Source organism: Callithrix jacchus, chromosome 1, assembly GCF_049354715.1.
Source record: "Callithrix jacchus isolate 240 chromosome 1, calJac240_pri, whole genome shotgun sequence".
NCBI lineage: Eukaryota > Metazoa > Chordata > Mammalia > Primates > Cebidae > Callithrix > Callithrix jacchus.
Genome location: NC_133502.1, coordinates 11,362,501 through 11,772,281, shown reverse-complemented (window position 1 = coordinate 11,772,281; position 409,781 = coordinate 11,362,501). Strand labels below are relative to the sequence as shown.

The following is a 409,781-nucleotide window of genomic DNA, read 5'->3' as shown; positions in this document are numbered from 1 at the left end:
TTGTTTGGTGTGGAAGAGAAAAGAGGGTGGTTAAAGATTGGTGTAATTTCGATCTGTAGCTGACTGTGAACAATCAATTGAGATAACTCACTACCTTCGCGGGTGATGAAAAATGAGAACACATGGACACAGAGAGGGGTGTACTAAACACTGGGGTCTATAGGGGGAAAAGGGGAGGGCCAGTGGGAGCGGGAGGTGGGGAGGGATTGCCAGGGGAGAAATACCAAATGTGGGTGAAGGGGAGAAAGCAAACAAAACACACTGCCCTGTGTGTACCTATGCAACTGTATTGCATGCTCTGCACATGTACCCCAAAACCTAAAATGCAATAAAAAAAAAAAAAGATTGGTGTAATTTTTAACTTGCCGAAAGAAGACCAGAGAACCCTTTATCTTCTTTTATCCTCATTCAGGAAGCAAACCTAGGTTTAATGTTCAATTTTATTTAACCATTCAGAGACAGAATGAAGCAACACTGAAGATTTCTACTTTTGTTTTGAAGTTTCCATCGAAAAACTAGGACTGGAATCAAGGATATACATGTAAGAAAAGTTAGATTCTCCTCAGACTGCATATTTGAGGTAAATACTGTAGAGCTGAATTGTGTGTGTTCTTGTGAGCAAAGTCTTAAAAAGCAAATGGGTACTTGATCACTTCCCCTTATTTTTTTTAGAGACAGGGTCTCCCCCTGTCACTCAGGTTGGAGTGTAATGGCACCATCATAGTTCATTGCAGCTTCGAACTCCTAAGCTCAAGTAGTTCTCCAGTCTCAGCCTCCCAAGTAGCCAGGACTGCAGGCATATGCCACCATGTCTAGCTAAAATTTTTTTTCTTTTTTTTTGGTAGAGACAGGTTTTGAAATGTTGCTCAGGCTGGTGTCAAACTCTTGGGCTCAAGAGATCTTCCTGCCTTGGCCTCCCAAAGCTTTGAAATATTGTCATGAGCCACTGCGCCCAGCCCCATTACATCTTTTAAAACTGTATTTCCCCTCCATATGCCATGAATATTTCCAAAGTTTTCGATTCAGTAAGGCACTCTCCACATTTGCACCATCCTGTAAGGATCATAAAGATTAGATTATCCTAAACTTTTTGTCCCATTCCCTAGTGGGAATTTCAGCAAAATGCTCACATTAAGGTAGCAAAACCTCTGTAAGGCAAGTCCTTCACTGGTTCAACAGATACTATTCAGTGAAGAATATGAGGTCAAGTGTGGTGGCAGCTCATGCCTGTAATCCCAGCACTTTGAGAGGCCGAGGCAGGTGGATCACTTGAGCTCACAAATTTGAGACTAGCATGGGCAACATGGCGAAATTCCATATCTACAGAAAATGCAAAAATTAGCTGGGTGTGGTGGTGCACTCCTATAGTCCCAGCTACTCGGGAGGCTGAGGCAGGAGGATAGTTTGAGTATGGGAGATCAAGGGTGCAGTAAACTGAGATTGCACCACTGCACTGCAGTCTGGGTGACAGAGTGAGACCCTATCTCCCTGTTTAAAAAAAAAAAAGGAATATCACGCCTTTGGCACCAATCTTATTCCAATTTGAACCTTCGACAGTCACATGTATAATCTTAAATACATATTTTCATAGTTGAAATAATTAACTTTTTTTTGCCTGACTCACAGTAAGCTGAACGATTTTATTAAAGTTTTCAGTAGTTTTAATTGTGGCAAAATATCATAAAATTGGTATGACCTTGAACAAGTCACTTAACCTCTCCTGCTTCTCAGATTTTCTTATTATTAGAATTCCAAACTCTGACAATTATGCCCTAAATTTTACATGGAGATATGGACTAATCAGGAATTTAGCTGACCCTACAGTCCTACAGCCCTTTCAGAACTAATCTTCAGAGTTACAAGAGCCCCGAAACTCTTGCTTTGGGGGGTATATTGCCTCAGCATCTATAGACAACAGGCTATGGCTGAATTAATTCTTTCATTACCACAAAGTGCAGGCTACCAGCACTTTGTTGCAGGCATGAAGGGAATTCCCCCTGCCCATTTATTTCTCTGCCTCATCACCAAAACCAGTTCCACATGTCCTTCATTTCCTGTGAGCTTCTGGTGTGTATAGCCCCACTGGTTCCAACTTATAGTGATATTTTGGTTGCAAGGAACATTGGGTCAGTTCATTTCTTGGCGCAAGGAAATGAGAAGAATGTGAAGCTCAGGCCCATGGGTATCCAGAAGTCAGGCAACCAGTCCTCTTGAGAGAACAGGAAACTTGGCAGAGCTGATTCTTCGAAAGTGCATTTGTTCCTGAGGGCCACCATAACAAACTACCAGACACTGAGTGTCCTAAAATAACAGAAATTTGTCTCCTGGTTCTGGAGGCTGGATGTCAGGGATCGAGGAGTCAGTAGGGCCATGCTCTCCCTGAAACCTGTTGGGAGGAACCCTTCCTCGCCTCTTCCTAGCATTTGGCAATTCTTGGTATTCCTTTGCTTGCAGCTGGAGTACTTCAATTACTGCCTCTGTTGTTGCGCGGCATCCTCCCCTGGTGGGTCTGTTTTCACATAGTGTTTGATATAGTTTGGCTGTGTCCCCACCCAAATCTCATCTTGAATTCCCGTGTGTTGTGGGAGGGACCTGGTGGAAGGTAACTGAATCACGGGGGCAGGTCTTTCCCATGTTGTTTTCATGATAGTCTCACCAGAGCTAATGATTTTTATAAGGGGGAGTTTTCTTGCACGAGCTCTCTTTTTGCCTGCTGCCAACCTTGTAAGATGTGACCCTCTCCTTCTTGCCTTCTTCCATGATTGTGAGGCCTCCTCAGCCACGTGGAACTGTAACTCTAATTAAACTTCTTTCTTTTGTAAATTGCCCAGTCTCAGGTATGTCTTTATCAGCAGTGTGAAAACAGACTAATACAATGTTCTCCTCCCTTCTTGTAAGGACACCAGTCATTTTAGGTAAGAGCCTAACCTAATGACCTCCTCTTAACTTGATTACATGCAAAGGCTCTGTTTCCAAATAAGGTTACAATACCAGGCACCAGGGCTTAGAACTTCAGCATATCTTTTTGGGGAATACAGTTTTACCCATAATAGAGATTGACCCGTAATAGAGGATGAATGTTTAGAACCAGTTCTGACAACTTGCTTACCTAGCTACCACCTCAGAGAACAAGATTTTATGAATCTCTGTGGCAATGTTTGCCCAGTAACATACTATAGCTCCTTTATTTTCATATTTTAAAAAGTAATTCTAACTATGGACTGCTCAGCTTTTTCTAAGTCTCACATTCAAAATCACCAAGAGAATGTAATTATTCTAATGAGTCACAAAGTCTTCTCTTGTACAGAGCTCTCAACCCTAATCACCATTCAGGCCATTGACAAGTCTATACATCAGGGAAACTTGGGTAGGGTGTCCGCCCACCCCTTATCTCTGCTGTGGCCAAGGGAGCAGGATCATGCCTTGTGCAGAGAATAATCAGCTTGCCCATGACAACTTTTCTTTTTTGAGACAGAGGAGTCTCACTCTGTTGCCCAGGCTGGAGTGCAGCGGCACAATCTCAGCTCACTGCAACCTCCACCTCCCAGGTTCAAGTGATTCTCTTGCCTCAGCCTCCCAAGTAGCTGGGACTACAGGTGCATGCAACCATGCCCAGCTAGTTTGTTAATTGTTATGTTTTTAGTAGAGACGGGGTTTCATCATGTTGGCCAGGATGGTCTCAATCACTTGACTTCACGATCTGCCTGCCTTGGCCTCCCAAAGCACTGGAATTACAGGCGTGAGCCACCATGTCCAGCCAATGAATTTTAAAAACTCACACATACACCATAAATCCACGTTACCAGAGAGATACATTGTGATATAAATTTAACACGTAATGCCATGATTCATAACTATCTGTATGTTAATGTTGTTTAGGGAATCATAATTTTTAATCACCTGAATTTTATACATTTAAATTTGCATATATATTATTATATTAGTTCAGCTTTAAAGACTATATGTGTAGTATATATATGTGATACATTATAATGTGTATGTGTGTAATTATAATTGAACTCAAGGGATCCCTATAATGATTTAATAACAGGGAGAAAAAATCCAAGCCAAAAGCAATAAATCCATTTTAATTATATGTGTGCTAGCTTGTGGCTTCAGATCTTTTTACATATTCATTCATGTCTGCCTTTTATACTTTGCACTGATTCTAAAGCTGTTTCTTCCATGTTTTATAGTTATGACCCCATGTAAATCACTTCAGTTGAAAATTTTACATATTCAAATTAATGGAAAAAATAAAAGATGTTCATTTGCATTGTTGAAAAGTATTTTTTACATGTTCACCATAGTTCTGTTCAATATAAGTGATCGCATGAACTCAGTGATTGAATGACTGTCACTTAAATTTTCTGTCTAAAATCATGAAAATGATAAGTTGTATTCAGACTCAATGTTTTTTAGAAGAGCATATTTAATTCATTAGGGACTCTTTAGTCTACCAATTTGAAATGCTATAATCAGAGTGTGATATATTGTGTTTCCAAAAGCCTGAATCAAATATGCTGATTGCCTGATAATGTTTGGTTTTTGCTATTAGTGAGTTTTTGTGTTTTTTCTTACTGCATTGGAAATACATAAGGATTCGACTTTAATAGGGGTTTGGGCTTCACTCCCAATTTGGCTAAAGCTGAGTATAATGCTAGAACTTAGGCAACATCTTTCCTAAACTCCCTGAAAATTCTATACCCAGAAATTGCAGTGGTGCATCGAATAGCAGCAAACGGAGAACGATGTTACTGTTTGTTTTCACTTGAATCTGATGTAGGTTCCATTTATACATGGCATGAGAGAGCCATCTACAGAAAGTTAAGGAAAGAACTGACTGCTACAGTAAGAACAGAAAGTCTCAGGGTGTCTGTTAAGAGAGATTACTCTCTGGTGATATGTTAAGCATATTACAGTAGCACAACGGACACAGATTTGGAGTCTGGCATGGGCTCTAACAATATAAGGCAACTCAGAAGGCCTTAGGACCTTGTAATAATCACACATGCCAACACTGACACTGGTCTAAGGTCCAAGAAGGCCTGATGTCAAGACAGAGAGAGCAGGGAGGCATCAAGCGTCTGGACTGGTGAAACAGGAAGCACGAGCATGAAGAGGACTGTTTAGGACTCTATCTTATTCCTGAGATAATATCCCTTTAAGATCACTGTGATAGTTCATTTTATGCATCAACTTGACAGGTTTAAGGGATGCCACAATAGCTGGTAAGACATTTTTTCTGGATATGTTTGTGGAGTTTTTTCTGGAAGAAATTGGCATTTGAATGAATAGACTGAGTAAGGAAGATCACTCACTCCAATGTGGGCAGGCATCATCCAATCCCACAAGGGCCTGCCAAGCTGTTACAAAAAGGCAGAAGAAGGATGAAAACACTCTCCTTGGGTTGAGACACTGGCCTTCTTCTGCCTTGGACACTGGAGCTCCCCTTTCTGAGCCCTTCGGACTCCAGAACTTACACCAGTAGACTCCCAAATTATCAAACCTTTGGCTTCAGATTAAGAGTTATACCACCAGCCAGGCACGGAGGCTCAAGCCTGTAATCCCAGCACTTTGAGAGGCCAAGGTGGGTGGATCATGAGGTCAAAAGATCGAGACCATCCTGGTCAACATGGTGAAACGCCGTCTCTACTAAAAATACAAAAAATTAGCTGGGCATGGTGGCACATCCCTGTAATCCCAGCTACTCAGGAGGCTGAGGCAGGAGAATTGCCTGAACCCAGGAGGCGGAGGTTGTGGTGAGCTGAGATCGCGCCATTGCACTCCAGCCTGGGTAACGAGAGTGAAACTCCGTCTCAAAAAAAAAAAAAAAAAAAAAAAAGAGTTATACCACCATCTTTCCTAGTTCTCTAGCTTACAAATTACAGGACTTCTCAGTCTCCATAATCACATGAGTTAATTTCCATAATAATTCCTTTATCTAAATCATATATCCTACTGGTTTTGTTTCTCCAGAGAACTCTAATAAAATCACAAAGACCAAAATTCCAAAAAGGTGCTGCTTGTTTTGGTGGAAATGAGATTACAACTTCTTCAGAATCCTGGTAGCTTCCTTGTGATTTCTCTTAACTCTCTCCTGGCTTCCTGACACTTGTTGTGGTGGAGTCTTGGAGAAATGACTCTGAGAGCACATTTGTTTCATCAGTTATCATGTCATTTTTTATCACTGGCCATTTATCTTTTACCCTGAATGAACTGTGCTCCTTAAAGGCAGGGATTTTGTATTTGTTTTTCATTTGGTTTGATTGCCTGGTTGGTTGATGTATCATTGAATTCCCAATGGCTTGCGCAGGACTTGTAGCCGGGGACTTAGTTAATGTTAAATGAATGAATCCTTGTAGCACACAGTGGAGGTGGCTCCATATTACACCCGAATCTAGAGTGATCCAGGACCTGGACAATGTGACAAGGCAGGCATGACAGCAGTGCCAAATAAATGAAAAGCTAACTACAACCACACTCATTATGTAAATGCATCTTTTTTTTTGGTGGAGGGGGGACAAAGTCTTGCCCTGTTGCCCAGGCTGGAGTGCAGTGGCTCACTACAACCTCAAATTCCTGGGCTCAAGTGATCATTTTATTTTAGATTCTTGAGTAGCTTGGGCTACATGTATATGTAACCGTATCTGCCTATATTTTTAAATTTTTTATAGAGACAGGGTCTTACATGTTGCCCAGTCCAGTCTCAAATTTCTAAGCTGAGATCCTCTTGCTTCAGTCTCTCAAAGTGCTGAGATTATAGGCAGGAACCACTGCACACTACCCCCTCTTTCTTTATTTCTTTCTTAAATATGATTATGGATCTGTGCATATTTTTAGTTCAATGTGCTATAATTAAGTACCATCATCTTTTATTTCAAATTACATAAATTTGACTAGTGGAAGTCTCATCAATTTTCCTGCCTGTTAATTTTCAACTCATCCCTCAATTCCTATTTCATACCATTTTATCTGTGAAGCATTCCTCACAGCAAGTATTAAGTACTCCTTTCTGCTATTCCCCTACTGGGTGTTTCTTATATCTTCATTACCATAATTAACATTTTTTTCATGATAATTATTATATATTTTTCTGCATATTCATCTATAAGGACTCCAAAAAAGAGATATATTTATATTTGGCATAACGAATACTTAGCATAGTGCCTGATGAATAGGCATTTGATGGTTGAATGAATCATCGATTTCTCTTGCCCAGTTTATCATTCATCTTCAAGTTTGTGCCTCTCCTACCTTGCCTTGGTTAGGTAGATTAAAACATCTACCTAAAGCATTTTTTAGTGCCAAAATTGATAGTAACTAGTTTTAAAGAAAAAATTAAGATTCCTTCCTTACAGAAATGAATTGCTTCAGTTAAAATTTAGGTAAATAGCTTCTGATGAACACTACCTGAAATGACTTCTGAGACTGGCATGATGCCATTGTCATCAGTGACAAGATGTCAATGTCTTCTTTTATCGCCACAAAACCACAAATGGTGTTTCTCTTCCAGCATGAACTAGTTGGATATCACTATCAGGGATTTTTCAAACTGAGTCAACAGAAAGAATAGCAAATAATAGTTGGAGCAGACAATACTTCCCAGAGTTCCTTTAAATATCTCATTTTATTTTATATTCTCCAAAACAATAAATCTGTGTTTTGAGCCCAGGCTCATATATCCAGTTATCCATAACCTATTCCTATCTGCATGGCTCCCAACACCTGCCTCAAACTTAGTATGTCCAAAACTCATCGTTTCCCCTAGCTCAGTGAATGTCTGCATCCTTCACCAACTTGCCCACGCCAGAGTCCTGAGGACCATCACTCACACCTTTGTTTCTTTACTGAGCTCTTCCCCCAGATATTCAGTCAACAAATATTTTACATTCTGACTTCCTAATATCTTAACCCATCTCCATGCCACCTTACACCTCAAAGTCAGCATGTTCAATGCCGAACTCATCTTTTTGAACCTAAAACCTGTGCCATTCTTTCAGAGAATAGAGCTACACCCATGTAGTTGTCACAGCTATAAACCTATAGGTCAACCTGGATCCCTCATGCTCTATACAAATCAAACATGTATGTTTGTTTCTTCTTTTTATTTATTTTATTTTATTTAATTTATGTGAGCTTATGGGGTACATGAGAAAATATGTTACATATATATAATCTGTAGTGATCAAGTTTAGGAAATTCAGGGTATCCATCACCCAAGAATAATACGTTTTATAGTTTTGTTAACTATAGGCACCCTACTCTGCTATCAGGCATTGAATTTATTCTTTTTGTCTTACTATATATTTGTACTCTTTAATCTGTTTCCCTTCATCCTTTCTCCTTTCCCTGTTCATTCTTCCCAATCTCTGTTATCTATTTTTCACTCTCTGTCTCTTTGTGTTGAAGTTTTTTAGCTCCCACATATAGGTGAGAACATGCGATATTTGCCTTTTTTGCCTGCCTTATTTTCTTTTAATATTTTTATAGTTTGGGGTCTTACATTTAAGTCTTTAATCTATTTTGAGTTGATTTTTGTATATGGTAAGATATAGGGGTCCAGTTTTATTCTTCTGCATGTGGCTATCCAGTTTTCCCAGCACCATTTATTGAAGAGGGTGTAAGTTTGTGTTGGCTTTGTCAAAGATTAATTGGCTTTATGTATGCGGCTTTATATCTTGGTTCTCTGTTCTGTTCCATTGGTCTAAGTGTCCATTTTTATATCGGTGCCATGTTGTTTTGATTATTACAGGAACCTTTTACAAAAGCGTTTGGTAATTACGGTCAGATAATTTTAAAGTCAGGTAATACGATGCCTCTAGCTTTGTTCTTTTCACTTAGGATTGCTTTGGCTACTCAGGCTCTTTTTTTGTTTCTTCTTTACAAATCCTATTACCACTTCTTTGTTGACTCCTCACCCTGTCTTACCCACACTATTTTGATCATCTCTTACCTGGTCTTTGGGGTTCAAGCTGCTTCTTCCTATTGCTGTAGAATAATCTATCACATGTATCCAGTAGTGTACTCCCCACTTAAAACAACTCTCAAAAGTAGCAAAGAACTGTGATTCAAAATACTAATAAAATTAATTGATTATGTGAGAACTCTGGTTAGTGTTTAGCTTTGGGAAGAAAGATGTGAGTAATGACTTCTAGGAGTCAAGAGAAGTGCTACCAATATGTTCTACTCAATTAGCTGGGTAGAGGTTGCACAAATGTTATACCTGTGTAAAAAATTCATTGAACTGTACAAATATGATGTGGGAACTTTTCTGTATATATGTTTTTCTTTCACTGAAAAGTTAATTAAATTAAAAAATAGATTAGCTAGTTATTCTTCATATCAGGATTGAGCAGCAGCTGCAGTTTTTCTAAGCATCTTTATCATGGGAAGTTTTGCTTTTAATTACATTCAGAACCCAAAGTGTTACGGTCTCAACAGTTAATCATCAACTATCAGCAGAATGTCACATACTTACTCTTATTTATTATTGATAGTTGGGATATATTGATTTGTTTCATGTCACTGTGATAATGCACCAACTCACTATGAGACATTTTCTCTTCCAATGGGCAACAGTTCATCCATTCTGGGGATGATTACTGTCAGCTCTCTTTTGTCACCACACTTGTTTAATGCCTATGTGAGGCAGTTTAGTGAGACAGAGAAACATTTTGGTGTCACTAGCATCAATATGCTGATACAGGAACATCAATATGCTGATACAGGCTCAACTCTATGCCAGCTGGTATTACTGTTCAACTCTTCCAGCCTGGATGAATTAGAGATAAAAATGAAAGCCAAATGCTTAAATATAAATCCAGACAAAACAGCTGAGAAACTGGTAGGAAAGAGACACCTTCAGAATCAGTGGTGGAAATTATTCTGACAAAATTTTGAATTATAGAAACTTGGAACATAAATTTTAGATGAAGATATGATTTATAATTATCAGTAGGATTTAATAAAAATCCACACCAATGTGTTCCCACCAGTTTGGAAAATTTATGAATAGGAAACTCTACTACATGGACACTAAAATTGTAACAATATGAAACTTAAAGATAATTTTATAAGACACCTATTAATTGTCTTATCAAATGTTTATTATATAATGCATATACATAATTATAATTATATGATAATGTATAAGTAATTATATATTTGCACTTTTTTTGAGACAGCATCTTGCTCTGTCTCCCAGCCTGGAGATCAGTGGTACAATCATGCCTTACCCAAGCCTTGACCTTGTAAGCTCAATGAGGTCATAAACCCCATTCTCCCACTTCAGCCTTACTAGTTGCTGGAACTATAGGTGCTTGCAACCACACCAAGCTAATTATTATAATTATATTATGTGTAAAGATGGGGTCTCACTATGTTGCCCAGGCTGGTCTTGAACACCTGGGCTCAAGCAATCCTCTCACCTTGGCCTCCCAAAGTACTCCCAGATAGCCACCATGCCCGGCCTATATTTGCAGTTTTGAGTGCCTTCCATACACTAGGCATGTATGAGGCATTTTATACATATTATTTTATTTAACATAGTTTTACATAGACTTGTGATGCATTATAAGGAATTAAAAAAATAGTGAGTTCATCTCAATCACTGCAATTGTTTTTACTTTTTATCCTCTTTGTTGATTTTTAGTATCTATAAAGTACTCACATTTGCAGTTTAATCTTTATTAGATTCATATATGTTAAGATACTAATATGATGCACTAAGATGCGTAAGCCCTGAACCCAACTCCCCAGTAGTCAAATTTTAGAACATTTTGTTCTCTACTCAGTCATATGTAGCCTCTGATTCCTATTTGCCTATTTCGCTCCTTCCTCTGGGAGGTTTCTTAGAAGCGTGTCCATATACAGCCCACCTCTCCTTAGAAGGTTCAGTTCCAGATGTTCTGGATGCCAAATGATAGAAAATAAAAAAATATCTGGGGTGTGAGACCAAAAGTCTAGTGTAGTAGATGTTGCTGCAGCTTGGTGGGAGGAAGCCAGGCCACTGAGCTAAAGGTGTTGATGTAAGGATAGAAGTTTGAACTACAGGTAAAAGAGTATAGAAGACAAGCACAGATAAAACAGGATCTTGTTGTTAAGCAGAATAACCTGTGCTCTCTTAGGTCATGCTCCAGGTCCCTCTTTCTTCCAGTGTAGCTGCAAGTGGGAGAACTGAATGACCTTTGAACAGAACACACAACTCTGTCAAATAGTACTGTGGTAACTCCAGTTTATGTTCTGAAATGCATTCACACTAAATTAAAAATAAATGATAACAGATGACTCATAGAAAGGAAATAAGAAGAAAAAAGGAAAGAATAAAGAACTCTACTGAGTCTCAAGTAGAATGGAGACAAAAATGGAAATAAATAAAAAGGTTTACCAAGCCTGCTAACATTGTGAAACTTGGTTGCACTTTCTGTCCATTTCTCTGCCTGTATCTCAGTATCTCTGTCTGACATAACATATACAAAAAATAAATTCCCCATTTGATGTGGTGCCTCCATGCTTCTTTCTCTTTTCTTCAGAACGCTCCCTTCTTGGTGCTAGAGCTGAAAAATGTACTCAGAAGCAGATGAATAAGTAAATGGGAAGAATTTATTTCTCTGGTCTTTCTTCGGCTAGGCAAGAATAATCAAATTTTGACTTTTGAAATGAGACAAATTATTATTTGTTTATATTAAGATCAGTTGCTAGGTCAGAAGCATTTTAAACCAAAATTACACAAATGATGTAAATTTTTCTGGCTCATGATAATTGATACAACTAATTTTAGACAAAGTGATTTTTAGCACTTCCAGCTGCAAATATAATAGATCCAAGATGATCATTCAACCCTAAATTTTTATATTTTCTTACATTTGAATTATAGTATTTTTGAAATAAAGGCACTTTTACTGCAATTTGACTTTCAAATGATTAGCATTTGCTTTCTTCAACCAATGAAATCCACATTATTGTACTTACATTAGGCTAGAAGATACATCCTAACAGGAGACAAACCATTTCCTAATATTGTTCTAGAAATTGTCCTCTGACTTTCAGAATTTCACTATTCCTGGTTTCCAGGCCAACTCATTGCTTCAAAATGAGATGCAGAAAGTAGAAATGATACATGGGTTTAGCAAACACAGCCAGGGGTCTATATAATACACTTCACTCCTTAATTCCATAGTAACAGAACTCCAATTTTTTTGAGGAAGAACGTATGCCCAGCCATGAAATTACATTTCTCAGCCTCTTACTGTGCAAAGAATGACTCCAGGGCAGAGAACTGGTTGAGAACTGATTAATGAGCAATCAGGGGCAGTTGTTTGATAGGGCTGCTGGGAAAGTTTACTAAATATAACCAATTCAATTGGCACCCAAGTATTGTCTTTTGCCCTTGCTCTTTCACCTTCCACTTTCCAGGAATATGTAAAGGACACATGGAGACACGGGAGCCATGTGTGATGATGAGTTAAAATCTGCACATCAAAGATGGCAGACAGACACAAAAGATTGTTTATCGTTAGCTGTCATAAAATCTCTAGACTGCTAATTTCCAGGTTTATGAGAAAGAAAATGGAATCTCTTACTAGTTTAAGCCTCTCTTTTGGAGGTACTGATACTGTTGGCTCAAGCCAATCTTTTAAGCAATATATTCAGTGAAACATGGGCAGAGAACAAAGGAAATTGTCTTCCATTTAAACAATTATGGAAATTATTCTCTTGAGCAGCTCATAAATTGGCTCTGAAATGAGTTCCAAAACTTGTGTTTCAAAAAATACTTTGACCAATTAGGAAAATGCAAATCAAAACCACAATGAGATGTCACCTCACCCCCATTAGGATAGCTGTTATTATAGACACACACACACACACTCACACAGAGAGGGAGAGAGAGAGAGAGAGAGAGAGAGAGAGAGAGAGAGAGAGAGAGAGAGAGAGAGAGAGAGAGAGAGAAGAAATTTGTATTGGGGAGGATATGAAAAATTGGAACGCTTGTGCCCTGTTGGTAGGAATGGAAATTGCAGAAAACAGTATGATGGCTCCTAATAGAATTACCATATGATCAAGTAATTCTACTTCTGGGTAGGTTATTCAAAAGACTTAAAAGTGGGGTTTATAGGGGGTATTGTACACCTCTGTTCGTAGTAACATTATTTACACTTGGGAAACAAGCCAAGTGTCCATGGACAGATGAATAGATAAGCAATATGTGATATATACAGCCAGTGGAATATTATTCAGCCTTAAAAGGGAAGGAAATTCTCACACACAGTACAAACATGGATAAACCTTAAGGACATAATGCCAACTGAAATGAGATGGTCACAAAAGGACAAATACTGTGTGCTTCCCCCTATATGAGTATCTAGAGTAGTCAAATTCATAAAAAATAGAAAGTAGAATGGTGGTTGCCAGGGGCTGGAGAGAGAATGGAGGATTGTTGTTTAGTGGGTACAGAGTTTCACAAATTAAAAAGTTCTGGGCACTGTTTGCATAACAATATGAATATACTTAACACTACACTTAAAATGGTTAAAATGGTAAATTTTATGTGTATTTTCTGCCATTAAAAAATACTTCAATCTAACTGTATTTATAAGTATAGATGGTTGTTAAATAGCAAATTTCAAGTTCTTATATTATCCAAAATGATTAATTGAAAAATTATATATTTCACATCTTTTATTTGATATTTGAAAGCCACTATAGTAAAAAACTCTACTAAAAAAGCCACTATAGTAAAAAACTCTACTAATCAAATTACTGTGATTAGACATTTATCAGGCATTTATTATCTATCTTAAATAAAATAAGCAAACCTGTAAATATCAAATTTGCAGACCCTTAAATTTAAAAGAAGCTATAAAAAGTAAAGCTGAAAAAATCTAAACCATTACTCATTTGATTATGATTTTGGTATAATCTTGTCTAGGGAATAGAAATATAATGAATTACTTAAGTATCTAAATTTTTCCCAACTGGAATGAGAAGAAAACATCTGTGTATTTAAGATACTAAATAATATCCAGGGAAGGTGGCTCATGCCTGTAATCCCAGCACTCTGAAAGGCAGGGGTGCAGAGATCGCTTGAACCCAAGAGTTCAAGAGCAGCCTGGACAACATGGTGAAACTCCACTCCTACAAAAAATACAAAAATAAGCCAGGTGTGGTAGCATGTGCCAGTGGTCCCAGATTCTCAAGAGAACTACCTCACTCTACGCTGGGTGACAGAGAGAGACTCCATCTCAAAAAAAAAAAAAAAAAAAAGAAAGAAAGAAAAGAAAAGAAAAAAGAAAGAAAGAAAGAAAAAGAAGAAAAAAAAGAAAAGAGATGGAGTCCTACACTGTCACCCAGCCTGGAGTGCAGTGGCGTGATCTCGGCTCACTGCAACCTCTGCATCCTGGGCTCAAGCAACCCTCCTGTCTCAGCTTCCAGAGTAGCTAGGACTACAGGTGCCTGTCACCACACCCAGTTAATTTTCATATTTTCAGTAGAGATGAGGTTTTACCATATTGGCCAGGCTGGTTTCGAACTCCTGACCTCAAGCAATCCGCCTGCCTTGGCCTCCCAAAGTGCTGGGATTACATTGTGCATGAGCCACCATGCAGGGAAAAAAAGTGATTTCAGCCACTGGATTCTATTTAGACTTAGAAAATTAAAATTTTATTATATAACACAATAATTTTGCAGTAACTTTACGCTCACGTCATGCCATTATTATCATTAAATACATATAGTCCACACTGTACTTAAAAGATTCAAGATGATTTACTCTGTTAAACACAAGATTCTTATTATAAAGCACTTATTAATCACTTCTCCCACATATGATGGAAACTGTTACCTTCATCAGTTTTCATTCATTTTATTCTGAAGTGAATAACTCTGAATTGTATTTTGCTAAAAATACTTAGATACAGTTAGTTTCTTACTTCAAAACCGATCTGTGCCAAAGGGTTATTGATAATGAATTTTAAAATACTTTGTTATTCCACTGACTTGAGTGGACTTTGCTAATTTACTCAATATTTGCATTTCAGTTTTTCTATCTGCACACAGAAATCACATATAGAAGGAACCTTAAATATCACATTGTCTTATCCTTTTGCTCTGCAGATAGAAAAACAAGCTTGGAGATCTTGTTGTTGTCTGAGGAATGTTTCAAATTAAAATTCCTAGGAGAACACTATGTAAGATAAAATATATAACAAATATATTCATAAATGGCCTGGATTAGATTAACTTCATTTTTAAAAGAGAAATGAGTATTCACACTATTCGGAACTCACATATACTGAAATGTTTACTAACATACATTTCATTAGTGTACTTTGTCTATTTAATGTGCCTTTTATATGGAAAATTATTTCTGGTTTTTTTTTTGTAATTTAAGTTCTAAGGTACATGTGCAGAACATGCAGGTTACATAGGTATACATGTGCCATGGTGGTTAGCTGTATCCAGGACCTTGTCATCTACATTAGGTATTTCTCTTAATGTTATCCCTCCCCTAGCCTCCCACTCCCTGACAGTCCCTGGTGTGTGATGTTTCCCTCCCTGTGTCCATGTGTTCTCATTGCTAAACTCCCACGTATGACTGAGAACATGCAGTGTTTGGTTTTCTGTTCTTGTGTTAGTTTAATGAGAATGATGGCTTCCAGCTTCATTCATATCCCTGCAAAGGACATGAACTCATTCTTTATTATGGCTGCATAGTATTCCATGGTGTATATGTGCCACATTTTCTTTATCCAGTCTATCATTGATGAACATTTTGGGTTGGTTCCAAGTCTTTGCTATTGTGAACAGTGCTGTAATAAACATGTGTACATCTGTCTTTGTAATAGAGTGATTTATAATTCTTTGAGTATATACCCAGTAATGGAATTGTCAGGTCAAATGGTATTATTAGTTCTAGTTCCTGAAGGAATTGCCACACTGTCTTCCACAATGGCTGAACCAATTTGCACTCCCACCAACAGTGCAAAAGTGTTCCTATTTCTCCACATCCTCTCCAGTGATCGTCATCCTAACTGGTGTGAGATGGTATCTTAATGTGGATTTAATTTGTATTTTTCTAATTACCAGTGATGATGAGCTTTTTTTCATATGTTTCTTGGCTGCATGAATGTCTCCTTTTGAGAAGTGTCTGTTCATATCCTTCACCTACTTTTTGATGGAGTTGTTTTTTTTTCCTGTAAATTTGTGTAAGTTCTTTATGGATCCTGAATATTAGCCCTTTGTCAGATGAGCAGACTGCAAAAATTTTCTCCCATTCTGTAGGTTGCCTGTTCATTTTAATATAGTTTCTTTTGTTATGCAGAAGATTTTTAGTTTGATTGGATCCCATTTGTCTATTTTGGCCTTAGTTGCCATTGCTTTTGGTGTTTTAGTCATAAAGTCTTTGCCCATGCTTATGTCCTGAATGGTATTGCCTAGGTTTTCTTCTAGAGTGTTTATGGATTTAGGTCTTATGTTTAAAACTTTAATCTATCTTGAGTTAATTTTTGTATAAGGTGTAAGGAAGGGATCCAGTTTTAGCTTTCTGCATATGGCTACCCAGTTTTCCTAACACCATTTATTAAATAGGGAATCCTTTCTCCATTGCTTGTTTTTGTCAAGTTTGTCAAAGATCAGATGGCTGTAGGTATATGGCATTATTTCTGAGGTCTCTCTTCTGTTCCATTGCTCTATATATCTGTTTTGGTACCAGTACCATGCTGTTTTGGTTACTGCAGCCTGATAGTATAGTTTGAAGTCAGGTAGTGTGATGCCCCCAGCTGTTTTTTTGCTTAGAATTGTCTTGGCTATATGGGCTCTTTTTTGGTTCCATATAAAATTTAAGCTGGCTTTTTCCAATTCTGTGAAGAAAGTCAATGGTAGCTTGATGGTGATAGCATTGAATTTATAGATTACTTTTGGCAGTATGGCCATTTCACCATATTGATTCTTCCTAACCATGAGCATGGAATGTTTTTTCATTTGTTTGTGTCCTCTCTTATTTCCTTGAGCAATGGTTTGTACTTCTCCTTGAAGAGGTCCTTCACATCCCTTATTAGTTATATTTCTAGGTATTTTATTCTCTTTGTAGCAATTGTAAATGGGAGTTCACTCATTATTTAGCTCTCTGTTTGTCTATTACTGGTGTATAAGAATGCATGTGATTTTTGCACATTGATTTTGTATCCTGAGACTTTGCTGAAGTTGTTTATGAGCGTAAGGACATTTGGGCTGAGACAGTGGGGTCTTCTAAATATACAATCATGTCATCTGCAAACAAAGGCAATCTGACTTCCTCTTTATCTATTTGAATACCTTTTATTTCTTTTTCTTCCCTGATTGCCCTGGCCAAAACTTCCAATATTATATTAAATAGGAGTGGTGAGAGAGGGCATCCTTGTCTTGTGCCAGTTTTCAAAGGGAATGCTTCCAGTTTTTGCCCATTCAATATGATATTGACTGTGGGTTTGTCATAAATAGTTCTTATTATTTTGAGATACGTTCCATCGATACCTAGTTTATTGAGAGATTTTAGTATAAAGCATTGTTGAATTTTGTCAAAGGCTTCCTCTGCATCTATTGAGATAATCATGTAGTTTTTGTCTTTGGTTCTGTTTATGTGATGGATTACATTTATAAATTTGCGTATGTTGAACCAGCCTTGCATCCCAGGGATGAAGCCAACTGGATCATGATGGATAAGCTTCTTGATGTGCTGTTGCATTAGGTTTGCCAGTATTTTATTGAGGATTTTTGCATCAACGTTCATCAGGGATATTGGCCTGAAGTTTTCTTTTTTAGTTGTGTCTCTGCCAGGTTTTGGTATCAGGATGATGTTGGCCTTGTAAAATGAGTTAAAGAGGATTTCCTGTTTTTCTATTATTTGAAATCATTTCAGAAGGAATGGTACCAGCTCGTCTTTGTACCTCTGTTAGAATTCGGCTATGAAAATATCTGATCCTGGACTTTTTTTGGTTGGTAGGCTATTATTTGCTGCCTCAATTTTAGACTTTTTTATTGGTCTATTCAGGGATTCAACTTCTTCCTGGTTTAGGCCTGGGAGGGTGTAAGTGTCCAGGAATTTATACATTTATTTTAGATTTTCTGTTTTATTTGTGTAGGAGTGTAAGTAGTATTCTCTAACAGTAGTTTGTATTTCTATGGCATCAGTGATGATAATTACCTTTATCATTTTTTATTACATCTATTTGACTCTTCTCTCTTTTCTTCTTTATTAGTCTGGCTAGCAGTCTATCTATTTTGTTAATCTTTTCAAAAAACCAGTTCCTGGATTCATTGATTTTTTGAAGGGTTTTTTGTGTCTCTGTCTCCTTCAGTTCTGTTCTGATCTTAGTTATTTCTTGTCTTCTCCTAGGTTTTGAGTTTGTTCTTGCTTCTCCAGTTCTTTTAATTTTGACATTAGGAAATCAATTTTAGATCTTTCCTGCTTTCTCTTATGGGCATTTAGTGCTATAAATTTCCCTCTAGACACTGCTTTAAATATGTCCCAGAGATTTTGGTATGTTGTGTCTTCATTCTTATTGGTTTCAAAGAACAACTTTATTTCTGCCTTCATTTCATTGTTTATCCAATAGTCATTCAGGAGCCAGTTGTTCAGTTTCCATGGGGTTATGCAGTTTTGAGTGAGTTTCTTAATTCTGAGTTCTAATTTGATTGCACTGTGGTCTGAGAGACTGTCTGTTATGATTTCCGTTCTTCTGCATTTGCTGAGGAGTGATTTACTTCCAATCATGTGGTCAATTTTAGAGTCGGTGTGACATGGTGCTGAGAAGAATGTATATCCTGCTGATGGGGTGAAGGGGTTCTATAGATGTCTGTTAGGTCTGCTTGGTCAAGAGCTGAGTTTAAATCCTGTATATCCTTATTAATTTTCCATTTCATTGATCTGTCTAATATTGACAGTGGGGTGTTAAAGTTTCCCACTATTATTGTGTGGGAGTCTAAATCTCTTTGTAAGTCTCTAAGAATTTGCTTTATAAATCTGGGTGCTCCTGCATTGGGTGCATAGGATAGTTAGTTCTTCTTGTTGCATTGATCCCTTTACCATTATGTAATGCCCTTGTCTCCTTTTATCTTTAATGGTTTAAAGTCTGTTTTGTCAGAGACCAGGATTGCAATTCCTGCTTTGTTTTGCTCTCCATTTGCTTAGTAAATAGTCCTTCATCCCTTTATTTTTAGCCTATGTGTATCTTTCCAAGTGAGATGGGTCTCCTGAATACAGCACACTGATGGGTCTTGACTCTTTATCCAATTTTTCAGTCTATGTCTTTTAATTGGGGCATTTGGCCTACTTACATTAAAGGTTAATATTGTTATGTGTGAATTTGATCCTGCCATTATGATGCTAGCTAGTTATTTTCCCTGTTAGTTGATACAGTTTCTTCCTAGCATTGATTTTCTTCACAATTTGGTACATTTTTCAAGTAGCTGGTACCGGTTGTACCTTTTCATGTTTAGTGCTTCCTTCAGGAGCTCTTGTAGGGCAGGCCTGGTGGTGACACAATCTCTCGGCTTGTCTAAAAAGGATTTTATTTCTCCTTCATTTAGGAAGCTTAATTTGGCTGGATATGAAATTCTGGGTTGGAAAATTCTTTTCTTTAAGAATGTTAAATATTGGCCCTCACTCTTTTGTGGGTTGTAGGGTTTCTGCAGAGAGATCTGCTGTGAGTCTGATGGGATTCCATTTGTGGGTGTCCTGACCATTCTCTCTAGCTGCCCTTAGCATTTTTCCTTCATTTCAGCCCTGGTGAATCTGATGATTATGTGTCTTTGGGTTGCTCTTCTTGAGGAGTATCTTTGTGGTACTCTCTGTATTTCCTGAATTTGAATGTTGGCCTGCTTTGCTAGATTGGGGAAATTCTCCTGGGTAATATCCTGAAAAGTGTTTTCCAACTTGGTTTCATTCTCCCCTTCACTTTCAGGTACATTGATCAAATGTAGATTTGATCTTTTCACTTAATCCCATGTTTCTTGGAGAGTTTGTTCATTCCAATTCATTCTTTTTTCTCTAATCTTGTCTTCTCACTTTATTTCATTGAGTTGATCTTCAATCTCTGATTATTTTTTCTTCCACTTGAAGAATTCAGCTATTGAAACTTATATATGCTTTATGAAGTTCTAGTGCTGTTTTTCAGCTTCATCATGTCATTTATGTTCTTCTCTAAGCTGGTTATTCTAGTTAGCATTTTGTCTAACATTTTTTTCAAGGTTCTTAGCTTCCTTGCATTGGGTTAGAACATGCTCCTTTAGCTCAGAGAAGTTTGTTGTTACCTACCTTCTGAAGCCTGCTTCTGTCAATTCATCAAACTCATTTTCCATCCAGTTTTGTTCCCTTGCTGGTGAGGAGCTGGGATCCCTTGAAGGAGAAGAGGCATTATGGTTTTTGGAGTTTTCAGCCTTTTTGTGATGGTTTCTTCCCATCTTCATGGATTTATATTTTTTTGGTCTTTGAGGTTGGTGATCTTTGGATGGGGTTACTGAGTGGACATTCTTTTTGTTGATGTTGAAACTATTTCTTTCTGTTTATTAGTTTTCCTTCTAACAGTCAGGCCCCTCTGCTTCAGGTCTGCTGGAGTCTGCTGGAGGTCCACTCTTGACTGTGCTTGCATGGGAATCACCAGTGGAGGCTGCAGAACAGCAAAGATTGCTGCCTGTTCCTTCCTCTGGTAGATTTGTCCCAGAGGGGTACCCACCAGATGCAAGCCAGAGCTTTCCTTTATAAGGAGTATACAGGCCCCTGCTGTGAGGTGTCTCCTAGTCAGGATATATGGAGGTCAGGGAGCCACTTGAAGAGGCAGTCTTTCCTTTATTATAACTCAAACACTGTGTTGGGAAATCCCCTTCTCTCTTCAGAGCAGCTAGGCAGGCCTGTTTCAGTCTGCTGAAGCTGTACCACTACTGCCCCTTTTCCTATGTCTTCTGTCCCAGGAAGGTTGGGGCTTTATTTATAAGTCCCTCATGGGCTGCTGCCTTTTTTCAGAGATGTCCTGCCAAGTGAGAACATCTAGTGAGACAGTGCCTGCAGCTGCTGAGATATGTTGCACTGTGTCCAGCTCAGATTTCCCGGCAGCTTTGCTTACACCATGGGGTTGAAACCACCTAATAGTGCATCAGCCATGGCAGACACCCCTCCTGACACTGATCTCAAAAGTCCCAGGTCAAGCTCAGATGTCCCAGGTCAAGCTCAGACATTCCAGGTTGTATTCAGACTGCTGTGCTGGCTGCAAGAATTTCAAGCCAATGAATCATAGCTTGCTGTTGCCAGTGGGGGTGGGACACACGAAGCCAGACCACTTGACTCCCTGGCTTCAGCCCCCTTTCCAGGGGACTGAGCAGTTCTGTCTCGCATGCATTCCAGGCACACTGGGGTATGAAAAAAATAACTGCTTGTAGCTAGTTCGGTTTCTGCCCAAATGGCTGCCCAGTTTTGTGCTGGAAACCCACGAGCCCTGGTGGTTGTGTAGGTACCAGAGGGAATCTCCTCTCACAATCTATGGGTTGTGAAGACTATAGGAAAAGCACAGTCTCTGGGCGAGACTGCAGGAAATAGTCCCTAATATCTTCTCTTGTCTAGGAGAGGGTGTTCTCCGGCCCCTTGAACTTCCTGGGTGAGGTGATGCCCCACCCTACTTTGGCTCACCCTCCTTGGGCTGCACCCACTGTCCAACCAGTCCCAATGAGATGAATCAGGTACCTCAGTTGGAAATGTGGAAATCACCTGCCTTCTGCATCCATCTTGCTGGGAGCTATGCACCAGAGCTGTTACTATTTGGCCATCTTGCCTGGGGACCTGGGCAATTATTCTTAAAGATTTGCAGTCGGTTGGATATGCTGACATTTAAGACATTCACTGTCAATATCTTATTTCCTTAATCCCACAATCTCAATAAAAACTTTGGTCTAAATATGAATGGAAATGGAGAGTTAATTAAAGCAAATACTTGTGACAGATTAATAATGTGTTTTTCTCTTACACACTATGGATAGAAATGAAGCTAATTTGCCTTAGCTTTCTACCTTCTTATCCACAATACAAGGCTTCTTCAATCTTCATGGAGCCCCAGTAATGTGAAATATTGTGCTAGGTACTGCAAGGGATGCCAAAAATAAACAAGGCATGAGTTGTATGGGAATATGCTATCTCTCACAGGAGAAATAAATAAGTACTGTATTCAAGTATTAAAGTGAGAATTTAAATGCTGTATGGCAGTTACAATAGAGGAAATTTAAAGGAAGGATAGATCATACTGAGTAGGGTAAATCAGGAAATGAAGGCTAAACTTTGGAAGTGACAAATTATTCCGGAAATTCATAGAAGAATTTATTAGTGGAATAGGGTCTTCTATGGAAGGGTGCAGCCTAAGCAAATAAAATGAGAAAAGGGATTGACTATGTTTCTGCAACTTCAAGAGGTCGAGTTTCCCTACAGAGCAAAGGAGTAACAGGAGAGAAAAAAGCAATGGATTCGTGCATCCCCTAAACTATTTTACCACGTATTTTACTCGGACAAAACAACTATCACTTATTTGCTTTTTTTTTTTTTTGGACAGGGTTTCCCTCTGTCTTCCATTCTAGAGGGCAGCGGTTCAATCACCACTCTCTGCAGCCTCAGAACCTCCTTAGCTCAAGCAATCTTCCTGCCTCAACTTTCCAAAGTGTTGAGACTATAAGCATGAGCCACCACGCCCAGGCTTATGGGCACTTTTCTGTGCACTTTTACATGTAACACTCTAAATCACTCTTCACCACCTTTCATGTGCATAGGAACCACCTGTGGTTCCCTTTAAATGGAGATCTTGATTCAGTAGGTCTGGGTTGGGGTCTGAGCTTCTGCAGTTCCATCGAGCTCACAGCTGATGCCTACCTTTGAGTGGCGAAGGCTCCAAGTGTGATTTCTAGCCATTAGTATTACCTGGGAACTTGGCAAAAATAAAATGCAAATTCTCGGCCCCCACAAGGGATCTATTGAATTCAAAACATTGTGGGGAGACCCAGCACTCTGTAGTGTTTTCACAGGCAAGTGGTTAAAGTTTGAGAGCCACACGTAAGTCACGGGTTTCCTAACATGATTGCACACTGGAATCACCTGTGGTTTTTAAATAATATATTGATACTACATCTCATTCCCCGCCCCGAGAATCTCAGGGACGGGGCGTGGCCTTGGAGGCGGCCGTCTAAAAGCTCTCCTTAGTGATTCCAATCTGTAGTAACATTTGAGAACTGCGTGAGGTGTGGACTTCGACTTTTACAGGCCTTATTTTCCTCTTATGCAAAAGGTGGACACTATCCAAGTGGTCCTGACTTTGCTTCCAGATTTGGTAACTCCAGCCAGCCCTAGTTGGATCTGGAGAGCCCGCTTCCCGCCCCGTGTGCCAAGGCCTGTCCGAGAACCCAGGGTCCCGGGAGTGGACCCGCGGGAGCATCCCTGACGCATTTCAGCAACCTGGCGCCGCCCCGGCTGCTCAGACGTGGCCCAGTGACCAGCTGGCGTCCGCTCCCCAGACCGCACCCACTAGACCGTCCCTGAGTGGGACACGCATGCGCCGGCCCAGACCCGACACCCAGTAACGGACTCGAGCTCCCCCCCCCCACCGGAAGTGGGCAGCCGCGCGCTGGGAAGAGCCAGCTGGAGCGTCGCGGCCACGGAGTGGGTGCCGGGGCTAAGGGACTCGCGCTTTTCTCTCCGTGCCATGGCGCCAGCGAAGGCCACGAACGCGGTGCGGCTGCTCCTGGGCTCCACGACTCTGTGGCTCTCGCAGCTCGGCGCCGAGACGGTTTCCGCGTCCAAGGCGGTGACTGCCCACTTGGCTGCGAAGTGGCCCGAGACCCCGCTGCTGCTGGAGGCGAGGTGGGTGCGGGCCGGGCCCTTGGTCGGACGGGTGTGGACACGCTGCCACCCTCAGCCCCTTCTTTTCGTGCTCACAGCGGGTGTCTTCCAGCTCCCACCCGGCTTCTCCAGACTCCCCCGCTCTGGCCCTGAGCATCAATCACTACCTCCTCTCCTCCTGACCCAGGGCAGCTTCTCGGTTCCCGTGCAGCACTCACTTGCAATTCCTTTCCCCCTCAGGTTTCACTTTGCTCACAGTTTTAAAAACTTCCCTGCTCTGCTTTACTTCGTTGGGATTTGTTAACATTTACGCGTGGCACTTAACGCAAGCGCTTCAAGTGAGGTAGGCAGTTCCGTGCAGCAGGCAGTGTTTAAAGTACCTAGTTTCGTAATGAGGACATCATGCCGTCAGCCTCTAAGCTTGCTGTGGGGAGGGCAGCTTCCTGCAAAGAAATATTTTTCCTTTATCTCTTCCAATGGAATTAGTTCATGACCTATCATTTACTCTGCAGGAACAAAACTTGTAGCTATTGCATTTTGCCCCTTAGTATTCCAATAGTTGAGTAAAATTAGAAAGTTCTTTCTCTTAGCAGAAATTTCCATCAAAATACCACCATCATTCTTCATAAAACTGGGAAACTTAGTAACTTGGTAAAAAAAAGTTTTACACCAACGACTTAATGGTTATTCACAGCAACAGCGTGTGCTCCCAAGGAGACTCCATCACTCCTCGTAAGTTGCATGTATTTGATGCTAAACCAGTTTAAAATTTTTTTTTTCATTTTTATAGATTATTGGGGAACAGGTGGTATTTGGTTACATGAGTAAGTTCTTTAGTGGTGATTTGTGAGATTTTGGTGAACCCAATACTCCTGCAGTATACACTGCACCCAATTTATAGTATTTTATCCCTCACTCCCTTCCCATCGTTTCCCCGAGTCCTCAAAGTCCATTGTGTCATTCTTATGCATTTGCATCCTCCTAGTTTACCTCCCACGTATCAGTGAGAATATATATTTGGTTTCCCATTCCTGACTTACTTCACTTAGGTTAATAGTCTCTAATCTCATCCAGGTCGCTGTGAATGCCACTGATTCACTCCTTTATGGCTGAGTAGTATTCCGTTATATATATGTTTATCCACTTGTTGATTGATGAGCATTTGAGTTAGTTCTGTATTTATGCACTTGTGAATTGTGCTGCTATAAACATGCATGTGCAAGTATCTTTTTCATATGACTTCTTTTCCTCTGGGTGGACACCTAGTAGTGGGATTGCTGGATCAAATGGCAGATCTACTTTTAGTTCTTTGAGGATTCCCCACACTGTTTTCCATAGTGGTCATACTAGTTTAGATTCCTACCAGCAGTGTAGAAGTTCCCTGTTCACTTCATCCATGCCAACATCTATTATTTTTGGTATTTTTATTATGGCCATTCTTGCAGGAGTAAGGTGGTATTGCATTGTGGTTTTGATTTGCGTTTCCCTGATCATTAGTATGTTGAGCATTTTTTCATGTTTCTTGGCCATTTGTACATCTTTTGAGAATTGTCTATTCATGTCCGTAGCCCACTTTTTGATGGGATTGTTTTAGTCCTGCTGATTTGAGTTCCTTGTAGATTCTATATATTAGTCCTTTGTTAGATGTATAGATTGTGAAGATTTTCTCCCACTCTGTGGGTTGTCTGTTTACTCTGCTGACTGTTCCTTTTGCCATGCAAAACCTCTTTAAGTCCCTGGTATTTATCTTGTTTCTTTTCATTGCATTTACTTTAGGGTTCTTGGTTATGAAATTCTTGCCTAAGTCAATGTCTAGAAGGATTTTTCTGATATTATCTTATAGAATTTTTATAGTTTCTGTTTCTAGATTTAAGTCCTTGATCCATCTTGAGTTGATTTTTGTATAAAGCGAGAGTTGAGAATCCAGTTTCATTCTCCTACATGTGGCTGGCCAATTATCCCAGCACCATTTTTTGAATAGGGTGTCCTTTCCCCACTTTGTTTTTGTTTGCTTTGTCAAAGATCAGTTGGGTGTAAGTATTTGGGTTTATTTCTGGGTTCTCCATTATGTTCCATTGGTCTGTGTGCCTGTTTTTACACAGGTACCATGCTGTTTTGGAGACTATGGCCTTATAGTGAAGCAGGAGCGACTGCAAACAAACTTCTCGAGCACTGAACGGGGAAGGAAGTGGTAATTTTATTTGGCCAGGCGCTGAGGCAGGCCTAGATGCCTCAACAACCAAGCTCCCTGACAAAGAAAATCCTGGCCCTTTTAAAGGCTCACAATGTAAGTAAGAGATCTAAGAGGTGCACGTGTGAGAGGGTCGTAATTAATTTAGCAAGCATGGGGATGTGACTAGATAGGGGTCTTGAGCGGTTGAGTAAGAACAAATGCCTTCTGGGATAAGGTTCCTCCATACCACACCTGTAATCTATAGTTAGAATTGTGGTTAGGAGTAGGGGGTTTAATTTTTAATCTCCAGACCTGGTCAGTGGCGCCAGCTGGTTCTTCCACTGACCTCATCTTGCTGACTTTTAACTTTCATTTCCTTGTTTTCTCCAAGCACAGGCTGAGAAAAGGGAGTCTCCTTCCTCAATAGCATAGTGTGAAATCAGATAATATGATGCCTCCAGATTTGTTCTTTTTGCTTAGTTCGTAGCTTTAGCTATGTGGGCCCTTTTTTGGCTCTATATGAATTTTAGGATTTTTTTTCCTAGTTTTGTGATGAATGATGGTGGTATTTTGATGGGGATTGCATTGAATTTTAGATTGCTTTTGGCAGTATGGTTATTTTCACAATATTGATTCTACCCATCCATGAGCATGGAATATGTTTCCATTTGTTTGTGTCATCTGCGATTTCTTTAGGCAGTGTTTTGTAGTTTTCCTTGTAGAAGTCTTTCACCTCCTTTGTTGGGTATATTCCTAGGTGTTTTAATTTTGTTGGAGCTATTGTAAAAGAGGTTGAGTTCTTGATTAGATTCTCAGCTAGGTTGCTATTGGTGTATAGGAGAGCTACTGATTTGTGTACATTAATTTTATATCTGGAAGCTTTGCTGAATTCTTTGATCAGTTCTAGGAGCTTTTTGGAGGAGTCTTAAGAGTTTTCTAGGTATAGAGTCTCAATCTGACTTCCTCTTTACCGATTTGGATGCCCTTTATTTCTTTGTCTTGTCTGATTGCTCTGACTAGGACTTCCATTACTGTGTTGAATAGAAGTGGTGAGAGTGGGCATCCTTGTCTTGTTCCAGGTTTCAGAGGGAATGCTTTCAACTTTTCCCCATTCAGTATTATGTTGGCTGTGGGTTTGTCATAGATGGCTTTTATTACATTGAAGTATGTCTCTTGTATATCGATTTTGCTGAGAGTTTTAATCATAAAGGGATGCTGTATTTTGTTGAATGCTTTTTCTGCATCTATTGAAATGATCATGTAATTTTTGTTTTTATTTCTGTTTATGTGGCATATCACCATTGACTTGCATATGCTAAACCATCCCTGCATCCCTGGTATGAAACCCTCTTGATAATGGTGGATTGTCTTTTTGATATATTGTTGGATTCAGTTAGCTAATATATTGTTAAGAATTTTTGCATGTATGTTCATTCATCAGGGATATTGGTCTGTAGTTTCCTTTTTTGGTTATGTTTTTTCCTGGTTTTGGTATTAAGGCGATACTGGCTTCATGAGAGGATCCCCTCTTTCTCTGTCTTGTGGAATAGTGTCAGTAGAATTTGTACCAATTCTTTGAATGTCTGGTAGAATTTGGCTGTGAATCTCTCTGGTCCTGGACTTTTTTTGTTGATAATTTTTTATTACAATTTCAGTGTTGCTGCTTGTTATTGGTCTGTTCAGCGTATCTAATTCTTCCTGATTTAAGCTAGGAGGGTTGTATCTTTCAAGGAATTTATCCATCTCCTCTAGGTGTTCCAGTTTATGCATGTAAAGATGTTCGTGGTAGCCTTGAATGATCTTTTGTATTTCAGTGTTGTCAGTTGTAATATATCCCATTTTATTTCTAATTGAGCTTATTTGGATTTTCTCTCTTTTTTGTTGGTTAATCTTGCTATGGTCTATTAATGTTTTTCAAAGAACTAGCTTGTTTCATTTATCTTTTGTATTTTTTTGGTTTCAATTTCATTTAGTTCTGGTCTGATCTTGGTTACTGCCCTATTTCTGCTGGGATTGGGTTTGCTTTGTTTTTGTTTCTTTAGTTCCTTGAGGTGTGACCTTAGATTGTCTGTGCTCTTTCAGGCTTTCTGATATAGACATTTAGGGCTATGAACTTTCTTCTTAGCACTGCCTTTGCTGTATCCTAGAGGTTTTCATAGGTTGTGTCACTGTTGTCATTCACTGTGAATACTTTTTTAATTTCCATTTTTATTTCATTGTTGATCATTCAGGTTATTTAATTTCCATGTATTTGCATGGTGTTAAAGGTTCCTTTTGGGGTTGATTTTCGGTTTTATTCCACTGTTGTCTGAGTGAGTGCTTGATATAATGTCAGTTTTCTTAAATTTATTGAGGCTTGATTTGTGGCCTATCATATGGTCTATCTTGGAGAAAGTTCCGTGTACTGATGAATAGAATGTATATTCTGAGATTGTTGGGTAGAATGTTCTATAAACATCTGTTAAGTCCATTTTCTCCAGGGTATAGTTTCAATACATTATTTCCTTGTTGACTTTCTGTCCTGATGACCTGCCTAGTGCTCTCCATGGAGTACTGAAGTCCCCCACTATTACAGTGTTACTGTGTTTCTCATTTCTTAGGTCTAGTAGTAATTGTTTTAAATCTGAGAGCTCCAGTCTTCATTGCATACATGTTTGGGATAGTGATATTTTCCTGTTGGACAAGGCCTTTTATCATTATATGATGTCCCTCTTTGTCTTTTTAAACTGTTACTGCTTTAAAGTTTGTTTTGTTTCACATAAGAATATCTGTTCCTGGTTCTCACTCATAGGCAGGTATTGAACCATTAGAACACATGGATACAGGGAGGGGAGCATCATACACTGAGGTCTGTTGGGTGGGGCAGAGGAGGGATAGTGAGGGGGGGTGGGGAGGTTGGGGAGGGATAACATGGGAAGAAATGCCAGATATAGGTGACAGGTGGATGGAGGCAGCAAACCACATTGCCATGTATGTACCTGTGCAACAATCCTGCATGATCTGCACATGTACCCCAGAACCTAAAGTACAATAAAAAAAGAATAGCTGTTCTTCTTCGCTTTTGGTGTCCATTTGCATGGAATGTCTTTTTTCACGCCTTTAAGTTTATGTGAGTTCTTACATGTTAGGTGAGTCTCCTGAAGGCAGCAGATAGTTGGTGGGTGAATTCTTATCCATTCTACAATTTTGTATCTTTTAAATGGTGCATTTAGGTCATTTACATTCAATGTTAGTATTGAGATGTGAGGTACCATTTTATTCATTGTGCTATTTGTTGACTGTATACCTTGTTGTTGTTGTTTTTATTATTGTATTTTTGTTTTATAGGTCCTGTGAGATTTGTGTTTTAAAGAGGTTCTGTTTTGATTTATTTCCATGATTTGTTTCAAGATTTAGAGCACCTTTTAGCAGTTCTTATAGTGCTGGCTTGGTAGTGGCAAATTCTCTCAGCATTTTTTTGTCTTGAAAAGATGATCTTTTTCCTTCATTTATGAAGACAAGTTTTGCTGGATACAAAATTCTTAGCTGATAATTGTTGTGTTTGAGGAGGCAGAAGATAGGGCCCCAATCCCTTATAGTTTGTAGGGTTTCTGCTGAGAAATCTTCTGTTAATCTGATAGGTTTTTCTTTATAGTTTACCTGGTGCTTTTGCCTCATAGCTCTTAAGATTCTTTCCTTCATCACAACTTTGGATAACCTGATGACAGTATGCCTAGGTGATGATCTTTTTGCAATGAATTTCCCAGGTGTTCTTTGAGTTTCTTGTATTTGGATGCTGAAAGGGAAGTTTTCCCCAGTTATTCCCCCAAATATGTTTTCCCAACTTTTAGATTTCTCTTCTTTCTCAGGAACACTGATTATTCTTAAGTTTGGTCATTTAACATAATCCCAGACTTCTTGGAGGCTTTGTTAATATTTTCTGATTCTTTTTTCTTTGTCTTTGTTGCATTGGGTTAATTTGAAAACCTTGTCTCTGAGCTCTGAAGTTCTTTCTTCTACTTATTCAATTATATTGCTGGTGAGACTCTCCAGAGCATTTTGCTTTCTATAAATGTGTTCATTGTTTCCTGAAGTTTTTATTGTTTTTTATTTATGCTATCTATTTCACTAAAGATTTCTCCCCTCATTGCTTGTATCATTTTTTGATTTCTTTAAATTGGACTTTGTTTTTCTTGGTGCCTCCTTGAATGCTTAATAACTGACCATTTAAATTCTTTTTTAGGTAAATAAGGCATTTTGTCTTGGTATGGATCTATTGCTGGTGAGCTAGTGTGATTCTTTTTTTGGGGGTGTTAAAGAACCTTGTTTTGTCATATTACAAAACCAGAGTTGGTTTTCTGGTTCCTTCTCATTTGGATAGGCTCCATCAGAGGGAAGATCTAGGCCTCAAGGCTGTTCAGATTATTTTGTCCCACTGGGTATTCCCTTGACATGGTACTCTCCTCCTTTTCCTAAAGATGTGGTTTCCTAAGAGCTGAGCTGTAGTGATTGTTTTCTCTCTTCTGGATCTAGGCATCCAGCAGGTCTAACAGACTCTGGGCTGGTTCTGGGAATTTTATGCACAGTCCTGTGATGTGAACCATCTATTGGTCTCTTAGCCTTGGATACCAGCACCTGCTCTGGTGGAGGTGGCAGGGGGGTGAAATGGACTCTCTGAGAGTCCTTACTTTTGGTTGTTTAATGCACTAATTTTGTGCTGGCCTTCTGCAGGCAGATAGTGCTTTCAAGAGAGCATCAGCTGTAGTAGTATGGGAAGGATCAGGTGTGGGTTGGGGCCCTAGAACTTCCAAGAGTATATGCCCTTTGTCTTTAGCTACCAGGGTGGGTAGGAAAGGACCATTAGGTGAGGGCAGGGCTAGGACATGTCTGGGCTCAGTTGTTGCGGCTGCTATGGGGGAAGGGGGGTGGGATTCCCAGGTCAATGGAGTTATGTTCCCAGGGGGAGTATGGCTACCTCCGCCATGTCATGCAGGTTGTCAGGGAAGAGGGGGAAAGCTTACAGTCACAGGCCTCACCCAGCTCTCATGCAATCCAGAAGGTCAGTCTCACTCCCACTGTGCCCTATCCAACAGCACTGAGTCTGTTTCCAGGTGATGGGTGAGCAGGGCTCAGAACTTGCCCCTTCTACCAGCCTCGTAGCTGGAAATGCAAATAGGGCTCTCACTCACGCTTCCCCACCTGTGGAATTTGCACACCAGATTCATGCTCTTCCCCGAGTTCTGCCTAGGAGATTTCTTGTTTGGTTGGAATTGTTAAGAAGTTCAGCTGGAGGTTTCCTTCTCCCTGTGGCCTTTTCCTAGTACCTCTGGCAGCCCTTCTCAAGGACTCCTGTGAGGCAAGACTGAAATGCCTTCCTAGGGGACCCAGAGAGCCCACAGGGCTTTTCCTGCTGCTTCCTTTACCTCTGTATTTTGCTTAGCTCTCTAAATTGACTCAGCTCCAGGTAAACTCAGAATCTTCTCCCGTGATCTATACCTTTGGGTTCCCCAGTTAGCATGTGTGTTTGGGGGTAGAGGATCCCCCTTTCCCATTCTCACAGTTTGGGTACTCACAGTATTTGGGGAGTCTCCCAGGTCCTACAGGAGCAATCCACTTCCTCCAGAGGGTCTGTGGGTTCTCTTGGCTTTCCTGATTTATTCCTGTAGTAGTTCTGGAGCAAAAGTTCAGAATGGAAGACTCTACATGCTGCTCTACATTTAAGTGGGAGGCCAAAACAGTTTTTATTGAATACATGATTCTAGCTTAATTTTGATCTCCTTCCTTTATCCTTTCCCCAGTGTTTGACAATTTGCCTAGATCTAATATCACACTTAGCTCCAAATTAGTCTAACTTCTTCTGTTTGTTGCCGTCTCTGGCTTTACATTTGCCTCTAGAGTCCTAGAATTGGAACTCCTGTGGGATGCTCCTAAGGGCCTTGACAGTCTGATTTACAAACCTCATCACTTGTACAAATGGTCCCCAACTTAACATGGTTCAATTTAGAATTTTTTGACTTTACTATCAGTTTACCAGGTTATTAAATACATTTTTTACTTATAGTATTTGCAACTTACTATGGGTTTATTGGGAGGTAACCCCATCTAAGTCAAGGGGCCTCTGTAATAGGTCAAATGCTGAACCCCAAAAAGGTATGTCCACATCCTAACTCCCAGAACCTGTGACTGTTACCTTATTTGGAGAAACGTCTTTGTTAATTTAAGGAAGGATCTTGAGATGAGATCATCTTAAATTATCTAGATGGGCCCCAAATCCAATGTCTTCTTAAAAGACAGAAGAGAAGACACAGGCAAAAATGAGAAGGCCATGTAAAGTTAGAGATTGAAGTTAGGCAGCCTCAAGCCAAGTAGCAGCAGAAGCCACCAGGATGGAAGTCTCCCCAGAACCTTCAGGGGGAGCACAGCCCTGCCAAAACCTTGATTTTGGATCTCTTGTCTCCAGAATTGTGAGAGAATAAGTTTATGTTTTAGGTCACCAAGTTTTTTGTAATTTGTTAAACAGATCTATGAAACTAATACAGATACCAAAAAGTTTCGATACCAAGAAGTTGAGTGCTGCTGTAACAAATACTTCAAAATGTAGAAGTAGCTATGGAGTTGGGCAGAGGCTAGAATAATTTTGAGAAATTTGGTATAGAAAGTCTAGACTGCCTTGAGGAGATTGCAGAAATCTGGACATTAGGGGTGATTCTGCTGAGGGATTAGAAGAGATGAAAGAAGTTGAAAAAACTTCTATCATCATAGAGAATACTTACATCATCTTGAAGAGAATGCTGGTAGAAATATTAACATTCAAAGCCATTCTGGCAATGGCTCAGAAGGAAATGAGTGACACTGCATTAGAATCTAGAAGAAAGGTAACCCTTGTTATGTTAGTGATAGAATACTGGCTGACTTGGTTTCTACAGTTTGTGGAAAACAACTTGAAAGTGATGAACTTGGATATTAGCTGAGAAGTCCAAGCGAAGTGTTGAAAGTGCTGCCTGGTTTCTCCTTGCTGCTTATATTAAAATGAGAGAAGAAAGAGATAAATTTAAAAAGGAACAGGTAAGGAAAAAGGAACCAATGTATGGTGATTTGGGAAGTTCGCAGCCTGTCAGAATCATAAAGGGTGCTACAACTAGAAAACTCAGTGTTGAGAATGTGCGCTCTGGAGAGAAGGACAGGAAACTGGCAGGATAACCTTTTGCTGAGTAGGTTAAGCTTGTGATTGATGGGTCCTCTCAACCATCTTGCCAGAAGCTTGGTATAAAGAAGACCGGGATATCTAGGAAGGATCTGGGGAGGATCTTTATGTAATGGTGTGGTTCTTGGTGAGATATACAACAGTCTTACAAAGTTTTTGGGAATATATTAGAAACATTGCCAGCTTGGACCAAAAGGGGCAGGTAAGACAAAATTAGAGAAGGCTGTTAGACTTCCAAAATTTTACAGGCAGGAAATGGACTAATAGAGCTTCTTGGCTATAAACATTGTGCTGCCCTTTCAAGAAAGAAAGAATAACTCTGCAGGTAGAACCATGGTAGACAGCACAGAGGGTGAAGCATCAGGCCACAGAGAGTTATTCTCAGGCTCTGGAATGTAATGGAAATTTGTCCTGCTGAATTTTCAACTTGCTTGTAACCCCTTTATGTCTTCTATTATTTTCCTTTGGGAATTGGAGTATCCATCCTATGCCTGTCTTGCCATTGCATTTTGTAAACATAACTTGTTTTCTGATTTCACAGGTGGACAGAGGAGAATTTTATGCCTGGATGGATCATACCTAGAGTCTCACTCACACATGATTTAGATGATAACACTTGTAAATAGAGTTGATATTTATGTGAGATTTTAGACTTAGAGTTGATGCTGTAATTGGTTGAGTTTCGGAGGTCACCACAAGGACAAATATATTTTATGTAGGGGACGTGGATTTTGGGGGCTTTGGGAGGCTAGAGGGTAGCTTAAATGATGCCCCAACAAAAAGAGGTATGTCCACCTATCAGCTTTTAGAATCTTCTGCATTAAGGCTGCTCAAACCTTGATTTCAGACTGTTGGCCTCCTTAACTGTGAGAGAGTAAATTTCTCTTGCTGAATAGGTTAGATCTGTGATTCATGAATCCACTCAAACATCTTAGCAGAAGCCGAGTATAAACATGGGGTTATCCAGGAAAAATGTGTAGAGGATCCTTGGGTAATGGTGTGGTAGCCCTAGGAGAGTAATATATCATTTTGTTAGTCTTCTTCATTGATACCTTACTTGTGGACATACCATATTATTCTATCTTCAATAACTTTCTGTTCTCTCATAATGTTTGGCCAGTATTTCTATAATAATCCTTATTGTAAGGTATCATATATGTTAATCTCTTTTGTTAAAATGTGAGCTTCAGAGACAAAACTGTTTTTTATGTTTATTTTGCCAAGGCACAGTGTACAAAAGTTAGGTACTCAATAATGCTAATTCAGTGAAAGGGACTTTTTTAGGGAAAAGTATGCTTTAAGCCACCATCAGAATTACCTCTACAATATGCCTAACCTGTGGAAACTAGTTTGTCCTTGGATAATCCAGAGAGGATGCTCAGTGTTACCTCATGTGCCTTATTGTTTTGTTGTGGACAAATCAAAATTATAGGAGGTCCTTTATTATATAAACTAAAATCTTTCTCACTAAACCTTTTATCTACTGATCCTCTCTTTTAGAACCAAATCTGTCTCTGTGTGTGACACATTGTGGGACAGTAGAAGGCTAAAAACCTGTAGTTTCTTCAACCACTGCACTTCAAGAAATTTATTTTGTAGTTTATTACTCTACTCTGCTTCAATTTGTTTATGTTTCTCTTAAATCAAAATTGTAGGAAAATCAAAGAGGTTGAGAAGAGTAAGTGTGGAAGTAGAAGAATTGAAGAGCATTGACTAGGTTGAAGGAGCTGGGCAGCTAGAAACTTAAGGAAAATAATGTGGGAACAAGTAAGGGAAATTTCAAAGAATAATGCTTTAAATTAAAAAATTGAGCTTCCTTATCACAATCTATAAATGCATATATATGTGTATGTATATTTATATATGTAAATTTGTATATATGTACAGTTTGTGTATATACACTATGTGTATATATGCTGTGTGTATGTCACATATGTACACATTTCACTGTGTGTGTGTATATATGTCACATATATACACACATATATGCATTTATTTTGATTAGTATATATGTGTATGTATATACATATACACACATGTGTATATATATGCACACACATATGTATATAGACACATACACATGTCTATATACATATATGTGTATATACACATATACATGTGTGTCTACATATATGTGTATATACACATGTATATGTATACACAAATATATGTACATATATACACATATGTGTGTATACATATATACATATATTTGTGTATATATATACACATATATATACACACAGTGTATATACACACACATGCATACACACAGATATTTTCAGTTCATCTTGGAAATTTGAGTGCATAACTTGCATATAGTCCTATGTAGGAAACAAAGATGAATAAGGTATATTCCCTGCATAAAGAAATTCATAACAAAATTTACAGCCAGGCATGGTGGCTCATGCCTGTAATCCAGCACTTTGGGAGGCTGAGGCGGGTGGATAATGAGGTCAGAAATTCAAGATCAGCTTGGCCAACATGGTGAAACCCCATCCCTACTAAAAATACAAAAATTAACCAGGCGTGGTGACGCACGCTTATAATCCTAGCTACTCAGGAGGCTGAGGCAATAATTGCTTGAACCCGGGAGGCAGAGGTTGCAGTGAGCCGAGATTGTGCCAGTGCCCTCCAGCCTGGGCGACAGAGCGAGATTCTGTCTCAAAAAAAAAAAATTGGCTAGAGGTGATTATGGGCTGAAGAGGGTAGAATTTTGTAATATGCATACCTTAATTTGTACATCTGAGCTGCATTTATTCCACGTGTGTTGATCTTACTGAAAATATTTTTGAAATTCCACTTATAATTACTGTCAAACTCTTTAGTACATATAAAAACACGCTTTATAGAAATAACTATTTTCTCTGGGCAGAATTTTTTAAAGAAATACAGTTATTTTGAGCCATATATTTTATAAGGCAAGTGAAGAATTGGAAATGCCAGTTTGTTATCTTTTAAAAAACTTGGTCCAAAATAATGAACTGGGCATGGTGACATGTGCCTGTAGTCCCAGCTACCTGAGTGGCTGTGGTGGGAGGCTCGTTTAGCCTGGGAGGTTTCGGAGGCTCAAGTGATCCTCCCCCCGCAGCCCCTCAAGTAAGCCATGTTTGTGCCACAGCACTGCAGCCTGTGTGACAAACTATCACCTAGTATGAAGCCCAGCATCCATTAGCTATTCTTCCTGATGTTCTGTGTCCCCTTGCACCCTCCCAACAGGCCCCAGTGTGTGTCATATGTGTCCATGTGTTCTTATTATTCGGCTCCCACTTGTGAGAACATGTGGTGTTTGGTTTTCTGTCTCTGAGTTAGTTTGATGAGGATAATGGCTTCCAACTCCATCCATGTCCCTGCAAAGGACATGATCTCATTCCTTTTAATGGCTGCATGGTATTCCATGGTGTATATATACCACATTTTCTTTATTCAGTCTATTATTGATGGACATATAAGTTGATTCCATGTCTTTGCTATTGTAAATAGTGCTGCAGTGAACATATGTGTGCATGTGTCTTTATAACAGAATGATTTAAAATCCTTTGGGTGTATACCCGGTAATGGGATTGCTTGGTCAGATGGTATTTTTGCTTCTGGATCTTTGAGGAATTGCCACACTGTCTTCCACAATGCTTGAACTAATTTATATTCCCACCAAGAGTGTAAAAGCATTCTTTTTTCTCTGCAACCTTGCCAGCATCTGTTTTTTCTTGACTTCTTAATAATCACCATTCTGACTGGCATGAGATGGTATTTCATTGTGGTTTTGATTTGCATTTCTCTAATGATCAGTGATGTGGAACTTTTTATCATATGTTTTGGTTGCATGAATGTCTTCTTTTGATAAGTGTCTATTCATGTCCTTTGCTCCTTTTTAATGGGGTCATTTGTTTTTTTCTTGTAAATTTGTTGAAGCTCCTTGTAGACTCTGCATATTAGACAATGTACCCATTTGTCAGATGGATACATTGCAGAATCTTCTCCCATTCTGTAGGTTGTCTGTTCACTCTGATGATAGTGCAGAAGCTCTTTAGTTTAAGTAGATCCCATTAGTCAATTTTTGCTTTCCTTACAATTGCTTTTGACATTTTTGTCATGAAATCTGTGTCTGTGCCTATGTCCTGAATTGTATTGCTTAGATTTTCTTATAGGGTTTTTATAATTTTGGGTTTTACATTTAAGTCTTTAATTCATCTTGAGTTAATTTTCGTATAAGTTATAAGGAAGGGGTCTAGTTTCAGTTTTCTGCATATGGTTAGCCAGTTCTTCCAGCACCATTTATTAAATAGGGAATCCTTTTCCCATTGCTTGTGTTTGTAAGGTTTGTCAAACATTAGATGCTTGTATGTGTGCAGTCTTATTTCTGAGTTCTCTATTTTGTTCCATTGATCTATGTGTCTGTTCTTGTACCAGTACCATACTGTGTTGGTTACTTTAACCTTGTAGTTAGTTTACTTTAACCTTGTAGTATAGTTTGAAGTTGGGTAGTGTGATACCTTCAGCTTTGTTCTTTTTGCTTAGGATTGTGTTGGATATTTGGGCTCTTTTTTGGGTTCATGTGAATTTTAAAATCATTTTTTTCTAATTGTGTGAAGAATGTCAATGGTGGTTTTGTCATAGGATCCTTGGGTTTTTGCTTTGCCAGCCAGAACTCTCTCTGGCTGGTAGCACCTTTGCCTGAGTTTTGCTCTGGCCTGCTGTCCTCATTCTGTCTACTCAACCAAGCAGGCTATGCTTGGCTTGTGCTATTGGCCCAGATCCCATGCCTGCCAAGGTTGAGCCAGGCAGGGAGTGGTGATGAGTGCATGAGCAAGCACGGAATCTGGCCACTGCACACAGCTAGGCATGCCGCTGCAGTGGGGTGGGCAGTTCCAGGTACTGACACAGGCACCAGCTTTGTACAAGACTGTGGTTCGACCAGACGTACTGCAGGCAGCTTCCACTGCAGGCACTGTGGAACGCAGTGGCACCTGGAGCCTTGGAGATACCAGGAACCGCACAGCCCCAGAGAGGGTGACACAGCTCTGGCTCAGGGAGCCTGTATGTCTGGGCTCCCCAAAGGGCTGTAGCTTTTCTCTCCTTTTCATTGCCTGCAACTTGGCAACTTAGGTATGTGTTTCAGCACCAAATAAGAGTTTGTGTTACAGCTCTTTCAGTCCTGCTATTTGGCAGGCCCCGAGTTCTTGTTCCATGTTCAGGAAGAATGAAGTACGTAGACAACTGGAGGGTGAACAAGGCAAAGAGTTGCTTTATTAAGCGACAGTACAGCTCTTAGGAGACCCAAATTTGGTAGCTCCTTTATGCAGGCAGGTCGCCCTGATGAGAGCAGCTCTCATTAAAGAGGAGACTCAGAGTGGGGAGCTCCTTTTCACAGGTAGGTCATCATGTTGAGTCTGTAGCCCTCAGCAGAGAGGAGAAATGGAGTGGGTAGATTCTGCCTGCAATCAGGTCATCCTGATGTCTGGGCAGCCCTCAGTGGAGAGGACATATTGAATGCATAGCTCCTATCCACAGGCAGGTTATCCCATCATCTGCCTGAGCTTAGCTGTGTCTGAGGTTTTTATGGGTTTCAGAGGAAGTATGTGCTTATTGGTCTATGGGTGGCCCTGTGTGGGCCTGGAATAAGCACCGTAAGTTCTCACTTCAGTCTGTGAACAGGTAGCCCAGCCCCAGGCTTGTGTTCCTAGCTTGAAGGTGGGGCTTCACCAGACACCTGCCCCTTTTTCCCCATCTACTCCCTTCCACCATTAACCTGCCATCCACCATGTCCATGGCACCCAGGCTGTTCATATCACAGGGTGCCTGTGGGCCTATGCCAAGCTGCCCCCAGACCCCTCTCGGCCTCCCTCCCATTACCATTCATGCCCAAAGTCCAAAGGGGGCTGAGGTAGTAGGGGACCGGTGTGTCAGTGCTGCCCCAAATGCATGCACACCCAGCCAGGTTGTGACAACTTCTGGGCTCAGGCACAACTTTGCTCTGGAATTGGAGCAGGCATCGGGAGCAGGGAGAGGCCAGGCAGTACTAACAGGCACTCTTGAGCCTGTGGTGGGAGAGGGGGCTTTGCAGACCCTGAGAGTACAGGGATGCCTGGGTCCACAGCTGGAGCTGGGTGGCAACAGCTGTGCCTAGGAAGCACAGGGCTCCCACCCTCCCAACTCTGAAGGAGGCATGGGCTCCTACCTGCTTCCAGCTCCCAAGAGCACAGGGATGCCCCAGTCCGGACAACCACGCATGGGGAGTGTGGGCCCTCCACCCTGCCAACTCAGAAAAAGACAGGGCTTCCACCTGTTCCCTGCTCCCATCAGCTCCATGGAGTGCACCAACCCCAGCTGTGTCTCCCCTGTTGCAGCTGGTGTTTCTGCAGAGGCCACTGTAGACAGTCACTGCTGGCATCAGTTTAACGGGAATAGCATTAAATCTGTAAATTGCTTTGGGTAGCATGGCCATTTTTACAATATTGATTCATCCTATCCATGAGCATGGAATGTTTTTTCATTTGTTTGTGTCCTCTCTGATTTCTTTGAGCAGTGGTTTGTGGTTCTCCTTGATGAGGTCCTTCACTTTCCTTGTTAGCTGGAACACTTTCTTAAGGTGATCACTTTGAAGGATCAGACTTAGCTAGACTTACGGATTCTGGTAGTTGGAAGAAGTCTTTTACCTATGGTTACATAGTATATGAGCATGTCTGTAGCTGTTTGGTCAAATCAGTTAAGCATTGCTCCCTACTTAAGATGTTGTACTGTTCCTATCTTTTTCAGTTCATGTTCTGTTTAGCGTTTTCCATTATTTCCTCTGCTTTCAGCTTTCCTTTTTTTTTTCCAAGTCATTGATTTAATACCATTAATAGCAAGAGTTGATTTGAAGTTATTTATTACTCTAAATTCCTAGGTTTGTCATGTTTCTGTTGGTAAATTAATCAGTCATTCTCACTTCCTTTTTCCTCTTTAGTGGCCATCTCAGACTCACTAGTTACTCTGTATGTAGGCTGTGGATGTTCTCAATACTTTCCATTTATTTTAAGCATTAGTTTAAGTTTACCAAGGCTAGAGAGAAAGATAAGATGGGCAATAACAAATAATCGGTGCCTTCTGTTTGGTGGCTATTTTGTTTCTAATTTAAATAGTTAACCCTATTTTTCTTAGTTGTCTTCTGTTTTCTTCATGCAGAACTAAGTAATCTTTCATTTATTTCATTATTTTTTGAAAGGCTTTAAATGGCTTTGGCTGTTTTTTCTTAAATACAATGAAAATTTCATTGGATTTTTATGACCAAAGACATAGCACAATACACTGATTTCCTATTAATGTTTAAAATTAAGATCTTTCTGTTTTATTTTATTTTTATTTTTATTTTTTAAGAGGAAAAGAAGGGGAAAAAAAGAAAAAGAGGGAAAAAGGAATATTACTTCATTCCTAAAATGGGTTTCAATAATGGCCGATCAATATTTTGAGTGTTTAAAGTGGTTAATGCATATTTTATGTATTTAAAATGGAGACCTCTATTGTGTTTATTTGTTCTGGCTCTGAGTTCAAGTCCTGGATATCATTATGAATTTTTTGTCTCGTTGAATCTAAATCTCATTATGTGTCTTATGTATCTGGGTGTTAAGATCTCTTATTGTTACATTAATCCTTTTACCCTTGCATCCTTGTAGCTTTGAGATCTATTTTATTAAGTGTGAGAATTGCAACTCCTGCTTTTTATTTATTTATTTTTGCTCTCCATTTAGTTGGTGAGTTTTTTTTCCATCCCCTTGTTTTGAGTCTTTGTATATCTTTAGATATATCGTTAGATTTTGTGGATAATGTATATTTTGTGTGTTTAAAATGGCAAGCTCTACTGAGTTTATTTGTTCTGGATCTTAGTTCCAGTCCCGGATATCGTTATCAATTTTCTGTCTCATTGAATCTAAATCTCATTCTGGGTCTTAAGTATCTGGGTGTTAAGATCTCTTATTATTACATTAATCCTTTTACCCTTGTATCCTTGTAGCTTTGAAATCTATTTTGTCAAATATGAAAATTGCAACTCCTGCTTTTTATTTATTTATTTTTGCTCTCCATTTGGTTGGTATGTTTTTTTTTTTTTCCAACCCTTTATTTTGAGTCTATGTATATCTTTGGATATACCGTTAGATTTTTTCCATATCTTTGGATTGGGAGATTTGGTCGATTTAAATTTAGGGTTGCTGCCATTTGATATTAACTGGCTATTTTGTCCTTTCGTTGATGAAAATTCTTCTTTATGTTAATGCTCTTTACTTTTTGGTGTATTTTTAGAAAGGGTCATACTGGTTGTTCCTTTCTGTGTATAATGCTTCTTTTAGAAGTTCTTGTAAAGCAGGCCTGGTGGTAATAAAATCTCTGAGTACTTGCTTGTTCTAAAAGATTTTATTTTTCCTTCAAATGTAAAACTTAAATTGGCAGGATATGAAATTCTGGGCTGAAAGTTCTGTTGATTAAGTATATTGAATATTGGCCCCCACTCTCTTCTAGCTTGTAGGGTTTCCGTTGAGAGATCTGCTGTAAGCCTAATAGGCTTACCTTTATGGGTAACTTGATCTTTCTCTCTGGCTGCCCTTAATATTTTCTCCTTCATTTCGATCTTGGTGAATCTAACAATTATGTGCCTTGGGGTTGGTCTTCTTGAGGAATATCTTTGTGGTGGTCTCTGTATTGCCTGGGGTTGAATAGTGTCCTGCTTTGCTAAATTAGGAAAATTTTTCTGGATAATGTCCTGGAAAGTATTTTCCAGCTTGAATTCATTCTCTCCGTCACATTCAGGTACACCAATCAAGCATATATTAGGTCTTTTCACATAGTCCCATATTGCTTGGAGACTTTGCTCATTCCTTTTTATCCTTTTTTCTCTATTCTTGTCTTGTCATTTTGTTTCATTAAGTTGGTCTTTGTCCTCTGATATCCTTTCTTCTGCTTGATCCATTCGGCTGTTTAAGCTTGTACATATTTCACTAAGTTCTTGTGTTGTATTTTTCAACTCCATAAGTTCATTTATATTCCTCTCTATATTGTCTATTCTTTTCAACATTTCATCGAACCTTTTTTCAAAGTTCTTAGTTTCTTTACATTGGGTTAGAACAAGTTCCTTTAACTCCCAGAAGTTTCTTATCATCCACCTTTTAAAGCCAACTTCAGATAATGGAACACAGTCCTTTTCCATCAGGGCTTGTTCCGTTACTGATGAGTCCTTTTCCATCAGGGCTTGTTCAGTTGCTGATGAGTCCTTTTCCATCAGGGCTTGTTCCGTTGCTGATGGGTTCTGATTTTGAGTATATTCGGCCTTCTTAGGCTGTTTTTTTCCCTTCATTGTAGATAAACTGCCTTTCTAATTAGGTTTCTGAGTCGACGTCTGACTTATTGATTCCCAGTGCTGGGATCCGAGCAACCCACTGTGGCAGCCTAAATAGCAGCCATAAGACTGATGGTGCTCTTCTGCCCGGGAATCTCTGGTCTGGCTTCCCTCTTGAGTCCGCAACAAGCGGTTCGGTTCTGATTTCCCGGAGCTCCAAACTCTGGTCAGTAGGGGAAGCAGTCCTGTTGGCTCTGCATGAAGAGCTGCTGCGCCGAGATGCTGGCAAAACCACTGCGGCGGCCACAAGAGTCGCGCTGGCGACTCTTTCCTCCACTGGGAATCGGCTGATCAGTGAGTGACGAAAATTCGTCTAAAGATGTGGCATCCTCTTGTTCTCTGAGCTTTCACTGGGAGCTACAATCCCGAGGTGTTAGTGGTCGGCCATCTTGGATCAATCTCCGATCTTTCTGTTTTAAATAAAAAAGATTTTCTACACAAATAAGTAAAGGCAATAGATAATATAACTTCTATGAAATATTTATAGAACCAATTTTTGTTTATGAAAAACAGATGGTCTTTTTTTCTACTTTTTACCTTTATATAATCTGTTTTTTATCATTGTTGTATTTATCAGTGCCATTTCATATGGAAAGATAAACTATCAGTTTTTTAATCGTTGCTAATAATAAGAAAAAGCCAAAAGTAATTTCTCATGAAGCGTTTTCCTGACATGATTATATGTTTATAGTTGAGAATGACACCTCAGGTAAGAATAATAGATGTTTTTTTTTCCCGGTGTTATAGTAAATGGAAATTAGTAATTTGACATTAATTTTTAAGAGTTTTTTGTGCTATAGATATAGTTTGAGTATAGTTTATAGTATCTGAACCATTTTAAATTCCATCTACTAACTGATTACTTTTATTTTTTTAATAGTGAATTTATGGCAGAAGAAAGTAATGAAAAATTTTGGCAGTTTTTGGAAACTGTGCAAGAATTAGCAATTTATAAGCAAACAGGTAGGTGATGTACAAATTTTAACTTGTAAGATTTGTATTTATGTGTACATATTATATGTTTATTACTTTTTAATGGTAATGGTTAAATGTGAATACTTCACTGTGTTAGTAAATCTGAACATTAAATTTGAAAACATGTTTTAATGGAAACTAATCTAAGCATCTCTTTCCAAAAATAGAAGGCTTTAATACTTTATTATAAGATAACTCATAGTCATGTTCGGATATTGCATTCTCATCAAGAAGAAATCAAAATTGTTAGCTTGGCATGGTGGTGTACCTCTCTGGTAGCAGCTACTTGGAAGGCACAATGCCAGAGAATTGCTTGAGCCCAGAAGTCAGAGACTTGCCAAGGCAGTATAGCAAGACCCTGTCTCTAAAAAACAACAACAAAAAATTGACCAGGTGTGGTGGCTTACACCTTTAATTCCAGCACTTTGCAAGGCTGAGGCAGAGGATCGCTTGAACCCAGGTGTTTGAGCTGTGAAAAAAAAAAATTGGCCAGGTGTGGTGGCTCACAACTTTAATGCCAGCACTTTCTTAGGCTGAGGCAGAGGATCACTTGAGCCCAGGAGTTTGAGCTGTGTTTGTGCCACTGCACTCCAGCCCTAATGACAGAGCAAGATCTTGTTTCCAAAAAAAAAGAAAAAATTGTTGAGATACGGTTTTCTTTTTACCTAGATTTCTTTGAAATAATAATTTTTGCATCTAGTAATAGTACATTTTTTTTCTCTTTTAAAAGTAGACAGTTTTTTTGGAGCAATTTTAAGTTCACAGAAAAATTGGACAGAAAGTATAGAGATTTCCCATATGTCGCCTTCCCTATACATAAATAGCCTTCCTTGTTATCAACATCCTCCACTAGTGTGGTACATTTATATCAATTGATGAAACTACCTTGACAGATCCTTATTACCCAAGGTCTATAGTTTACATTAGTGTTCCCTCTTGTTATACATTCTGTGGGTTTGGACAAATGTATACTGACATGTATATTGCATTTTTATTGGCAGAATACTTTGACTCTTAAACCACTAAAGAAACTTTTAATACCCTCAAAAAGGTAACTAATACGCTGTCATTTCACTATCTGTAAAACAGTAATTTCTGTTTTTGTATATATATGAGAGTATGTACCCATATATACATATATCTTCCTCAGAATTAAAAAGTGTTTATTAATGTGTTTCTTAGGGTAGGTAAGTAGCTTAAAGATAAATTTGAAATTAGATTTTAACAACAGAGGCTTTATTGTAAAGAAAGGTTTATTATGTTTCTATCTCTACAGAGACTAGAATAGATGAACACGGGATTGCTTAAGAGTGAAATCTTTAGCCGTTTAGATATAGAAAGATCTTCTTACTGTTGGTAATTAAAATAGTTTATTATTTTGTTCCTGAGTGTAAATGTAAGATAAACTATAATTTCAGATGTTTTAAGTGTCCGTTTACTGAAGCCTATTTGGCTCAGGCAGCATTGAAGTTCAGCAATTTTGTGATTTTACAAAGTAGATTTTAAAAACAAAGAGATCAGATATGTTTTAATAACATTTTAAACTGAAATATTTCCAAGAGCAAATAATTTTTCTTTTCAAAATTTTTTTCTGAGAAAATTTTCAGTCATGAGAAATGCTTGCACTACTTTTAAGATATTGGGAATATGAAGATGAGTAAATGTACATTCTCAGGACTTCAAAATATAATGAAGGAGACAGCAAAACAGCGAAGTACACTGTTAGGTGATAAGAGCTTTAATTGGGGTCTGTACCTGGTTCTAATTTTGTCTCCTAAAAGTATTCAGGATACACTAATTATACTTGGCTATTGGCACTAAATCTCATTAGAATTTATTCATACAGGTACTTTAAAATTTATTAACAATCATGTTCTTTAACTTTTCTGCTGTTCTGAATTTATGCCTTATAGGTAGGACTTCTATATTATCCTTGTAATATAACTCCACAACTTTGGAGTAAGTTGTTCTGAAATGCTGGTGTTTCCAAATAGAGTTTAATGGCAAGATTATTTTCACCTGGTCTCATGTTGATTACTTGGACATTACTGGAAGATCCAAAATGAAGTTGATAATAGAACTGAGCTCTTGAGTTTTTCATTTTTCTCTAGCATTATCCACAACCAAACTTCAGATATGATTATATGGCATTGATTACGTCAGCTGTATGGTGGAAGATGTGCCAATCTGTCTTGTATAAAATACTAACTTTTTTTTCTTTTGACTTTTTTTTATAGAATCAGATTATTCTTATTACAACTTAATCCTGAAGAAAGCTGGACAGTTTTTAGACAATTTACACATCAACCTCTTAAAGTTTGCTTTCTCTATAAGGGCATACTCTCCAGCTATTCAGATGTTTCAGCAGGTGTGTAAAAATACCCAAACTGTATTTGACAAAGAGGCACATAGCCATGTACATAGAGCTCTTTAATGTGAACATCTTTAGTTCAAAATGATCTACAAGTTTATAGTTGGTTCCATAGCCTATCATTGATTATATTATTGTTGTCGTTGATTATAATTGAATATATTCTGTAATTTTTATAGTTATTTGGGATAAGGAAATTATGAGGACAAATTGAAATGAACTATCATAAAATTTTAATGGAATTTTTTCAATAACTTTGAAGCATGTCTTTCCTAGGATAAAGCTGATTTTATTAAAATATTTCTTAGATTCTACCTACATATAGGTGTTTTTTACTTTAATTAGAGCAATAACTTAATAGTAGTTGATGAGTTATTTTAATCAAAGTAATGTGTGAGGGTTTCAAAATCATATTGTAATTATCAACTACTGTAGCTAAATATAATCTTTGAAATCTTAGATTGCAGCTGATGAGCCACCACCAGATGGTTGTAATGCATTTGTGGTTATCCATAAGAAGCACACCTGTAAAATTAATGAGATTAAAAAGCTGCTGAAGAAGGCTGCTTCAAGGTAAATTAATAATAGCCTATAATGAAAGAAGTGGCTATATAGAGAGAGGAGAGTTAAGTAGCAGAAACTTCTTATAAAAAATTAATATTCTAAGACATTGTATATTTAATAATATGTTTTGTATTGAACACGGTATATCTGAGAACATTTTATCTTGATTAACTTTTGATTTTAAAGTATAAATTTTGCCAGAATAATATAAAATATATCAAATATGTTTCATATAAGCATAAATTGTTTTGTGAACTAAACAGGCAAAGCTATGAATTTATTTGGTCAATATCTCTTTAAATATAAACTGAATATATACCATGGGAATAAAAAAGTTAATAATCAGAACAATAATGTAGATGAGGTTGCTTTCTGGATTCAAAACTATTTTTTTGCAAGTATTTAATTAAAAAATGGCAAGTCAGAAGTAAATTATTAATTTGTGATTTTTTACATAGTAATATATCACTGTATTTTTGTTGTCTGATTATACTTTGAAAAGTAAGTTTCTTTAATTTTGAAAGAGCTCTATTAAATGGTAATATATATTTATGTATATTAATACTTCTTTCACTTGTTAAACCTTTTCTAATATGTTCTTATGCTTGTATTGATTTTAATATACAAAAGGCTTTTATTTTTATGTAGCCAAACTTTTCTGTGTATGTGACTTTTATACTGTTTTTATAATAGCAGTTTTTCCCAAACCTGATTGGGAGATATTACTAGTTCTTTGCAGTAGCTTTCTTGAAGTTTTTCCTTTTATTTTACATTAAATTTTAATCTGTCTATAGTTTATTTTCATCAAAAGGTAAGAATCCATCTAGATTTTTTTCCTCGGGTAGGTAGTTAATTGTATTCATTCTATTTATATTATGTTCCCTTATCTACTTCTTGTAGTAGTGCCATACTGTTTTAACATTTATCACTTAATATTCAGTTTCTGACAGAATGATTTCTTATTCTTTGTGGCTGTTTTTCCTCCACAATGCCTTAGCTCCTTGTATTTGCTGATGCTTCTAAATTAACATGGGAATCCTTTTCCTCTCCAAGTTACCCTCCCCCAAAAGCTCTGTTAGGGTTTAATTCGAATTATGGTAAAATTATTGGTTAATTTAGGAAAAATGTACATCTGTGTTGTATTGAATCTCTTATCAGATAACATTGTAGGTTTCTCTGTTCAAATCTGTTTAAACTTAAGGGAGAAATAATTATTTTATCAACATTTTTTCTTCTACTGAGATGTATACAAGGTTTTTTCCATTGGACATACTAATGTGTTGCGTCCTGGTCAACATGGTGAAACCCTGTCTCTACTAAAAATACAAAAAATTAGTTGGGCATGATGGTGAATGCCTGTAATCCCAGCTACTCAGGAGGCTGAGGCAGGAGAATTGCCTGAACCCAGGAGGTGGAGGTTGCGGTGAGCCGAGATTACGCCATTGCACTCCAGCCTGGGTAACGAGCGAAACTCCGTCTCAAAAAAAAAAAAAAAATTTTTTTTTGAAATATTATGCCTTCTTTTAATTTCTGAGGAAAACTGATTAATGGTGTGGTATATTAATAATTAAGATTATTAATTATGTGGGATATTATCTTAATGATGTGGGGTATTTCTGAGGAAAACTGCTGATTAATGGTGTGGGATGTTACCTTAATTTGCTTTTGAATTAAGATTGCTTTTGTTTTGTTTTCATGCTTCTGTTTTAATAAATGAATAGCTGTAAATGTATTGAAATTATTTCACATCTTTGATCTTATCATTCTACTTTCATATAGTGAATTAGGCAACCATATTATTCTTACCCTGGAAAAGTTAATATGGCATAGGAATTATCTATTCCTTTATGACATTATTAGGCTCATTATAAAATTGTTAGCACTAGTGTATATTTTTTCCTTTCCTAGAGCATCTTTTAAAGGACATTTTGTAATGTTTAAAATTTATTGTATTGTCATTGGTTTCTGATGTCAGATGCTGTAATTATTTATAGAAACTAACATTTTGAAGATTACAAATTAACATCAAACTATTAGGAAAGGCAATCTCCCATGGACCCTGTGAATCCTTGCATGTTCTTTCTTGGTCTCACCAGTAAAAACTGTAAGGTCCTGACCACTCTTTACCTGGGCCATTTCTGAGGGTTGTGTTTGCACTGAGTAACCTTGAGGAATGAGGTAATGGTTGCCTTTGGGATTGGGGGCACGGAGCAAGCATGTTTTATTGCTTGCTATAAAACAATGCTTCCCCAAGCCTGGTGTTCCTTAATTGAAACGTATGCCAATTGTGTGGGATCCATCTAAGTTTATATTTGTCACCCCTGTGGTACTTTGGGGGCAAGCATAATAATGCTCATACTGCTGGCTCTATGTCATCAGCAATAGAGTCATTTGTCTTTGACCCTGGAGTCTTATGTCTTCTATCAGACTCCATAAAAGAATAAAAGGCTAACTTATTAGTTTGTAAGTCAGGTAAAATCATACCTTAGACTTTCACAGTTCTTGATAGTTTTGGAGACTGTCATGGGTGGGATGTTGATTGACACATGCCTTCTTGAAGAGGAAGGACAAGGGCCCATGGGTAAAGGAGAAAAAAAGTCAACACTTACATTTCTTTCCACTGCTCACCTCTTTCTCCCTTTGCTCTCGGTGGGTGATAGCAGTCTCCTGATAACTGTGTTGTAGTCCCAATACATGTTCCTTGATCTGTGTTTCTAAAGGAAAAGGCACTCAAACTTGACTGATTAATTATTGTTTTGGCTCTGATTACGTAACTGGCATTGGTATTTTGCATGCTTACACTGTGAATGCTGTCAATGTTTGTGAAGCCCAAGGGGAAACACTCTCATTCAGGGACTACCATATGAACACTCTTGGGTGGTACAGCAGAAACAAAGAATCAATCCCAGGAGGAGAAAGGACAATCACAACTTTATAGACTTCAAATCTGCTGGACTACCCAGAGAGACTGTTTCCAAGTACAACAGTGCCACCTGCCTGACTCAGCCACTTAGTACACTCCTTTTTTTTTTGAGATGGATTTTCGCTCTTGTTACCCAGGCTGGAGTGCAATGGAGGGATCTCGGCTCACTGCAACCTCCGCCTCCTGGGTCAGGCAATTCTCCTGCCTCAGCCTCCTGAGTAGCTGGGATTACAGGCACGCGCCACCATGCCCTGCTAATTTTTTGTATTTTTAGTAGGGACGGGGTTTCATCTTGTTGACCAGGATGGTCTCGATCTCTTGACCTCGTGATCCACCCGCCTCGGCCTCCCAAAGTGCTGGGATTACAGGCGTGAGCCACCGCGCCCGGCCTAGTACACTCCTTTTTAAATGTGCAGTTCTGAAGCTGCTATTAAGCTTTTATAAACTGAACACCTGACCTGTGGAAGCCATATGACGTTTACATTTTGACATAGGTCAACTAGGAATCAGTGTCTAGCAAGGTAAAAGGGTCCCAGCAAGCCTCTCTGCTCAAATGGAAATGCTGTATTCAGAAGCACAGCTACTTGGCCCTAGCATGATATCAGGTATACGTGAAAAAGTGGCAGCTACTCTTTGTGGAGTGAGCTAAATAACCCATTTCACTGCCTGAAGTAAGGTCACTGGCTCAAAAGGGCCCTCGGTGGTTTCCCTAAATGCCTGGGCTAGGGTGCTGGCATGTTTAGGTAAGCTAACAGCTGGTGGGATCTGTGGGCTGCCTCTGCTGCCATTCCACCAAGCATGAGCCTTGTAAAACCAAAAGCTGAAGTGGTTAGTATACTCAGTGCAGTGGGCAGAACTCAAGGCCTTGAGTCATCCTCTCCCTGAGCAAAATCAGAGCCCTTGGTGAAATGTAATCATTTATACTGATGTTTGTGCCGTTGCCAGTGGCCTACCTGTCTGGTCTGCCACTTGGAAGACTACAGATGGGCAGATTAAAAATACCACTCTTTGGGGCTTGCACACTGTCAAAGTAATTTGCAGTTGCTTATCTGAAGGTCTGGCTTACTCCTATAGATGCACGTATTCTAGGCCTGTTCCCTGATAAGTCTGAATAGAGTCAGGCTGACTATGCCAAGACAGTGTGAGGCCCTGACTGCTCTTTGCCATGGCTTTTTCTCAGGGTGTTTTCAGTGAGTGACTTTCAGGAACAAGTTAATGTTTCCCTCTGGGACAAAGGGCACCCTATTTACTGCTCATTATTAAATGATGGGTTTCCCACACTCAGTGTTCTTTAGGTGCGATCCATACCCACTGCCTGTGTAGAATTCTTGTGGGTCCATCTTCTCCCTATGGAATGTGGGACCATGGGGAACCCATGTAAACATGCTAATGCTCATGTTGCTTGCTGTGCACAATTAATCAAGTTCTTTGTTTCTGACTCAGAAGTCTTCTGTCTTCTGCCAGAATCCATGACACAGTAAGAAAGCCAACTTATTAGCTTATAAGTAGGGTAAAACAATTCTGCAACCTGACAGAAACTTTCTCCCCCTTTCTTTCTGTACATAGGATAAAGTTAATATCGTTTTGTTTTGGCTGGGTGCGATGGCTCACGCCTGTAATCCCAGAACTTTGGGAGGCTAAGGCGGGCAGATCATGAAGTCAGGAGATCAAGATCATGGTGAAAACCCATCTCTACTTTAAAAAAAAAAAAAATTGTTGAACATGGTGGCGCACACCTGTAGTCCCAGCTACTCTGGAGGGTTATGTAGGAGAATCACCTGAACCTAGGAGGCAGAGGTTGCAGTGAGCCAAGATCATGCCACTGTACTCCAGCCTGGCGACAGAGACAGATTCTGTCTCAAAAAGGAAAAAAAAACCTTTTTTTTAAAAAAAAATGAAACTTAGGCATACACTCTTGGGTTTATGACATATTATCAATATTGCTCAAATGTTTTTTCTTGTTGAAGCATATTATTTATATTTCTATATTTATATTTTTACATAGGTATTTATAATAATGTAATTTTTTTCCTCTCCGTAGATGTTTCTCCTTCCTAGATTTTTTTTAGTTTTCATTTTCTTTTAGTTTTTCCAGATTAGACTTTTATCTTTTTTTAAAGAAATGACTGATAAATTTCCTTTGCTTTTTTATTCTAACTAGTACCTTTGCATTTATGTATTTTCTTCTGTCTGTGGTTGAGCTAAACACTGGGTTTTTCTTTTTTCAATTATAACATATTTACGTCATCAAAGTTGACTTCCTTTACTGTGTGGTATTCTCATTGTCCCAATTTCTTAAAATTCTTCTTAATAGTAGTTTTTTGTTGTTGTTGTTGTTGTTGGAAAGGGAGTGCTGGGAGAAAGTTGTGCTCATTTAGGATGGTAACGACTGCTGTCACTTTCCCCCAGATATATAACTCAAATTTTATTTTGTTGTACTTTTTTTGAGACAGGGTCTCTCTCTAGTGCCCAGGCTGGAGTGCAGTGATGCAGTCTTGGCTCACTGCAACTTCCACTTCCTGGACTCAAGTGATACTTCTGCCTCAGCCTTCCAAGTAGACAGGACTACGGGTGCAAACCACCATGCTCAGCTAAGTTTTCTATTTTTTGTAGAGATGGAGTCTTGCTGTTTTGCTCAGGCTGTTCTCAAACTCCTGAGCTCAAGCATTCTGCCTGTCTCAGCCTCCCAGAGTACTGAGATTATAGACAGGAGCTACCATGCTTGGCCTTCACTCACATTTTAATATTGTGTCCATAAAGTTTTGGGGCAGATCCAGACCATGGATTTTTGAACTATGGAATAGAAAGTAGGAAGATATGAATAATCAATTTACTCTTCTTTTTTTTACTAGTATGTTCTTGTCTTAAGTGGTAAAGTTGACTGTCAGTTATGATTCTAAGTAGAACAGCATAGGTTTTATAGTTAGTAGACTTCAATCCCAATTTATGATATAAAGTTATTATTAGTTTGCAACTTCATTAAGAATTTTTGTCTTTTTCTGTGTCTTTGTAAATATTTTTGGAGATACTGTAAAATTTAGGGTCAGGGGCTGCTCTCCAAATGCACTTCAAATCAATATGACCCTCTTTTTTGTGGCTTTAAACTTTTGTCCCAAATGGAAAGCTATATGTTTAAAGTTTTTTTAAAAATCCTATATGATCATTATAAAAGAATTCATATACTTTAGAAAAATGCAAAGTAGAAAGGGAAAATGGTCCATAATTCTGCTAACAGTTTAGTGTGTATTCTTTTTTAATCCACATGTTCATATACAGATATATTCTTTTTTAAAAAATCTACAAGGGTTGTATTTCAGATGTATTCTAAGGATATCTTAGATCCATCTCACATTAAATTATGTATTCTTACATGTAAATAAAATTACTGGTATGTGCCAATTTTATGTGTTAGCCTGTTTTTGCATTACTGTAAAGAAATACCTGAGGCTGAATAATTTATAAATAAAGGAGGTTTAGTTGGTCATGGTTCTGCAAGCTGTACAAGCATGGCACCATCTCCTTGGCTTCTGGTGAGAGCCTCAGGAACCTTACAGCCACGATGGAACGTGAAGCTGGAACAGACACATTACATACTGAGAGCAGGGTCAAGAGAATGAGGGGGTCTCCCTGGGGATTTAATTTCAACATGAGATTTGGAGGGGACAAATACCTAAACCATATCATTCTACTCCTGGCCCCCAAATCTCATGTCCTTCTCACATGGAAAATGACAATAATTTCTTCTCCATATCTTAACTCATTCTAACATCAAGTCCAATGTCCTAAGTGTCATCTGAGACTCATTTGCTATGAGTCTGTAAAATCAAAACAAGTTATTAACTTCCAAGATACAGTGATGGTACAGGCATTGGGTAAACATTCCTGTTACCAAAGGGAGAAATTGGCCAAAAGAAAAGGGTAACAGGCCCCATGTGAGTCTGAAACATAGTAGGGAAGGCACTAATTCTTAAAGCTGTAATGTAATCCTTGACTCCATGTCCCATATCCTGGTGGGCCCCTAGGCCTTGGGCAGCAATAGCCCTCTAACTTTGCAGGATACACGTGGTTGCCGTCATGGGTTGGGGTTGAGTACTTGCGGTTTTTCCATGCAGAAGGTGCAAGCTGCTGGTGAATCAACCATCCTTGAATCATGAGGGTTGCAGCCTCCCTATACTAGTTCTACTAGGCAATATCCAGGTGGGGACTCTATGTGGGGGGTCCAAGCCTGCATTTCCTCTGTGCCCTGCCCTAGTAGAATATCCTATGGGGGCCCTTCCTGTGTGGCAGGCTTCTGCCTGGGCACCAGGCTTTTCCATACATCCTCTGAAATCTAGGTGGAGGCCTCCAGACCTCCTTCATGCTTGCCTTCTGAGCATCTGCAGACATCAGACCATGTATAAAGTGTCAGGGTTTATGGCTTGTGCCCTCTGGAGCTGTGGCCTGAGCTGTACCTGCACCCCTTTGAGTTGAGGCTGGAATTGGAGTGGCTGGGATGCAAGTAGCAGCCTCCTGGCATGGCACAGGGCACTAAGCATTCTTTCCTTTTAGTCCTCAGAGTGCATGATGAGGGGATCTCTGAGATCTCTGAAATACCTTCAAGGCCTTTTCTTAATTGTCTTGGCTGTCAGCTCCTGGGTCCCTTTTAGTCATGCAGATCTCTCTAGCAAGTGGTTGCCCAACAGCCTCCTTAGGTTCTTCCCCTGAAAATGGGATGCTTCTTTTCTGGCTGGGGCTGCAAATTTTTCAAACTTTTACATTCTTATCTCTTAAATATAAATTCCAACTTAAAGCCATTTCTTTGCTCCCACATCTGAGCATACATTGTTAGAAGCAGCCAGGCCACATCCTGAACACTTGGCTGCTTAGAAATTTCTTTCACTAAATATTTTAAATCATCACTCTTCTTAAGTTCAAATTTTCACAGATCCCTAGGGCATAAACACAGTGCAGCCAAGTTATTTGCTAAGGCATAACAAGGGTGACCTTTACTCCAGTGTCCAACAAGTTCACCTGCCACATAGTAATGCTGAAAAATATTGAGTGAATGATACCATAATGAAATGAATAAGTATGTTTGATTATCCCACTCCTTGTGGTGGATATTTAGGTAGTTTATAACTTTCTTCTGTTATAATCAATATCTAATTGAACTTCCTTATACATATACCTTTGTACAGTTATTTTCTTAAATTTCTAGAATTAAAATCTCTAGGTAAGTATATGTATACATTTAAAATGTATACTCTAAAATTGTCTTCACAAAGCTGAAGTTTTACACTCTACTTCTAAAATTTTTACCAATGTTAATTTGTATTAATTATCTTTAGCCCCTTAATTCAGTAAATGAAAAGTGCTACTTTTAAATATAATTATTTAATTTTTAAAGATTGTTTCTCTCTTATTCAGCCATCCTCTATAGGTATAAGTTTTCTACCTATAATATATCCAAGCAGTTCCTGAATTAATCATAAAAGCAAAGTTATTTGTCTACAAGTAAAGGAAGGAAGGTGCTGTCTATCACAGTCTCAGAATAAATGGTAGAGAGTCCTTACCTTTGTGTCTGTAAAGTCTATTCCATTTCCTCTAATTTTTCCTTTTATATTCAACCTCAAGATTTATCTATTAGCATAGTTTTATTGGAAGTCTTTCCAGTTTTAAACAGAAGTTAATTTTTTGAAGGAAGAATTTCTCAGACTTACATTAAAATGTAAGATACCCTATATAAATTACTAAATGTATTTCTGTGATATGGATTTGATAAAATCAGTTTTATAAAGTGATAACCCAGCTCCTATATAAGTGACATTTGAGTTCCAAGTTTTCAGTTAAAATTTATGAGAATAATTTTAATAGTTTCATTCAATTTAAGAATCTTTTTCACTTTTCAAACGTGAAGTATGATTTTGTATTCTTTTAGCATTTATTAATAGCATCTTATGAAGAAATAAAATTCAGTGTATCTTGTTTTGCAGATTCATATCTCTTCATCTGTCACAGGAAATTAATGAAGTGAAATTCTATTTGGGACTAAGATTCTATTTTATGCTTCAGCTGTCCAAACATTGACAGTAGTATTTTAAAAATCACATTTTGATTACTACTAATCAAATTAAAGTGAATAAATGTTTGAGGATTTTTATACTTGAATGAAAGTATATTTAAAAGTGGAAGGTTATATATACTGTACAAGTCAAACTGTAAACTAATGTAAAGATGCTTGAATGATATAATTTTATGGACTTTTAATAAACACATTTCTTTATCAATGTTGAGTAATGTCACAAACTAAGCCAAATAACGAGTGGAAATCTCTCAAATTATTCTGTTAGTCAATAAGATTGAGTGCTTGAATCATTTTGATTTAGCTTATGTTGAGTCAGTAAGTAGTTAAGCACAATTGAATTCAGTTCTGCCTGATTTCAAAACCCACAGTATTTTTACTATCATGCTGTAGCAATGTTACACCCTTTTTTCTTCTGTCCTTAATATTTGTTATACAAAGGTAGTAATTGACTAAATGATCATAGAGATCAGAATTCTTAAAATAAAAGGTTGTTTCTCAATATCTTTGTTTCTCTGAACTTCGCTATCTCTTGGTTTGCTTTCTACCTGTATAAATCGTGAAAACATATGGGCTTTGGAATTCCATAAACATGAGTTGAAATTCTAGCTTTCCATTTGATCTTTTCCTAAGTAGTTAACTTATCTGAGTCTCAGAAACTTAAAAGTTTCAGTGATCGTAGTTATCCAATTTTTCTTGTGACATAGAATTTAATAAATGTAAAGAACCTAGCACAGTGCTTGGCAAATAAGAAGTCAGTTAAAGTCTGTTTCTGATAAGAGTCCTGGTTGCTTTGCTTATACTTGAGGATTTAATGAGTACTTGTTCATACTAAGTGCTGATAATCTTTGAATAAGGTAGTGCCTTTGTTTTGTTCCTTAAATATTTGTACCTTGTTTTTAGGAAATATGAGCTGTAATGAAAAATTATATCCTTCTAATTGAATAAAATATAAATGTCATTTCACTGAAAATTATGTTGCCATTATATGTTATTGTTTAAAGATAAACTTTGTTGGGAAATAAAGTATTTTTAATATTAGATTTGGATTAACCAAATTCTTTTCTTTTCTTTTCTGTCATATAGTTCAAGTGTTATGTACAAAGTCATCAGAGGAAATTTAAATTCACTTTTTAATGATTATGTATACTGTGAATTGTTTGATAAGCAGCAATTATGTAGAATTGAGATGCCATTGACTTTCAATTCATTCAAAACTTTGTGTTTTTTTCATCTTAGTACTAGACCTTATCTGTTTAAAGGAGATCATAAATTTCCTACAAACAAAGAGAACTTACCGGTGGTGATTCTCTATGCCGAAATGGGTACTAGAGCATTTAGTGCATTTCACAAAGTATTGTCTGAAAAAGCTCAAAATGGGGAAATTCTCTATGTTCTTCGCCATTATATTCAGGTATGTGCTTGTTTTTTCCAAGGTTACTTTTGGCTGCAGAAAAAACAATTACTGTAATAATTTTCTTACTAGATTTAAATAGTAATTTTCACCAGAATAGTTGTCTGACTTTTTTTTTAACTTAACAAATGTGAATTTAATGTGGAAAAATATATTGGGATTCTGTCTGTTCTGGGAGTATTATGTCTATAATTATTTGCCTTTTTCTGGCACAGATTTAAAACTTGGCTAAAAACGTAAAAACATACTTCAATAATGTGTATAATATTTGGTAAGAATTCTCAGTGAAGAAATCTGATTTACTCAACATGTTGATAATATATACATGTTGAGGTCAAAGTGCTAAGTATGGTGTTGGAATAGTCTTAACTTTGTCTTTTGAGAGCTGACTACTTTTTCATTCAGATTTCTGTTCAAATGCGCTGTATTGTTCCTTCCCCATTCCTCTAGCCTCCCGTTGCTATCACACTATCACATTTTTCTGTTTAAATGATTTCATAGCACTTATTACTATATCTCAAGTTTATCTGTTCAACACTTTGAGCACACACACACACACACACATGCACGCACACATGCACATATGAATACAATGGCCATTAAAGGAAGGACTTTGCTTTGTTACTGCTGTCTTCCCAACATGGAGTGTTCTAATTTGCATTTCCCAAATTATTAAGATTTATGTATTAATATTTAATATAATTAAAATATTACATTGTGTTCGTAAATTTCCTGTCCATAGCCTTTGCCTATTTTTATATTGGATTCTTTTTTCTCATTGGTTTATAGGTGTTTTTAATATATTTTGAATACTAATCTTTTCTTCTATATTTTGCAACATCTTCTAGTGCATTTCTGAACTTCTGATATTTTTAAAAAATTGTTTATGACATCTTTTTACAAATATTGTGATATAGTCAGATTTATTCAACTTTACCTTAATGATTTTCTTTATGATGTCATAAACACATTTTCTTGTAAGACCAAAGTTGTATTTTTAATGTTTTGGTTTTTAATCCATCTGGAATTTATCTGAATATACTATGGGGTAGAGATCTAATTCTGTTTTTTCCATATGGTAAATCATTGATCTCACATACTTCATTGAACAGTCAAGTCTTCTGTATTCTACTCCATCATATGCCAATTTCTCATACAGACATGTATATGTTTTTAGACTTTCCATTCTGTTGCAGTGATATATATATATATATATATATGTCTATTCTACACAAATATAACATCATTTAAATTGCTGTAGCTTTAAAATATATTTTGATATCTACTAGTGTAGCTCTGCCTCTTAGTTTCTGTTTTTCTAAATACCTTGGCTGTTCTTGCATGTATGTAGCCATATTAATTTTAGAAGCAGTTGGCCAGGTTCCATGAAACATGTTGTTGGGATTTTGTATGGGAATGAACTGGACTTTTCTGATTAATTTTGAAGAGACTTTTTATTCATATATATTGAACTTTGCCTTCTGTGAACATATTTTTATTTCACAATCTAGTCAGATGTCTTTTTGAAAAGTATCATCTGTGATGTACAATGTTGGTTTTCAACAATCACGCAGAGTCATCCGTCAGTCACCTTAGTACCATCACATTCACATACAGATTCTTGTAGGAGCATATGTTTTCAATTCACTTGGATAAATGCCTAGAAGTTCTATTGCTGAGTTGTATGGTAAGTCAGTGTTTAACTTCATAGTAAACTATACTAAACTGTCTCCCAAAGTGGCTGTATAATTTTTCATTCCTCTTAGCCATGAAAGATAATTTTGCTGCTCTAAATTCTAACCACCATTTGTTAATGTCAGTTTTTTTAATTATAGCTGTTCTAGGTACACAGTGGTATCTCGTCATTTTAATTTGCCTTTCTCTAATGACTAGTGAAGTTGAGTAACTTCTCATAAGTTTGTTTTTGGTGAACCTTTTTGTTGAATTTTCAGAGTTCTTTATATGTTCTAGATATAAGTCATTTATGAGATACATGATTCACAAACAGTTTCTGCAAGTTTGTTAATCATCTTGTCATTCACTATCTTAATGTGTTTTGCAGAGGAAGAGTTTTTAAGTCCAGTTCATCATTTTTTGTTTTGTTTATGGATTATATTTTTGGTATTGTATCTAAAAACTCATCACCAATCTCAAGGTCATACAGATTTTATTCTAGGAATTTTATAGCTTTATTGTTTACACTTAGGTTTATGATCCATTGGAGTTAAGGTTTGTGCAACTTGTGAGCTGTATGTTGAGATTTTTCTTTCTGCATATGGATGTCCAGTTGTTTTAACATTTGTTTAAAAAACTATCCTTCTCCATTGAATTTCCTTTATCCACTTGTAAAATATAAATGACTCTATTTGTGGGAGTCTGTTTCTGGCTTTGCTTTTCTGTGCCGTTGATCTGCCTGTCTTTCCTCACGTCAATACCACACTGCTTGATTACTCTAGCGTTATAGCCTTGAGATCAGATTGTGTTAGTCTTCCAACTTTGTTATTCTTTTTCAGAATTGTTTTAGCTAATCTAATTCCTTTGTCTCTTCTTGTGAACTTTAAAATCAGCTTGTCTATATCTACAAAAAATCTTGCTGTCATTTTTCCGATTGAGATTACTTTAAATATATAAATCAAATTTGTGAGAGAACATCTTAAAAATATTCAATCTTTCAATTGATTACAATTATATCTCTTGGTTTATTTAAACATTCTTTGATTTCCTTCTTCAGCGTTTTTCTTCTTTTTCAATCTATATGCCATTTATTTTTTTTAACCTTATCTTAATGATTAGGACTCCTAGTTAATGTTGAATGGGGAGTGGTGAAGGAAGATATCCTTGACGTTTTCCTCATTTTGGGGGAAAGCATTTGGTCTTCCACTATTAACTATTATATTAGAGGCAGGATTTTTTTTTATGTTCTGGTGTACATGTGCAAGATGTGCAGGTTTGCTACATAGGTAAATGTGTGCCATGGTGGTTTGCTCCACCTATCAACCCTTCACTTAGGAATTAAGCCTGGCATTCACTGTGTAGCATTTCATGGTGTATGTATACCACATTTTCTTTATCCAGTTTACTGTTGATGGGCATTCAGGTTGATTTCCATGTCTTTGCCATGTGAAAAGTGCATGCATGTGTCTTTATGGTAGAGCAATTTATATTCTTTTGGGTATATACCCAGTAATGGGATTAATGGGTCAAATGGTAGTTCTGTTTCAGGTTCTTTGAGGAATTGTCACACTGCTTTAAATAAACTAGTTTACAGTACCATTGGCAGTATATATGGATTCACTATTTTCTGTAAACTCACCAGAATCTGTTACTTTTTTATTTTTAATAGTAGCCATTTTGACTGATGTGAGATGGTATCTCATTGTGGTTTTGATTTGCATTGCTCTAATGATTAGTACTGTTGGGTGTATTTTTATATGCTTTTTGACCATATCATATGTCTTCTTTTGAAAAGTGTTCATGTCCTTTGCACACTTTTTAATGGGGCTGTTTACTTTTTACTTATAAATTTAAGTTCCTTGTAGATTCTGGATATTAGACTTTGTCAGATGCATAGTTTGCAAATATTTTCTCCCATTCTGTAGGTTGCCTGTTTACTCTGTTGAAAATTTCTTTTGCTGTGCAGAAGTTCTTTAGTTTAATTAGGTCCCATTTTCAATTTTTGTTTTTGTTGAAAAAAAAAAAACTTTTGGTATCTTCATCATGAAATCTCCGCCAGCACCCATGTCCAGAATGGTATTTCCTAGGTTATCTTCTGAGGGTTTTTATGGTTTTAAGTTTTACATTTGAGTCTTTAATCCATTTTGAGTTGATTTTTTATGTGGCATAATGAAGTCATCCATTTTCAATCTTCTGCATATGACTAGCCATTTATCCTAGCACCATTTGTTGAATAGGGAGTCCTTTCCCCATTGCTTGCTTTTGTCAGCTTTGTCAAAGATCAGATGGTTGCAGGTATGCGGCATTATTTCTGGGCTCTCTATTCTGTTCCATTGCTCTGTATGTCTGTTTTTATGACAGTACCATGCTGTTTTGGTTACTGTAAGCTTCAGCTTTGTTCTTTTTGCTTAGGGTTGCCTTGACTATTTGGACTCTTATTGTGTTCCATATGAAATTTAATTTAGCTTTCTCTAATTTTGTGAAGAATGTCATTGGTAGTTTGATAGCCTTGAATCTGTAAATTGTTTTGACAGTATGCTATTTTAATGATACTGATTCTTCTAACCCATGAGCCTGGAATGTTTTTCCATTTATTTGTGTCATCTGATTTCCTTGAACAGTATTTTGTATTACTAATTCTTATTACAGAGACTAACCTCCCTGGTTGGTTTTAGTCATAAATGTCTGATAGACTGTACAGGGAAAATGTGGCACATATACACCATGGAATACTATGCAGCCATAAGAAATGATGAGTTCATGTCCTTTGTAGAGACATAGATGAACCTGGAAACCATTGTTCTCAGCAAACTGACGCAAGGACAGAAAATCAAACACTGCAGGTTCTCACTCATAGGTGGGAGTTGAACAGTGAGAACACATGGACACAGGGAGGGGAGCATCACACACTCTGGGGTCTGTGGAGGGGGGAAACGGGAGGGACAGTGGGGGGTGGGGAGTTGGGGAGGGATAACACGGGGAGAAATGGCAGATATAGGTGATGGGGAGGAAGGCAGCAAACCACACTGCCATGTGTGTACCTATGCAGCATTCTTACATGTTCTTCACATGTACTCCAAACCTAAAATGCAATTTTAAAAAGTGTCTTATTCTTTTTTTGGCAATTGTTAATGGAATTACATTCTTGACTTGGCTTGCCAGTTAGGATGTTGTTGCTGTATAAAAATGCTAATGATTTTTGTACATTGATATTGTATGCTGAAACATTGCTTAAGTTGTTTATCAGATCAAGGAGCTTTTGGGTAGACGCTATGGGATTTTCAATCATGTCTACAAACAGGCATAGTTTATTTCCTCTTTTCCTATTTGGATGCCTTTTATTTCTTTCTCTTGCCTGATTGCTCTGGCCAGGACTTTCAGTACTATGTTGAATAGAAGGGGTAATAAAGAACATGTTTAAGTTCCTTATGTATTCTGGTTATTAATCCCTTGTCAGATGGGTGTTTGTCAGGTATTCTCTCCCATTCTGTGGATTGACTCTTCATTGTGTTGTTTTCTTTGCTGTGTAGAAGCTATTTAGCTTGACGTTATCTTCATTTATCTATTTTTACTTTTGTTGCCTGTGCTTTTGAAGTCTCACACAAAAAGTTTTTGCACAGACCAATGGCCTGGAGCATTTCTTCAACATTTTTCTCTAGTCATTTCATTGTTTTGGGTCTTAAATATAAGTCTTTAATCCATTTTGATTTGATTTGTGTATGTGGTGAGAGATAGTGGTCTAGTTAGTTTCATTCTTCTGCATTATGGTTGTTCAGTTTTAATATTGAAAAGACTGTCCTTTCCCCAGTGTTTGATCTTGGCATGTTTGTCAAAAAAGAGTTGGTTCTAAATGTGTAGCTTTATGTCTGGGTTCTCTGTTCTATTGGTACCTTGTCTGAATATGAATTCTTCCAATCCATGAACATGGAATATCTTTCCATTTTTTGGTGTTCTCTTCAATTCCTTTCATCAGTGCTGTAGTGTTTTTTTTTTTTGTATTAATATAGATCTTTCACTTCTTTGATTAAATTAATTTCCTATTTTATATTATTTGTAACTATTATTAACTATTGTTTCTTTGTATTAATATAGATCTTTCACTTCTTTGGTTAAATTAATTCCTAGGTATTTTATATTATTTGTAACTATTATAACATTTTCAGAATGTTGTTTGCTCTTGGTGTATATAAATACTACTGAATTTTGTATATCTTGCAATTCTACTGAATTCATTTATTAGTTCAAACAGTTTTTTGGGGGAATCTTTAAGTTTTTCTAATATAAGATCATATTGTTTGCAAACAAGGCTAATTTGACTTCTTCTTTTTCCAATTTGGATGCCCTTTATTTATTTATCTTGCCTTATTACTCTGGCTAAGGCTTCTAGTATTATGTTGAATAAAAACAGTGAAAGGAACATTCTTGTCTTGTTCCAGATTTTAGAGAAATGGATTTCAATTGTTTCCTGTTTCCATATAATGTTAGCTGTGGATTTGTCATATATAGCCTTAATTATTTTGAGGTACATTCCTTCTATACCTAGTTTGTTGAGGGGTTTTGTCAGAAAGAGATGTTGAATTTTATCAAAGGCCCTTTCAGCACATATTCAAATTATCATGTGGTTTTTGTGTTCTTGGTTCTGTTAATATGGTGTATTACATTTATTGATTTGTGTATGTTGAACTATCCTGTATCCCTGGGATGAATCTCACTTGATCATGGTGCACAGTCTTTTCAAGGTGTTGCTGGATTCAGTTTGTTAATATGTTGAGGACTTTTACATCTGTGTTTATTGGTGATATTGGCATATAGTTTTCTTTTTGTGCTGTGTCCTTGTCTTGTTTTGATATCAGGGTAATGCTGGCCTCCTAGAATGAATTTGGAGGTGTTCTGTTCTAAGTTACAGAGCAGAGAGTTAGAGTTTCCAAGACTGGGTACAGCAATCCTGCCTTTCCGCTTTGTCTGTCCTCAGGCATATTTCTCCCTTTAGGCACAAATGATGCTTCCTGTGGGTTGAGGCAGGGTCAGGTCTCCTTGCAGAGAGATCCCCATGATAGTGGGGAAGCTGATGTTCACCCGAATCTCATTTTTTCTAGTGTAGAAACCTAAGAGGGAAATTTTTCATGTAGTTGTGCCGGGCAGGTTGCAGGGAGAAGCATCATAGATACGGAAGTCCAGTTTTCTTACTGTCTGCTCAGAGTTTCCTCACCTTCTCTGGAAAAGCTCCAGAAACTGTCTCATACTCATATTTGAGTTCTGGTATATTGCTGTTGACTGTCTTGCCACTGTATATTTGTTTTTTGTTTTCTACGAGGGGGAGTGAAGCCAACTCGTTTTACTGTCATTTTGGAATCTATGGACTGAGATCCTTGGGTTATTTAGAAGTGTTACTTACAAATATTGTGTGACATTCCACTTTTTGTTGTTATTGTTATTGATTTCTAGTTTACTTTTGCTATAGTTTGAGATTATAATTTTTATAATTTTTAAAAATTTGTGAAGGTTTTATGACTTAGAACATGATTTATTTTTGTGAATGTTCCGTATTCACTTGAAAGGAATGAGTATTCTTTCGTTGGGTAGAATGTTTTCTAGACATTAATTAGGTAATGTTGGCTTATAGATTATGTGTATTCTTATTGACTTTCTGCCTATTTGTTCTGTCAGTTTCCTTAAGAGGAATACTAATATCTCCAGCTATGAATGTAGATTTGCCTGTGTTCCTTTAGATCTGTCAGTTTTGTCTATGTTTTGAAGTACTGTGATTAATGCTTACATATTAGTATCATATGTCAATTATAGAATTGAGCCCTTTATCATTATGTAATTTATCTCTTTTTTTTGCGAGGGATCTCTCTCTGTTGCCCTGAATGGAGTACGGTGGTGCAATCATAGTTCACTGCTCCCTTGAACTCTTGGGCTCAAGTGCTCCTCCCACCTTAGCCTCACAAGCAGCTAGGACTACAGGTACACATCACCACACCCACCTTTTAAATTTTTGTAGAAACAAGATCTTGCTGTGTTGTCCTGGCTGGTCTCAAACTCCTGGCCTCAACTGATCCTTTCACCTCAGCCTCCCAAAGTGTGGGGATTACTGGCATGAGCCACCATACCCAGCATAGAGACATTTTGTCTCTCATATTTTCTGTTCTGAAGTCTATTTTGTCTGCCATTAATAAATCTATTCCTACTTTGTTTTGGTTAATGTTTGCATGATACCTTTTTATCTGTTTTGTTTTCTTTAACTTTTAACCTATTTATATATTTATTTGTAGGTGGGATTTTATAGGCAGCATATAATTAGATCTTGCTTTTTAAATTTAATCTGACAATCTCTACTATTAACCCATGAATTAGGAAATTCATATTTGAAGTGATTTGATATTGTTGGTTTAACAGTCTGTTACCTTGCTGTTTCTGTTGACTTTTATTTGTGCTTTATTTCTCTGTAATGTGTCTTTCTCTAGCTATCTATATGTTCTCTTTATCTTTGGTTTCAGGAATTTGAATATAAGATTTGTAGGTATTCTGTTTGATATTCTCTCAGATTTTTGAATGTGTAGGTGGGTGTCTTTCACTAATTTTGGAAAATTCTTGACTGTTTTTCCCTGATCACTGCCACCCCCATTTCCACTCTCTTCTTTTCCTCCTTTTGGGATTCTGATTATGTCTGTACTAGAACATGTGGTACTATCCCATGGCTCCTGAGTTCTTGTGTTGTTTGCTTTTTGGATTTTTTCCTTCCTTTCTCCACTACTTTTCTTCTTAAATTAAATTTGAATAATTTCTGTTGACGTGCCTTGTAGTTAACAATTCTTTCTTTGACTATGTCAGGTTTACCAGTGACTCTGTTGAAGGCCTTCTTGATTTCTGTTACTGTGCTTTTAATTTCTTTCATTGCCATTTGGCTGCTTCTTACAGTTTTTAATATGTGTATTGAATTAGCCTCTCTGATCATGCATATATTCTACTTTTTTCACTAGAGTATTTAACATGTTAATCATTGTTTTACATTCTCTCCTGCAAGTTCCAACTTCTTTTTTACTTCTGATTTTGAAATTGTTGATTAATTTGTCTCTTCAGACTTTTCTTCCCTTGACTTTTTGGACATCTTGTGATTTTTTTTGTTGTTGTTGAAAGCTGAACATTTTAAGTAGGAGCCTTGACATCCTACCTTTAGTGTAGGCCATGTCTTTCATGTATGCAGGATTGAGCTGTTCTGGTCAGGAGTTGGGTTGGGTTTCACGTTTGTGATCCACTTGGCTTTAGGTCTCCCCCTTTGCACAGCTCCCCAGAGAGAATGTGGGGAGCTTTCCCACCTGTATTTGAGTATTATCTTTATTCAACTCTTGTGAGATTGGCCTTGAGGTAGAGGCGAGGGGGCAAGTAAGGAAGAAGATATTCTCTCTGTTCTAATTAAGTTTCCTTTCTAGGCAGACTGAATTTGGGCCTCAACATTCCTGATCCTCTCTCAGAATGTTGGGCCTGGCAGGTAGGTATTCCTGCCCCTCCTTCAGACTAGGGCTTTCATCTATTCCATTTCTCCCATCTTCAGTGGACTTCCGCCCATGTGCTGTATAGCTACAATTTTGTTGCCCTGGCTTCTTAAGATTAAGGCCTTGGCTCTGTAGGGGAGATAGATCTGAAGTGGATTTCAGCAGTGATTTTCTTTCCTTCCTCCCTGTTAGCAGTAGAGTGGAAGCTTTCTCAGGACTTTCCCCAGTCTTCCCTGTGCAAGAGGGTTTCAGCCTTGCTATTCCTGGAGCTACCAAGAGCTTCCCACTCTCACATTAGCCCATATTTAGCCTTTAGCAAACTATAGACTTGTAGCTAAATATCTTTACCAGCTTCACTAGCCTTTGGTGATATCTGTCCCAGGTATTCTAATGTTCACCCTCCTACAGGTGCCTTTTTCTTCTGTTATCATTCTCAGTCCATCTGCTTTATTTTTGCTTCAGAAAATTTTCTAGTACAAAAAGCCTAAAAATAGTAAACATTTTGTACATACTACCCAGAGTTGACAGTTAACATTTTATTTTTTCTTCCAGTTTATTTTTTAATTAATAAAACTTTAAAAATAAAGTTGAAGTTTCTTTTGTTTTCCGTTATCAGTCTCATTCTCTACCCCAGCACCAGTCAGATTGTTCTTTTAAATAATAAAGTGCTCTCACTCCTAGAGATCTTCCTTCCGTAGATCTGGCATATTGGTTGGGAATATATAGCATATGATTCTGAGACTCTCTGATATCTGTCCACTGAAGAAGGAGAAAGATGAGACATTCTAGTTCCAAGAGAGAGGAGGTCTAACTAGGTGGCTCTTTAATAAGGATGTAATGCTTATAAAATTATTTTTCCTTGTTTTGAGATATAGAATAAATTATTAACTATAGTTACTCTATTGTGCTGCTCAACACTAGAGCCTATTCTACCTAACTGCATTTTTATACCCATTAACCCTCTATGAGTTCAAAAATTGGTATGTTCCTAACACAAAGAAAGAGCTAAAATGTTTGAGGTGATAGATATCCCAAGTACCCTGATTTGATCATTACATTTTGTATGTTCTATAAAATTATAACATATACCCCATAAATATGTGCAACCTTTCTGTATGCATAATAATTAAAAATTTAAAAATAAATTTGTTTTTTCCTTAGAGTTGCAGTGGTTCCATAGCTTTGCTGCTTACATTGGGAATACAAAATTTAAGTTTCTTAGTGCTGATTGAAGCTACCTTGTAACTTCTCAAAGCAGTAATGTATGATTGTAGAAGGATGAAGTATTTATGTAAGTTGCCAGTATTTATGAGGAAACTAGGTATTCTTTGAATTGGAAGTTTGTGAGGGGAATCTGTCATCTCTTCCTTCCTTCTTTCCTCCATGCATATTTATTAGTTGCTGTATCTGTGCCTGAATTGCTTTGTACCAAATCTGTTCAAAATGTAGTGGGTTAAGGCAATATTGACTTACTGTTTCTATTTATTCTGTAGTTTGACGGTTGGGACAGATTTTCTGCTGGTCTTGTTCATGCAGTGGGGGTCATTAGGTACTAGACTAGAGCTTGGGGATTTGAGTTATTCTGACAGACCTGTGTACAGTTCAGGTGTGATAACTGGAGTTTCTTGGTCTTTTCCATGTGGTCTTTCATCTTCCAATAGATTATGACTCTTCACATCATGATGGCTTAGGGTCCCAAAAAGAAAAGAACAGAACTTGCAATACATCTTAAGGCCTATGCCCAAGAACTCATACAGTGATACTTCTGCCACCTTATATTAATCAAAGCAAGTCACAAGCCAGCCAGATTCAAAAGAATGGAGGAATAGACTCAATTTCTTGGGAAGAAGTGGCAAGATCACCTTGCAAAGGAGACTTCACATGGAAAGGAGTTATTAATTTATGGTCTTTATAATGATCTCCAATAAATGCCTGTAAGTTGGGCACTGTGCTTAGTACTGATGATAGAAGATAAGTAGCTTATTTCAGTATCTTAATTTTGTTTCATGTATTTGGTAATTTATGATGCACAGTTCCTGTGCACTGGTATCAATCCCAGGGGAGGACTGTGAACTCCTTGCCAATACTGTGTACTGGTATCGATTCACTGGCATGAGTCTGGTGAGACAGAACACTCACGCAAGTTTAGTGAAGCAACTTTATTACTCACAGATAGGCAGCAAGGGACAACAGACACCTAAGGATTCATGCCAAACTGAACCCCCATTACTTAGGATAGCTGCCCAGGATGGATGGAGTCTCACGTGCACGTCCTTCATGTTGCACCACAGCTGAGGAACCCTGAAAGCCTGCTCTGCCCTGGATTTTATACCTTGGAGCAACTTGATGAGCTTTGCTAAAGCATTGTAAGACTTCCTGTTCTAGGAGGGATGGGAACAGAGCTTAGCTTTACTGGCCAATTTCTTCATATTTCTGGCATTTCCAGCGCATCATTCTACAGTTACTCTGAGAATTACAAGTGAGAAAACGAGGAAGAGTTGGGTTGCCAAGATCTTTCAGGGACTTGCCCTACAACAACATCATATAAAATGTATTTTTTCCTGAGCGTTCCTCACATTCTCAGTTTTAATTGTTCATTGTATAATTTTGAGGGGGTTATTGCTGTTTAGCAGAAGTGGAAAACTTTAAATATTCTTGAGTGTGTTGGCATATAGATATTTGCATAATCTATATAAAGATTATCTGTAAAGTGAAATATAAAGAGAAATTGTGGGTGTGTGTACAATTTGTAAATGATTACATACTTAAGTCATTAATTCCATAAATATTTGAATGCCTCTGTGCCAAGCATTGTTCATGTAGCAGTGAATAAGAGAGAAACATTCCTTATTCCCAGAGAACTTCAATTTTAGTGGCAAGAGATGTAACATAACAGATTTATGTTAAATGTGATGAAAGTGTTTTCAAAAAAACTAAATATAAAAGAGGATAGAGAGTCATGGGTCTAGAGTGTGCACTCAAAACATTTTATATTGTCTAATTCTCTTATACCAGTAATTCTCAATTTTTCCCAACTACTTTGCTAAAAGGATGGATATATTCCCATCAATAGCAGTAGTACCTTAAGACTACTTCTATGATTCTCTATCAGGTAAGGCAGAGATGAGAGGCAAATGAGAATAGGAATGGGAGTGGGAGATACAAGTACAGTTCACCCTTAAACCTATGGGTTAGACAAACTGACCCCTCACATTGTTAAAACAAATCCATGTATAACTTTTGACTCCACCAAAATTTAAGTACGAATAGCCTTTTGACTGAATGCCTTACTGATAACACGTCAATTAACACATATTTTTTATGCCACATGTATTATATTCTGTAATTACAATAAAGTGAGCTAGATAAGTAATGTTATTAAGAAAGTCATAAGGAAGAGAAAATATATTTTCATTAAATAGAAGTGGGTCATCATAAAGGTCTTTATCCTTGTAGTCATATTGAGTAGGCCGAGGAGGAAATGGAAGAGGAGAGGTTGAACTTGCTGTCTCAGGTGACAAGGTGGGAGAAAAATCTACTTATAAGTAAACCTGTGCAGTTTAAACTCTTGTTGTTGTTAATTGCACATGTTTGTCTTTTTAAAATGTTCTCCCAAGTGATTCTAACATCCCCCTGGGGAGCTATGCCTATCTATTGAGAGTCTGTCTCAAGTTGTTCTTTAGAGAAAGTGACCATTAAGTATGCTTGTGTGAAATCATATTAACTATCTCATTTAGTAATATCAAACTATAGCCTTATATTTAATGAATGGCATCTTGTATGTTCAAAATATAATGTAAATCTAGTCAACATGTAATTCTAATAAAAATAGAAGTATTTATGTTACATTTTTAACATATGCCTTTTTGTGGGGGAAAGAAGTAGTAGAAAAACAAAAGTTGTTTTTTTTTAACCTATTGATTTGGTAGTTTGGTTTGCAAATCCAAACTTACTAAACTACAATTCAAAATTTATATCAATACATTTTCAAAAGAGGAAAGTAAATATGAATTTAAGAAACATTTTTATTACTGAAGAGCTAATAACTTTCCAGAACTGATAATGTAAATTGGTTATGCAAAATTACATTTATTTTATGAACTGTAACAAGATATGAAGCCTTATAGTTTAAATTCACTTAGCCACCAACTGATTGGTCTTTTGAGTAGATATTCAAAATGTAGTTTTAAATTGAGCTTTTATGAAATAGAAAACTCTAAAAAATGTTCAACATTGTTAGATTACTAGAGTTATAAATAACCCAGTTTCTACATGCTGTCTTTCATATATAACATGGGCCTGAGAAATAAGCAAATTAAACTTTAGTGTAGGTAGCAATGTTAACTACTTGTCTGCAAATCTGAAGCTAATTTTTACATATTTTTATTTAGAAATAGAACAGCCAAAAGAACAGTCACTCTGGCCATATGCATATCATTACAGCTTGGTAGAAAGTTCAGGGAGGAAAGACGAGAATACAAAGAATAATGCACAACTAAAGTTCTCCTTCCCTCCAATCTGTATCTTTTCCTCCATCATGCAGAACTGCCCCTGTGTAAACCTCAATTAAGCAAAGACACATAGCATTTTCCAGGGAGTTTGCTGAGCCCTAGGTTAAAGTGATTTTCTAACCCCTTGAGATATACCGAATGATAATGGCTGCAGTACAACCGACAAGAATTTTAGTCAGGAAGCTGGAACAATTGTAAAATTACTATATTGGTCAGGTGTGGTGACTCACGCCTGTAATCCGAGCACTTCCGGAGGCCAAGGCAGGTGGATCACAAGGTCAGGAGTTCGAGACCAGCCTGACCAACATGTTGAAAGCCGTCTCTACTAAAATAGCTGGGCGTGGTGGCACACGCCTGTAATCCCAGCTACTCAGGAGGTTGAGGCAGGAGAATTGCTTGAACCTCTGGGAGTCAGAGGTTCCAGTGAGCCAAGATCACGCCACTGCACTGCAGCCGGGGCAACAAAGTGAGACTCCGTCTCAACCCAAAACAAAACATAAAACTATTATGTGTGTTCATCCAGGTCACTTCCTTTTGAATAAAATATGGTGACTTCTCTTGCTTGATCAGGTAATCTCTAGGAGTACATTTAATATTTGCCTTTTATAGAAAGAACAAAATTAAAGGTACTAAAATTCTGTTCATAAACGTTTTGGACAACTCTGTTTTAGTCAACTGTACCCCCTTACTGCAAGAACAGATATTAATTTGTGGCATTTGGTATATTTTAATCATTGAGAAATAAAACTCTAATCAGGTATTTCACGGCACTAAATTTTTTTTTTGTCGTCTTTGCCACTACTTTCCAGTATTTGCTTTTGGCAATACTGTAGTTGTCCTGTGTCTAGACAACCAGCAAGTGAATAGCGTTTTTGGTTTGGCAAATCTTTTGGGGGTCCCCAAAAAGGAGAACAGTTTTGTTGAAACTTGTCTGTATTGGATCCTCTGTTCATGGTATAACAGAAAAAGATCAGATATTTTTCATTTTAGTTGTAAAATTAAAGAAAAATAAAGCAGTAGTCATGACAAAGTTTTTACAAAATAGTCATTAACCAAATTCTAGTTCCTTGATAGACTAGAGAGAGTGTAAACAACCCCCAAATATTTCACAGTGATTAAAAGCCTTCAATATTAGTCATTTACCCTTATGTCGAAATACATCGTGACTGACTTTAAAACAAGATGTTTGACTAAGTATTTTCTCTTTTTATAAAATAAATGTGTTTGAACAGAAACCAAGCTCACGGAAAATGTACTTATCTGGGTATGGTGTGGAGCTAGCAATTAAGAGTACAGAATACAAAGCACTGGATGATACCCAAGTTAAAAGTAAGTTTTCTGTTTCAGTACTTGAGTAGAATGAAAAGTTGGAGTCTTTAACATACTTTGGTTTTTAAAAAATTTGATGAGTATAATCCTACATATGTTCATTTGAGGCTAGAGGTGGGATGGACATGTTCTTATTTAATTTGGAATTAAATTTCAAGGTGAAAGAAATGTATTTAATGTTACTTGTTATCAAAATTTATTTCAAAATATGAAATAGTATGTTATTTTGCTTACACCCGATGGGTTCCCAACCATTGCAGTACCATATAACAATTGATGGTATATGTAAGGTACACTGCAGCAATAGATGAGGCTGATTCTTGCTAGAGGTGACTGGCATAGGCATTTGGGTCTGGCCCATGTAAGGATGTTTTGTCTGAAATATTTATAATTAAATTAGGATGGTAGGTTTTTTTTTTTCTTTCCTGAAGCAGGATGAGAGAGGCCTGTGAATTGTTTAGATGAGGTAGATTCATTAGGTTTGTGATCTACCAATCAATATCTATCTGTATTCCATGAACTAAATGTATGCTGCAGATGAAGAGACTCTGGAGACTTAACTGAAGAAGTTCTCAGAATACTTACGGAAGCTGTTTATTACCTGGTTCATGTGAAATTTATTTATGCTTGATTCTTGGCTAAGAATTTTAAGTTTATTCTTTTGTATGCACTCGGATGAGGCTCCTGCTTCAATTTTGTTTTTCATATAGAGGCCCTGCCTTGATCTGAGACCTCTCTCTAACTCTTCCAACTGAATGTGCTTCAAATAAAAATCTGTATTACTGTAATTTAAATATTTTTGGTTAAAGAGTTACTGAAAAAGTATAGTAAAAATAATACTCCTATTTTATATATTTCTGTATAGCTTATGTTTAGCTCTACAATGCTTTATAATTTAGTATCTTATAATCACAATAGTAATTTAAGGCATTTTTAGCTATTCTTTTGCTTGTAATGTCGTCTGTATTATGCACTGCATTCTGTCACCAACCTTTTACGCACACATGGAATATCTCTTCGCCTGTCAATTCTAGTTGCCACTCCTTAGAGCAGTTCTCCTTTTTTCTCTCTGTATACATGTATCAGACTGTCAACTAGCCATTTCTCTTATCTTTGGTCTTCAGTGCCCTCAATCTCACCACCCCTCAAAACAGATTTATCCAGTACTTTCCAAATGAACTTCCGGTGATGAAAATTTGACTGTGATTCTGCTGGTTAAATCCTTTAGTGGCTCCCTGAACCTCTCTCATAAATTCAGGTGTAAGAATATAGCAAACAAAGCTTTTCACAGTCGGATTTTTTTTTCTGTATTTTTGCTCTCCTTCAGCCCTCTCTTCTTTGCCTCCTCTTGTCTGCAACACTGAACTATTTACTGTTTAGAATAGTTTTCTGTTCCCTGGATGCCTTTATGCATGAGCTCCATGGGAAGTCTTTATGACCTCTCCTACTTTCATCTCTTAGCATCTACTATTCCTTCTGCCTACCACTGTCTTGGCTTCTTTCATTTTGTTTATAGACTTCACATCTTTTAAGACTCAAATATATCGGTCTGTGCCTCTGAGATGGCTGCCTATCTTGCTGCTCTATTAGAGAATGCTCTTCTCCTTTCTATATCCCATATCTTTCTGTGCCTTCTTTTAGAAAAGTTTACACACTCTACTGAAGTTGTCTGTGTATTTGTCTCTCTCCTTGTCTGCCAAGCATGGTTTATTATCTGTTGTGTCTCTGTTGTTCCTGGTGTCTATCCTGTCAGAGACACCTCATAGTGAGCAGTCAGTAAATGTTCGCCCAGTGAATGAATGAACAAACAAAAGGAAAAGGCAAACTAGATCAAATGATCAGGGTTGTTTTTACTTATGGTCCTAGAGATCCAGAGCTTTGGAAAAGTAAGAAGGGTGAGCATAATTGCTGAGCTCTAATTTATTCTGATACAGAGCCACTCCACACACTGTAAAAGATCACAGTCCTTATAATCCTAAAGCACCTTCACATATTCTAGCAACCACACTGTATGATAATTGTTTGGTAAGTAAGGGAGAGGGAAAATGACTATAAAATATTATATCTTTATTCTTTGGGGCCATGAGTTTTGGTGTCTTTGTAAAGATTCCTTGATTATCTTTAAAGGTGGTGGAAATACACAGGAACTTACATTTAAACTTAAACTTAGGATTTGGATCTCCTGTCTCACTTAAAAGCTAAACCCAGCATTTGTTGCAGGACCTTTGGCTTACCATTTCTGATTATAAAATAGAACCTGACTTTTAACTAATCTATAAAGCACTTTATTATGGTTGCTAAGTATTTAATCAATCCAAGCGTGTTTAAAAAGAAAGCTCACACTCAGGAATGTAAGCCTGTACACATGCATATATACATATTAATCTGGTCCATGAAGGAAAAACAAGGTAAAACAAGTGGAATTTCATTTCATTGTAAGTTCTATTTTTTTTTGTTTTTCTTTGAGAGAGAATCTCACTCTGTCCCCCAGGCTGGAGTGCAGTGGCACGATCTTGGCCCACTGCAACCTCCACCTCCCAGGCTCAAGCCATTCTGACTCAGCCTCCCAAGTAGCTGGGACTACATCCACCACATCTGGCTAATTTTAGTGGAGACAAGCTTTCTCCATGTTGGTCAAGCTGGTTTCGCATATCTCAAGTGATTTGCCCACCTTGGTCTCCCAAAGTGCGGGATTACAGGCATGAGCCGCCATACCCAGCCAAGTTCTTCTGATTTTTGATTACGTGTTCTTTTCCTAGTCTGAAAATATTTTTGTTTTATTTTGGTTTTGTTTCCAAAATGTAGCTGTGACTAATACTACTGTAGAGGATGAGACTGAAGCAAATGAAGTTCAAGGATTTCTCTTTGGGAAACTAAAGTAAGTCTGAATGGAAATTAAATTAATGTTATTATTATACCCGTTTGTTTTAAGGAATTAATTTGATATACTGTTTTGCCATATGTTTCACCTTTGTTTTATGTAGAAAGTACACACACACCCGATCTCGCCTGATCTTGGAAGCTAAGCAGTGTCGGGCCTGGTTAGTACTTGGATGGGAGACCTTTGGGAATACTGGGTGCTGCAGGCTTATTTAAAAAAAAGAAAGAAAAAGAAAGTACATATAGACACAATTGTTTTTATTACGGAAGTAACACAAGGCTGATATCAAATAGCTATGGAAAGCAAAGAGCACAACATTGGAAAAACAATCACTAATTTCACAACTAAAGAGATAACGCTTATACTGTTTTGATGTACAGTATGTTTTTCCAGTTTTTCTGTGAATATTTTTATAGCAACAAATAAATGTCTACACAGCATATTGTTTTGCACAGTAGAACCAGAGTGGATCACTGTGTTTTCACATCTTGTGGACAGTCCATCATTTGTCGAAACAGTCTCATAGAACTGAACTTTAAATTCTTTCCCTACTTTTTCATTTAATTTTGTGTGTGTGTGTGTATACTAGTTTGTGTGCATTGCAGATTTTCCTTAGCACAAATTTCAGGAAAAAAATTGATAAAGTATGTATACTTCTTGAAATTTTTGATTCATGCTTATAAATTGCCCTCATAAAATTGTACTAACATGTACATCACTCCAGGATGTGAAATGTGTTCATTTCCCAGAACTTTAATAATCACTCATACTGTTTTAAAAATTTTTTAGTTTAATAGGTGAATTGGTGTTCCTTTTTTTAAAAAATTCTGTATTCATTTCACTGGACTAAACCCATTTCATAATTTGTCTCCAAGAACAGTCAACTCTTGGCAATTTATTATTGCAAGGATTAACTTTTTTTCATGTTTATTAGTCTTAGAATTTCTTCTTGGGTAAATTGCTTATTCCTAACTTGTGCTCATTTGTTCTTGCTGTGTATACCTTTTTTGTTAATTATAACAGCTTTTTATAAAAATTCTGAAACCTTTGCCATATATTGAATTATTTACGGTTGAAGTTTATTTTCATATTAATCTTAAAGATGGAAATTTTTTCTTTAGATAAAACTGTTATGAGAGTGGGAGTTTATTTCTAGAACTTAGATAGTATCCCTGGGATAACTAGAAAATTCAAAATATAAGACTTTTGATACCTGTGGTTGGTTGCTGTTAAATATGCATCTTTTTCTCCTTTTACTCAGAATAAATTATTTATCCCATAAATTAAGTTCAGCATTTATAGAATGGCCTAAACCCCAAAGACATGAAACAACAAATATAAGGCAACAAATAAATTGTTAAATATTTGTTAGCCTTGTAGCATTTTTTGATACTGTTCTTCATTTGCACTATATGGTGCTTTTGCCATATAAATTATGATTTTCCATACTCGAAAGTAGTAATTTTTTAATCCATTCTAACACAGTTATCATAAAAGTCAAGTAAATAATTGGCATAGTACCTACTTGTTTAGGAACTTTCTAAATTTGGAGAGAATAATATAATTTAGTAATAAAGTACTTACAACAATTCATGGCCTATAATAAACATTATTGTGTTTGTTAAACATGAATAAAACAAATGAAAATTATAATTATTAAGTTATTATTTGTTAAAATAGTTCACAAAATACTGCCTAAATTGAATTTCTTTTGAGGAAATAAATTGAGTAAATCATTATTTTTAAAAATAAATATTGTAGTAATAATGTTAGCCAATAGTTACTATTTTTAAACTCAGTGTTATTTTTAGTTTTTTCTTAAATAAATTGGCAAGCTGCGATAAATATTTTTATTCATTTCATTTTTAAGACAGTTCTTATACTTCTGACATTCAAAAAGTATGAGATATTTAATATCACTTTTCATATGGTAAATTTGACTTAGTGTGCTTGGAGAAACAGGAGTTGGTAAAGTTCTGACAGAAAACTAAAACTTTATAGAATTAGAACTTTACAGATATAGTGGGTTAACAAAAATCATTGGTAATATTGAATCTTGAACAAATGTATAGCCCAAAAGAAAAGAAAACATTTATTTCTCTAAATTTCTGTGCTACAGATTACCATTTCATATACACATAAAAGTAACCTATCAAAAATTAAAATTTTACCACCCTTTTTTTTCCTGCCATGCTGGTTGAAGACAAGGAATAGGATGGTGAGTGCTCTCTGAATACTTGTGAATGGGGATGGCTGTCATTTTATTTTTCCTTTACATTTTATTATTCCTTTATATTATATTTTCCTTTTACATTTTCCCTTATTTATAAGGGAAAGTTTGTTATTTCTTTATTTAGGCAAAGTTATTTAAAGAAATATTTTTATTAACACCTTTAGTTCTTGTTTAGTCTTACAGTTATTTATGAAGGACTCAGGTTAGTTCTGCTGATGATAAGTAGATAACTGTATACAGTAAGGGTGACATTTTTGGAGACAACACTAATTTATATGGATAACTGTGTTACCTTTTTTAAAGTATATTGGCCAAGCAGTATACTAGTGGCCTTAAAATGTTAATACATCTTACAAAGTGGATTTATTCTAAGTAAGGTATTAATTTAGCAGCTAACAGTACATTTTTATTACATTTTCTACTATCTGAATGTCCTGTAATTCATAATTCTTTTCTCTTTTAAATATAACTTTTTTTTTTTTTGAGACGGATTTTCGCTCTTGTTACCCAGGCTGGAGTGCAATGGCGCGACCTCGGCTCACCGCAACCTCCGCCTCCTGGGTTCAGGCAATTCTCCTGCCTCAGCCTCCTGAGTAGCTGGGATTACAGGCACGCGCCACCATGCCCAGCTAATTTTCTGTATTTTTAGTAGAGACGGGGTCTCACCATGCTGACCAGGATGGTCTTGATCTCTTGACCTCGTGATCCACCTGCCTCAGCCTCCCAAAGTGCTGGGATTACATAAATATAACTTTTTATGAGATTAAATTGCATTTTCTCCAGAGATCACTTGGAACACTTAGCTATTCATTTTTATTTTTATTTTTATTTTATTTTCTTTCAACTTCTATTTTAGATTCAGGGCATACATGCACAGGTTGTTACATGGATTTATTGTGTGATGCTGAGTTTAGGAGTATGAATGATCCTGTAACCCAGGTAGTGAGCATAGTACCCAACTGATGATTTTGCAGCCCTTGCCATCTCCCCACTCTAAAAGTCCCTCGTGTCTATTATTCCCATCTTTATGTCCATGTATACCCAATGCTTAGTTCTCGCTTATAAATGAGAACATAGAGTATTTGGTTTTCTGTTCCTGTGTTAATTCACTTAGGATAATGGCTTACAGCTGCATCCATGTTGTTGCAAAGAGCAGGATTTGGTTCTTTTTTTATTGCTGCATAGTATTCCATGGTGTATATGTACCACATTGTCTTTATCCAATTTGCCACTAATGGTACCTGGGTTGATTCCTTGTCTTTGATACTGTGAATAGAGCTTATATGTGAAGAACATATAAGTGCATGTGTCTTTTTGATGGAATGGTTTGTTTTCCTTTGGGTGTATACCCAGAATGAGATTACTGGGTAGAGTGGTAATTTGAAGTTCTTTGAGAAATCTCCAAACTGCTTTCTGCAGTGGCTGATCTAATTTACATTCCCACCCACAGTGTATAAGTATTCCCTTTTTTCTTCAGCCTTGCCTGTGTCTGTAACTTTTTGACTTTTTAATAATAGCCACTTTGACTGGTATGAGAGGGCATCTCATTGTGGTTTTAACTTGCATTTCTCTGATGATTAGTGATGTTAAGCATTTTTTCATGTTTGTCGGCTGCTTATATGTTTTCTTTTGAGAAGTGTCTGTTCATGTCTTTTGCCTAGGAAACCCTAAAGACTCCACTATAAAGCTCCTAGAACTGATAAACAACTTCTGTAAAGTTTCAGGATACAAAATCAATGTACAAAAATCAGTAGCATTACTAAAAGCCAATAATGTTCAAGCTGAGAGCCAAATCAAGCAGGCAATCCCATTTATGATAGCCACACACACAAAAAAGGGTATAGGAATACATCTGACCAAGGAGGTGAACCATCTCCGCAGGAGAACTACAAAGTACTGCTGAAAGAAATCATACATGACACGATGACACAAACAAATGGGAAAACATTCAATCCTCAAGGATTGGAAGATTCAATATCATTAAAATGGCCATATTGCCAATCTACAGATTTAATGCTATTTCTGTCAAACTACCAATGTCATTTTTCACAGAATTGGAAGAATATATTCTAAAATTCATATGGTTATTCATTTTGAAAAGTGAATACTCAAAGTTGGTTCTTCCACAGTGACTCAACTGATTGCTCATTTCAAAGCAAAATCTTTTGCTTTGAGATACTGTATGAATAATACATATGTTGCCTAAATTATATAAAGAAATTTAGCAGTGAAAATTACCAGGATTACAATCAAATATGAACTATAACTTAAAATATTGAAAAAGGAAATGTTTGTTTAATTCATAGTGAGCTTCTCTTTGGAAGAAATGCCATTGTCCTTTTACTATCACAGCAGTCTTTATCTTGATTAGTTTTCAAAATGTGTTCCCACATTGTAATAAACCTGTAAGATACTGACATTGTAGTATATATATTTATAACTATAAGAATAACATATTTCTGTATCTATATTCTGTATTTATTTTTTATTTCCCTTTTCAAAGTCTTCTTGTCTATTGACTATTGAAAATATGCATTTTTGGCCAGGCGTGGTAGCTTGTGCTGTAATCCCAGCACTTTGGGAGGCCAAGGCAGGTGGATCACAAGGTCAAGAGATGGAGACCATCCTGGCAAACATGGTGAAAACTCGTCTCTGCTAAAATACAAAAGACTAAGTGGGTATGGTGGTGTGCACCTGTAGTCCTGACTACTCAGGAGGCTGAAAGGCAGGGGATCGTTTCAACCCAGGAGGCAAAGGTTGCAGTGAGCTGAGATCACACCACTGCACTCCAGCCTCGAAACAGAGCAAGATTCCATCTCAAAAAGAAAAAAGAAAATATTTATTTTCAATGAGATACCATCTCACACCAGTTAGAATGTTGATTAAAAAGTTAGGAAACAACAGATTCTGGACAGGATGTGGAGAAATAGGAATGCCTTTACACTGTTGGTGAGAGTGTAAATTAGTTCAAACATTGTGGAAGATAGTGTAGCAATTCCTGAAGGATCTAGAACCAGAAATGCCATTTGACCGAGCACTCCCAATACTGAGTATATACACAAAGGATTTTAAATCATTCTACTGTAAAGACACATACACACATATGTTTATTGTGGCACTGTTTACAATAGCAAAGACTTGGAACCAACCCAAATGCCCATCAGTGATAGACTGGGTAAAGAAAATGTGGCACATATACACCATGGAATGCTATGCAGCCATAAAAAAGATGAGTTCATGTCTTTTGCAGGAACATGTATGAAGCTGGAAACCACCATTCTCGGCAAACTAACACAAGAACAGAAAACCAAACACTGCATGTTTTCACTCATAAGAGGGTGTTGAACAATGAGAACACATGGACACAGGGAGGGAAACATCACACATCAGGGCCTGTTGGGGCTTGGCGGGGCTAGGGGAGGGATAGCATTAGGAGAAATACCTAATGTAGACGACGGGTTGATGGGTGCAGTAAACCACCATGCCATGTATATACCTATGTAACAAACCTGCCTGTTTTGCACCTGCATTCCTGAACTTAAAGTATGATAGTAATAGAAAATGTGTGTTTTATAAGTTGTGTTGATAGTAAAGGTTTTTTTTGAATAATTATATCCATTTAAATCTGAAATGGCACCATGTCTTGATTTCACGAGTGATAGAGGAAAGAAGATTATAGTTTAGATTGTATGTATAGTAAAATACCATTCTACTACATTATTATTTGGCTCCCTCTAAATGATGCCTAGAGATATTTAACAATGAGTAAAATTATCTTATTTTAGTTTTTTATAAGAATCAAAGATGGAGCTTTTTAGAAATAAACTCTTAAGAGTATATGTGGCATTTTTGTCTTTCCTTATAAAGTAGTTTTTATTTTCAATTATAAAAGTGATGCTTGCAATTGATAAAATGTTAAAGAAGCATATTATAGGAAAACATAATTCTGCCCTCATCCTTGCATCGCTTATGAGTAACACTAGCAATTGAGAGTATGTTCCTCCAGATTTTGTTTTGTTTCATATATTTAATAAGAGACCTATATATCTTCATCATTAAGTTCTGTGAATATAGCTGTATCACTGTTTATGATTATCTTAATGATGAATGATTCATTTGTGTCTAATTACTTGGAATGTATAATTTCAAAAAAATGCTATGTGTATAATGGCTTGTGATAGGTGATGCTATTTAACATCACTTAATATTTTAATGCAGAGAAATATATTCGGATCTTAGAGATAATCTGACAGCCTTCCAAAAATACCTGATTGAAAGTAATAAACAAATGACGCCTCTGAAAGTCTGGGAACTACAAGGTACAGTATTTTGAGCTACTTTAACACAGCATTTTGGTAACTGATCTGTGACTTATATAAGCTTTTATATATTACATGATACAGATTATTTTATGGATAGTATTAATTACTAGTGATGTGAATAATATAAATTATGATTTTATTTTTGTGGTATCTATTTAATCATCTATCAAGCTATATTTTTATGTTTGCAAGACTTAAAATTATATGAAGTGAGGTTATTTGATGTTATTTTAAAAGTATACAGTGATTTATAGGTTAGTCTCAAGTATTAAATTACATTTTTGGAGACACTATAACTGATTAAAAATCCTAACTCCTCAGTAAGGAGAAAATGAAATTCAATCTTAGTTCTCTTCTCTTTGAAATTTAGATCCTGTTATGACTATTGCATGTTTCACAAATAAATTTTTAATGAAAACATCAAATGGAGGACATGCAGTTTTACAAAGTTAGGAACAGCTTCTGTGCTGAAAACCTACAAGCAGATATTTTGTGAACAAAATTTGATTTGGTTGGAGCTTTTAAGTCCTTTTCAACTTGTAATTTTTCTTCTTTATTTGTAATGATTTAGTAGCTCATGGGGACATATCATCTTTCTGCATAATCTGTAGCGTGTATCTTTTATCAGCTTTTAATATAACAACTTTTAAAAATATAACAGCTTAATAAGCTGTTATATTTTAAAAACCAGATGATCTCTGTTTTGTTTAATAAGCTTTTATATCTCACATGATAGATTCTTTTATAAATATTATTAGTGATGTAAATAATAAATTGACATTACTGTGATTATACTATTCATACTAATACATTCACATACTATTCAATTAGCCTTTTTAAATTCTGCCATTCAATAGTTTTTAGCATATTTTCAGAATGCTGCAACTCTTACCACAGTTGATTTTAGAAAATTCTCATCATCCCAAAAAGAAACTAACATCCTCATTAGCAGTCACTCCCCATTTCCCAGCCCTGCAGTTATGTAGGCAAACACCAATCTACTTTCTGTTTTTAAAATAATAACTAAAAGGATATTTACAGGCTGCTCTTGCCAGCAAAACTTACTTACAACATACAAATAATATTTTATATTTCATCTGAATTATAATTTACAGGATCCTTTCATATAAACCACCTTTATATATATTTAAAGTCTTTTCATATAAACTATATTTAATTGCCAGTTACCACACAGCTAATAAGTGAAGATTTTGGTTCAAGTGAAATTATTTATACTGTACCATATGATATCTAGGTAAGCTTTATACACACTTAACAGATGATTGACTATTACATTTTAAAATTATAGCAGAATGTGCAAGACTCAATCTGTTAAGTTCTATAACTTCTGGTATTCTTTACCTACCTAATATAAATGTTCTATCAACTAAGCCTTATATCATGAGAAAGTCATTATATCAATTGAAAAATCATTCAACAGAATGAGATATTAAGGCCATTGCTATGATAGATTCACTGTAAAGAATCTACCTCTTTGAACTGATAGAATCTATTCTTTCTGGACCCTTCTGGTCTACAGTTTCCTATTTATTGTGTCTTTTGTCTCATCTAGACCTCATGGTTGGACCTCCTTTCATTACACCACAGACATTGTGACTGTTCTTCCACTTGACATCATGATAACACTAAACTGAGGCAGTAGGTTTAAAGTCATTCTCAAAAAGGTTACTAAGATAATCTTTCTAAAATGAAAATCTGATTTTGGCCTTGTGTAAAATCACCCAGACTTTATCACTTGTACATCCCTAATAAAATAATGGTCTTACATTAGTCCCCACAGGAAAATGTTGGCACTCATAAACTAAAAAAGTTAAATGAAGGGACTTTTTACAAAGATGGTATGATTGAGGGAAACCAGCAAGGAATGGATTTTTCCATTCCAGTATTAGCAACTAGAGGGAAACATTTTCTACCCCTAATCTTGAGGGAGCAAGAGGAGGGAGGGGTTACCAAAACCTGGAGAGTATGTGGAGACAGCTGCTTGACACAACAATATTCCCTTAGGGACTGCCCTCTGTGACTCAACAAGGAGGGATCTGGGTAGTAACTATCCAGTCCTTACTCTTTTCTTGCTTACTGATCCCATATTAGTGACTTGGATTGGTGGAATCTAACTAGAAATCTGAGGGCAAGGGGGCTTATTGATGAAGTTCAGATAGCCAGCCTTTTGGGGGTCTGGAGCAGGATGTGGAGGGCAAAGAAAGTATGGAATCCTCTTATGTGAGAAAGTTTTATCTGTTTTTCCAAAGCAAATACCTCCGGAGAGACTTAAATGTAAGAAGGGGTTGATAGGACTAGCTAGCCAAGGCATTTGCATCATAAAGGACTGATTTCATGCACATCAATTAAAAGCATTAAGTTCAAACTTCTTATCATGGTTTGTGAAGCTCTTCTCTAAGTTCCAATACAGCTTGGATTCCCAAATCCATAATTTCAGATACTCTCTAGTATCTTCAATTATTTTTAAATCCTTTTTTATGTCTCTATTTTAGCACTTTTAAAAAATTATAATTGTTATGTTTTAAGCCTCCTCCAAAATGTTCTCTTAGGGTCCCTTGCATATTTTAGAAAATTGTAAGTGATGGTGTGCTTTTGAAGGCCTTTAAGCAGAGAGTATGCATAGTTAGCTTAGTTTTAATTGACTCCCAATGTCTGTAAGATGTATTTGAATTTGCTAAAAGCAGGAAATCTATTTAGACCTTATTGAAATCATGTAATAGAGTATAATGAGAGGTTGAACTCTGACTGTGGTAGAAGGCATATAGATATTTAGATGGTGAAAAGGACTCAAAGATGATTCTAGGATTCCTAGCTTGAGCCTGAGTAGAGAGAATCTATAAAACACGTAAGCAGGCTTTGGGGCTAAATATGGAACTCAGAAATAATGAGACTAGTGCTGAAAGGTTGACTTAAAGTCATTGTAAGATATCCAAATGGTTAGGTTCAGTGATGGGGTAAATATCCTGTCCTTAAGCTGAACAGAGAGGATTTTAAAAGTTGAAAATCCTAGCATAAAGATGTTGAAAAGGAGTGTGCTGACTGAGAGTAAAAAATGAGGATGGTGTCTGAGAGTGCAGAATGACAAAATCAGTGCACCAGGGAGAGTGCCCTGGTGTTCATCCACATGTAGAAAGTAAAACTCATGAAGAAGACATGGTGGAATGATGAGAAATGGAAAGGACGTTATACAAGCTGAAGGAAATAGATTCTTAAGAAATAAAAGATGATCAGTACTACTTATTTGCAGGAAATGATCCTATTGCAAAAAGAACCTAGTAAGTAAAATAAGTACTAAAAAATGTTGCGTTTGGCAACCAGGAGATATTAGCACTGGTAGTAGTTTCACTGCATTACTGGGGACTGGAAACATGTTGAGGTAGGTTGAACACATTCTGTTTAAAGTTACTCAGCTAGTTAGTGATGCAGATAGAATTTGAAGCCTGGGGTGTTGGTCCATTTTCACTTTGCTGAGAAAGACAAACTCAAGACTGGTAATTTATATAGAAAAAGAAGTTTAATGTACTCATAGTTTCACATGGTTGGGAAGGCGTAACAATCATGATAAAATGTAAAAGGCATGTCTTACCTGGGAGCAGGCAAGAGAGAATGAGACCCAAATGAAAAGGGAAACCCTTTGTAAAACCATCAGATCTTGTGAAACTTATTCACTACCATGAGAACAGAATTGGGTAAACTGCCCCCCACCATGATTCATTTATCTCCCACTGGGTCCCTCCCACAATATGTGGGAATTATGGGAGCTGCAATTCAAGATGATATTTGGATGAGGACACAGTCAAACTGTATCATTCTGGGCCTGGCCCCTCCCAAATCTCATGTCCTCACATTTCAAAACCAATCATGTCATCTCTACAGTCCCCCAAAGTCTTAACTCATTTCAGCATTAACTCAGAAGTCCACAGTCTGAAGTCTCATCTGAGGCAAGACAAGTCCCTTCCACCTATGAGCCTGTAAAATGAAAAGCAAGTTAGTTACTTCCTAGACACAATGGGGGTACAGGCATTGGATAAATATATCCATTCCAAATGGGAGAAATTGGCCAGAATGAAGGGGCTAAAGGGCCCATGCAAGTCTAAAATCCAGTGGGGCAGTGAAATCTTTTTTTTTTTTTTAATTTTTTATTGCATTTTAGGTTTTGGGGTACATGAGCTGAACATGCAAGACAGTTGCGTAGGTACACACATGGCATTGTGTTTTGCTTCCTTTCTCCCCTTCACCCACATTTGGCATTTCTCCCCAGGCTATCCCTCCCCACTTCCCCTCCCACCGGCCTTCCCCTTTTCCCCCTAATAGACCCCAGTGTTTAGTACCCCCCTCCCTGTGTCCATGTGTTCTCATTTTTCATCACCCGCCTATGAGTGAAAATATGCGGTGTTTCATTTTCTGTTCTTGTGTCAGTTTGCTGAGGATGATGTTCTCCAGATTCATCCATATCCCTACAAACGACACAAACTCATCATTTCTGATTGCTGCATAATATTCCATGGTGTATATGTGCCACATTTTTCCAATCCAGTCTATTGTCAATGGACATTTGGGTTGATTCCAGGTCTTTGCTATTGTAAACAGTGCTGCAATGAACATTCGTGTACATGTGTCCTTATAGTAGAACGATTTATAGTCCTTTGGATATATACCCAGTAATGGGATTGCTGGGTCAAATGGAATTTCTATTTCTAAGGCCTTGAGGAATCTTAAAGCTCCAAAACTATCTCCTTTGATTCCATATCTCATATCCAGTGCCAATGCAAGAAGTAGGTTCTCATGGTCTTGGGCAGCTCTGTCCCATGGCTTTGCAGGGTACAGCCTCCCTCCTGGCTGCTTTCATGATGGCATTGAGTGTCTATAGTTTTTCCAGGCATACAGCGCAAGCTCTCAGTGGATCTACCATTCTGGGGTCTGGAGGACAGTGGCCCTCTTCTCACAGCTCCACTAGGCAGTGCCCTAGTGGGGACTCTGTGTGGGCAATCTAATCCCACATTTCCCTTCTGCACTGCCTTGCAGAGGTTCTCCATTAGCGCCTCACCCTTGCACTTTTGTCTGAACATCTAGACATTTCCATACAGCCTCTAAAATTCTAGGCAGAGGTTCCCAAACCTCATTTTTGACTTTCATGCTTCCACAGGCTTAACACCATATGGAAGCTGCCAAGGCCTGGGGCTTGCACCCTCTGAAGCCACAGCCCAAGCTGTACCTTGGCCTCTTTTAACCATGACTAGAGCCACTGGGACTCAGGACACTAACTCCCTAGCCTGTACACAGCAGAGGGCCCCTGGGACTGGCCCACAAAACATTTTTTTCCTCCTAGGCCTCCAGGTCTGTGATGGGAGGGACTGATGAGAAGGTCTCTGAGATGCCCTGGAGACATTTTCCCCAATGTCTTGGTGATTAACATTTGCTCCTCATTTATACAAATTTTTGCAGCTGGCTTGAGTTTCTCCTCAAAAAATGGGTTTGTCTTTTCTGTTGCATCATCAGGCTGCAATTTTCTGAACTTTTATGCTGTTTCCCTTTTAAAGCTGAATATATTCAACAGCAACCATGTCACCTCTTGTATGCTTTGCTGCTTAGAAATTTCTTCTGCCAGATACCCTAAATCATCTCCCTCAAGTTCAAAATTCCACAAATCTCTAGGGCAGGGGCAAAATGCTGCCGGTCTCTTTGCTAAAACATGGCATGAGTCACCTTTACTCCAGTTCCCAACAAGTTTCTCATCTCCATCTGAGACCACCTCATTATGGATTTCATTGTCCATATCATTATGAGAATTTTGGTCAAAGCCATTCAGCAGGTTTCTATGAAGTTCCAAACTTTCCCACATCTTCCTGTCTTCTTCTGAGCCCTCCAAACTGTTCCAACCTCTGCCTATTACCCAGTCCCCAAGTTTCTTAATCATTTTCGGGTATCTTTACAGTAGTGCTCCCACTTTACTGGTACCAATTTACTGTATTAGTCTGCTTTCACACTGCTGATAAAGACGTATCCTAAACTGGGTAATTTATAAAGAAAAAGAAGCTTAATGGACTCACAGTTCCACGTGGCTGGAGAGACTTCACAATCGTGGCAGAAGGCAGAAAGCACATTTGACCTGATGGCAGGCAAGAGAGAATGAGAGCCAAGTGAAAAGGGAAACCCCTTATAAAACCATCAGATCTCATGAGACTTACTCACTACCATGAGAACAGTATTGGGGAAACTGCCTCCAAGATTCATTTATCTCCCAGTGGATCCCTCCTACAACACGTGGTAATTATGGGAGCTACAATTCAACATGAGATTTAATGGCCAAACCATATCACCTGGTCGGCCGGACTCTGCCATTCCATGCCAGGCTACCTTAAGGTCATTCTTTTATAGGCTTTGACCCATCATTTCACACTGAGAATGCAAGAATAAAACTAGCCTTTCTGTGTTAAACTAGTTATTTTAGTAGTATTAGGTAAATTAGGATTCCACCTTTAAGGAAATATTAAGGAGAAACAATCTGCCTCACTATTAGGTAAGGAAATAATTTAGTTTTAAATCTTTTCTGACTCTCGACAAAGTAATAACACTATGATTAATTCTTCTGACATGTTTGAAACTAACTACAGTTAGCAACACACATTTTTCTTTTTATAGGACTGTCATATTAGATAAAATAATACTAAGTTTAGGATTTTATTTCAGTGTAAAGGTAAGACAATGTCAAATTGAAAGAGAAAGCAAATGTTTCTATTTACTGAGTTAAACACAGTGGGATTCTCTTAAAGTTCTTTTCAGAACTGGCTCTTTAAAATTCTTTTTACACCATTTTGTTATTTTTATTAATACTTTTTGTCATGTTTCATTTAACTATAGAAAAAATAGCTTTGTGAGAGTGTTTCTCTTCATATATCTCGAAATACTATAATTTGTGGAAAATAATAATCACTCATTGATAACAGTATAAAGCTTACATTATTTGGAATTAAGTGATAACTTTCCATTTAAAGCTTTTTTAAAATGCAGATGTAACACTATTAACATGTTTGTATATTAATATTTGGCAAGAAGGATTGAGTCAATTATTTCAATTTCATGGAAATGTCTATGAAGGTCTAACATTATGCTAGATTCCTTAATATTTTTCCTTTCAGATCTTAGTTTTCAAGCAGCTTCTCAAATAATGTCCACTCCAGTTTATGATGCCATTAAATTAATGAAAGACATTTCACAGAACTTCCCCATAAAAGCCAGGTATGTTAAAGTTTATTGGTTACATTGTAGCCAGAACTCTTTCTATTAAATGAGTTTTGTGAAAATAGCTGATTTCATTTAACATGAAGGTGTCAATTCTCGTATATATAGCTTTTATGAAATTAGGGCCTCTCTTCATTATATATGGATTTTTTTATTAGAGCAAAATATTGGCTTGTGCATGCATGTGTGTCTGCACTATAAAGTGGAACTCTTATTAGAAGCAAATAGGAAAAAAAATGTTTAAAAACTTTTCTAAAATCATACATAGTAATCTAAGGAAAAACTTGTTTAAGCAATAAATAATGAAGGAGGATTTCTTCTTTTCCTTATAGAGGATAATAAAAAGTATTATTCTAAGTCGGAGATCTATGCCCAAAGTACTGCCAAATAATATTCTTACCCTTTCAGATTCCAATGATTTGTCATGTCTTAATTGCACGGAATATTGTGTGGGATATTTTTTTTGCCAAGAGAATGGCTGGTTGAACTGCTTCCATAAATATGCTGATGTTACATTAAACATACATTCCATTTAAATAAGAAATACATTTGCATATCTTAAAAGAGGGCAGTGCATGCGATGCAAGTTGACCATGTTTTATGAGAATTTACAAAATAACACAACTTTGATGCAATTGTATTCTGGTAGGAATGATAGAGTATAAAATTAGCAACAAGGAAAATATGAGTTAGCATATACTGGAGAGATAAAATACGTGACAAGTCACAGTGCATGTGCAACAATGGTGTTTTATTGAGAGGAATGGGAGAGCAGTCTTCTATCTCAGCATACCTTCTTAAGCATAGAATGATTGCTGTGGCTTTTATTGTCTCAGACACTATTTTGTACGTTTGTTCATAGTACAAATTACAGAATCTTCAATATATGTATTCTTTAATTTTGAAAGTAAATAAATAGTACATGATTGGCCACAAGATACCAAGAATCTTTTGGTGGTGTCTTGAAATAGAGGAGTTTGTCCCCTTATTTACAGATTAAGAATGAATATATTGATATGCCTCTTCCAGTCAACTTTAATTTCAACAGCTAAGAATTTGAGAAGTCAGCATTTATATAATAAAACATGAAATATATATGAGTGTATATAAATGTCATATAGGTTTAGCCATAATGCTTTTAATTAATGGTAGTTATAAAAATTATTAGATCAAATACAAATAAAGTAAAATAACTTTAATCTTGATCAGACAGTTGTTTAGCTCTATTGAGGTTAAGTCAGCCTAATTGTTGAGAGGTTCTGATAGAAAACTGCTGTTAATCTGATTAAGAAAAATTTATAAAATATGCTAACACTGCTTAATGGATAAATAGACTTGAGCATATCTCCAAAATCATTTGGTAGATAATTTGTAAATGTTTGTTGAAATGAAATATTTGCTAAATAAATGAAAAATTTGTATTATTAAATTTTTAATTGTAATTTCTGTTAATGCCAAATTTTACAAATACATACTTACTGTATGCTGTTTAAGGTACCATTTTCTGCTTGAGTTTTCCTTAAAGCAGAACTTTTCCTTAACAATCTTTTAATTTTTAAATTCTATTTATAAAATTGACAGATATATAACTAGCCATGTTTAGGAATTATCAAGTTGAATACAGTTCATAGCAACTGTATTTTAAACATTTCTGCTGTCTTTAAATTATAAGTGAATTATAAACTCTTCAAGAGTGAATAGGCTGGGTGCAGTGGCTCACACCTACAATTTCATCACTTTGGGAGGTTGGGGTGGGAGGATCACTTGAGGCCAGAAGTTTTAGACCAACCTGGGCAACATAGCAAGACTCCGTCTCTAGAAAAAAAATTTAAAATTAGCTGGGTATGGTAGTGTGTACCTTTAGTCCTAGATCCTTGGGAGGCTGAGGTGGGATAATCACTTGAGCCCAGGAATCTGAGGCTACGGTGAGCTGTGATTATGCTACTACAGTCCTGCCTAGGTAATAGAGTGAGACTCTGTCTCCAAAAACTTTTTTTAAGTAAAAAGTTGAAAAAAAAATGGAAAGAATAAGTAATGTGAAGCCATCATTTCAGTTTTTAGACGTTTCTACTCTGGTAAGATCCCAGGTTAACTAATACTCTTCATGTACATACATTCATGTACATATACATTGGTAATTTCATACAAAATTTTTCTGTTGGACAATACAACACAAAATAGCTTTCTCAATCAAGGGTTTTCAAAAAATAAGTAGTAAATGATGACAGTCCATACTGTATACACTTAGTACACATGAAATTTTGGGAGCCTCCATTCCACCAGCTCTGTCAAATGAAAGCTAAATTAGGCCATATGGAAATATACACTTTTCAGTCATGAAGGATTTGGAGTTTTGAACTTCTTATCAAAATGTTAGATTACATTGAATTGTATAGCTCAGTTGTAAACATTTAATGAAGGATCAATTATATTAGTATTCATTTTTCCAGATCTCTAACCAGAATTGCTGTAAATCAACATATGAGAGAAGAAATACTGGAAAATCAAAAGGTTTGTTTGAATTTTTTATTTTTTTACCCAACTAATATTACTGTTTCTGACTTTGGATCTTCAATTTTCATGTAAAAAAGGAAATGGTAACTTGTGCTTTTTTGATTATTAAAGCAGTCTGGGTTCTTCCATTTTTATATTGTCAGCTATATGAGCATTTACTCTGTGATTCTAGCCAATCTTTACTGACCTATCTTCTACTTATTTCATAATATATTTCAGAATTTCTGCACAGTTGGTATGGTTTTCTTCATAGGGTAAAGAATAAAGGCTGTGAGTTAATTATTCTGTTTCTTTTAATTAGTTTTGCTTAAAAGCTGTGAAGACTGAGTCAGTGTTAGACCATTGGAACATTACCAGAATCCTGTAGCCAATAGAACACAATTGATCACTGTTCGACAAGTGCACTCTTAAATTATCTATAGACCTCAAATGATTCTAGTTGTGGTAGTACTTGTAAAGTGCTTACACTACTGCATGACTTTATTACATAGGACTGGTTTGGCTTTAAGTAACATCATAGCAGACTTGCAGGGCCCTAAACAGGAGTTCAATTTTCTCACTTCTTAACTGTTTTAAAAGCCAAAAGAGGCAGAAAGAATAGAACCAACCACATTCATCCTCACCTAAGCCTTCTTGGAACATTTTAGCAGACTGGTTTCTATCTCATTGGTGAGGATTTTGCCATATGGCCACTGTAGGCTGCAAGGGAAGCTAGAAAAACTAGTGTTTAATTTTATTTTTTTATTTTTTATTGCATTTTAGGTTTTGGGGTACATGTGCAGAACATGCAAGACAGTTGCATAGGTACACACATGGCATTGTGTTTTGCTTCCTTTCTCCCCTTCACCCACATTTGTCATTTCTCCCCAGGCTCTCCCTCCCCAGTTCCCCCTCCCGCTGGCCCTCCTCTTTTCCCCCCAATAGACCACAGTGTTTAGTACTCCCCTCCCTGTGTCCATGTGTTCTCATTTTTCATCACCCGCCTATGAGTGAGAATATGTGGTATTTCATTTTCTGTTCTTGTGTCAGTTTGCTGAGAATGATGTTCTCCAGATTCATCCATGTCCCTGCAAATGACATGAACTCATCATTTCTGATTGCTGCATAATATTACATGGTGTATATGTGCCACATTTTCCCAATCCAGTCTATCATCAATGGGCATTTGGGTTGGTTCCAGGTCTTTGCTATTGTAAACAGTGCTGCAATGAACATTCGTGTGCATGTGTCCTTATAGTAGAACGATTTATAGTCCTTTGGATATATACCCAGTAATGGGATTGCTGGGTCAAATGGAATTTCTATTTCTAAGGCCTTGAGGAACCGCCACACTGTCTTCCACAACGGTTGAACTAATTTACACTCCCACCAACAGTGTAAAAGTGTTCCTTTTTCTCCACATCCTCTCCAGCATCTGTTGTCTCCAGATTTTTTAATGATCACCATTCTAACTGGCGTGAGATGGTATCTCAATGTGGTTTTGATTTCCACCTCTCTAATGACCAGTGATGATGAGCATTTTTTCATATGATTGTTGGCTTCATATATGTCTTCTTTCGTAAAGTGTCTGTTCATATCCTTTGCCCATTTTTGAATGGGCTTGTTTGTTTTTTTCCTGTAAATCCGTTTGAGTTCTTTGTAAATTCTGGATATCAGCCCTTTGTCAGATGGGTAAACTGCAAAATTTTTTTCCCATTCTGTTGGTTGCCGATTCACTCTAGTGACTGTTTCTTTTGCCATGCAGAAGCTGTGGAGTTTGATTAGGTCCCATTTGTCTATTTTGGCTTTTGTTGCCAATGCTTTTGGTGTTTTGTTCATGAAGTCCTTGCCTACTCCTATGTCCTGAATGGTTTTGCCTAGATTTCCTTCTAGGGTTTTTATGGTGCCAGGTCTTATGTTTAAGTCTTTAATCCATCTGGAGTTAATTTTAGTGTAAGGTGTCAGGAAGGGGTCCAGTTTCTGCTTTCTGCACATGGCTAGCCAGTTTTCCCAACACCATTTATTAAACAGGAAATCCTTTCCCCATTGCTTGTTTTTGTCAGGTTTATCAAAGATTGTATGGTTGTAGATATGTTGTGTTGCCTCCGATGCCTCTGTTCTGTTCCATTGGTCTATATCTCTGTTTTGGTACCAGTACCATGCTGTTTTGATTACTGTAGCCTTGTAGTATACTTTGAAATCTGATAGTGTGATGCCCCGCACTGTGTTCTTTTTGCTTAGAATTGACTTGGCTATGCGCGCTCTCTTTTGGTTCCATATGAAGTTCATGGTGGTTTTTTCCAGTTCTGTGAAGAAAGTCAATGGTAGCTAATGGGTATAGCATTGATTCTGTAAATTACTTTGGGCAGTATACCCATTTTCACGATATTAATTCTTCCTAAGCATGAACATGGAGTGTTTCTCCATCTGTTTGTGTCCTCTCTTATTTCGTTGAGCAGTGGTTTGTAGTTTTCCTTGAGGAGGTCCCTTACATTCCTTGTGAGTTGTATTCCTAGGTATTTTATTCTTTTTGTAGCAATTGTGAATGGCAGTTTGTTCTTGATTTGGCTTTCTGTAAGTCTGTTATTGGTGTAGAGGAATGCTTGTGATTTTTGCACATTGATTTTATATCCTGAGACTTTGTTGAAGTTGCTTATCAGTTTCAGGAGTTTTTGGGTTGAGACGATGGGGTCTTCTAGGTATACTATCATGTCGTCTGCAAATAGAGACAATTTGGCTTCCAGCTTTCCTATTTGAATGCGCTTTATTTCTTTTTCTTGCATGTTTGCTCTGGCTAGAACTTCCAGTACTATATTGAATAGGAGTGGTGAAATACGGCATCCTTGTCTAGTGCCAGATTTCAAAGGGAATGCTTCTAGTTTTTGCCCATTCAGTATGATATTGGCTGTTGGTTTGTTGTTAAATAGCTTTTATTACTTTGAGATACGTTCCATCAATACCGAGTTTATTGAGAGTTTTTAGCATAAAGGGCTGTTGAATTTTGTCAAATGCCTTCTCTGCGTCAATTGAGATAATCATGTGGTTTTTGTTTTTGGTTCTGCTTATGTGGTGAATTACGTTGATAGACTTGCATATGTTGAACCAGCGTTGCATCCCCGGGATGAATCCTACTTGATCATGATGGATAATTTTTTTGATGTGCTGTTGCAATCGGCTTGCCAATATTTTATTGAAGATTTTTGCATCTATGTTCATCATGGATATTGGCCTGAAGTTTTCTTTTCTCGTTGGGTCTCTGCCGGGTTTTGGTATCAGAATGATGTTGGTCTCATAAAATGATTTGGGAAGGATTCCTTCTTTTTGGATTATTTGGAATAGTTTTAGAAGGAATGGTACCAGCTCCTCTTTGTGTGTCTGGTAGAATTTGGCTGTGAACCCATCTGGACCTGGGCTTTTTTTGTGTGGTAGGCTCTTAATTGCTGCCTCAACTTCTGACCTTCTTACTGGTCTATTCATAGTTTCAGCTTCCTCCTGGTTTAGGCTTGGGAGGACACAGGAGTCCAGGAATTTATCCATTTCTTCCAGATTTACTAGTTTATGTGCATAGAGTTGTTTCTAATCTTCTCTGATGATGGTTTGAATTTCTGTGGAAACTGTGGTGATTTCCCCTTTATCATTTTTTATTGCATCTATTTGGTTGTTCTCTCTTTTCTTTTTAATCAGTCTGGCTAGTGGTTTGTCTATTTTGTTGATCTTTTCAAAAAACCAGCTCTTGGATGTATTGATTTTTTTGAAGGGTTTTTCTTATCTCAATTTCCTTCAGTTCAGCTCTGATCTTAGTTCTTTCTTGTCTTCTGCTAGGTTTTGAGTTTTTTTGATCTTGCTCCTCTAGCTCTTTCAATTTTGACGATACGGTGTCAGTTTTGGATCTCTCCATTCTCCTCATATGGGCACTTATTGCTATATATTTTCCTCTAGAGACTGTTAAATGTGTCCCAGAGATTCTGGCATGTTGTGTCTTCCTTCTCGTTGGTTTCGAAGAACTTCTTTATTTCTGCCTTCATTTTATTGTTTATCCAGTCAGCATTCAAGAGCCAGTTGTTCAGTTTCCATGAAGCTGTGTGGTTCTGGGTCTGTTTCTGAATTCTGAGTTCTAACTTGATTGCACTATGGTCTGAGAGACTGTTTGTTATGATTTCAGTTGTTTTGCATTTGTTGAGCAGTGCTTTACTTCCAATTATGTGGTAAATTTTAGAGTAGGTGTGATGTGGTGCTGAGAAGAATGTATATTCTGTGGATTTGGGATGGAGAGTTCTGTAGACGTCTATCAGGTTTGCTTGTTCCAGGTCTGAGTTTAAGCCCTGGATATCCTTGTTGATTTTCTGTCTGGTTGATCTGTCTAATATTGACAGTGGAGTGTTAAAGTCTCCCACTATTATTGTGTGGGAGTCTAAGTCTCTTTGTAAGTCATTAAGAACTTGCCTTATGTATCTGGGTGCTCCTGCTTTGGGTCCATATATGTTTAGGATCGTTAGCTCTTCTTGTTTTATCGATCCTTTTACCATTATGTAATGGCCTTCTTTGTCTCTTTTGATCTTTGTTGCTTTAAAGTCTATTTTATCAGAGATGAGAATTGCAACTCCTGCTTTTTTTTTGCTCTTCATTTGCTTGGTAAATCTTCCTCCATCCCTTTATTTTGAGCTTTTGTGTATCCTTGCATGTGAGATGAGTTTCCTGGATACAGCACTCTGATGGGTTTTGGATTTTTATCCAATTTGCCAGTCTGTGTCTTTTGATTGGTGCATTTAGTCCATTTACATTTAGGGTTAATATTGTTATGTGTGAATTTGATACTGCCATTTTGATGCTAGCTGGCTGTTTTGCCCATTAGTTGATGTAGATTCTTCATTATGTTGATGCTCTTTAGGATTTAGTGTGATTTTGGAATGGCTGGTACTGCTTGTTCCTTTCTATGTGTAGTGCCTCTTTCAGGAGCTCTTATAAAGCAGACCTGGTGGTGACAAAATCTCTAAGTACTTGCTTGTTCGCAAATGATTTTATTTTTCCTTCAATTATGAAGCTCAGTTTGGCTGGATATGAAATTCTGGGTTGAAAGTTCTTTTCTTTAAGGATGTTAAATATTGGCCCCCACTCTCTTCTGGCTTGTAGAGTTTCTAACAAGAGATCTGCTGTGAGTCTGATGGGCTTCCCTTTGTGGGTGACCTGACCTTTCTCTCTGGCTGCCCTTAGTATTTTCTTCTTTATTTCAACCCTGGTGAATCTGACGATTATGTGCCTTGGGGTTGCTCTTCTTGCAGAATATCTTTGTGGTGTTCTCTGTATTTCCTGCATTTGAGTGTTGGCCTGCCTTTTTAGGTGGGGGAAATTTTCCTGGATAATATCCTGAAGAGTATTTTCCAGCTTGGATTCATTTCTTCGTCACATTCTGGTACACCTATGAAACGTAGGTTAGGTCTCTTCACATAGTCCCACTTTTCTTGGAGACTTTGTTCATTCCTTTTTGCACTTTTTTCTCTGATCTTGGTTTCTTGTTTTATTTCATTGAGTTGATCTTCGACTTCTGACATTCTTTCTTCTGCTTGGTCAATTCGGCTGTTGAAACTTGTGCATGCTTCGTGAAGTTCTCGTATTGTGTTTTTCAGCTCCTTCAATTCATTCATATTCCTCTCTAAGTTATCCATTCTTGTTATCATTTTCTCAAATCTTTTTTCAAATCTTTTTTCAAGGTTCTTAGTTTCTTTGCATTGATTTAGAACATGTTCTTTTAGCTCACAAAATTTTCTCATTATCCACCTTCTGAAGTTTGATTCCATCATTTCATCACAGTCATTCTCCATTCAGCTTTGCTCCCTTGCTGGTGAGGAGTTTTGGTCCTTTGTAGGAGTCGCAGTGTTTTCGTTTCGGGTGTTTTCCTCCTTTTTGCACTGGTTTCTTCCCATCTTTGTTGATTTATCCACCTGTCATCTGAGTAGTTGCTGACTTTTCGATTGGGTCTCTGAGTGGACACCCAGATTGTTGATGATGAAGTATTTCTGTTACTTGGTTTTCCTTCTACCAGTCTAGCCCCTCCACTGTATGACTGCTGAGGTCCACTCCAGTCCTTGCTTGTCTGGGGTGCACCTATAGCGGCTGCGGAACAGTGAGGGATGCTACCAGTTTCTTTTTCTGCTATCTTTGTCCCAGAATGATGCCTGCCAAATGTCAGTCTTCTGGATATAGAGGGGTCAGGGAGCTGCTTGAGGAGACAGTCTGTACTTTATAGGAGCTTACATGCTGATCTATGAGCTCTGTTGTTCATTCAGGGCTGTTAGGCTGCTACATTTAATTCTGCTGCAGCAGAACTCATAAAAAAACTCTTTTTTTCTCAGATGCTCTGTCTCAGGGGGTTGGGGTTTTCTTTATGTGTCCGTTGCACTGTGCTGCCCACCTACGAGGCAGTCTAGTCACTATTTGCCTGCTTAGGCTCCGCCGTGCTGGTGTGACGTCTGCCCTGTTGCTGCAGGCTGTGCCCTGCTGCTGCAGTCTCCGCCCTGCAGTGGAGTCACTCTGTTGTGGTGGGTTGCCTCGGCAATGGCAGGCTGCGTCAGCAATGGGAGTATACCTCGGTAGGGGCGGGTTGCCTCGGTAATGGCAAACGCCCCTCCCCCACCAAGCTGCACCATCCTGGGTTCACCTGTGCCCGCAGTGAAACTCTCCACCCAGAGCGTTTGGAATCGCCGTTTTGTTTGTCCCCCACCCTGGCCCAAACGCCGTTTCCCTAGAATCTCCTGGCCTGGCTCACTGTCCAAGTCCTGTTCAATCAGATGGATATGCCAATCTGCCCTCTCAAGTCTCAGATTGCCAGTTAAACAGGGCACCCAGACCAGTGTGCTTTGTGCAGAGCGCTGTGGAGCGCTGCTGCGCTGCAGTGCCGGCCGGCTGCACCAGCCAAAACCGCTTTGCTGGCGTCCTGCGTCTCTTTTATACCTGGGAATTTCCCCGTTCTGTGGACAACAAAGATCCGTCCGGAAATGTGGCCCTGACTCACCCTCTGCGTGTTCACTGAGAGCTTCAATCCTGGGTTGTTCTCACTGCGCCATCTTGAGTCCTCCCCCCGTGTTTAATTTTCTAGTAATGAAAACAAACAAAAGAGAAGTGGGCTAGGTATGGTGCTAACTTAGCCATCCAGCAGTGACCGTCATACTGAGACAGAGTGAGCTATCAACAAATGTTGGCTGTTGTGATGATGACGACAGACAACTACAATGATGATAATGAAGAAAAGATGCATAGTTTAATTGGAGAACAGGTGTTAGGAACCACAGCACATCATTCCTACCTGAGACATTCTTTGCCTCATTGACCACCTTACAAATTCCTCTGTATCCTTCAAAATGGATTAGTGGTATTAGGTCCTTTCTAAGATGTTCCTAATTGCTCTCACCATTTTTCATGCAGAATGGATTGTTTTCTTATGACAAAAAAGTAGGTTTAGGAGTGGAGGCTTGATAAGCAAAAGAAAGAAAAAGGAGAACATCTCTGAGAGAGAGAAGAGAGAGAGGCACCTGAATGAGAATTTGGACTGGCTACAGAAGTGTACTGGATTTTACAAACAGACTTGAGGAAACGGTGTCTGATTTACATAGGGCCCACAAATTGGTTGGACCAGGTGTGATGTTTTACATAATGCATGGAGAATGCTGGCCACCCCCTCTATTATGCAAATGGACTTTCCACTTGGTTGCTGCCATATTGTCTGCTTCTTACTGTACATGTGGGCTGGAAAGAAGGGAAGATGGAGCTGCCATTTTCAACATGCCTAGCCCCAGGTAGCCTTTTCCTACTGGCACAATGCTGGCATTTACCTGTGCAAGCTTCTACCTTGCTTGCCTATGTCTGCAGCTCTATTTTACAGGCTGCTCTGTTAGAACAGAAAATGATTTGAGGACTGCTTTTCATTAAAGGAAAACCTTACCAAGGACTCACTGTCTGCCTAAATAATTTCTTCTTAACTGCTGTATTAGAACGATGCTGGCAACCTGGCTATGGCAGCTTACTCAGGGCCACTATGGCCATTGCTGCTATCACCTTTTCTACCTGTTAGCCATTTGGAATTAGCAGTGAAAGAGTTTTAAAATGAGCTTTGACTGCAGAGCAAGAAATCTTGAACTTAGTAAAGGAAATAATCATGACACTGCAGATAGTTTTTTTGATCACCTACTTCTTCCAGAGCACATTGATAAAGACAAAGATGATAATGCCTTTGATGTAACTAATCTGGGGTAAATGTATTTAGACTAGCAGTCCATGTTACCCACTAGCCCATGGGATGTGGGAGGAGAAATTTAAACTGGAGTTCCAACCCTGAGGAAAAGGGAAGTTAATGATGAGAAAGTAAAAAAACATCTTGGACCATTCATTGCAATTGCATTCCATGTGGATTGGACACAAGAAAGCCCCGGACGTATGTTACTGTTACAGCCTCTCATCCATACAAACCAAAAAGTACATTTCCTGCAGACATGTAAAGGAAATGTTCACCGAAAAAAGCAATAATAGTGGTCTTTTTTTTTTTTCTTCTCAAGCTGCAGTTTATTTAAATGCCAGGTCAAGTGCTGTGGTGTAAATTACACTTTTAAGGATTTACTTAAGAAATTTGAAATGTTTTCCTCTGGGTTTGGGACTAAACTGAAACAAAAGTGTCTTAAGCATAATTGTTCTCACTCCTGGGGTACTGCAGAGCTTCTAGCTTTACTTAAGGAGATAAAGAGGATAGGACCTTCAAGCAGAGGAGATAAGAAACAGTTAACAGCAACAACAACAACAAAAAGCCTGTAATCTCAGTAATCCTGGCACTGTGGGAAGCCCAGGCAGGCAGATCACCTGACCAACATGGAGAAACCCCATCTCTACTAAAAATAGAAAATTAGCTGGGTGTTTGGCACATGCCTGTAATCCCAGCTACTCTGGAGGCTGAGGCAGGAGAATCGCTTGAACCCAGGAGGTGGAGGTTGCCATGAGCTGAGAGCCAAGATCCTGCCATTTCACTCCAGCCTAGGCAACAGGAGTAAAACTCCGTCTCAAAAGAAAAAGAAAAGAAAGAAAAAAGAAACATCCTGCCCCCAAATATAAAAGGAAGCAGGAAGAATCTTGATTCCAAGGAGTCAGGTGGCTCGCAAGAGCACACAGTTGTGGATGCTGGACTGCTCCGTCTTCCCATTAGAGGGCGCCAAGGCTTTAATTGAAAACCAAGCCAAACCCAAACCATCTCCTTTGATGAATTGTTTGTTTGTTTGTTTTAATTTCAATAGGTTTTTTGGGGGAGCAGGTTACATCAATAAGTTATTTAGTGGTGTTCTGAGATTTTGGTGCACCCATCACCTAGACAGTGTACCCTGTACCCAATATGTAGTCTTTGATCCCTTGCCACCCCCAGCCTTTCCTTCTGAGTCCCCAAAGTCCAGAGTATCATTCTTATGCCTTTGCATACTCATAGCTTAGCTCCTACATATAAGTGAGAACATACGATTTTTGGTTTCCCATTCTTGAGTTACTTCACTTTTAATAATAGTCTTCAATTCCATCCATGTAGTGCAAATGCCATTATTTCATTCCTTTTTATGGCTGACTAGTATTCCATGGTATATACATACCACATTTTCTTTATCCACTCATTGACTGTTGGGCATTTAGGCTGATTCCATATTTTTGAAATTGCATATTCTGCTGTAAACGTGTGTGCAAGTATCTTTTTCATATAATGACTTCTTTTTTTTCTGGGCAGATACCTAGTAGTGGGATTGCTGGATCAAATGATATATCTACTTTGAGGAATCTCCACACTGTTTTTCATAGAGGTTGTACTACTTTTCATTGTCACCAACAGTGTAAATGTGTTCCCTTTTCACCATATCCACGCCAACATCTGTTTTTTTATTTTTATTTTTTATTATAGCCATTCTTGCAGGAGTGAGGTGGTATTGCATCGTGGTTTTGATTTGCACTTCCCCACTAATTAGTGATGTTGAGCCTTTTTCCATATGCTTATTGGCCATTTGTATATCTTCTTTTGAGAATTGTCTATTCACGGCCTTAGTCCACTTTTTGATGGGATTGTCTGTGTTTTATTCTTGCTAATTTGAGTTCTTTATAGATTCTGGGTATTAGTCCTTTTCCGGATGTATAGATTATGAAGATTTTCTCCCACTCTGTGGGTTGCCTGTTAACTCTGTTGATTATTCCTTTTGCTGTGCTTTTTAATTAAATTAGGGTCTTTCAATATATAATAATGTAATCTTTTCTCACTCATAATAAGGGAAATATAGATCAGAATTAAACTGAGAAAGATTTCAGAAAGTTAGCAGAGCATTCTGTGAGCAAGTCTATCTGTTTTTTTTTTTTTCAGGAGAGACCAGGGGAAACAAGAATATGTGTGTGTGTGTGTGTGTGTGTGTGTGTACACACACACACACATACACACCTATACCTACTGTAGTTTTTGCATGAAGAAATACTAGAGGATAAAAAAGAAACTGTGAGGGAAATTTTTACCTATAAGGGCCAGGGATGAAACAGGGTGAAGGGTGCCAGGACTGGCATAATTCTTCTGGTGTAGTTCTTTATATAGTTTTTTACTCGGGACTCAGGCAAAGTATAACTATGCTTAAGTTGTGTAAGTGAATTTGAGTTTGGTTTTATTTAGGAGACAACTGCTTTAACTCCAAAGTACAGCAAATTTCCCTTGGAAGTTCATTATTGTTGTTCATTTGCTGTGAGTGGCCAGAATCTGCTTTTGATGATTCTAAATTGTCAACCTGACATATGTATTTTGTTGTTTACTGCAAGAACTGTTAAATTATAATCCATGACATTTTTTTATTTGCTTGAAAATAAAATAAGTATATGGCCAGGTAAGTTTTTCTGATTCAGCAGTGTGGAACAAATCATTTCAATTACATAATTGCTTAATAAACCAAATGCAGATACTTGAAATAACCAAAATGCAGATATTCAAATAAAGGATTGCATCTTACTCAAATAAAAGTTCATGTTGCTTCTTTCCTCCACCCCCCAACTGTGGTTTCTTTTATTACATTGCTTCTAATTATTTCCAACTAATTACTTTGTGTGAAATGTTACAGAGTTCTGGAGAAATAGATTAGAACATAGTCTCCAAAACTGCATCTGTAAATCGTATTTTTTAGAGTCTTATTTTGTCTTATTCCTTATTCTGAAAATTACAACCTTTGTATTAAGATTTATATCTGATTTGACTTCAAATTTTCATTGTAAAGAATGAAACTAAACTCCCATCTCTCACCATACACAAAAACCAAATCAATATGGGTTAATAAAGACATAAATGTAAGACCTGAAACTACTAGAAGAAAACATGGGGGAAATGCTTCAAGACAGTAGTCTATGCAAAGATTTCTTGAGTAAGACCTGAAAAGCTCAGGCAACCAAAGCAGTTTGGACAAATGGGATCATATCAAAATAAAAATGTTCTCCACAGAGAAGGAAGCAGTCAACAAAGTGAAGAGAAAATCTACAGAAAGGGCTAAAGTATTTTCAGACTATTCAACTGTCAAGAAATTAATAACCTGAATATATAAGGAGCTCAACAACAGCAAAACAATGAATAACTAATTTTTAAATGGGCAAGAGATCTGAATAGACATTTCTCAAAAGAAGGCATGCAGATGGCCAAAAGTGACCCTCAGCATCACTAATCATAAGAGAAATACAAATCAAAACAACAGTGAGATAGCGTCTCACCTGTTAAAATGCCTTTTTTCCTTTTTTGTAAGTTTGCTTTTTTTTAATTTTATTTTTAATTTAAGTTCTGGGATACATATGCAGAATGTGCAAGTTTGTTACATAGGTATGCATGTGCCATGGTGGTTTGTTGCTCCTCTCAACCCATTATCTAGGTTTTGAGCCCCACATTGCATTAGGTATTTGCCCTAATGGTCTCCCTACCCTTGCCCCCTGTACCCCAACAGACCCCAGTGTGTGAGGCTCCCCTCCCTGTGTCCATGTGTTCCAATTGTTCAACACCTCTCTATGAGTGAGAACATGCGATGTTTGATTTTCTGTTCTTGTGTCAGTTTGCTGAGAATGATGGTTTCCAGGTTCATCCATGTCCCCACAAAGGACATAAACTCGTTTATGGCTGTGTAGTATTCCATGGTGTATATGTGCCACATTTTCCCTGTCCATTCTATCGTGGGTGGGCATTTGAGTTGGTTCCAGGTCTTTGCTGTTGTAAACAGTGCCTCAGTGAACATTCCTGTGCATGTGTCTTTATAATAGAACGAATTATAGTCCTTTGGATATATACCCAGTAATGGGATTGCTGGGTCAAATGGAATTTCTATTTCTAGGTCCTTGAGGAAGCTCTACATTGTCTTCCACAATGGTTGAACTAATTTACACTCCCACCAACAGTGTAAAAGTGTTCCTGTTTCTCCCCATCCTCTCCAGCGTCTATTGTCTCCAGAATTTTTAATGATCGCCTTCTAACTGGCGTGGGATGGTATCTCAATGTGCTTTTTTTTTTTTTTTTTTTTTTTTTTTTTTGAGACGGAGTTTCGCTCTTGTTACCCAGGCTGGAGTGCAATGGCGCAATCTCGGCTCACCGCAACCTCCGCCCCCTGGGTTCAGGCAATTCTCCTGCCTCAGCCTCCTGAGTAGCTGGGATTACAGGCACGCACCACCGTGCCCAGCTAATTTTTTGTAATTTTTAGTAGAGACGGGGTTTCACCATGTTGACCAGGATGGTCTCGATCTGTTGACCTTGTGATCCACCCGCCTCGGCCTCCCAAAGTGCTGGGATTACAGGCTTGAGCCACCGCGCCCGGCCCTCAATGTGCTTTTAATTTGCATTTCTCTAATGACCAGTGATGATGAGCATTTTTTCATATGTTTCTTGGCCTCATAAATGTCTTTTTTTGAAGTGTCTGTTCATATCCTTTGCCCACTTTTGAACGGGTTTGTTTTTTTCCTGTAAATCTGTTTTAGTTCTTTGTAGATTCTGGATATTAGCCCTTTGTCAGATGGGTAGATTGCAAAAATGTTGCACATTCTGTTGGTTGCCTGCTCACTCTAATGATTGTTTCTTTTGCTGTACAGAAGCTCTGGAGTTTAATGAGATCCCATTTATCTATTTTTGCTTTTGTTGCCAATGCTTTTGGTGTTTTAGTCATGAAGTCCTTGCCTATGCCTATGTCCTGAATGGTTTTGCCTAGGTTTTTTTCTGGGGTTTTTATGGTGTTAGGTCTAATGTTTAAGTCTTTAATCCATCTGGAGTTAATTTTAGTGTAAGCTGTCAGGAAGGGATCCAGTTTCTGCTTTCTGCACATAGCTAGCCAGTTTTCCAACCACTATTTATTAAACAGGGAATCCTTTCCCCATTGCTTGTTTTTGTCAGGTTTGTCAAAGATCAGATGGTTGTAGATGTGTGGCATTGCCTCTGAGGTCTCTGTTCTGTTTCATTGGTCTATATCTCTGTTTTGGTACCAGTACCATGCTGTTTTGATTACTGTAGCCTTGTAGTGTAGTTTGAAGTCAGGTAGCAAAATGTCTCCAGCTTTGTTCTTTTTGCTTAGAATTGACTTGGCTATGTGGGCTCTCTTTTGGTTCCATATGAAATTTAAGGTGATTTTTTCCAGTTCTGTGAAGAGGGTCATAGGTAGCTTGATGGGGATAGTGTTGAATCTGTTTGGGCAGTATGGCCATTTTCACCATGAGCATGGAATGTTTTTCCATCTGTTTGTGTCCTTCCTAACCATGAACATGGAATATTTTTCCATCTGTTTGTATCCTCTCTTATCTCCTTGAGCAGTGGTTTGTAGTTCTCCTTGAAGAGGTCCTTTACATCCTTTGTTTGTTGTATTCCTAGGTATTTTATTCTCTTTGTAGCATTTGTGAATGACAGTTTGTGCTTGACTTGGCTCTCTTTAAGTCTGTTATTGGTGTGTAGGAATGCTTGTGATTTCTGCACATTCACTTGGTATCCTAAGACTTTGCTGAAGTTGCTTATCAGTTTCAGGAGATTTTGGGCTGAGACAATGGGGTCTTCTAAATACACAATCATGTCATCTGCAAATAGAGACAGTTTGACTTCCTTCTTTCCTAATTGAATACCCTTTATTTCTTTTTCTTGCCTGATTGCTCTGGCTGGAACTTCCAATACTATATTGAATAGGAGTGGTGAGAGAGGGGAACCTTGTCTAGTGCCAGATTTCAGAGGGAATGCTTCTGGTTTTTGCTCATTCAGTATGATATTGGTTGTTGGTTTGTTGTAAATAGCTTTTATTATTTTGAGGTACATTCTATCAATACCTAGTTTATTGAGAGTTTTTAGCATAAAGGGCTCCTGAATTTTGTCAAAGGCCTTCTCTGCATCAATTGAGATAATCATGTGGTTTTTGTCTTTGGTTCTGTTTATGTGGTAGATAACATTTACAGACTTGCATATGTTGAATGGCCTTGCGTCCCCAGGATGAAGCCTACTTGATCATGATGGATAAGCTTTTTGTCGTTCTGTTGCAATTGGTTTGCCAGTATTTTATTGAAGATTTTTGCATCTATGTTCGTCATGGATATTGGCTTGAAGTTTTCTTTTCTTGTTGAGTCTTTGCTGGGTTTTGGTATCAGGATGATGTTGGTCTCATAAAATGATTTGGGAAGGATTCCCTCTTTTTGGATTTTTTGGAATAGTTTTAGAAGGAGTGGTACCAGCTCCTCTTTGTATGTCTGGTAGAATTCGACTGTGAACCCATCTGAACCTGCGCTTTTTTTGGTTGGTAGACTATTAATTTCTGCTTCAACTTCAGTCCTGGTTATTGGTCTATTCAGGGTTTCAACTTCTTGGGAGGGTGCCAAGTGTCCAGGAATTTATCCATTTTTTCCAGGTTTACTGGTTTATGTGCATAGAGTTGCTTGTTGCAATCTCTGATGGTAGTTTGTATTTCTGTGGAATTGGTGGTGATATCCCCTTTATCATTTTTTATCGTATCTATTTGATTCTTTTCTCTTTTCTTTTTTATTAATCTGGCTAACACTCTGTCCATTTTGTTGATCTTTTCAAAAAACCACCTCCTGGATTTATTGATTTTTTTGAAAGTTTATTTGTGTCTCTATCTCTTTCAGTTCTGCTCTGATCTTAGTTATTTCTTGTCTTCTGCTAGCTTTTGAGTTTTTTTGCTCTGGCTCCTCTAGCTCTTTCAATTTTGATGATAGGATGTCAGTTTTAGATCTTTCCTTGCTTCTCATGTGGCCATTTATTGCTGTAAATTTTCCTCTAGATACTCCTTTAAATGTGTCCCAGAGATTCTGGTACGTTGTGTCTTCATTCTTGTTAGTTTTGAAGAACATCTTTATTTCTGCCTCTATTTCATTCTTTATCCAGTCAATATTCAAGAGCCAGATCTTCAGTTTCCATGAAGTTGTGTGGTTCTGAGTTAGTTTCTGAATTCTGAGTTCTAATTTGATTGTAGTGTGGTCTGAGAGACTGTTTGTTATGATTTCCATTCTTTTGCATTTGCTGAGGAGTGATTTGCTTCCACTTATGAGGTCAATTTTAGGCTAGGTGTGATGTGGTGCTGAGAATAATGTATATTCTGTGGATTTGGGGTGGGGAGTTCTGTAGCTATTATGTTTGCTTGGTTCAGATCTGAGTTCAAGTCCTGGATATCCTTGTTAATTTTCTGTCTCATTGATCTGTCTAATATTGACAATGGAGTGTTAAAGTCTCCCACTATTACTGTTTGGGAGTCTAAGTCTCTTTGTAAGTCATTAAGAACTTGCTTTATGTATTTGGATGCTCCTGTATTGGATGCATATATATTTAGGATTGTTAGCTCTTCTTGTTGCATGGATCCTTTTACCATTATGTAATGTTCTTCTTTGTCTCTTTTGATCTTTGTTGGTTTAAAGTCTATTTTATCAGAGATGAAAATTGCAACTCCTGCTTTTTTTTGCTCTCCATGTGCTTGATAAATCTCCCTCCATCCCTTTATTTTGAGCCTTTGTGTATCCTTGCATGTTAGATGGGTTTCCTGGATACAACACAGATGGGTTTTAGCTTTTTATCCAATTTGCCAGTCTATGTCTTTTGATTGGGACATTGAGCCCATTTATATTTAAGGTTAATATTGTTATGTGTGAATTTGATCCAGCCATTTTCATGCTAGCTGGTTGTTTTGCCCATTGGTTGATGCTTTTTCTTTATTGTGTTGATGGTCTTTACCATTTGGTACATTTTTGGAGTGGCTAGTACTGGTTATTCCTCTGTGTTTAGTACTTCTTTCAGGAGCTCTTGTAAGGCAGGCCTAGTGGTGAAAAAATCTCTCAGCAATTGCTTGTTCATAAAGGGTTTTATTTCTGTTTCTCTTATGAAGCTTAATTTGTTGGCTATGAACTTCTAGGTTGAAGGTTCTTTTCTTTAAGGATATTGAATATTGGCCCCCTCACTCTCTTCTGGGTTGTAGGGTTTCTGCTGAGAGATCCACTGTGAGTTGAATGGGCTTCCTTTTGTGGGTAACCCGACCTTTCTCTACGGCTGACTTAGCATTTTTTCCTTCATTTCACCCCTGGTGAATCTGACGATTATGTGCCTTGGGGTTGCTCTTCTTGAGAATTATCTTTGTGGTGTTCTCTGTTTCCTGGACTAGAATGTTGGCCTGCCTTGCTAGGTTGGGGAAGTTCTCTTGGATAACATCCTGAAGAGTGTTTTCCAGCTTGGATTCATTCTCTCCATCACATTCAGGTACAACAATCAGATGTAGATCAGCTCTTTTCACATAATCCTGTGTTTCTTGGAGGCTTTGTTCATTTCTTTTCACTCTTTTTTCTCTAGTCTTGCTGTCTTGTTTTATTTCATTGAGTTGATCTTCAGTCTCTGATTCCTTTCTTCTGCTTGGTCGATTCAGCTATTGAAACTTGTGTATGCTTCACAAGGTTCTTGTGTTGTGTTTTTTAGCTCCATCGGGTCATTTATAGTCTTCTCTAAGCTGTTTATTCTCATTAGCATTTTGTCAAACCTTTTTTCAATGTTCGTAGTTTCTTTGCATTGGGTTAGAACGTGTTCTCTTAGCTCAGAGAAGTTTGTTATTACTCTTTGGAACCTGTTTCTGTCAATTCATCAGACTCATTCTTTATCCAGATTTGTTCCCTTGCTAGTGAGGAGTTGTGATCCCTTGCAGGAGGAGAGGCATTCTCATTTAGGGTGTTTTCATCCTTTTTGTGCTGATTTCTGTCCAATTTTCTGTATTTACCCATGGTCTTTGTAGTTAGTCACTTTCAGATGGGGTCTCTGAGTGGGTGTCCTTTTTGTTAATGATGAAATTATTTCTGTTTCTTAGTTTTCCTTCTAACAGTCTGGCCCCTCTGCTGTAGAATGTTGGAGGTCCACTCCTGACTCTGCTTGCCTGGGAATCACCTGCAGTGGCTGCAGAACAGTAAGGATTTCTGCCAGTTTCTTCTTTTGTTATCCTAGTCCCAGAAGGATACCTGCCAGATGTCAGTCTGAGCTCTCCTTTATGAGGTGACTCTTTGAATGTATGGGTGTCAGGGAACTGCTTGAGGAGACAGTGTGTCCTTTATAGGAGCTCAGATGCTGAGCTTTGAGCTCCGTTGTTCCATTCAGAGCTGCTGGGCAGGTACGTTTAAGTCTGCTGCAGTGGAACTCATAACTGCCTTTTTTCCCAGGTGCTCTGTCCTGGGAAGGTGGGGCTTTATTTATAAGTTCCTGACGTGCTGCTGCCTTTTTTCAGAGATGCCCTGTCCAGCGAGGAGGTATCCTAGTCAAAGTCTGTCAGCAGAGGCATTGCTGAGCTACCATGGGCTCTGCCCAGCTGCTTTGTGAACTTCCTTGTGGTTTTGTTTATAGAGGTATAGTTAGAACTGCCTCAGTAATGGCAGTCTGCCTTAGTAATGGTGGACTGCCTCCGGTAATGGCAGATTGCCTCCATTAATGGCAGACTGCCTTGGTAGTGGTGGACTGCCTTGATAGTGGTAGACTGCCTTGGTAATGGTGGATGCCCTTCTCCCCACAGAGCTGGACTGTCCCAGGTCCAGCTGTGCTTGCTGTGAAACTCTCAATCCAGAGCATTTCAGATTGCTGGTCTTTGTAAGGGTGGGACCTGCCGAGCCAGAACACCTGGCTCCTTTTTTTTCAGTTGAATGGGTGGCTCTGTCTCCCAGGTGTTCTAGGCACCCATGGAAACGGCTGCCCAGATTTGTATGAGTTTTTGTGTGGAGACTCACTTCACCAGCTGAAACAGGTGTGCTGGAAACTCGTGGTGCTTTTCAGCCTTGGAATCTCTTTGTTTGTGGGCAGTAATAACTCGTTTGGAAATGTGGTGATCACTCACCCTCTGTGTTGTTTTTCCCAGGTGCTCTGTGCTGGGAAGGTGGGGCTTTATTTATAAGTTCTTGATGTTCTGCTGCCTTTTTTCAGAGATGCCCTGTCCAGCAAGGAGCATCCGTTCCCCGATCCCACCCTCACTGCAACCTCCGCCTGCTGGGTTCAAGTGCTAGGAACTGCACTTCAGAGCTGTTTCTATTTGGCCATGTTGGATCTACCAAAACTAAAATTTTAAAGAAATATTTAAATTTCAGAGTGTATATCATTTCACCTTAGGAACACCTAGACATGTTTATAAACCATTTTACCATTGATTTCTTTAGCTTCAGGTAATATCTCAGCTCCATTGGTTATTAAAGAGGCATATTAAAATAAGTGGTCCCCTCTTCTTTAGAAAAATGAGTTTATATTTCTTCATTAGGTTTTGCATTTGTTTTTGTTCCTAAGAGTTCTAGTTTAATTTCACTTTAAATACAAAAATCTAAGTTTTTTTTATCATAAATATAGTATGAAATCCAGCCCCAAACCCATATGAAAATAAGCTAGAGGCCATGAATTCATTTGGGAGATTTATTCTTCCTCCAGCAAGAAGCAAGGTGAGATAGACAAATTTCTGTGCTGTTACTGCAGGGCATTTTGTTTCCTAATTCACCTTTCACCATGAGTGTAGCACTGTATGTGTGCATAAGGGTATATTTGATCCTACACCTCGTTCCATGTGGGTCCTGGATTCAAATTTCCTGTTCTTCTAAGATTGGCCCTTCAACACTCAAGTCTTAGGCCATCTAGGAAGCTCTAAATTTCCTCAGGGCAAGGTCATTAGTGTTTATTTACATCTCTATATTCATATTCCTACTTCCTCTTTGTCCTTAGGTAAATACTTTCTTGAATTCTGAGCCACATTTAGGGGATTTATTCATATTTATTTATTTATTTATTTTTGAGATGGAGTATCACTCTGTTGCCCAGTCTAGAGTACAGTATTGTGATCTCAGCTCACTGCAACCTCCGCCTCCTGGGTTCAAGTGATTCTCTTGCCTTAGCCTCCTAAGTAGCTGGGACTACAGGCATGCACCAGCATGCCTGGCTAATTTTTCTATTTGTCATAGAAACAGGGTTTCATCATGTTAGTCAGGCTGGTCTCAAACACCTGATCTCAAGTGATCCACCCACCTCAGCCTCCGAAAGTGCTGGATTACAGGTGTGAACCACCATGCCTGGCCTCATTATTAACATTTTAATGTAGCATTTTTGTGCTTTGTTTTAGTAAGTGAATTTTAGGATCTTTGGTTTGTCATACTGCTTGAAATTGAATTCTTACACCTCATTTAAGAAAGGCCACTTTAAATTACACACTGAAATATACACTGGTTTGTCAGGACTTAAGGCTAACCCTCTGGGGAAGAGCAAAGAGAAGAGTTTATAAGTACCAATATCTAATAGACCTCTCCCCTCTCACACTGTTTCAGCAAGCAGATTCACTGAGTTCAGTCTGTTACCTGTTTTCTGAGCATTGTTGTTCGAGGCACTGTGCCTGACATAAACAATCTTGAGGGATTTAGCAATTTAGTATGGATCTGTGTGCTTGGTGTACTTTCTACTTATAATTGAGATGCACTAAAATAAATGAATGAGGTGCTGTAGAAAGCTTCCTTCGGGGTGTGTGAAGTTTTGATGCCAGATTGGGGAAAACAACAGGTAATATAAATTCACTAGGCATCTGTAGATTTGGAAGTGGAATGTAGATTTCTTCGTATAAGTAACTTTGATAGAAAGGCACATTTAAAGTGGCTAAACACAAATAAAAATTTTACCTCTGAATCTTTTCATATTAGGATTCAGTCTTTTGCCAGTATTTTGTATAAAACCAGTGGAATTACTCTTTGTTAAGTTCCTCCTCTCCCTTCTCTTTGTGTAGCTCATTTGTTGAGTGATAATCATACAGAAAATTTCACCTTTCAAATCATTTCTCTGAGTCTCTTCAAGTTAGTTGCTTCCTCTGCCTTTACAGAGTAGTTCTAACAAGTCCCTGTTATGTGACTTATCATATGATGTCTTTTAAGTACACTGGTTGTTTTTCCTCCTAAACCTGTTTCCCTATCCTGATAATAACAACTTTAATTTGTGACCATTTAATAGGTGACAAGATATAGACTTATATTATATTTAAACTATAGCAAATCTATGAGATAGATATAATTATTCCCATTTCATAGATGAGGAAACTGAGGATTCTGAAAGTGATTTGAACTTGCCCAAATCTTAACAGCTAGTAGGTGGAAAGACTAGGATTAAACCAGGCATGATACTCACACTGTGATCTTGCCAACTTTGCTTTAGTAACAAGAACATCCCTTTTTAACTTTTATTACTGGTCTAGTGCCTGGAGTTGTTCCTAGAACATAGCAAGCACTCAGGAAATGTTTACTGAATGAAAGACAGTGAAAATTCAAATATAGCTTTAATGGAAACTTACGAATTTAGAGTGAGCTCCAAATATTTACACATATACCAGAGTTTTACTTTTGGTGTATCATTGCCTCAAGGAATAGGAATGTGCCAACTATCAAATTGTATATGTGCACATACACACACTATATGAAATGTACATAAGTAATTATTGTAACATTAGAACTGTCATATGTGTTATAAAAATCAGAATATTCAGGTGTTAAATTTTATCTCTAATCTATCTTAAGATTTCCTTCATCACTGAGATCAAGGCTGGGCAAACTACTGCCTATGGACCTAATCTGGTCTGCCATTTATTTTTATAAATAAAAGCTTAATTTTTAAAATAAACATTGCCATGCCCATTTGTTACAAAGCATCTAAGGATACAAAGGCAGAGATCAATAGTTGGAACAGAGACTGGCCTGCTAAACCTAAAATATTTACTCTCTATTTATAGAAATAATCTGGTGACCTGTAAAGCAGATCACTATTGTTCTATCACTTGGTTAATATTGCTTTGCTGTATTTCAAGGATCTTCAAGATAGATTTGAAATTCAGCCAGGTGATGCTCGTCTATTTATAAATGGCCTTCGTGTTGATATGGATGTTTATGACCCTTTTAGGTATGTATTAAATTATTAATATAAATTATGGTTTATATAAAAGTAAACATTGTCTTGAATTTAATATTAGTTAAAATATGAAGGTCACTTTAAAGATAAAGCAAATACATGTTTTTCATTATACAAAACAGCTCTCTTCTACCAAAATGAGCAAGCCCAAAGTGTCTTTTAGAGTATCAGAACTGGGAGAAACAGTCAAGATATTTGTTTGGATGAGTGTTAGACCTACAATAGTTTGTTATTCTAAACTGTCTTTCATTGAAAAGTAGATTGGTGATTTATCAGGGAAGTTACTTGGAACTGAACTGAACAGCCAGACACCTCTACCCTTCGTATAGGAACAGAAACCAACATGGAGTATTTCTTCAGAGGAGAGCAATTGACAAGAGGAATTTAAAGTGCTTCTGTATAATTGTTGCATACTATCTAGTTTCTTGTCCAAAAAAAAAAAAATTCTTCAAAATTGCTCAGAATTTTGAACAGGACTGAATTAGGAAGTCCTTGCTTTGTCAGTGGTCATTCACCCAAAGGTAAAGCTGTGGGCCAAACAGAAGAGTTACTTTTGTAAAGAAACATAAAAGTACTTTAAAATTAATATTTGGAACATTAGATGAATTTAGGAAACGTGTTACCTTAGTTCAGTATTCAGTTTTAATTCAATTGAATATATTTGTTGAACTGAAATTATTCGAATTGTTTATTTAAATCCCATTTCCTTACCAGTTTTGAAATATGTTGGAAAATATATTGGAAAGACTAAAGAAGTAGTTTTATCAAACATTTTTTACAATGTTATCTCAAATGGGGCTTTTCTCTTTAGTTACTTGAATCCTTGGACCTAGTATTGGAAAAATAATAACCTAAGATTTATGTAAGTACTACACATAGAAAGAGTGGAGAAGTTTTTAAATGCTACCCTGTAAATTTCAGGGGAACAAAAACTACATCTGTGCTCAGGAGCAGTAAAAACAGGTTTAAAGGAAGTAGTGAAATGGTATGTAGATTTTAGAAAGTTTTCTAAGGCAGTATATGAGGAAGTTTTTATGGCAAGAATATTTTCACGTATGATTTAGGAAGGCTGTAGGTTGTTAAAAAATACAACAACAACGCCCCTCCAACCCCCCACTCCCCTCTCCACCCTCCACCCTCACCTCCCCCGTGGCTCCTACACCTGGATTGTGTGCTACATATTTGTTCCTCATTGATTTGATCACTAGTTAGGGCTACTGTGATTCTCCTAAAAGTGAAGGAGAAAATATGTGATAATATTTATATCTTCTGACATTTTTGAAGATAGCATAATCAGAAAGATTCTCAGAAAAAGATCAGAGGAAGTGGAATAAAATTAATTCAAAGAGGAAGATGAATGGAAGAAAATAAGGAAATGGAAGGAAAATGTCATGTTACAGAGACATTGTATAGAGAGAGGTTTTATGCAACCAGCACTTTAGAATTGTCCATGTGCGGAAAGAAAAGGAGTAAGGAATTATTTTTGCTCCCTTCCTATCTTTTGTCAGTCATTGCATTGGTTCTCCATGGGTTGTGGAGAACCAATAACATGCCCTATACATGACCCAGCCCTTCTAGCTCTGATCCTGAGAGTAGTGGGAGGAGCCAGAGCCTCCCTGGGTTAGGATTAGATTAGCATTGGTTCTATAAAGGCCTACATTTCACCCCCAGGGAGGCTGAGACAGTGGGAACATGTGGCACTGACTGGGGAGAAAGGCAGGTAGGACTGATGAAGTACATAAGCAGGGTCTTACATATCTACATTAAAACATTCTGTTCTAGCCTACCAAAGAGTCTTTTATATATATTTGCTTCTGAATAGTCACCTCAGCCACACAATTGATAAAGAGTAGTTTAAAGATTTAGATTTCCCAATTTATTGTCACTGGGGTTATTGTTGATGTTGTTGTTTACAGTAATACTTTATATCATGTTTAAGAACTCTCAAATTATATGTAATAAGAAATTTAAATTTGTATTCAAACACATGTGAACTTCATGCTTTAATGGGGCTTCCTCTGTATTCAAATTTTATACTTTGTCTTGTTTGATCTTATGTTATTTTTGTAGTAGGTTTGTCAAAAGAATGACCTGATTTTTTTTTCTTATTGTCTTTCTCAAAGCTGATCACACCCTCATGACTTTGATAAAGAATACAATAGTCTTTGTTTTATCTTTTAAATAATAATAAGATTTTACTACCACTTAAATTATGTAAGTTTACTCTGGATCACTAATTAGAACTATTTGTCTCATTTCTTAGTTTAATTTAATAATACATCTTCCTGCTGTTAATGAAAATATCAAAAAAAAAACTTGTTTCTAATGCCTTAAGAAATTGCTCAAACTTTAAAAGATTTGTTTGAAATTTGGAAAATCAAAATAAAACTTTTTTTCTTTGAATGTATAGTATTTTGGATATGCTGAAATTAGAAGGAAAAATGATGAATGGCCTTCGCAATCTTGGGATCAATGGGGAAGATATGAGCAAATTTTTAAAATTAAAGTCACACGTTTGGGAACATACTTATGTGTTAGATACTCGACATTCTTCTATAATGGTAAGTGCTTATATTATTCCTTGTTGTAAAACGTGTAGTATACTTAAGGCTTAACATAAAATGAAATATTGGCAGGCCTGACAATAAATTTCAGCATTTTGGAACAGTTGTCAGTGAAAAGAGAAAGTAAAACTATAGACCCATCTCCTCTCCCACTTGCAAATTCCTTCTCCTACTACATAGTCTGTTTTGTCACAAGAATACCTACTCTCATTCAGTGTCCTTTCCAACTTCAGAGATAAAACAAGAAAAAAAAGAATAATCACATGAACAATAACAACAATAAGATACCAAATACATAGTTAGCATCTGAGGTTTATAACCTCAGGGCTATCACCTTGGGCTTTTATCACCTTGGGCTAGGCATGGTGTCTCATGCCTGTAATCCCAGCAGTTTGGGAGGCCAAGGTGGGCAAATGACAAGGTCAGGAGTTTGAGACAAGCTTGGCCAACATGGTGAAACCCCATCACTACAAAAAATACAAAAAATTAGCTGTGTGTAGTGTTGGGTGCCTGTAATACTAGCTACTCAGGAGGCTGAGGCAGGAGAATCACTTGAACCCAGGAGGTGGAGGTTGCAGTGAGCCAAGATCACGCCACTGCACTCCAGCCTGGGCAACAGAGACCGTCTAAAAAAAAAAAAAAAGTGTTACCTTAACATGATGAAAGCCCTGCCTAAACAATTTGCAGTGGCTTCCAAAGGTTCTGGTTTGTGTATTACGGCCCAAGGGATTTTTTTTTTAAGAAATTTGATCCTATCACCCTTTCTTGCTTATGCACAGAAATGGCTTTCAGTATGGCCTATGAGGCTGCAAATGGCTGCTCTTTATCTCATGCTTAGAAAGCACTTTTTCCTTTATCCAGTTAACTCCTATTCCTTGTTCGGACTTAATTGAAACAGCCCTTTCTGAGAGAAATTTTAACAATCCAGATGATTTTTTAAATGTACACATTGTGTTAGAGAATCCCCTGAGACCACTCTCTAATCCAGTGATTTGCTAGAAGGACTTGCAAGACCCAGAAGTTGTTATATTCATGGTTATGGCTTAGTAGAGCAAAATGATATGAAAAAATCAGCAGGGGTGAAGTCCAGAGGAAACCAGGCATAAGTTGTCAGGAGTTCCCTACTAGTGGAATTGCATGCTTAATGTGGTATGTGACAATATGTGCAAAGTGCTACCTACCAGGAAGCTCACTTACTGGAGCCTGAGTTCAGGACTGTGAGAGAGGATCCATCATGTAGACATACAGTGGCTCTTCGTACTTGCCGTCAGTGGCTGGAGCTCCAGACTGAGGAAAAGCAGGTGTTTATTATAACTCATATTGTTTTTATAAACTCTGGACAAACTGCTGGAACTGCTGCAGCTTGGCTCTGCGTCCTAGCTGTGCAAAGCACTCTTTTATCAGTCAGAACGTTCCAAGAGCTTAATTACCAAGAGCCAGTCAAGAGCCAGTCATGAAAATGGGCTCTTCCTGGGAATATCCAAGGTGTGAGCAACCCAAGCCTGTTGAGTTAAACCTTTTATGAACACATGTATTGTCTATAATATGCGATTCTTCATACACATATACATGTATGGGTGTATGCACGTGTATTAGACCATTCTTACATTGCTATAAAGAAATACCTGAGACTGGGTAATTTATAAGGAAAAGAAGTTTAATTGGCTTAGAATTCTGCAGGGTTTATAGGAAGCATGGTGCCAACATCTGTTTGGCTTCTGGGGAGGCCTTAGGAAGCTTTTACTTACAGCAGAGGGCAGAGGGAGCAGATATCTCATATGGCAAGAACAGGAGTGAGAGAGAGTGTTGGAGGGTAGGTACCATACACTTAACCAGATCTTGCTAGAACTCACATCACAAAGACAACACCAAGGCGTGAGGGATCTGCCCCCATGACCCGACACGTCCCCCCGGGCCCTACCGCTGGCATTGGGGATTACAATTCAACATGAGATTTGGGTGGGGACAAATATTCAAATTATGTCAGCACATATTCATATATTAAATGTCAGAACTATTACTCCCTTTGTATATTTATCAGAGTTTTAGTTTTACATTTATACTGTGATGCTTTTATAGTTGTTTCTTATTAGACTATATATAAAGTCCGTGAAGGTAGAAATTTGTTTCATTTTTTTCTCTTACCATTGTGAATCTGGTTTTAGTAGGTACTCAATAAATATAAATATTCGCTAAATGAATAATTATTTATCTGAAAACAACATAAAACATCATTTTTAATGATGAAACTCTGGAACCCTTACAGTTACAACATGATCAATATAATTATTCTTATGATTTAGCATTATTAAAAAGGGCATAACTGTTAGAAATGAGAAAATAAAAGTGTTGCATGACAAGACTGTATAACTGAAACTCCTCAAAGAAAGATACTATAATTAATATGGGTTTAATAAAATGGGTTTGAAGTGACATGATAAAGATCAAAAGTGTTTCTTTAAAAATCTACTTGGAAGACAATGATTTAATAACATAAAAATGTAAATACCCTAATAATAACCACTATAGAATAATATATAATCTCAATACCTAATAATAAAAACTAGAATTTAACTGAGGAAGTGTGAATTGGCATATCCTTTTGAAGAGTTGTGCCTGTGGTGCCCTTACAAACAATACATAGTTTGATCTAGTAATTTCACTCCTGGAAACCATCATAGAGAAATAGTAGGAAATGGAAAAAAAAATCTTTAGGCCCAAAGATATCTTTATCATTACATATTTTTAAAGCAAATTAGAAACTAGTTAGGTATGTAACAGAGAAATGTTATATATTGTACATTCACACAACCGAGTATAATTAAGACATGAAAATTATGTTCATAAATATGACAAGAGAATACTGTTAAGTAAAAAATTTAGAATTATGTAAAAATGACATAAGATCAGAAAGAAATATATCAAAATTTAAGGCATTAATGGGTGATATGGTTTAGTGAGTAGTTTTAATTTTTTCTTCATGTTCTTCTGTGAATTCCAAACTTTAAAGTGTGGGCATGTATTATTTACATGATCGTAACAAAAAAGTTTTTTTTAATTGATACACGATATTTTACATATCTATGAGAATCATGTTATATTTTCTTATGTGCATAAAATGTGTAATGATCAAATCAGTATATCTATCACTCTCAGTATTTATCATTTCTATGTGTTGGGAACATTTCAAGTCCTTTTTTTTAGCTACTTTGTATTATGTAATATATTGTTGCTAACTATAAACCCTACTTTGCCATTGAATAGTAGAATTTATACTTTCTAACTGTATAGATAACTGTTTGTACCTATTGACTAACCTCTCTTTATCAACCGCTCACACCAGCAGGTACTTCCCAGCCTCTGGGGTCTATCATTCTACTCATAATTCCATGAGGTCAATATTTTTAGCTCCCACTTACAAGTGAGAACATGGGATATTGGTCTTTCTGTGTCTGGCTTATTTCACTTAATACAGTTACGTCTAGTTTCATCCGTGTTGCTGCAAATGACATTTCATTCTTTTCTGTGACCAAATAATATTCCATTGTGAATATATACCACATATTCTTTTTTTGTTCATCTGTTGATAGACACTTATGTTGATTATATATGTTTACTATTGTGACTAATGCTATAATAAACACGCAAGTGAAGGTATCTCTTTGAGATGTTGATTTATTTTCCTTTCAATAAATACCCTTTAATAGGATTGCTGGATTGGATGGTAGTTCAGTTTTCAGATTTTGGAGACATCTCCAAAGTGTTTTCCATTGTGGTTATACTAGTTTACATTCCCAGCAACTATTCAAGAGTTGCTTTTTTCTGCATCCTCACCAACAGAATCTTTATTCAAGAGGGTGTCCTTTCCCAAATACATGTTTTGGCACATTTATCAAAAATCAAATACCAGTTGGCTGTAAATACGTGAATTATTTTTCTGGATTCTCTATTCTCTTTCATTAGTCTGTGTGTCTGACTTTATATCAGTACCATGATGTTTTGGTTACTTTAGCTATATTTTCAAATCAGGTGGTGTGACGCATCCAGTTTTGCCTTTAGATCTTCAGGCTCTTATTTGGTTCTATACAAATTTTAGGATTTTTTTCTATCTCTGTGAAAAATAACCGTGGCTTAATAGAGATTGTATTGAATCTGTAGATTGCTTTGGGCAGTATCATCATTTTAATATTTATCTGAACTATAAGCATGGGATGTTTTTCCATTTGTGTCTTTTTCAATTTCTTTCAATCAGTGTTTTGTGGTTTTTCTTGTACAGATCTTTTATCTTCTTGGTTAAATTAATTCATAATTACTTTTTGCAGCTACTGTAAATGGGATTACTTTCTTGGCTATTTCATTATTGGTGTATAGAAACACTGTTGATTTTTGTATGCTGATTTTATAATCTGCAAATTAATGAATTTATCAGTTCTGAGAATTTTCTGGTCGAGTTCTTGATTTTTCTAGATACACAATCATGTTGTGTGCAAAGAGGGACAGTTTGACTTCATTTTTTCCAATAAAAATAAAATAAAATGGATGCATTTTATTTGTTTCGTTTGCCTGATTGCTTTGGTTAGGACTTCCAGCACCACAATTAATAGGAGTAGTGAAAGTGGGCATCCTTGTCTTGTTCCAGTTTCTAGAACATTTCAGCTTTTCCACAGTGCGTATGATGTTAGCTGTGTGTTTGTCATTTCTGGCCTTTGTTTTGTGCTGAGGTATATTCCTTTGTTGCCTGGTCTGTTTAGGGTTTTTAATCATGATTGAATGATGAATTTAATCAAATACTTTTTCTGCATCTATTGAGAGGATTTTTTTTTATTCTATTGATGTGATGTACAACATTTGTTCATTCATGTATGTAGAACCATCCTTGTATCTCTGGGGTTAATACCACTTGATCATGGTGTATTATCTTTTTGATGTGCTGTTGGATTTGGCTTGCTAGTATTTTGTTGAGAATTTGTGCGTCAGTGATACAGATTGGCTGTGTCCTCACCCCAGTTTCATCTTGAATTTCCACATGTTATGGGAGGGATGCAGTGGGAGGTAATTGAATCATGGGGGCAGATCTTTCCATGCTGGTCTCATGATAGTGAATTATTCTCATGAGATCTGATGGTTCTGTAACAGAGAGTTTCCCTGAACACATTCTTTTTTTGTCTGCTACCACCTATGTTAGATGTAACTTGCCCCTCCATGCCTTCCATCATGATGGTTAGGCCTCCCCAGCCACCTGGAACTGTTAAGTTCATTAAACCCTTTTTCCTGGGGGTCCAAAGTGGCTCCCGCTGTAGGTCATGGCACTCGCGAAGGTGAGGTCATCAGTTCAAGGCTAACCTGAGCAACCTCATAAGCTCAAACTGATTGGCAAAAAAAAAAACCAAAAAAACCCTTTTTCCTGTTTAAATTTCCCAGTCTCGGGTATGCCTTTATCAGCAGCGTGAAAATGGACTAATACAATCAGGAATATTGGCCTGTGTTTTTTCTTTATTGTTGTGTCCTTGTCTGGTTTTGGTATCAGGGTAATGCTGGTTTCATAGAATGAGTTAGGGATAATTCTCCCCCATTCATTTTGTTGGGAATAATTAGAGGAGAATTGGTGTTAGTTTTACTTGGAAGTTTGGTAGAATTAGGCAGTAAAGCCGTCTAGTCCTGGAATCTTCTTTGTTGGGAGACTTTTCATTACTAATTGAATCTTATTATTCATTATTGGTTTGTTCAGGTTTTCTGTTTCTTCTTAATTCAATCTTGGTGTGTTGTATGTGTCCAGAAATGTATCCATTTCTGCCCAGGTTTCCAGTTTGTTAGTGTATAGTTTTCTATAATAGTCCCTGATGATCCTTTTTGTTACTATGATATCAGTGTGCTTCTTCACTTCTGACATTTTTGGGGGGGCCTTCTCTGTTTTCCATGGTTAGTCTAACAAGTGGTTTATCTTTTCAAAAAGGAAACTTTTCATTTTGTTGATCCTTTGTATTTTTTTTTAGTATTGATTTCATTTAGTTCTGCTCTGATATTATTTGTTTTTTCTACCAATTTGGGATTCTTTTCTTATTCCTTGAGATGCATCATTAAATAGTTTATTTGAATCTTTCTCCTGTTTGATAAGAGTTTATTGTTCAAAACTTCTTTATTAGCACTGCTTTTGCTGTATCCCACAAGTTTTAGTATGCTGTGTTTACATTCTTCATTTGTTTCAAGAAATCTTTTTATTTTTCCTTCATATCTTTCTTAACCTAATAGTTATTCAGGAGCATGTTGTTGAATTTCCATGTATTTGTATGACTTCCAAAGTTCCTCTTGTTCTTGATTTGTAGTTTTATTTCCTTGTAGTCTTAGAAGATACTTGATATAATTTTAATTTCTAAAAATTTATTGGGACTTGTTTTTGTTTCCCAACATATGCCATATCCTGGAGAATATTCCATCTGCTGGTAAGAAGAATGTGTATTCTGTAGCTTTCAGTAAATTCCTTTTAAGTCCATTTTGTCTAATGTACAGTTCAAATCCAGTATTTCTTTTTAATTTTCCATCTAGGTAATGCTGAGAGTGGGGTATTGAAGGTTTCAGCTATTATTGTATGGGAGAGTCTCTCTCTCTAGCTGTAATAATGTTTGCTTTATATCTGTAGGTACTCCAGTGTTGGGTGCATATATGTTTAGGAGTGTTTTACCTTCTTGCTGAATTTATCCCTTTATCATTATGTAATGATCATCTTTGTTTTTGACCTAAAAGTTTATCTGATAAAAGTATAGATATTCCTGCTTGTTTTTAGTTCCTGTTTGCATGGAATATCTTACTCCATTCCTTTACTTTCAGTTTATATATCTCTTTACAAGTGAGATGAGTTTATTTTAGGCAGTGTGTGGGTAGGTCATGTTTTTTAACCCATTCAGCCAATCTGTATCTTTTAAGTGTAAAGTTAAATTCATTTACATTCAAGGTTATTATTGACATGTGAGGGCTTATTTGTGTCATTTTATTAGTTGAATTCTGATTATTTTGTGAGTTCCCCCCATCCCCCCCCAGTATGCTGTGTTTACATTCTTCATTTGTTTCAAGAAATCTTTTTATTTTTCCTTCATATCTTTCTTAACCTAATAGTTATTCAGGAGCATGTTGTTGAATTTCCATGTATTTGTATGACTTCCAAAGTTCCTCTTGTTCTTGATTTGTAGTTTTATTTCCTTGTAGTCTTAGAAGATACTTGATACAAGTACAAACTAACAATTGTATCTTGTTGGTTTTCTGTATTGATAACATCTGAATCTTTTTTTTTTTTTTTGAGACAGTTTCACTCTCGTTACCCAGGCTGGAGTGCAATGGTGCGATCTCAGCTCACCACAACCTCCGCCTTCTGGGTTCAGGCAGTACTCCTGCCTCAGCCTCCTGAGTAGCTGGGATTACAGGCATGCACCAACATGCCCAGCTAATTTTTTGTATTTTTAGTAGAGACGGGGTTTCACCATGTTGACCAAGATGGTCTCCATATCTTGACCTCGTGATCCACCCGCCTCGGCCTCCCAAAGTAACATCTGAATCTTTTATCTGACTTCAGTGGTTTGCTCTACCAGTGGTATTTATGTTTCTGCATGGTAGATACCATTCTTTCACTTCTAGGTATAGTACTCCCTTAAGCATTTCTTGCAGGGGTGTTCTAGTGATGAGGAATTCCCTCAGCTTTTGCTTGTCTGGGAAAGACTGTTCTCCCACATTTATGAAAGATAACTTTGTTGGGTTTACTATCCTCAGCTGGTAGGCATTTTCTTTCATCACTTTGAATGTATAATGCCATTTTCTCCTGGCCTGTAAGGTTTCTGTGGAGAAATCTGCTGTTAATCTGATGGGTGTTCCCACTAGATGCTTTTTACTGCTATTTATAGAAATCTCTCTTTCTCTTTAACTTTGGACAGTTTGACTACAATTTTCCATGGACAGAACCTTTTGGAATTGTATCTATTTGGGAATCTCTGTGCCTCCAGTTTCTGGATGTCTGAATTTCATTAGACTTGGGAAGTTTTTATCTGTTATTTCATTAAATAGGTTTCCTAACACTTTCATTTTTCTTTACCTTCTGGGACACCAAATATTTAGTTGGTTTATGGTGTCCCATATGTCAGATAGCCTTTGCTTATTTTTATTTTATTTTTTGACTAGGATATTTTTAAAGTCTTGTCTTAAAATTCCGAGATTCTCTCTTCTACTTGATCTAGTCTACTGTTGAAGCTTTTCAATGTATTTTACATTTCTTTCAATGAATTCCTTAGTTCCAGAATTTCTATTTCATTCCTTTTTATGATAACTTTCTCTTTGGTAAATTTCTCACTTATATCCTGAATTGTTTTTCTTATTTTTTTGTGTTGTTTTAAAGAATTCTCTTATGTCTCACTAAGCTTGTTTAATATCAGTATTTTGAATTGTTTTTCTGGGATTTCATAAATTTCTTTTAGATTGGGATCTGTTGCTAGAGAATTACTGTGTTCCTTTGGAGGTTGCTTGTTTATGTTCTTGTGTCCTTACATTGACATTTGTGCATTTGGTGTAAGTTACTTATTCCATTTTTAGTTTTTGAATTTGCATTCTTAGAGGAAGACTTTTTCCTGACCATGTATCTATGGTGTTAGTTGCATAGGACACTTTGGCATTTTTTTCTGAATATATATAGTAGGGTAATCTCTGTATGATTTCTTCATCTGTAAATAGCATCAATGGTGTCTCTCTTTCTAGATGGCTTATAGCACAGTTGCTAGTGGAGGCTGTGATGAAGTTTTGCTGAAATGTGGGACACCATTTGGGCCAGACTTGGGGCCCTATAGGTGGCAGTGGTGGGTTGAGCCTGCCTGTCCTTGGCCCCCAGGGTGCTGTACACTGGCACTAGTGTTAGCAGGTGGAGAGAGGTTGATTCTTGGGCCTCTAGATGACTTGCTTGGGTGCTGGAAACAGCAGTGGTAGGTGGGTTCTTGAGCACCTGAGCAGTGGTTGTGGCATGGGCAATGGCAGTAGCAGTGGTGGGACAATTCTCTGAATTGTCCCAAAGGTCCATGCCAGTGTTGGCAGTAGCTGTGATGGACTGAGTCAGCCATTGCTCAGGCCCTGAGGTGATGGTAGTGGCAGGTTGGGTGGGCATGACACTGGGAGATGTGCTCAGATGCCAATGGTAATGGATTGGGGTGGGTGATCTCCAGGTTTCTTGACAGCATGCTCAGGTACTGGGAGTGATAGAACCAGGCAAGATGGTTCTTAGGCCCCATGTTGGTACATTCAGGCTCTGGCTATGGTTGGTGAGCAGAGGGGCAGCTGGATGATCCACCAGCCACAGGTGGAATGCTCAGATAGAGGCAGCAGCAGCTGTGCTGCCGTTCTGTTAGCTGGGAGGGTGGGGTCACTTTCAGTGGGAACAATTGGAGGCAGGTGGCTGGGGGCACACTTTGCTCGCCCTGTGTCCCCACCCTTACACACAGCTTGCAGCAGGCAATGGAATCTGTCTTTGGGTGCATGAAAATGTGTGATTGCTCCTCTGCCAGTGGCTTCCTCCGTGGCCCTAGCAGGGAATGTCAGTGGGACCCCAGGGATATGGATATGCAGGGGCTGTTGGGCCCCATGGCAAGACACAGTCTGTGGGGTCTGGGCTCTCAAAATGGTGCCATATGGCAGCAGCTTAGGACTCAGGGTTTGTGGGACTGGGCATGAGCTCCCTCTCTGGTTCAGTAGTGGCATTGTACACTCTCCAGATAGCTCTCTGTCTCAGGGCCCATGAGGGTCAAGGGGCTTTCCCATGGTTAGGATGGTAGGAAACCGTAGTGGAAATGTGGACCGCTGGGGATCTGTCACTTATACTTTCCTTGCATTAGGGAACCTCTCTGGGCTTCCAGCCAATACCAGCCTACCAGTCTGCCTTATGTCTCTCTCCTTTCTTGCTTTCAGTTTTTCCTGTTACTTCTTTGGAGAATTCCAGTGTTCTCTCTTAGATGATCTATTCGAAGTGTGATTATCTACTTACTATTTTGGTTTCTCTCTATGGAAGAGGCAAGTAACAGATATATCTATTTAGCCATCTTGAAGTCCCTTCTAAAAAATAGTTTTTAAGGGGAAAAAAACCTCTGTAATTTTTACTAATTGTTTTATATAGAAATGTAAGGGATTCCCTCTGAAGCATCTCAGTTATTATTAGATGATTTTGTCTTACCTGAACAACCTTCCAGCTCATAAATGTATATGCTTTCTCAGAGCCAAAGGACTGTAGCAGCCCCAAGAAAATGCCATATTCCCTGAATATCAGAAACTTCAGACTCAGGAAAAATAACAAATTACTAATTAGTTATCATTTGTGTTTTCTAGAACACTAAGTGGCTTGTTATAGCTACTTGTTACTGTTTCTGCCACTCTTTAGACCATATTCTTTCACTGGCTAGATTTTACTTTTACTTCCTCTTTAATCTCAATAGCAGATGTCTTTTCTAAAAAAGTTATGTCAGGAAAACAAATGACCATGTCAGTAATCTTAATACTTGTGTCTGGTATTTAAGAATTTGTGCTTTTTAACTTTTGTAGAAGAATGCTGAGAGAGAGTCACACAAAATGAGTGAAGTAATTTTCAAGGCTATTCTAGACATAGTAAACAGACCTATAAAGAAATCTTCCAATTCTGTTTGCAAAATGATATCCTACCTTGCTTCTGAGGTTGGCAGCAGAGGATAATCATTCTGTGTGTGGAGGAGCAGTTGGATTTTTAAGCCCTTATGCTGCTCCCGTTGCCCCCACACATTGCAGGGCCCCTTTTCCCTGGGTTGTCTCTCAGATTCTGGCAAGCTTTCAGAGATCAGTCTCAGATGGTACACTTCCCTTCTCTGCCACCCTGCTGTAGACTGTCTCTTCAGAAGCACTAACAGGACTGTTAATTTGACAAAATTACCACAGGCCCAAAACCCCAGGAATTCCAGTCCGTAAGCAGTATAGCTGGAACCCACCCTCCATAAAGGTTGTAACAAAGTATTTTTTATTCAGATAAATATGCATAGCATAATATTTGCTCTTTTAACCATTCATTGGCATTAAGTACATTCACAGTATTGTACAACCATCACCACTGTTTATTTTCAGAACTTTTTCATTTCCCCGAACAGAAACTCAGTACATGTTAAATAATAAATCCCCATACCCTTCTTCCTGAAGCCTCTGGTAAGTTCTACTTTCTATCTCTATTAATTTGACTATTCATACTTCATGTAAGTGGAATTTTAAGAACAATATTTGTTCTTTTTGTGTCTGGCTAATTTCATTTAGCATGACATTTTCAGGGTTCAGCCATGATGTAGCATGTATCAGAGTTATGTTTCTTTTTAAGACTGAATAATATTTCATGAATGTACATGCCACATTTTGTTTATCCATTCATCTGTTGATTGACATTTATGCTGCTGCTAACTTTTGGCCATTATGAATAATGCTGTGCTATGAACTTTGGTGTACAAGTGTCTGTATGAATCTCTCCTTTCAATTCTTGTGGTATATATCTAGAAGTAAAATTGCTGAATCATGCGGTAATTCTCTGTCTAACTTTGAGAAACTGCCAAACTGTTTTTCCCAGCTGTTGCATCATTCTTTATTCCCACTGTTAGTTCACAAGTGTTCCCGTTTCTCCACATCCTCACTAGTTCTTGTTATTTTCTGGTTTGGGGATGTTTTGCTTTTTGGTCATTGCCATTCTAATGAGTGTGAAGTGGTAACTCATTGTGGTTTTGATTGCATTTCCCTAATGACTAGTGATGTTGAACATCGATTCAGAATACCTGTTGGCTATTTGTATATCTTCTCTGGAGGAATGTCTGTTCAAGTCCTTTGCCCATTTTTAATTGGGTTTTTTTTGTTGAGTTGTAGGCATCCTTTATATATTCTGGATATTAATTCATTATCAGATATATGATTTGCAAATGTTTCTTCCCATTCTGTAGGTTGCCTTTTGACTCTGTTGGTCGTGTCCTCTGAGATACAACAAAATTTTAATTTTGATGTATTCCAGCTTCTTTGTTGTTACCTTTGCTTTTAGTGTTATATCCAAGAAGTCATTGCCAAATCCAATGTCATGTTTTTTGCTTATATCTGTTTCTAAGAGTATTATAGTTTTAGCTCTTACCTTTAGGACTTTGATCCATTTGAGGTAATTTTTGTATATTATGTGGAGTAAGGGCCCAACTTCATTCTGATACAAGGGAGATACATCTCCTTTGATACATGAGGATTACAATTCAACATGAGATTTGGGCGGGAACACAGAACCAAACTATATTATTCTTCCCCTAGCCCCTCCCAAATCTCATGTTTTCTCACATTTCATAACACAAGCCTTCCCAACAGTCCTTCCAAGTCTTAGCATAAGCCCAAAATTCCAGTATCATCTGAGACAAGGCAAGTCCCTTCCACCTATGAGATTGTAAAATTAAAAAAAAAAAGTTAGTTACTCTAAGATACAATGGGTATACAGGCATTGGGTAAATGTTGCCACTTGAAATTGGAGAAATTGGCCAAAATAAAGGGGCCATGGGCCCTATAGAAGTCTGAAACCCAGCAGGACAATTGTTCAATCTTAAAGCCCCCAAATAATCTCCTTTGACTTCACATCTCACATCCAGGGCACACTGATGCAAGGGGTAAGCTCCCAAGGCCTTGGGCAGCTCTGCCTCTCTGGTTCTGCACAGTACAGCCTCCATGGCTGCTTTCATGGGCTGATGTTGGCTTCCAAATGCACAGTGCAAGCTGTCAGTGGATCTACCATTCTGGGGTCTGGAAGATACTGGCCTCTTCTCACAGCTCTACTAGGCGATGCCCTTGTGGGAACTCTGTGTCGGGGCTCCAACCCCACATTTTCCTTCCACATTGCCCTAGTAGAGGTCCTCCATGAGGGCTCCATCTTTGCAGCAGACTTCTACCTGGATATCCAAGTGTTTCTGGACACCCAAGTGTTTCCATACATTCCCTGAAATCTAGGCACAGTTTTCAAACCTCAGTTCATTACTTCTGCACGTCTTCAGGCCCAACATCATGTGGAAACTGCCAATGCTTGGGGCTTACACCCTGTGAGGCCACAGCCTAAGCTATATCTTAGCCCTTTTTAGCCACAAGTGGAGCTGGAGTGGCTGGGATTCAGTCCTTCATGTCTTGAGGCTGTACAGAGCAGGCAGCATGGCCCTGGCTCATGAAATCATTTTTATTCCTAGGCCTCTGGGCCTGTGATGACAGGGACTTCCATGAAGATCTCTGAAATGCCCTAGAGATATTTTCCCCTTGTGTTGGCAGTTAACATTTGACTCCTCCTTACTTATAAAAATTTCTGCAGCAGGCTTGAATTTCTCCCTAGTAAATGGGTTTTCCTCTCTACAGCATGATTGGACTGCAAATTTTCTCAACTTTTTTGCTCTGCTTTTCTTTTAAATATAAGTTCCAGTTTTACATAATCTTTCTTCACATAGGTCACCTCTTGAATGCTTTGCAGCCTAGAAATTTCTTCTACCAGATACCCTAAATCATCACTCTCAAGTTCAAAGTTCCACAGATACCTAGGGCTGGGACAAAATGCTACCAGTCTTTTGCTAAAGCATAGCATGAGTGACCTTTGTTCCAGTTCTTAATAAGTTTCTCATATCCATCTGAGACAACCTCAGCCTGGAGTTCACTGTCTATGTCACTATCAATATTTTGGTCAAAACCATTCAACAAGATTCTAGGAAGTTCCAAAGTTTCCCACATCTTCCTGTCTTCTGAGCCCTCCAGACCATTCCAACCTCTACCCATTTCCTACTTCTAAAGTTGCTTCCACATGTATAGCAGTGACCCCTACCAGTACCACTTTTCTGTATTAGTTTGTTTTCACATTGCTATAAAGAACTACCTGAGACTGGGTAATTTATTGACTTACAGTTTCACAGGCTGTAGAGAAGCATGACCTGGGAGGCCTCAGGAAACTTAAAATCATGGCAGACTGTGCAGGGGAAGCAAGCGCATCTTACCGTCATGAAGCAGACAAGAGCAAGCAAGCAAAGGATCAAGCGCTAAACACTTTTAAACAACCAGATCTCGTGAGAACTCACTAACAAGACAGCACTAGGGGGATGGTGCTAAACCATTATAAACTGCCCCCATCATCTAGCACCTCCCACCAGGCCCCTCCTTCAACATCTGGGGATTACAGTTTGACATGAGATTTGGGTGGGGACACAGCCAAACCATACTAATTTCCGTATACTAAAATATGTTACAGATTTCAAAAAACATGTGCATCAATGTGTTCTCTAATAGACTTTTTTTTTTTTTTTGAGATGAAGTCTCACTCTGTCACCCAGGCTGGAGTGCAGTAGTGCAATCTTGGCTCACTGCAACCCCTGCCTCCCATGTTCAAGTGACTCTCCTGCCTCAGCCTCCCAAGTAGCTGGGATTACAGGTCTGTTCCACCATGCCTGGCTAATTTTTGTGTTTTAGTAGAGATGGGGTTTCAGCATCTCGGCCAGGCTTGCCTTGAACTCCTGACCTTGTGATCCACCCACCTTGGCCTCCCAAAATGCTGAGATTACAGGTATGAACCACCATGCCCTGCCTCTAATAGATTTTATATATAGTAAATGTTTAAAACCATATTTTGTGACTGTTCCAGATGTAATGGAGATAACCCAAGTGTGTACTAAGTGCACATGTTAATATCTCCCCAAATGTGTCTACAGATAAATGTTACTGCCCCACTTTAAGGATTTTTCTGCCTCATTTAATTATAAAAGTCATAAATATAATCCTCTAGTGGAAGATTTAAACATAAGTTTGCACTTGTAGTGAGACATATATTCAGTTAAAGTCAATTTTCTGGAAATATTAATGGATTATACTGGACCTCTAATCCATTAACTCTAAGTTAATGGTAGTTTGTATGATAACTAGCTAGCCAAAATTATGAATGTGTGTTCTAATCATGGAAAAGATTTTTTCTTAGCCATCTCTGTAGGTATGTACCTAATCTTGACACTAATAGTGATATGTGGTAGAGATAAGTCCAGTCACATTATAAGTGAATAGTTGAAGAGAATCTTTTCCATTGTTAGTACCACACAATAGAATATAGTTCAGATGGTATCTGAAAACCATCCCATTATTTTCAAATTAATAAGAACTCTTGGTTTTCACTGTGACTTAAAGATACTCAGTGTTTTCAATTTTAAGAAAATTGAGAAATTTATATATTATTTTAACTATATTCACAGCTTCTGGTTGTTATTGATGTGCTATATTAAAACAATCTTGTATTTTTTTAATTCTGATGTTAAACAGACCACTTTTTCTAGGCATGTACATTTTATAAATCCCAAATAAATACATTCAAAGCAATTTTAAAGGAGTAAATAGGAGAGCTTACTTCTTTTGACCAGCCATTAAAGTGAATTGTTTGGCTGTTTGATTAGAAATTCTATTGTAGATGAAATTTTATCACAATGTAATGAAAAATTGTTTCAACTGTTTATGCTCCTCTACTGTGAGTAGACAATCATATATTTTGGGAAAAAATGAATTTTGTGAAAACCAAAATAAAAATTATTGTAGGTGCCTAGGGGAACATAACTGTGATTAGTTCAGTGTTTCTAGGCTTTTTGTAGAAGAGTATTTTTTAAAGTCTAGTTTATGAATGTTTGACTTGCTATGAAGATGTATGTAATTATGTGTACAGTGAAATCAATAAAACATGACTTTGTGTACACAGATTCAGCTACAGACAATTTAGAGAAAAACGTGATTTAAGTTCAATTTCTTAAGCCTAAGAGTAAGCATGGAAGGAGAGAGCTAAATATGTTTTTCCTTAATTACTTTCAGTTTTCTTGTGTGTGTTATGAGACTTTTTTTTTTTTTTTTTGAGATGAAGTCTTGCTTTGTCACCCAGGCTGGAGTGCAGTGACATGATCTTGGCTCACTGCAACCTCTGCCTCCTGGGTTCAAGCAGTTCTCCTGCTCTAGCCTCCCAAGTAACTGGGACTACAGGCACATACCACCATGCCCGGCTAATTTTTTGTATTTTTAGTAGAGATGGGGTTTCACTGTGTTAGCCAGGATGGTCTCGATCTCCTGACCTTGTGATCCACCCTCCTCTGCCTCCCAAAATCCTAGGATTATAGGCATGAGCCACCATGCCTGACCAAGGCTTTTTTTTATACTATGGACGATGTATGATTGTGATTCTCTACTTTTAGTAATTTATAGAATTGTCAAAGGTAATTGTGACTTTTAATTTTTTCCTCAAACAGTGACTTTAGACCATATACTCTATAAATTGCACTAATACACCATTAAATAACAGAAGGTTGTTATGATTTTTCTAAACAAGAAAGACACAGATTGTCTATGTGGCTGAGAAGTACATTGAAACGTCAAAAATATGGATTGATTAATGCATTCTTGATTATATATATTAAGAACCATGAAGAGTTAAATGCTACCCATGTTGCAGGCTGACAGGTTAGCCTGTGACAGTTTTATGGATGCTGGCAATAAAGACAGAATTCCTGGGTCAGAAATGAAGGAGTCAGACACATAATAGCAGCAGGCAGAGTATTAGCACTTGTGCCAGTTCTCTGAACCCAGTTCCCACAGAGCATTGGGAAGGGAGCCAGTTGATATTGTTCAAATTAGGTTGCATTAAAGGAGAGGAATACTGAGCTTAGGACCTCAAATTTTCTAATGGGCAGTAAACATGCCTGACCTTTGCTTTAGAGGAACTCCTCACTATATAAGCATCCTTGAAAAGAAAGTCTGGAATCACAACAGTCATTATTTTTGTTCACAAAATGTGCAGAAACATGACAGCCCATGGATAATTACTTTCCAGTGACTCAATGTGTGGGGGTTGTTAGAGTGAGGATTGGCAGAAAGCACCAGCAGACGTTGGCAGGAGATCTAAGTTCCTTTTATGTAGGTAAAGGATATGGCTAATGGTACATAGAAGTGTGTACAGTAGTACAGTTTAAGGAACCCAGTAGAGGGAGGGGTTGGTTAGAGGGCCAGGCCTCCTTAGCTTTCAGTTTTCAAAGTGCTCAACCAGGGCTGCTGCATATCTTTTCTTGTACACTGTCCTTATGTACCTGGTGGAGGAAAGGAGTGTGGGGCTAAACTCTGAGAATATTTCTCCTGGCCGTATCCTGTGTGTGCCCTGCCTGATAAGAGGAATGGTTACATCCTTTTATAATTTGTCCTGCAGAGAGGGAACACGTTTATTAATTTTGTACACCTTGAAGTATTACTGTTTTGCAACTAACAGAAAAGAACCTTGAGTAGCAACAGCCTACACCCAGATACCACCTGATTTGTGTAAGAATCCTATCTAGGTTTTTTTTTTTCCTATCCAGATTCTTAAGCTTGCATTTCCCACTCCCACTAGGTTTCTGTTTTGTTTCATTTTTTTACCCTTTTGGCCTATTGCAACTTTTCTGGAAACTAATCTACCTATTTACCAGGTGCAAGTAACTTGTAAAAAATGATATCCGGCTGTACCACAGCCTGGTGGACACAGACTTTAGGCCTGCCTGAGTTCTTTTCCTGTAATTCATCCTCTTTCAAGATGATGAGAATTAATAATGGGAACATAGTATTTTGACTTTTTAAAACATTTTCTTGAATCTAGGGCAGAAAAAAAAATACCAGTCATCGTTATTATGAAAGCAACTTGTCCTACCCAGTGAGGATAAGTGCTATACTGAGTAAACAAAACAAAATAGTTCACATTTCTTAAGTAATTCAGTGATTCGTTCTTTATACCCTCTGCTTTCTTCTAAGATATCAGGCACAGAGCAGTGTTATACATTACAAGTTGAGTGTCCCTTATCCAAAATGCTTGGGACTGGAAGTATTTCAGATTTCAGAATTTTTTGGATTTTGGAATATTTGCATATATGTTTTGATGAAGAGTCAAATTCTGTAAAATATTTGAAGAGATTTATTCTCTGTCAAATATGAGTGACCAGTGGCCTGTGACATAGCCCTCAGGAGATCCTGAGAACATGTGCCCAAGGTGGTCAGGCTACAACTTGGGTTCATACAATTTAGGGAGGCATAAGACATCAATTGATACATGTAAGATGTACATGGGTTTGGTACATCTGGAAAGGCCGGAAAACTGGAAGCAGGGGCCTTCCAGGTTATGGGCGGATTCAAAGATTTTCTAGTTGGTAGTTGACTGAGTTGTTTTATAAAATCAGTAGAAAGGAATGTCTGGGTTAGGATAAGGGTTAGTAGAGACCAAAGTTTTATCCTGCAGATGAAGCCCTTGGGTGGCAGGCTTCAGAGAGAATAGATTATAAATGTTTCAAATCAGAGTCTGTTCTGTCAGTTGTAAGGTCTGTTTTAATGTTAATGCTAGTCAGCTGTGTCTGAATTCCAAAAGGGAGGAGGGAATAATGAGGCATGTCTGATTGTTGCGGGGCTTAGAATTTTATTTTTGGTTTACATACATAATGAGATATCTTGGAAAAGTGACCCAAGTCTAAACATGAAAGTTATTTATGTTTCATATATTCCTTATACCCATGACCTGAAGGTACTTTTAGATAATATTTTTTAAAAATTGTGTGTATGAAGCTAAGTTTGTGTACTTGAAACATCAGAAAACAAAGATATCAGGTGTGGAATTTTCTACCTGCAGCATCATGTGGGCACTCAAAAAGTTTCATATTTTGAAATGTTTTGGATTTTCAGATTAGGGATCCTCTACCTATAGTGTATTTGACTTATCTCTGAAGCATTTCCTTTTGAGCATCATGCTTAAGGACTCTCACAAACACTAAAAATTTTTTTTAACTATAGTAACTATTTTATTTTAGATAATAAAATAATCAGCACATGGCCCCTGGCCGTCTTCTCTTCAAACTGACCTCTTTATTCTTTAAACACTACCCGCTTCTGACAAGGTTTCGTATAGAGCATCTTGACTCTTTTTTTCTCCAAATGTGGAACTGCCTATTCACCGAGTTTTGTTTGGAGGAAAATAGTGCTGACAACCAAAATCTGGGCGTTAGATGTGCACTTCATATTTTTTCAATAAAATATTCAGAGTAGAATTCAGAGTGATGAAGGCAGAGCAAGAAAAAAATTTCTTCTTTTAAAAGGGCATGTATTTATGTTGGTAGTTCTAATTAACCTCTACCTTTATTTTCACCTCTTTAAACCAGTTTCCCCCTTTTCCTTTAGTTTCAACGTGCCTTGTTATATATTATATTAATAATGTGTTCAAATTACAGTTTTGGTCCTCCGTGCTGCACTGTCACCAAAGTTAAAGGCTCTTCTTTTGTAACTCTTAGTGCTAGTGCCCTGGTATTGCATTCAAAGTATGCAGGTTCTGACTGTCCCCCTCGTCAGCATCATTTGCCCTTCAACTCTTTGAAAAGAAAGGACATTGCAAAATTTTTCTAAAGAAATACTAAAGTATGCAGTGCACACATACAGTTCCATAAACTTAGACAGTAGCATAAAGGGAACAAAGACAGATTCAAGCTTTTCTGGATTTAACCAAAACTGTCCTTTGGCTCGGCACTTTGATGGCAACAGTGTCATCATTTATCTTCCATCACAGCCAGCTTTAGTGTTGACATTTCATATACCATGCGTTCATTCACTATTGTAGCAGTCAACGTTTTAAAAGCCAATTTAAAATGTCAGAAAATATGCCCAAAGTAATGTTAAGAATCATAATCATAGATCTTTAAAATTTTAAAAACTTAAAGTATAATAATTTTTTAGGTACATATTTTCATAACATTGTCTCGTTCAGTAAGAGTCACTCTGTAAAAGACATCAAGACATTTGGATCATAGCATGTTTTCATTATAGTTTTTATATAGTTGTCTTACATGTAGATACCCTCCTATACATATTTACTGTTAAATTATAGACGATCAGTCTCTAGGGGTTTGCATTTCCACGTGAGCATTGAGAATTTACTAGGTTTTAGCCACAAAGAGTAGGCTTGGTGACAATAATATAGTTTTAAGGTGAATTAAAACATGTCAGCCTCCTAATCTCATATGCTATGATATTCATATTATCTCCATAGAAGAGAAAACCCCCACAAACTCACTTTTTTCTTGTGACTTGGTAAATAAGTTTCAATAAGATCATAGAAGTAGAATATAATTGGCCTTCCATATCCAAGGGTTCCACATTCCTGGATTCAACTAACCATGGAATGAAATTATTCAAAAGTAATAAAATAAACAAAAATAATACAAATTTTTAAACAATATAGTATATTTATGTAACATTTGCTGTATGGTATTAAGCATTCTATGTAATCTAGAGATGATTTAAGATATATGGGAGGATGTGAGGAGGTTCTATGCAAATACTCTGCCATTTTATATAAGAGGCTTGTATAGTCTTAGATTTTGGTATCCTCTCTGAGTCCTGGAACCAATGCCCCACAGATACTAGGGGATGGGTATGTTTTGCCAAAATCTTAACAGACTGATGAGGGATAATGTTTTTGTCTTTGACCCCAGGCTTTGCTGGGGTCATCATATCTTTTTTTGTTTGTTTTTCATTTGCTTTTTTCTTGTGGCTTTTTAGAGATGGCCTTCACTAAGTGCTAGAGTATTACTTCTCAAACTATTCATAGTAACAGAATAGCATTTCCCCCCAACCTTTTGCCAGTCAATATCTTGGCCTACTCCTATGACTAATGTTTATCTTTTTTTTTTTTTTTTTTTTGAGACAGAGTCTCACTCTGCTGCCCAGGCGGTAGCACAGTGGTGTTATCTTGGCTCACCACAACCTCTGCCTCCTAGGTTCAAGCAATTCTCCTGCCTCAGCCTTCTGAGTAGCTGGAACTATAGGCAAGCACTACCATGCCTAGCTAATTTTTGTATTTTTAGTAGAGACGGTTTCACTATGTTAGCCAGGCTGGTCTCAAACTCCTGATCTCATGATCCACCCACCTCAGTCTCCCAAAGTGTTGTAATATGTATCTTGTACTGCATGTGGCACATGATAGGAGTTTGGTAAACCCCAAGGTGTCCTATACCATGTTCAGTGAGTTGAGATCACTGATTATGTGCTCAGATGTCATGGCCATGTCCAATTACTACAAGTTGTTGAACACTTAATCTCATTTTCTATACTTATAAGTACTTAACGCTCTGCAGACCACAAGTTAAGTTGCACTGTAGTTGAAAGTCTCATTTTGTCTGTTTAGGCACACCTGCTTTTAATCAGGAAAAGTAGCACTGCTTGAAGGCTCTGTATAATTCCCAGCTCCATTGGGAATGCGAGTTCCGATTGCCCTTTCCAAAAAAGCTGCTGAATTCTCACCCTTAGCCTTTGAGTCTAGACAAGGTGTGTTTCCTCCTTGGGCCTAGACTTCTCTGCACCTGTATCTTCCTTTCTCTTTTTTTCTCCGATTGACTAAACTCATTTACTTAACTTCAAATTCATTGATTCTTCTATGTGCTCATATATGTGTTAAGCTCCTCTCATTAATTTTTTGTTTCAATTATTATATTTTTAAATTCCAGTATTTTGATTTGGTTCTTCTTATAATTTTTATGTTTGTTGATTTGTCTTCATGCCTTCCTTTAGTTATTTAAACATTGTTCCTTTTAGCTATTTAAACATTGTTCCTTTTAGCTATTTGAACATGCACCCTAAATTCCTTTGTATTATTCATTCATCTGTGTGTGTCTCTTAATTCTGTCACCTTTTCTCTAAAGCCACTGCCTCTTAGTTTAGACCACAGTAAACTAATATCTGGATTATCTAGATTACTGCAGAAACCTCCTAATTTCTTCAAGTATTATTTTCTCCAGTCTTTCTCTCCTTTCCTCCTGGATTTTTAGTTACCTATATGCTAGACCTTTTTCATATATTTCTAATCTCTCTCACACTTTGTTTGGTTTGTCTTTTTTTTCTTCATATTTTAGTTACTGTATATTCTAGTGATCTGTTATGCAGTTTACTAATCCCTGTCTCTTCTGTGTCCAGTCTGCAATTAAACCCACCCAGTAAGTTCTTAGAGTTGTTAATTACAAATATTGTATTTTAAAATTATTAAATATCTTTCTTTTTAAAATAGATTTTAGTTCAGTCAGAATTTTTCTTTTTATAAATTGTTGTGCTTTTTAAAAAAATATATTTATGATAGTTATTTAAAGTCCTTGCCTAAGTACTCTTTGGGGTTTTTTATTGTTGTTTTTTTCTCTTGGATTTCAATATTTGGCCCTTTTTTTTTTTGCATGACTTTTTTGTTTTATAAGAGCCAGAAATTGATGAAAAGCTGTAGAAGTAGAAAGTTAAGATTTGTCCTGGCAGCCTGAGTGCCAGGTGCTCACTTGCTTCCATTGAGGCTTGTTTTTAGTCTTTATGAATGCGCTTATATTTTTATATCTTCATTCTAGGATCTGACCTTAATGGTTCTCAAATGAAAGTCTGCAGTGCATAGTACTTGAACTTTAGTCTCTGTCCTCCCAATACAATGTTATGGCTGTGGTTTCAACCTGTCCATTTCTCTTGATGTCTGGCTTTTGTAGAAGTGTTATCATATATATGTGCAGGTTAGGAGACAGCAAATGACTTGAAAGGAATTTGTATGGAGATTTTTCTGGTTTCCTGCAGATTCCTTCTCTCCTACACTCTCATCCCGCATCCTGCTCTCTAATCTCAGTGCTTTGGCAGCCCATGCTTTGACTTTTGCTTTCCAACTCAGTATTCCTTCAGGATGCAATTTGGGGATCCTAGGGATGAAGTTTAGGTCAATGTGGAGCTTGCTGTTTATGTTTACTGCTTTCAAAGACCATAATGCCTCACTTCTTGATTGGTGGTTGCTTCCCCCACCACATGCCTCTAAACAGCAGTTTATATGTTTTCTCCAGCTTGTATAGTGGGTTAGAACTTGATTTTTAAGATGTTGGTTTTGTAATTTAACTTACAAGCTGTTTTATTTTCCTTATGGCCAAGTCTTTAAATTGAAAGGCGAGGTGGAGAGGGCCTCATTTCTTGCTGATTATATATCTTAATTATAAGATAAATATTCATCTCTCTTAAGTGGTTTATGTAGAGTAATATTCATACAATTTTATGTTGCAATATGAAAAACATGAGTGAAAGGAATTAATTGTTTTTGAGACAAGGCTTAATGTAAAAGACAACATAAGTGTAAAATTGTTGCACATAATATAATTTCTTAGAGAATAATTAGCTTCTGTATTTAATCAGAAATATAAAAAATTATATGTATATTTTTATTTGTCACTTGATATAGTAAAAATCTGGCTTTGAAAATGATTTCAGTGTTATCTTAACATAGCTTTCACAAATGTCTGGATTCTCTTCTAGTGGATTAATGACTTGGAAAATGACGATTTATATATTACTTGGCCTACAAGTTTCCATGAACTTCTGAAGCCAGTATTTCCTGGAAGTATACCTTCCATAAGGCGCAATATTCATAATTTGGTGAGTTTTATATTTTGATTATGTATCTTATAAAGATATCAACATGTTTGGATTATCCTGTCAATGAATAGGCATCTGAGTTATAAAGAAATAAGTATTTCTCTGATGCAGCATTGCCTGATGCAGCAGGCTTAGGTGGCATGGCTGACTGGGCGTCAACAACTAGCAATGTCACTGTATTACTTTGTTTTCATGCTGCTAAGAAAGACATAGCCAAGACTGGGTAATTCATAAAGGAAAGTGGTTTAATTGACTCCCCAGCATGGCTGGGAGGCCTCAGGAAACTTAAGTCATGGCAGAAGGTGAAGCAAACATGCTTCTTCACATGATGGCAGGAAGGCAATAAAGAGAACTCACTCATATCACAAGAGCAGCATGAGGGTAACTGCCTCCATAATTTAACTACCTCCTACCTGGTCCATCCTGTGACACATGCAGATTATGGGAACTACAATTCAAGATGAGATTTGGGTGGGCACACAGCCAAACCATATCAGTCACATGTTCTGCCTCTTACTTTTCAGCCCTTATGTCATTTTATAATAACAATATGAATGTTATTTTTACATTTTTCTCAAAAGAATTTATGAGAGAACTTTTTCTTCTTAATTATAAAGAACTGGTGATTAAAGTAGTAATTTCAGGGAAAGATACATAAATACCATCTATGCATATAATTTTATCATATATATTATCATCTATGCACATAATTTTGTTATCCCAATAATATCTACGCATTTATATTGGAACTTTGAAAGGTGGAGAAAATACCTAGGGCTTTTTTTTCACATAGGAAATGAATATGGTATTTTTTGCAGCAGTCTTGATAAAGCAGTTGTGTTAATGCTATTTTTTTTTTCAGTCAAAATTCAACTTCTGTTTCCTTTTGAAAAAATTTATCACAGAAAATCCAATGAACATTTAGAATAAGGTATTTCAGTTCAGGTAAAAGAATGTATATTGGGCTTCCAAAAAGAAGATGAGTAGCCTGATGTTAAATTCCGTGTATAATTATATTTGGATGTGCAGCTTTTAGAAATCCTTCATAAATTGTGAAATCTTTTAGGGGGTGTGTGTGTGTGTTCCTTATAATTACTAGAATTTTTTTAAAAATTATACATTGAATTGCATACTTTCAGTCACAACAATTAGTCTGAACTTGAATTTCATGAAGATTCTAAGGTGTTGAAATAGTGATTATATACTATCTTTCTTTTAGGTTCTGTTTATTGATCCGGCCCAAGAATATTCCTTGGATTTTATAAAACTTGCTGATCTTTTATATTATCATAAACTTCCTCTTAGGTAATAGTCATTTTATAGCATTAAATTGTCAACTAAAGGAAATCCAATATTGGTCATATTGTGTTACACAGAGTATTAATAGGGCATTCAAACATTCAAAGCAATGGTTAGCTCTAGTGCCTGACATAACATAGCTGTATGTTGTGAAGTATTAAATACCTTTATGTTGGACTCATTTATCAAATCTGTCTGGTAATTTTGTTTATTACCTTCTTGAGAGAATAATCTGTCACTCTGGAAACTTATAGAAAGGTCCATCTTCCTATGCTTGCAGTCCCAGCACTTTGGGAGGCCTAGGTGGGCAGATCATGAGGTCACAGGTTCAAGAACAGCCTGGCCAATATGGTGAAACCTGGTCTCTACTAAAAATACAAAAATTAGCTGAGCGTAGTGGCACACAATTATAGTCCCAGCTACCTGGGAGGCTGAGATGGGAGAATCACTTGAACCTGGGAAGCAGAGGTTGCAGCAAGCTCAGATTGCGCCACTGCACAATTCGGCAACAGAGCAAGACTCTGTCTCCAAAAAAAAAAAAAAAAAGTACATTGACCTTTTTTGCACAGAACAAAAGAACATGCTCATTTGATAATGTTACCACCAGAGGGAGAGAGTTTGATATTATCTTAGAATTGAATCAGATTTCTACTGCAGGAATCCAGTAGCAAGGTGGATTTTGGTGAATAAGCATTACAATCAAAATTTTGAAGTAATAAAATTATTCTTTTCCCATCTATGAATACATTCTGTCCATATAGATATTGTAGTCTAATAATGTTTCTACATAATGGTTTATTGTAATTTAAGAGATAATTGTAACAGTCTTTACTCATTTTCTTTTTCCAGAATTGGTTTTGTGTTCATTCTTAATACAGATGATGAAGTTGATGGAGCAAATGATGCCGGAGTTGCTCTTTGGCGAGCTTTCAACTATATTGCAGAAGAATATGATAGATCAGAAGCATTTGCTTCTATAGTACATGTGAGTTTATCCACTAAATATGATTTCTTTAGAATGTATAATTTTTGCATTGCTATATTTATTATGACTTCTTTAGAATGTATAATTTTTGCATCATATTTATTGTAACATTTCAAAGTTTATAACCTATCATAGAGATTAATACAGATGATGAATTTGTTTTCTGTAACTCCCTGCTGAAGTACATAATATTATTCTCACATTATAAATTAGGCAACTGAGGTTCTGCCAAGATATTTAAATTTACTAAGGTTTACTCAGCCAATAAAGGGATTTAAATAGTATATGTAAGTTTAGATGAAAACATATTAATAGAAAATGATTATTTAGGGAAGAATTCTTGAACTAGGCTTTGAATAAAGAGATCATTGCAGGCTGGGCACAGTGGCTAATGCCTATAATCTCAGCATTTCAGGAGGCTAAGGCAGGAGGATTGCTTTACCAGGAGTGCAAGACTAGCCTGGGCAACACAGTGAGACCCTAGCTCTACCAAAAACAAAAGCCAGGTGCAGTGGTACATTCCTATAGTCCTAGTTACTCAGGAGGTTGAGGTGGGAGGATCATTTGGGCCCAGAAGGTCAAAGCTGCAATGAGCCAAGATCGAGCCACTGCACTCCTGCCCAGGCCCTGTCTCCTGGGCGTGGGGGAGGGGGACGTCATTGCAGAGCTAAATATTCTGAATGACAAAGTGTATAGATACTTCCTAGAGAGTTTCAAAGAAGGGGGAAGTCACTTATTGACAGCATAATGTGAAAGAGGTAATATTGATAGAGTCTGACAAAGAGATTGTATAAGAGATGTTAGAAATTGGTAAGAACCTGATTAAGGAAGAACAAGACATAGTAAGATTATTTCATAATTGAGGTTTTGAAGTTCTGTTGTAGCTCATTGTAGAAATATTTACATATTAAAGAGCTATATTATTACAAAATATCAAGTCTTAACTTACAAATAACTTCTATCTTTTTTTTATTCATTGGGCTTTAGCTTATCAATCAATAGTTTAACAAGAAATGACTCTTCTTCTGAGAAAGGAATTTCCACAGTAGTACAAATTTCCTATCATACTTCTGTAGCTCCCAGGAAAATCATTAAATACCTTATTAATTCATTAAACTAGAGTACAGAAACTACACTATTGTGATTTGGGGGCTATAGTTTGCTCTGTAAAATACTACCATGGAATATATTTCAATATTAAGTTTCAGCTTATTATTTTACTAATTTACTGGTGTCAGAGTTTATAAAGAACTTAGTCAATTTGAGATTCACCCATTTTATTGTAAAGGATCATTATGATATTCAAAACTTATAAACCTAAAGATATTCAGAAATGATCTTTACCTAAGTTATCTTAATTATCAGTATTGAATCTGTTTTATAAGTGTTTTGTATCAGACATTAATTTACATGTGATAGCATAATCTACAGTGTTCAGCACAATCTATTAACGTATAATCTCTTAGAAAAACAAATTATATTTGAAACCATAGGGTTTAATACAAAGCAGCATAAAAGTAAGTATTAAATATGTAGCACAGCCTGTAAGTTGTGCTAAACAATTAGAATGAGAGGGAGAAGGAGAAATAATTTGAACAAGATAGTTTTTAGGAAAATAGATGAATTATAAATTCTTTTTAAAGTGTTTCTCTGTTTTCAGTGAGCTAATTGCTTTATCTCAATTAAGTAATTTGAAGATATTTAGTACTATAGAGAAGAGGGATATAAGACCAAAATAATAAAATATATGAAAGTTATTGAAATGTGATAATAAACAGCAAATAGTAAAAGTTAATCCAGCCATATCTGTGGCCATATTAAATGTGAGTAAATTAAACTTTAGCATACTAAAAGAAAAGAAAGCAAAAGACAAAATATTATACATAAGGTGACTATTTCACAAATGAAATCTGAATTGGCCATAAAATATTAGGGGAAATGAGCTTTAAGAAAAATACTAAAGTGTATATAGCTTCAAATTATACAATACAAAATTTGATAACCAGGGAGATAAATGGACAGCTCTACTGTAATAGTAGGTTATTTTAACATTTCTCTATTAATAGGTGAAACAGATTAAAAAATTAGTAAAGATACGTATAAGATTTTAACAATACAGTTTACAAGATTAATTTTAAAGGCAAATATAAAATCCATCAGAGAATGAGATAATTTTGCAATCAAAACAGAAGAGGAAAATATGTCTTTTAGTTAGAAAAGAAGGACTTAAAAATACTGATTAACCATTCAGAAGTAACTCATTTTTAAAAAGTAGATGGAAAGCAACAAAATAATACACATTAATGAACTAGGAAATGAAAATATAATTATAGGGTCAAGAATATCAAAGTTGATATTCCGAAAAGACAAATAACATTTACAAACCATAGAGATTAGGTTCCAGATGAGCACACCAGTAATAGGATATAGAAACTTTCAGCTTCTTTTTTTTTGAGACTGAGTTTCGCTCTCGTTACCCATGCTGGAGTGCAATGGCACGATCTCGGCTCACTGCAACCTCCGCCTCCTGGGTTCAGGCAATTCTCCTGCCTCAGCCTCCTGAGTAGCTGGGATGACAGGCACGCGCCACCATGCCCAACTAATTTTTTGTATCTTTAGTAGAGGTGGGGTTTCACCATGTTGACCAGGATGGTCTCGATATCTTGACCTCGTGATCCACTTTCCTCGGCCTCCCAAAGTGCTGGGATTACAGGCATGAGCCACCGTGCCTGGCCAACTTCCAGTCTCTTAAGGCCTGGGCTCAGAGATTGGTACGTCATTACTTTCAGATTATTCCATTATATTCAGTTTACCAAATAGGCACAGATTCAGATTCATATACCCACCTCTCAATGAAAGGAGTGTTGAAGAATTTGGAGACCATATTTTAAAACTAGTACAGCAAATTCTACCAAGTATTCAAATATTTAAAGAAACAATAATTTCAATCTTCAAAATCTTTTAGAGAATAGAAAAAGAGGAAACGTTTTCTAAATCAGTCTTTGAATCTAGTATAATCAGATGTCAAAGCCTGACAAAAAGAGAAAAGGAAAAATTATAGGCTGTTCTTTGTTGGGAATATGTATGCCAAAGTCCTAAATAAAATGTTAACAAAAGAAATCTAGCAGGTATGTAAAAAATAAACTGTCATTGACAAGGTGAGATTATCTAATGAATGAAAAGAAAGTATTTGAAAATTTGAGGAATTTCTAAATATAATTCACCATGTTAATATATTATCATTCTAGAAGATGCATAAGAAACATTTGAAAAAAATTCAAAGCTTTTTTATGATTAAAAACTCATAAAGAAACAAATAGTTTAGCAAACTATTATATAGGGAAATTTTATTAATTGATGACAGGACATCTTAGCATTAAAATGACAGAAAGCATTGTTTTTAAAATTGGAAAAAGATAAAGTACACACTGTCAACACCTCAAGTGTTATCCTCAAGTTCCAGTCAGTGCAATAAGTAAAGGAAATACTCATTTAAAATATTAAACAAATTATTATTTAAGATTCTAGGGTTGCCTACAGAGGAAACTCAAAAGAATCCATTGATTGTTAGATTTGATAAAGGAGGTTAGTAAAGTAACTGGATATGAGATCATCAGTTATATTAAGTGCCTACTACATACCACACCCTGTTTTAGGTGCTTGGATAAATTAATAACATATATAGGCAATAATCCTTATCCTCATGAGAGTCCTTTCTATAATGATTCCCACATTTACAATGGCAAGAACAAATAAAAGATACTTAGGAATAATGAGGAGGGGGGTGGAAGGCCTGTTTTGTGGAGAAAATTTTGAATTATAGCCATTAAAGTTTACCTAAATGAATGAAAAGCTCTACCATATTTATCAGTAGAAATATTTCACTTCATAATTATATTGTTTTCTGCAAGTGATTATAAAGTCAATGCAGTTCCAACCAAAGTTGAATGTTGGGGATTTTTTTGTGAAATGTGATGTTTATTTTAAAATGTATATGGAAGAATGAAGACTCAAAATGGGTGAGACTTGAAGAATAAAGTGATGGGACTTGCCATACCAGGTAATAAGATGTATAAAGTTTGTAGTGTTCGTTCAAGGGAAAGACATATCTATCAAAAGAATATGGGAGTCCCAAAACTTAAGAATACTGAAGTGGCATTACAGGAAATGGGAGAGACTTTCAACAACTACGGTTCGACAGGGGCTATACCAATGCAAATAAATACGACCTCCCACCTTGTGTAAAAATCATTTCAGTTAGCTTAAAACTGTAAGTCTGGAAATCAAAACTTTAAAACATTTAGAAGTTAGGACCCCAGGGTAAGGGTTTCCTAGATAAAAAGCTCTAAGTCTGAAGGAAAATACTGATAGTTTCAGCTAAATTACAAATGAAAACTAGTGCTTATTAAAATATGTCATTAAAAAGTAGGGAAAAATGTTACAAGCACGAGAAGTATTTACAATACATATGGCCGATAAAATATTTATATTCCATGAGATGTAAAGATTTCCTACAATTCAAAAAGAAAAACACAAATGACCCAAGAGGAAAAATGCATAAAAGAGTTTTTAAATAGAGGATGCATTCATGGTAAGTAAAAATTTACTGAAATTATTGGTAGTAAATATTTGTTACCATTAATGGTAACTAAACAAGATAATTATCCTACAAATTTGAAAATGCAAATAAAAGCTACTACAACGAGATTATTTTATACACTGTAATTTGACAATAATTAAGAAAGCTGAAGGTATCACATGTTAATGAGAATATAGAGCAATGGAATGCCTTTACATTGTTACCCTGCCTGTAGGAATCTAAATTGGCAGAGCCACATTGAAAAACAATCTGATAATAATTTATATTTTGAAGTTAAATTTCCATATTCCCTGTATACAACACACACACACACCCTAAGAGAAGCTCTTGTACCTGCACCTTAAAAGGCTATTGTTAGCAGAATCATTCAGAATAGCAACAAACTATAATAAAAATGACCCAAATATGTATCAGTAGCAAAACAGATTAGTAGAATTTGGCATGTCAATAGAATGAAATATCATATGCAAGAGCATGGATGTATTAGAAACATAATGAAGTCATAGAAGACTAACACCATACCATATACTTTTAAAGCTCAGAAGCAAACCAATCTAAGTATTGGAATACTTATTCACATAAAACTCTAAAATTTAAAAAGGAAAGGGAATGATAAATGCAAATTCAAAACAATGCTTGCATCTTGAGGCACAGGGAAATGGGATTGGGAGAGAAGTTGTACTTCATGGTATTGGTGCTGTTCCATTTCTTTTGTTACATGGTTTATTCATAAAAATTTCTTGTTTTATTATTTATGCCTCATAATGTGTATGTTATGTGTATTCCTTTTTGCTTACCAAGTTACAAAAGAATTTTTAAAATTTAAAAATGTGTAAGAGGATTGAGTTGATATTTCTGAGTACCTTATTCAAGGCATTATAACTCCCTTATTTCATAGGAATATTTAATATTTTCAAGTTACTAGTAAAATGACTAATCTGAATGACTTTTCATATTCTTTTGCTTTATTCAAAATCTCATTTTTGCAATTTCCATCTGTTTTACAGAAGACTGAACTTTTCACTTTTTTTGAGTTATGATCATACTATGTTCTACTTTGATAGGAGGGGAAAACTTGCCCCTAAATTGAAAAACTCATAAAATGAAACTCTTCAGTCTAATTACATACCTGGGCTGCTTCTTAAAGGAATAGGTTACAAAGTTTACAGTGATAAAGGGAGAGCAAAGAATACTAATTTCTTACTACGAGGACTTTAAAGTGAGGATCGTTTTAGCTACAATATGAAAATTATGTTTGGCAATAATGATTTAAGTGAATTGGGACTAAAAATAATAATCTTTTTTTTTGAGACAGAGTTTCGCTCTTGTTACCCAGGCTAGAGTGCAATGGCGTGATCTCGGCTCACCGCAACCTCCTCCGCCTCCTGGGTTCAGGCAATTCTCCTGCGTCAGCCTCCCGAGTAGCTGGGATTACAGGCACGCGCCACCATGCCCAGCTAATTTTTTGTATTTTCAGTAGAGACGGGGTTTCACCATGTTGACCAGGACGGTCTCCATCTCTCGACCTCGTGATCCACCCGCCTTGGCCTCCCAAAGTGCTGGAATTACAGGCGTGAGCCACCACGCCTGGCCCTAAAAATAATATTCTTAAGTGATGTATCAAATGCTGCCTAATAGTGTTTCTACTTACTACTTGTTCCTTCTGCTTATGAGTTTCTTTCCCCAGAATGTCTTAATGGTAGCTCAGCATTCATATTTATGTCTCAGCTTCCTTGACTACTCAGAGATGCCATCGCTCTTGGTGCAAAACCTAAAACAGCACCTGGGTCATAGTAGAGGATCTCTAAGTACTTATTAAAGAGAGAAGTGAAAAAGATATAAAGAGTAACAGCTTACATTCTACAAGTGTGTTTAGAACATCTGCGATTGGGGAAGAGTAGAGGTGCAGAGAAAGTCCAGTCAAACTACTTACTAGTAAAACCTGGCATGGTGGCTCATGCCTGTAATCCCAGGACCTTGGGAGGCTGAGGCAGGTGGATTGTTTGACCCAGGAGTTTGAGACTGACCTGAGCAACATGACAAGACCCCATCTTTACCAATAAAGCAAAAAACTTTAACCAGGTGTGGTGGCTACTTCCTGTAGTCCCAGCTACCCAGAGGGCTAGATAAGAGGATTGCTTGAGCTGGGAGGTTGAGGCTGCAGTGAGCCATGATCACACCCACTGCACTCCAGCCTGGATGATGGTGAGACCCTGTCTCAAAAAAAAAAAAAAAAAAAATTACAGAAGAGCAATAAAAATGAAAGTATTTCTGAAAGGTCATATTAGAATATATTATACATATGTTTAAAAAGGTAATCATTATTTTTAAAAAATTTTTTTATTTTACTTTAAGTTCTGGGGTTCATGTGCAGATCTTGCAGAATTGTTACATAGGTACACACATGCCATGGTGGTTTGCTGCTTCCATGTCCCCATCACCTACATTAGGTATTTCTCCTAATGTTATCCCTCCCCAGTCTCCCCACTCTCTGCTATCTCTCCCCTAGACCCCCACCCCGCAACAGACTCCAGTAAGTGTTGTTCCCCTCCCTATGTCCATGTGTTCTCATTGTTCAACACCCTCTTATGAGTGAGAACATGTGGTGTTTGGTTTTCTGTTCTTGTGTCATTTTGCTAAGAATGATGGTTTCCAGATTCATCCATGTCCCTGCAAAGGACATGAACTCATCCTTTTTTATGGCTGCATAGTATTCCATGGTGTATATGTACCACATTTTCTTTATCCAATCTATCACTGATGGGCATTTGGCTTGGTTCCAAGTCTTTGCTCTTTCTAGATCCTTGAGGAATTGCCACACTGTCTTCCACAATGGTTGAACTAATTTACAATCCCACCAACAGTGTAAAAGTGTTCCTATTTCTCCACATCCTCTTTAACATCTGTTGTCTCCAGATTTTTTAAGATCACCATTCTAACTGGCATGAGATGGTATCTCACTGTGGTTTTGATTTGCATTTCTCTAATGACCAATGATGAGCATTTTTTCATGTTTTTTGGCCAATAAATGTCTTCTTTTGAAAAGTGTTCATATCCTTCGCCCACTTTTTGATGGTTTTTTTTTCTTCTATATTTGTTTTAGTTCTTTGTAAATTCTGGATATTAGCCCTTTGTCAGATGGGTATCTTGTAAAAATTTTTTCCCATTTTTTGGTTGCCAGTTCACTCTAAAGATTATTTCTTTTGCTGTGCAGAAGGTCTTAAGTTTGGTGTCTGGTTTCATCAAAATAGAATAAAACATAAATTCCTTATGATATTTTTGAAAACTATAGAATATTTTAAAACTCTTTATTAGATGATTTATAGTTAAAATTATTTGTATGTGGTATATGTGTATATGTAGTTAGCATGTTTTAAACTTATAAGAATCTGCATGCTAAGGGAAAGAAAACTAATTGCTGTAAGAGTAAAATTAATTATAATTAAATTTTCACAGATGTACAAAAAAGTGAAGAAGGATAAAAATATACTCACTGTGGACAATGTGAGGAGTGTTATCCAAAATAAATTTCCTCAGGCCAATATTTGGGATATTTTGGGAATTCATTCTAAATATGATGAAGAAAGAAAGGTAAGTAGGGACATTATGTTAAATACGCCAGGCACAGAAAGACAAATACCACATAGTCTCTGCTCATGTGGAATCTTAAAAAGTCAGACTGACAGAAACAGAGTAAAATGGTGGTTACCAGAGGCTGGGGAGGGCGGAATTGGGAAGATGTTGGTCAAAGGATACAAAATTTCAGTTAGATTAGAGAAATAAGTTCAAGAGATCTATTGTACATCATAGTGACTATAGTTAATGACCATATATTGTATACTTGAAAATTACTAAGAAAGTACATTTTAGGTATTCTTACCACAAAATATGAGACGTATATGAGGTAATGCATGTGATAATTAGCTTCATTAGCTATCCCACAATGTACATTATGAAAATACCTTATGTCATAAATATATATAATTTTTATTTGTCAATTTTTTAAAAAGGTAAACAGAGACTCAACCCAGAAGATTCAGAAAGAGCCAAAAATAAAGGGGGCAACAACTCAAAGAAATTGTCAGAGAAAGAGAAATAGTATATAGAAATTACAAAAATTAATAGATGTGAGCCTTCGTTGGAAGGGACTCATCAAATACGCAACACTGAATGAAAGAAGAATGGTTTAGAGCATGGGGATAAGGAATACTTTTCTGAAGAAGTGATATTTAAGCTAAGTCCTGAAGCAGGAGGAAGAGTTAGACAAAAGGAAACAAGAGGGTTTTAAAAGACTAACATTCCAGTCAGAGAAAAATGTTGAAGTCTGAGATATAAAGGAATTGAGAGAAGCCGATGTTGTTACTGTGTAGATTGAAAGCATATGTTGTGTCTGTATTAATGGGGTACAGTTAAGGAGACAAGACTGGAGAGGCAAGCAAAGGGTCTGATTACACAGGGTCTTGTGAACAATATTTAATGTACTCATATCAGTGGAAGCTCTTGGCAACAGTGAAAAACATAAAAGGCATTAAGTAATGAAGCGACAATGACATGCATTTTTTTTGAAGAGCATTCTTCATTGTTGAGAATGGATTGTTGTTGGGGAAGAGTAGATGTGACATGTATTAGGAAATACAAAGTGAGAGATGTGAGATGGGCTAGCAGGCTTTTGGAAGAAGTGGAAGCAGAGAAAATAGAAGTATTTGAATTATTTAGGAGGTACCATCCAGGTGCTGCTGGATTGGATAGGGTAGAGGGGAGAAGTGAGATTGTCAAGGGTAATTCCCAGGGTTCAGATGAACAACTAACTGGTAGAGTCAATGCCAAGAAGGAAAGTAGTGGAAGAGAAAAGCATTGGGAGATAAGATCAGAAGTGTAATTTTCCACATAGAGGATTTAAGTTGCCTGTGCAACTTCCAAGGGAGATGTGCAATCAGCAATTGGATATATGACCCATAGCTCGGAAGATGTGTGAGCTAAAAATATATAATGCAGTGTTATTGACTTATTTGTGGTAATTAGCTTTTGGATTGGAAAGGTTGTCTAATTAGAAGTTATAGAGTAAGAGCAGAAGAGTGCTTGTATTTATAGGAGGGACATCTTTCTTGAGTTCCAAACCCATGTATTCAGCTGCTTAATGGATTTCCCATAAGCATCTTAAATTGGAAGAATCTAAAACCATGCCCATGATCTCCCTTGTTGCTCCAAACATTTTTTTCTTCTTTAGTTCCTATTCTAGAGGGTGGATAGCAACCATTCACCCAAGCCACCCATGCTGAAAGCCTAATAGTCACCCTTAAGTAACTATTTTTCTCACACACTCTCAAAAAATTGGTCATCAAGTTCTGTCACTTTTACTTGTGACTGCCTCGTCAACTGGGTTGCTGGCCCCTGACTGGGAGACATTTCCCAGCAGGGGGTGACAGATACTTTGTACAGGAGAGCTCCTGTTGGCATCCGGCTGGTGTTCTTCTGGCAGGAAGCTTCCAGATGAGGAAACAGGCACCAATCTTTGCTATTCTGCAGCCTCCACTAATGATACCCAGGCAAACAGGGTCTGGAGTGGACCTCCAGCAAACTCCAGCATAACTGCAGCTGAGGGGCCTGACTGTTAGAAGGAAAACTAACGAACAGAAAGCAGTAGCATTAACATCAACAAAAAGGATGTCCATACAGAAACCCCAACCAAAGGTCACCAACATCAAAGACCAAAGATAGGATATATCCATGAAGATAAGGAAAACCCAGCACAAAAAGACTGAAAATTCCAAAAACCAGAACACCTCTCCTCCTCCAAAGGATCACAGCTCCTCACCAGCAAGGAACAAAACTGGATGGAGAATGAGTTTGATGAATTGACAGAAGTAGGCTTCAGAAGGTGGGTAATAACAAACTCTTCCAAGCAAAAGGAGTACATTCTAACTCAATGCAAGGAAGCTAAGAATCTTGAAAAAAAGAGGAATTGCTAACTAGAATAACCAGCTTAGTGAAGAATATAATGACATGATGGAGCTGAAAAACACAACACGAGAACTTTGTGAAGCATACACAAGTATCAATAGCAGAATCAGTCAACAGAAGAAAGAATATCAGAGATGGAAGATCAGCTTAATGAAATAAAGCATAAAGAGAAGATTAGAGAAAAAAGAATGAAAAGGAATGAACAAAGCCTCCAAGAAATATGGGACTGTATGAAAAGACCAAACTTTCGATTGCTGTACCTGAAAGTGATAGGAAGAGTGGAACCAAGTTGAAAAACACTCCTTAGGATATCCTGGAGAACTTCCCCAACCTAGCAAGGCAGGCCAACATTCAAATTTTGGAAATACAGAGAACACCACAAAAATAGTCCTTGAGAAGACCAACCCCAAGACATATAATCATTGAATCACCAAGGCTAAAATGTAGAAAAAAAATATTAAGGGCAGCCAGAGAGAAAGATCAGGTTACCCACAAAGGGAAGCTCATAATAACAGTGGATCTCTCTGCAGAAACCCTACAAGCCAGAAGAGAGTGGGGGCCAATATTCAACATCCTTAAAGAAAAGAATTTTCAACCCACTATTTCATATCCAGCCAACTAAGCTTCAGAAGTGAAGGAGAAATAAAATCCTTTACAGACAAGCAAATGCTGAGAGATAGAGCTCCTGAATGAAGCACCAAATATGGAAAGGAAAAACCAGTACCAGTCACTGCAAAAACATACCAAATTGTAAAGACCATCAACAATATGAAGAAATCGCATCAACAGGCAAAATAACCAGCTAGCATCATAATGACAGGATCAAATTCACACATAATAATAGTAACTTTAAATGTAAATGGGCTAAACGCCTCAATTAAAAGATGCAGGCTGGCAAATTGGATAAAAAGTCAAGACCCATTGATGCGCTGTATTCAGTAGACCTGTCTTATGTGCAAAGACATAGGCTCAAAATAAAGGGATGGAGGAATATTTACCAAGCAAATAGAAACCCCCCCCCAAAAAAAGAGGTTGTAGTTTTAGTCTCTGATAAAACAGACATTAAACCAACAAACATAAAAAAGACAAAGAAGGGCATTACATAATATTAAAGGAATCACTGCAACAAGAAGAGCTAGCTATCCTAAATATATATGTACCCAGTACAGGAGCACCCAGATTCATAAAGCAAGTCCATAGAGACCTACAAAGAGACTCAGTCTCCCACACAATAATAGTGGGAGACTTAACACCCCACTGTCACTATTAGATACATCAACAAGATGGAAAATTAACAAGAGTATTCAGGACTTGAACTCAGCTCTGGACCAAGCAGACCTAATAGACATCTACAGAACTCTTCACCCCAAATCAACAGAATATACATTCTTCTTAGCACCACATAGCACTTATTCTAAAATTGACCACATAATTGAAGGTAAAACACTCCTCAGCAAATGCAAAAGAATGGAAATCAAAACAAGCAGTCTCTCAGACCACAGTGCAATCAAATTAGAACTCGAGATTAAGAAACTCACTCAAAACTGCAACTACATGGAAACTGAACAATCTGCACCTGAATGACTACTGGGTAAATAACAAAATTAAGACAGAAATAAAGAAGTTCTTTGAAACCAGTGAGAACAAAGACATAATGTACCAGAACCTCTGGGACACAGCTAAAGCAGTGTTTAGAGGAAAACTTATAGCACTAAATGCCCACAGGGGAAAGCAGGAAAGATCTAAAATCAGCACCCTAACATTACAGTTAAAAGAACTATAGCAGCAAGAGCACAATTTCAAAGCCAGCAGAAGACAAGAAATAACTAAGATTAGAGCAAAACTGAAGGAGATAGAGACACAAAAAAACCCTTCAAAAAAAATCAGCGACTCCAGGAGCTGTTTTTTTGAGAAGATTAACAAACTAGATGGACCATGAGCCAGACTAATAAAAGAGAGAAGAATAAATAGCCACAGTAAAAAAAAAATGATAAAGGGAGTATCATCACTGATCCCACAGAAATAGAAACTACCATCAGAGAATACTATAAACACCTCTACACAAATAAATTAGAAAATCTAGAAGAAATGGATAAATTCCTGGACAGATACACCCTTTCAAGACTAAACCAGTAGGTCAAATCTATGAATAGACAGACAACAAGTTCTGAAATTGAGTCAGTAATTAATAACCTACTAACCAAAAAGAGCCCAGGATCAGACGGATTCACACCCAAGTTCTACCAGAGAAACAAAGAGGAACTGATACCATTCATTTGAAAACTATTTCAAACAATAGAAAAAGAGGGACTCCTACCTAATTCATCTTATGAGGCCAGCAATATCCTGATACCAAAATGTGGTGGACACACACACACACACACACACACACACACACACACACACAAAGAAAATTTCAGGCCAATATCCCTGATGAACATTGATGCAAAAATCTTTAATAAAATACTGGCAAACCAAATCCAGCAGCACATCAAAAGCCTTGTCCACCATGATCAAGTCAGCTTCATCCCTGGGATGCAAGGCTGGTTCAACATATGCAAATCAACCAATGTAATCCATCACTTAAACAGAACCAATGATGAAAAACACATGATTATCTCAATAGATGCAGAAAGGGCCTTCAATAAAATTAAACACCCCTTCATGCTAAAAACTCTCAATAAACTAGGTATTAAAGGAATGTATCTCAAAATAATAAGAGCTATTTATGACAGACTCACAGCCAGTATCGTACTGAATAGGCAAAAATTGGAAGCACTCCCTTTGAAAACTGGCAGAAGAAAAGGATGCCATCTCACCACTCCTATTCAACATAGTATTGGAAGTTCTGGCCAGGATGATCAGGAAAGAGAAAGAAATAAAGGGTATTCAAATAGGAAGTTAAATAGTCTCTGTTTGCAGATGACCTGATTGTATATTTAGGAAACGCCATCTCAGCCCAAAATCTCCTTAAGCTAATAAGTAACTTCAGCAAAGTCTCAGGATACAAAATCAATGGCAAAAATCACAAGCATTTCTATACACCAATAATAGACAAACAGTGAGCCAAATTATGAGTGAACTCCCATTCACAATTGCTACAAAGAGAATAAAATACCTAGGAATACAACTCACAGGGGGTGTGAAGGACCTTTTCAAAGAGAACTACAAACCACTGCTCAAAAAAGAGAGGGCACAAAAACATGGAAAAACATTCCATGCTCATGGATAGGAAGAATCAATATCGTGAAAATGGCCATACTGCCCAAAGTAATGTATAGATTCAATGCTATCCCCATCAAGCTACCATTGATTTTCTTCACAGAATTAGAAAAAACTACTTTAAATTTCATATGGAAAAAGAAGCCATATAACCAAGCAATCCTACCCAAAAAGAACAAAGCTGGAGGCATCACACTACCTAACTTCAAACTATACTACAAGGCTACAGTAACCAAAACAGCATGATACTGTTACCAAAACAGATATGTGAACCAATGGAACAGAACAGAGGCCTCAGAGACAATGCCACACATCTACAACTATATGATCTTTGACAAACCTGACAAAAACAAAGCAATGGGGAAAGGATTTTCTATTTAATAAATGGTGTTGGGAAAACTGGCTAGCCATATGCAGAAAACTGAAACTGGACCCCTTCCTTATACCTTATATAAAAATTAACTCAAGGTAAATTAAAGACTTAAATATCAGACCTAAAACTATAAAAACCCTAGAAGAAAACCTAGGCAGTATGAGTCCAGGACATAGGCATGGGCAAAGACTAAAACACCAAAAGCAATGGCAAAACATGACTAAAACTACAAAAGCAATGTCAACAAAAGGCAAAATTGACAAATGGGAATCTAATTAAACTAAAGAGCTTCTGCACAGCAAAAGAAACTATCATCAGAGTGAACAGGCAACCTACAGAATGGGGGGAAATTTTTGCAATCTATTCATCTGACAAAGGGTTAATGTCCAGAATCTATGGAGAACTTAAACCAATTTACAAGAAAAAAAACAACCCCATTGAAAAGTGGGCAAATGATATGAACAGACACTTCTCAAAAGAAGACATTTATGTGGTCAAGAAACATATGTAAAAAAGCTCATCTGCCAGGCGGGGTGGCTCATGCCTGTAATCCCAGCACTTTGGGAGGCGGAGGCGGGTGGATCACCAGGTCAGTAGATCAAGACTGTGCTGGCCCACATGGTGAAACCCCATCTCTACTAAAAATACAAAAAATAAAAATTAGCTGGGCGTGGTGGTGCACACCTATAGTCTCAGTTACTCGGGAGGCTGAGGCAGGAGAATTGCTTGAACCCAGGAGGTGGAGATTTCAGTGAGCCAACATTGTGTCACTGCACTCCAGCCTGGGCAACATCGCGAGACTCTGTCTCAAGAAAAGAAAAAAAGCTCATCATTACTGGTCATTAGAGCAATGCAAATCAATACCACAATGAGATTCCATCTCCTGTTTGTTCGAATGGTGATCATTAAAAAGTTAGGAAACAACAGATGCTGGAGAGAATGTAGAGAAATAGGAACACTTTTACACTGTTGGTGGGAGTGTAAATTGGTTCAACCATTTTGGAAGACAGTGTGGCAATTCCTCAAGGATCTAGAGCCAGAAATATATTTTGACCCAGCAATCCCATTACTGAGTATATACCCAAAGGATTGTAAACCATTTAAAGACACATTCACATGTATGTTTATTGTGGCACTGTTCAAAATAGCAAAGACTTGGAACCAACCCAAAATGCTTATCAGTGATAGACTGGATAAAGAAAATGTGGCACATATACACTATGGAATATTATCCAGCCAGAAAAAAAAAGATGAGTTCGTGTCATTTGCAGGGACATGGAAGAAGCTAGAAGCCATCATTTCCAGCAAACTTAACACAGGAACAGAAAACCAAACACTGTGTGTTCTCATAAGTGGGAGTTGAACAATGAGAACACATGAACACAGGGAGAGGAACATCACACACCAGGGCCTGCTGGCAGGTGGGGGACTAAAGAAGGGATAGCATTGGGAGAAATACCTAATGTAGATGATGGGTTGCTAGGTGTGGCAAATCACCTGTGTAACATAGGTGATTTGCTGTTTACCTATGTAACCTGTATGTTCTGCACATGTATCCCAGAACTTAAAGTATAATAATAAAATTAAAAAGGTTTTGGAAACTGTTAAATATTTCAGAAACTGCCTCATTCTCAATTTGCCTGTTAGCACTGACTTTTTTTTGCTCTTGATTTTTCTTTCCCTTACAACTGTAGTAGCCCCTGAAGCAGTGTCCTAAAATATGCTCTTTCTTCCCATTGTTGCCATTGTATCCTTTTAAAAATAAGCAAATCAGATATTTTGCATGAAATCCCTTATCAGATAGAATTTACCATGACCTGCTTGGTACCCCCAAAATACTATTTCACACTCACTTTTAATATATATCCATCTCTCCCTCTATTAAACTATGTTTCTTTATTATAGAGTTTGCATATCATTTACATGCATTTATAAACCTAATACATAGTAGGTGCCCTCTAAATGCAGAGATAGTGTAGTACAGTGGTTAAGAGTTCAGACTTGGTCAGACAGATCTGGGTACAAATTCCACTTCTAAAACATTGTAGCTATATGACATAAGAAGTGATTTAATCTCTGTGTGTCTGTTTTATCATCTCTAAAATGGATGTAATAGTAATACTTGGCTTTCTAGAGTATTTGTGCAAATGTTGGCTATAATGATGACAATACTTGGTATTGGATAGCAAATGAGGTATTTGGTCACTTTTTAATTCATAGGCTAAAATTTGAATATTGAGGACCTTCATGATCTGGCCTCTACTTAAAACCCCTCTCTAACAGCTCTCCCCCATATTTCGCACCCTATAAACATTGCTGTATTAGTCCATTTTCATGCTGCTGATAAAGACATATGTGAAACTGGGCAATTTACAACAGAAAGTGGTTTAATGGACTCACAGTTCCACATGGCTAAGGAAACCTCACAATCATGGCAAAAGGTGAAAGGCATGTCTCACATGGTGGCAGACAAGAGAAGAAAACTTGTGCAGGGAAACTCCCTCATACAAAATTAGCAGATCTCATGAGACTTATTCACTGTCACAAGAATAGCACAGGAAAGACCTGCCCCTATCTTTCTATTACCTTCTACTGGGTCCCTCCCATAACACATGGGCATTGTGGGAGCTACAGTTTAAGATATGGGTGGGGACACAGCCAAACCATGTCAACTGTGAATTTACATTGCCTAAGTATATTGTACATTCACTTCCCTTTCAGTCCTTGTTGTGCTCTCTTCACTTGGAATGTCTTTCTCTGCTTTATCTCCCTGGCAAATTTTTTTAAGCCTTTAAGACTTCTAATATCACTCCCTAAAAGCAGCACTGTATGATTCCTCTTCTCCATACACAAGCTTGATTAGATGCTTCTCCTAGGCCCCATAGAATCTTCTACATTCCTGTGTTTTATCTGAATATATGTGAACCCCTTGAGAAAAGACTTTCAGCTCTGTAATCACAGTATTTAGCCTAATGCAGGTGGCAGGATTAAGTAAATGTTTATTGAACATATCAATACAGGGATAAATAAGTCTCTGATGCAGATAAATGTTTGGATTTTTATTGTTAAGTAAATGTCATACTCTATACCAAGAATCAGCAAGTCCACCCACTGCTTGTTTTTGTAAAGTATTTTGGGGACACAGCCATATTTGTTTATTCATATGTTGTCTGTGACTGCTTTTGTGCTGTAACATGAAAATGGAGTCATTGTGTCAGAAACAAGGTGGCTCACAAAGCCTAAAGTATTTACTTGGTGGCCTGTTACAGAAAGTTTCTTGACTCCTACTCTTTGTAGGTAAATTACTTTCCTTTAAGTAATGTTTGGAAAGGACAGATAAGGTTAGCAAAATTGTTGTTTTCTCCCATGGCATTTAAAAATGTGGCAGTGTTCCTCTTTCTTACATTTATTTTTTAAACAATCATATTTTGTTTAACACTCTGATATTTTTTAACTGAATAGGCTGGAGCAAGCTTTTATAAGATGACTGGCCTGGGTCCTTTGCCTCAAGCTCTTTATAATGGTGAACCCTTTAAGCATGAAGAGATGAGTATTAAAGAACTAAAAGCGACTATTCTTCAAAGAATGATGGATGCATCTGTACATTTACAAAGAGAAGTTTTTATGGTGGGTAAGCATTTATGAGAAAATACATGATGAATAATATTTATAAATGATACTTTTATTAAAAATTTATTTTAATGGTAGTTAATTTGGTAAAAATTTTCATTCTGATCATTTAATAGTGATTTTTAAAATGATATTTTTAGCAGCTTATGCCATGCCTCCCTCCCTGTGCAGAGATTGTGGTGCAGAGGGGCCCTTTATACTCCATGCCCAGGCAGATCTTCAGGAATCTGGAACACCCACCCTCCTGGATTAGGAGTTTAGGCTGCCCCCTCCCTGTGCAGAGAACTTGGATCAAGGAATTTTCCCAGTTCCATGCCTAGGCACACCTCTGGAAACCTGATGGTTGCCCACTGGATTATCCCTCAATGTTGGTGCTTGTGCCTGCCATTGGGTGACCTACAGGCAGGCCTGCTCAGTCTGGCCCTGCCCATCTTGCCCACCATGGCTGAGCAGGGAGCCCAGACCACTGTGCACACTACAGATCAGCCCATTGCCTTAAATAGTTAGCAAAATGGTTGGATATAAACAGAGAGATTATCCCAGTAACAAAGACCAAGCGTATACCCTACCATTTTGGCCTCAGCATGCTTTTACTCATAGGGGCTATCTACTGGCTGGTAGGTCAAACCACACAACCTAAAGTAATTAGCTGATAGAAATGCATAGGTCTATAGAAGCATCACCTAAGGAATTTCAAAATACCATTGAAGGCTTTATCAATAGACTGGACCAAGCAGGAGAAAGAATTTCAGAGCTTGAAAACTAGGCTTTTGAACTGACCCAGTCGGGCAAAAATAAACAAAAAACAATTTAGGCCAGGCATAGTGGTTCATACCTGTAATTCAACGACTTTGGGAGGTCATTTCAAGAGAATCACTTGAGCTGAGGAGTTTCAAACCAGCCTGGGTAACATAGTGAAACCTCCTCTCTATAAAAAAAAAGACTTAAGACATAGCCAGGTGTGGCTGTAGTCCCAGCCTCTCAAACGGCTGAGCAGGAGGATCACTTGAGCCTAGGAGATGAAGGCCGCAGTGAGTCATGATCATGCCACTGCACTCTAGCCTGGATGACAAGGTGAGACCCTGTCTGGAAAGAAAAAAAAATTTTTAATGAACAAAGTTTTCATGAAATACGGGATTATCTAAAGGAACCAAACCTACACATTATTGGCATTCCTGAAAAGGAGAAAAAGTAAACAACCAGGAAAACATATTTGAGGGGATAATTCAAGAAAACTTCCCTAATCTTGCTAGTGAAATAGACATTCAGTTACAAGAAATTCAGAGAACACTGAGATACTATACAAAGTGAGCATCACCAAGGCTTATAGTCACCGGACTATCCAAGGTCAGTGCCGAAGTTAAAAATCTTAAAGGCAGCTAGAAAAAAAATGTCAGATCACGTCCAAAGGGAACCCCATGAGACTAACAACAGACTTCTCCATGATCTATTTTCAGCATTCTTAAAGAAAAGATATTTCAGCCAATAATTTTGTATTGTGTCAAACTAAGCTTCATAAGTGAAGGAGAAATAAAATCTTTTCCAGACAAGCACTAAGGGAATTCATTAGCACTAGACCAGCCTTGCAAGAGCTCTTTAAGGGAGTTCTAAACATGTAAATGGAAGAATGATACAAAAACATACTTAAGTACATAGCCCACAGACCCTATAAAGCATTCACATGATAAAAACTACAAAGCCAGCTAAGAACTTCACATAGGATCAAAACCTCATGTACTAATATTAAACTTTGGATATAAATAGCTTAAGTGCCTCACTTAAAAGGCACAGAGTGGCAGCTGGATAAAAAACAAGATCCCTCGGCCGGGCGCGGTGGCTCAAGCCTGTAATCCCAGCACTTTGGGAGGCCGAGGCGGGTGGATCACGAGAGATCGAGACCATCCTGGTCAACATGGTGAAACCCCGTCTCTACTAAAAATACAAAAAATTAGCTGGGCACGGTGGCGCGTGCCTGTAATCCCAGCTACTCAGGAGGCTGAGGCAGGAGAATTGCCTGAACCCAGGAGGCGGAGGTTGCAGTGAGCCGAGATCGCGCCATTGCACTCCAGCCTGGGTAACAAGAGTGAAACTCTGTCTCAAAAAAAAAAAAAAAACAAGATCCCTCTATCTGCTGTCTTCAGGAGACCCATCCCATGCATATGACACCCCTAGTCTCAAAGCAAAGAGTTGGAGAAAGCTATATCATGCACACAAAACAAACAAACAAAAAAAGCAGGGGTCTCTATTCTTAGATAAAACGGACTTGAAACCAACAGTAGTAAAGAAGGGCACTTCATAATTATAAAGTGTACAACAGTAAGACTTTAACTATTCCATATATATGTGCACCCAACTTTGGAGCACCCAGATTCATAAAACAAATGCTTCCACAGCTATGAAAAATCTTAAGACAGCTACAAAGTAGTAGTCAGAGACTTCAATTCCCCCACTATTATTGAACTAACCCAGTCATACAAAAATAAAAAAGAATTTAGGCCAGGCATGGTGGTTCATGCCTGTAATCCCACCATTTTGAGAGGGCAATCCAGGAGGATTGCTTGAGCTGAGGAATTTGAGACCAGCCTGGCAGCATAGTGAAACTGCTCTACAAAAAACTTAAAACTTAGCGAGGCATGGTGGTGTGTACCTATAGTCCCAGCTACTCAAAAGTCTGAGGAAGGAGGCAGACACCAGACAGATGGGTCTTGCTTTTTATCCAACTTGCCACACTGTGCTTTTTAAGTGAGGCATGTTGGCCATTTATATTCAAGGCTAATATTGGTACATGAGGTTTTACACCTATCAGAAGTTCTTAGCTGGCTACTCTGCAGTTTCTATCATATGTTAGACACTGACAGTGTTAGATTATCAAGGCAGAAAACTAACAAAGAAATTCTGGACTTAAATGGACAATGACCAATTGGACCTAATAGACATTTAAAGAACCTTCCACCCATCAGCCACAGAATACATACTTTAAGATCAACCATATGCCTGGCCATAAAGCAAGTCTCATAAATTTTTAAAAATCAAAATCATACTAGTCATGGACAATGGTAGAGTAAAAATAGAAATCAGAACTTGGAAGATCTCTGAAACCTACATAGTTACATAGAAATTAAACAACTTGCTCCTGAAATGACTTTTGGGTAAACAGTGCAATTAAGGCAGCAATAATAAAAATTCAAATAAATGAAAATGAGCCACATACCAAAATCTCTGGCATGCAGCAAAAGCAGTGTTAAGAGGAAAGTTTATAGTGCTAACCACCTATTTCAAAAACTTAGGACAGTCTCAGAATAATGACCTAATATCACACCTATAGGAATTAGGAAAAACAAGAACAAACTAAACTCAAAGCTAGCAGGAGAAAATAAGTAAAATCAGAGTAGAACTGAACAAAATTGAGACCCAAAAATCTATACAATGAACAAATGAAACCAAAAGTTGGTTTTTGGAAAGGAAAAAACAAGATCAATAGACAACTAGCTAGATTAACAAAGAAAGGAGAAAATATCTAAATAAGCATAATCTGAAGCAACAAAGGTGATATTACAACTGATCCCTTAGAAATACAGAAGATCCACAGAAGACCTCTATACACACAAACTGAAAAATCTAGAGGAAATGGATAAATTCCTGGTCTCCCAAGATTGAATCAGGAAGAAACTGACACCCTGAACAGACTGATCTTGAGTTCAAAAATTGAATCAGTAATAAACCTTCCAACCAATAAAAGCCCTGGACCAGATTGATTTATATCTGAATTCCACCAGATGTACAAAGAGTTGTTACCAATTATACTTAAACTGTTCCAAAAAACCAAGGAGGAGTGATTGATGCCTCCTAACTCATTCTGCAAAGCCCATATTATTCTGATACCAAAAGCTGGCAAAGGCACAATTAAAAAAAAAACTACAGGCTAATACCACTGATTAACATAGAAGGAAAGATCCTCAACAAAATACCAGCAAACTGAATCCAGCAGCATACCAAAAAGTTTCACCATGATCACGTAGGCTTCACTCCTCGGGAAGGTTGGTTCAACATACACAAATCAGTAAATGTGATTCACCACATAAACAGAATTTGAAACAAAAAATGTGATCATCTTGATAGATGTTGAAAAAGTATTCAGGAAAATCCAACATCCCTTCCTGACAAAAACCCTCAACAAACTATGTGCTGAAGGAACATACCTCAAATGAATAAGAATAATCTATGACAAACCCATAGCCAACATCATACTGAATAGGCAAAAGCTAGAAACATTCCTCTTGAGAACTGGAACAAGAGAAAGATGCCCAGTCTCACTACTATTCATCATAGTACTGGAAGTTCTAGTCAGAGCAGTCAGGCAAGAGCAACAAATAAAAGGCATCCAAATAGTAAAAAGTCCAGTATCTTTCTTCACTGATGATGATTCTATACCTAGAAAACCCTAAGGACTTCACCAGACAACTGGAACTGATAAATGACTACAGTAAAGTTTCAGGATACAAAATTAATGCACAAAAATCAGTATCATTTCCATACACCAATAACATTCAACCTGAGAGCCACATCAAGAGTGCAGTACCATTTATGGTAGCCACACGTGCATACAGGCACACACATGCACACACAATATGAAATACTTAGGAATACAGCTAACCAAGGATGTGAAAGATCTCTGCAAGGAGAATTACAAACACTGCTGAAAGTAATCATATATTCTACAAACAAATGGGGAAACATTCCATGCTCATGGATTGGAAGAATAACTATTGTTAACATAGGCATACTGCCCAAAACAATCTACAGATTTAATGCTATTCCTATCAAACTACCAGTCATTATTCACAGAATTGGAAAAAAACTATTCTAAAATACATATGGAAGCCGAGAAGAGCCCAAATACCAATGCAATCCAAAGCAAAAAGAACAAATCTTTAGGCATCACATTACCCGACTTCACCCTATACTACAAGGTGTATACTACAAGGCTACAGTAACCAGAACAGGATGGTACTGACACAAAAATAGACATTAAGGGAATTCATTAGCACTAGACCAGTCTTACAGAAGCTCTTGGAACAGACTTATGGAACAGAATAAGCCTCACACCTACAACTACCTAAGGTTTGACAAAGTGGACAAAAATTAGTGGGGAAAGGACCCTCTATTCAATAAGCGGTCCTAGGATAGCTGGTTAGCCACATGCAAACAAAACTGGACCTCTACTCTTCACCACATTCAAAAATTAACCCAAGATAGATTAAACATTTGAGTATAAGACTTAAAACTATAAGAACTGTAGAAGAAAACCTAGGAAACACCATTCTGACATCAGCCTTGGGAAGAATGTATGGCTAAGATCTCAAAAGCAATTACATCAAAAACAAAAATTGACAAGTGGGACCTAATTAAAAAGCACAGCAAAAGAAACTCGCAACAGAGTAAACAGACAACCTGCAGAATATACAGAAAGTATTCACAAACCATACCTCTGACAGTTCTAATATCCATAGTATTCACAAATCATACCTGTGACAGTTCTAATATCCATAAGTATTCACAAACTATACCTCTAGTATATTCACAAACTATACTTCTAATATCCCTAAGTAGCAAAAGTATTCACAAACTATACCTCTGACAGTTCTAATATCCCTAAGTAGCAAACAAATCAACAAGCAAAGAACAAATAACCCCATTAAAAAATAGACAAATGACATTAACAGACACTTCTTAAAAGACACACAGCTAGCCAACAAACATATGAAGAAATGTTCAACTTTATTACTTCTTAGAGAAACAGAAATCAAAACCACAATGAGATATCATCTCATACCAATTAGAATGGCTATTACTAAAATGTTAAAAAAAAACAATAGATACTGGAGAGGCTGAGGAGAAAAGGGAATGTGCATATACTATTAGTGGGGGTGTAAATTAGGTCAGCCTCTTTGGAAAGCAGTCTAGAGATGTTTCAAAGAATTTAGAATAACCATTTAACCCAGCAATCTCATTACTGGGTATATCTCCAAAGGAAAAGAAATTGTTCTACCAAAAAGACACATATATGTTCATTGCAGCATTATTCACAAAAGAAAAGATGTGTAATCCACCTAGGTGCCCATCATCAGTGGATTGGATAAAGAAAATGCAGTACCTATCTACACCATGGGATACTACACAGCCATTTAAAAATGAAATGATGCCCTTTGCAGCAACATAGACTCAGCTGGAGGCCAAGTAAACTAACACAGAAACAGGAAACCAAACACCACATGTTCTCACTTGTAAGTGGAAGCCATACATTGGGTACTCATGGACATAAAGGTAGCAGCAATAGAAGCTGGGACTTCTAGAGGGGAGAAGGAAGGAAAAAGTGGGGGAAGAGCTGAAAAACTATCTGGTTCTATGGTCACTAACCTGGTTAATGGGATCAGTCATAACCCCAACATCAGCATTATGTGATATACCCATGTTGTAACCAACCTGCACAGGTACCCTTGAATCTAAAAGAAAAGCTGAAAATTTTCAAAAACCAATATTTAATTAAATTTATTTTAGGCACAATTGCATCTAAAAATTGCTTAATTGGAAAAAAAATCTAATTTTTACAAGAAAATATATTGTCATAATTCTAATTTGCATATTTATTTTTGATTAATCTTTAATTTTTGTGCATAATTTTTAAAACGATATAAATTGCCTATATTATCTAAATAACATTTTTGTTGTTTAGGGCACATTAAATGATCACATGAATGCAATCGATTTTCTAATGGAAAAGAATAGTGTACCCCGTATAAATTCTTTGATTTTGCATACTAACCAGCAGTACCTTAATTTAATATCTACATCAGGTAAAATAATTCTATACTGTTCTACAAATGCTTATTGAGCTGTGAATGCTTTATTTATATTTAACATTTAATTTGAAATTTTTCAGTAACTGCTGATATAGAAGATTTCTCTACTTTCTTTTTCTTGGATTCACAAGATAAGAGTGCTGTAATTGCAAAGAACATGTATTATTTAACCCCAGACGGTAATAAGCATATTTTATTTACCTGAATTTATTCCTAAAGTGATAAAAACTTGTAATCTTTATAGAGCAGTTGCATAATACATTTTCATAAATTGCTATTCTTTTATATATCTAAACTAGATTTCAAGTTTAGAGTTTGTAAAATTTTTAGTATTTAAGGTGTGCTGAGGAAACGATGCCTTCTATTCTAACTTTGTTTATCTTGGGGTTTTTGTGGGTTTTTTTTGCCTTTTTTAAAGTAAACTATTGTCACCTTTTTTAGAAAAGAATAAAAACTTCTCAGTACTATGTAAACTCTCTTATAATGTATAAATAAAAGTATAATTCCTGGATCAGAGAAGATAATAATTCTACATTCCGTTTAAGGAACCTGCAGATGTTTTGCTTAAGATAGGGGTTACAACCAGAAGAGAGGAGACCGAGACAGTAACACGCTTGGAAAAAGGATTTAGCCACAACTGAGAAGTTGGCAGTACGACCACAGATTTGTTAGGGTACAGTTGACTATTCAGATAGATGAATATGAGTAGAATTTGGTTGGTTTTTGTTTTGCTTTGTTTGGCCTGCTTTGCTCTAGAAATAAAAACAAGAGCCAATGAGTAAAAGGTTAAAGAAGGTTGGTTTTGGTCTCAGTAGAGAAGTGGTAATTTTCCAACAGTGAGAGTGCCCTAAACAGATGGAATGAACTATGTTGTAAGGGACAAACTTTTATACAGGAGAGAGATTTAAAGCAAAGGCCATACAACCAGTTTTTGTAAATGCTGTAGATTAAATCCAAGTTTCTACCAGATGGCTCCTGGATTACTTTCTAACAGATTCATGATTCTATGTTCATAAAGGAGTCTGGCTACGTTAAATGCAACAAATGATAAAATATATAATCAACAATATTAACAAACATAATATAAAGAATAATAAAATATACAATAAAATAGTTCCCTCTTATGGCAGGCTACAACCCTGAATGTGAAGGCAAAAAGACATAGAGAAGTAAGAAAAAATAGAAACATATTTATCCCAGATCTGCGTTATATTTCAAAAATGTCTCTTGGGGGGAAAAACAAACTAAACACACACACACATTTAAAAAAATTAAGGAATAAGTTAACCTGTAATTTATGCTCTTTAGTTAACTCTTGCAATTTAAAGGAATGTTGGCACTGAGAATTGAATTTTCTCTTTGTATTTCTGTAAATGTGTAAAGAAATAATAGTTTTGAGAAATTTACTTAGTGCTTTTGAAATATTTCTCAATAAACAAGCTGTGATGGTGAAAAGGCTGTCATTAAAAAGGCACAGAAATTCTTTACCTTTCTTCTTTAAAAAGAATGTTACTCTCTTACCCATAAGTTGTTTCTTAAGGTTGCAAGTGAAATCAAGGCTGTCCTTTCTGTTAATTTTTTATCTTTCATTAACCAAAGCCAGTTTTTATATGATTAGATCACACTGGCTATGATAATAACTGTAGTTTCAAATCTATTCAGAAGTAAGTTTTAGGTATAGCAAATTTTTTAAATAATTATTTTAAATTGGTAGACTGGTCGTAAGGACCAGTTTTTCAGTAGGTTTTATTGATGGCCAGACAAGTATCATTTCAGGTGTTATCTGCTTAATGCTGGATGAAATTAAACCCATTTAATTGAGACTTCAGAATATTGATGGAACAAGATGGTATAAATTTGGCCACATTCATGATAGCTAAACAGTTTAAAATAAATGAACTGTAAGCTAGTAAAATATTGCTGTTTTCTGTATCTACTAATAAGCTTGATTGTTCCGGTTTTACATACATGTGGGATATAAAAAACAATTTTCTTTTTTTTAACAAATGTAGCTAGAAGGCAGATTTGCTTACCAATGCTGGGAGCTTTATATAAGCTTATATAATGAATTACCCTTGTAGCATTTTTATATGTAATTTTATATGTCTTTATATTTATATGTATATATGTGTACATGCATATATACATTCATACATACAATTTTAGCAGTCTTTGCTTATTTTCAGAAATATTATTTTGATATATTTGTTATTATTTTTATGTGTAAACTATAAATGTTCCCCTGGTTTTTGTTTTATTTTTAAAAAGAGTTAATTTGACTAAACTGTTTGAAACTTTCAGATGACACTATAATTTCTGCAGTCACTCTGTGGATTATTGCTGATTTTGATAAGCCTTCTGGGAGAAAACTTCTTTTTAATGCATTAAAGCACATGGTGAGTACCTAGATATTCTTACTAATAATTTTAATTTATTGCAATTTAAAGAAAGCAATATGAAGAATATGCATTAAATATTTTTTTCTTTCCATGGTAATGTTTTAATTAAGTAGACTAAGGTAGGAATTCAAATTTAGTCTTCATGTAAGACAGGTAACTTTGCTCAGGAAAAGAAAAATCTACCTGTTTTCTGTGACTCATGAGATATATTCTCTGGTAGCCCTGGTGATCAGACATACACATATCTCATGTCGATTACAAGTAGGATATTAAAACAAAGTAAATAACTCTAGAGCCTATCACTACTTCAGTGACCAAAAATCCGCTATTTACCAACAATAGCTAGTAACAGCAATTTTTGGTCACATAGTTAAGCAGCACTTTTTTTCCCTGATTATTTAAGAAAAACTAAGTGAATTTATCTCACTGAAGAATATTTTAAGCCTTAAGTCAACATTAAATTTCTTGTTATTAATTACAAACCAATATACTTCAAAAGGATACATTTCTGTATATAAAAGTACTCTTTCACAACCTTCTGTATTTCTAAGGTAATAGATAAGTTTATCTGGATAAAAACATACTTAAGAAACATAAACCAAAATATTTTATGAAATTGTTTTTATATTAGCTAAGTATAAATGTATTCCCATTTAACAAATTACCAGTTGGTGGCTTAAAACAATGAACATTTATCTTAGCAGTTTCTGAGGTTCTAGAATTTAGGAGCAACTTAGCTGAGAGGTTCTAGCTTAGATTCTTTTATGAGGATATAGCTAAGATGTTGGTTATAATTGTAGTGATCTGAAGGCTTCACTGGAGCCAGGTGGACAAGCTTCTAAGATGATTTACTTACATGCCACTGCAGGAGTCCTCAGTGTTGCACTGGCTTTTTGCAGAGTGCTTCATTCCATTGCCACATGGAAATGGAAAAATAGTTTTTGGTATTACTTAAGTGCCCTCACAACATGGCACCTTCCTTTTTCCAGAACAAGTGATAAAGAGATAAAGACAGCCACAATGTCACAATTTAGCCTCAAAAGTTACACACAGTATTTTCTGGTTTTTTTTTTTAATTTTTTATTGCATTTTAGGTTTTGGGGTACATGTGCAGAACATGCAAGACAGTTGCATAGGTACACACATGGCAGTGTGTTTTGCTTCCTTTCTCCCCTTCACCCACATTTGGCATTTCTCCCCAGGCTATCCCTCCCCACCTCCCCCTCCCATTGACCCTCCCCTTTTCCCCCCAATAGACCCCAGTGTTTAGTACTCCCCTCCCTGACAATAATAGTGGGAGACTTTAACACTCCACTGTCAATATTAGACAGATCAACCAGACAGAAAATCAACAAGGATATCCAGGGCTTGAACTCAGACCTGGAGCAAGCAAACCTGATAGACATTTACAGTATTTTCTGTTTGTTAAGCAAATAATTTCTGTTCAGTATGAAAGGTGATTATCAGGGCATGAATACCAGGAGATGGGGATTGTTGGGGCCATCTTAGGGATTATAGCCACCACATTAAGAATAAATAATACATCTTAAATAAAACATTTTTATTTCATATTAGACCATGTCAGAATGCATTTGGGCTTTTTTCCATAGCCTGCATATCAGAAAATTTCAAAAAATGGCTGTTTGGGATTTATTGCATCTATTGGGAGAAATTAACTTTTTCCTGCTGTTTCTTCTCAAAAAGTTCTGGATGTGTTTATTCTTTCAGAGGCTCACAAACTGCCTTTCTTCAGTGGTTACAATATATCTAGCAGATAACTTTCTCTTGATTTAGTTGCTGCTTCTGTAACTTTCAGAAGTGCTTTTTGGTAATTACTTATTTCTTATAGGATGGATGGTTATTTTTATTGTCCCAAAGTTTTTCAAAACCCAGGTATCTTTAAAACAACAAATTAAAAACTCTATAATATATGAAGTAGAATTAGGACAAGAAACAATTTTGGAACCCAAAATGCTATCTGTTGGAATTATGAAAATAAAAAAAACTGTAACCTTTGTGTAATGAAATTATTTCACTGTAGTTTTTCTTTCACCCAAGTATTTTACCTTTTTTTCTTGTTATTTAATATCACATGTTCCTTGTAGAAAATCAGAAGTACATAAAATCAAAGATTAACAAGGAAGAAAAAGTAATCACCCATAAAACCTCTTTTAATGTTTAGGTGTATTTCCTTCCTGGGTTTTTTTATATTCATTTTTACATGGTTTAAATTACCACTTACAATATTAAAATTGTTTTCTTATGTCAAACAATATGTCAAAAAGAATTCAAATGGATACATGATAAACTGTCTACATGGACATATCTAGTAACATTGAAAATTCAGGTGGTTTTGGTTTTTGCTACTGTTGATATTCATACAGTCATAAATAATTTTGAATGTGTAGCTTATCTGTTATTTTTATTATCTCTTAGAATAGTTTATTAAAAGTGACCCCATCTCTACTAAAAGTACCAAATTAGCAAGACATGGTAGCACATGCCGGTAATCCCAGCTACTGGGGAGGCTGAGGCAGGAGAATCCCTGAACCCAGGAGGCAGAGGTTGCAGTGAGCCGAGATCACACCATTGCACTCCAGCCTGGGTGAGAGTGAGTCACCATCTCAAAAAAAAAAAAAAAAATGTGTTTACTGAGCCCAGGCATAGTGGCTCATGCCTGTAATCCCACGTAATCCCGAGGCTAAGAAGGGAAGGTTGCATGAGGCCAGGAGTTCAAGCTTACTCTGGCAACACAGCAAGACTCTGTCTCTAAAATAATTTTTTTTCAAACAATTAGCCAGATGTGGTGGTGTATGCCTGTAGTCCCTGCTATTAGGGAGGCTGAGGTGGGGAGGATCACTTGATCCCAGGAGTTTGAGACTGCAGTGAGCTATGATCACACCACTGCATTCTAGTCTGGGCAGTAGAGTGAGACCCCATCAATCAGTCAATCAATCAGTCAATAAAATAATGTACTGAATATAAGGGTTGTTAACATTTTTAGACTCCTGATAATTTTTAAGAAATGTCTTTCCAAATGGTTGTGAATTTTCATAGTTTTTGAGAGGATCTTTCACATCACAGTGTTGAAAGCATTGATTTTTGTTATACCTAAATCTTTCTGCCAATTTAAAAAAAGAAGATGGTTTCTTTTAAATTATTATCATTATTATTATTTTTTGAGACAGGGTCTCACTCTGTCATCCAGGCAGCAGTACAGTGGTGTGATCTCAGCTTACCACAACACCCACCTCCCGGGTGGCTTGGGACTACAGGTGCATACCATCATGCCCAGCTAATTTTTGTGTTGTTTTGTAGAGACGGGGTTTTGCCTTGTCACCCAGGCTGGTGTCAGACTCCTGAGCTCAAGTGATCCACTCGCCTCTGCTTCCCAAAGTGCTCAGATTACAGGTGTGAGCCACTGTGCCTGGCCAAAAATGGCTTCTTATTTGTATTTATTTGACAAGTAGTGATAGGGAACATTTTTCTTTCAGTGGGACTTTATATTTATTTATTTTTAGCTTAGATGCAGGGGCACATGTGGAGATTTGTTATGTGGGCATATTGTGTGATGCTGAGATCTGAGCTTCTAATGATCCTGTTGTCCAAGTAGTAAACATAGTATCTGATAGGTAGTTTTTCAACTCTTATGGCCCCCTTTCTCCCTCACTAACCCCTTGTGGAGTCCCCAGTGTCTATTCACATATTTGTGTCCCTAACACAAATTGTTTAGCTCCCACATAAGTGAGAACTGCAGCATTTGATTTTCTGGTTTTGTGTTAATTCACTTAGAATAATGGCTTCCAGCTGAGCCCATGCTGCTGCAGAGTACATGATCTCATTCTGTCAATCAATGTGTACATTGATTTCAATCTGCATATATTGTGTAGTATTCCATGGTGTATATGAGTCACATTTTCTTTATCCACTCCACCACTGATGGGTACCTAGGTTGATTCCATGTCTTTGCCATTGTGATAAACATGAGTGCAGGTGTCTTTTTTGGTAGAATGATTTATTTTTCTTTGGACGTATACCCAGCAAGGGAATTGTTGGGTTAAATAGTAATTCTGTTTTTAGTTCTCTGAGAAATCTCCAAACTGCTTTTCACAGTGGCTGAACTAATTTTCATTCCCACTGTGTTTAGGCATTCCCTTTTCCTCTGCAACCTCATGAGCATCTGCTATTTTTTGACTTTTTAACAATAGCAGTTCCGACTAGTGTGAGATGGTATCTCATTGTGGTTTTGATTTGCATCTCTCTGATGACTAGTGATATTGAGCGTTTTTTCATGTTTTTTGGCTGCTTGTATATTGTCTTCTTAGAAGTGTCAGTGTCCTTTGCTTACTCTATAATGGGGTTGTTTTTGTCCTCTTGATTTATTTATGAACATATTTCTATGTTTGTTAGCCAGTTATGTTTCTTTTTTGAATAAGTATTTTCCTGTAACTTTGTCTGGTGCTCCTGGGGAAAAAAAATTTTACAGTGTGACTCTCTACCCACTAGTCTGTCCTTCCAAGTCGGAGAGGCATGCTAACACTGCTTCCTATCTGACATCTAGAAAACAGCAACAACAAGAACACTGTCACCACTGGTTTTTTCAACTTTTATTTTAAGAGTCCATGTGCAGGATGTTCAGGTTTGTTATATAGGTAAATGTATGCCATGGTGGTTTGCTGCACAGATCATCCCATTGCTAAATATTAAGCCCTGTATCCCTTAGCTCTTCTTCCTGGTGCCCTCCCTCCCCACACCCCACACCCCACACCCCACACCCCCAATGGGCCCCAGTGTATGTTGTTTCTTCCATTTTGTCCATGTGTTCTCATCATTCAGCTCCCTCTTAAAAATGAGAATATGTGATCGGTTTTCTGTTTTTGAGTTAGTTTGCTGAGGATAATGGCTTCCAACTCCATGTCCCTGCAAAGGACATGATTTCATTCTATTTTATGGATGCATAGTATTCCATGGTATATATGTACATTTTCTTTATCCAGTCTATCATTGATGGGCATTTAGGTTGATTCCATATCTTTGCTATTGTGAATAGTGCTGCAGTCTTCAATCTATCTTGAATTGATAGATTTAAGTCTTTAATCTGTCTTGAATTAATATTTACATAAGGTGTAAGGGAGGGGTCCAGTTTCAGTTTTCTGCATATGGCTAGCCAGCACTTCCGGCGTCATTTATTAAATAGGGAACCCTTTCCCCATTGCTTGTTTTTGTCCAATTTGTCAAATTATCAGATGGTTGTAGGTGTGTGATCTTATTTCTGACTTCTCTTTTCTGTTCCATTGGTCTATGTGTCTGTTCTTCTACCAGTACCTTGCCATTGTGGTTACTGTAGCCTTGTATATTTTGAAGTTGAAAGAACTCCAGCTTTGTTCTTTTTGCTTAGGAATGGCTTGACTATTTGGGCTCTTTTTTCGTTCCATATAAATTTTAAAATCACATTTTCTAAATATATGAAGAATCTCACTGGTAGTTTAATAGGAATAACATTGAATCTATAAATTACTTTGGGCAGTATGGCCATCTTCACAATGTTGATTCTTCCTATCCATGAGCATGGGATTTTTTTTTTAATTGGTTTTTGTTCTCTCTGATTTCCTTTGAGCAGTGGTTTGTAATTCTCTTTGAAGAGGTTCTTTACTTCCCTTGTTAGCTGTATTCCTAGGTATTTTATTCATTTTGTATCAATTATGAATGGGATGGCTCTCTGCTTACTTCTTGGTGTATAAAAATGCTAGATATTTTTGCACATTGATTTTGTATCCTGAGACTTTGCTGAAGTTGTTTATCAGCTTAAGACGCTTTTGGGCTGAAATGATGGAGTTTTTTAGATATAAGATTGTGTTATCTGCAAACAAAAAAAATTGGACTTCCTCTCTTCCTATTTGAATATCCTTTATTTCTTTCTCTTGCCTGATTGCCCTGGCCGGAACTTCCAATACTATGTTGAATAGGACTGGTGAGAGAGGGCATCCTTGTCTTGTGCCAATTTTCAAGGGGAATGTTTCCAGCTTTTGCCCATTCAGTGTGATACTGGCTGTGAGTTTGTCATATATGGCTTTTGCTATTTTGAGGAATGTTCCTTTAATACCTGGTTTGTTGAGTGTTTTTAACATGATGGGATGTCAGATTTTATCAAATACCTTTTCTGGATTGATATAATCATGTGGTTTTTGTCTTTAGTTCTGTTTATGTGATGAATCAATAAATTATTCAATAAATTATGTGACTTTATTGATTTGTGTATGTTGAACCAACCTTGCATTGGTGATGAATCAATAAATTATCAATAAAGTATTCAATAAATTATGTGAATTTATTGATTTGTGTGTGTTGAACCAACCTTGCATTCTGGGGATGAAGCCAACTTGGTCCTGATGGATGAGCTTTTTTATGTGCTGCTGGATTTTGTTTGCCAGTAGTTTATTGAGGATTTTTGCATTGATGTTCATCAAGGATACTGGCCTGAAGTTCTTTTTTTGTTGTATTTCTGCCAGGTTTTGGTATCAAGATGATGCTGGTGTCACAGAATGAGTAAGGGAGGAGTCTTTCTTCAATTTTTTGAAATAGTTTCAGTAGAAATGGTACCAGCTCTTTGTTGTACCTCTGGTAGGATTCAGCTGTGAATCTGTCTGGTCCTGGGCTGTTTTTGCTTGGTAGGCGATTTATTACTACCTCAATATTAGAACTTGATGTTGGTCTATTCGGGGATTCAGTTTTTTCCTGGTTCATTCTTAAGAGGGTGTATCTGTCAATGAATTTATTTTTTCCTTCCGGATTTTCTCTTTTATATGCATAGACGCATTTATAGTATTCTCTTATGGTTGGTTGTATTTTTGTGAAGCCAGTGGCGATATGCCCCATATCACTTCTGATTGTGTTTATTGGATTCTTCTCTCTTTTCTTATTTATCAGTCTAGCTAGTGGTATATTTCATTAATTTTTTTCAAAAGAGAAAAACAGCTCCTGGATTGGTTGATTTTTTTTCTTTTTTTTGGAAGGGTTTTGCATGTGTGTAACCCCTTCAGTTCAGCTCTGATCTTGGCTGTTTCTTGTCTCCTGCTAGCTTTGGGGTTTGTTTGCTCTTGTTTCTCAAATTCTTTTAATTGAGATGTTAGGTTGTTAATATAAGATCTTTCTAGCTTTTTGATTTGGGCATTTAGTGCATTTTTCTATTAACACTGCTTTAGCTGTGTCCCAGAGATTCTGGTACATTGTCTTTTTGTTCTCATTAGTTTCAAAGTTCTTGATTTCTGCCTTAATTTCATTATTTACCCAAGAGTCAGTCAGGAACAGGTTTTTCAATTTTCATGTAGTTGTATGATTTTGAGTGAATTTCTTAGTCTTCAGTTCTACTTTGATTCCATTGTGATCTGAAAGATTGTTATGATTTCACTTCTTTTGCATTTGCTGAGGAGTGTTTTCTTACAATTATGTAATAGATTTTGGAGTAAGTGCCATGTGGCAATGAGAAGAATGTATATTCTGTTGGTTTTTGGTGGAGATTTCTGCAGATATCTATCTATCAGGTCCACTTTATCCAGAGCTGAGTTCAGGTCCTGAATATCTGTTAATTTTCTGTCTTGATGATCTGTTTGTCTAATATTGTCAGTGGGGTGTTAAGGTCTCTTGCTATTATTGTGTGGGAATCTACATCTCTTTGTAGATCTCTTAAGAATTTGCTTTATGAAGCTGGGTGCTTCTGTATTGGGTGCATGTATATTTAGGATGGTTAGCTTTTCTTGTTGAATTGAACACTTCACAATTATGTAATGTTTTTTTATGATGTATGTTGGTTTAAAGTCTGTTTTGTCAGAAACTAAGATTGCAACCCCTGCTTTGTTTTCCATTTGCTTGTAAATTTTCCTTTATTTCTTTTTTTTGAGCTTATGTGTGTCTTTCCATGTTAGATGGATCTCTTGAACACAGCATGTTGATGGGTCTTCACTCTTTATCCAGCTTGCCATTCTTTGTCTTTTAATAGGGCATTTAACCCATTTAAGTTTAAAGGTAGTATTGTTATGTGTGAATTTAATGCTGTCATCATGATGCTAGCTGGTTATTTTGCAGACTTGTTTATGTGGTCAATTCATAGTGTCACTGGTCTGTGTACTTCAGTGTGTATTTGTCGTGGCTGCTAATAGTTTTTCCTTTCCATACTTAATGCTTCCTTCAGAAGCTCTTGCAAGGCAGGCCTGGAGGTGATGAATTCCCTCAGCATTTGCTTCTCCTTCACTTATGAAGCTTAGTTTGGCCAGATATGAAATTCTGGGTTGGAAATTCTTTTCTTGGCCCCCGATCTCTTCTGGCTTCAACTGAGAGGTCTGGTGTTTGTCTGATGGGCATCCCATTGTAGACAACCTTGCCTTTCTCTCTGGCTGCCCCCTAACATTTTTTTCTTTCATTTTGACCTTGGAGAATGTGATGATTACATGTCTTGTGGTTGATCTTCTCATGGAGTGTCTTACTGGGGTTCTCTGCATTTCCTGAATTTGAATGTTGACTTTTCTTGCTAGATTGTGAAGTTCTGTTGCATGATATCCTGAAGTATGTTTTTCAGCTTGGTTCTGTTCTTCCAGGTACCCCATCAGTCATAGGTTTGGTCTTTCTACATAGTCCCATAGTTCTGGGAGGTTTTGTTTGTTCCTTTTCTTCTTCGTTTTTTAATGTTGTCTGCCTGTCTTATTTCAGCAAGATAGTTTTCAAGTTATGAATTTTTTTCCTTTGGTTGGTCTGTTTGGTTATTGATACTTGTTGCATTGTGAAGGTCTCATATTGTTTTTCAGCTCCATCAGGTCATTTATATTCCTCTCTAAACTGGTTGTTCTGGTTTAAAGCTCCTGTAATGTTTTATCATAGTGCTTAGTTTCTTTGCATTGAGTTAGATCATGCTCCTTAGCTTAGTGAAGTTCCTTATTACCCACCTTCTGAAGCCTGCTTCCATCATTCAGCCTTCTCAGCCTCAGCCCACGTCTGTGCTGTTGTAGGACAGGTGCTGTCATTTAGAGGAGAAGAGACATTCTGACTTTTTGAGTTTTCAGCATTTTTGCTTTGATTATTTCTCATCTTTGTGGGCTTATCTACCTTCGATTTTTAAGGTTGCTGATCTTTGAGTGTGGATTTTGTGGCTGGTAGGTGTTACAATTTTATCATTGACTCAGAGAAGCATTTTGTAGATTAACATTTTGCATTTCACTTGGCATTCTGACATTTAGTGTGTGATTTTCTTGACAGTTAAAAAAATTTCCTTATTAAAACTATCAGTCTTTAAAAATTTATTCATCATTTTTATACTTAGAATTTTGTGGGGTTTGTTTGTTTGCTTGTGTGTTCGTTTGCTTGTTTTGAGACAGTCTCATTTGCCAAGGCTGGAGTGCAGTGGTGCAATCTCAGCTCACTGCAACCTCCACCTGCCAGTTTCAAGTGATTTGCCTGCCTCAGCCTCCTAAGTGGCTGGGATTACAGGTGTGCACACCATGCCCAGCTAAATTTTTTTTTTAGTAGAGATAGAGTTCACCATGTTGGCCAGGGTGGTCTTGAACTCCTCACCTCAGGTAATCCGCCTGCCTCAGCCTCCCAAAGTGCTGGGATTACAGGTGTTAGCCACCGCACCCAGCCACTTATAGTTTTAATTCTTTAATTATCCTTTTTATATATCAAACATATTGAAGTCAAAACAAAATAATAACTTTTCACTTGTCCAAGGAAATTGACAAATTTTTAATTCTCTCCTTTCCTAGCTTGCTTTCTTCCACCTTTGTAAATTTAAGCAGATGCCAGTAGTTTTAAGAAACTTTACAGTAGTTGTAAGGAATATTTTAACAGTTTGATTATATCATCTCATTGCCTTCTGGCTTCTATTGTTTCTGATAAGAAGTTAGCCTTCAATATTATTGAGATTCTTCTGTATACGATGGGAAGAGCATTTCTCTTGCTCTTTTCAAGATATCAGCTTTGACTTTGAACATTTTGACTGTGATGTGTCTGGCTGTGGATATCTTTACATTTATCCCTCTTGGAGTACATTGAGCATCTTAAATTTGTAAATGATACTATTAATCAAAATTGGGAAACTTTCAGTCATTTTAAAAGTATTTTCTGTTTCATTTTTCTTCTCTTTCTGGCTCTCCTATTATGCATGTGTTGGCATGCTTAATGGTGTCCCAGATTTCTCTGAGAACCTGTTCATTTTTAAAATTCTTTTTACATTTTGTTCTTCAGATTATATAATCTTTATTGATTTATCTTCCAGTTGCCATTCCAAATTGTTTACATGAAAATATATACATATCCACTTATAAATTATTAGAATTGATTTTATAGTTTAAGGTTGTTCAATACCAGGTCAGTGTACATAATTAATTCTATTTCTAAGAGTTTCAACAAATAAGAAATACAATTTAAATATAGATACCATTTACAATAGTATATAAAAATCAAACCCTGGAAATTTTTGTGAAAACTGTCAAGCAGATTCAAAAACTCATCCAGAAATTCAAAGCACCAGGAGTAGCTAAAATAATCTTAAAACACAAAAAGGGATAATTGCTTTACTGGATATCAAGATCTTTGATAAAACTACATAATTAAAAACAATTTGGTATTAGCACCAGGATAGAAAAACAGAGCAATAGAAGAAGGATAGAGAGCCCAGAAATAGAGCCATGCATATATTGACACTTGATTTATTGGAAAGTCGGGTTTATGGAACAGTAGGGTAATCTTTGACCCTTCCTCCTTTCACATCATACAGAAAAACTGATTCCAGATGGATTATAGATCTAAACGTTAAAGGCAAAACAATAAATCTTCTTAAAGACAGTATAAATTATCTTTTTGACTTTAGAATAGGGAAAGATTTCTAAAATGAGCTGAAAACCCGGTAACCATCAAGTATAATACCAATAAATTGCACTACATTAAAATTAAGGACTGCTTCCCATCAGAACACATTATCAGTACAGTACAAAACAAGCCATGTAGTGGGAAAAGCGTATCTCTACACATATAACAACAACAACAAAAAAAACCCTTAAGTCTTGAATATCAAACTCCTCCAAGTCGGGCAACAAAAAATCCAAAAAACACTGGAAGCAGATTGAACAGGCAAGTCAGAAAAGAAGCCAAAGATACTAATCAAAGGATATTTTGTATCATTATTGATAAGAGCAAACAAATTAAAACCCTGATGGTATATCTTTACATATGTATGAGAATGATTTAACTTAAAATCTGATAATACAAAGTGTTTGTTAGGCTGTGAAGTAATGGAACTCTTATATGTTGCTGGTGGAAGTGAAAACTAGTTCAACTATTTTGAAAAAACTGTTTGAAAAACTGTTTAGCATCTTCTGAAATGGAAGATATATATATATCCTGTTTGTAGAGCTCTAAACTGGAAAAAACTCAAATGTCCAGCAACAGTAGAATGAATAAAAAAGTGTGCATGTTCATATGATTTAGTACTGTACAGTACCAAAAATAAACTCACTACAGCTACAGAAAACAGTATTGATAAATCTCACATTATTGAGTGGGGAAAGAACACAAAATAATACTCTGTGATTCCATTTACATGAAGTTAAAATTGATTAAATGTTTAGCAATGCAAGATTAGGGGATAAGCTATAAAGAAGAGCAAAGTTGTTATTACCATAAATGACAAGAGAGTGGCTGTCTTTAGAAAAGTGGGAGGGTGTGTCAATTGACAGAGATCTGAGGAATATTTGGGGGGTTGCTGGCAGTGCCATTGACCATAGTTTCATGGGTTCATTCATTGAGCTCTACATTTTGTTCTGTGTATTTTTTATTTGTATTATTTCACATACTTACAAAAAGTTTAAATATAATGTTACATTACAAATCAACCTTTATGCAAAGATTTGAAGGAATTAGAGTTAGTAAAGTGATTGTTTTTTAGGCTTTTTCAGTGGTATATCACATTTAGTACAGTCAACATGGGAGGATTTTGATAGTGTAAAATGGTGCACGATACAGTGAACAAACTTGATGGGAAAGACAATATATTCAACTGTAAAAAGATATGTAAGATGTTGGTCTTTTTAATCTATAAATGTGTTTGCAGAAAATAAGTGTTCATAGTCGTTTGGGGATTATTTATAATCCTACATCAAAAATAAATGAAGAGAACACAGCTATTTCTAGAGGAATTCTGGCAGCTTTTCTTACACAGAAGAACAGCTTTTTGAGCAGCTTTCTTGGGCAACTGACAAAGGAAGAAACTGCTACAGCTATTTACTCTGGAGATAAAATTAAAACATTCCTTATTGAGGTCAGTAACTTGGTTTGAAATATTAAATATGTACATATTGCATATTTTAAAAGGGTCAGTGAGTGTACTTGGAGACGTTGTTACTGAAAAACATTGATAGGTTTAAATAAATGGGGATAACAAACATTTCAAATAGGAAAAAATAAACATTAAATTTGATGGCTTTGCAGAGGCATTTAATAAATCAGATTGCATATGTTTCATTAACTACTTCATGATTCTTAAAGTTGATGGCATTCTAGTTAGGATATGTACTTAAGTAAAGAATTGGAAATTAAAGCATTGTATAAATAATCCTCAGGTATTTCACTGAAAGGGTCCATTATGGGGGGAATTTCAAAGATGATCCTCTGGAAGAATCATTATTCATTCAAAATATATATATTGATTGTTTATCAGGCAATCGAGGTAAACTTATAAACAAGCAGATAGAATCCCTGTTTCTGTTCTTTGTGGAGCTTACTCTGTAGCAGGAAAGACATACAGAATATTAATAAGTGGTTTTGATTGATTTGCTTTCAAAAATCAGGTCATTAGCTAAGGATTAGAGTGACAGTATGTAGTTTTAAAGGGTCGAGGACAAAAAGAGGAAATGTCAAATATTTTTCAATTATTCTGAGATTGAGAACATAAATTAAATATATTAGTGGAGGAAGATTTCTGGTTGTTGCTGAGGGCCCACTTGAGGCTAATGATATAATTTAAAGTGAGATCAGCATTGTTTACATGTTTTTCTCCAGCTGTATTTTACTGTTGTTTTCATCCAGTTGCAGACTCAGCAGAGTTTTGTTTAACCAAAGTTGGGGTTTTGCCCAATGAATATGACTAAGGGGAAGCATTCAAGGAAGCTAAACATGGAAAAGGTTTTGGTTATAGTAAAGTACTCAGAGATAGAATTTGATTAAGAGGAAATTATACCATGGGAAGGACGATGGACAGTGAATAAGTGGTAGAGTCTGTGGACCGAAAGGTTGAGTAATGGTTGATCTAGGGATAGGGAATGGTCACAAGGTTGTGGTCAGAGAGGGGATGATTGAAATGGGGATTTTGGAGGTAAGAAGGATAAGGGGCTTCACGGTCCAACACCACACCCACTGGCTACATATTGCTATGTTATACTTAAATTAAAATTGAATAAGATTTTGAATTCAGTTCCTCAGTCATAGTAGCCACATTTTGAATGCTGCATCACCATGTGAGGCCGTGGCTGCCATTTTAGACAGTGGAGGAGAACATTTTCATCATCATGAGAGCATCTGGGAACTTGTTAGAAATTCGCAATTTAAGGCCCTGATTCTATTGAAGTAGAATCTTCATTTTAACAAGATACCAGGTGGTTAGTATGCACATTAATGTTTGAGAAGTATTGAGAAAGAGCAATGCACCTTAGTATGAAGGGGTAATGAGCATATGTGTGGTTTATGTACTGTGAATGTCCACACATTTTTTTTTACTATGACCAAGGGTTACTTTTACTATGTCCATATTTAAATATGTTATTATGAAACTGGTCTTCTGGGATTAGTATAACGGGGAAAAAGACAGTATTTCCATTTTAAACACTTTTTAAATTGAGAATACCAAAGGAGAGGTACTGCATTCAGAATTTAATAAATATTTTACTTCATTTTCTTCATATCAAATTTTATTTAAATTGATGTTCCCTAGTAATTTACTAATCTGGTAATTTCCCTGAAATTCCCAAAGAATGAATAGCAAACTGTATCAACTTGTAATAAGATTTAAGCATATTATAAATGACTTGGCAAAACAATTCTTTTTTTAAAAATATTCTTTCAGAAGAAAATTATACTAAATAGTGATTTTTTAAATTATTATTTTAAATTTTTTACTATTAAAGGAATTTTTAAAGAAAATAATTAATATATTTGCTGTTTTCTTATTAGTTTCATCAATCTTTACTTTTGCTTTAGGGAATGGATAAGAAAGCTTTTGAGAAAAAATACAACACTGTTGGAGTGAATATTTTCCGAACTCACCAGTTGTTCTGTCAAGATGTACTTAAATTGCGACCTGGAGAAATGGGTATTGTCAGCAATGGGAGAGTAAGTAGAAAAAGCTATTTCTTTCTTTTTCCAGTGACACTGTAATACACTGGTCAGACTTTTTTCTGTCAGAATTCACTGATGCAACACACACAGAGGGTGGTGTTCATGAGCTGAAGACACCAGACACAACTCAGCATAAATAAAATGGGACCATGACACACTTCCCCTTCGTTCATTTTTTCCCCCATTCAGTGATGACGGTGATGTGGATAAGAAAGAATGTTCTTTATGTGTCATGCTTTTATTTTCTTCTAATATAAGTATTAGAACAAGTAACACACATCAAAACATTGTCATTGAGAATCACTGTTGTAGCAAATGGGTTATTATGTCTTTTTTCTTGTTCCTACATTTGTTTATCTTAAATAGCATTAGATACTATTAGAAGTTTCGCAGTATCAAACAGTATAAATTGCCGTGTAATATTTATTAATATAATATTTATGAAGCTATAGGAAGAAAATCTCTTTCTTTGACCACCCTAATAAAACTTAGTGTTAATAGCCTCTTGTTTTTCCTTCCAACCCTTTTTTCTACCATACATGGATAGCCATTTCTGTTTTTTTCAAAATGCATGATTATAATCCTATAATGTATAATTTTATATCATGGTTTTTCTGTTAATATAAATATTTTTCTGATTAGTCTTTGTAGACACATACAGAATAAATGGATGATATCTATATGTTAATATTTTTAATATGATAGTATGATTTTATTTTATACAAATTAAGCAAAATGAATCTGGTGCTTAGATTTATTAAGAAATCAACTAATGCAGTGTGTTTGACATATCTGTGGCTTGAATTTTTAGATTATATATCCCTAAATCATCTTCAAAGTTCTAATGCACTCAATGTTTTATTTTTCACTTCTTTATGAACTCTGTTCACATGCATGTTAGATTCAGGTTCATCTGTGTACAGTGCTATTTTATACATAAATGATAACAGCCGCCATTTGTTGTAAAAAGCATTGGTGAATTTTTGTAGTGAGATATATAGAGCTCTATAAATGGAAGTACTTTTTCTCTTTAAAAGTTGCTTTGGGAGGAAATACAGTTTTTAAAAACATTTCTGAAGCTTTTGGCTGTCTTTGGCCATGTCAAGGTTTTTAAGGAATAAAGAGGGAAACAATGATACCTGTTTTATCTAGTACTTTGCCTTTTAGTTATACACTAGGGAAAAGCTACCCTATGTCACCTTTGTCACTTTGATATAATTCATATAGTGTTACTGACTTTAATGATAACAAATACTAGATACAGCTATGTTCAACTTAGTTCTCATAAACATAAAACTATGTTTTGTCCTCAGTTTCCTTAAAATTGACAAAAAATATTAAGATATTAATCTTCTACCTACTGTGAACCAAACATTCTTCTAGATTCGGAAGGCACAGAAGTAAACAACTGTGTTTTCATGGGGCTAACGTTTTGATGGGTAGAAACAGACAACAAACAGTACCCTTACTGATAAGGCATCTATCTTAAGTATGTTTATGCTGTTACAAAAATATGTCACAGACTGGCTAATTTATAAAGAACAGAAATTCATTTCTTACACTTCTGGATGCTTGGAAATTTAAGGCCAAGGTGCTGCCACTGATGTCTGGTGAGGGCTGCTCTCTGCTTCAAGGATGGCTCCTTGTTGCTGTTTTTACATATTGGAAAGTAGAAGGGCAGCAGAGTGCTGCCTTCAATCCTGAACTATTTTATTACAAGGATACAGATTCCATTCATAATGGCAGAGCCCTCATGGGTGAATCATCTCCCAAAGGCCACATCTCTTAATGCTATCACATTGGCCACTAAGTTGCAACACATGGATTTTGAGGGACACCTTTGTCTTAGTCTGTTTTGTGCTGCTGTAACAAAATACCTGAGACTGTATAATCTCAGAAATTTATTAAAGAGCAGAAATTTATTCTCTCATACTTCTGGCATCTGGGAAGTCCAAGATCAAGGCATTGACATCTGATGGGAGATTTCTTGCTGCATCCTCTCATGGCAGAAGGCCGTGGGGCAAAAAGGGGATGAATGCTATGTTCTTATATGGCAGGAGAGAGCAAAACCACCCCTGAAAGCCTTTTTATAGTGACATTAATCCATTTTGAGGTCACAGCCCTCATGACCTAAACACCTCCCATTAGGCCCTAGCTCCCAACACTGTTGCATTGGGGATTCAGTTTTAACATGAATTTTGGAGAGGACAAAAACATTCACACCATAGCACATTCTTAGCAGGGTCATTTGGGCAAAGAACTAAAGAAGGTGAGGGAGGAAGCCATGCCAAATATCTGGAAGAGGATTGCTCTAGACAGAGGGTACGGCGAATGCAAAGGATGTAAGGTGAGATCATGTCTGTGAATCCTGTGAATCATGTCTGCTATTCTAAGAATAGCGGGTAGGAAGAAAGCAGTCAGGAGAGAGGCTCAAAGAAGTAGCTGGGGGCGATCATACTGGTTTTATAGGCAGTTTAAGGACTCCCACTTTACTCTGAATGAGTTGAGTACATAGTTCTGGGCAGGAGAGTGTCATTGTCTAGCTAATGTTTTATTTGGATCACTAGAGGCTGTTACATTGCGAATATACTGTAGGGGTCAGGGAGCCAGTTGGGAGATACGGCAGTAGTCCAGATGAGAGATGGTGGTCCAAGTGGTGGTAGTGAGAAGTGGATATGGGATGTATTTTGTATGAAGAATGGACAGGAATTGTCCAGGGACTTTGGTGTGAGATGTGAGAGAACTAAGTTACTGGCAGAATGGAGTTACTGTGGATCAAGATGGGGAAGGCTGTAGGTAGAATTAGTGGGGTTGTCAGGAGAAGTGTAAGAGGAAAGAGAATTCAGTTTGGACGTTCAAACAGACTTGAGAGGGTGATTGAATATGAGTGTAGTTCAGAGAAAAGATTGGGGCTGGAGATAGATATTAAGTCCAATTATGTTGACTTTTTATGTTGACTAATAGAAAAATATAATTTCGATTATCCTTTTAATTGTAGAACTGTGGTTTTAATAGAAAAGTTTATTGGAAAATAAGTACTGTGGTTTATGAGCAATAATGTAATGCTTAGCTTATCATTCTGTCTGAATGCTATAAAGCATAATAATCACAGCAATGTGGCAGATGTTATAAAATTTGTAATCAGTTTAATGCTTGAAATAAGTATGATATTTTAGTATAAATCTTCATTCTGAAACTGTTCAGATGTTTTAATTAGAATGGAAACATGCAAAGTTAAAATTGTTTATAAAGGATCAACTAGGGTACAATGATGATCTCATGATTTCTTAAAAACACTGAATAATTTAAAATTTACGTATTTAATATTAATGCCACAAACAATGCCATTGTGATAATAATATTTATTTGTGTCACACTACATAGTCACAGTTTGCTGAAAGACCTGGGGTAGCAGGGAGTAGGAAAATAGACAAGGCCTTTTGTTGTTTTATAGTCAGACAGAGCTGGATTTAAAATCCAGTTGCACCATTAATTATATAACCGCTATGAGACCTGATTTCTTCATTTGGACAATGAGAATGGTAATAATCTGTCTTACAGGATTGTTGGAGAGATTAAATATGCTCCTATATTTAAAGCACATAGAAGGAACCCAAATAATGTTTAATTAACATAAAAAGCACATAGAAGGAACCCAAATAGCATTTAATAAAAATAACATGAAATTTACAGAGTAAATTTTCAGTAAATATTAACTGCTATTTCTCTCAAAATATTTGAAGGTCATCATGAAAAATAGTGGGTAAATTTGTAGACTCAATTTATGTTACTCTAGTTAAAAGTTAGGATAAAATCAAAACTAGTTGATCAAAATTCTGTGAGTAGAGAGAGATTTTTAGCTCAGTATGTGGATGAAAATCAGACAGCATTTTCTGCAATTTTAATGACCTGCCAAATGAAGTAATGCATTTCTGTTATGGCAGTTATTCTATATAACTGAAAAATCACATTTTAAAAATGTTTTAAAGAAGATTTAAGCAACGTAATTTCAAGTTTATTGTTCTTTTTCCCAACTTGGACATTATGTGATTTTATGCTCTTTAAGTTACGTTATTCCACAAATTTTTCACTTTAAATAGAGCCAAGACACAGAAACACCAGGTTTCTCCTTGCTATTTGATGCTGTACTTAACATAAGAAAATAGAGCCAGTTTTCTGGTAAATTTTATCGATAAAGATAGCCAATCTAGTTAACTCCTTAAGACACTACTTTAAGATTTCATTTCTTTATTCTGCATTACTAACAAAACTGCCCCTGTCACTAGAGGTAGTGTAGATAAAATTCAACTATTTTCCAAGACTGCTGATTCATAGTTCAGAAATGTAACATTGAATGTGCTTTCAAAGTCGCTTTAAATATTTTATCACATCTTAAGACAATGAAATGTTTGTATGAGTACTTTTAGTATTATAGGGCCAATTTTTGTGTTTTTAAGAGCTCGTGTTTTATATATATATATATATATTTTTAAATTTTTTATTGGATTTTAGGTTTTGGGGTACATGAGCAGAGCATGCAAGACAGTTGCGTGGGTACGCACATGGCAGTGTGCTTTGCTTTGCTTCTGCCCTTCCCCACATTTGGCATTTCTCCCCAGGCTATCCCTCCCCACTGCCCCCTCCCACTGGCCCTCCCCTTTTCCCCCCAATAGACCCCAGTGTTTAGTACTCCCCTTTCTGTGTCCATGTGTTCTCATTTTTCATCACCCACCTATGAGTGAGAATATGCGGTGTTTCATTTTCTGTTCTTGTGTCAGTTTGCTGAGGATGACGTTCTCCAGATTCATCCATGTCCCTACAAACGACACAAACTCATCATTTCTGATTGCTGCATAATATTCCATGGTGTATATGTGCCACATTTTCCCAATCCAGTCTATCACCGATGGGCATTTGGGTTGATTCCAGGTCTTTGCTATTGTAAACAGTGCTGCAATGAACATTCGTGTACATGTGTCCTTATAGTAGAACGATTTATAGTCTTTTGGATATATACCCAGTAATGGGATTGCTGGGTCAAATGGAATTTCTATTTCTAAGGCCTTGAGGAATCGCCACACTGTCTTCCACAATGGTTGAACTAATTTACACTCCCACCAACAGTGTAAAAGTGTTCCTTTTTCTCCACATCCTCTCCAGCATCTGTTGTCTCCAGATTTTTTAATGATCACCATTCTAACTGGCGTGAGATGGTATCTCAATGTGGTTTTGATTTGCATCTCTCTGATGACCAGTGACGATGAGCATTTTTTCATATGATTGTTGGCCTCATATATGTCTTCTTTCGTAAAGTGTCTCGTGTTTTATATTTAAGGTGAAACATGATATTTGTTTAGTTGGGATGCCAGTATCCCTGTTTGTCACCTTTGGTATGAGAAACTGGGATAGAAAGATTCAAGAACTACACTTCAGTTATTTTTAGAAAAGATTAACTGCAGAAGCAGATGAAGGGGAAGTGAGAAAATCTGGTTATAGCCATTACATTCTGGTCTTTTTAGCAAGAAAAAAAATATTCTGGTTGACATATTTTCTGATTATCATTAAATATAATTGTTTTGTACATAAGATTATATCAGTCTACAGTAGGGCTTTGTGTATATAGTATTAGAATAATTGTATGTATTAACTTCCTCAGAAAGTGCTCATGGTAGTAGAGTCAGTAATGGCTGTGATAGGAGAGCCATCCTGAGAAATTAGGTATATGGCAATTTGACAGCTTCTAATTTTTTAGTTACTGCTTTAAAGTTAATATAGATGACCTTAGTAGGCTCCTAAACATGTATACAATATCAGTTAGAAGAAGACTACTTGGTATTGTTATAGTAAGTATGTGATTTTTATGTGATTTATTTCTTGGGTTTTGCTGTTTTATGGCTTTCTTAAAAAGTAATTCATATCCACATAGCGTAGACTATAATTTATAGATGAATGTGAAAGAAAATTGATATTAAAAGATTTTTAAAATACCAACAGTTGCCTTAAGTTGAATTTAGATTGAAAAGGTATTCGGAAACATCATGAGTTATGTTTCAAATCATGATTTATGATTTATGTTTTAAAGTAAAACCTTCTAGTGGAAATAATTTGCTAGTTTTTTATGTTGTCACTTTGATTTTGGTGTTTATACAGATGTTATTTGTAATATAAAAGTGAGAAAGTATTTTTATCTTGTTTGCTAGTGTATTTAGTAAATGGCCGGATTAATAGCTACTATATCTTTAATCTCTAATTCATTTTTGCTTAACAAAGAAATATCTATTTGATGAGGAAATGTTTTTCCTAAACTGATGTCTTCTAAAAGACATACAATAATATAACTATTTTTATTTTAAGTTCTTAGGACCTTTAAATGATGATTTATATGCAGAAGATTTTTACTTGTTGGAGAAGATAACATTTAGTAATTCAGTAGAGAAAATTAAAGGCATTGTTGAAAATATGGGAATCAACTCAAATAGGTAAGTATGTAAGTCCTAAGAGCAGTTGATTTTGGGCTTGATATTCTGAGTCTCATGTTTTTGTTTTAAGATTAGAAAATGTTTCAAATGTATAGACAAGTAAAGGAATAATAAAAGGCATATATAAAAACTATAAGGAAATAATAAAAGACATCCATTTACTCCATCACTAAACTGTAGATGTGAATGTCTTCTTTGCGTTGGGTCTTTCTCCTTGTTTCTCATCCATCCACCCCAGTCTCCTCCCTCGCCAAGAGGTAACCATTTTCCTAAAGGTTGTATGCATGGTTCCCATATTTGTGTTTATACTTTTGATTCCTATGTAATTATCCATTATTGGTGTTTGTGTTGAAGGCTGTGACTTTCTTAGAGAAATGCTGATATCCTGTGGGTCTCCCTTTGCAGTTTACTTCTGTAGATTTAACCATGTTCAAATATATAAAGCCTTTCTTGAAGCATTAATTATAACATGAAATATGGAACTTTCTCTTTCCAAAAAACTCATACACTGTTTGTCTTATCTAGCATGAGTGACCTCATTATGAAAGTTGATGCTCTTACGTCCTTTTTGCCTAAGGATGCATCTCGATATGATGTCACATTTCTTAAGGAGAATCACAGGTAAGAATGTAATCATATCTGTGTTTTTTTCTGTTAATGCATGCAATTATCATTTCCATTTGTTTTCATAACATGGTAAAATTTAAGGTAGAATTAAAAGTTATTTATTAGGGAATAAATGTATTTGACAGTATGAGGAAGATAAATTCCAATTTGTTATATATTCTGGTAAATAAAGGGTAATGTATATATAGAGTGAGGATATGAAATTTCAAGTTATACATAGTATAATTTGTCATATTTTTAATATCTTTCATGCTGAAGATCATTTGTAATTTTTACAGTATCTCAAGATAATCATGAATAAAATTTATATTTTCTATATGTAAAGTGACTAAAGAGTTCTGATTAATCAAATCTAGGGTGGCCTCTGTCACACAGCTAAACACACATGCATGAGCAAGAGTCAGAAGGATGAAGGGAGGATCCAGGGAAAGCTGAACAGTTGTAGGCCCAGCTGCTGCCTCGGGCCAGGAAGGTGAATGAGCAGATCAGCAGTAAGTGTGTGAGCTGCAAAATTGCTGCTGCCACCTCTCAGTCCTCTACATCTCCTGAGAATCTCTGTTGTGGCCTACCCAAGCCAGAAACATTCTGGGAAATATGGTTTAGCCTGGTCAAGTTAACACATTCTAAAGCTGCTGCGTGGACCACAGGTCCAAGGATTTACTCTATCAGGCTAGTGGTAGGATGGAAATAAAGGCTGTTTAGTCATTATCACATGTTTGATTCCTCAATGATTTCTACACCCATATTCTCTATGAGAGGACCTCGTTAATTATAAAAGTAGCTAAACTGCTTTTTAAAAATACTACTACTGAAGGTTCCCTGAGCTCAGTCAAGTGCCTTACAATTATCACCTTTAGTAATTTTCTCTAGAAATATCATTTTTTATCTGTCAAAGAACATTCTTTCCTATCAAGGGAAATAATAAGATATAAATACAGTTAAATTTACATGTAAATTTCTACATTAAAGTCACACACTGTTATTGAATTTTAGAAAATGTCAGTGAACCTTTGGAAATTGATATATCTTATATAGTATGCCACAGTAATGGCCAAATACTTCAGATCACTTTACATTTTAATTTATGAATTATCAATATTATTTCTATAGTTATATCTGTGTATTATTTTCTGAGCATATGCATATACTTTTATAATCACATAAAAATATTCACAGCTTTTTAGAGAGATAGATGTGTGTGTGTGTGTGTGTGTGTGTATTTAAACACAGTATTATATCTTTGCCATTCTGCTTCTATATCTATAGGGAGTCATTTTATAATTAAAGAAATGTGTTAAAACACTTGTTATAAATCTATTACTGCTGTATGCATATATTGATCTTAATTCCAACTTAAAACATTTGAATTGGTGTATAAGAAAATTTAAATTTGACAGGTAACTTAAATTAGAAGTTTGCAAAAGAGGAAAGAAAAGAGTAGGAGTAAATTGGAATCTGGAATAAAGTAAAAAATGAGAAAAAAGCAATTTTTTCCCAGCCCTGAAAGATCTCTGTATTAGGCTATTCCCTTCCATCTAGACTCTGTGGAGTTGACATTCTTCTAACATCTTAGATAAAGGCAAAAAATAGCAATTCTAACTGCTCACCCCACGATCCCAGGAACTTGCAACGTTAAATGTAAGTTGTGCCAGAGACTATGAGGTCTTGAAGGAAGCCTTGCAGGCTGTGGCAGTAATGACCCTCCTGCCTGCCGTGAGCATACCATGAATTTAGCTCTACGTTTTCCAGTTTATACAGTTCCCAAGTTCATGAAAGGAAAACAGACTGGGTGTTCAGGTGAAATGTAAGTATTCTTAGAAGAGGAAAGACAGAGGAATTTCTCCCAGGAGCCTTCATAAAGAGGATACTGTGCAACGAACAGTGTTTTCGTGTTCTTAATATAGATGACTTGACCTATTTTATAGGTAGGTTAATATTATCATAACAAAATTCAACTCAGAGTTTTCTATTGCAGCAGCCTGTTTGAAATTTGTTTAGTATATCTGTAATAGTTGCTTAACTGTGTATACCTAAGCAGTTCTTCACCCTTTTATTGTCTGACGTGGGCTTTAACAATTGATTGTCAGTGTGCTTGACAGTATTCCTCCTGGCTAATAACATGAAGTTTATCAATAGTTTTTTGGCAATTGAGTACAAATCTGTTACCTTAAATAGGTGGTACTTAGCATCTTCTTGTTAATACTGCATGAGGAAAAGGATGTTCTGTTCCATTCTTGGGTTAGTCAGTGTAATACCTACTAGTGGGCTCAGGTAACTGTCTTGTACATGTATAATCAGGTGTGGGGATTATGGAATTCTGCTTCATACAACTTCATAGAATTAGAATAGTCTGGGAGAAGAAAGCAACAGTAAACAGGTGCATACTGAAGCCATAATAACATCTCATGAAGCATACATAAAATGACCAGTTTCGAGTGGTGTCACAAAGTAGAATAGTAATTTGTAAAATTTTCACCAAGGTAACTAAAGGAAGCAACAGTTGTCAAGAGTCACTTTAATGGTAGACTGTCTGATTTGTGGCTCTTACATCTAGCAATAATTATTCATTAAGGTCTGCTGTCTGACTCTGCCCCTCTTAACATAATTAGATCATGTCAATTGCATGGAAAATAAAATGTCTTGCAGTTTTCTATTCCCATGACCCATATTTAAAGTAAACGTTTATATTAGCTTTTTTAAATTGCTGAGCAATTAATCCCCTCACTGCAGAAAGCCTTTCCCTACGAAGGAAACTAATATTCCTGTAACTACATGTGTACCTCTTGATTTGGTAATCTTTTTTCTTTGTAATATGTAAAATGTATAATTAATTCATCCTGCATCTGAGAAAAATATTTCCTATATGATTATAGTGTTAAAACAGTAATTCAGTAGAATATTCTTTGCTTTTAATCAAATATATACTCTTATCTTTTAGTTAAATGTAGAACTGACTCTCTCCCTCTGGCCTATTCTGTACTTTTAATCATTTTCTCATTTCCCTTTAAAAAATTAGTTCATCTTCTAATTTAGAACTTTTGTCAGTGAAAGACAAAAACAGATAGGACAGAGGGAAGGAGGAGAGGAAGACTGGGATTGAAATAAAGTATGATTAATTTAGGTATTTTTGTTCCCTAACTTCCCTGTTATAGCATATTGATTCCTTTGAAATACTAAATTTAATGAACTATGAAAAATTAATTTTATTATTCTCAAATCTGAAGAAATATGTTCCACTAGTACAAAAGCATCTTAGCTTTACTTTTCAAATTGTACAATCCATGAGAATTTTGAGGGCCTAAAATTATCAGAGCTTTTACACTAATGGGATCATTCCTTGAAAAGGTTTTTTAAAAAAAATCACTTCATTCATAAAACCTTACTTCATTTTCTCAAATTCCTTTTAGTTTTGTAATTTGTCAAAAACAGCTTTTCAGATTCGCAAAGATTGTGTGAAATAACCAGTATTTTAAAAATTTAGTGAGAAAGAAAACAATTTATAAGAATTATATAGCTAAGATCATGATTAATTAGTTATTCGTATAAACTTAACTCATTATCTTTAATCTTATTTTCTATTTTCTTAGTGTTATAAAGATGAATCCTCAAGAGAATGATACATTCTTCGATGTCATTGCTATTGTTGATCCATTGACAAGAGAAGCACAGAAAATGGCACAGTTATTGATTGTAAGATAATATAAATTAGACTAAATATTTTTTGTTTTTAAATTTATAATTTTTTCAAGTCTGTTTTCAAGTATAATCAGCTATTTATGCTCTTGATTCTTTACTTCACCATTTTAATAGATTGTCATATTTCAATGTAGAAAATGAAATGATGGAGCTGTGCACAGGGTGTTATGACTATGTTGAGGTTAGGTGTTACTGTGAGCTGAATTGTTTTCCCCACAAAGTTCATATTTCAACATACGAAATAGGTTTCAGTGAACTTTAAGCCCTAACCCTCAATGTAACTCTATCTGGAGATAGGGCTTTAAGGAGGTTATTAAGGTTAAATGAGATCATAAGGGTTGGTGGCCTTAGAAGAAGATGAAGAGAGGGAGACTGTACAAAGAAGAGGTTATTTGAGCACACCGTGACATGTTAGCCACCTACAAACCGGAAAGAGTGCTCTCCCCAGAAACCAAATCAGCTGGCATCTTCATTTTGGAATTCCCATCCTCCAGAACTGTGAGAAAATAAATTTCTATTGTTCAAACCACTCTGTCTGTGGTATTTTCTTATGTCAACCTGAGAAGACTAATACAGGTGTCTTTCATGTGTCGTGATGTGGCTTTTGGAGAAGCTTAAGCTTAATTGATTAAAACTTAAAGTGTAGTAAGTAATGTTAGCCAAACAAGTGAAGCTAAGGAAAGCAGAAACATGGAGTTTGTATTCCGTAGGTTTGGTCACTGTAACAAAGCCCAAAATAACTTTCAAGACTGAAGTTTCTTTCTTTCATCTCCCCGTCTAAGTGTAAGCTGCCTGTGGTTGCTAAGGCAGCTACACAGAGTGAGGGACTCAGGCACTGCCTATGTAGTTGTTGAGCCACCACAAAGCACCTAAGATCACTAGTCAGGCCCTAATATCATCTCTATACTTCTGCCAGCAGGAAAGGGAGAATAAGAGCCCAACCCCAAAGTCAGATGTATGCTGGCCTATCTCTTCTCACAGAAGGGAATGTCTGCAGGCTGGCTATTCTGAATGACAAGGGAGGCTGGAAACTATGGCCACAAGTCCTGCATAAACCTGGAAATTCTTTCCCTATGAGAGAAGAAAATGAATTTGAAGAGACAGTTATCAGTCTCCAGAAGGACTTACGTGGCTTACTGTTTTGCTGAGAATTTCAAAGTTTCAAATTGTAATGCAGCCTACAGTAGTTAAATTTGAATAAGCTGGTTCCATTAGAAGGCTGTATGTTTTTCTAGTGATAATGAAAATTTTACAAAATATTTGTCCTTTGGTAGTTGACTTCACTTTTGAAAACAGGCAAAAGTAATTAGATATTGAGTCTGGTGAAAATGTAAGTGATCAAGCCAAGTGATTCTGCTGTATATCGAAATTTCAAAAGGCAAATTTTTTTAGAATTTAGTGCGTGCTACCAAATCACATTAGAAAATGAGATTTTATTAATGGAGACAAATAATTTTGGAAAGACTTTATCATTCTAACTGTTCAGTTTATGATATGAGTAGGACAAACTTAATCCCATAGCTGATTTACCCAGTTGTTCTTTTAGCATTTGTTATACCTTCAAATTTATATGTCTTGAGATATGATATTCAGATTATTCTTTAGAAATCGATCCCATCTGGAAGGGGTGAAGCTAGTATGCTTTTTAGTGTGCAAATTCCCTATTCCTGTAAAGAGTCATTGTTCACAAAAAACATATTACTTAAATTTGAAAGTTTTGTATATAAAAGTAGAATTTAGAAATAAGAAATATGTAATCAGTCACCCCCAAACAGGTCCTAGTGTGTGATGTTACCCTCCCTGTGTCCATGTGTTCTTAGTGTTCAACTCCCACTTATGAGTGAGAACATGTGGTGTTTGGAGGGATAGCATTAGAAGAAATACCTAATGTAGATGATGAGTTGATGGGTGCAGCAAACCACCATGGCATGTGTATACCTATGTAACAAACCTGTCTGTTCTGCACATGTACCCTAGAACTTAAAGTATGATTTTAAAAATTAAAAAAAACACTGTCTCACTCTGTTGCCCAGGCTAGCATGCAGTGGCACAATCATAATCATAGCTCACTGCAGCCTGAAACTCCTGAGCCCAGTGAGCCACCTGCTTCAGCCTCCTGAGTAGTTGAGATTCCAGGAGCAAGCCACTGTACCTGGCGAGGAAGAACTTTTTTAGGATGGGAAGTATTTGAGCAGGTTTTGATACAGGAAAAGGAATGCAGATACACTAAGGGAAAGGGAGATAAGAGTTGGAGGCCAACTCGGGAGGAGGTGGGGAGCAGGGAGTGGGACCAGTGGAGGGCTCTCTTGGAGGAGGGATGGGGGGACTTGGACAGGAGAACAGAGGCCCATCCTCTATCCTCTGCTTCCTTCTGAAAAGGCTGCAGAACAGCCTAAAGCCAGGGAGTGGGTCAGAAAGGGTAGTGTCTCTCTGCAAGGACCAGGGCAAGGGTCCAAAACTGAGACACACAGCCCAGCCCAGTCCTGAGTGGTGGCTGGGGGACATGGGGGCCATAAAGAGAGACCCCCATAGTTAGAAGAAAAAAAAAAGAAATATGGAATTGGCCAAAGCAGGAAGATCACTTGAGAAATTCAGCCTGGGCAACATAGCAAGACCTTGTCTCTACAAAAAAAAAAAAAAAAAGGCCAAACGTGGTGTTGCATACCTGTAGTCATGGTTACTACTGAGAAGGCTGAGGCAGGAAAATTGCTTGAGCCCAGGAATTTTAAGTTAACAGTGACCCATGATCACACCACTACACTCTGACCTGGGCAACAGAGCAAGACCATCTGTCTTAAAAAAAAAAAAAAAAAAACAGAATTATACAGCAGTATAAAATATGGAATTGCATTCTGGTTTCCATCATTGGTAATAATCGCACACTTTATTTCTTACTTTATAAAAGGATAATCTATTGGAAGAAATGGGTAGTTTTTTGTTAATACTTGAGAAAAACAGCGGTTCAGTGACCTCCAGAGTAACAAATCTGATGAGTGATACAATAGGAATTGAAACTCAAATCTCCTTAATTCTTACTCTTTATGTTCTAATTGCTCATCAAGCATGTATCCTTTCTGTTACATATATCTGTTTTTTCACTTGTCCTCTTACCTATATCCTTTGTTGTCTAATAGCTTTTGAATCTTCCCTTTCATGTCGCCTGTGTAGAGATGAGCACTATCAAAATTTGTAATTCTTCCTCTATGTCTTATGATCCAGGAAAGTGAAAAGAAAGTATTTGTAGGTAGCCAAGAACTTCTAAGTTCCAAAAGAATCAGGATACTGCCCATGTTGTTATAAGGTCACCACTTTGTATTTGCAGATCAAGATTCTAGTAGTTACTTTCCTTGTTCTTCAATACTAAGGACATTTAGATACTATGAAAAAAGTCATTTTAGGCAAAAGGCAAGCAGCATAACCCTGGGACATTGAAATCAACTGTTTGGATTAAAATCTTGCCTCTGCTGTGAGTTACTGTGTGACTTTGAGCAAATTATTATCTGGGTACCTAAAATGCAAAAGTACTATTTCAGCAGGGCATTGTAAGGATCAAGTGAGATAATGAACATAATGTTTTAATATAGTACCTGATACATAGTAAGTGCATAATAAATATTAGCTATTAATATTATTTAATATCAAATATGGGAATTTCTTTCCAATAGGTACTTCGCAAGATTATCAACATGAAGATAAAGTTGTTCATGAACTGTAGGGGTAAGCTTTCAGAAGCCCCTTTAGAGAGGTGAGTCTGAGTGAACAAAATTTCATTTTGAAAAAATTGTAAATGCTGAGAAGAAAAAAAGAATAATTATTGCTGGACCTATTTTTTTTTCTTCACAAGATGCTTCACAGAAATAAGTCAGAAGGTCAGGCTGTTTCTTAACTTAACTGACATAAAATTGATATTAAAAATTAAAATAACCGTTAACTCAGTAAAGTGACCTAATTACAGAATTTACATGGACTTTTATTTATTCATAGTTATTTTTAGAAATATGATTTAGATGCATACCTTTGATAGCAGAGGTACTGTAGCTACTGGTAGAGCAGAGGACTGTAGCTACTTCCTCAGCAGGAGACATCCTTAGAAATATGATTTAGGAATACCTATTTAGAAATATTTCAATGGGAAATAAGGTAGAATTAAACCATTTTAGTTTAGCAGAATTATCAAAATTATCTTTCATATATCATCACATTTACTATTTGGGGGCATTAGAATACAATTAGTTTAGAATAATTTGCCAGGGATACAAAAAATGTTGTTTATCATTATATACAAATATTCCTCATAATACTGTCCTGTTGAAATAACATTCCCTCTCAAGAGGGAACAAACATATACCCTTTCTTTTCTTTGTGGATCAGAATCACTGTCATTGTGAGCCATTCTTATTGATAGGAATGTTCAATTCTCCTTCATGTGTCACTGGGTAGAAAACAGGGTATGTACCATTGTACTAGTATTGCTTTTTAAAACTTGTTAATGTGCTCGTCGCTAAACAAAAGATATATGCTTACACAAAATAGAAAGGTGGCATTCTGTTAATTCCTTGTTTACTTTTCAAATTGTATTTGTTGACATACTGTAGATTGTTGCCTTGAGCAGAACTTTTTTGTTTTGTTTTGAGACAGGTCTCACTCCCATTGCCCAGGCCAGAGTGCAATGGTGCCATCACGGCTCACTGCAGGCTCGACCTCGGGCTCAGGGATTCTCCCACCTCAGTCTCCTGAGTAGCTGGGACTATAGGTGCATGCGACTACGCACAGTTAATTTTTTGTATTTTTGTAGAGACAGGGTCTTGGCATGTTCTCCAGTCTGGGCTTGAACTCCTGGACTCAAGAAATCCACCTGCCTTCCCCTCCCAAAGTGCTAGGATTGTAGTCATTAGCCACTGTGCCCAGACAGAGCAGACATTTTAAACATAAATATTTTTAATAGCAGGAAAGCAATACAATGGAAAATGTGGAAAATTTAAATGAAAGTTTAGGACTTACTCATTGTCCCTCAAGACTCTTATCCATATATCTCATTCAGTTTTTATGTTTCTCATTTATCTTTTGTGTTTTAAATTTTATCACATGCCTTTTTACATCTGAACAAAACCTTTAAAATTTTTGGCTACTAATTGAAAGGTTTGTTAGTTCCATGAGTACGGAATTTTTATTCACAGGAGTAGGGATCCTCTCCATAGTGTCTCTGTAAAACATTACAATATATAATAAAGAGTGGGATTATTGAACATATACGCAAGCATAATCTACTGGGAGGGAAAGAATTGACTTTTCTAGATGAAATAATGTACTAGATAGAGTATATACAGTTATTATTTTTTAAACTAGTAGTTCAACATAATCTTATTTACTCAGTAGCATGTATCAAAGCAATCGAGCTTACATATTATTCCCAGCCCTTTCCTTTTCGTAAATTATTCTCCTCAGAGATGAGACAGGTTAACAGCAGGAATTCCCTCAACTCCTTACTCTAACTGCTATACTTCCTCAGCCTTGCAAAGAATGGGGGATCCTTCTTCTTTTTATGTGAACATTCCCTGTCTGTTTTGATCCCTTGCTTTCCTGTTCTGGATGCTTGCTATATCACGTATTCTCTCTTTTGGATCTTTAATCTCTGTACTAGCTTTTCTCCTTCAGTCCTTAAAGTTATTCAGTTTTTTAAAAAGTTGCTCCCTTAACTTCCTCTCCTCTAGAGTCCTTTTTCCCCTGTCTTCTTTACTCCTTCTCATCTAAATATCTTCAAAGAGTGGTCAGACTCCATATTATCTCACATTCACTTACCTTCCACTGCAGTTTGTCTTTAATTTCCTCTTTGCTATTGAAAAATTGTATTTACTAAATCATAAAGAAATTGCTACTTTCAACATTCACAGAGTACTTTTTCTTTGATATTTCCATTTCAGCAAGAACTTGTTTTGTACATTTACTTCATGACTGTGTTCTCTCCAGTTTCTCCTCTTTTTATTTTCTTTGCCTACCTGTGTAACATGACTCCCAGTGATCACGACCCCCTAGTACTTATACTCTAAGTTCTCCTGGAGCGAGGGCTGGACCTAGTGATTTGCCTCTCATAAAACAAAGTGATGGAATTTTCCTTCTGCAATTAGGTTATGAAAGACTGTGAACTATGACTTTTGTCTTGCTGACATTCTCTCTCTATCTGGCTCTTCTCTGTGCTTCTCTTTTGAAGCATGTTGGAGATGCCCTTTTGGGAAGTAACTGAGAGCAGTTTGCAGGCAACTACTAGCAAGGACCTATGGCCCTCATTCAGACAGCCCTTAAGGAACTAGATGAAACTGGAAGTAGATCCTACCCCTTGTTGAACCTTGAGAGAACTACAGCACAGCTGACACCTTGACTGCAGTCTCAACTAGCCTTGATAGCATAACGTAATAATTCTGATGCACAATATTGAAGGATGAAGTTAAAATACAGCAAAACTGAAGTCTAAAAGTGCTTTTAAGCAGTTGCTTTCAGCTTAATCCTGTTTGGTTTTAGTTGAGCTTTTAAAAGTGGTACTAGAATTTCAGCTTGAATTTTACTTGTTTCTTAAAAGTTAATAAAATAGCTGAAAAATAGACCATGGTCAGATTTGAAGGAGGATGCGTACAAATCATAATACAATAACAGACCATAAACTACTAGAACCTGCATTAGTCAGGTATATCTTAAAGGGATGCTAATTATGCTTATTAAGGAATAACAATGGAATTATAAGTTAACAATGGTAGATAATATACATAGCCTTATAACAGATAGTAGTGTCAACAAAATAATGATCATCTATTTCTTATAAGCACTAACTCTTCTGCAGTATAGTGTGTTTTAGTCTTTTTGATTGAAGACTTCTGGTCAGATCATTAAGCCATTTTCAATTTTAAAACATTTTAGAAGAAAAATCTCAGTTTGGGTCACAGTATATCTTTTTATGTTTTATTAACAGCTTTTACCGATTTGTTCTGGAACCAGAACTGATGTCAGAGGCTAATGACATTTCTTCTCTTGGGCCAGTGGCAAAATTCCTGGATATTCCTGAATCACCCCTCCTAACCCTCAACATGATTACTCCAGAAGGCTGGTTGGTTGAAACAGTACACAGCAACTGTGACCTTGATAATATTCACTTAAAGGATGTAAGTTATGTATAGTCACATAAAAATAGAGAAACAGAATAAATTCTTATCAGCTATTACAGTTGTAGCAAGTGAGCAGTCATACTATAGATGCTTACTAGAATCTTCTTTTTTATAATTCTAGGTCCTGATGCAATCTTTCCTCTGATTTTTAAGTTTTTCTAATTTCCAAATTCCTAGATGTCTTTACCTTTTTTTCCCCCCTTTGCCTCAGATTTCTAGCTTACAAAGGCAATTCTCTAAGATGAGCAATGTAAACAAATATGGCAAGGGACACTTGGCAACTTAGTACAACACCATTAAGTACCTACTTTGCTCTTCAAGTTTAGTTTTTAAGTCGGAGAGCAAGTTTTATCCAAAACTGTTTCGTTGTTGTTGGGTTGTTGGGTTTTTTTTTTTTTTTTTTTTTTTTTTGGCCTCACAGCACATAGCCAGAGAAAAATAGCCCTAACTAGATTAGGATAGAAAGTAGGAAACAAAATTTGCTGGTATACTGCAAGCCAGGTTACCTGCTTCTCAACCACCCCCCATATAACCCTTGTCTAGTGAGTAGTCAGGCTTCTCTTCCTCAACTATAGCAATTCGCAGCACAAAAAGAGAGTGTTTTAAAATAAACTGAGTCTTTCAAACATTGAATTTAGAATGAGAAAAGGAATTCAGAAACCACAATAAAAAGGGAATCATTTTAGAAGAGTTTACCTAAGATGTGTGTTAGTCCGGTTTCACACTGCTATAAAGTACTAGCTGAGACTGGATAATTTATAAAGAAAAGAGGTTTAGAGAACGATCCAAGATGGCCGATCGATAACAGCTCGGGATTGCAGCTCTCAGTCAAAGTGCAGAGAACTAGAGGACGCCACACTTTCAGACAAATTCTGGTCGCTCATGGAGCAGAAGATCCCCAGTGGAGGAACCACACGGGTCACCAGCGTGACAAGAGTCACCGGCACCTCCGTGCGGCAGCTCTCGGAGCAGAGTAAACAGGGCCGGCTCCCCTTCTGACTGAGGCTTGGAGGACCCACACGGGCGGCCAGCACGACTCTTGTGGCCGGCACAGCGGCTTGCTCGGAGCGGCAGCTCTCGGAGCAGAGTAAACAGGGCCAGCTCCCCTTTTGACCGAGGTTTGGAGGACCCACATGGGTTCCCAGCACGACTCCTGAGACCGGTGCAGTGGCTGTGACGGCACCTTAGCGCGGCAGCTCTCGGCTCAGAGTAAAGGAGACTGGTTCCCCTTCTGACTGAGGTTTGGAGCCCGGGCAACGCAGAGTCGCCCATTACGGACAAAAGAAGGAAGCCAGACAGGAGAATCCTGGGCAGAAAAGCACCATCAGTCTTAACGCCGCAGTTCTGGCCCTGGGAACTAACCACTTGGACGTCCAATCAAGAGACCTAATCTGAAAGTTGGTAATTTCGAAGACGACAGGAGGATAAATTTACAATGATGGGAAGAAACCAGCGTAAAAAGGCTGAGAATACTCAAAATCAGAATGCCTCTCTCTCTAAAGATGATCACAGCTCCACATCAACAATGGAACAAGGCTTGATGGAGAACGAGCGCATCCCAATGACAGAATCACTCTTCAAGGAATGGATAATAAGAAACTTCTGTGAGTTAAAAGAACATGTTGTAGCCCAATGTAAAGAAACTAGGAACTTTGAAAAAAGGTTTGATGCAATCCTACTGAGAATAGACAACTTAGAGAGGAATATAAGCGAATTAATGGAACTGAAGAATACAATACAGGAACTCCAAGAAGTATGCACAAGTTTAAACACTCGAATTGTTCAAGCAGAAGAAAGGATATCAGAGGTCAAAGTCCAACTTAATGAAAGAAAACAAGAAGACAAGATTAGAGAAAAAAGGATAAAAAGGAATGAGCAAAGTCTCCAAGAAATGTGGGACTATGTGAAAAGACTTAATCTACGTTTGATAGGTGTACCTGAATGCGACGGAGAGGATGAATCCAAGCTGGAAAATACCCTTCAGGATATTATTCAGGAAAATTTTCCTGAACTAGCAAAGCAGGTCAATATTCAACCCCATGTAATACAGAGAACACCACAAAGATATTCCTCAAGAAGAGCAATCCCAAGGCACATAATCATTAGATTCACCAGGGTTGAAACGAAGGAGAAAATACTAAGGGCAGCCAGAGAGAAAGGTCAGGTTACCCACAAAGGCAAGCCTATCAGACTTACAGCAGATCTCTCAGCAGAAACTCTACAAGCCAGAAGATAGTGGGGGCCAATATTCAACATCCTCAAAGAACAGAACCTTCAGCCCAGAATTTCATATCCAGATAAACTAAGCTTCACAACTGAAGGAAAAATAAAATCTTTTATGAACAAGCAAGTACTCAGAGATTTTATTACCACCAGGCCAGCTTTACAAGAGCTTCTGAAAGAGGCATTACACACAGAAAGAAACAACCAGTATTAGCCTTACTAAAAATATACCAAAAAGAAAAGAGCACCAACATAAAGAATTTTCATCAATGAATGGATCAAACGGCCAGTTAACATCAAATGGCAGCAACCCTAAATTTAAATCCACTAAATCCCCCAATCAAAAGATACAGCCAAAACCCAACGGCATGTTACATCCAGACCTGTTTCACATGCAAGGATACACAAAGACTCAAAGGAATGGAGAACGATTTATCAACCAAATGGAGAGCATAAATAAATAAAATAAATAAAGAAATAAAAAGGAGTTGCAATTCTCGTAGCATATAAAATAGATTTTAAAGCAACAAAGATATAGTGGTAAAAGGATCAATACAACAACAAGAGCTAACGATCCTAACACCCAGGTATGTAGAGACTTAGATTCAATGAGACAGAAAATTAATAAGGATATCAAGGACTCAAACTCAGATCCGGAACAAGTAAACTTAATAAATATTTATAGAGTTCTCCACTTCAAATACATAAAATATACATTCTTGTCAATACCACATCACACCTACTCAGAGATTTAAATAAAACATTGATTAGCCATTATTAATACCCATTTTTTTTTTCAGAATAAAGCAATATTTCCGTTCACCCTCCCTCTCTCTCTTCTTCTTTCTTTCTCTCCTTTACTCATTTTTTTTTCTTTCCTTCTCTCCAAAAAAGAAATCAACTTGTAAACCTCTAGATCCAGGTCGGCAATGTCTCTCTCATTGCTTGAATTCCTTCCTTCCCTTCCCTCTCTCCCTCCCCCCCTTCCTCCCTTCCTCCTTCTCTCCCTTCCTGCCTTCTTCCCTTTCTCCCCCGCCCCAAAAAAAAGAGGTTTAATTAACTCACAGTTTCACATGGCTAGGCAGGCCTCCAGAAACAATCATGGCATCATGGCAGAAGGGGAAGCAAGGCACATCTTACATGGCAGCAGAAGTGTGAGGGAGTGTCACACACTTTTACACCATCAGACCTCATAAGCACTCACTATCATGAGAACAGCAGGGGGTATCTGCCCCCATGATCCAATCACCTACCACTAGGCCCTCCCCTAACACATGAGGATTACAATTAGACATGAGATTTAGGTAAGTACACAGAGCCGAAACATATCACTTGGTATCCAAAAAATGAGGAAAAAATACTTCCTTCTCCTCATTGTTTGCCCTCTGACCTTTTTCCAGCTCTGGGTATCTGATACCTCCTGTAGAATATAATCATTGCTTTGACTAAAGTATTAACATTTACTTGTAATAATTTGGTTAAGATTGTTTATTATGTTTGTTTCTCATGCGTCTTATGCATTACCTTTTGCCTAAAGATTTTCCTTCTAGGAAAGTTTATTTTGATCCACTCATGTGGATTCTGTGGGATCCTGAATAACTCTTCTGTAACATACTCCCCATCACTCACAACTGGACCCACCTAAAAAAGAATCTAAAACTCAGTCATAGCCATCATCTTATGTCATCCTTTAAATCTAGAGAAAAGGCAGCAAACTAATAGCATTAATCAGAAAAATTAACAAATGAATGTTACAAGAAGTGGGAATAAAATTACTATTTTTTTCCATGATCAGTGAGATCTCTTAACAGAGTCTAGAATTCTTCATGAAAAGAATGTACCAATATACTCAATAATTTAACTTTTAAACACCTTATCCAAAAGTGTGAAGTGTTTGTAGTAGGAGAAATTAGTACAACTTAGAAAAGATTTGAAATCAGTCTGCTTGTGCAAATTTCAGCAGCTATTCAAAAGCTGATGGAGATTAAAACTTTTTTGTGGTGAGTGTCAAATCTAATAGCGTCTTTTTAGAAGCTGTTCGGATGAGCACTAGCTCTAACTCTGAAGTTAGAAGACTAAGATGAAGGAAAATTTTGTGTGTCTTCATAATTTAGGTGAATAAACAGAAGGAGATTATAAATTCTAGCATCTGCAAAAGTTAACCACTCCTCAGGCTCATCTTTTTCATTGTGTGCTCTACATTCTTATAATATTCTGCAACCACCCTGGAAAAATAACAAAGGCATTTGCTACAGTAGAAAAGATTCTTAGGTAAAGGGGAAAAGTATGTACATCCTGGCAAAAATGAGACTAATAATGAGAGATTTACCATCATACACTAACCTGTGCAAACATTCATGGGTAAACCTAATTCCCAAACACTATCCAAATACCTGGAAGAAACGTGATCTGGAAAAATTCCCCCTTAGCAGGACCTTGTTCACATGATTGTCCATACAATGACTTTACTGCACAACCAGCATTAATTTCATAATTAAAAGTGACAAAAGGGATTAAGAAATAAAAGTGAGATAGTTACTTTTACCTGAAGTTCAGATAATGCTCTTCTCAGCACTTACTGTTAGAGCTGCATCCAAAGACTCTCTAATTATATTTTATCACAGCATATATCTGAAAGATATCAAAATACCTAGAACAACAATAGTGGTTGACCAAGGAACGAAAAAGTGCAATAGATAAAAGATTGCTAACGGGAAATAGGATGTGGCTATGTTAAAAAGAATGCACAGAAAAATGCATCAACCCTTCTGAAATAAATAATTTTGATATTACTTTTATTGATATTTATTGATATATTCATTACCAATCTAATTGTGAAAGAATTTATTTTCAGAGATATGGTATAGATCCTAAATAATACTATATTATGAATTTGATGAACACACAGTTCATCTTAGGCTCAGTTTAGTCTCTCAGTACATAACATATGAATTTTCTATCTCAAACCATCAAATACTTATAAAATTTGGGGAAAGTTCACATTTGTAGTGAAGAGTTCTGTTCCCTCTATAAAACTTAGCAATTTAAAACAAACCTTAACAAACTAGGAAATTTGTATATCAGAAGACTTGTACTATAGAAGTCTCTTTATTCACAAGGAAATGTTCTGAGATAGCCCCTATCCAATCAGTGGATACCTGAAACCATACATAGTACCTAACCTTATATACACTGTTTTGTTTTTTCATATACATACCTGCCTATGATAAGATTTAATTCATAAATTGGCCACAGTAGAAATTAACCTTAGTAACTAATAATAAATAGAACAATTATAAAAGTAGGTCATCATCCTCTACTCTTGTGCTTTTGGGTCACTAAGTGAAATAAGAGTTCCTTGAATACAAGCACTATCATGCAAGATTGTATTACGATACTCAGAACAGTGCACAGTTTAAAATGTATGGATTGTTTATTTCTGAAATTTTTCACTTAATATTTTTGGATCATGGTTAACTGAGGGTAACTGAAACTGCACAAAGAAAAAAGCACAGATAAAGGGAGACTACCATACCTTATATGCCTCAAACCACCTAATCATCTAAAACTAATTCCTTACTTTCACTTTTCCTTGGATTTTTGCCGATTCAGAGTCCTGAATAGTTTCTCAAAGTTCAGATTGCACTAAAGTCATTAAGTTCAGCCTTCACATGCCTTAAGATGCAAGAAAAGATGTACTATCATTTATCCATCTCCACTATCAGGTAGCTTTCAGAGTTCAGATCACAGATCAAGATACGTATTATAACTTTGCTAATAATAACTTGGGAAAATGTGTCTGCAGTTGCACAAAATCATGTTCAAGAGTAACAAAAATACTAAACATATTTACAGATAGTTGTTAACAAACTCAAATGCTAATCTTTATAATTAAACCTAACCTTTTTTTAAAGGAAGACACTTAGCTATTCACCACAGAAGAACAATACAATTAATATCCTTTTAGAAAAATTAGTATGTTCTCAAAGTTACATTTGAAAGGTATTAAATTTATATCTGGTATAAACAATATTTAGAACAGAAAATAAAAATACAAAGGGAAAATGAAAACATAAGGATCAAAAAAGATCACTGACTCATATTTTTGCTAAAAATGAGCTTTTTAGGTTGGCATGGTGGCTCATGCCTATAATCTCAACACTTTGGGAGGCCGAGGCACACAGATCACTTGAGGTCAGGAGTTCGAGACCAGCCTGGCCAACATGGTGAAACTCCGTCTCTACTAAAAATACAAAAAAAATTATCTGGGAGTGTTGATCTGTGCCTGTAATCCCAGACACTCGGGAGGCTGAGGTGGGAGAATTACTTTTTGTTCTTAAAAGCAGTAAAATAAGAATAGAAATCAAGAAAGATATTCTGTAAACAAATATTGTAATTATTTCTGAGACAATTACAGTCAAGGAAAAACAATTATACAATACAGAATATATCCAAATACTCTATATTCTAAGCACACTAAACAATAGTGTTGAAAACCTAATATGGTGAAATAAGATTAGATATATGTAACATCACTGATTTTAGTTAACTCAACAGAATTTTCAAACTGTAACAGTCACTGTTTGACTTATTCTCATGTTTGGTTACGTTATTCATATGAAGAAGAGAAAAAGCTTTATCTTGAAAAATTCTTTAATAACATTTGCAGTAGAGAAAAATCCAGAAACAACTGGAATGTTCAGCCATTTAAAAAGATGTTTATAGAGACAGGGACATGTTCTTAGAAAACCATGTTTAATAAAAAAGCAGATTACTTTCTTACCAAAAAATGTATGAAGACAAGAAATAGAAATCAGTGTGTTGACATTTATTCTGTGTTTTCTGTTTTTTCTTCTTTCCACTTGGGAAATGGAATATTATATTGATTTTTTAAATTAACTTTAAAAATGAATTGCATTGATCAATTTATAATTTGTTGATTATAGACATTAAAGTTTTTTAATTACAAGAAGGCCAATAGATAGTAAGTTAGCTTTCTTGCCAAGTCTAAAGTGGGAGCTTCAGGACAACAGCGAACTGAAGCAGATTCTTTAAGTAATTTCCCATCTAAATCTCATGTTCATGTCTTTCCTGCTTGGTTATATTGGTGCATGTATCGTGAGGTTCAGGTAAAGCTGATGTCATGAAAAAGAAAATGTTTATCATAAGGTTTTTGTCTTGAAGAAATCAATTCAACTCATAAATTCCCTCATGTGTAAAAGAAGGACTTGAAGTTACCCACTGAAATACATTGCCAGTATTAAAAAATCACATGTATTTATTTCACAATGTTGTATTATGAGTTTTACTAACACCAAAACAATGACACACTTTCTCCACAGACCGAGAAAACTGTTACTGCAGAATATGAACTAGAATACTTAGTACTTGAAGGACATTGCTTTGATGAAATAACAGAACAGCCTCCTCAGGGTCTGCAGTTTACACTAGGCACAAAAAATAAACCTGTTGTGGTTGATACAATAGTGATGGCCAATCTTGTAAGTAGTATTTAATTGATGATATTTAATTTGATGTTGTGGTAAAATTCCGTGTTTTCCTAATAGTAAAATGAAATGATCTTTATTCTACTGTTGCTGGACAGTTTGCAGAAAACAAAATTGCATCTTTGAAGAAGATAAATAAAAATAGGGAAAATCATAGTTTCATAATATTATTTTAACAGGTTATTGTAAAATCTCTTTACTTGAAATTTATTTATAGAATTTATTCATTCTACAATTAATACTTTCTTGGATTATTCATGTATTCATGAACAATTAGATGGTTTTAGTCATATTAATTATTTTTTTTCTCATTTTAAAAGGGATATTTTCAATTAAAAGCAAATCCAGGTGCTTGGATACTGAGGTTATACCCAGGAAAATCTGAAGATATTTATCAAGTAGTTGGGTGAGTTATGTAGACTGCTTTTAAATTTTTAAACATAAATACATTTTAGTGTAATACATCCAAGATCATCAAAACAACAATTAAAATGTTAAGACTGACCTGGCGCAGTGGCTCACGCCTGTAATCTCAACACTTTGGTAAGCCAAGGCAGGCAGATCAGTGGAGGCCAGGAGTTTGAGACCAGCCTGGCCAGCATGGCAAAACCTCGTGTCTACCACAGATACAAAAATTTACTAGGCGTGGTGGCACACACCTATAATTTCGGCTATTTGGAAGGCTGAGGCCCAAGAATTTCTTGAACCCAGGAGGCAGAGGTTGCAGTGAGCAGATTGTACCACTGCACTCCAGCCTGGACCAGAGAGCAAATCTCTGTCTAAGAAAAAAAAAAAAACTGGGTTAGGTCCATCAGCAAGATAGGACATTCCAGTGCTCATACCCATGCAGAAACATCAATTTGAGCAACTATCCACTCCACACGTGAAACTACCTTAATAAAAACAAAGGAACCAGGTGAGCTATTACAACACTGCGGTATAGCACAGAAATAAGAAAGACACATTCAAGAGTGTAGGAAGGATAGTTTTACATTACATGCATCACTCCTCCCTCAACCTGATATAGTACAGCTAGAGAGAGATACCCACTTGGGGGAAGGAGAGGGAAGTGAGCACCAGACTTTGCCTTGGACCCCAAAACCATGTTCACCCAAGTAAAAGGCAATTCCACGTAGGCCCCCACAGCTCCAACTTAATGCTGGTACCAGAAGGCTGAGCTGCCAGATCCTGCAGCCCCAGGCTGTTGCCCAACTCCAGTGGCAGGCCAGCTGCCACAAATTCAGGCTCTTAGACTTTCCCCTATACCAGCATAATTGTTGTATTGATCATTTAATGACAATATATTATACATTATATCTTATATAACAAAACCATTGTCCCTGGGTTATATTCAATTTGGAATTTGTTTTTTGCACAAAAATTTTCCTGGTCATTAGCGAGCCATAGTAGAAAGCAGGGATCATCACACTTCTTTGGTAAGGAGCCAAAAGTATTTAATGTTTGTTTAAGAACACATATGGTCTCTGTCAAAAGTCTTTTTTAACAATCATTTTTAAATGTAAAAATTATCTTTAGCTTAGGACCATTAAAAAAAATAGACCACAAATTTGATTTGGTTCACTGGCCATAGTTTGCCAACTCTTGATAAACTTTTATTTATACCCTTAATAAATATCTCTAGATTGCATTTCTTTCAATACTTAGCATCTTTTGTTATACCACACATTGTGCTCAACAAAGATAATGTAGGAGTAGAGGTTATTGTATCTTTTTTCCCCTTTGTTTTATGCTTTGTCTAGCTTATAGTGTCAGTTAATAAATGTGCTTAATGGTTTATGCACACAGGTATGAAAGGCAGCTGGATGTGTATGTTTACTCTGTGCCTTTCATGGGACACTTCTTTTACCTAGTGGATAATCTAATGCATAGTTGTCTGATCCCAGACCTAGGTTCCCTCACACAGGAAACTTTTTTTATATACTGACAGATGTCCATGTGGCTCTTGTGTGACCCATGTCCAGTTTATGCTTCCTGACTATTGCAGTGACGCAGGGAACCCAACCTTGTGTTCTCCCCAGCATCCTAGAGAAAACCCTATCTGGGGTAGTCCCTGGTTCTTCCAATGGGTGGTACAAATTTCATACACCACCACAATAGGAAATAAGTTCAAAGATCTACTACTTACAAATCCTGGGCAGGGAGGGCACCATCTCTATGTCACATCAGGCAAGAGTGAAGAGGAGTTGGGTAGAGAGAAAGAACACGCATGCAACTAGCAATATATGCAAGGAAATAGATCATGGGTCATTTTTGATCTGTTTGAAAGGAAGCCAGGACAGCAGATGCCCAGTTTGCTAGGCAGAAACGGTGCCTCTAAACTCTTCTCTTTGGCTATCACCCATACCCCTTTGGGTATGATGTTCTAATGCCTCGGCAGCAACCTATGCTACCTTGCTGTGTTATTCTCATTACAAATGCACAGTTTCTACCCTCCCACAACTCATACCAGTAGAAAAGACAGTCAAGAAAATGAGTGACTATTACATGTTCTAAGTGCTATAAAAGAGTGCTGTGATAGTATAGAAAATGAGCAAAGTAGACTGTAACATTTATATTGACCCTTATAAAAGCCGTGGTTTCAAGGCATAATTTTAAGAAGCATTCATGCTTCGTTTCAGCTCTTTAAATTTTGTGCAAACTGTATTGTCAGGAACTTGGCATTTCTGTATTTGCCACTACTGTTTCACCATTGTACTTTGCAAAGGGAAAGCCATTTATGTATTTGAATTCAAATCCCTTCTGTATCACCAACCATCTGTATGATCTTGTGTAAGTTTCTTTGCTCTTTGTAGTCTTTATTTCCTCATTACAAAAGAGAATAATCCTACCTCTGTTGTGGGATTTTGCTAAGGACTCAATGAGAAAATCATCATAGAATGTTGAGTAAATGTTCATATCCTCTCCACTTATTCCTTCTTCTTTACAAATATGATTATACAATAGTACATGTATTATGTAGAACTCAAACTATACATGATTTAGGTTCTATTTTATCTTCTTTACTATTTTTCTATTATACACAGTTCATAAAGATGTTTTAGAAAGAAACTAGTTCTTGATGTTGTATTTGAAGTACCACTAACATATTAGTGAAAATTGTTTTTTCTCATTCACAGACAACTTTCAGCAATAGAAATAACTTATAAATTTGTATTACTTACAAACAATAAAACTATATGCTTAGTCATCATTTAATTCCACATACGATTAATGTCACTAGCTATCCAAGATGGAGAAAAACAAATATTGTTACTATATAATAAAATGTCTTTGAAAGTAAAGTACCAATAATGAAAATGAGGTCAATATAAAATATGAAAAAAATGGATGTTCTGTTTATCCTAATTTACATTTTAATTATAATTGATATTACCTTTATAATTAGAAAAAAATCTTGAAACATGCTAAAAATCTAAGCTAAAATAATATCTATATGAGTTTCTAAGTTCAGATTTTAAAGCCATGACTAAATTATATTCTTTAATTTGGCTTTCCACTTCAGAGTGTGTACTTTCAGTGTCTGTCAATCTTGTTGTAATCTTTAACTGCAGATTATTTGTGTGTACTCAGTGTTGGCTGTTACCTTGAATATAAAAATTATTCTCAAAATTATTCTCTTTTACTTCTTTTTAGTTCTACCAAAATTAGACAAATGCTGCTCAGATTTTCCTTATTAATTGTAGAGAATGTTAAATACTTTATGCACCTTCAATGCCAAATTATTGTGCTAGACTTCTCGCTTTAAATCTTTAGAGAAATTTTTTCTGCCAGAGTAATACTTGTAGTTAATTTTAGTTTGGTACCTTTGAGGCTGAACTGTATCTCCTGTTTTATATAGGAGGAAGGAGATGTCAAACAAGCCTTTCCATTCCTTCTCCGCAGGTACTTGAACTGGTCCACTGTAACTTTGCTTGCTCTGCTGTAGTTAAAACTCACTCTCTGTGGACTCTTATTAAAAGTTCTCTATTGCTGCACCTCACTCTCCTTTAGTTGCCTGGTTCTGTTGGTGCATCTCTATTCCAACTGGCTGCTTCTGACAACATTCCTAATCCCTGAGCCTCCACACCACCAGCCGGTTTTGACTGAGGTCTCCTCATGCCTCCTGGTTGCCGTGTTGGCAGGACACATGACTACCCAGTGGTAACAGCAAAACCAAATGCTGTCCTTCTTGGTTGCATCTGATCTGTGGAAATACTTACACATCAGTTGCCCAACGAACTGTAGTTCAGGCATTTGCAGAGGTAGTAAGCACTCTCCTGAGTCCTCAGTTAAAGCAATAAATCAGTCCTCAAATATTCAGTCCTGCTTCGTGATATACTTTTAAGTTTCCCAGACATGAATCAGATACAAGTCTCTGTGCATCCTGCCTTCAGAATATGTATTGCAAAGTGTTTTCTCCTTAAAGTGTATACCTTATTGAGTTTGGAATGAGAAGGCAATGCTCTTCTCCTTCCTTCCCCACAGGGTACAATGGTGGAGACTCACAATCTGGCAACAGCTCTCTGTAAGGAAACTTTTCTGCCTTCATCTCACATAACCCTTTCTGTGAACATTTTTATATGCTTAATCTCTCTAAGGGGCAATCTGCATATTGTGGGGGGTATTGAGAATGGGTGGCTATTCATACTCACTTCAGTGTCTGGTAGCTATCTTGTTGGTGTTTCAGTGGAAGCATCTAACATACTTTTACCCCTACCCCCAATATTCTGTTTAGTTTTATACTATCATATTGACATTAGTTAAATGTAAATTTTAATGAATTCGCTATTGATCACAGTTTTTTTATGTCTTTTACTTTTCACATTCTTTTTTTGTTTAGATGGTGTCTTAGGGCATTTTTTTGCTGCTGTAACAGAATATCTGTGACTGGGCAATTTATTACAAACAGAAATTTACTGGTTCACAGATCTGGAAGGTTGGAATTCCAAGACTGAGGGGCAGCATCTGACAGAAGTCTTCTTGCTGCATTATCCTGTGGCAGAAAACAGAAGGATAAGTGAGAGCAAAAGAGAGCTAAACTGCCCTTTTATAATAGCACCAGTTCTACACAGTGAGGGTGGAGCCTCATCACCTAATCACCTATTAAGGGACACATCGATCTTTTTTTTTAATATATATATTTTATTGCACTTTAAGTTCTGGGGTACATGTAAAGAACATGCAGGATTGTTGCAGAGGTATCTACATGGCAATGTGGTTTGCTGCCTCCATCCTCTCGTCACTATATCTGGCATTTCTCCCCATGTTATCCCTTCCCAACCTTCCTACCCCCTGCTGTCCCTCCCCTGTCCCACCACAACAGACCCCAGTGTGTGATGCTCCCCTCCCTGTGTCCATGTGTTCTCATTGTTCAACACCCACCTATGAGTGAGAACATGTAGTGTTTGATTTTCTGTTCTTGTGTTAGTTTGCTGAGAATGATGGTTTCCAGATTCATCCATTCCCTACAGAGGACACAAACTCATTGTTTTTTATCTGCATAGTATCCCATGGTGTATATGTGCCACATTTTCCCTGTCCAGTCTATCATCGATAAGCATTTGGGTTGGTTCCAGGTCTTTGCTATTGTAAACAGTGCCACAGTTAACATATGTGTGCATGTGTCTTTATAACAGAACGATTTATAATCCTTTGGATATATGCCCAGTAATGGGATTGCTGGGTCAAATGGAATTTCCGTTTCTAGTTCCTTGGGGAATCGCCACACTGTCTTCCCACTGTCTTCCACAATGATTGAACTAATTTACACTCCCACCAACAGTGTAAAAGTGTTCTAATTTCTCCACATCCTCTCCAGCATCTGTTGTCTCCAGATTTTTTAATGATCGCCATTGTAACTGGCATGAGATGGTATCTCAATGTGGTTTTGATTTGCATTTCTCTAATGACCAGTTATGATGAGCATTTTTTCATATGTTTTTTGGCCTCATTAATGTCTTCTTTTGAAAAGTATCTGTTCATATCCTTTGCCCATTTTTGGATGGGTTTGTTTGTTTGTTTCTTGTAAATCTGTTTTAGTTCTTTGTAGATTCTGGATATTAGCCCTTTGTCAGATGGGTAGATTGCAAAATTTTTTTCCCATTCTGTTGGTTGCTGGTTCACTCTAATGATTGTTTCTTTTGCTGTACAGAAGCTCGGGAGTTTAATGAGATCCCATTTGTCTATTTTGGCTTTTGTTGCCAATGCTTTTGGTGTTTTAGGCATGGAGTCCTTGCCTGTGCCTATGGGACCCATCTCTTAATAACTGTCACAATGGCAATAAAATTTCAACATGAGTTTTGGAGGGGACATTCAAATTGTAGCAAATAGCTGACTTCCCATATTATCAGGGAAGGATTTAACACAAGCAATTGGATGCTTTTACATTATGTTAGGAAGGACTGGAGGAGCAAGCTCTCTAGGAGGGCTGGATCCTAGGAATGCTTGAGAACAAAATCAAGGAACTGAGCAACCAGAAAGAGCTGCTACTTTCCCATCATCAGAAATGAAAGAAAGCTAGAAGCTGCTGCTAGTAACATATCAACTAGCCTTTGGTACCCAGAAAGCTAAGCGATTACACACTGTAACACAGATGTTAGAAAACCTCAATATCTTTATGACTGTGCTTGACAAAAGAAGCTAGGCAAGCATCAGCACATTGCCTCACTCACTTCTAAGTTCCAAGTAACATGCATATGTATCTGTTTAGCAGAATATAATTCTAAACCAAAACCTTAGCTTTGTTGAGTAACAACAACAACAAAAACTGGGTGTAGCTTTCTTACTCATACAGTATATGCTAAAGGTTAGGGTGTTGCCTGCCATATCATAATATACACCACCTATCCGCAAATAATTTTTTTTCAGAGACATTAGTGACGTACCCTCAAATGTTTAAAACTTTGAGGTGGTCCTCAAAGGTTTAAAAATTTCTTTTTCAGTTCTGTATTAATTATAACTTTCCTAAGTATTGAATAACAGCATTATAATTTTATTCAGAATGCTTAAAACAAGGCTTCATCATTGCTTCTTATCATTTGGTGTTTTGGATGAAAAATATAAGGCCAATTTGATTTACATTTCTTCTCTGAAAATATAAATGATTTTTTTTAAGAATTTCAGGAAACACATGTATAAGTCCTTTTTTATTAATTATACTTTCTGACACATAGTGAATTTTTCATTTTGAAGTAAATGGCTTTTACTAAGTTATGGTATTCTCTTGAATCTCATTGAGAATATGAATTATTTAAATGCTTCCCTTTTTTCTGCATTAATTCCTTATCAGTGAAGTCCATTTCCTCCTATTTAGCTTGTTCCCTTCATTTAAGCTGCTCATTTTTCTCATGTATCTAGAGGTTTCAGGTTCTTAGCATTGTTGGTAAAGGTCTGATAGTGCAGTGGTGAAGAGCCAGACTACCTAGGCTCAGTTTGGATCTAGGACAATAATTCTACTCTCCTCAAAGGATGGTTGTATAGATTAAATGAGTGAGCATCTGTGAAGTGCTTTAAAAAGTGCCTCAAATAGAATGAGAGCTTATCACCATCACTACCTCTGCTACCTGATGTGAGTGGAAAGAGATTTGCTTTAGAATTTGTCTGGGTCTAGCTGTAGTGCTGTGCTAGCTGGCTTTATGCTCTGAGTCTCAGTGGACAGTGGATTAAATGGCTAAAGTTGCAATGCCCTTGAGCAGTGTTTTTAAGAAACTTGAAGTTTTTAAGAAATTTGACAATATTTCTACTATACAAGTTGGAGCCCCTTCTTTCTCTTTCTTTTTTCTCTTTCTCTCTTTCTCTCTTTTTTCTATTTTTCTCTCTTTCTTTCTTTTCTACAGGGTCTCTCTTGCCACTGAAGTTTAATGGCACAATCATGGCTCACTGCAGCCTCCATCTGCCAGACTCAAGCAATCCTCCTACCTCAGCCTCCTGTGTAGCTGGAACTACAGGCGCTGTCTACCACACCAAGTTAATTTTTCAAAAAATGTTACAGAGATAAGGTCTCACTGTGTGGCCCAGACTGGTCTCAAACTCCTGGACTCAAGCGATTCTCCCACCCCAGCCTCCAAAAATGCTGGGATTACAGGTGTAAGCTATCACACCTGGCTTTTTTCTGTTTTCTACTGGTGATTGTTGGACAGAGTTCTTCCTGCTACTTTGGTTTGACCCAGGAATTGGGAGTAAGAGAATGTCAAAGATGTGTTAGTCATGATAGTGCTAGACTCCCCAGGTGTTGATTTTGGAAAAACGTTAATAAGTATATATTATATATAACAACTCAAAAGTAGCTACCAATTTGACATCTGCTTCCCCTTCAACAAAATTCAACTTTATTGTAAATATGATAGAATTTTTCAGTCCATAGTAAAAATAGTTTGAAAAAATAATTATTGAGCACAGTTCTCATATTTGTTTAAGCAGTTTTAAAAATTAGAGAAAAATGCGTTATATGTAATACAAAATGGAAACATTCAAGTGATGCAGATGGACACTGTAGACACATTTTCAGTCTTGTGAGTTTAACACATACGTCAGAGTTTGGCATTTGAAAATGGCTGGTGGATATTAAAACGTTGGGTAATGTACAACTCCTTTGATAGAGGAACAACTTACTTTGAAGTCTAAAAATTGTAATTATCATTGTAATATATCAGGGATGTGAAAGATTTTAGTTTTATGATAGCCATGGTACATAACAGCAAAGATAAGCCGTAATTTGAACTTTCTGAGTGATTGGGTAGTATTGAATTTAATGAGTTGCTTTTGTACAATTTTAAATTTGGACTAAGCTAATAATTATTGGATCATTTTGAAAAATCTGGCCTATTGTATCTTAATTGACTATAGAAACAGAAAAACATGATATATGCAGTAGTGATGTTGGACTCATGTTTATTGCAAAATGAGTTCATTCTTTTATTTATGCCATCATAATTGTATGTCTATTCTTGAATTAGTTATGGACACATTTTTCTACTTTCAGGCATGAAGGAACTGAATCTCAAGCCGACCTAGGAGGTGTCATTGTCGTATTAAACAGCTTCAAAAGCAAGATCCTGGAAGTAAAAGTGTGTGAGGCAGAGCTCTTTATAGGCTTGGTTCTTAATATTAAGAATTATCTTCTTTACTTTTTAATTAATTTATTTATTTTAATACTAACTTTACAATTTTACAACCTAAAATGGTATAATTGAACTCCAGCAGTAAAAAAGGAAGAGGATTAAGTTCAAAATGGAAAACAGAACTGGAAGGTAGAAGAATTCTTTTTTTACATTATAACTTAACTTATATTTACACCTTATCTGTAGCCAAATAACGTTACAAATTGTAGTCTAGAGATGAGATCAAGAACAGTCGCTGAAAAATTAGTCCTAAAAGAAAAGCTGATGTTTCTTTTTTTAAAGAGGGAGAGAAAGGGAATTTTTAATGATGGCAGATGCTATTTTTTTGGACCAACCCTCCTGCTTAAAACTAGTTAAAATATGAGATAAAAATTTTTTTAAATCTTAAGAACAATGAGGAACTGATAATAATGAGATAATAAGAATAATAAGGAAACACAAAACCAAACTTAAAGGGAAAATAAGAGCCTAGTGAAATAAGCAAGCACAGAAACTTCTCTTGACCCGAGGAAGCTACTATTGCCCTGGGAACATTTGTTTGTCCTGTCACACTTTACCATTTTATTTAATTTGATGGGTTAGGGGTTGAAAATTAGAACCCAGAACCCACATACAGTATGTACTCTATTAGAAGACTCTCTCTACAATAAACTAGCTATGTTTTCAAGGTAAGGATGAAACATAAAAAAGTATTCCTCATACACACTCTTTTAGACCAAGTTTGAGTCACCTAAGTAGGCCAGGGAATCCTGAATGTTGAATTGGTACTAAAATAGTTCTAGATTGATAGGGTATAGAGGTATCTGGAAGAGACACCCGTAAATCTCTGGAATAAATTACAGTAACCTAACAGTGACAGGAAAAAAGCTGTCCTAAGCTGCAAAATAAAATTTTTCTAGTGTAAAGACCAGCTCATGGTCAAAGTTAACCAAATACGCAAAACCAGCAGAAACAGAAAACACACAGAGACTCAAGATATTAGAATGACTGGAATACCCTCTGAAACAGCTGTACTTTGTTTAAAGAAATTAAAGATGAGTTTAAAAATAAGTGCAGGAAATAAGAAACTATAAAACATGTACATCAGATTTTTTTTAAATTATAACTTTGGAAACTGAGTAATACAATACCAAAATAATAATCCAGTAGATAGCTTTAACATGCCTTCAGAGAAAATTAGCCAGTTAGAATGGCTATCATTAAAAAATCTGGAGACAACAGATGCTGGAGAGGATGTGGAGAGATAGGAACACTTTTACACTGTTGTTGGGAGTGTAAACTAGTTCAACCATTGTGGAAGACAGTGTGGCGATTCCTCAAGGGCCTAGAAATGGAAATTCCATTTGACCCAGCAATCCCATTACTGGGTATATATCCAAAGGATTATAAATCATTCTACTATAAGGACACATGCACACGAATGTTCATTGCAGCACTGTTTACTGTAGCAAAGACCTGGAACCAACCCAAATGCCCATCGATGATAGACTAGACAGGGAAAATGTGGTATATATACACCATTGAATATTATGCAGCCATCAAAAACGATGAGTTCGTGTGCTTTGTAGGGACATGGATGAATCTAGAAACCATCATTCTCAGCAAACTGACACAAGAACAGAAAATCAAACACCGCATATTCTCACTCATAGGTGGGTGTTGAACAATGAGAACACATGGACACAGGGAGGGAGCATCACACACGGGTCTATCGGGGGGGACATAGGGAAGGGACAGTGGGGGGTGGGGAGTTGGGGAGAGATAGCTTGGGGAGAAATGCCAGATATAGGTGATGGGGAGGAAGGCAGCAAATCACACTGCTCTGTGTTTACCTATGCAACTATCTTGCATGTTCTTCATATGTACCCCAAAACCTAAAATGCAATTTAAAAAAACAAATGTTTACAAAAGAAACAATTTTAAAAAAAGAAAAGAAATTACTCACCGTTGTCCCAAGTTTTACCATTTTATATCCCCACCAGCGATTTCTGAGAGTTCCAGTTGTTCCACATTTTCCCTTGCAATTGATTCTTTAACTTTGTCATTCTGATGACAAAGTACAGTGGTGTCTCCTCTGGCTTTAATTTGCATTTCTCTGATGATAAATAATGTTAAGTACTTTTTCATGTGTTTATTTGCCATTCCTATATATTCCTTTATGAAGTTTCTGTTTAATTATTTTTCTGCTTTTTATTAATTTTTTTTATTGTTGAGTTTTAGGAGGTTTTTTTTAAAAAAATATTCTGGTTACACATTACCCCTGCCATCCCTCAAATAAAATATTTTCTCTCATTAAAAAAAAAAAATTAGCGAGTTGGGAGATAGGCCCAAAAAAAGTGTACCAAGTGCAACAGTGACAGGAAAAAAGAAAATATAGCATAGAGTATTAACACACACACACACAGTGTGAAAGTCTAAGATCACTAGGAGTGGATTTAAAACTGGCTCTGCCACTCACTAGCTGTGTGACCTTGGACAGATTACTTAATCTCTTTGTCTCATTTCCTCTTCTGTAAAATGGGGTTAATAATAGAATCTCTTTATTGGACTGTTAGGAAGATAAGATAAAGCACTTTATGAATGTTTGTTGGATAAATAAAATTAGTCTAAATGGAATTTCAGAAGATAAAGAATGGGGTACAAGTAACATTTGAAGCAATAATAGCTAAGAATTTTTATGAATTGGTGAAAGATACCAATTACAAATATTCCACAGCTTATCCATACCTAGGTCTTTCAGTAGTTTTTTTTGTTTTTGTTTTTTGGGTGTTTTTTGAGATGGAGTCTCACTCTGTCTCCAGGCCTGGAGTGCAGTGGCCTGATCTTGGCTAACTGTAACCTCCATCTCCCAAATTCAAGTGATCCTCCTGTTTCAGCTTCCCAGGTAACTGAGACTACAGGCATGTGTTACCATGCCTGGCTAATTTTTGTGTGTGCATGTATTTTTTGTATTTCTAATAGAGGTGGGGTTTTACTGTGTTGGCCAGGCTGGTCTTGAACTCCTGACCTCAAGTGATCCAACCGCCTCAGCCTCTCAAAGTGCTGGGATTACAGATATGAGCCACCATGCCAGCCACCTTCCAGTAACACAGTTTTATCTCCTAACCATCTCTCTCTCTCAGAATTACAGTGAAAAGATAGAAAAACAGAGAGGAGAAAAGATAAGCAACATAGAGGATCAGCCCATGAAATCCAGTAGCCTACTTAGAGGAACTCCAGAAAGTACAGAGAAGATGGAGGAGAGAAAGTGTCTAAAGCTGAGAGAGAAAAATGTTCACGTCAAAAGAGTCCACAAATTACCAAGTAGGATGAATGAAAATGGCCCACATAAGATCCTAATAGCTACTAAGAAGAAAAAGTGGGTCACTGCAATATAATGACCCTTGACACTAGCACCAGAATTTCATTTTCAGAATACTTGGATGTTAACAGCAAAACAAAGGTTTCAGTGTTTTCAGGAAAATAATTTAAACCTAAGATTCTGTATCTAGCTAAATTTTTAATCAAATGTGAAGGCAAAAAGTTTCTGAAGTATGAGGATTTTTTCATACCCCTTCTTGAAGACATTTGCCAGTACAATGAAGATGAAGATCAAGAAAGAAGATAGGTAGTTCAAGAAATGGTGAAACTAATCTGTAAACCAATGTAAAGAAAACCTAGAAAGAAATCGTTAATTGTTGAACTTTAAGAAAAATGTGTTCAGGTAAACAAGAATTCCAGACAATTAGACAACATGAGTAACAAACTGGAAAAATTGTGTCTGTGATAAAGAAGACATATTTGTATACCTCCCACAAGAAAAAATAAGGACAATGAAATTCAGGAAAAAAAAATAGTTCTCTGCTGGTGGAATGTAAGAAAGGACAATTCATCTGAACTAGCAAGAAGTCTTCTAGGAGTGGTACAGTGACCATAGGAGGAAACTAACTAGTCTGTACTGTGCTAAAACTGTAACTGTACAGAGGAAATAGAATTTTAGTAGCTTTTCAGACTCATCAATGGTTAATCTTTACATTGTCATGATAAACAATTTTTACTGATTGTCTTCTTTTTGAATCACTGTAGCAAAATGCAACAGATACATTTATGTTTACTGAACTAATGTAAATGTTATCTATATTTACAAATGCTAAAGTCAAGGTTTAACTAACCTAAGTTGGGAGGTAGAGGAAAAGCATAGAAATAGTGGTGTCCTTGTCTAATACACAGAATATACAAGAGAAACTGTTGGGATTGTGGGAATAAAAAAAAAAATAAGAGATTTAAATATTATTTAAAGTGACAAAAATACGTAGAAGAACTGAAGATAAACAGTTTTACTACCAAAATTTCCAGACAAATAGGGAAAGGGAAGGATGACAATAAGCGAGGTATTTATCTGTCATCACAAAGAATGAATAATGTCTAAACGCTGAATTCAGAAATACTAGTAGATAATGCCTAAAAGCTGGTAAATTAATAAACACAAATGTAAGCATATTATTTAGCAATATGGAGGTAACCATCGAAGAAACTAAACAAAGAAGTTGACTTGATAGTTGAAGACCTGATTGTTTACAACATTGTGCTAAGATATTGCCTGTCTTTGGTTACTGAAACTATCCATCTTAGATTTCCAGTGGTAATCTTGCCCGTATGTTTTACTTTCTAACCATACAGCATGAAATGTAAAGCAGCCAAATTCTAATTTTAACCATGCTATCTAGGTGAAAAAGAAAACAGACAAAATTAAGGAAGATGTCCTTAACGATGAAGATGAAAAAACAAAAGGAATGTGGGATTCCATTAAAAGGTAATTACTAATGAATATTTTAACACATACCTAGATTGATCCAGTCTAGTATGTGGAAGTTCCACAGGTAGTAAAAATTTAAGTACAGCAGGGGTCCTCCAATCTAGGAGGGATAATATAAATACATAAATGTTACTGCTATGTACAAGATAGAAAACTAGAGCTGTAAGACATGAAAATAAAATACAAACTAATGGAGAAAAATGATATATCTAGTTACAAGGAACCTCAGGAAATAATCCTTGGAGAAGTGAGTGGCAAAGATCTGTTTTAAAGGACAGTCAGGATTTCAAAAGTTAAAGATTGAGTGAAGGTGGTTGCATGAAGGCAAAAAGATTGGGTATGTTCCTCAAAAGAAAGTAGCCTAGCTAGGTGCAACTTGAAAATAATAGGGAATCTTTATGTTAGATGGAGACCTATATTAGTTTTATTGTTTAAAAAGGAACACAGGCCAGGAGTAATGGCTCACACCTGTAATCCTAGCACTTTCAGAAGCTATGGCAGGAGGATTGCTTGAGCCCAGGAGTTCAAGAGTAGCCTGGGCAACATAGCAAGACATAGCAATTTTTAAATATCTACAAAATATTTAAAACGTATCCAGTCACAGTGGCATGTGTCTGTAGTTACTCAGAAGTAACTTCGAGTTACTCAGAAGGCTGAGGTGGAAGGATTGCTTGAGTATGGGAGGTCAAAGTTGCAGTAAGCCAAGATCATACCACTGCACTCCAGCCTGGATGACAGAGCGAGACTCTGTCTTGAAAAACAAACAAACATAAGGAATATATTGGCTCAGATACCTAAAGAATCCAGAAGTACACTTGGCATTGGCCACTGGGTGATGTGGTGTGAAAATAGTCTTTTTCTGTCTCTTAGGTCTACTGTTTCTGTGTCTCCTCCATTTTAAGATAGACTTTTTTTTTTTGAGACGGAGTCTTGTTCTGTCCGACAGGCTGGAGTGCAGTGGCACAATCTCAGCTCACTGCAACCGCCGCCTCCTGGGTTCAAGCAATTCTTCCACCTCAGCCTCCCGAGTAGCTGGGACCACAGGCACATGCCACCATGCCCTGCTATTTTTTGTATTTTTAGTAGAGACGGGGTTTCACCATGTTGGCCAGGATGGTCTCGATCTCTTGACCTCATGATGTGCCCGCCTTGGCCTCCCAATGTGCTGGGATTACAGGCGTGAGCCACCGCACCCAGCCTAAGAGAGGCTTTTAAAAGTAAAAGTGTACTACTTTTTAGTAGTGGAAGAAAGTTGCCTCTTTCCAAACAGTACCAGCAAAAGTTCCAAGGCTGACTCATGGGTTCAACTATAGCTATGTGTCCCAAACTGAACTGATTTCTGTGACTCTGATGACCAAGCTTGAGTCATATGCCTACTTCTAGAATTGGTGGGAAGGCCCACCTAAACCTCATAGAATGATATGGGAGGAAGAATGATTCCCCGTAGAATACCAGGTTGTTAGTAGAAGGGGAACAGATATTAGGTGAGCAAAAACAAAAGCTGTCCCTGTAGATGCACATTGTAAAGAAATTTGAATGCCCATTTTAGAGATTTGAACCTAATGTGAACTATGACGGCAAATCACTGATCATTTTGATCAAAGATAAGAAATAGAAACGTTAGCCAAAATAGATTTAACAACTAAAATGTATTTGATTATACCAGCCAAAAGCACTTCCATCATTTTGAATTTTGCCCAGTTTAAGCCTCTTTTTCTATACTTGACTCCTTGTTTGGTAAGAAAAATCATGTTGCTGTCAGAGTATGTGCTTTGAACAAGTTACTGATAAAGAATCAAGTCTACTCATTCTGGGATGATTTGGAGGGTAGGTATGTTTGACAGGGGATAATAGAATAGAATCTGAGCAATTTTAAGAGTATCTGTCCAAAAGCTTCCATGAAAATTAGATGATAGAAATAAGAATGTTTAAAGATAAACTGTTCAATTATGGTATAACCACTTGCTATAGAAAAAGGATACCAAAAGCAAAATAATGCTTCATTAGAAACAGAGATAGTAAGTTTTTGGGACATTAACTGCTCCAGATACATAGTATTGTGCAACTTATGATGCTTTGACTTTTTTCATCATAGTTTTAGTCCTGGCTTAGAATGATTATTTTTTCTTGCCGTTGAATCAACTTATTTTCTTAGTTGGGGCATTACAAGATTTGAAAAATACTTCTGTCGTAACAATTTGTATTTGGCAAAATACCTTTGAAGATGATTGTAAGTTGTTGACCAAATTTTAGTCATTCTAAATATCTGTCTATATATAAAATATTTTTCAATGAATGTTAAATAGGAAGAAAAAGATGGATTTATACATTATAAATACTGCAAATAAAAGATTCATTTTTGCATATGAAATGGGCCTATACAAAAATGAAATGGAGCTGGTCTAGCTCCAAAAATGTAATGAAAATGGCAACTGGGCCCAGTTGTAAACCAGTGAGTAGACATGGCTCCCTAGTGCCTTCTTTGTCATGGAAGTCATCCAGAGTACCAAGAGGGTACTCCATAGCCTGCATGGAGGAGAAAATTTGCTTGGTCAGAGGAGCTTCAAATTGCAGGTGGTTTAAAAATATTTTAGCCTGGGGAGCCCCATCAGCAGCCCTCACACACCTACCCTGTTACTACATAAATTCTTGCTGTGCTATAGCTCTACACTTCCACATTCTGTTTCTTCCTTCATTATTGGCCTGTTTAAAGTTTCAGTACACTAGATACGGCTATGTCAGGCTGTAATTCACTCTCTGTTCTCAAAACAACCTTTGGCAACTCACAGAATTCAAAAATACCAGCCAATTAACCTAGAAACAATTACATTCCATGTTACAAAATTTTTTTTAATTCATAAAGCTTCAAATGATAGTAATTGTGAAATAATTCAATATTAATTTATTTGTAAATGTTATACAGTATTTATACTTTAGTAAGTCTTTTGAAATACATTTCTGTATTTATTGCTTGTATTTAGTATTTATGCATACAAAGTTTCCATATGTATATTTAAGAAATATCAATTACTTTTTTATTCCAAGTGTCACAGTAAGGTTGCATAAAGAAGACAAAAAGGAAAAAGATGTCCTAAACATTTTTTCAGTTGCTTCAGGTCATTTATATGAACGCTTTTTAAGGTAGGTATATTTTTTAGCCTTATATTTTGAAAAGGAAATACATTTACATGGTTCCAATTTCAAAAAGGAAAAGGAATATACACTGAAAAAGAAACCTCCCACCTCTGCTTCCTTAATACTCCATTCTTTTTCTCACAGGAGACTCATAGTATCATTTTTATATCCTGCTAAAGAGATACACACACATATGTAAATATATATGTGTGTATATTTATTTATTTCTGTTTTTCAGTTATTTTACCCAAATAGTAACAAAGAATATACTACTTTACACCTTGCTTTTTTCTGGTTTACTTAAAATTATGAGAAATTTCATGAGTTTGGCTTGATTTGGAATATTGGTTTTATATATATATATATATATATAAAATTATTGCACTTTAGGTTCTGGATTAGATGTGAATAACATGCAGGATTGCTGTATAGGTACCTACATGGCAATGTGGTTTGTTGCCTCCATCACCCCATCACCTATATCTGGCATTTCTCCCCATGTTATCCCTCCCCAACCTCCCAACAGACCCCAGTGTGTGATGCTCCCCTCCCTGTGTCCATGTGTTCTCATTCAGCACCTGCCTATATGTGAGAACATGTGGTGTTTTATTTTCTGTTCTTGTGTCAGTTTGCTGAGAATGACGGTTTCCAGATTCACGCATGTCCCTACAAAGGACACAAACTCATAATTTTTATGGCTGCATAGTATTCCATGGTGTATATGTGCCACATTTTCCTTGTCCAGTCTATCATCGATGGGCATTTGGGTTGGTTCCAGGTCTTTGCTATTGTAAACAGTGCTGCAGTGAACATACATTTGCATATATCCTTATGATAGAACAATTTATAATCCTTTGGATATATACCCAGTAATGGGATTGCTGGGTCAAATGGAATTTCTATTTCTAGGTCCTTGAGGAATCGCTACACTGTCTTCCACAGTGGTTGAACTAATTTACACTCCCACCAACAGTGTAAACGTGTTCCTATTTCTCCACATCCTCTCCAGCATCTGTTGCTCCAGATTTTTTTAATGATCGCCATTCTAACTGGCGGGAGATGATATCTCAATGTGGTTTTAGTTTTCATTTCTCTAATGAACAGTGATGATGAGCATTTTTTCATATGTTTGTTGGCCTCATGTCTTCTTTGAAAAGTGTCTGTTCATATCCTTTGCTCACTTTTGAATGGGTTTGTTTGTTTGTTTTTCCTAGAAATCTGTTTTAGTTCTTTGTAGATTCTGGATATTAGCCCTTTGTCAGATGGGTAGATTGCAAAATTTTTTTCCCATTCTGTTGGTTGCCGGTTCACTCTAGTGATTGTTTCTTTTGCTGTGCAGAAGCTCCGGAGTTTAATTAGATCCCATTTGTCTATTTTGGCTTTTGTTGCCAATGCTTTTGGTGTTTTAGTCATGAAGTCCTTGCCTATGCCTATGTCCTGAATGGTTTTGCCTCGGTTTCCTTCTAGGGTTTTTATGGTGTCAGGTCTTATGTTTAAGTCTTTAATCTAACTAGAGTTAATTTTAGTGTAAGGTGTCAGGAAGGGGTCCAGCTTCTGCTTTCTGCACGTGGCTAGACAGTTTTCTTCAAGACTGCAAATAGACATTTTGTAAATGACAGGCAAGAAAATACATATATATGTATGTATTTGGTAAATTGTCCTTTTTTACTGAATAATAATTGGTTTTATAAAAAGGAAGGGGGTGAGAGGAGAAATACCTATTGCAAAGTGCAGAAGGCTATTTTTAAACCATTTATATAGAAAGGTCACAGAGAATGACTGAAATATTTGACTTGTAGCATTGATACGTTAAATTGGAACTTTAGATAAATTTGTATCCTTTCCATTCAGAGGTTTAGGTTAGCAAACCAAATTACCCATCCAGTGAATTCGTCAATATAGACAGATCATTCAGCTCTTCAGGGTTTGTAGACTTAATCACACAGTCATAGGCAACTGGGACCAGGTGAAGTTACTATGATATATATGTATTCATCCTTACACATTACATACTTGGTAAACCATATTTTGGTTTATTTCTTCACATTTCATTGTGAAAACCTTTGAATTCATACCTTCAATTATTTTAAAACTTTTAAAAAGATCTATATGATAAACCTGCATGTTCTGCACATATATCCCAGAACTAAAGTAAAATAAAAAATTAAAATTAAACATTTTAACCTTAAAAAAGTAATACGAACTGTTAATGCTAATGTATATTGTGATTAATATTCTTTTATGTTTAAAACAGAATTATGATGCTTTCTGTTTTACGTAACACCAAAACACCAGTGAAATTCTGGTTTCTAAAAAATTATCTCTCACCAACATTTAAAGTAAGTACATACCTCTTTTTGTAGAGTGGTTAATGTTTGAATAGTAAATCATTTGTATCATTGTAAGTTAATATGACATTTCTCTTTTCAGAATGAGCTTTTGGAATGTATATTTTAAATACTATTTTTAATAAATTTTGAAATGGTATTTAGTATTATCTAGCTTAGGAAAAATTCTGTGCATTTTAAATTTAGAGATGTTTAAAGTAGAGGACAGTAGAAGACAGTATATTTTCAAGTAAAATCAAAATCAGACTGACTAATAGTTTTTCATGACAATGAATAATTAAATACAATTTGATAATGGAAAGTATATACAGATTTTCAATTAAAGAATAGATTCTGTCATTTTGCAAAGATAGCAGAAGCAATAGTAGTATCAAGAAAATACACAGACTGTACCATAGAAAATAGTTTTATCGTACTGAAAACAAAAAAGCTCTTTCATCTGTGTAGTGTATTGATTGCTAGGCACCATGATCTGAGGCATATTACATTCAGATTTCAGGTGATCAACATCTATCACACTTTCCTTTGCCCCACCCTCCTGCTGCAAAGTATACTGTTTCTTCCTATTCTCACCACAGCATAATCAAATTCCATGAAATTTAGTGACTCAACAGCAATTTGGTATCTCATTCAATAGCATTTCAAAGGAGTTTGTTTTCTAGTCCAAAAGCAGTGAGAAAAGCAGAAATAAAACTAGCCAAGCATGGTTTTATTCCATAATATTTCTAGTCATGATGCCAAGTATTTAACTGACATTCAGTTGTTTTAAAAACAATCCCGTGTGATGTGAAAACCAAGATTCAAAAGTATGTAACTAGCCGGCACAGTTGAGAAACCACCTTTAGATTCAGCAACTTGCTAGAAGGATTCATAGAATTCAGAAAAAACAGCTATACTCACAGTTACAGTTTATTATAGCAAAAGGACCCAAAATCAGCAAAAGAGGTGCTTAGGGTAAGGTCCAGGGAGACCAGACACAAAGTTAACAGTTGTCCTCTCCCAGTAGAATCTCCTCCAAGTGGGTAGCACTTATTTCTTCCCACAACAATGTGTGACAGTACTCCTGGAGTATTGCCAACCAGGGAAGCTCATTCAAACATTGGTATCCAGAGTTTCTTTTTTTTTTTTTTTTTGAGACGGAGTTTCACTTTTGTTACCCAGGCTGGAGTGCAATGGCGCGATCTCAGCTCACCACAACCTCCGCCTCCTGGGTTCAGGCAAATCTCCTGCCTCAGCCTCCTGAGTAGCTGGGATATAGGCACGTGCCACCATGCCCAGCTAATTTTTTGTATCTTTTTTAGAGACAGGGTTTCACCATTTTGACCAGGATGGTCTCAATCTCTTGACCTCGTGATCCACTCGCCTTGGCCTCCCAAAGTGCTGGGATTACAGGCGTGAGCCACTGTGCCTGGCCTGGTATCCAGAGTTTTATAAGGGGTCAGCTGTATGGACTTGGCTAACCGCCTGCGTGGCTAACTTTGGCCTCTAGTCCCTTCAGATGTTGAGCTGATGCCTTGTGGGCCAAGGTCGTCACTACAGTTAACATCATTAGAATACAATATCTGGTGTAATCTACAAGTAAACATAGACATTCTCATTAGGCGGAAAATTCCAATGGTAGAGGATACCTTCCGGGAGATAGAGTGAAGGGCCATACCTTTTTTTGAGCAAGAATCATCCTTTATAACATAGGCCTGAGATGAAACAGCTAATTAGAAGCTAAGATTTCCACCAACAGTGTCCTCCTGTGCTCATTTGACAGTAGACAAAACAAAAAAAAGACAACCCATAAATATAGATAAGAAGTTATATTATTTTTCTAATTTTTAACATATTATCCTAGTAGTCAGACACTGAATAAGGGAGTATTTAATCCTACATAAACTGAGATAGAAAAATCTAAAGATTCTCTTAGCAGGAAAACGTATTATTCACCAGAACAATAGTGTTATGTCTGGATTAGAAAGTCTTGTTCCACTGCATGGCCAAAAGAAATACCATATCTGAAGTAGTATTTTCCTTCTTTTTGTGATGTGTTTATTTCAAAATTTATATTTTGAAAACTTCTTAGTAAAAAATAAATACGCAGAAAAGTACACAAATCATAAAGTGTAGCTTTGGATTTTTACATATTCAATCATCTGTGTAAACCAGTAGCCAGATACAGAAGTCGCTAGCTACTTTAGATTTGTTCCTACCAGTTTAGAAGTCATACCTCCTCTATTCATGCAAATATTTGTTAAAATTGTACATACTTAGGCATAACTCTTTTTTGACAGCACTATGCAAACTAGAATTCCCCCTTTTTATTTTTTATAGCACTTTTTTCTGTAGATAATAATTTCATTTATTTCTACCTACTTTCTCTAAAATACAAGCCTCATGAAGGCCATAATTTGCATTTCTTTTGTTCACTAATGTATCCTTAGAGCCTAGAACAATGCCTGTTTCAGTGAATATTTTAACACATATTTGATGAAAGAAAAAAATATTTTTTCTAATTTATCTGAATGTTTTATTTTATTTTGAAACCAAAATAATGACTCCTAGCAGCTGTTCTAGCCAAAATTTCAGGATTTCATTTCACAGATAAAATTGGTGCTTTTTGCATTTAAAAAACATATTTTAAATCTACATTGTTCTTACAAAATCAGAGAAAAAAATTAAACATATAACTAGCAACTAGTTTCAAGTAAGAATCTAGTGGTAAAACGTAAATTCTCTATTTGCTAATTCATCTTTTCCAACTTCTTTTCTATTCTCCCTTTCAACATTTGAGTTCCTGAACTAAATTTAACCAACAGTATATTTCATTAACTGCTTCTGCTTTAAACAGGAAATAAGCTACTTCTAATCCTATAAGATGCCAAATCAATATGAAATATTCAGACCATAATCACTACTTTGTATTTTAAATCTTTGAATTAAATTATGATATATCTCAAACATGAAGCTCCTGTATAGAATCTAATTTATACGTTTAGAACTTACTTTGTGTTTTTTGTATCCGCTCTTCATCTTTACATCTCTGACCAACCAACCTGTTGACAAATACAGGAACTGTTTGATATGTAGGTGCTCCAAGATCCAGAGGCTTTATTTTAGTCAATTTTCTTAAGCCAAATAAGCTTGGTAGATAATATAATGCAGTATTTTTAATGACTTATTTACAATTTAAACTATTTAAATTTTGTTGTTTTATTTATACTTGTGTTTTCATATTTGTTAGCATTTTCATATTTCTCATTAATAGGTATGTTACTGAAGTAGTATTTAGCTTGCCAATTAGTTTATAACAATTTATAATAAACTCTACCTTTTTAATGTTAATTTTTTTCTCTTAAAACTACTTTCTCTTAAACATACTGTTTGATTTTTGTGTGTGTTTTTAGGAAGTAATTCCTCACATGGCTAAGGAATATGGATTCCAGTATGAACTTGTTCAATATAGGTGGCCCCGCTGGCTTAATCAGCAGACTGAAAAACAAAGGATTATTTGGGGTTACAAAATTCTTTTTCTCGATGTTCTTTTCCCACTAGCAGTGGACAAAATCATTTTTGTTGATGCTGACCAGGTAATAAAATTAACTGGTTTTTAGTAATACTCAAACATTTTTTTATGCTTCTATCTTAATATAGGAAATTAATTCATGTTGCTCATGTTTATTATCTTCATTATTGTGCTTAAGATGAGATTCTGATATATAAGCAAAGTACCTTTAAAAACAAATAGTGAGAATTCTAGGGAAAAATTGAAGGTATTGTAAGAAGTACCATTTATCATTTAGGACATAGAGGTTTTCTCTCTGAAGTAGTAGTTTTTTAAGTTTGAGAATTAAAAGTAAAATACTTATATTAGTCATATTAAGAGTGGTTAAATAAGTTCCTGTGAATATGAGCTGACATTTGGAATTTCTTGTTGCTAGAAAGGTTAGCAGTTATATACAACTCTCATTCTTCCACCTTCAACAGCATTCTGTCCCATTCAACCAATAACCAAATTCTCATCACTCTACCATTTAAGGAAAAGAGTGTTTTAAATTTGGCCAACTTAATGCCTCTAGTCCCAGCACTTTGGGAGGCTGAGGAGGGGAAGAAAGTTCAAGCCAAGGAATTCGAGGTCACAGTGAGCTATGATCATGCCACTGCACTCCAGCCTGGGTGACAGAGTGAGACCCTATCTCTAAAAATAAAAATACAATCAAATAAATTTAGCCAAAAAAACTAAGACCCTCTGCTTTTAAAATTTATATGTCCAAAAATTATGACTTTTCCTTTTTCCCTCCTTGCATTGCTTTTGAATCATTAGTGGGAAAACATATTTGAAAATGTACAGAATTTCTAAGAAAAACAGTAGTATGTAAATGAAAATATAAATTAAATGCGTAAGTTAGAATTTATGTGAAACAAAAAGTATCTTTTTAAGTCCTATATTAGAATTTACTCATATTCTAAACTCTTACTATTTTTCTACTCTATTCCAAATTGATAAATATGAAACATTACAATGAAAACTAAGAAAATAGATAAGTGGAAATGATGAAGTAAGCATTTGTAAACACACTTTTTTGAAAGAGACAGGATTTCACTCTGTCATCCAGGCGGGAGTGCAGCGCCACAGTCATAGCTTACTGCAGCCTCAGACTCGTGGGTTCAAGCTATCTTCCTACCTCAATATCCTAGTAGCTGGAACTCTAGATGCACACCACAATGCCTAGCTAATTTTTTTTTATTTTTTGTAGAGACCCAACTGGGTCTCACTATGTTGCCCAGTCTGGTCTCGAACTCCTCGCCTCAAGTAATCCTCCCATCTTAGCTCCACATATAATATCTAATATGATTCTTTCTCCTACCTTTCCTCCAATATGTACACTAATATTTTTCTAGGAGGTTTGAGTCTATTAAAAAATAAATTGATATTCTTTTATTCAAGCTATTTAGAATAATTGGGAGATTTTTATTTATGATTTAAACATATTTGCAAATATACAATAATGGAGATATGTCATTATTTTTTATTACTAATTCAAAATTAATAATACAAATTATTAATTTAAGAAACTAAGAGCTCTGCAGTATGTAATATTTAATCCCTTCCCCAAATGTCTGATACATAAAATGCCTTGTTTATAAATGACATGACAAAGTTTTCTTATTGGTGAGACCACTATCTTAAAGACTAGGAATATAAATTTTAGTTTACTTTTAACCTATAAGGACAAGAGGAATTAATGTTGAATTCACTAAATGTATACTACATGAAAGCTCTTTGGATTTCTATAATAGGGTAATAATGATTTAAGATCCCCATTAAAAAGGCTTATGTTATTTTACAGTCTTTATCAAAGACTCTATTTTAATTGTTTAGGTTGTAAGACATGATCTAAAAGAACTTCGAGATTTCGATCTGGATGGAGCTCCTTATGGGTATACTCCATTTTGTGATAGCCGCAGGGAAATGGATGGATATCGTTTCTGGAAAACAGGATACTGGGCATCACATCTTTTAAGAAGGAAATATCATATCAGGTAAGAAAAGTCATACCCTTACCATTTAGTAAGTAAATAATATATTCAATTACAACTTCCCATTTGCTTTAAAATTACACTATAAAACCAACCAATTACATAGTGTTTATTTCATGCCACTCTTGTAAGTCTTTACATATATTAAGTTATAAAATCTTTATGACAGTCTTTTGAGATACTGTTATTTTGTGTATGTGGAAACTTAGGCATACAGCATTTATGTAACTTGCCCAGGCTTACCCTGCTAGTGTATAACTGAGCTAGTAGTTAAACCCAATAATATGGCTCCTAACTACTCCAGAAGATTTAAACTTGGCTTGTCAAATAAAATTAAGATTCTTTCTTCAAAGGTTCATAGCCTTTTGTAAGACCATGAGTTTCATGACAACTTGGAAATGCTTGGGATGACCCTAAAAGATTATGGGTTCTACCAATAATTTTACCAATTTAAAATAAAAAAAAAGAACTTAAAATTCCTTGGAAACAGTATTAGACATTAGGAGCAAATTTATAAAAGTATTGTTATTAGATCCTAGGATATCTATAGTTAATACCATCACCATAGGCATCCACTGGGGGAAAATAAAACTAAAGCTACATAAAAATTGGCTATCAAGAAGTGTTCATTTTTGCAGTGCTTTATACGTAGTGGATCTCAAGAAGTTCAGAAGAATTGCGGCAGGTGACAGGCTCAGAAGCCAGTACCAAGCTCTCAGTCAAGATCCGAACAGTCTTTCAAACCTAGATCAGGTAAGTAAAATGTTAACAGAACAATTTTCAGTATGTATACATAGACTGCTCCAGCTCCCTGCTCATAAACTTTAAAGTCCTATATTTTGAGCTTTTTTCTCAAGTTTTTGCCACTTATGCAATCATCTATTGGATATCTCTACTTATACATAATTTTTATACCTCAAGCTCAACATTTTCTAAACTAATAGTATTTTATTCTCACTTTTCCATTCTCAAACCTCTTCTTTCTACTGTATGCCCTATTTTAGTTACCCTCTGTATTAGTCTGTTCTCATGCTGCTAATAAAGACCTACTAAAGATGATGTAACTTGTAAAGGGAAGAGGTTTAATTGGTTCATAGTTCTGCATGGCTGGGGAGGCCTCAGAAACTTACATTCATGGCAGAAGGGAATGCAAACATGTCCTTCTTCATATGGTGGCAGGAGAGAGAATGAGTGCCCACCGAAAGGGGAAGCCCCTTTAAAAACCATCAGACTCATGAGAACCCACTATCAAGAGAACAGGATGGGGGAAACCACCCCCATGAGTCAATTATCTCCACCTAGTCCCTCCTACAGCAGGTGGGGATTATGCAAATTAATCATGATGAGATTTAGGTGGAGACACAGCCAAACCATATCACCCTCTTGTTCTTACTCTTGTCCATCATTATTTAAACATGCTCAAATCTCTCTCTCTGATCTTTAAGACAAACTCCCTTCATCTAGTGCACCCCTACCCTGATATTGCCTTAACGTTTTCTTTCACCTCACAAGCACTATTTTTCTAATATCCTATCAATTTCCTCATTATTGCATCTGAAACATTTTAGATAATTTAAGAAGAAGCAAAAGACTCTGTAGCTCATAATCCCTACTCTTTTTCCTTATTTTTATCATAACCATGTATCTTCATTCATTCATCTGATGAATACCTGCTATGTGCTAGATACTCTCCTATCACCTCAGACATCAAAAACAAAAACAAGATTTTTTTTGGCTCATGATGTTTTCACTCTAGTAGGAAAATAAAATTTAAAAATAAATAATATTTAAAGATAATAAATGTTTTGGAGAAAAAAAAAAAAACAGGAAAGCATGATAGTGAGTTCAGAATAGTGAATAGGCCTGGGACTTGCAGCTATAAATTGAGTGGCCATATGTCCCTATGAAGATGACTTTTGAGTGCATTTTAGATGGAGGCATAAAGGCTGACAATGCAACTGTCTTTGAGTATTCTAGGCCAAAGGGAATATCTAATGCAAAGGTCCCCAGGTGGGAGTGGGCCTTCCATGTTTGAGGAATAGCAAGTTAGTATGGTTAGGGATAAAGATGAGGGGAGTAAAGTAAAAATGAAGGAAAAGAGGTAACACAGGCTCCAGATAAAGTAGAAAGCTTAGTAGTCCCTTTTTTAAAAAATCTAGTAAGTGAGAAAATATATGTCAAATATGAATGAGTTATTCAAGACCACACTGGTAAGGAACTGATTTTTTAAAATCATTCTTGAAAATTGGGAGCTCTTCAAATATATATGTGTATACATACAAAATAGGGTCTCTTCACTATTGCCAATTACTAGAAAACTGACTTGGGGTCTTCAGCAAAACTCAATAACATGCAAGATTTCGATTATGAAAACCACATTTTTGGTAATTCTTAATAATTTTACCAATGTGTTATTTATAAGGAACCCCTAGTCTTACACATGAATGAAAGTCTATGAAGTTGCCTATTATCTGCCTATGGACAACTGAAGAAAGGATTCTTTTTCAAGCAGTCCAGGAACCGTCTGAAGTATTCTCCCAGTACTGTATTACCACATTTTAGGGAATCTTGTCCTTACTCAAAGGTAGTTTGTCTCCCGGTCCCTCCAGTCCACTTAACACTTTTAGCAAAATCAGAATATCTTTATTCTTAGGTGAAAATGTGTAGTGAGCACTTCCTGTTTGTTTTTATGTGCGCTCTTTGCAGCATGGATGTTTTCAGCCTCTCCTTTCTTGACACTCTCTGATGGCTTCCATGTCAGACCTAACAGGTTCTTCTTCTTTGACATCTCTGGCTTTCCTGCCACAGTTTTATTGGTGAACTACTTTTCATTTTAATGTTGCTATTCTCTGCATCTCTGCCCTTGGCCACTTCTCGTTCCTTTTTTTTTCTGAGACGGAGTTTCGCTCTTGTTACCCAGGCTGGAGTGCAATGGCGCGATCTCTGCTCACGGCAACCTCCGCCTCCTGGGTTCAGGTAATTCTCCTGCCTCAGCCTCCTGAGTAGCTGGGATTACAGGCACGCGCCACTGTGCCCAGCTAATTTTTTTTTTTGTATTTTTAGTAGAGACGGGGTTTCACCATGTTGACCAGGATGGTCTCGATCTCTTGACCTCGTGATCCACCCGCCTCGGCCTCCCAAAGTGCTGGGATTACAGGCTTGAGCCACCGCGTCCGGCCCACTTCTCATTCTTTACCATCTCTAGTGGCAATCTTACATCCAATCATGGTTTTAATTTATATCTTTCTGTTAATAGTTCCCAAATCTTATCTCTGGCTCTTAGCTTTCCCTTGAATGGTAAACTCCTACTGACATTGCCACGTTAATGCCCAAAACTTATCTCAAATTAAAAAGTCAAAAACTCAAGTTCTGTTCCTCTTCCACCATTCCCTACATCATCAAATACCACTTAGCTGCCTGTGACAGGTTGGATTACTCATTCTAACATGGAAATTAGCTTGCAGGAAGTTTATTAGGAAGTACTCTCAGGACCAACAACTTTGGAGGAAGGAAGGAAATGGAATTGGGGAAATTTTACAAATTCAATAAAGATCTCAGTTGACTGACCCCACAAGGAGCTCGAAAACTGAGATGGTCCTTCATAGTTTTCATGGGTTTGGGCAAGTCTTTATCCTTTCATATCAACCAATTATTGGATATGGGCTGCCCCAGGTAAGAGAGTGACCTTGGGTGAGACAACTCTTTTCCAGCAGCAGATCCTAGAGATAGCTGATAGCTGAGTAGTACTCCCAAGCAGCTAGGACAATAGTTTTCAGATTTGAATGGAGATCTGGTTGCTGTATCACAGCATCCACTGTAGTCCACACTGTCACTGTAGTCCACACTGTACTTTGTGGAGCATACACTTATTGTTTTACAAGTTGAAAGGAAAACTTGTAAGAGGGAGGTTAGTAAAACAAACTGTATCTATACCTCTGTAACTGGTCAAAAGACCACACTTACACTCATCATCTCCCTTTACTATCTATTCTAAATTCCCCTTTACCTGGTGATACGATGGAGAACCACCAGGAATTAGGAAGGAAAGTAAGCATAACTTCCTCAAGAGGGACACTGGGAGTGATAAGTGTGGTCACTTCTCTTTTGTCCCCTTGGACCCATGTGATTTTTCCACATGGTAACACAGCACCATAAAATGGTTGTTGATATAGAATATAATACTGCATCTGTAGGATGGCACCTCACCTTTGCAAGGGTTTGTCTCCAAACTAACACCTCTGCTGTGCCCTTAGTAAACCATTCCATTAATCCATTGGCCAGCATCTTCTACATAGTGCAATATTGTCAGAACTGTGAGATCTTGTTGTCATGTGCCCTCTGCCACAGTAACTTTGCTATAAATTGGGTCTCTTGGTCTAATACAGTATTATGTAGAATCCTTTGTCAGTAGATAATGATAAATCCTTGGATAATGGTGCTAAGTTTCTGTGAGCAAGAAAGGCAAACCCATACATAGTATATGTGCATAGGTCAGTCCAGAAGAATCTATACCACTTCCATTGTAAAGGGCATCTAGTGTCATTAACTTACCAACTTGGTCTTTGCAAGTATGCAAAGTATGGTGATTGGTCTTTGCAAAGTATGGTGCTGTATTAGAAGCTCAGTGTTTATCTTTGCTATTGGCAGCTCTAAGAGCTAGATCAGCCTGGCTAAGTAGGAGCCCATGCTGTTGGGCGCATACACAGTCTCCATCTGTGCCAGCATGTCTTCTCCATTCATGTGCCCATTGTGCCATTGGAGTCGCCTGTGATCAAGGCTAGCAGTCTTCCACAAGCCACATCGTTTGACTGCCTAGTTATTTAGTGCTGATTCTGTGTTGAATGCTTTCTGGTGGCTGTTTAACATCAAGTACCCAAAGATCTTGACAGTTTATGCTACCCCCATGGGCTCATTCAGAAGCCTCTCCCCCAGAATTTCTTGCTCTTAATCTTTCTGTTTTTTGGCCTCTGACCAATTGGTCAAGCCATTCACCACTTCTTATGAATATATTCCAACCATAGGCTACTTTTCTTTCTATACAATCTGAATAATGAGGTGCACACATGTAAAGCAGCTAAAATAGTTCTTAGAACTAAATGTACAGCACTAAGAACCTTCATTAGAAAAGAAAAAAAGCCTCAACCTCACCTTCTACCTAGAAAGTAGAGAAAAAAGAACAGTTAAAACCAAAGTAAGGTCCTGGCTAATGCAATAAGACAACAAAAGGAAATGAAGGGTATACACGTTGGGAAGGAAGAAATAGAACTGCCTTTGTTTGCAAATGTCTACTTAGACAATTAAAAAAAAATGACCAACCTCCCCTGAAAAAACACAGCATACCAATAAAGGGTTATAGCAAGGTCAAAGGATGCAAGATTACTCTATAAAAGTTAGTCGTTTTTACTACCTATCAGGTACTGTGCTTATTACCGGGGTGATATAATAATTTGTACACGAAACCCCCACAACATACAATTTACCGATATAGCAAACTTGCGCTTGTAGCCCTGAACCAAAAATAAAAGTTTAAATAATTAACCTCGAGCAAAAGACTGATTACAAAGTCTGTGGGCTTAGATCAGGTATATGAAATAAAGGACAAGTATAATAACTAAAAGCTATCTTTAAAAAATTAAATGCTGTTTTGAATAAGATAAATTTTTAAAGTGAATATGTTAATTCCCTTATGTTTATACTATACACTTTTAGGACCATATTTTATTTTTAATAATATCATTTGTAGAGGGATCTTTGCACATTGCCTGGTATCTATTTAAAAATATAATCTATATGACAAAGAAAAGGTCACTTTCCTGTATACCAATAATGAAGAAGTGGAATTTAAAATTAAAAACAGTATTATTTAAATTAGCACCAAAATAATATTTAAGTATAAATTAATAAAATATGTTTCTCTACGTGAGGAAAACTGTAAAATTCTAATGAAAGAAATGTAAAAACACTGAAATACATGAAGAAATATTCCGTTTATGGATAGAAAGATTAAGTAGTCAAGACTAAATTGGTCAAGACTAAATTGATAAATTCTTCCCAGATCAATTTATAGATTCAACACAATTTCAATCAAAGTCATAGCAAGTTGTTTTATAAATGTCAATCAACTGATTTTAAAGTTTATATAGAAAAGGAAAAGGCCTAGAATAACCAACACAATATTGAAGAAGAAGGAAGTCAGAGGACTAGCAGTACTAGGCTTGTTTTATTGTAAAGCTATAGTAATCAAGACAGTATATTGGCAAAAGAATAGAGAAATGTATCAGTGGAACAGAATAGAGAGCCCAGAAGTAAACCCATATAAGTATTTGACTGAGAAACAAAGGAAATACAGTAGAGCAAAGAGTATTTTCAGCAAATGGTACGGAAGCATCTCATAAGCAAAAAAAAATGGATCTAGACACAGATCTTACACTCTTCACAAAAATTAACTCAAATGGCATATAGACTTAAATGTAAAACTCCTGGAAGACAATATAGGGGAAAACCTAGATGGCCTTGGGTATGACAATGACTTTTTAGATATAACACCAGTTATGATTCATGAAAGTAATAATTGATAAGCTGGATTTTCTTCAAATTAAAAACTTCTGCTCTGTAAATGACAATGACAAAAAAAAGACAAGATTTTTTGCATAATAAATTTGCAAAAGATGCATCTGATAAAGGAGTGTTATCCAAAAAATACAAAGAACTCTAAAGACTCAACAATAAGAAAACAAACCCAGTTTTAAAATGAGCCAAAGACCTTAACAGACAGCTCACCAGATAACATACACAGATGACATATAAGCATATAAGCATATAAGCAGATGCTTCACATCATATATCTTCAGAGAAACACACACGAAAAAGAGTAAGATACCACCACACATCTGTTAGGAAGGTCAAAATTGAGAATACTGACCTCACCAAATGCTAGTACAGATGTGGAGCAAGAGGGACTTGCATTCATTGCTGGTAAGAGTACAAAATGGTATAGCTACTTCGGAAGACAACTGGATGGTTTCTTACAAAACTAAACATTCTCTTACCATATGATCTAGCCATTGCAATTTTTTGGAATTTACTCAAAGGAGTTAAAAACTTATGTCTACATAAAAACTTCCACATAAATATTTATTACTCCTTTATTTATAATTGCCAAAATATGCAGCCAACCAAGATGTCTTTCAGTAGGTGAATTGGTAAAGAAACTGGTATATCCAAACCATGGAATGTTGTTTAGAGTGAAAAAGAAATGAGCTATCAAGCCATGAAAAGACAAGGAAGAACTTTAAATGTATATAACTAAGTAAAAGAAGCCAATCTGAAAAGACTACATACTGTATTGTTCTAACTATATAACGTTCTGGAAAGAGCAAAATTATGGAGACAGTATAAAGATAAGCGGTTGTTAGAGTTTGGTGGTAGCGAGGGGGCAGGTGATGAATACGGTGGAACACAGAGAATTTTTAGGACAGCGAAATGTATAGTGATAGATACATGTCATTATACAGTTGTCCAAACCCGTGTACAACACCAAGAAAGAAGCCTAATGTAAACTGTAGATTTTGAATGAGTATGATGCGTCAAAGTAGGTTCATCTATTGTAACAAACATCACTTTTGGGGGGGCGGTATTGATAACAGGGGAGGAAGTTATGCATATGTGGGAGCAGTGAGCATATGAGTACCTTCCTCTTAATTTTGCTATGAACCTAATTACTGCTCTAAAAAAAATAAAATCTTTAATTTAGTATAAATTAAATAGAAAAAAAAGAATAAGGTTAAAATGAAAATCCATAAAATGAAAAAAAGATTCATTTTTGCAGATTTTTAAAAATGAAACCAAAGCTGGTTTATTGAGAAAAGTCAACAAAACTGATAAACCTCTATCTAGAATTATCAGAAAAAAAGGTAAAAGACACAAATTACCAATCTAGAAATGTGAGACATGAGAGCACACAGATTCTACAGATACTGAAAGAATAATTGAGGAACTATTAGAATCAACTTTATGGTAATACATTCAACAATTTTGATGAAATGGCCAAATTACTTAAAAGGCACAAACCACCAAAAGTCAGAAAATGAAATAGGTAACCTGATTAACCCTATATCAGTTGAAGAAATGGAATTTGTAGTTTAAATCCCCAGGCCCAGATGGCTTCAGTAGTGAATTCTATCAAACTTCAAGGAAAGAAATAATACCAGTTTTCCACAAATTGAAGGGAAGGGAATACTTTTCAACTCATTCTATGGGCAACATTCCCTTGACATCAAGACTAAAAGAAGATATTATAGGAAAGGAAAATTATAGACAAGCATTCATTAAGAACGGTTGTAAAAATTGTTAACAAGGTTTTAAGCAATAAAATTCAGTAATATATAAAAAGGATCTTATATCATGAATCATGACCACATGAACTTTATTCCAGGAGTGCAAGGTTGATTCAATATTAGAAAATCAATGTAACTCACTATACTAAGAGGCCAAAAAATACATATCTCTTTATATGTGTATGTGATCAACTAAATAGATGCAAAACAGCATTTGATATACTCCAATATCCATTCCTGATTTAAAACTCTCAGCACACTAGAACTGGAAGGGAACTTCCTCATCCTGATAAAGGGCATCCATGAAAAACCTACAGCTAACATAATACTTAATAATCAAAGGCTGAATGCTTTCTCCCTAAGATCAGAAACACAGCAAGGATATCCACTTTTACCATTTCTATGCAGTATTGTATGCATATACCTTGTACAGCAAGGCAAAAAATAAAAATAAAAGGCATCCAGATTGGCAAGGAATAAGTAAAATTGGGTGCTTTTGGGGGGTAAGGGGGACAATCAATGTGATCATCTGGGTAGAACACCTCATGTAATCTACCAAAAAGGTAGAACTAAAAACTACATTTTGCAAAGCTGCAAGATAGAAAATCACTGTGAAAATCCAATTCTATTTCTATGTACTCGCAATAACAATTGCAAATTGAAATTAAATATAATCTATTTTTACAGCATTTTAAAAATGAGCAACTTAGTGGCCAATCAGACTTAAGACAAACTAAAAACTACAAAACTGCTGAGAGAGACTAAAAATCAGCTGAATATTTAGAGAGATATACCTTGTTCATGGTTGGAAGATTGAATATTGTTAATTGATCTCTAGATTTAATGCAATTTCAATACAAACCTTACTCAACATTTTTTTCTATATTCAGTAGGCTTTCTGGTACAAATTAATAAAGCTGATTCCAAAATTAAAATGGAATGCAAAAGACCTAAAATTGCCAAAACAACTTTGAAAAATAACAAAGTTAAAGGACTTATATCCCTTGTTTTAAGATATAATATAGAAATACTATATTGTCTATATTTACACCAATACCAACCTATTTTGGTTGGTATTGGTGTAAAGATAGACATTTTGATCTGTGAATCAGAATAAGAATCCAGAAATAGACCCACGTATATGGCCAATTGACTTTTGACAAAGATAACACAGTGGAGAAAGAATAGTCTTTTCAACAAACAGTGCTGGAACAATTAAATATACTTATGCCAATTAAAAAACCTCTAAACCCTAATATATGCTGTAAGAATTAATTCCAAACACATCATAGACATAAAAGTACAATATAAAACATCTAGAGGATAGGAGAACATCTCTGTCGTCTTGGGTTGTGCAGAGATTCTTTTAGGTATGCTATTAAAAGCATGATTCATATAAGAAAAAAATAAATATATGAAGAGCTCCTAAAACTCATTAATAAGAAAATAAGTAATTTGATTTGTTAAAGAATCAGATTGACCCATCACCAAAGGATCAAGTGGCAATAAGTACATTAAATGATGGTAAACATCATTAGTCATTAAGGAAATGCAAATTAAAACTACAGTGAATAACTTGACACACCAATTAGAATGGTTAACATTGAAAAGACTCACCATACCAAGTGTTGAAAGTTTATACAGCTGCTAAAATTCTTATACATTGCTTGTGAAGATGAGTGTAAAATGGCTAAGCCATTTTGAAAAGCTGTTTGGCGATTTCTTGTACAGTTTAACTTATGACCAGTCATTATACTTCAAGGTATTTACCCAAGGGAAATAAAAGTACATAGCCACACAAAGACCTGTACATAAATATTTATAGTAGCATTATTCATCAAAGCTAAAATCTAGAAACACCTGTATTTGTTATCTGTTGCTGCATAACAGCTTACCCAAAACAGCAGTTTCAAATAACCATTTATTTGTATCAGTTTCTGTAGTCTGACCTAGCTTGGTGTTCTACCTCATTGTCTGTCTCATGACTGCAATCATTGTGTCAGCCCAGGGACTGCCATCTAATCAAAAGACTTGACTGCTAGGCAGAGTCATTCACATGGTTGTGGGCAGGGTTTATTCTTCAAGAGCTATTATACTGAAGGCCTAATTTCCTTGCTGGCTGTGACTATAGGCAGTCATCAGTTTCTGGCAGATGGCCTTATCCATAAGGGCAAACATGAGAAAGAAGAATCAGAGAAAGAGAGGATGCCAACAAAATGGAAGTCACAGTCTGTTATAGTCTAATCTCAGAATTGACATCCCATTATCCATTACTTTTGCCATATTCTGTTTGATAGAAGGTAGTCACTAGGTCCAGCCCGACCAGGAGAAGAAATTGCACCAGAGAATGGATACCAGAAGTCTGTAGTTACTGGAAGCCATGTTAGAAACTGCCTACTAGAAATATCTATCATGAGAATAATAGATAAAAAGATATAGTATATTCACAGAACGTAAAACTATTCAGTAGCATAAAGGAATGAGTTTTTTATACACAGACAACAATAATTCTAAAAATAACAATGTTGATCCAGACCAAAAGTATGTATATTTACATATAACTTATATGAGAGGTCAGACCAAAAGTACATGTATTATATAATCCTATTTATATAAAATTGTAGAAAATCCAAGGTGAAAAAAGCAGTTCATGCTAACTTGGGGATTGGATTGGGTGGGTACAAGAAGGATAGAAGGGAAGAATTGCAAAAGGACACAGGGAATCTTGAGGGTGATGGCTATATTCAATTATGTCAATTGTGTGATGGTTTCACAGAAATCTATGTAAAATTCTTTATGCACAGTAGTGGTACTGGCATAAGGTTAGACATATTGGTCACTAGAATAGAATTGAGAGTTCAGAAATAAACCTGTGCATCTACTGTCATTTGGTTTTTGTAAAGCATGCCAAGATAATTTAATGGGGAGAGAATAGTCTTCTTAACAACTATGCTAAGTCAACAGGAAATTCACTTGTAAAAAATGAAATTGGACCCCTACCTCATATCATATGTAAAAATTAACTCAAAATGGATCAAAGACTTAAATGTAAGAAATAAAATTATAAAACTCTTAGAAGTGAACATAGGTGTAAATCTTTGTGACTTTGGATTAGGCAATGTTGTTATACATATAAAACCAAAAGCACAAGCAATGAAAGAAAAAGATAAATTAGCATCAAAATTAAAGACTTGTATGCATTAAAGAACGCAATCAAGAAAGGGAAAAGACAACTTACAGAATGGGACAAAATATTTCCAAGTCATGTATCTGACAAGATACCAGTATCCAGAACATATAAAGAACTCTCCTGTAGGATGTGAGGGCAATGTAGCTGCAACATCTGTCACCCCATTGATCGCCAGGGTTGATTTGGCTGATCTGGCTGGCTAGGCAAGTGTCCTCTTCCTCTCTCACTGCTCCACGTGTGTCCCTTCAGAACTGCATGCCTTGTTGAAAAGGATGACCATCCCCAATAGAGGAGGATCAAGGTCAAGGGTATAGGAGTAGCTGTACTCCCTTGCCAGAACCTCCAAATAAGCTCTCAAGAACTCTTGTAACTCAATAGTAAAAGAAAATTACCAGTTTACAAAGTGGCCAGAGGATTAAAATAGACACTTAAGTATGCTTATTTCTATTTTCCATGTTTATTATTTTAAAATTTCACTATAAGTTCTGGGATACATGTGCTGAATGTATAGGTTTTTTACATAGGTATACATGTGCCATGGTGATGTGCTGCGCCTATCAACCTGTCGTCTAGGTTTTAAGCCCCTCATGCATTAGGTATTTGTTCTAGTGCTCTCCCTCTAGTACATAACCATTTAGTTAGTAGCTTAGATAATATGATAGGCCAGGTTATTTAAGGAAGGGATTCCACGGAACTAAGGGTGTCAGAAGGAACAGTTAAGGTTCTTCTTTCTTTGATTAATGTACTTTATTTTTTTAGAGCAGTCTTAGGTTTTCCAAAAAAAAAAAAAGCAGAAAGTACAGGTAATATTCTTATTTCTGGGCTCTTTATTCTGTTCCATTGACGTATTTCTCTTGCCAATAGCACACTGTCTTGATTACTGTAACTTTATAGTTAGACTTCAAGTTTGGTAGTATTTGCCCTCTGACTTTATTCTTCTTCAGTATTGTGCTGTATATTCTGGATCTTTTCCTTTTTCCCTAAACTTTAGAATCACTTGGTCAGTCTCCACAAAATAACCTGGTAGGGCTTTGATTGGGATTATGTTAAGTCTATAGATAAATCTGGGAAGAATTGATATCTTAACTATGTAATCTTCCTGTGAACATAGAATATGTCTTCATGTATTTCAGTGTTCTTTGATTTCTTTCCTCAGAATTTTGTAGTTTTCATTATGTTGAGGAACATGTTTTATTAGATTTATACTTAAGTATTTCTCTTTTTTGGTGCTGATGTAAATGATATGTTTGTTCATTGCTGATATATAGAAAAGCAGTTCACTTTTGTATATTAACTTTGTATATTGTAACTGATAAAATTGCTTATCAATTTCAGAAGTTTTTTTTCCTTGATTATTGGGATTTTCTGCATAAACAATCCTGTTACCACAAACAGTTTTTTTTTCCTTTCCCAATCTGTATACCTTTTCCTTTTCTTGTCTTACTGCATTTGCCAGGACTTCCAGTATGATGTTTAATAGGAATGTTGAGAGAAGAACCTTAAAATTGTGACTCTTGGAGCTCATGTAGGACAACCATCACAAGTACCCTGCATACTCTTGGAGAGAGAGGAACATGCCTTTGCTCTTGAACAGGTCTTCTCTGGAGAGAAGAAGGGAAGGACTCTACTGCTGGAATATAAACAGATCTCTCCAGGGAGGATTTGTCTGATTCTTTCCAGAGGTCTCTTAACTTACTAGACCGGTTGGCCAGTTAGACACCCATTAACCCAGATGGCTTAACTATTCTGTGCAGTTTAACTCTCCTAAACATAAAATATTTCAAACTATTTGTTGTTCATTTAGATCTTATATTCCAATGCTATCTTTACTTAGAGAGCTCTGAGCATACAGAAATGTGAAACTATTCATGGATCATTGTTTCCAATGGAGAGGTGAAAGTTCACATCAGGATCCAGAGAGTGTGGTGGTGACTGACATAAAGTAATTGAAGGCATGATGTGAGCAATAGAGGCAGATAGAGGTAGTGAGGCTGCCCATTGTGGGAATTACTGAATGGTACGTTTTTGTCCCTCCCTCTTCATCCTCGTTCCCAGGGGCAGAGTCTAGGGGAGATGTAGGTATATTCCAGCTCATGGGTTCATTTATCACACAAGATGATTGGATCACCATAGCTATTTTAAGCTTAAAAGTATAGTGAAATCTCAGATTTGTATATTTTTTATGATCTGTTTACAGTCTAAATGATGTCTTCATTTTCCTCTGAATCTGAATTTTATACCTGTATGATTAAATCACATTCTTCTGTAGGATCTCCCCAATAATATGATTTACCAAGTTGCCATTAAGTCTCTTCCTCAAGACTGGCTGTGGTGTGAAACCTGGTGTGATGATGAATCCAAACAAAGAGCCAAAACAATTGATCTGGTGAGTGTCTTTGTTTTCATTTGTATGTAAGCAGATATGGAAATGGTAAATAGAAATATTTTCTTGGCCAGGTACCATGGCTCATGCCTGTAATCCCAGCACTTTGGGAGGCCGAGGTGGGTGGATCACGAGGTCAAGAGATCGAGACCATCCTGGTCAACATGGTGAAACCCCGTCTCTACTAAAAATACAAAAAATTAGCTGGGCATGGTGGCGCGTGCCTGTAATCCCAGCTACTCAGGAGGCTGAGGCAGGAGAATTGCCTGAGCCCAGGAGGCGGAGATTGTGGTGAGCCAAGATTGCGCCATTGCACTCCAGCCTGGGTAACAAGAGCGAAACTCCGTCTCAAAAAAAAAAAAAAATACAAAAATTAGCTGGGTATGGTGGCTCATGCCTGTAATCCCAGCTACTTGGGAGGCTGAGGCAGGAGAATTGCTTGAACCGGGACCTGGGAGGCAGAGGTTGCAGTGAGCTGAGATCGCGCCATTGCACTCCAGCCTGGGTTACAGAGCAAAACTCCATCTCAAAAAAAAAAAAATTCTTTCTGTTTTACAAATGGAATGGCACCCAAATTATTTCACTTTTTCTGCTGCTCAGTCTATTACACATTTACTTAGGTTGGCAAGCATAGGGCTATTTGGGGGGGCCCCAAAGACCACCCTGAGGTTTGATGGTTCACTAAGAAGATTCATAAGATGCACAATATAATCATATTCATGGCCACGACTTATCACAGTGAAAGGATATAAAGCAAAGTCAGCAAAGGGAAAAGGCATATGGGGCAAAGAGAAAATCAGGTGCAAGATTCCAAGAGTCCTTTTCCTATGATGTCACACGGGACAAGCTTCATTCCTCAGGCAGTAACAGATTCCACAAGCTGTGTGAAGTGTTGCCTACTAAGGACATTTATTAGAAACCCCAATGCTCAGGGGTTGTATAGGGAGCTGGTGACCACATAAGTGCTGTCTGCCTGAGCCACACCAAAATTTTCAGCACTCAGAAGGAAAGCGGGTGTTTTAGCATAAGCACTTTTGCCCAGATCGTTTAGGCACAGTGAGTTACTCCTCCAAAGGAATGGTGGGAACCATCCTGAACCCTATGTTCCCAGATGCCAGTGAAGAGCCAACCTTACAAGCACAGCTTTCTAAGAAAAGCAATTTTAAGCTTTCTGTGTTAACTCTTTTCTGCAAGAGAACTTTTGAAAGAAAGGTTGAGAGGACCAGGCATGTTGGGTCATGCCTGTAATCCCAGCACTTTGGGAGGCCGAGGCAGGCGGATCACCTGAAGTCAGGAGTTTGAGACCAGCCTGGCCAACATGGTGAAACCCCATCTATACTAAAAATACAAAAAATTTGCCAGACATGGTGGCAGGTGCCTGTAATCCCAGCTGCTCAGGAGGCTGAGGCAGGAGAATCACTTGAACCTGGGAGGCGGATGTTGCAGTGAGCTGAGATTGTGCCACTGCACTCCAGCCTGGGTGACAGAGCAAAATTCTGTCAAAAAAAGAAAGAAAAAGAAAAGAGAAAAAGAAAGCGAAGAGCTAGCTGAAAATGTTCATGGATTAGCCATCATCTTGACATGTCATCAGTCGAGTTTTCCTGCCAATATTTTCCCCCAAATAAAGGCAACCAAGACAGTTTTATCTATTTAAATTATATCATAATGCTTTTTCCCCCTCATTTTTAAGAGATTATTTTTCTTAGATTCTCATTTAAAGAAGTTTAACTATTCTGTGCAGTTTAACTCTCCTAAACATAAAATATTTCAAACTATTTGTTGTTCATTTAGATCTTACAGTTCAATACTATGTTGTCTTTAGTAGGTGTAATAAGTTTTTTCCTACCATATTGTTTTTAATGTGCTAAGTGCAGAAATTTGTTTATAAGATCTTCATGAAGAATAAGATATTAAAATGTTAGAATTCATAAAATTTTGAACAAAAAAGGGCAGGAAAACAAAATACAGGCACTTTTTCAAATATGTGTAGAAATACATGTTTTAAAAGTAGCGTGCCAGCATGTTAGAATGCAGTCATAGGTGGTAGAATATAGCATCAACAAATACAGTAGCATTTTTTCAGAGGTAAGCAAGGGAATTCCATAAAGAAAGGCCAAGAACATTATTGAATATAACTAGTAATATGTTGTTAGCGCTCTGTTGTGATTCATACAGTAGTGATATAGGTCACTTTGGGATCTTTAGTACTTAGATTAACATGAGCTACCAAAACAAACCGCCAAAATTTAGTGGCTTCATACTTACTCCAGTGACAGACCTGAGTGGGTATATATCCATCAGAGAGTAGCCCTCCTGCATGCCATGTCTCAGGAACTACTCTTTGTCCATCTGTGACTGCTCCTTCCAGTGCAGCAGTTACTTGCCACATGTGGCAAGTTGAGCCCTTGACATGTTGCTAGTCTGAATTGAGATGTGCTGTAAGGCATAACGTACACACCAGATTTTGAAGACTCGGTACAATGAAAATAACATGTATCTCATTACTAGTATTTGTACTGATGACATGTTGACTTAGTATTTTGGATATGTTGGGTTAAATAAAATATGGCATTGAAATTTATTTCACCTCTTCCTTTTACATTTTTATACATAGCTACTAGAAAAATTTAGTATTTTTCTGGTGAAAAAAACCCCCAGCAAATTACATATGTGGTTTTCATCATATTTCTGTTGGATAGTGCCGATCTGGAGGGAAGGGGGAAAAAAGTGTGAAGAACACATCTTGAATCCTAAAGGCGTAGCACATTGGTGGGAGTTGGTCACATGGCCATATCTAGCTGTAACAGGAGCTGAGAAATGTCATTCCTGGATGGACAGTACTTCCTAGCAATAGCACTACCCAGGAAAAGGAGAAATGGCACACAGGTCGGTGTTCAGCCTGTCTCTCTCGCAGAAACACTAAAAGTAGAATGAGAGAATATGCCATTCTTCATGGGGGAGAAAAGAGAATGCAGAAAATTCCCAAGGAAATGGCCTCACAGAGGAAAAGAGCCTGATTAATAATATTGAAGGTGGGAATTAAAATGTTTTTGATGTCATTATAATCTCTCAACTTTTCATTTCAACCAGAGTTTTTCGGCCTCAGCACTATTGGCATTGAGGGGTGGAGAATTCTTTGTTACGGGGGTTGTTCTGTGCATTGTGAGGTACTTAGCAGCATTCCTGGTCTCTGTCCACTAGATGGCAGTAGCACCCCACCGTTCCCCAGCCATCACACATTTTCTCCAGACCTTGCCAAAGTTCCCCTGTGGGGTATGATTACCCAGTTAACCACTAATAAAGCTTATAGCCTGCATGCATTCACGCACACACACCCACACACACACGAAACACTGCAATACAAAAAGCTAAAGAAAACATAGTATTTTTATTTGTTAATAGTTTGACATAATTAAAAAAAGAATTTAGTTCCATTATCTTCACTGTATAGAAGACATTGCTTTATTATAAAGTTAACATCTGCAAAGAAAATTGTGTTTTCCACTTACCTCAGGAATATGTCACTATGGAAAAAAAATCCATAAGGAATCAACTGAAAATATTTGGTGAGGAAAGGATTAAGACAACAGGCTCATGGCTCATGATTAACAGCTTTCCCCTAAGCAATACAAGGAAAGCAAGTGGAAAAAATGTCACCACTTTTTGACATTTTTTTGAGAAGTGATCTTCAAGTTGCTTCCTGCCTTAACCCTTTGTAAATAGCAAATGGGCTTTTTTTTTTATGACTGATGAAGTGTATACAGCTCCCATTGTCTTCTGTCTCATTAAATGACAACTCCATTCTTTATATTGCTCAAGCCGAAGGTACTGGTGGCTTTGTCTTTCCTTGATGCCTCTCTTTATTCACAGCTCACATCCAGTCTATCAGCAGATCCTATCAGCTATACCTTCAGATACATCATGTGTCAGATTCTTAGCAACCTTCTATAATTTTTGCCTTTTAAACTTTATTTAATTTCCCAAGAAATTCTGTAGTAGTACTCATAGTTTAATTGTATATTGATGGAATCATAGAGATTTTCTTATTTTAATTTCTTTGCAGATTAATAAATTAAGATATACATACACCCTACACATAAAACAAATTATGTGATATGTATAGGTCCTACTATTAGTATAGGATACTATACTATATAATATGGTATATTCTCTTGTGCCTATAAAGCACACTAGTCTGCTATGTAGTTTTCATAGTGGTAATGTAATTAGATCTTTTGTCAAAACATTTGTGTAATTATTTTTTTGACAAACTTCTTGGGAGTCATCAGAATGTCTTTCAACAATTTTTATTTAAATTTCTGATTGAGGTGTTTGTATTAAGCAATTAATTACTAGTTACATAAGTTGTGATATGTCACTTCACTTGATCCTGTCTAAATTAAACTTCCAGTACTTAGTAGGACTCTGCTTTTTGTAAAATGTATTTTGTTTGCCCTAGGGACAAAGCATAGTCCTCATGTTTCCCGGAGCATGGTCTTTCTTAACAAAATTTGCTTAAACTTTTAGTGTAATAATCCCAAAACGAAAGAACCCAAACTAAAAGCTGCTGCCAGAATTGTCCCAGAATGGGTGGAGTATGATGCTGAGATAAGACAACTATTGGATCATCTTGAAAACAAGAAGAAAGATGCAAGTAAGTCACTGACTGTTGTGACGTCTGAGTTTTATGTTGCATTAGTGAGACTAGGATAGACTCCAGACTCACTTCTTAGTGAAGTTATCAAATGAGTAAGAATTTCTTTTTAAAAGTCTGTGGCATAATTTAAAGACATATTTTTGTGTAGACTAAGCTTACAAGTTTAAAGCATAGATAATCTGTTTCCCCATGGATACAGCTTCAGCTGATGCCTCTGTATAGATAGGTAGTATTACATTAGTTTCCTGACACAAGATGGAAATGGAAAATAAAAGTAAAAGGAGTGTATGTCTCTAAGATTGCACTGTATTTCCTAAATGTGAAAATTTGAGCAAGTCCTAAAAATTAATAAAAGCCTTACATAGCTAACTAAAAATATCACTTCCTATCTCTGAAGTTAATCTCATATATAACACAGGTTTCCCCAGGTGTTCGTGGTTCTATCATGGGCTGGAGAATGACGTGGTTTGGATTTGCTTTCATTTCTTTTATGAAAAAAAAAAAAAAAAAAAAGTGGTTACCTAGGTGCTTCATTGCCCTACATAAGTGTTCAACAAATATGCCGAATTTGCTTTTTGAAGCTGATACAAACTTCTTGATTGCCTCTTAATTCTCTTTCCCTATCACTGTTTCTTGTGACTCCCTATCCTTTACTCTCTTTTAAAAAGCGCCCTGAACTCCTGTTGTGTTCTGGTCATTGTGTTAGAGACTTTCACTGGATTATATTGACTAATACTCTCAATAATTCTTCCCAGTGGTTCAGAATACAATTCTCACTTTCCTCAGCTTTACTGTTTAGGGAAGGCAGAATGATTATGTATAAACTTTCTCATATAAACCTGAAATTGTTTCATCTTGACTTATTGTTTTCCTTTAAAAAAAAGTTTTCTTGGTGTGTCTGAGAAGTTCATTATTTAAAGATACCTATGTGTATATAATAATTTAGTATAGCTAAAGATACCATTTCAGTTCAGAAGGAAAAAATTGTAAGTTGTATGATATAATTCCTTTTAAAGGTTGAGAAACAGGATGACAAAGGGAGGAGGGAGAAAGGGAAAGAAAGCAAAAAGAAGAAAGGAAAATTACTTCAACAAAAAACATTTTTTCTTACATATAAGTGTGTCTTACCAAATTGGGAAAGAGTTAACAGGTTAATAATAATGAGCATCAGTGAGAATGTTGGAAAGTTAGCATTTTTATATAAGTATACATATAGTAGCTATGTAAGATAAGGAAATTTTATGTGTATAAAAACTTAAAATTTATATACCATTTGACCCAGCGATTCATGTCAAGACACTTAAAAAAGAAAAATGATGTGTATATTGGTGTGTTTGTTATAGCATCATTTTTAACAGTGAAATAGAAATCTATTCATCAGTAGACAATTGGTTACATAAACATTGATACATACAAACAATGGAATATAGTGTAGCCTTCCAAGAGAAACAAGGTAAATGTATATTTTTAAGTTAAAAAAATAGGTTATGAAGCAATATTTATAATACAGTTGATCTCATTTCCATTAAAGAAAAATCATAGGTCTGTACGTGTTTGTGTATCGTTATGTTATAAATAAGAAAGAGGAGCTTTACGAAAGAGATTGTTTTTGACTTAATTTTTAATTACAAATGTAAGACATGTATATTTTAAACATTACAACATGGAAGTATAAGAATAAAATTGGAAGTCCTCTTTTACTTACTCAAACCTAGAGAAACAATCATACTTGAGGATTTTTAACCACAATAAGTTTGATGCCCAGTGCACACAGCATGTCAATATGCTGAGATACTGGGTTGCAGCAGAGAAAGAGGTTTAATCACAGGGCTGCCAAATGAGGAAACAGAAAGAAAACTCAAGTCTGTGTCTCTGAGCAGTTTGAGACTAGTGATTTTTAAGGGTTTTGGAGGGGGCCAAAGAATGAAGAGCATTGATTGGTTGAAGAGTGCGGAGCAAAGTCATAGGATAGGGAGATGAAGAAACTATGTTCTCATGCTGAATTGATTACTTTGTGGGGGTCTTCCAGCTGGTTGGTGTCAGCTGTTCTGCTTGAACTCAGAATCTGCTTAGGCAATTCTTAAAAGCCTTATGATTCTGATGTCAGAAATCCTATATGCAAGAAGAGTGGGGATGCAAATGGTCAGTATCTAGTGCTAAGTAACTTTCAGTTACAAGGAAGTGGCTCAAAGTGCTGCCTGATTAATAATTAACCAAATTTCTGTCCAGAATTCTTGTTTAACTCTATGAGGACGGCTTCAGATGTGTTGTATTATATCACAAATATAAATATACATTGCAGGTATGTCAGCAGACACCAAAACTTTCCACTTTTTGCAAAATATCTATTTGTCTGATATTAAAAAACAGCTTTTATGTGGGCACAGGATTACAATAAGAAAGGCGTACCTGTAGACTGATATAATTCAATTAAAATGTCATTATGTGACAACTTAAAGCAAAAGTAGGTGTAGGATCTAAAGCTGGAGAATTTAATGTCAGCAAAGAATGGTTTGATAATGTTGGGAAGGTTTGGCTTTTAAAAGTCAAGATAATAGGAAAAGCAGCTTCTGCCAACCAAGAGGCAGCAGACAAGTTCCCAGATGCCATTAAGAAAATCACCTGAGCAGCTCAGGTGGTGAGAGGAGTGGCAGCAGCCAAGCAGCCCACCTTTGGTAAGGGTCTCAATGCGCTGCAGGCTGCAGGCACTTGGCACACACCCTCCTTGCTGCCAGGATGCCAAGAGGAAGGTCAGTTCCACTGAAGGGGCAGCAAAGGAAGAGCCCAAGAGAGGAGATCTGGGCACTTGTCAGCTAAACCTGCCCTTGCAAAAGTGGAAACTAAGCCAGAAAAGGCAGCAGCAGAAAAGGATATATCTTCAGACAGAAACGTTCAAACAAAAGGGAAAGGAGGAGTAAAGGGAAAACTGACTGAGGTGGCTAACCATGAAAGTAAAGATTTGCCTGCACAAAATGGAGAAACTAGAACCAAGGAGAGTTCAGCCTCCAATGAAGATGAAGAGAACGAAGCTAAGTCTGATTAATATCATATACCATGGCTTATCAGTGGTTCCTGTCTCCCTTCTTGTACAATCCAGAGGAATATTTTTATCAACTATTTTGTTTGCAAATTTTTAGTAGCTCTAGAAACATTTTTAAGAAGGAGGGAATATCACCTTATCCCTTTTTTTAAGTGTAAATGGCTTTATTAAAACAGCTGAAATCATTCACCAGTTTGTTTTTAGTTACAACCAGAAAATAGTGTGGGATATTGAATTATGGAAGGCTTTGACTATCTTAGGTGTCAAGTTAACATTCCATAGATTGGGGGTTAGTTTTTATATCCTATAATAGAAAGCCAACTAAACAGCAGTATGGAGTTACAGACCTGTACTGAATGTCTTTAACATTTTAAATTACGTTTTTTTGTACTTGAAGTTCTGGGGTACATGTGCAGAACATGCCAGTTTGTCACATAGTTATACACATGCCATGGTGGTTGACTGCATTCATCACCCCGTCATCTACATTAGGTATTTCTCCTAATGCTATCATGAAGTCATGAAGTCCTTGCCTATGCCTGTATCCTGAATAGTATTGTCTAGGTTTTCTTTTAGGGTTTTTGTGGTTTTAGGTCTTAGGTTTAAATCTTTAATCTGTCTAGAGTTGCTTTTTGTATAAGATGTAAGGAAGGGATCCAGTTTCAGCTTTCTGCATATGACTAGCCAGTTTTCCCAACACCATTTATTAAATAGGGAATCCTTTCCCCATTTCTTGTTTTTGTCAGCTTTGTCAAAGATCACATGGCTGTAGATGTGTAGCATTATTTCTAAGGCCTCTGTTCTGTTCCATTGGTCTATATCTCTGTTTTGGTAGCATTACCATGCTGTTTTGATTATTGGAGCATTGTAGTATAGTTTGAAGTCAGGTAGTGTGATGCCTCCAGCTTTGTTTTTTGGTTTGTGGGTTTTTTTCCCCACTCCTTAGGATTGTCTTAGCTATGTGAGCTCTTTTTTGCTCCCATATGAAATTTAAGGTAGTTTTTTCCAATTCTGTGAAGAAAGTCAATGGTACCTTGATGGGAGGTGGTGGGGGGGATAGCATTGAATCTATAAATTACTTTGGACAGTATGGCCATTTTCACAATACTGATTCTTCCTAACTATGAGCATAGAATGTTTTTCCAGATGTTTGTGTACTCTCTTATTTCCTTGAACAATGGTTTGTAGTTCTCCTTGAAGAGAACCTTCACATCCCTTGTTGTATTCCTAGGTATTTTATTCTCTCTGTAGAAATTATGAATGGGAGTTCACTCATGATTTGGCTCTGTTTGCCTGTTATTGGTGTATAGGAATTCTTGTGATTTTTGCACATTGATTTTGTCTCCTGAGACTTTGCTGAAGTTGCTTATCAGCTTAAGGAGATGTTGGACTGAGATTATGGGGTCTTACACAATTATGTCATCTGCAAATAGAGACAATTTGACTTCCTCGTTTCCGAATTGAATACCCTTTATTTCTTCTTCTTGCCTGATTGCCCTGGCCAGAACTTTCAATACTATGTTGAATAGGAGTAGTGAGAGAGGGCATCCTTGTCTTGTGCCAGTTTTCAGAGGGAATGGTTCTAGTTTTTGCTCATTCAGTATGATATTGGCTGTGGGTTTGTCATAAGAGCTCTACTTATTTTGAGATATGTTCCATTGATACCTAGTTTACTGAGAGTTTTTAGCATAAAGGTCTGTTGAATTTTGTCAGAGGCCTTCTCTGCATCTATTGAGATGATCATGTGGTTTTTGTCTTTGGTTCTGTTTATGTGATGGATTACGTTTATTGATTTGCATATGTTGAACCAGCCTTGCATCCCAGGGATGAAGCTGACTTGATCATGACAGATAAGCTTTTAGATGTGCTGTTGGATTTGGTTTGCCAGTATTTTATTGAGGATTTTCGTTTGGATGTTCATCAGAGATATTGGCCTGCAATTTTCTTTTTTAGTTGTGCTTCTCCCAGGTTTTGGTATCAGGATGATGCTGGCCTCATAAAATGAATTAGGGAGGAGTCTCTCTTTTTCTGTTGTTTGGAATTGTTTCAGAAGAAATGGTACCAGCTCCTCTTTGTACCTTTGGTAGAATTCGGCTGTGAACTCGTCTAGTCCTGGGCTCTTTTTCGTTGGTAGGCTATTAATTGCTGCCTCAATTTCAGACTTTTTTCCTGGTGTTTGACTTCTTCCTGGTTTAGTCTTGGGAGGGCATAAGTGTCCAAGAATTTATCCATTTCTTCTAGATTTTCTGGTTTATTTGTATAGAGTTGTTTGTAGTAATCTCTGATGATATTTTGTATTTCTGTGGAATCAGTGGTGATATCCCCTTTATCATTTTTTATTGCATCTATTCGATTCTTCTCTGTTTTCTTTTTTATTAGTCTGGCTAGTGGTCTATTTCGTTGATCTTTTCAAAAATCCAGCTCCTGATTTTATTGATTTTTTTTGAAGGGCTTTTTGTGTCTCTGACTTCTTCAGTTCTGTTCTGATCTTAGTTATTTCTTGTCTTCTGCTAGCTTTTGAGTTTGTTTGCTCTTGCTCCTCCAATTCTTTTAATTGTGATGCTAGGGTGTCGATTTTAGATCTTTCCTCATTTCTCTTGTGGGCATTTAGTGCTGTAAATTTCCCTCTACACATTGCTTTAAATGTGTCCCAAAGATTCTGGTACATTGTGTCTTGTTCTCATTGGTTTCAAAGAACATCTTTATTTCTGCCTTCATTTCATTATTTATCCAGTAGTCCTTCAGGAATAGATTGTTCAGTTTCCATCTAGATGTGTGGTTTTGATTGTTTCTTAATCCTGTGTTCTAATTTGATTGCACTGTGGTCTGAGAGACTATTTGTTATTTTCATTCTTTTGCATTTCCTGACGAGTATTTTATTTCCAATTATGTGGTCAGTTTTAGAATAAGTACGATGTGGTGCTGAGAAGAATGTGTATTCTGTTGATTTGGGGTCGAGAGTTCTGTAGATGTCTATTAGGTCCACTTGGTCCAGATCTGAGTTAAAGTCCTGAACTCAGAAAATTACCAAGGGTCTTGTTGATCTGTCTGATATTGATAGTGGGGTGTTAAAGTCTCCCATTATTATTGTGTGAGAGTCTAAGTCTCTTTGTAGGTCTCTAAGAACTTGCTTTATGAATCTGGGTGCTCCTGTATTGGGTGCATATATATTTAGGATAGTTACCTCTTGTTGCATTGATCCATTTGACATTATGTAATGCCTTTGTCTCTTGATCTTTGTTGGTTTAGTCTGTTTTATCAGAGACTAGAATTGCCACCTCTGGTTTGTTTTTTTTTCCTTTCCTTTTGCTTGGCAAATCTTCCTCCATCCCTTTATTTTGAACCTATATATGTCTTTGCACATGGGTCTCCTGAATACAGCACACCAATGGATCTTGACTCCATATCCAATTTGCCAATCTGTGTCTTTTAATTGGGGCACTTAGCCCATTTACATTTAAGGTTACTATTGTTATCTGTGAATTTGATCCTGCTATTATGATGCCAGCTGATTTTTGCCTGTTAGTTGATGCAGTTTCCTCATGGTGTCAATGGTCTTTACAATTTGGTATATTTTTGTAGTGGCTGGTACTGGTTATTCTTTTCTATGTTTTGTGCTTCCTTCAGGAGCTCTTGTAAGGCAGGCCTGGTGGTGTCAAAATCTCTCTGCATTTGCTTGTCTGTAAAGGATTTTATTTCTCTTTCACTTACAAAGTTTAGTTTGGCTGGATATGAAATTCGGATTGAAAATTCTTTTCTTTAAGGATGTTGAATATTGGCCCCCACTCTCTTCTGGTTTGTAGGGTTTCTGCTGAGAGATCTGCTGTAAGTCTGATAGGCTTCCCTTTGTGGGTAACCCGACCTTTCTCTCTGGTTGCCCTTATTAGCATTTTTTCCTTCATTTCATTTCTGACAATTATGTGTCTTGGGGTTGCTCTTCTCGAGGTGTATCTTAATGGTGTTCTCTGTATTTTCTGAATTTGAATGTTGGTCTGCTTTGCTAGGTTGGGGAAGTTTTCCTGGATAATATCCTGAAGAGTGTTTTCCAATTTGGTTTCATCCCTACCATCACTTTCAGGTACACTGATCAAACATAGATTTGGTCTTTTCACGTAATCCCATATTTCTTGGAGGCTTTGTTCATTTTTCACTCTTTTCTCTATAATATTGTCTTCTCATTTTATTTCATTGAGTTGATCTTCAGTCTCTGATATCCTTTCTTCTGTTTGATCAATTTGGCTATTGAAACTTGTATATGCTTCACAAAGTTCTCATGCTGTGTTTTTCAGCTTCATCAGATTGTTTATGTTCTTCTCTAAGCTGGTTATTCTGGGTAGCATTTTGTCTAACCTTCCTTCAAGGTTCTTAGTTTCCTTGCATTGGGTTAGAATACACTCCTTTAGCTCAGAGAAGTTTGTTATTACCCACCTTCTGAAGCCTGCTTCTGTCAATGCATCAAACTCATTCTCCATCCAGTTTTTTTCCCTCACTGATTAAGAGATGTGATCCCTTGGAGAAGAAGAGGCATTCTGGGTTTTGGAGTTTTCAACCTTTTTGCTCTGGTTTCTTCCCATCTTCATTGGATTTATCTACCTTTGGTCTTTGAGGTCGGTGACATTTGGATGGGGTATCTGAGTGGACATTCTTTCTGTTAACATTGAAACTATTTCTTTCTGTTTGTTAGTTTTCCTTCTAATAGTCAGGCCCCTCTGCGGCAGGTCTGTTGGAGTGTGCTGGAGGTCCACTCCAGACCCCTCTTGCCTGGGAATCACCAGTAGGGGCTGCAGAACAGCAAAGATTGCTGCCTATTCCTTCCTCTGGAAGCTTCATCCCATAGGGTACCCACCAGATGCAAGCCAGAGCTCTCCTGTATGAAGTGTTTGTTGGCTTCTACTGGGAGGTGTCTCCCAGTCAGGATACATGGGGATCAGGGAGCCACTTGAGGAGGTGGTCTGTCCCTTATCAGAGTTTGAACACTGTGCTGGGAGATCCCCTGCTCTCTTCAGAACTGCCAGGCAGGAACGTTTAAGTCAACTGAATCTGTACCACAACCGCCCCTTTTCCCAGGTACTCTGTCCCAGGACAGTGGGGGTTTATTTTTAAGTCCCTGACATTCTGCTGCCTTTTTTCAGAGATGCCCAGCCCAGCGAGGAGGGAGTCTAGTGACACAGTCTGCCTGCAGAGGCCTTGCTGAGCTGCCATGGGCTCTTCCCAGTTTGAACTTCCTGGCGACTTTGTTTACACTATAAGTTTAAAACCGCCTACCTGAGCCTCAGCAATGGCGGATGCCCCTCCCTCCACCAAGCTTGAACATCCCAGGTCGAGCTTAGACTGCTGTCCTGGCTGCGAGAATTTCAAGCCAGTGGATCTTAGCTTGCTGGTCTTTATGGGGGTGGTAGCCGCCAAGCCAGATCACTTGACTCCCTGGCTTCAGCCCCCTTTCCAGGGGAGTGAATGGTTCTGTCTCGCTGGGGTTCCAGGTGCCACTGGGATATGAATAAAAAAACTGCTGCGGCTAGCTTAGTGTCTTAGTTTTGTACTGGAAACTCAGGGCCATGGTGTCATAGACACCGGAGGGAATCTCCTGGTCTGCTGGTTGTGAAGACTGTGGAAAAAGTGCAATATCTAGGCTGGAGTGCAGAGGACAGTCCCTAATGGCTTCCCTTGGCTAAGGGACGGAGTTCCCTAGCCCCTTGTGCTTCCTGGGTGAGGTGACACCCCACCCTGCTTTGGCTTGCCCTCCTTGGGCTGTACCCACTGTCCAGCCAGTCCCAATGGGATGAATTAAGTACCTCAGTTGGAAATGTGGAATCACCAGCCTTCTGCATCAGTCTTGCTGGGAGCTGCGCACTGGAGCTGTTCCTATTTGGCCATCTTGCCAGCAATCCCTATTCTTGTTTTATGGTTTCGTCAACTTTTCTAATATCTCCTGAAAATACCAATTAGAATTGTTTTAAGTATCACTTCAGTTCTTTTCAGTTGCTTTCTGTTTCCTTACAGTAAGCTATTTTATGTGTTCATCTTGGCTCTTTTTTTTTTTTTCTTATTGGTCTTCCTCAAAAACCTAGAGACCTTTGGCTGTTTGTGTTTATATTTAAGAATAAAATATTAGATTGATGAATATAATAACTGGTGTCATTTTCTCTGCCAGACTTTAAATGTGTTTCTTTCTCCAATAGGCTTCTTCCCCAGATGGGAGAGTTAATTGCTAATTAACCCATGGTGTACAACTGGCAGGCCTCCTTCTAGGTGAATGGTCATGAAACAGATCAAAGCCCATCCTATATGCCACCCTAAAAGCCCAAATGAGGGTGCCTTACTCAAGAGCAGACACCCACATAAAAATACCTCTTTCCCTCCCTCTCCCACCCTTTATTTCTCCCTTTTTGTCTCTCTGAGAATTGTTCCGTTTGCTTTCAAGAATAGACTTCCACTTTTTATCTTAGGATAAATAACAGCCTGTTGGTTTCTCTCTTGGATTCAGAAGAATAAGAGTGGGGAGCTGACAGGCATGGATTTTCCACAGACAGTCTTTCATTTAATTATTTCACTGTCTGACTCACTATCCACTGGTGTTTCTGTTAGTAGCCTCTCCCAGCCTCCTCCATCAGAAAAGCCAGCTCATCATCTCAGCTGTGTATTCTGGGATGAAGTTGTTTTATGCAGTCTATCCCTGTTTCCCATTTCTTGAGATTCATTTATAATGTTGCCCCAACAGTTTCTTGTAACCACTTCCCTCATTCTCAATATTGTTTTTCCCTTTTACATTTATTATCTTTCCAGTAGAATTTAGTGAAGAAACATAGTCTGCCATCTTGAATTGTAGAACAGCATGCATTTTAATTAAAATCAGTTGGTATGTGACAGCTCAGTGATGCAGAGACCATTTTGCTCAGTCTTCATCAGAATTGCACTTGAGTTTATGTAGTATTTAAGTCACTGTTCTGTGTCCTCCCTTATTAGACAATGACTGTATGTCCTCTGCTTTCTGTTGTTCCATTACATTAAGAATAGAATACTATATTCACAGTGAATAATCTCTTAGTATTCTTCAAGACCTCTTATCTGCCAGGCAGGAAGCTAGATCCTAAAGATAACAAAGATAAGTAAGGTGTGTTCCTTATCCTAATAGGCTCATGGAGCTCACAGTCTAGGTGGATTTAAAAGACAAGTAGTTGTGATACAGTATAATAGACATCACAGTGTACAGAGAGCTCTTCTCATGTTGCGTAATGAGGCATATAGGTACTGAACTAGGAAGTAATAAGGATCCTCGGTCAACATCGGCCCCTCCTCACATGCAAGTAATATTTAAGATAATTTTATGCTTAAGATTCCAGGAACTAAATAAACTTTTCTTCCCTACAGTTTTAACACATGATGAACTCTAGCACTGGTTTTTATCAGAAGGAAGGTGAAAGCATGACAGGAAATCTTCCGCCTGCTGGGGAAGTGTGGAGCCACTGCTCAGACTATTTGGAAGTCTCATTAAGATCAGTGACATATTCTTTAATTTTTAAAAATTGTAATTATTTAAAACACATGTATTTAATGTATTGAATAAGTTTAAGTTTTATAATAAATGACCATTGAGTATTTAAAACCTGATTGTTCCCTTTTCCTGATCACCAGTTAAAGTTCGATGTTTTGCCAGATAGCCCAGGTACCTGACTAGCTGGTGTTTATCAAACTGTAGCCTTTTATATCTAGTTTTATGTGCATCTACATTTCTTTATTCACAAAATGCATTTAAAATTACAGAAATGCATTTAGGCTGGGTGCAGTGGCTCACGCCTGTAATCCCAGCACTTTAGGAGGCTGAGGCAGGTGGATCACCTGAGGTCAGGAGTTCGAGACAAACCTGGCCAACATGACGGAACCCTGTCTGTACTAAAAATACAAAAAAATTAGCTGGGTGTGGTGGTGGGTGCCTGTAATCCCAGCCACTTGGGAGGCTGAGGCACAAGAATTACTTGAACCTGGGAGGCAGAGGTTGCAGTGAGCCGAGGTCGTGCCATTGCACTACACCCTGAGTGACAGAGTGAGACTTTGTCTCAAAAAAGTAATTAAAAAATCAAATTACCTAAATGCATTTAAAATTACAGGAACCCATTTCGTGTTTTTTCCTCCTGAGACAATAGTAAATAATAATTAAGACCATTTGTACCTTAACTGTTGCTTTAACATGGACGTAATATTGTTACACAGTAATCATTTATCTTAAACCATATGATATTTTAATCTTATGTGGTATTTGGTATTCGGATTTTTTAATGTTTCTAATTTTATGTCATAAGTATTTATGGGTATGTGGGATATATGTGTATTCTTTTTTTTAAAAGGACGAGGTACTTTTATGGAAACCTAAGTAAGGATGTAAACAGTTTGTTTTCCTGATGTGTACTAATAATAGACGAATAAGACTAGTAAATGTTTAAAAACTATCCAACTATTCTAAAGTCATAGGATCATGGGATTGGAAGAGAACTCAGTGCCGTTTGGACCCCATCCTATGAAAAGTCTGACTCATTAGGTCTAAAGCAAGCTTGGTAAATCATAATCATTTAAAAAACTCTCCAGGTGGTTCTATAATAAGACAAATTTGAGAAACATTTAACAGAGTTTGGCCCCCAGCCAGTGTGTCAGCCCCTTTTCTAAGGCCCCACCTGTAAAGCTGAGGCTCAAGCTATCTTGGAAATTCCAGGACAACAGGGAACTCTTTACCTCTAGAGACAGGTTGGTCCATCTTTGGACAGCTCTGTACACACAGTTCAATCATGAGCCAGAAGCTCACTCCTGTGTGCTCTTCAGAACAAGGCTAATCCTTCTGTATTAGCTGATGGGAAGAGTATTATTTTAACTCCATGGGCTATGTTTGACAGAACAGCCCATAGGGTTAAAATACTACTCTTCCCATCAGTTGCATCCATTCCTAATAAAAGAGAGCCTGCAAAAAAAAAGAGAGCCTGCCTCTCTCTCTCTCTCTCTCTCTCTGAGTCATCCTTCCTTTGTTGTTTGTGTTTATGTTAAAATGGCCTGCTTTGGTGGAACTAGGTTATTCTTATGAGTTCACAGTATCCTACAGGGTACTCTCAGAGGCTGGAGCAGTAAGTGGTCCTGGGGCAGCCAACACCATGGTGCTCTCCGCTCACTCCTTCTGGGAGTCAGCTGTAGCTGGAGATCGGTGAGGTAAGACTTTGTAAGTTTCTAGGTCAGGCCAGATGCTCCACCCAGCTACCCAGAGGTCTGCTGCGGTGGCTGGAGCACAAACCCCGATGACTGTAAGATGGTACTTTGCTTTCCTTTGTTACCACCGTGTCTTCACTCCTATGAGAATCTTATAGAAAGAATGATCAGCTGGACAAAGACACTGGATTCCTACTTCTATTACCTACTCCTTCTCCAGTATTCTAGATCCCATATTTTCATGGAGTATTAAGCTAAAATTGCAGAACGATGTAAACAGTCTTGATGGCCCCCATCCCTGTTTGTATCTTGCGATCTGAGTGGCCAGTTTACATGTTTCATTTCCAGGTAAGGGATACTTTATATCAGAAAATCCAGATTTATAAGTAAAGTGAGATATTTTAATTAGATGGCTGGTTTTAAAAATGCTGTTGTCAAGAGCTCTCATGCATACAAACCACTGTGCCATACAAAGCATACCCTCCTCAGGGACACATTACATAACTGAACCATAGGTCTTGCCTGAGTATCTGGTAACACTTGGAGAGAAAGCCGTTCAGTTCCACTGTCCTGGAGATGCTGAACAAATATGGTCCAGCGGCTTTCACAGTATATTCAGGATCCCGAATTCTGGTTCTCAGCTACAGGCCCTATGTCAAGTTTTAACAAAAATCAAATCCTGGAAGTAGTGGAGGTCAGGGGGATGGGGGAAACTATTTTCTAACTGTGAGAAGTCATATATATCTTCTTTCTGCCTTCTTAGAAAAAAGTGTCAGAACAGTTTAAGAATGAGAAGCATTTCTGCTTGACCCACAGTGACGTGTGAGCTTTATGTAGAAAGCAGAGCCAGAATCTGAGCATTAAGACCATCCAGAGTCTGCATCCCACCTCCAACACTTAGGTCCAAGAGGTTTTACTTTGGAAGTGCCTATCATTGGATTCCAATCACCCTCAAGTTCCTAGAAAACAACATAGCTCCTAGAAGAACAGCACCAAATACCTCCAAAAGGCACTTCAAGCCTTGTCAGCCTGGAGTTAGGATAACATCAGGCTTTTAATATTAAACATGTAGTCTGACACAGGTGGGACCTGCCTGCAGAAATGCTTGTTGCTCTGTGCCAGGTCCTGACTCCAGCACCTGAGGAGCAACCAGACAAGAAACTGCCACTACCCAGAAGAGGCTCCAGGGACCCAGCAGAATACTTTCAGCGGCAGGAGGTACAGGGCAAGTCAGATGAACACGTGGATCATGTGTCTCAGATCCATAGTTTCAGAGACGAAGTGAAAGGTGCTGATGGCCCCATGCTCAAACCAACAAGCAGAAATTATGACCCAGCCAGTGTCTTGCCCACTTCTGTTACTTGACTTCATAGATGGAAAGGGCTCCACTCACTTCCAAAGAACCAGATGATTGGTTAAGATCTCACCTTTGGTAGCAAAGTGAGGAAGAGGAAACATGACGGTCCAGGGATTTGATGGACAAAGTTCAAATTACAGGCAACTTTGTAAGTTAGAGGGGCTCAATCAGGTGTGCAAGCCCATCCTAGAACCAGTCTTAAAAGTCTTCAAGTGTTATGGTAATGTGACAGCTGTTCCCCATTTTCTCAGTTTGTTAATCCCATTTACCAAATATAAACTTTTATTTTCTGAGAAATTCTAAGGGAAAGCCTCTTGACTTAAAATGAGTAACATCTCTTTTTTTATTAGATGTCTCTGTCTCTCTCACAAGGAGCTGCTCTCCTCTTTCTTTTCTTCTATTCAACTTTCCACTCCTTAACCACCCCCCCCCCAAAAAAAACTATTAACGCCTCTGTTGTAAAGATATCAATCAGATTTGGAAAATAATCTTGTCCTCTACAGTTCATAATTACTTGAAGTTAAGAAGTTTACTTCAATCATGTGGATCTGCCCAATTATGTAAGGTTTGTATCCTACCTGATGTGATTGTACTTTTAAAAAAGAAGGTTTTTATTAGAATTGAAAAATTACTCAGATGTTAAAGATGGGCTTCAAACCAAAACATTATTTGAGTGACAAGGGTTCCAGATCAACCTTATGTTTAAAGTTTTCAGAAAAAGGAGAGGAGGAACAATTTTCATACTACCTTTAGTGGGAAAGATGAATGTCGAAATAAATGAAACTAATCCTGCAGTAGTGTCTATTCTAGAGCGTCAGATGGAAACTACTTTCCATACAAACGGCCTGCAACGGCCCCTGATGCGTCTGTCTCCTCACACTGGTATGTAGCTGTTCCTCTGTTTCCCCACGGTCTGCTTCCACCAGAAAACGATTTCTAAAAAGTTTCGTCTAAATAAGGCCAGTAATATAGAAGGTCTCTCTGCCCTGAACAGATTGAATATTTCAACAATTCAACAAATAATTTAAGTACCTACTGTGTGCTGAGCTGCCCTCTTCAGGTTACTAGACAGTATAAATGACAGACATGAATATCCAAATGAAAATGTTATGAAGGGCAAGTGTCAAGACAGACCTAACAAGTAACATTTCAGGATGAAACCCGAAGTAAGAGTAAGCGCTAGCCAGGAAGAAGGAATACTCTGGAAGGAGTTCTGTTCATTTGAGAACTGAAAGAAGGCCCATGAGGTTGGAGCCTGGGCGACAAGTGAGTTTATGAACCACGTGAAGAGCTTTTGTGATTTGATCCTCAAGTGCAGTGAAGGGCTAACATCTACTCATTAAATCCTAAACTGCTCGGTGAATATTTTTATGCCTGCATTATTTCCTAATACTTATTCATAACAGCAGTACTAACTTTTTGGGCAAAAGTTCTAGATTTGCTAGTGCTTTTTTTCATTGTACAACGTCCATAATAAATTTACCAATCTGAGGCCCTGTTCTACAGGGAGAGCCCTCCCTCCATTCTACAGTTGCTTAATGTTTCTGCATTCAGTAGGAGGAACAGATGCTATTTTGTTTGCACAAACATTAAACAACTGTAGAGTGAAGTCTTTCTACTTTTAACTTGAGGTAACAAAGCCACAAACATTGCAGGAAACAAAAATAGTGCAATGGGGGGTATATATGAAGTGATAGGGTATTAATAAAATCCTAAGAAAACCTGACAGTGAAATGTACGTAATTTGTTGAAAGAATTATTATTTTTTTTTAGTCGGAGTCTTACTGTCACCCAGGCTGAAGTGCAATGGCATGATCTTGGCTGACTGCAACTTATACCTCCTGGGTTCAAGAGATTCTTCTGCCTCAGTCTCCTGAATAGCTGAGACTACAAACTTGCATCATCACGTCCAGCTAATTTTTTATATTTTTAGTAGAGATGGAGTTTCATCATGTTGGCTAGGCTGGTCTTGAAACTCCTGACCTCAGGTGATCCGCCTGCCTTGGCCTCCCAAAATGCTGGGATTACAGGCATGACCCACCAGGCCCAGCCCAAGAATTATCCTTTTAGCAGATACTTTAGAGAGGATTTTTCCTTCTTATACTGGTTTCCCTAAATAGATGTAATTTTGCTCCGAGGTATAAAGATGCTTTAGCTCTAAAGTATCTGTTACAAGGATAATTCTTTAGAGATAAAGCATCTTCATACTTGGGAACAAAATTACATCTATTTAGGGGAACTAGTATAAGGAAAAATCCTTTTTAACTGTATCTGCATATGGCACACTGTACACAAAGATATACCTATATAAATCTGTAATAACAAGGAAGTATATAAATGCCAAGAAGACTTAGAACAGTGTGAAATCCACTCAAATGCTGCAAGCAATGGTTTCTCCCTTATGCTTTTTAAATACGTTCAATTCTGATTTCCTCAGAACGACATTGGCACTAATGTTCCCAGGCTCTTCCAAGTCACGGCTGCCCAGTCCCTGGGATTATCTGTCAGAGGGATGCTTAGGGAAAATAGACCTGAGTGAAGGCTGGAAATGTGTTCAAAACAGACACGCAACCTGAGTTGTCGGCTGTATGATTTATTAGAAACAGAATCCTAGTATAAGGTAATCATATGCATATTAAGTTTCTGTTTATCATAGAGGCATTCCCAAAGAATTTGCTCAGCATAAAAGGGTTTTGCAGAGTTCTGGGTCTTTGAGGTGTGAACTGTAAACTGGCATTAAGATTAATTTTTTTTTTTTTTTTAAAGATCATGAAGCACCAATTTGGGCCTGGGGGTAGGGAAGGAGGGGACTTGATGCCTGCTCAGTGAGAGCTCCTGAGGCTCCAGGAAGAGGACTTGGACCTCCCTTCCTCTCGCAGTCTCCCTGCAGCCCTCATGCCTGCTGCACATGTTCATGCTGTTTATCTTCAGACTCAGGCTGGCTGCTCATATAGTGCCACAGTGTCATGAGGATTAAGAATTTGGAAGCTTCGAGCTTTCTGGAAAAGTCCTATACACATTTATAGATTCCAGCTCTCCTTGAATCTTAACAGCTGCAGAATACTTTAACTGAGAAGACAGTTCCTTTTGTTTGTAGCTGGACATTTGACTGAGATACGCTATAGTGTCCTCCCTCCCAACTAGGGCCTTAACAGGAATGTACAAATAGGATATCAAAGAGAAAATCTTCAGACAAAGCCAATTTCAGTGTTATATTTTAATAGTACTGAAGAACTGTCCACTTTTTAAGTCCTAGGACTTTTGGGGGTTTAGAGATTTTAATCTTTTCTGCTTTGTGTGCTCTGACCTTCACTGTCAACTTGTGTAAAGGAAGAGCCCTTTTGTCACCTCAGTCACTGACTTAGTGTGAAGCAGAGTTGGAAACAGACTTCTCCTAAGATGGACTATCTTAAGATTTTTTTTCAAAGATGACAAAAATGAATCAAAAGCAAGGAAATACTGATATGACCATAAATATTTTTATTAAATGTGAAAATACACGGGCATAAAAATAGTACCCATATTTGTAGACATGTCTGAGACCCATTTCAAATATTAGGTTCCTTTTTTATTAAAACACTAAATTGAGATGGATTAAGTTACTTAGTCTTTTCTCATTCATGGTAGGAGTAATATTTTAACAAACATCTCCAATGTTTACCTCCTCCTTGCTCGGCTTTCCACTGCAGGGAAGTGTTTCAGCCACAGATAAGTGCAACAAAACCAGTTACTATACACAGAGCCACGCAGTGGCTAATTTTACTCTTAAATCATTCAGCAAATGAGATCATCTGTAAACGAAAAAATCCCAAATGATCCCACTTTAAACGTCATTTAAAATTACAGGATAAACTTACACTAACACAAAAGGAATGATCTGATTTAGAAAAAGGATATTAGTTGCTGGCAAATTAACGTTTGCCTTCTACTTTCTTTTATAAATCTGAAACGAGAACTACATTCAACAAAGTTGCATGAACTTCTCTAGGTTATACCATTGCTAAAAACTTGGCAAGACCCATTACCAGTACCCTGTATCTGTAAGGCAGTCGGCTCTCAGACAGACCTCACCAAGGAGCCACTTTTAACTTATATATCTTATGTCGTTTTTTTCATGGTCTATGTTACAGACAACTTCTGACCCATCATATGCCTTTAAAGGTAAAATTTTTCATCATCCATTGTGAGTAGACAATGGTATTAATTTCAAATAGTGGTTTTATTGGCTGCCTTTTTTACCCAATTATGTTTTTCTCTTAAACTGCGGTAGTTTTAAAATTCCATTATCAGGGCAACACAAATCTGTTTTCATACCAATACTTTAAAAAGATTTTTAATACTGACTAAAGAGAGACATTGTAGAATTAGTAATATGTTACATCCAATTCCCATTAGTCAACTATCAAAAGTTTTTTCAAGTTTTCATCTATTAATATGGTAAGAAACCACAAACTTTCAGAACTGAGGAATGAATTAAATTGAATCTCCCTTTTTGGAACTTTTTCACAATGCTTCTAGACTGATGTGTCTAATACTTCGTGCTGGGCAAAATATCCACAAAGTACAGACCACTGATAACTCCACTCATGGAGCTCACCAAGAAGGAAAGAAGGTAGGAGCAGACTAACAGAGCTAAGGCTGGGGTACTCACTCTCTGATTTGACTTTTCCTGAAAGAGCCATAAAGGTTACCTGGCACCTGCAGTCCCCAAGGGAAAATGAAAGTAGCCCTCTTCAAAAAAGGGAAATGCCTTTTCAGTAGTACAGTTTTTTTGGTTTTACACTGCATCATGGTACCCTATGTCAGACAGGCAGGGGGAATGATGATCTCTTTACACATCCAGGCTTTTCTCAGTCACTTTAAGGGAAGCAAGCAGTGACTGTCTTTCCATGTGGGAGAGAAAACTGCCGATGCCCGTCAAGACTGGAACTCAACGGTTCTTACTTTCCTCATGAATCAGCGAAACAACAGATTGCAGAGAATTCATTTCCCTCCATGGCGCTGGCATGTGGCACCAGAGCTGCTGCTCTCTCTCCACTGAAAACAGGCAAGTAAATCTGCACGTTAGGTATGATAACTAAGTTAAATCCATGATAAGAATTTGGGAGCTGAAACTATGGTTGTTACAAGTGGAGAAAAATGAAAATGCAAATAAGCCTCTGGGCAGCAGGTGGGAGGTGGCCCGGCCGTGGGCACATCTCCTGTGTGGCCCTGGACCCCTTCTTGTTGGCAGCTGTCATGCTCTCCAAGTGGAAGGGCACGTGATTTATTTCCTTTTCTTCTGATTTTATGTGAAAATTCTTACTTTTCAAAGTAGGTAAAAGCCATCACTATATTTCAAATAGAACACAGTGATATCATATACAAAAGGAACCAGATTGAAAAAGATATTACTGATATTGCCAGTAGTGAGATCAGTTCAAGAATAGACAGAAAAACCTTGGAAATTATTTTTACACTGGCTTGAACTGAAGCATTAAAGCAAAATGAAAGTTGCAAGATGTTTACTAGTTTTCCAAATGCATTGTTAAGTTTATTGGTAAGAAATAGATTCCTAAATAGATGCAGAAAGCACTTAAGTGTTTTGCTATATTTAACTATGTGGTTTCTCTCACTTAAAAATTTTGTCCACATATGTTTCAGGATATGACTACAGACAAAGACAATTTGTGCTCTGCTGTTATGTATGTCCATCGTCCGGATGCCTCCCACAGTGAATTAAAATGCTTGATTTCAAGGTGATAATTCCTATCTAAAGTAATTCCCTCAGCTTTCAAATGCAGCATCAGTAATTCCATAAATATTCAATATTCTTGATTAAAGTAACATTTTTTAGGGAAGAAGTATTCGGTATACAAAGAGATTAGTTCATTTCTTAAATAGTTATCTTCCTAAAAGGTAAGAAGAACATCTCAAGAGGAGATGCCATTTTATTAAATGAAACAACAGTGGAAATACAGACCTGACTGAACTTGCAAGCCTGTGTTTCCTTGTAGGCAGGAGAACATCTAGAGGCATCAAGATCTGGTAGAGGGCAGGTCTACTGCTTACCACATACCACCAGACAGGTCCCACATGGGAGACCACAGCACTTTAAAATAAGATTGAGCTTTGATATAAAAGAAGGAGAAAGAAGCTGGCCCACTGTCTTTACTTAAAAGTGGGAATTGCGTTCTGTGTTTATGTTTGTAAGCCAATCCTGTTACATGAAATTCTCTATAAAAACTCAGAACATCAGTTCTTGAAAAAGTATTCCAATCTGCACTTCAGCAATATTTTAAATACTGCCACTATTTTATCTCAACCTGTTTTACCTATAGCTTTTAGTTTGTTGTGTTTAATATTAAAAGGGTTCATAGATATTCATAAATTCAAGTTTCAGTATTCTTCTGCAGGTATTGAATTTAAAAAAATGTACATTTAACATTAATCCAAAGTCTAAACCTGGATATATTATCATTTGGTGGCAGGATTCCTAAAAGATGGTCTCTTGCTCCTCTTCCAGTGACAGCCATGTTGACAGACCAGAGAGCTATAAACACGTGCATACTAAAGATTTCATACTCGCAAGTGACTAGATTGACCACATTGAAGCACAGTTGTCCCTAAGAACGTACAGCTCAAAATTCTCTTTAAGAATACAGAGGCATAATTACACTTGTAAGCACTGACTTACTCTGCAAGGCTATGAAGAGAAGAATCGCAGCTCCAGTGTAGAAAAATACAGATTACGTGAGCACTTCCACAGGTGAACCCGCCTCAGACCACTTCCTCCAGGCAGCATAAAATGTACGCAGGCGCTTTGTCAGAAACAGAACCATACCTTGCCTCCCTGCCACTGCAAACCCATTAACCATAAATCTAACAGGGATAAGAACAGATTTTTTCCTATTAAAGCAACTCTTTGGTCATGGACAAACTGAAAGATTTGAATTTTTTTTTCATTAGGGTCCCGGAACAAGATTTGTTTGTTTTTAATCTTTTTACAAAAATTAAGGAAGAAGAGCAGAAAAACAGTTGGTTTAATTGAAGTGGAATTTAAATCTAAATGGTCCGCCTGAGCTGAAGGGATTGAACCCTTGCCATGAGTTCCAGCTTCTGTGGAAAGGGTTGCCACCGCCTCCTTGCTGGCTCTCTGCATCCAGGGGATCTTCTCCGTCATCAAACTTCTTCCTCATTTCTAGAAAGAAATCAGCGAATTAACAACCAGGTAATAACTAAGGTACAGCGGCATGGGAAGTGTTTTCTCTGGGTAGAGGAGGGTGGGTGGGTTTGAGGGGCTACATACTTTTCAGTTATCAAGCATTGTGCTTGACATTCAAATTCAGGCTCTCCCATTCCCACCCAGAAGAAACAGACTATAGAAATCTGCCGCAAAAAAGGGTGAGGTTCAGGGTTGAAAATAGGTATTTACTGAAATTCAAGTCCCTAAATCTCACCCCAGAAGAAGCTACCCAAGCTTGGTTACTACCCAATGAAATTACTTAGAAAAAAGTAATTTGAGAGAAAGAAACTTCCAAAAGTCTGCTCTTCTAATGAAACAACCAGATTACCACCCTAATCCCCAAAATAAAATGTATAAGGCAATGACTTCATCAAGTATCTAATGGGCACCACAGAGCCTCAGTTTAATCCAAACAGCACTAAGGCTCCTCAGACATAAGAGGAGAGGGGCCTCCAGAACGTACAACTCCAGGAGGCTCTCTTTTTCCTCCCCATGCAATTGGTGCCTCAGTGGTGGGGCCTCTGAGCCCTGAGCAGAAAGAGACCAATGCAGACACATGGGAGAAGGCAACAGAGAGGAATACTGCAGGGATAGGAAGAAAGAGCTCATGTCCCCAGAGCCATTAGAAAATCCCTGGAAGACAACCTAGGCAAATACTAGTCAGAACATAGGCATGGGCAAAGATTGCTTTTGGCGTTTCTTTTTTTTAATTTTTTTTGAAAAAGAGAAAAGGGGGGAGAGAGAACAGGAGTCTTGTTCTATTGCCCAGGCTGGAATGCAATTTAAAAGTAGGTATTAAAAACCCCTTTTATGCCAATAATTGTGCTTAACAGTGGAGACAGGAAGGGATAAGGAAAGAAAATAACAAACAGTCAACCAATATTTCTTTTAAATCTGTGAAATGCTGTGCAAATGCTGAAGAGTGATTTGCTTCCATTTATGTGGTCACTTTCAAAATAGGTATAATGTGATACTAAAAAAAAAATGTACGTTCTGTGGACCTGGGGTGAAGAATTCTATAAATATTCACTGAGTTTACTTGTTACAGGTCTGAGTTCAAATCATAAATGTCCCTGTTAATTTTCTATCTCATTGATCCGTCGATTATTAACAATGCGGTGTCCAAGTCTCACAGTATTATTGTGCGGGAGTCCAAGTCTCTTTATAAGTCATTGAAAACTTGTCTTATGTATCTGGGTGCTCCTGTATTGGGTGCATATATATTTATGATCATTGACTCCTATTGTTGCATTGATCTTTTTATCATTATGTAATGTCCTTTGTTTCTTTTAGTCTGTTACTATTAGTCTATTTTGTCAGAGACAAAAGTTTCAACTCCTGGGTTTTTTTTTTTTCTCTCCATTTGATTGGTGAGTCTTCCTCCAACCTTTTGTTTTGCATCTTTGTGTGTCCTTGCTTATGAGATGGATCTGGATATAGAGTGCCAATGTGTTTTGACGTTTTATTCAGTTTGCGTGTCTATGTCTTTGATTGGGGTGTTTAATCCATTTAAATTTAGAATTAATATTGATATTTGTGAGTTTAATATTGTCATTTAATGCTAGCTGGCTATTTTGCCCATTAGTTGATATAGATTCTTCATCACGGAGACACTCTTTACCTTTTGGTAAGTTTTTGGGATGACTAACACTGGTTGTTCATTTCTGTGTAGTGTTTCTTTCAGAAGCTCTTGTAAAGCAGGCCTGGTGGTGATGAAATCTCTGAGTGCTTGCTTGCTTCGCAAAAACTTTTATTTTACCTTCATTTATAAAGCTTAGTTTGGCAGGATATGAGATTCTGGGTTGAAAATTCTTTGAGAATATTGAAGATTGACCCCCACACTCTCCTAGTTTGTAGGGTTTCTGCTGAGAGATCTGCTGTAAATCTGAGAGGCTTCCCTTTATGGGTAACCTGACCTTTCTCTCTAGCTGCCCTTAGAATTTTCTCCTTTATTTCAACCCTGGTGAATCTAACAATTATGTGTCTTGGGGTTGCTCTACTTGAGGAATATTTCTGTGGTGGTCTCTGTATTAACTGGAGTTGAGTATTGTCCTGCCTTACTAGGTTAGGAAAGTATTCCTGAAGAATATTTTCCAGCTTGGATTCATTCTCTTCCTGGCATTCAGATACACCTATCAAACATAAATTAGGTCTTTTCACATAGTCCCATATTTCTTGGAGACTTTGCTCATTCCTTTTTACTTTTTCTTCTCTAATCTTGTCTTCTCGTTTCATTTCATTAAGTTGGTCTTCAATCTCTGATAGTCTTTCTTCTGCTTGATCAATTCAAGTGTTAAAACCTGTGCATACTTCACGGAGTTCTCATATTGTATTCTTCAGTTCTATTAATTCATTTATATTCCTCTCTAAATTGTCTATTCTCGTTAGGATTTCATCAAACCTTTTTTCAAGGTTCTTAGTTTCTTTACATTGGGCCAGAACATGTTCTTTAAACTCGAAGAAGTTTCTTATTATCCACCTTCTGAAGCCTAATTCTGTTATTGGAATGCACTCGTTCTCCATCAGGCCTTGTTCCTTGTTGATGAGAAACTGTGATCCTCTGTAGAGGGAGAGGCATTCTGATTTTGAGTATTCTCAGCCTTTTTACGCTGGTTTCTTCCCGTCATTGTAAATTTATCCACCTGTTGTCTTTGTAATTACCGATTTTCAAATTAGGTCCCTGAGTAGACATCCAACTTGTTGATTCCCAGTGCCGAAATCTGAGCAACCCACTGCGACAGCTGAAACAGCAGCGACAAGATTCCCGGTGCTTTTCTGCCCAGGAGTCTCCAGTCTCGCTTCCTTCTTGAGTCCCTTTTTCAATCAGCTAAATGGGCAACTCTGCCTTCGTGGAGCTCCAAACGTTGACCAAAAGGGGAGCCAGTCACGTTTACTCTGTACTGAGAACTGCTGCGCCGGGGTGCCAGCCACAAGAGTTGTGCTGGTGACCCGTGGGGCTCCTCCGCTGGAAATCTCCTGGTCTGTGAGCAACAAAAATTCATCTGAAAGTGTGGTGTCCTCTCGTTCTCTGCGCTTTCACTGGGAACTACAAGCCTGAGCTGCTAGTGATCGGCCATCTTGGATCTCTCTATGCTTTTGGCGTTTCCATTGTTAAATTGCAACAAAAGCAAAAATTATGGGATCTAATTAAACCAAAGAACTTCTACAAAGCAAAAGAAACCATCAATAGAGTAAAGAGACAACCTACAGAAAGGGAGAAAAATTTTGCAAACTATGCAGCTAACAAAGGTCTACAAGGAACTTAAATTTATAAGAAAAAACCAACCCCATTAAAAAGTGGGCAAAGGACATGAACAGACACTTCTCAAGAGAAGACATACATGCAGCCAACAATCATAGGAAAAAAAGCTCAACATCACTAATCATTAGAGAAATGCAAATCAGAAAGTCAAAACAAAAAAAAAAAAAAAACAGATGCTGGCAAGGTTGTGGAGAAAAAGGAATGCTTATACACTTTTGGTGGAAGTGTAAATTCATTCAGCCATCATGGAAGACAGTGTGGCAATTCCTTCAAGACTGAAATACCATTCAACCCAGCAATCCCATTACTAGGTATGCACCCAAATGAATACAGATTGCTCTATTATAGAGACAAATGCACATGTCTGTTTATTGCATCTCTATTCACAACAGCAAAAGACATGGAATCAACCTAAACGCCTGTCAATAGACTAAAGAAAATGTGGTACATATACACAATGGAATACTATGCACCCATAAAAAAGAACAAGACCATGTCCTCTGCAGGGGCATGGATAGAGCAGGAGGCCATTATCCTTAGCAAACTAATGCAGGAACAGAAAACCAAATACCACATCTTCTCATTTGTAAGTAGGAACGGATCAGGAAAAACAACTAATGGGTACTAGACTTAATACCTGGGTGATTAAATAATCTGTACAATAAACCCCCGTAGGGAAAAGGGGAGGGTCAGTGGGAGGGGGAGGTGGGGAGGGATAGCCTAGGGAGAAATGCCAAATGTGGGTGAAGGGGAAAAGGAAAGCAAAGCACACTGCCATGTGTGTACCTACGCAACTGTCTTGCATGCTCTGCTCATGTACCCCAAAACCTAAAATCCAATAAAAAATTAAAAAAAAAAAAAAAAAATGACTTCCCAAAAAAAAACCCCCGTAATACACATTTACCTATGTAACAAACCTGCACATGTACCACTGAACTTAAAAAAATACTCAGCATATAGCTAGGTTTTTTTGATAAATGGGAAATAGAGAATGCAGAAAAAATGTATTTACAGAAATAATACCAAGTCCCACTTTGCTCTCTCACAGTAATTTGTCCTTTAGGAGCACAAAGATACTTACAAGCCAGTTGACTTCATTCTGGGACGTTAATCTGAAGCCACACATTAGGAAGAGGAAACCCATCAGTAAAATGGAGGGTTCTTATGCTGAGGGTTAATAACTAAGCAGGTATTATAGTTGATCTGAAACTCAGCTTTGTTTTATAAAAGCTAATGCACTTAGACTCAGGCCCCATCCTTGGTATCTCACAGGCAAAATTTATCTAGGGTGTTGGCGCTTCTTAGAATAGTAGTGAACTCTGCATAGTGATGGGGGTGATAATGGCTCTAGAGAAAGGATGCTATGAATGGAAAGGGAAGTGAACTCAGCTATATCCACATCATGTAATCAGTCAAAAATTCAATGGAGTGGTCTGCATACATCTCAAAGAATGAGGTAACTATTTTTCAATGAGAAAAAACTATAGCCAAGATTTATTTCATGTGATTCTACTGTCATAAATATGACACATGTGTTTTGATATGTGTACAGTAGAAAAACCAAAGTCTTTAAAAGAAAAGACAGTTCATCCTGAACATAAGAACAGGAAGTAAAAGGACCTGCAGCTCTTTCCTACATGCATGTCTCTGTGCAGGGACACCCAACCCCTTGGTTAGCGCCCTGCTACCTTAAAGCTTAGACCAAGAGTCCCCATCCCATAAGAAGATCCTGACTCCCACTCTGATACACTACTACACCTGTGCACTGCACAAACTAAGAGGACTGAACTGCTCAAGGCAGGTTGTAGGCATTCAATATATGCTGAGTAACAGGACAGTATGTGTCCTACACTACTTGATAAGGGAAGTACATTTCTGTCTCCTTTGCTGGTTATAAATTACTTGAAAATAAAGGATTATTTACCTTCAATTCCATTCCATAAGTAGGTGCTCAAGAAAAAGATTTGACAAATAAACATAACATTTGCATCTCTTTTTGTTTCATTTGTCTGGCTCAGATCACAGCTTCTGCTGCCACTGACATGGAATGCCACAAAAAAGCACTAAGTGTCAGCTTAACATGAAATTCCCTCTGGCAACAGCAGAGCATTGTCCAGTATTACCTCATTGCTTGGCCTGTCTCCCTGTTACGAAATTTCCAGGCCAAATTATTGTACGGCAAAAGAACACATGTGGCCAGGTACCAAGGCTCACACCTGTCATCTCAGGACTTTGGGAGGCTGAGCTGGGAAGATCACTTGAGCCTAGGAGTTAAAGACCAGCCTGGACAACATAGCGAGACCCCACTTCTACAAAAAGCAAATATTTGGAAAAAGAACACACACATAAACCAGTAAATCTAACATTCATCTGATTTAGGCCAAGATTCCTGGTGAACACACACGGGGTGAAGCAGGCCCTAGGCCAGACATCTGCTCTTCTACGCTGTGCAATCCAGTCTGGCAAGCTGGTTTCCTTATCAAGCTCCTGTGAGCTTGGTAGAGAGAATTCATCACTGACCTCTGAGGTTAGAAGGAACCTGAGATACTGTTACCCTCCATGTTGAAAAAACTGAGACCAAAAAGTTCTGAGAACTTGTTTGAGTAGAAAAAAGATTCAAAGTCAAGCCCTCTGATTCCACGTTTGATGGCTTTCCACTGTACCCTGCAATGAGGGGGTCCCCAGCATAAGAGGGCTGGATAAGGGCAGGCATAAAACTACAATTCTGGAACTGGGCTCAGGACCAGTCACTGCCTACACAGGCCCACATGGGGAACGCACCACGTGTTCCACCCTCACTTCTAATACCACCTCTAGGAAGAGTGAAAGGAATAAAGGCCAATAATACCTGGATCAGAGAGGACTTCTTTAGCAGCTGCTATATCAATGAACTTTTTCTCAGCTTTTTTCTTTTCTTCCTCATTCTGGAAGTTATCTGGGTGCCACTGCAGTGCCAGTTTTCGGTATGCTTTAATGATTTCTTGCTTTTTGGCATTTCTGAGGGGTGGTAAAATAAATAATCATTAGTGTAGACATGTCTAACATACTATCATAAAAATCAGAATTAAGATCCTATTGCCAATAAACAAACTGGTTTTGTAAAATAGTTCCAATGGTATCACAGGCCAAGGATCTGCACACACAGTTCTGGATGCTCATTAAAGCTGACATCAGCCTTGGGTATCGCTCACTAAGATTACTAGGAATAAAGCACTCCTGATCTCTAGAATTTTCCCTTTTTTAAAAAAGGTACATCAATGAATTGTTTAACTTTCTGAATTTCCAAGCTACAATTCTCGGCATTAAAAAGATTATTTGACTCTGAACCCCACTTTCAATTATGTTTCTACATTAGCTTACTTAATAGTAAGCACAGATATCCCGAATTTTGATTGAAAGATTGCTGTTACAATCTTAGCTAACAACTGGGAGGTATATCATTTACTTAATATGTATTTTTATATAAGGTAAATCTTAATTTCAAACTTAATTCTGAAAGCACTACTTTATGTTTAGGCCTAGAGAAGGCATTTTCTTTCCCCATTCCCTCTCCTCCTCCATCCTCACCAAAAGAAAGCTCACTCCTACCCCTTTACCCTTCTTTAAAAAATCTAGGCCTGGGACCCATTCATGCTACAGTGTCATATCTTTGTTGCCAACTACTAATTCTCTGTTGTTGCATTATTGGTGTCTATCAAAGAAGCCTGCCTATAACACACTCAGAATAGCTCTGTAATGTTAAGATTGTTAGGGTTTAATCCATATGACTGAAATTATATAACAATGAATCAGAGGGAAAAAAAGCAATGATTACCTTTGAAACAGTTGATTAAAAATAGCAAAGTAAATTTTAAATTAATAATTCACCTTTTTACTCCCAAGATTTTATAATAATCTCGTTTCTGCGACTGTTTCAATAATCTTTGTGCTTTCTCTAGACCTTCTCGAATCTGCTGATCGTTTTCATTGTGTTCCTGAGCAGTTTCATAATCCTGAATAGCTGTCAAAATATGTTTAAGATAATACTGTTAAGGCAAATTATCATTTGTTGCCTTTTCTTATCCTGTAAAATTGATGCTAAAGTTATCATCCCCCAACCCTTTTACTCTTTGGCCATTACTGCCAAAAACCTTAAATGATATCCCCTTAGTAACTTTGATTAAAAAAAAAAATATTTAAAAGAGGCTGGGTGCAGGGGCTCGTGCCTATAATCCCAGCATTTTGAGAGGCTGAGGTGGGTGGATCACGAGGTCAGGAGTTCAAGACCAGCCTGGCCAACATAGCAAAACCCGTCTCTACTGAAAACAAAAACAAAAACAAAAAAACATTAGCCAGGCTTGGTGGTGCATGCCTGTAGTCCCAGCTACTCCAGAGGCTACGGCAATAGAATCACTTGAACCCGGGGGCGGAAGTTGCACTCCAGACTGGGTGACAGAGTGAAACTCCCATCTCAAAAAAACCAAAAAAGTTTAAAAGGCATAATAAGATGGAGTTTAGGTAGTTTATTATTCTCATTCAACAAAATGTACTGCTGTTTTCCTGCCCACCCTCCTGCATTATCTCCCCATACCCTTGGGGTAAATATGTTAATATCAGCAATTTATCCAGAACAATTTTACCACCACTAAGACTGAAGTGATTGTTGCACAGGAAAGAAAGACAGTGATAAAGAAAATGTCCTGGTCAGGTATGGACTGACAACAGTGCAGAACAATTAGATGTTTAGAAATGGAGCAGGAGGTGGGTTTGGCCAATGGGAAGCTAGAAAAGAAAAATGTATAGAAGGAAACGAACAGAAGGAACTGTCCACAGTCCAAATGACTGAGTAACCCACAGGCTTTAATATTACTGCAAACCTAAGTGCCAATCAAAATGCAAAACACATACAGTCCCAGTACAGGGAGTCTGGTGACTATCCACATTACATCTTTCATTTTATTTATTTATTTTTTTAATTTTTAAGAGACAGGATCTCTATCACTTAGGCTCACTACAGCCTCAACCTCCCAGGCACAAGCCATACTTCTGTCTCAGGCCCATGAAGTAGCTGGCTAAAGCACGCACCACTACGCCCAGCTAATACACAGCATTTTAAATACTTAGAAAATACAAGGCACCTGGGTATCTAAGATCATGTAGAAGAGAGTCAACGCAGCAGGCCTGAGACTGCTATCCTTACAAAAGCCTGCTGACAAGGTTGGCTTACTGCTGATGGCTGGGAAGCCGGATTTCAGGAGTGTTCCCAACATTCCATGCTAAGAATGACTCATGCCTAAACTGTTTGTATGAAAAATATAGATTATGCTAAACATCTTTCCTTCTGGGGTCTGGAATTTTGGTGCAGGCCAGACAGAAGGTGTCTAGTGACTAGTTCCCAACAAAAACTCTGGGGGTAGTCCTCTAACGAGCTTCCCTGGTAGACAACATTGCATACTTTGTAGAGTTTCTCAGTGCTGCGAAAATTAAGCTTGTCTTTTGTGACATCACAGGGAGAGGAGTCCTGCAGTCTTCTGCCTGCTTTCCTCCAGATTTTCCCTCTTGCACCTTTTCCCTGTGCCGACTTCACCTTTTCACTGGAATGAGAACCCTGAGTACAACTATATGCTGAGTCCTGTGTGTCTTCTTGCCAGATCACCAAATCTGGGGATAGTCTAGGGAAGCCCCCACTCAAATTTTTCTCAATGTTCTCCCTGGATAGATAATTCTAATAATAGATTGCTGGGTTCAAACTCTAGTTTTTATGAAAATGCATTTCACTGGGGGAAAAGACATCTGATCACTGGCACTTTGGACAGATTAAAATGAGAAAGATATTAGAGTAAGACTGAGACAGCCAAATGCTGCAAAGGAGTTCCCGGAAAAACCACAACAGGCCTGTGCACTGGGAGGAGCGTGCACTGGGGTGGAGCCTCAGGAAGTTCCTGTGGCCCTTGGCAATGGAGAGGAGCCTGGCCCCTCCTCTTACTGCATGGAACCTGGGATGCAATCTGCGAGGTGGGAAGCACACTAGCAGGGACTCTGGCCATGCCGAGGCTCCATTTCCCTTTCTTTCTTTTCACCTGATAAACCCTTACCTGTTCAAACTGTCTGTGAGCCTAATTTTTCGTGGCTATGTGACAAGGAACCCGTCTTTAGCTGAACTAAGGAAAAGAGGCCTACGACAAGACTAACAAATTTAGACAGGCTACACTGCATAGAAAAACGCACCACCACCACCACCACCTTTGCCCTGTGGCACTGGGGAAGGGGGGACCCTTTGATCTTTTATCCTAACAGTGAGTTCTCACATCAGTGCATCAACATTAAATTAACTGTTACTGTGGCCCAACCCCACAGGCACATCAAAAACTTCTCCCAATTTAGTATAAAAACAAAACCATCATAAATAGTAGTAAGGTTTAACTTTACAATTAACACCCACAGCATAACACACAACTTCATAAGAAAATATACCTTGAAGGAATACAATAGGAAAATGTTTCAATACATACAATTTTGCTACTTGTGTAGACTCTACATTTAAAACATGTTTTCATTTTTACATGTTCAGGTTATCTCCCCAAAGCAGTCTTTTGTATCATAATTGTATTAGAATTTAAGGTGAATACATTTTTCCTAATGTAAGACAAAAATGTGAAATTATAGGTTGCTTCCTATATTCACATAATTGCAGATAACCATTAGAAACTTAAGTATGGATGACATAAGACTCCCCACTGACATAACTAGAAAAACCATTTTAAATTATATTTTCTCACATTCTACACACTAAAAGAATCTTAAAAAAACAAAAACCCAACAGACAAAAACAAGCAATGGGGTTGGAAAAACTGGCCAGCCATATGCAGAAAAGTGAAACTAGATGTCTTCCTTGCACATTATACAAAAATTAACTCAAGATGGATTAAAGACTTAAACATAAAACCTAAAACCATAAAAACCCTAGAAGAAAACCTAGGCAATATCATTCAGGACATAGGCATGGGCAAAGATTTCATGACTAAAACACCAAAAGCAATGGCAACAAAAGCCAAAATTGACAAATGGGATCTAATTAAACTAAAGAGCTTCTGCACAGCAAAAGAAACTATCATCAGATGAACAGGCAACCTACAGAATGGGGGGAAATTTCTGCAATCTATCCATCTGACAAAGGGCTAATATCCAGAATATACAAGGAATTTAAATTTATAAGAAAAAAAAACCCCATCCAAAAGTGGGTAAAGGATATGAACAGACACTTCTCAAAAGAAGACATTTATGCAGCCAAGAAACACACAAAAAAGCTCATCATCACTAGTCATTAGAGAAATGCAAATCAAAGCCACAATGAGATACCATCTCATGCCAGTTAGAATGGCAATCACTAAAAAGTCAGGAAACAACAGATGCTGGAGAGGATGTGGAGAAATAGGAATGCTTTTACACTGTTGGTGGGAGTATAAATTAGTTAAACCATTGTGGAAGACAGTATGGTGATTCCTCAGGGATCTAGAACCAGAAATACCATTTGACCCAGCAATCCTATTACTGGGTGTATACCCAAAGATTATCAATCACTCTACTACAAAGACACGTGCACATGTATGTTTATTGCAGCACTGTTCACAATAGCAAAGACCTGGAACGAACTCAAAGGCCCATCAATGACAGACTGAATAAAGATAGATAAAGAAAATATGGCACATATATACCATAGAATACACAGCCATAAAAAAAGTGAATTCATATCCTTTGCAGGGACATGGATGAAGCTGGAAACCATCATTCTCAGCAAACTAACACAAGAACAGAAAACCAAACACCACATGTTCACTCCTAAGTGGGAGGTGAACAATGAGAACACATGGACACAGGCAGGGGAACATCACACACTGAGGCCTGTCAGGCAGGGGAACATCACACACTGAGGCTAGAGGAGGGATAGCACTGGAGAAACACCTAATGTAGATGAGTTGATGGGTGCAGCAAACCACCATGGCACATGTATACTTATATAACAAACTTGCATGTTCTGCACATATATCCCAGAACTTAAAGTATTTAAAAAAAAACACACACACCCAATAATGTTGATCCCATTACCATAACTAAACAGCTATGAAAGGTAGAATAAGCCAGACACATGTCAGCCATGGATAAAGAATACCATGCTACATATTAACCAATTCATTTTCTAACCTCCGAATCTAAAAAATTTTATCTATCCCAAATTATTTTTCTCTATATCCCCTTCACATTCTTAAGGAGCAATGCAAATCACCAGCTAAGGATGGGAGACGTATGCACACACATTTGTCCACCCTCCTTCCCACCAAAATGACGAAAAGTAATATAACCATAGCAGCACTGAGGACAACAGCAGACCAGCAACTTTGATAAATTTCTGGAAGATAGGAAGTGGGAGCACATTAGTAATAAACCTAAGTAGAGAGAACCACAGTGCACGCACACACCATAAGAGGTCCTAGCAGATCTGGAAGCCATTATTTTTGGCAGAGGACCCTCAGTTTGGCAAGCAGAAGTAGCTATAAGGCAGCTGTCAGGATAGTCCATGAGATGACTATGGGATGGCTGGGCAGGCTCTGGCCCCTACATGTGGAGCCACTGGCTGTAGCATTAACTCCCACTGAGGTCCAAGAACCAGGCTATAAGCAGAAGGAAAAATGTGCCTGAGGAGGGCCCCGTAGGACACTCAAGACCTCTACAACAAACTGGGAACAAACGAACAAAAAGCAGTCCCACCCAGAAGTTAAAAAGACCATTGGCTCAAAAAGCAAAGCCCAAACAGAACATTTTCACAGAGAAAGCTGTCACTAACCTACCTCCCTGTAAAGCAGCAGTCTTTCCAGAGATTTTTGCAAACTTTTACACCACAGGTGATTCCTAAACAATTGCACCGAATCCTTACCCTAATTGTTTGCTATATATAAAAGTCAGTTAAACATCGTTTTTCCTCCAAATTTCTGAGAAGCTGCAATACTGCCTTCTGCCATCAGACACACTCATACCACTTTTTGAGGATGCACTTTCAGCAAAATAAAAACAAGAATCCAAGAAAAATGAAGACATGATTAAATTTTTAAAAAGAAGACAGAAAAACCCAGAAAGACAGTGAAAGGAGTTCTGGGCAAAAGATGTGTGGCAGGCCAGGCACAGCCATGAGTTATGGGGCTAAAGAATATCTTCACAGAGAAAAGAAAAAAAAGGGTTAAAAAAAAAAAAAAAAAACTCAGAGTATCTTCACAGAGAAAAGAAAAAAAGGTTAAAAAAAAAAAACCCCATAAAGAGTATCTTCACAGAGAGCAGATCTCATTCACACACAGTCATTAAAGCCTCAAGATGTTTCTGGGAAGTCAGAGGCATAGGTTTCTTCTGGCAAAGAAACAGTAACTCCACCTTGGGGTGAAGCTTACTAAAAAATCCTGTATCTGACACTGGTTGGTAAATGATTACATCTCCTTCTCTAAGGATTCAAACACATGACTTGATCCTGAAGCTATATATTCATAATATATTAGTCTACTAAATGGCTTTCGTTTCCTTACTATCCGCAGTTATAGAGGAAAGAATCTAAATACTACAAACATTATAAAAGTATATTAACACATACTTAACATGTAGTTGAAAGATAAGATGGAAATAAACTAATTTCCTTATTATCAGTAGTATACAATCAAGAGATGCTCTCTAAAAGTGACAGCAAGAAAGAGACTTGGGTATATTATAACTTATCTATATCACGTTAAAGCTGTAAATATAATCAAAAGATTAAATACTAAAATTGAAGGTGAGAAAGAACAGAAGGAACTAGTAAGGTCTACTCAGTTCTTCCTCTTCTATAGCAGGTAGACAAAGGAAGCTGCCTAAACTTGATAAATCGAGAACTAGAGGAAGACATACTTTAATTTCAATTACAGTGGTAACTAATAATTAGAAACTATTACATTAATACTAGAAATTATTTTAAAAGTGGTTACAGTTGGGTGCAGGACATGCACCTGCAGTCCCAGCTACTTGGGAGGCTGCGGCAGGAGGACTGCTTGAGGCCAGGGGTTTAAGACTACAATGCACTGTAATTACACCTGTGAATAACCACTGCACTCCAGGAGGGACACTAGAAATATTCAAACAATCTAAATGACAACAGAAAGAGAGGAACAAAAAATTCAAAAGCAAAAGGACAAAAAGAAAACAATAGTAAAACGGCAGACCTACATACAAGTATATCAGCAATCACAATACTCATCAAGTAAACACTCCAAAGGACAGAGATTACAATTATCAAAACTGATAAAAACAACAAGTTCCAACTATATGATGTCTACAAGAGACACACAGATAAAGGCACAAAGACATTGAAAGTAAATAAATGAAGACAGATACACCATGCAAGCAATAGATCAAGAAGGCAGAGGTGATGCTATTAATATCATATACAACTTCAAGAAAGAGTATTGCCAGTGATAGCAGGAAGACTGAGTAACAGTAAATGTAAAAATTCATCAGGAGAACACTTGACAGTCATAAATATACAGGCTGCTAATAGCAGAGCTTCAAAACGCATAAAGAAAATATTGACGATATCAAAGAGAGAGACAGGAGAGTTCACAATTTCCACAACAGACAATCAAAGATCTTAACTCTCCCCTCATACCTGATAGAAAAATTAACAGAAATATCACGCCCAACAATTGTAGGATACGCCTTTTTTTCAAGTGTACATAGAATATTAATCAAATTGGATATCATGCTGGACCACAAAACAAGCCTAAATAAATTTAAAGGAAGGAAATCACACCTAGTATGTTCTTTGACCACAGTGGAATTAAAATCAAAATAAATAATAAAGTACCTAGGAAACCATCAAGTATTTGAAAATTAGAACACATATACATAATCAGTGCCTCACAGAAGTCAGAAGGGAAATTAGAATACACTTCAAGCCAAGTTAGAATGAAAGCAAGACAAAATGCGAAAGGTGCAACTTTAAATGCTTATATTTAAAAAAGGAAAGGCCTAAAATAAATGAACATTCAACCTTAAGAAGCTAGCAACAGCACAAAGTATAACCAAAGTCAGTCTAAGGAACTGAAGAGCAGAAATCAATAAAATAATAAAGAAAAACCATAGAAATTATTAACAAATTCCAAAGTCGGTTCCTTAAAAAGACCAAAAAAACTGACCAAACTCTGTCTACAATGATCAACAGGAAAAAAAAGAAAACACAAATTATTAATATTAGAAACAAAGCAGGAATCATCTTACAGACTTTTAGAAATTTAGACATTAAAGAATAATATTACGAACCTCATGCTGAAAAATTCAGCAATGTCAAGAAATGGAAACATTCCTTCACAGAGTAACTTATAAAAACTATCACAGATCAAACAGAAAATATTAATAACCTTATACTGAATAAAAAAAACTAAGGCCAGGTGCAGTGACTAACACCTGTAGTCCCAGCACTCTGGGAGGCCAAGGTGGGCAGATCACTTGATCCCAGGAGTTCAAGACTAGCTTGGGTAGCATGGCAAAACACCATCTCTACAAAAAATACAAAAACCAGCCAGGTGTGGCAGCATGCACCTGTAGTCCCAGCCACTTGGGAGGCTGAGATAGGAGGATCACTTGAGCCTGGGAGGTCAAGGCTGCAGTAAATCATAATTGTGCCACTGCATTCCAGCCTGAGTGACACAGCAAGACCTTGTCTCAAAAAAAACAAAAACAAACAAATACTAAAACTAAATTTGTCATCAAAAACATCCTATTAAAAAAAAACCCAACCTGTGCTATACTTTATCAATAGTTAAGAAATGTCACCAACTCTATTCAAAGCACTGGAGTAGGCAGACACAAATAATGGCCTTTGTTCATATAGTCTGTTTCTATTTAAAATTATGAAAAATCTTGAGTTTTTTTTCCCTTTCTTAAAGAAGCCTCTTCATTACTTGAGATCACACTCATTAGTCATAGGAAATTACAGTCTTGACAATTAACAAAAAGCCAAAATGAAAATGTATCTGACTGACTTCCCCTATCCAAACCTACCCTCTGCCGTAAGGCAAATGTGTTTGTCACTGTTGGGAGAGGCAAAGGACCCCTCCACAGCCTTCTAAGCTTCTGACCCAGCTATGCATCTGCAGCGAACTTCTTGATCTTTTTTCCTTAGCATTTTTTTACTTCCAACACTTTAAGTTTTTCATAATTTGGAAATCTGTCTTTTGTCTTTTTCTGCTGAATAATATTCCTTGACTATTGTAACCATTTCCTACTTCCTCACCTACATATTATACTCATGGGTTCACAGAGTTGGCACCATAGGGAGTACAATGTTTTACCCAACTGATATGGGCAGCAAATACGCTAATCCCAACCTAGCAGGTAGTAGTTTTCCTTGTAACCACACACTTTTCAAATGAAATGAGAACTCTGCAGCTGTGGCTAAGAGTTGAATAAAAGTGCGAGTGTGAATAAAAACTGCAAGCATGACTGTAAAGTCAGTTCAGGAAATGTACAACCAAAGGCTTTCATCAGTCTACATGCCATATCCCACTAATCGTCTTTGTAAAGGACTAGCCATTTATTCTAACCACCCGCTTCCAACTAATTAGCTGAGCTAAGGTAGATGTACTTATTTCAAGAGTTAAAAGTTTCAGAAGCATCTGCTTTATAGTTTCTGATTACATGTGTCTGTGGTTATTATGATGGTGTATAAAGCATGTCAATATCTAAGCAGCCTCCAACTTATAAAGTCACATTTAGTTATGATCCTAAATACAATCAGCATCTTCCAACAAAGACCAATCTCTTCCTCTTCTCCTCCCCATAAACAGAAGCCAGGAATCCCTGGTTAACAGCCTTGAAAAAAAGCATCACCCATGAGAAATGTGATCTGTTAGAAGGAATGGTCTCCTTTATGCCCAGGAGGCAGGCCTGTTGCCCCAATACCTCCCTCGTAGGCTGCCTGACCTGATGGCCTAAGTACCTGCTTTAAGTTCCACTACTCAGACTCCTTTGGGTTAAAAATGCTTATCTCATAAGGAATAGAAACCAACCAGTGTTTTTAACAAGTATCTTAAATTTGGCCACTCTTATTAAAACACAGATGTGTTGCGGGCTAAGCCTGCTGATGTACAGAGGTGGTATGATTTTTTTTTTTTTTTGAAATGGAGTTTCACTTTTGTTGCCCAGGCTGGAAGGCAGTGGTGTAATCTCGGCTCACTGCAACTTCTGCCTCTCAGGTTCAAGTGATTCTCCTGCCTCAGCATCCCGAGTAGCTGCAACTACAGGTGCGCGCCACCATGCCTGGCTAACTTTTGTATTTTTAGTAGAGCTGGGGTTTCACCAAGTTGGCCAGGCTGGTCTTGAACTCCTTACCTCAGGTGATCCACCCACCTCGGCTTCCCAAAGTGCTGGGATTACAGGCGTGAGCCACTGTGCCCGGCCAGTATGAATTTTGAACACAGAATACTTCTGCAGGATAGGGCGGGCCTAGGTAGTATGACCAGGTGGATGGAGTCCTAGGATAAGCAAGAAGGCACAAGAATCTGCAAAATGGACAACATCCTAGCGAATCAAAAGATAAACTTTACCTCTTTCACAATTTTGCCCAGGCCAGTCTTCATCCAGAGAAAGCACTCTACTTGGCCCTATTCACAGACTTCTGGACATTACTAGTAACAATAACAGTTGTATCAAATGGGGTTCATGCAGCAGTCGGTCACACGTTAGCTCAAGAAGCTAGCTAGCTAGCCCACACAATACTGTTTGTACAGAAAAGTCAATGCAAGTTCCATACAACCTGAAAATAAGTGTAGTGGAAACCACTGATTTAGATGTTTCCTAGCAGCATGGTGCTAAGCATTTTCTGAGCATCATCTTACTTAATAGCCACAACAATTCTAGGAGGTAAGTACTATTCTTATTCCTATTTTATTTTACAGATAAGCAGAGTAAGAAGTAACAAATAACTTGATTGAAACCATATAGCAAAATTAAACCGTATACTCCAAAGAAAATATACAGATGGCAAACAAGCATATGAAAAGATGCTCAACATCACTAATCATTAGGGAAATACAAATCAAAACCAAAACCAGTTATCACTTATACCCATTAAGAAGGCTACTATCAAAAAATCAGAAAATCTAAAGTGTTGACCAGCCAAGTATGGTAGCTCACACCTGTGATCCCAGCACTTTGGGAGCCTGAGGCAAGTGGATCATTTGAGGTCAGGAGTTTGAGATGAGCCTGACCAACATAGTGAAACCCGTCTCTACTAAAACTACAAAAAAAAAAAAAAAAATAAGCAGCGTTTGGAGGCACACACCTGTAATCCCAGCTACTCAGGAGGCTGAGACGGGAGAATCACCTGAACCCAGGAGGCACAGGTTGCAGTGGGCCGATATCACACCACTGCACTCCAGCCTGGGCGACACAGCAAGACTCTGTCTCAAAAAAAAAAAGTGTTGATGAGGATGTGGAAGAATTAGAATCTTTATGCACTGCTGGTAGAATTGTAAAATGGTGTAACCATGACAGAAACCAGTATGGAGGTTCCTCAAAAAATTAAAAATAGAACTACCATATGATTTTCCAATCCCACTTCTAGGTATATATACAAGACTGAAAGCAGTTCCTCAAGGAAATATTTGCATACCCATATCCATAGCAACGCCACTCCAAAAGCCAAAAGGCAAAAGCAGCACAAATGTTCATCAGTGGATGAATAAACAAAATGTGGGATATCTATACGATGGAATATTATTCAGCCTTAAAAGTAAAAGAAATCCTGTCACATGCTACAACATGGATGAACCTTGAGGATACTATGCTAAGTGAAATATGATGAGCACAACAAGACAAATACTATATGATTCCAATTATATGAAGATCTAGAATAGTCAAATACATAGTGACAGAAAGTAGAACAGTGATTCCCAGGGGCTGAAGCAGAGGTAAAGGGGAGCTGCTGTTTAATGGGTACAGATATCAGATTTGCAAGATGAAAAGTTCTGAAGATCTTGTTCACAGCAATATGAGCATATTTAATTCTACTAAATTATATGCATAAAAATTGTTAAGATGGTAACTTTTATATTGTATATTTTACCACAATTAAAAATATAGAATAACTGGCCGGGCGTGATGGTTCATGTCTGTAATCCCAGCACTTTGGGAGGCCAAGTCGGGCAGATCAGGAGGTCAGGAGTTCAAGACCAGCCTGGCCAACATGGTGAAACCCCACCTCTACTAAAAATACAAAAATTAGCTGGGCATGGTGGTGTGTTCCAGTAATCCCAGCTACTCAGAAGGCTGAGGCAGGAGAATTGCTTGAATCAAGACCCAGGAGACGGAGGTTGCAGTGAGTCAAGATTTTACCACTGCATTCCAGCCTGGGCTACAGAGTAAGACTCCGTCTCAAAAAAAGGAAAGAAAAAAAGAATTACTGCACAAAGCCAGCCAGACTCAAAGGTGGGACTAATTCTAAATTCCATACTCTTTCCACTATGACTTTATTGTATAATAAATAAATAAATTATCTTCATTCATTACGCAAAGATGAGTGCCAGCACAAGCACTAGGAATGCATCAGTTAATAAAAGAGTCACAGGTCTCTGCCCTCACACAGTATAAGTCCTAGCAAATATAACTGATCATTTCACAAGGACACCTGAATTATCCCTATGTTCAAAAAACTTTGCCAAGATTTTAGTATTGCTTCAATGTTCAGTTTGTTCCTCTCAAAAGCTATTAAAACAGAGACATGTAGAGAACTGAAGCGTTTCCCTTGATTTTTCAAGATCTCAGAGGCGTCCTCAAATAACAGTCTTACTTTACTTGCATTCTAGTGAGTGAAATCCCCTGATATGTTTCCTGGTAATTCTGGCTCAAGCTCCATATTAATAAATGCCCATGTTCCATTTTTCACTAACCTAAACCTCTTCTTTATTCATTATGTACTTGCCATCATTTTAAATTGCTTATTTTAAAAAGGTAAAACGAGAAAGCAGAGGAATATGGAAAGCATATTTCTAATTCAAGATTTCAACTAAAGACATAGTTATTTAGCTTAGTTAAGTAAGATTATTATTAATTCACATCATTTACTAAACCGCTGATTCAAATCCAAACAAGTCAGGTAATACCTGGCAGTTTCAGTTATACAGACTCTTTTCCTTTCTTTCTTTCTTTTGCAAATTTAGAGAACTGGCAACAATTCTCTCTCTCTTTAATAAATTCCTATTCGAAATAATTTTTTCAAGGAACCAACAGACTTCAAAGACAGATCACTTGGGCGGGGCATGGTGGCCCTCGCCTGTAATCCCAGCACTTGGGGAGGCCAAGGAAGGCAGATCACCTGAGGTCAGGAGTTTGGGGCCAGCCTGGCCAACATGATGAAACCGTCTCTACTAAAAGCACAAAAATAAGTCGGGCATGGTGGCACAAGCCTGTAATCCCAGCTACTCAGGAGGCTAAGGCAAAAGAATTGCTTGAACCTGGGAGGTGAAGGTTACAGTGAGCCAAGATTGCGCCACTGTACTCCAGCCTGAGCAAGACTCCGTCTCCAAAAAAAATTAAAAACCCAGAAACAGATGAATTATGTTAAATTAGCACTAGGCATTTTTTTCTTCAAAAATTAAGCCATCAAGTTTCCCCAAAAAAGCAAGTCAGTTTAACATTCAAGTTACAAAAGCATCTTTCAAATTATAGTTAGCATTGTACAAGATTTAGCCCTTTTTTTTTTAACAGCTAAGCTCTTTATATTCTTTTGTAGCTTCTCTAATTTCACAGTCAGAGCTAGGGTTTACATACAGATGACAAAAGTACCTTTGATAAAGAGTTCCATAAACTAACAGGAATACAAAATCCTACAGGAAAACCATCTCACCAAGTAGACACAGTAGCTCAAAAAAGAGAACAAGTCTGCTAAAGGCACCTTCTATGTGGACTATATGCCTTATTGAAGCATGCTTATGAATATTAAAACATCATTTTGACTGCATTCATTCCAAGCCTCTTCAGAGACCTCAAGGTCTGACTGCCCCACAAGATGTCCCACAAATAGTAGTGACCAGGTTGTCATCATTCCCTGGAAACTGCTTAGGAGTAAGATTCTTTTCTAATTGAGGAAGGCAGGGAAAAAGAAATTGACCAGTTGTACCTTAAAAAGAGTATCACAAACCAAATGTTATTCAAACTCTTCATTTAACTGTAAGAGAAAATTACTGTTTTTAATTTAAAATGCTTTACCTAGATTTGAAACAAAATATTTGCACTAAGGGCTTATAAGGCTCATTTGTTTTTGAAAAAACTGTCTCATTTAAATGTTCATAACTCAGCAACACATGAAAAAAGGTACAAAACTATATATATATATATATATATATATATATATATATGGATTCTATTTTTCAAAAACTGTATATTACTATATATGCCTTAGTTATCTTCCAAAAACAGGACACTGCTTTTATTCAAGGTCCTCACAACATCTAGCAGGAATTTCTTGTTACTTCATTTGGCTTAAACAAAATAGGGTAGCAGCTATCCTATGTTACTAAATAGCTTGGAGTCACAGAGGGCCATTTCATATTAGGGACATAACATATATGTATGCTTTCTGTATATATGCTTTATACATACCAAGTATATATAGAGAGAATATGTATACGTGCCTAAAATAAAACACAGATGAAGGATTTACCTTCATCGTACATTTCCTCTATCAAATAGGCCTCTGCTCGATCTTTCAGGGCATTCACATTGTCAGGTTCCATCTGTAAAACTTCAGAACATACCCTAATAGCTTCAACAGGCTTCTCGTCCTAAAAGGAAATGTGAGAAAAGGATTTATGGTTGGTATTCCATACGTGGAGTTTTCACATTTCTGGGAACAAGTCAACTGTTACCTTAGAAAAGCAGTGGCAAATCCTCTCCTTTGAACGAACTGTATATTCAACAATGCTTGGCTCTGTTTTCATGACAGATTCGTATTTGCTGGTAGCATCTGTGTATCTAAGAAATGAGCAAATCATGATAAGAAACAATGTCATTTGATTTCCAGAGTTGCAGAAAGGCCCTTCCCCTCTTCACCATGTGTTACTTAATCAATCCAATTGGATGAGTCCCTGGCTTCAGATTTGGGTTTTCTCTTATTAATCTAGAGTCGCCTAGAAGGTACACTCCATAGTTAAGAGTAAGAAGATAAAACAAAAGACCACGGAAGATGCAGATGGACAGAACAAAGCATACCTGTGAGTACCAATCAAACCACAAGAATTTCCTTACAGAAGCAACCTTGGAATTCCGAAACTGAGTAAAACACCCTGTTGAGTCTAATTTACACTGATCACATTGAACAATACAGAGATCAAGTTTTATTTCTTGGTCAGTACACACTTCCATGAAAATAATGGAGTCCATTACATGCCATTTTATATAATTAATTAATGTAAGTATTCACAACAAGGTACAATGTAGTTCATACAGAAGGTACCTGATTAAATTCCCAACTGTACAAGCTTTCTAAGAATAAAAGCCATTTCAGCATTTTCTTTAATCCAGCAAAAAGTACAAATCCTGTTATATACTATGTTACTTTCCTCAACAATACTAAACTAAAAAATATATTTCTATACTATGGTGGCTCATTATTCCCAAAATACTGCAATCTTCATATGTAAATATGCCAATGTATTAAAACACAGGCTTAACCAAAACATTTCAAACAAAAGCCAGCTTTTCCATCATCCTCAGCAAACTAACGCAGGAACAGAAAACCAAACCCCACATATTCTCACTCATAAGTGGGACCAGAACAGTGAGAACACATGAACACAGGGAGGTGAACATCACACACCAGGGCTTGTGCACAGCAGGCAGCAAGGGGAGGGAGAGCATCAGGACAAATAGCTAATACATACAGGGCTTAATACCTATGTTATGGGTTGATAGGTGCAGCAGACCACCATGGCCCATGTTTACCTACGTAACAAACCTCCACATTCTCCACCTGCATCCTAAAACTTAAAGTTAAAAAAAAAAAAAAAAGCCAGCTTCTGGGAAAGTGGAATAGATGTATTTTTCCCAATTCCTCCAGCTAAGCACAACTAAAAACCTGAAAAATTATATATAATTATATATAAATATATTTTAAAATAGAAAACTTTCAAAGGAGGAGAGAAGACAGACTAGCCAGTGACTCAGGACCTGAGGAAAAACATGGTAAGATGTTCCCTGGGTTCCTTTTTGTTTCATATATCCCAGACTTGGAGCTGAAAATTCCAGCAATGCAGAAATGCCAACAGGTACAGAACAACAATAACAAAAACCTGCAGAAGTCTGCTCTCTCTAGCCAGAGGACCTGAAAAGGGCAGACTTGCAAACAGAAAATTTTTTAACAATAACAGCTCAACTCCAGCCAAATACTACAGAGAAAATTACACCCCTGCCTCAACCCACACCTCTTCACTATGAGTATACGGCCTAGATTTTCTCCCTGGTGAGGCTGTAACAAGCTTCCCTCTACACCTCTACCACAGTAGTGTCAGGGAAGGTCAACTAGAGTGACAGGACTTTCATCCATGGCTGGTAATGAGTCCCCACCCCACAACCCCAGTGGTGTCAGTGGAGACTGTGAGGAGCCAAAACTCTGCCCTGCACAAGTGGTGGCAAGAAGCTTCCTGACCGTTAGGTATCCACAAAGCCCAAGTAGGAAACTTCTACTTCCACCCAGCTGTAACAAGGTGGCGTCCACCACCCCCATCCCTGCTTTGCTGGAACAGTGTCAAAATCCAGCCAAAAGAAGTCTAAATACAAAACAGACATAACAAAATGAAGATCCCAGGTTTCAATTAAAAACCACTCATCCAACCAAGGACTAGGAAGATCTCAAACTGAATGAAAACTGACAATCAATACAAGAGGACAGAGATATTAGAATTATCTGACAAAGATTTTAAAGCAGCCATTTTTAAAAAGCATCAATTATAAACATGCTCGAAGCAAATGAAAAAAATGCCTAAGCAAAGTAGTAGAAAATAGCAAAGAAATAAAAAATTAAAAAAAAAAAAAAAGTGGAGGTTTAACAAAATAAAAAGCCTTATTGAATGCAGAATGAAGGGGAAAGAGAAAAGAATCAGTGAATTGGAGTGAATCCTAACTTACCAGGATGGACAATACAGTGAAATGCTGTCTCTACAAAAATTTGTTTTGAGGCCAGGCATGTTCGCTCATGCCTGTAATCCCAGCAGTCTGGGAGACTGAGGCAGGCAGATCATGAGGTCAGGAGTTCAGGACCAGCCTGGCCAACATGGTTAAAACCTCATCTCTACTAAAAAAAAAAAAAAAAAATTAGCTGGGCATGGTGGCACGTGCCTGTAATCCTAGCTACTCTGGAGGCTAAGGCAGGAGAATCACTTGAACCAGGACCCTGGAGGCAGAGACTGCAGTGAGCTGAGATTGCACCACTGCTGCACTCTAGCCTGGGTTACAGAGTAAGACACTGTCTCAAAAAAAAAAAAAAATGGTAGGACGGGTGTGGTGGCTCACACCTGTAATCCCAGCACTTTGGGAGGCTGAGGTGTGCAGATCACCTGAGGTCAGGAGTTTGAGACTGGCCAACAAGGTGAAACCCCATCTCTACTAAAAATACAAAAAAAGTTATCTGGGCATGGTGGCAGGCCCCTGCAATCCCAGCTACTCAGGAGGCTGAGGCAGGGAGAATCCCTTGAACCTGGGAGGCAGAGGTTGCTGTGTGGCACTACACTCCAGCCTAGGCAACAAGAGCAAGACTCTGGCTCAAAAATAAAAACTGTTTTATAGAACAACAAAATGAAGGGGACAGAGACGGACCCTGTCTCACGAAAAAAAATTTTTTAATTAGCCAGGTGTGGTGGCATGTGCCTATGGTCTTAGCTACTAACGAGATTGAGGCAGGAGACTGCCTGAGTCCAGGAATTTAAGGTACAGTGAAAAGAAATCACCAAACTCAACAATAAAGAGAAAACAGACTTCTAAAAAATGAAGAGCCTCAGGGACCTATGAGGCTATAGCAAAAGACCTAAGATTTATGACATCATAGTCGAAGAAGAAAGAGAACTGACAAAGTACTTAAAAGAATGGCTGAAAAGTTCCGAAATTTGGGGGCGGCATAAATCTACATATGCAAAAAGCAAAGTGAACTCCGAATAGGATGAACATAAAGAAATCCATGCCAAGACACATCATAAACTTCTGAACACTAAAGACTCAAAGAAAAAATTTTGAAAAACAGGAAAATGACACCTTATCTTTAGAGGGAAAAGCATTCAGGATGACAAGGATTTCACATCAGGAATCATGGAGGCCAGAAAGTAGTATTACAGAATACTAAAAATGCTAAAAAAAAAATAAATGTTAATCCAGAATCCTACACCCAGAGAAAATCTCCTCCAGGACTCAATGTGAAATCAAGACATTCCCGGATAAAGGAAGCTAGAGAAGACCTAACCTAAGAAAGTTCTCTAAACAGAAAGGAAACAATAAACAATAGAACCTTGGAACATTAAAAAGGAAGGAAACATGGTAAACAAAAATACAGGCACATATGTGGTTCAGGAAATATTTAAGACAATTATATTGTAAACAGGAGAAGGTAAAGGAGATGTAAAAGGAAGAAAGGCTCTTTTACTCCACTGCTAAAATGACACCAGTAGACTCTCATAAGTTGTGTTATACTACAGCAAATACTAAAAAAGCTATACAAAGAGATATGTGCAGAAACTCTACAGATGAGTAAAAATTGAATTCTAAAAATATGTTAAAGTAACCAATAGAAAGAAAAAGAAAACAGAAAAACAAAGAACAGAATATAATAAAACGGAAGATTTAAGCCCTAACATAAAATTACATGAAAGGGAAATGGTTTAAATATATCAGTGAAAAGATTAGCAGAGAGCATTAAAAAAAATAACCTAACTGTAAGCTATCTACAAGAAACTCACATTGAATATAAGCAAGTTGAAAGTAAAAGGATGGAAAATAACACACCATGCAAATATTAGAGGAAAGCAAGACAACCTATAATACCACATGAAACAACAAAGAAAATTACCAGAGAGGGACAATATAGAATGATAGAAGGGTCAGTCTACCAGTCTACCATGTAACAATCCAAAATGCGTATATGCCAAATGGCAGAGCTGTTAAGAGAATGAAATGATAAGCCCACAGGAGTAGGAGAAAGTATTTGCAAACCACATATCTGACAAAGGACTAATGTCTAGAAAATCTAAAGAACTCTCAAAACTCAAGAGTAAAAAAACCAAACCATCCAATTAAAATATGGGAAAAAGACATGAAGGGACATTTCACCAAAGATAAACAAATAGCAAATAAATACATGTGATGATATTCACCATTACTATTAGGAAAATGTAAATTAAAACTACAATGAGATACCACAGCTCACCTGTAAGAATGGCTAAAATTTTTTTTTAAAATTGTAACATCACCAAAACATTATAGTCTGCAAGATGTTGGGGGAAACTGAGTAAAGCATTCTCATAATAGCAACTTACAAAGGTACTAAAAGTAGAGGAATCGGAGCCTATTTCCTATTAGGCAGTTTTGTCTGCAGTGCCCTCTACCTACTCTCTTCAGTCCTCCTGCCCAGCCTATAAACCCCCTATAAACAACACTCGCGCAGACACAGCAGCCTCTTACTTCTGCCCACTCTTATTTACTCTTTAGGATTAGGATTAACTATCTATCATCTTCTCTTAAAAAAGCTTTTCTTTTACTCCTTGCCTTTACCATCCTGGTTTGGAGTAAATACTCCTCTTTGGCACTCCCATTATCCTCTGTACATTCTATCACTTTAGTATCACATTGTCTTTTAATAATCAGTTTATATATCTGTTTTCCATGCAATGCTATAAACTTCTTAAGAACAAAAACAATCACCAAATTCATTTCTGTACCCTCAGTACATAGCTCAGTGCCTGATATAGAAGATAATAATAGCTGATAAGGATGCTACACAGTTACTATTATTTACATTCTGGTAGTTTTGCTAAGGCCCAGGGCTATCTAGAATACCCCACCCTCAATGGCTGAGGAGTAAAAGAGTAGTTCTGTAGTTCACTCGTGCCCACGACCCAACATATAAGGAAAGGCTGGACAGTTGGGACAACCATATTCTCACCTGCCATCTCTGATGAGCTCTTCAGCTGACTCAATAAGCTTATTAAGTTTCTTTACTTGTTTATAGTGTGCAAAACACCTTTTATGATCCTGGTCAAGTTTAAGACATTCCCGAACTTCACTGTTTACATATTTAAAAAAAGGAAAATACTTCATGTCAAAACAATCAATGAGTAGTTCTCCACACTAAATACAGAAATCACGATAAAAATATTTTTTGTTTGCAACAATTAAACAAAAACATACTGAGACTTATAATTTACTATATACACTTATATATATATATATATATATGACATTGTACCATGCATATATTTGTTAATTCAAATTAAAATGACTTAGCATTATACAGCAAATACTCTATTTTGTTTCTATAAATATAATAGCCTTCCTATTTATTTTAATAAGCAACTTCATGAAAACAAACTACATGGAATTAAAGTAACTTGGGAGTAACACAAAATATATAAATGGATATACAATATAAACACAGCCTTAACCACCATCTTATTAATTAATGTTAAAACAAGATGAGGTCATCTTACAGCCAACAATAAAAAAGATCGGATGTGTGTCAGTAGAACTGACCTGAGCGACAGTTCGTGGTCTCCTAGTTGGTAGTATAGTATGCTTATTTTATAAAACGCCTCAGTATTATCATTCTTCAACTTTGATGCAGCTTTTAAGTCACTTATAGCTTTCCTAGGTTCTCCTTCTTTTATAAAACATTCAGCTCGAAGTTCCCGTAGTTCTGCATCCCAAACACAAACCTTGAGGAACAAAAAACCAAGACTTTAAGAAAGAAAAAGTTATCCACATTCATTGTTGAATTCCACATATTTTTTATCAATATATTTTATCAACATAAAACAGTTTCAATTAATATGATGACTTATATTGTGCAAATATTATTTTAAAATCTAATACAATTTAAATGTGACAAAACTGATGTGACAAAATAGTTTCTCCAAAAATGGTGTAAATGAATTCTAATGGGGGAAGGGATATATATAACAAGGCCCTTTTCTTACTGCCTTCGATTATGTAACTAAGACACTGATAATAAGAAAACACAGCATTTACTATCAGAGGGTTGTTCCTAGTGAAGCATATTTGAAGAGAATATTCTGTTATCAGATTTTTATACTTAATCAACAATTCTAATTTCTAGTCAAAAAATAAAATCTATGTTCTACATTGGCAAAGTATTTTTTTCTGCTAATAACTAAATTCTCAGCTGGGCACAGTGGCTTATGCCTGTAATTCCAGACTGGCTTAGGCAAAACAGCAAGAACTCATCTCTACAGAAAGTTTAAAAAAGTATCAACTAACTGGGTGCAGTGGGACACACCTGTGGCCCCAGCTACTCAGGAGGCTGAGGCGGGAGGATCACCTGAGCCCAGGAGTTCGAGGTTACAGTGAGCTATAATTGCACCACTGCACTCCAGTCTAGGTACAGAGACCCAGTCTCTAATATATATATATACACACACACACATATATATAAAAAAATTGTCTTCTGTGAAATGTCACCTCCTTAAAAATAAATCCTCATATCAAGAAAAAAGAAAGAAAGAAAAACTACCATGAGAGGGCAAGAGGTTGAGGCTTCACCGTTCCTATTGTATCAAAAAGTCCAGAAGGGTTTAGTAAACACAACAGTTTTCTTCAAATCATAAACCCAAGAGCTCATCAATAAGGCTGGTGGAAGTATCTTTGCATATTTCTTAGAGCTGTTCTAAAGTCATATCAAATTTTCGCATATATGAAAATATCAAAGTCAACATCATAAATAAATATCATGGACAATAACCTAGGTCAAAATGGATAGTTAATAGAAGGTAAAAATGTAAACTGTATGTCCTTAATAAAGCATAAACAAAATAACCTAATAAAACATGAACTGTACTGGACTTTATCACAAAATCTTCTGTAAAATTATCAATGAAATGCCCATTCTGCACGTAAGTTTACTGCCAAAATTAAATGAAAGTGTATATCAAAGTACTGTGAAAATCATAAATAAATGTGAATTACTACTGCTTCCATTTGAATATTTCAGTAGACTTCCTTTGGGAATCAGTTGTCATTAAATTCTTCAAAAGCAAAGAAACTTAGACTTAGGTTTCCCTAGCTAGAACTCTCTGGATCCTATCAATTATTATTAATTTTTCTTTTTTTGGGATGGAGTCTCACTCTGTGACCCAGGATAGAGTGCAGTGACACGATCTTGGCTCACTGCAACCTCCGCCTCTCAGGTTCAAAGGATTCTTATGCCTTAGCCTCCCAAGTAGCTGGGATCACAAGCATGTACCACCACACCTAGCTTTTTTTTTTTTTTTTTTTTTTTTTTTGGTAGACGCAGGGTGTCACCATGTTGGCCAGGCTGGTCTCAAACTCCTGGTCTCAAATGATCCACCCACCTCGACCTCCCAAAGTGCTGGGATTACAGACATGAGCCATGGTATTCGGCCAATTACTAATATTTTTAGACAGGGTCCCACTCTGTCGCCCAGGCTGCAGTACAGTGGTGCAGTCATAGCTCACTGCAGCCGCAAATTCCTGGGATCAAGTGATCCTCAAGCCTCAGCTCCCAAGTAGCTAGAACTACAGGCACATACTATCAACCCTTTAACTGCCTTATTGTCTAGAAATTTTTCTCTGAACATTCCTCTTTCCTCCGAACATCATTTTTCCTTTTACTGCAACCTTCTCTTTCATCTTTTATCCCATTATCTAACCACTAGAGTTTTCTTCCCAAAAACATACAAAACCAAACTAAAATAGCAAAGCAAACAATGTATAAACATTTAATTCTCATGCCATCGCACGTTCAGTGCATTTACTGAAAACTTCATTCCAAGTTTTTTCTATATAAACACTACTTTATACTTAAGAGCCGAAAGCCCAAGGACCAACCTGACTTTCTCCTGCCTAGGCTTTTGTGGTATGTGACATGTCAAAGTATATCCTTACCTCTAAAATCTTATCAAGGAAGGCTATGGCAGTAATATAATCTCCACTTTCAAAAGCATCAAGTGCTTGTGAACGCAAACGTTGCATTTCATCAGATTTTGTAAGTTGAGACTGTGCTTCCTTTTCTTCATTTTCACTTGGATTAGATTTGAGCTATAAGGAAAATTAAAAGTTAAATTAAGCAGAGTTTTTAATCTCTTAAATCTGATACCCATAATATACACAAGGGTTAACCATTCCAAATACTTAAGTTCATTGGGTAAAAAGGGTAAAGAGATACTGGAAAAACTGGCTTATCTGATGACTGGATGTAGCAGGGTAGGCCCCTTAGTTCTACCAGTATGGTCCACGAGCATGAACAACAGATCTAGACTCAGAAGACCTGGGTCTTGCAAACTTACCAGGAAGCAAATATATGTAGGCATGTGAAAGGACACAGAAGAACGAAGGAGGGAATGCACGTTTCTCACTTTCTTACATATAGCTCTGCAGAATAAAGTAACTTGAGTTTTATTTATTTTGCCTTCTAGTTATATTTCCTAAGTATTTTTTTACGTATAAAATAACCAAAATAATGACACATGTATGGAAACTAAAAGAAGGGGCCAGCTTTTTTAGAGGTTGTAAGATTTAAAAAAAGATGTGATACCAAAGGGATTAAAGTACAACAAGAAAGAAGGAATTTAGAAGGAAATATAAAAGAGTAATACCTTACTAAAAGGAGCATAATGTGGTTTTCAGAGTTCTGCACACTGCCTCTTTATAAAATAACTTTATGAAGACATAATTTATATAACATAAAATTACTCATTTCAAATGTACAATTACATGATTTTTTAAAAATAAGTTTACCAAGTTGTGCAACCATCACCACAGTTTTAGACCATTTCATCACCCCAGTAAGATCTCATTTTGACTTACAGTTCATCCCCACCGCCAACCCCAGCGCTGTGCACTCGGACTTTTAATTTCTTCCTCCAAACAAAAAATAATGTCTCAGAAAACCAGGTAGCTACATTTTTTAAACCTGGGGGTGAGGAGGCTAAGACTGTAGTTCACATGTAATAATTTTTGAAATCTTAGTATTCTTACTAAGATGGAAAGTATAACAAAATTGAAAAGGGTTCCAATTTTGGGTGAGATACAGACAAAGGAAAGTTAATTTTGGAAATCTCCCTCCTCAATGAGTCAATTATACTCCTCCTTTCAGTAGATTAATTTTTAAAATATACTTCCACCTGGTGGGAGAGAAAACTCCAAATGAGAAACTTTATCAATATTATTTCTTGATAAGGATACTTATCCATTTTATGTTTTAGGATATTTTAGCTATTCTATTTTGTCTGTTTTAACCCTTGACTTTTGAAGAACAGAACTTGAAGTATCTATAAGGAACTAGGAATTGGTAACCTCCACTCACTCTGGGGAACGGTTTCCCTCAATGATTGCATCATCCAGTTTAAGGGTGTTTTGGAGCCAGACATGCTTGTCTCTGTTTTATCATCCTTAGGGTGGTCTGGTATACTTCTGATAGATGCCATCAGAGAGACTATGAATGTGTGTGCACTGCCACTTTGCTCTGGGTAAAGGTTTACTGACAACTTGTTTCCTATGAGTATACTACTGACCCTTTTAGATAGAATGTATCAAAGACTGACTGCCTCTTCAGGATAGAATTTGTACCTTTTTTCCTCGCAAACATTGGAGTCTAATTTCTTCCACACAGTTTTTCTTGTTGGAAGGTGAGAGGAGAAGCCCTAAATCTTGGGACAGAGGGTAGAGGGTTCAGGCAATGGGAACAGGAAAGAGGGAGTGAGCTCAGGTCATCTAGGCCTCCGTGGGGCCAGAAGACAGGTGGGGAAGAGGGACAGAGGATTCTTCCAAGGAAGTAAGAAAGGAGTTGGGAGAAACAAACAAAGGGCTTCCTTAGAAGCCTGAGAGTTTCAAAGAGAGTCAAGTGAGATGAAGTTTGGATTTTGGGTTTTTTTTTTTTTTTTTTTTTTACTTTTTAAAGACACAGGGCACAGGGTCTTGGTCTCTCACCAAGGCTGGAGTGCAGTGGCATGTTCATAGCTCACTGCAATCAGTCTCATGAAACTTATTCACTATCATGAGAGAGACCCACGCCCATGATTCAATTACCTCCCACTGGGTCCCTCCCGTGACACATGAGAATTATGGGAGCTACAATTCAAGATGAGATTTGGGTGGGGACACAGCCAAACCACATCATTTAGTTATATCCTTACATTTTCCTGCTTCATTATGAATTAAACAACTATTTGAGCTCATCCTGTGTGTCCTTGTGCAGGCTGCGTGTGTAGGACAGAGGTTCTCGGGATTGGCCTCAGAATCTCATTACAGTGTTAAATATTGAAGACACCAAAGAGCTTTGTTTATCAGTATTTACTATATTAGAAATAAATTTGAGAAATTAAAATGTTATTAATGAAAAGTTACTACATGGCAATATAATTTCGTATGTAAAAATAACTTTTCAAAAACAAAATTTTAATATTGAGTAGTATTTCCCCTATTTGCAAATTTCTTTATCTGTTTTAATTGAAGAACACAATTGTCATATCTGCTTCTGTATTCAATCTGTTATGATATATGCTTTGGTTGAAGTATACTGAAGATCTAGCTCACTGCAACCTCCATCTCCTGGGTTCAAGTGATTCTCCTGCCCCAGCCTCTCGAGTAGCTATTACAAGCCCATGCCACCACACCTAGCTAATTTTTGTATTTTAGTGGAGACCATGTTGGCCAGGCAGGTCTCAAACTCCTGACCTCAGGTGATCTGCCTACCGTGGCCTCCCAAAGTGCTGGGATTACAGGCATGAGCCACCATGCCCAGCCAAAACTGATTATTTCTGAATTTGTTATACTGAAACAACATCGTGATCCTTTCTGCATTAAAGAATTAAAGATGGAAAAAAACAATGATGACAGTTATTTTGATATATAATAGATTTATGTTAGTTAGAACTGTTTACAATTAATATAATCCACAGATTATCAATGGGGAGTTTCAAATTTCTTACCAAAGGTTTATACTTGATTTAAAAATTAAATTGCAATTGGCACCATTATTTACCTAATATATGGTTTCTCACAATCAAAATACAGGTTTCTAGCTTTGTCACAATAAAAAATAGTTTCATGAAATGACTATTCAAATTGATCATTGCTTTTTTATATTTGGATCTTCTGGAATACTGCCTAAATTTAAATATTATCCATATAAGCCCAAAGCATGAATAGCAAAGATATAGTAAACATTGAAGACCAAGAACAGATGAGTTTAAACTGCATTTAGGGAAGTATGTTAGATTTGGGATTTTAAAAAAGTTTGTGAGAATCAGGAAGTTTTTACAGGAATAAGACATTTATATTTTCTCTACCTGTCCCTCTCCCCTAAATGATTTCTCTCTGTGACTATCTCAGGGAATAGCATGGACAATTTGAACAATCCAGAAACCTGGATATCACAGTTCCTTTGTCTCAGTCACCCCAACCAATGCATCTATCTGGAGCCAACCTCCTAAACATCTACCCTACCTACATTAGCCTACTCTTTGACCACTGTAAGGTTACACTTGGATTACTGATTTACTGCAACAATGTCATTTAGCAGACACTCTGCTTCTCCCCGTCTTCTTCCAATCCATTCTTCAGAGCAACCAGTTGATCGTGCTAAGCCAAAAACTGTTCACAATACTTCCAATATAAACCTTCAATGGCCATAAATGCACAAACCATGGCTGAAGTACAAAGTCAGATCTGAAACTCAAGGTTCCTACCTCTTGTTCCAAAGCTTTTCTTTTTTCTTCAAAATGTATCAAATACAACTTTACAAGAGTGTCAACCTAAATAACAAGCATTCTCCGAAGGTACTGAGTTTATTCAGGAGTGTGCAGGCAATATGCAAATCCAGCATATGCGGGCTATACGGACCACAGGCATAACCAAACAGGTTGAAACCAGGAGAAGCTTTTAAAGGCAAAAGGGAAAAGCATAGGCAATTTGTTTGGAAACAAACAGAACACTGGATACAGGGGAGACTGTGTCAGTCAAGTGTTCTTGTGCATCCAGCTAGCTGAGCTGCAGTGGTCACTGCAGGTGGGGAATGTCAACAGGGCTCCATGGATGTAGAGATGCAGGGACTGCTGGCAAAAGTTCCTATTACAGACATATGTGCAGAAGAGCCCTAAGAGAAGCTGTGTAGCAGTTCTTATAATAAACATGTGTGTGAGGACTCCTTTCTTAACCTCCTGGCTTTTTTTTGTTAGGGTTTGATACAAGTGACTTCATTCTGATTCTGACAACATTCACAAGGGGAAAGAGCTAGAAACTTTAAATAACTGTCATTCAATCATATCAATTTAACAGACATAAAAATTGTATGTAGTTATCAACATTTACAATTATTATTGTCATTGTATCGATGTTATTATGTATGCCCAAGCCTAAAAAAAAAACCAAACCTTACATAAATAATTCCTATTAATAAATATTCTACATATAGATACAACATTCTCTAATAGTTTCCAGAGTAAAGAGAGCCCCAATAAGTATCTATGGGCACAATGTTTTTCTTTTATAATACTTAATGCTAGACTGTGCCACAAAAACTCTGCTTATGTTTGCAATGTCAACATATTATATGACTGGAAACATTTCCTTTAAGACCTATCAATATTAGGCTGTAAAATATGTACTGATTTTTGCTAAACTTAATGACCAGTGGTCTCTGAACAGTTTTAATATTCGTCTCTTTATCTGGAAGACTGAACATTGTATGCACTGGCTTTGAATTCGTATTTCTTGTGTTACCTGACTGATAATATTCTTTTATCATCTGTCCTATAGAATTGAGGTTCTAAATGCTTATAATTTAATCAATTTTTGATATGTTAAATACATTTTTCTCAGCATTCCAATTACATGACCCTCTGTCTCCCTCTCTACCACCTTTGAGCAGGACTATACTGATCAAAGTACACACATATGAATTTGCCAATTATTAATTTGAATTTAAGTCCTACAATGAATTTGGACAAAATATTCCAGATAACCTAAATTTATTTCAAACAAAACTTAACATAAAATATCTCTGAAACATATGAATTCTGTGCTTATATTTTTCTCTAAACCAAATCCAATCTAATTATAATTATTCTTACACACATACAAAATTGTTAATATAACTTTTAAAAAATGACTTATAGTTCTGAAACTTAACTTGGTCTCCCATCTTAATGCCCATTAAGATTTCTCTCATAGAATTAAGTACAAGTTGAGTACTTTCCTATGAAATAATCACAAAAATATCATTCCATGTAAAAGTTGGAATTTAAAACATACCATTTACAATCATGCTAAAAAATAAAAATCTTAGGTATACATTTTTTTAAATGTAAACACATACAGGATCTGTATATTAAATTACAAATTGCTGATGAAAGATATCAAAGGAAACCTCAGTAAATGAAGACATCCCTACTACAGTCATGGAGTGGAAGACTCAACATAATAAAGATGTCAACTCTCCCCAAATTAATCTGTAAGTTTATTACAACTCCTATCCAAACATATCAAGACTTTTTATAACCACAGACAAGTTTATTCTAAAATTTATATGTAAAGACACTGACCTTAAAATATCTTTTAAAATTTTGACAAAGAACAAAAGTAGAAAAGAACCACTTTACCTAATATTAAAGATAACTACTATTAATAAGCAGGAGGTACTGGGCGCAGTGGTTCTTGCCTATAATCCCAGCACTTTGGGAGGCCAAGGTGGGTGGATTACTTGATGTCAGGAGTTTAACAGCAGCCTGGCCAACATGGCAAAACCCCCTTTCCACTAAAAACATAAAAATTAGCTGGGTATGGTGGTGGGTGCCTATGATCCCAGCTACTAGGGAGGTTGAGAAAGGAGAATTGCTTGAACCAAGAAGGCAGAGGTTGCAGTGAGCTGAGATCACACCACTGCATCCAGCCTGGGTGACACAGCAAGACTTCATCTCAGTCAATCAATCAATAAATATGCAGGAGGCCACTGGCATGAGGCTGTCTCCATACTTGCAGTTCCTACCTAAGGAACTACAACCTAACTTAAAGTGAAAACCTAGCTTAAGAATGTAATAAGCAGTGGTGTCTTGGCCAATCATAAGCAGCCAATCTTGCCACTAATCACAGGCAGGTAACTGACCAGATCATATCCAAATAAGTCAAAGGCCTAGGTGTAACCAATCAAATGATTTCCATACCTCACTTTCGTTTTTCATCTGTAAGTACTCACTGGCCACACTGTGGAATCTATCTCTTGAACCCTTTCTGGTTGTGAGGAATGTCGACTTGACTGATCATTCTTTGCTAAAATAAATTCTGCTAAGTTTAAATTCTCAAAAGTTTTTCTTTTAATACTGTCTAGCTATAGTAATCAACAGAGTGCAGGAATGACAAAGGGACAGACATATAGATCAAAGGAACAGACCAAAGAACCTAGAAACAGTCCCATAAAAGTACAGCCAACTAATTTTTGAATAAGGTGCAAAAGCAATTCAATGAAAGAAAGCCTTTCCAAAATATGGTGCTGATATCTAAAGCAATCTGTTATCTAAAGCCAAAACAAATGAACTTTGACCCAAACCTCATATCATCATACAAAAATTAACTCAAACAGACCATGGGCTTAAAAGTAAAACATAAAGCCATAAAACTTTTAGAACATAGGAGAAAAGTTTTAGATCCTAGGGCTTGGTCAATACTTCTTAGACATGACACCAAAAGCATAGTCCATGGAAGTGAAAAGAAAATCAACAAATTGAACTTCATCAAATTTAAAGACTGAGAAAGGCATTCAAAGATGGCTGACTAGAGGCATCTGAAAGTCACCTTCTTCATAAGGAAGAACCCAAATAGCAAGTATAGGTCACCTAGGAGAAGACACTGGAGTCCCAATAGAGAAGTAACAGGAAACACCTCAGAAGAGGAAGAAGAGAGAAGCGAGGCAGCCTGCTTGGATAGGATAAGAGCCCAAAGAGGCTCCAAATGCGGGGAAAGAATAAGTGATCCCCAGCAGTCCACATTCCCACTGTGGACTCCTCCAATCCTAGCTGGAGAGCCCCTCAACCCTTGTGGGCCCTGAATAGTTTCGGGTTAAAACCAGCTGTCTGGAGACTGAATGATGGCATTGCTCCAAAGAAGAAGATAACACTGGGTCCTACGTAACTTCCAAATCCTATGCACCTACAACATGGTGACCCTGTGAGAACACAGCCCTTACCAGGCTGCATCCTGCCCCGGGGCCCACCCAACAGTTCCTGCATCTCCACATCCATTGTCCCCATTGACATCCCCCACCTGCAGATGCCACTATAGGTGGCTGCTGCCACCAGAGCCAAGCACAAGCCACTGGCATCAAGACCCCATCCCAGGAACAGGATTGCTACACATTTTTAAATGTACTGAGCACAGGCTCTCTTGCCCACAGCCACCACCTAGGGACAAAGTGTGTGCTCCCCAGCCACCTGCCTACAGCTGCTGCCACTGAAAGTGCAGTAGCAGAACTACAGCACAGCCACTATTGCTCCCACCTAAGCACTTCACTGAAAGTCTGGGGATCACCCCACCTTTACATACCACAGCCAGCACCTGTACACCTCACCAGGGGGCCCTGAGGAAAGTTCTGCCTTGCATGGCTCACTACCCCTGCCTCTGCCCAAGTTCCCAAGCACACTATCCTGGGGCCTAGGGATTTCTCTGCCCAGTCCACACCCACTGGCACCTGAGCACTCCTTCCGGGAGCTTGAGGGTGAGCCCACCAGCCTGCCATACAATCACAGGTGGCACACACCAGGACACACCACCTGTGGCCTGGAAATGGTCCCCCCAGCCCAGTGTAACCATTGCCAAGACCAGTGCAGACCAGCTGGGATCCAAAGGGTTGTCCTACCACTGCTACTGTCATTGCCCAGGCCACAACTGCTGCCCAGGGGCCCAAGGACCCACCCACCTGTCTGGTCCACTATTGTTCTCTGTCCCAAAATAGGCCACCTGAAGGTCCCAGAATTGGTCCACCTGAACCCACTAACATAAATACCAGCATGTGCCACCTTGGAGCCCTAAGTTAAGCAAGTTTGGCCTGCCATTGACCCTACTGGAGCCCAAGAACTGGGTTATCTGGCATCCCCATCCCCAGCAAAACTACAGAACAGCTTCCACTAAAAGCTGCACCCTAAGCCACTGAAGAAATCACAGACACCATTGACACTGATTACAGCCAGACAAATTATATGGAGACTATGCTACTACACACACCAAAAATCAAAGCCAAAGTGCCCTACCCAACCAAAACCATAGATACAGCTTCAGGAAAAAGTCCTCTCCTACAAAAGCAAATCCAAAAAACTGGAAGAAATGACAGTTGCATTATTAACAGATGCACAAATATCAACCTGTGGACTTAAACATGAAAAAGCAATGAAATATGACACCTCCAAAAGAAAACAGTAACTCTCCAGCAACAGATTCTAATGTAAAAGAAATGTGGAATCCCACAAAAAGGATTCAATATAATGATATTAAAGAAGCTCAGTGAGATATAAAAGAACACAAATAGACAACACAAGGAAATTAGAAAAACAATCCATATGAAGGAAAGATGTATAAAAGAGATACATATCATTTTTTAAAAGAAACAGAAATACTGGAACTAAAGAATTCACTGAATGAAATTTTAAAATACATTTAAGAGCTTCAACAATAAACTGGATCAAACAGAACAAAGAATTTCAGAACTTGAAGACAGGTCCTTTGAAACAACCCAATCACAAAGAAAATGAAAAAACAATGAAAAAAAATAAACAAGCTTACATGACATACAGAACACCATAAAGTAACCAAATATTTGAATTTTTGTTGTCACAGAAGGTGAAGAAAAACCACAGTGATAAAAAAAAACCTACTTAACAAAATAATAGCTGAAAACAACCCAAGTCTAGCAAAAGATTTAGACATCCACAGACAGAAACCTCAGATAACCCAAAATAGATACAGTTCAAAAAAGACTTCTCCATGGCATATAACGTTCAAACTTTTAAAAGTTAAAAACAAGGAGAAAGTTCTGAAAACAGAAGATAAAAACATTTAGTCACTTATAAGGGAAACCTCACTGGACTAATAGGAGTATTTCTCAGCAGAAATCTTACTGGCCTGGAGAGAATGGAATGATATACTCAAAGTTCTAAGAGAAAACTGTCAGCCAAGAATACTATACCCAGCAAAGTTATCCTTCATAAATGAAGGAGAAAAATAAAGTCTTCCCCAGACAGGTTCATCACCACTAGACCCAATTCTACAAGAAATGCTTAAGGGAGTCCTAAACCTAGAAGCAAAGAACAGTATTACTATTATGAAAACACACAATATAAAACTCACTGATGGAGCAAACACACGAATAAGAAAGGGTTCAAATTTACCACTACAGAAAATCACCAAACTAAAATGGTCAACAATAGGAGAAAAAGAAAAGAACAAAGGATATACAAAACATCCAGAAAACAATTAACAATGTGACTGGAACGAAATCTCACATGTCAATAATAACTTTTCAAGGTTATTTAAACAAATTAAATTTTCCCCTTAAAAGACTGACTGAATGGATTTTTTTAAAAATTGATCTAACTATATATGGTGCTTACAAGAAACTCACTCCACCTGTAAAGACACATGAAGACTGAAAGTAAAGGGTTAGAAGACATTGAGGCAAATGGAAGCTTAAAGGAAACAGTAATAGCTATATTGAAATAAAACAGATTTATCAGTTTAAGACAAAACAGTTTAAAAAAAAAAAAAAAAAGGCCAGGCACAGTGACTCACACATGCAATCTCAGCACTTTGGGAGGCCAAGGCAGGAAGATCACCTGAGGTCAGGTGTTCGAGACCAGCCTGGCCAAAATGGCAAAACCCCATTTCTATTAAAAACACAAAAATTAGCCAGGTATGGTGGTGTGTACCTGCAGTCCCACCTACTCTGGAGGCTGAGGTAGGAGAATCACTGGCACTAAGAAGGCAGAGATTGCAGTGAGCTGAGATCACACCACTGCACTCCAGTCTGGGTGACAACGAGACTCTGTCTCAAAAAAAAAAAAAAAAAAAAAAAAGACAAAAGTCATATAATGATAAACAGATCTATTCAACAAGAGGATATAACAATTCTAAATATATATGTACCCAACACTGGAGCACCCACATATGTTAAGGCAAATATGACTAGATATAAAAGGAAAGACTGACTCCAAGATAATAATAGTGGGGGACTTTAATATCCCACTCTCTCTAATCCCAGCACTTTGAGAGGCCGAGGCGGGTGGATCACGAGGTCAAGAGATCGAGACCATCCTGGTCAACATGGTGAAACCCCGTCTCTACTAAAAGTACAAAAAATTAGCTGGGCATGGTGGCGCGTGCCTGTAATCCCAGCTACTCAGGAGGCTGAGGCAGGAGAACTGCCTGAATCCAGGAGGCGGAGGTTGTGGTGAGCCGAGATCACGCCATTGCACTCCAGCCTGGGTAACAAGAGCGAAACTCCATCTCAAAAAAAAAAAAAAAAAAAAAAAAACCCCACTCTCTGCATTCATAGATCATACAGACAAAAAATCAGCAAAAAAAAATGGCTATAACTGAACTTTAGACCAAACAGACTTAACAGACATTCACAGAACATTTTACCCTAAAACAGCAGAATACACATTCTGCTCAGCAGCACATACAACATCCTCAAGGACAGACATATATTAGGCCATAAAACAAGTACCAACAAATTTTTAAATATCAAAATAATGTAAGCACTTTCTCAGACCACACTGGAATAAAACTAGAAATCAATCCCAAAAGGAATTTTGGAAACCAAACAAATACATGAAAATTAAATAACATGTTCCTGAAAAACCACAGGGACAAGAAATTAAGATGGAAATAAAAAAAAAATTTGAAACAAACAAAAATGGAAACACAACATACCAAAACCTATGAAATACAGCAAAAGCAGTGCTAAGAGGAAAGTTTATAACAATAAACACATACATTAAAAAAAAGATTTCAAATACACAATCTAACATGCATCCCAAGAAACAAACTTAAAAAGGAAGAACAAACCAAACCCAAAATTAGAAGGAAAAAAATAATAAAGATCACAGAACTAAATGAAATTGAGACGAAAAAACAACACAAGGGATCAAATAAACAAAAATTGGTTTTATGAAAAGATAAATTAATAAACCACAAGCTAGAATAACCAACAAAAAATGAGAGAAGGCCCAAATAATCAAAATCAGATACAAAAAGGAAATATTGTAACTCACACCCAAGAAATATAAAAAAAATCCCCCAAAGACTATTATTAACAGCTATCTAATAACAAACTGAAAAACCTAGAGGAAATGGATCCGTTCCTAGAAACCTACAACCTACCAAGATTGAACCAGGAAGAAACAGAAAACCTGAATAGACAAGTAACAAGATTAAATCAATAATTAAAAAGTCTCCCAACAAAGAAAAAGCCCAGGACTGGATGGATTCACTGACAAATTCTTCCACATATACAAAGGAGAAATAATACCAACTCTCCTCAATTTATTACAAAAACTGAAGAGGTGGAAATTCTCCCTAACTCGTTCTGAGGCCAGAATTACCTTAAAGCCAAAACCAGACAAGGACACAAGAAAGAAAGAAAACTACAGGCCATTATCTTTGTTGAACACAGAATCAAAAATCCTCAACAAGATACTAGCAAACTGAATACAACAGCATGACAAAAAGGAAAGACACCAGCTGGGTGCAGCGGCTGATGCCTATAATCTCAGGACTTTGGGAGGACAAGGTAGAAGGATCTCTTGAGCCCAGGAGTTTGAGACTAGCCTGAGCAACAAAGTGTGGCCCAGTCTCTACCAAAAAAAAAAAAAAAAAGACAAAAAATTAGCCAGGCATGGTGGTGCACACCTGTGGTCCCAGCTACTCAGCAGCCTCAGCCCAGAGGATCACTTGAGCCCAGTAGGTTGAGGCTGCAGTGGGTCATGTCCATACCTCTGCATCCTGGGCAACAGAGCAAGACCCTATCTCAAACAAAACAAGAAACATAAGACCCATGATCAAGTGGGATTAATGCCAGAAATCTAAGAATGGTTCAACATTTAGAAATCAGTATGCGATACATCAAATGGACAAAATAAAGGGCAAAAATCATATGATCATCTCAACAGATACAGTAAAGGCATTTGATAAAATTCAAAGCCTCTTCAGGACAAAAACTCTAAACAAACCAAGCACAGAAGGAACATACCTCAACAAAATAAAGACCATTATGACAAATCCAGTTACCATCATAGTGAATGGGGAAAAACTGAAAGCCTTTTCTCTAAGAACTCAAACAAGGCAAAGATGCTCACCTTCACCACTCCTACTCAGTATAGTACTGGAAATCCCAGGCAGACCAGTAATGCAAGAGGAAGAAATAAAAGGCATCCAAATTGAAATACATGAAGTCAAGTTGTCCCTCTTTGCAGATGGCATGGTCTTATATTTAGAAAAACCAAGATTCCAAAATAAACTCTCAGAATGATTTCTTTTTAATTAAGTAAAGTTGCATGATACAAAATCAACATACAAAAATTAATTGCATCTCTATACACCAATAACAAAATCACTTAAAAAGAAATTAAGAAGGCAATCCCATTTACAATAACAATAATAAAAATAAAATACCCAGGAATAAACTTAACCAGGGTATTAAAAGACTTCTACAAAGAAAACTACAAAATACTGATGAAAGAAATTTAAAAAGACAAAAACAAATGGTAAGACATCTTATGCTCACAAATCAGAAGAATTAACTTGGTCAAAATGACCACACTATTGAAAGATTCAAGGATATCTGTATCAAAATACCAATGTCATATTTCATAGAAAAAGAGAAAACAAGCATACAATTCGTATGAAACCAAAAAAGAGCCTGAAAGCCAAAGCAATCCTGAGCAAAAAGAACAAGGAGACATCAAGCTACCTGACTTCAAAATATATTACAAGGCTATAGTGATCAACACAGCATGGTATTGATATAAAACCAGGCACATACATCAATGGAATAGATTAGAGAACCCAGAAATAAATCCATGTACTTAGAGCAACTGATCTTTGACAAAGGAGCCGAGAACATACATTGAGGAGAGGACAGACACCCTCTTCAATAAATGGTGCTGTGAAAACTGGATATCCATATGCAGCAGATTGAAATTGGATCCCTACCTCTCACTAAGTACAAAAATCAACACAAATGCCTTAAAGACTTAAACATAAGAACTAAAACTATAAAACTGCTGGAAGGCTGGGGCATAACCTGCTTATCTGGCACAGAAAGAGCTGGGAGGAATGCCTCTTTGAAGCACAAGAATGCGACCAGACTTGCTGACTCCTATCTACGGCCCCTCTAGCTTTTTCAATGATTAAATCTAGAATAGAATTTGTTCTCTATGCCTCAAAGGAAATGCCAAATGGCCCTAGCTATAGATCACCTCCCTGACCACCATTCCTTTATCTCCCCTCACATGCCTATCACATTCTTGCTTTGTGTCGTGTACCAATAAATGGTGTCGGTCTCCAGAGCTCGGGGCCTTCGCAGCCTCCAAACTTGCATTGGCCCCGATCCCCACTTTATGCACTCTTGTCTTTTCTCATTTCTTTGTCTCCACCAACCCTTGTGACCCTCATGGTCTGTGTCAGGGCTGGTCCCCAACATAAAGCTATTAGAAGAAAACACAGGGAAAACACTTTAAGACATTGGTCTAGGCAAAGCTTTTACGTCCAAGTTCTCAAAAGCACAAGCTACAAAAACAAAAACAAACAAATGGTATTATATTAAACCAAAAAGCTCTGGTGTGGAAATGGTGGCTCACACCTGTAAACCTACCGCTTTGGGAGGCCAAAGTGGGAGGATCACTTGAGGCTAGGAGTTCAAGACCAGCCTGGGCAACATAACAAGATCCCATTTCTACAAAAAATGTTTTAAAATTAGCCAGGCCTAGTAATGAACGGCTGTAGTTCCAGTTACTTGGGAGGCTGAGGCGGAAGGATCACTTGAGCCCAGGAATTTGAAGCTGCAGTAAGCCATGATCATGCCACCATACTCCAGTGTAGGTGACAAGAGTGAGACCCCAACTCAAAAAGTAAAAATAATAAGCCTCTGCACAGCAAAAGAAATAATCAACGGAGTAGACAAAGAAGCTATTGACTGCAGAAAATATATGCAAACTATTCATCCAACAAGCAAAAAATATACAGAATACACAAGGAACTGAAAGAAGTGAAGAGTAAAAAAACAATCCTATTTAAAAATGGACAAAGGCCATAAACAGACATTTCTCAAAGAGCATAAAAATGGCCAACAGGTATATGAAAAAATGTTCAACATCAGGGAAACGCAAATCAAAATAACAACGAGAACACCTCACCCAGTTTGAAGGGCTACTATAAAAAGACAAAAATAATAGCTGCGGGCAAGAATGCAGAGAAAAAGGAACTCACATACACTGTTGTCAGGAATGTAAATTAGTACAGCTACTATGTAAAACAAGTATGAAGATTTCTCAGAAAACTAAAAATAGTACTATACTATCAAACTCAGTATATAAAAGGGATACCTGTACCCCCATATTGCAGCACTATTCACAATAGTAAAGATATGCAATCATACCAAGTGTGCCTGATCTACAGCTAAATTAATAAAGAAAATATGGGTGTGTGTGTGTGTGTAGAGACAGCGAGAGCAAGAGAGAATGGGATATTATTTGGCCATAAAAAAAGAACAAAATCATGTTCATATGGAACCACATGAATGAAACTGGAGGTTATTAAGTGAAATATAAGCCAGGTACAGAAAGGCAAATATTGCATGTTTTCACACATATGTGGGAGCTAAAAAAAAAAATATTAATCTCAGAGTTAGTAGAATGATAGACATGATAGGTACTAGAGAATGGGAAGGGTGTGTCAGTGGGAGGGGAGATGAAAAGAAGTTAGTTAATGGATACAAACGTACAGTTAGAGAGAAGGAATAAGTGGTAATGTTTAATAGCAAAGTAGTGTAGTTAACAATATACCGTCCACTTCTAAATAGCTGGAAGAGAGGAGGTGAAATGTTCCCAACACACAGAAATGATAAATATTCAGTGACAGATACTCTGAATACCCTGACTTGATCACTACACAGTCTATGCATATAACAAAGCATCACATGTACTCCATAAATACGCACAAATATTATGTATTAATTTAAAAATTAGACTTTTTGTTCTATTTAACACCCTGTGAGGAGGATGAAAGCAAAAGCTACAGACTGAGGGAAAATACTTGCAAACCACATATCCAACAAAGTATCTAAAATATATAAAGGACATTTAAAACACAAAAATAAAAAAGCAAACAAGCCAATTAGAACATGGGCAAAAGACATGAACAGAAATTTCATTGAAAAAGATTCACAGGTGTTACAAATAAGCACAGGAAACGATGTTCAATATCATTAGTAATCAGGGAAATCCAAATTAAAACTACAATATAATAACACACCTATCAGAATGGTCAAAATAAAACATAATGACAATACCAAATGCTGGCAAGAATGTGGAGGAATGTAAAATGGTATGGTCACTCTGGAAAGCAATTGGGTGGTTTCTTACAAAATAAACATGCAATAACCAAACAACCCAGTAACTGCACTCCTGGGCATTTATCCTAAGGATAACAAAAATTCACATTCACACAAACATCTGTACAGGAATGTTCACAGCAGCCTTATTTGCAATAGCCAAGAAACAGAAACAACCCAAATGGCCATCAGTATCTAAAAGGAACAAACTAAGTAGGATATATAAAATTCTAGATAAATCTCCAGAAAAATACGCTAAGTATAAAAAAAGTCAATTCTAAGAGGTTATATAATACTTGATTCCAGTTATATAAGATATTTGAAATGTCAAAGTTTAAGAAATGAATATCAAATTAGTGGATGCCAGAAAGTATAACTAGAGGGCCAGAGCAGGGTGGGATGGAAATGGGTATGGTTATAAAAGGGTAACAGGAAGGATTCTGGTGGTAATAGAACACCAAGTCAGCATCTTGACTATGGTGGTGGGTACATGAACCAACACATGTGATAAAGTATGTGAAGTGCATACCACAAAGAAATAAATACTAGGAAAACTGAGGAAATCTGAATAGATTGGTAGATTGTATCAGTGTCAATATTCTGTTGTTGATACAGTGCTATAGTTTTATACTATAGATAAGTTCATAGCTATAAAAACAACTTTGTCATTGGAGGAAACTGGGTAAATGGTACCTGGAATCTCTTTGTATTATTTCTTACAACTGCATGTGGATCTACAATTATCTCAATAAAAATTTCAATTAAAACTAAAAGACTGTTCAATACAGACATACATTCTCATAGAAGAATCCCTGTAAAAATACTAAGAGTAGTTTTAAGAACACACTAGCAGAAGTATGACTGTCAAAGAGCAATCTAAAAAGCAGAAAGTCTATGAGAATCTCTTTTCTTGTTTCTGAGAAGTTTTAATATTGATCACAGAAAAGACATTAACCGAAGACATATCCAAGATACCAAGATCTTAGTTATCCAGAAGAATACATTCAATGCCCAGTAAGGATTAATTTGTGCTAAAACTCTATCCTAAATTATGTTACTTCTAAAAGACTAAAGTTGTAATTGGAAAAAAAAAATCAAATAACAGATTTAAGCATCTGCTAGAAGCAGAAACACATTCTCATGTCTTATAATTCATTCATCTATTTGACAGATGTTTATGCAACACCTTCTCTGAACGAAGGCCTGGGCTAGGGAAAGGTTACTCTAGAGCACTATCACCTCCCCAACACCTGGTCTTCAGCCTGCTCTCAAGTATCTTCCCAAGTAGGAGGGGAGATCAGATAAAAAGAATATGATAGCCAATTTTATTGAGACCATGAGGCTGTTTCTGATCCAATACAATTAAATCTAATGTTTTTGGATTTATCCACAGATGATAGAGTATTGTGACAAGGCTTATGACCATGTTAGAAATTTTCTTTTCATATTGGTTATCATCATAGTAACAAAGCATTTCCATAAACTATAAAAAATACAAATAATAAACAGTGGCTTATATACCCTTTCTAGACCACTCCAGAAACAAATCCATGTAAAACAAAAATGCTGGTCTTTAAAACAAGTAAAATAAAGGCATAAAAAGACCGGCTAAGTGTCTCTAACCAAATCATTTTTTAGTATATACTCCCTTCAATGACACAAAATCTATAACATTCCCCAACAAATCCAAAGCACTTTACACTTTGTAAAGAAGCCATAATGGATGACTACAAAATTCCCTTTTAAGAATCTGTTTCATTATTCCTCTCAGATCCAATGAAGGGTTTCCAAAAGGATAAATCCAATGCCCAATAAGTATTAACTAATAAGGACTTTAAAAGTAGCTCAGCTGACATCTTTAGTTTCTCATGGTGGACAAAGCAGAATAAGCAAGCTGTACAAACTGAGTTAAGATTATGTAGCTATTGGGTACACTTTACCTTCCAACTGTTAACAGGATTCTTTGATGTCTGCCACCAAAGAGTAATTCAGGATTTGTGATTCTTAAATACATAAATCAGGCTATATTCTCTATTTACTTACTAAGACGATTGACTCTTAGCTGTAAAATTACTATAAACTGTCATAATACCAAAAAAAGGTCCAATAAGTTCTCTCAAAATAACTTCTTCCTAGAGTCAAATACAAATTGAACTTACCACTTTTTTAAAATCATCTTCTGCTTCATCAAGTTTTCCTTGTTTGAGTAATAAGTGACCTCTCTGTAATCTTGCCTAAAAAAGGGGGAGAGGGGGGAATATACTGAATATTATAGATTTCTAAATTTTTTAAACACAAAGAATAAAACTAAACAAACAAGTTATTAATAAATATTTATTTTTCCAATGCCCATTTTACTTGACACCAAAAATAATTCCTGGAACCAATTAATGTGTATACTTTTTCTTAATGCATACTTCCTTAAAAATACTTTTTGTTCTACCAGGAAAATAGAGAACATGTCCACACAAAAATTTGTATATGTATGTTCACAACAATAGTCAAAAAGTGGAAATAACCCAAATTCCCATCAACTAACAAATCAATATACAAATATAATGTATCCATACAATATTATTCAGCCATAAAAAGGAATGACATATTGATATGTGCTACATGAATGAACCTTGAAAGCATTATGCTAAGTGAAAGAAGTCAGACACAAAAGGCCAAACATTATGGGATTTTGTTTATATGAAATATCTGAAATGGGCAAATCTATGGTAAGTGGTTGCCAGGAGCTAGAGTGGAAGTGGGGAGTGACTGCTAACAGGTACAGAGCTTCTTTGGGGGTTGATAAAAGTGTCCCTGGAAGTAGCTAGTGGTGACCACTACACAACTTGTAAATATACTAAAGACCACTGAATACTTTTAAAGGGTAAATCTGATAGCATATAAATTGTATCTCAATTTTTAAGAATACTTTTTACCATAACTTTTTGCCCTACAATAAAAGTTGCATAAATTGGGACTTTACCAGTCTTTCTTCTCTTTTAACATGCATCAGTTTCTTCCTCTTCATCAGAGACCCCTCTTCTTCTAATGTGTATAATCCCATTTCTTTCAAGAATACCAACTTTCTGATGACCAATCAAGCCATAAAAGTATTCACTTAACTTTATGTATATTACTCTTATAGTACATTAAATTTCCCTAACCCTTTTAAATGTGTCAATACACATAAAAAGATTAAAGCCACTTCAACTATCATAAAACTAGGAAAATGAGCCATTTAATCTTTACGAAAGGTTGTGCTTGCTTAGCTGTGTAAATTTGATAAATGAGATTAGGGAGTTCCATCTTAAAATGTTAGTAATATTTCAAATCAAATATTCACCCCATATCTAATCAGTTATCTCAAATCCTTCTGAAATACACTAGGAAATAAGAAACTATGTAATTGGTCAGTGGTTGTCAATTCTGCCTCTGAAAGCCCCACCTGAATTCCACCTCATGAGTCCCTTCCCTGCCCACACCTCTGTCACAGCCTTTATGGTGACCTGCCAATCATCAGGATTTCCTATTAGACTACAAGTTTCTCCACCTCTAAAGCTTGTAGGTTGGTTCCAGAGGATGTTTCTGCTAATTTAGCGTTTTATTGTCACCAAAAATGATAGCCCAATTAAGTAATCCCCACTTTATTCTTCCTGCCACAGCCTTAAGGGCAACTGTTGTCAGTCACCTGGATACTCTTAATTCAGCCTCTTTATCAACTCATGTCTCGGCCTCACATCTTGCCTCATACTCCATCCTCTACACAGATTTGTCTTTCTAAACCACAAAGCTGACATCACTGCCAGACTTCTGAAAAAAAAAACATCTAATGAACCCACTGTTCTCTTTCACACAGATCTTTGATTCTAGGGACTTTGAATTTCTCTTGTTCCTCAGTCCACTACATCACTGTAGCTTTGATCTCTTCTGGTTACATCTAGCATGCCAGTCCTCACCTTATGAAACAAATTCTCTCTCCCAAGTTCTCTTAAGTTCCCCTTTAAAGAAAGTTTAGATATACTTACTGCAGTGAAGTCCATCTTCAATTCAATCACTTTAGTTAAATCAGGAAGTGCAGCTTTGGATTTGCCCATAGCTAAAAAGACAGTAGCCCTCCGATAATAAGCAATATAGTTATCAGGATCACCATCTGAAAATTAAAATAATATTACCTCTTATTTATTCAAAAATTCCAAAAAAAAATCACCTGGACAGTATCAGCTTTGCAACTCTACTAAGACAGACATAAAGAAAAGAATCTCTTCATCAAAAAGGAGTCATGTTGCCTGGCAAGATCTGTACAAACAGACCTAGAATAGGGGTCAGCAAACTATAGCCCAAGCCACATCCAATGCACAGACTTAAGAATGTTTTTTACATTTCTTAAAAGTTGCCCCCAAAAAAGAAAAAAACAAAAGAAAAATTTAAGAGACTGAATGGCTACAAAGCTGAAAATACTTGTCTGGACCTTTAGAAAAAAAGTTCGCAAACCCTTGGTCTAGAATATTAACTATATTCAACTTATAACTTTTTTTTATTTTTATTTTTGAGACAGGGTCTCTGTCACCCAGGCTGGAGTGTAGTGGCATGATCATGGCTCGCTGTAGCCTTGACCTCCCACACCCAAGCAATCCTGCCACCTCAACCTTCCAAGTAGCTGGAACCACAGGCGTGTTCCACCATGGCCAGCTAATTTTTGTTTATTTTTAATTTTTTGTAGAGAAAGAGTCACCATGTTGCCCAAGCTGGTCTTGAACTCCTGGGCTCCAGCAATCCTCCTACTTCAGCTTCCCTAAGTGCTGGGATTACGGGCATGAGCCACTGCACCCAGCCTCGACTCATAACTTTTATAAGTATGCAATTCAGTTTGTCTCTGCTGAGATTTTCCTAAGTAAAATACTAAGAATGTGGCCTATACATAATGTGCAGAATTTTAATGTATAGACCTCTGACTAAATTGATATATTGAATGTATAACCTCTGCTCCCTCACAAACTCCAACTAGAAGGAAGCGAAGAATTAAAGGTGCAAGGACAAAGGAGGAGATTAGAAACAAGAGTTAAGACTAGAGAAAGAGACTAGAGAAGTTAACATTTGTAAGGAAAGCAGACAGATGAATTTGGTTTCTGAGCTAATTTTACTCTGCTTATTAGTACCTACAAAGTAGAGAAAGGAGTGCATTCAATTAGAAGCAAAACTGCTGCAGAACAATCCTTCTAGAAAGCAATTTAGAAATATAAGCATATAAAGAATTCAAAAACGAACCTTGACAAAAGCCAGCCATCAATCTTTAAGAAAGAAAAGATTTATGTACTCAGGTGTTCATTATCATAAGATACACAATTAAAACTCCCTAAAAGTTCTATCCCTAAAGTTGTTTTCACTGGAAAAACATTACAGTAATCATATTAGGCAGGAGAGTGTATAATCATTCAAAATTATGGTGGTGAACAGTTGTTAATGGCATTGAAAATGTCAGGGGACTGTGGGTGAGAAAAAGAGATTAGGCTATACAACCAAACATGAAAGAAGACATACAAATGGCCAACGAGCACATGAAAAGATGCTCACTATCCAAATCATTAGGGAAATGCAAATCAAAACCACACTGACCTGCATGGGGCAACAAAAATAGTAATAAAAACTAAGAAAGCAAAACAAACAAACAAAAAAACCACATTGAGATACCAGTTCATACCCATTAAGATGGCTATTATTAAAAAGATAAAATAACAAGCTTTGGCAAGGATGTGGAGAAATTGGAGTGCTTGTGCACCGTTGGTGGAATGTAAAATGGTACGGCCACTGTGGAAAACAGTAAGATGACTTCACAAAAAGTTAAATGTAAAATTATCATGTGGTCCAGCAATTCTACTCCTTTGTATATATCCCAAAGAATTGAAAGCAAGGGTCAAATATGTATTCAAACACACATATTCACAGCAGCATTATTCACAATAGTCCAAAGGTGGAAACAACCCCAAAATCTATCAATGAATGAATGGATAAACAAAAAGTGGGATGTGGGATATAGCATACATACAACAGATATTCATTCAGCCTTAGAGAGAAATGAAATACCTATGATGCTATCACATGGATGAACCTTGAAAACATTATGCTAAGTAAAATAAGCCAAGACACAAAAGGAAAATATTGTATCATTCTACTAATATGAGGTACCTAAAGTACTCAAATAATAAAGACAGAAGGTAGAATAGTGGGTGCCAGGAGCTGGTGTAAGAGGGTTAGGAATAGGGTCCTATTGTTTAATGGATACAGAGTTTCTGTTTGGGATAATGAAAAAGTACTGGAGATGGATAGTGATGACTGCACAACAATGTGAACAGAATACCACTGAATTGCACACTTACAAATGGTTAAAATGGTTAATTTTCATACATTTTACCACAACAAAAAAGTAAAAGTATAAATCAGTCAGAAAAAAATGTATGTTTTAAAAAAGGAATTGGGTATTTTAACAATAAAAAAACCTTCTTTTTCTTAAATCTAAAAACAAAAATATATGATCCCAGCTAAGGGTCACTAAAATTTCTTTATTGAACAACTTCCCTTAGGAGGCAAGGAAAGAAGAGCAAAAACAGTAGCCTGAATATAGGCTATTTCTTACAAAATACTGTAATTAACTTAAGGAAAGATTAGGAAATAGAGTAACTATATTTGGAATATGCTTGATATACAGTATTTTTCAGTTCCATTTAAATTTTATTTGTAAGGCACAGTAAATTAAAATTTTATGGGTTTAGTTTGTGAACTGGCCATAGAATAATTTGATACCTAAGAATTACTAACATTTAAGTAACACACTGGAGAGCAGAGGGCAATTCACTGCATGTAAAGAGTGGCTATCCAGGCAGAGAGATGAGGTTTCTTCTTTCTGCTGTCCATGTATTCCAAAATGTTTCACAATGCATATGGATTACTTTTATATTCATTAATTTTTTTAAAACTTAAGTTATCCATGGCTTATTCAGACTAAGCAAAGAATAATATTGGAAATAACATGATTCACGGTCTAAAGTACAAATCTCATCAATTACATATGACCAAATCCTACTCAATCTTTGAGGCACAGCTCAAATGACTTATTTGACCACAAATGGAAAAATATACCTTTCCCTCTCTCAAATTCCATAACGTTCTATAATACATGTCCTTTACTGCACCTAACACTAAGCACTGATTATCAATTGTTTATATACATTTGGCCCTCTGTATCCATGAGTTCCACATCAGTGAATTCAACTACCTTCAGACCGAAAATATTTCAGGAAAAAAAAAACAAAAACTGTGTCTGTACTGAACAAAAACTGTGTCTACAGTTCATGTACATGTAGAGTAAAACAACTATTTACACAGCATTTACATGGTATAAGGTAAATTGCATTCAATTTCTATTTGGAAAAACCTGACCATTCCAATCCATGAAGAAAATATCTGCACAGAGGACTATGTATAACTTCACTTTTGTACTAAGGATCCGATCATATACAAAAATTGTCTACATACAGTATTTCTGGAGTGTCCACTTTCACCAATTTTACTGTTCCATTTTTAGGCATTTTAAGATAGGAAATGGAATTGGAACCCCAATTTATAAAACCAAACCTAAAAAAAATAAGAAATCTGTTGTACTAGAAGATATACATTTGGTCTTCTTCCTGTTTTCTGACATATAGCTCCTACAACCTGTGGAATCTCTAGAGTGATTACTTTTTTGTATACTAATGAAATGGCTGGTATCTGGGCACCCCTAGATACCAAGAATGTGGACTATGAATAATGGGGAAACCTACCAGGTGAAAATATTGGAATTTTCAGTACCCCCTACCATCCTAGGGGTTGAAGGTTGAGTTGGTTACCTATAGCCAATTATATAATCGATCATACCTAAGTAATAAAGCCTCCATAAAAACTAAAAGGACAGGGTTTGGAAGAACTTCCATGCAGCCAAAAACATGGAGGCTCCTGGAGGGTGTGGTACGCCCACAGAGGGCAAAGAAGCACCTCACCCCTTCCCATATGTCTGGCCCTATGTATCTCTTCCATCTATTTGGTTGTTCATCTGCATCCTTTGTAATATCCCATAATAAACCAGTAAACATAAGTGTTTTCCTGAGTTCTGTGAGCTGCTCTAGCAAATCAACTGAACCTAAGGAAGGGGTCATGGGAATCCTCATTTACAGTCAGTCAATCAGAAGCACAGGTAAAACAACCAGGGGCTTATAAATGGCTTCTGAAGTCAGGAGTGGTCTTGTGGCACTGGGCTTTCAATCTGTGGTATCTTCGGCTATCTCCATGTAGATAGTGTCAGAACTGAACAGAATTAGAGGTCATCCAGCTGCTGTCTGCTGGAAAATCTGTAGGATTACTTGGTGGAGAGAAATTCCCACACATTTTGGTGACTAAAGGTCATAGAAGTATTCTGCACTGTGAGAATATAATAGGAGAAACAGTCTCGCTCCATCGCCCAGGTTGGACTGTGGTGACACGATCATAGCTCACTGCAATTTCAACTCCTGGGCTCAAGCAGTCTTCCCATCTCAGCCTCCTGAGTGATTGTACACTATTTTCAAAGATATATTTGTATTCTTTATTACCATCTGATCTTCACAAAAATTCCCATGGGTGACACAGTGAAAATTTCTAGGAACTGCAGGTAACTTTTTAAAGTGTGTGTTTTCTTACATAACTGGACCAATGTCACAGGATTATCCAGTGGCAAGACCAAGATTAAAATCTGTTTCCCTTTTCAAAGTAATACACAAAGCCATACTTTCTAATAGCTTCACAGAGTACACATGATAGGAGTTCTCTATATGTTTATACAGTAGGCTACTGCAATGGAACTGTTTATGTTTCACCTGACATCCCAACAGGTGCCAGCTACCCTTACATTCCAAGGTGAGATTTGTAAGGCCACTTGGAAAAGATAGTAAGTGTCCTCTGCAGGACAGAGTAGATTGGTGTATCTGACTTATCCCTGAAAAACCTAAATGGCAAGAGACTAGTAGGCTCTCTGACCTGATGGAAAGGAAGAAGGAGTTGCTATCTGGGCTGTCCTCTATTTACAGACATGGTCAGGGCAAAGAATACATGCATGCTTGCCACAGACCAAAGAGAGCTGGCCTGGGTTGTCTCATATCTCATCCACAAGGCAACTCGAGAAGTCCTTTGCATTTCCATAAGACATTTTAGAATCAACTAGTCAATTTCAATGCAATAAAGTACTAGAATTTTATTAGATTTCATTGAATATATAGACCAATCTGTGGGCCACTTGCATCTTTATAATACTGAATCTTCCTATCTATTAACATGGTATATCTTCATTTAAGTCTTTGTTTCTTATAACTATTTTTGTGCTTTTCAGCAAAATGTTCTTGCACATCTTTCATTAGATGTATTCTTAGGTGTTTTTTGTATTTGTTTATTTCTAATAGAGATTCTATTGCTACAAAAGTATGTTGCCTTTGTTATCCAGTGAGTGCCTCCCTAAATTCATTTAAATTATGATTGTTTGCAGATTATTTGCATATCCTCATGTCCTCTGTGAATGACAGTTTTGCTTCTTCCTTTCTCAATCTTTATGCCCTATTTCTTGCCAAATTACAGTGACTGAGCAATTGCATTAGTTCATTTTCACACTGCTAATAAAAATATACCCAAGACTGGGTAATTTATAAAGGAAAGAGCTTAACTGACTTGCAGTTCAGCATGGCTTGGGAGGCCTCAGGAAATTTACAATCATGGCAGAAGGGGAAATCCTTCTTCACATGATGGCAGGAAGGAGAAGTGCCAAGCAAAAGGGGGAAAAGTCCCTTATAAAACTATCAGATCTCATGAGAATTCACTCACTATCTTCAGAACAGCATGAGAGTAACCACCCCCACAATTAACTTACCTCCCACTGGGTCCCTCCCATGACATGACATGTGGGGATTATAGGAACTACAATTCAAGATGAGATTTGGGTGGGAAGAGCCAAACCATGTCAGCAATTAAACAACAAAAAGAAAAAAAGGGATCCAGGTCATAAAGAAAGAAGTAAAACTATACTTTCCCATAACATAATGTTGTATATGGAAAATCCTACAGAATCTACACACAAAAAAATTCCTAGAGCTAATAAACAAGTTCAGCAAGGTTGCAAGATATAAAATTGGTACACAAATTGCATTGGCTAGCCTGGGCATGGTGGCTTACACCTGTAATCCCAGCTTTTTGGGAGGCAGGTAGATGACTTGAGGTCAGGAAGTTCAAGACCAGCCTAGCCAACATGGTGAAATCCTAACTCCACTAAAAATACAAAAATTAGCTGTACATGGTGGTACACACCTATAATCCCCACTGAGCCAGGAGAGTCACTTGAACCTGGGAGGCGGAGGCTGCAGTGAGCCAAGATTGCACTACTACACTCCAGCCTCCTGAGCAACACAGAAAGACTCTGCCTCAAAACAACAACAACAACAACAAAAAATTGCATTGGCTAGGACCTCTAGAAGAATGTTGACTACACATAGTAATAGTGGGTATCCTTGTCTCATTCTCAATCTCAGGGGAGGTGGGGTGTGGGAGAAGTATCAATACTCATCATTAAGTATAATCGTAGCTATAGGATTTTTGGTGTACTCATCAATATAGATTTCCAAACTATTTAAAAGGTGCTTTTTCTTTCACATATGGTGTTAAATATTTATCAAATACTTCTTCTTCACCTTTGAAACAACATTTTTCTCCTTTAGTTTGTTGACTTACACTGATTGACTTTTGAATGCCAAACCAAATTTATGTCCTTGTAATAAAACCCAGTGTTGTGTGTGTATATGTACAAACATAATGTTTGGACGTACTTAAAATTTAGATTCATTTGCTATATTTTTCAGAATTTTTGTAGTTATGTTCATGGGAGACTTTGCTAAAATATTTTTATTGTGATGTTCTTACACTTGGAAGAATGTGTATTCTGCAGCTGTATGCAGGTGTCATGTGTATTTCAATTGGGTCAAATTAACATCTTTACTTGACATTTTTGTCTCTTTGCCTATACATTACTAAAAGAAGCTAAAGCTTTCCACTATGATTATGAATTTGTTCATTTCTCCTTTAAATTCTGTCGATTTTTGTTTTACATATTTAGAGACTATGTTATTAGGCTCAAACTCATTTAAAATTGATATTTTCTGGTAGAGTGAACCCTTTATTAGTGTGAAATGGCTTTCTCTACTACTAAAAAAGGTGTTTTTTTTTTTTACTTTTCCCCTCATTTTTCAATTTTTTTATGTTCTTATAATTATGTCATATCTCTTAAACAGAGTTTTGGTTTTTTTTTTTTTTAATGTTGAGATAGAGTCTCACTCTGTCACCCAGCATGGAGTGCAATGGTGCAATCTTGGCTCACTGCAACTTCCACCTCCCAGGTTCAAGTGATAATCCTTTCTCGGCCTTATGAGTAGCTGGGATTACAGGCACCCACCACCACACCTGGCTAATTTTTATATTTTTAGTAGAGACTGGGTTTCACCATATTGTCCAGGCTGGTCCTGAACTCCTGACCTCAAGTGATCTGTGCCCCTTGGCCTCCCAAAGTGCTGGGATTACAGGTGTGGGCCACCATGCCCAGCCCTGATTAGAGTTTTTTAATTAAAAAAAAAAAAATCTGTTTCCTATGAGTTCAAGAGCTAATAACATCTGTAATAAAAATCTCAGTTTAAGAAAGAGCATAAAGAAAAGTATGACAAACTGAAACCTAACTACATTGAGTTTATACAGTAAATTACAACAATAGAATGATAGTTCTTCTGGGAACATAGCTATCTTATTAAAAAATACACAGCTGGGCACAGTGACTTACACCTATAATCCCAGCACTTTGGGAGGCTGAGGCAGGCAGATCGTTTGAGACCAAGACTTTGAGAACAGGCTGGACAACATGGTGAAACCTAGTCTCTATAAAAAATACAAAAATTAGCTGGGCATGGTGGCATGCACCTGTAGCCCCAGCTACTCAGGAGGCAGAGGTTGCAGTAAGCCAAGATCATGCCACTGCACTCTAGCCTGCATGACAGAGCAAAACCCCGTCTCAAAAAAAAAAAAAAAATGCACCACCCTCCTTACCTGTCAGGTTGCTAACTAGTCACTCTCAACCATTCAAATCAAGGTAAAAACGTGTAAGTAAATTAAAAAGACTCTGCAGAAAGTCAATATCAAAAAGTCCTAGCACAAAAGTTTAGCAGTGACTCATAAGGAAATCCAGGCCAGGTGTGGTGATTACACATACATTCTCAATACTTTGGGAGGTCAAGGCAGGAGGACGGCTTGAGCCCACAAGTTTGAGACCAGCCTGGACAACAGAGTGAGACCCCATCTCTACAAAAAAATAAAAAATAAAAGTCGTAAAAGGTAGTTGGGTATAGTGGCACACACCTATAATCCCAGGTATTCAGGAGCCTGAGGCTGCAGTGAGCCATGATCACACCAATGCACTCCAGCCTGGGTGACAGAACAAGACCCTGTCTCAAAAAACAAACCAAAAAAAAAAAAAAAAAAAAAAAAAAGAAAGAAAAGTTGTTAAGCCTTCACTAAGAACCTATTATTCTGGTCATGTCAGTCCTTAGAGTCCTAACAGATGAACAGCTGCAACAACAGTTGATTCTACAGACAGACACGAATAAGAAATAAGAAGCAACAGTGTAAAGGGCAGTTGGAGACTGACCAATACTGAAGAGGCAATGAACTGCAGCATCTCCCAAGGGTATCAAGTAAATATACTGAAAACCAAGTCATCAAGAAAATTAAACTGTATTCAGCAAAATCTGTTCAAAAAGTCAAAAACCAAATAATACACTGAGAAAAGTTGTTTGTCAGAATTATCTTGAATTACCCTTGGTAGTAGCAGGCCTCTCTAAACTTCAAAATTCTCTCATATTAGATACACATACATTTAAGCATTATACCTTTATTTTATTAATCTATTTCACTCAGAATACCATAAATATATTTAAATATTTTATTTAAACATGAAATAATGTTATTCAAAACAATACTCAAAAAAAGAGCTATTACTAGAATTCACTAAGACAGTCACTGAGTGGTTTGGTTCCATGATACAAACCTACGGCAGCATGAAACTGAGATAAAGCATCAGCTAGCTGTCCAGCTGCAAGTAATTTCTTGCCCAATTCAAGATGTTTCTCAACATCTGCATTTACTCCACATTCGGCACCTAAAAATAAATTTAAAAACACTCAGTTCACTTTCCACAAACCAAGATTTAATTTTTAAAAATATGTTACAAATGGTTATCTGTTTCAGTCATCTACTTAGATGAGAAAAGTCACAGAAGCTGAAAAATGATGTAAAGAACTTAAAATATAAATCCTATTTTATTTTATGAAGGACAAGACAAAAAATATACCCATCTTAACCTAATCAGTCAAAAGAATGTAACCATCCTAGAAAATAAAGGGAAGTTGTGTAACGCAGAAGTAGTAGAAATATTTTGAACAATAAAATGAATATTAAATTAGCATCTTATCTTTAATGAATAACATATAGCCTATTATATATAAGTACTTACTAAGCACCTATAATGCACACTATTCTAGGTATCTGGCATAAGTGAGCAACATTAAAAACTCCTGCCCCTCATACCTTCCTGGCACCTGACGTTATGGTGGGAGAAGACAGACATAATCACTAAGTAAATTACATAGTACGTTAGGTGAAAAGTACTGTGGAAAAAGTCAACCCATGTGAAGGGGTAAGGAGTTCAGGGGACTTATAGTAGTAAATAGGTGGGGAGTAAAGAGCAAGCCTTCTTGAGAAGCTGACATCTGAGCAAGACAGGAAAAAAGTGAGGAACTCACCATGCAGACAGCTAGGAAAAGAGCTTCCAGGAAGAGGAACCAGCAAGTACAAGGGCCCTAAGTTGGGAGCATGCAGGTATGTTCCAGAAACAGCAGAAATGTCTAGATGGCTGCAGCAGAGCCAACAGGAAAATAATAGTATGAGGTCAAAGAAGTAGACGACTTGACTATGTATGGTTCTGAATATTTACTTGTCTTAAAATAGGGAACTGTTGTGGAATTTTGAGTAGAATAACATGATCTGTTAGACTAGGCCAATTATCAGTGTATTGCCTCTCAGCTCTGAATTCATCCTTCGGACATGCACTGCAATAAAGGTCTGGAGTTTGCAAGCATTTCCTCTTTACAGTTAAGTATAATGTAATCTTTGTCAGTACAGGGCACTGAAGCAACACTGCAGGAAGCACACTTCCTGGTTCTGCCTGCTGCATTTTACTGTCTTCTGGCTCCTGCTGCATGGTCTGTCATGGGGTGGACTTCCTACTGCATATGTATGAGGAGGACATCCAGGGGTACTTAGCCATAGCTGTATGCCCGGGGTCCTGTTCCTCGGTGACCCAGCAACCTCAGCCCACATACTCCAGATTTCGTACCCACAGAAGCACCTGGACTCCCTTCATAGACAGGCTGACCAGCCTTGGCTGACATACACTTGAAAGTATTCTTTTCTGCTTCCGCAGTTCTTATGGACCAGCCACATAGCAATCTTCTCCACCAGTAAACCTGGGCTATACCTTCTCCAATAAGATCTGAACACCAGCCTGGTACAGGGGACCCCTCTTGCAAGCTGGTCCTTCCTTGGGGGTGTCTCTTAGTCCTAGAATATCTGTTAGAGTTCTTTTTACATCTTTAGTTACTCTCCCATCATAACTTAATAGCTCTTAGATTAAACTCCCCCCCAACCTTTTTTTTTTTGAGAGGGAGTTTCGCTCTTGTTACCCAGGCTGGAGTGCAATGGCGCGATCTCGGCTCACCACAACCTCCATCTCCTGGGTTCAGGCAATTCTCCTGCCTCAGCCTCCCGAGTAGCTGGGATTACAGGCACACGCCACCATGCCCAGCTAATTTTTTGTATTTTTAGTAGAGACGGGGTTTCACCATGTTGACCAGGATGGTCTCGATCTCTTGACCTCATGATCCACCCGCCTCGGCCTCCCAATAAACTTACCCTTTCTAAGTTACTACGTGATTTCTGTCTCTCCTCAATGGACCCTGACTGACACACAATTGGTATTGGAAGCAGTCCCTGGAGACAGGCCCACAGATGCAATCTGAGGATGGTTTGGTCATGACCTTGGGCTTCAGTGCAGTGCTAAGTCGTCACCAATGGGAGATGAAACGCTAGTAATCCACAGTAGGTATCAGAGTCACAATAAACTAAGCTAGCACTTTGGTTGATGTAATGAAGTACTAACTGAGGCACAAGTCTTAGAAACCCAAGTGGCTGCTGCAACTGACCATAATAGCAGAAATTATGAAAATAAGGACTGTGATGTGGGGTGCGTTCCTTTGAGAGCACTAGAGCAGGGGTCCCCAAGCCCCCAGCTGTGGACCAGTACCAGAGTCCATGGCCTGTTAGGAACTGGGCCATGCAGCAGGAAGTGAGCATTACCACCTGAGTTCCGCCTCCTGTCAGATCAGTGGAGGCATTAGATTCTCATAGGAGCACAAACCCTATTGTCAACTGCGCATGCAAGGGATCTAGACTGCATGTTCCTTATGAGAATCTAACTAATGCCTGATGATCTGAGGTGGAATAGATTCATCCTGAAACCATCCTCTCCCCAGCCAACCCGTCCACGGAAAAACCATCTTCCACAAAACCAATCCCTGGTGCCAAAAAGGCTGGGGACTGTTGTACTGGAGCACCTACAGACAGAAAATAACCAGCTCAGATCCAACTTTCAGCTCAAGACATGGTCTGAGAGCTGATTTAGCTGAAAATCAAATATAAAATTTAATTATGAGGGTTGATAAATTAAAACAACAGCTGAATTCATTGTCTCACCAAGTTTCTCCTGTCAAAGTTAGGGCACAGACTGGTAAGAATGGAATACTTAAATTTGGAATGGGAATATTTATTTGGACCCTAATGAAGCTGACCAACTTGAACCCCAAAGTCCTTCTGCCAATACTGGAGACCAATACTGAATTCCCAGTATGGCACCATGAGTGGGAAAGAGACAGCTGGCCACCTAATGGTAGATTGATTTTATTTTGTTCTCTTCCATAATTGATCTGCTTCTCATATTCCAGATATGAATTTGCCTGTAATGCTTCTGCCAAAACCACCATTCGCAGACTCACAGACTGTATTATCTACCATCACAGCATTCTACACAGCACTGTACCTCATTAAGGAATTCACTTTATAGCAAAAGAGATGGGCAATGTGCTCATGACACTAGGATTAACTGGTTTTACCATTACTCCATCACTTAGAATGGCTTACTGAAGACTTAAGTAGTAGCACTAGTTAAGAGACAAAAATATGAAAGGATGAGGCTCTGTTTTAATAGCTGCAGTTTATTATTTCAATCACAGGCCATATGATGCTATCTTGCCCACAGCCAGAGTCAAGAAGTAGAAGCAAGCATGGCTCCTCTCATTATTATACCCAAATAACCCACTTGTAACATTTCTGCTTCTAGTCCTGGCAACTTTGAGCTCTGATGGTTTGGAGATCTTAGTCCTTAAAGGAGAAATGCTTCCAAAGGGGACACAACAATGTTTCAGATTAACTGGAAGATGAGACTGCCACATGGCCATTTGTACATCTTATGTCACTGAAATCAACAAGCGAAAAACACTGGTTAATCTACTAGTCGGAAAAATGAAGCCCAATTACCAAGGGGAAACAAGTTTGCCATTTTGCAATGGAGGCAAAGTAGGATAAGTAGAACCCAGGAGATTCTCTAGGTTATGTCTTACTACTTCCATGCCCAGTACAAAGTTAATGAAAAGTTACAGCAACTAAAAAACATAGCAATTAGTAAAATACAGTCCCTTCGAGAAGGAAAGTTTACGAATCACTCTATCATGTTAAAAAAAAAAAAAAAGCTAGAGTAGCTGAAACTGTTACTCCTCTCTGGCACAAGGCAAGAGAGGTATGGAACAGGTAGTAGATGAAGGAGGCCACGTATATCAGCTACACTCTCAGAGCAGTTACAGACAAAAGCTATGTAGTAGCTTTTCATATTTTTTGTTTGATTTTATACATGTTTATTTGTATATCCAGTCAATCTTCATAATTCAGATTCTGTAGATATTTGCCTACACACTAAAATTCACTTGTAATCCCAAAATTTATATTCATAGCATTTTCACAGTCATTCAAGAACACATGCATGCTCAGAGCAGCAAAATGCTGAAAACACTCCAAGCATATGTTCTAGCTGAGGCCTAAGATAGCAGCACTCTACCTTCCTGTGTCAGCTTCCATATTATAAACAAGCGTTTTTTCCACTGTACATTTGGTGCCCACTTTTTTGTGTATGCTTCCTGTCACTGATTTTACCATTTCAAGTGGCTCCCCAGCACAGTACCGAAATGCTGTCTGGTCTTCCTACGCTCAGGAAAGCTGGCTATGCCTTACTGAAAATACATGTGTGTTATTAGTTAAGCTTTCTTCAAGTACAAAAGACAGTGACATTAGCTGTAAGTTCAATGTTAATAAATCAATAATATGTAGTAAATAAGGTGTCTTTAAATGGAAACACACAGAAAACAAGGTTATGTCTTGATCTGTTGAAAAAACTTGTGATTTAAGGCTTACAGAAACTTAGTCCAGTATTTCCCCTAAGAGAAATGGTTCAATATTTGCTAATGCAGTGTTCAAAATGACTTTATAGAACCACCATGAGTAACAAGAATTGACTATACTAACCATATTCTTCTCCCTAATTCCCAATTTTATTTTATACACAAATTACTGAAGTTAACTTTACAATTTAGTCTTTATATAACTAAATATTGAGTGGAACAGTGATGGAGTAAGAGCAGTAATTTATGTAGCCAGTGATGGATACGTGACTGATAGAACCAGAAGTCTTCTCCATTAGGGAATGGGTAACAACTTCTTCGCTGCAAGAAGGATAGCTGTATCTTCTTAGTTAGAAAATTGTCTTAGTTCTTCTATTCAGGCTGCTATAACAAAAATATCATAAACTGGAAGGCTTATCAACAACATTTACTTCTCACAGTTCTAGGGGCTAGCAACTCTAAGATCAGGATGCCAGCAGATTCTGTGTCTGATGAGGGCCCGTTCCTCACAGACTGCACTTTCTTGTTGAGTCCCTACATGGTGAAAGAGGAAAACAAGCATCCTCAGGCCTCTTTTATAGGGCCACTAATCCCAGTCACAAGGGCATAATCTAATCACCTCTGTAAGGCCCTGCCTCTTAATACTGTCACATTGGATTAGGTTTCAACACATGAACTGGGGAAATGGGGGAACACAAATATTCAGACCATAGCAAAAATAAAGTTGCTTTGTTGTACTGGTATTCAAATAATGTGTAGAAAGGTACACACCGAAACTAAGTAGCCAAAGCATTTCTCCTTTATGGTAAGCAGGATGTTAGCTTTTTGGGGTGCTGAAGGATATTATAGGAAGAAAATCAAAACAATGGTTGCTTGGGAGGGTAAGAGAAAAGATAGACTGGGAAGAGGCAGGAGGGAACTGCTGGTAATGTCCTCATCTTGCTTAGAGATATGGGTTACACAGTTATATGTGGTTATCAAAACTTACCAAATATACACTTAAAATATGGACATTTCATTGTACATTAATTTTGCATCAAAACAAGTTGGTCATATGCCTGTTAAAGTATTTAGGGCCATGTATATTAGTGTTATTTTGAAAAGCATTTTTAAAGGGTTAATGGTTAATAGAAAAATGCCCAGATGCATATATGTTGAAACAAATATAATAAAATATCAGTAGTAGAATCTAGGTGATGGGTATAGGGACAAACACTGTAAAATTCTTTCAACTTTGTGATATGTTTAATAATAAAATGTTGGGAAAATATACACTATCGGGTTATAATGGGGGAATGTACAAAGGGTACTGTGACGGTACAAGTTAAGGACTCTAACACTTACAGTTAAAATTAAATAAAATTTAAACTTATTTCACAGTCACACAGTACAGTAACAGTTTAAGTGCTCAATAACTAGTGACTGGCATAGGAGAGAAAAATAATTTTCTCTCTACCTTCATAAACTGGGACTCCCTGCAACAAAAGACAGATTAACAAAAGTTGTTTCATACATATACTCTCAAAACTCAAGAGAGCTGAGTAAATCTCCAGAATAGATTTCAAAGAATTTAAACTTCAAACTTGAATACCATTTTTGCTAAAAACAAAAGAATTGGGGGTGCTGGGGAAATCTCAGTTACAAGGGGATGGCCAAGAAAAACACTAAAAACAAAGATTTGTTGTGCACTTTTAAATCAATGCCTTTTCCACTTAGCAGCCCCTCTCCTCCTGGTGCAGGGCAGGGAAAAAGATTTCCCTTGTAGATATAAATTTCTCTGACAAAAGGGCAACTTTTCAGAGCTATTCTTATGTCTACAGTTTCTCAAAATAACCAACTCTAAATAACCAATATGCCAAAGAGGCATATTTTGGAGTCGCATATTGTGGGCTCCTGAAGTCATACTTTGGGGTAGTGTGACCTTGAGCTCCAACACCACTGCACATGACAGTGCAGATGATACCGAACATCTCCCATAGCAGAAAGTTCCACTGGACAGCCCTCGGGGGATTCCTCTGAAGTTTCACATGAAACCTGAAGGAAAAATAGGAAGGATGCTACCTTTGTGAAAAGGCTGGAATAGGGAAACCAACTATCCAAAAACAAAGGACATGACATTTAAGTCCCCAGATGTCAGAAGATTAATGAGACTTTCAAAAAAGATGAAAGTCTAGTATTTCAGCTAGCTCTCCTTGCCAACATGACATAATCATTCTGGAGCACAACACTTTAAATGCTAGGTGACTCTAATAAATATCCAGAGAGAAAGAGGGAAACCAATTCAGTATGTACACAATAATCCAGGTGACACGATAGTGACTTGACCGTGTAGTAGTAGTGAAAATACAAAAAATAAGACAGAAAGAAGACACACATGACTTATATCAATAGGCTGGATGTCAAGGTCTAGTACAGAAAAAGCAAGAGTCCAGGATACCCAAAGCAACTTACTGAGCAACTACCTGCCATTTTAGTCACCAAAAGCACTGAACTCCTTATTTCACCTAATACAACAAAACTGATTGGAATTCACTTTACCTTGCTATTTTGCCTTCTAAACAAAGTAGCTTTTTCAGCTTTTTATAGTCCTACTTTGCAGTTTCTACATAGTGTCTTATTAGGTTGGTGCAGAAGTAATTGAATACCTTGATTGCTTGTTGGACCCCTTGGTATAACGCATGCAAATAAAGGAAGAGAGATATTGGGGCTCAGAATATACCCTCCCAAACTATGACTGCAGGAGACTAGAATATGCCATCTCAAAACATTTTTTTTGGCATATGATTTGAAGCCAGTTATTCTGGGAAACTGCAAACATAAAAACAGCTCTGAAAACTTCTTTTCTGAAAATAATTTATGTAAACAAAATTTTCATAAATAAGGGTATCTGGTAGATAAGCTCAGTGTTGCAGGCCTGTAATCCCAGCTATTCAGGTGGCTGAAGCAGGAGGACTGCTTGAGCCAGGAGTTCGATACTGGCCTGGACAATACACTGAAACCCCGTATCTTATACAAACAATAAAAGTAGGCCCATTGCAACCACTCACATCTATTATCCCAGCACTTTGGAAGGAGAGCACAGGAAGATCACTTGAGGCCAAGAGTTCAAGACCAGTCTGGACAAGAAAGAGAGACACCATCTCTACAAAAAATTTTAAAATGAGCCAGGTGTGGTGGCACACACCTGAAGTTCCAACTACTCAGGAGGCTGAAGCAGGAGAATCACTTGAGGCCAGGTGCTACAACTGTGCCACTGCACTCCAGTGTGGGCAACAGAGCAAGATTCTGTCTCAAAAAAAAAAGAAAGAAAGAAAAGAAAAACTTTATCACAAGAAATGTAATACAAACAGAATTAAGAACCTACTATGTGCTGGAAACTTCTGTATCTTTGTTTCACTAAATTATCAAAACAACCCCAGGAAATAAATGTCTTTCATAGTTTTATAACTGAGCCTCGAAGAAGTTAACCAGTCTGCCGAAGGACTCAGAACATGTGTCAAAACAAGATCTACTTCTAACGATCCGTTTTCTTTTCTGCACAGTTAATGATCTTTTTTCCCCACGTAAACCAAGCTAAGCTTTCCACAGTTACTAGCCTTTTCATGCTTCACTCACTTAACCCATCATTTAATGTAACATTTTACCCACAATCATTTCCAGCCTCACAGGATGAACCTAAAATCTGAAGGGAGCCAAGAACACATGTGCAAAGTTCTTTGAACTTTGCTAAGTCAAGCCACGTCATACTCTCACCCGAGAAGCTGAGTTACTCTTCAAACTAAATTTCTCTTGCCTTCTGGGATAAAAAGAGTATACAGTACTTGTCTTTTCAGAATAAATCTTTATTACATTACAAATTTACCCAACATAATTTCCATTTAATTATATAATATCACTTCCTCTATGAAAATTTCTATGGCACACACTAAATCAACCAGAGAGAATTAATTATTACTCTTTTGGTGCACTTTGGCTACATTTCAATAACAGAACTTGCTACAGTCTAAGAGCTGATGATGTAGACCCTTCTTTCCTCATAAGAGGCATTGTGCCTTCTCAATGAAATATTCCCAGCTCTCATTTTACCTTCTTCCAAATATAGTACCTATGCTGCTACCAGGGCAATCCTTCAAAATGCACTTATACAAAAAACTCTTCAGAGTTTTCACATCATTGGCTAGATTAAAGCTAAATCCCTTCAGATATAAAGGCAAACACCACCTTTCAGGGTCATGACGTGGGTCCAGCCTCATCATCCATCATTCCTCTACCTCTTATTTTATGCTCCTGTAAAAAACTAAACGTTATACTTCCCTGAATATACCACGTTCTCATGCTTCATTCCTTTGCATTTGCTATTACATAAAATGGTCTTCCACACTTGCCTACTAGAGAAATCCCTACTCATTCATCAAGACTCTGCCCTCATGTCCTGAAACCACTCCCATTGAGAACTGCGTGACAGGCATTTTCTGTGACTCTCAGCTACACTGTGGCCTAGAGACATACAACACTGTGTATCTGCACTGAGAGTCATGAGCCCCAGAACAAGGGTGTGACAGGGAACACATCACATTTCTGCCTGTCCAGGACATGGAGCCAGTGCAGCCCCCCTAACATGCAGCAGAGACTTCAACCACCACTAGCAGGACTAGTGCCTGTGCTCATCATTGGACTATTCATGGGCAAGCTAGGTGGTCCAGCTCTACCCAGCTGTCTCGCCTACCCCATTGCTAAACAGAAGCTCAGGAGACTAGGGAATTCCACTGTCCAGCCCATCACCTGAACACAATACAGTGCATCTCACAGGAAACAAAGATCAAGTACACATCTGTCTGTTTTTGCTGCTGCTGGCTCATACCAGTAAGTACCACCTACAGGCCTGTAAATTGAATTGCACAACCAAATATAAAACCTGTTAACAAAAGTACACAAGGCTATAAAAGCAAACCAAATGACCTTACCCTACAGGATACTTTATAGGCACAAGGCAGGTTGGGGGAGAGAAAAAAAAAATCCCACCTAAATGAAGTAAATTCAAACAACTACAAGTGTCAGCTTCTCTAGATAAGAAATAACCAGCATTAAGAATTCTGGTACTATGAAAAATCTGAATGTTGTGACACTACCAAAAAGATTGCACTGGCTTTCTGACAATGAAATAAAACCAAAATTAAAATTCAGAAAAAGAGAGAAATAATTTGTAAAGAAGCTCAGCCTTCTCCAAGAGAAGACTGAAAACCAACACAAAAATAACCAGAAAAGCAATCTTGGAAATGAATGAAGAGATAGAGGTCTTTAAAAAATAAAAAATATATTTTAAAAAATTCTGGAAATGAAAAATTCATTCATATAAGGAATTTCAAAAAAACAGTCAAAACAGTTAAAAGCTTTAACAATAAACTAGACCAGGCAGAAGAAAACATTTCAGAGCCTGAAGGCTGGTCTTTTAAATTAGTCAGATGCACACACACAAAAAATGTGTTTTAAAATTTTTAAAGAATGTTTTAAAAAACAAAGCCTTCAAGAAATATGGGATTATGTAAAATGACCAAACCTACAACTTACAGGCATTCTGAAGAAGAAGAGAAAGCAAGAAATTAAAACACATATTTGAGGAAATAAAACAGGAAAAATTCCCTGATCTTGCTAGAGATGGAGACATCCAGATACAAGAAATTCGTAGGGCACCTGGATGATACTACATAAGACGAACATAACAAAGGCATGTAGTCATCAGGCTATCAACAAATCTTAAAAGCAGTTAGACAAAAGTGTCAAATCATTTACAAAGGGAATCCCATCAGATTAAGAGTGAAATTCTCAGCAGAAACCTTACCTGCCAAAAGATTTTGGGGGCCTCATTTTAGACCCCCCCAAAAAAAACCCCACTAGCCAAGAATTTTATATCCTGCTAAACTAAGCTTCATAAATGAAAGAGAAACAAAGTATTTTACAGACAAGCAAACACTAAAGGAATTCATCACCACTAGACTAGACCTATAAGAAAACCTCAAAAGAGTTCTAAATGTGGAAACAAAAGAATGATATTTGCCATGATAAATGCTAAATACAAAGCTCACAGATCCTACAAAGGTATTACACTGGTGACATCCGGCGTGCAGCAGTTCCTCACTTGCTGTGAGACAGGTGCTGTGAGTCTACTGCGGGCTGGTCCAGGCTCCTCAGGTCCGGACCCAACCAATATCCAGTCGGTTCATGGAGAGGAGAGCTGAAAAAACCATACCCAAAATTATAGATCAAAGAGTCAAGACATATTGAGGGATTTAGAATGTAAAGCGATCATGGGAGAGATCCAAGATGGCCATATAGGAACAGCTCTGGAGTGCAGTTCCCAGCAAAAAGAATGCAGAGGCTGCCACAGGTGATTCCCAGGCAAGCAAGGTCTGGAGTGCACCTCCAGCAGTCCTATAACAGAGGGCCTGACAGTTAGAAGGAAAACTAAAAAACAGAAAGAAATAACTTCAACATCAACAAAAAGGACATCCACTCAGAGACCCCATCTGAAAGTCACCAACTAAAAAGACCACAGGTAGATAAATCCACAAAGATGGGAAGAAACCAGCACAAAAAGGATGAAAACACCAAAATCCAGAACACCTTTCCTCCTCCAAGGGATGACAACTCCTCACCAGTAAGGGAATAAAGCTGGATGGAGAATGATTCTGATGAATTGACAGAAACAGGCTTCAGAAGTTGGGTAATAACAAACTTCTCTCAGCTAAAAGAACATATTCTAACCCAATGCAAAGAAACTAAGAACCTTGAAAAAAGGTTAGACAAAATGCAAAGAAGAATAAACAGCTTAGAGAAGGATATAAATGACTTGATGGAGCTGAAAAACACAACACGAGAACTTCATGAAGCATACACAAGTTTCAATAGTTGCATGGACCAAGCAGAAGAAAGGATATCAGATATTGGAGATCAACTTAATGACATAAAATGAGAAGGCAAGATTAGAGAAAAAAGAGTGAAAATACACAAAGCCTCCAAGAAATATGGGATGATTATGTGAAAAGACCTAATCTACATTTTATAGGTGTACCTGAATGAGACAGAGAGAATGAATCCAAGCTGGAAAACACTCTACAGGATATTATCCAGGAGAACTTCTCCAACCTAGTAAGGCAGGCAAATGTTCAACTCCAGGAAATACAGAGAACACCACAAAGATATTCCTCAAGAAGAGCAACCCCAAGGCACATAATCGTCACATCGTCACATTCACCAGGGTTGAAATGAAGGAAAAAATGCTAAGGGCAGCCAGAGAGAAAGGTCAGGTTACCCATAAAAGAAAGCCCATCAGACTCACAGCAGATCTCTCAGCAGAAACCCTACAAGCCAGAAGAGAGTGGGCCCAATATTCAACATCCTTGAAGAAAGGAACTTTGAACCTAGAATTTCATATCCAGTCAAACTAAGCTTCATAAACAAAGGAGAAATAAAATCCTTTACAAACAAGCAATTGCTCAGAGATTTCGTCACCACCAGGCCTGCCTTACAAGAGCTCCTAAAAGCAGCACTAAACATAGAAAGGAACAACCAGTACCACTACCAGCCACTCCAAAAACATACTAAATGGTAAAGACCATCAACACAATGAAGAAACTGCATCAACTAATGGCCAAAACAACCAGCTAGCATCAAAATGACAGGATCAAATTCACATATGACAATATTAATCTTAAATGTAAATGGGCTAAATGCCCCAATCAAAAGACATAGACTGGCAAATTTGATAAAAAGTCAAAACCCATCAGTGTGCTGGAAACCCACCTCACCTGCAAGGATACACACAGGCTCAAAATAAAAGGATGGAGGAAGATTTACAGAGCAAATGGAGAGCAAAAAAAAAGCAGGAGTTGCAATCCTAGTATCTGATAAAATAGACTTTAAACCAACAAAGATCAAAAGAGACCAAGAAGGGCATTACATAATGGTAAAAGGATCAATGCAACAAGAAGAGCTAATGATCCTAAATATATACACACCCAATACAGGAGCACCCAGATACATAAAGCAAGATCTTAACAACCTACAAAGAGACTTAGACTCTCCCACAATGATAGTGAAAGACTTTAACACTTCACTGTCTATATTAGACAGATCAACAAGACAGAAAACTAACAAGGATATCCAGAATTGAACTCAGATCTGGACCACGCAAACCTAATAGACATCTACAGAACTCTCCACCCCAAATCTACATTCTTCTCAGTACCACATCACACCTACTCTAAAACTGCCCACATAATTGGAAGTAAATCACTCCTCAGCAAATGCAAAAGAACGGAAGTCATAACAGTCTATCAGACCACAGTGCAATCAAATTAGAACTCAGGATTAAGAAACTCACTCAGAACCACATAACTCCATGGAAACTGAACAACTGGCTCTTGAATGTTGACTGGATAAACAATGAAATGAAGGCAGAAATAAAGATGTTCTTTGAAACCAACAAGAACGAATAAACAACATACCAGAATCTCTGGGACACATTTAAAGCAGTCTCTAGAGGGAAATTTACAGCAATACATGCCCACATGAGAAGCAAGGAAAGGTCTAAAATTGACACCCTATCATCAAAATTGAAAGAGGAGGGGAGCAAGATCAATAAAACTCAAAACCTAGCAGAAGACAAGAAATAACTAAGATCAGAGCAAAACTGAAGGAGATAGAGGAAAAAAAAAAAAAAAAACCTTCAAAAAAAAAATCAATAAATCCAAGAGCTGGTTTTCTGAAAAGATCAACAAAATAGACTACTAGCCAGATTAATAAAAAAGAAAAGAGAGAAGAATCAAATAGATGCAAAAAAACGAAAAAGAGGATATCACCACAGATTCCACATAAATACAAACCATCATCAGAGATTATCACAAACAACTCTATGCACATAAACTAGTAAACCTGGAAGAAATGGATAAATTCCTGGACACTTGCACCCTCTCAAGCCTAAACCAGGAAGAAGTTGAAACCTTGAAGAGACCAATAACAAGGGCTGAAGTTGAGGCAGCAATTAAGAGCCTACCAACCAAAAAAAAGCCCAGGTCCAGATTTCGTTCACAGCCAAATTCTACCAGACATACAAAGAGGAGCTGTTACAGCTCCTTCTGAAACTATTCCAAACAATACAAAAAGAGGGAATCCTTACCAAATCATTTTATGAGACCAACATCATCCTGATACCAAAACCCAGCAGAGACTCAACAAAAAAAGAAAACTTCAGGCCCATATCCGTGATGAACACAGATGCAAAGATCTTCAATAAAATACTGACAAACCAACTGCAACAGCACATCAAAAAGCTTATCCATCACGATCAAGTAGGCTTCATCCCAGGGAAGCAAGGCTGGTTCAACATAGGCAAGTCTATAAACGTAATCCACCATGTAAACAGAACCAAAGACAAAAACCACATGATCATCTCAATAGATGCAGAGAAGGCCTTTGACAAAATTCAACAATGCTTTATGCTAAAAACTCTCCATAAACTAGGTATCAGTGGAACATATCTCAAAATGATAAAAGCTATTTACAATAAACCCACAGCCAATACGCTGAATGGGCAAAAACTGGAAGCATTCCCTTTAAAACTGGCACTAGACAAGGATGCTCTCTCTCACCACTCCTCTTTATCATAGTATTGGAAGTTCCAGCCAGAACAATAAGGCAAGAAAAAGAAATAAAAGGTATTCAATTAGGAAAAGAAGAAGTCATATTGTCTCTATTTGCAGACAACATGATTGTAAATTTAGTAGACCCCATCATCTCAGCCCAAAATCTCCTGAAACTGATAAGCAACTTCAGCAAAGTCTCAGGATACAAAATCAATGTGCAAAAATCACAAGCATTCCTATACACCAATAACAGACTAAAAGAGAACCAAACCAAGAGCAAACTCCCATTCACAATTGCTACAAGGAGAATAAAATACCTAGGAATACAACTAACAAAGGATGTAAAGGACCTCTTCAAGGAGAACTATGAACCACTGCTCAAAGAAATAAGAGAACATAAACAGATGGAATAACATTCCATGCTCATGGTTAGGAAGAATCAATATTGTGAAAATGACCATACTGCCCAAAGTAATTTATAGATTAAATGCCATCCCCATTAAGCTACCTATGACCCTCTTCACAGAACTGGAAAAAAACCACCTTAAACTTCATATAGAACCAAAAGAGAATCCACATAGCCAAGTCATTTCTAAGCAAAAATAACAGAGCTGGAAGGATCATGCTACCTGACTTCATACTATACTATAAGGCTACAGTTATCAAAACAGCCTGGTACTGGTACCAAAACAGAGATATAGACCAATGGAACAGAACGGAGGCCTCAGAGGCAATGCCACACATCTACAACCATCTATCTTCGACAAACCTGACAAAAACAAGCAATGGGGAAAGGATTCCCTGTTTAATAAATGGTGTTGGGAAAACTGGCTAGTCATGTGCAGAAAGCAGAAACTGGACCACTTCCTGACACCTTACACTAAAATTAACTCCAGATGGATTAAAAACTTATACATAAGACCTGACACAATAAAAACCCTAAAAGAAATCCTAGGCAAAACCATTCAGGACATAGGCATAGGCAAGGACTTCATGACTAAAACACCAAAACCATTGGCAACAAAAGCCAAAATAGACAAACAGGATCTAATTAAACTCCAGAGCCTCTGTACAGCAAAAGAAACAGTCATTAGAGTGAACCAGCAATCAACAGAATGGGAAAAAATTTATGCAATCTACCCATCTGACAAAGGGCTAATATCCAGAATCTACAAAGAACTAAAACAGATTTACAAGAAAAAACAAGCCCATTCAAAAGTGGGTGAAGGATATGAACAGACACTTTTCAAAAGAAAACATTTATGAGGCCAACAAACATATGAAAAAATGCTCATCATTGATCATTAGAGAAAGGCAAATCAAAATGACATTGAGATAGAATCTCACACCAGTTAGAATGGCGATCATCAAAAAAATCTGGAGACAACAGATGCTGGAGAGGATATGGAGAAATAGGAACACTTTTACACTGTTGGTGGGAGTATAAATTAGTGCAACCATTGTGAAAGACAGTGTGGCAATCAAGGACCTAGAAATAGAAATTCCATTTGACCCAGCAACTCCATTACTGGGTATATACCCAAAGAATTATAAATCATACTATTATAAAGGCATATGTACATGTATGTTCATTGCAGCACTGTTTACAATAGCAAAGACCTGGAACCAACCCAGATGCCCATCGATGATAGACTGGACTGGGAAAATGTGGCACATATACACCATGGAATACTATGCAGCCATAAAAAACTACGAGTTTGTGTCCTTTGTAGGGACGTGGATATATCTGGAAACCGTCATTATCAGCAAACTGACACGAGAATATAAAATCAAACACCGCATGTTCTCACTCATCGGTGGATGTTGAACAATGAGAACACATGGGCACAGGGAGGGGAGCATCACACACTGGGGTCTGTTGGGGGGGACCAGGGGAGGGACAGCAGGGGGTAGGGAGGTAGGGGAGGGATAACATGGGGAGAAATGCCAGATATAGGTGATGGGGATGGAGGCAGCAAACCACATTGCCATGTATGTACCTATGCAACAATCCTGCCTGTTCTGCACATGTACCCCAGAACCTAAAGTGCAATAAATATATATGTATATATACATATAAAATAAATAGATTACTCAGTCTGTTGTATTTTGTTACAGCAGCACAAAGATACAACTGTAGGAGCAATATTTTCAGAAGGTGAGAGGAAATGGAATCCAGGTTGTTAAGTACACAGATTAGATTTATCTGGGAATAGAGACATTCTAAGTATTTTAATATGAGAAAAAGTAGCCGAATAGGTACAAATGTAGATACACTAGTAAATTCTGAGGTAGAAAGAAGTTGGTCGGGAACAATGGCTCACACCTGTAATTCCAATACTTTGGAAGGCCAAGGCAGGTAGATCATGAGGTCAAAAGATTGAGATCACCTGGTCAACATGGTGAAACCTCATCTCTAATAAAATTACAAAAATTAGCCAGGCGCGGTGGCACACACCTGTAGTCCCAGCCACTCGGGAGGCTGAGGCAGGAGAATCGCTTGAACCCAGGAGGCAGAGGCTGCGGTGAGCCGAGATAGCACCACTTCACTCCAGTCTGGCAACAGGGCAAGACTCCCTCTCAAAAAAAGAAAGAAAAAGAAAGAACAACTTGCCTTGTGATGGCTTTCATTTTCTCAATAAAGACAGGTCTAAAAGAATAAACAGGGAAGAGAAGAAAGGAGAGTTTAAATCAGAGGCTTAAGGAGGGAGGAAAATCCTTGAAATACTGATTTTCAAGAATAGACATACTAAAGAATTAGAGGAATGTTAGTAGTATTTAACATGCAATTACAACTGAGATTGTTTCTTTAAAATGAGACTAATCAGGGCCAGGTGCATTGGCTCACACCTGTAATCCCAGCAATTTGGGAGGCCAAGGCATAAGGATTGCTTGAGCCCAGGAGTTCAAGGCCAGCCTGGGCAACAAAGAAGACCCTATCCCTACAAAAATTAAAAAAAAAAAAGTGGTGGGCGGTGTGGTTGTGCACACCTGCTGTCTCAGCTATTCAGGAGACTGAGATGAAAAGACTGCTTAAGCCCAGGTCAAGCCTACACTGAGCTAGGATAATGGCACTACATTCCAGCCTGGGTGACAGAGCAAGACCCTGTCTCAAAAAAAATTAAAAATTAAAATAAAGATAAATGAGACTTATCAGCAAAGTTGTGTTTTTCCTCCATCCATGTTCACCTGTGAGGTATAATAAGAACTGGCCAAGTTGAATTTAACTAGTCCTGGGTTTTGGCAAGTAAAACAAAAGATTATAGGGACCAATAAATAAATGGTCATTTGCAGTGTACTAACTACAACGATGGACCACTCGGTCTACACTGAGAAAGGAGAAAAAGCAGACATGGATGCTTCACAAATGCATATCTTAAACCCCAAGTGGTCTGTAAAAAAAGCAAAAGCCATGACTTTTATACTATGTATATATATCTCACCAAAGACAATATAGTTAGTACAATTTGCTGACTGATTAAATGACTCTTATATATATTTCCAGAACTCCAAATGATACAAATTCATCAGATTTAAGTTTTTAAGTAGCTTTCTAAAGATACGGAAAGAAAAATAAATCTATCATTGAAAAGCTTGAGTTCTGAAGAGCAGGTGAATGGGTTCCCATGATATTTCCATATGAACAAAGATTAATTTGTTCATAAGGACATTAATCAATCACAGCAGAAATTAAACTTAACAACAACTAACTTCATATGGGAAAGTAAAACCTAATTACTACAGTGCATCCCCTCTCAGAACAACTCCCCCTGCCCCACTGAATTTCCGCGCAGTCTCAGCAAATAGTAACTAGTCAAGAGAACTGGAACTTTGATACTACTGCTAACTATAGTTTATCTTATTAAAGAATTTAAAATAATTCTAGAAAATATTTTTCTAGACCACCTTTTATAATGCTTAATTTATATAAATTACTTAAAGTCATTTTGCTACACTATTTATTCTTTCTATATTTCAATAATGTCAAGAAAATCCTAGAGAAGACAAAACATACCTTTAGTAGGCTAGGTTCAAATAAAATTATCACAAACTTTTACACATATAGATTTTCAACTGGTCAAAATATATGGTTTAATCAGCTCAGTGAAATAAAGAAAAGATGAGTCTAGATAGCATGTTAAGGAAGAGAAAGAGATAAAACTATGATAACAGAAAAAGGTTTGTTTCCCAGACTGTGTTGCTACTCAAGTCACCAACAGAACAAACCATTAACAAAGAACTGAAGTAACTACCTTATCTGTAACATGAGAATACTAAAGCAGATACTACTAAAGTTTTCTTTCTATTCCAAAAATTCTACTTCATCTAATGCTTTAGACTTCACTCTTTCAAAGGCCTTTGAGAAGGAAGGGTGCTAAAAGACTCAAACTTTCAATTCATGATATATATACTTCCTGTCTCTGGATGACAACCAAAAAGTCTAGAAGAAAACAGAGGCAAGTATTTCAAAATCAGAAGAAAAAAAAACCTAGGTCATCTCTTCTCCATCCTGTGCCACTCTTCGTTCCACATTCACTTCTCTCATAACCATTTTCCTTCATTTTTTTTAAAGTGAATTATATTGTGTACATTTGATGTTTGCAACATAGTATTAGGAGATACACACAGATTAAATGGTTACAATAGTGAAGCAGATTAATATATCTATCATCTCACATAATTACTTTTTGTGTGACAAGAGCAGCTAAAATCTACCTATTTAACAAAAATCCTTAATACAACACAATTTCATTAAGCCTCAGGCCTAGCAGTAGCACCATTTGTATACCAGAGAACTATGAGGTTAGTGAATCCAGACACAGAATTTATTTAGGAAAACGGGAGCTAACAGTTTGCTAATTCAAGTCAGGGCTTCTTACCTTTATAACCCCATCACCAAATCCAGTATCAAATACACAGCAGACACCTAACTTAACTCCTCTATATAATTTATTACACCAGTGGTTCTCCAATGTGGTCATCTGGGGTCTTTCCAGAAACGCAAAATTTCAGGTCCCATCGAGACCTAATGAAACAGAAACTCTGTAAGTGAGGTACATCACTCTGTTTTAGAAAGCCCTCATGTGCGATTTTGATGCACACTCAAGTTTGAGAACCACTATATTAAACCTGCCGGAAATAACCTTCTTGTTAATTATAAAAAAAAAAAAAAAAAAAAAAAAAAGGTGCTGTTTTTTTCTCAGCTGCCATCACTTACAAATGCTTGGACTCACATGCTTTCAACCACTTAACTTCTGTCTCCAGCCTGCACACAAAATGAACTTTAGTAAAACCTTTGGAGCCTCAGTTCCCTGGTCTGTAAAGTGGGAATAACACTACACACTTCCATGAATAAGAGACGGCTTACAGAAAGGCTCCTTTCCTTTCCTCTCTGTCACCTGTACCAAGTCCCTGCTACTTTACACAAACAATGCTCCTAAAGACACTCTGGCACTCCTCTAAGAAATGTCACCAGGGCTTCCTACACAGAAAAGCTCTCTAATGAGGTTTTCTTATCGAAAATAGCACAGGAGGGAAATGAAGAGAGTCCTACAGAATCTTACAGAACAGCAATTCTAAAAAGGTGGTTCACAAGGTAGTGGGAAAAGCAATCATTCAAAATCGTGCATCTCTGTAACTTAAAAACAAAACAAACAAACAAAAAAAAAAAACACCATTTAACAGAACATAGGCAACTTTCTCTTAAGTGTCCAAAATAAATCATTAATGATAACTGGAGATAAATACTACAGATGGTGGGAGGCAGGAGGAATGAAGCTTTTGACAATGCATAAGAATTAGAATATATGACCCATATATTAAAGTGGTAGAGACCTTCAAATTCCAATCCCCTAAATTTTCTGGGGGCAGTCTTACTGCTAAATTATTTGTCCCAGTGTTGCCACACTATGTGCTGTGATTTGGGGTTCAAAAAATATGGTTACCAGGGGAACCAAAAGCAAAAGCCTATTGCTATGAGTGAGACCTAAAAACTAGGGAGTACTACCTAAAAAAAAAAAAATAAAAAGCTGAGAACTTTTTATTTTTTATAATTTATGAGGAATTCACTATAAACAATTTCCAATTTTTAGCTCCTCGTTCTCTCTGAATGGAATATTCAGGTTTAATTTGACCTCCTTGACAACTAGCCCTTTTTATGAGGATGAAAATAGATCCGTGCATGTGATGTGTCATTATACTCGAATATTTCGCACAGTAACCTCGCCAGGAGCATTCGTTAAGTCGGCACTATCAGCTTCAATTCTTCCTCCTCCCCTCTGCCATCTAAGCTAGGACAGCCCTCTATTTTCGTTATTCTGTTGGAGTAGCCAACATTCCAGTCTGCAGGACTGAAGAGAAATTTAATCGCTCCTATCTTTTCAGGGGAACCTTTTTCTTCACAGAACTTGGAAAAGAAATGCCAGCCAGACGTTGAATGACACCATGCTGGGAGTTGTAAAACCATAAACTCTGTGCCTGGCCGTCCGGGAGGAGGAATTCCAACAGCGGCTCCTCGTTGCACCAACCTAACGATTTCTCCACACGACAGTGCATCGTAATGCGAATGGTTACTAACTTTTTAAACAGTCAACACCGTCCTCTCCAACTCCCAGCCGGACAGGGCAACCCTACCCCGCCCAAGAACTCCAGAGCGAAGGAAGCCTTTTGGCCACCTCAGTGGTTCCTCCCAGCACCAATGACCGCCAGTGTCCCCAGGCGCCCACCGAGGGTCCCAAGCGAGGCCGAGACCCGAAAGCTGCCCAAGTCTCCGCGTCCCAGGACGTCCTGAAGTCGCAGCCCGGTGGCCCCGCTCCCCGCCCCGGGGCGCACCCCGTCTCCTCCGACCCCTAGGGCCATGTTCCTCACTCCAAACCCACTGTCCCAGCCCCGCGGCCCGCCAGTCCCCTCGACTCTTCCCCAGGCAAACCCGGAACTGGGCGAAGGCTCAGGCCCAATCCAGGCCGCGGCGCTCGCCCCACCTCCTGAGTAGTCCTGGGACACGCGCCCGGGCGCACACGGGGAAGCGCTGGTGGCCTGGTCCGGGAGCCCGCTTCCCGGCCAGGGCAGGGCAGGGCAGAACTCACCTTCGTACTGCAGATCCACTAGGACCAGCAGGAAGGGGAACACCGAGCCCAGCCGGCTGGTCACGGAGCCGGGGGCCACCATGTCCGAGGGCTCGCGAGTGAGGAGAAGGAACGGTGTGTGGCCCACCAGCCCGCGCCGGCACTCTGGCAGCAGCTGCGCCCGCCCGCGTCGGCTCCAGCTCAGGCCTCAGCGTCTCTGGCGCCCAGCGGAGAAAGGCAGCTGTGGGCGGGGCCCGGACGACGCTACGCCCCGGAGCTCCGCCGCCGTCCAATGGCCTTCTTCCTGGCCTCTTCTTTCCCGGGCTCGCCTGGGTCGTGGTTCGCGCTGATAGGCTGCGGAGGCTGCCGCCCCGCCCCATCCCTGATAGGGTAACGTGGAAGCACGAGACAAGGCTGCGTCCGCGGGTCGCAGAGCTGTCAGCTATCTCCAAACCGCCGCGGCCGCCGGGAGGGAGGCGGATGGGGAGTGTGTGGCGGCCGCCGAGCCCGCATGCGCAGGCTGAGACGGCCCTTTTGGGCCAGTCCCGCTGTGCTAGGTTGGCGAGTAGAATGATTTGATCCATTTGTGGTTCGCCCGCGAGGTGTTAGGAGTGGAAGGCGCAGCCTCAGCGTCCGAATGGGAAGGCCAAACGCGTTCCTGGGGAGTCGAGAGGAGCTGCAGGACGCCTGGAATTGAGGTCTCGAGTGAACCGGGAAACACAGCCTCCTGCTGAGCGTCCCGGAACAACTACTGTCTGAACTGAGCCGTAAGCAAGAAACGGCCAGGAGAAGCTGGGGCTTAGTTAATTAGGGCGATCTGATGGTTAGACCATTTCAGGGACAACCAGGGAGAAGTGCGTAATTGCTCTGAGGCAGGTAAGTAACTGGCCTGGAAACTTGGGAACCACCCACCCCAACTTTCAGCAAACCAGCGTGCCCAGGAAAAAAAGAGCGGCTGTGGAACCCCAACTTTCAGCAAACCAGCGTGCCCTGGAAAAAAAAAAGCGGTCGTAGAAAACCCTGTGAAGAAGAGACCAGAAAGGCACTGTGGCTTATGAGAGCAAGGCGTTCCTGAGCGCAGCCAACGTCAACTGTTAAGAAAACAAAAAAAAATGTGAGACGGGATCCTGCATCTTGGGCTTACCAGGGGAAATTCAAGATAGATATGAACTTGAGCGAGATGAAGTTACTCAATGCGGTCTTACGCCTGTTCTTGGCCACTTCCTCCGGCGTCACCAGCACACACACTGTACACTAACAGTATTTTTACACGGGGTAAAACAATGCTTTGTGTGTGTTAAGTACCGTCAAGTGCATACTTATTACTTCACCTGTATTTGCTGCCTTGATACTATTAGAGAAACTCATGAATTATAAATAGTATAGTGAATTTGTGATTCCCCGAAGACATACTAAAGGGGGCTTTTAAAAGGGAACTAATATGGAAGAAATTGTTCCGAGAAAGAAAAAAACGGAGTTCTTTATTAGTTATGGGGAAGGAAACATAATATAATGTGAAGAGTAAAGGATTCAGATCCAGGAAACGCCACCACTATTATGCAAGTTATCTTCATCTGTAAAGTGGGTAGGATCCTGATAGTCTCCAAGGTCTGTTTTGAGGTTTCATGAAGCAAATAAATGATCTTGTAAATTGTAGAATGTTATACCAGTGTTACTCATTAGTCAAACACTAGCAAAATAGTGAAGAGAGACTCCAGAAATTCCTTGGGTTTTTTTGTTTTGTTTTGTTTTGTTTTTGTCTTGCGTTTTTCGATATCACAAGGTAGTGTCTCTGAAAAACTGCCGATGGCTTCAATATCCACAAATACACAGGTGAAGACATTCAGTTGAGGTCCTGTAGCCAAGGCAGCCAACAAAATGCGGACCATAGAAAATAGCTTTGTAAACAAAATGCAGTACTCCTAGACTGAGTTTCACCAGTGTGCTGCCTATGACCCTAGTCTTAAGGAAAAAGTAGCGGAGCTGAAGAAATTCTAAGGATGGAAATTGAAAATTATTAAGGAGGCGATAGACTTCGTGTTATAGAAAATAAAAATAGCAAGGGTCTTCAATGCTGAGTGATTTTGAACATTAATTACATAACTATGAATTATGTAATATTAGAACTAAGCTTTACAAAGTATTTTTCGTAAAAGATAATTTTATAACAAAGATGGTAACATTACTTTAGACAGAAATAAGTGTAAAAAACTACAATTATATGTATAATGCTTGGGAATGTTTGCTCCAATGTTCATCTAGCCATGGTTTTCACTAATCCCTTTTGCCAATAAAACCAAAAACCAAAGTTATTCAGTGATTGTAAGAAAAGTAATTGTAAATATCGTTTGCATTTGTCAGAATCTATGCAGTCTTTTTGAAATTAAACATTAAATCTATACTGTAATTCATACTATCTGTTAAAGATTTTAAAAACAATGGTAGCATATTTACGATATATCCAAAATTAAGAGTATTGTATAATTTTTAATACGTTGATTTATGTTTATTGACTAGGAAAAACTTGATAGAGAGCAGTGAACAGATCTAGAACATATTTTGGAGGTAAAGGGGATAAGATGTGCTTACTAATTAACTATGAGGAGAAACAAATGTTCAGAAACAAGTAGAGCACTTATAAACACCGTTTGTAACAAATTAAAAACAAAAAAGGCAGCATTAAATTAATGTCACAATATACATCCTTCCACATTTATTTTTACAAACTTGTGCTTTTGTTTCCAAGAAACATTTCTAGGCTAGGCGCAGAGGCTCACAGCTGTAATCTCAGTGCTTTGAGAAGCCAAGATGGGAAGATTATTTGAGGCCAGGAGTTTGACACTAGCCTGAGCAACATAGCAAGATCCTGTCTCTACAAAAAAAATTAAAAACTAGCCAAGTGTGGTGGCTCGTGACTGTAGTCCTAACTACTCAGGAGATCAAGGCAGAGGATAGTTTCAACTTAGGAGTTTGAGGTTGCAGTGAGCTAAGACAATGTCACTGCGCTCCAGAGGGAGCAACAGAGTGAGACCTTAACCAAAAAAAAAAAAAACTAGATTTTTAAAATTGAAATTGCTTAGTCAACGAATGCATTTAACTTTTAAGAGGCATTGTCAGATGATTTTTCCCTAAAAGAGTAATTTTTGGCCGGGCGCAGTGGCTCAAGCCTGTAATCCCAGCACTTTGGGAGACCGAGGTGGGCGGATCACAAGGTCAAGAGATCGAGACCATCCTGGCCAACATGGTGAAACCCCATCTCTACTAAAAATACAAAAATTAGCTGGGCGTGGTGGCATGCACCTGTAGTCCCAGCTACTCGGGAGGCTGAGGTGGGAGAATTGCTTGAACCCAGGAGGTGGAGGTTGCAGTGAGCCAAGATTGTGCCACTGCACTCCAGCCTGGTGACAGAGTGAGACTCTGTCTCAAAAAAAAAAAAAGTAATTTTCTGTTTCTATCAGCTGTTTATGTTCCTATATACTCACCATCACGATAATTGATTTTCAGGTTTTGCCAGTCTGATGAATGAGAAATGACCCTTCTATGTCAAATTTACTGTTTCTTTTCAAGGATTTGTGGATTCTGATAAAATTTCAGTACCTTCATATAAAATTTGGCTTTTAAACCACATCGTGTCTTCTCTGCTTTTCCCTTCTTTTCTGTTGTTTCTTGGCGTCTAGCCACATGACTGCAATTTCCACTTTTGTATTCACATTATCTTCTGTCGTTTTTACCTTTTTGCCTCCCCCTTATAAGGATTCTTGTTATATTGGGCCCACTGAGATAATCCAGGATATTCTCCCTACTCAAGTTCCTCAATTTAATTACATCTGCAAAACTGCCTTTTGCTATAGAACAATGACAGGATGTTGGAATGTAGAATATTTGAGAGCCATTATTCAACATGACACAATACATCCCCCTTCACCAGGTAGAGCTCATTTTCCCTCCTTCCTTGAATGTAGGCTAGACTTAGTGACTAACTTCCAAAGAATAGAGTATGGAAAAGGAGGAGAAGAGTGACTTCATAGTAGAGAAACCTACAAACACTATCTTGCCCAAGTAGTCAAGATTAAAATCATCAATAAAATAGAAAATATTGATAGCATTTACTCCCAATATGATGTGATGAGAAGAGCAATTCACCTCTGTGGTATTCTCAAAACCTATAACCCAATCTAGTCTAAACATGAAAAAAAATCACACAAACTAAAATTGAAGGACATTCTATAACACACCTGTATTCCTCAAAACTATCAACATCATGGAAAACAAGGAAAGATTGAAATACTGTAACAGACCAAAGGAAACTGAGGAGACTTAGTTGATGACTGAGTGCAATGTGCTGTCTTAAACCAGATCCTGGAATAGAAAATAGACATCAGTGGAAAAACTACTGAAATATGAATAGTCTCAAGTTTAATAGTAATGTACCATTATTACTTTCTTAATTTTGACAAATGTACCATGGTTATGCAAGATGCTAACATAGGGAAAAAGTAAGGAAAGGGAATTTGGGACCTCTCTCTACTATTTTTATACTCTTAGTTGAAAATGGTTTCAGCAATAGAAGTTCATTTAAAATATTGTAAAGAGTCTGAGTATTTTTAAATCAATTGCAGTGACTCCCTTTTGTGTATTTGTGCCCAAATGAGTTTTTCTGCATTAAATTTTATCTCCTCTCCTTGCAGAAGAAAGAGAATTAGCCCTTTACAGAGATAATAGTTGCCTAAGCCAGCTCTTTTCTCCTCATTTTGATGTTCTCTTTTTCTCTCACTTTGGAAATTGTAGGTTATTTGATTTTTAAAATATCTGTTGTTACATACACATTCTAGTTATATTCTAGTCCAACTAATCTATCAAGATATCTAAAAGAAAGAAAAATGATGTTCACTGTATTTTTTATTTTTAAAATGTGAGTCCATTTAAATAATAGGTTGTGTTGTTATGAGATGAAAGTTTTGAAGTGTGATTTAAAGATTCCCTAACATCACAGTTCTGGACTATAAACTGTAAAAATTGTATTGTAAAAGGTTCATGCACTGTTTCTAATAAATAGATGAATATTTGGCCATTGGAATGTGTTAATACTGACTTAAAGGCAGCTGTGTGTCTTCGAACTTTATATGCAATTAAGTACAATATTATATTTTATATACAATGGGTAAACTCTTCAAAATTTAAACATTCTTAATTTCTAAATTAAGTGACGTAAACACTTTTATCTTTAAATAGTTTTGATCTTAGAAAATTTTTGTAATAACACAAATATAAGGACTTATTATTTTCCAGATTCTCACATCTAAATCCAAACATACAAACACAATTGTATTAAATATACATGTTATAAACACAATAATTAAATGACAATGATAGTCAAAATGTATTTTGAAAATAACATGAGGGAGGCGGAGCAAGATGGTCAAAGGGAAGCCTCCACTGATCACCATCCCCCACAGGAACACCAAATTTGACAACTATTTACACACAAAAAAAGCACCTTCATAAGAACCAAAAATCAGGTGAACGATCACAGTACCTGGTTTTAACTGCATATTGCTGACAGAGGCATTGAAGAAAATAGGAAAGGCAATCTTGAATTGCCAACACCACCCCTCCCCTATACCCTAGGGGAGGGGACTGTGTGGCACTGAGAGAGAATTTGTACATTGTGGAAGGGAAAAGGACAGTAATTATGGGACTTTGCATTGGAACTTAGTGCTGCCAACACCCATGGAGGGAGCATTTAAACCAGCTTTAGCCAGAGGGAAATTTTCCATTCCAGCAGTCAGAACTTGAGTTATGGCAAGTCTCACCACTGTGGGCTAAAGAGCTCTAAGGTTTGAAATAAATCTGAAGGGTAACCTAGGCCACAAGGACTGCAATTCCTAGACAAGTCCTAGTGCTGTGCTGGCCTTGGAGCCAATGGACTTGAGGGCCAGGTGACCTAGTGAGACACTAGCTGGGGTGGCCAAGGCAGTATGCTTGTATCACTCCTCCCCCAACCTCAGGCAGTACAGCTTGCAGCTCCAAAAGAGACACCACCCCCACCACCTTCCACCTGAGGAAAGGAGAGGAAAGAGTGAAGAGGACTTGTTTTGCAGCTTGGATACCAGATCAGCCACAACAGGATAAGGTACCTGCCAGGGTTGTGAGGTCCCCATTCCAGGCCCTAGACCCCAGACAGCATTTCTAAACATATCCTGGGCCAGAGGGGAGCCCACTATCTTGAAGGGAAGTATCCAGTCCTGGCAGGATTCATCACCTGTTGATTAAAGGGCCCTTGGGCCCTGAATAATCAGCAGCAGTAACCAGATAATATATGCTATGGGACTTGGGTGAGACTCAGAGGCATACTGGCTTCAGATGTGACCTAGCATATTCACAGTATGGGTGTCTGTGAGGAGAGACTTCTGTTTGAGAAAAGGAGGGGAAATAATAAAGGAGACTTTGTCTTACACCTGAGGTATCAGCTCAGCTACAGTGGGGAAGTGAACCAAGTGGGCTCCTGGGGTCCCTGATTCCAGAGTTGGCTCTTGGATGACATTTCTGGCCCTGGACCAGGGGGGAGCTCACTGCCTTGAAAGGTGAATTGCAGGCATGTCAGCATTGACCACAAGCTGACTATCAAGCCCCTAGGTCTTAAGTGAACATCAGCGGAATCATGGCACTACTCCCCATGGCTTGTGGTGGTGATGGACACAGGGAGAGACTCCTCTGCCTGGTGAAAGGGGAGGGAAGAGTAGAAAGGACTTCATCTTATGGGTTCAGTGCTAGCTTACCTAAAGCACCATGTAGGTTTCTAAGGTTTCTGACTCCAGGCACTGTCTCCCAAACAGCATCTCTGAACCCACCTGGAGAACTCGCCATCCTGAAGGGAAAGACATAAAGTTGGCTGGCTTCACTGCCTGCTAATTGTAGAGACCTAGGGCCTTCAGTGAACGCTAGATAGTAGCAGGTATTGGTTACAGTGGGCCCTTGGCATAACCCATAGCTGTGGTGGCTTTAGGTCTGACCATCCACAGTCCCAGTGATGGTGGCCACAGAGGTACTGCTGTCATCCCTTTCCCAGCTAAAAGTAGTTTGAGAGAGAGAGAAAGACAGAGAGAGAGAGAGAGAGAGAGAGAGAGAGAGAGAGAGAGAGAGAGAGGCTCTGTTTGGGAGAAAATAAGAGAAAAGAACAAGAGCCTCTGCCTGGTAATCCAGAGAATTCTTCCAGATATTATCCAAGACCACCAAAGCACTACCTCTATGTGTGTGCAAGAACTACAATCTTACTGGATTTAGGGACCCACTGATGCAGACATGGCTGCAGTAACCAAAAACTTAGATCACAACATCCAAGCCCATTTGACTACCTGGAATGCCTTCCCAAAAAGGATGGATACAAACAAGCCCTACTGTGAAGACTACAATAAACACCCAACTCTTCAGTGCATAGAGACCAATAAACATCCACAAACACCAAGATCATCCAGGAAAACATGACCTCAGCAAACAAACTAAACAAGAGTAAGTTTGTACATATCAATAATAACAAAGATATGATACCCTTCAGACAGATAATTCAAAATAGCTGTTTGGAGGAAGCTCAAAGAAATTCAAGATGACGAAGAGAAGGAACTCAGAATCCTATCACATAAATTTAACAACAAAATTGAACTAAATGAAAAGAAGCAGAAATTCTGGAGTTGAAAAATGCAATAGCCATACTGAAGAATGCATCAGAGTCTCTTAATAGCAGAATTGACAAAGCAGAAGAAAAAATTAGTGAGCTTGAAGATAGGCTATTTGAAAATACACACTCAGAAGAGTCAAAAACAAGAGAATAAAAAATAATGAAGCACACCTACAGGATGTAGAAGATAGTTTCAAGGGGGAAAATCTAAATTATTGGCTTAAAGAGGTAGTAGAGAGAGACAGAGGTGGGTAGAAAGTTTGTTCAAAGGGATAAAAACAGAGAACTTCCCAGAACCTCCTAAACCTAGAGAAAAATATCAATACTCAAGTACAAGATTATAGAACACCAAGCAGATTTAACCTGAGGAAGACTATCTTGAGGCATTTAACAGTCAAACTTCCAATGGTTAAGGATAAGCAAAGGATCTTAAAAGCAGCAAGAGAAAAGAAACAAATAACATACAATGGAGCTTTAATATGTCTGGCAGCAGACCTCTCAGTGGAAACCTTACAGGCCAGGAGAGAGTGGCATGACATATTTAAAGTGCTAAAGGAAAACAAAATTACCTTAGAAAAATATATCCAGTGAAAATATCCTTCAACCATGAAGGAGAAATAAAGACTTTCCTGGACAAAAAAAAATCTGAGGGATTTTATCAACACCATACCAGACCTACAAGAAGTGCTGAAGTGAGTATTTTAATCAGAAAGGAGAGGATGTTGATGAGCAAAATAAATCATCTGAAGGTACAAAACTCACTGGTAATGGTAAATACATAGAAAAAGACTATTATAATGCTGTAACTGGCATGTGTAAAGTACACTTAAGTAGAAAGACTAAATGATGAACCAATAAAAAATAATGACTACAACAACTTTTCAAAACATAGGACAATAAGACACAAATAGAAACAACAAACAGTTAAAAAGCTAGGGGATTAAGTTAAGGTGTATAGTTTTTATTAGTTTTTGCTTGAATGTTATTTGTTTATGCAAACAGTGTTCAGTTGTTATTAGCTTAAAATAATGGGTTATAAGATAGGAGTTGCAAGCCTCATAGTAATCTCAAATCAAAAAACATATAACAGATATACAAAAAATAAAAAGCAAGAAATTAAATCCTACCACCAGAGGAAATTACCTTCACTGAAAGAAAGACAGGAAGGAAAGAAAGGAGGAAGAGAAGATCACAAAACAATGAGAAAATAAATAACAAAGTGGCAGGAGTAAGTTTGTACATATCAATAATAACATTAAATGTGAGTGGACTAAACTCTTCAATCAAAAGATTTTGAGCACCTGAAAGGATTAAAAAAAAAAAAAAAGACCAATGATCTGTTGCCTATAAGAAAAACACTTCACCTATAAATGCACACATAGACTAAAAATAAAGGGATGAAAAAAGATATTTCATGCTAATGAAAACCACAAAAGAGCAGGAAATAAACAAAGTCCTATACAAGTACAACCTACAAAGATTGAAACATGAAGAAAGCTAAAACCTGAACAGACCAATAATAAGTTATAAGATCAAAGCCACAGTGAAAATGTTTCCCAGCAAAGAAAAGCCTGGGCCTGATGACTTCACTGCTGAATTCTATCAAACATGAAAAGTTTGATACCAATCCTACTCAAACTGTTCCAAAAAATAGAAGAGGAGGCAATAGTTTCAAACTCATCCTGCAAGACTAGTATTATACTCATATCAAAGTCAGACAAAAACACATTAAAAAAGAAAACTACAGGCCAATATTGCTGATTAATTTTGATGCAAAAATCCTCCATAAAATACTGGCAAACTGAATTCAACAATACATTATAAAGATCATTCATCATGACCAAGTGGGATTTATCCCAGGGATGCAAGGATGATTCAACATCTGCAAACCAATCAGTATGATACACCATATCAACAGAATAAAAGGCAAAAACCATATGATCACTTTAATTGATGCTGGAAAAGCATTTTATAAAGTTTGACATCCCTTCATGATAAAAACCCTCAAAATACTAGGTATAGAAGGAACATAGCTCCACATAATAAAAGCCATATATGACAAACCCAAACTAGTATCATACTGAGAGCAGAAAAACTGAAAGCCTTTCTTCTAATATCTGGAACACATCAAGGATGCCACTGTTATTCAACATACTACTGACTGTTCTAGCTAGAGGAATCAGACAAGAGAAAGAAATAAAGGGCATCCAAATTGAAAAGGAAGAAGTGAAATTATCCTTGTTTTCAGATGAAAAAACAAGGACTTGTTTTCATTTGAAAAAAATCTAAGGACTCCAGCAAAAAACTATTAGAACTGATAAACAAATTCAGTAAAGTAATAGACTATAAAATTGACATACAAAAATAAGTAGCATTTCTAAATGCCAATAGTGAACACTCTGAAAAAGAAATTTAAAAATCTTATTTACAATAGCCACAAATAAAATTAAATACCTAGGAATTAGAAGAAGTCAAATATCTCTACAAAAACAACTATTAAACACTGATGAGATAAATTGAAGAGGACACACAAAAATGAAAAGATATTCCATAATCATGAATTGGAAAATTCAATATTTTTTAAATGTCTATACTACCCAAAGCAATCTACAGATTAAATGCAATCCATATCAAAATGTCAGTGACATCCTTCATAGAAATAGAAAAAAATCTCTAAAATGTATATGGAATCACAGAAGACCAGAATAGCCAAAGCTATCCTAAGCAAAAACAATGACACTGGAGAAATCACATTACCTGACTTCAAATTCTGCTACAGAGCTATAGGAACCAAAACAGTATGGTACTGGCATAAAAACAGACACCTAGGCAGATGGAACAGAGTAGAGAGGCCAGAAACAAATCCACACATGTACAATGAACTCATTTTTGACAAAAGTGCCAAGAACACACACTGGAGAAAAGACAGTCTCTTCAATAAATGATGCTGAGAAAACTGGTATTCTTATGAAGAAGAATGAAACTTGACTCTTATCTCTTGCCTTATACAAAAATTTAAGTTGAGACTTAAATATAAGACCTCAAACTATGAAACTACTACAAGAAAACATAGAGGAAACTCTTCAGGACATTTATCTGGGAAAAAATGTCTTGAGTAATACCCCACAAACACAGGCAACGAAAGCAACAATGTCCAAATGGGATCATATCAAGTTAAAAAACTTCTGCACAGCAGAGGAAACAATCAACAAACTGAAGATACAACCACAGAATGGGAGAAAGTATTTACAAACTATTCATCTGGCAAGGTATTGAAAACCAGAATATATAAGGCACTCAAACTACTCAATAGGGAAAAAACTGGTAATCCAATTTATAAAAGGGCAAAAGATTTGAATAGACGTTTTTCAAAAGAAGACATGTGAATGGGCTGGGCGCGGTGGCTCATGCCTGTAATCCCAGCACTTTGTGAGGCTGAGGAGGGTGGATCACGAGGTCAAGAGATAGAGACCATCTTGGTCAACATGGTGTAACCCCGTCTCTACTAAAAATACAAAAATTAGCTGGGCATGGTGGCATGTGACTGTAGTCCCAGCTACTCAGGAGGCTGAGGCAGAAGAATTGCTTGAACCCAGGAGGCAGAGGTTGCGGTGAGCTGAGATCGCACCATTGCACTTCAGCCTGGGTAACAAGAGCGAAACTCCATCTCAAAAAGAAAGAAGACATGTGAATGGCAAGCAGGCATATGAAAATGTGCTCGACAGCACTGAATATCAGAGAAATGCAAACCAAAACTACAATAATATATTGTCTCATCCCAGTTAAAATGGCTTTCAACCCAAAGTCAGGATGATATAAATGCTGGCAAGGATGTGAAAAAACGGGAACCCTCATATACTGTTGGTGGGGATGTAAATTAGTACAATCGCTATGGAGAACTGTGCATGCAAGGGATCTAGGTTGTACACTCCTTATGATAATCTAATTAATGCCTGATGATCTGAGGTGGAATGGTTTCATCCCCAAACCATGCCCTTCCCTTGGAAAAATTGTCTTCCACAAAACTGGTTCCTGGTGCCAAAAAGTTTGGGGACCTACATAATAAATGCAAAGTCTTTGAAATAGGAACAAGCTTAAGTGTCTTTTAGGAATAGTGCATTACAATGTTATCTGGGGGAAAGTTGTGTAACATGATGTCAGGAGGTTAGGCGGCAACCAGATCATGTAGTGCCTTTCAAGCTGTTCAAGGGGGATTTTAATCTTATTCTATTGAAAATGGGAAGCCACCGGAGAGTTTTAAGCAAAGGGCTGACAGAATTCAGTTATTTTTTTCTTTTTTTTCCCTGAAAAACAAAACTACAGACCCAATTTATAGCAACAAAAATTCTAACACTTCCATTTAGGAAGAATGAATACAAATCCTACATAAACTTTTAAGAAAGGGTGGATACAAATCCTACACAATCTTTTCCCGAAGTAGAAGATAAATTATTTGCCAACTTATTTTATGAGTTCAACATTACCTCACCACTAAAACCAGTCAAGGACATTACAATAAAACTATCAGTCACTATAACTCATGAGCATATTTTCAAAAATCCTTAACAAATATTATCAAATCAAGCCCAGCAATACATTAAAATGATAATACATTATGATCAAGTGGCTGGTTTTTTTTTTTATTTTAAATGTTTGTGGGTATATTAGATTTAGTTTTAAAGATATCATCCTGGCTGCTGTATGAAAAATGGATTGTAGAAGGATAAGCAGTGTGCCCAGTTAGGAGTTAGGGGGCTGTTGCAGTAGCCCAGGTGAAAGATGATGATGTCTCAAATTGTATGGTGGTAACAACAGAAATGGAAGTGGAGAGAGGCAAATAGACTTGGCATGTATTATGGTGGTAATAAATGGAATAGATGGGGATGAAAACAGGAGGAAGATGGGGATGGGAACAGGAGGAAGTGGTGGTGGGGGGAGTGATACACACTTTCAAACAACCAGATCTTGTGAAAACCCTATCATGAGTACAGCATTAGGAGGATGATGCTAAACCATCAGCTATGGGAGAAACTCACTCCCACGATCCAGTCACCTCCCACCAGGACCCACCTCCAACACTGGGATTACAATTTGACATGAGACTTGGGTGGTGACACAGATCCAAACCATATCACTGAGTAAGGTGAGAATTAAGCAATAACTTTTTGGTCAGTGACTTTGATAGAGCAGTTTTAGGGTCAAACTGAGAAGAAAAGTCAAATGAGAGTTGATAGAAGACTAAATGAGAGGTGATAAAGTGCACACAGCAAATACAGACAACTCAAGGAGTATTTTTAACAACTGTACACTCAAAATTGGCTAAGATATAAATTTTATGTATTTTTTTTACCATAAAATGTTTAAAATTGTGGTAGAAAATAGCAAAATAGTGAGAACTGTGTGTTGGAAAATTTTCATAATAAAGTAATAAAGTTGTATTGTTGTTTGTTGTTAATGCCTGAAAGACAGTAAGGCAATGGGGTTTTCTAATCAAGGAAGGGCCAAGGAAAGGGTTTTTTTTTTTTTTTTCAATTTTTTAATGGTAAGAGTGTACTTGACAATGGCAATGATCTAATAGGAAACCTTAGTGTTGCAGGATGAAGACAATAAGGGCCAGTCCTTGAGAAGGTGAGATGCAATATAATCCGGAGAATATTGGAGCTCACTTTTAAGGGTTATCCATCTAGTAGAAGCCAGAGCAATGATTCCTGATCTCTTGTTCAAGCTATTTCTACAGCTACAGCGCAAAAGAAAAAACAAAAAATGAACATGAAAAATGCAAAATGCATACCTATAACCACCAGAGGTCACTGAAGGCCAATTCTCCTTTTGGATTAGGAGAAACCTAAACTGATAGTTTTAAAAATGGGAATGTCTTCAACAAAATTCAACATTCCTTTATGGTAAAAATTCTCAATAAACTAGGTATCAATGGAATATGCCTCAAAATAATAAAAGCTATTTACAACAAACCCACAGCCAATATCCTACTGAATGGGCAAAAACTGGAAGCATTCCTTTTAAAACCGGCACTAGACAAGGATGCCCTCTCTCACCACTCCTATTCAACATAGTATTGGAAGTTCTGGCCAGGGCAATCAGGAAAGAAAAAGAAATAAGAGGTATTCAGTTAGGAAAAGAGGAAGTCAAATTGTCTCTATTTGCAGATGACATGATTGTATATTTAGAAAACCCCATAATCTCAGCCCAAAATCTCCTTAAACACATAAGCAACTTCAGCAAAGTCTTAGGATACAAAATTAATGTGCAGAAATCACAAGCATTTCTGTACACCAATAACAAAAATCATGAGTGAACTTCCATCCACAATTGCTACAAAGAGAATAAAATACCTAGGAACACAACTAACAAGGGATGTGAAGGACCTCTTCAAGGAGAACTGCAAACCACTGCTCAAGGAAATAAGAGAGGACACAAACAGATGGAGAAACATTCCATGCCCATGGTTAGGAAGAATCAATAGCATGAAAATGGCCATACTGTCCAATGTAATTTATAGATTCAATGCTATCCCCATCAAGCTACCACTGACTTTCTTCACAGAATTGGAAAGAAATCTATAAATTACCTTGGGCAGTATGGCCATTTTCACGATATTGATTCTTCCAAACTATGAAAATATAATTAAATAGTATCTAGTTATAGTATCTATTTTCAGTCTGGCTTGTTATATTTAAAATATGAAGAAATGGAGTCACCAATTTAAGAGGAAAATATAATTAAAATTTTATATTCTGTTATGGAAAAAAGAACTCAAGGATCCTGATAAATCAGATTTCTCCAGGGATTATGCTACTTTTCTTAATGGAATAAATAATACTTTATTTTATCAGGTTATCTTCATTCAGTTTATTATTAAAGTATAGCCTAAGATATTTCTGATAGCTATTTAGCTTCTGAAAGGATCAAAGAGGGCACAAAAGTTTCACTTGTTGGACCTCTATTACAAATTCATGGCCATATATAAACTGAAATGAGAAAACAAACAAAAGGAGCTAGATAGAGTCTAAGGCAAGATAAATATTTCCTTAGACTAGAAACAGAAACAAACAAACAACAACAACAACAACAAAACACTCATGTGCAAGCAGATGCCACGGGAAAGCTTGCCTATGCCTTCGCGCTAGAAAGGGATCAAAAGCAATCGTTCTCCTTTCTGCTTGACACGATCACCAGTGCAGCCCTATTATGGCTGCTTGTTTACATGAAATTGTAGAAACCTAGGAAGAGGGAACCTGCTCTTACTGGCTCTACAATATCAGCCTGGAAGCACCATTATAAGATAGGAGAGAGTGAGCATAGAGAGAAAGAAAAGTGGGAAAACAAAAACGCAAATAAAGACATAAAAACATACCTTTTGACTCAAAATGATACTGCAAAATAACATTTCAAAACATACCAAGAACTTTAATGCTAAGAAAGACAGGCAGAAAACCAATTAAACCTGAACTCATTAAGATGAAATTAATTTTGGCCGGCCGCGGTGGCTCACGCCTGTAATCCCAGCACTTTGGGAGGCCGAGGTGGGTGGATCACGAGGTCAAGAGATCGAGACCATCCTGCTCAACATGGTGAAACCCCGTCTCTACTAAAAATACAAAAAATTAGCTGGGCATGGTGGCGCGTGCCTGTAATCCCAGCTACTCAGGAGGCTGAGGCTGGAGAATTGCCTGAACCCAGGAGGCAGAGGTTGTGGTGAGCCGAGATCGCGCCATTGCACTACAGCCTGGGTAACAAGAGCGAAACTCCGTCTCAAAAAAAGAAAAAAAAAAGATGAAATTAATTTTATAGACTAAGGATGCTGACAGCAGACATAGATAAAGAAATAACATCTGCAAAAACAAGAAAGAAGTATGGAACAAAGCCTGCATAAACACAATAAGAACATGTAGGTGTAAAAAATAATTTAACATCCTAGGGCTGCCATAGTAAATTACTACAAACATAGTTTCAGAAACTAAAAGTCCAAAATCAAGATACTGATAGGATCTGGAAAAAAAAAATTCTTGTCTCTTCCTAGTTTCAGGTGGTTTCTGACAATCCTTGGCATTCTTTAGCTTGTAGCTGCATCACTCTAATCTCTGCTTACATCTTTGTATGATGTTCTTCCTAATGGGCCTGTCTGTGTGTCCTCTCCTTTTCTCATAAGAATACCAGTCCTCAGATTTAGGGCCTACCTAATGCAGTATGATCTCCTCCCAGTCCTTAACTAATCACATCTACAAAGGCCCTCTTTCCAAATAAAGTCACACACTGATGTTACGGGTGGACATGAATGAGAGAAGGGGAAGATACTATTCTACCCACTGTAATAATAAATAATCTTGGAAATTTATAAGTTAGTCCCTAAAATTTAGAAAAATTATTTAAAAGAATCTAATAGTTGGGATAATTGCTAAAACACAAAGTGAGAGGTCTAACAATTGAAAGACATTGTTTTTTTAACATATCACTATTAAAAACTTTTAGACCAAGGTCTCCCAAAAATTTTAGTAAGAATTAGAAAATCCTTAGAGAATTCTAGAAAATGTGAACCAAAATTTAATTAACTTTCTCTAATCCTTTATCTAACAGTTATATGTGTAGATAAGGAAAGAGAGATGATAATCATCTTCCTAGCAAATAGGAAACATTTACTTTTTTTCCCAGTACTCATGGAACACTTACAAAATCTACAAAATACTAGTTCACAGAGGATTTTTACAAAATTCTAAGAATGATTATTATATGTTCTATGTTCTTTAACCATAATGCATAAATTGGAAGTCAACAATAATCAAATTCTTCCAAGACAAGGGTGTGAAAAGTAAAAACATATTTCTGGCCAGGTGTGGCAGCTCAAGCCTGTAATCCCAGCACTTTGGGAGGCTGAGTTAGGTGGATCACCTGAGGTCGGGAGTTTGAGACCAGGTTGGCCAACATGGTGAAACCCAATCTCTACTAAAAATACAAAAAATTAGCTGGGGATGGTGGCACATGCCTGTAATTTCAGCTACTCAGGGACTGAGGCAGGAGAATCACTTGAACCTGGGAGGCAGAAGTTGTAGTGAGCCAAGATCACATCACTGTACTCTAGCCTGGGTAACAGAGTGAGACTAAGTCTCAAATAAAGAATGTATTTCTAAATTATTCACAATAAAGATAAAATCATCACAAAAATCCCAAATTATGAAATATTGGATGATAATGAAGATGCTGCATTATCATAATTTGTAGAATGCATCTAAAACAGTACTTAGAGGAAAACTCATAGCCTTACATGCCTTGATAAGCCAATAGCTATTAAAAAAAATAAATGAGTAATTATACACATTCTTTAAAAGGCCACTTGATCCAGATGGATTTGTAAGCTTTATCTTGTATAATGTATTTCAGATAACTTTTAAAAAGAAGAAAATCTCTCTAACTCATGTTATGAAGTTTGATGCTACAACTGGTGAATGAAAGAAAGAAAGAAAGAAAGAAAGAAAGAAAGAAAGAAAGAAAGAAAGAAAAAGATCGTGACCAAATTATGTTAATAATCTTAAATAGAACATTTCCAAATCAAACTCAGCAGTGAAAAAAAAGATAAAGATAACAAAAAGATGTTATCCAGGAATAAAAGGATAGATCAATATCAAAACATCTTTTAATGAAACATCAAATTAACAAGTAGATGAAAAAAATCATCATTCCAACAGATTCAATACAGCCTTAGATCAAATACAGCACTCATTCATGTTTAAAAGAAAGAAGTATCAGAAAAAGATGGAAGGAAATTGCTTTAACTTGGTAAATGCTATTTATCCAAATTTCTATCTCGAGAATGGTGGTGTCAAGTTGTCACTGACCACAGGTTAATAGACTATCATTTAATAGAAAGTAGCATGAGACTGAGAAAGTTTCCTTGACAAGGCTTTATCAGTGCTTACACTCCAGCACAAGAGATACAGTACAGGAAGAAGAAATTCTCCAGGGGGGCTCCCTGATGGCAGGTCTTTTTGGTGCTTTAAGGAGGGTGACATGAATAAGCATGAGATATATGAACGTTATTGCATGTGCAGGATTGAGCATGCAGGGTATGCAGGTGCAGTGAGAAATCATGTTAGTACACACTTTGCATGATTCAAAAAAATGGTGGATAAGCTCCTCCTTGGGCAGGGATTTGAGTATTACAATGAGGTAAGAGGTCAAGATCGGTCATTTTTATGGTCTTGTGTGCATGCTTCTGATAGGGTTAAGTCCTTGAGTAAGATTTATGGTGGAATGCTGCTTATCTTAGTTTCTTCAAGATCTTCCAGTCAGAGGATATAATGCCAGCAGAGGTGGTGGTGCAAAGTCTGGTAGTCAGCAGATGTGGAAAAAAAAATGTGTTAGTGGGGATGTGGCTGAGTCTCATTCTTATTCTGTCTCAAAGTCAGCATTTCTCACTTTCTTTCTTGGAAATTACCCAAAACAACAATAAAATGAAAAACAGGAAAGCAAATTACAAAATACAGGAAACCATTGAAACTCAAATACCAAAGTAAGTGGGAGGGGTGACAAAAAGCAGAGGAATCATAAGAGAATGCTTGCCAGTGCATACCTCAAAAAAGGTAGCAAGATACTCCTCCAAGATTAGAAACATATCCTGTGGTGCAAAACCCAAATACCATGTTTACAACAAGAACAATGAGATGTGCTGGGTGGTGACAGAAGCTACTCAAGACACATTTTGGTTCCAAGAGACAAAGGATATGGGGCTGTGATAAAGTTTGGCTGTGCCCCTACCCAAATCTCATACTCTCCTCAGGTCAAGGGAGAGACCTGGTGAGAGATGACTGGATCATGGGCCAGTTTCCCCCATGCTATTCTCATGATAGTGAATTCTCAAGAGATCTGGTTGTTTGATGAATGTGGGGCTCTTCCCCTTCTTGCACTCCTTCTCTCTCCTGCTGCCTTGTGAAAAAGGTGTTTGCTTCCCCTTTGCCTTCCACCATGATTGTAGGTTTCCTGAGGCCTCCCAAGCCATATGGAACTGTGAGTCAATTAAACCTCTTTCCTTTATAAATTACCCAGTCTCATGGAAGTTCTTTATAGCAGTGTAAGAACAGATTAATACAGCCTGAAAGGCAATATGCTTATTATTTACAGGCAGCAGTTTATCCCTTTGGCCAAAGGGAAAATAAACTTTATATGAGGAACTTTATATACAGCTACTTGTCTCCTTTTGTACCGGAGAAATAAAAACAAAAGAATTCATTAACAAATATGGGCCATAATAAATGTTATAGCTAGTGTGGGCACTAGCTATAACAATCTCTTTAACTATACTGTTAAAATTATTAATTGGGGCCAGGCTTGGTAGCTCATACCTGTAATCCCAGCACTTTGGGAAGCCAAGGTGAGTGGATCATTTGAGGCCAGGAGTTCAAGACCAGCTTGGCCAACATGATGAGACCCTGTCTCTACAAAAAAATACAAAAATTAGCCAGGGATTGTGGCACCCAGCTGTAATTCTGGCTATTTGAAAGGCTGAGGTAGGAGAATTGCTTGAACGTGGGAGGCAGGAGGTGGAGGTTGTCACGAGCCGAGATCATGCCAGTGCACTCCAATCTGGGTGACAGAGCAAGGCTCAGTCTCAAAAAAAAAAAAAAAAGAAAAGAAAAAGAGAAAGAATAAAAAAAAATCATTAATTGGGAGACCATTAGAAGGAGGAGGCTCCAGCACTACCTACAGAAGCTGAAACCCAACTCAGTGGAAACAGTAAAATGAAACAAGTTTAACCAATCAGAAACCACTAACTAGGGACTTCCCACTGGAATGATTCAAATAAGGCTACTGTTTCCTTTAAACCAATGGAATATTTTCTTTGCCTTCTACTTTCTCCTTATAAATCCTCCTCCACCTACCCTTCTTTGGAGCACCCCCAAACTGCTTACCTCTGGAGCTGCCGAATTCATGAATCACTGTCTATTCAAATAAACCCTTTAAAATTTTAATTTGCCTATGTTTATCTTGGTGGGTTTTTTTTTGTTGTTGTTGTTGTTTTTTGAGATGGAGACTTGCTTTGTCTCCAGGCTGGAGTGCAGTGGCATGATCTCAGCTCACTGCAACCTCCACCTTTCAGGTTCAAATGATCCCCCTGCCTCAGCTTCTTGAGTAGCTGGAATTACAGGCATGCCCCACCAAGCCTGGCTTTTTGTATTTTAGTGGAGACAGGGTTTCACCATGTTGGTCAGAATGGTCTCAATCTCCTGACCTCATGATCCACCCGCTTCAGCCTCCCAAAGTGCTGGGATTACAGTCGCGAGCCGCCACACCTGGCCTAACTTGCCTACGTTTATCTTTTAACAATGCAAACTTCCTGCAAAAGAAGTTTTAAGAAAAATGCACTCATTCAAAGATAAGTAATCATAAAGAAATGGGTTGAATGGGTAACAAGCAGATGAAAATGTGTTCAACATGACTTGTCATCGGGGAATGCAAATTAACTCATAATGAGATACCATTACATACCCACCAGAATGGCCTATAATGAAAACAAAATTGACAATATCAGGTATTGTAAGCATGTGAAGCAAAAGGAACTCTCATACATTGCTGATAAGACGATAAAATGGTGCCACCACTTTGAAAAACTGTTAATACATTAAAAAGTTAAACACATATCTACTCTATGACCTAGTTACTCCACTCCTAGGTATTAATCTTGGAGAAATAAAATCATATGTCCACAAAAGCCTTGTACGGTAATGTTCATAGCAGCTTTAATAGCCATGAACTGAAAACACTTCATGTATCCATCAACAAAGTGGATTAAAAAAAGAAAAAATCATTTATATGATTACCAGAAGGCAAACACAAAAGACTAGGTATTGTATAATTCCATTTATATGAAGTTCAAGAATAAGCAAGACAAATCTGTAGTGAATAGCAGTTACCTCTGTGTAAGGGGATAAGGGAGCATAAGGGAAGTTTCATATTTGAAATGTTATATTTATGACATTTATATATTATATATATAAAACAACATATGTTTTATGTATATTATATAAATAAAACAACATATATAAATATAAATTTTTTTAAAGATAGAGTCTTAAAAAAGACCTTTGAAAAAAGGTTTGACAAAATGCTGAAAAGAATAGACAATATAGAGAGGAATATAAATGAACTAACGGAGTTGAAAAATACAACACGAGAACTTAGTGAAATATGTACAAGTTTAAATAGCAGAATGGATCAAGCAGAAGAAAGGATATCAGAGGTCGAAGACCAACTTAATGAAATAAAACGACAAGACAAGAATAGAGAAAAAAGGATGAAAAGGAATGAGCAAAGTCTCCAAGAAATATGGGACTATGTGAAAAGACCCAATCTATGTTTGATTGGTGTAAAAGTAAAGAGCATCAACATAAAGAAGAATTTACATCAACGAATGGATAAAATAGCCAGTTAACATCAAATGGCAGTAACCCTAAATTTAAATCGACTAAATCCCCCAATCAAAAGATACAGCCAAAACCTAATGGTATAGCCAAAGATACACAAAGACTCAAAACAAAGGGTTGGAGAAAAATTTACCAACCAAATGGAGAGCAAAAATAAATAAATAAACAAGAAGCAGGAGTTGCAATTCTCACATTTGATAAAATAGATTTCAAAGCAACAAAGATACAGTGGTAAAAGGATCAATGCAACAATAAGAGATCTTAATACCCAGATACATAAGGCCCATAACGAGATTTAGACTCAACGAGACAGAAAATTAATAAGGATATCCAGGACTTCAACTCTGATCCAGAACAAGTAAACTCAATAAATATTTATAGAGTTCTCCATTTTAAATACACAAAATATTGATCGGCCATTATTAATACCCATTTTTAGAATGAAGCAATATGCCTGTTCTCTCTCCCTCTTTTTCTTCCTCTTTCTTCCTCTCCTTCTCTCCTTTTTTACTTTTCAACATCCTAGTTCCTCACCTCTACTCAATACATTCCTCTGAACACCTGATTCCTTGTGATTCTTCCATCCCACTGAAACCTCCAATCCATTAAAAAAAAAAAAAAAAAAGATGGAGTCTCACTCTGTCACCCAGGCTGGAGTGCAATGGTGAAATCCTGGCTTCACTGCAACCTCCTCTTCCTGGGCTCAAGCAATTCTTGTGCCTCAGCTTCCCGAGTAGCTGGGATCATAGGCAGGTCACCACTCCCAGCTAATTTTATTCTTTTTTTTGTAGAGGCAGGGTTTCATCAGGTTAGCTAGGCTGGTCTCAAACTCCTAACCTCAGGTGATCTTCCCACCTCAGCTTTCCAAAGTGCTGGGATTACAGGCATAAGCCACTGTTCCTGGCCTTTCTAAGTCTTTCTGATGAAAAAGTTAGAGAACTGATCAGAAGACAGTGGATCCGGACAGAAGTGGAAATGGCAACATCCAAGAGAATCGGGAAGACTTCAGGCAGTGATTCTTAAAGTGTGATTCCTCAGAACAATGGCATAGCATCACCTCAGAATCTGTTAGAAATGCAGATTTTCTGACCTCATCCCAAACCCACTAAATCAGAGACTTTAAGGGTGAGAACAGCTCTCTGTGTCTCAACAAGTCTTAAGTTTTATAACAACTAACTTAGAGGATCTGAAGTCCTCAAAGTATCCTGAAGTTTATTTATCCTCCACCTTCTTGGTTAAGGAAGCTTTGCCACCTTTGCACATGAGAACTAATATTTTGTCTTCAAAAAACCAAGGCACAATGTCATTATGACATCCAGAATGCAAAATTAGTATGGCCTCATGGGGTTTGGCGGGGCGATGTTAAATATTGCTACAGAGGAATTAGAAATCTAGAAGTGTTGGGAAGTTGCTAATTTATATCTTCAAACCTTGAGAAAATATTTCTGGGAATAAATTTTAAGTCTAGGCCGGGCGCGGTGGCTCAAGCCTGTAATCCCAGCACTTTGGGAGGCCGAGGCGGGTGGATCATGAGGTCAAGAGATCAAGACCATCCTGGTCAACATGGTGAAACCCCGTCTCTACTAAAAATACAAAAAATTAGCTGGGCATGGTGGCACGTGCCTGTAATCGCAGCTACTCGGGAGGCTGAGGCAGGAGAATTGCCTGAACCCAGGAGGCGGAGGTTGTGGTGAGCCGAGATCTCGCCATTGCACTCCAGCCTGGGTAATAAGAGCAAAACTGCATCTCAAAAAAAAAAAACAAAAATTAAGTTCAAGGAACATGGTCCGTATTTTGGATCAGGTCAAATGTACAGATATGGGCACTTCCCAGAGATTAGATATTCAGGATCCTAACAAGTTGGGGAAAGACTATTCAATGCAAATATACACTGAACTTTGTCCCACAAAGTCAGAAATCTCCCAAATTGGAAACCCCTTAACAAGTATAATGGAAGGAATGTCAAAATTTTAGGAAAAGGGAATGAAAGATTATATTCATCCAGTCTAGACACCTCCTCACCACATCTTTGATAGAAACTTTCACCTTAGTTATAAAAGTGTAGGTTGATAAGGGGTATCAGTATTTTTGTTGTTGTTGTTGTTTGTTTGTTTTTTGAGACAAAGTCTCGCTCTGTTGCCCAGGCTGGAGTGCAATGGCGCAATCTCGGCTCACTGCAACCTCCGCCTCCTGGGTGCAAGCAATTCTCCGCCCTTAGCCTCCTCAGTAGCTGAGATTACAGGCATGTGCTGGCTAATTTTTTATTTTTAGTAGAGACGGGGTTTCACCATGTTGGCCAGGCTGTTCTTGAACTCCTGACCTCAGGTGATCCGCCCGCCTCAGCCTCCCAAAGTGCTGAGATTACAGGCGTGAGCCACTGCGCCCGGCATCAGTATGGTTTTAGTGTGGGAAATTGAAACTCTTCTAGGTATTGTAAGCAGTAAGGAACCTGCATAGAATTAGATGCTTGCAGAGTCATCAGAAGGGCTAGAGAAGCTGGAACTGGGATGGGAGGGCAGCATTGGAACCGTTTCATTCAGGAGTTCTACCCTCCAACAAAAAATGTCAGCGCAGCCACCTCTGTCCCAGCAGCCACTTGACACCCTTGAAAGTTGTGACCAGACACGCCGAGTTCAGCTGCTGCCTTTGCCTATGATACTCATCCTTGTAACCCAGCATAACAGCCAAACCAGCAGGAAAATAGCTTCTGTCTCAGTTCTGCCTTTCAAATCATTCAAGAGTAGATCTAATTGGCAGAAACCAATGTGCTTCTAGAATATGAGCTGGAAAGAAGTCTGGAAGCACGGTTTTTTTTAGCTTTCTAACCTTTACACAACAGGAAGGCACATCAGAGGAAAGCAGCATGGAAGTATAGTGAGCTAATTCTGTATCTACCCCAGAAGGAGCAGACAACTCTTGACAAAAAGCCCCCTCTGGACTTGAAATGCTGGGTATAGGAACTGCCACTGAAATGGGCTCTCAGACCTCAAAGGGATGGGAGGAGTTCAGAGTGCCTGTGCCTATTTGGAAGCTATTAACCATCAAAGATAAACTAATCTTGGTTATCCTAACAGATAGGAACATGGCCATGATAATCAGATTCCAAAAAATAATCTGACTTTCATGAAATCTGGCTGGGATAAATGAATCACAGGACTCCAAAATGTGACATTTCATCAAACTGTGGGTTCTTATCTAATGTTTGACCCTCCCATCCCGCCCCACCACAAATGCCAGGACTGAGCCAACGTCCTTGAAAGGTAAGTTTGATTGTTGTTGTTTTTTAAACCTATTTCCCACTCCTGAGTCAGTTCAAGGGCATACATTAATGATTCAATTGAACTGGAAGTGGAGATTGCCACCCGGCCATTTTTGCCACTTAGGCCCCCAGGGAACAATCAATGAAAGAGAGGTTATGGTTTTGGTTGGTCTAGTGGTTTTAAAACATGGCCATCAAATCTTAGATGCTTGCTCCCTTCAAAAGGCAAACTTAACTCCCCTCTCCTCAGGTGTGAGTCAAACTTAGAAACTGGCTTCTAATGAGCACATTTCCCTCTAAGCCCTGTTTATGTTGCATTGCACACATTTTGACAAGTTGTATTTTCATTTAAAATATTTGTAAATTTTTCTTGAGATTTATTCTTTGATATATGTATTATATAGAAGTATATTGCTTAATCTCCAAATACTTAGGGATTTACCAGTTATCTTTCAGGTACTGATTTTTAGTTTAATTCCATTGTAGTCTGACAACATACTTTTTATAATTCCTATTCTTTTATCTTTGTTAAGGTGTGTTCGATGGCCCATAATGTCTATCATGGTGAACATCCCAAGTGAATTGGCAAAGAATATGTGATCTGCTGTTATTAGATGGAATATTCTTTAAACATCAATTAGATCAAGTTGGTCAATAGTACCTTTCAGGTCAATTATGACATAACTGATGTTCTTCCTGCTTGATTTATCAGTTGTTAAAAGAAAGGTGTTGAAGTCTCCAACTATAATAGTGATTTTGTCTATTTCTCTTGCAATTCTATCCATCTTCAGGTACTAGACATTCTGTTCTTATGTACATAAATGTTCAGATTGTTATGTCTTTTGCAAACATTGATTACTTTATTATTATGTGGTACCACTCCTTATCACTGATAATCTTTCTTGTTCTGAAGTCTGCTTTCTCGAAATTAATTTATCTGCTCCAGATTTCTTTTGGTTAGTGTTAGCACAGCATATCTGTTTCCATCCCTTAGCTTTTAATCTGAGTCTTCATACATAAAGTAGGTTTCTTATACATAACATTTTGTTGGTTCTTGTTCTTTAATCCACTTGTAAAATCTGTCTTTTAATTGGTTTATGTACTGGATCATTCATATTTAAAATGATTATTGATATAGCTGTTAATATTTTCCATGTTTGTAACTTTCTTATTCCTCAAATTGGATTAAACAATAAAGTAGTTTATTATCTCACTTAACTGGTAGTCCAAATGTAGGATAGACTTCAGGAACAATATCATCTTCTGCTTAATAATATCATTAAATACTTAGGTTCTTTCTGTTTCTGCTCTGTAATTGTTGTTAGTTTCGTAATTTAACATATGTCAATGATGAATGTCATCCCCTTAGATGTGGTGATTTTATGCTATGCATTATCTGAATATATTGCATTCAGATCAAAGATCAGAATCTTTGCAACGTCAAAGATCAATTGATTACTCCAGAGGAAGTTTGAAATGCATTATCTGAATGCATTGCATAAAATCACCAACTTATATGCAGGACCCCCTTCTATGGCCCCCCTTCTATGGCCCCCCATCTGAATTACTGCAACTACCTTGATTTCTTCATGGGCCATGAAATGTAAAACATGTTTTTTTCCCATCTTTCCCTTTTTCCTTTCCTGTTGCTTGTAGGGTGTGTTAATATGGCTAAATTTACCACTGAGGCTGTAGATTGAAGAAACAAGACAAAATTAAGAAGAAATTAGAAGTAAAAATAGACATAATCCAGAAATTGCCATTTCACGAGTCTTTCTGCAATTGTCATGATTGTGGGAGGTGCTGTTGGGTAACCTCTCAGTGTGGCATGGGGCAAGTCTGCATAAGGTATTTACTTTTTATTAACAAGATTTTTTTGAATTGTTTGTTGCTATGGTTTGAATATGTCATCTCCAAATTCAGGTGTTACTGATGTAATAGTGTTAAGAGATGGGGTCTATAAGAGGTGGTTTGACCATAGGGTCCTCCTTTCATGAATGGGATTAAGGCCCTTATAAAGAGGCCTCACAAAGCATTTGGTTGTCTTGTCCTTCCAGCTTTTCTACTATGGGAAGATGCAGTGTTTTCCCTTCCAAGGATTCAGCATCAAAGCTCCACCCCAATTGGAAGCAGAGATTGGGCCTTCACCAGAAAATGGAACATGCCAGCACCTTGATCTTGAACTTCCCAGCCTCCAGAACTGAGAGAAAATAAATTTTATGTCATAGCAGCACAAACCAAATAAGCCAGGCTCCTATGGCAGCTTCACAGTACCTTGGATGTCTCCTGGCCCAGGGGCCAGTGGGGATACCTGGCCATTCATGGAAGGTGGGAAAAGGGTGCGTGGAGAAAGAGGAGGCAGCCACTCAGCTCAGAGAACACTAAGCAGCAAAATATTGAAAGAGTTGTAGTGCTTCCCTTAACTGCTTTTATTAAAGTGCATAGAAGACAAATGATTTAAAGATAAAATTTATAATTAAAAGAGAAGCAGAATGTGAAAATTTGAAAAATTCACAGCCTGGGCATAAAAAGATTTAAAAAATGTGTAGGGGAGAAAACCAAGAGAGTGGCCAAGTGACTTCGATAGGGAGATTAGCATCGATACAAGGAACTTGGAGCTATTTATTCATCAGGACAATGAGAGAGTGACCCCAAAGGCATTTCAGAGATCTTTGAGGCTGCCATGCCCATCTCAAGCCCAGCATGCCAGGGCCTTGAGGAAAGAATAGTTTTGCAGGGCTCACGGGTCCATGGAACCTTGGGGCTCACTGCCCAGGGCTGCCTTGGGTTTTTGCACTCTGCATTCTGGTGCAGCACTCCTTAACTTTTCCAGGTATGGCTTAGGTAGGCCCAAGTGTGGTTCAGGCCACTTGTCTCAGAAGGCATAGCCATCCATACACCTTGGCTGCATCCAGGTGGCGCTAGTTCTGCAGGCTTGCAGAGTGTGGTGGAGGCCACTAAGGCCTCCACCTAGAATTCAAAGGATATCCCAGACAGCCTTGGGGACCAGGCAAAGACTTGCTCCAGAGGCAGGACCACTGCAGAGAATCCCGACTAGAGTCTCTTTTAAATCAGACATGGGTAAGAATCAGGGTATGATTCATCCTGAGACAAATTCCCTCCAGCTATGAACCTATGAAGACATGGGAGCAGGGTCTCTGCCCCAGAAATCCCAGACCTATAGAAATGCCAGCATGCAATACCAGCCTGTGAGAGCCACAGGTACCCAACACCAACCTGTAACAGCTTCTCTATGTGCTGTGCCCAGCAAAGCTGTAGGGCTGGGATACCTTGGGGCCTTGGGGACCTTAACCTCTGCCCCATTGTGTTCAGAAGGCAGGACACGTAGTCAGGGAAAGTTGCTCTTAGGCCTCAAGATTTGGTGGTGTTTGCCTTGTTGAGTTTTGGAGTTGCTTGGGAGGGACTATGTTAACCTCTCTTCCCAGGTCCACAAGGGGTGTGGTTTCAAAGGCAAGAACTTCCCAGCACCTTGCCTCTATCCACCTCCACATGTGGGAACCTGGAGTTCTTTGTCTAACTTTCCCGTGAGCGGGCTAGGTAAAATTCCGGGTGAGCTTCCTTTGTTTAGAAAGCCCGCCAAAAGCCCTGGAAGGAGGGGCTCTGCTGTGGGCTCAAGCAACCAATCTGGGATCAGAGTCAAAGATCAGTCACTCCAGAGTAAGTTTGAAAGGACTCCTCTTCATTGGACAAAAACATTAATGGGGCAGGAATAACTTCAAAGTTAAAACCCCAGTGCCCCTTACCTGTGCAGACTTCTTCTCCTATCTCTCCCTCTCTACCTGTGTCGATTTCCCTCTCTGAGATCCCCTTCCACAACAGTGTGGGAGTTCTCTCTACTTCTCTCTCTTTCTCTCTCTGCCTAATAAATCGCTGTCTGTAAAACTCTTTGGGACCAATGTTTACTTGACTGGTAAGCTCACCACACTGCCAGGACCTCTTCCCAATTCCCAGGACCTTCCCCCAATTCCCAGGACCTCCCCCCATTCAAATGTGAGGGAGCTGAGCCCCATCCAGTCCCGCAACCCAGTTACACTTTAGAACCTGTTACTCCTATTTGCTTCCCTATTTCTCTCTTTTGAAATGGGAATGCTCATCCCATGCCTAAATACACCACTGTACTTTGGAAGGCCTTAGCTTGTTTGATTTCCTAGGTTCATAGCTGTAGGGAATTTGTCTTAGGATGAATCATACCCTGACTCTCACCCATATCTGATTTAAACCAGACTCTGGATTTTAGACTTCTGAGCTGATGCTGGAATAAGTTAAGACTTTTGGGGCTACTGAGATAGAAGATGTGTATTTTGTATGTGAGAGGGATATGAATTTTGGGAGCCACAGCAGAATGCTATGATTTGAATGTGTCCCCTCCAAAATTCAAGTGTTGGCAAGAGGTGGGGCTTTTAAGAGGCAATCAGGCCATCAAGATGCCTCCCTCATTAATGGAATTGAAGCCATAATAAAAAGTGGCTTTACAAAGTATTCTGCTGGCTTGCTCTTTCATGTGAGGACACTACAAGAAGGCCCACATCAGACACTGAAACCTGCTAGAGCCTTGATCTTGGACTTCCCAGCACCCAGAACTATAAGAAAATAAATTTCTGTTTTTATGAATTATCCAATCTCAGGTATTTTGTTGTGGTGGCACAAAACAGACTAAGACATATCTATGGAGAGAGGAATATGAGTGTGTGTAGGTGCTAAGCGGCCAACGAGTTGGATTTAATGGACACTGCATTTCTCTCATTTTCATAGTTTTCTTTGTAGGTGCTTTCTTTTGAGGACTGCTGTAGTGTTCATGTAATTATGGTGGAGCTGTCATTTACATCTGCCTTTAGCCAAACCACTTGGTTGGGTGTGTTACTAAGTCAACTAGAATCTTTCTTCCAGGAATGTATTTGTTTATTTTTTTATTTACTTATTTTTGAGATGGAGTCTCACTCTGTCACCCAGGCTGGAATGCAGTGGTGCAATCTTGGCTCACTGCAAACTCTGTTTCCTTGGTTCAAGTGATTTTCCTGCCTTAGCCTCCAAAGTAGCTGGCACTACAGGTCGTGACACTATGCCTGGCTAATTTTTGTGTATTTAGTAGAGACGGGGTTTCACTATGCTGACCAGGCTGGTCTCGAACTCCTGAACTCAAGTGATCCACCTGCCTTGGCCTCCCAAAGTGCTGGAATTGTAGGCATGAGCCACTGTGCCCGGACCTCTCAAAAATTTAATTGTGAGAGTGGCAATGAACACAGTTGAAATTGAATTATTACAAGAACCGTGCCCTGTAATCTGCAGAACAATCATGTGATGTGGGAGGTTCTAATGACAATTAAAATTTGATTTTCTGAATAAAAGAGAACATCCAGATAAATGTCATGAAAAGGTTTCTCACCTGGAAGAGATGTCTAGATGCAATCAGTTCAAGACTGATATGACCCCTTACAATATCATTCTGCCCTCCCATCCTTAGTATGTGAGTCTGACTTTCAGGTTCCAAGTGTGAAAGAAAATAAAATCTTGGGACCCCAAACTCACTATGCCCAAAAAAGATTTGAGCTTGGCAACTGAGTCAGGCAAAACTGCCTACCTTTTTGTTCCCAAACAGATGGCTGTAATTTCACAATCCCATGCCAGAGTCATATACATAGTCAGGTTCCCACAATGATAGAAAGCCATACACCTTTCCAGATGGCCTACCACACAAATTACAAAGAAATTCCTTTGCAAGCCCCTAAATCTTTCAGGATACATATCTTCCTATAAACCAGCCCTAAAACCAAGTTCTGTTAAATCTCACAGTGACTAGTGTGAGATGGCATCTCATTGTTGTTTTGATTTGCATTTCTTTGATGATTTGTGATGTTGAGGATTTTTTCATATTTGTTGGCCTCTTCTGTGTGTTCCTTTGAGAAGTGTCTGTTCCTGCCCTTTTCCATCAGTCAGAATGGCAATTATTAAAAAGTCAAAAACAACAGATGCTGGTGAGGTTTTGGAGAAAAGGGAATGCTTATACACTGTTGGTGAAAATTCAAACTAGTTCAGCCACCGTGGAAAGCAGTTTGGAGATTTCTCAAAGAACTTAAAATAGAAGTACCATTCAATGCAGCAATACCACTACTTGGTATATATCCAAATGAAAAGAATTCATTCTATCAAATAGACACATATACCCATATGTTCATCACAGCAATATTCACTATAGCAAGGGCATGGAATCAACCAAAGTGCCCGTCAACAGTGGACTGGATTTTACAAATATGGTAAAGGCTGTTCTGTCTATGGAGTAGCCTTTCTTTGATTCCTTCACTTTCTTTCTTTCTTTTTGTGTTTTTTGAAACAGAGTCTCACTCTGTTGCCCAGGCTGGAGTGCAATGGCATGATGTTGGCTTACTGTAACCTCCGCCTCCTGGGTTCAAGCAGTTCTCCTGCCTCAGCCTCCCAAGAAGCTGGGATTACAGGAATGCACCACCACACCCGGCTAATTTTGTATTTTTAGTAGAGACAGGGTTTCTCCATGTTGGTCAGGCTGGTCTTGAACTCCTGAGCTGGTGATCTGCCTGCCTCAGCCTCCCTTCACATTCTTAATAAACTTCTTCCTTTTTTTTTTTTTTAAACAGTCTTCCTTTCACCCAGGTTGGAGTGCAGGCATGATCTCAGCTCACTGCAGCCTCTGCCTCCCAGGTTCAAGTGATTCTCCTGCCTCAGGCTCCCAAGTAGCTGGAATTACAGATGTGCACCACCGCACTTGGCTAATTTTTGTGTTTCTAGTAGAGATGGAGTTTCATCATGTTGGCCAAGCTGGTCTCAAACTTCTGACCTCAAGTTATCCACCTGCTTTGGCATCCCAAAGTGCTGGGATTACAGGCATGAGCCACCACGCCTGGCCAATGAACTTGCTTTCATTTTATGGATTTGCTCTGAATTCTTTCTTGTGAGAGATCCAAGAGCCCTCTCTTGGGGTCTGGATCAGGACCTCTTACTGGTAACACTTTCCTGGCAAACCACCAAACTATACTGAAGAGACCCCTGACCCAAAGGAAGTAGACTGCAGCACCAATTGACAGACTTTGAGTAAGTAGTAGGGTACATTTTATCCTGGGCAAAGGATGGAATTTCGTTACAGGCTAAGTTAGGAGAGCTAAAGTCCTTCTTGAGAAATAGGGGGCTAAAAGGCCCTCTTACTGAATGGCAAAGATGCTTGTCCAAAATTGGGTTAGAGGCTCAACTTAGGAAGGTTAGGGTCCTTCCCAAGATTTAGGGTGTTAGAGGTTACCGTTGGTAAAGTCCCTTTTGGTTAGGAATGGATTTGGCACTATAGGATGTTCACTACTATTCTCTTTGGAGATTAACCTGCCTCGAACTCGTTGCTGACAGCTGTAGGTGACAGGATTAGGCAAGTACAGGATACTGGGACATGGGGAGGTATTTTTCTCCCCAAGGAAGAAAATTTGAAGGCTGATGGGACTGCTGGAAAAAAATCCCTTTGCAGGCCAGCCATGGTGGTTCATATCTGTAAGGGAGCCGCTTTGGAAGGCTGAGGTGGGCAAATCGCCTAAGGTCAGGAGTTCGAGACCAGCCTGGGCAACATGGTGAAACCTTGTCCCTACTAAAAATACAAATATTAGCCGGGTGTGGTAGCGCACACCTGTAATCTAAGCTACTTGGGAGGCTGAGGCAGGAGAATTACTTGAAGCCAGGAGGCAAAGGTTGCAGTGAGCCAAGATTGCAGCACTGAACTCCAGCCTGGGTGACAAGACTCTGTCTCAAAAAAAAAAAAAAAAAAAAAAATTCTTTTTGCGAGTGACAAGTGGTCACCTGAACTTGATTCAGTATTGCCACCATGGGTGGGTCTTTCTCTGGCCTCTCTCAGCTCCTTGCCTTCCCCACCTCACCACAGGCAATGTTTTTTTCTCCCTTCTCTTTTCTCTCTCTCTCTCTCTCTCCTCTCCCTTTTCTTTTTTTTTGAGAAGGAGTTTCGCTTTTGTTACCCAGGCTGGAGTGCAATGGTACAATCTTGGCTCACCACAACCTCCACCTCCAGGGTTCAGGCAATTCTCCTCCCTCAGCCTCCCAAGTAGCTGGGACTACAGGCACGCGCCACCGTGCCCAGCTAATTTTTTGTATTTTTAGTAGAGATGGGGTTTTACCATGTTGACCAGGATGGTCTCCATCTCTTGACCTTGTGATCCACCTGCCTCGGCCTCCCAAAGTGCTGGGATTACAGGCGTGAGCCACCACACCTGGCCCTCCTCTCCCTTTTCTATTTTTTCTGCCACTCAGGGTGACTGTCTGCTTTTCCATCTTGCCCAGAGCCCACATGTTGAAACTCGAGGTTGGAGGTCACTCCACTCTACTTCGAATGGATCAAAGATGACAAGGGCCAACAGGGGCAAGTTTGAGCCTTGCTAGTTTACTCTTGGGTTCTCAGCTGGGTGGCTAGTGTCAGGTGGATTTTGCTCTGGCAGGAATAGAAAATGTTAATTTAGTTTCCCTCATGCAACCCCTTCGGCAGCGTCTTGCAAAATTGAGAGGGTTCTGCCTGTGGTTCCAAGAAACTGAAAAAGATGATTTTCATTTTCAATGCAGCTTGGCTTCCAGTACCATGGTTTGGCAAGGGATAGCACAGATTATGGGGAAACGTGGTGCTTTAGCTCCCTGGACTTTTCGAAAGGGCCTGGCTGGGGAAGAACTCTCTTGCCTGTTTCAAGATGGTACTGACCCAGATACTCAGCGAACTTAGCCTTCCACAGCTGGGCTTGTGTTTGCTCCTTGCTTTCAAAAGCAAGTATTAATAGTAGAATGTTTAAAGATAGATACATAAAGTGTAACTATAAGGAAAATCAAGGGAAGGATTCATGCAACAGTTAGGCGAGTAGTTATTTTTGAGAGGATGGAAAGGGATGCGATGGTAGAGGTGGAGAGAAGAGCAGCTTCTAAAATGTTGGGAACATTTTTTTTTTTTCTTAACCTGGGGGTGGGTAAAATGAACAAGTGTTCATTTTATTATTCTTCTTTTTAATTTTATTTTATTATTATTTTTTTTTGATGGAGTCTTGCTCTGTCACACAGGCTGGAGTGCAAGCGGTGAGATCTCGGCTCACTGCAACCTCCACTTCCTGGGTTCAAGCAATTCTCGAGCCTCAGCTTCCTAAGTAGCTGGGATTATGGGCATGCACCACCATGCCCGGCTAATTTTTGTACTTTTAGTAGAGACAGGGTTTCACCATGTTACCCAGGTTGGTCTCAAACTCTTGACCTGTGGTATCCACCCACCTTGGCCTCCCAAAGTGCTGAGATCACAGGTTTAAACCACAGCACCTGGCCTATTATTCTTTAAACCACATATATAAAACCAAGGTTAGATCTCTGAAATGGGAATATGAGACAAAATAATAGGTATTGACTCAGACAACACATGTGATTTCTGCCCTTCTTTATTTATTCCCTTCATACTAAAGGACATTAGCCACGTAATATCAATAGCTATTTTCAAATGAGAGAAATAGAAACAAACATTTGAAATAAATTCAGCTGCAGTGCTTTTGTTTACTTACTGTACAAAATGATTAATATTCACCAATATTATTATATTGCTCTTTAGGATCATTTCTGTCTTCAAAAAGTGAATATTTGTTTGAGGACTTACTAAATGCTTAAAATGCTAGAATGCTTGAGGTTCTTATAATCCGATGCATGAGACAGATACCTTAATCATTAAAAAACATGTTTGATGTGACAATTGGTATAAGTGTTTGTGCACAGATCAAGAATGCATCATGGCTGCTTAGTTACACCAAAGTCAATTGGTTCTTCTTACTCCAATTCCACATTTGTAGTGTAATATATTCATAGTGGGGATGGGAAGTACATATAACTCAAATGGTAAATCAACAAATAATATTAATTAAGCAATCACACACACACACACACACACACACACGGCTACGGAGTTTGCAAAAACCAGATTTTGCAGAGCAATGGCCCTACTACCTCATATTGTCTGAAATTTCTATCTAGAAATCTTTCCCCATAGTATCAACAGGATTTTTATCGAGATCTTGAATTTTCTTTGAAAGCATTTTAAAATTAGATCAATTTAAAATACTATCATGGTCATTCTAGGCCTTATGGCTTCAGATAAAACTGAAGCAAAGAATTCAACATAAATATATATTTAGCTGTTGCTATGTTTGTAGCCTGTGCTCAAGTATGGTACAAAGTTGATTCTGTCAGGGAGAAGCACAAAGAAAGGCACTTTTACAATGGCAAGTTGGTCCAATAAAAGTTCTGCAGCTACTCCTTTCTAATTTAAAACTGTACATATATAGATAGATAGATAGATAGACAGATAGATAGATACAGATATATATCTCCAGTAGACGGGTTTTGCAAAAAGATGCACTCAAATTTCTCTTGATAGTATATACACATGTTCTGGGTTACTTGTGATTTAAAAATACTGAATTTTGTCCCACGTGTTCCACTTTTAGGTTAAAGAAATACGCACACTACTCCGAACCTACATCTCCTGTAATTCGCAATGCCTAACTTCCTACCAACAGGGATCTGTGCTTTTCATCCTAAAGTGGGCATATCGGGAACAGACGCAGAAACCTACGTGGGTTTAAATCCTAGAGTGCTTTGGCGAAAAGCCCCTAATCTCGGTTTTCCATGTCACTCAATGCAGGGCTACATTAGATAGCCTTTTCAAGGTCATCTGCATCTGCAGACTTCTGCGATTAAAACGCATCTCTTCTTGGAAGATAATTCACATAAAGCTCCTGAGGGAAATTAGCTTGCTGAGGGCCAGGCCAACTACAGGGTAGGAGCGAATCTGGTTTCTCTTGGAAAAGCCTTCCTAGGGTGAGCATCCAGCGCCAGCAACAGAGCGCGCCCGGGCACCACGTGTCTTAGCCTGCTGCGGGATTGGCGGAGAGCATTTTAGCGCTGCGGTCTAGAAGCGCGCGGTCCCGCCCAGCTGCCAGAGGAGCTGGGACAAGGAGGGAAGAAGCCAGAGGGAGATCGCGGAGGGGAGGGGGCGGGAGGGGGGTGGGGGATCCCGAGTCGCCCGCGATCTGGAGTCTGGAAGGACCTGGAGCTGCGCCAGGCGATCCGCCTCGCCACAACTTGCCCAGACGAGACACGTTTCATCCTGCGCCCTGCAAGAAGGAGCCGGTCTGCCTCTCTCCGATCTGCTGCTCCTCGGCCTCCGCGGGCCCTGCCCGCGTTAGCAGCGACCTGGGGTCTGGGTCCCCTGTGTCGCCCCCGCCCGCCTGCAGCGCCCGGCACCCGCCCAGGAGCGCGTAGCTGGGGTGAGCCGAGACCTGAGATGCGCTAGGCGCCCACAGGAGCCGGTGGCGGACGGGCATCTCGATACCCGCGAAGCGGGCCCTCCTGCCTCTCCCGGCTGCGAGCCGAGCCGCTGCAGCCCCCACTACCAGTTTGCCTTCCTAGGAGGGGCGCCGCGGGCGCCGAGGTCTCCTCGGAGCCCGCGTCTCTCAGCCTTTGTTTGCGGGTTCCGCTGCCAGGCGGTGCCATGCGCCTGCTACCTGAGGCGCCGCCCGAGGCTGGGGGCCCTACCCGGGATGGGGAAGGGAGGGAACGGGAAAGCATGCCCCCTTCTTTCCTGTTCCGGCCATCTTGTGACCGAGATCCGCGCAAGGGACAGGGGTGGGCAACCGCACGGCGCCCCACGATGGAGTGTGGCGGCCAATGGAGATGGGCGCCTCAGGCCCGCGGGCATCTGCGCCCAGACCTCAGCAGGGACGCGAGGACCACCGCCAGGTTCAGCCCCGAAGCCCTTGGCCCAGAGCATGGGTTAATCCTTCTAACAGGCCAGTGACAGCAAAATAGGAGGGATAAGGGGGCGGGAGCTGACGTTTCCTTAACCAAGCGCCTAAGTCATTTGATCGTTCTTCATTCACGTGTGCTTTCAGCAAATTCTGAACGCCTTCTTCGTGCCTGTCCTCTGCTAGGTGGTAGGGATATATCCGTGAGCAAGAGAGACCACAGCCCTTGTTCCCGCTGATCCTGCAGCCCAGTGGATGGAGCCCAGAGTCTACAGACCTGTCAGGTTGGTGTCTTGATGCCCTTAAACAGATGGGGGAAGCCGAGTCTTAGGGCTGACAATTTGTTCTAGATTAGGTAGCAAGTAAATGACAGAATCAAACTTTGAACTTATTTATGCCTTTAGCACTTTTATGCCTGGTTGTAGGAAATTGTTCTGTTTTTCTAAAGGCCAATTAAAAAATACTTGGACGTATGATTTATTTGAAACCATATGAAGTGGTGTTTTATTTCCTGGATGTTTTTGCATGAGTTTATTTCCAGTTAACGATATTTAGAAAGTGCTAAATATATTTGATATTACCACTTTGCTTCCAGTTACTCTGAATTGTATTTTCCTTTCTTCTGTTCACATATTTGGATGTTAGGAAAGAAAAAAAAATTCCTGATGTCTGGTCCAAGCAGGAATTCCCCGGTGGATTGGGGAATATCTGGCTTTTCCTCAGCTTATTGATCTCTGTGGTAACCACTGGAGGCCCCCAGGAGACCCACAGAAATGAGAGGCCTGAGGTCTACAAGTTGCTACTAGAAATATTTTAGCCTCTCCAAAACCCAGAATGCAGCCCTGACCCAAGTTTGCAAGGTAAATACCATGGCCCTATAAAACTTGTTGGTAAAATTCCCCTTCATCTGTTTCTACCTTCAGCATTTTGAGAATATATCCTTTTGGAAAGATAGGTGAAGTATTACATATTTTGGGGCGTTCTTTGGTTTGTACTTTTATCAAAATGCTACATTTAGGCTGCTAATCTATAGAGGAAGAAAGTCTCCATTTTAAAAGCAACTTGGGTATAAGAAATCTAGAAAGCCTGCCATCAAATATGAAATACTGCAAATTTCATTGAAAACAACTTTATTGAGATATAATAAAAATGCACCCTTAATTTTAATGATACAATTTGATGAATTTGGTCAAGTGTATATTGCTACGTAATCAACACCGCAATCAAAATGAAGAATATTTCTGTTATGCCAAAAGCTTCCTCATGCCTTTTTGCAGCCTCTACCCCATTTAATTATATGTATTTTTATTGCTTAATGTTTTCTAAATCGTGTGTAAAAGATGAGAATGGATGGATTTTTTTTCTTTTCTTATCAGTGATGAAATGAAGAGATATTTCTAATTCCAAAGCCTAAGGCCAGGGCTGCAGTGAATAAATAACCAGGGATGGCAGATAGTACCGAGGGTTCCCAGGGATGTGGCTCCCCACGCCTACCTTAGGGACATGGAGTGTCCAGCCCCAAAGGCCAGGGAAGTTGGCGCCCTGGGGAGCCGGCGTCCAGGAGGTATCCTCCTCGGGTGGACGGCTGTGTCCACTCGGGCTCGTCCAAGAGGTTTTCTCTGGTCCCACAGGGTCCTGGGCGCATGCTGACCGCGCGCGGGTGGACGCGCCCTTTGCTCCAGGTCCGGACCTGGGCGTTGCCACAGCAACGTCCTGGACGCCCAGACCTTAGGCCGCCGCCGCCGCCGCGGAAGCAGGGGACCTGGCCTTCTCCCGTTCCTGAGGGCTGCGGCGGCGGCGGCCCGGGAGGCGGCCCGGGCTGGGTAGAGGCGACTGCTTGCTCCCCCTACGCAAGCAGAGGCGGCGGATTGGCTTGCAAGCATGGTAAGAGGTGGGAGGCCGGGCTGAAAAGACCGGGGATCCCCTGGACCCCCAGCTCCCCAGCCTGCCCACCCCCCATCCCCGCCTCCCACCGCGCTCTCTTTGTCCCCTCCGCCCCCGCAGCCCTTCCAGAAGCATGTCTACTACCCACTCTCCAGCGGCCCAGAGGGGCCCGACGTCGGTGTGGCCGCCGCTGCCGGCGTGGCCTCCATGGCTGGTGAGCCCCCCAGTTCGGCTTCGGGGCCCCTGCCCTTCTTCCAGTTCAGGCCGCGGCTGGAGAGTGTGGACTGGCGGCGGCTGAGTGCCATCGACGTGGACAAGGTGGCGGGGGCCGTGGACGTGCTGACGCTGCAGGAGAACATCATGAACATCACCTTCTGCAAGCTGGAGGACGAGAAGTGCCCGCATTGCCAGTCGGGGGTGGATCCAGTGCTGCTGAAGCTCATCCGTCTGGCGCAGTTCACCATCGAGTACCTCCTGCACTCGCAGGAGTTCCTCACCTCGCAGCTGCACACCCTAGAGGAGCGGCTGCGCCTGAGCCACTGCGACGGTGAGCAGAGCAAGGAGCTGCTATCCAAGCAGGCGGGGGAGATCAAGATGCTTAAGGAAGAGTGCAAACGCAGGAAGAAGATGATCTCCTCCCAGCAGCTGATGATCGAGGCCAGAGCCAACTATTACCAGGTGGGCAGCTGTGTTCCATTTGAGAGGCCTGTCCTGGTTCACCACTCTTTCTTCTTAAAGATGTATATTGTATATCAGAAGACACAGTATTTTAAGCAAAAACAGTCATTTTAACCAACAAATGTCATGGTTCATTAGCTTCCGCAGACGACCAGAGGTTTAATAATTAAACCACAAATGTCGTCTGCAGTGCTTTGCGGAAGTTATTCTAAATGCTGGTTGTTGAAACTCTTTCCTCCTTCTAATCAACCTAATCATGAAAAAAACCATATACAAATTGCTGTTGAAGTCAGCCCCCAAACGATCCAGAACGATTAAATTTGTAGTGTCTTTTTCTCATTTTTACAAATTTTGAAATATTTTCAAACTGATAGAAAAGTTACCAGGAGAGTGTAAAGAATTTTCATATTACCTTCACCCAGATTCCCCAATTATTAGCATTCGCCACAGTTCCGCTGTTTCTGCAGACATATTGTTATTACTTTCGAACCATTTCACAGTGAGTTGCAGATCCTAAATATTTCTAAGAACAAGAACATTCACTTACATAACAACAGTATTTAAAGAATAAAATGTTTTTATCGTCTGGTCTTAATCTGCCACTGTTTTGGGTTAGACATTGAGTCCAAGTATTTTTTAGTATAACATAAACCAATGTATATGTTTTTTATTGACTAGTTTGGAGGATGTGCAGAAGGCATAAACAATGATTGAGAAAGACATCGAAGTACACAACAGATTAACAACATTGATGCCATGCCCTTACTTTCTAGTCCTTTTGGCCAACTATGGCTTAAAATGCCTCAGTAGATTTAGGAATAGTGGAGTCAATGTATGAATGCTGAAGAGAACCGGGTGGAAGGCAGAGAAAATGATAGAGTTAATATTGCTCAGGGCTGACCCAGCAGGAATGTTCTTCAGATAGAGGAATAGTTAGGAAAGAATACTATTAGAGGCTGGGCAGGGTGGCTCATGCCTGTAATCCCAGCACTTTGGGAGGCCGAGGTGGGTGGATCACAAGGTCAAGAGATTGAGATCATCCTGGCCAACATAGTGAAACCCCATCTCTACTAAAACTACAAAAATTAGCTGGGTGTGACGGCACGTGCCTGTAATCCTAGCTACTCAGAAGGCTGAGGTAAGAGGATGGCTTGAACCCAGGAGGTGGAGACTGTAGTGAGCCAAGATTGAGCCACTGCACTCCAGCCTGGTGACAGAGCGAGACTCCATCTCAAAAAGAAAAAAAAAAAAAAAAATACTATTAAAAGGACTTAGTGTTTGGTCTCGGGTAGATAACCCTGAGGTATAATCTTCAAACGACACTGGGCATTGCTAATTGTCTATTTGTTTCATAAATGCTGCTTAACAATTAAATATTTATAAATAGTGCCAAGATGGTTTTTTCTTGTGCAATGAATAGAATGGATTCTATTTTAACATGTTTAAAAGTTTATTATACTCCAGCTTTAGCAGTCGTCTAGCGAAATGATAAAACCTCTAACATATAGAAATTGTATGTTTATAAACTTTTTTTCCCTCTTTTTTGGGGTTACCATTGAAACAGCTGTTACAAGAGAAAATTTTCTTTTTTCTTTTTTTTCTTTGAGTCAGAATGTTACTCTGTTGTCCAGGCTGCAGGGCTGGAATGCAGTGGTGCAATTTCGGCTCACTGCAGCCTCCGTCTCCTGGGTTCAAGTGATTCTCCCACCTCAGCCTCCCAAGTAGCTGGGACTACATGCATGTGCCACCACACCCGGCTAATTTTTGTATTTTTAGTAGAGATGGGGTTTCATCATTTTGACCAGGCTAGTCTTGAGCTCCTGACCTCAAGTGATCCGCCTGCCTCAGCCTCCCAAACTGCTGGGATTACAAATGTGAGCCACCATGCCCAGCCTAAGAGAAGGTTTTCAAATATGAATGATCAGTAAGGATTAAAAGGTAATGACTTAATTTATCAAATGAGTGACACCTACTACTTTTTCAGCTACCAGACCTTGGCAAGTTGCTCATCCTCCCTGTGCCTCAGTATCTACTCTGTGAAATGGGAATATTAATTGTACCTACCATATAGCAGTTGTTAATGGGGATTGAATGACTTAGTGCATGGGCTGTGCTTAGAGCAGTGCTTGACATATAGTTAGTTGTTACTGTGTTAGCGAATACCTGGGAATGAGGGAAAAATGTTTTGTGGCACGATAAATGCCAAAGCTGACATATTCCAAAATGTGAACATTCATATGACTGCCATCACGTCAGTTTTTCTTTCTTCCCCTATACAGAAAAGCCAAAGCCTGGACTCCTTGTTCTGACACAATGATTGGGTCCACAGCATTATCAGTGTGACCTTAGAGGAATCGTGGTCTTATTCTCCTTCTCATACCACTTCTCTTTGTCTCCATTTTCTTTGCTTTAAGAAATCATAAGAACGGAGTAGCTGAGACAAAAAAAAATTAAAGATGTCTGTTCTTGAAGGCTTGAACACACAGACACACATACATCTCCTAATGGGCTTTTTTCCCCCCACTGGGGTATGTGTGTGTGTGTGTGTGTGTTGTGTATAAGGGGGGTGGTGATGGCAATGTGTAAGGTCTTTTTCCTCAATATTTTATTTAAAAAAAATTTTTAAACACAGAAAAATTAAAATGACAATATAGTGAATACCCATATATGGAGAATTTTAAAAGAGAAACCTCATTGATTTTTAAATAAAAACTAGTATTAGAATATTATAAATATACAAAAAAGTGCATAGACTACTGAAAGACACACCATGTACCCACCTTTTAGATTTAACTCAGGTTAGGCCGGGCTTGGTGGCTCATGCCTGTAATTCCAGCATTTTGGGAGGCCAAGGTGGGTGGATCATTTGAGGTTGAGAGTTTGTGACCAGGTTGGCCAACATGGTGAAAGCCCATCTTTACTAAAAATACAAAAATTAGTGGTGGCAGGCACCTGTAATCCCAGCTACTTGGGAGGCTGAGACAGGAGACTCGCTTGAACCTGGGAGGTTAAGGCTGCAGTGAGCCATGACTGCGCCACTAGACTCCAGTCTGGGTGGTGGAGGGAGACACTGTCCGAAAAAAGAAAAAAGAAAAACATACAGAACGTTAGTTTTAGAAACCAAAGCCTGAAGTCTGGATAAAGTTACACTAAGGCAGTATGGTGAACAGAAGAACATGCTCAGTGACACAATGGGCATGAAAACAGCAGAACCCAGATGGAGAGAAATTCTGCAGGACAAGCTTCAGCCTCTTCAGCAAAAGGATAGGAAGAAACCAAAGAGGTGGAGGGGAAACCTGTTAAGAGTATTAAGACACAAAAGCATCAGTTACAGGATATGAGCCTTATTTGGATCCAGTTATTAATATTTATTCCAAAACAAACCAAATGTTTTTTTCTAAGACAATATGTGAAATATGGGAAAAATTATCAAATTAACAAAAATTAAAAATTATCCAAAGAGTTGGATATCTGTTTTTAAAAAGAATTTAATTTTTATATTTTATAAGGTGGAATAATGGTATTGATTTGTCTTCAACTCCTACCTTTCTTTTAGAGATACATTCTGAAATATTTACAAATGAAATATATAACATCCAGGATTTACCTCAGAGTAATCCAGTGGTAAAGATATAGATAAAACAAATGGGATTTTTGCTTAAAATTTGAATCAATATTAAAGTGGAAAAACAGAGGTATAGGTGGAATTGATTTCTTTTTTTCTCAGAAAATTTATTTTGATAGGTTATACTCCCAAGCTTTTATTCATTCATGTATTAAGGTTGTGCTTTGGCAACAAAACTATAGATAAGCTGGAGTCCCTGCCCTCAGATGCTGTGTTTTAGAACCCGGAGGGACTGGGCAGGAGACAATAAACAAGTGAAGTACATAAATGTGAAAATATTAGCCAGTGAGATGTACGAAGATGAAAATAAGACAATGTGATGTGACAGAGACTGGCAGGAGGATCTTGAGGGAGGACCTTGTTGAGGACATGCCATCATCGCCAGCGTGGAAGATGCTGGATGAATGACACCGTGGATGTCAGGAAGGTGCCAGCCATGGGAGGAAGGTCTTGGGAAGATCAGGCAGGGGCAACAGTGATGCGAAGACTCTGGGACTGGCAGGCCTGAGGGACAGAAAGAAGGCTGGTGTGACTGGAGTGGCACCGGCAGGTTGTTGTTGATAGAATGGGAGCTGCCAGTCTAACAAGAGCAGCGACAGGGGCTCCAGAAAGCACCAGAAGGGCTCCTTTAACTGTCAACAGATGGTTTTCACTGCCTTGTGTTCAGTTTGGGAGGAATGTCCTGGTTTTATTTTTATTTATTTACTTATATTTTTGCTTTCTGTAGAGATGAGCTCTGGCCATGTTGCCCAGGCTGGTCTTGAACTCCTGGCTGAGTGACCCCCCCCCCACCCCCCACCGCTTTTGGCCTCCTAAGTGCTGGGATTATAGGCATGAGCCACCGTGCCTGGCCTGGTCTCATGTCTCTCTTTTTAGTCATGCTTTCAGTATCTCTTGCCAGTATGGTATCTTTCAGGGAGACCTGATTTTTTTTTTTTTTTTTTTTGAGGTGGAGTCTTGCTCTGTTGCTCACGCTGGAGTACAGTGGCACAATCTCGGCTCACTACAGCCTCCACCCCCCAGGTTGAAGTGATTCTCCTGCCTCAGTCTCCTTAGTAGCTGGGACAACTGGTGCACACCACTATACCAGGCTAATTTTTGTATCTTTCTGTGGATATGGAGTGTCACCATGTTGGCCAGGCTGATCTTGAACTCCTGACCTCAGGTGATCTGCCTGCCTCAGCCTCCCAAAAGTGCTGGGATTATAGGCGTGAGCCACCATGCCCAACCAGGTACCTGAATTATAATTGTAATTAAGTGGGATGACACTCATTACAGACACTTGGATTTGTTGCTCTTTTTTCAGTGCCATTTTTGTGACAAGGCCTTTATGAACCAAGCTTTTCTACAAAGTCACATTCAACGCCGCCACAATGAAGAAAATTCTCATTTTGGTAAGTAACGAGCTCTGTTTCAAAGGACTTTTCTTTCTGCCCCCTTTTTCTTTTGGCAATGAGACATGGTCCAGTATATTTCCCAATCCTTTTAAAAGAAGCATCACGGTCCCTGTCAGTTCAGTAAGTAAATATGGAGCCCTCGGGAGTGGCATACAGTGCATGCACTGCATGCTGGGGATACAGCCACAAGCAGAACGGAGAAGCCCCACTCTCTCTCTCTCTCGTCTCGCATTCTAAGGGGGCTTCAGGAGTCACATTTAAACAGATAAATGAGTAATTCTTTTCGAACGGTGGCAAATGCGAAGAAGATCATAGCCCAGGACAATGAGGTAGAGAGTGACATTAGGTGGGGTGAAAGTCTGGGAAAAGTGTGTCGCAGTCCAAGGGAACACTAACTGTAAAGGGCATGTGGTGTGCCGGGATGTTGTGTTTGTGAAAAAGCAGGACTGGTGGAATGGAATAGAATGGGTGAGGTGATGTATGCGGTGAGGCTGGAGCACTGCGGGCCTGATCATGGGAGGTCGTGAAGGCATGGACTGGAATGTATATATTTTTATATGCATAGCAGGGAGTCACTGGAGGAATTCCGTTAGGAGGGGGCATGATCTAACTTGTACCTTAGCATGACCCTTCTAGCTGTGGATGAAGACTAGACTGTTGGGGTGACAGTGGAAGATGTGGATGAGTGAGGGGAGGAGGCTGCAATCACAGCCCAGGTGAGAGAGGCCGGGGCCTAGACCAGCCTTGTCCCCAGGCAGGTGACCAGGTGAAGATGCAACAGATATGTTGTGGACCCAGAACCTACAGACGACCCTGAGTTTCTGTCCTCCATGTTTGGGTGAATGATGTGATGTTTCCTGTGATGGAGGGCCTGGGTCACGGGGTAGTTTGAAGGAGGAAGAGGAATGAGAGTTTGTGCTTGCCATAGGTGCATTTACATCACACGTGCAATGGACCTGCAGGTAGTGGGGTTACTGGAGGGCTGTAGTTTGAGGTAGAGACCCAGGTTGGAGATTTAAATCTGGGAATCACTGGAGTAGAGCTAGTCTGGCTGAGGTCACCTACATAGAGAAAAGAAGGGGGTGAGGACAGCCCCAAGGTCATCCCAAAGCTAGGAGCTCAGAAAGGGCATCAGCAGAGAGTTAGGAATAGTCTTTCTCAAGGCTGGAGGGAAATTTGGGGTTATGTTGTCATGGAAACCAAGGGAAAAGTATTTCACAGAGGAGGCAGTGGTCATTCATATTGAATGCTCCTGAGGTACAGAGTAAGATGAAGACTGAGAATAGACTGCTCTTGTCAAGACAGTTGTAGGTGACAGCTTCAGTAGACAGGTAGGGACAAAAGTCTGGTTTAGCTGAGCTGAGAATCATGAGGGAGTGGTCCTACCGTATCCAGATATTGGTTTCAGTAACACTTACTGGGAAGGAGAGCAGAGACATGAGGCTTCATCTGGACAGAAACATGAGACCAAGGAACAATTTTGTTCCATTTGATGTGAGAGATACTAAGATGTGTTTGGGTGTGTACCACCAACAATATAGATGGTATGCAAAATGAAGACACAAGAGAGGGGAGGGGACTCTGAGGGTTATCAAGGAGCCAGGTTTCCTACCATTGAAGTGTTCTCGAAAGCAAAGAATGTAAAGCCTCTTTCTCCGTGGGCAGATCAAAGCTTCCCGCAGATTGCCACAGTAACCCACAGAAATTCTCTTTCTGATCTTTCATTTCTTTTTTTTTTGAGATGGTATCTCCCTCTGTCACTCAGGTGGGAGTGCAGTGGTATCATCTTAGCTCACTGCAACCTCCACCTCCTGGGTTCTAGTGATTCTCTTGCCTCAGCCTCTCAAGTAGCTGGGCCTACAGGTGCCCACCACCATGCCTGGCTAATTTTTGTATCTTTTTTTTTAGTAGAGACGGGGTTTTGCTATGTTACCCAGGCTGGTCTCGAACTCCTGGCCTCAACTAATCCATCTGCTTTGGCCTCTCAAAGAGCTGGGATTACAGGTGTGAGCCACTGTGCCGAACCTTATTCTGATCTTAAATGTTCTCAGTATCTAGACGTGTGTACTTGTCTTATTTACTCAATAACCTACATTTCCCTCCATTTTGGGCCAGGCTGTTTCCATTTCTGTCCATTTTAATTAACTAGATTATTTAGGAAATAGCTAAGCTTCGTAGAAACAAACTTAACAGCGTAATAATCTCATTAATAAGTCTTGGACCACTGATAAAACGTAGCAGTGCATTGGAAAGATGAACTATTTTAATTAATCTACCATTCTTTAGCGTGAAACTGACCTTCTTTCTCTTCTGTTTCAGTATCTTTTTCTAACTTATACTCGTTTCAGAGAGGGTTTCAGACTCTGAAACGAGTATTATTTCTTCAGGTCATCTTTGAGATTCTGACTTTCTACTTTGGTTTCCATACCTTTCATGTCTACACTCACAGACACATGTACATCCATTCAGTCATGTGTACATCTGCATGTAAGTACATGTACATAAGTATTCTTCCTTTCACTTGCTGCTTCCTTTTACAACTTTTCAGTACCTCACTTCTACCCCAGTTGATAGGCTATGGCCCAAGTTTGCATTGTGAATGCACCCCCCAGACCTCTGCTTGTATTAGCACTGATGGGGTCCTCAGGAGAGTTCGTTGGGAGCCTGAAGAATGGCAATCAGAGTCTTCAGTATGGTGGTTCCTGCAGAGAAAGCCATTGCTTGCCTTCTCTGATTGAGACAGGCCCCTCCAAGAAGAGCCCAGAGTGCTACTGGGTCAAAGCACCCTGTATTATTCCTTGTTACCATTATTGCTCGCTGAAAGAATCTGCTAAAAATAATTCAGTGCCCCAAAATACAAAGGGCTCCAAATAAACTCTAAAGAGCAAAAATTGGTTCATGTGGCATGAAACAAGTAATCGTATCCCAAGTAAGAGAGCAATTTCCTTTGTCTTATCAATAGGACTGTACCCCATAAGTTTCCAGGTACGTTTTGTAAGAGATGGTGTTTTAACATGATTTTCTGTTCCAACAGAGTATCAGAAAAATGCACAGATTGAGAAGCTCCGGAGTGAGATTGTTGTATTGAAGGAAGAGCTGCAGCTCACCAGGTCTGAGCTAGAGGCTGCACACCAAGCCAGTGCGGTTAGATTCTCCAAGGTACCAGGCAGAATTCTGTGGTGTTTTAATTACAATCAACTGTATGTAATTCAATTATGCCACAGACTCTAATAAACAGAAGACACTTAAGAGTCTGTAGAACTTGACAAGATGATTGTATTTCTTATTGCCAATCTACTCTTCAGTATCTTACTACAAAGCACGTCACTGGAAATATAGTTCTCTCTCTTTTTTTTTTTTTTAAATGGAGTCTCGCTCTGTAGCCCAGGCTCGAGTGCAGTGGCATGATCTCCGCTCACCGCATCCTCCACCTCCTGGGTCCGGGTTCAAGCAATTCTCCTGCCTCAGCCTCCCAAGTAGCTGGGATTACAGCAAAGTGCCACCATGACCAGCTAATTTTTGTATTTTTAGTAGAGACAAGGTTTCACCCTGTTGGCCAGGATGGTTTCAAACTCCTGACCTCATGATCTACCCGCCTCGACCTCCCAAAGTGCTGGGATTACAGGCATGAGCCACCGCGCCCGGCCTCGTTCTCTATTTTTTGAAAGCCTTTTGGAAAATTGAGGTGGAATTCATGTAACACACAATTAGCTTTCTAAAATTTCGGTTAAAATAAGTCTGACACTTCTCACATCTCACTGGGCTACAGTCAAGGTGTCAGGAGGACCATGTGCCTTGGTAGAGGTCATAGAACAGAGTATTTCCTGCTTACTTGGTTGTTGGCAGAGTTCAGTTCCTGGCAGGAGTAGGCCAGAGGTCTATACTTTCTTCCAAGCTGTTCATTGAGGGAGGGCTGCTCGTCATTTCCCGTGAGGCTGCCCATGCTCTTGGGCTCCTGGCCCTCTTCATCCATATTCAAAGCCACCAATAGTGGGTTGAGTCCCCTTCATACTTCTAATCTGTTTCCTTTTTTCTTTTTTCTCATCTGTGTGACCCATGTGTCAGCCTGTTGGGTGCTTGTAATGACTCATTCACAGATAACTGGGGTGATGGAGGGCCAAAGGGGAAAGCAGGCCATGATGCATTGGGTTCTGACTTCTATGGGTCACTGTGGGTACACCGTGGGTACCACGTATGCCACGGTTGATCCAACAGAGGGTTGACCTTGATATACTTAATGGAGGAGTAAGGCCACCAAAGGGCATTTCTTTCCTTGTCACTACTGCTTGTCACACAGTTTCCTTGTCAGTGTGCTCAGTTCTTCCTTGCTTCTCCCATGGGGACAGGAAGTGTGACTTTCTAGGAAACAGCAGTCATTTCACAGAATAATTGACGGAGCCCTCTGTCTTCCACATGGGCTCGCTCTCACTCTCTTTTTTAAACTGTGGTAGTGTACATATAATATCATTTTAACCATTTTAAGTATACATTTCAGCAGTGGTGAGTATATTCACATTGTTATGCAGCCAATCTCCAGAACCTTTTTTTTTTTTTTTTTTTTTTGAGACAGAGTTTCGCTCTTGTTACCCAGGCTGGAGTGCAATGGCGCGATCTCGGCTCACCACAACCTCCGCCTCCTGGGCTCAGGAAATTCTCCTGCCTCAGCCTCCTGAGTAGCTGGGATTACAGGCACGCGCCACCATGCCCAGCTAATTTTTTGTATTTTTAGTAGAGATGGGGTTTCACCATGTTGACCAGGATGGTCTCGATCTCTTGACCTCGTGATCCACCTGCCTCGGCCTCCCAAAGTGCTGGGATTACAGGCGTGAGCCACCGCACCCAGCCCTCCAGAACATTTTTATACTGAAAAACTGAAAGTCTACCTATTAAATAACAGTGCTCCACTCCCACTTCCTTCCAGCTACTTTTCATCCCTATGATTTTGCCTGCTCTAGATACCTCATTTGAATAAAAACATAGAGTATTTGCCTTTTTGTCATCATTGGCTTATTTGACTCAGCATAACGTCCTCAAGGTTTATCTATGTTGTAGCGTGTGTCAGAATTGCCTTCCTTTTTCAGGCTGAATAATAGTTCATGGCATTGTATATATACCACATTTTGCTTATTTATTCATCTGTTGTTGCACACTTGGGTTGCATCCACTTCTTAACTGTTATGACTGGTGCTGCTATGAATGAACAATGGTGTACCAACATCTCTTTTAGATAATTAACCATTTTACAGTGTACAATTCAGTAGCATTTAGTGTATTTACAGTGATGTGCAGACAATTCAGTAGCATTTAGTGTATTCACAGTGAAGTGCAGCCACCATCTCTCTAGTTTCAAAATTTTCAACACCCCAGAAAAATAACCTGTACCCATTAAATAATCACTCCTGCTACAGTTATCCCCTGCTAACCACAAATGTTTTTATGTCTACAAATTTTCCTATTCTGTATATTTCATTTAAAAAATATGCAAACCAGGTGTGGTGGCTCACAACTGTAATCCCAGTATTTTGAGAGGGCAAGATGGGAGGATTGCTCGAGCCCAGGAGTTCAAGACCAGCCTGCGAAACATGGTGAGACCCTGTCTCTACAAAAAATTTAAAAATTAGCCGAGGCTGGTGGCATGCACTTGTGGTCCAGCTACTCAGGAGGTTGAGGAAGGAGTAAGATGGCTTGAGTCCAGGAGCTCAAGGCTGCAGTGAGCTGTGTTCACAACTGCACTCCAGTTGGCTACAGAATGAGACCCTATCTCCAAAAAAAAAACCCAAAAAACAAAAAAGGATTGTGTGACCTTTGTGTCTTGATTTTTTCACTTAGCGTAATGTTCTTGAGGTTTATCTAAGTTGTAATGTGTATCAGTACTTCCTTTTGTCTCGCTGAATAATATTCCATTGTTTGTATGTTTGTATGCACCATTTGTTTATCCAGTCATCCAATGATGGACATTTGGTTCATTTTCACCTTTTGGCTATAATGAATAATGCTACTATAAACATTCATGTGGCAGTTTCTATGTGGACCTATGTTTTCATTTTTCTTGATTATATACTTAGGAGTGGAATCGCTGAGTCACATGGTAATTTTATGTCCAACTTTCTCAGGAACCACCAAACTGTCTTTCACAGTAGCTGTACCATGTTAAATTTTCACCAGTAATGTTCATTTTTCTCCACATCCTCACTAACACTTATTATACTTTTCTGTTTTCTTAATTAAAGCCATACTATTGGGTGGGTGGGAAGTGGTATCTCATCAGGTTTTAATTCATATTTTCCTAACAACCAATGATATTGAACATCTCTTCATGCTTATTTTCCATTAGTATATGTCTCATTTGGAGAAATGTCTATTCAAGTCCTTTGCTCATTTTTAAATTGGGTTGTTTGCCTTTTTCTTGTTGAGCTGTATATTCTAATAGTTTCATTACTTTAGCTCTTATATTTAGGTCATTGATCCATTTTGAGTTAGTTTTTACATACAGATTGAGAGGGGGCCCAACTTCATACTTTTGCGTGTGGTTTATCCAGTTGTCCCAGCACCACTTATTGAAGAGACAATTCTTTTTCCATTGAATGTTCTTAGCACCGTTGTTAGAAATCAGTTGATCATAGATGTTTGGGTTTATCTCTGGATTCTCAATTCCATTCCATTAGTCTGTATGTCTAATTTAAATTGATAAGTGTGCATTGTCCAACTTTGTTTTTCTTTTTCAATATTGTTTTGGTTATTTGTGGCCTCTTACAGTTCCATATAAATTTGAGGATTGGCTTTTCCATTTCTGCAGAGAAGGTTATTAGAATGGGATTATATTGAATCTCTTGATTGCTTAGAAGAGTATTGCCACTTTTACCATATTAAATCTACCAATCCACGAAGATGGGATGTCTTTCCATTTATTTAGGTGTTCTTTAATTTTTATAACGAAGTTGGACAATCCTCAGTGTACAAGTCTTTCACCTTTTAGGGTGACATTTATTTCTAGGTATTTTATTCTTTGGGATGCTATTATAAATGGAATTGTTTTCTTAATTTCTTTTTTGGATTTTTCGTTGCTGGTATATAGAAATATAACTGTTTTGCATTGTTGCTGGTATATAGAAATATAACTGTTTTTTGTTTTATACTCTGAAACTTTGCTGAATTTATTACTTTAACAGTTTCTTGTGGATTCTATGGTATTTTCTTTAAATAGTTGGTAGAATTCACTAGTAAAGCCATCTCATCTTTTCTTGGACTTTTCCTTTTTAGGACGTTTTGATTACTAACTCTTATCCTTATTTATCGAAAGTCTATTGACATTTCCTTTGTCTTGGGGTCAGTCTGGTAATTTGTGTGTTTCTAGGAATTTGTCCATTCATCTAGCTTATCTAATTTATTGGTGTACAATTGTTCATTATATTCCCTTTTAATCCTTTTAATTTCTCTAAGATTGGTAGTCATGACCTCACTTTCACTTCTCAGTCAGGGTAGCTAAAAGTCTGTCAGTTTTGTTGATCTTTGCAAAGAACCAAATTTTGGCTTCATTTATTCTCTCTGTTGCTTTCCTGTTCTTTGTTTTATCTTTGCTCTAATTTTCATTATTTTTTTATTTCTGCTGCCTTTGAGTTTGGTTTGCTCATTTTTTTCTAGCTAGGCTATTTATTTAACTTTTACTTCTTCTCTGTTTTTTGGAAATGGAATCTCTCTCTGTTGTCCAGGCCGGGGTGCAGTGGTACAATCACAGCTTACTGCAGCCTTGACCTCCCAGGTCCAGGTGGTCCTCCCACCTCAGCCTCCTAAGCAGCTGGGATTACAGGCACATACCACCATGCCCGGCTAATTTTGTTTTTAATTTTTGTTAGAGATGAGGTCTCACAATGTTTCCCAGGATGGTCTCAAACTCCTGAGGTCAAGCAATTCCCTCACTGTGGCTTTCCAAAGTGTTGGAATAACAGGCATGAGGCACCATACCTGGCCCTTTCTTCTTTTTAAATGTAGGCTCTTACAGCTATAAATTTCTTTCTGAGCACGGATTTGGCTGCATCTCATGAATTTTGGTATGTTGTGTTTTCATTCTCATCAACCTCACAGTATCTTCCAATTTCCCTAGGGAGTTTTTCTTTAACCCATTTGTTGTTTAAGAGCATGTTGTTTAATTTTCATGTATTTGCTAATTTTCCAGTTCCCTTCTGCTACTGAATTCTGGCTTCATTCTATTGTGATCATGATTTTAATCACTTTAAATCTGAGAAACACTTTACGGACTAAAAACAGGTCTTCCTGGTGAATATTCCATGTGAATTTAAGAAGAATGCATATTCTGCCATTGTTGGATACAGAGTTCTGTATATGTTTGTTAGGGCTAGTTGGCTTATAGTGTTGTTCAAGCTCTCAATTTGGATTTTTAAAAACCCTGAAGATCATTGAGATATCAAGTGCTGACCTTGAATCTAGCTCCTATAAATCTGAATTTTATTTTTTGGGGGTGGGATGGAGCTACACTACCCACATTGTTATGGTGCCAAGAAATGTTCTTTTATTGCTCAATATATGTTTTCTTTAAAGTATATTTACATTTTGTCTATTATGGCATGACTTTTATACAAGTTCACAGAACACAAAAAGCTGAAGCCCTTGGGCCTCTGTGCCTCTGTGTTGGTATTTTAAGGGATATAAGGACAAGAGGATTCTGTGTGCTGCCTTTAGAAAAACTATTGTGCACAGACTTGTCATGATAGGAAATATTTATCACAAGCCTGACTGAAATTAGCAGTACTAGCTAACATTTTTGAAGTAACGCTATAAACTTTTATTTTAAATATTGCTTATTTTCTTCAGACCAGAACTTTTAACCTGTGTATTAAAATAATTTCAGGAATATGAAATGCAGAAAACAAAAGAGGAAGACTTTTTGAAGTTATTTGATAGGTGGAAAGAAGAAGAAAAGGAGAAACTAGTTGATGAAATGGAAAAAGTCAAGGAGATGTTTATGAAGCAATTTAAAGAATTAACTTCAAAGAATTCAGCATTAGAATATGTAAGTATTAAACCTAGACATTCCTATGGTATTGATTGCCTTGAGAGGTGGTGTTAGGATGGCATTAAGGCCAGGGGATCCAGGAGTTACTTCACAGTACCCTGTGCAGACATTCTTCTCCCTGAGAGTCTTCAAGGAGGCATAGAGGAGACAGAGCAAGTCAGAGATGTTTTGCTGAGACTGGGAGCGTTGTCCTTAAACTCCAGTGCAGAACACACATGGTGAGATATTGAAGACCCTCTTCTATGAAGGTCCCTCTTTGCTATCTGGTTAGGTTAGCCTTGAACTGGAAACCCCTCCCTGAGTTTTGGAACTTTCCACTGTGCTGTGGGAGGGGAAGGAAGCAGACTCAGAAAGACTGAGTAAGAACCTTTGCCAGGCCCCCTCCTCAACCCAGGCCTGGGAGTGGTCTCTAAAGCAAGCAGTTTATGGCTAAATGAGCCCCTCTCCCCTATGGGAACAGCTATGGTCCTTACGGCCCTGGCCTCATGCATAGATGATACCTGAGCTGCTTCTTTAGAAAGCAGCCAATCAATCAGTGTCCTCCTGCTGAGAATTCTAAGCTTCCTGGTTAGATTTGATCTGAGTCTTTGGCAAAAAGGAAGACAGGAAGGGAGTGGAGTGAAGGTCCTTGAGCTCCCTCTAGGGGCCAATAAATTTTATAAACAAAAATAGAGAAATACTTTTGGAATTCATGGGAAGTCTTTCCTAAAACTCTTTAAACTCTAGTGTGGGGGTTGGCGAACTATGGCCCATGAACCAAGTCCAGCATACCACCTGTTTTTGATTGGCCTGTGACCTAAGACTAGGTTTTACTTCTTTTTTTTTGAGACAGTTTCTGGCTCTGTCTCCCACGCTGGAGTGCAGTGGCATGATCTTGGCTAACTGCAACCTCTGCCTCCTGGGTTCAAGTGATTCTCGTGCCTCAGCCAGAGTAGCTGGGGTTACAGGCATGTGCCAGCACACCTGGCTAATTTTTGTATTTTTAGTAGAGTCGCTTTCACCATGTTGGCCAGGATGGTCTCGAACTCCTGGCCTCAAGTGTTCCTCCCACTTGGGCCTCCCAGTGTGCTGGAATTACAGGCATGAGCCACTATGCCCAGCCATTTGTCACATTTTAAAAATATTGGGAAAAAAGAACACTAATTTGTGACACAGGAAAATTTCATTAAAGTTCACATTTCAGTGTCATGAGTGAAGTTTTACGGAAACAGCCATGTTTGGTAATTTACTCTGTCTATGGCATTTCTGTGCAGGAGGGGTAGAGCTAAACGTTCTGTCTGAGACCTTGCGTATGATTTATAACTATTGCTATCGACCTTGGCTACCTGGCTGAGATGGTGTTTGTTAGGTTTCTCCACTGAAGATTTTCTTTCTTCCTCCTTTCCCTGCTCTCCTCTGAAATGAAGTCACTATGAGCAACCTACACTGAGGAGTGGAGAAGTGCGCTCTCCCATCCTTTTGTTTTTGAAGTTAAAATATTACCTTCTGTGGTTTTCTGAGGGTTTTTGCCATGAGTAACATTGGGAGTAACATCAAAAGAAAAGGGTAAAATTAAAACGTTGTGTCCCGAATGGATTTACTGATGTGGTCCCTGGACAGTGTTGGCCTCTCACTAAACTAGCTTAAGAACCGGGTGTATTTAGTTCTTCTGTTTCTGGCACCTATTAAGTGCCCATCAAAAATTTTAAGACCATGCTGGACCTGGTGGCTCATGTCTGTAATCCCAGCACTTTGGGTGGCCGAGGTAGGCAGGTTGCTCCATGAACCCAGGAGTTTGAGACCAGCTTGGGCCACATGGCAAAACCCTGTCTCTACAAAAATTAGCCAGGTGTGGTGGTGCATGCCTGTAGTCCCAACTACCTGGGAGGCTGAGGTGGAAGGATTGCTTGAACCCAAAGAGTTAAGGCTGCAGTGAGCCATGATCACATCACTGCACTCTGGCCTGGGCGACAGGATGAGACTCTGTCTCAAAAATATAAAAAAAAGACTTGTTTAAGATTAGAAAGTCACATTTTCCTTCCCCTTTTTTCACCCTGTATGTATTCTGATGGGAAGATCAGCAAGCAGCAGAAACAATCCAGTAAAACCACAGAGAAGCAGACGTGGGAGAAGCACCAGGAGCATTCAAGAGGGCAGTCAGATTTAAAACACCTACGTGCTCCCTGATTTTATTCTCTGTTTCAGTCTTTAAAAGTCCAACTGTAGTACTCCGTAGTACTAAGCTTGAATTTTATCTTACAGCAACTATCGGAAATCCAGAAGTCCAATATGCAGATCAAGTCCAACATAGGCACATTAAAAGATGCACACGAGTTTAAAGAAGACTGTTCTCCATATCCCCAGGATTTCCAGAATGTCCTGCAGCTTCTAGATAGTCAGGTACATGCAAGTGGGTGACAGCTACAGTGGATGCCTTCCTTCTTCTTAGTGAAGTGATGTACAGTGAGTGTCATCTGCAGAAAAGTGTTTGTCTTTTTCAGTAACCGTGAAGGTGACTATGTCTTTTCTTCGTCTCCTACAACATTCCTAAGCCATAAGAGGTGTTTGTTACATGCTTGCTGTTGGCGAATAGAATACACAACAGTTTCTTCCCTCCATAAAATCAATCTGAATTGGTTAGTATAACCTCACTATTGATTTTTCATCTTTTAGATGTAGCTCTCAAGGGCATATTGAAGCACCAGATTTTATTTTAGAGCTTAAATATACTGCTAACTGTATTTTTAGTAGAAATAGAGTTTCACCATGTTGGCTGGCTGGTCTAGAACTCCTGACCTCAGGTGATCCACCCACCTTGGCTCAGTTAGCTGGGAGTGGTGGTGGGCGCCTGTAATCCCAGCTACTCAGAAGGCTGAGGCAGGAGAATTGCCTGAACCTGGGAGGAGGAGGTTGCAGTGAGCCAAGATCATGCCATTACCCTCCAGCCTGGGCAACAAAAGTGAAACTCCATCTCAAAAAAATTAAAAAAATATATATATACACACACACAGACACGCACGCGTGTGCATGCACACACACACACACTGCTAACTGGCCAACTGATGATCTCTTACACTTATCAAACATAATCACTTCCATTTGGAAGCAAACCTCTGTAATCAGCACAATCTTCACCGTGGCTATTTTGGTCACCGTGGTTTAGCGGAACAGTTTTTTAAAACCAGGAAGCAAATAGAGATGAGAGCTTAGAAATTCAGGATTTTTGTAAACACCTAGGCTGTTCTAAAAAAGGTAAGTAGACTTTGGAAACAGGGACCACTGCTTCTTGCTTCAATGCTCACGTCTTGCCTCCCAAACCCAAATCTACCTGCTCCACTGCAGTCAGGCTGACCATGTCCCCATCCTGTCTTAAGTCCTTCAGCGTCCCTTATTCTGAACTTCGCACCAGCACACAGAGTGCTTCAGATTCTGGACTCTGGGCCATCTCCCTCTGTTCTTTGCTTTCCTGACACTCCAGTGGCCCAGCAGCCCATGCCTCTGAGAACGTGGCCTTCTGTCTTCCTCAGTTCTGGCTGCTTTCCTGCCTGTCCTACAGCCCCTAGTTTTCGGGGCCTGTCTTCTACTCATTCTTTAATATTCAGCTAGCCGGGCAAGCACCTCTTTCAGAAAGTTCTCCTGAGCCTCTAGGCTACAGCACTTCTGTAGTCCCTAAGTGGGGCCTGATCACACACATTATATGGGGATTCTCTATGGCTGTGTCCACTCACCTCCAGTGCAGAGCAGAGCCAGTGGCCACTCAGTGAGGTGCCTGGTATAAGGTAGGAGACCAGGAGCTGTGTCCTGAACTGAACTGTTGACAGTTGCTTCCAACAGGCTGGAGACCACAGCTGTTCGCTTATGAGCTCAAGGATGTGGTTATAAAATCCTAAGGTCCCATCGAAATTTCTTCTGTTTCTGTCCTGTGAGTTGTGTTGTCAGTTCAGAACCTATGGCCTCAGAAGCCCTAGTGTTTCCTTTTGTCCTCTTAGGTTGGCAAACTAGCACTTACTTTTGTAAATAAAGTGTTACTGGCTATGTCCCAGTAACATTTTATGGGTGCTAGTTCACTTACATCTTATCCATGGGTTGTCCTAGTACAATTGTCCCAGTGCAGTTGTGGGATGACATAGCTGTATTGTGTTGTGTTGTAACCAAGTTGTCTGGCCCCCCAGAGCCTATGATATTTACTACTAGCTTCTTAAAAATGATTGCTGACCTCTGCCTTATGGTATAAATTTAAAACCAGATACAAATGTATTTAAGCATTTTTGACTGTATATATATCTTTAAAAAATAGCAGCTGTATTAGTCTGTTCTCACAGTGCTATAACTACCTAAGACTGGGTAATTTATGAAGAAAAGAGGCTTAATTGTCTCACGGTTCCACAGGCTACACAGGAGGCATGGCTGGAGAGGCCTCAGGAAAATGGTGGAAGGAAGAAGGGGAAGCAGGCACGTCTAACAATGGTGGAGCAGGAGGGAAAGAGAGAGCGAAGGGGGAAGGGCTAAACACCTTTAAACAACCAGAGTCTGTGAGAACTCACTCACTATCATGTGAACAGCAAGGGGGAAGTCCGGCCCCATGATTCAATCATCTCCTACCAGGCCCCTCCTCCAACACATGAGATCTGAGTGGGGACAGAGAGCCAAACTATCACCAGCTAAAATTGTACTAGATATATAGTTGGGTTTCATAGGTACTCACTAGAAAGGAAGCTTCCATATTGCATAGATCTCACTGTTATAGTTGCACATAAATTATTCTTTTACTCTTTTGTAGGAAAGCAAGTGGACAGCACGAGTTCAAGCTATTCATCAAGAACACAAGAAAGAGAAGGGTCGGGTAAGTCTAAAGTGGGTCTTTTTTTTTTTTTTTTTTTTGAGACAGAGTCTCACTCTGTCGCCAGCCGCCTGGCTGGAGTGCAGTGACACAATCTCGGCTCACTGCAACCTCTGTCTTCCGGCTTCAAGCAATTCTCCTGCCTCAGCCTCCCGAGTAGCTGGGACTACAGGCGTGCACCACCACGCCCAGCTAATTTTTGTATTTTTAGTAGAGACGGAGTTTCACCATGTTGGCCAGGATGGTCTCGATCTCTTCACCTCGTGATCCGCCCACCTCGGCCTCCCAAAGTGCTGGGATGACAGGCTTGAGGCACCACGCCCGGCCAAAGTGGGCCATTTTTTAAAGGAATATTTGCTTTTATTTTTTATAAATGTGATATTTGTCCACTTAATGACATTTGGGGAGAAATGTGTAGCAAAATTAAAATTACCTATAATTCTAACACCAAAGATAACCACTGCTACTACTT

General features: G+C 37.8%; 3 protein-coding genes and 1 pseudogene across 49 annotated transcripts in view; 3 read left to right on the top strand and 1 right to left on the bottom strand.

Annotated features, from left to right (window-relative positions):
• Nucleotides 1-23,611: 23,611 nt before the first annotated feature.
• On the top strand, nt 23,612-262,055 carry UGGT2 (UDP-glucose glycoprotein glucosyltransferase 2). Of its 13 annotated transcripts, none has more exons than XM_035292789.3 (40): nt 23,612-23,866; nt 43,449-43,531; nt 44,545-44,594; nt 45,781-45,911; nt 46,375-46,487; nt 56,702-56,876; nt 71,790-71,886; nt 74,692-74,764; nt 81,219-81,319; nt 88,483-88,582; nt 91,036-91,096; nt 112,399-112,490; nt 114,910-115,060; nt 138,413-138,532; nt 139,752-139,837; nt 140,681-140,816; nt 148,873-149,007; nt 158,435-158,599; nt 165,336-165,456; nt 165,543-165,641; nt 167,764-167,858; nt 179,959-180,165; nt 182,100-182,231; nt 188,592-188,716; nt 189,242-189,337; nt 192,931-193,033; nt 196,705-196,784; nt 200,001-200,190; nt 207,759-207,917; nt 208,244-208,329; nt 216,904-216,988; nt 221,749-221,834; nt 224,883-224,978; nt 227,227-227,311; nt 230,713-230,895; nt 232,689-232,849; nt 233,485-233,599; nt 246,642-246,758; nt 251,283-251,409; nt 261,821-262,055. In XM_035292789.3, the coding sequence occupies exons 4-40, from the start codon at nt 45,900-45,902 to the stop codon at nt 261,841-261,843; spliced, it is 4,188 nt and encodes a 1,395-aa protein (XP_035148680.2). In that variant the 5' UTR covers nt 23,612-23,866; nt 43,449-43,531; nt 44,545-44,594; nt 45,781-45,899; the 3' UTR covers nt 261,844-262,055. The 13 variants fall into 13 exon arrangements, 12 of the variants coding, with proteins under 12 accessions (XP_035148680.2, XP_017825511.2, XP_002742534.2 ...); XM_017970022.4 differs by lacking the exon at nt 44,545-44,594 and adding an exon at nt 25,948-26,132; XM_002742488.6 differs by lacking the exon at nt 44,545-44,594.
• Nucleotides 253,967-254,602, top strand: LOC144582114 (non-histone chromosomal protein HMG-14 pseudogene; annotated as a pseudogene).
• A 6,397-nt stretch (nt 262,056-268,452) lies between the features above and the next one.
• DNAJC3 (DnaJ heat shock protein family (Hsp40) member C3) lies at nt 268,453-351,917 on the bottom strand. 3 transcript variants are annotated; one of them, XM_054243339.2, is made up of 13 exons: nt 351,729-351,917; nt 330,487-330,597; nt 329,799-329,884; nt 321,377-321,501; nt 319,517-319,591; nt 301,649-301,801; nt 299,261-299,442; nt 298,674-298,793; nt 293,398-293,503; nt 293,193-293,313; nt 279,350-279,482; nt 278,331-278,479; nt 268,453-272,175 (listed from the first exon to the last, which is right to left on the bottom strand). In XM_054243339.2, exons 4-13 carry the CDS (start codon nt 321,443-321,445, stop codon nt 272,018-272,020), a joined length of 1,266 nt encoding a protein of 421 aa, XP_054099314.1. In that variant the 5' UTR covers nt 321,446-321,501; nt 329,799-329,884; nt 330,487-330,597; nt 351,729-351,917; the 3' UTR covers nt 268,453-272,017. The 3 variants fall into 3 exon arrangements, with proteins under 3 accessions (XP_054099314.1, XP_002742533.1, XP_035148649.1); XM_002742487.6 differs by lacking the exon at nt 329,799-329,884; XM_035292758.3 differs by lacking the exons at nt 329,799-329,884; nt 330,487-330,597.
• A 35,152-nt stretch (nt 351,918-387,069) lies between these two features.
• Nucleotides 387,070-409,781, top strand: part of DZIP1 (DAZ interacting zinc finger protein 1) — a 60,999-nt gene continuing 38,287 nt past the window's right edge. For 10 of the 33 annotated variants that reach the window (XR_013533561.1, XM_078368041.1, XM_078367786.1 and 7 more), the window contains exons 1-11: nt 387,070-387,398; nt 388,062-388,159; nt 388,521-388,735; nt 389,507-389,759; nt 389,880-390,437; nt 395,369-395,456; nt 397,368-397,463; nt 398,494-398,618; nt 404,326-404,487; nt 406,732-406,869; nt 409,250-409,312. Coding sequence is in view for 31 of the 33 variants with exons in the window: in XM_078368041.1 (XP_078224167.1) it covers nt 389,757-389,759; nt 389,880-390,437; nt 395,369-395,456; nt 397,368-397,463; nt 398,494-398,618; nt 404,326-404,487; nt 406,732-406,869; nt 409,250-409,312 (1,233 nt within the window). In the remaining 2 variants the exon portion in view is untranslated. Of the gene's footprint in view, nt 387,399-388,022; nt 388,160-388,520; nt 388,736-389,506; nt 389,760-389,879; nt 390,438-395,368; nt 395,457-397,367; nt 397,464-398,493; nt 398,619-404,325; nt 404,488-406,731; nt 406,870-409,249; nt 409,313-409,781 lie in introns of all 33 variants that reach the window. The other 23 variants (XR_013533571.1, XM_078367805.1, XM_078368034.1 and 20 more) reach the window with 10 other exon arrangements.

Coding starts and splice junctions, on each gene's coding strand:
- UGGT2 (XM_002742488.6), top strand. CDS start 23,709: ATGGCGCCAGCGAAGGCCACGAACGCGGTGCGGCTGCTCCTGGGCTCC. Junction 115,061..138,412: donor CTCGACATTCTTCTATAATG/GTAAGTGCTTAT, acceptor ATTCTCTTCTAG/TGGATTAATGACTTGGAAAA. Junction 224,979..227,226: donor TTATATGAACGCTTTTTAAG/GTAGGTATATTT, acceptor TGTTTAAAACAG/AATTATGATGCTTTCTGTTT.
- DNAJC3 (XM_002742487.6), bottom strand. CDS start 351,810: ATGGTGGCCCCCGGCTCCGTGACCAGCCGGCTGGGCTCGGTGTTCCCC. Junction 330,598..351,728: donor AGTGGATCTGCAGTACGAAG/GTGAGTTCTGCC, acceptor ATTTATTTTTAG/GTGCCGAATGTGGAGTAAAT. Junction 293,504..298,673: donor GAGCTCATCAGAGATGGCAG/GTGAGAATATGG, acceptor CTCATTTCTTAG/ATACACAGATGCTACCAGCA.